At 39.8% G+C, this 538,361-nt stretch overlaps 3 protein-coding genes, 4 long non-coding RNA genes, 1 other non-coding gene and 2 pseudogenes across 10 annotated transcripts; 7 read left to right on the forward strand and 3 right to left on the reverse strand.

Annotated features, from left to right (window-relative positions):
- The first annotated feature begins 8,111 nt into the window (after positions 1-8,111).
- Positions 8,112-19,291, forward strand: LOC121144325. Its single transcript, XR_005881659.1, has 3 exons — positions 8,112-8,230; positions 16,644-16,761; positions 18,061-19,291. It is a non-coding gene; the product is annotated as an uncharacterized LOC121144325 (long non-coding RNA).
- A 5,230-nt stretch (positions 19,292-24,521) lies between these two features.
- Positions 24,522-27,496, forward strand: LOC121144304. Its single transcript, XR_005881629.1, has 2 exons — positions 24,522-24,578; positions 26,916-27,496. It is a non-coding gene; the product is annotated as an uncharacterized LOC121144304 (long non-coding RNA).
- Positions 27,497-44,757: 17,261 nt separating this feature from the next.
- Positions 44,758-51,639, forward strand: LOC121144307. Its single transcript, XR_005881634.1, has 2 exons — positions 44,758-44,913; positions 50,823-51,639. It is a non-coding gene; the product is annotated as an uncharacterized LOC121144307 (long non-coding RNA).
- A 28,674-nt stretch (positions 51,640-80,313) lies between these two features.
- LOC110339363 lies at positions 80,314-85,059 on the forward strand. Its single transcript, XR_002381481.2, has 3 exons — positions 80,314-80,485; positions 80,613-80,728; positions 84,482-85,059. It is a non-coding gene; the product is annotated as an uncharacterized LOC110339363 (long non-coding RNA).
- Positions 85,060-106,519: 21,460 nt separating this feature from the next.
- On the forward strand, positions 106,520-117,115 carry Selenop (selenoprotein P). The gene is made up of 5 exons (XM_040757555.1): positions 106,520-106,682; positions 109,967-110,182; positions 111,222-111,434; positions 113,713-113,830; positions 115,717-117,115. The coding sequence occupies exons 2-5, from the start codon at positions 109,980-109,982 to the stop codon at positions 116,311-116,313; spliced, it is 1,131 nt and encodes a 376-aa protein (XP_040613489.1). The 5' UTR covers positions 106,520-106,682; positions 109,967-109,979; the 3' UTR covers positions 116,314-117,115.
- On the reverse strand, positions 117,112-145,002 carry Ccdc152 (coiled-coil domain containing 152). Its single transcript, XM_040757556.1, has 9 exons — positions 144,914-145,002; positions 141,589-141,677; positions 138,418-138,523; positions 134,101-134,169; positions 129,136-129,200; positions 123,454-123,556; positions 120,895-121,022; positions 117,620-117,703; positions 117,112-117,341 (listed from the first exon to the last, which is right to left on the reverse strand). Exons 2-9 carry the CDS (start codon positions 141,673-141,675, stop codon positions 117,219-117,221), a joined length of 765 nt encoding a protein of 254 aa, XP_040613490.1. The 5' UTR covers positions 141,676-141,677; positions 144,914-145,002; the 3' UTR covers positions 117,112-117,218.
- Positions 145,003-158,502: 13,500 nt separating this feature from the next.
- Ghr (growth hormone receptor) lies at positions 158,503-411,219 on the reverse strand. 3 transcript variants are annotated; one of them, XM_040757557.1, is made up of 10 exons: positions 410,930-411,211; positions 292,549-292,629; positions 231,376-231,441; positions 185,083-185,212; positions 180,208-180,380; positions 175,579-175,757; positions 169,119-169,284; positions 167,107-167,197; positions 161,641-161,710; positions 158,503-161,436 (listed from the first exon to the last, which is right to left on the reverse strand). In XM_040757557.1, the coding sequence occupies exons 2-10, from the start codon at positions 292,616-292,618 to the stop codon at positions 160,462-160,464; spliced, it is 1,920 nt and encodes a 639-aa protein (XP_040613491.1). In that variant the 5' UTR covers positions 292,619-292,629; positions 410,930-411,211; the 3' UTR covers positions 158,503-160,461. The 3 variants fall into 3 exon arrangements, with proteins under 3 accessions (XP_040613491.1, XP_040613492.1, XP_040613493.1); XM_040757558.1 differs by lacking the exon at positions 410,930-411,211 and adding an exon at positions 410,148-410,167; XM_040757559.1 differs by lacking the exon at positions 231,376-231,441 and having other exon boundaries at positions 410,930-411,219.
- On the forward strand, positions 321,630-321,761 carry LOC121144442. Its single transcript, XR_005881793.1, has one exon. It is a non-coding gene; the product is annotated as a small nucleolar RNA SNORA51 (small nucleolar RNA).
- Positions 411,220-431,281: 20,062 nt separating the features above from the next.
- LOC121144398 lies at positions 431,282-431,416 on the reverse strand (annotated as a pseudogene).
- A 77,048-nt stretch (positions 431,417-508,464) lies between these two features.
- Positions 508,465-513,962, forward strand: LOC121144351 (annotated as a pseudogene).
- Positions 513,963-538,361: the final 24,399 nt, after the last annotated feature.

Below are 538,361 nucleotides of genomic sequence, written 5' to 3' on the forward strand. Positions count from 1 at the left end.
CCTGACGATGTGTCAAGTGATGTTGTTCCAAGCTGGTTTCAGGATGGTGCCTGTCAGGTGGGGTCGATGATGTGGGGCAGTTTAGATGTATCCAGTCGAATCAGGCGGAGTCGGGAAAGTGAATCCACATTCTCTTTCTGAAGCAGTTGAAGGTCGCTGTCAAGAAATCTCTTTGTCTCTGGAAAACTGAAATATTAATGTTAGCACAGAAATTCTTAACTTCTATGTGTATGAATACTGGAAAAGGCAACCCTAAGGAAGATAATACACATGAAGGAGATTAGAGTTTTAGAAAGAATCAAATATACACAGATGACAGTCCCCATATATATATATATCTTTTTTGATGTCGTTGTTTCTGTCTTATATCAATGGCTCTTTGATATAATACAGAAAGTCTGAATTACATTTTAACAATATGCTTGGGTTTAAAGCAGGAGAGCCAATCCAACTCCAAAGCCAGCAATAATTAGATGAATTGGGACTCAGGCATATTAAGAAGTGGAAGAAATAGAAATTATAATAACAAAATACAGAGATTTAGACATTGATAACACATCGCATTATTGCATGTTTGGTGGTCCTCTGAGTAGCTATCCTTTCTTCTTTAGGTATCCATATACCTAGGATTTTTTCACTGTTCAGAACTAATTGTCCTGTAAAGACACAAACAGAATACTTCTCTTTCCTTTTATGAGGTCTCCTTATACTTAGCAGACCTTGTAGATGAGCTGTCATCCTTCCTCCTCCTGAGATGTTTTCTGTTCTGATCGAATCTTAATTAATTTAGATGGGATCCAAAGCTTTTCTTCTCCTGTGGAAACAAAAGCATAACCCCTTCCCCAACGTAACACATATCCTGGTTTCCAGACTGAGGTCATAACATCCTTAAAATATACTGGTTGGTTCAGTTCAGAAGTCTTCTCTGTAGTCCAGTGTCTTTCTGCTGCAGTTTGTCCTTTTTCATCAGCATTAAGAAAATTCAATGTTAGTAAAGCATTATGTAACCTGTGTTTAGGGGTCTTTGTTCTCCCCGGCTGTTTATGAAGCATCTCTTTTAAGGTTCGGTTAGATCTTTCAATCACTGCTTGTCCTGTGGGATTGTAAGGTATACCAGTTACATGTTTTATATTATAATATTTGAAGAATTGTTCCAATTTACTGGAGACATATGCTGGAGCATTGTCAGTTTTTATTGTTTTAGGTATACACATAACAGCCATCACCTCTAAGAGGTGTGTAATAACAGAGTCAGCCTTCTCAGAGCTGAGGGCAGTAGCCCATTGGAATCCTGAGAATGTGTCTATGGTATGGTGTACATATTTTAAACTGCCAAATTTTGGGAAGTGACTATATTGAGAGGCTCTGTAAAGTCTTTAAGTACCATGAGAATGGCATATAACTCTGCCTTTTGTACAGAGTTGTAAGGGCTTTGAACTACTTTACTTATATTTCCTGATTTATACCCTGCCTTACCTGATTTGTTTGCATCCGTGTAGAAGGTAAGAACTCCAGAAATAGGTGTTTGTCTCACGATACATGGAAGAATCCAAATTGTTTTCTTTATGAATTTGATTCTCTCTGTTTTGGGATAGTTATTACTAATAGTTCCCAAAAAGTCACTGCAAACTATTTGCCAATACTCATTATCCTTCCATAAGGAGGAAATTTCATCATTTGTTAAAGGTACAATAATTTCAGCTGCCTCTTTCCCAGTCAGTTGACGAAGCCTTAACTTACCTTTTAATATCAAATCAGAGATCTTTTCTATATATGTTTTTCAATTTTTTATTCTGTTTATGTGGCAGAAATACCCATTCTAGTATGATGACTTCCCTCTGCATTAATATTCCTGAGGGGTATTCTCTAGATGGCAAAATAACCAGAATACAGTCCAGTTTTGGATCCACATGGTCTACATGTGCTTCTAATATTCTCTTTTCTACCCATTCTAATTCTTTTTCAGCCTCAGCTGATAGTACTCGTGGGCTGTTTAGGTCTTTATCTCCTTTTAAAGCCATTTTTAGGTGTTTTAAATCATTCCCTTCTACACCGATAATTGTCTGTAATTGAGAGATTTCTCCTAATAGTTTTTGAAGATCATTAAGAGTCCAGTCTGATCTGTACTTTCTGCGGTCTAATTTTCTGAGCATCTATTTTATAACCTAAATAGTTAATAGAATCTCCTCTTTGTATTTTTTCTGGGGCAATTTGTAATCCCCAGTGAGGCAAAGTTTCTTTTACTGCTTCAAATATCTTTTTCAATGTATCCTTATTTGAATCAGACAATAATATGTCATCCATATAATGATATATTAACGAATGTGGAAATTTTTTACGAATTATTTCTAGAGGTTTATTCGCAAAATATTGACACAAAGTTGGGCTGTTTAACATACCTTGAGGTAATGCCTTCCACTGGAATCTCTGTACCGATCGGGAATTATTATAGGTAGGTACTGTGAAGGCAAACTTTTCTCTGTCGTTTTCTTGTAGTGGTATGGTGAAGAAACAATCTTTTAAGTCTATAATTGGCCAATCTTTAGGAATTAGAGAAGGTAATGGCATCCCAGGTTGTAGAGACCCCATAGGCTGAATTACCTTGTTGATGGCTCTAAGATCAGTAACCATTCTCCACTTACCAGACTTCTTCTTGACAACAAAAACAGGTGAATTCCATGCACTAGTTGATTCCTCAATATGTCCAGCATCTAACTGTTCCTGAACTAACTTCTCCAAAGCCTCTAACTTCTCAGATGTCATAGGCCATTGACCCACCCAGACAGGATCATCTGTCAGCCATTTTAAGGGTAGAGCTTTTGGTTGCTCTGTTGGTTTGGCACTAGCATCCTGCTTCTGTACAGCCTGTACATTTGCCATCTGTTTTCTGTACTGCCTTACTATATTCTTTGTACCACTTAGAGCTTGTCTATAATTCCTAGCTGATATAGGAGGAATGTTAATCTGCATATTCCATTGCTGGAGTAGATCATGACCCCAGAGGTTTATAGCAATATCTGCAACATATGGCTTTAACCTTCCTCTCTGTCCTTTTGGCCCAATAAAGTCAATCCATCTAATGCTCTGTTTAACTTCAGATAGGGTTTCAATACCTAAGAATTGAACGTCAACTTCTTTTAAAGCCCAGTTGGGGGCCCAGGACTTCTGATTAATGATAGTGATGTCATTTCCTGTGTCTAAGATGCCGTTAATCATCATATTATTTACCTTAACTGGTAACTTGGGTCTATGATATTGTATAGAAGTTTGCCAAAATACATGTTTTGTATCTCCTCCTGACATAATTGATTCATCCTCTGGAGCTAATGTATTATCCAGTGCCGTATTATTTACAATGGGCAGTGGATCTTCTAATTGTCCTGAGAGAGACTGTCCTCCACTGTCACTGGGAATGACTGGATAATCTTTCTTTCTGGGGCTCGTTTGAGCCACTGATCCCCGTTTTTTGGCTTTAAAGATCTACCTTGTCTATCTCTTGTGGACCAGCATTCATTGGTCCAATGTTTGCCCTTTCCACACCTCCTACAGAGACCAGGAGGTTGAGGCCTTCTGTTTGACACATTCCTGGTAGAAGCAGTATTCCTAGGAATGTGTTGTCTACAGTTCCTACTCAGATGTCCCATTTTACCACAATTAAAACATCTAAAGTTTTGATGTCTTTTGAAACTTCTATGAACTGCTTCCCCAACCCAATTTGGTATCTCCTCTTGGGTAGGCCATATTTCATCCTGATTCCTCCTAAATCCTTTAGAAATGGCTTCTCCTATCCAGGTTCCTGCCTCTGGATTGTCATACTCAACATTAGTTGTATATAAGACCCATTCCTCCAATGGTGCTGATCTTACCTTTAATGGCCACAGAATCTGTTTGTAATGTGGGTTTGCATTCTCATAAGCCAATGATTCTGTAAGAAGTCGCCTAATATTAGGATCAGTTATTTGTAAATCTACTGCTCTGGATAATCTTTGTAAGAATTCAGAGAATCTTTCTCTTGGACCCTGTATCACTTTTGAATATGATTCAACTCTTTCCCCTGGTTCACGAACCTTATCCAAAGCATTTAGTGCTGCTGTTTTGCATAAATCAAATGTATGCTCATCATAACCAGCTTGGACCTGCGGGTCAGAAAATTGCTTCTCCCCCATAATCTTACTTTCAGAAGCATCAAAGCCATCCTTCAAACCTTGAAGTTCAAGGGCCTTGGCTTCCTGTCTCCACAAAGCTTTCCATTGTATTTGGGAAGACTGGTCCAACACTGCAAATATTAAATCTTTCCAGTCTGAGGGAGTTATCTTATTGGTCGTAGCCCATGTACTTAGTAACTGTTTTACATAAGGGCTGTGGACCCCAAAAGTCATTATCGCTTGCTTAATGGATTTCATTTCTTTCATGGGAATAGGTTCCCATTTCTGTGTAGTGGAACCAGATTGGTTCCTCCGTGATGATGGCCTTTCTACTACGGTTACTGGAAAGGCCACCTTAGGAGGTCTAGTAGCCGTATTTCATTTATTTCCTAGTAGCCTAGCATCTGTTGACTCAACATCTGATATTTCAGAGGATGTATCTTCTAAAGATTGAAATTTTGCAACCATGTCATCCTTTAGGTCTCAGATTTCCTGAATTAAAAATTGTTCCAATTCCTTGGACTGTTCATTGAGGTCTTCTATTTCCTCCAATAAAAATTGTCCTAAGTCCTCGGATTGTTCATTAAGGCCTTCGATTTTCTGCATTAAAGATTGTTTTAAATCTTTGGACTGTTCAGTTAAACGAGATTCCAAGCTTTTCATACCATCCTCCCTAAAAACTCCAAAGGCATCTATTTTTCCTTCCAGAAAACACATTCGGTCCACTAGATTGCCATTATTATCAGACATAGATTGAATTGACCCTGCTAATTTTGAAAATTCCTCCTGGTTAGATTCCATCTTAGCCATAAATGTAGTGGACATCGAATTGAATGTGTCTCGAAGGTTGTCCTGGTCAAATTTGACCAAATCCCCTTGTTCCTGAATTTTTAACTCTAACTTTTGAATTGACTCTGATAATTTGGAAAGTTCCACCTGATTAGACTCAGTCTTAACCATAAATGCAGTAGACATTGAATTAAATGTAACCAAATCCACTTGTTCCTGAATTTTTGACTCTAATTTTTGAATTGACTCTGCTAATTTGGAAAGTTCCACCTCGTTAGAGTCAGTCTTAACCATAAATGTAGTAGACATTGAATTAAATGTAACCAAATCCACTTGTTCCTGAATTTTTGGCTCTAATTTTTGAATTGACTCTGCTAATTTGGAAAGTTCCACCTGATTAGACTCAGTCTTAACCATAAATGTAGTAGATATTGAATTAAATGTAACCAAATCCACTTGTTTCTGAATTTTTGACTCGACTCTGTTAATTTGAAAAGTTCCACCTGGTTAGAGTCAGTCTTAACCATAAATGTAGTAGACATTGAATTAAATGTAACCAAATCCACTTGTTCCTGAATTTTTGGCTCTAATTTTTGAATTGACTCTGCTAATTTGGAAAGTTCCAGCTGATTAGATTCAGTTTTAGCCATAAATGCAGTAGACATTGAATTAACTGTGCCTCGAAGATTGTTCTGATCAAATTCCAAATTATCTGTTTTGGTAACTAAATCACCTTTTTCCTGAATTTTTGACTCTAATTTCTGAAACATAAGCTCATGTTTCTTCCAAGTGATTATATGTATTAATACACTAATCACAAGCATGGCACACATATACGTATGAAAAATATCATAATTGTCTTTTACCGCATAATCCATCACATTGGTAATGAAATCTCTAAAATCCAAGGCATGGGCTGTAATTTCAAGCCACTTCTGTGACACCAGATATCGAGGCTATATAGGGAAAACAATATATTTATTTATCAGAGAGAGAGAGAGAGAGAGAGAGAGTCGCACTGACCAGGAGTCAGAAGTGTGGCTGGCTTCCAGGAGAAAAAAAGGAAGCCCCTTTTCCTTTCACTTCCTTTTATCTACCTTGGCCCCGCCCTGTTGGGCGGATAGCTTTGTGGGGTTCACTCCTACACATCATAGTTTAAAATGCTCACTCCAAGTTGTGTCTTCAGTACTCAGAAACTGTTTTTCCTCCAACCTTCTTCAAACTGAGTTAAATATCACATTGATGAGGGGTTGGAAGAAGTGAGGACCCTCAGACATTGCTAATGCTGTAAAATGGTGTAGCCCTGTGAGAAAATCTGCATAATTTTTTTGAAAAGTTAAAATTATCTTGCTTTGTTTTGTTTTTGGATAGCTAGATACTGTGTTGCTTGAGAGTGAAAACAGGTTTCATTAAGTGACATATTGAGTCTTATTATTATGAGTTGTCAAGAACTTACGTGCAGCAGGAAATAAAGGAGAGCAGGTGAGAAAGGAAATGTAGACAAGCTGAAAGAGATTGTATTTTAATGGAGGGTAATTGTGACTAAAATTGGACATTTTTAGGACTTTTTGGACAGACATTATCATTAATACTTTGTAATACTTGTACCACATTAGAAATTGATCATTGTACATTAAAACAGTGAGAGTTGCAGCCATCAGCCTGTGTTTAAATTAAGCTGGAAAAAATGAATAGGCACCATGCTGTAAAAAGAAAATAAGATATTATGAAAGGGACTTCATGTGAATATTGGGTATCATTCCCATGTCCAATTACTTCCATTAGGCTTAACTCTAAATACAAATGTTCATCATGTGTTATAGTGGAAAAGGTAGCCATTGCTATCCCTTTACCTAATGATTATATTCTATGATATCCTAACACTTTTCTCAAGTGTTCCTAATATGAATATTTTATAAATATGTGCTTTGGGTTTTGAATCTAAATAGTATAAATTATACTATAGTAAAATAATTAATAAGCTAAAATTATTGTTTTGATAAATTAATAAATTGAAAACCTATAAATTTAACTCTGGCAATTCCCACTTCTGAAGGAAGTAAAAGGTAACTTATCCAGTTGTAAAATGATGCCTCACAGTACTATAATTTAGAGTCCCACCACAGAGGTCATCGTATTGAATACATTTCCTATGTATAATTTTTAAGAAAGTTGAACGTGAGTCCCCAGGTGATCTATTGATCCTACAAGGAGAAGTAAGTGTCCACAGAGAATCTAGGGAAAAATAAGGTTATAACAGCATTTCTAAGGGTACTCCCAAAGCACAAATGATTCAAATTCCCATCACTGATGAGAAAAACATACACTATAGTGGAGCCCTTCCATGGAATATTATTAAACATGAAGTAATACACACACTCATTTGTCCATGACCTAGTCAACCTTCTTTTACTTAAAAGAAATTCCTGACATAATCACCTCATAGGGAGGAAAGTTTAATTTCCTCCTGGTTGGAGAGATTTGCTAATTTTCTTAGCTCAGTCCTTGACTGCATTGGACCTAAGTTGAGACAACCTGTGGTTTAGAAAGCTCTTTTGGAAGAAGCTGCCCTCCTGGGAGACACTGGGATGCAGCAAGTCAGAGCAAGGGGGTGGTCTACCACCATATAGTGGTCCTGTGCTTGGGAACTAAACCTTTTAATGCACAGACTGGAGAACTTGCTATGCAAGCTTGGTCAAGGAGCCCTGGCATATACCATTTTGTGCACTGATTTGCAAGGTAAGCACTATATTGACTGATTTGCCTACTAGGTTCTTCTCTCAGGTTACCAGGCAGGCATGTGGTACACACATACATAGGTATGCAAAAAACCACACATATGAAGTAAAAATAAGATGAAAATTTATCAACACAGAGAAAAAGTACATCACCACATTCTTTATCTCAGAGCATCCTGTGTTTTTCTGCATCTTGGTGGGGATATACGTAAAGATGGTATAGGCTACTAAAAGCTACCCCTCTTCTCCATGGCATCCCAGGGGATCTCTTCTTACATTAGTGTATCTGGGAAGTAAACATGTGGATACAATGCAATGTGTTTGTATGGGTGCATCCTTGTACCTGTGTGTGTTCAGGAGTATGTGTGTGCATGCACATTCATGCATGTGTGGGTATATGGTACACAACTGTGCCCTAAGAACACAATCTTTTAATGAACAGGAACATCAAAGACTGGAGGAAAATCTTCAGTTCCTGCTGAAGCAGACAGAACTGGTTACCCAGCAAAAATACTAGACAAGAAAGATATAGCATCACTTCACTGAGTCCCAGATAAGGTAGGAGCCTAGGCTGGCAGAAGCAGGTGGAATCAAGTGGGTCCCTTGTACATGAATGTCTGTCCTCTTTAGGTTTCTGTTCATTTGGAAAGGCTCCCAGGAACAGTCAGGGAAAAAATATCTCAGTGTATTATGCTTGCTAAGTCAATGAACTTCTGTCCAAGAAACAATATGCTTGATTCTTATTCTTATGGGGATTGTATCCCCTTCTTCCCTTCTGAGATCTGTAGTATTATCTGAGTATCTCATTAGCTATTCCCACAAATATCAAATGGTATCCCCAAACCTAGCAGGGAGAGAGGCAATTGTGAAGGACAGTGTGTCCTCCACTACTTTATTTTCCTTCAGGAACATCACATTTAGTAGTAAGTTTCTACCCTTCAGCAGATCATCATGCAGCATACTCCTGCAGATTACATGCTCCCTACAGGGTTCCTCAGTTTCCTGTGAGATTTCTCTGGTCATAAACTGATTAGGAGTTGACAAGTTGATCCCATGCAGGGTCTGAGCTGTAGGAATAATGAGAGCCTTCTCTGCAGTGTTGTTTAGGCTCCACTAGAGGACATGCATAGTTTCCCAGTTTGCTCACATTCAGCAGGTATCATGGCCATGAATATGTTTCCTGAACTGTGCCTCAGGCATTGCTATACTGATATTTCTCCATAATAAGAAGGACATTTTGGGACCAGGAAAGGAGAGGAGGCTGGGAGTCCAGGGAAGCGGCGGTTCTTCCAGCAGCATCAGGTAAACAGGCCGGCTTCCCGGCCTGTGCTCCAGTGCCTGCAGATCGCCTGGGACCTGCACAGAGCTCCCAATCACGGCGGGAGCCAAGCACCCCAGACTCTGGATCTTCGCTCCCACCAACGAGACCAGGAAAGGAGAGGAGGCTGGGAGTCCAAGGAAGCAGCTGTTCCTCGGACAGCATCAGGTAAACAGGCCGGCTTCCCGGCCTGTGTTCCAGTGCCTGCAGATCGCCTGGGACCTGCACAGAGCTCCCAATCCCGGCAGGAGCCAAGCACCCAGACCCCAGGTCTTCTCTCCCACCAACGAGACCAGGAAACCAGAGTACCCAAGGAGACCAGGGGAATAGCTGTTCTGGATCAAGTACAAAAGGACCCAGCAGAGGGTCCAGGGGACCAGGTAAGAGGATAAGCACCCCAGATTCCTGTTCTTCTTCTCCACCCACGGGACCAGCATTCAGACAAGGAATAGAAGAACCACCAGATTATTGGACTTGCTAGCACCCACCAAAAGGGAACTCTGGTCCCCAGACCAGTAAGGGGCTCTTTCTGCATCCACTAGAAAAAGAGATGGGAAAGAGACAATACAAAAACACAATCAGCAACAGAAAAACAAATATGACACCGCCAGATTCTAGAGACTCCACACCAGCAAGACCCCAACATTCCAATGCGGATGAAGCAGAAGAGAACGACCTTAAAAGCACTTTCATGAAAATGATAGAGGCCCTAAAAGAGGATATTGGAAAATCCCTCAAAGAAATGGAAGAAAAAACAAACCAAAAAATGCAAGAATTGGAAGAAAAAAAACCAAAAAAGGCAGGAAATGGAAGAAGAAACAAAGCAAAAAATGCAAGAAATGGTAGAAAAAACAAAGCAAAAAATGAAAAAATGGAAGAAGAAACAAACCAAAAAAGGCAGGAAATGGAAGAAGAAACAAAGCACAAAATGCGAGAAATAGAACAAAAAACAAACCAAAAAATGCAAGAAATGGAAGAAAGAACAAACCAAAAAATTCATAAAAGGCAACAAACAGACGAACAGATAAACAGAAAATTGCAAGAAGCAATGCAAACACTGCAAGGGTTGAAAACTGAAATAGAGTCATTAAAAAAACACAATCTGAAGAAAGGCAGAAAATAGAAAAGCTGGACAAACAGACAGGCACTACCAATACAAGCATTACCAACAGAATAGAAGAGATGGAAGAGAGAATCTCAAGTGTTGAAGATACGCTAGGAGAAATGGATTTATCAACCAAAGAAAACATTAAATCCAACAAATCCTTAACACAAAACATCCAGGAAATATGGGACACCATGAAAAGACCAAACCTAAGAATAATAGGTATAGAAGAAGGAGAAGAAATCCAGCTCAAAGGGGCAGAAGGCATATTCAACAAAATCATAGAAGAAAACTTTCCCAACCTTAAGAAAGACATGCCAATGAAGGTACAAGAAGCCTACAGAACACCAAATAGAGTGGACCACAAAAAAATCCCCTCGCCACATAATAATCAAGACCCCAAACATACAGAATAAAGAAAGAATATTAAGAGCAGCTAAGGAAAAAGGTCAAGTAACATATAAAGGCAGACCTATCAGAATTACACCTGATTTCTCCATGGAAACGCTGAAAGCCAGAAGGTCCTGGATAGATATTCTACCTACACTAAGAGACCACGGATGCCAGCCCAGACTACTATACCCGGCAAAGCTCTCAATCACTATAGACGGAGAAAACAAGATATTCCATGACAAAACTAGATTCAAGCAATATGTGTCCACTAACCCAGCCCTACAGAAAATTTTGGAAGGAAAACTCCAACCCAAGGAAGCTAACTACAACCAGAAACACATAAGCATTAGAGAATCCCTCTCTACCAACAGCCAAAAGAACAAAGGGGTGAAACTCCACACATAATTCCACCAACAACAACCATCGCAAATCGAAGAAGGATGAGCAATCATTGGTCATTAATATCCCTCAAGATTAATGGCCTTAACTCACCCATAAAAAGACACAGACTAGCAGATTGGATTCGAAGACAGAACCCTTCTTTCTGCTGCATACAGGAAACACACCTCACCCTTAAAGACAGACATTACCTGAGAATTAAAGGTTGGGAAAAAAATTTTCAATCGAATGGACCCAAGAAACAAGCCGGGGTAGCAATCCTAATATCTAACAAACTAGACTTTAAAATAAAATCAATCAAAAGAGATGAAGGAGGTCATTACATACTCATCACAGGTGAAACCCACCAAGATGAAGTGTCTATCCTGAACATCTATGCCCCACATACAAAGGCATCCACATTCATTAAAGAAACATTATTAGAACTTAAATCTCATCTAAAGCCCCACACAGTTATAGTGGGAGATTTCAACACACCACTCTCACCACTAGACAGGAATACCAAACAGAAACTCAACAAAGAAGCAAAAGGGCTAATAGAAGTAATGACCCAACTGGGATTAACAGATATCTATAGAACATTTCACCCACATAAAAAAGAATATACCTTCTTCTCACCACCACATGGAACCTTCTCAAAAATCGACCACATACTTGGCAACATATCAAACCTCAGCAGCTACAAAAAAATTGGAATAACTCCATGCATCTTATCAGACCACCATGCTTTAAAATTAGAATTCAACAACAACACAAATTGCAGAAAACCTACAAACTCATGGAAATTGAATAATGCTCAACTGCACCATCCCTGGGTCAAAGAGGAAATAAAAAAAGAAATTAAAGACTTCCTCGAATTCAATGAGAATGAAGACACAACATACCCAAACCTATGGGACACTTTGAAAGCAGTGCTACGGGGGGAAGTTCATAGTGCTAAATGCTCACATGAAGAAACAGGAGAACAGTTATACCAGAGAATTAACATCACAGCTGAAAGCTCTAGAACACAAAGAAGCACACTCCCCCAGGAGGAGTAGACGCCAGGAAATAATCAAATTGAGGGCTGAAATCAATAAAGTAGAAACCAGGAAAACAATACAAAGAATCAACGCAACGAAGAGTTGGTTCTTTGAGAAAATCAACAAGATAGACAAACCTTTGTCCAAACTTACCAAACAGCAGAGAGTGAACATGCAAATTAACAAAATTAGAAATGAAAAGGGGGACATAACAACAGACTCTGAGGAAATCCAGAGAATCATTAGGTCATACTTTGAAAACCTGTACTCCACAAAATTCGAAAATTTAAAGGAAATGGATGACTTCCTGGATAGCTATCAATTGCCAAAACTAAATCAAGAACAGATAAGCAATTTAAATAGACCTATAACCCCTATGGAAATAGAAGCTGTCATCAAAAGTCTCCCAACCAAAAAAAGCCCAGGTCCAGATGGCCTCAGTGCAGAATTCTACCAGAAATTCAAAGAACAGCTTATACCAATTCTTCCCAAAGTGTTCCACACAATAGAAGCAGAAGGGTCTTTGCCAAACTCTTTCTATGAGGCTTCAATAACCTTGATCCCCAAGCCACACAAAGATACAACTAAGAAAGAGAACTTCAGACCAATATCCCTCATGAACATTGATGCAAAAATACTCAATAAAATACTGGCAAATCGGATCCAAGAACACATCAAAACAATCATTCACCACGATCAAGTAGGTTTCATCCCAGGAATGCAGGGATGGTTCAACATATGAAAATCCATCAACGTAATCCACCATATAAACAAGCTGAAAAACAAAAATCACATGATCATCTCACTAGATGCTGAAAAAGCCTTTGACAAAATCCAACACCGCTTCATGATAAAGGTCTTGGAGAGATCTGGGATAACAGGGACATACTTAAACATAATAAAAGCTATATACAGTAAACCAACAGCCAACATCAAACTAAATGGACAGAAACTCAATGCAATTCCTCTAAAATCAGGAACAAAACAAGGCTGTCCACTCTCTCCATACCTTTTCAACATGGTACTTGAAGTTCTAGCTATTGCCATACGACAACAAAGGAGGATCAAGGGGATACAAATTGGGAAGGAAGAGGTCAAACTTTCACTGTTTGCAGACAATATGATAGTTTACATCAATGACCCAAAGAACTCTACCAGGGAACTCTTACATCTGATTAACACCTTCAGCAAAGTGGCAGGCTACAAGATCAACTCAAGAAAATCAGTAGCCCTACTATATACAGATGATAAAAGGGCTGAAAGAGAAATCAGAGAAACATCACCCTTTACAATTGCCACAAACAACATAAAATACCTTGGGGTAACGCTAACCAAACAAGTGAAAGACCTGTATCGTAAGAACTTTGAATCTTTAAAGAAAGAAATTAAAGAAGCCCTCAGAAAATGGAAAGATCTCCCATGCTCTTGGATAGGTAGGATCAATGCAGTAAAAATGGCAATCCTGCCAAAAGCAATCTACAGATTCAATGCAATCCCCATTAAAATCCCAGCACAGTTCTTCACAGACCTTGAAAGAACAATAATCAATTTTGTATGGGAAAACAAAAGACCCAAAACAACCCTGTTCAACAAGGCAACGTCTGGAGGCATCACCATCCCTGACCTCAAGCTCTATTATAGAGCTATAGTCCTGAAAACAGCTTGGAATTGGCACAAAAATAGACAGGTAGACCAATGGAATCGAATTGAAAACCCGGGTATTAACCCACACACGTACGAACATCTGATCTTTGACAAAGAAGCTAAAAATATACAATGGAATAAAGAAAGCATCTTCAACAAATGGTGCTGGCATAATTGGAGACTGGCATGTAGAAGAATGTGGATAGATCCATGTTTATCGCCATGCACAAAACTTAAGTCCAAATGGATCAAAGACCTCAACATAAATCCAGCCACACTGAACCTCTTAGAAGAGAAAGTGGGTGGTACCCTTGAATGAATTGGTACAGGAGACAGCTTCCTGAACATAACACCAGTAGCACAGGCAGTAAGATCAACAATTAATAAATGGGACCTACTGAAACTGAGAAGCTTCTGTAAGGCAAAGGACACAGTCAGCAAGACAAAAAGGCAGCCCACAGAATGGGAAAAAATATTCACTAATCCCACATCTGACAGAGGGTTGATCTCCAAAATTTACAAAGAACTCAAGAAGCAAGTCTCCAAAACACCAAAGGACTCTATTAAAAAGTGGGCTGCAGAACTAAATAGAGAGTTTTCAATAGAGGAGTCTAAAATGGCTGAGAGGCACTTGAGAAAGTGTTCAACATCCTTAGCCATCCGGGAAATGCAAATCAAAACAACTCTCAGATACCATCTCACTCCTGTCAGAATGGCTAAAATCAAAAACACCAATGACAATTTGTGCTGGAGAGGATGTGGTGAAAGGGGGACACTCCTCCATTGCTGGTGGGAGTGCCAACTGGTTCAGCCACTTTGGAAATCAGTGTGGAGATTCCTCAGAAAAATGGGAATAAAACTACCACAAGACCCAGCAACTCCACTCTTAGGCATATATCCAAAAGATGCCCATTCATACAACAAAGATGTCTGTTCCACTATGTTCATAGCAGCTTTATTTGTAATTGCCAGAACGTGGAAGCAACCTAGATGTCCCTCACCTGAAGAGTGGATAGAGAAAATGTGGTACATCTACACAATGGAGTACTATTCAGCAGAAAAAAATAATGGAATCATGAGATTCGCAGGCAAATGGATGACACTAGAAGAAACCATCCTGAGTGAGGTAACCCAGTCACAAAAAGAGAAACATGGCATGTACTCTCTCATATATGGATTTTAGACATAGATCTGGGGAGTGCCAGCCTACAATCCTATGGCCAGAGAGTCTGGGAAACAGAAACTTCATTTAGTGGCTGATCGAAGAAGAGGCAGACTCCCTTGGTTAAGTACTGAGCTGAACTCAAGAAAGCCAGTAACAGAGAGGAAGGACTGATGATCAAAGGGATTAAGACTGGGATGTTTTAACCCCCAGAAACAGCTGACCAGACAAAGGTTAACTCTTGAATCCCAGGCATCAGCCTGGGAATCCAGCATGGGAGTGATCAAGACCCCCTGAATCTGGGTGTCAGTGAGGAGGCCTAGGTAATCTATTGAGCCTTGGGCAGCAGATCAGTACCCATCCCAAGTATACACACGGACTTTGGACTCCCATAGAACAATGTGAGGTGCACTCTCACCCTGAACTCTTGGGGAAGGGTCTAGGCCCCTTCCCTATATGAAATGACACACTATGGACACCCCCATGGAGGGCCTCACCCTCCCTGGAGAAATGAGGGGATAACGGGCCGGGGGGGAGGGCACGGGAGGAAGGGAGGGAATGGGAGAGGGACCTGGAACTGACTTGTGAAGCAACCTTGTTTCTTATCTAAATTTAAACTGAAAATAAAATTAAAAAAAAAAGAGGCAATATATATGTACAATCTAAAAAAAAAAAAAAAAGAAGTACATTTTGGACAGAATCAGTGAATTTAATATGATCAAGATAGAAAACTCCAGGTAACCATGTACTTGAATTAAATGTAAAGGTCTTGATGGGAGTAATAGGCAGATAAGGTAAACAAACACACATGATTTCAATCTATGGTAAATATAAAACAAAAGTATTGGCAGATAATGGGAGATATCTTTTTGTTTCTCATATTGGCTGATGAATAATACACTGTTTGGCCAATAGAGGCAGGAAGATAGGCAGGAACAGGAGATGAGGAGAATTCAGGGAAAGATATGCAGAGAGACTCCATGTAGCAGCCAAAAGGAGTAACAGGTCTGGGCCTTCTCTGGTAAGCCAAGAAGACATAGAAATACATAGATTAATAGAAATGGGTTAATAATTAAGACAGAGCTAGCCAGTAAGAGCCACAGTATTCAGCAAAAGGTTTTATAATTAATATTGTTTTCATGTGTTTATTTGGGACAAAGAAGCATGGGAACTTGAGGTAAAGAAAGAATCCAGAGACAGGCAGAGTTACAGATTAATGACTCAGGAAAAGTAAGAGCTCTCTAAAATGCTTTAGTACCTGTGTTACTACCAAAGCAAACTGCTGAACAATGAGCTATACTAGGGACATCTATTATGAACAGCACAAATAGTATAATATACTTGTAATGATGAATGGGAATCAACTTTCCAGGCAGCCAGAACACTCTACTTAAAAAATATGTAACTATGGCCAGGCATTTGTTGTGCACTACCTTTAACCCTAGCATTCAGGAGGCAGAGGCATGTGAGTTTGAGGCCAGTCTGTCTACAAAGCAAGTTCCAGGGAAACCTCCAAAGCAATACAGAGAAACCTTGTCTCAAAAAACCAAAAAAATAAAAATAAATAAAAATAAAAAACAAAACAAATAGCAAAGAAAACAAACAAAAAAAGTTAACTATGAATCCCCAAAAGAAGATGTGAAGGTGGATAGAAACTGACAAATCCAGATTAATGGCACAAATGGGAGAGAAAGTCCAAACAGGTTTACTTACAAATTGTCATTGTGTAATGATACATTGGTCAGGTCAAGGCCTATCTCTGGCTTTGGTACTCTATCAATACTGAATCTGCAAAACACACAGCAGCTCCCAATGCCACTAGGATGATTGGAGAGGTGGGAAACCTGGGGGAGAAAAGTGTTTTTTTTCTTTCCTTTTTCATGTTGTTTTATTATTGTGTCCTTTTATCTCATTTTTATTCCCTATAGCATTCCTTTGTCAGAAGACACTACAAGAGTGAAGATTGGACACAGAGGGACTTGAAGATGAGTGGGATTGGAGTGCATGGTGTGATGTTACGAAAGAATCACTAAAAATAGAAAATGTGTAGGCTAAAAATCAAATTTCACTTTTTTCCATTTTTTAATATGAACTAAGCAATAAGAAGTTGTCACACAAACAGACAAATAAGGTTCTAGGCTTTTAAAAATTATGAATATATTGAACAATTCAGTGTAATTTTGACATAGGGACAAAATTACTGTACAACAAGGCTTCAAGATTTTGTGTTTCAAACAGAAAATTCCACTGAACTCTTGATATATCCACAGAACAAGATTTGTTGATGTTGATGGAAAACATTTAAAATTCAAATGAAACTTAGTTCTTTTATTGTAAGAGAGAGAGAGAAGAAACATGAACACTGCTGCCAATCAATTTGCCTTTACAGAGATTAACAGAATATTTCATCAGATGACAGCTTATGACAGCAGGTCCAATACACACAGGACACTGTCAACATGCTCAATATTACTGGTTGTTAAACAGGTTAAATAAACATACAAGACCTGATATAAAGCAATGTGTGCAATCCAACTACAGGGAAATTAAAATGTAAGTTAAAAACAGAGGAGTATCTCTATGACTCTAGTACATGAAAATTCAAGTTTTTAATTCTTAAAGTAATCAATAGGTTAAAAGGGAAAGTAAAAATATTTTGAATCAAATTGAAAGTAAAATATCAAAATTTCTGGAATAAAGCTAAACAAGCACTACTAAACAATAAAACATTACATGATTTCATGTGAAACTGAATCCATGTGGATTTTAGTTTTTATATTGTAAAATAAGACCTTACTCTGTAGCAGGGCCCAAGCTACCTACAACTCCCTATGTAGCCTACGTTGTTCTCAAACTATTGGAATCCTAATTACCAAGGGCATAGATTACAGGCATGAAATATTTATCACCTGACTTAAGTAGATTTGTAATATGGGATATAAATCTTTGCATCAAAATTAAAAAGAAAGTGAAAAAGAAGACACTAATCAATTTTGAAAAATTCAATCAATTGAAAATAAATATGACAAGATGTAACAGAATATGTATATATACACATACATATGTATGTGCATGTGTGTATACATTTAAAATTAATATGACAAGAGTGAGAGAATATATATATATGTGTGTGTATGTATGTGTGTGTGTGTGTGTGTATGTGTCACTGATAAATCTCTAGGCACACTAGCCAAGAAAAAGGAAAGAATATTAAATTTACTCACATAGGGAATGAGAAATAGGATACTGCTGATCCCACAGGTACTAAGATGAAATAAAGAAGCATGGACCACATTAAACTCAGAAATATAAAATTTGGATTAAAGCCCACAATAATACTTTCAGAACTGCATTCTGCTATCCTGAACTTCAGAGTGGGCATTTCAGCCTCATGAGTACTTGGGCTGTGAGGAGTCACCAGGCTCTGAGAAGACTTCCCTGGCCCTCACTAGAGACATGCTGGACTAGGAGACTGCAGCCAAGAAGGATGTTTTGCCTTCACCTCAACTGCACAAGAACTGGGAAGCACAGATTCTGAGGAGATGTCAGTCTCCAAACTGAGGGCTCACTCCTCAGAGACCCTGGACCCTGCCATCCTGGCCTAGGGTTGCTTTCACCATGCTGTACCCCAAAGACCTCTTCTTCAATGTCTGGGCAGTGTATCATCAGTTCTTTAATGGCCTCTAGGCTGAGCATGCTCAATTGTCCAGACAGGGAGCACAAGTTAGGAGAGGGAGGTTAACAGTCTGGATGCTCATTGGTTCAGAGTGCCTCAGGGGTAGGCTTAACCCAACATGCCATTTATCATTGAATGTGTTGGTTGTGACTCTATTTGAAGGCCAGTACTTTCTGGTGATATGTGTTGGCTTTGATGGGAAGGGCCAGGATTGTCTCAAGGATGACAACATTGTGGATTATCTGAACACTGGTGGTCTACACATTGCACATTTCCAGCTCAGCACAGGACAATGGGATCTTCCTGGTTTTGTCATGAATCAGAGAAGGAAAGTCATGTGTCCAGAGCTGCACACCTACCATGCCACAGTTCTTGTTCTGTTTCACATTGCCTCATCTCATATTTTCTTAACTGGCCTAGCCACATCTCACCTAGAGAAGAAAACCTGTTTGGCCCTGCCTGTTAGGTAATCAGATCATGCTGCTTTATTGCAAAGATGAAAAAAATTATACTGACAAGCTGATAGTCACTTTCTCAAAATCATACAGCTGCATGGATATGACAGGGACTCCTCATAAATCAAGTCCACAAATAGATACGATAGTTTGTTTCTACTCTGCAGAAATAGCAAAGAACTATTTCTTTTAGTCCTAGTGGGAAGCTGGACCTAGTGATGTTGGTTTTCTATTAGGCTATTATCTTGGAATTCCTGTGATTCATCCTGGATAGGGTGCTTATGTCAGACAAGTATACCCTTTCCTTTCATTCTCCTGTCCAAGCAATTTAGGAAACATTAGGCATGTAAAAGGATAATATTGAACCCACAACAATTTGACAGAAAATCATGAATTAATGAAACTGACAACTGCATTATAAAACTGTTGCTTTACTAATATAAAATTTCTGTTACCTTTTATTTTTATTAAAATAATAATGTGTTTGCTGCTTACTCTTTTTAGTTTTCAGTATTCATCCATGAATTGAAGTAAAAGCCCTATTTAAATATTTATGAAATGTGTTTTCAACAAAAATGTAATTTGACTACCCAAAATTTGTATTTTTAAGTTTCTCTGAACAATTTTACACTAGTGAATGATAGCCAAATTCAAAAGAATAATATTAAAATTATGTTATGATGATTGGGAATAAAATATAAATTCAAAGTCATAATACATCACAATAAGTTGACAGCTAATAAAAATAAAATTCTCTAAATGCTGTGGACATGTGTGAAATAAACAAGAATCAATCCACACCCATGTGCCCAGCTTCACCCTGCCAATTGGCCCCACCATCAGCTCCCCACACCAGAATCTAGAGATTATACACCAGCAAGACCTGAAAAGCAAAATACAGATGAAACAGAAGAGACAGAACTTAAAATTTATTTTATGAATGTAATAGAGACCCTCAAAGAGGAAATGAGAAAACCCCTTAAAGAAGTGGAAAAAGAAACCAAAAAATTCAAGAAATAAAAAAATCTCTTAAAGAATCTAAGGAGAGTCAAAAAAAAAAACAAACAAACAAGTGAAGGAAACAACTCAAACAGTCAAATTCTTGAAAACTGAAATAGAATCAATAAAGAAACCACAGAATGAGGCAATGCTGGAAATAGAAAATAATTGATCAGGAAGTATAGATCTAAGTACAACCAATAGAATACAAAAGATGGAAGAGAGAATCTCAGGTGTTGAATACTCATTAGAGGATATACAGTCATTGACCAAAGAAAATCTGATGTTTAACAAATCCCTAACACAAAATATACAGGAAATATGGGATACCATGAAGAGGCCAAACCTGAGAATAATAGGTATAGAAGAAGGTGAAGAAATGCAGCTCAAAGGTACAGAAAACATATTCAGTAAAATCATAGAGGAAAATTCCCTAACCTAAAGAAGGACATACATAAGAAAGTGCAAGGATCTTACAGAATGCCAAATAGAGTGGACCAGAAAAAGACATTCCCTTTGTCACATGATAACCAAAATATCAAACACACAGAATAAAGAGAAAATATTAAGAACAGTGAAGGAAAAAGGCCAAATAACATATAAAGGCAGACTTATCCGAATTATACCCAACTTCGCAATGGAAACTATGAAAGCCAGAAGGTCCTGGATAGATATCCTAAAAATGCTAAGAGAACAAACATACCAGCCCAGACTACTGTATTCAGCAAAGCTTTCAATTACCATAGATGGAGAAAACAAGATATTCCATGACAAAACCAGATGTAAACAATACATATCCACAAATCCAGCCCTATAGAAAGTACTGGAAGGAAAACTTCAACCCAATGAAAACAACTACACTCACAAAAATGTAGGTAATAGATAATCCCTCTTTACCAAACACCAAAAGAAAAAAAGGGGGGGTAATCCACACACATAACACCACCAACAACAAATCCAAAACAAACAAGAATCAGCAATCAATGATCATTAATGTCCCTCAATGTCAATAATCTCAACTAGCCTATAAAAAGACAGAGAATAACAGAATGGATATGAAGACAGAACACATACTTATGCTGCTTAGGAGAAACACATCTCAATGTCACAGACAGATGTTACCTCACAGTAAAAGGGTTGGGATTTTCCAATCAAACAGACCCAAGAATGAAGCTGGTGTAGCAATCCTAAAATCTACCAAATTAGACTTCAAACTAAAATCATCAAAAGAAACGAAGAAAGACATTTCATATTCATCATAGGAAAAATCCATCAAGATGAAGTCGCAATTCTAAACATCTGCATCACCAATACAAAGGCACTCACATTCAAAAAATGAACATTATTAAACTCTAATCACACGTAAAATCTCACACACTAGTAGTAGGAGACATTAGCACACCCTCTCACCACTAGGCAGGATCTCCAGACATTAACTTAACAAGGAAATAATATAACTAACAAGTTAAGACGCAATTGGGATTAACAGACACTATAGAACTTTCCATCCAAACACAAAAGAATATACCTTCTTCTCAGCTCCACATGGAACCTTATCTAAAATTGGCCACATAATTGGAAACATAGCAAACGTCCACAGATACAAAAAAATTGGAATAACACCCTGTATCTTATCAGACCACCATGCGTTAAAGTTAGAATTTTCAACAACACAAATTGCAGAAACCGTACAAATGCATGGAAATTGAACAATGCACAATTGCACTATCCCTGGGTCAAGGAAGAAATAAAAAAAGAAATTAAAGACTTCCTGGAATTCAATGAGAATGAAGACACAACATACTCAAATTTATGGGACCCTTTGAAAGCAGAGCTGAGAGGAAAGTTCATAGCACTAAGTGCCCACATGAAGAAACTGGAGAAGAGTGACAATAGAGAATCACAAATAAGAGCTCTAGAACAAAAAGAAGCAAAATCACCAAGGAAGAATAGACCCTAAGAAATAATCAAATTGAGGGCTGAAAAAAATAAAGTAGAAACCAAGAAAACATTGCAAACAATCAATGAAACAAAGAGTTGTTTCTTTGAGAAAATCAACAAGATAGACAAACCTTTATCCAAATTAACCAAAAGACAGAGAGAGACCATGCTAATTAAGAAAATCATAAATGAGATGGAGGGCATTACAATGGACACTGAGAAAATCCAGAGAATCATCAGGTCATACTCTTAAAACCTGTACTCCACAAAAATCAAAAATTTAAAGGAAATGGACCATTTTCTGGATAGATATCATTTGCCAAAATTAAATCAAGAATAGATAAGCAGTCTAAACACTATAACCCTTAATGAAATAGAAGCAGTCATCAAAAGTCTCCCAACCATAAAAAGCCCAGGCCCAGACAGCTTCAATGCAGAATTCTACCAGAAATTCAAAGAAGAGCTAATTCCAATACTCCTCAAAGTGTTCCCCACAATAGAAGCAGGAAGCTCATTGTCAAACTCTTTTTGTGAGGCTACAATTACCTTGCCACCCAAGCCACACAAATACACAACTAAGAAAGAGAACTACCAACCAATATCCCGCATGAACACTGATGCAAAAATCCACAAGAAAATACTAGCAAATTGAATCCAAGACTACATCAGAAAAATCATTGACCATGATCAACTAGGCTTCATCCCAGGGATACAGGGATGATTCAACATATGAAAATCTGTCAATGTAGTTCTCCATATAAACAACGTGCAAAGGAAAAACCACATGATCATCTCACTCAATGCTAAAAAAGTCTTTGACAAAATCCAACACCCCTTCATGATAAAAGTTCTGGAGAGATCAGGGATAACAGGAGCATTCCTATACATAATAAAAGCAATATACAGTAAACCAACAGCTAACATCAAGCTAAATGGAGAAAAACTCAATACAATTCCTCTAAAATCAGGAAAAGGACAAGGCTGTCCACTCTCTCCACATCTCTTCAATAGTGTATTTTAAGTTCTAGCTAGAGCAAAAAGACAACAAAGGGAGATGAAGTAGATACAAATTGGAAAGGAAGATGTCAAATTTTCACTATTTGTAGATGATATGATAGTTTACATAAGTGACCTGAAAAACTCGACATGGGAACTCCTACAGCTGATAAACACCTTCAGCAAAGTGGCAGGATACAAGATTAACTAAAAAAAATCAGTATCCCTATAATATACAGACGATAAAAATGTTGAGAATGAAATCAGAGAAACATCACCCATTACAATAGTCCCAAGCAATATTAAATATCTGGGGATAATGCTAACCATACAAGTGAAAGACCTGTATAGCAAGAACTTTTGAGTCTTTAAAGAAAGAAATGAAGGAAGATACCAGAAAATTGAAAGATCAACCATGCTCTTGGATAGGTAGGATCAATATAGTAAAAATAGAAATCTTGCCAAAAGCAATCTACAGATTCAATTCAATCTTCATCAAAATACTGGCACAATTCTTCACAGAACTTGAAAGAACAATACTCAACTTTATATGGAAAAACAAAAGACCCAGGAAAGCAAAAACAATCTTGTACAATAAAGGGACTTCTGGAAGTATCACCTTCTCTTACTCAAGGTCTATTATAGACTTATAGTTCTGAAAACAGCTTGGTATTGACACAAAAATATATAAGTAAACCAATGGAATCAAACTGAATACCCTGATGTTAACCCACACACCTAGGAACACTTGATTTTTGACAAAAAAGCTAAAATTATGCAGTGGAGAAAAGACAGGATCTTCAACAAATGGTACTGGCATAACTGGATATTCGCATGAAGAAGACTGCAGAAACATCCATGTCTATCGACATGCACAAAACTTAAGTACAAATAGATCAAAGACCTCAACATGAATCCAGCCACACTAAATGTCTTACAAGAGAAAGTGAGAGGTAGTCTTGAATGAATTGGTACTGGAGACTGCTTTGTGAACATAACTCCAGTAGTACAGACACAGAGATCAAAAATTAACAAATGGGACCTCCTGAAACTGAGAAACTTCTGTATTCAAAGGACACAGTCAACAAGACAAAAAGGCATCCCACAGAATGGGAAAAGAAATTCACTAATACCACATCTGACAGAGGGCTGATCTCCAAAATTTACAAAGAACTACAGAAGCAAGTCTCCAAAACACTACAGGATCCAATTAAAAAGTGGGGTGCAGAACTAAATAGAGAATTCTCAATAGAGTATTGTAAAATGGCTGAGAATCACTGAGAAAGTGCTCAACATCCTTGTCATTAGGGAAATGCAAATCAAAACAACTCTGAGATACCATCTTACTCCTGTCAGAATGGCTAAAATCAAAACACCAATGACAATTTATGCTGGAGAGGCTATGGAGAGAGGGGAACAATCCTCCACTGCTGTGGGAGTGCCAACTTGTACAGCCACTTTGGAAACCAGTGTGGATATTCTTCTGGAAAACGGAAATCAGTTTACCCCAAGACCCAGCAATTCCACTCTCAAGCATATACCCAAAAGATGCACATTCATACAACAAGACTGTTGGTTCCACTATATTCATAGCAGTATTATTTGTAATAGCCAGAACCTGGAAGCAACCTAGATGCCCCTCGAATGAAGAGCGATAGAGAAAATGTGGTACATTTACACAATGGAGTATTATTCATTGAAAAAAAACAATGGTATCTTGAAATTTGCAGGTAAATGGATGGCACTAGAAGAAACCATCCTATGTGAGGTATCCCAGTCACAAAAAGACAAACATGGTATGTACTGACTCATACATGAATTTTAGACATGGATTAAGGGAGTGTCAGGCTATAATCCCACTGCCAGAGAGTCTGAGAAACAGGAAAGGACCATAAGAGAGATATGCATGGTACCCCAGAGAAGGGAATTGAGCCAAAATCCCCTAAGCAGATTGGGAGCATGTGGGGAGAAGGAGGGGGGAAGAAAAATGGAGAAGAGGTGAGAGTCGGACATGGGGGAGCAAGAAAATTAAGTCAGGGAAAGAATAGAGGAGAGCAGGATGAGAGATACCATAATAGAGTGAGTCATTATAGGTTTGAGGAGAGATCTAGCACTAGTGAGATTTCCAGAGATCTACAAGGATGACACCATCTGGCAAATTAAGCAAGAGTAGAGAGACTACATTAAATGCCCCTCCCTGATAATGAGTTTGATGACTACCTTTTATGCCATCTTATAACCTTTATCCAGTGACTAATGAAGGCAGAGGCAGACACCCACAGCCAAACACTTAACTGAACTCCTGGAACCCAGTCACAGAGAGGGAGGAATGATGAGCAAAGGGGTCATAACCTGGATTGTTTAACCTACAGAAACAGCTAACCTAAACAATAGGGAGCTCTGGGACCACTGACTGATGACTGGGAGGCCAGCATGGGAATGACACAGACCCCTGAAAGTGGTTGTCAACTAGGAGGACTGGACAATCTGTGGAGCCTTGGGCAGTAGATTAGTACTTTTGCCTGGCATACAAATGGACTTTGGGTGCCCCTCCCACAATGTGGTATGTTCTCAGCCTGGACTCTTTGGGAAGGGCCTCGGCCCTGCACTGAATGAAATAACAGTCTCTCAATATCCTCCATGGAGGACCTCACCTTCCCTGGGGAATGGAGTAGGGGTTGGGAGAGGGCTGGAAGAGTCTGGGGGTGGGGGAGGAGGGGAGGGAGATGGGAGCTGGGATTGACATGTGAAACAAACTTGTTGCTAATTTAAATTAAAAAATTACCTCTAGTACACCTAGACATTTTCCATGTAAGCACACACTATTCTATTATTTCATTTATTTTAAATCTTTTCACCTAATACAATATTTCTTTGTATAAAAAAACAAAGAATTCAAGCAGAAGGGGGTGGAACTCTTTCTGATCTTCATAAGGAGTTTATCCACTTATTTTATAACATGTGGCATGTGGTTGGTTATGCATAACAAATAATTTGGGCATTCTGATTCCAATAGAAATAAGTAAATGACGGATTCAATAGTTTTATTTTAAATGTCAGTCTAACACAAGCTACAATTTATATCCTATGTTTAAATTTATGATAAACAGGTTCGATGTCAACTTCAAATTTAAAGAAGACACATGGTATCTTTTCTTCAGATTCAGCAGTAATATACTAACAAAATATTTGAGTGCCCTTCAGCTCTATAAAGTATAAATGTATTAAATTTTACATAAATACTATCATTCTTTTTTAATGAAATGATTATGCTAAAAGGTAAATGCTGTTTTCTTATTTCTATTGATCATTTAAGGTCATATTAATTGAGACAATATTATCAGTCAAATTTGTAAATCTATACAATCAAAGTTAAGTTATAGGACTCTAAAAGAATAAACATTCCTCAAAAGAGTTTGCTATCTAATGTATTTCTGAGTACAGAATATTTATTCCAAATTCAGGACGTTGTTCAAACATCAGGTTATTATTTTCTATGTTTTTACTATGCTTTGATTGCCGATCTGCTATGGCATATATTTTCTATTCACGTTGCAATAGACAATTTTACCATAATGTGCTGTTAAGTGTACACATTGTTTCTTTATACTCTTAGGGGCTCACAGTTGGATACATAGACATACGTACATGCATACAAATACACACACACACACACACACATGACTTTTAAATTATTTGGATTTTATGGCTATAAAATATTTGAAAGTAGAATGCATTATATTGTGAACCTCCTATGAGGTTTGATGGAGAAAAGCATTATATTGTCTTTACAATTTAATTTGATTATCATTTTCTAAATATTTTCCTTTTTCTTCTTTCCTTTCTTGCTTCCTTGCTGTGATGTCTATATGCTTTCATCTCCATATATTTATGTTTTTTAAAGTGATCAGACAAAAATGGTGGATTGTGCAAATTGATTTTGATGTCAACTTGCCACAAATTAGAATTGTCTCAGTAGGGACCTCAACTGAAAAGTAGTCCTAATTGTCTTCATTTCTGTGCACCCCCCAACAAGTGTGGGTGAAACCTTCTCATAGCAGCCTAGATTTGAAAAGTAGAGTCAAACACACACTATTAACCTTGTGCCTTTCTGGTTTTCCTCCTGCTGCTAGGTTGATTTAACCTGTTCCTGCTGATGAAGATTGTTTTGCTGATACTAGAAACATATTTACAGTATCCGTCCATTGACTAAGGACTATCAGCTTTCCAGGAAACTTCTAAGGTTCTAATACCACAATCTAGCCCTGTACATGCTCACAGAATCATCTGTATCATGACTCAGAAGCTGTTATCTTAGTCACATTAGGATTGATGATTTGCAGCTAGGAACAAGAGACAAGAGACAATATGTGGCATTTGTCTTCCTGTGTCTTGATTATGTCACTCCCTATCTTTCTGTTCCCAAGAAACCCCTTTTCCAAAAAAAATGGTCTCTGCTTGCTAAAACTAAGTAATCTCCTTATGTGTGGGATAAAGGACTTTTTGTTCCTCCATTCCAAATACCTGTGGTGCCTATTAGCATATCAAAGTGTATGCTAGCCTTTAGGCTCCTTCAATCACTTCCCCTAAAATTAGGAATAACACAGGAATCTACTCTTCCCATACTTATTCAAATACATCTTGAAGTCTTAGCTAGAGCAACAAGACGTTTGAAGGAAATAAAGAAGATGTGAACAGGGAAAGAAGAAGTAAATTTTCTTCACTTGAAGATGATAAAATTTTATATATATAAAATGTCTTAAATACTCTACCAGGAATATTCTTCAGTTGATAAACACTTTCAGCAAATTAGCCAGGGACAAAGCTAACACAAAAAAATCAGTAATCTTCCTATAGACAAATGGAAAACATAAAGAAAATTCAGGGGAACAGGGCTTTTCATAATAACCCCATAGAAACCCTGGGATAAGTCTAACCAAGCAAGTGAAAGACTTGTATAAAAATAAATGTTAAATCATTGAAGTAAAAAATTAAGGAAGACAAGATAAAAATGTAAGATCTTTTATCCTCATGGTTTAGTACAATTAATATTTTGAAATTGGCCAAAAGCATTTTACAGATTCAAACAAAAGCATCAAAATTACAATACAATTCTTCACAGATAAGGGTGTAATCTCTCATGCATTGCTCCAGTGCAATGCCTGCCAGCCTGCTGCCAGGCTCCCTGACTAGATGGTAATGGACTCACTCTATGAAACTGGGAGTCTGGAATGTGCTCTATCTTCTATATGTTGATTTGGTCAAGTACCTTCATAGAAGTGAGAACTTACGCTAGACAGACATAAATACAAATATGTTTTATAAGTATTTCTACATATAAATATTATAAAATAACATTTAATATTAATTTATCATAATAATATATTAATTTTGAATATGACTTTTTGAAATATTCCCTATGTCATTTATCACTCCTTCACTATCCTCCTGATTTTGTTCCTATCCCCTCCTCAGTTTGTTTTTTATTATTCCTTTGTCATCCACTATTTTTGTCAATCATTTCATAACAAAATAGGTATCAGATATACAATTGACAAATAATGTGTCCCACTCTGTGTGGTTCTCCTTCACTAGAATTACTTTTTTTTGTTTGTTTGTTTTTTGAGACAGGGTTTCTCTGTATTGTTTTGGAGGCTGTCCTGGAACTCAGTCTGCAGACTGGGCTGGCCTCAAACTCCGAGAGATCCACCTGCCTATGCTTCCCGAGTGTGTGTGCCACCAACGCCCGGCCTAGAATTATTGTTAATTTTGTTATGCAGAGCATTTTCATTTTATGAAGTCCCAGTTCTCAATTGGAAACTTTACAATAGATGTCAAAGTAAATCACATCATTATAAGGAAATACCTTAGTATTCTGTCATTCAGTAAGTTAGAAAGCCTGAAAGAAAAGGAAAAATTGCTACCTTCATCCATATAACTACTAATAAGGCAAAAAGATGCCTAAAAATGAACAAAAAGTTTGAAACAATACTGAAAATCTTTCAGAGTACAAGATACTCAGGTTAGATTGATTCCCAGGATAATTCTACCATCCGTTTAAAGCACTATAATAAGTAGTTATTGACCTATTCTAATAAAAATAGTAATGGGGGGAATGCACTTACCCATGTATTCTCCAAAGCCAGTTTTATTCTGTGTTTCATAACTAGATAAAGACAATACCAAAAGAGAATACTACAGGCTAACCTTGAGGGACATATACGTAAAAATTCTAAATAAAATACTGTCACTCAAGGGGGGTAGTTACTACACAACAGAGTTGACTCAGGGTCCACTGAAAGACTTAGAAATCTGACTATGAGCCTGCCACTATTTCTCTGATGATCCTACCAACCTTAGGGTCTTTTATGGTTCCAAGCACATGCTCTTAATAGAGCTTCCTTCTTAGGCCATATTTTTTTTTTACAAGAGAGGGTTTCTCTGTATTATTTTGGAGGCTATCGGTCCAGCCTGGCCTCGAACTCACAGGGATCTGCCTGCCTCTGCCTCCCGAGTGCTGGGATTAAAGGCATGTGCCACCACCACCCAGCTCTTAGGCCATAATTAAATTGCCATTCAAGAAAGATTGAGAGCCCCAGTCACTTTGAGGCAGGAAGGTTAGGGACCTATGGCCAGTCTGTGTTCCACCTGGAGACCTGGTTTTTGGTTTTGGTTGATTTGAAAAGCAGTTGAGTGCTTTCCTGCCCTCTGTGGAGGCCTGAAACTGGAATTAGATTTTGTTGCCTTACCAATTTAAGTTGCAGGTAAGACTCTGGGGACTTCCAGGTTGCTCTGCTCCTGGGATCTAGGGACTGTAGAATCACAAACTGTGGGGTGTGGAAATCCTAGAGAGGCCCATAGAGATGTCTGTTTTATGCATGGCACATGCCTGTTCCAGAGTCCTTTCCCTTTATTTTCTAGCTCAGGGGCACAGGAAATGTTCCAGAACCCGGCCATTCACAGGGAATGTGCCCTCCCTTCCATGTGCAGACAGCGTCCTTGTTGTAGGCCTGACCTCTGCCATTGTAAGCTCCTCTGATACCTGCATAGAACACTGCATGGGACTCTGCTGCCCCCAGACCCTACTTCACTTCCTACAATATCCCTATCTGACACAAATTACAGTGTAAACTCCTACCTACATTTGTGGGGTCCCAGGATCTGAACATCTCTGCTTGGGCTCCTCTCATGTCCACACTGAATGCCCTGTTACCAAACTAGCTACAGCTGACTTGTGCCCTCACTTGACTCCTTTCCTCATGCTTCTTGTACATCTGTCTCCCTACAGCTGTGTCCGTGTCTTCATGCTTCCCTCCTTCTCAGCTTTCACATTCCAAATGCCCACCTTATCATGTGGAGTTGTGGATGTTCCAAGCAAAATGATGCTGAGCATGGCAGTCCTGGCAAGGATGCCTAGTGACTGTGGGAATATGCCTTTTCTGTGACTGAGTGTCATTTACCTCCCTCCTGGTCATATTCTTATGGCAGTAACCCAATACCAGACTGTGTAAATACTGGAGAGATATACTTTGCTGGGAAAGGAGGGTGCAGGTGTCACAAGTCTGTCATTCCAGTGTTGAGGATAGTAACATAAAATGATTCAGAGTTCCAGACCAACCTTGGTGATAGAAACTCTGGTTAAAGAAGGCAAGTGTGAGCTGGGCAGTGGTTGCACACGCCTTTAATCCCAGCACTTGGTAGGCATAGGCAGGCAGATCTCTGTGAGTTCGAGGCCGGGCTGGACTGACAGTCTCCAATACAATACAGAGAAACCCTGTCTCATAAAAACCAAAAAAGAAAAAAAGAAAAAGAAAGAAAAAAAAAGGAAGGCAGGTGTGACACGGTGAGCATTCAGTTGGTGAAGGGTTTTCCTAGGTTACACAAAGCTGTAAGCTCCATATCTCCATATCAGCACCACATAAACATGTCTTGACATCTAGGCAGGAAGGAAAATCAGGCTGTGAAAGTTAGGCTTGGCTGCATGGTGAGTTGGAATAAGAATAACAATTGACCCTGCTCAGAGCTTCCTGAGGCCTGGGGACTGAATGTACGGGAGCCTTCCCAGCAGATCAGCCTATGCAGTGTCTGCCATTGTCCTAGTCCTGTCCTGACCCATGGCATGAAGCAAGCATGGGCCTGTTTCTGACCTGCTGTCTCGTGCCCTTCTTGGGGCCTCCTGAGGTCTGGGAACTGTACACAGAGGAACCCATCCTGGCAGACCAGACCATCCAGAGGCTGTCAGCATTGCAGTGCTAGTCCTGCCTCCACCCACAGGAAGAGGAGAGCCATGGAAATATTGGACCTTCTTACATCAACCAGAAGAGAACCTTGGATCTGTACCACCAGGAGAGCTAGTAGACCCCACTGGCACTCACTGGCAGTAGGGATGGGAAGACCAATATGATGCCACCAGTATCTAGAATTCCACACCAGGAAGACTTGAACATCCCAACACAGATGAAGCAGAAGAGAGTGACCTAGAAAACAACTTTATAAAAAAGATAGAGAACCTCAAAAAGGTAATGAGATAACCCCTTAAAGAAATGGAAGAAAAAACAAAAAAATTCAAGAAATGGAGGAAAAGACAAACCAAAAATTGCAACAAATAACAACAACACTTCAAGAAGTAAAAAAAAAAAGCCAAGAAAAACCAACCAAGTATGTCAAGGAATTAATTAAATCAGTGCAATGCTAGAAAGCTGAAATAAAGAAAATAAGACACACACACACACACACACACACACACACACACACACACACTGTCTGAGGTAATGTTCAGAATAGAAAAGCTGGACAAACTGTTAAGAACTACAGATGTAAGCATAACCAATAGAATACAAGAGATGGAAGGGAGAATCTCATGTGTTGAAGATACACTAGGAGAAAGGGATTCATTGACAAAAGAATGTCTAATTCTAGCAAATCCCTAATGTGAAATATCCAGGAAATATGGGACACCATGAAAAGATCAAGCCTAAGAATAATAGATATAGAAGAAGGTGAAGAACCAAACTCAAAGGTACAGAAATAATATTCGACATAGAATAAATCTTTCCCAACCTATTGAAAGATATGCCAATGAAAGTACAGGAAGCTTACAGAACACCAAATAGAGTGGACCACAAAAAAGAAATACCCTCACCACATAATAATCCAAACACCAACCATACAGAATAAAGAAAGAATATTAAGAGCAGCAAAGGAAACAGACCAAGTAACATATAAAGGCAAACCTATAAGAAATACTTCTCCATGGAATCTTTGAAGCCAGAACTTCCTGGATAGATATTCTACCAACTCTAAGAGACCACAGAAGCCAGCCCAGACTACTATTTGTTGAGGTTTGCTATGTTGCCGAGTATCTGGTCCATATTAGAGAAGGTTCCAAAGCTTTCAATCACTATAGAGGGGGAAAACAAGATATCCCATGGCAAAACAAGATTTAAACAATATATATCTACTGAAAATATACTATAGAAAGTTCTGGAAGGAAAACTCCAACCCAAGGAAGTTAACTATACTCACAAAAAATAGGCAATATAATCCCACTATACCAACAGCCAAAGAAATGGGGGAGATCCACACTTAACACCACTACCAAGGACAAATTCAAAGCAAATAAGCATTAACAATCAATGGTCATTAGTGTCCCTCAATATTAATTGTCTTAACATGCCTATAAAAAAGCAAAGGCTATCAGAATGGATATAAAGAAAGAATCTATCATTTTGCTACATAGAGGAAGCTCGTCAAATTCAAAGACTGACGGTACCTCAGATTTAAATGTTGGCAAAAGATTTTCCAATCTAATAGACCCCAGGAATAAGCTGGTGTAGCAATCCTAATATCTAACAAATTTGACTTCAAACTAAAATAAAAAAAAGAGATGAAGAAGGTTATTTCATATTCATCACAGGAAAAAATCCATCAAGTTTAAGTGTCAGTTCTAAACATTTATGCCTCAAATACAAAGGCATGCACATACATAAAAGAAATATTATTATTATTATTTGGTTTTTTGAGACAGGGTTTCTCTGTATTGTTTTGGAGGCTGTCCTGGAACTTGCTCTGTAGACCAGGCTGGCCTCGAACTCACAGAGATCCACCTGCCTCTGCCTCCCAAGTGCTGGGATTAAAGGCATGCTCCACCGATGACGGGAAAGAAATATTATTAAACTCAAATCACACATAAAACCCCACACACTTATAGTGGGAGAATTCAAAACCCCACTCTCACCACTAGACAGAACCACCAGACAGAAACTTAACAAATAAACAAAGGAACTAACAGAAATTTTGGCCCAATTGGTTTCAACAGACATCTACAGAATATTCCATCCAAACCCAAAGAATATACCTTCTTCTGAGCACTACATGGAACCTTCTCTAAAATCAATCACATAATCAGCAACATAGCAAACTTCAACAGATACAAAAAAATTGGAATAACACCCTGTATCTTATCAGACCACCTTGGTTTCAAGTTAGAATTCAAGAACAACACAAATAGCAGAAACCCTACAGACTCATAGAAATTGAACAATGCACAATTGCACCATTCCTGGGTCAAGGAAGAAATAAAAAAACAAATTAAAGACTTCTAGAGTCTTTAATTTTTCTAAGATGTAGAGCACAAATCTAGCATCCAAGCCATACTTCCTGATTCTAGAAAGCCTAGGTCAACATTCAAACCTAGTACATACTTGAGTCCATTTTTTTGGAAATCAGGAACAAGGACCCTCTCCTGGTGGTTGACTGGAAAAGTCAATTGAAACACACAAAAGCAGGGGACACAAGAGAAGAACTATGGTGTCTATGTTCCTGTCCTCATAGGTTCATCATCACTGACATGACTTTCAATGTTTGGCTTGGTCAGCAACCTCTTAGGAGGAAACATAATGGACTTCCCTCATCCCAAGCCTTGTTCCCTGTGACCCCAATTCTATCGCAGTTATGTCCCATGCCACCTGTCACTATAAGGACCTGTCTGATAGTAATGTCATCCTTTCCATGTAAAGGGACAGTAACTGTCCCTCTGAAGAAGGATATCTTGGCTCTGTTTTGGGGAGGCAGCCAAGCAGTTAATAAAGCAGGCTGTTGCTGGATTAACTATAAAATATTGGCCAGTGACTAGAGTTTCTTATTGACTAGCTGTGTCATAATTACTAGCACATTTCTATTAATCTAAGTATTTCCACATGGTCTTATCATACCTGAGAAAGGTCCAGACCTCTTACGCCTACCTCTGATACATGTCAACACATGGTGACTGCTAATCATCTTTGCAAAGAAGATAGCCATTTCCTCTTTGTCCCTGCCTGCCTATGTCCTGATTCTGCCCATCTGCCTATCTGTCTGTACAGACCTGCAGAGCTCCATGGTTAGCTAGTGGTAAGTTACTGCCTAGATATGTCACTTCCTGTCGGGCCAATCTGTATTCTATTCATTTACCAATAAGAGAAACATATACACAGAAGTACATTCCCCATCATGAATCTCCAATCATGTAAGGAATATCTTGATGCCTCTGGCCAGTGGATCATTGACAGCCCAAAATGGTACTAGATGCTACCCTTCTTAGCCCCATTTCTCCCTTTCTCAATCCTACTAGTCACAAAGTATAACCTTATTAACCTTATACAATTCTTGTCTAGATTTCATCAACAACAGGTGCAAAAGATTTCTTTGTTTTTTGTTTTTGTTTTGTTTTGTTTTTTTGATGCAGGGTTTTTCTGTATTGTTTTGGAGGCTGTCCTGGATCTAGCTCTGTAGACCAGGCTGGCCTTGAACTCACAGAGATCCACCTGCCTCTGCCTCCCGAGTGATGGGATTAAAGGCGTCTGCCACCAACACCTGGCTTGGTGCAAAAGATTTCTAACCCAATTTTTAATCAGTTGTTATTATAGGATTACCTGCACCTTGTTATGGTACCAGGGGCTGCATTCCAGATTATATCCTAATGAGAAAGGTCAATTTTGCCCTAAGGATTTCGATTTCCCAACTCAACAAGAAGTACTCTAATGATAACATCACCCCTGTCCAGACATCTGATGGTTTATCAATAGTAACCAAAGGAGATTTTAGCCATTTGAAGTACAATTGGTCAAACTCCACACCTTGACTATTCTAGTAGCCATATCAGTTATTTCCCGGCCCACAAAACACTGGTGTCCAAGAACATCACTCATTCCAAACTGCTTCGTGCTGGAAGGGGGCGCCGTTCATACCATTGGGATCATGACGAAACTCAGAAACCTGTATAAGTCCTTGGTTTCAGGGTCTGTAAGACTGCATCATCTTAGCTGTTTCAATTGTTGGAACACCTGGCCCACTGCTTCCGGGGGTCTTGGTTCATCAAACCACAGAAGCCTGGAAGGAATCCTCAGCTTTTCATTTTCTGTAGAAACATAAACAAAAACTCCTTTCCCAAGTAACATATCCTTATACTTAAATTTTGAAGTCAAGGCATTTTCAAAAGATATAAGTTGAATTACTTCAGCAGCATTTATAATCAAGTGTACTTTAGCAGTTGTTCCTTCCTTAGCAATCAAAAAACTGAAAAACACAATAGCATACAGTATCCATACTCTCTGTGTATTTTCCACCTTTATGTGGCTTATTTATTTATCTATTATTATTTTATTTCTTTTACTTTTATTTATTTTTCGTTGAGACAGGGTTTCTCTTTGGAAATCTGTCTGCCTCTGCCTCTGGAGCAAATCCTACCGGTGTGCACCACCACAGCCAGCTTCTCTACTTATTTACCACTATGCCTTTTCTTTTTCTCTCTCGAACTTACATATGTTTTTAAACACACTGTAAACCTTTAGAAGTTTTTCTTCATCTACGTCTGACTTTACTGTAAATCTTTATGTTTTTCTGGCCACATGTCTTATCTGTAAAACCGTGGCTGTTTAAACTGCCATTTTTCCAAGATGGCGGGCATAAGCGTGACTCCAGCTGCCGGCTTGGAGATGGGGTCACTGCCACTTCCAGCTGTATGTACACACATTTCAATTGTTAGCAGAGTCTGTTAAAAGAACCTTGTTTTGGTTTTTTTGTTGTTGTTTTGTTTTTTGTTTTTTGCTTATGCTGAGTTAGGAAGACTCCCTTAAGCGAATTGTGTGAGACTCTGCTTGTTGCTAGCAAAACAGAGCCCACCTGAGAACATGCTGCTACCAAGAAGCTGTGCTTCTCTCCGTTCTTTTGTTTCTAAAATTACTTTAAAGCTTTTGTCATTCTACTTGGAAATTCATGATCCCACTTCTGATCACTATTATGTAAAGAGAAGCCTTTTCCTTGAGAGAAGCCTTCCCACCAGCCTGGTTCCAGAGCTGCATCAGTCCCAAATAAACACACAGGAGACTATATTAATTATGTAGCTGTTGGCCTTGCTTGTTTCTTACTGGCTAGCTCTGACTTAAGTAATTACCCCATAATTGTTAATCTAAGTATTTCTCTTACTGGAGAATAGTTCCGGGCTTCCTACCCCATGGCGTTACATCTCGACTCTTTGTCTTTCTCCTTCCCAGAGTCCTCCTGGACTCCTAGTCCCACCTATCTTGGTTCCCTATTGGCCCAACAGTGCTTTATTGACATATACATAGGACTTCCCCCATCAGAAAGGTAACTAAGACAACTGGTTTTTGACATTACTAACTTCAAAGGGTTGCTAAGACATTTAAATGCTATCACAGCGTGGGTCCTGACAGAAGCTTGACAAAATTACAAATGACAAGGTAAAGCACAGATACAGGTATCAAGGATCTCTTCGGTAAACACAAGCTAATTGTGTTGTTCATGAGATTCCCAGAAAATACCCTGGAGAGGAGTGTGGCCATTCAAGAGGTCATGTGCAGCCAGGTCTTATGCCTGTCTTATAGCTCTTTTAGTTTTCCCATTTGAAAATATTTCTCTATAAAAAGTATCATTTCAGTATTGGCAACTGTCTTAGTCAGTGTTCTATTGATGCAAAAAGACAATCATTATAATGGAAACACTTATAAAGGAATGCATTTAATTGGGGCTGGCTTGTAGATTCAGATTGTACTGGTTGGTTTTGTGTGTCAATTTGACACAAGCTAGAGTCATCAGAGAGTTAGGAGCCTCAGTTGAGGAAATTCCTCCATGAGATCCAGCTGTAAGGCATTTTCTCAGTTAGTGACTAATGGGGGAGGGTCCAGCCCTAGGCTAGAGGTCCTGGGTTCTATAAGAAAACAGCCTGAGCAAGCCAGTAAGCAGCACTCCTCTGTGGCCTCTGTATCGGTCCTTGCCTCCAGGTTCCTGCCCTGCTTGAGTTCCTGTACTGACTTCCTCCAATGATGGACTATGATTTGGAAGTGTCAGTCAAATAAACCCTCTCCTCCCAACTTGCTTTTTTGTCATACTGTTTCATCACAGCAATAGAAACCCTAAGACAGAGATTTAGTCCATTATCATCATGGGGGGAAACATGACAACATGCAGGAGGACATGGTGCTGAGAGTTATGTATCTTGATTATCAGGCAGCAGGAAGAGAGAGAGAGCCCCTGGGTCTGGCTTGAGCATTTGAAACCCCAAAGCCCTTCTCCAGCAACACACTTCCTCCAACTAGGCCACACCCACTCTAACAAGGTCATACTTCCTAATAGTGCCACTCCCTGGTGACCAAACATTCAAATCTATGAGCCTATGAGGGCCATTCTTGTTTTGTTTGTTTGTTTGTTTGTTTGTTTGTTTTCGAGACAGGGTTTCTCTGTATTGCTTTGGAGGTTGTCCTGGAACTCACTCTGTAGACCAGGCTGGCCTCGAACTCACAGAGATCCGCCTGCCTCTGCCTCCTGAGTGCTGGGATTAAAGGCCTGAGCCACAATGCCTGATGTGGGCCATTCTTATTCAAACCAACACAACACCCTTCACAGCAACTGTTAGTCTTGCTGGACTCTGGCTTCTTAGATGGCAAGAGGTTCCAGCCAATCTCCGGAGAGAGGGGCTCTCTTTCCTCCCCCATGTCCCCACAGTTCTCCCTGTCTATTTTTCCTCATCAAGAGCTGGATTTCTGATGAACTGAATGTCAGACATAAATACAAGAACAAATATGTCTCCTGTGTGTTAACAATTGCATGAACATGGGGGCCATTGTTTGGAACAGGAAAGCTCAGACACAGGACTCACTAAGAGTGTGTGTTCTTCAAGTGCACATGGCAGCTGGAAATGGGAACGTGGATTCAGATGGAGATATGATCCGGCATAGAGAAATAGGTTTCACGTTCTTTTTAAAGCCACGGACTGAATGACCAGGGAGAGAAGCCTAGATAAACCAAGTATTAAAATCCAAACTTTGAGATGTGGGAAGGAGGAGGAATCATCAACAGAGAGATCTCCGAAGAAGGTACACAGTGAGACCCGAAGGATTTTCCAGCCACAGGGAACTAGCTCAGGGAGGTAACTAGGTCAGTCAGGAGAGATCACTGTATGTGGACAAGGTCAAGTTCAGGGCAGTGGAGGTGTGGAGACCATGGAGTGGGGTGAGGTGAGGAAGTGGTTATTGTGAGAACAGATACAAGGTTTCTCAGATACATTCCAGCAGCCGGACTGAAGAAGGCTCTCGGTATTGTCTGGTGGGGACGCCCCTCACCCAGAAGCCCAGGGTGACAGAATTTGCACTCCTCTTGGCTTGGTCTCTTCACAACTGAGATTACAAGTATGTACCATTACCCCGCCTGGCTTCTTCTCAAACAATTAAAGGATATGGGACAGGACTTGGAAAGTGGTGTCCCTCATTGCTATCGTGTCCTTCAGAGGGACATTTGCCTGAAAGTTTGGGTTGTATTTTGGGGTTGGAGGCCAAAGCACGTGGTGTGTTGCGACCCCCGGGAAGGGACCCCCGACCCGCGGGGATGAGGTGATGAGGGTTGCTACTAATTTAGTGGGCCTTCACGAGCAGATCCGATCTGGAAATTGAACTTCAAGAGGTTAATGGAAACAGGCTCAAGACAACTTTTGCTGATCAAGAGCCTTTATTTTTTGGGGCGCGCTGGAATTTATAGAGGAAGGACCTCAGGGGGTGGTACAAGCATGTCAATCAAGTCTCAATTCAAATAGACACCAAATACGGTAAAGACAAAGCTGTAATTTTCCATCAGTCATTAGTTACATTCCACAAATGCTTGTCAGTGTAAGTCAGGTGCAGGAATTAGGGAGGGGTAGGGAGAGTACAACAGAATACTATAATCTTTTGTTTAACAAAGACAATTGCTCTGTAAAGGTACTTCCCCCTGGCTAGGCGGGTGGGCTGCCCTGTGTAAATTTAACTTTTATGGTTAGCCTTTTCCTTTGTCTCAAGGGCATGTGTGCTAGTAGTCACGTAGTCAGAAGGCCAAGAAACAGTTGACAGACTCCATTTTGTTCAAGGTTCTAGCAGTCCCCAACAGTGTGTGAGGTGGTGAGGGTATCAGGTGGCCATACTGGGTGGAGATTCCGAATTTACTTTGCTCTGAGGTTTCACAAGGGGTCTCTAAGTAGCATAACCACTCAGCTGTGACAAGCTCCAAGTCTTTCCCTCTAGGTCCTTGGGAAACTGAGTCTGGCACCTGAGATGTAGTCTAAGGCCTATGGGTTATTGTAGGACAGTTTTCTGAGGGAACAAGCAAGGCCAAAGGCCAAGTCCTTATTCTGTTTTTCAAGATGGGCGATAATGAGGCGGGCCCACCGATGTTTTCATCTCTGTGTCTACCTTTCTCTCATTACCTGAGGAGCATGCCAACATCAAGAAAGCCCCTGGATGGTAAGATTAATGTACATTGGAGACTCAGATTCCCTGGTTACCTTATGCCACTGTGGAAATTGCTCTGATCAGTGTGAACCCGATGATGGTACTTCTGGACCTCAGTTCATCTACTGTGTTGGTGTTTTCACGCTGTGACAAATGTCTGAGAAAGAACTTAAGGAGGACAATTGTATATTTAGGCTCACAGCTTCAGGGATTTCAGACCATCACAGAAAGAAGGATAAAGCAGAGCAGAGCTCTTTATATTATGACATCCATGAGTGGGGGAGGGTTCATTTCATGGCATCCATGAATGGGGGAAGGTTCATATCATGGCGTCCGTGAATGGGGGAGGGTTCATAGCATGGGATCCATGAATGGGGGAGGGTTCATATCATGGGGTCCATGAATGGGGGAGAGTTCATAGCATGGCGTCCATGAATGGGGGAGGGTTCATAGCATGGCGTCCATGAATGGGGGAAGGTTCATAGCATGGCGTCCATGAATGGGGGAGGGTTCATATCATGGGGTCCATGAATGGGGGAGAGTTCATAGCATGGCGTCCATGAATGGGGGAGGGTTCATAGCATGGCGTCCATGAATGGGGGAGGGTTCATATCATAGCGTCCATGAATGGGAGAGGGTTCATTTCATGGCATCCATGAATGGGGAAGTGATGGGTAGCACCGTAGCAGGTAAAGTAAGAGGTGGGGACAGGGTGTGTGCTTGCCGGCTTTTTTCTTTTCTTCCTCTTATTCTGTCTGCACCTACAGCCTGTGGGAAGATGCCGCCCACATCCCACTTGCGGGGAAGGTCTTCTTCCTTATTTAACCTCTTCGGGAAATGTCTTCACTGACAAAGCCTGAGTAGTGCTTGCTCCTAGCATGTCTCAGTACAGTCAGGTTGACAGTCAAGACTGACCATGGTACCTACAAAGTAAGCTATGGGAGAGAAAAAGACAATCACAAGTCCCCTTTGTTTAACAAATGATAGGCCTTATTACGATGTGGCTTACGTGGCGCTGTGGCTCTCAACTTCGGCTACACAGCCGAATGATGCAGGGGTGCTTTATCACAGCCTTCATCACCAGGCATCGGGGTGATTCTAGTGTGAGTCAAGCCAGAGAAGGCTGTTGGAAAGCTGTAAATCAGAATTCAGATTTTAGCAGGATCCCAGCTGCTTATTTTAACATGTCTGTGAGCTGGCAATTGGAACTAGTTTTTCCGACGTGGTATAACTCAGTTGCACCGCTAGGTGCCGCTGTAGAAAAGACGAACGCTGTAAAGAAACTTCGTAGGTCTCAGAGCAAGGCCTGCCGAATGATCGAGCACAAAAGAGTAGATTGCAGACACAAGAGAATGTGTTTAATTTACTCCTTTCCTAGAAAACAGTGAAATTTTATGGTGAGAGCATTTGTTTTATGCAATATATCCTTAGATTTAGCTTTCTACATATTATTTATTTATTTATTTGCCTGTGTAACTCTTGGTATTGAAACCCATCAGAATTAGATGTTAATTCAAGTGCTATGTAAAAGAGAAATGGTTATATTACATCCACTCGGTTGCATTTAAAGTAGATACAGGAAGGTTTGAAAAAGTTTTTAAAAAGTTAATATATACAATTTGATAACTGTATGACAAACAAAACCCAACTCAAAACTATGCAAAGAAAATAAAATAAAAGACTGTGGCTTGAATGCTGGTAACAGTGTGCTATAGATTGTGAGTGCTGTTTTATTTTGTAAATGATTGATAATTAAAACCATTCCCCCAAACATAATTCCCACTTGAACAAAATCTTGCTTTTCTGTTCTTGAGCTGCGCACAATACACATTGAACCAATTTTATCTTCTGTTGATGTCTTCCCTCTTTAGAAACCTGGGAAGGGGCAGCGCGTCCACCCAGCATGATCACTGTGTGATGAGGTTTACAGCTATACGTGGCTCACAGTGAGATTTGTACTGACGCGTGGCTCACAATGAGATTTGTACTGACGCGTTTGTTTTCTTTCAATTCTATTCTATTCTATTCTAACTTGTGTTGTGCTTAGCTCTATGGCAGGGTCAGTCATCTCTGCTTATGCGTACAGACATAACTGATCCTGGGAAAACATAATAATTAAAAATTATCTCTTGAGTCAATGAGATGACTCACCAGGTAAAGGAGCTTGCCTCAGCAAGCCGGGTGACCTGAGGTTGATCTCTGGAACCTGCAGAAAGGCGGAAGGAGAGAACCAACTTCTGCAGGTTGTCCTCTGATCTCCACATGAGCTCTGTGGCACGCTGGCACCCCCACCTGCCAACATGAACCTTTCCACAAAAGTTGCGGGAAAGAAACAGTCTTGTGTTGACTGAGCATTAAGCCAAAATGTGATATCCATTTTTCAGGCAGTCTCTTAGAAGACCACAATCTTATCTTTTAAAGTAGTTAGCAGGTACAACCTGTAATCATTTTCTTCTTCTTCTTCTTCTTCTTCTTCTTCTTCTTCTTCTTCTTCTTCTTCTTCTTCTTCTTCTTCTTCTTCTTCTTCTTCTTCTTCTGTGTAAATAGTAACTAGATAGTCCTTCAGTGAGAGAATTTTGAAGCAGCATTTGCTCGAACATCTCATCCTAGATTCCCCAGATAGTGGTCTGGTTATCTGTCTTAGTCAATTGGGCTCATCCGTTGGAAAAACAAATATCTCCTATCTGTGTGACAGATGTGGTTTTTGCACTTTGGAACAGAGGCATCCACCAAAGTCAGGCTCCCAAGGTCCCAGGGAAACAAAAGATAGTATCGTCTCCCTTGATGTTTAGCATTTAGAGAAGGCTGTGGTGGGTCTGGAAAATTAGCAAAAAATTGGCAAAAAGGATTATTTAGCTGTTTATTTAGCAAGATGGCCCAGTGGGTAAAAGTGCTTGCCACCAGGTCTGAGTTTGGTCCTGGGACACACATGCTGTGAGTGAAGACTGACTCTTGCAGTTTGTCCCCTGATTTCCAAATCAATAAAACAAAGGGCCAAACATTTAAGTGTCTGCTCATTTCAAGGACACAGAAAGAATGTCAAGGTCACACCAGCCAGTACTCTGGGAAAAGGAAAGTGCTGGGTGGGGTGTCTCTTCCTTCTGTAGCAACACTGAGAACTTAGGTAGGCCTCTCCAACTCAAATTTGTCATTTCATTGCCAGTGGCCTCTACAGGCTTTAGTTAGAATGTTCCAGATGAAGGCTCTCAATTGGTGGGCAGTTTGTGCTCTCCCAGTCTTAACAATCTCCAAACTAATTAAATGATTAGAGGTCCTTCTGAAACTTAGCTGGCATCTCCTCTCCTCTCCTTGGTGTCTATTAAGTCTGGTAAGTTTTATTTGCAGGGATTAATCAGGTCAGAGGGGAGGAGGGGAGTGTGGGCTTCACTGCCACAACTGGGATTTATGGTCAATGCTCAGCTACTCACCAGCTCTGTTGTCGCCATCTGAGCTCAGACATGCTCAGTACCCCAGTGAGTTACACAAAGCTGCTTCACTTGGCAGTCGGTCTCCATGTAGAGTAGAGCTCACATCCTCCATCTATCATATGTCACCCTTGATGAAGAATGTCCACACTTGTCATTTTTAACCAATATTTTCAACACAACAGTTCCAAGATACAAGTGCTGTGACCCTTATTTTCTATAACAGCTGTAGCAGCCATTGGTAGTTTAGATGTCACATGTTATAACTTCTGTATTGTAGTTTATTTTCCATGTATGATTTTAAACTCGCCTGTCTGCCTTCTCTCTCTTGAGACAAGGTCTCACCATGTAGCCCAGGCTGGCATAGAACTTTAGGTCATCCTGCTTCTTTCTCGTGCTTAAAATTTTATTTTCAAACTAAATAGTGTGAAGGAAATTTTAGAAAAAGGAAAGCATTCTCTTATTGTTTCTTGACATAAAAACCATTGTTTTTACTTCAAAGGGCATAAAAGATAGCTTATCCTGATGCCAAATATGAGTGACCATGACCTAGAAACAGATTCAGGCAACCCCAAATTCCCAGATACATACATACATACATACATACATACATACATACATACATATATCAGATTGAAGAAAGTCACGAAGGAAAAACTTTTCAAATACATTGGAGGGAACATTAGGTAGATGAGCTACAGCTAAAACAGTGCAGGGGTAGGGGTGGGGTGCACGGGGTATATGTGTGTGGGGACCCCTGCTATAGATTCCACATGCTACCTGATGACATTCTTGGGGTTTAGATTGGTGGAAGCTAGAAGCTAGTGGTCTGTTTACTTAATACAATCCAAAAGGTCTCACGTGATTAGTCACAAGGATGTTAGGTCAGAAACAGAGGTGGATAAGGAAAGGCTGCTCAGGGGTTCAAAGGTAGCCTAAGGTAAACTGTAATTAGGCTCAGGACCTGCAATGTTTCACCCTTTCCTAATCTGTCAATCAGCCTGTATAGATGCCCTTTGTAAAATGCAGTTTCTTTGTAGGGAAATTCCAAAGTGCAAGCTTGTCATTCATTTGCCTGATAGCACAGACATGGTATAGCTTTCAGTTGTGAATAGAAAATAAAGATGTATAAAATCAGAGGTTAATGTCAGACATGGGTGGCTTAGATAGACTGAATGAAGTAAATATTCTCTACCACTCATCACTCAATATTGTGGCCAAGGTTAAATTTACATGGTGAAAGAATCAGACGCAGCCCAGAGATTTGATATAAATTACTCAGTACTTATTACTTTAGAGCTCCAAAATTGTCTCCAAAGTGGCTGGTGGGGTTGTTTTTCTTTTAAAAAATAGAATCAAGAGGCCTTTTGTTTTATCCAGAGTGATCTAACCAAATCAAATACTTTTCTTTCTTTAGAAATATTTGTTAGTGATGTGTTTTGGCACTAGCAGGATGTGGGAGTCTGAATATGAGGGTTCAAATCTCCTTTTCTGACCCACAGTGACTCTCACTTTGGGGAGACTCGGGTCATGAGAGCTGCGTTCTCTACCTTTTCCTCTGTGTTTTTCCATAATTGCTGAGCTATATTCTTTATCAAAGATGGGAAAAAAACGCTTCTTACTACCGTGAATACACATCTGTATTTTATTAAGACTGATCCACTAAACCATCAGGGCTTTAAATTCATCGAGATTGAAATCTCAGATCAAAGTTTGAGCTTAAAGCTTGTAATCTGAAAGTGATAGCGTGAACCTAATACTATGAACCTTATAGCACAAGGACCGAGAACGAGAAGGGAAGCTCGCAAGGAAAGGCAATCAAATCTATTTGTTACTAAAGTCTTCTGCATGGGGATTCTGGATGTGTTGGTAGCTGAAATGGTAACACAGCTGAAGAGATGCGGCATGAAGACCTGAGTTCAAATCTTCAGAACACACGTTGAAAACTGGTGGTGAGTCCGGGGTGTATAGCTCAGTGGAAGTGTGCTAGCGTAGCAAACTTGAGATCTTGTGTTCCACTCCAACCCCACCAAATAAGAAAAAAGAAAACTGGCTGCGGCAGCGCATGTCTGTGGTCACAGCACTGGGGGTGGGGCCAGCTGGATCCTTGAAGCTCATTGGTCAGTCAGGAGAGCTCCAGGTTCAGAGAGAGACCTTGTCTAAAATAATAAGCTGGATAGCAAGGACATCAGACGCTGCCCTTGGCATCCTCACATACATGCACACATATGTAGACACTTCCCCCCACATGTTAATGCCTACATGAACATGTACACACACACACACACACACACACACACACACACACACACAGAATAATTTTATATATCATTAAAAGTTGCCAGGTACTCAATAAAAGATTTACTCTGCAAAACAGAAGTACTGGGCCTAAGTTTCTGATTCTTGTTTTTTTATTTTAGATTTATTTATTTAATATGTATGAGTGCTTTGCCTGCATGCATATATGTACACTACATGCATGCCTGGTGCTTTAGAGGTCAGTAGAAGGCACCAGAGCCTCTGAAACTGGAGTTGCAGACAGCAGTGAGCCAGCAAGTGGGTGCTGGGAACCAAACCCAGGTCTTCTGCAAAGGCTCTTGGCCATTAAGCCATCTCTCCAGTGCTCAAAGCTTCCAATTCTGAGAGCTAAGAGCCAGTGTTTTAAAAATTCCTGCAGAATACCATCTTCTGGTGTGACACAGCCATCGCATGCACAAGCTCAGAGCTGCTGTGGTCATTTACTTGTACCGGGTCAGCACAAGACTGGCATTGTCAACCATCAGTCTCAGACAGGGAAGGGGCCCATCTCTGCTGAGCAATTGACTCCTGCTATATTGATCTATCAGTTGCATCCACACTGATGAACCTGCTAGGCTCCAGTGGACAGTTCCAAACCGACGGTCTCAGAGATAGACCCGATTAAACTCAGTGGCTCACAAAACAAAATAAAGAGACAGGGGTGTGGGAAGGGATGTGTAGGGAGTGGGGAACTGGTAGGGTGGGGGGAGGTCAAGAGAGGTGCAGGGGAGGGGGAGGGAGGTCAAGAGAGGTGCAGGGGAGGGGGAGGGAGGTCAAGAGAGGTGCAGGGGAGGGGGTCATTGGGATGCATACTCTAAATTGTTGAAGGCCAGAGTTAAAGAATTAAAGAATTCTGATACAGCAAGTTTACTAATCTGAAATGACAGGTCTATGTGGAGTCACTGCTGCCATTTCACAGATGTGACCATGCTCTCTAAAATAAATGTCTACTTACTCTGATGCCAATCTGAGATACCATCACATATTGCACTGTGTACCATTTGTGACGACAGGAACCCAACCCTGATTAATACGAGCAAAAAGAGGGTGCCGACTCAAAAATGACAATTCTTTTTTCCTTTTTATTAACATTTTATTTTTTGTTAAAATTCAAAAATTATTTTACCTATCAACTACAGTTTCCTCTTCCTCCTCTCCTCTCATCCCCTTCCTCCAAACTGGCAATTCTAAGGTTGGCCATGCTCTGATAACTACTGCATCAGGGTGTCTGATCCCTTCATCACTTTTAATTTTATTTGATAAATTAGGCTACTGCCTCCCTTGTCAGCACTCCTCTTGTTTGTCTGCCTTTCCTGATGTACCTTCACTGGATCTAATTCCCCTCCTTGATTTAAATGGGTTGGAGGCAGCTCTTCTTGAAACATGCAAGGGAGTTTCTGTATTATTTCTCTTGTTGTGACAACACATTGATAAAACACCTTAAGAAAAGAAGGGCTTATTGTGGCTCGTGTTCCAAGTCATTCACCTTAGCAGGGAAGGGTTGGAGAGGTGGCTGGCACATCTGAGGACAGACAGCAGAGAGCGATGGACACTTGCCCACTCATATCCTTTATTCTTTGTCCATTTTTATTCAGTCTTGGACCTCAACCCATGGTGTACCCACTTTCAGGATGGGTCTTCCTCCCCTAGCTAAACAAAGTTCTCTGAAAACACCCTCACAGGCATACTCTGAGAGGCGTGTTCTAGGTGAGTCTAGGTGAGACAGTGAAGATGTAGCATCATAGTTTTAATACCAGAAGGGGAAGTTCAACTGGCAGAAGAAAGAGGGGGAAGGAAAGACATTTGCTGATCTGAAGGAAACAACAAATATGCAATAATACCCCATAGTTTCAGTTCTTGATATTTTCACTCAATATTTTATGCTCGCCACTTTTTCATGTCCTCACATAGTCTTTGAGAAACTCACCCCCGCCCTCCATTCTGGATCTTTCTATGCTACCCAGGCTAATCCACACCTCTGTGTGCCTGGGTTAGCCTCGAACCTATGATCTGTCTGCTTCAGTCTCTTAAGTCCTAAGATTAGAGGCACGTACTGCCACATGTAGCTTAAAAATCTGGTATCTTACTACTAAATAATACTCTACTTCATGGGAACACTATTGGTTACTTACTATTGTGTAAACAGTTATCCCCCAATCAGCAGCCTACATTAACAAAAACATGCATCGTGCAGTGAGTGTTTTTGTGTGAGGAATCTCACAGGGTTTTGCTGGCTATTCTGGCCCAGGACTTGACATGAGGTTGCAATCAGCTGCATGGTGATGTCCCATCTAAGTGTAAGTACTCACAGCCACTTACTCTCAGACCAGTTATGTGTTTCTTCATTAACCTCTGCACACTGGGGAAAAAGCTTCTTTTTACCAACGTTGGAGTATTCTTTTATAAACATAACACATACTAATAATATGAAATAATGACAATTTCATATATGCATAAACATACTTTGATTATATTCACCCCAGGAACTTTTCTTGTTTCTCCCTTATAGTCCCCTTTTACTTTCATGGATTTTTAAAAAAAAATCTAAATTGTGTATAAGGGAGGCAATGTAGCATTTGTCTTTTGGTGTCTGGTTTATTTCACTGAGCCGAGTGACCTCTGTTTCTATTTGTTTTCCTGGAAACAATGTGATTATGTTTTTCTTTGTGACCAAACAGACACTCTATCCAGTATATACACACTATGTTTCTTTATCTGTTCATCTATTGATGGGGACCTATGCTAATTCTGTACCTCAGCGGTGAGGGTATTTCTTCTGCCTTCTTTCCTTGGTCACCCACCGGACACATGTGGGAAGGGACTGCACAGGGTGTGGCTATGACCGGAGACGGGGCTTGGGCGCCATCTTGGAAACTGCTCACCGCAAACACCCTTTCTTTATCGTCAGGCAATTAAGCTGCTTACAAGTTGCTCAGAGTTTAAGTAAGGGCTGAGAAGATGGTTCAGTGAGTAAAGTATTTGCCAAGCAAGCCTGAGGACCTGGGTGTGGAGGCTCAGGCCTCTGATCCCAGTGCTGGGAGGAGTGGAAAGAATAATCTCCAGGGGCTTGCTGGCCAGCCAGTCTAGACAAAACAGTGAGTTCCAAGTTCAGTGACAGCTGATAGAGAAAGATACCAGAAGTTGACCTCTGGGCCCCACATACAAGCACAGACGAGTGTACTCATATCCATACATACACACCACACCCAAACACACATACCACACCCACCTCACCCACAAGAGCTTAAGTAATACTGTCATGAACTTAGTTTTGTCAATGTTTTCTTATGTTTCTGGTATTGAATTTTTCTCTAAAGAGTATACATTTATTAAAGCCTATTACAATGTATTCATTTTATGTGTATGTGAATATGCATGTGTACATGTGTGTACCTGCTTCTCTGTATGTGAACCCCAGATATAGGTGCTGGAACTCTAACCCAGGTCCTCTGCAAGAGCAGGAAGTGCTCTTAACTGCCAAGCTATCTCTTCAGCCCCTGTGAAAACCTTTATTATGTTGTAGTATGTAAAAGAAATTTCTGCAACAAGTAAAGATAATACCTAAAAGCAAGAAAACATGTTTAAAAAAACTAAAAGTAAATCCAGGTGTGGTGACACATGTTTTTAATCCTAGCTCTTGGGAGGCAGAGGCAGGTGGATCTATGAGTTTGAGACCAGCCTGGTCTACATAGTGACTTCCAGAAGTGCCAGGGCAACACAGAAAAAGCCTGTCTTGAAAAAACAAAATAACACAACCCCCCAAAAATCATAAATGTAATTATTGAGAAACTGGATGATTAATGCAAATAAAATCATATCCTGGCCAAAGGAATATTCTTTATTCCCTAAGAAAACTTGATGAATTTATTACACTAGCATCAATACAAGGATAAAGGTATATGGATGGTTCTTTCTGGCAATGTACCTGAGGCCATTACTCATTTTTTTTTTACATCTCTTCTGATTTTAATCAATTATGACAAACAGGCTTGACTCAAATTGTTCCTATTTTTTTGCCTTTCTGCATTCTGTTCTTGGCCATCTCTAATATTTCAAGCGCTTCCATGGTTTTTGTATGTGTAACTCAGAAGTAGTCCTAGCCACATCCTGAATTGAATGCTACCAGGGTAGAGTTACTTCTCAGAACCTGGGGAGGAGGTTAGTTTTTATCCCACAGGTGACAAAATCTGCAGATGTGGGACTGGAGAGATGGCTCAGGAGAACGGGTTGCTCTTCCAGAGGACCCAGGTTTGGTTCCTAAAACCCACATGGCAGCTCAATCCTCTGTAACTCCAGTTCTAGGAGATCCAGTGCCCCCTTCTTGTTTCCACAGGTACTAGCCATGTACCTGGTATACATACACGCAGGCATAACGCCCATATACATAAATTAAAAATAAACATTATAAAAACTAAATCTGCAGATGCTCAAGTTCTTTATTAAATGAAGCCTTTGCATGTACTCTACATATATCCTCCCGAGTACTTTAATATTGGATCATCATTCATTACTGTAACAAAAAGGAGTACAGAGCTCTTACAAAGGGAAGAGGCTTGGCTAGCTCACAGTCTAGAAGGCTCAATGACCAATTGGCAAAGGGCCAGTTCTTGTTCAGGACTCCTTGGCTGCATGTGTCGCCATCATGCTAGATGGTGCCACAGTGGGAGCACATGTGAGAAGAAGAGAGATGGCGTCATAAAGCAGGAAGCAAAAGTTGGTTCATTCTTCTAACAAATAATTCTTGCTGGAACTCTGGGTCCCACAAGCATCAGTTCCTTTGACACATGTCCCCAATAGTTGAAAACTACTTTAGTTCCATGGGGGATCTGATCCCTCTTCTTGTCTCCAAGGAAACCAGACATTCCCAGATGTGCACGCAGGCAACACTTGTATTTTGCATGCAAAAATAAAAAAGAATAAAATATTAATATTATGATTTCTTTATCTAGTATATGTGAGTGTGTATGATATGGATGAACATGTGGAGGTCAGAGGATATTTTTGGAACCCGTTCTCTCCCCTTTAATTTAATTTTATAAACTTTATTATAAAAAACTGGTGAATAAAAAATCACTCACAGAAATTAACCAGATTCAACTATACATCTCAATGAACTTTTGTATAATTATAACAGTCATTCTAAAACTGTGGAGCTTCACATTGGATCTTATCCTTTCAATATATATATAATGTTCTTACCCACCATCTCATATGAAAACTCATGATAGAGTTAGAAACAGAAAAAACAAACAAAAACACAACAACTAGAACAAAGGTAATTGTTTTATCCTTCTACCCTGAGGATCCTGGGTACTGTATTGTTTGTCTTGGTAGCATAGCAAGCACCCTCAACCTTTGAATTATCCTTGGTCCTAGAGATACTTCATAAACTACTTATACCAAACATGTATCATAAGGTCTGATTCTAAGGGAATGGAAAATACACCACTTGAGTTTTTAAGGATTATTTAGTGATCATCCTAGTAAATTAAATCGTTAACACTCAGAAAAGAGTCTCATACTTTGGGATTACATAAAAACCCTTTTTGTTTTTTCATTTTAGGGAGCAGGCTCAGAGCACCACATAACAGATGCTAACAAAACACTACCTTTCAGACACACTTTGGAAACTTTGTAACAGAAGTTCAAAGCAACATCTCTGCGGGTTCCCCACTGCCTTCCAGGACTGGTTGAGTTCTGAAGATCTCAATGCGTTTTAGTCTACTGTCTCTCTACAACAAAATATATGACATTGGATTATTGCTTGATTGACTATCTGGGAACTGAACACATGTTCTCAAGAATGTGACACTTAGAAGATGGTAGAAGTTCAAGAAAGAGTGCATTAGAAAAAGGAAGAATCTGTGAGCTCAGGGTTCCGTCTCCATTTTACATATCATTACCTTCATGACTTCTAAGCCTCATTACCTCCCAAGAAGTCCTACTTCAAAATATCACCGTGTATGAAGTTGGGGGACAGGAACTTTTAGGGACACAGTGGAAACATCATCCACACTAACATCTCCCGCAGCCCTGCATATGTGCACCCTCTACTATGCCGCATGTATAAGCATCCCCAGAGAAGGAAATTGAAGAAATCGTGGTCTCTGAGTGATCCTTTCAGCCTGCTTTGTACTTGAGGGCTGGACACTTAACTCAAGAACAAGTCTCCAGATTGAAGCACATGTCTACAGATTGCTCCCTCTTTTCCGCAATCTAATGTTTTAAGGTGTGGATTATCCAAAAAAATGTGGGTCATCTTCTCTTCATTTTCACTGAAAGAGCGGAATGTAAATCTTTTGCTAGAATCGGCACCCCAGGTTTTAAATAGTTGCCTTTAGTCCTTAAAGAAGAATGGATATATAAAAAAAGGAAGTCTACTCACGTCCTTGCTTCTCTCCATGAATTATTCAAACGAGAAGGATTTATTTTAATGTTTCTCAAGACAGGGTTTCTCTGTGTAACATCCCTAGCTGTCCTAGAATTTGCTTTGTAGACCAGGCTGGCCTTGAACTCACAGAGATGCACCTGCCTCTGTCACCAGTGCTGGGATTAAAGGCATGCTCTACCACTACTTGAGAGGATTTTATTTTTGTGCTTTGGATAGTTAACTTTAGGGTTACAATAACTCAAAACATGTGTGACTCTGTATGTTGGTCAACAAAGTCGAAGCTGGAATTCCAGGAAAAGGCTGCCACTGGAGCGCAGATCACCTATAGCTTTTGCTCAGCTTAACTTTGTGGCTGTGGAAAAATGGGCATTTGCTGAAATCTGCTGCTGACTTTTTAGGGTTACCTTTCTTTACTTGCTTTCCTTTTAAGTGTCTGGAGTCAGTAGGCTGTGCCGTGTGCTCACCAGTGTCACGAGGATCCTGTTTTCATTCCAAGGACAAAGCCTTTCCTCGTGGTGCTTATCACTTTCTGTGCTCTTTCTTCTAGCCCTGAACGCTTTTGTGGGTAGAAGGTCAAAGGCTTGGAATGGAATTCAATAAAACAGTCAGGAGGGTTCTCACTGCTTTCCTCTGGCCTCCAATAGCCCCCACATAATTTTGAGTTTAGCTAGTCTTGGAAATTATCTAGGAAACAAGCTAGGCAGTCTCCCCCTTTTCCTCCATGGAAGTGTGTGCTTTCTCGGGGTGCCTGACATCTTTCAGCTCTCTTCAGTCATCTGAAATTCAGTGGCTGGCCGCAGCTTAATCAGTGACATTAGGAATCAGGACCAAGTACCTGTAGTGTTGACAGATTGCATGAGCAATGTTACATGCTACCTCGCTTCGTGTTCAGGAAAGCCCGGGACATTGCAAAATTGGTCATCTTCCTCCAGAAACTTCAGAACAAGTATCCATATGCAGCGTATTGGAGAGGAATAAAATGTCCAACCTCAGGCTGCGTCATCACTTAGGACGTTTTTAAGTTCCCGTGTTTACCCTACCAGGAAAGATTTGGTTACATCTAAGACCCCTTCTAAGCCAAGTCTTTAGTATGCCCTGATTCTAAATGAAGGAGAAAGGGAAGGATTGAGCCCATCAGCTCCTGCTCCAAGGGAAGACTAATTCATTGAAGAAAGAATGATCAGGCTTCCCAGCATCCTTGAAGGCTTAACAGGGCTCTGTCCAACTGCATATGCAGATGAGTGGTATGTGCCGGGCACAAGCTGTGGGCCAGTGCAGACTTGAGTCAAGCTATCCAAGTATGAGCTATTTTACCCTCCTGTACTTTTTTCTTTGTTCTGAACTCCTTCTGCAAATCCGTCTCTTCATTCCACTCTCTCTCCATTTCTTACTCTTCCTTTTTGCCACTGAGGTTCCCGAAGCCTGTTCCGCTCATATGATAGTCTCCAGTGTTTGGGGTACGATGTAGTGGTGGAGAAAGCAAAGGATGGGCCTGTAATGAGTCTGTCTCTGTCCTGCCAGCCAGCTCCCAAATAATGACACAGAGGCTTATTATTAATTACGAAAGCTTGGCCTTAGCTTACGCTCTTATAACTTAAATTAGCCTATGTTTTTAAATCTACGTTTTACCACGTGGCTTTTACCTCTCTCCCATTCTTGGCTTTTACCTCTCTCCCATTCTGTGTGTCTGTTTCATTCCATGTCTCTACGGCATATCTCCTTTATTTTTTGCCAGAGTCCCTTTTATCCCCAGAAGTACTTCTTCGTTCCTAGCTATTGACCATTCAGCTCTTTACTAAACCAATCGGGTGCCTTAGGCAGGTGAGGTAAAACAGCAACACATCTTCACACAGTGAGATCAAATGTCCTGCAACATGGGTCCTTGACTTCCGCCCAAGCGGATTCCTGTCCTGGCCGGTGTGGGCCAGATTCTTCTGCCATCTTGTTACAGGGAACTTATTCTTCCCAGTACCCTGAGCTTTGATGCCTGACTTCCCTAGCCCAGTGCACTGGACTTTTCTACACCAAAGTTTTCTGTATCCATCTATACAGCTCTTTTACCCCTGCTGACACCTAGTAGAACTTTTACCTAAAACCAGTATCCCATATCCGTATAATGCCAAGTTAAGTGTCCAGGCAACAATAAAGACCACGGCTTGTTGTATATCTTTTCCAGTTTAAATGTTTATGTGTATGAGTGCTTTGCCTGCGTGTATGTAAGTGCACTGAGTGGGTGCCCAGTACCTGTGGAGGTCAGAAGAGGGCACTGGGTTCTCTGAAACTGGAGTCATGGACAGCTGTATGCTGCCATGTGGGGGCTGGGAACCAAACTCAGTCTCTGCAAGAGCAACAAGAGCTGAACCATCTCTCCAGTTTAGCCATTTAAGTGATAGTCTTGAGTGGGCTGTCTAACTTAATGTATTTTTTAGTAGGCTATTAGTGAGCTGTTACCAATCTGTTCGCTACTGAGAAAATTGTTGCTCAGAGAACTTAGGTCAGTGGCCATTCATCTGGTAGAAGCAGATTCAGTGTTGACACTCAAGTTCTCCAATTGCCACTCCAAGCTGCTTAGTGTAACTGTGCTTTATTTGCTAGGAATTAAAACACAAGCTATGATCAGATTCATTGTGCAGGTGGGGTTGCTAACTGCCTATTCGGTCTAAATGACCTGGAAGATGCACTTATGAACACCTGCTTCTAAATGAGCTCTTTCTCATCTTGCTTGTGCCTCTGCTTGGTGTGTCTCCACTAGCTTTGGGAAGGAACAATGCGATGAGTTAAGCCCTGGCATTCAGACTCCCTCCCTCTGCCAGCCTGGCTTGTATATTGAATGTTCTTTCCTCTGTGGTACCAGCAATGATAGGCTTCAGATTTTCCTGTTTTCTCTTCCACCGTTTGCTTATAGAATTTTTGCCTATTAAAGTGCAACACTCTTGCCAGGGGGTGGTGGCCAAGCCTTTAATTCCAGCACTTGGGAGGCAGAGGCAGGCGGATCTTTGTGAGTTTGAGGTCAGTCTGGTCTACAAAGTGAGTTCTAGGACAGCCAGGGAAACCCTATTTGGAAAAGTTAACACCAAAATGAAAACAACAAAGAACAAAAACAAACAAACAAACAAACAAAAGCAACCCTCATTTTTCTTCTCTCTCTTTCCTTTTGAGACACTGTATTTATTACGTAGGTCTGGTGGATTCAGCCCTCCTCTCTTAATCTTCCAAGCACTTAAATCTCAACACCCTTTCCCCTTAGGAGAGAACTTAGGTCCTAATTTGTCTACCCCAGAGGCTCAAAGGGAGCTTTTGTCTGCACAAGTGCTATGTAGCACCACATAACTGCCGGTGAACTCATCTCTCCCCTTTAACAATGGGCTTCTTGTTGGGGGCAATTAGCTCTAAATGAGCATCCTACTGGTAAGGCTTCAGGTTTTCTTCCTCTCTCAGTTGCTTTCTACGTTGTACACAAGGCCAGTAGCGCAGGTCTCTCAGTTTTTAAATGTTATTGAAGTGTAACGCTTGTTAGGTACTTCACAGGACTAGTTATTAGTTAGATTAGCCTGTTCACCGCAGTAACTTTTCCTGGTTTATGAACCCATAGAAGACTGAGATCCGAGCTTATCAGTTTCCTGTTTTCATCCCAGGGCCAGAATGTGATCTCAGGGTGGCGCTTCCTCCTCTGAGGTCTGAGGAAGAGGAAGGGTGACTCCTAAGAGGAAACAGAAACTTATGCCAAACTTGGGGGAGGGTTCATCCTGACTCACTGGATATGGGGGCATTTTGAGTGTAAGAGTCTGGGTCTTAAATACTTGGGAACCCGGGGGAAGAGGGGTGGTAGGCAAGATATGAGGCAGGTTGTCTTGTGGTTAAGCGGGGTTCGAGTGCCTGTGGGCCGGACCCAGCGAAGGTGGCCTGTCCCATGGTGAGAGGTCTCTCTTTTCATTTTGTACAATGTTAACAAACACAAGGTGGGTTGATTGTCTAATGAATAAATGACTCTACTTTTCTAAGGTATTTCTGATATTTGCATATTTATTTTGCTATAGGAGGGTGGAAAAGTGTGACCCTAAGCCAAGGCACATTTAGTTTCAAGATAGCAAAGACAGTCAACTCAGGTCAGTACAGGTGACCCACAGGAGCCTGTCACATCTCTGATATTAAGTTTCTTTCAATTCAAGAGTGAGAGAGAACAATTGTTCTGTCTCTGTGACTAGGTTGTGTTGAGGGTTAAAATGTTTTCATTCATGTTTTTCAAAGTGATTGAGGGTTTGCTCTTTGTCCCCTGTGTGTGGGGCTTCTCAGTGGGCAAGACAGACAAGGACTCTGTGCTGCCATCAAGGCTCTCACATGGGTTTTCTCAGTGGAATCCAATAGGGAAAATAAACAGAAAGGATGAGAACCGGGGCTAAAGTTCTGCTTGCTTATCCCAGCTGAGCTTCCCAGTGGACTTTGGAAGATCTGCTTGAAACTTGCAACAAGAAATGTCTTCACACCTGTGAGGGACATATGCTGAGGACTGGAGTGATTCTCAAATCAGCAAGTCCTCTGTGTCCTAGCTGCTCTTGGTGATGCACAGGCTGTCACTGCAGGCTGGAGCAGCTGTGGTAACGGTTGGGCTCTAGCTCACAGCTGCTCCTGTCTTAAGTGGTTCTCAAGCTCCCTAATGCTGCCACCCTTTAATATAGTTTCTCATGTCGCGGAGACCTCCAATCATACAATTATTTTGTCACTTCATAACTTTTGCTTTGCTACTGTTATGAATTGTAATGTAAATATTTTTGGAGATACAGGTTTGCCAAAGGAGTTGTGACCCACAGGTTGAGAACCACTGACCTCACTGGCTTGTGAGGTCCTCTTTGTCCTTTCTTTCATTGACTCCAGGTGGAATGTCCAAGACTGTCCTCGGGATCAGTCTGAGGTGGGCTTTGGCTGGGACTTTCATGACTGACTTGGCTTCCCTCTCTGCTTCTCATGTTGGCCTTACTCCATAAAGTCTCCTCTGTGGACATTCCCTTGACAATTCCCTATCTCAGAACATGCTTGTAGAAGGCACAACACATCTGTCTTATTATTTGTTTGATATAATTCATATATAGTACAGAGAAAAAAAACACCAGGATTAAAAAAAAACAAACTAAAAACCCAGAGGATAAACACAAATGGCATGTTACCAACATCATAAACATTCTTATAACTGACCCCAGGGGACACAGGATTGGGAACAGTTAGTGTCTTTGAGCTCTGATTACGCCATTTAACTTCCACTGAAGTCCAGGTGACTTGATGAGGAGATGTACTGACACAGTTCTCTCTGAACTGGCCCCTTCTGAGTGCATGACATGGATACTGTAATTCCTTAAGCATTTTCAAGAGAGTGACTAAGATTGGAATGAGATTGAGCAGTAGGTGCATTGGGAAGCATTAGAAAACATCTCTTTTTGTTTTTTTAATTCCCTTGAATACTTGAAATATGTGCTTATAGTCATATTTTGGTTCCAGGGACAAGACAGAAATATATAAAGCAGAACAATTTTTCATAAATTATATTTTAAAATTATTATGAAGAGTACAACTAGGTGGAGTTTTTGTCTGAAATAAATGTTGTTTACATTGAAGCAAAAACTATGGCGGGGCTTTACAGATCTGTGCTTTGTCAGCTCTGTGGTTAGGGGATACTGTCCACAGGGATTGTGTGGTTAGGGGATACTGTCCACAGGGATTGTGTGGTTAGGGATACTGTCCACAGGAATTGTGTGGTTAGGGATACTGTCCACAGGAATTGTGTGGTTAGGGATACTGTCCACAGGGATTCTGTGGTTAGGGGATACTGTCCACAGGGATTGTGTGGTTAGGGGATACTGTCCACAGGGATTGTGTGGTTAGGGATACTGTCCACAGGGATTGTGTGGTTAGGGGATACTGTCCACAGGGATTGTGTGGTTAGGGATACTGCCCACAGGGATTGTGTGGTTAGGGGATACTGCCCACAGGGATTGTGTGGTTAGGGGATACTGCCCACAGGGATTGTGTGGTTAGGGATACTGTCCACAGGGATTGTGTGGTTAGGGATACTGTCCACAGGGATTGTGTGGTTAGGGGATACTGTCCACAGGAATTGTGTGGTTAGGGGATACTGTCCACAGGGATTGTGTGGTTAGGGGATACTGTCCACAGGGATTCTGTGGTTAGGGGATACTGTCCACAGGAATTGTGTGGTTAGGGGATACTGTCCACAGGGATTGTGTGGTTAGGGGATACTGTCCACAGGGATTCTGTGGTTAGGGATACTGTCCACAGGGATTGTGTGGTTAGGGGATACTGTCCACAGGGATTCTGTGGTTAGGGGATACTGCCCACAGGGATTGTGTGGTTAGGGTTACTGTCCACAGGGATTGTGTGGTTAGGGGATACTGTCCACAGGGATTGTGTGGTTAGGGGATACTGTCCACAGGAATTGTGTGGTTAGGGGATACTGTCCACAGGGATTGTGTGGTTAGGGGATACTGTCCACAGGGATTGTGTGGTTAGGGGATACTGTCCACAGGGATTGTGTGGTTAGGGATACTGTCCACAGGGATTCTGTGGTTAGGGGATACTGTCCACAGGGATTGTGTGGTTAGGGGATACTGCCCACAGGGATTGTGTGGTTAGGGGATACTGTCCACAGGAATTGTGTGGTTAGGGGATACTGTCCACAGGGATTGTGTGGTTAGGGGATACTGTCCACAGGGATTCTGTGGTTAGGGGATACTGCCCACAGGGATTGTGTGGTTAGGGGATACTGTCCACAGGGATTGTGTGGTTAGGGATACTGCCCACAGGGATTGTGTGGTTAGGGATACTGTCCACAGGGATTGTGTGGTTAGGGATACTGTCCACAGGAATTGTGTGGTTAGGGGATACTGTCCACAGGGATTGTGTGGTTAGGGGATACTGTCCACAGGGATTGTGTGGTTAGGGATACTGTCCACAGGAATTGTGTGGTTAGGGGATACTGTCCACAGGGATTGTGTGGTTAGGGGATACTGTCCACAGGAATTGTGTGGTTAGGGATACTGCCCAGAGGGATTGTGTGGTTAGGGGATACTGTCCACAGGGATTGTGTGGTTAGGGATACTGTCCACAGGGATTGTGTGGTTAGGGGATACTGTCCACAGGGATTGTGTGGTTAGGGATACTGCCCACAGGGATTGTGTGGTTAGGGGATACTGTCCACAGGAATTGTGTGGTTAGGGGATACTGTCCACAGGGATTGTGTGGTTAGGGGATACTGTCCACAGGGATTCTGTGGTTAGGGGATACTGCCCACAGGGATTGTGTGGTTAGGGGATACTGTCCACAGGGATTGTGTGGTTAGGGATACTGTCCACAGGAATTGTGTGGTTAGGGGATACTGTCCACAGGGATTGTGTGGTTAGGGGATACTGTCCACAGGGATTGTGTGGTTAGGGGATACTGTCCACAGGGATTGTGTGGTTAGGGATACTGTCCACAGGGATTGTGTGGTTAGGGATACTGTCCACAGGGATTGTGTGGTTAGGGGATACTGTCCACAGGGATTGTGTGGTTAGGGGATACTGTCCACAGGGATTGTGTGGTTAGGGGATACTGTCCACAGGGATTCTGTGGTTAGGGATACTGTCCACAGGGATTGTGTGGTTAGGGGATACTGTCCACAGGGATTGTGTGGTTAGGGATACTGTCCACAGGGATTGTGTGGTTAGGGATACTGTCCACAGGGATTGTGTGGTTAGGGATACTGTCCACAGGAATTGTGTGGTTAGGGGATACTGTCCACAGGAATTGTGTGGTTAGGGATACTGCCCACAGGGATTGTGTGGTTAGGGGATACTGTCCACAGGAATTGTGTGGTTAGGGATACTGTCCACAGGGATTGTGTGGTTAGGGGATACTGTCCACAGGGATTGTGTGGTTAGGGATACTGTCCACAGGGATTGTGTGGTTAGGGATACTGTCCACAGGAATTGTGTGGTTAGGGGATACTGTCCACAGGGATTGTGTGGTTAGGGTTACTGTCCACAGGGATTGTGTGGTTAGGGATACTGTCCACAGGGATTGTGTGGTTAGGGGATACTGTCCACAGGGATTGTGTGGTTAGGGGATACTGTCCACAGGGATTGTGTGGTTAGGGGATACTGCCCACAGGGATTGTGTGGTTAGGGGATACTGCCCACAGGGATTGTGTGGTTAGGGATACTGTCCACAGGGATTGTGTGGTTAGGGGATACTGTCCACAGGGATTGTGTGGTTAGGGGATACTGTCCACAGGGATTGTGTGGTTAGGGGATACTGTCCACAGGGATTGAGTGGTTAGGGGATACTGTCCACAGGGATTGTGTGGTTAGGGATACTGCCCACAGGGATTGTGTGGTTAGGGGATACTGCCCACAGGGATTGTGTGGTTAGGGATACTGTCCACAGGGATTGTGTGGTTAGGGGATACTGTCCACAGGGATTGTGTGGTTAGGGGATACTGTCCACAGGGATTCTGTGGTTAGGGATACTGTCCACAGGGATTGTGTGGTTAGGGATACTGTCCACAGGGATTCTGTGGTTAGGGATACTGTCCACAGGGATTGTGTGGTTAGGGGATACTGTCCACAGGGATTGTGTGGTTAGGGATACTGTCCACAGGGATTGTGTGGTTAGGGATACTGTCCACAGGGATTGTGTGGTTAGGGATACTGCCCATAGGGATTGTGTGGTTAGGGGATACTGTCCACAGGAATTGTGTGGTTAGGGGATACTGTCCACAGGGATTGTGTGGTTAGGGGATACTGTCCACAGGGATTCTGTGGTTAGGGGATACTGCCCACAGGGATTGTGTGGTTAGGGGATACTGTCCACAGGAATTGTGTGGTTAGGGATACTGCCCACAGGGATTGTGAGGTTAGGGGATACTGTCCACAGGGATTCTGTGGTTAGGGATACTGTCCACAGGGATTGTGTGGTTAGGGGATACTGTCCACAGGGATTGTGTGGTTAGGGGATACTGTCCACAGGGATTGTGTGGTTAGGGGATACTGTCCACAGGGATTGTGTGGTTAGGGGATACTGTCCACAGGGATTCTGTGGTTAGGGATACTGTCCACAGGGATTGTGTGGTTAGGGGATACTGTCCACAGGGATTGTGTGGTTAGGGATACTGTCCACAGGGATTGTGTGGTTAGGGGATACTGTCCACAGGGATTGTGTGGTTAGGGGATACTGCCCACAGGGATTGTGTGGTTAGGGGATACTGTCCACAGGGATTGTGTGGTTAGGGATACTGTCCACAGGAATTGTGTGGTTAGGGGATACTGTCCACAGGGATTGTGTGGTTAGGGGATACTGTCCACAGGGATTGTGTGGTTAGGGGATACTGTCCACAGGGATTGTGTGGTTAGGGATACTGTCCACAGGGATTGTGTGGTTAGGGGATACTGTCCACAGGGATTGTGTGGTTAGGGGATACTGTCCACAGGGATTGTGTGGTTAGGGGATACTGTCCACAGGGATTGTGTGGTTAGGGGATACTGTCCACAGGGATTCTGTGGTTAGGGATACTGTCCACAGGGATTGTGTGGTTAGGGGATACTGTCCACAGGGATTGTGTGGTTAGGGATACTGTCCACAGGGATTGTGTGGTTAGGGGATACTGTCCACAGGGATTGTGTGGTTAGGGGATACTGTCCACAGGGATTCTGTGGTTAGGGGATACTGTCCACAGGGATTGTGTGGTTAGGGGATACTGTCCACAGGGATTGTGTGGTTAGGGGATACTGTCCACAGGGATTGTGTGGTTAGGGGATACTGTCCACAGGGATTGTGTGGTTAGGGATACTGTCCACAGGGATTCTGTGGTTAGGGATACTGTCCACAGGGATTGTGTGGTTAGGGGATACTGTCCACAGGGATTGTGTGGTTAGGGATACTGTCCACAGGGATTGTGTGGTTAGGGGATACTGCCCACAGGGATTGTGTGGTTAGGGGATACTGTCCACAGGGATTGTGTGGTTAGGGGATACTGTCCACAGGGATTGTGTGGTTAGGGGATACTGTCCACAGGGATTGTGTGGTTAGGGATACTGTCCACAGGGATTGTGTGGTTAGGGGATACTGTCCACAGGGATTCTGTGGTTAGGGATACTGTCCACAGGGATTGTGTGGTTAGGGGATACTGTCCACAGGGATTGTGTGGTTAGGGGATACTGTCCACAGGGATTGTGTGGTTAGGGGATACTGTCCACAGGGATTGTGTGGTTAGGGGATACTGTCCACAGGGATTGTGTGGTTAGGGGATACTGTCCACAGGGATTGTGTGGTTAGGGGATACTGTCCACAGGGATTGTGTGGTTAGGGGATACTGTCCACAGGGATTGTGTGGTTAGGGGATACTGTCCACAGGGATTGTGTGGTTAGGGGATACTGTCCACAGGGATTGTGTGGTTAGGGGATACTGTCCACAGGGATTGTGTGGTTAGGGGATACTGTCCACAGGGATTGTGTGGTTAGGGGATACTGTCCACAGGGATTGTGTGGTTAGGGGATACTGTCCACAGGGATTGTGTGGTTAGGGGATACTGTCCACAGGGATTGTGTGGTTAGGGGATACTGTCCACAGGGATTGTGTGGTTAGGGATACTGTCCACAGGGATTGTGTGGTTAGGGGATACTGTCCACAGGGATTGTGTGGTTAGGGGATACTGTCCACAGGGATTGTGTGGTTAGGGATACTGTCCACAGGGATTGTGTGGTTAGGGGATACTGTCCACAGGGATTGTGTGGTTAGGGATACTGTCCACAGGGATTGTGTGGTTAGGGGATACTGTCCACAGGGATTGTGTGGTTAGGGGATACTGTCCACAGGGATTGTGTGGTTAGGGATACTGTCCACAGGGATTGTGTGGTTAGGGGATACTGTCCACAGGGATTGTGTGGTTAGGGGATACTGTCCACAGGGATTGTGTGGTTAGGGGATACTGTCCACAGGGATTGTGTGGTTAGGGGATACTGTCCACAGGGATTGTGTGGTTAGGGGATACTGTCCACAGGGATTGTGTGGTTAGGGGATACTGTCCACAGGGATTGTGTGGTTAGGGGATACTGTCCACAGGGATTGTGTGGTTAGGGGATACTGTCCACAGGGATTGTGTGGTTAGGGGATACTGTCCACAGGGATTGTGTGGTTAGGGGATACTGTCCACAGGGATTGTGTGGTTAGGGATACTGTCCACAGGGATTGTGTGGTTAGGGGATACTGTCCACAGGGATTGTGTGGTTAGGGGATACTGTCCACAGGGATTGTGTGGTTAGGGGATACTGTCCACAGGGATTGTGTGGTTAGGGGATACTGTCCACAGGGATTGTGTGGTTAGGGATACTGTCCACAGGGATTGTGTGGTTAGGGGATACTGTCCACAGGGATTGTGTGGTTAGGGGATACTGTCCACAGGGATTGTGTGGTTAGGGGATACTGTCCACAGGGATTGTGTGGTTAGGGGATACTGTCCACAGGGATTGTGTGGTTAGGGGATACTGTCCACAGGGATTGTGTGGTTAGGGGATACTGTCCACAGGGATTGTGTGGTTAGGGATACTGTCCACAGGGATTGTGTGGTTAGGGGATACTGTCCACAGGGATTGTGTGGTTAGGGATACTGTCCACAGGGATTGTGTGGTTAGGGATACTGTCCACAGGGATTGTGTGGTTAGGGATACTGTCCACAGGGATTGTGTGGTTAGGGGATACTGTCCACAGGGATTGTGTGGTTAGGGGATACTGTCCACAGGGATTGTGTGGTTAGGGATACTGTCCACAGGGATTGTGTGGTTAGGGGATACTGTCCACAGGGATTGTGTGGTTAGGGATACTGTCCACAGGGATTGTGTGGTTAGGGGATACTGTCCACAGGGATTGTGTGGTTAGGGGATACTGTCCACAGGGATTGTGTGGTTAGGGATACTGTCCACAGGGATTGTGTGGTTAGGGGATACTGTCCACAGGGATTGTGTGGTTAGGGGATACTGTCCACAGGGATTGTGTGGTTAGGGATACTGTCCACAGGGATTGTGTGGTTAGGGGATACTGTCCACAGGGATTGTGTGGTTAGGGATACTGTCCACAGGGATTCTGTGGTTAGGGATACTGTCCACAGGGATTGTGTGGTTAGGGGATACTGTCCACAGGGATTGTGTGGTTAGGGATACTGCCCACAGGGATTGTGTGGTTAGGGGATACTGTCCACAGGGATTGTGTGGTTAGGGATACTGTCCACAGGGATTGTGTGGTTAGGGGATACTGTCCACAGGGATTGTGTGGTTAGGGGATACTGTCCACAGGGATTGTGTGGTTAGGGATACTGTCCACAGGGATTGTGTGGTTAGGGGATACTGTCCACAGGGATTGTGTGGTTAGGGGATACTGTCCACAGGGATTGTGTGGTTAGGGGATACTGTCCACAGGGATTGTGTGGTTAGGGGATACTGTCCACAGGGATTGTGTGGTTAGGGATACTGTCCACAGGGATTGTGTGGTTAGGGGATACTGTCCACAGGGATTGTGTGGTTAGGGGATACTGTCCACAGGGATTGTGTGGTTAGGGATACTGTCCACAGGGATTGTGTGGTTAGGGGATACTGTCCACAGGGATTGTGTGGTTAGGGGATACTGTCCACAGGGATTGTGTGGTTAGGGGATACTGTCCACAGGGATTGTGTGGTTAGGGGATACTGTCCACAGGGATTGTGTGGTTAGGGGATACTGTCCACAGGGATTGTGTGGTTAGGGGATACTGTCCACAGGGATTGTGTGGTTAGGGGATACTGTCCACAGGGATTGTGTGGTTAGGGATACTGCCCACAGGGATTGTGTGGTTAGGGGATACTGTCCACAGGGATTGTGTGGTTAGGGGATACTGTCCACAGGGATTGTGTGGTTAGGGGATACTGTCCACAGGGATTGTGTGGTTAGGGGATACTGTCCACAGGGATTGTGTGGTTAGGGGATACTGTCCACAGGGATTGTGTGGTTAGGGATACTGTCCACAGGGATTGTGTGGTTAGGGATACTGTCCACAGGAATTGTGTGGTTAGGGGATACTGTCCACAGGGATTGTGTGGTTAGGGGATACTGTCCACAGGGATTGTGTGGTTAGGGGATACTGTCCACAGGGATTGTGTGGTTAGGGGATACTGTCCACAGGGATTGTGTGGTTAGGGGATACTGTCCACAGGGATTCTGTGGTTAGGGGATACTGTCCACAGGGATTCTGTGGTTAGGGGATACTGTCCACAGGAATTGTTTGGTTTTCAGAAGAGAATTCAGCACAAGTTGCAAATCTTGATTGCATTTTTCTGTGGTGTTCTAGGAGAAGAGTTTGAATGTGTGTGAGTGTATTTCACATGAGTGTGCATTTGCAATTGGCCCTCTGTACCCCATCTGTGACTCCATAGGCTCTCATCTGTGCATTTAGCTAACCACAGATGAAAAAATATTAGAAAAAAACTGCAAGCATTCTGCTCATGTTCAGATTTTTTTCTTGCTACCACTCCTTCAACAATGTGGTACAACAGGTATTTTTTTAAGAGCCTATATTTATTGCAAGGTATTTAAGTTCCCTAGAAGCTCCTGTCTCCCCAGACTACAAAATACTTTGCCTATTAAAGAGGGGAAAAACAACAATAACAACAACAGTGCTTTAAGAATGCAGGCATGCTGTGTCTAGTACAGTTATCTGTTCTCAGGAATGCTTTTAGGAAAATTCTAATTGTTTTTAGCTTCTGATGTCTTTTCTTCTTTTTATGTCTTTTTTTTTCTAAATTTAAATTAGAAACAAGGTTGCTTCACATGTCAATCCAGGTCCCTCTTCCTCTCCCTCCCCTCCTCCTATGCCCTCCTACCAACTCCCCTCTCTCCCTCCCCCAATCCCTACTCCTTTCCCCAGGGAGGGTGAGGCCCTCCATGGGGGGTATCCATAGTCTGTCATTTCATTGAGGGCAGGACCTAGGCCCTCCCCCAAGAGTCCAGGCAGAGAGTGCATCTCTCATTGTGGGATGGGCACCCAAACTCCATTTGTATGCCAGGGATAAATATTGATCTACAACCCAAGGCCCCGTAGATTGCCTAAACCCCCTCACTGATACCTACATTCAGGGGATCTGGTTCAGTCACATGCTGGATTCCCAGCCATCAGTCTGGGGTTCAAGAGACCCCCTTGTTCAGGTCAGCTGTTTCTGTGGGTTAAACAAGCCCAGTCTTGACCCTATGCTCATCAGTCCTCCCTCTCTGTCACTGGGTTCCTTGAGTTCAGCTCAGTGTTTAGCTGTGGGTGTCTGCCTCTGCTTCCATCAGTCATTGGTTGAAGGTTCTGTTTCCCAGACTCTGGCAGTGGGATTGTAGGCTGGCACTCCCCTGAATCAAGTCTAAAATCCATATATGAGTAAGTACATACCATGTTTGTCTTTTTGTGACTGTGTTACCTCACTCAGGATGGTTTCTTCTAGTGCCATCCATTTGCCTGCAAATTTCAAGAATCTATTGTTTTTATTTTCTGCTGAATAGTACTCCGTTGTGTAAAAGTATCACATTTTCTCTCTCCACTCTTCAGTTGAGGGGCACCTAGGTTGCTTCCAGGTTCTGATTATTACAAATAATGCTGCTATGAACATAGTGGAACAGATGTTCTTGTTGTATGAATGTGCATCTTTTGGGTATATGCCTAACAGTGGAATTGCTGCATCTTGTGGTAGTCTGATTCCCATTTTCTTGAGGAATCTCCATACTGATTTCCAAAGTGACTGTACGAGTTGGCACTCCCACCAGTAGTGGAGGAGTGTTCCCCTTTCTCCACATCCTCTCCAGCATAAACTGTCATTAGTGTTTTTGATTTTAGCCATTCTGACAGGAGTAAGATGGTATCTCAGAGTTGTTTTGATTTGCATTTCCTTGATTGCTAGGGATGTTGAGTGCTTTCTTAAGTGTCTCTCAGCCATTTTAGACGCCTCTACTTGAGAATTCTCTATTTAGTTCTGTACCCCACTTTTTGATTGGATCCTTTGGTGTTTTGGACACTTGCTTCTTGATATCTTTGTAAATTTTAGAGATCAGCCCTCTGTCAGATGTGGTGTTAGTGAATATCTTTTCCCATTCTGTGGGCTGCCTTTTTGTCTTGCTGACTGTGTCCTTTGCCTTACAGAAGCTTCTCAGTTTCAGGAGGTCCCATCTATTAATTGTTGACCTCAGTGTCTGTGCTACTGGTGTTATGTTCAGGAAGTGGTCTCCTCTACCAATTCGTTCAAGGGTACCTCCTACTTTCTCTTCTAAGAGGTTCAGTGTGGCTGGATTTATGTTGAGGTCTTTGATCCATTTGGACTTAAGTTTAGTGTATGTGATTGATAAGGATTTATCTGTAGTCTTCTACATGCCTGCATTCAGTTATGCCAGCACCATTTGTTGAAGATGCTTTCATTTTTCCATTGTATATTTTTAGCTTCTTTGTCGAAGATCAGATGTTCATACATGTATGGGTTAATATTGGGTAGTTCAATTCAATCCCATTGGTCTACCTGTCTATTTTTGTGCCAATACCAAGCTGTTTTCAGGACTACAGGTCTATAATAGAGCTTGAAATCAGGGATGGTGATGCCTCCAGATGTTGTTTTGTTGAATAGAGTTGTTTTGGCTATTCTGGGTCTTTTGTTTTTTCATATAAAGTTGATTATTGTTCTTTCAAGGTCTGTGAAGAATTGTGCTGGGATTTTAATGGGCATTGCACTGAATCTGTAGATTGCTTTTGTCAGGATTGCTATTTATACTTTTACTACGTTGATCCTACCTATCCAAGAGCATGGGAGGTCGTTCCATTTTCTGGAGTCTTCATTAATTTCTTTCTTTAAAGACTCAAAGTTCTTGTGATGCAGGTCTTTCACTTGTTTGGTTAGCATTACCCCAAGGTAGTTTATGTTGTTTGTGGCAATTGCAAAGGGTGATGTTTCTCTGATTTCTTCTCAGCCCTTTTATCGTCTATATATAGTAGAGCTACTGATTATCCTGAGTTGATCTTGTATCCTGCCACTTTGCTGAAAGTATTTATCAACTGTAGGAGTTCCTTGGTAGAGTTTTTTCAGTCACTCATGTAAACTATCATATCTTCTGCAAATAGTAAAAGTTTGACCTCTTCCTTTCCAATTTCTATCCCCTTGATCACTTTTTGTTGTCTGATTGCTCTAGCTAGAACTTCAAGTACAATACTGAAGAGGTATGGAGAGAGTGGACAGCCTTGTCTTGTTCCTGATTTTAGGGGAATCATGTTGAGTTTCTATCCATTTAGTTTGATATTGGATGTTGGTTTGTTGCATATAGTTTTTATTATGTTGAGGTATGTTCCTGTTATCCCTGATCTCTCCAAGACCTTTATCATGAATCGGTGTTGGATTTTGCCAAAGGCTTTTTCTGCATCTAGTGAGATGATCATGTGATTTTTGTTCTCAGCTTCTTAATATGGTGGATAACATAGATGGATTTTCGTATATTGAACCAGCCCTGCATCCCTGGGATGAAACCTACTTGATCATGGTGAATGATTGTTTTGATGTGTTCTTGGATCTGATTTGCCAGTATTTTATAGAGTATTTTTGCATTAATGTTCATGAGGAATATTGGTCTGAAGTTCTCTTTCTTAGTTGTGTCTTTGTGTGACTTGGGTATCAAGTTATTGAAGCCTTATAAAAAGAGTTTGTTGGGCTGGAGAGATGGCTTAGAGGTTAAGAGCACTGACTACTCTTCCAGGAGTCCTAAGTTCAATTCCCAGCAACCACATGATGGCTCACAATTTCATGCCCTCTTCTGGCATGTAGGCAGAACACTGTATATGTAATAAATAAGTAAATCTTAAAAAAAAGAGTTTGATAAAGACCCTTCTGCTTCTATTGCGTGGAATGCTTTGAGAAGAATTGGTATAAGCTGTTCTTTGAATTTCTGGTAGAATTCTGCACTAAGGCCATCTGGACCTGGGCTTTTTTTGATGACTGCTTCTATTTTGATATGGGTTATAGGTCTATTTAAATTGCTTATCTGTTCTTGATTTAATTTGGCAAGTGATATCTATCCAGAAAATTGTCCATCTCCTTTAAATTTTCGAATTTTGTGTAACACAGGTTTTCTTTTTTCTTTCTTTCTTTTTTTTTTTTTTTGATTTTTCGAGACAGAGTTTCTCTGTATTGTTTTGGAGGCTGTCCTGGAACTAGCTTTGTAGACCAGGTTGGCCTCGAACTCATAGAGATCCGCCTGCCTCTACCTCCCGAGTGCTGGGATAAAAGGGTGTGCCACCAGCGCCCAGCCGGAGTACAGGTTTTCAAAGTATGACCTGATGATTCTCTGGATTTCCTCAGTGTCTGTTGTTATGTGCCCCTTTTCATTTCTGATTTTGTTAATTTGCATGTTCACACTCTGCGGCATGTTAAGTTTGGGTAAAAGGTTTGTCTATCTTGTTGATTTTCTCAAAGAACCAACTCTTTGTTACATTGATTCTTTGTATTGTTTCCCTAGTTTCTACTTTATTGATTTTAGCTCTCAGTTTGATTATTTCCTGGTGTCTACACCTCCTGGGTAAGTTTGCTTCTTCTTGTTCTAGAGCTTTCAGCTGCGTTGTTAATTCTCTAGTGTGACTATTCTCCAGTTTCTTCATGTAGACACTTAGTGCTATGAACTTCCCTCTTAGCACTGCTTTCAAAGTGTCCCACAAGTTTGGATATGTTGTATCTTCATTCTTATTGAATTATAGGAAGTCTTAATTTCTTTTCTTATTTCTTCTTTAACCCAGTAATGGTTCAATTGTGCATTATTCAATTTACATGAGTTTGTAGGGTTTCTGCAATTTGTGTTGTTGTTGAATTCTAATTTTAACGGATGGTGGTCTGATAAGATGCATGGAGTTATTCCAATTTTTTTGTTCCTGTTGAAGTTTGCTATGTTGCCAAGTATCTGGTCGATTTTTGAGAAGGTTCCATGTGGCTCTGAGAAGAAGGTATATTTTTTTTTATATTTGGATGGAGTGTTCTATAGATGTCTGTTAATTCCAATTCGGCCATAACTTCTATTTGTTCCTTTGCTTCTTTGTTAAATTTCTGTCTGGTAGTCCTGTCCAGTCGTGAAAGTGGGGTGTTGAAGTCTCTCAGTATAAGTGTGTGGGGCTTATATGTGATTTGAGTTTTAATAATGTTTCTTTTACGAATGAGGATGCCTTTGTATTTGGGGCATGGATGTTCAGAATTGACACTTCATATTGGTGGATTTCTCCTGTGATGAATATGAAATGACCTCCTTCATCTCTTTTGATTGATTTTATTTTAAAGTCTAATTTGTTAGATCTTATAATTGCTACTCCCACTTATTTCTTGGGTCCATTTGATTGGAAAATCTTTTCCTAACCCTTAACTCTGAAGTAATGTCTGTCTTTGAAGCTGAGGTGTGTTTCTTGTATGCAGCAGAAGGATGGGTTCTGTCTTTGAATCCATTCTGTTAGCCTGTGTCTTTTTATGGGCAAGTTAAGTCCATCAATATTGAGGGATATTAATGACCATTGATTGCTCATTCTTGTTTGTTTTGGAATGGTTTTTGTTGGTGGAATTATATGTGGATTTCCACCCCTTTTTTTCTTTTGGCTGTTGGTAAGGTGGGATTATCTATTGCCTGTGTTTTTCTGGTTGGAGTTAACTTCCTTGGGTTGGAGTTTTCCCTTTCTGTAGGACTGGGCTAGTGGATATGTATTGTTTAAATCTGGTTTTGTCATGGAATATCTTGTTTTCTCCATCTATAGTGATTGAGAGCTTTGCTGGTTATAATAGTCTGGGCTGGCACCTCTGTCTCTTAGTGTTGGTAGAATATCTATCCAGGACCTTATGGCCTTCAGAGTTTTCATGGAGAAGACAGGTATAATTCTGATAGGTTTGCCTTTATATGTTACTTGACCTTTTTCCTTAGCTACTCAATATTCTTTCTTTATTCTGTATGTTTGGCATCTTGATTATTATGTGGTGAGGGGACTTTTTTTGTGGTCCCCTCTATTTGGTGTTCTGTAAGCTTCTTGTACCTTCATTGGCATTGGGAAGTTTTCTTCTATGATTTTGTTTAATACATTTTCTTCCCTTTGAGTTGGTTTTCTTCACCTTCTTCTATACCTATTAGGTTGGGTCTTTTTATGGTGTCCAATATTTCCTGGATATTTTGTGTTAGAGATTTGTTGGACTTAAGATTTTCTTGGTCAATGAATCAATTTCTCCTAGTCTATCTTCAACACCTGAGATTCTCTCTTCCATCTCTTGTATTCTGTTGGTTATGCTTGCGTCTGTAGTACCTGACCATTTGCCTGGCTTTTCTATTTTCAGCCTTCCTTAAGACCCCAAAGCCACACAAAGATACAACTAAGAAAGAGAATTTCAGACCAATATCCCTCATGAACATTGATGCAAAAATACTCAATAAAATACTGGCAAATCAGATCCAAGAACACATCAAAACAATCATTCACCACGATCAAGTAGGCTTCATCCCAGGGATGCAGGGATGGTACAATATATGAAAATCCATCAACGTAATCCACCATATAAACAAGATGAAAAACAAAAATCACATGATCATCACACTAGATGCTGAAAAAGCCTTTGACAAAATCCAACACCCCTTCATGATAAAGGTCTTGGAGAGATCTGGGATAACAGGGACATACTTAAACATAATAAAAGCTATATACAGTAAACCAACAGCCAACATTAAACTAAATGGAGAGAAACTCAACGCAATTCCTCTAAAATCAGGAACAAAACAAGGCTGTCCACTCTCTCCATACCTTTTCAACATGGTACTTCAAGTTCTAGCTATTGCCATACGACAACAAAGGGGGATCAAGGGGATACAAATTGGGAAGGAAGAGGTCAAACTTCCACTGTTTGCAGACGATATGATAGTTTACATCAATGACCCAAAGAACTCTACCAGGGAACTCTTACAGCTGATTAACACCTTCAGCAAAGTGGCAGGCTACAAGATCAACTCAAGAAAATCAGTAGCCTTACTATATACAGATGATAAAAGGGCTGAAAGAGAAATCAGAGAAACATCACCCTTTACAATTGCCACAAACAACATAAAATACCTTGGGGTAACGCTAACCAAACAAGTGAAAGACCTGTATCGTAAGAACTTTGAATCTTTAAAGAAAGAAATTAAAGAAGCCCTCAGAAAATGGAAAGATCTCCCATGCTCTTGGATAGGTAGGATCAATGCAGTAAAAATGGCAATCCTGCCAAAAGCAATCTACAGATTCAATGCAATCCCCATTAAAATGCCAGCACAATTCTTCACAGACCTTGAAAGAACAATAATCAATTTTGTATGGAAAAACAAAAGACCCAGGATAGCCAAAACAACCCTGTTCAACAAGGCAACGTCCGGAGGCATCACCATCCCTGACCTCAAGCTCTATTACAGAGCTATAGTCCTGAAAACAGCTTGGTATTAGCACAAAAATAGACAGGTAGACCAATGGAATCGAATTGAAAACCCGGGTATTAACCCACACACGTACGAACATCTGATTTTTGACAAAGAAGCTAAAAATATACAATGGAATAAAGAAAGCATCTTCAACAAATGGTGCTGGCATAATTGGAGACTGGCATGTAGAAGAATGTGGATAGATCCATGTTTATCGCCATGCACAAAACTTAAGTCCAAATGGATCAAAGACCTCAACATAAATCCAGCCACACTGAAACTCTTAGAAGAGAAAGTGAGTGGTACCCTTGAACGAATTGGTACAGGAGACAGCTTCCTGAACATAACACCAGTAGCACAGGCAGTAAGATCAACAATTAATAAATGGGACCTACTGAAACTGAGAAGCTTCTGTAAGGCAAAGGACACAGTCAGCAAGACAAAAAGGCAGCCCACAGAATGGGAAAAAATATTCACTAATCCCACATCTGACAGAGGGTTGATCTCCAAAATTTACAAAGAACTCAAGAAGCAAGTCTCCAAAAAACCAAAGGACCCTATTAAAAAGTGGGCTGCAGAACTAAATAGAGAGTTTTCAATAGAGGAGTCTAAAATGGCTGAGAGGCACTTGAGAAAGTGCTCAACATCCTTAGCCATCCGGGAAATGCAAATCAAAACAACTCTGAGATACCATCTTACTTCTGTCAGAATGGCTAAAATCTAAAACACCAATGACAATTTATGCTGGAGAGGATGTGGTGAAAGGGGGACACTCCTCCATTGCTGGTAGGAGTGCCAACTGGTTCAGCCACTTTGGAAATCAGTATGGAGATTCCTCAGAAAAATGGGAATAAAACTACCACAAGACCCAGCAACTCCACTCTTAGGCATATATCCAAAAGATGCCCATTCATACAACAAAAATGTCTGTTCCACTATGTTCATAGCAGCTTTATTTGTAATAGCCAGAACTTGGAAGCAACCTAGATGTCCCTCACCCGAAAAGTGGATAGAGAAAATGTGGTACATCTACACAATGGAGTACTATTCAGCAGAAAAAAATAATGGAATCATGAGATTCGCAGGCAAATGGATGACACTAGAAGAAACCATCCTGAGTGAGGTAACCCAGTCACAAAAAGAGAAACATGGCATGTACTCTCTCATATATGGATTTTAGACATAGATCTGGGGAGTGCCAGCCTACAATCCTATGGCCAGAGAGTCTGGGAAACAGAAACTTCATTTAGTGGCTGATCGAAGAAGAGGCAGACTCCCTTGGTTAAGTACTGAGCTGAACTCAAGAAAGCCAGTAGCAGAGAGGGAGGACTGATGATCAAAGGGATTAAGACTGGGCTGGTTTAACCCCCAGAAACAGCTGACCAGACAAAGGTTAACTCTTGAATCCCAGGCATCAGCCTGGGAATCCAGCATGGGACTGATCAAGACCCCCTGAATCTGGGTGTCAGTGAGGAGGCCTAGGTAATCTATTGAGCCTTGGGCAGCAGATCAGTACCCATCCCAAGTATACACACGGACTTTGGACTCCCATAGAACAATGTGAGGTGCACTCTCACCCTGAACTCTTGGGGAAGGGTCTAGGCCCTGCCCTATATGAAATGACAGACTATGGACACCCCCATGGAGGGCCTCACCCTCCCTGGGGGAATGAGGGGATAACGGGGGGGGGGGTTGGGGGGAGGGCACGGGAGGAGGGGAGGGAATGGGAGAGGGACCTGGAACTGACTTGTGAAGCAACCTTGTTTCTTGTCTAAATTTAAACTGTAAAAAAAAGGAAAAAAAAAGATTGTGTTTTTTTTTTAATTGTCTCTATTTCAGTCTTCAACCTTGCACTGTTTGAATTGTTTCTTGCAATTTTTGCTTTGTCTTTTTGTCCATTTGTTGCATTTTTTGGTTTGTTTTTTTCTTCTATTTCCTTAAGGGATTTTCCCATATTCTCTTTGAGGGCCTCTATCATTCCTATGAAGTGGTTTTTAAGGTCATTCTCTTGTGCTTCATTTGCATTGGAATGTTGGAGTCTTGCTGGTGTAGAGTCTCTAGAATCTGGTGGTGTCATATTTGTTCTTCTGTTGCTGAGTGTGTTTTTGTATTGTCTCCTTCCCATCCCTTCTTCTAGTGGGTGCAGAAAGAGCCACTTCCTGGCCTGGTGATTAGATAACCAGAGTTCCCTTTTGGTGGGTGCAAGCAAGTCCAATACTCTGGTAGTTCTCCTCTTCCAAGTCCTAGTCCTGGTCTCGTGGGTGAAGAAGAAGACAGGCTCAGTGGCAGTCTCCATGCATTGGAACCCGGGCTTATAAACAGGCCCCGAATTGCCCGGTCCTGTAGGTGGAGAAGACCAGGAAACTGGGGTGCATAGGCTCCTGCCGCTCAATGGCGGTCTCCAGGCAGTCCCCAGGCACTGGATAGTGTAACAGCTATTTAATCACCTTGGGTATTATAAACAACCTAGACATGACTTTAAATACAGGGGATGGTATGTATGGGTTATCTGCAAACAAATTCAGTATTATTTTATAGAAGGGTTTTGAATGTCAGTGGGTTGTGATGTCTGTGGAAGGTTCAGCATCCAATCACCCTCGAATACTACATGACTGTGTGTGTGTGTGTGTGTGTGTGTGTGTGTGTGTGTTTGTGAATAGATATGCATTTGTGTACCTGTATAGGGACACATGTATGAGTGGGAGTGTACGGGTGTATATTTAAGTGTATTTACCTCTTCGTTGCAGAGATGTAGCATGCAAAGGAGTTATAGGTCCAACATTCCTGGTTAGCAAAGGCCACGAGGAAATACACAGATTATTATTTATGGGTTAAGAATAAAAAGCCCAAATCAACGGCCAACAGTTTCATAATTAGTATAGCATCTGGGAGCTTCTTTGGGGCAGAGAAGGGCGGTGGGACCTGCCAGGCCAGAAAACTCACATTACAAAATGGTGCCCTCAACGTGTGGCACAAATTTACACTTAAAACTTGAAAAAAACTTAAAGGGATTTTAGAAACAGAAGCATAGAAGCACGGCTTCTTGGTAGAAGCGGTTTTTCATCGGGTAGTCTATGTTTTGCTACAGACAAACAGTGACTCCTTAGAGGGAGGTTTCCTGATTCAACATAAACAGAAAAACTGCACGGCTCTATTGAGAGACCCTGCTAACAATTGAATGGTGTGTATGAGCAGCTGGCAGTGGTAGTGACCACATCTCCAAGCCGGCAGCATGTTTTTTGATGGCAGCATAGATCAAGGTGGTGAGCAGTAAAGACAGATTCAGATGAAGAAAAACCTCTAAAGGTTTACCGTGTGTTTAAAAATACACGTAGGCCCTTGAAGAGAAACAGGATAAAGTGGTTACAAAAAAAGAAAAGAAAGAGTAGCTGGGTGGTGGTGGCACTCACCTTTAAGTGAGAGGCAGAGATAGCAGATTTCTGTGAGTTCCAGGCCAGCCTGGTCTAAAGAGCTAGTTATAGGACAGCCGGGATTGTTAAACAGAGAAACTCTGTCTCAAGGGAAAAAAAAAACCAAACCAAACAAACAAAACCAAAAAGTAGTATTAAGCTTTGGGATAGACTGTAGGATCATTTTCATCTTTGAATCACCAGTTGAGCATTTCCTAGATTATATATCAGGTTGAAGAAAAGTCTAAGCATTTGCATAAATGGTAATGTGTCTTCTCATTGGTTACAGTCTCTCACAAAAACATATGAAAGAATTTGTCACAAGGGAGAAAGGAGAATAATTAAGAAGAGCATTAATGAAATAGGCAGCAAATAATGAGGGATGATGAAGCACGGGAAGGAGGCTACAGAGAAGAGAGGCCTCAGTGCCAGACCTGAAGCGGAAGTGAGGACACAGTCTCCAGTCAGAGGAGGAAGGTGAGCTGTGCCCAGAGAGCAGTGCTTGGTGGTCTTGGTGGCCCTCAGCAAAGTAATATCACTGCTAGCCACAACCCCAAGCCACAAAACACCAGACCCGGTTTCTCCCCAGTCTTCTCTTTCAACCTCCCGCCTGTGCCTTGCAGGGCAGAGCTAATTAGGAGTGCAAAGTAAAGAAACCTCTTGGGACACAGGTTTGGGGAAGGGTAGAAGGATGGGGAAGAGACCTGGAGGGGTACATGCAGATGTGGTGGGCATTCTGCAGGATGCCGGCAGATTCAAAATGAGCTAATCACAGCCCTTTAACAAAAGCACAAAGTCAGCAAGTAGGACAGTGTGACAGTTATAGCTTGGCTTCTAGTCAGACGGCACTAATGGTGAAGATCAAACAGCAGTTCAGAAACAGTCTAGAAATGAGACCCTTACATGTAATATGGCTTTTATGTACTAGGAGGCTAGAAACCACAAACCTAAAGGTTTGTAACACCAGTATTGTTTCTTCCCATGATAGGGCCCAGTCAGGGAAATGCCAACCCTGTCCCTAAAGTTATCCAGCAACACTGTCTCCTGTGGCATATATTATCACCAGCACTAAAGAGATCCTACTATATAGCAGCAACCGAGAAAGGGATCCTCCCCTTCACCACCCCTCCCCGCCCCGTGGGCCACATGAAACAGAGTCCTGTCGTCTCAAATGCTGCAAAACTACTGACACTAAAACAGGACAAACCGTAAAACAAAACGTAGCACCTAGCACTTGCTAGTGAAATCTAAGTCGTGGATTTATGTGTTTGGCAACTGAGTAAACGTCACATGGTTCTCTGTGTGTGTATGTGTGTGTGTGTGTGTGTGTATGTCTGTGTCTGTGTATATGTGTATGTGTATGTGTGTATATATGTATGTGTGTCTGTGTATGTGTGTCTGTGTGTATGTGAGTGTGTGTGTATGTGTGTGTGCATATGTGTATATGTATGTGTGTGTCTGTGTATATGTGTGTGTGTGTGTGTGTCTGTGTGTATGTGAGTGTGTGTGTATGCGTGTATGTGTATGTGTGTGTCTGTGTATATGTGTGTGTGTATGTGCGTATATATGTATGTGTCTGTGTATGTGTGTCTGTGTGTATGTGTGTGTATGTGAGTGTGTGTGTATGTGTGTATGTGTCTGTGTGTGTCTGTGTATATGTGTGTGTGTATGTGTGTGTCTGTGTCTGTGTGTGTGTATGTGTATGTGTGTGTGTGTGTGTACTCATGTTTATGTATTTGATTTTAAAGGCTGTAAACAGGACTGGGGCTACAGAGCTCAGTGAAAGAGCCCTTGGCTGCCAAAAAGCAAACCCTGAAGCCACGGAAACACAGTTGAATAGGGAGTGAGGGCTGTCTGTAACCACTTTCACAGGATCTTCACACATCTCACCGAGTCTCTGCTACTATTCGAGTTTGTGGACATGGGTGTCCAGGTAAGAGTGGCTCTTGTCATTTTGGTACTGGAAACACGTTGGACTTGGAAAACCCATTCACTCTGACACAGCCCAGGTCTTCGTCTTTTAGAGCAGAAAAGAAATTTCATTCTAAATTTTGTAGTTCCATTTCTACTTGAAACTCCATGTGGAGAGTGAAGAATTGATGTAAATTCCTAGTTGAAGGAAAGAAAGTGTGAAAAGAACGTTTTGTTTTATTTTTTTGTAAATAAGATTTTTGACATTCAAAAATGCCAGAGAGAAAGCCTGATACATAACCGGAAGGAGCTGTGTACATAGCTCAATAGTGGAGCATTTGTGAGACCCTGGGCTTGATTCTACCATGAGAAAAATAAAAAATAAAACAACCAAAACAAAAAACTGAACCTAAACAAAAAACTTCTACACAAGTTCAAGGTTCTGACTTGCACTTTCTGAAAATTAGAAAACCATTACCATCGTACCGAGAAGAGAAAGAAAGGTTAACTGGTTTTCTCTAAGGAATCAGTTCTTCAAACTAAAGGGTTTGTCTGAACGAAGGCCAGTGAGTACTCAGGAAGAGCTAGGAGGATCCACAGGACATTGGATTTGATGATATTGGATTCCCCTGCAGAGCAAAGCCTGCCAGAGATGGCGTTTCTAAGTTCCTTTAAAGGGTAAGCAAGACAAAAGGATGGGCCAGGCATGGTGCAGACCTGTACTGAGGCAGGAGGATAATGAACATCAGTCTGTCTTTAAAAAGGACCAGGAAAGTGCACTGAACAGGCTGTCCCCATTCGCCTTTGTTTCCAGAAGCTTCTGAGTTGCTGTTTGAAAATGGTACCCTTTAAGTGTGTGCTGTAAACAGTGGCCCGCACTCATGCTGTTTAACAAGAGCAAGCAGCAGGTCTCTAAGGACCTGAGGACAGGATAGTCACTGCACAGGGGTCAAGGGTCAGTGAATGAAGCTTTTGTTTCTGGCAGCAGTGTGCTTTATAAAGGGTCGCTTATCGCGACAACTGGGGGCCTGACTAGGAAGAGATCGCCCTGTACTCTGGAGACTATTTCAAAACCCCAGCTGCAGCTTCTCTTCCGGGACTTCTTTGCCAGGAACCAGAGTCAGCAGGTTGATTGATGCCTTAAGCCTTGCTGACGATTCCTCCAGACTGTGGAAACGATACTTCTAAAAACTGGGATTTTCTTTTTATGTTTGAGAGGGCTTTTTAAATTTAAAATTGCGTTTATTTTGTTTAATTTTTCGTCCTCATTTTTATTAGTTCTTTGAGATCTTCTCATGACCATTTTTGATCCTATCCACCCCTCCGCCAACCCCTCCCTTCCCTAACCATCCGAGTTTGTGTCCCTTTTACACAAAAAGAATTATTTGTTGGTGGTCTAAAGTGTAAGTCTTATTAATGGAGACAGTGAATGGAAGAAAGCATTTGGGAACTAAATGCTAAAACACAGTGTCCTTTTGGTCCTCTTATGAATTAACTTATTTAGTTACTGAAAGTTGTAAAGGAGCCAAAAGAGACTTGGCTGGGCCTGCCGGGGAGGAGAGACGGCAAGGAGCCACTGCCCATGGGGACAGGCAGGTGGGAAGAAAGCAGGAAGAGACAGGCCTAGCAGGAGGAGGTGCAGGCTCCATTATTCAACCAGTGAGCCGGTTTCCTTCCTGGCTGCACAGGTCTCTCTGACCTCTACAGCCAGTAGAGTGATGGTCTGTGGGAAGCAAGAAGGCAGTTTGGTTTAACATGAAACTTTGGGACGCTGACCCTGAATAGTGTAGTTTAGGCATATTTAAGTACAGAACAACTTAGTGAAAACTTAGTCTGGTGATAATTAACTCAATCTTATGTGCACCACAAAGCACACAGGAATCTCTCTGGGGAACAGCAAGCGAGTAAAGATTGAGAGTGACTACATCAAAATCTTTGTAAAGTACATATGACACTTCCTATAAAGATAGACTGACTGAGGAAACAAGGATCTGCGGGAGGGCCTGGTGTGGTCTCCGGTCACACAGATAACACAAAGGTCACCAGGCTAAAATGCCTGTCCAGCTGCTCCCAGCCTTCTGGATGGACAACAGGTACAACATTCCTTCCCTTGAAGAATAACCTCTCGTGATGACACTCCAGGTTCGCCTAAGTATCTGTGAGCACAAGGGTCTCTGCACCACACAATTAAAGTTTATCTCCTCTCTGTAGTTGGCAAACACACCACTATTAAGTGTCACCCTTGGCTCCCTGCTCCATCAACTACTGATTTTCAAGTTTCCATTGTACTGTTCTTCAATTTGTTGACTGGGGTCTTGTGAATGAGACTGACAAATGACAGATGAGTAAAACAGACAACAGTATTAACATGTATGCTGTGTACTCACATGGGGTATTTGGTGATTTGGAGGGATGGTTAGAGCCTGAACTCACACAGAATCTCTGAGAAAGCAATGATCTTGTAGAGAAATGAGGAAACAAAGGAGAAGGACCTTGGAAGGAACCCTATGTGGATGACCAAGGGAAATCTAAGACCAGTTAGCTATGTCCGCTATGAATATTCTTCTGTCTCTTTCTTTGAGTTGATAAGGTCTAGAGTTGTCCTGAGCCTTTGAAAAAAAACTAAAATAAAACTGAAAAAAAAAAGGCTTGCTACTCTTCCTGTCAGAGATGGGGAAGGGGGAGGTAAAAGGATTTTACTTATGTCTGCTTCTTTAAAATCTGCTTCATCCTACAACAATCAATACGTGAAAGTGGCAGGCTTTGGGATGGAGCTTTCTCTTACTTCCTCTGAAAGGGAAAATTGCATAACTTTCTGGTCCTCTTCCAGGTAAAAAGCAAGCACTAACAGTCCTCAGGCAGGCCGAGGACACTGGAGGAATTCATTCGAAACATTTAGAACCGGTCTAGCAAACAGCAAGTGCTCAGTAAATGCAATCAAACTTCCTACTTAGGAAGTCCTTTGGCTTTCCCCAATGGAGGTGAGGTAGGGCCAGGATTTGATGGCCTCCCTGAGGGAAGCCATAGATGTAAGTAGTTATTTACTAGTATACTCCTCCTTTTAGAAATCCCTGGGGATTGTTCAGTTTAGTGGCCACAGATAATTAGAAGACATAGAGATTAAGATCAAATATCACTCATTAGTTGCTTTTGCAGGTAAAGATTCTTGCCTCCAGACCCGATGACCTGAGTTTGAGCTCCAGGATCCACAAGGCAGAACGAGAGACCGACTCGTAAGTTGTCTTCTGACTTCCACACTCACACAATGCCAGGTGAGCTCCACACACGAACACACACACATACATACACACAAAATAAATAATAAGCTATAATAAAAAAGGAGAACCACATGCTAGGGAAGGCTGGCTTCTTGTGAAGGTGGTGGCTCTGAGTCTGTAGGTCTACAGAGGGCCATGTTGAAAGGAAAATCGAAATGTAAGCATCGCTGAAGACCTTTTCTAACTGGAGCTGGGAGGCCATTCAGTGGGCGGGAATTACGGATGATCTTAGCTCCTACCTAGAAATATGAATATTTATCACTTTCTTGAATAATCAGAACTACTGGCTTTGAAGGCTTGAGGTGTATCTAGAGTTTATCAGTTTTGTCTTATGGACACTTCCGTTCTTTTTATGTGAAGCACTTGTTCAAAACTCTCAACCATTCCCTCCAGAGCTTTGTATGGATACAGTTTCCAACTTTGGGTTGATTAGCCCTGAGAGAGTAAAGAAAAAAAAAGCAATTATCCAGGCCTGGAGAAGAAAAGTGTATAACGAAAAGAAGTGGGCTGAGGTAATGTCTACAGAAGCCCAAGCATCTTGACTTCAGAGAAAGTTCAGTCTGACTTGATGTGGGAAAAACTTTGCTCCTCCCAGAAAAACTGGGGACTTGAGGATAGGGAACCCAAAAAGAGCACTGGGGCTTTGCAGGGAGAACCCTGAGATGGAAAGGGTTAAGGACAGAGGTCATGCTAAGACCTGTCATTATTTCTGCCATCAAAAGCAAATGTTTACAAAAACTCCAGGCAACTTTTATCTGGACACTCCTGGACTTTGAAAACACACTGTTTACATAGAACAGATTGTTGAAAACCACAGCAGGTCTTTGAGGCTGAGCTCCTACATTCGTTCCCAACATCTCAGACTAAAGCTCGGAACAGTTACTCATATCCATTACTAAACTGAAACCAAGTTGTTGTGTGGTCTCCCTGGAAGTTAGGAGAAGTGCACAACCATGTTTCTTAAACATCTTTCATGGGTGTGACAGTGAATTTCTAGTTCAGGAGTAAAACTGAAAGACGTGTGTTAAGGCCAGAGTTGGTGGCATATACCTGTAATCCCAGTATTGAGGCAGGAGGATCATTTGAGATCAGATTGGGCTACATAGCAGGACACTGTCTCTACCATCCATCCAACTAAGCAACCAAGTAACCATGCAACCAACCATAAACCAACCATAAAGTACCTATGAAAGTCTCTCATGAAGTAAGTGTGTTTATATACATATCTTTAGAAGGGGAAAATCACCTTCTTTTTCTTTGAAGAGGGTGGTGTTGGGAGGTTTTTGTTGTTGTTCTGAATTATGTGAGTATGTGCATGTCTTCGTGGGTTTGTGCTCTAGACTGAAGTGTCAGAAGGGGCCACAGAGGTCATCTGATGTCCTGGAGCTGGGTTTACAGGTGGTTGTGAACCACTAGGAAGTGAACTCTGGTCCTGCAGAACCATCTCTCCAGCTCCTTGTTTTTGTTTTCCCCAAGATCTTACTATTCAGACCTAGCCTGGCTCAGGCTTGTGGTCCTTCTGCTGAGGTTATTGGCAGGCACAAGCATGCACAAGCATGCCCGACTAGAAAATCATCCTTGGTGAATGAGATCACTCTGGTGATTCTGATCAGGGGATCAGATTTGTTTTTCATGAAGAGGACCTCCTCCTTGTTGTAAAGAGTTCTGGAGAAAGATAGAACAATTGCCCATAGACAGCTGGGCCTTCCTACTAAGAAAGGAAAGGCATTTCTCCAAACCTGTTCCTTGGGCAGTAACTTGAGAAACCTGTTTCAGTGGTTCTCAACCTGTGAGTCCCAGCCTCTTTGTTGGTCACGTATTAGATGTCCTCACGTAGGATATACACATCCAATCCTAATTTGTACTTACATTACAATTTATAACAGTGGCAGCAACATATAGTTATCAAGTAGCAACAACATAATTTTACAGTCACAGCATTAGGAAGGTTGAAAACCACTGTCAGGCTGAAAGAAAGTCTGTTGACAGAAAAGGACAGACAGCATGGCCTTCAAAGAGACCATACTGGGCACTGGTTCCTCCTTCTCATAAGATGCACTCACAGAGTATGGACATGATGTACATATGAAGATCAGAAGGATTTAATAAAAGGAAGATGACACCATGCTTCTACTCAGACTAGCGGTTTTGAGTGGGGTGGGATGGATCGATTCTTAATACACAGTAGGGCAATAGGGGATTTGCAGCTGCAGTGAAGGAGTTAATTAAATCAGGGACACAACTTTTGGCAGCATTTTCAGCTCGGTCTGACTGGCCATGTGATTGTGATACATAATTCATTAGTTGGACAATGAGATCTATTCACTAATCCAAGCTAGCTTTGAGTGTGACAGAAGTTGAACTCGGCTCACAGCAGCACTGACTGTGAGGAGAAAGACAATTCATTTAAATCAGCGTTCCCAAAACCTGCTAACAGTTCTAAGGAGAAATTCTCCACAGATGTCTACCATTGACTTAAACCGCTTTTATTATAATGACAGTCTTTCTCCTCCCCTCCTTGTGACTGCGTTTATTGGAATTACTCTATTTTTGTAAGTCTACACTTTATCAAACGCAGAAAATCTCAGTCACTATTTCCTCAGATATTTTTCTTTCTGCTCCCCTCTCAGTTAACCCAATAATTCATGTAATTAGACAGACTGGGACTTCTTGGAAAACTTATTGACTCTGATTTTTTTCACTCCCCAGCCCCCCCTGCCACCACTCAGGGCTCACTACTCCATGCATTTTCATTCCTAGCATCTTCACTGTTTTCTGTATTTTTCCCGTATTTTAGCTTTTTTTTTTTGTTTTTGTTTTTCGAGACAGGGTTTCTCTGTGGCTTTGGAGGCTGTCCTGGAACTAGCTATTGTAGACCAGGCTGGTCTCGCACTCACAGAGATCTGCCTGCCTCTGCCTCCCGAGTGCTTCTCCAACAGAGAGTAAAACTGTTCCCTGATAATCTATATGGGTAGAACCAGCCACGAAGAGCTACTTCTAAAACCTCTCAAAAGATGACAAGAGCCAATCTCTCCCAGAATCCTCAAGAAATCTCTTGTTCAGGTTCATGGACTCTAATGGCCAAGTGTTCACCATTAGTCTCTCTCTCTTTTTTTTTTTTGCAAGGAATTCCGTTTGTGAGTTTCCGGGATGCTTGAGCAGGAGGAGGAATTAGCTTCTCTCAAAGTCAGCTTCTCAACCTCAGTGCTAGTAGCACTGTGTTTTTGATGCAGTGGGTTCCCTGATGATTGCACACTTAGCATCATCCTTGTTCACCGCTCGGAGCTTGCTAGAGCCACCTCTGTCCCAATTGTGAGAGTTGATATTGTCAGATGTCCTGGCGTGGGACAAGATAGCTCTTGGGTAAAGAGCAACTGTCCTAAATTGTCCCTATGAGGAGGTGGGAATACTCAGTGACATATAGAAATGCAAGAAAAAGAGAGGCAACAATTGTAATTGTTCTTTGTAGTCATCAGTTATAGTAATTCGTAGCAAGGGGGATGTACAAACAAGTAATTTAGAAATGTTGTTTGATATTGTATAATCAATGATTAGGTACGAGGATAAGTAAGCTGTAGACAACTAGCAGCATCCACTTAGGTACGTATATAACAACACAGTGCAGAGTTAAAACCCTGCCACATGTGGCACAGAATATACTATTATGCATATAATCATTAGAATCATATCGGTTCATATTTTATTTATCCTGCTTTCATTCATTCATTCATCCATTGGTTTATACAGGGTCCTACTCTGCAGCCGAGGCTGGGATTGAACCTATTATCCTCTTTTCTCTGCCTCCCAAGTGTTTGTGTTACATGAATCACCATGCCACAAGATTTTGAAGACAAGCTGAGAGTGGGGGCATGTAACTTTTGTTGTAGCACTTGATCTTCAGAGACAGGTGAACCTCTGTGAATTCAAGGATAGCCTGGTCTACATAATGAATTGTACTTCAGCTAGGGGTCCATACTGAGACTCTGTCTCAAAGAAGAATTTAAAAATTATTTATTCATGTATTTGATGTATATGGGTGTTTTGTCTGCATGTCTTCACACCAGAAGAGAACACCAGATCCCATGAGACTACAGTTACAGTTGTGAGTATCCATGTGGATGCTGGGAATTGAACTTAGAACTTTAGAAACCAGCAGCCAGTGCTCTTAACTGCTGAGCTAGTCCCTTCAGCCCCAGAAAAAAAGATATTTAAGTTGAGTATTACATAGCATCTGCAACTGGGCCCTGTTTGTTTTTTGGTATGATGAGGTTAAATGACACTTGATAAATCTGTGGAAAAATAAAAGACTATTTTTGAGACCTCTATTATTTTGTGGCGTGTCACACTGTGCTGAACAGAATTGCTGCTATTATCCCAAGTACCAATACAAGGACCAATAAGAACACTGTTAAGATGACCTGTGGTCCATTTCAGTTGAGTCAGGCTCACTGGGGATAAATAAAGTGTTAAAGTGCTTTTCATTCAAGGGAGATACCACTAAGGCCCATCTGTTGTTTCCCTTATGAGCATGTATCTTCTAAATAAAGTGACTAGATGCAGAACCCTGAGTTTCCAAAAGTACTTTTCAAATAATTACCTTGCTGAGTGCAGAAATCTTTGTGACTCAGTTGTGATTGTCATCTTCCTGCCACTGTGGCTAACTACCTGCCTTAAGGATAAAGGATTTATTTTGGCTTGAGGTTTCAGAAGTTTCCATCTGTGGGTAGCTGGCTCTGTAGTGAGGTGGAAGATCAAAGCGGAGGAACATTTCATACCCCATTTGATGAAAGGGGGGTGTATAGGAGGGAGAGAATGTAGTTTACAAGAGCTCACCTCCAAGGATCTCCTCCACTTCCTAAGTACATGTTACTCTAAATAATGCTTCAAATAACAAATCCATCACTGGATTAATCAACCTTCTATGATCCATTTGCTTCCCCTAAACCCCGTATCTGAATCTTGCCACAGTGGGACCCAAGCTTTCACACATGGGAACTTTTCATATTAAAATGGTAATAGTGGTAACATTGTTTCCCCTTCAGAATTGTGAAAATGGAATCTCAAAGCTTTAAACAACTTAATCATGGCCACATAGGTAATTGGAAGGGCTGGCATTTGTTCGTAGGTCTGAGTACTCTCACTCTGAGTTTCCTTTGCCTCCCCAGTTTAATTTGCTCTTTAGCAGACAGTTCATGGAACATGAGGAAGGAGGCATTTGCTTCTTGCCCACCTGCTCTGGGTCTCTAGAATTTCCAGTGCACTATACTACCAGATAGCCATTTGTCCACACCTTGTCCTGTGGTGGTAGCATGCCTTCTCCCCAGACAGTCCTCATTTGGGATGATCTTATTTAGACAGCTTATTTCTAGAATTGTGTGTAGTTTACAAAAAAAACATTCTTTTAATCCCCTTGGGCCACATAAATCCTGCCTTGGACACAGATAGTTGCTTCATTATAGTCTGTAGGATTCCCAAGTGCAAGGAAAAGGCTTTGGTACTTGACAGTGGTCATTGAACCAAAAGGAATGAAATTACCCAGCAATGAAGTATTTCTGACCACGCCTTAAACTTTCTTAAAAAGAACCTGCATTTAAGAAGATCCATGAATGAATCATACATACTGAAAGTGTGAGAAACAATGTATTAGATCCAAGAATCCTCTGTGTCTTCTAGAAGTACTCCTTAGTGGCTGTTTAGCTCACAGCAGCTGACCTGGGCAAGTCTGATAATTCATATGGGCTGTGCCTAACCGTGTCAGCAGTGTTATGGCTGTTGCTCAGCAGCTAAGGCTGCTGTCCACAGACAAGGTCCACTTTAAACTGTTTACAATGTGAAGTCATAAAACGGTGCTTATCTGTTAGATTACTCTTCCAGAAACATGGCTGCACCAACAGGTACAAGCTGGCTAACAGTGTCACATAGGGACATGTCTCTAGTGCCAAATGCATTACACTAATGCTAGTCCACATGGAATAAATCATGGTGTCTCAACATCTGGCCCATGTAGGGTTTTTCACAGGCTCCACACTCTGTTCTGTGGCATCTCAGGAATGCAGGCACTGTCTTAATAGAATGATAGTAATGATGGGTCCACAATTAGCTTCCAGATTTGCAGTGTATAAATTTTAAATGAAGGAAATACGATTTCTCTAGGCCACAATTTTTGTAAATGAAAGGATTAGATATAAGGACTTTGAGTATAAGTTCATTAAATCAGAGAAACATGTCGTTGTCACCAGACGGGGTTGGATCAATCATCTTTATGACAGCTGTAAAAGCAGGCTGAGATCATGCGGGCACACTGGACATCAGTCTATGAAAATTTCCTAACTTGGCCATGACAGTGATAAATACCAAGCAGCAAGGACCTGGGGAGGACTTGGAGGGACTGTTTAGACTGCTCTTCGAGGAGAAGCTAAGTGATAGCCACATATTAGGCCACAGTGATTGCAAATGGCTGCTGTGAGCTTGACTCACGAGCTCAAGGTTCAACAGCCTCTGGGACACATTTACAGAAACAGAAAACAACATCGCATCCATTTGCACTTCTGGAGGGAGGCACCCTCCCAAGGTAAACCCAGCTTTATCAGTTTGGCTTCTTTGTACTGAAGGCTAAGTAATTACAGCTTATAGGATTGAATAAAACCTTTCATCATACACATTCTTTGTTCCAAAAAAGTTAATTCTGAGATTTTTGTATTGTTTTGTTTTTCAAGACAGGGGTTCTCTGTATTGTTTTGGAGGCTGTCCTGGAACTCGCTCTGTAGACCAGGCTGGCCTTGAACTCACAGAGATCTGCCTGCCTCTGCCTCCTGAGTGCTGGGATTAAAGGCGAGCGCCACCAATGCCTGGCTAATTCTAAGATATTTTTAAAATACAGAAAATAATAACTAGATATGCAGCTATTGGCTAGTAAATATTAACATTTGGCCATTTAAAAAAGATTGTTTTTCTTTGTAGGAATTTGTTACAGCCACAGTTAAAGTCAGACCTGTGCCTATATCTTCTTGAAAACCAAGATTTTCTAGGGTATGTGTGTATGTGAACACTGCTAGGTTCTCTTAGACATTTTCAGTGAACCTCTTCATCCTTCTCTGTGACTATGTTTTCTGTGAAGCTCTGGAATTTCCTTGATTATGTTTGCTTTATTCAATTTGCAAATTGCTTTGTGTTTAACTGAGAAGTCTGATGTTCAGATTGTCTGCCATTTTATTGCATTTCTATCTTCCATAGTTTCTTATGTTTTTTCCCCTTTTTACTTCAGAGCTTAACAAATTTATATGCAAATAAAGTTTTGTTGAAACATGAATAGAGCTCATTAAATTATGTGTAGTGTATAGCAGCGTTCATCATATCATGACAGAGTGTAGTCCATAAAGACAGAAATATTTGCTATTTACCTTTTATAGAAAAATATTGTCAATTTGTTTTGATGGATTCAAGTATTCCTTGTTTTTCTCCTGTTAGAAATAGAGGTTGTAATTTTGTTCCTGTAATAGTTAACCTTACATTAAGAATAATTCTGGCTGGGCAGTGGTGGCGCACGCCTTTAATCCCAGCACTCGGGAGGCAGAGGCAGGCGGATCTCCGTGAGTTCCAGGCCAGGCTGGACTGACAGCCTCCAAAACAATACAGAGAAACCCTGTCTCCTAAAACCAAAAAAAAAAAAAAAAAAAAAAAAAAAAAGAATAATTCTGAGTCAAAACAAGTATATTTACTTTTTAAAGAGAGAATGAATTTGTTACATTTATTTACTTATTTGCTTGAGTGTTATTGGTTTGTGTTGTGTGTGTTGCACAATTATGCACTCACTCAGTCACATGACCACTACCTAGCCTGGGCAGCACTGCAGAGCTGGCCCTATTGGCAGGAGTACAGGTGAACCACTGAGCATGGGAATCTGGCCCTGCCTCTCATTTACCATGTGGTGGTGTGGGTAGTGGAGAGATACTTCCTCCCACTCCTCACTGCCTGTGGTGGCTGGGAGAGCTGTCCCTGGATCATAAGAGCAGAAGAGCTGTCCCTGCCCCTTACCACCTGCGGTACTTGGGAGAGTGGCCCTTGGGCAAGGCAGTAGAGCTGGCCCTGATAGTCCAGGTGTCTCGCAGAGCTGACCCTGAGGACATGAAAGCAGGAGAACTGGCCCCATCTCTTCATTCTTTGCTTATTGCTTCAAGGGAGTAATTAGCCAGGGACAATGCTGGAGGGTCCCCCTGGTGGTGAGGGCAAGAGAGAGCTGGTGGGCTGACCAACCCTGCAACTACCCAGGTGCAGAACCATGATTATGAGTTGGCCCCCCCCAACATCCGCCCCATCTGTGATCTATGGGAGCATGTGAAGGGGCTGGTCCTGCAGACCCAAAACTTCAGGATCTCCATGACACAGAGCAACAGGACATCCAAGATGAATACCACTGAGGCCCAGCATCGATAGCATAGCAGAAACCAGAGACTTTGAGTCAGACCAACGACTCTTTGCAATGAATACTTGCAAGTAAAGACATATGCACAAAGGGTTTACAGTGTGACTTACTGTGTCACAGTACAGCCTCCATGACAAGAGTTTTCATTTTTTTCTCTTAAATTTTATTATTATTTTTGGGGGAGGGCTGCAAGGGCAGAGGATGGATACAAAGGGATGGGGAAATGAGTGGGATTGAGATGCACCGTGTGACAGACACGAAGAATAAATAAAAGGTAAGCTAAAAAAAGAAATGGAGTGGGGGCAGAAAGGAGAAAAAGGGAATTCTACCACAGTCTGCAATTTTGTAGTCAAATCATTTTTCTTTTCTTTTCTCTAAGCACAGGGTCTCATGTAGCCCAGGCTGGTATTGAACTCACTATACAGCTAAAGAGGACCTTGAACTCCTGATACTTCTACCTCCACTTCACAAGTGCTGGGATCACAGATGTGTGGCACACTTGATCTAGAGTCAACTTTCTGTCATCTTTCACAAGTTCAGCTATCAGTGTGACACTATAGTAAAAACCTTACAATTGGCAGTTACTGACGACTTTAATCATGATGCAGAATATAAGATGTGCTTCATAAATATTCATTATATCGTGGAAGAATTACAGAATAAAAAAGATGGATACCAAAAGGTGGATTGCCTTTCTAATAAACCTAGTCAGTAAAAGTGATTTGGACCAGCTTTATCTATACTAACCTGTATCATTCAGCTCTTAGGATGTTGTAAGAGTTACTGTAAGATATAATGCCTAACGTTTAAGTGCTTTCCTTCACATTATTAATACATTTCTGGAGTTCATTTTCTGCACACCAAGGTGCCTGAGAGCATCTTGGTTTGCATTGCTTTGTCTCCAGCACTCTCAACCCTGGGACAGACTTTCATTGCTAAGCACAGCTAACCTAGCTCTCCACTGATACTGTTAGATTACCGATCCTTAGCTTTTGCATGAAAAGTTACACAGATCGTATTTTTCCCTTAAGTTAAATACCGTTTCAAGATACAGCCTTAAAAATGAGTAAGTAAAGACTAGATTATCTTTTAAGTAACTAGCAAACAGCATGTTTTACTGGTTTTTCCTGGAGACTCCAAAGTGCAGAATTTGAGCATAACTTCCTGTTTTTCAGAAGCATGTGATGTTGGTCTGCAAACATGAGCAAGTCTGAGACTATTTATTTATTTATTGCACAATTGAAAACCCATAGCCTGGTGGATGTTAATATTTTCTGGAAGTGACAACAGACTTTGGAAAAGATAACACTTATAAAGAGTCCACAGTTATCCACAGTGCAGGAGCTTAACTCTTTGCAACAGAAAGGACTTGGGTGAAGAGCCTATGCTGGTAATAATAGCTTGGGAGTGGCAAATCTGACTTTGACACTGCTTCTAGAGTCTGGGAGGGTATGGGTACTCTAAACTCTCGCAGGGCCTCCAGTTCCTGCAGCTAACCTGGGTTTTGTTCCCAGCACATGTGATGCACAAGAGTCTGTAACTCCAGTCCCAGAGGACCTGATTCCTTCTTCTGGCCTCTGTGGTCAATGCATGTAAGTGTTGCACAGACCCAAATGCAGACATTGATATACATAGAGAAATATACTGTCCCCAAATCAAAACATCATATTAGACAAAACAAAATGCACATGATATATGCAGCAAAATGGAATATAAACATTATGTTTAAATCGATCTGTGCCACATAGGAGCCGATGTGTCACAGCAAATTCCTCTTTTGGGCTTTGCTTTGTCCTCGTTCCAATGAAGCTCAGTGCTCTGGCTATGCACTGTGCAGTAGAAACTGGGATCATTATGGCTAACCCCAGTGTGCTGGGAGAGTTTGAGTCTTATGTATGACACCCACAAGTTGAAATTAATAGCAGGACTAGGCTGAGATATCTACTGAAGAATTGGTACCAAGGCTTAGGAAGATCTCCCTTCCTTTCTCTGTCTCTGTCTCTCTGTCTCTCTGTCTCTGTCTCTGTCTCTGTCTCTCTCTCTCTCTTTCTCTCTCTCTCTCTCTCTCTCTCTCTCTCTCTCTCTCTCTCTCTCTCATATACTGGAGTATGAACCCAGGGCCTTGTCCATCCTAAGAAGGACCTCTTCCACTGAGCAGGGTTGACTGGAGCATAGAAAAGATAAAGGTTGATATTTAGAGGAACCTTGTAGAAAACTAAGAACAGCTAGGGCGATTGATTTCAGAGAAAGATGTGGAATAGAACTTCAAAAACAAGCTATCCTGGTGGATTCCCACCATCGTTTGGCAGAGAGTAGCCACTGACATGACTCAACCATGCTCTCAGTGGCTGCTTCCCTTTGTGTCTCATAATTCTTCTCAAAGTCAGTCATCGTCATCACCCTCAAGTCAGATTCCTGGGAAGTTACTGGTTTAGCCAATGATCACCTTATCTCCTTCGTGCTGTCTGCCTCAGGCTGCTGTCAATGCTGTGAAAGTCAGCCTACAAAAATGGTCCTGGGCTTCTGTTTGGTGTTCCCACTATGCCCAGGACTGAGAACAGTGCTTCCCTGTGTCCACACTGCTTATGAAAGTAATATGGCTTATGTGTAAAACATACTTTATTTCAAGGAATCTGGAAATTTGGCACATACCAATCAGAGAGCAGATGTGGCCAGCCCCAAACAAATAAGTTGAATGTCTCCACTGGCAGACATCACAGATGTTAATGCATTCTTGTGTTGTTAGAGAAAGCAGCACACTTGAATATCTCCTTACAAAAGGAAAGAACATAGACTCTTGTGCGTGGATTTATCTAGATTATACCTTTCTTTTCCATTAGGGTCTGACTGTGTGCCTTTGTTTACATCACTGTAGAAGATATTAGCCATGAGTCCTAGTGCGTTAAGGCCTCAGAGTCCTAGAAAGTCTCTTCATATAAGAATGGTCTGAGCATCTTGACACAGGTCACTGTAACCAATGAATCCATCTAATAGTATAGGAGGGATGGAGTAAGAGTCATAACCTTTGTTCTTCTCAGCTTATGGAATGGTCTATAGTAATGGCTCTCAATTCTGACAACAAAAAGAAAATTCTAGAATGCCTTTAAGAATAATTAGAATTATCATCTCTAGAGTCTGGAGAGTGATGTGTTTTAAAGTTTTACAGTGATTCTATAGTACAGAGTGGTGATCAATGGTTCAAATATAGAGACCGATTTTCCTCCATAGAGACTGAGCTGGCAGCTTCCTTCAGGAGTCTGTAGGCATGGAAGGGATCCAGCTAGTACAGTGCACATTTCATAAGCGCAAAGATGAATTTGCATGTTGAAACAAATCATTGGATTGCTTAATTGAGCTTGTAAGCAGTACACTTGGAAGAATGTCATTTTAGGATCTTTATTAGAGTCATATCCACAAATTACTGAAATGTATGTAACCAATTACAGCAATATTTTGCCATTAACTTACTTTTTTGGACATATGAGTGTATTATGAAATAAACAGTCACATCTGTTTCTTTGGGTTTCTTCACAATCTGCAGTGAAAAGATCTCAGACTATAACTGCCCAAGTGCTCCTAGCTTCCTGCAGAATTCTGTCTGGCAGGCGTATTATAGTGCCATGCTCTGCTCATAGTGGATGCCTGGTGGTTATTTAAGTTGACCTGACATGATAACAGAACCACTAGGCGAAAGAACTCAACAGGTTGGAGACCATCATCCTCCCTGCCGTGTGTCTTTCTATACAGCCCAAGCTGCTTCATCAAGTGCCATTAATAACAGTCTCTTTCCCTGTGGAGGAAGCTTTATCCTACACACATCTGGGAGGAATCCAGATGCCTGCTAGAATGCAGGCCTTTTGTATGATAACCTTAGGGTTTGTAATAGCCATCACCAACCCCTAGTTCCACTGCTGCATGACTTCCATTGCTCTTGCGCACTTGGAGGTTAAGTGGGATATAATTGTGCGATCTTAAGACTTCATCTTTCAGCATCCTATTTGCTTTGCCCCCACCCCATGTAATAGATGCTGACTCAAGCTTCCCCCCCTCCAACAAAACTTGCTTAGGGATAGGACCAAAACCCTTTCATTTCATTTCAGACTTAAAATCTCTGATGAGGTTCTGCATTTTAGAAAAGATCAATGAGCAAAACTTCAGAAGGTTGAGGCTGCGTTTTGGAGGTGATGATGGTGCAGAAGCCTTGATGCTGACTTCCTGGTGTCTCCTGTCAGTTTGTCCCATGTAGTCAGCCTGCCTGGGCCTGAGACATTTGGGCTTGAGCTATAGATAGATGGCCCTTAGACATAATGTTCCAGAGGAGCAAACCTCAACTCTGACTCTCCTATTCTGGTCTCCAAAGCATTTCATTTCATAATTTCATGTTTGTCTCCCACATATCAACCAGTGCATCTGGCTGCTATGTTGCAGAGTCAGCAACAGTGGCTCTGTTTTCACTTCACTGCCTGCCTGTGTTTTAAGTTTGAACAAGAGTTTTCAGGCCTGACTCTGCTTTTGGAAGTGTTCCCAAACATAAGAAAGACTCCTAAACTTGCATAAAATTATACACTAAGAAGTTAAAGAAAAAAAAAAAGGTTGTTCAAACTAAACACCACGAGACCAGAAGACATTCTTATGTGTAGGCTACTTTTATTTTTAGGAAGAGAATATAATAGATATCTAAAAGCAAAACCTTGCCAAACATTCTGCAAAACTAATATGCAGAATGACCTCACTGTGGTAAAACACAGGATGCATAAATATACATGGGCTATTCATTGCTTGCTTGCCATGGTCAGATTTTTGCTAAGGGCTATAACTGACAAAAATCCAAAGAGGGACTTCTTCTTCGCCCCCTTCATATCCACATTCTTCACGGTACTGCTCACAAAAAAACAAGTTATACCAAGCTTCATACCCACCACTAAATCAACAGATGAAGATAATTGGCACACAGGTACAGTGGAGGCTAGTTGGAAGAGAATTAACAACAACAACAGCAAAACTATCACAACTCTACAATGAAACCTATTGTTCTCTGTGCTAATTAAAAAATAACCAGCAAAAAGAATGGAAGTGTAGGTAATTATGTTAAACACAATAGACAGACCCATAAAGGCAAATATCACATGGTTCCTCTCTTATCTGAAAGCTACATTTGAAAAGTGTGTGCATAAGAAAGCAAAGTAGAAGGACACTATTTAGAAAGAGGTGGGGGGACCAGAGAGAAGGAAAGGGGGAATAAGGAAGGGTCATGGGAAGGGAGTCGAGCAAATGTATACATCAAGAGGTCATAATGAAAACGACCATACTATACCATGAAGACATGCTAAAAAATAAAAAGAAAACAGTAATTTTTGCATCTGATTTTGTCAGGAATATTGGACTATCATTTCTTTCTTTTAAAAAATGATCATGTTGTCAAACCCATCTTCTAAATATTTAGATTTATATCCATAGTGCCTAACTGTTCTTAGCCTTGCTGAGTGGACAGAAGTTAGTGTAGATATTTATAACTGGTCAAACAGTAAATGAAGTTCCTAAACAAATGCACATATGAGAGACATGAAATAGACTCAGTAGGGTGTGCATTTGTGCATGGATATAAGTATATATAATAATAATTATTATAGAAGAAGTCATGAATTTTAGAGAGAGTTGGAGGAATGGAAGGAAGTGGAGAGGGACTAGGGAGGGGTGGAAATCATGTAAATACAGTGCTCACATATGAATTTATCAAAAATGTCTAAATAATAAAAGAATAAATGACTATGAATGCTCAGCCCTAAATAGAAAATTTTTATTGTTTATTTTTGAGACAGGATCTCATTGCATAGACCTGGCTGACCTAGGACATGAAATGTAGACCAGACTATCCTTGAACTAACTGAGATCTGCCTGTTTCTGCCTTCTGAGTGCTGTGATTAAAGTCGTGTAACACCATACCTGGCTACATAAGACATCTTCATCAAGCATCCCTACCACAACCAAAGCTCAGGGGCCATCTTGGGGAGGAGTGCTGTGAAATGATGTCATCTGGACATGGTTAGTGCATTGGTGATCACAGCAACTGTGGTTGCTGAATAAAGCCTGCACAAGACCAAGTCAACAAAAATTCCAGCAGAGTTAAGAGAATACTCATGAGGTTTTGTCTTATTTACTTTTCTATTGCTGAAATTAGAAACCATTACCAAGGCAACTTAGGTAAGAGGGAGTTTATTTGGGGCTTACAATTTTAGAAGGTTAGAATCCCTGACCTTCGTGATGGGATGTAAGGCCCCAGACAAGCATTATATTACTAGAACAGTAGCTGAGAGTTTACATCTTGAGGCAAAACCACAGGGCAGAGAGGGAGCTAACTGAGATCAGTGTAGGCTTTTGGAACCTCAAAGCCTTCCTTTGGTGTCATACCTCCTCCAACAAGGCCACACCTACTAATCCTCCAACAGTTCCATCAACTAGGGACTAAATATTCAAATATCTGAGCCTTTGGGCCCATTCTCATTCAAACTACCATAGGTCTCACCTGTAACTAAGGAGGTAGTTGCTGGGTGTTGGGGAAGGAGAATCAGTCCACTTGGAGCATTTAAAATTGGTCACTGGTTAGTTCTCTTGCTGTAGGGGCTGTTCCTTCAACCATGCACATATGGAGAGCACTGAATGGACTTAATTGTGTTAAAAAAAAAAGAAAGAAAAATACCAAATAGAAATAAATACAATGTTTTTAGTTTATTAGTGGAGAATTTCATGTGTGTATGAAATGTATGTTGGTCATACTTTTTCTTCCCTCCTACAACTCCTCTAAGATCCCTCCTCCACATCCCCACCCCCAACTTCATGCACTTAAAAAAATAATAAACCACTGAACCTAATTAGTGGTAGAGAGTTCTTAATATCTCCATTTTACAAATGACAAAACCGAGGCCAAGCTTTGTAATTTTGACCAGTCAAATGGGTGATATGTTAGAGAATTCCATAATCATAGACTATGACTCAGTGAACTTCAGTTAATAAACATTAGTTGGTGGAAAGTAATGGGTCTTTGTATTGATGATGTATATATTCTAGGTTTATCTCCAATAAATTTCTTTGATTAATACAATTATTATTCTTTTTAATTTTGCATTGCTGGTGTTGGAAACCAAGTTCTTTTACATGCTAGGAAAATCATTTTTCTCTTCTTTTCTTTCTTCTTTTTTTTTTTTGGCTTACTTTTTGATACAGGGTCTCATAAAGCCAAGATTTGCCTGAAACTTGTTCTTCATCATCCTTCTTCTATCTTCCAAGTGCTAGGTTTATAGGAATATAAGAACGTCACACCAGACCGTTTGGAGGGGAGTTAAGTATATTTACTATTAAAGTGAGATATATAATTTTAGGTGCTTTCATAACAAGCATCACTGACTTGCTGGTTTAACAAAGGCAACTTGACTTTTCAAAGGTCTGGAAACCATGTGCCTGGTTTGACCTGAGGTTTCCATGGCTGTAAAGTGAGGCTCAGAAGATCTGCCTCTTCACAGTGCTGAGAACTTAGTCCAAGTCAAGTGTCACCTGATAGCTTGGACTAGGATCAGATGGATGGCTCCCAGCCTTGGAACGTAGATCTCAGAGAGCATGACTATACTCACTAGTACCTGAAACAATGTGACTGCTTAATAAATTACTTACTTATAAACAAAATTTTAAGAAACACAAGATGGAAGGAGGGATAAGGCTAGTTTTGCTGCTAAGCAACTTACCTTAATGTCTTATATGGATCCAGGTTTCCCGAAGTGTCAGTATTGGGCTGATTGATATTCTCTGAGTGAATTCAAAGTGGCCAACATTCATCTTCCAAGAGTTCAAGTGTGCTAGAGAAGCTGGTTGCAAATCATGTCAACTTCATCTGCTGCAATTTACCAAGTAATTCCAACCTCTCTTGATAGGATTGCAGCCAACATTCAGAGGCAATGTTAGGTAGTTAGTCATTTTGCCACACAGTACTATTATTCTCATTTCATGCATGAGGAACCCTGGACACTGTGGACTAGGTATTTTTGTTCAAGGTCACATGGTTAATAAATACAAAACTTGGATACAAACCCAGGCAATGTGGTTTCCAGAGCCTGAGCGTCTGTGTGCTAGGATTTGAATGGGATAGTGGAGGGAAGGGCACTTTGGGAGAGGTTATGTGTAAGTGAGGGCCTGGGCTCACTTGCTTGCTTCCCTGAGCACAGAGAAGCAGCAGATGGGAAAGGGTTTGGGTTCCTGCTGTCCTCATAGTTAAACCTTTGGGGTTGGAGCCTTGTCAGTCCTGTGACTGAAAAGACAGATAGGCAAGGAACTTTGGTAAGTACTGTGACCTTGTCTGTGAGGCAAAAGCCAGACTAAGGAATGTGTACAGTGTCAGTATGATGGGAAATGCTTGATATGAGCACAGCCAGACCCCAGTACTTGTGGCAAATCAAAAGCTGGAGTTGGGACATTCTTAGAAGTGCCAGCCAAGACCAAGTACATGATGTTCTGGAAGTCAAAGGTATCCAGCAGCCTTGAAGACAGAGGAAAAGGAGGCCAGGGTGGATGGTTTGAGTTCCAACAACTGAGAAACTGCAATAATATACACTGGCGACTTTGCTTATTTTTGTCTTTCCTCTTTGGTGGTAGGGCTCAAACCCAGGATCTTGTGGAAACCAGGCCAGGATTCTACAGCTGAGATTATATCCTTAGGCTTTGATCTCTTTGAAACAGGGTTTTGCTATGTAGCCCAGGCTGATCCTGAACTTGCTGTCCCCCTGAATCCCTACTCCACATCCTAAATGCTGAGATTACAGGTGTGTGCCACCTCACTTGACTTAAGGCCTTATAAGTTTTACGATAGTATCTGTATTGCTTGGTGCCTTTGATACATTATTGACACATTTAGAGGTCATAGTAACCCTAAACTATCAGAGACTAAAGAAATACAGAGGTGTATTTTTCATTGGAGCTTATTAATTTTAAACATTAGCTTAGATTTTGTGATGCCTTATGGTAACAGCAATGAGGTCATAAATGGGAAGAAGGACTGAAAAGAGAGCTGTGTAGAGTGGGTGGCCGTATGAACTTGAGATCACACCCTTCTGTGTTGCTCTTGACTGTGGCGCTTGCCCCCATGAGGTGTTAGATTTGTGTGAGAAGACATTTCTCATGGTGCCAATGGCATCTCTTTAAGACATACTCTTACTTTATCCCAGGACTTTCTGGAGAAGGGAAAACAATATTTACTGGGACACATAGTACCGAAGGGGTTGTTTTTTGTGGCTATCAAACAAAACCACAGCAGATTACTATTTGCCTGCCAAAAAGACAGCTGGCTTCACAAACAACAGCTCTGCCTTCCTTCCTTTCTTACTAGTGGTCATCTTAATATGTAACAGTACTGGGAGAGGGCCAGTGAGGGGTAATAAGAGGCAAATCTGCAAACTTCATTTGAGTGTGGGTTTTACATTCTCTTTCTTCTGAGACAACAACTCATGTATCCCAGGCTGACCTCAAACTTACTCTGTAGGTGAGGATGATCTTGAATTTCTGTACCCCTGTCTTTACCTTCCGAGTGCTGGGATTTCAGGTTTATATCACTAGGCCTCATGTATGCAGTGCTGGGATTTGAGCCCAGGACTTCATGCCAGGGAAGCATTCTGCTAACCGAGTCCCATATCCTTTCCCTCTTTCCCTTCCCCCTCCCTCCCTCCCTCCCTCCCTCCCTCCCTCCCTCCCTCCCTCCCTTTTTCCCTCTCTCCCTCCTTCTCTCCCTTTCTTCTTTCCTGTATTTTTTTTTGTATTTGTGTGTGCTGAGGATCAAATCTAGAGCCTCTATGTGCTAGGTAAGCACTCTGCCACTGAATTATATTCCTGGCCTGCATTTGTGTTTTTACTAACATTATATTCCTGGCCTGCATTTGTGTTTTTACTAACAGGATGCTTCATGCTACCAGTATTGTATTAATATTAAATTGTAGCAGGAAGTCATCTGAAAATTAAGAGAAATAGGAAGGATCACACTTCTATCTGACATTTTAATGGCACAAAAACCAAAATTCTTCTTGCACTCAATCATATTGCTAATCAGCCAAAATGTGAAGTATGCAATCTTCATTAAGTCAATATATCAAACAACAAAGAAAAAAAACATACAGAGAAAGCATTTCATACAAACAATCCATGTAATAATTAGAAAAGATGGATTGATTAATAGGAAGATGACCAAAGCATAGAACTGGCATCTCAGAAAGGAAGTAATAAAGGCAGTTAATAATATGGGCAGAAATGTGTACCCCAAGTGGGTATGTTGATATACTAACCCTTCATTCCTGAGAATGTCACTGTATTTGGAGACTGTGCTTTTGAAGAAGAAATTATGAGTTCAATCCAGTATGCTATCCCAGGAAAAGTGCTTAGGACATACTCCTATGGAGGAAGGACAGAATAAGACAGCTGTCAGTCAAGGAGGACGACTTAGATGAAACCATACAACCAACATTTGAATCCTAAAATCCTGGCCTCCAGAATTGTGAGAGAATAAAGTTCTATTGTTCAAGATGCCAACTCTGTGGTATTTTATTATAACAGACTTAGCAAACTAAAAGTAAAAAATGTAAATACTAAAATATACATAAATTAAAGAATAATTTGAGCATATACTGTCATGTATTTGTGTCATATACTTGTGGGTGAGAATATTACTGGGTATGTACTTAGAAGAGCAGTTGGGGATAACAATAAAAATAATAATATATATCAGGGCACACACCTAATCCCAGTTCCATGGGACAGAGTAAGATAGAGTTCCGTGAGCTTGAGGCCAGACTGGCCTACATAGTGAGTTTCAGGCTAGCCAGAGCTATACAGTGAGACCCTGTCTCAAAACAAATGGAAATCTACATTCCCTTCGATCAAACAATTTTACCCCAAGCAGGAATTGTATGTATAATACACTAAAATTTGTAAGTGGAAAACAAGGATAATGGGGTGTGAAAAATTACTAGGATAGAGAAAAGTATGAGATAATTAAATATGTTAAAAGAAAACTGTCCATGACTTGGAAGAAGTCTATGATGTAGTGTTAGTTTAAGAGTGGACAAGCTGGGCAGTGGTGACGAATGGCTTTAATCCCAGCACTCAGGAGGCAGAGGTAGGTGGATCTCTGTGAGTTCAATGCCAGCCTGGTCTGCAGAGTGAGTTCTAAGACAGCCAAGGGTACACAGAGAAACTCTGTCTCGAAAAACCAAAACAAACAAATAAATAAGAGTAGTAGTGGCCAGGCTTCGAGACAGCTCAGTGGAGGGCAGTGTTTGCTGCACAAGCTACAGAAATGAAGACTTAAGTTTATGTCCTTAAAACCCATATAACAACCTTACCATCATGGTGCTTACAACCTTAGCACTGAGAAATGGAAACAAGAACCGTGGGGCCTTATTGGCCTGCCAGTCTGGCCAACCAGAGAGCTCCACGTTCACTGAGAAACCCTGTCTCAAAGAAATAAGATGGAAAACGACCCAAGAAGATACCTAATGTCAACTTCTGGCCTCTACATGCACATGCATGGGCACATGCACCAATGTGTCTATGCATGCACACATCCATACACAGCGAGTAAAAGTTGTAGTGGATTAGCACAGACAGAGTGGTTACATTTATTTATAGCTACCGTATCCTTTTTGCTGGTTTAGGATATAAAATAAGACCTTATTTCCTTTTTTGGAAAGCAATTGAACATTCTGTAAAGACACTGTGATGATTAATTGTGATTGTCAACTTGATAGTAGTCACAATTATTCTAGAAACAAACCCCTAGGCAGGTCTGTGAGGGATTTTCTACATTATGTAAATTGAAGAAGAATGACCTACAGTCAAAGTGGGTGACGCTATCCCATTGGCTGGGGAGCCAAGCTGCAACATCCACCTCTCTGCTTCCTGACTGTGGATGTGCTGTGACTAGTCTCTTCTTTCTAGCTGCCGCAATGCCTCCACTGTGATGGACTGTACCTGTCTCAAGTCACCTTATATGTCTAACTGGTTTTTCTTCCAGGAAACTTTAAAGATTCTATCAAAACACTCAAAATTTGAGAATTTATTGGCACAAATCCTAGAAGACTCTTCAGTAGCACATATATATGCAAAATGAAGAAGCAAACCAAAATCAGCACAAAATTAACAAGTGTTTTGTAATAACCATGTAATTGAAATGGGAAGAATGTTCTGGAAGAAGGTTTCTATTACTCAAACCTTTGTTTCTTTGTGTACTGGCTAACATGTAGAGGGAGTTGCTAAGCTTTAAGGGAAATAGGAATGAGTGTTTTTTTTGGGAGGTGGTGAAAGGTATTGTCAATTCTGAATGGTGCTCAGGGAGACCAAACATTTAAAAGAGCATGAACATGGGAGAAAGTGAATAAGTATGGGGCTTCATTGGCAATAAGATAACTCTGACCTTGGCCAATGTCCAAGATAAAATAGTTTTAAGGTAGACATTAGTAAATGATTTACTCTGGCTTATAAGGAATTTTCTAGTTTCCATAATCAGACTTTCCAGTTCTTAAGTCTCCTGGGAAAATTCACCAGTCATTTATCCACTCTTTCAGCAAATATTAAAAATGTGTCAAAGTGCTCAGCGAGTCCTCACTGCCGAGATCCAGGCCACTCATGGCCTTGAGGGCATCTGTGCCAGGCTCCTACTTCCTGTCCAGGGGACCTGCATCTGGCCCTTCTCACCCTGCCCTGTTGACTGTCTATAGTCAGTGCCTGTGCAGGTGTCTGGACAGACACGGGTTCCACTTGCTTTTCTGATCCCAGCTCTCTGCCTTAACCTTATGTGGGCACTATGAAGAGATCAACGCTATTGCAGCGGCTACCCGATTCCTCACCCTTGTTTGTAACAAGGTAGTTGATAATGATACTGGAAGAGCTGAGAGACACTATAGCTTTGGTTTGGGCAAGGTTGTTTTACAATTAAAAGGTTTTTTTTTCAGGTAACATTCTTTTGATGTTTGTTATTCTTTGGCGGTACCCAGCCCCACATGAAACTTGGCACTGTATGTAGTACTCCCCAATCTCATTTATGTTTGAGTCATCAAACAGGTTTTAGGTCTGTAAACTTGTGAGCTTGATGGAAATCTCCTTTCAAAGCACGAAACGGTTTCATCTGAATCTCAAAGGGTCAGTTAGGCCTTATCTAATCCACGTTGTTGTTCCCAAGCCTTCCGTTGGCCATAGATCGCTTTTACTTAAAAATGCTTTGTTTTTTCCTAAGCATCCTTCCTGCTAATCTTTCAATGTGGATGGATGTCTAAATGCTACTATATTTGGAACCATTCATCCGATAGCATTTAGGATAAGTTTGTGCTTGCTTGGGCCAGGGAGGGATAGCTTTTGGGTTAATAAGCACTATTCCAATACTGTTGTGGAAGTCTTGTTTCCCATTACATCTAAGACATAGCTTAAACTAGAGGTTAATAATTTGTAGGTGTATAAGAATAGCATTTCTTCACTTACTGCTATTTAGATCTCAGTGGGTTGATGCCACATTATCAGCTGTCTTAGCTAATAACCGGTTTATAAAATCACAGTTTATAGTCTATACAGCTCTTTTATCATGGACTCAGATGCTTCAGAGAAATTACTCCCATCTTATAAAAAGACAAGAATGCTTATTGAAGACACAGGCTAAACATCTGTGAAAACACCTGGGGATAGACTGGTGAGACATGAAGGCACTAGGTCCTGACTCCGGGTTGGAAGTTGATGAGATCATTAGGATAAAGTTAAACTTGATAGCTATTCTCGGTGATGTTAATATTGGATTATGTTCGGGTTGCCAGAGAAATCTGCCAGGAGATTAGAATTGTTCAAAAATACTGAGGTCATCAAGAACAGGCTAGATAGTGTGCAAGTTCAGGTTTGCTGGGCGTTCTGCAGGTGCATGGTAAAAGCAGAGATAAAGTCTGCTGAACCTGTTTGAGTGTGTGCTGATCTCACCACGCCTGTCTCATCCTCCGTCTGGGTTCAGAGCTCCTTTATTTACTTATTATTTATTTTTGAGGCAGGGTCTCACCATGTGGCTGTGGCTCTCCTGGAACTTGTCATGTAGACCAGGTTTGTCTTGAACTCATAGACACCCACCTCTGCCTCCTGACTGCTGGGATTAAAGGCATCTGCCTGTCAGACTGTCTTTTTTTTGTTTAATTTATTTCCAAGGTCCCTTACTAGATGCAATTACACTTGGGGTTGTATTTTTCCTGCTTACTTGCTTACTCAATTTTGATGTCCTTGAGAACAAAGGCTACAGTTTTTAAAAATTAGTTTTTTAATCTTCACAGCAATATTTTGAATTTTTCCATATAGAGCCAATTCATTTGATTTAATGTAATTTGATTTAGCACCTAATCAATGCTTGCCTAAAAATTTGGCTTTAAAATTTTTTTTCCAAGACAGGGTTTCTCTGTGTAGCCTTGCCTGTCATAGAATTCATTCTGTAGACCAAGCTGGCCTCAGATTTACAGAGATCCTTTTGCCTCTGCTTCCTGAATGTTAATATTAAAGGCGTGTGTCTCCACTGCCTGGCACAAATTCTGCTTTCTTCAGAGCGCTCAATGTCCATGCAGCCCAGCACCTCCTCTCAAGCAGAGACTTTCCACCATCTCCTTTTGTTGTTTGCACTCTGCCGGGCATCACTTGACAGAGATCCTTTTGGGGGAAAGAGGTATCTGCTAAGCCAAATGCAATGTAGGGAAGAGAAAGTGAAAAATATTCGCTTTCTGGATGTACACAGACCACCTGATTGTTTAAGTCAGTCAAGAAAACAAACAACAAGAAACTTACCTGCTTCAGACAAATACTGTTTCATTAGGTTGTTTTTTAAAAGAGAATAGGCATATGTGCATTACTTATTTATATTTTTCTGGAGAAATTATTTTACTTGGATTCTTATAGGGATCTGGGACCCCAGTAGGCTACCTACTTGGTAGAATTGGGTCCTCAAATGCCTTTTCATTTCAAACGAAGTTTCTATATGGGAAGAATAACAGCTGAGACTCTAGTGTTTTCTGTCCCCTGTCCCCTGTATGACTGTATTTAGCACATGGCAATCAATAGGGGTTTGTTTGTACAAAAATGCATCGACTATGCAAAAAGGCCTTATTTGAAAACATTGCCACCAAGGATGACATCATCCATTACTGTGTTCTGTCATGCTGGCCTCACAGCTGAAGTCATACAGAAAGCTGAGACAAGATCTTAAGAAACACCAAGCAGTAGGGTGTCATCCAGAGTGTGCTTACTCGTGCTACAGGGTATCCTTGAGAGGACTATGGAGAGAGAAGAGAGGTTCCACCCAAGTGTTCCCTCAGTGTGGGGTTTGAATACTGGCTGTATATGAGGGTCTAAAGAGCTTTGGCTCAAGGTTAGAGAGTAAGTTCTTCAAAGTGTTTTATTTAAAAACCTTTATTCACACTTTGGAACATTTAAGGTCCTGGGGGCTTAGGCTCAAACTTGCTGGAAAAAAAAAAGCAGCTAGCTGGGGCCACAAAGCGGTCAAATCATTCTGTGAATTTCGCTCAGGACAGAGTGTGGGCAGGGGTGAGAGACCCTACGCACTCATTGCCCTGACCGCTCTAAGTATGCCACATTATGCAAGTACCTGAAGGAAATGTTCTCTTCCTGGCTTGTAGGAATCTTCTTTCATTTTGAAATTTCTGGACCTTCCCCAAACCCAACTAGTAATTTGTTTGTATGATACTTATCTTTGTAAAGATTTCACTTGAGAATCTTTAAAACTCTGGGAAGATCAGCACAGCTCCCAGCCCTCATGGGACAAGTTTCTTTTTGCAGTGGGTTGTGGGGGTAGTAGAGAGACTAACAGTTGCTCAAGGGCAAAAAACTCAGCCCTAAGTGATCATCTCTATCAAGTCTCTCAAGATACAGGGAACATCTTCAAAGGTGTAGACCATTTGTAATAACCAGAGTCGGGGAGGACTGCTGTGAATTAGTGTCTTTTGAACACCACAGGGCCGGTGTTCTCAGGAACTCCCAGCAGCTGCTGTTCCCTGCACAAAATCAAGGCAGTTAGTACTTGAGTGTGCAAGGGAGAGGACTCAGGAAATTCCCACCCCTAACTGAGGAGCTTCTGGTAGATGATGGCTACCACGGTAGTTGTTTTTCTTCAAGTGTGTGGCTTTTGGTAGGTTGTAATGCTCTGTTGGATGGCCCCACACCTGTACAGGTATCAGCAGCATTAACTGGACTCAGTAGGTTGAAACTGAAACAAAACCATCGAACTGACCAAGACACTACATGAAGCTGGGAGGGAGGGGCCAGGAGAGATAGACTCGATCAAAGTATATTGTATCCATGCATGGAATTCTTAAGATAAATAAAAAATATAACACATATAACCCTAAAGCAACGGTTAAAAAGATTCTGTTGGGGTTCATAGGTCTGCCTTTGAGGAGGACTACTGTTACCAAGAAAATGTGGTTTGGGGCCATGGAAGCGGCTCAGAGGGTAAGAGCTGTAGCCAAGAAAGACTGGCCTGAATTCCATTCCTGGAACTCACACAAAGAAGAACTCACTTAAAGGGGAAGCCACAGAAAGAGAAAGGAGAGAACCAATGCCACAGAATTGTCTTCTGATCTTTACGTTAGCACTGTGGCATGTGTGTGTACTGCTGGTCTGTTGTCCCCCAGCCCATGTGTGTGTTTCTGTGTGTGCGTCTTTACACACACACACACACACACACACACACACACACACACAGAGAGAGAGAGAGAGAGAGAGAGAGACAGAGAGACAGAGAGACAGAGAGACAGAGAGACAAAGAGAATGGGAATAACTATAATTTTTTAAATGAGGCCTGTTTCTTTCAGATTGGAGACTATTTTTCTTATTTCATTATATTATGGGAAACCAAAAGAGTGGAGGCCCCATGAGACTGCACACCAATTCAGCTTCAGTTGAACACAGCCCAACGTGGACACAGGTATGCAGCAGCAGGAGACCCAAATACTCTGAGCAGCAGGTGACTTCTTAAAGACGCTTACAGTGTGAGTTTTAGACTCGAACTTCCTCAACCCAAAGGAAAAGGAAGAAAAGAGATGTTTTTTCCTTCTTTTAAACAGCTGTGCAACTTGCTGGCTAAGCAAAATGTTTTTCCCTGTTGTAGCTTGGAAAGGAGAGGCACTTGGACCTCTCTCCCCTCAGCCCTTCCTCCCACCCTGGACTGTACCATTAAATCTAAGATAATGGGGTGATCGAAGCAGAAATTAAGTTAGCACTTGTCAAAACCGGTCCCTCTGTATGCATGGCCTCATCTGTTACTTTCTCCCGATTGTGGCCAACAGAATCTGTTCAGGGGCTTGCTGTGCTTGCAAGGTCGCTGCGAGAGGGAGCATTGAACTTTGGACTGCACCTCAGAGGGTGAAGTAAACAACAGGGCTATATATGTCAGTGTCAGTCTGGCTTTGCGGAGCTGCCCCGCCAGAGCTGAGAGAGAGAGGAAGCAGACTAGTCCGAAGGGGTTGCGTAAGTAGGACTTCATTCTTTTAGAGTTTGGAAAATGTTTTCTGAGGCTGATAAAAATACTCCCCCTCCCTTTGCAATAGGCTTACTAAAAAGATTGGTAAAAGACATGAAAAAATACTTTAAAAATGAGCAAGAGTTTGGGTGTGGTAGGTGAATTGTCTAGGGATCGCAGTTAGGTTTTTTGTTTTCTGTTTTTCTGTGCTGTGCTCAGGGGGAAGCTGGGGAAGTGGAATGCAGTTATGCTATTTCTCTCTGCAGGGGACTGTTCTATGGGCAATATTATCTGATTAAATTCCCGTGTTTCCCACTGAAGGGTAGAGTGAGGACAAACAGGGGGGAAAGCTCGTGAATTTCAAGAGCAGAGATGGAAATATGCCCATCCTATTGTACTGTAGAGATGTCCCGGGAAATGGTGAGCAGCTTCCGATTAACGAACAGGGAGGGAGCAGGCTCCATCCACAGTGCAGAAGTGGTCACCTTTAGAGGAGGTCCAGCTGTGCCACAGGTGGTCCGTGGGTAGTTTCTGAGTTAAGCAGAGAATGGAAGCCATTAGGTGGGTGAGGGGCTTTAAAATGGGGGTTAAAGTTCAGAGGGAGGGGCTGCGTGACAAAGAGTAAGCATGTTTTCCTTTTAGTGGAAATATAATCAAATGCAGTTCTGTACAGGAACAAGAATGAAGATTATAACTACTACCCAGTTGTTGCTGTATTTAATTGTATTTACCCTCATTCTTTTTACATAGTTCCTTGACAGTTAAAATTAAAATGCAGAGTTTATCCTACAAAAGCCAACTTTAAGCAACACCAAACAGTCTACTGATTATAACGACAAGAAATCTGCAAGTGGAAATGCGTCGTCTTTAGTTTTTCCTTTGCCACTAGACCATTCTTTTCACTAGAAATATAGGCGAGGGAGATAGTTTAGTTTTTTTGAGAAGTGTGTATGATAGAGATTGGACCCAGAGCCTGGCAGGAATTTAGTTTTGGAAATACGTACAAGCTAGACTTCCTATTAAGAAACTGAACAGCTTGTCTTGACGTACATTTCCCTGTCCCCGAGCATATAGAAAACTGGCTGCTATAGTCATTGCAAGGTGATGTGCTTAAAAAATATCAATGTACCACAGGAGCTGAGAGATCCTATTTTGCATTGGGCAGAACCAGTTTGAATCTATTCTTGTAGATTATCGCATCTGTGATCAAAGACAAGACACCTACAGTCTCTCTATGCCATAGTTTCCTCAGCTACAGAAAGGGTAGTAGTATAATTCTCCTGAGGCACAACTGGCATATGTAAATGTGCTTAGTATTTTATTTTTTGTTTTATAGTTCTAGAAAAACCCAGTAACTGACTGATGTCATAATAATCCCATGCCAGGTGGTGGCGGTGGTGGCAGCACTTGCCTTTAATCCCAGCATTCGGGAGGCAGAGGCAGGTGAATCTATGTGAGTTCGAGACCAGCCTGGTTTACAAAGCTACACAGAGGAAACCCTGTCTCAAAAGAAAAAAAAAAAAACAAAACCAAAAAACAAACAACAGAAAAAGAAAAAAACTGAAGAAGAATAATCCCATTATTACTATAAATACCACCCTGTAGGAACTTCCTCAATTAAATATCAGAATTAAAGATGATTTTTTTTTGTTTTTTTTTTTTGATTGGGCCTTATGGTGTGATCTTGGCTGACCTGAAATTGGCTATATGTAGACTTAGCTGGCCTTGAACACACAGAAATCCATTTGCTTCTACCTCCTGAGAGCTGACATTAAAGATGTGCACATCACACCTAGCTCTTCTTCCTTTAATTATTTCTTTTTTTTGTTTGTTTGTTTGTTTTTTCAAGGCAGGGTTTCACATGTAGCCCAGGCTGTCTTGGAACTTACTACATAGACCAGGCTGGTCTGGAACTCACAGAGATCTGTCTGCCTCTGCTTCCTGGATGCTGGTATTAAAGGCGTGCGCCACTTTACTCCTGGCTCCTCCTCCTTGCTTTAGTGAGGCTCTTATGTCAGATTTTTCTTGGAGGAAGCAGTCTCACTATACACCCGAGACTGACCTCTAATGTGAGATTCTTCTTTCTTGGCTTCCCAAATTCTGGGTTGCAGGTGTGCTGCTGTAACCAGCTAAATTTTTATCTGGGAGCATTAACTACTGTGAGAAATACACATTCACACTCTGTATTCCAGGCATGCCTGGTACTTACCCTGTAGTCATACGACTCTTGAACTCAGAGGTATCCTTCCACCTCAGTGTTGTAGGCGTCACCTTCTGTAGGCATGGGCCACCATGCCTAATTTCTTCCATTTCTTTTGTCAACGTGACTGAGTTAGCTGTCTAGAGCTTTGCACATTTTCATCATGTCTCTAAATTTACCTTAAAAATTTCTGAGAGAGGCGGCCCTAGTTTGGGGGCTATTTCTGTTCAGGTACTTAATATTTTAACTTTCCTGGGTGAGAGGACATCTTTTCATCCAAGAATGTCCTATCTAGTTGCCGGAGCTTCATGAAGGCAGTAGTAACAACAGAAATGGGGCAAGAGCAAGGACTTGTAATGTTTCTCCTCGGATAAGATTTTCCTATCATGAGTATGGTGATAACATCAAAGCAGGTAGTCATATTTGAAGAAATTCAAATCCTATAGTATCAAATAGCTAGACATGGAGGACTAAAAAGCCACAAATATTGAATGTACCCAAGATGTTTGCAAATGTGGAAGGCTTGAACTTGAAGCCATAGTTTACTGCCTGCCTTTTGCCTGGAACTTTCCAGGAAGATTTCATGCAAGGAGAGCTAAGGGCCATCACGAGGCACATTTACGTGGGTGCCCTGTCTCTACTGCTCATCTTTTTCTGTGCTGGTTCTTTACAGTTTTGTGCAGAATTCCTCCTCACATTTCCTAGATGAACAGAGGACAGAAAGCCGTCAGAACCTAGTGCATCTCAGATGAAAGTCAGAATGTGTTTGCAGAATGTATACATATGACTGTACACTACAGTCAGAAGGGGTTTCTAAATATGTGTCTTGTCCTAGAGGAATGCCTGGCTGTCAGTCAGGTACATTTCCATAAGCATGTTTGATCATTCCTCTCTGCCTTTTAGCTGGCACGTTCCCCCTTTACAGCGAGATTTAGTGGAAGGAGGCTCATGGCAATGGCACATTGAGCCTAACAAAATGGAGGCAGAGTCCATAGGCTAAGTTTTAGTAAGCAGGAGTGTACCTACTGTGCTTAAAGAAATCCATAGCAATGGCTATAAAGTTATCTATAAAGTTCACTTTTTGTTTTATAGGACAACCTCAGCAATGTGGAGAAGCCTAGGGCTTGCCCTGGCTCTCTGTCTCCTCCCCTATGGAGGAACAGAGAGCCAAGGCCAAAGCCCTGTTTGTAAGCAACCTCCAGCCTGGAACATAGGAGATCAAAATCCAATGCTAAACTCTGAGGGTACAGTGACCGTGGTTGCTCTTCTTCAAGCCAGCTGATACCTGTGCCTTCTGCAGGCATCCAGGTAAGTAGTCTTTTAAGGTTTAGGATATCTTTAGGGAAAAAAGATTAAATGCAAACAAATGCATACAAAATGCAATAAAATAGAAATAATATAATTGTTAAATAATGTTTTTGGAGACAAGTATGTTTGTATAGCACAAATTTGATGAAAAGACCAGGAGGACATAAAATATGTAACACACACACACACACACACACACACACACACACACACGCAGGGATAAATACAATACTACCAAAATGTTTACTGTGGCATCCCTGCTTTTGTGTTCCTACATTTTGTAACTTCCCAATATGGGTTACCCACATTAGTAGAGCAAATATTTCAATATAAGAAGCATAGGAAGGGCTGGAAAGATGACTCAAGCAGTTATGAGCACTGACTGCTCTTCCAAAGGGTTCAGGTTCAATTCCCTGCAACCACGTGGCAGTTCACAACTGTTTCAGGGAATCTGACACTCTCCTATAGACATACATGCAGGCAAAACTCTGACGTATGTTAAATAAATAAATATTTAAACAAATTATTAAAAAAGAAGCAGAGAAAGGTTAACAGTACAAACACTAAACACAGGGTTGTAATAGAAGGTCTTGCATCATTTAACAATCATAAGTCAAAAATATTGATTGAGTCATCCACCAAATATTAATTACATAACATTCTGCATATCTGCAAGGTGAATTTACGTATATACTAATTTGGAGCTCATGTTCATGCAAGTGTTTAGCATAAAGTTTCAAGCCGGCAGTGGTGGTGGGCACATCTTTTATCTCAGCACTCAGGAGGCAGAGGCAGGCGGATCTCTGTGAGTTCGAGGCCAGCCTGGTCTACAGAGTGAGTTTCAGGACAGTCAGGGCTACACAGATAAATTTAAAAATTTAAAAGCTCAAGTTTTAAATAAAGGTGAAAGGTTCAGTTCAGTCTTATATCACAAAGAAAAATCATGGTCATTTAGAAATAATAAGAGCTTCGCAGAAAATAGAAAGACTGTAGAAGGCAAACTAAATGTTACAGTTCATTTTATGTGTTTTCCCCTTAGACTGGAAGACCTGCGACTAAAACTAGAGAACGAAGGATACTTGAACATCTCTTACATCGTTGTTAACCATCAAGGATCCCCTTCTCAACTAAAACACACACATCTTAAAAATCAGGTGTCAGACCAGATTGCTGTTTACCGGCAAGAAGAACACCAAACAGATGTCTGGACTCTCCTAAATGGAAACAAAGACGACTTCCTCATATATGACAGGTGAGCCCTCTCCCAGACTCTTACTCAGTACTCACTGACTTTCATGATCACAGTCGGGCTCTTCACTCCGAGAGCCACAGTTCCGTTTCAGTCCCATGATGCCATGGAAACACTTTCGGTTTTGATTCTCGGACAGACACTGCCCTGCTGTTTTTCTCCACAGCTTTCTTCTTCCCCCACTCCTCCTCCTTCTCATTCTTCTTCCTTCATTTGCCCTGTTTACAGGTTCCTGTTATTCAGGGTGATTTGGTTTTCCTTCTTTTCATGCTGAACATTCTGCAAAGTGACCTCATCTACTCTCTGAGCACAACACCACATATGTCCTAGTGACCTGAAATAAGTACAAAGTTCAAATACAGTAATTGAACACCAAGCCCAGAAATCTCTTCCAGTTACGGTCACAAACATCTTAAATTTAATGATACAAAGTGGAATCAATTGTATTCTTTTAAAACCTATTCCCTCAACTTTGACCTTTGTGTGAGTCTTCTTGGAGGGGCAGAGGTTGGCCCTAGAGGATGCAGTCCAATAATACTATGCTCTCCTTTCAGCCCCCTACCCATTATCTACTATGTTGTGTTGCAGAACATCACACACATGATCATGTGTGATGGAATTGCTGCCATCTGCCCTTCAGAAAACTGTAACTGTACCAGGCAGTTAGATCACTCCAGTCTAGTCTTCAACAAATTATAAGTTTTGCATTTATCTACATTGCCTCCATAATCAGCCCCTCAAGTGACTTTCTTGTGACTTCTCCTCTAGATTTTTGCAACAACTTTCTCACATGTTTATTTCCCAATTTGTATTTAGTAGTAAAGGTCTTAAAATAAGGCATTTGTCTTTGTATAAAACAAAGCACTCAGTTTCAAATTAAGATGCTGAAGGTTTGGTTTTTATATTTTTGAAATGAGCTTTTTGAGTTAAATGTGAGTTCACCATTCCAATAGGTAGTTTCAGAAAACTGACTATACATTTCCCTCTGTGTTAAATAAATGGAAGAATCCATTTGCATAACATATATAATTCTAAATACTGTGCAGATTAATAATCATATGTTGGAGACGATACTTGTATATGCCTAAATTTATTTATAATTTTATGTGGGGGTGGGTGGTGGGGGGGTGTTTGGGGGGTGGATATCTCATTACAGCTAAATGCTTGCATTTCTTTTTTTGATAACAATACTTCATGTTTACTTCTCAAGATAATATGCCTCAACACCACACAAGCACGTTCATTTTATGCAGTTCTGTATAATTTTACAAATACATATTAAATGATTCCCAAATATGTACATTTTTTATTACTTTAATTTTAAATAGCTTGCTTCACATGTCAATCCTAGTTCCCTCTCCCTCCCCTCCTCCCACACCTCCCTGCCATCCCCCCCCAGCCTCCCACCCTATCCCCACTTCCTTCCACATAGGGGATATCTAGAGTCTGCCATTTCACTCAGGGCAGGGTCCAGGCACTCCTCTAAAAGTCCAGGCTGAGAGAGCATCCGTCTTTGTGTTATGGACACACGAAGTCTGTTTGTATGCCAGGTTGCATTTCTTAACTGAATATAGAAATTGTTTTCAGCAATTAACTTATTTTGGAATCTGTGATCAGATTAAATATTCATATTTTGAGAGAATTTCAATGCATATGTTGTCTTCCGTAAACTTCTGAGTTGATGCTTTCTTCTGACTCTGCCTGGACTGGGTCCTCACTATGTCTCACATTAAATATAATTTTAGCTTTATACTTAGTTATTTCAGGCATCTAAACTTCTCATCTAGTCAGTAGTAAAGTATAAATATAATGATCTGTGTTTTGGGTAAAATGTCAGTAAAAATAAACATTTCAACCTTACCATTTTGGAGAATATCAAATAGTAATTCTAGTTATTTTATTGAGTTGAAAATTTTCTTATGTTAGATATGTTTCTTGGAATAAATGAGCTAATGAGCACGGTGAACACGTGTTATAACCCACAATGCCAGTACTTGTGACATTCAGTAGACAGGAGAATCATGAGTTTCAGGTTAGCTTAGACGTCCCAGTGAGTTCAAGGCTACTTTGAATCACATTCTGAGAATCCATTTCAGGAAATTAAGGGTTGGGGATGTAACTCACTGGCAGAGCACTTACATAGGATTTGTAAGGCTTGGGTTTGTTTCCTACACTACAAATTAATAACAAACCCAAGCCTTACATATCCTATGTAAGTGCTCTAGCCTGAGCATGGTGACAGCACAGAGAATACAGCAGTAACATTGTATTTGCCTTTTAGATGTGGCCGTCTTGTCTATCACCTTGGCTTGCCCTATTCCTTCCTCACTTTCCCATATGTTGAAGAAGCCATTAAGATCGCCTACTGTGAGGAGAAGTGTGGAAACTGCTCTTTCACGGTAGGTGTTTTTCTTAGTTGTTTTAATGGGGAATAAGGAGAAAACATAACAAAACCTATCTAAATAAGTTGTTCATCATCAATTATATAAGAAAATCTTAAACATACACTTTTTGCTATGCAACACTCTTTGAAACATATTTGCAAGACTCATATTGCTCCTTTATCTGTAAAGGCTCTAAAAACAAACAACAAGCAAATCATAGGTTGAGAGATTACTTAGTGGCTAAGAACATTGGCTGCTTTTGCAGAGTACCCTGTTCAACCCCCAGCACCAACATGGTAGCTTAGAGCATTTTACCTCCAGTTTCAGGAGATACAATGCCCTCTTCTGGCCCCTGAGGGTACCAGGCACAGATGTAGTGCACTTAACATATGCAGACAAGACACTCATACACATAAAGTAAAAATAACTACATATTTGAAAGTAATAAAATCAATGTAGATCACTATGTCACTAGTGAATGTTATTTCATGAGTATGAGGGCTCCAAGAATGTAGCCAACATATAAAATATTATGACTGAGGTAACCTGGGCATGCTTAGAGCATTGCAAAAGTCAAGCTCCTCAACTATGATGTCACCTGTCAGGGCGCAAAGACTAGATACCTACTTAATTTGTCAAGGACTTAGGACAACCAGATTTGCTGAAAAGCCGTCCCCTTCCATTCTGTAAGCTGAATTATTTCATTTAACTGAAAGAGAAATGTAGTCTACTCATTACTGATATCTCCTAATAACCACGAAAATATTTCTTGTTATGAGAAGTACTACATTTAATCATTTTTATAATGTTTAATATTTATAGACTACATTTTTTCTTTCACATTTTAAACAATGTTTCCCCAACAGGGCAAACTGCCAAAACTTAAATTCAGGTTTGAAAATGTTTTGCAATTATTTGGTAGTTACATTTTCTTTCCCCTGATCTACAGACAGCTTCCTCAACTTTCAACAAGTCATTTAATCAATTAACTTTGTTGACATTTACATTTTAATATGCATAAAATCTGTGAGTTAGTTTCAGATTTTAAAGATGAGACTAGTTTGCAAATAAAGCTCTTAAAATTGAGCTGACATGAAGTTAATGCTATTAAAATTTCATTTTTTATATTTTAGGGTTAATTTCATTTTCATATTTTAGGGTTACTTCTGGCCTTGCATTTGTGTAAATGCCTGCTATAAACACACCCAGATGTACTGAACTAAAAAGGCAAAAACATTTTCCATAATAAGCTTAAAACCTATGAACTATTTGTTAACAACATACTATAGCATCTGATGTGGAGATCAAATCAGCACTTTTCTGCTTTGCTGTCTTTGTAATGCCATCAATTATATGATACATTATTTGTTCTACTAAGAGAAAAAAATGCTGTCAATTAAAGTAGGCCACCATGCTATTTTTAACCCGACAGAACTATGTAAGCATTACCAAAGCTTTGGTGAAATTAAAAACATTTTCTCACACATGTTGCAGGATAAAAAGCTGCCAGTTTTTAACTGGCAATTTTGAATTGTCAGAGAGAAGCCATTTTGCTTTAGAAAACAGGACAAGATTAGATGGCAGGCGTGAAAAGTTACAGGTAGCTCTACTGATAGTAGGATTCCCTATTTGATTGACTTCACTACAATCTAAGTGTTTTCAGGCAGTTTGCTTAGTTTTGATTTTGCAGAGAGAGGTATGGTAGTTTGGCTTCTTTAAACCTTTAATAAAAAATGTAGACATTGAAGCCAAGGTCAGGCTCTTTTCCATTAATGCACTAGCCAACCGTATCTTAATGACCTTGTTGCAATAACATAAACATTGGCTCGACAAGTAATCTTTTCATGCATTCATGGTAAATTGATGAGCTTGTTAATAAGTGATTTGTAAATTTGTTCCAGAGTCTTGAAGATGAAGACTTCTGTAAGAATGTGTCCTCAGCTACTGTGGGTAAAACAGCGGAGCCCTCGGAGGCACACCACCACCACAAGCACCATCACAAACACGGGCATGGGCTTCTTGGGAGCAGGGAGCTTTCAGAGAATCAGCAGCCCGGAGCAGGGGATGCGGAAGCACCTCTCCCTCCTTCAGGCTTACATCACCACCATAAGCACACGGGCAAGCACAGGCAGGGCCACTTAGAGAGCTGAGACATGCAGGCAAGTGAAGGTCTGCAGCTTTCACTTGCCCAAAGGAAGCTCTGTCGAAAGGGATGCATAAACCAGCTCCTGTGTAAGTTGTCTAAGGACTCCGGGACAACTACCAGTAGCTGCTGCTGCCACTGCCGCCATCTCATATTTGAGAAGTCAGGGTCTGCAATCACTTGACAGTGCGCCGAAAACCTCCCATCTTTATGTAGCTGACAGGGGCTTTTTGCGGAGGAGAAAGTCATTGAATCTTGTCAGTGTCGATCACCTCCAGCTGCCTGACAGAGTCAGCCACTAAACCCCACAGGAGCCAGCCCCAACTGAAGTTGAAATAATAAGACCAAAAAGTGAAAATGACGTTCAAACTAAATATTTAAAATAAGATGTATACTCCCTAAGTCAGTCTAAAGACACAATTTCATTTCTAGAAATTTTGTTATCCATTTAATTAATCAGTGAACTAAAAGTAGAAATTGGATGTGGGCAAACATGGATAAAGCTACCGCATTGGCTTCTAAATTTAAAATTTTATGCCACAGAGAATTTGACCCAAACCAAATTTGTATTACGGGGTAACTAAAAAGTGATTGCAGCTTTTGGTTAATATGTCTTTCTTTTTCTTTTTCCAGTGTTCTATTTACATTGATGAGAACAGAAACATAAACTATGACCTAGGGGTTTCTGTTGGATAGCTCGTAATTTAGAATGGGGAAAGAACAACAAAGACACATTTTCCAGTTTTTTTCTTTACTTAAACTCTTGAAACAGTAGGAACTTTTATCTTTCTAATCTTAAATTTTTTAACCAATTAAATCTTTAACACTGTATTTTAAATACCTTCTTATCTTTTTATATCTAAGACGACTACCAGCTTTACATTCACTACATACATCTGTGTATTTTGTTTTCTTCATCTTGTGTTGTATTGCTGTGAATTGTGAGTGACTGTCTTGACAGACGTAATGGAAGAAAAGTATGTTGTTAATCTGCATACTGCTTAAGACAGTATTTCCATAATCAATGATGGTTCAATAGAGAAACTCAGCCCTATGAACCTGAACTCTTTTATGGCAAATACCAATAAGCAAGAATGCAGTAGAGAATTGGCCACAGTACAGACTTATCTAAATAAACGCAATTTTAAAAAGCTTAACAGAGTGCATCTTTATTATTTAGCATGCTCACACGGAAAACAGAAGTGAATTTTTGATGCCTTTAAGGAAATTAAGTTGTAACTAATGCATGAAGTGCTCTTCTTAAAACCGTCTCCGTGTGAGGCGGGAATCTTTGACGGCTGCGAGGCGCTGCTCCAAGTCTCGGATGGTGTTCTGGAGACCTGCAATTTCCTTGCTCTTTTCCTCCTGAAGATGCTGAAGCTTCTAAAAAGAGCAGAAGAAAGGTTGCCACTGCAATGCAGGTGTATGATTAAGTATAAGGAATGACAAGGCAACAATGAAAACACACTTCAGGATTACAGTTTAAAAACTATTACTTTGAAAGGCCTGTAGCTTCACCTTTGTGTGATGGAAAGGGAAAAACTGGTATAAGGCTACAAAAATCATTTAACATACTTAAAATAACCATCAGGAAAAGTTTCTAGGAACACACTAGGCAATTAATTTACTGGAGTTATAGTCATGCGACAAAATGCACATACCCTTCTGTAGATACTCTGCGGCAAAATAGCAGCATCCGAATATGACTTTGATTTAGTCTGAACTCTTGCTAGTTTGGTGTCAAACTGAACCGAATTCAAAAGGAGAAAGATATTAAGGCTGTTGTAGTTCAATACTTAGAAACAATGTTTTTACAGAAAAAGTATACCAACAAAATCCTTCACTACATACTTTGTAATTGAACACAATTTGAAAAAAAAGAACAAAGAACATCCAAACAAGAGTCAGTAAAATGGCATGTTAAAATTGCTTTGTGGGCTTTCAAAAAGGGCCAGAAGTCCGGGTGCTACCTCTATAGGTAGCATGGTACTTTTTCTCAAGACACTGCTGCATTTCTCCTCACACTTCTATGTGAGGCATATTCTTGACCACTGAGCTGGAAAGTGTTTTCACATTACCATTGGTGGACTTTTGTCAAGACAAGCAGTGCAATACTGATTATTGCAGCAGTGTCACCTGGTAGATGGGACACTAGTGGGAGACTTAAGAGAGCTGTTGTCCTCTGTACTCCAAAGCTTTCTCACTGGTGCCACTGGGTTCCAGGAGACCCAGCAAGGCAGGCCAGGGCTGTGGACAGCCAGGATTGTTGAGGTTTCCTTGTCAGACAGAAGGGTTAACAAAGCAAACACCTGTGTAGAATAATTAAATAGAAAGTTGCTTCTTAAAAAAAGAAAAGCAGTGTAATCCACATTCTTAGGAGGAAAACCCATGTATCTTTCAAACTTTGAAGTGAAATACTAGAAATTAGACATGATTTAGTCAATTCAGGCTTTTTTAAAATTTGAATTAAACTGAGTCTAATTAAGAGATTACTACAGCCTATTCTTATAGGCCATTTTTTAAAATCACCATAATCCACTCTAATTCTTCCTTTTAGATTTACCTTAGTGCAGCCTCTCCAAAAACTAGAGTAAGCTTTCCATGAGATTGCACTCTGGTTTGTGGAGAGAACTGTAGAGTTATAATAAAGATAGACAGGGACATCTGAGTACTAGTCACCAGTATAATCAGACTGGACTAGCGACACCACCCAGATAGCAAATCAAATGCAGATCCCTAACTGACAGATGGTAAGTTGGTACAACTTGATATACAGCCTGCTATATTTGAGTTGCCCACCAGCCCTCTCTGGATACGCTTGGCTGGGAGGCAGAGGTGGCACCATCAGCCACGATACAGCAGCACAGTGGCAGCACAAACAATAGCAATAGTAAAATCCCTTTGAAGCAGCATGACCCCCTTTCTGTCCCCTAATGTAACCTACAGACCCCCATCAAACACCTTAGGCACAGCAGAGTTCCTGGAAAATAAATAGTAAATTATTTAATTAAGATCTGTGACTTTTTGCATAATGTGAAGTCAACATAGGGATGTGTGGAAAGCATGGCATAATAATGGAAAAAGAGGTTTAGAAAAAAGGAACTATCACTAATCCCACATCTGACAGAGGGTTGATCTCCAAAATTTACAAAGAACTCAAGAAGCAAGTCTCTAAAACATCAAAGGACCCAATTAAAAAGTGGGCTGCAGAACTAAATAGAGAATTTTCAATAGAGGAGTCTAAAATGGCTGAGAGGCACTTGAGAAAGTGCTCAACATCCTTAGCCATCCGGGAAATGCAAATCAAAACAACTCTGAGATACCATCTCACTTCTGTCAGAATGGCTAAAATCAAAAACACCAATGACAATTTATGCTGGAGAGGATGTGGTGAAAGGGGGACATTCCTCCATTGCTGGTGGGAGTACCAACTGGTTCAGCCACTTTGGAAATCAGTATGGAGATTCCTCAGAAAAATGGGAATAAACCTACCACAAGACCCAGCAACTCCACTCTTAGGCATATATCCAAAAGATGCCAATTCATACAACAAAGATGTCTGTTCCACTATGTTCATAGCAGCATTATTTGTAATAGCCAGAACTTGGAAGCAACCTAGATGTCCCTCAACCGAAAAGTGGATAGAGAAAATGTGGTACATTTACACAATGGAGTACTATTCAGCAGAAAAAAACAATGGAATCATGAGATTCGCAGGCAAATGGATGACACTAGAAGAAACCATCCTTAGTGAGGTAACCCAGTCACAAAAAGAGAAACATGGCATGTACTCTCTCATATATGGATTTTAGACATAGATCTGGGGAGTGCCAGCCTACAATCCCATGGCCAGAGAGTCTGGGAAACAGAAACTTCATTCAGTGGCTGATCGAAGAAGAGGCAGACTCCCAAGGCTAAGTACTGAGCTGAACTCAAGAAAGCCAGTAACAGAGAGGGAGGACTGATGACCAAAGGGATTAAGACTGGGCAGGTTTAACCCCCAGAAACAGCTGACCTGACAAAGGTTAACTCTTGAATCCCAGGCATCAGCCTGGGAATCCAGCATGGGACTGATCAAGACCCCTGAATGTGGGTGTCAGTGAGGAGGCCTAGGGAATCTATTGAGCCTTGGGCAGCAGATCAGTACCCATCCCGAGTATACACACGGACGGACTTTGGACTCCCATCCAACAATGTGAGGTGCACTCTCACCCTGAACTCTTGGGGAAGGGTCTAGGCCCTGCCCTATATGAAATGACAGACTATGGACACCCCCATGGAGGGCCTCACCCTCCCTGGGGAAATGAGGGGAGAATGGGGGGCGGTTAGGGAGAGGGCACGGGAGGAGGGGAGGGAAAGGGAGAGGGACCTGGAACTGACTTGTGAAGCAACGTTGTTTCTTATCTAAATTTAAACTGAAAAATAAATGAAAAAAAAGAAAAAAGGAACTACAAAATTTATGAGATACACCTATTTAAAGTACATTCACAAATGTTTCAAAGGAATTTTGCCTCTAAAATATGTTTTCACAGAAATGTAAAGAAATTTGTCTGTTAGTATTCCATATAAAACAGAAGGGTTCTATGATTCCTTCTGGGGAGAGAGAAATACCAGGATCTGTTGTACTCCTCCAATGCTGGCATGGTGGTTGTATGCCTCTAGTTTAGACTAGACTGTAAAATCAGTAAGTCCTGAGCACTGTCCTCATCTCAGAGGAGGCACTATGCTTTCTGGAAGCTAGGCCCTTCTCTACATCAAGGGCTGAGAAGCATATGGCAGCAGCCTGCTGACAGACAGTGTTGCTTTTGCTGGAGAGTGAGGATGTGTGGTCCTCTCAGAGGCTTCTATCTAGTCCAGAAATCTATGTCCTTGCAATACGAAACAAAGCATGGTTTAGACTAACATGCTTCTGTTTAGCAGACATGTAAACACCTACTTCTAGACGTAGTCTGAGTATTTCATTTTGTTTTTCCTTCTCTTGAGTTCTTAATTTTGCATTTAACTCTGATATTTCCATCTCCTTCTTTGCCATTTGTTCTTTGTGCTTTTCTTCTTTTAATTCAACTAAGTAAAACAAAAAAATCATTTAGCAGTTCAAAGTTATGTACTTACATTTACTTATTTTTTCATCTCCTAATTCAGCATATTTATTGATCACTTTTGTTCCAGACATTATACTAAACACTTCATACAGGATACATGTATTGTCTGTTTTCACTGAATTTCTGCTTTGGGCTAGGAGACAGATATTAATTACAACTGTGAGATTGCAATGATTCAGGAAGAGCATGGCAAAGAGCTGACAACTTAGGAGGAAACTATACTGGTTGCTTTTCCCATCACTGAAACAAAAATACCCAAGAAGAAGCAACTTAGGGGAAGAAAGGTTTGTTTTAGCTCACAGTGAGTAGATCCAAGCCACCATGTGAAGAAGACATGCCATGTGTAGCTCCGTGGTGCTCGGAGCCTGCTTGGTCTCGGTGTATCAGGAAGCAGACAGATATGAGTAGGGCTGGCTATAAAGCACAATGGTTGCCACCCAGTGACACACTTCCCCCAGGTCAGCTCAACCTCCTAAATCTCCCTAAACAGCACCACTTGGGGATGAATGTGCACACATTAGCCTGGGGGGGGGATTTCACATCCAAAAGGTAAGAGAATTGCTAACCGAATCTGGGGGAATGAGTATAAGATGGGAGGTGCCTGTCTCACAATGTTCCTTTTAAGGCAGAGCCTCACATAAAAAGCCATTTGCTAGGTATAGATGTTATAACAAATGAGAACTGTTAAGAGAAATACTGGCTCCATTTCAGGAGAAAGAAACAAGCAGTACACGGTAGGCCCACTCACTACCCAGTGACCATTTTGAATTGTGGGTTTAATGGGAAACTTAGCTTCATAGCTTATTATCTGTTTACAGGTAGTACCCTAGACTGTGCAAGGAACATTCACTTGAGGTGTGGTGGTTTGAGTAAGAACAGCCCCATAGGCTCATTCATATATTTGAATGCTTAGTCACCAGGGTGGGGAACTATTTGAAATGATTAGGGGGTTTGGAGAAGTGTGTCACTTAGAGGTTTCAAAAGCCCATGTCAAGCCCAGTATCTCTTTCTCTGCCAAAGGATAACTCTCAGCTACTGCTCCAGAACCTGCCTGTCTGTGCCATGCTCTCCGCTATGAAGACAATGCACTAACCCTCTGAAAGTAAAACATGCTTACATTTATTAAGTAAATGATTTTAAGGAAGTGAATTTTATTAATAAACCATATTTTAGAAATTGTGCATGTAGTTTTTTTAATGTATTTTGAACAGGTGTGGGTTAGTGTTTCTGCTCCTAGAGAGAAATCAAATTAAAAAAAAAGCTACAGGGGCTGGAAAGATGATTCACCAGTTAAGAGTATTTGTTGTTCTGGCATAGGACCTGGGTTCACTTCCTAGTACCATATAAATAGCTGACAAACATCTGTAATTCCAGTTCCAGAGGATCTGACATCGTCTTGTATTGGGGATGCACATATCTACTGCACAGACCTATATGTAGGCAAAACATACACATAAAAATCTTATTAAAAGAAGCTGCTGCAAATGTGACTGAATGGGTGGGAATCTATCCTAAGTCAGCAGATGACGTTGATGGTGTCATCCACGTGGTATTGGCTTTGGAGGCATGAATGCAAGTGAGGATGTTGCAAGCTTACAAACACCTTCTCAGATGCTTATTTTCCTCCTGTGCACTTTTGGGGTAAAGTTGGTTCAAAAGCCTTTTTTTGCATCTTTAAAAAATTTTATTTTGTTTTTTTATGTGCATTGATGTGAAGGTGTCAGAGCCCCTGGAACTGGAGTTACAGACAGTTGTGAGCAACCATGTGGGTGATGGGAACTGAACCTGGGTCCTCTGGAAGAGCAGCCAGTGCTCTTAACTGCTGAGCCATCTCTCCAGCCCCTTTTCAAATATTTTGCCCATTTTATTGTGGATTGCTATATAGTACAGAGAGCTTGCAATAGTTTAAGTCTTCTACCTCAGCTTCAAGTGCTGGGGTTATAGGTGTACAGGCCTGTCTTCAAGTTAATTTTTATATATGATGTTCATAAAGACAGGGTCATTAAGTATGGCTTTCAAAATAAGCCAATTCATTACATATCTGCATATATCATACATGCAACGAGACCAGTTTTACTAAAGAAAATTAGTGAAATTATATTCAATATAGTAAGAGACAATTGAAAACTTATTAAAACCTTTTATATTAATTATATAATCATATGTAATATAACTATATATTAATTATATAAAGATGCTGGTTCACAATAGGCAAAGTTGATCACAAACATGAATGATACATATAACTAGTATATTTATGATGCATAAATATACAAAACTTAAAATGCATCAAGGCAGTGCTCATTCAAGAATACTATTATTGGGAAAATAATATGCACCTTTAAATTGCTTCACGATATGTCAGAACTCAATAAATTAAAATTTAAAGTTACCTTTTTTCTGCAGATCCTGATAAAGTTTGCTCATTTCGATTTTATGTCCCTCCTCTTTGATTTTCATTTCACTTATAAGTTTTGCAACATTATTTTTATATTCCTAGAAATTAAAATATATTCACTTCAATGTAATAGTTATACTTTTTGATAATTAAAAAGGTTAATTTCCCAGTTTATATTAATTTTTACATGCAACCATATCCATGCTTTTTATTTATTTTCAATTAACTTATTAGTAGGCACGCACAAAATAGCAAGTTTTATTATTCACACATACATGTCACTGTACGTTGCTAATATATGCACCTATTTCCTGTCCCCTCCCTAAATTGTTCCTTTCCCTCTTTCAAAACAGTCCCTCTTCTGCTAAAGAGACATCTCGATTCTTTCAGAGAATTTGCCATATATATATATTTTTGCTTTCCTCTCTGTTGTAGTTTGAATGTGGACTATCTTCACAGGCTCACCAGATGGTGACACTGTTTTCAGAGATTGTGAAACCTTTAGGAGGCATTTACACAACCTGTACAGGCTAAGCATGGAGATAAGCCTTGAGATTGACAGCCTGCCTCTACTTTCTGCTCAAAATCTGCTTCCTGATAGTGGCTGTAATGTGGCCAGCTGCCTGGCTTCTTCAGCTGCTCTTTGTCTGCTGTGATCAGATACAGCCCTTTAAACTGTAAGCCTAAAGAAAACCTCCCTCCTTTTAACTGGTTCTTGTCAGGTATTTAGCTATCTCAACAAGATGTAATTGATGCACTGCCCATTACCTTTTCTTGTTCCTCCTCCCCACTTCCTTGAGACTCCTTTTCCTCCACATGTGTCTCCTCTCTGTCTCTGTCTCTGTCTCTCTGTCTCTCTCTGTCTCTCTGTCTCTCTGTCTCTCTCTCTCTCTTCTCTCTCTGTCTCTCTCTCTGTCTCTCTCTCACACACACATACTGTGTGCATATTCCTCCTGTCCCTTAGCTTCATCTTGCTCATTTCTCCTTTGTTCCCTTAACTGTTTGCTTCTACCTGCACGCCAAATATGTGTGCATGATTTTATGTATCTATATAAAATCTAGGAACCACAAATAAAAGAAAACATAGTGATATTTGTCTTTATAAGTTTGGCTTAATTTGTATAATATGATTATCTCCAGTTGCATCTATTTCCCTACAAACAAACTAATTACATTTTTCTTTATGGCTGAAAAAATTCCATTGTACACAGATTCATTTTCTTTTGTTTCTTACTTTCTAATTACTTAATCAATTAATTACTTTTCCCAGCCCGATCACAGTTTCCCCTCCCTCCCTCCTCTCCTCCAGTCCCCTTCCCACCTCTTCCCACAATCTACTCCCTCTCCCTTCCCTTCAGTAAAGTGCAGGTTTCCATGTATACCAAGCAGCCAGGGTATAGTAAGTTGCAGTGAGACTAGGCACCTCCCCTCCTATTAAGGCTGAACAGGGCAACCCAGCAGGAGGAAAGAGTCCCAAGAGGAGGTAACAGAGTCAGAGACAGCCCCTGGATCCCTCTACTTGGAGTCCTACAGGAAGACCAATCCACACAGCGGCAACCGTGTGCAGAGAGTCCAGGTCAGTCCCATGCAAGTTCTCCGGTTGGCGGTTCAGTCTCTGTGAGCCCCACGAACCCAGGTCTGTTAACTCTGTGTTTTCCTGTGGTGTCCTTGACCCCTCAAGCTTCCATAATCTATCTTCCCCTGCTTTTACAGGATTCCCCGAGCTCTGACTAATGTTTGGCTGTGGGTCTATGCATCTGTTTCTATCATTTGCTGGGTGAAGTCCCTCTCTGATGACAGTTGGGCTAGACACCAATCTAGGAGTATAGCAGAATATCATTGGAAATCATTTATTGACTTTTTTCTATAGTGCTGCGCAGATGAGGTATAGGACCCTCTCTCCTGAGTGCTTCAGCTATAGAGGGGCAGGACCAGTTCTTCCTAGTGTTGCAGCCAGTGAAGGTCTGGGCCAACTCTATACAGTCCTCTCAAGAGCCATGGACATCAATAGAGATGCATCAGAGCCATGAACCCAGACATGGGTCCCAAAGGCCCAGGCCCAGACATCACCATGGTCCTGGGTGATAATTAAGCCACCCACCTCAGCTCACTCCTCATCTCTTTCACCTCTTCAAATATGCCTTTGTCTACAACAGGGCATGAACCATTCTCTCTCATTCTCTCTCTCTCATTCTCTCTCTCTCTCTCTCTCTCTCTCTCTCTCTCTCTCTCTCTCTCTCTCTCTCTCTCTCTCTGTGTCTCTCCATACCATACATTTGCTCACCACAATAGTGCCCTTCTGCCTGGCTTTGGGCAGAGCTGTTGTTAGAGTCTCCCCCTGTGCCTCATTTTAAAATTTGATTATTTGGTTTGTTGATGTCTTGTTTCTTGAGTTGTTTATATATTTTGGAGATCAGTCCTCTCTGTCAGATGTGAGATTGGTGAATATCTTTTCCCATTCTGTAGGCTGCCATTTTGTCCTTTTGATGTTGCCCTTTGTCTTAGAGAAGCTTTTCAGTTTCATGAGGTCCCATTAATGATACATTTTTTATCCATTACTTTACTGTTGTATATTTAGCTCTATAACTTAGTATTGTGAACAGTGCTGCAATAAATACTGATGTACAAGCAATTCTCTGTTATGTTGATCTAGAACCCTTCTGGTAAATAGCCAGGAATGGTGTAGTAGGGTCATAGTGTAGATGTAGTTTTAATTTCTTCAGAAACCTGCACACTGACTTCCATGGTGGCTGGACTATTTTATATTTCCACTAGCAATATATAGTGGTTTCTTCTTGTCCATGTCCTTAGTTACATTTTCTAATGCTGTGAAGTGACACCATAACTAAGGCAATTGACAGAAGAAAGAGTTTACTGGGGCTGGTTTACAGTTCTTTGTGTTTTCTAGGTATTAATCCTGTCTGATGCACAGGTAGCAAAGGTTTTCTGCCATTTTGTAGGGTCTTTCTTTACTCAACTGTTGGCTGTACAGAAGACTAACCCAAAGAGGTCCCATTTATCTGCTGTTGGCATTATTTCCTGGAGTAGCCATTGCAAAAGTTCTTACCTATGCTCTGCTTTGAAGTGTTTGCCCAAGTTTTTCCTCTAACAGCTTTAGGATTTCATGTTTCATACTAAGTTTTTGCTCCATTTGGAGTTGATTCTTGTGCAAGTTGAGAAAAGTACTTAGTTTCATTCTTCTGTTCCTGGACATCCAGTTTCCTAGGTGCCATTTGTTGAAGAAGTTGTCATTTCTCCAGTATCTATTTTGGCTGCAGTTGTGCGGCTGTGTTTCTGGGTCTACATTTGGGTCTTTATTCTAGTCTATTAAGCCACATGTTTGCTTTGTGCTAATACCATGTTGGTTTTTTATTACTAAGGTTCTGCAGTATAACTTGAAATTACAGCTGAGATTTTGTGCAAATCTGCACGTGTGCACATGTGTGGTATGTGTGTGTGTGTGAGTGTGTGTATGTGTTTGTAAGCATTTTTTTTGACAAAACGTTATAGCTATTCCTAGATATCCAATAGTATTGAGGAGGTAAAACAAATGTACGGGCGTGTGTGTCTATAACTAAATACAATTAGTGTGACAGATGATGGTTAGTGTTGTCAACTTGACAGAACATAGAATTACCAGGGTATGCCTGTTAGGGAGTATACTGGCTACGTTAACTGATATGGGAAGACTTGGTTTAATTATGTGTGTGTATATTCTGGTCTACAAAAAGTGGAATAATGAAACAAACCCCTTTTCACCCCTTTCTGTGTCTTGGCTGTGGGTGATATGACCAGCTGCTTCTAGCTCCTGCCCCTGACTTTTCTACCATGATATCGTGCATTTTTGATCTGTGAGTCAGAATAAATCCTTTCCTCATTAAGTTACTTTTGTTAGTGTCTTTTGTCACAGCTATAGAAAAATAACCAAGACAACTCGTTTAAAGGGACACAGTCTGGACTGCCATTTGTGCTATCTATCCTGCCAGGTAAGTTTCAGGACTGGCCAAACCTAGAAGACTTTAGATGTGATTAAAGCTGTGCAGAGTCAATGCAGGGAGAACCTCAAGCTGGCCATAATATCCATTTGTGTGTATCTAGGTTTCTAGATGGGCAACTAGAAGAGACAACAGAATGTTCTCTATAAACTACATGAGGTGAGTAAGTTACTGTTGCTCTAGGAAGCATTGAGAAAAGTCTATGTACCTTTCTGTTTGACTGTGTTACCTGCAGATGCCACTATTGAGTGGAAGGTGTGCATCAATTTGATAAAATTCAGAATTTCACTCCAACTTTTGGGCATACGAGCTCATACATGTGGGCTGAGGTAGGCTCTAACTCTGTGGGGAAGGGGGAGATCTTCCTTATCACTTTAGTCTGTGTCGTCAGTATTAAGGAATAATTCCTTCTTTCCTTTAATGGCATCAATCCCTAGGAAATAATAGCTGGCTGCCTTCTTCTTTAGTTTCTGGGAACATTGAATTTTAAGGGATAGCTTCTGGCTGTGTTCTTAATTTATGAAACTTATGAATTTTCTATGTGCAATATATAGAATCATCTAGCAAGGATTCTATTAAGCATCTTCCATGTTTGCTCCTAAGAAGTGGTTCTCCAAGAGTTTTAGGTTTAGCAGAAGGGTCTGTATTAGTAAATTCTCATTGTATTGAGGCCATTTAAGAAGTATACTTTGGACAAAAGCTGTTTAAGAAATTAAAAATGGATTGTGGTGCTTTATACTTTGCATTCAATTGAAACTGTTGTTATATATATGTGAGGAGGCATGGTTAAGCTTGAAGTTTTAGAAGGAAAAATGTAAAATTTTCTGTTTCTGTATCTTGAGTGCAAACTGACTCATTTACTGTGGAGCTCTGCAGCGAAGATCTGGAAAGGAGAGGAAAGACTTAAGGAAGAGTCAATGGAAAAGAAAAGCAGAGAAAGGGTGGGGAGAAAAGTATCCCGGAGATCCTTAACTGAAAGTCTAAGCCCTCCAAAAACACAGGCAGAGTGCTTTTCTCTTAGTGGAAAGTATTACTCAGATAGAAGTCCCAGGTTGGGTTCTGGAACAAGCAGCATTTTCTGAAGAGCTTGTCACACAGAAACTCATCAAATTACAAGAAGATCCTTCAAGCTAAGACTGTGCAGGTTCAACTTGAGGTTGTCCAACGAACCTCTCAAAGGGTAGGGGGTAGGAAATCGTATTTTGAGGCACTGTGTTATATGCTCTGCAATTGCTATCACTACCCTGTTCCTGAGGGATGGAAATGAATGTAGCAGAGTACAATAACCACTGGGAGGAACACAATGTCTCCCCATTATTTAGATGGCGTGGTGATTACCCAAATCACAAAGAACACAGACTTATTTCTTTTATAGTAAAAGAATTAAAAATATTAACCAACAGAATATATTTTAGTCTATTATCACAATTGAAAACCATGTATTAAAATAATTCCATCTTTTTTTGGTAGAAAGAAACAGTGCATAAGTGATATTAGGATATTAAGTTTTGTAAAATGGCTGAGTTACAAAAGTTACCATTCATTTATTAAAGATTTTTACATATATAACATATATGTATTACACTTACACACATTTTGGTGATGCTAATTAAACAGCTTTCATATTTGAATGAACAAGTGATTTCAAGTGTCTAGTTGAATATAATAGAATATAAACTTACCTGCTCATGTGATTTTAACTTCTCTTTCATAAAATCAACATTTCTTTTTAGTTGTTCATTTTCATCTATGCACAAATAATCAAGAAACACATTAATAAACAGTACTGAAAATTAATGTGGGATTTTATGTTAACATTTACATTTCTGTTCATGCATGTGCTCAGTAAGTATGCGCCCAGCACTGCTAGATACTGGGAATGCAGGAACACAATAAGTTACTGCTTTTCACTGAGTTTACAGTCTAGTGGTATGGAAGATGCAGTAGCTATATCAGATAAACCTGTGTTTGAGATACTCTGAGAACATGTGGTGGGGTAGACCTAGGTGATCTTGACACTGGGTAAGGGTTTGGGGAAGAAGCAGCCACCCTGAGCTGAGATTTAAGAAGTAAGGCTTGTTCTGCATTCAGGAAGGGCGTTCCAGACACAGGGAAGTGTGCAGCAGAGGACTAGCTTGAGAGAAACAATTTCAGAGGCCAGTGTGATGGCTTGCTATTGTAATTCTAGCTCTTGGGAGATGAAGGTAGAAGGATGACTGCAAAATCTGGACCAGTTTGGGTTAAATAATAAGCTCCATGCCAGTTTAGGCTACAAAATGAGATGTGTCAAGAAACCCAAGAAAGCCCCCTTTGCCCAATGCACTCTTCTTGGGGTGAGTGTGGGCTCTGCTCAGGCTCCAACTCCTGCCCATTACCCCCTCCTTGGATCTTCATGAGCCTGCTTCTCACATCGAGTGGACCTGCACAGACAGGAAGGATGTGAGTCTTGACACACCCCACTCTTGGCTCCCCATCTGCCCACCGGGCTCTGCTTGAGTGTAGAGAACACCCGGAGAAGACAGACCATTCAGAGTTGCAGACACTGAAGTCTTGGCCCACATAAGCCACCAGGAAACTAGAGGAAAATGAAAGACCCCACCTGTACCCATTTGAGGATGGGATGGGAAGATGACAGTATAAGAATACACTCAACAACAGAAAGACCAATATGACACCACCAGAATCTAGAGGCTCCACACCAGTAAGACCTGAAAAGCCCTACACAGATGAAGCAGAAGAGATGGACCTTAAAAATTATTTTAAGATAGAGACCCTCAAAGAGGAAACGAGGAAATCCCTTAAAGAAAGAAATGGAAGAAAAAACAAAAAATACATGAAATGGAGGAAAAGACAAACCAAAAAATTCAAGAAATAAATAATCTAAAAAGAGCCAAGACAAACAAACAAACAAACAAATGAAGGAAACAACTCAAACAGTTGAAAGATTGAAAGCTGAAATAGAAACAATAAAGAAAACACAGAATGAGGGGATGCTGGAAATGGAAAAGCTGGGTAAACGATCAGGAACTACAGATGCAAGTATAACCAATAGAATACAAGAGATGGAAGAGATAATCTCAGGTGTTGAAGACTCCCTAGAGGATATACAGTCATCGACCAAAGAAAATCTCAAGTCCAACAAATCCCTAACACAAAATATCCAGGAAATCTGGGACACCATGAAAAGGCCAAACCTAAGAATAATAGGTAAAGAAGAAGGTGAAGAAATACAGCTCAAAGGTACAGAAAACATATTCAACAAAATCAGGTTTGGAGAGAGGTCTGTCACAGAGGAAATGGTAGGGGACCCACAGGAATAACCCCAACTAAGAATCTAAGCAATGGTGGAGAGGCTGCCTTTGATTCCCTTCCCCTATAATGAGATTGATGACTACTGTGGTTACCATTCCCATCACCTTGACCCAGTAGCTGATCCAAACAGAAACAGGCACCCACAGCTAAAGATTGAGCCAGACTCCTGGAATCCAGTTGTGGAGAGGGAGGAGAGATGAGCAAATGAACCAAGACAGTGCTGGAGAAACCCGCAGAAACAGTTGACCTGACCTAATGAGAGCACACAGACCCTAGTCGTAAAGCAGAGGAACCAGCATTGGACAGAACCAAGCCCTCTGAATGTGGGTGCCAGCTAGGAAGCCAAGGCAGTCTATGAAACCTCTAACAGTGGAGCCAGGGTTTATTTCTAGGTCACAAGTGGACTTTGGGAGCCCTTTCCCTATGGAGGGATACTACTGCAGCCCAGATATGGAAAGAAGGGCCTAGGCCCTCCCCCAAATGATGTGATGGACTTTGATGATCCTCTTTGGAGGGCCTCACTATCCCTGGGAAGCAGATGGGAATGGGTTGGGGGGTCGGTGGGAAGCCTGGGAGGATGGAAGGGTGAGGGAATGGGGAGATGGATATGTAAATAAGAGTGTTTCTAAAATAAAACGAAGAAAGCCAAGAAAAATAAGTAAAAGTATGAGATGCCATGATGGTTCACTTGGTAAAGGCTCCTACCTCTAATTATAGCACAAATTCTAATTGTTCTTAATAATAAAAACCTGGAGTCAGCTATCAGGAGGTGAAAGCTGAAAGATCAGAGAAGCAGAGTGGCAGCCACCAGAGTTTTTATCTCTATTAATGCTCAGACCAAAGGGGCCGTCCTGTCCTCAGACTGCATCTCAGACTGCTCTCCTCCTGCCTTGTATTCCTCTCTCTGCCCAGCCATATCACTCCTGTCTCCAACTCCCTACTGCTGGGATTAAAGGTATGTGGGATCCTTTGTGTGAGCTCTGCTTCTCTTTTAGACCGGGTCAATCTTATGCAGCCCAGAGTGGCCTTGAACTCACAGAGATCTGTTTGTCTGTCTCCAGAGTGCTGGGATAAAAGGTGTGTGTCATCACAGCCTGACTTCTGTGGCTAACTAGTGGCTTAGCTCTGCACTCTGATCTTCAGGCAAGCTTTATTTGTTATAGCATAAACAAAATATCACCACACCTAATGACTTGAGTTCAATCTTGGGATTCCCAGGGTGGATGGAGAGAACTGACTTCTGCAAGTTGTCCTCTTACTTCCACATGAGAACCATCTGACATGTGCACCACCTCCCACACAAATAAATAAATACAACAAAATATTTAAAAAGTAAAGAAAGAAAAGCTATGATTTCAGAATAGGAAACCTGGTGAAGTATAAAGAGTGAGAAGGAGGTGCTATACAATTTCAAACTACATTATCTAGGAGGACATAGTTGTAAGAATGACTTGGGATTTTTAAGATATTACAGAGAATCATCAAAGAATTTGAACAGTGAAGCAGTGAAATGGCTTGTGATGCACGCTGCTATAGCATGACTATTGCACTCTGCAGTTCACAGCTGCTGTGATTACCCAAACAAGGTCGGGCCCATCATAATCCTGTCCAGGGGTAGAAGTGGGCTCAAGAGGCTTCAACTCTTCCTCAACATTTATAGGCAATTAATAGTTGCTGTAGGAGGGAGGGGGTGACATTTTACTCAGTGGTATAACCACTGGTAAGGTGCCTGTGTTCCTGTAGAGAACCCCTCTCCCATGGTCTTGTAAACAACTCTTCTGTAGCTCACTGGGTCATCAAAACAAAATCCAACAGCATGAGTGCACACATGCATGTATGAGCATGTGCACATACACTACAACACCACACATACACACACACACACACACTACTTGTTTTCCCGAAACGAAAAATATAACAAAAATAGGAAAATATTCTCAACCAAAACAAAACATTTCCTTTAACAAAGGAAAGAATACAGATAAATTTTCTGTTTCCCCTCCATTGTATGGAATTTTAAAGTCACAGGGATACAGCAAATTTTCAAGTTGAAGTACATTTTATTAATGGAATGTATTCTTGAATTTAAAAAGTAATGTTTCAGAAGACTTCAATCTTTTTAATAGTAACGGGCTTTCTTTATGATTCAGTTTTTATGTTTTAAGTCTAGGCACTATTTAATGTGATGAAGTACGTACAACACTTACCATTTCAGCTATTCTAGGAATACAGTTCAGAGACATTAAGTATAACGTGTCAAACCATCTTGACTTCCATCTCCAGAAACTTATCTTCTCTTAATGTATATGTGGTGTCTATCAAACACTAATCTCTCCTATTCTGACCCTAGCCCCTGGCAACTTGTTATTTTCCACCTCTAAATTTACTACTCTAGGTACTGGGTATAAGTGGAATCACATAGTCTCTATTGTCTGGCATATTTCACTTAGCATAATGCTTTCAAGTTCATTCATGTTGTAAAAGGCATCATTTCTTTTTAAGGATGCATAACATTTCTTCATATGCATATGCCTCATTTCTTTACCCATCTGTTGATGAACATCGGAGTTTACTCAGCTTTGTTATTTTGATAGACACAAAGAGGAAAAGGCTTATTTTGGTTTACAGTTCTGTGAGTTTCACTTCATGATTGTACCCATTGCTTAAGCCTGTGGTAGCACACAGTGAAAGTGCAGGGCAGGTCACTGCATGTGGCTGGTTTGTGACAGAGAACCAAAGAGGCAAAGGTCCTCTGCCAGTGTTCTTTCTCCTACGGACTAAGTTTCTAATACACGAACCTTTGGGGGCACATTTTATATCCAATCTACAGGAGGCTGGCTACTCCACCTTTTGGTCTTTGGGGTTAATGCTGCTATTAATACTAGTGTACAAAGCTATCTGTCTCGGATTTTTATTCTTTTTGTAAATATATTGGAGTGGAATTTCTGAATCAAATGGCAGTTCTAAGTTTCATTTTTTTCTGAGTAATCACCAATTTGTGATGACAGCTACATTATATTCTATCAGAAATACCAATACACCTTGTGTTTTGAGGTAGGTTCTCTAGTGACCTGGAGTTTGCCAAATAGGTCAGGCTAGGTGGCCCCTGGATGAGTCATAGGGATCCACCAGTGCTGGGTTTATATGTGGGTACCACCACACCTGGCTTTCTTTCATGCCCTTCCTGTCCTCCCTCCCCCCTCCCTCCTTCCACCCCTCGCCTCTTCCTTCCTTTAAACATGGCTTCTATGGATTGTACTCATGTATGCAATTTATTGAATGAACTATCTGTTCCCCCTAAACCATGATTTTAAGAATGATTTCCCCCAACTTACCTTTCAAATTGTGTTGATATTGAATAGTCTGTTGTAGCCCTTTTATCATAGTATGAAGAGTAGTACATTCTAAAACATAAAAGATACATTTATTTGAAAACCATCTTGAAATCTTCTTGATTGAAAGAATTGAAACAACATAATATTTAACTGAAGATTATATGATTTTAATAAAGCAACCAGACATTTGAAGGTAAATTACAATATATGGTGTCTTAGTTAGGGCTATTCCTGTGATGAAACCTGGAGACAAGAGCTATCCTGGTAGCAATTGCTGTCTTAGTTAGGGTTATTATTGTTGTTATGAAACCCAGAGGCAAGAACTGATACAGAGACCATACAGGAGTGCTGCTTCCTGGCTTTCTCCCCATGGCTTGCTCAGCCTGCTTTCTTATAGAACCCAGGACCACCAGTCCATGGGTGCCTCTGCCCAAACTGGGCAGGGACCTTCCCCATCAATCACTAATTAAGAAAATGCCCTACAGGCTTGCCTATAGCCTAATCTTCTAGAGGCATTTTCTCAAATGAGGCTACCTCTTCCTCCTCCTCTCCCTTCCCCACTTTCCCAACCCCCTTTCTCTAGTTTTTTGAGACAAGCTCTCTCTGTAGTCCTGGCAGTCCTGGAACCTGCTCTGTAGACCAGGATGGTCCTGAACTCAGATCTGCCTGCTTCTGCCTCTCAAGTGCTCGGATTAAAGATGTGTGCATCACCATCTCTCAGCAAGCTTCTTCCTCTCTGATGACTCTAGTTTTTGTTAAGTTGGCATAAAACTAGTCAACACACACAGAAAGTCTTTTAAATTAACCTTTTATGTGAAATGAATCCCAGCACTTAGTAATGACTTTTCTAAGGCCCAGTACTGTAGAGACCTTCCCACGGTGCCTTAACAATGTCTTCCCTGAAAGTGACCCACACCTGGACACGTCTGTGAATCACAGAAAGTGTTTCATGAACTATGAAAGCATTAAAACCCTAGGCAGTGTTACACAGCATCAGCAACCTCAGTATCAGTGGCTTCAGACAAAATCCAATATACGTCCTTCAATTATGATGATGAAGATCAAAGTATTTTGCAAAGGTTCAAAGCCTCATGACCAGTACGAGGCCCCACTTTTGGGGCCTTTCACTCTTTTCTGTTCTCCCTTCTGTCCCTGCCACCCACTCACACAAAGCTCTCCATCACATTCTCCTTTCTCCATGTTGCTATTTCCCAGTAATAGAATGAGGGCTACATTCCTTCCCAGACAGACATTAGCTAATAGCTTGCTTCATACATGCAACCGTGCTAGATGAGATAACAAGAGAGAAGTGCTTACATATTACTTGTACTTATTGTAATGAATATCATTTATTGTAAGGAATCTAGCAATTAGTGAAGTGAGGTGAAGTTCCCTCAGTAATCAGCAAACTAAAATCCCCTTGCTACTCTGCGTGTACTGGAGGCTTTAAAAAGTATTTTTAAAATTTGAACACAAGGTGGCAGGCTCATCACATTTTTCCACATTAGAAATTAGCTAGATGAAGATTTCTACATGAACTAGAACGGCATTTAATGATTTATAATAAAAGCTTCTCATTGTCTCTTCAAACTTTAATCTACATTATCTTTTCCTCTAGAATTTATTATGCTGTCCTATTAAATTTTTCTTGATTATTAAGCTATTTCTTAATAATTTAGTACACCAATAATGATTTTAATGCAAATTTAGGATTTAGTATCACTTAGCAATTCATGTGTTAGTAAATATTTCATAAAATAGCTTGAAATATTAAATGGAATTAAAACATAGCTAACAGTTTGGACCTGAAATGCCTCCCAAGGACTCAAGTACTAAAGGTTTGGTTCTTACCTCATGGAGCCCCTGGGAGGTGAGAGAAGCTTGAAGAGAGAAAATCTAGCAAGAATTTAGGTCACAGATCAATGCCTTTAAAGGGGATTGTGGGACCCAGTCCTCTTCCTTGGTTTCACATTCAAGCATAAGGCTTATGGTCCTTCTCTGCTGTGTGTCGTGCCATCATGAGCTGCACCAGGCCCAGAGCAGTGGGGTCACACAGCCATGGACTGGACACTCCAAAACCGTAAGCCCTAAATGAATTTTTCTTCTTTTTAGGTTGATTTAGCCTAGTTTTTTTGTGTTACAGTAATGGAGAGATAACTAACTTAAGTATATAAAAGATTCTACCAGTATTTAGTCTTCACCACTAATATTATTACCATCTTGATCACAATTACAAGGTGTCCAAAACTTACCAAATTCTTTGATGTTCAGTCAAGAGGCTACACCAAAACCTGTACAGAGATAACTATAGCAGCCATATTCTTAACAGCTAAAATTTGGATGAATAGATGAATGAATAAACTGTGGTACCTCCACAAAGTTCAATTAAAATCATTTTTTATTGAGCATAGAAATGCAAAGGAATTTTAAACATAAAGCCAAAGAAGTCAGTCTGAAGAAGTTGCATATTATGTGATTCAAACTATATGGTGATTTGGAAAATGAAGAACTGTACCCAGTAAAATGACCAGTGAAGATCAGACATCCACAGGGACCAAGGGAAGGGAGGATGCTTACGCTTCTCTGCTCTCACAGTTCTGTTTCTTTGGCTTTGATGACCTTGACAATCTTTGAAATACTGGTGAGGTATTTTGTCATGTCCTTCTGTGGGAGTTTGCATGATAATCTTATGATTAGATTGGGGTTGCAGAAATGGGGATAAAGTTTACAAAAGTAAAGCATCATTTTCATCATATCATACCGCATCAAAGGTACATACAGTTAATATGGTATTGTGTTTGATTTACTGATCACGTGGCAGAGGTAGAATTTGCCCAGTGTCAATACTCAGCACCATGAGATTTAATATCTACCTTGTTATACTGTGTACTTCCCTACAAAAAGGAAATTCTTTACTGGACCCACACTTAACCAGTGGAGTCGTGCTCCACCTATCTAGAACAAATCATCTACATGAGCAATTTGGAATTCTGCCACACCGGAGATCAGTTTTTTTCTTCCTTTACTATTTATTCATAAAAGTGGATTGAGGCTATAAATTATGCATTATGGGTATAATTCAACAGTGGGTTTTTTGTTGTTGTTGTTGTTGCTGAAGTCATTCCAGCTTTGGTCATTGGAAGCTCTTTCAGTTCATTTCTGAGTTGTTTTTTGACAAATTTCATCATTATGTGTTTATTTTTTCTTTTCTTTCACTTAAATGTTTAGGAAGAGAAAGTCTCTCTCTTTCTATCCTCAGTTGAACTGAACTTATAACCCACCTCCTTCAGCATCCCGAGTGCTGGAGTTTTGTAATATAACACCACACTTGGCTATTTTTTTTTCTGTTTTTGAGTATTGGCTTCCTGTGGCATTACAAGATACTTCAATCTTACAGTATAAGTTAATTCAAATCCTACACTCACCCAGTTCTTTTTGCTAGAGAAAGGTATTAGAAGATAAGATCTGAGCACTGGATCATTGCTACTTAGGACCTCTCAGATACAGAAAGAAAATAAATGTGCTAAATTATCAGCTCTGAAAACATACAGGCAAATATCATTATACAGACTGAGCAGGTTTTATTTGGGAATATATATCATACTCATATACATATATTCATGTAGCAACAATTAATGAAAGAAGAGGCCATACATTTGAAAGAGAGCAAGGAGTGATATGGGGAGGGCTTGGAAGAAGGAAAGGGAATGGGGAAATGGTATTATTGTAATCTCAAAAAATAAAAGAAGTAATAAAAATAAAAATAAAAAATCAATAGGAAATACATGTGCATAGCTTCATTGAAACAATATTCCTACATTTTACTGCTTTCTTTGTGTGTGTGTGTGTGTGTGTGTGTGTGTGTGTGCACGCAAGTGTGGCATGTGTTAAGACAGAGGATGATTTTGAGGAGTTGTTCTTTTTCCTATGTGGATCCTGTGGATAAAACCAGGGCATTGGACTTGACTACAGGTGCCTTTACCCTTTGAGTCACCTTGTCAGCTCATATCATAGCTTCATTTTAAACTCTGAAAACTGGAACTCAAGGTTTGCCCCATGTGGTTTTATAGACCTGAACTGAGCCTTCAATTTGCCTTTTGTTACATGGGTAGTATTTGGTTGAAGACTTAACTTTCTTCATTCTAGTTTTTTTTTGTGTGCATATTTTGGAGCTATACTAAAAAAGAGTCCAATGAGACAGCAGTCTGAAAAGTTATGCAGGCACTTAAGGTAGGTGACAAACACATGGCATACCATCAGTCCCTGTAGTGACCACCCTCATTAGACTAATGTTTTGTTAGGCAGCAAAGGACTGACCTTCTTTTATTGTGGTCTCTTTTGTTTGCATTATCTTTAATAAACTATTAGTCTTCTCCAGCTGAATATCCAGTTGGTTATTCTTTCCCGTGATTTCTATCATTTTCTGCAGAAGAAATTGGGAACATGTTATCACAAAAATCAATTTTGATTCTTTTGTTAAGAATATAAAGTCAAATGAGAACAAAAACCATTTAACATCTGAAAGTCTAAAAACCGAATTTTGGATATAATTTCAAATAAACTATAGTGTACTGAGCCTTTGATTTTCCCTTTCTTACATGCATAGCTTCTGGTAGCAGAGAAATTCCTTCATTCTAGGTTTTCATGTATTTGAAACTATACTAAGAAGAAGAGCACAATGGCATAATAGTCTGAAAAGTTCTACGTGCACGTAAAGCAGGTTGCACACGGAGGGCACAAATGGCAGTCACTGCAGTGAACACCCTCATCACAATTAATATGACTTCCTGACTTATTTTAAAAGCAACGTGGTAGGGTTGAGAATGCAGGCCAGTGATAAAGCGCTATGTTACCATTCACGAGAACCTCTTGGGTTCCAGCAAACACACACACACACACACAGGGAGGGGCATGGTAAAATATTAAATCAGCCTGTTATAAACAGGAGGAAAATATGACCTAGCAGGAGTATCTTTCTTTCAATTATTCAGCCTTTAGTTACATGTTAATCACAGGCGTCTACCAAACACAATGGTAGCTGTTTGCGGAGGCTGAAGTCCAGGAGTTCATGTCCAACCTGAACACTACAATGAGGTTTGGTCTTAAAACTTTTGTTTCCAGATGACTTTATGTTGACACACTATGCTATTTTCTCTGTTCTGCACCTAGATGTTCCACTTAGAATTATTTTCTGAAAGACGATATCACAATCACAAATCTATTGCATTCTTTTTACAGCTATTCTGAGTCTTACTTTTGAAGATGCTTTTAGGGAAAATTTTGTTGCTTATAATTTTTCTATTATAGACAATAAAGAAGCATTTTGGACATGCATGTCTCTGGTGTCTTTGTAAGCAGTATAAGCTTCCTTGTAGTCTTCACATCTATCGATTCATCATCAAGCTTGTGTTGTCTGTATCTCTATCCCCTTCCCCCTTTAACTTCAGCAGCTGACACTGTATCACTTCATCTGTATTCCGATTGATGTATCTCTCTCAGAGGTAAAATTCTAAATGTCACAATACCATATCAAATTAAAGAGGGACAATTATTTTTATTTAAGATACTTGAGGATAAGATATTTCCAAATTAATGTCTCAACATATAGCATTGATTCCCTTTCCACAAGAGTACTTATTTTTTTTCCCTGTTGCTATATTAATCTCTGGACTAAGTTTTAGGCAAAGAGAAGAAAAGGAGAACAGAGAGGATAGGGGAAAATCTAAACACACGTATGTTCATATGTTCTATATTATAATTTATCATCATGGCAGAAGACTGAAACATGAACCTATTTTATCTTTCATTAAAACTATTTTGGAGTTTGTGGGCATTCTGGCATTCCCTTAACTTTAGCAAAAATGAAACAACTGTTTGCTTCCTGCTCTAGGAACATTTTTTATATACTAGTAAAAGTAAGTTTAAATGTGAAAGGGCAATATGGAAGAGGAGGTAGGAAGAATATAAGAGCCAGATGATGAGGAAGAGTGTTGTGAAACGCTGCCTTTTGGCTGGGACATGGCTGTTGTCCTCATGGACTCAGAGCATGGCCTGTACAAGATCAAGCCAGCCAACAGTCCAGAAGGTGTAGGGAAGGGCCCACGAGGCTCTTCCTCTGGCTGAGAGGCTCCTTGTAACTGATTGTGGTGTAAGGGGGATATTTCTTGGGGTATCTGTGTGGCTGCTGGTAGGCAAACCATATTCTGGTGGGTGTCCCACATCCCTGTGCATTTGGGAAATACTAACCAGACTTGGTGAGGTATTAAAGAAAGAGTAGGAGGAGAAGGAGGAAGTGGAGGAGGAGGAGGAGGCGGAGGAGGAGGAGGAGGAGGAGGAACAGAAGCTAGAGGAGGAGTAGGAGGAGGTGGAGAAGAAGCTGGAGGAGGAGAAGCCGGAGGAGGAGGAGAAGCTGGAGGAGGAGGAGTAGGAGTAGGTGGAGGAGGAGAAGCTGGGGCAGGAGGAGGAGTAGGAGTAGGTGGAGGAGGAGAAGCTGGAGGAGCAGGAGAAGCTGGAGGAGGAGGAGAAGCTAGAGGAGGAGGAGGAAGAGGATGGTGATGAGAAGGTGGGAAGGGGAAGTACTGTGGGTGTTCCATGGTATGTGTGTGTGGGATTTGAGTTGGACACGATAAGAAACATTGTATACATATATAAAATTATTGGAGAAAGAATAAAATATTAAAGTTTCAAAATACAAGGATTTAGCAAAATACATCTCCATTATTCAATCTGGCTTATTTTTTTAAAATTAAAAAAGTATATTTATTTAACAAAAATGATACATTTTACTATAATAACATACAGTGAAAAAAGGAAGTTTATTGGTGTTTTCAAATTCCTGGCATTCTTTGAGATTTGGAGACAATAAATCAGCATTGCTATGAATTCACACATTTTTCCTCTTGAGACATGGTTTCTTTAGGTAGTCCTGCCTGTCCTGGAACTTGCTCTGTAGATCAGGCTGTCCTTGAACTCTGAGATCTACCTGCCACTGCTTCCAGAGTGCTGGGATTAATTATGCGCCACCATACAGTGAAAAAAACATAACTTAAGATTTGGGACTCCCAGTGAGGAAACAGCCCCTCACAGAATCAAATGCAGACATTGCTCATTATATTTTTAAAATTAAAACTTCTCACTTTTATGTGTGTGAGTGTTCTGACTGCATCTAAGGATACCGCAAGTGTATAGTGGTGCCCTTAGATGCTATAGGAAGGTATTGCATCTCAGGGAACTGGAGTTACAGACAGTTGTGAGCAGCCAAGTGGGTGTTGGAAAGTGAACTCTGATCTTCTGTAAGAGCAGTTGGTGTTCCTAACCACTGTGCAATCTCTCCAGCCCTGGCTCAACCCCCCTTTTTTTCTCTGATGAATTTTCCCTTTTTCCTAGTTTCTCTCTTTGACGAAAATCTTTTTTGTTTCTCTACAGCCATCTGCTATGTGTCTTTACATACCTTTTCTCTACAGGCATCTGCTATGTGTCTTTACATACCTTTTCAATCTGTGAGAAGTCATCTATCAGTTTGTCAAGATTCACATTGCTAATTTTTTTAGCACTTCCTTCACTGCTTTGATCCATGCCTGAAACAATGAAGAGCAGACAATACTAAGGAAGACCCGAAGTATCACAACACTGGTCATCGTTCAAACATGAAAGTAATTGTCCTCTGAGCTCCATTTTACTTGGAGAACTTTTGTTATACTCCATGTTAGCAGCAGTCAAATGCATTGTTTTCTCTTTACCATACCCCACTCTGCCAAATTTTCTCTAAAAAGACCTAAACTGTTTGTGGTTATGTATACATGCATAGAAATTGCTTGCCTCTAATATTTAATAAAATCTAATAATGCCACCACCTGACACTCATCTCTTTGTCTATCAGCCTGGCTGTTTATAATTTGGTACATCATTCAATCTGAGGCATGACTTTAAAGGCAAGCATTCTCACTTACTATGCTAAACTTGCTTGTTATGTCACAGATATTTTGTTAGCTTGTTTGTGTCTCATATTTTGTCTGGCAGCATGTTTAGTAAATAAATGATACATAGAAAATAATGTACTCACAAAAATGTTTCTATGTTTCTAATGCTTTTCCACTCTTTTTGGATATGATCATTTTAGTAACAGCAAACAACTGAGATAAAGACAAAGTTTCAAGCCTATGGAGCTAATCGTAAAAATGCTTCAGAATTCCATAGGTAAACTCATTCACACAGGATGCAGACAGCATTTAAATGCGGGACTGGGAAGGTGAAATACTTGTCATTAGACTTTTTTCAAGTGAAAACGGTGGTGAAATGCAAACTTGACACTCAAGTATTCTACATTTGGGGAAGGACCACAAGTCAATGTATTGGATGGCAAATAAAATTCCTGAAGCAGTTACTCAAAATATCTTTTTGGTGGTCATATAGTTAAACTGGACATTGCCTAATGTTACTCCATCAAGAAATTCCACTTTATCTCCTGAGCAAATTGGGAGTATGGGGGGGGGGAGAAAGGGAGTTAGGAGAAAGAGAAGGGGAGAAGAGGAGGTGAGAGGAGGACATGAGAGAGCAGGAAGATTGAGTCGGGGGAAGAATAGAGGAGAGCAAGAAAAGAGATACCATAATAGAGGGAGCCATTATAGGTTTAAATAGAAACCTGGCACTAGGGAAATGTCTAGAGATCTACAAGGTTGACCCCAACTAACAATCTAAGCAATAGTTGAGAAGCAACCTTAAATGCCCTTCCCTGATAATGAGATTGATGACTACCTTATATGCCATCCTAGAGTCTTCATCCAGTAGCTGATGGAAGTAGAAGCAGACACCCACACCCAAACACTGAACTGAACTCTGGAATCCAGTTGCAGAGAAGTAGGAGTGATAAGCAAAGGAGTCAAGGCCAGACTGGAGAAACCCACAGAAACATCTGACCTGAACAAGGGGGAGTTCATGGACCCCAGTCTGACAGCTGGGAAACCAGAATAGAACTGACCCAGATCCCCTGATCGTGGGTGTCAGTTAGGAGACCTGGGCAATTTGTGGGACCTCTGGTAATGGATGAGTATTTATTCCTAGGATACAAATGCATTTTGGGTGTCCATTCCACATAGAGGGATACTCAGTCTAGACACATGGGGGAGGGTCTAGGCCCTGTTATAAATGATATGACAGTCTTTGAAGATCCCCCATGGAAGGCCTCACTGTCCCTGGGGAGCATAAAGTGGATTAGGGGGTTGGTGGGAGGCAGGAGGGGAGGGAGAGGGAACTGGGATTGACATGTAAAACAAGCTTGTTTCTAATTTAAATTAAAAAAAGGTAAAAAAATGAAATTCCACTTTCTGGGCTGGAGAGATGGCTTAGAGTTAAAAGCACTGACTGCTCTTCCAGAGGTCCTGAGTTCAACTCCCAGAAACCACATGCTAGCTCACAACCATCTGTGAGGTCTGGTGCCCTCTTCTGGTATGCAGGTGTATATGCAGGCAGAACACTGTATATGTAATAAAAATAACTAAAAAAAGTTAAAAAAAAGAAATTTCAGTTTCTTATTTTTTATATTACTTGGATACCAGCAGCTTTTAATGGTTTTGAAATATGAATTTTTGTTATGTAGTTTCAGTTTAGTGAAATAGTATCAATTCTGTATCACATGGGTAAAATTATACTTAAAATTTCTTAGTAAAAACTTTAGTCTTATGGTAAAAAATAATTATAATAGACCCCCATGCTAAACAGTTAAATTATTTGTTGAATAAAGTTAAAAAATCACGGGTTGATATTGTTACTTAAACTAGAGGGTAATCTGAAGTATTTAAAAACCTCTCCCTTCATTTTCCTTAGTCCCTAATGTTTCGAATACATTTTAAAAACTTGTTCTGTCTCAGAAATAGATTCCAGAACTAAATGAATTCGAGCCTAGATCATCTACATTTTTTTTCTTCATAGAACATATATAACCTGTAACTATGACCAAGGATGAAGCCTCTGTGTGTGTGTGTGTGTGTGTGTGTGTGTGTGTGTGTGTGTGTGTGTGTGTGTGTATGTGTGTGTGTGTGGTGGGGGGCAGGCAGTGGAGGTCTGGGTAGAAGTCCCCACCATGGGACAAACGAAAACTTTACATTAATATTCTACTTATTATTGCCCGCCTGTCACATTCATTTCTAGTTTGTTTGTTTTTTTGAGACATGGTTTCTTTGTGTAGTCCTGGGTGTCCTGGGACTCACTAGTAGGCTGGCCTCGAACTCACAGAGATCCACCTGCTTCTGACTCTGGAGTGTGGGGATTAAAGTTGTGCACCACCACTGCCCAGCCCTTTCTAGATGTCTTAATTACCCTCTTCTCCTAATTTCCTAAGTCCAGATTCTTTCAACAAATGTGGTTTTGCCAAGTGAAACCTTGCAATTAATTCAGCGACTCAGTGCTTGGTGGCTTCTCTATTGAGCAGACTGACTTGTGACTTTCAAGGCTCGGCCTCCACCAAGTCCACAGGCCAGCAATAGTTCAATTTCCTTCTTTGACTTGTGTCCGGGGGCTTGCCTTCTAGCCCTAGCTAGTCCTTGCAGGTGTCAGGAGCGGGGCGGGACTCAGGGTCGCTTCTTTTTCTTTCTTCTGAATTCTCCAAGAATTCGCTCTCGAAGCCTGTGGCTAAGGCCCGCCATGGCATCCCAGTGTCTTCCGGGCAGCAGACACGCAGCGGTGCGGGCGAGGACCACCGGTGTGAGAGAAGCGCATGGACAAAACGGTAGGAATCCAGGGCACTTCGAAGAGGTGTAAGGAAAAGAATCTACGGAAACTGGGAGTTCGAATCTCCCAGGAAGGTCTTGGAACGTACCTGCCACCGCGCACCTTCCACTCTCCGCCAGGTCCTCTGGGCGCCGGTGGTCGGTCCGTTCCAGATTGCTGTCTTCTTCCGGGCAGGAAGCAGGTTCCCTCCACTATGGGTCCGGCCGGTCTGTGCCCTGTCCTGCAGCCCCTGCCACCGGCCATCCTAGGTCCCTAGGCCCCTTATTGCCTCCTAGGTGCTTTCATGTGATTCTTAGACCATGGATTAACATTCAGCGACTGCCAGATTGATTACTGTTTTGCTAAGTCACGAAGAAACCACAGTTACGCTTGATTTACTTGTTAAGTCAGCGCAATTGCATGAGTAATAACCCATATCCATCCCTGTGACTTTAGGTCTTTTAAAGTCCCAGATTCAGTTAATAGATAGTTTCCCATCTAGTGATTTGTTTTGCTTGGCTTATAATTTCAGAACACGGACTCTTAGGTTCTCGCTCAAATCTCTAGGTGTCTTGGGTCAAGTCTCTCATTTTTTAGTACATCGCAGCTTTTTATCTGTATAATAAAAGTTTCTACCCATTAAGGTTGTTGTACCTATTAAGTGAATTCATGCGCTTAAAAGATGATTGGGTTTCTTGCTTCAAATGTTCAAAATTATTAAAATTTCCAATGTTGTCCAATAATAGTTGAAAATATACCAGCTGCAAAGTTTTTTTGAGTGAGAAATGCAAGATTTTCTTTCATTAATTTTTCTATAGGATTAAAATTTTGTCAGGTAGAGACATGTAAATGGTAACAGGATTATTCATATTTCATTATTTGAAAGGTAGTATTACAAGAGTGTGAGATTTGGATCCAAGTGGAGAGTATAGTCCTCATCATTGCTCAGGGAAGGCTTCATTAACATTAGTACCAACACATAGGAATATTAAAAATAAATGGCTATTGGGAATCTTTGCATATGTATCAGGGATATTGGCTTGAATTTTTCTTTCTTTGGTTGTGCCTTTACCTGGCTTGGGTATTAGAGAAATACTGACTTCATAAAAGGAGTTTGGAAGTGCATTGTCTGTTTCTTTCCTTTTTTCTCAGTAATTTACAAAACATTGGTTGTAGATCCTTTTTGAAAGCTTGGCAGAATTCTGATGTGAATCCATCTGATCGTTTTTTTTTTTTCCTTAATTCAGAAGACTTTATTGCCCTCCCAATTTCCTTATTTGTTAAGGGTTTGTTTAAGTTGTTGAACTCTTCTTGGCTTAAATTTGATGGTTCTTGTCAATCTAGAAATGTCTCTTTTTTATTCTTTCTTTTTAGATTTTTCTAACTTAATAGAGTATTGGTCTTTTTTGCGCTTTTTTTGAAACACTTTTTTATTATATATTTAAATTAGAAAGAAGCTTGATTATCATGTCAGTCCCAGCTTCCTCTCCCTACACTCCATGCCCGCTCTTCCCTAGCCCCCCACCCAATCACCACTCCAATCCCCAGGGAGGGTAAGGCCCTCCATGGGGTATCTCTAGAGTCTGTCACGGGGAGGGCCCAGGCCCTCCCCCAAGAGTCCAGATTGAGAGAGCATTCCCTCATTGTGGGATGGACACCCAAAGTCCATTTGTGTGCCAGGGATAAATACTGACCTATTACCCAAAGCCCCATAGATTGCCTAGGTCTCCACACTGACACCCATATTGAGGGGGTCTGGATCAGTCCCATGCTGGCCTCTCAGCCGTCAGTCTGGGGTCCCCCTTGCTCAGGTCAGCTGTTTCTCTGGGTTTCACCAGCCCAGTCTTGACCCCTTTGCTCATCACTCCTCCCTCTCTGTCACTGGGTTCCAGGAGTTCTGTTCAGTGTTTAGCTGTGGGTGTCTACCTCTGCTTCCTTCTGACACTGGATGGAGGTTCTAGGATGGTATGTAAGATAGTCGTCAAAATCCTTATCAGGGAGGGGCATTTAAAGTAGTCTCTCCACTACTGCTTGGTTTGCCAGTTGGTGTCATCCTTGTAGATCTCTGGAGATCTACCTAGAATGACTCCCACTATTATGGTATCTCTCATTGTGCTCTCCTATATTCTTTTCCCAACTCAACCTCCTGCTCCCCCATGTCCTCCTCTCCCCTCTTCTTCTCCCCCTCTCTTATTCCTGGCTCCCTCTCCCCTCCCCTCCAAGCTCCCAATCTGCTCAAGAGATCTTGCCTCATTCCACCTTCTCTGGGTACCATGCATATCTCTCTTAGGGTCCTTCCTGTTTCCTGGACTCTCTGGCAGTGGGATTGTAGACTGGCACTCCCCTGATTCTTGTCTAAAATCCATATATGAGTTAGTACATACCATGTTTGTCTTTTTGTGACTGGGTTTCTTCTAGTGCCATCCATTTGCCTGCAAATTTCAAGATTCCATTGTTTTTTTTTTCCACTGAGTAGTACTCCATTGTGTAAATGTACCACATTTTCTCTATCTACTCTTCAGTTGAGGGGCATCTAGGTTGCTTCCATATGCTGCCATAAACATATGCTCCTATAAACATATGCTGCTATAAACATAGTGGAACAGACATAAACATAGTGGAACAGACGTCCATGTTGTATGAATGGACATCTTTTGGGTATATGCCTAAGAGTGGAATTGCTGGGTCTTGTGGTAGACTGATTCCCATTTTCCTGAGGAATTTCCATACTGATTTCCATAGTGGCTGTACCAGTTAGCACTCCCACCAGCAGTGGAGGAGTGTTCCCCTTTCTCCACATTCTCTCCAGCATAAGCTGTCATTGGTGTTTTTGATTTTAGCCATTCTGACAGGAGTAAGATGGTATCTCAGAGTTGTTTTGATTTGCATTTCCTTGATGGATAGGGATGTTGATCACTTTCTTAAGTGTCTCTCAGCCATTTTAGTCTCCTCTATTGAGAATTCTCTATTTAACTCTGTAGACCACTTTTTAATTGGGTCCTTTGGTGCTTTGGAGACTTGCTTCTTGAGTTCTTTGTACATTTTGGAGATCAGCCCTCTGTCAAATGTGGGGTTAATGAATAACTTCCCATTCTGTGGGCTGCTTTTTTTGTTTTGTTGACTGTGTCCTTTGCCTTGCAGAAGCTACTCAGTTTCAGCAGGTCCCATTTATTAATTGTTGATCTCGTCTGTGCTACTGGACAGTTATGTTCAGGAAGTGGTCTCCTGTACCAGTTTGTTCAAGGGTACCTCCTACTTTCTCTTCTAAGAGGTTCAATGTGGCTGGATTTATGTTGAGGTCTTTAATCCATTTGGACTTAAGTTTTGTGCATGGCAATAGACATGGATCTATCTGTAGTCTTCTACATGCCAGCATCCAGTTATGTCAGCACCATTTGTTGAATATGCCTTCTTTTTTCGATTGCATAATTTTAGCTTCTTTGTCAAAAACCAAGTGTTCATATGTATGTGGGTTAATAACAGGATTTTCAATTCGATTCCATTGGTCTCTCTGTCTATTTTTGTGCCAATACCAAGCTGTTTTCAGGACTATAATAGAACTTGAAGTCAGGGATGGTGATGCCTCTGGATGTTGCCTTGTTGAACAGGGTTGTTTTGGCTATCCTGGGTCTTTTGTCACTGGGTTCCTTGGGTTCAGTTCAGTGATTAATTGTGTGTTTGCGTCTGCTTCCATCAGTCACAGGATGAAGGCTCCCAGATGGTTATAGACATCAAGTTCATTATCAGGAATGGGCATTTGAGGTGGTCTCTCCACTATTGCTTAGCTTGCCAATTGGTGTTATCCCTTTAGATCACTCGAGGTCACTCTGGTGCCTGATCTGTATTTGATCCTATGATTCCCTCTTCCCCCTATTCTACCCCCACCCCCTCAACTTCCTGTTCCCCCATGACCAACTCTCTTCCTCTACACCCCCCTCTCTTCTTCCCAGGTCCCACTCCCCCCCACCCCTCGCCATGTTCCCCATCCATTCAGAGGATCTTGTCTCAATCCTCTTCTTTTGGGTACTATGCATATATGCATATCTTTTAGGTTCTTTCCTGTTTCCCAGACTCTCTATCAGTGGAAGTGCAGACTGGCACTATCCTGATCCATATATGAGTGAGTACATACCATGTTTGTCTTTTTGCGACTGGGTTATCTCACTCAGGATGGTTTCTTCCAGTGCTATCCATTTCCCTGCGAATTTCAAGATTCCATTGTTTTTTTCTGCTGAGTAATACTCCATTGTGTAAATGTACCACATTTTCTCTATCCACTCTTCAGTTGAGGGGCATCTAGGTTGCTTCCAGGTTCTGGCTATTACAAATAATGCTGCTATGAACATAGTGGAGCAGATGCCTTTGTTGTATGAACTTGCCTCATTTGGATATATGCCTAAGAGTGGAATTGCTGGGTCTAGTGGTATATTAATTCCCATTTTCCTGAGGAATCTCCATACTGATTTTCAAAGAGGCTGTATGAGTCGGCACTCCCACCAGCAGTGGAGGAGTTTTCGTTCTAGAACTTTCTGTTGGACTGGTTAGTGGATGTGTATTGTTTAAACCTGGTTTTGTCATGGCATATCTTGTTTTCCCATTTATAGTGATCGAAAGCTTTGCTGGGTATAGTAGTCTTGCCTGGCATCCATGGCCTCTTAGTGTTTGTAGGACATCTATCCAGAAGCATCTGGCTTTCAGAGTTTCCATGGAGAAGTCAGGTGTAATTCTGATAGGTTTGCCTTTATATGTTATTTGACCTTTTTCCTTAGCTGCTCTAAGTATTCTTTCTTTATTCTATATGCTTGGGTTCTTGATTATTATGTGGAGAGGGGACTTTTTTTTTGTGGTCCACTCTATTTTTGAAAGACCCCAAAAGGGATACTTTCACGGAAGGGAGACCTGAACCCAAGGAACAACGAGACCACGAGCTTGGATGCAACAGCAAGAGGCTTTATTGGTAACACACGGGTACCTGGGCGTCTCAGTCTCGGGAACTGAGAGCGCCCCGAGTTGGGGACTCAGGGGTTCTTTTATAGCAAAAAGCGCGGGACAGAAGCAAGAAGCTTAATAACAGGACCCTGATTGGACAATTCAAATGAGGCTAGGGTTCGGAGCGCGGGCAATTGAGGTTTTTCTTGGAACTCTAGTCTTGGCCCTGTCCGAGGAACAATCGGTTTCTGTGTTTGCTCAACCTTGCTGGGCTGGCCATCTGGCCACCTCCAGATATCTCTGTGTTTGCTTAACCTTGCTGAGCGGGCCATCTGGCCGCCTACAGATATCTTTGTGTTTGCCACCAGGCAGCCTGTGTCCTTAGGCTGAGCTTTCTTTTGATAGGCAATGACTATGCAGCTGTGGAGGAACGGAATTTTCCATAAGCCTCTGCTCTCAGCTGCCTGTTAGACTGGGCCAGGGTCTTTCATTTTGTGTTCTGTAAGCTTCTTGTACCTTCATTGGTATGTCTTTCTTTAGGTTGGGAAAGTTTTCTTCTAAGATTTTGTTTAATATATTTTCTTCCCCTTTGAGTTGGTTTTCTTCACCTTCTTCTATACCTATTAGGTTTGGTTTTTTAATGGTGTCCCATATTTCCTGGATATTTTGTGTTAGGGATTTGTTGGATTTCAGATTTTCTTTGGTCGATGAATCTATTTCTCCTAGTGTGTTTTCAACACCTGAGATTCTCTCTTCCATCTCTTGTATTCTGTTGGTTATGCTTGCATATGTAGTACCTGTTTCACCAGTTTTTCTATTTCCAGCATTCCTTCAGACCGTGTTTTTTTATTGTCTCCATGTAAGCTTTCAACCTTTGAGTACAAAGGTTCAATAGTTTCTTTAAGGGATTTTTTTCTCATATCCTCTTTGAGGACCAGTAGTTGTTAAATGTGTGTCTGCTGCAAAATTATAATTTTTGAGTGAGAGATACATGATTTACTTTGTTACAGAAGCTTTTGTTACAGAAGTTTTGCCAGAGACTGGTAAAGTCTTTTTGCTTCTAGGTGACCTAAGACAGAGCATGCATGACCGAATGTGTGATTTGATGACAAGTAAATTCTAGTGGGTTGAAGAAGGTCACCTATGTCAAGGACAGTCATCTGTCCTCTTGCAGAAGCACAGGTATCATTTTATTAATTTAAGAGGGGGAGATTTTCGGGCCCTGAATGGAATATTTTGGAAATCTGCTTCAGTTTGACCACAAAATTCCAGGAGCTCAGTACTCCTATTGTCTTTTAGATATGGGCTGATTGCCTCTGGGCCACCTGGCCTTGGTGGGGAATGCCTCCTAGTTTGTGAAACAAAAGACCTAAGGTCCTGGGCAAGCCTATGCCCACACTAAAGGCTAGGATTGTCTGTAGGATTAAAGGAAATATTTGATAGCAGCTCTATACATGATAATAGATGTCTTCTGTCAGTACCCTGCTTTTGGAAAGCTTCTTAAGAGGATGCTTGAATAAACTGTGGTCTCCAGGATTGACTGAGAGCCCTCCTGAGATGACCAGATGTCTCAGTCTCATCTTTAATGTCTCCCTGGGTAATTAGCTTCCCCGCATCCACACATCCCCACTCAGGGTGGGATCTGGGGCTACTTGGCTGGTTCTGATCACAGCCCCAAAGATATCAGTCCAGAATAGATGGCCCCTGCAGCGTAGAACTGATACAAGCCAGACCCCGGCAATTCATTTGGTTTTTAAAATAGAATCTTTAGATAAAAGTATATAACCTTGAATAACCACAGATGCCAGGAAAGTAAAAAGGGACAATAAGGGAGTGTGGAGAGAGTTTTATAGAGAGGATAGGACATGAGTGAATGGCAAATGAGAAAAATGAGGGGAGGGGGACAATCTAACTGGGAAGTGGGGAGGATGTTATTACAGAGGGAGAGGAAGAGAAGACTAAATAATATTAAAGATACTTGAAAAAGTCATAGGAGAATATTATTTTATGTTTACCTAAAATTACATATATAGTATACACAGATGTATGTACATAAAACTGTGTATAAACTATATATATGTATATATATACATACATAAATACATAGTTAAAATGGATTTATACTATTTGGGGTGGTTATGTTCCACCCAAGAGATACAGATAAAATCCTCAGTGTCAGACATAGGAAACATCCCTTCTAGCTGTGGGTCAGGGGAGTCTAAGAGACTCTTCCTAAATATAGGCTATTGCCAATGGCCTGGGTCGCCCAGAACTTGAAGGTAAGGCTCTAATACTGAAGATACTAAGACTTGAAGAATTAAGCTCTAATGCACCTGTAAACCTCCTCTCTGGGAACTATTTTTCATAGATCTGAAAGTGTTATACAAGCTGTCAAGGAAGAAGAGGAATCAGCAGTTATACCCAGGTGGAAAGCCTTTAAATCATGAAAATGACCAGGCAGATACTGGGGGTACATACTGGGGGTGACAACTGCCTAATTGGACTTCTGCTCAGTAGGAGGGGATTTACACTGTACTGTAAACCTAGCCAACTACTCTTGCTGGGGAGATCATGGATCCTAGAGGAGAACCTATGAGTGCCATCTTCCTTCCTTCCTTTTTCTTTTCTTTCCTTTTTATTTTTTCGAGAGAGGGTTTCTCCATGTAACAGTCCTGGCTATCCTGGAACTTGCTTTGTAGATCAGGCCGGCCCTGAACTCACAGAGATCTGCCTGCCTCTGTCTCCTAAACCAGAGTAATTCCTAACTGCATTCTAAACACACCCACAGAAAAATGTAGTCCTTGCTCCTCATAACAGAAGCTTCATTTTGAAGCAAATGGAGACTATTACAGAGACCCACAACTGCTCAAAATGCAGAGAATGACAGACTGTGGTGTGCCCAGTCCTCACTGGTACATCTACAACACAGCTCCCACAGTTAAGTCTCAGGAAACATTGGGGAAGAGGCAGCAGAAAATCTGTAACACCCAGAGGGCCAGGGTGTCTGCTGTGAAATAGTGTCTTGTATATGACAAGGAAGATGCACCTGTGAAATCTCACACCTAAAAGGACCTGCATAATGACACAGCCAGGTGACACAACAATGCAGGTGGAAAAAATCTCATGAGGCCCCACTTGTAGATGAAGAGCTACAGGTAGTTAATGGCTGCTGAGAGAGGTAGAATCAGTTTTCTCTAAGGATGAGATCCCTGATAGATGATCTATTCACAAGTGGTCAGCCCTAAACATAGATGCAGCCAAGCAGCACCAAATGAACTCAGCAGGTTGTAGGTGTGTGTGTGTGTGTGTGTGTGTGTGTGTGTGTGTGTGTGTGTGTACACCTACAACCTGCTGGTAAGAATACTGATTATTGTTGTGTGTGTACAGCTGATCATGCTGTACATTAAGGTATTAGCAATAAAAGTTTAGATTGAGGCAGGCATATTAGTTAGTTTTCTGTTGCTGTGACAAAATTCCTGGAAGAAAGTACTTTCTTGAGCTGCCACCCTACTTTGTTAAGTAAAAAGAGCAGATTCAGTATATAACACAAACTCACTTATAGAGAACCGATGGCTTAGTAGGACTGATTCTAATCTTGAAAGAAATTCTGTGGTAAAATTCTATCAGAGGACATCACACACCATGGAGAATTGTGTGGAAAAATTCACTGTTGCCTCAATTCCAGAAACTCCAACCTTCATCAATCACTTCTTTGACTAATCAGCCATCAGTATCATGATAGGACACCCCATCAGAAGAAATATACAATTTACCAAAGGCTCAGATGATAATAAAGCAAATAAAATATTTTTAAAGTGTACATATTTTTAAGAAATAACAGCATGTAGAAGACTGCAGATAGATCCATGTCTATCACCATGCACAAAACTTAAGTCCAAATGAGTCAAAGATGTCAACATAAATCCAGCCACAATGAACCTGTTAGAAGGGAAAGTGGGAGTTACCCTTGAATGAATTGGTACAGGAGACCACTTCCTGAACATAACACCAGTAGCACAGACAGTGAGATCAACAATTAATAAATGGGACCTCCTGAAACTGAGTAGCTTTTGTAAGGCACAGGACACAGTCAGCAAGACAAAAAGGCAACCCACAGATTTGGAAAAGATATTCACTAACCCCACATCTGACAGAGGGCTGATCTCCAAAATGTACAAAGAACTCAAGAAGCTTCTCTCCAAAACACCAAAGGACCCAATTAAAAAGTGGGGGACTGAACTAAGTAGAGAATTCTCAGTAGAGGAGTCTAAAATGGCTGAGAGACACTTAAGAAAGTGATCAACATCCTTAGCCATTAGGGAAATGCAAATCAAAACAACTCTGAGAAACACCATCTTAACTCCTGTCAGAGTGGCTAAAATAAAAAACACCAAATGACAGCATATGCTGGAGAGGATATGGAGAAAGGGGAACACTCCTCCACTGCTGGTAGGAGTGCCAACTTGTACAGTCACTTTGGAAATCAGTATGGAGATTCCTCAGGAAAATGGGAATCAGTCTACCACAAGACCCAGCAATTCCACTCTTAGGCATATGCCCAAAAGATTCACATTCATACAACAAGGATGTCTGTTCCACTATGTTCATAGCAGCATTATTTGTAATAGCTAGATCCTAGAAGCAACCTAGATGCCCCCAACTGAAGAGTGGATAAAGAAAATGTGGTTCATTTACACAAAATGGAATCTTGAAATTTGCAGGAAAATGGATGGCACTAGAAGAAACCATCCTGAGTGACATAACCCAGTCTCAAAAAGACAAACATGATATGTACTCACTCATATATGGATTGTAGACATGGATCAGGGGAGTGTCAGCCTACAATTCCAGGGCCAGTGAGTTTGGGAAACAGGGAGTTTCCCAAGAGGTATGCATTATACCCCAGAGAAGTGGAAAAAGGCAAGATCTCCTGAGCAGATTGGGAACATGGCGGGAGGAGAGAGGGAACCAGGAAAAAGAGAGGGGGATAAGAGGAGGATAGAAGAAGACATGGGAGAGCAGGAAGGTCGAATCGGGGTAAGAATAGAGGAGACCAGGGTGAAAGATAGCATAATAGGTGGAGTCATTATAGCTTTGAGAAGAGAGCTGACACTAGTGAGATTTCCAGAGATCTACAAGGATAACAACAACTGGCAAACTAAGTAATAGCGGAGAGACTACATTAATTGCCCCTACCTGATGATAAGGTTGACTACCTTATATGACATCCTAGAACCTTCATCCAGTGACTGATGGAAGCAGAGACAGATACCCACAGCTAAACACTGAACTGAACTCCTGGAACCCAGTGACAGAGATGGAGGAATGATGAGCAAAGGGGTCAAGACCGTGCTGGTGAAACCCACAAAGACAGCTGACCAGATAAGGGGGAGCTCTTGAACCCCAGACTGATGACTGAGAGGCCAACAGGTGACTGATCCAGACTCCATGAATGTAGTGTCAGTGAGGAGGCCTCAGAAATCTCTGGGGCCTTGGTTAGTAGATCAGTGTTTACCATGGCATACAAATGAACTTTAGGAACCCATTCCACGTGGAGGGATGCTCTCTCAGCCTGGATACATGGGGAAGGGCCTAGGTCCTGCCCTGGATGAAATGACAGACTCTGGAAATCCCCTCAATGAGGGCCTCACTCTCCCTGGAGAATGGTGTGGGGAATGGGTGGGGGTGGGGCTGGTGGAGGGACAAGGAGGGGAGAGCTGGGATTGACATTTGAAGCATGCATGTTTCTAATTTAAATAAAAAAAAATAACAGTCCTGCCCATTCAATAGAGCACAGCATAGTATCAAAAACTTGTCATATATACTGGGAAGCCAAAAAATTGTGTGACTTCCTTTATTATAATATTCACTTTCTATAGTGGCCTGGAATTGAACCATCATATCTCTGACCCATGTGATGTAGTTCAGTTTTTGGTAAATTAGAAAATCATGTGTTAAGTTTATTTTTTAATGTTTAAAAATCTAAAACTGTGACTGTCCCAGAGAGGCATATAACAAGGTGTTTTCTAAATGTGTTTCACTTTAAAAATCACTCATTTAGAAGCATCTTAGGGTCAGGTGTTCTCAGGAAATGTATGTAAGTAACTCTCTCCTAAATGATTTCTAGGCAAACTAAAAGGCAAAGCATGTTAACCGCCACGAAAATGGTCCAGAGAGGAGAGTGATCACTCAAGGCTGGAGGGAATTGGAGGATTGATTCTTCATGGAGGCATTTGCACTGAGCCTTAATTGAAGGACTTCGATAGACAATTGATATGTGGGAGCTTTTCTTGTTGAGAAAGTGGCAGGAATGAGAACACAGAGCTAGGAAACCACAAACTTTGTTCAAGAATTGGCAAGCATTTCCAAATACATCTGTGGGGGTGCTGCTAAATTCAAACAAGCCCCCAGCTGGTCCCAGAACACACTTGGTCCTAGTCTATTCAGAAGGATGCAGGGAAGTAGCAACAGGCTTTCTGCTTCAGAAGCACAACGTTGGCAACAGTCCATGTAGTAGCTGGCTATACAGTTGCCCTGCGGAGATTTTGTTTCCTTTCCTCCCCCAAGAGACAGCTTATTTGCAAGGAGTAGAAGTCTCAAGGCTAGTGAAGGGGTCTCCCAGGCCTAGAAGCTTTTACCTCTTTTTACAATTCTGTATCATCTCCATTGTTGTCCATAGGGCACGTGCTCAGTTACAGGAGTCACACTGAAGTCTAAATTATGGTGTATTTCTAGATTTTATAGTTTGCAGCTCATTTACATGTGACTTACCAGTGAGAGATAATCTCAGTCAGAAGTTTTGCCTATGTAGCAAGGTGAACACAATACACTTATTCGTTGTCCAAGAAAAGTGGGCTTAGATGCCAATAAAAGTCAAATTATTATTTGTAAATGGTGCCCTAGAAGCCCAGTTCCTAAATATAAATGGGCTAAGGAGATTGGGGGCATGTTATGTAAGATATTGGATTCTAAACTAAAGAGTTTAGATTTTTAATCATGTCTAACCTTTTTGCTTGTGATTTCTTTCTCTCTATTTTTCTTTTTTTCTTTTGAGACAAGGTCTCACCATATAGCTTTGGCTGTCCTGGAACTCACCCTGTAGAACAGGCTGAGCTTAAACTCACAGAGATCCACCTGCGTCTGCTTCCTGAGTTCTGGGATTAAAGGCCTGCACCAGTATGCCTGGCTTCACTTGTGATTTCTTACCCAAATATATATAATCAAACATATTTTGCTATAAAAACATAAATATTTGTTGGTATATATCTCAGTAGAGCCACTGAGGTGTTTAAATATAGAAACATACATGTAGTCATGTGACATTAATCCTGTGAAATAGACAAGAACCTCTTTTAGCTTTAAAACAGTGGTACTCAACATATGGATCTGTGAACCCCCTGGGAGGTTCACAGGGTTGCCTAAGATCATCGGAAAACACAGACATTTACATTACAATTAATAACACTAGCAAAACTACAGTTATGGAATAGCAAAGAAAATAATTTTGTGGCTGGGGGTCACCACAACATGAGGAACTGTATTAAAGGGTCACAGCATTAGGAAGGTTACTCAACCAATGCTGTAGAAGATTTGGTCTATGCAGCACATGTAAACAATCAATATCAGGTGCTTGAAATAGTGGGGACCTTTATTTGTTTCTCTTCTGTAAATGCAAAGGCAGAATATCTTCTCATATCCTAGTGAAAGGACACAATTTCTCAAAGTATATTTACATAGAAGAAATCTACAAGAGTCCACACAAGACTTCTCAAAAGGCAGAAGTCAGCAGGTAGAAAAACTTTTATTTTAATTTAAAGCAGCCACTAAGTATTATGCATAGTCTTGGCAGTTTATGCAACTGACTGAGGCAGTAAACAACTGTCCAGCGACTTACCAGCCTTTCCTCTCCTAGGACGTAATGCATGCCTGAGAACGATTCACCACCTGAAACCTGAAGTAAGAGTCTATGCTTCGTGGCTTTACTGCCCGTTCCACTCAATTCACACAACCTACCCAAGTCAGCCTTCCATGTCTCCCAGAGGCTCATATGTTTGAACACTTGACTCCCAGCTGTTGGCTCTGTTTTAGCAGTAGCGGAACCTTTGGGTCTGAGACATACTTGGAAGACCTAGGTAGCTGGGGGCAGGGACTGAAAGTTACATTTTCCTCTAGTTCCAGTTGGAGATTCCTGTTGCCTTATTCTCCAAGATGTGAACAAGTCTTGTTGCAAGCTCCCACTGTCATGGACCAAGCCACTGCAGGTACCATGCCTTTCCCACCTTCTAAGTTATGAACCGTAATAGACCTTGACCTCAAGTTGCTTCTTTCAGGCAATGAGAAAAGCAACTAATACAGAGACTTATTGTCTGCTTCCTATGATGACAAGTAGTCAACATGACAGACTCTGTCAAAATGTGAGTCCAGGGAGAACTGTTGTCCTTAGTTCCAGGCAACCCACTCAAGCTAGTAATGTAGCTTAGACATAATGTCAAACACCTCCCTCTTTTAATTTCCCACATACCCCACATCAACTTGGACTCATCATTTAACTCTTATAATGTGTTCACAGCACGCCTCTGTAAGTCTCTGTCCACATGAAGGTGTAGCTATGGCAAGGACACAGTCCATACAAGACAAAAAGTATCTTAAGCACTTGCTGATATATTTAAACTAACTCTGCTAAGTCCTGAATTTACTGTGCTAGTCTCAGCACAGAGTCTAGATTAGGGTGCTTTCATTTTGGGGTGAATAGAAACACACAATCAGAAATCCAAGAAAATAAATTTATTGAACTTTGAAGGGAAAAATCCACAGACATAAAAGAAAGTTAAATATAGACTGCAGGACACAACTAGTCATACTGTGAATAATGGCTTGTGTGGCCAGCAAAGTACCAAAAATGACATTCTGGGACTGATTGAGGTATTTAGCTATTTTTGGCTATAGAAACATGGTCAGCCTATGGTGAAATGCTAAGATAGTTCATCAAAACACACGTCTTTAAGCTGAATAGATTCTAAGTTGACGATATTTCATATGAACTAAATCATGTAGCCATTGGAGAAACCATAGCAGCAAGGTAGCAGAAAAATCTATTAAAATCTATTACAAAGTAAAACAGTGAACCGTAAACACCCAATGCTAGATTGTCACTGTCTCTCCTGCATGAAGGAGAATTTAAAACTACTAAACATTAAGCCTGTTTGCCCATAAATGTCTGATCAAAATGGTAAATACCATTAAAACTTTCAAGCTTTAAAAAATACTTAAAATGAGAAGTATTCTTCTGTGGGCTGAGAGTCCTCTTTCTCTCATACATCTTTTTGGGGGGCTAACCCAAAGAACTACATATACATTATTTGGGAATCAAAAAGCTATTTTTATATTGGGCATTTTTCTACTTTGTCTGAGACCAATCTTCCTAGGGGTAAAAAAGAAGTGATGGATCTCTTCTTACTATTTAAAATACATCTTATGGAAGGTTTGATGACAAAATTTCTGCCACTTGTGTAATTAATTCGGAGTTGTCCTTTGTGACTGGAAACTCATTTATTCTGTCCCGTTTTTTCCGCCTTGAGTTAGAAGTATGTGCCTGGCTGTGAAACAAGCCTTTAATCTTCTATTCTGTTACCTGGTTAGCTTTATCCAATGTGCTTCAGCAGGTGAGTTTCTCTCTGTATGTATTAATTCTTAGGTGACTACAGAAACCAAGCTGTGTTTGGAGAGAAGTCCTGCATGGACGTGGGGTCTGCTTCTCCCAACCCCTGGGCTCCCCAAATCCCACTCCATGTGTTCTGATGGCTACTCTAAATCCCAACTAGTAACACTACCATCACTTCTCTTAGCATGGAGCCCTGTGGCTTGAACTTAAATTTGGTGAAGAAAGTGCTTCTTTTGTTAATATCATGTCTGCTATTGTTTGGTATGTGATATGTTGATCTGTATAAAAATTGTTAAATTTTATAAATTAAAAAATATTCATTAAAACCTTTAAAATTAGTTTGTTCCAATAATGTAGGTTATTCAACAATGTAGAGTTAAGAAATTTGGGGAGTTATAAAAAGGGCTTTGTAAAAAAATCTAACTTGTTGGTTTTCTTTAGGTTCATTGACCAAAGCATTAAACCCTCTTTACACTGTAGTTGCTACATCCTTAGATGGATCGTTGTGAATGACAATACGTGTATAGTATATTATAAAACAGCCATGCTTAAAGTGTAAATTATTAAAATATCTTTATCAATTTTATGTCAAAATAAATGTTTTACATATCCAAACTAGCCTTACTTTCTTGCCTAGAATTTTAGTTCCCAGTTATTTAAAAGAGAAAAAGAAGTCAGCCTGTGCCATAATAATCTGCATTCAATTTCCTGAACTGTAAAAGCCACCTGATTGTTTTGCTTTTCCAAAAAGCATGATTTACATACATGAAAAACATAGTTATTTAATGCTTAGTATCACAAAATTAAGACCCACAATACAGACAGTCACTGCCACTAAGCAGCCTCAGAGACGATTCTTCAAAAATATTTATAATTCACAATGGGAATCTATCTGATTAAGCATTCTTGATTTTCGACTTTATGATAATGTTTCGACATTTCCGAAAAAGGTATTTTGAATCCACACTCACACTCACCCTCACACTCTTCCCAACACAGATTTAAAACATGATTTTGGTTTAGGCATTCATGCCCAGCCATTTCTTTGCCATTACAGACAGGAAAGGCTACTGCATGATTTTGTTCAGTTGGTCTGTGCTCACATAGCCACACGAGGAGAGGAACTTCTTCTTGTCAGGCAAACGCAAAGCAGTTGCGTTGAGTATAAGGCCCCGTGGAGACTGCACAGTGTGGACCGCGGTGTAGTCTGGGACAGGTATCTCAGCATCCGGAGCAGGCTCTGCGGTTTCCGGCATTCGGGCAGTAGTAAGGCTTTCTGTGGTGATGTAAATGTCCTCCTGGTTAAAGCTTGGTTTTACACACGACGTGGCCTCCAAGTGAGGGGCCATAGCGATGCACTTTTTGACATCTGCCTCACAGAAGTAGGCACTGTTCATGCTGTTATTTTCTTGGCAGGGTGCAGCCGCCTCCGGCTGTGGCTGTGTGTTGCACTGGGCTATCCCTGCCTTAATCTTTTGGCCTGGGGAAAGTACTACACTGCCTGCTGGTGTAATGTCGCTTACTTGGGCATAAAAGTCGATGTTTGCCAGTGAAACCGGATTGCTCTTCTGTGTAGAGGTGGGTTGGTGGGTTGACTCAATTTCACTACTCAGAAGCGGCTGTGGTTTGTCTTCCGCTGTTAAGGTCATGCAGGGGTGCAGAGAGCCGAGGGAAGCACCATAAGGCGAGCTCTTTAGATTCTTCTGGTCAAGGCACAAGAGATTGGCTTCCTCTTTTAACTTCTGTGACTGAGCAAACTCTGAGGTACCATCACACATGTCACTGGTGTGGAAGTCGGTGTCCAAAATGTCAGGGTCATAGCAGCTGGTGCGTCCAGAATCATCATCCTTGACTCCAAGGATACTAAGGGGTTTCTCACCGGCATTGCTTAGAAGTCTGTCTGTGTCTGACCCTTCGGTCTTTTCATCTGCATCGTCAATATCTAGCTCAATAAACTCAACCCAGGAGTCATCATTGTAGAAGTCAGATTTGTAGTTATCATGAATGCCTAAGATGGTGTTCACCTCCTCCAATTTTCCTTCCTAGGAAGCAGATAGAAAGTGGAGATCTATGAAAAGCAACTCCAAATGATTAAATAATTTTCAATAGGATGCATTGAGCTTGCAAAAACAAAACAAAACAAAAAATAATAACCAAACAAACAAAAAACCCAAACTTTCTCAGCAGAGGACAGCATTCTTTAGGTATTACTCAATTGAATGATCTACAACTTAAGAATTAATTACCTTCAGAAGATCTGGATCAATTCCTTTAATCTTTGGAACAGGGACTGGGGGTAATATCAGCATCTTAATCCTTGAAAACAAATAAGGTTTTATTTTTACATATCTTGAAGATTACATGTTTTATTTCAAAAGATAGAAATAAAATAGAGGCAATACCATGACTTCGTCTAAGTATTCTTAAAACTTATAGAAGGAGAATATGAGAAAGAGAGGGAAAGTACTAAATAGTAGGTGACAAAAATTTCAGGAGAAAAAAAATCACAAAAAGCCTTCATTTAAAATCATTTCATTAAATGTGGTTTCTTTTAATCTCTTTTTGCTTAGCGCTTTTGATGTATAGCCAATTTTAATATTTGGCTGTGAGGAATCTAACTGTCTAAAGCCAACTTCCAAGTGACTTATAAATAAGACACCTTTAAAAGCATACAACGCCAAGAAGAGAACAAATCCATCCATAAAGTCATTTTCATCCTTGAAAAAGAGTGGGTGGGGCTAAGTCAGCACTACACAGTCCATAGTAATCATAAAACACTTAAGATGATTTTTAGCCAGGATGATATTGCATGGGTCATTTAAAATAGGACAGACTAATCTGAATTATCTCTAATTAGGATAGACTTATATACATAGTACTATGATGTATTTACATTTTCTCTTTTAAATATTGAAATCATTTTTCTTTTAAAAAAGATTTATTTTTAATTAAAATTGAATTACATTGCTTTCCTCTTTCTTGTCTTTCCTACGGCCTCTCCCAGTTGTCCTCCCCTGAACCCCTCCCATGTATTCCCCTCAAGACTTACTATTTTTATTTAATGTGTCTCTTTGAATATACTCCACAGGTGAGTGAGTGCCTAGGGAGGTCAGAAGACAGTGCCAGACCCCCTGGAGCTGGAGTTAGAGGCAGTCATGAGCCGCCCTAGGTGGATCCTGGGAATTGAACTTGGGTCCTCTGCAAAAGACCTATGCAGTCTAAACTGCTGAGCTCCAGCTTCTCTGGCCCTTGAAATTGTTTTCTGACTGTAATTAATTTCAATGTTTATTCTACAGATTTTGTGTCTTGTTGAAATTCTATTATTTAGTACCTGGAAGCGGCTCAGGAAGCATTTCTTGAACAAATTTGAATGAACCATCTATTTGTTTCTATAACAACTGGAGTTTATGCCTTAAAACCAACACAGTTAGCTCTCATGTTTCCAGCCCTCAACTGGGGAACTGAGTGGTTGTGATACAGATGTGATCCCTAGGGCCTAAAATCTCATGATTATTTATAGAACAAGATTATTGACTCCTGCATTAAACAATTCATCTACTCCTTACAACTACCAGAAAGCGAGATGTGTTGTGGGGTATTTGATCACACTGTGTGAAGATGTCTGTTTTACCTCACCTGACTAAGGCACCTTCTAATTGGTTTGATAAAGAGCTCAATGGCCAATAACTAGGGAGGAGAGTATAGGCAGGACTTCCAGGGAGAGAGGGGAATTCAGTGGGAAGAACCAGAGAGGTGGGGATTTGCCAGGGAGATGTGGAGGAAGCAGGAGATACAGTGTGGAGGAGAGGTAACATGGCAGAACATAGATTAATGTAAACAGGTCAATTGAAGTTATAAGAGCTAACTGGGAACAAGCTTAAGCTAAGGTCAAGCTTTCTTAATAAAAAGTCTCCATGTCATTGTTTAAGAGCTGGTGGTCCAAAGAAAGTATGACTATAGAGATGATATTATCTGTGCACTCCAGTCATTCAAGAAAGTTGGTAGGGTTGGCTGGTACTCAGGTCCAGAATGGCTGCTCCAAAGCCCAGGTTGTCTGCCCTGTGCTGTGCTGCTTTGTCATTTGGTCTATAAATGCATCATTCAAGTTTTCAAAGATACAAAAATGCAAAGTAACCCCAATTATATGAAACAAAGATTCCCAAATAACTAATGTTTGATTTTGTGTCTCTTTTTGGAGAATATGGTCTATTTTGGCAGATGTCAGTGGCCTTCTGTAGTTGTGATGACCTTAAACCACAGAGACCCCAAACTCCAAGAGCACAAGCTAGTAGTATAAATCAATGAAGCAGATGGGTTACAGTGCTATTACTAGTAGAATGTGATGGTGTAAGCTGTGTGTCTCCTCAAATGGGAGAGCTAGCCCTCTGCTTCAGATCATGCACAGCACAGGAAGATTGGCCTAGTTTACTACACATCCCAACATTCAATGTTAAGCCAAAAGGCTCATTTTTTTTTGTTGCTGTTGAAATCAAATTCTTCTCTCATAAAATACATTCCAACCATAGTTTACCCATTCCTCCTATCCCTTCCCTTCAATTCCCCTCTCTCCTAGATCAACTCCCCCTCTGTTTTCTCTTCAGAAAAAAGAAGGTCTCCAAGAGACATAGCCACACAGGACAAAGCAATAAGACAAGGCAAAAGTCCTCAAATTGAGGCTGGAGCAGGCAATCTAATATGAGGAAAAGAGTCTCAAGAGCAGGCAAAAGAGTCAGAGACATACCCATTCCCATTGTTAGTAGTCTCACAAAGTCTCATACTTAAAAACAAAATCCTCACTTCAAAATAGAAACCATAATTGCACTGTGGACCTGCAGTTTCTTAGTCTCCCACTTCTGCTGTTTGGGGATGCAGCTCTTTCTTTCATGAATTAATAGTTCAAGGGCTAGGTCCATCATATGTTGGGAATAAGCACAAAGGAAAGATAGTCTGGATTGAAACTAGGTCCAAATGTATCTAATTCAAATATGAATGTTAACACAAACTTTGCCATCCTTTACTTTTAATTATTTGAATTATACCAGTGTAAACTTCTTTCACAAAACTTGAAAGATATTTTGATTCTGGAGCCCTCAATATCCCTGAGATTTTTAGCAAGACCTGGAGCATTTTAAGTTTGGAACATCATGTTAGTTTTGTCCCCACTGGTGCTATTTCCTTTCATTTCCTGCTTTTATCACAACATGAAAATTTGGATAGTGATAAAGGCTTCTGTACGAAAGTGAAAGAAGTGGATTCTTTTCTACAAAACTCAAGTTGCCATAGGACATCAGGAGTGTGATAAGGATTTCAAACGAATTTCACAATGTGTTGATTTTTGACTGAGCATTACAGTTTGTTTAGAGCTTCATTATTCATAGAAAATACACTTTTGGGAAGAATTCACTATTCAGCCATAAAGAAAATGAAATCACATTTGTGGGAAGGTTCATGGACCTGGAAACTGTTAGGCTCCATGAAATGAGGCCGATGCAGAAAGACAAATATTACTGTGTGTTCACTCAGATATGGAACAGAGATTTCAGTTTCTCTCTACATTCCTTTATATGTAGGAAATGAAAGTAGACAGGGACCTTGAGAGATGAGGAATCAGTCTGGAGGAATGCAGAGTACAGGGAAGATAATGTGATAAATTTGCAGAAAACAGAAGGGAGTTCTGGTTGGGAGGAAGAAGAAGCCAGAAAGAAGGAGAGGAGGTTGGTGGGGGAGGGAATGGGAGGGAAGAAGAAAACATGATGATGTCTATGCATGGAAACATGACAGTGAGACACATTTCTTTGTCTCCTGACCCCACCAAAAATAAGAAGAAAACAAAATATCCTTTGAGTAGAGGCTATGACCGAGCACCATTGGGATAATGTTTACTTAGCATGCATAGAGCCTTGGTTAAATTCCTAGCACCTCAGCCGGGTGGTGGTGGTACATGCCTTTAATCCCAGCACTCGGGAGGCAGAGACAGGCGGATCTCTGTGAGTTCGAGGCCGGGCTGGACCGATAGCCTCCAAAACAATACAGAGAAACCCTGTCTCGTAAAAAAAAAAAAAAATCCTAGCACCTCATAAAACCAAGAATGGTGGAGGCAGGAAAATCAGAAGTTGAAAATCAATCAGTCTGGACAAACAAAGTAAAATACACACCCCCACTTATTTTTTTTAAATCCTATTTATTGAGAGAATGATATTTCGTTTTTAAAGCTAATGTAACTAGATAACCTCACATGGTTTTCATGACATGACATGGACAACTTGTGTTGAGGGTGAATGGTTTTATGTACATAGCAATTTTATTTTCTACCACTCCATATAATATTTGGAATCTCACTAGCTCTCTAGATTAATTATCACAAATCCATTGATTGGATTATTTTTGGCATTACTCAAGTTCATACCATACTTAAAACTCTGAAGATACATTTATTTTTTCAAACAACTGAAAACCCTGTCGTTTCAATTGTAGTAGATGTGTTTACAAAACAGAAACATGGCCTAAAAAAAGCTAAGTTCAAAATGAAATTATGCAGTCAGTTTTGCTTTCTCCATAATTTACATGATAAAAATTGAACATGAAACTGAAAATGGAGTTCATTCAGTTGTAATTTTTCAGTATTCTTGGCACTCAAGAATGCTGGCATTGCCTGAATTATTTCTAGTTGAATTTTATTTTGAGGATGACTAACTCTGAGGTTGGAGAATTTGGATTGCTGCAACAACTAAAAGCCCACACCATATATTCCTATATTCCATTTTGAGTTACTGATACCTCTAGATTTCAGCTGAAGAACTTGATTTCAATTTTACATAGAGCAACTGATCAGTGGCCCCAAACTGAGGGATTTCCAGGACACAGGACTTGCAGTGCAAAGAACAACTGAGTCCTGGGAATCTTGAAAACAGTTGTCACTTTTGTCCTAAAAGAGGCTCATGACCTCATGGGAGTCTGGAAATATCTTGAATGTAGACAAAGGAAAACAATATCACTATTTTTTCCTGCATGTTGCATAAACGTTTTCTGCAATCTATGTTTCTCCAAGTGGAAAAATGATATTTCATTGTTCAAAGGGATTTAAAAGACCATATTGCACACAAAAATGTGGACTTTCAGAGAGAGTAAGTGGTACAAACAAGTTCAAACAACAGTGGTTGAATAGTTGCACTCAACTCTCTGGACTCCAAGAGACTGTAAAATAGAATTTCTTAAAAATTGGAAGGAATTTGGATTGAAGTTACAAATGTAGGTGAAACATAACGTCATGGATGGCCAAATAATTTAAATGGGACCCAAATTTATTTGAAATCAACACTTTATGAATAAACTTATGAAATGTTCAGGCGGCTTCAGTTTGTTGTTTAAATTAGATTGTACATGATGATGGCAACAGACTCTGCCGAAGCTCCAGGGATACTGTGAGGTCCTGATGTGAAGGGGAGACTAGTGAGAGTCCTGTTAGCATATACACAGGTACTAGTGCAAACCTCTTCATGTACTACACTGACTTTCTGATCTAAACTGTCGATTTTCTAAGGTCAACACTACCGACTAATTATAGTTGTGGTAAAGGCAAAACCAGAATCGAATTCTGGGTTCATTAAAATTTCCACTCCTACTATACAAAAGAATTTTTTACACAACATGGAGGAGTACACATGGAGATCACAATTTGCAAAAACATATCAAAGTGAGTGTTTTACACCTACCTGTGCTGTTTTGAAAAAATCACTACAAATAACATCACTGCTACTCCAAATATTCCAAAGATAATAATTAAGAACCATGGAAACCGGAAATCTAAAACAGGAAAGAATATTTCACCAACAGAAGTATGAATAATTAAAGCAAAATTTACATTTCACTGTTCTTTCCCTCATGAAAACATTTGTCAATTTGAATTCATATGGCAAAGTTAATGTTTCACTTGATAACCATGGCAACAAAATGGGATGACTTTGGTTTTTTTCTTTCCTAAGGATACAACATGCTTGTCTACTGCAAATGTGTATGTGTGTAAAAGCAGTTAAAGAAAAAGAGGACGCTGGGTATGGTGGCACACACCTTCAATACTGGCATTTGAGAGTCAGAAGCAGGTGAGTCTCTGTGAGTCTAAGGCCAGCCTGGTCTACAGAGTAAAATCTAGGACAGCCAAAGGCACCCAGAAAAACGCTGTCTTGAAAACAACAACAACAAATGAAAAAGAGGTCGGTGATTTGAGAGAAGCTGAGGTAGTGGTGATGGTGGTGGACATGGGAGGGTTAGAGGAAAAGGGAGGGGAAAATGATGCAATTATATTACAATTAAAAATTCATTATTAGAAAAAGGGAAAAATTCAAAACCAAAAGCATGTTTCAAACAGGTTGCAAAAAAGCTAAACCTGAAAGCTTCTCATATGTCCAAATGTCTAAGGAATATCATTCGGGTTTCAGTGCCAAGAAGAAATTGTTGCTTGTTAAACTTAAGTAAACAATGCCCATTTGATATTTTAAACTGTAATGATTTTTTTTAGCTTCCACATTGAGGCTATATGAAAATTATGAGGGCAGAGTACTGACATACTTAGGCACATAGAACACATTTTTATAGCTTTTTTATTTTATTATTTTAATTTTAAATAGCTTGTTTCACATGTCAATCCCAGTTCCCTCTCCCTCCCCTCCTCCTGCACCCCTCCACCATCCCCCCTAGCCTTCCACCCTATCCCCACTTCCTTCCACATAGGGGATATCCAGAGTCTGTCATTTCACCCAGGGCAGGGTCCAGGCATTCCCCTAAGAGTCCAGGCTGAGAGAGCATTTTTATAGCTTTAAAACTATGAGTTTATGTACATTGTACAGAGGCCGTCCATATATCAGTACATATATTAGTACATATATCAGTCCCTGCCCCCAGTTCTTCGAGGTTGGTTCCCAATATATTCCCATAAAGGCAGAAGCTAACTACAACTAGAAATCTGGAATCATCTCTGTGGTTTTCTGTGTAGGACCTCCAAATGATTCATGTGTCCCATGAATATGACTAACCCATGGCTCACTAGGCTTTCTCTAGGTATACACCACACCTGCACTTCCCCAAATCCACAAGTACCACCCTTTCATCCCCAAACTTTAGATAACTTTGTCTCTTCCTGACACAAATGCAAAACAAACACATTGTAGAAAAAATGGTAATATAGATACAAAGAAATATACAAAGGCAAAAATCCACTGCCATAGAATTCTACTGTTCAGGAACAAGCACTGTGTTCCTCTGTCTGTGTCTCCACCTGCCCAGAAACTTTCCCTAAACCAAATAACTTGGAAACAAAATCGTTTTGTTATTTATTTAAATTTTATTTTATTATTTTTAATTATGTGTATGTGTGCATGTGAGGGCAGGTGCCAGCAAGGGCTAGAGATGGTGGATCTTCTGGAGCTGATGTTACAGGTGGTTGTCAATCTCTTGATGTGGGTTCTGGGAATTGAACTTGGGTCCTGTGGAAGAACAGGAAGTGCTCTTAACCACTGAGCCATCTCTCCAGTCCCTCCTTTTGCTTTTATTTGTTTTTTTTTTCCAATGCACACATTTCCTACAGATAGTGACTTCAATGTCTTGCCCCTGGTATATGAGACTGGGGTATATTGACCTAGACAATATACCAACAGTGTAGGCATATGTTAGCTACTATATTGCCAAAAGTTATGCTAGCTGCGAATTAACCACCCCGCCCACACTTTACCTTCTTCACATGCCAGTGAATTCGTCTGAGGAAATGTTATATAGAGCACCTCGCTGAAGTCACTGTACTTTTCAAAGTTCCGTTGTCTGGATCTCACGCGCACTTCATATTCTTTTTCCAGTCTCAATGAGTACAGTGGAACTGATGTTGACCATAAAGGGCCCGTCTTGCAAAACAAAACATACAAACATATCACCTCAGGTATCAACAACTCAGTGCACAAATTCTTCAAGTGTTTTCCCTTCTCTCTTTACATGGACTTTCTCGAAATTGAGTAGTATTTTAACTTGTCCAGAGGGAGTTGGCTATTAAATGAACAACACTGAGACAAAATATGTAAAGAATAATTTTGTTAAAATAATAATAATAATAATCCTCAAATTTCTTTTAGTATAAACCCAAAGATATACATTTGCTTAAAGAAATATAGCTATGTCTTTGTCTTAGGTCATTAGTCCATTAAGATCAAGTTATAACAGACTTAAGCATGGCAGAGCTATACAGACGAGCACAAATATGTTATCTACTTATCTGGGACATTGCAGTTTTTTATGGAGAAATATATTAGAACAGGGAACCCCATGTTTCCACACCAAAGCAAATTATGGTCACAAGCAAGTTATATATCTGAAGAATATGTATTCTCTGGAAAATCTGACTAGTTATTTAATTAATAATCATGGATTTGATATAGTCCTAGAAATACTATAGTTACCTTGAAATGTCAAATAATTTTATTGGAAGCAGCTACACCCTTTATTTATGCCAGAAGTCTTAAACCTACCTCAGGATAGTCTGTTGCCCAAGAATCTGCATAGAAAAGCATTGTGTAGATCTTCTCTGAATTGAAACATTATCTCCTGGAAGGAGGGTCTTCAGACTTAGAAAGTAAGCAAAACTCAGAAGGCCGAGAGTTCATGAAACCTAGATGATTCACAAGGCCCTTCTACAAGGGTAATTTGCACAGTAATTATTGCTGGGGAGAGGTAACTGTCCAATCACCTTAGCCTCCTGCAAGCTGTGCAGGGAGCAGCTGGGATGCAGCATTCATCATTTGTGTTGTGGGGGGCCACCCTGTGACTGTCGCTGCATGGGAGTCATACGTACTTAGGTAAATGCACTCGGTGAACTCACTGGGATGGTAAGTTAGGAATGGGTGGAGCAGTTTTATTGACCTGTTGTCATTGGTACCCTATCTGGAGGGAAGAGATGTTTAATCACATCTTCCCGGGAAAATGCATATAAGAGGAAGTCATTGCAGACCTTGGGCGTTGAGCATCAGTGTTTCACAGTTTTGAAAGTTAGGCCATTCCCCCTTCTCAGAGGAAGTCAGTGAGACTAGAGTCTTAGCCTATTAGATACTGCTTTCAGAGTGGCAGACCCAAGATCCACATTATCACGGAATTTTCCTCTAAGTCACACCCTCGGAGCTTCTGTGTTCCTGTATAAAGAAAACGTGCAATGCTGCACCTTTTCAGCAGTATGGATTCTCACATGAGTGGTACCCTGTGATTTGTTTTACTAAGCCAAAAGCTGTGGTTTCAGCATCTGAAACAACAGTGTCTTTCACCCCAGTTGGTCTCTGCTCACAAAGCTCTGTTTTCTCTATGTGTATATGGCAGGGGTGTGTCTTCTTACAGGAGCCTCTGAATATGTGCAGGGTTTTTTATTTTTCTGAGACAGGGTTTCTTTGTGTAGCCTTGGATGCCCTGAAACTTGCTCTGTTGTCCAGGCTGGTCTTGAACTCACAGAGATCCACCTGCCTCTGCCTCCCAAGTGCTGGGGTTAAAGGTGTATACCACCATCACCCAGCTGTATGCAGTATTTATATGCTGAAAATGCTTTCTTTAAAGCAAGACTCTGAATTTTAAACTTTTTGAAAAGTAGTTTTGAACACTTGTGTTTCATGCCTGGGTTAAGACCTGGCTTCTCTGCTATTGTCACCAGTATTATTCATAGATTTCACTAACAACTGTAAATAACCACATAGCAAACCCTAGAGATAACACACCACACCCCATCCCTGTCTTTCTTCAACACTTCACACCTGCAGCTCCAAACTGAGATCTTCTCACTTGGCTCCCACTGTACCTACCCTGGCAGTGGCCTGCGTGGGGACATCTTGTCTTCCTCCAGTTCCCAGAGAGAGCTCTGTCCACCACAGACACTGCCAGCCCTCCAGCACTCCTTTCTACCAGTCTGTGATATAATTCACTTACTAGATTGCTTATATTTTACTGCTCAGATTTAATTGTGTATGTCTTTCTACACTATATGGCAGTTTTCTGAGGGAACTTTCAGCTGTATCAAATAAGGAACACAAACTATACCTCTAGGAACTAGAAAAAGGACAAACTAATCCCAAAGGTAGCAGAAGTTAGCAGATGCCAAGTGTAAGAGCAGAAACAGGCAAAGTTGAGACAAGAAAAAAATATTGGAAATGATTGATATAAAAAAGAGTCCTTTAAATATTTTATTTGGCCGTTAATGGCTGAGCATCAACTAATAAAAATGAGAAAAATTCTATTTACTATTCATAAATGCCTATAATGTTTTGATTAAACCTACTTCTCCTTCTTTCCTTATCCTCCACCACTTTATGCTTTTATGTGCATAGGTATGGGACCACCTGCTGGAACATGATTGGCCTCTCAGACCTCACATGTCTGAAGAAAATGGACTGTCCCTCTCCCAGCAGCCACCAATGGCCAAGAGATTCTCAGGCAGGGGTGGGAACCTCCTAGTGGGATTTTGGCTGGCATGATCTTGTGTAAGACTTTAGCTGCATGCAGTCCCAGCTGCTATGAGCTCATGTGTGTGACGCATTGTCATGATAAGCAAATAGTTTCCTTAGAGACATCTACTCCATTAGACTCTTCTAATGCTTCTTCTCCTTCTTCCTCAATAATCCTTGAATCTTGGGAGGAGAAGGTAGGCTATTGATGTTCTATTTAGAGTTGAGTGCTCTGCTGCCTCTTATCCTCTGCATGTTGACTGTGGTCCTCTGTATTAGTCACCATCTATTGAAAAAGAAGCCTCTCTGATGAGGGTTAAGAACTGTATTGATCTATGAGCTGAATGATAATAACTAGGGGCGGGGCAGTTAATTGCTATGTCCATTTAAAAGCATAATGGAACTGGGTTCTCTGTGGGAACACCAGACCTTGAGCAGAGACCCACTTCCCCTTCTGCCTGGGAGTAGGCAGCTGTAAGACAATGTTTACTAAAGACATGTTTGCTAAAAACAATACAATGCCTGGGGGCATTAAGTTCCTGGAAAAGGCCTGCCTACAGAAACCACCCTGACCTCGACCTTGTCCAAAGACTAACCGCCTCTTCTGCCACGCCCAGATCAGTTTCTGGGGAGAGAGCAGCCAGGGTAGAGGAGAGAGCAGAAGCTTCTCTGGTGGGAGCCTTTCTTAGGAAGTTTTCTTGAACCTTTTTGGAGCCTGCTTAAAGTTTTCTTTACATTGTTGAACGAGTCTCTGTGTTGTCAATCCCCGACACCCTCCGCACGTTCTCGGACACAGGCCGCGCAGCAGACGCGACAGTTCTCCTCTAGGGTTCATAACCTAGCCAGCTGTGTTATTTTGACCCAGCAAATGATGTCAGGCATGGGTTCCACCTGGTGCAGAAGGCTTTGATTCTAACCAGAAAGCAGTTATTCCCATAACATTCCCACTCCTATCTTTCTAGGCAAGTAACGCTAAGCATTCACAGAAGGCTGAGACTGTTGATGACAGATTTTCTAACTTGTTCATAGAAATGAAAATTAGTACACTGACTAGTGAAAAGAGTATAAAGGTTACTCAAATAATTATAAAGGTTACTCAAATAATTAAAAACAGAGTTGCCATATGATTTAGTGATTTCACTAATGGTTTCATATTCAAAGTAAAATTAGTATGTTGAAGATATACCTATTCATGATAATGGTAGTATCACTCACAATAGACAAAATATGGATCACCCTGGGCCCATTGACAGATAAAAGGGTAAGAAATGGGATATATAGGGAATGAAAAACTAAGATCCTTACTGAATCATTTTTCCCAATATGGATGATACTAGAATACTTTAGATAAAATATGACAGGCAAAGAAAGACAAATTTTACATGATCTCATTTACATGTGGAGTCAGCAAAGGTGAGCTCAGAAGTAGATCACCTTTGTAATCACCGGGGCCTAGGTTTGGTGAGATGTTAGTGAAAAAAATTCAGTTAGATTGGAGGAATGTGTTGAAGGGAGATATTGAACAGCTTAAAGCAGAACTTCTCAACCTTTGGGTAGCAACCTCTTTGGGGTCCAAATTACCCTTTCACAGGGGTCACCTAAGGCCACTGGAAAACATAGATATTTACATTATGATTCATAATAGTAGCAAAATTACAGTTATAAAGTAGCATCAGAAATATCACTATGGTTGGGGATCACCATAGCACAAGGATCTGTATTAAAGGGTCACGGTATTCAGAAGATTGAGAACCACTGCCTTAGAAACTGAAGTTAACAACTGTGAATTGTACTGATATACAAAAGAGAGCAGATTTTAAACTGTTAGTTCAAAAACATCTGCGAAAGAATATATACATTAATTGCTCTACTGAACCATCATACTATGTGTATTTCAAAACATCTTTGACATGATAATAAATGATAATAATTAATACAATTATTCTCAGGATATTTGAAAAACATTTTATCTAGTATATTGGTTCACTGACATTTACACTTTGGAAGTGTAATTCACAGATTTTATTATAAAACATAAAACCACCATTTTTGCTAATATCACCATGGACCTTTTTGGAGTTAGTCTTCATATGTTGGAAGGCTATCAAACTCATGGTTATAGATACACATTTTTAAAAAGTCTACATTTCTCCTAAAAGTTAAAATTTATCATTGATGCAAACATTGTCATGTGTTTACTGGAAGTGTAAACATATTTCTTGAGAAATGTTTGACAAGTCAAATGTGAGTAATTACCTACTAGTGTATTTGTTGTTCTTCATGTAAAATTTGTTTCATGTAAAAGAGCTGTTAGTTCAGTTGTTTAGTCAGTCATTTAGGTGTTTTGCTTCATCATTACTTTTGAATACAGTAATTATGGCTCTTCATGAGCCACGCAGATGCTTAGACAGTGATGGGCTCAACGGTTGAGATTTAAGCACAGTTCCCACCCTTTTCTGTGAACTGCACAATGATGAAGAATATAGTGACTGTTAGTAAACAATGGGACTGCTGCCTCAACTCATGCCAAGAGACAGCAGTTTCCTTACTACTGTCTTTTTAATAAATTGCGGAATAAAAATGTTATTATAGTATACTGTGAAATTAGCATTGACCTTGTAAGTTCCCTTGAAATGATCCCAAGGGCTCTCAGAGGTACATGATAATGATACTCATTTTGAAAACTGCTACCTCAGGTGCCCTTAGTACTTTATGCAAACTAGTTGTTCCTATACCTGGTTGTTGAATAAATATTTGATTATGACTCGGATTTAGAAAGTCTTGTTTGACTTAGCATCCAACCAGCCTCTTTTGGTACCAACTTACAAACCAGTTATCTAAATTAAAATGATTCAGAAAACAGAACCTTGAAGATAAGTAATTGTTTGCAGCAGCTTAAGTTGTATTCTCTGCTAATGACAAAATTGGCTTCTTTTTTTGGTACTGCACTGAAGGACAGAGCCTCGTGTCTCAAAATTTGGGGAGTGAGCCCAGTCAGAGTGCTGGGTACAACCTCATGCCTATCCAGAAATTGCTTGGATTGGCCAGGGCTGTGGTTGTGGTTAGACTGATTTAGAATTAGTTATATTTGGAATGGCATGGTAATCCTGTTTCCCTTCTTGTTGTGTGCCATGTGGAATTTATCTCAGTGCTGAGTTCCCATGCTCTTGGCAAGGAAGTGAGAAGTTCAGAGGCCAACTTGCTTTTGCTTGCCTATGTCGGGACCTCTTAGCTTGATTTTCTCTGAGGCATGTAACCTCTATGGGGTAAATCCCTTCTCTATGCTTCTCTTCTAGAGATACCTAAGGACAGATATTAATAGAGGTTTAAAGAGTAGTAGTGGACGGGTGGGCATTTAGCCATAGCCTACTATTGACCTTGATCATGATCCTACTTATGTTCAGCCACACCTCTAAAGATAGCAACATGGTTAGTCTATGACCTTGCTCTATGGTTAAACCGAACACCGAAGATAGCTAGGGAAATGTTTTTCTTCTCCCAATAGTTTTCCATATATTTACATGGAAGATTCACATCAGCATTTGCTGCCACATAGACTTTTAAGATATTACTTTAATGATTATAGCAGTTTACTTTAATAATAAGTTGTAGGGCACACAGCTTGGGCGTGTGATATTAGGTGGAAGAAAATATTATCACAAATAAGAAAGTGATTGTTGAACTGGGAAGAAGAAATGTCAAAGTGTAGGATGTAGTGACTCTTACCACTTTCCACTTAGTTTCGTTTACTTCTTTGAATTGAACTTCATACTCCAGAATTATCCATCCCTTCCGAATGTCTGCGCTGGGTGGCGGTTGCCATCTCACTTGGATGTCTCCATGAATCCCGGTCAAACTGATATTTAGTAAAGTCCAGTTGAGGCCAATGGGTGGATCAGGTTGCACTGTGAATTCAATGGAGAACCAGTCCTCATATAAACACTCTTGATATTAATGGCTTGTCTTCTTCAGAGACCAAATTAATTTATTCATTTTGACCACGCCTTTAATTCTTCCAGCAATCCACATTATTAGAATTCTACTTTACAATACAGTAGCATTTTTAGTATAAAATGATCTGTTTCATTTTAAAAACATTTATAAGAGCCCCCTCGACTACCTTTTGTGTCTCAAACCTTTCATTGGAAGAACTGCCATGTTATATACTTGTTTTAGCTCTAATAGTATTCATATTTTAAGATTTTGGCAAAAAAAATGAAGAGGTAGAGAATCAGGAAGACTTCATCTTTAAAACGTGGCCTCCTGAGTGCTCTGCAAATGCTTCCTAGATTTGCCACCTTCCTAGCCATCCTATTTTGTCTCCTAGTCACAAGAAAGAAGGCATAATACTGCTAGCTTTAGTTAGTGAAAACCAAGTGTTCTGTCTTTGCTTATGTTAAGTGAGCAATTTGAAATTGCATTTTGTTCAGTTGCTGCTGGTAATCCTCTATTGAATTCTTAGATAAACCTCTGTATTTTTATTATAAGGACCGTAAAGACTAGAGTTTCATAAACTAGGACGATGAAGATAAGTATGAATTCCAAAGTTAGGTTTTATATCTAAATTTATGCTGTGTCCTAGATAGGCTTATTACCAAGCATTTCTAAATTATTTGAAGATGCACAGTTAATGTTTACTTTATTTCTTAATGTATGCACATAGCTACTTAGAAAATTTGGATCCCTAGAATTAATCAGAGATAAGCCTGTAGATACATGTGATGAGTTACTCTTACTGAGTCAAAGAGAGGAACTTTTGCGTTGATCCAGAGTGGACACACACCTATAATGTAAGGGTATGCTGTGTCACATAGATGCCAGGTATTCTTGGAAATAAGAATGTAATTAAATAAACACATGTGTACATTTTAGAAATTAGATTTGAAGGCTATTCAAATTAAACATGCCTATATGATGACAGTAATACTTTTTCTTGGATTTGTTAGGAATTGAGAAATAACCACAAACTTAACTTTTTAAAGTGACTAATTTTAAATATGTATTTGTATTTTTGTTTTGAAAGCATACAAAATAATACTTTAATTATAGCATTTTCATATGTATGTGTCAATATACATTGTTTTTATTCATCTCCCTCTTTCCCTGCATCCTTTTACTCCCTAAAGTCTTTCAATTGCTAGTCCCCTCCCTCCATGAACATAGTCCCCATTTCTGCTTTCATGTTTCCCTGTCTTTTTTCTCCTCTTCCCACAAAATACCTTCCTGTTCTCTCATGATCCCCTTTCTAGCTCCATGAAAATCTCTTTCCTCATCCTTTTAACTTCATTTTTACATGTGTCAGTGTTTTATCTGCATGTACACCACATGCCTGAGATCCTGCAAAGGTTAGAAGAGGGCATGAGTACCACTTCCCCCAATGGAGTTAGGCATCAGAAAGTGCTCTTAGTAGCTGGTCCACTTTTCCAGTCCATATCTATCTTTCTATATCAGTGGTTCTCAGTCTTCCTAATGCTGTGACCCTCTAATACAGTTCTTTATTATTTTCATTGCTACTTCATTACTGTAATTTTACTGTTATGAATTATAATGCAAATATTTTCAAAGATGGAGGTTTCCTGAAGGGGTTGCGAACTTGAGAACTGCTGCAGCTTGAGAACTGCTGATCTATATGCACAATTCATATGTTGTTTGAGGAAGGATTTCATTATGTAGTCCACTCTGGCCTCAAATTGATGATCCTTCTGATTCAGTCTTCTCAGTGCTGGGATTACAGGTAGTCACCATACTATCTTATTTTACCTTGATTTACGGTAATGAGCCTCAGTTGCATTAACTGTAAAATAGGGGTTCATAATAGAATCTATCTCTTATGATGATGATTATATAAGACACACGTGTGTGTGTGTGTGTGTGTGTGTGTGTGTGTGTGTGTTAGTAATGTCCTTATTTAAACACGTGGAAACGTTACTTTTGACAGTAAGATCCAACACTGATTTTTTGTGAGACACTCAAGACCAATGATGACTCTTCAAGGGGCTGTTAAGACTGTGCAATTCCTGGCGAGTCCTTGACCATCCTTTTCTTTTGTCACCATTAGAACTGAATTGTTTGTGGAAGGCCTGTGACACTTGGTAACTCTCATTCATACTTTATAACTGAGCTGTCACAGTTTAATTCAGCTGGCTCCTCTTCACCCTACAGGCATACTAGGTCATTCATACATTTGATCACCTACTTTGTTTTTTTTATGCATCCAAACACCTCAAGTCCAGGACCTGCCATACTGTGTTATGGCACACTGTCCTGTAATTATTTTTGAACTTCCCTATTCCACTACTTGACTGCATCATATAGTATAGTCAGCATGCATGCAGGAGCTCAGTGAGAGTCAGCTCGGTAAATGAGTAAGGCTTGTCATTGTTAGAGACAAGGTTAGAGCATGGATCTTAAACTAGTATCCTTTTGTGGTAGTTTGAATGTAATTAGCCCCATGATCTCATAGGGAGTGGCACTACCAAGAAGCATGACTTTGCTGCAGTAGGTATGTCCTTGTTGGAGGAAGTGTGTCATTGTGGGCAAGTACTTTGAGGTCTCATATATGCTCAGGACAACTTCCAGTGATATGCACCATTTCCTATTGTCTAGAAGGTGTAGTACTCTGAGCTACTTCTCCAGCACCATGTCTGCCTGAATGTCACTATGTTCCTCACTGTGATGATAACTGACTGGACTTATGAACTGTAAGCCCTCACTTCAATTAAATGTTTTCCTTCATAAGAGTTGCCATGGTCATAATGTATCTTTACAGCAATAGAAACTCCAACTAAGACACCTTACAACAAGCCCACCTTTCCCCTCACTTAGCATTAACTCTGCAGCTGCGAGAGGCTACTAAGTAGAAAGTAGCTTCTACAATCCATCAGGCAATCTTTTCTGCTTCTCACAGTTTTCTCAACCTTTTCTCTGGAAGGCAGACTTCCAGGTTTTGCTTGCTTCGGTCACATTTCTCACTGTCTTCCAGTCTGCTGCCGCTAAGAAACCACATTTGTCTGGGAGAAGGGGCAGCAATTCCTGCGAGAAACAATGGTCTCTTGTAGATAGATTTTGAAGACTAAGATTAGCTACTGAAAGTCTTTTGTTGCTTCTTTGCCTCCTGCCGTTTAAACTATTATGCTGTAAACATGGATATTGCAGTTATGATTGCTTGTATCAGTTTCTCTTCATGTCCCCAGGGTGGGGTATGGCTCTTCGACTTGTATCCTCAAGTTTGTGTCTATCAGTGTTTCTTTGAAATCATATAAACACAACTTTTGCCTGACTGTAGCTGTTTGGTTAACGTTAAATTCTATGGTTATTTTGTTTTGTGATCAAGACAGTCTAAGCTTTGATTATGCCAATGCTAGAGGTCAAAGGCCAACATTCTTCAGTAGATTGAATATAAAAATTATTCAGGAATTAATGAAAACTTAAGAATACATTGAGTTAGTGCCTTGTTTTGGCAACAGTAATCCTGTTCATAGTTGAAGACTTTGTGAAGGAAAGGATGGATTCATTTTTATTTTCAGATTTATTTTATTTTGTATTGTTTTGCCTCCTTGTATGTATGTGCACCAGGTGCATACCTGTTGCCACAAAGGACAGAAGAAAATTCCTGGAACTAGAGTTACAGGTGGCTGTAAAACACCATGTTGGGTGACGGATCCTCTGAAACAGCAGCAAGTACTCTTAACTACTGAGTCATCTCTCAGATCCTGATTCATTTCTTCATAGCATTTACTACCAGGCTTCTTAAAAAAAGTTTAAAATTTTATTTATTTATTTATTTGTGTGGGTGTTTTGTCCGTATGCATATCTGTGCACTGTGTATTTTGTGTTCAGAGGCCAGAAGAAGGTATCAGATGCCTGTGGCACTCAGCCTGTGGGTAGTGACCTCTTTGGGGGTTGAGTGACCCTTTCACAGAAGTCACCTAAGACTGTTGGAAAACACAGATGTTTACATCATGATGCATAACAGTAGCAAAACATAGTTATGAAGTAGCAACAAAAATAATCTTATGGTTGGGGTGATCACAACATGAGGCACTGTATTGAATGGTCACAGCATTAGAAAGGTTGATAACTACTGCCCTAGAGTCAAGATGGTTCTTAGTTGTTACATGGATGATGGGAAGCAAACCTGAGTCCTCTGGAGAGTAGGCAGTGCTCTTAGTCCTTGAGCATCTCTCTAGCTCTGTTACCAGACTTCCTTAAGCTAGAGTCAAGTTAACTTCCCTCTGTCCTTTTTAGACTCCCATATACCTGAAACCACAAAGTCTTCTACTTGATTATACTTGGAAATTGGAGCTTCCTTAATGAGTCTGAAGTCATATCAAATGAAACAAACCTGTGGCTTACCTATTTCATCAACAGTGAAACACTTTTGGTCCAACAAATCACCATTTGTAGTTAGCTTGATACAGTAGGGTATCCAAATGGAGGTATATGATGAGTTGAAGTAACAGCTGTTTTCTCCAGCAGAGACATAGTCAGGGCATTCTTTCCATTCCTGGGTCCATTCATGAGCGATTCTGAAAGGGAGGGTAAAAAAGGATTAATCATTCCCCAAATTATGGCATAGCTTTAATCAAAATGAGGTGTCTGGCAGCCAGATTCAAGCTAAGGCACAAATATCTTATGACCTAAAAATTTAGCATTTCAGCAGTACTATTTCCAAGAAACACCACATCTATATACAGTAGTATTACTAGTGTCTGAATATTGTCTGGAGCCTATATGGCACTAAAATGAAAACATGTTTATTGAGTGTATATGCTGGGGGTTCCCAGCTGGTGGATCCAATCATTCCTCAGAGACCCAATCAATGAATTAATCATTGATGGAGTTATGATTTGATGGCATTATTGGGAGTGGTAGGAAACAGAGGTGGGTCTGGTGGGAGGAAGCAGGGCACTGGGGTGTGACTTTGTACAGGGTTATCTTTTTGCTAGCTAGCTCCCCCCCCCCGTCTGTCTCCTTGCTTGGCCAGCTAGTCTAGCCAAACAGGCAAGGCTTGAGATTCGATGAGGGACTCTTTCTTAAAAATGGAGGCAAGCACCTGAAGAAGACACATGACATCAACTTTGACACACACATATACATACATCTGTGCACAAACATGCACAGATAGGAACACTCACACACACACACACAGTGACGGGAAACTGTGCAGGCACAGGTGCTGGGATTGGCAAACTAGATGTGGCTATTTGAGACTTTCCCACTGAAGGGTGGTGCTGGCAGCTGTGGGCAATGAGAACGTAGGCTTGGGGGAAGGCACAGCCTGGGAGGAAGGAATGAAAAGTCCTGAAGACACATTTACATTTCCTTCTTAACAACTGCTTCTCAGGCTCATTTGGCACTAGGGATTTATGGAGAACCAGGGGGCCACCAAGACAGCTGCTCATCAGCTGTTTGAGCACACTTGGGACTAGCACAGTAGAGAATCTGAGATAGTAAACTGTTGCTCGAATTCTGATTGAGATTCTTAAAAGCTATGTCTTTAGATGAAAAAAGAGATTCATCTATTCTAGGAAAAGTAAGTGGAGAAAGGCAAAAGGAAGGACAAAGCGTCTTTCTGTTTGTGCATGCATTGTGTTTGGTGTGACAGCAAAAGGGCAGGGACAGGTGACTCCCTGAGTGGTTGTATTTTTGTTTAATCTTGATATTCAAACTAAGAGTGAATTAAAGAGTTTTACCAAAATTGCCCTGAAAGTTAGGCATTCATATAATATCACAGAAGATAACAAGTGTATTAATATTATGTAACCCATGGTGTCAATTTTAGAAAAGTGAGTCTCAGGATAGTGCAAAGCTTCAGGACAGCCAGTGTTCAGCAAGTCTGTATTTATTGTCAGGAGCTACCTGGCTCTGTCTAGCATCACAGTTTCTGGACTTTGGCAGTGTAAGTAGTCCTGTTCTGAGGAGTGAATGTGTAAAACCCTGCTGAGGTTTTCTAAATCCATTGGCTCCATGGGACACAGCACTTATAAGAGCTAGTGTGGATGTGAAGCATGGTGGATGAGGAATAGCTAGTTCAAAACACAACGCCCAATTTCAGGTCCCCTGGACCCTTCTCTTTTATGCTTTGAGACAGGGTTTCTCTATGTAGCCCTAACAATCCCAAAACTTGCTTTGTAGACCAGGTTGGCCTTGAACTGAGAGCCTCTTGAGTGCTTGTATTAAAGGCATGCCACCCCACCTATCTAACGTGTGCATCTTTGTAGGAGGAAGTCTGTATGCCGCCATTAAACATGTGACTTACTAGAGGCGCATACAGATGAGGTAATAAAAGGGCGGTTTACCACACCGCTAACCACACCCACTTTAGGCATGACTAAAGACGTATACGGCCAGACGTAAAGACGTATACGTACGTAGGCGGTGAACTACGTCACTAGCCAGGCCCACTTTTGGGCATGGCTAGGGGGGCCTTACGGGGGAAGGCATAAAAGACAGCACACAGGAAGTCTCGGTCTCTTTTCCCAGAGTTCAGCTTCCGGTTCGGCAGCAGGAAAACTACTTGGCTCATCTGGGTTACTTGTTTGGTATCTTGTGAGTAATTTCTACAATAAATACTTACTTTTACTTTCAGTAAGTGTGTCGCTTATCGTTACAGCGTCATTTGGAGCTACACATCTTAAGCTCATAAATCTAAAAGCCTAACAACCTTATGACACATGAAGTCATCTGTCTTCCCTGTGTTCTATACATGACATATGATGATCTAAGGAAGCTACTTTACTCTTCTTAGTCCTCAAGGCGAAGTTCTTAGGTTTGCCCCCAGACTACCTTGTGACATGAATGAGGACCAAAGGAGGTTTCATTATAAATAAAAACAGAGAGTGAAAGCAGCATTTTCTCCCCAAAGGTTTGGATTGGAGTAAAAATAAAGAGTGGAAAAGTCATAAAAATAAAACCAGATCCCAGGCCCACAAACTTTAAATAATTCTAACTAAGGGATGCCAACCGTTAACTACCATGACCAGTTCCTTCTCCAAGAGCCACAGCATCATTTGTAGTCCGTGAACCCACAGGACATATATCCCGCCTCTCTCTGGCATAATAAACTTTGGGAGGGACAAATCCAGCCAGCCCTCTCAGACAAAGGAGCCAGAGTCACCACCCTACACCCCAGTGAATTGGGTCTCAAACCCTTTGGGAGGATGTGTGATGATACAAAATATATTTGATGAAAACAAATGACAAAAAGATTAAAACAACGAAGTTGATATTGACCAGCTCCAACAGGCTCCCCTGAGGTCTTCACAAAAGTCTGCCACACTTGTTAGTGGTGCTTTCTGCCATGCCTCTGATTTGCATTCATGGCGAGTCCCCTTCAAGTGCAAAGGCTGGATTTGGCAGTATCTCCATCACAGGGCATTAGACTGCTCTGAATTGGCGCTTTCATAAGCTGGGGCCGTCTCTTCTGCTAGCTTACCTGGCTAGGACTGGGTCCAAGCAGAACATATGAGTGCCTGTGCCCTCTTGTCTTGTTGACAGCCCAGGGTGCTTAGACTCTTGTGTGCTTTGGATTCCAAGGACAACCCAGTGAACTGAATACGGGTCATACCATCACATTCCCTGGTGCGTTTTTTTTCCCCTGCCTCCACAGACTGCAGTGTTGAATTAAAGCATGCTGCAGTGTTGTGTGTCAGGGATGAGAGGCACAATTCTGTAGTTTCAGAAGTTGCCTAGGAACGATCGTTCAGAAACAATAATATGAGTTGGAAGTGCCCTCTGTGCTATTGTCTCTGGGTAAGTGGGTGCTGAGAGTCCATGGATCAGTACAGCCTCATCCTGATCTCCTAACCTTTGATTGTACCCTTCTGTGATAAACAGGACTGAGGGCTTATGTGGCCTGGCTAGGATATTCAAAGTATATTTTTGTAGGGAAAATATAAACTCCTGATTTGGGGAGTTTGGGTTGGCACTCGGTCATGAGTTTGTATCCATGGTATTTAGGGAGATGTATGTGTTTTTCTCTTGGGATTCTAGGTTCCAGCAGGGCTAAAACAAGGATGTGGTCTTGAATATGTCTGAGAGTTTCCCTTCCCCTGGTCACACTTGCAGCAGAATCCTTGTTAGTTCCTAGGCTGAGTACAGACTGGAGATGCTGGGAGGATGGGGATGTGTGGAGGAGGCCCTGTGCACAGAGTCACTGTGGCTCTGATGTAAGAAAACAAGAGACAAGCATGTTTGTGAGGGTTTTTTATCTCTGGATTTACTTTTGGTTCACAATTAAGATAGGTGACTACTAGGAGGGTGGAAAATTCATTTCCCAGGAGTAGAACTAGTTCAAGATGCTATCCCATTGTTTCTTGGATCAGTTTGGTCAATGGTTACTGTATGAAAGGTCCTCATTTGTTTTGATGGCTTTAGTTGTCCGAGCTTCTGAAGCAAGGTATAAAATGCCAACTAGTGAGTTTCTCTCTCTTTTTGTTTTAGAAATGACAAAATCAAAACTCAAGTTTATAGTTCAGGAACCTGGACTCTATATCATTATTATTTTAAATTATTATTACATACTAATTAAGAAAATACTATCTATCATCTATCTATCTACCTATCTATCTATCTGTCATCATCATCTATCGTGAACTTACTATGTAGAATGCACTATGCCACATACTTTTCTAGTTATGGAAAATCCTCATAGGAAGCTAAGAGCTACGTCTATTATCACTGTTCTTGTCTGGTATTGTTCTAGAGAACTGTGGATAAAAATGAAAGAGCAAGTTCCTTCATTTAGTGTAATTAATTTAAGACAATGATCTGTTCTATAGAAAACAAATGTGGACACAAAGTAGGATTCAGTGTTCTTCCCTGGCCTACAAGCATTGGCACAGTCCCTGAGTAGCACTGCGACCCCTTCCCATGTCACCTTCCCAAGTTTTCGGTATCATATCATCTGTGCAGGCTCTTCTGATCCTCAAACAAGCCAACGTGGCCTCAGGGCATCACACTTGCAATTTTCTTTGCCACTACAGCCTTTCCCTCATATGCGTACACAATTTCCCTCACTTCATTTCTTTCCCTGATTTAACAGGCTACCTTAGAGAGACCCCAAGACCTCCTCAGCTCCAGTATCACCCAAGCTTCTCAGCCCAATCACACACCCACACAGGCATGCCCACACACTCTCACTCATAATGGGAATCACCCTATTTCTACTCTACTGGACTCGCACTGTCATATCAATGGAGAAAAGTCAGAAGGGCGTGAAGCCTTCACCTTCTAGCATAGAACAGCTGTATAGATCCTGGGATCTTTAAGTCATGATAGTCTCCTTCTGTCCAGTAACATGAAAATGTCTCCAGTTCAGGTGAACGGCACTTGGTGAATTGAGGCTTCCCAGAAGAACCTGCAGAACAAGGAGAAAAGGCATACATGGAATCAGGAGGGTCACATGACATTCCCATGAAACATACATATGAGGTATGTAAAGAAGGAACTACTGGGATAAAGCCATCTTATTGCCTATCTAGGAGGTGATTCTACCATTTGGAAAAGCTGTTTTCCTGACTCATTTTAGCATCTATTGCTGGCTGCTGTCAGTCATCAATTCTGAAATCAACCAGTTGTGCCTTCATTTCCAGTATATTATTTCTTAGGGCCTATTTAAGATCCAGCACTAGAGAAAGGGATTTGGGGACTGATATAGTTCATTTGGAAGGCATACCTAGGACAAGAAGCGAGATAATGAGCAGAGAAGGGAAAGACCCTAGGGAATAATGCTTAAGCCTAAAGGTGGTATTACCCTGAAAAGATGCTGCAATTGACAAGAGTTCAGCGTTTGTTTCCCAGTGAATTCCCACGTGTACAAATGAGTGCTGCAACTGAAGATGTCCCACATTCTGAAGAAATTTTAGCATTAACACTGTTTGTACTCAAAGATGGTGAAATAGCATACCTATTTCTTCTTTGGAGTCTCCTCTCTCTCTCTTTCTCTCTCTCTCTCTCTCCTCTCTCTCTCTCTCTGTACACAAGAGGTTGATGTTTGATTTTCTCTGTGGCTCTTATCTCATGTTTTAGACAGGATCTCTCACTAATTTGGAGCTTGCCATTCAGTCAGGCTGACTGACCAGAAAGGCCTAGGAATCTGCTTGTCTGCTTCCCCAGAACCAGGGTTAGAGATATATACCACATGCCTGACTTTTATGTGGGTGTTGCAGATTCAAACTTGGGTCCTCATATCTCACACTTTAACCACTTGGCCATCTTCTCAGACCCCAAAGTCTTCATGTTAAAAATGAGGATCCCAAGACATGAACTTGGGAGAGAGATAGGTGATAAGTTGAAGCAGGGACAGGAGGATCTGGTCATAGGGGCAGACTGGGGATGGATATCCCCAAGGTATATTATATATGTATATGGAGTTTTGAAAAAGAGTAAAACAGAAACAAAAGATGAGGATTCCCATTTAGAGTTACATCTTTACTTTAACTATTATTGCTAGTTACAGTGTATTTTCTGATACATCACATTAGCACTTCACATACATACTTCATTTAGTAGTGACTACAGATTGTCTTTTTCTCTCTGAAAAAAAAATCCCAAGAGAGGAAATGCCAAGTTTAGACATCCTCTTAATTCAGTTCTCAGAAATAAGTAACCCGGAAACCTCCAATTTTCCACACTGGAACCAACTGAGACATTTTATTTATTTTTTTTCTTTTTTTTAAATTTTATTTTCCAGTTTAAATTTAGATAAGAAACAAGGTTGCTTCACAAGTCAGTTCCAGGTCCCTCTCCCATTCCCTCCCTTCCTCCCGTGCCCTCCCCCCCCGTTATCCCCTCATTTCTCCAGGGAGGGTGAGGCCCTCCATGGGGGTGTGCATAGTGTGTCATTTCATATAGGGCAGGGCCTAGACCCTTCCCCAAGAGTTCAGGGTGAGAGTGCACCTCACATTGTTCTATGGGAGTCCAAAGTCCGTGTGTATACTTGGGATGGGTACTGATCTGCTGCCCAAGGCTCAGTAGATTCCCTAGGCCTCTTCACTGACACCCAGATTCAGGGGGTCTTGATCAGTCCCATGCTGGCTTACAGGTAGACCAATGGAATCGAATTGAAAATCCGGGTATTAACCCACACACGTACGAACATCTGATCTTTGACAAAGAAGCTAAAAATATACAATGGAATAAAGAAAGCATCTTCAACAAATGGTGCTGGCATAATTGGAGACTGGCATGTAGAAGAATGCAGATCGATCCATGTCTATCGCCATGCACAAAACTTAAGTCCAAATGGATCAAAGACCTCAACATAAATCCAGCCACACTGAACCTCTTAGAAGAGAAAGTGGGTGGTACCCTTGAACGAATTGGTATAGGAGACAGCTTCCTGAACATAACACCAGTAGCACAGGCAGTAAGATCAACAATTAATAAATGGGACCTACTGAAACTGAGAAGCTTCTGTAAGGCAAAGGACACAGTCAGCAAGACAAAAAGGCAGCCCACAGGATGGGAAAAAATATTCACTAATCCCACATCTGAGACATTTTAAAAATATTCCTTTGCTTACTTCTAGAAACTCGAATTTCTTTGGGGTATAGTATAGGGAATGCGATTTTTAAAAGTTCCTTATGTACTTGAAATGTATTCCTGTTTGAGAACCACAACTGCAGATCAACTTATATATGAGACCCCACAATGTGGCTTCTGCATAGTTCTATTTACTGGACTGTTCCAGAAGAGCTGTGTACATTCACAATGGCATTTTCATCTCAGAAATGCTTCCTAGAACAACGCCTCATGAAAACTGGGAGTAGAAAGTTACTTAAAATCTTTGTGCAAAACTGTGTATCCAAATGATATTTGTGTTTAACTACCCAGAGTATACACCACCAAAAAAATCAAGAAGTTATAGTGCTATTTCTATTAAATTTATTTAGAAACCTCAAAGAGAGTTGCATTAATGTTTGTAAAAGTGGACAAAGTTTGATATTGTATCCAAAGCTACATTGTTGGAGAAACAAAATAATGCTGCTTGCAATGTGTCACAAACACTGCCATGATTGATTTGCAGGTCAGATGGGCTGCACAGCTTAAGTGAGCTTCCCGCACGACTGCCTGCTGGCTCTCCTCTTGGAGGAAGATGATCTCCCAGACAGTTCACAGAGGGAGCATAGCGAGCAGCTGTTATATTGAAGGATTAATTTCCAGAGATGCTTTTCTATGCTTGACTCACAACACAGCAGAAACAAATCCCGAATGAAACAGCAATACTTCCCCAAAGTCTGCTTGGGGTATGGGGCTTAGGGAGAAGGAAAAAGAGGCTCTAAAGTGAGAAGGGAGGGTTAGCGGGGAAGATGTCTTTGATGAGGAAGTGTGGTTTTCTTCTGAGAAATAGAGATTCCCCATCATACCATGTCTTCAAAACTGTCTGCTTCCAACAGTCTAACACTTGTCTCTTAACACATGATAGAAGATTGAGTTGTCTTTCATGACATGGCAATTTGAAGGGAAAGTCTTTCTTCTTCACTATAGTTAGTTCAACCAGTTGAAAACTTCTTCTTGATGTAGGGTGGCAGTAAACAAACAATAAAGAAAGAAAACAAGACAAGACAAAATAACACAGCTATGGGTTGCTCTTCACAAACTGATTGTTAGGCCCTTTGGTTAAGGACAACACTTACATATCTCATTGAACATTGAGACATTGGGTTGGTGCCCAATTAAAGGCTTCACCCTACTGAACAGTGTTTATGTTACTAGAGGGTACTCTGCACTCTATCAGAGAAGAAAAGTAAACAGCAGTCTAGCTACAAATGTTTCAATATACAATGGTGACTTGTCTGCATGGTACTTACATGCTTTATACCATAATTATGGTGCAAATGTTGTGGAAGTAACCAACCCCTATGTGCTTAGATCCAAGGCCCACTCCATGAGACGGAACCCATGTTTAGAGTCTCTTGGTGGAATGGAACCTGAGATTAGTTAAGCTATACACCTGGGAGAAAGTTAAATACTACTGTTCTGTTAAAGGAGCATTACTATAAAATGACTCCTAATGATGTTCTGCTATACTCACAGATGAGTATCTCACTCAGCCGTCATCAGAGAAGCTTCACCCTGTAGTAGATAGGAACTAATACAGAAATCCACAAATGGAAAACATACATAGAGTGAGAGATTTTTGGGATACTCAGTTCTAAACGAGATGCCTTCATCAAATCCTTACCCTCTGGGCTCAGAGAGCTATGCAGAAGGGGAGGGAGAAAGACTGTAAGATCCAGAGGGTATGGATAATACTAAGGGAACAGTGCCTTAAATGGAAACAACAGGATTCATGCACATATGAACTCACAGAGACTATGGCAGCATGGATAAGGCCTGTACAGATATACATATGTATATATATATATATATATATGTATATATATATATATATATATATATATATATATATGCCATATGAGGTTCCAGCGCTGAGAGGAAAAAGTGGACACAAGCACCCATCCCTAACAAAGAAACTATTTCCAATTTACAACTGCTTGCAAAGGAAAAAAATGTGTTCTTCAATGGAATCTCACTGAGTATACTTAAAGAAGGCCCCATGTCCAGCAATAGATGGCAAACCCCAAATTAACTCAATGGTTCTTTTGAGAGTTTGTCATCTTATATTGCTTTGCTTGGGGATTTCCCCTTGCCAGTCTTTTGCCTATATATTTTGTTTCCAAGGTTGTGATTTTTTGGGGGGGCATTGCATGTATGGGTATACATGTGTTTCTCATGTTTTATTTTTTAGAATTCTGTTCTTGTTAGTTTATTTTTTATTTACTGTTTGTTTCCTAAAGAGAGATAGAAAGGAGACATGGATTTGGATGGTGGGGAGGATCTGGGAGGAGATTAGGGAGGGGAAACTGTGGTCAGAATGTGTTGTTTGAAAAAATATAACATTCCTTAACATGATAGAGATAAAAAAATCAACAAATAAAACTTATATAAAGATATACTGGAAGACACGGTTTTAGGGATGGCACTCAGCCTTGCCTCATATGTGTGAGGCCCTGAAATAGATTCTCAGCACCACAAAAAGAAATTATAAGTCATCTTCAAACATGGCATCTGTCCTAAATGCTGAAAGAAGTTATAAGACCAGATTAATGCATGTGATAATAAAGCATGAAAAAACGAGGAGGGAAATACTAAAATCATAAAACCACACCAGATCAAATGGCTTCGGTTTCATTATGGCAGACTTGGGTTCTGACAAGGATCCTCTATATGCAGGCAGTCAGCCAATCTCCCTGTTCTTCAGAAGGAATGGTTACCACTGAATGTATGCCAAAGTGAGGAAATCCTGTCAGCTGAAATGGTTTCATACGTTGTGAGGATTGCATAAGCTCACAGGTCAAGGCCAAGTGTGGTGAAATTGCAGTGCTCTTGTCCACAAGTAATAAATAAGAGATGGCAAGATCCTCTGAACAGATAGGGAACACGGCGAGGGGTGTGGGGGGTGGGAGCTGGGAAGGAGAGAGGGGGAGAAGAGGAAGAGAGAGTAGGTCATGGGGTAACAGGAAGGTTGAGTGGGGGGCAGAATAGGGGGAAGAGGGAATCATAGGTTAAAAGACAGATCAGGCAACAGAGTGACCTCTAGTGATCTAAAGTGATGACACCAATTGGCAAGCTAAGCAATAGTGGAGAGACCACCTCGAATGCCCATTCCTGATAATGAACTTGATGTCTGTAACCATCCAGGAGCCTTCATCCAGTGACTGATGAAAGCAGAGGCAAACACCCACAGTTAAACACTGAACTGAACCCAAGGAACCCAGTGACAGAGAGAGAGGAGCGTGAGCAAATTGGCAAAGAATGGGCTGGCAAAACCAGCAGAGACAGCTGATCTGAACAGGGGAGTGCTCTTGGACCTCAGACAGACAGCGGGGAGGCCAGAATGGGACTGATCCGGATCCCCGAACGTGAGTGTCAGTGAGGTGGCCTGGGCAACCTATGGGGCCCTGAGCAGTGGATCCGTGTTTATCCCTGGCATACAAACAGACATCATGTGTCCATAACACAAAGAGGGATGCTCTCTCAGCCTGGACTCTTAGGGGAGTGCCTGGACCCTGCCCTGAGTGAAATGACAGACTCTAGATATCCCCTATGTGGAAGGAAATGGCGATAGGGTGGGAGGCTGGGGAGATGGTGGGGGGATGTGAGAGGAGGGGAGGGAGAGGGAACTGGGATTGACATGTAAAAAAGCTAGTTAAAATGAAAATAATAATAATAAAAAAAAGAAAAAAAAAACAAGAGATGGTGGTTCCCGCAGAGAGGCTTTCCTCTTCCTTGTCTGTGCTTCACTGGGTTTGGATGATTGATTAGCATCCATGAGCACAGCAGCTATGCATTCAGCCTTTATGTTGGGTCAGGCAGTATTAAAGGCTAGAGTGCACATGACCCTTAAAGATGTGGTGAGTGAATGCTTGGGAGCTATAGTAACATGATGACAGAAGTTACTGCATTCAGTGTCACTTCTTTACAAGGTCCTCATTCAGGTTAGTAGTGGAAGCATTTCAAAGGGAGAGGTGACAATGCAATAGTCACGAAGGGCTCTTGAAGGTCATATGACTACAACTGCCCTGCACAAGAAGAATGTGCTATGTTCCTTAACGTTTTATAGAAACTGAGGTACAGACAAGTAAAGTAATAGTGCAAAGGTCACTTCGCTAGTGGCACAGCCCTGATTGCCACCAAGCAGTTATGTCTCAAAGTCTTTATTCTTGACTATTACACCTGTGGCTTTCAAAGTTTTAAAAAGTGACCTTTAGGAAGATTTTTTTACATAACTTTCCCAGGTGTATGTATTTATGTATGTTTTCTATATGTACATATATATATATATACACACAGTGTCTCACAACTATGATTCTCACTACATTTAATAAATTCTGACTGCATATAGTTATATAGCACATATATTTATTTATAACATATTTATATGCACACTCTATACATATGTGCAATGCTGCTTGCAACCTTGTAAGTTGATTTACTAATGACTCACCATGTTCACTTGAAGAAATAATACTTCTGAAACTAATCTTCCTTCTACAAAAGTTGAAAATTAATTTTTCTAAATTGTATTAAGATCTGCATTATCTTTAATAAAACCTCTCTGACATCATGGGACCTTTAGAATGACTTTACATGGGGATAAGGACTTACAATGATGAGTTATGCTGTACCATAATGACTGCTGGGGAGACTTGCCTACAGCAAGCAGTTCCAGTTTAGCTAGTGATACACATGCTTTCACAGAAGCTCTGGGTAGGTCCCACACAGTTCTTTTACTAGGACAGAATTATTTACTAAATCCTTATTTATTAAATTAAATTACCATACATTATTTATAAAATTGAAGTTCTGATTTAGCAGAACTTTTTTAAAGAAAATGAGGAAGTATAAAATTATTGCTCTGCATGTGCTTGTGACTTGCTGGGTTCACACTCAGTGCTGGGAGACACTGGAAATCTGTGCCTGCTACCGAGCAGGTCGACACTGTAGTTACATTTAGAGGCATGTGCTCTTTGTTCATCATGTTGGGGTCTTCCCACTCAACACTGTTTTTTGGCCAAACACTCTACTGAAAAGTATGCATGCCATTTCCAGAGTGTCCTTCTGATTGGAGTCAGAGATATTGACTAATTTCTCTACTTAAAATAGCTGAAGTTCTACTTCAGTAAATATTCTAGCTTTGAGGAATATTGATCAATTAAAATGTTGCAAATAGATCTGCAACTAACCTGCTCATAGATAATATAACAACCAAGAATGCATTTGAAAAGCTATGGTAGACATTTTGTTTTTAAAACTATAATGTTGTCAAACAATACTGAGACTACAAACACTGAAATCAAAGACATAGCATAGGTTATCAGTAAAAGGCTTTAAAGTGGAATGGCACAGGTAAACAGTTAGTATGGCATTTCCTAGTAGACAATACTGAGTGTAAGGAATCCACACTTGTACTTGGTTTTTCTTTGTGGGTTTTCTCTACAGAATTGAGAAGATGCAGTTACAAAATATTAGGTATTTGTTGATTTAAAATTGAAAAGTAGAGCTTACACATTCTACACTCAACTATGCATTTAAAAAATCATTATTTTGAAGTCAAATCCAGTGAAATTTTCTGGCTCACTAAAAAGTTTGTAAAGCTGACATACATCTGAATGTCCATGGGTTTTGATTGTCAAGTCACTGAACTTGGCGGTACCCTAGAAAATTTCTTCTATCAGGTCTGGGAAATGAAATTAACTGTAAAGAGCTGCACAGAGAGTTCATTTGCGTGACCACGTTGGGAGACCATGGGCTATGCTACTCACAGGAGTCAGTCAGCTCTTTGTAACTTGATTTTTGCTTTCACGGAATTCTTTCATTGTTTCGTTCTTTTTGTAAATGTAGTCAAACTCAATTTACTCTAATTTCCAGTGCTCAGGCAGAATCACATGTTTTCTTTCCTTTTCTTTCTTCTCCATAGCATTTGTCTGGTGAATTTATTTACTCATAGCTTTCACATTATTACATCTCATCATCTTGGACAGAGTGCCATATCCTCATCTGTTTAAAGTTTTTCTTTTGTTCTGTATTTCAGGTTTTTAACCTATTAATTCTGTGAAAACGATAGTGACTGTGTGTTGGTCACATTTCTGTCTCTACAGTAAAATAACCAGGATAAAATTTGTAAAGAGGAAAACTTATTTTGGCTTAAACTTCTGGGAGGTTCAATCCATGACTAATTGGTCCCACTCTCTTGTGTCTGTGGAGAGGTGGCATCTTGGGGGTTGAAGGGCAGAAGTGGTGAGGCAAATCTGCTCACCTCAGTGCTAAGAAGTGAAGAAAAAAAGATAGGTGATAGACATAACTCTTTCTGTTCTCTAATGTCCAGCTCCCTCCCAATGGCGTAAAGACTTCCCACTATGTCCCACTTCTTTTTAAAAAAAATTTTATTGATTCTTTGTGGATTTCACTTTATGCACCCCAATCCCACTCATCTCCCCATTCCTTTGCATCTGCCTTCTGTCCTTGCAACCGTCCCCCAAAATAAAAGAAGTATATAAAAAATCTCACTGTGGAAGCTGTAGTGTGTCACAGTGAGCCACAAAGTATACCCGGTCTCCATATGTCTTTACTTGCAAATGCTCATCGCAATGAGCCATTGGTCTGGCTCCAGGCCTCTGGCTTGTGTTACACTATCAGTATTGGATCCTCACTGGGTAGCTCCCACTTCTTAAAGGTCCCATGATCTCCCTGTAGCACCATCATGTGAATCAAGCCTCTATCACATGAAATGATAAGGAATATTTAAGATCCCCAACTAGCACATTTCTTAGTCGGTCAGATGAGGTCATTATTTGCTTGGAATTCTTTTTTTTCTATCTAGAGAGGGAACCTATCAAGGCATGTACAACAGTCCAAAAGACAAATCATTGCGAAGATGAAAATAAGAACATACTTTAAAATACACATAACTTACTGCCTTGTAGAAGAACAGACTGAGGAAAAAAACTAGTAGCATTACTATATCTTTATTATTTTTTAAAAAGTTTATTCTGAAATGAAATAAACCCATGTGTCCATTAACTGATGAATGGATAATGATAATGTGGTACAAACACAGCATGGAAACTTATTCAGCTGTAAAGAAAAATTAAAGCATGAAATTTTCAGGTAAGTGAATGGAACTGGACAAGTTATGCTGAGTGAGATAATCTAGACACAGAAAGACAACTACTGAATGTTCTTTCTAATATGTGGGTGCTGAATTTGATATTTAGATTTATGTGCTTACGCTGGAGTACCTGTAGAATCAAGAAACCAGAAAGGAACCATTGGGGTGTGGGATGCTTAAGGGAAGGTGAATAGAACATAAGTTATATAAAAGAAGAGAGAGGGCTCCTAGAGGTGAAAGGTGTAAGCAGGGATGGGAGTAGTGGGATAGGAGAGGTAATGGGAAAAACATATAAATGTGAGAAAGACAATTGTAAGGATGAATAATGTTGATAGTATTGAAGGAGGATAGGAGAGAATGGGCAGAGGGTAACTAGAAAGCTTATATACATGTGTGCTGGCAGTCTTATGCCAGTTTGACAGAAGCTAGTGTTATCTGAAAGGAGGGAATTCAACTAAGAAAATGCCTCCATAAGACCAGAATGCAAGGCATTTTCTTAATTAGTGACTAATGGGGGAGGGGCCAGATTCTGTGGGTGGGGCCATCTCTGGGTTGGAGGTCCTGGGTTCTACATGATAACAGGCTGAGCAAGCCAGTAAGCAGTATGCCTCCATGGTCTCTGCATCAGCTCCTGCCTCTAGGTTCCTGCCCTTTTTAAGTTCATGTCCTTATTTCCTTGATGATGAACAGTCATATGGAAGTATATTCCAGTATATACCTTTCTCTTCCCAAGTTGCAGCAAAAGTAACATTAACTAACACAACATTTATGAAATTTTCAAAGAACAAATATAATAAAAATAAATAAAAAGAAAGAGAATAGTATATTGCCTAGCATGCTTTTTTCTCAAAGATAATTACGAAAGAATTAGCAGTGACTTTTCTTAAATTCATTTTCTAGTTGATTAGGGGAAAGCTTATGCTAGCTAATGTAATTAATTAATATCTAAAGTAAAAGGCTATAGGATAATTGGAGACTTCTGGAAGAGATGTGAAGTATAATCACTGTGGAAAACAAGTTTGGTGGTTTTTTAAAAAACTAAATACAAAGTTGCACATAGTGGTACATACTTGTAATCTCAACACTTGGGAGACTGAGGTAGGATTATGAGTTTGAGGCTAGTTGTCACTACATAATGAGAAACTGTCTTAAAGCTATATACAGACATACTGTATAACCCACAAACACTGTTTCTAGGGATATTATGTCCAAAAGAAAGAAAAACATAATCATACAAAAGTATGTGCAAGCATGCCTATGGGAGAGTAACGAATAAAGCATGCCTATGGGAGAGTAACATATAATAGTCTCAAGAGTAGGAACAATCCAAATATTTATCAATGAATGAATGAAAAAAGAATACACGTATGGTCATGTGTATTATATTATTCAGTAATATAAAGAAATAAAGTAATGATATATGCTACAAACTAGATGAAACTTGAAAACACTTTGCTTTGTGAAAGTAGCTTGGCACAAAAAGTATAAAGAATAGTCAAATTCATAGACAAAATATTAATGGTTACCAGAGAGTGAGAACTGGGATTGACTACTGATAGGGTATAGGATTCTTTGATGAAGTCATGGAAATATTCTAGAATTAGAGAGTGGTGATGCTTACACAAAGTTCAGGATGAATTAAAATCTATTCCCCTCAACAAAATATCTATTTAACACATGTAAGGCAAGAAGTTAAAAAAAAGTTCACTATGAGGCAATTTGAATTTTCTTCTTATTTTTTAATATTATTAATTTGGGTTTCCACTGTTCTGGGAACTCAATTTTGTAATTCATTGCATGAAAAGCACTGCTAGATCCTTGGCCATATGAATAGCTCATCAATGAGACTTAGCTGAAGTAATTCTAGGTGGCGTTGTCTGGTCCTTTTAAATTCAAATTCCCAGTAAAGAATCCACAGACAGAAATAATACAAGTGTGAATTTATTGAAGAATTAAGTAAATATTGATGCTGATGTTCCATCCTTTAAAATTCTATTTCAGTTGGTAATTTATGGGTCAACAATTTACATGTCTGGGAGCTGGAGTTTTAAATGCACCCCAGTGGCTCTCATGGGTAGCATGTGACGGTTAATTAGGAACCTCTGGGTCATATCACCATTTCCTTTCTGAGAGTTAGAAGGCATTCTGTTTGCTAAGCACTGGAGTCTCACGTTTGGATTCCACATGTCAAGTTCTTAATCAGGAATACTAGGAGAAAAAGTGTGGGAATATTACAGTGCAAGCATGAGAATGCAGCAATGGCTTCGCCAACCTTAAGCTGATGTCACTGAAAACTTGGAATCTGAAGTCTGAGGGCGCCTTATTACCAGAGGAAAACAGTGGGCAAATATGTCATCACTCCTTGCCACTTTGTTGAGGATATTAAATTCTCAATGACAATAATACGTTCTTTTTATGTAAACTCATTTCTATGGCTTATAGTTCCAAATGCAAAGAGCACACTTTTGTAATGAGCACATGTGATGGTTAGTTCTGATATCAGCACAATCTAGTTTTACCCAAAAAGAGTCTCATTAGGGATTATCTAGATTAGTTTCGTCTGTGGGAGATTAGCTTGATTTTGATCATTGAAGTTGGAAGACCTGACCACTGTGGGTGGTGCCATTTTCTCGTCAGGAGACACTGAACATGTGAGAGTGAAGAAAACTAGAAGAGCACAAGAATGTATGTATTGTCTCTTTGCTGTTGACCATTGATGTGACTGGATGCTTTAAGTTCTTGTTGGCTTTACTCTCCTGTAATGATGGACTATACACACTAAGTATGAGTTAAAATAGACCTTTGCTTTCCTAAGATGCAATTGTTAGGGTATTTTATCACAGCAACAAACACTAAAGGAAGACAGCACACTATAAGTTTCTGGTTTTAGGGTTGACCTGCATGTATTCATTTGTGTATCATTCAATAGCCAGTGTGCAATTATTTATGGGTAGGCATTTGATTAATAATCATAACTTCCTGAAAAATATATTTAGTTTCAATTAATTCAGAAGCATTTATGCAGCCTGGTTGTGTGTCAGGCACTCTTAAGTTTGTACTGAGAATCACAAAAATAACATTGTATCTGAATTCTGCTTTTGAAGAGCCACAAGCATGCAGATAAAATGATGTATGTACATATGCAGAAATAGCTAACAATGAAGGCAATTAAAGGCAATGGCAACTTTAGGAAATCAGAGAAAGAAATGGTTACTAAGAACTGAAGGTTGGAGAACTGAATATTGGAGAATAGAGGAAGGTTTCAAAGAAGAGGAAGGATGGAGTGAATGGCTCTATCTAGTTTCCTGAGATGAAGAACAAGCAGATGACCTTTACTAACCAAACATCACTAGTAAGTGACATGCTAGTTAGGCTTGTTTACTTCTGTACCTACTAGATTAAGATTAGCATTCTAGTGTGCTCTTTGGCCATCTGTCTACACACATAAAGACTGAAACTCACGGGACTACCTTTCATGGTAGCAGAGGGTGCCATGAAAACTTCAAAAGGATGGAGGCAACCAACAGTCCTACCCAGCTGTGACATCCAGGAACCACATCAATGACCAGCATGGGTCAATAACCCTCAAAGTGCAGTAGTGGCACATTTACCTTTGCAGTAACCAACAGCTCTCTATTGGACTTAAGACCCACCCATCTGGAATTCTCAGTGCCAGTGAAGTCATGGTTATTGGAGGGGAATCTACAACCACTTCTCTACTAAACCAGAATAATCCTTAACACAACAATCTATAAACATCTGTTCTTATATCCGCAGGTAAGTGTAGTCTGTACTCCTCATCCAGGAAGTTTCTAGTTGCAGCAGATCAAAACCACTTCAGAAAACCACAACCAATCAATATGTGGCTGTGGATCCAAGTCCCAGTAGATACATCTACAAAACACTTCCACACCCAAGGCTCAAAGAACATTGTAGAAGAGGGGGTAGAAAGATTGTAAGAGCCAGAAGATCATGGAGTTTGCTGTGAGACTGTGTCTCCTAGTAATTTCAGAAGACATATCCATACAGTCTTACCAATATGAGTGACCAAATATGAGCTAAACAATGCCCGCGTGAGACCCCAACACTACACAGAGAACAATCGGCAACTGAGGAAAGCTGGGAGCAGGAGACTGGGCGTCCCCAGAGAAGAGCACACCAATTAGTTGTTGAGTGTCAAATGGTCATCCCTGAAAACACACACAACTAACATTATACAGACTGACAGGTTATATTTAGGAATATATATGTATATTCCTAATGTATATAATATATATTAATTAGTATGTACTATATGGATTAATATTTAATATAATCAAATAATAAAATATACCAACAATATAATATAATGAATATTAAAATAGATACCCATTTCTAAACATAATATATAATATGATATATATTGAATGTGTATATATATGCATATATATATATATATGCATTCAGTAACAATGAATGAAAAAAGAGGCCATGAATTTGAAGGAGAGTGGGGAGGTATTTATGGGAGGGTTTTGACGGAGGAAGGGGAAGGGAGAAATGTAAGTATATAATAATCTAAAAAAAATCCACAAAGAAAAAAGAAAAAAATGATTGAGACACATGGATCAGGCACATGCCTGTCAGCTCCTTCCAATTGGACTAGTGGGTCTCAATTCTGGCAGCATATTGTAATCACTTGGAGTATTTAAAAAAACCTCTGAAGGACTAATTTAATTAGATTGGGGTGATGTCTGAGCATTGGTATTGTTGAAGTGCCCCAGGCAATTGTGATGAGTTGAGGATCACTGAATAGAACAATGAGCTTCTATATTACACTAGCCCAAACAGTGAATTTCTCAAGTGTTTATATTGAAAGCTCTCTCAAATACCGAGTCTCGGGAAAAACAAACCAAATATGGGTTGGATCAACAAGGTGATGCAGCAGGAAGTGAATCCTGGGGAAGCAGGGGAGGCAGCTCCACGTAACGAGGATGTAAAACTGCCTGTGTAGTCTTCCGAGGGTGACAGCATGACTGGTGTGGTGACTGTCAAGAAAACTCATCAGGCCTTAACTTCCATTTGTGTGGAGAAGAAATGCAAGCTCACAGCTGCCTTCCAGGGGTTCTCACGTTGTAGTTTCTACTGGGTGTGGCACTAGGAGTTCAGCTGCATAAGTTGTAGTTGTCGTGGAACATAGTGTTAGATTTTGGATGTAGATCTTAGGAAAGGATCACTACAGGCTCCTGCTCTGTGTCAGTCCTAAGAAAAGAGCCCACAGTTGCTTTGGCAGAAAGTTACAACTGCATTGATATAACCCTGGAAAGACCACACACCCGCAAGTCAATGGGATTCGAGATTGGGTTCCAATTGTACGCCTCGCTAGCAGAACTATGCCCATTCTTTATAGTCACTGAGAAGTGTGTTGTTTTACACTGAGTATTGACACACAGCTAGTCTTCAGCAAACAATTACTACCAGAACCAAGGAGAGCAAATATAGCATTTCTAGTGTATTAGGAGATCCTGATGCCTGTGGGAACTGAACTTCAAAGAAAAACTTGAAGCACAGCAAGGCTTTATTTGATGTTAGCCTAAAAAAATTCCCCATAATTAGAATCGGAGTCCTAGACAAGGTGGAGCTCTTCATAGCTAACCACAATGGAAGCTTATTTTCTATCCATGTGTCTAGTCAGGATGTTAAACCAATTTGGGTCAAGTGCCTAGAATCTAACAGAATTTTTACACCTCTGCACAATTGGCGGTTTAGACTCAATGCCTTCCTGTGCCTTTGAGATATTTAGCATCATCCCCACTCTCTGCCTAGTAGATGGTAGGAGCACTCCTTTCTCTCCCTGCATGACTACCAAATGTCTCCACATTCCCAGAATTTCTGTCCTGGGCAACAAAATCACATCTGACGAGAACAGTTTCCAAATGGAAAATGTGTCACATGAGTAACTGAAAAATATTTTGTGTGTGTATGGTGTGTGTGTGTGTGTGTGTGTATGCATGATAATATGTGTCATTGCTTACATTCTACGGCATGTGTGTGGAAATCAGAGGGCAAGCTTGGGTGTTGGTTCTCACTTGCCGAGTTTGAGACGATTTCTCGTTGTTCATCACTGTCTTCACTAGCAGAGATGACCCATAAGCTTCAGGTGTAAGCTGCTGCACCATTGATTCTGGACATCTGAACTTGGGTTCTTATGCTTGCATGGCAAATGCTTTACCAAATGAGCCATCTCTTCAGCCCATTTTCTGCATATAAGCAAAAACATTTACTGAAACAATTCATAAAAGTCTTTTAAAAGATATTAAGTTCCTACTATTGTCACATTCCTAGTATGTGCCTTGTCATGTCAACTGCATGTTTCTTGTGTGTGGAATGTTGTGTGTTAGTGTTATGATCCTCATTCATAGCTAAGAAGCTGCGTCTGAGGGGTCAGATAATTTCTTGGCAAAATACAGATGTAGTAAATAGTTAAGTTGGGATGTGAAACCACAAATTTCTCACTTCAAAGCTTTTCTCCCCATATGTTATGCTGTGCTGTACGATTTTTTTGGCATTAAGTTCAAAGACTTATCAGCATCTATGAGCTGCTACATAGTTGTAGAGAAAAGAGCCTCGAAGCTTTGTCATGTTCTTGATCTGGAAAGTTCCTACATGTAACCCTTATGTATGTGAAACAATGGAAAAGAATCTTCAATATGAGAAACATATGCATTGCCTTCAAGGATGTACCAGATTTCCTCTCCGAAATGAGAAACTGAATATTGTCCCAGTCTCAAGAAACCTTCTGAGTAACTGTGGAAATATGACTCATAAGACATCCAACAAATGAAACATCTTAACATATACTGGAAACAGTATATAGGGTTGTTTAAAAAAGCATCATTCTAAGTTACAGTATACTTAGACAACATCATGGAGAGGTTCTTGTGAGAAAACATGGAGACAAAAATAGGAGCAAAGCTTAGGAATTTACTATGATCCACTTTTAAGCTTCCATCAGGGTCAAGAGACTGAATGTGTATTTGTGATTATCTTATATGTTGGTGGACAATAGTCCACTGACAACTCTCAAGAATAGAGAGAATAAAATCATGCCTGTATTTGGTTCTGCCTTTTCCAAGTCAGGATCTCTGCCCATTTCTAATTATAACCAAAGTTCATGAAGTGAAAATGATGGCTTCTGGTTTGAGATGATAACCTCTTGAACATTTCCATACTGAATATTGCAAAGCCTAATGTCCAAGGGTACCACTTATAGAGTTTGCTGTGTTCCTGAGTCCTATACTGTATGACAGAGAGTTATGATGCTGTTTAGGTCCACAACAATAAATTGAAAGCTTATGAGAAACTCAAAACAAAGAATCCTTCTGAGTAGTAATATCCCAACATTCAATGAGTTCAAATCACGCATGTCACCAACATATTTCAGTACACTAGGTGGCAGCAAATAAGTATTTAGGTATATAGTCAGTAGACTGGCAGACTGGAAACAAAATGAAACTGACAGTTTCGGTCTAAAGCTGCCTGAATGAAGTTTCCAAGGGGATTAATCCCTTGATGCTCTCAAACGTGCATGGCAAAGTCACAGCTCTTCCCATAAGCTTTCTTTACCAAGATTGCCCCTTAAAAACCGGTAGTGGAATTATGCGGCTGCTGATTCCTGGAGGAGGCATGGCAATAGGCTATTCATTTCAAGAACATTTTCCCTGGCCATAGAAGCAACAGTAACAATCAGGAGCAGAGAATGGACAGACATAAAAAGCCAGGTTTAAGGAGGCATGTTGCTGGATATGTCCCAGAATCATAGGACACACACACACACACAAATATCGGTAAAGACTGGTTGTGAACACTCAAGTCTACACCTTCATCCATAGGGACCCAAAAGATTATGTAGTATCTGAAGGTGGTTATGTCGGGTGATCCATTATGGGACAAGAAGAAAATATTAAAATATATTTATGTGCTATTTATCTCATGCAGAAAAGTAAAGAAAGATTTCTAACATTGAGGATCGGACTCACGCAGAGTCTCCACTCAGCCCGTGTATGTGTGAGTCACATGTCACATTTGCTATGAGAGGGATTTCACAGAAAAAGTGGGAGGGTCATGGTTCTCAGTGCTTGTTCACAGACCTCGCACTCATCTCCTCTCCTAACAAAAGCTTTCCAGGCTCTTATTGGCCGCTTTAAAGAATCTGTGGATTTAAGGGATACAATGTTGCTCAGCTATAATTGTTTTGTAACACATGAGTGGCCTAAGAAGATTCATGTAAAGAAACCGGAATTAAAAGTGAACTGACAATGCAAGCCCATTAGCAAGCAGAAAGCAGCTGATCAAAGGCTTTTGCACAACAAGCTGTCATGAGCTCCAGGCACATCTGAGGAGAAGCTAACCTCCAAGTCAGAAGTGACTCAGAAGACAATTTGAAATAAAGATTGACTCCTATTCTTACTGTGGATGAACCTCTGACTTGATGAGTATCACAATGCCTTTAAAATAACACACCGATAAATGAGATACAGACTCAGCCTTCAAGTTGCCTCTGTATAAACCACTAAATGAGAATTCTTCCCTTCCAAGCAACTAAACTTGTTAACATGCATTGCAAGAAGCATTCTAATATAATAAATATCAAACACATTTTAGAATATTGTTTGGTTCAACTATATACAAATTTTAAATGTATATACATATGTCTATAGATTGTAGTGATATCAATTGAATTCGGGGCCTTGCACATGCTAGGAAAGCTCTCTATCACTTAGCCATATTCTCACCCTACGAAATTTATTTTTATATATGTCTTATGATAAACACACACATACGTGTATGCAGTTTCTAAGCATGTAGACATGTAAACTGTGACTATATGTTAAAGTATTAAAGTATTTTAACTAGTGGGATATAGAATCCAAATTTTTGTGACTTATGATCGCTTAATATATTTATAGATAAATAAGTAAAATGAAGCAAGACACTTAGAGGCTATCTGAATTAGTCCATTTTCTATTACTATTACAAAATACCCGAGGCTGGGAAAACTCTGAAGAAGTTTACTTGTCTTGCAGTCCTGAGATTCAAGGTTAAGGCTTTGGTTTCTGCTCAGCTTTTGGCTTCCTGGTGAATGACAACACAAGTTTGGGAGTGTGGGTGAGAGAGATCTCATGGTAACACAGGAAATCAGAGAAACTGGGGAGCTAGTGCCATATCTTTTTTTCTCAATATATGTTTTTATTTAAATTAGAAACATGAATGTTTCACATGTCAGTCCCAGCTCCCTCTCCCACCCCTCCTCCCTTGTCCCTCCACCAGCCCCTCAGCCCCCCACCCAGTCCCCACACCATCTTTTTTTTTTTAAGAATGCCCTTCTTGGGAGTGAATGGTGATTCCTTTCCAAAGTTAAAGAATGTCTTTCAAAGTCAAGGCTCACAGTAACCCAAGAACCCAGCCTTTTAAAGCCCCGCCACATCATAATACTGCCATATTGTCTACCAAGTTTCTGACATGAATAATTTTGGAGACCTACCATGTACAAACAATAGTATCACTATAGAACACATACTGTTAATTTGTTATTTAAATATTTTTATTTTATTCTCCCTGGCTTCTAAACTTTCCCAGGCATATACTTATGTGAGTAAATCCAAGACAAAGATTTGAGATTTTTATTCCCTTATAATGCTCTAGAAGCTTTCATCCTTCAATCACTGCTTTGTAGGAAGCAGAGTTACAGGAAATATTAGGAAGGTTGCACCTACCCATCAGATAAGTGGCTATGTAGAAACGAAGGGAGCAAACACCAGAACAGAGCAATAACCTAGTGTGAGTCAAACACTTTTCTTACCACGAAATCTCCTCAGATTAAGTAAAAGAATTCTTAAAGTTGTCTGCAGCATTTTGTGCTATATAAGGGATGGCTTAAGTAAAAGTCTTACACAGGTGTGAAGAGGTCAGATTGCTGTTAGGATGTGGGCATGTGGAGACTTTCTGTCCAGATGAGGCGTTTCTATGGCTCTGATGATTTTCTTGCCCACTGGATTTCTTTTCATTCATTCTTTCCTCCCCCTCTCCCTCCCTTCTCTCCTTCCTTTCCTTGGGGGAGGGTCTCACTATACATTCATGCCTGGATGGCCCATGACTCACTATGTAGACGAGGCTGGCTTCAAATTCTCAAAGGTCTGATTCCCTCTGTCTCCTGAGTGCTGGGATTAAAGTTTTGGTTCACCACACCTGGCATCCTTCTTTTTCTTTGTAGAGCTTTGTTGTTGGTGGTGATAGTTTATACAGACTCTACTAGACAAAGTCTATGCCCTTCCTGTGAGCCAATGCTTTGATGCATGGACCTGGGAGTTTGCCGGATCATCACTGGGCCTGTGGGCTCCACCCCAGACCTACTGAATTGCTCTAGCCTGTTCTCGATTTGTATGGCTTTGGGTCTGAACTCTCAGGCAGAATGTGCAGTCTGGTAGATGGAAAAGGAGAAGAGTCAAGTTCAAAGGCTCCTCTACTGGTGTCGAGTCAGCAGACACTCACGCTTTGCCGATTAGACTCACACTGGTGTGAGACGTAGAAAGATGTAAAGCAACTTGTGACTATAAAGAGAACTAAACACTTGAAGTGGACGCATTAAAGAAGAGACTTTGAAACCTTCTTTTGAAAAAGTCATGTGTGGGTATTTGAGGTGTGTCTGCCTACACAGGGGCTGGGTAGTTCCTACAAGCAGCTGAATGTCGGAAGCAGAGACAATTGGAGAAACTCAAGACACTCAGCTCAAGACAACTACAGGAGGAGTTAGTGTTATTCCCACTTAGAGATGTGGGATTAAATATTTGTGAGGTAGATTGTCTTACTTATCTTCATCGAACTAGAAAGAGGAAGACTTTACTTATCTTTATCAAACTAGAAAGAGGAAGACATGGGATTCAAACCAGATCTCTGGAATTCACCAGTGAGTTTTCAACTGCCTCATATACTACATGTATGGTTCTAAATTCAGGGAACTATTAGAAAAGGGATGAGGAAAAAAGTATAGAGAGGATAGGGAAAGAGAGGGAATGGCTAATGTATACGGCATGAAGAGAATATGAACGATTTACTTGGGCCATTAATAGAACTCAAATGTTTTGTTAGAACAGAGGGAAATAATGAACCTTTCTAAGCTGATGACTTAGTAACCTTGAAGCTGTAGGTCAAAAAACAGGAAATAGTCACTTAATTTGAACTAGAACACAGAATTCCTGTCTCAGGGAAAATTTTATAGAATGTCAACAGCAGCAAATGTTCAGGTCAGCTGTTGAATTTCACATTTCCATTGACAGAGAAGGCTTAATACCCCCACCTCCCAAGAGCAACAGTTCAGCACTGTTTCAAGAGCAGAATCTCAGACTCGGAGTCACACTGGTCACTCATGACACCAACACAGATGTCCTGGGTCTCTTCCCATGCTGTAATTTTTAATGTGGCTTTATTTACAGATTCGGGTGAGTCTGAACATCAGGCTATTAGTCCCTGTGCCAGTGCAGCTGAATTACATTAGCTAGCATGCCCATGAAGACATTTTCCAAGGTCAGTGGTACTTTTTATCCTGTGGCTTTTACTCATGCTTCTTCACCCATGAATGAGGACTGCATGAGCAAACCTGCCTTTTAGAAAAACACAGAGAAGGAACAGGGACTCTGGGCACCTATACTCTGAGTGTGAATCCTTCTTTATTTGATTTCAGAAAACCAGTCTTCAATACCATAGCCCGAGCTTCCTCCAGATCAATGAAACTGGTATGGCAAGAGTAACCTTACAGAATTATTGTGAGGGAAGCTCCAAGAATAGTGCTGGTTTAACAAACGTGTATCACCTCTCACCTAGAAAATCTGGCTACCATAATCCATATCCTAAAGTTAATTCTAACTTCTTTTTTTCAGGTAAAAGATAATGGGCACTGTAATTCACCACACATAGTGGTGATCCTTTTAGTTTATTGCCTCAGTCAGTCCTCTCATCAAGAGTATCAGAGAGTGTTTGGTTTGAAGACCTTGATCAAGGTAAGAAAACACCCCTGTGGAGGGCCTCACTATACTTGGGGAGTGGGTGGAGGTGGGTTGGAGGGGGTAGGTGGGGAGCATGGGAGGATGGGAGGGCGAGGGAATGGGGGAATTGATATATAAATAAGAGTTCTTTCAAAAAATAGGAAAACCTGAGCTGAAAGGTGGGGAGCATCATTGCATGGAAGTTCTACATCAAAGCTTCCACTACGTAAGTCTAGAAGACAATTTCTATAGAAAGAGCAGGTAGGGAGACTGTGGAGCACAGTACAGACTGAGGAATCTCTGCATTAGAATGCCTGGGTTTGAATCACGATCATCATCTCTTAGCTGCATATGCTTTGGACAAGTCACTTCTCTTCCCTGACTTCTGTTAGATATGAAAACAGCATCTGCCTCTGAGGCTTGTTAGAAGGACTGCTAGCTCTTAGGAGGACTCTGAACTGTTTAAAAGTGTTCAGAACAGCACACAGTAAAACAACTATAATAACAAAGGTTTTCCAATGGTATATTCGTTGGGAAATCTGTTACTTGCTCATTTTCAACACTTACAAAACATCTTGCAAGTTTGTGTCAGTTAATAGCTCTGCTGGTATTTTATTGATTAGAACACCTCAATGTTTTCTTGATGTAGAAACTTACTTCAGCCTCTTTGTGATATTACACTAAGACACACGTTAGTTCCTTGAAATCACAGAGCATGAAAAAGAGAAAGAATAAAAGCCCGGGTCTTTCCAATCAGACAGAGACTCTGTCTGAATCCTAGCTCTACCACAAGCGAGTGCTAACCGCATGATATATAATCTGCGATTTTGAAATTCATACTATAGTTGCTATGTCACATTTATTTTTAAAGGCCACAAACCTCAAGTTCAATATATAAACATTTGAAAGGTCATAATTTACTATAATTGTCATAAATAATGTGATATAAATTCTGGTATTTTCATTTAATCTGTTAAGAGGCGGGTTAGAGGCACATTTCACTTAATTTTTGTAGTGAGCAATCCATCAAGTTCAAAATTTAAATTTTCTTCTAGCTTCCCAAACCTTGTGGTTTATGAAGCAGAAAAAAGTAGCATCTACAAGCCCCTAAATATAAACTACAGTGAATCATGCCCAAGATATTTTGTGGAATTTAAAATAGTGTATTTATATTTTGTGTTTTTGGATAGCTTTTGAACCAGAAATTTAATCCAAGAATTCAGCAAATACACTACAGCCTTACAGAGAAATCACATGGAAGTGAGACTATATGTTTACCAAATGAAATGGCTTTTCATTTTAATAAATAGCATCCATATTTTTATAGTAGTCCCTGTTAGTATTTAGGCCTGCCTTTGGGATTCTGACAGGATTCGTCCTCAGCTGCAGCCACTAAGAGCATCATCTGTGCATATTCACTATGTTCCCCTTTAAAAGGGCCTTGTCCACCTCCCATCCCTCTCTTTTTCTCCCTCTCTCCCTCCCCCTCCCCCTCTCTCTCTCTGCCTCCCTGCTTGCTTCTCTTTCCCCTCTCCTGTTGCTCCTGTCCCTGGAGGCTGGTCTCCCCCCCTCCTTTTTCCCTCTTTTATGATCCTTTTCCCCTAATAAAAAACCCTTCTGCTTGAACTCTGTCATATGGCGTCTTTCTCTCTCTGGCTTTTTTTTTTTAATTACAACAGTCCCCCCTCCAAGTTATGGACAGATAAACTAAGGAAACTAGGTAGAGCTCGGAGATCAGAGTGGAGACAGTGAGAACAGACCTGTACATTCCAGTGTGCCCTGTGGTCCATCCAAGAGAGAAGCCTCCTTTAGCCCACGAATATCTTCTCTCTCAGGGCTCCTGGATGAGTCTCCACAACAGGTTAGCACACAGTGAAACCTCTCTTTCATTTTCATGTTTCACTGGATATCCACTTACAATTAAGCCCGAAAGGAGGGTGTGTGGACTTTGAAGGTAATTGAAGATTCAACAACTACAAATAATTAGAACCTCTGCCTGGGATGAGACGCTTTAGGAGAACGTGTGCACTGCGGTGTCTTTATCTAACCACAGAGGCTCAAACCTTGTCAACATCCCTGAAAACCTCCTGGGATTACTCTCTGGGTCCTTCATGCTCAGGGAAAGATGTCAGGTGAAACTAATTGTTGCTGTCTTTTCCCTTATCCAACAGCTTCATTTCCTTCTCAGCAAAATTCCCACAGCACAGATCTAGATGGGTCACTTAATTTTATCCCAATTAAGATCTAGAATCCTTCAAACTTTAAGCTCATCTTGAAGTTTATGATTTGCAACTAATGAATTTATAATGCTCAAAGTAAAAGCTCACACCTGCCTCTCCCCACACCTACTTTACTATCATGTGTACATCTATATATCTCTCTATACGTGTAGTTTTTAGACTTTGCCTACCAGAGAAAATGCGATATTTCTCCTTTTGAGCTTGGGTTATTTTGTTTAATATAACAATTTCCAGCGTTATCTATTTTTATAATGATATAAGTTCATTTGTCTTTCCATTTGTAACTTGTACCATTCTTGAGCACCAAGGCTGGTTATATCTTGGCTGTTGTGAGCAATACAGTGTTAGACAGGAATGTGCAGGAGTCTCCGTGGTATACTGACCTAGATTTTCTCGTGTGTGTATATGCTGGACTGGGATAGCTAGTTAAATTTTCAGTTTTTTTTTCTTTTTTGGCACATTCACACAGTTTCCGAAGTGGTTGCAAAAACTCACATCTCCAACAAAGAGGGGTAATAAGAGAAGGTAAAGTGAGGGAGAACTAGGCTTAAATTAAATCTCCCAGACACACACAGAGAGATGAAAGCAGTAGATGCATGTTGGGGGGGGGTAACAAGGGTGATCGGTGGGAGGAGAGAGTGGAGGAGGAGGATGGTGGTGATAGAAAGTGAGCATGACAAATATACCATTATCTGTATACTGGAAAAATACAAAATCAAGAAAAAATTATAGCCGGGCGTTGGTGGCGCACGCCTTTAATCCCAGCACTCGGGAGGCAGAGGCAGGCAGATCTCTGTGAGTTCGAGGCCAGGCTGGACCGACAGCCTCCCAAACAGAGAAACCCTGTCTCGTAAAACCAAAAAAAAAAAAAAAAAAAAAGAAAAAGAAAAGAAAAAACTATATTCCAAGCTTGTTTAGAGTTCCTAAAGGGCAATCAGGTGTTCCAAAGAGGAAGACTTCCTTGTGTTGTACATCATCACCAGCCGCTAAAGTCGCAGATTTTATTTCAATGTTAGTAGTACCTGATTTGATTAATAAGTGATACAAGTTATAATTTTAATCATTTATTCCAGTCTCACACACTTCAATAATGTGATCTTTAAAAGGGAACACCATGGGAAAATTTAAATACATTTCAGCAGTATCATAATGGCAGAAATGATTTGTAAAGTTCTTCTTCAGAAATTCTCTGTAACTTTATTCGTGATGCGTTAAAGAAAATAAATCTTATTACTTTTCAGTTCCAACCCAATATCATTTAATAACACTAGAAAAAGTTTGGAACAAATATTTTCATTATCGGTGACTAGCTGGTACTGGTGATGTTCTTGTCCTTGCTTGCAAATTCCCAAGGCAACTGCAGATAATTGGCATTGTGAACCACATACAAGCATTTCATTGTTATTGTCACTTTCTGTAACATGACTCAGTAAATTAATATGCCTTCTTACATGACTTTGAATAATACCACGGTCTGCTAAAATGGGGACAATAGCTTCTGGCACATAACTGCAATCACTTCTGATTTGAGAGCTACATCTTCATTTTTTCAAGTTCTTTACCTTCCCCTGGCTGTTCGCTGGGACTTAAAAACAAACAATTGTTTTATCTTTATGCGTATGCGACATATGCTTGTGTGTGGGTTGTAAGTGCTTGGTGCTGGTGACAGTATACTGGAAGAGGATGGCCTGGGACTGGAGTTACAATCTTGAGACCCAGACTCAGGTCCTCTGCAAGAGTAGTATGCACTCTCTTAACTGCCGAACCATCCATCCAGCCCATATTTCACTTCTTTCTTGTTTGTTTTTGAGACAAGTTTTCATGATGATGTAGCCCTGGCTAGCCCAATACTCATTTTCTGTAACTCAGAGATCCATCTGCCTCTGCCCCTCCAGTGTTGGCTTTAAAGGTGTGTACCATCACACCTGGCTTCCCTGGGACTCTGAATGTTACTGTCATAAAGAAGTACTCAATAAACACTCCCAATTCACTTGTAGGTTGAGGGTTGAAACCCAGGCAAGGGTCTTTTGACTTGGATAGAGACACTGGGCAAAGACCTCATCTTTCTCTATTATACAACTTTATTTTCTTCCCAGCCAAGTCTTCATGAAGTGAACTTAGACTATTAAGACCCTCCCCTTTAACCTCCAGGCCTTAAACTCTCCCACTCCTAAGTACTTTCCCAACTGAAATCTACATTTCTTGAATGAGTTCTTGTTTTTCACCTGATGGTTGGTTGTTTACCAAAGTGTACTGGATTTTGTTTTGTTGCCCCCCACCCCGAGTTTTTCAACTTGTCACATTCATTGGTAGCAGTTAAAACTGATCATTGAGTTGACTATTTTGCTTTCAAAATGTTGCATAACTCAGCCTGCTCTGTGCCTAAGAGCATGCTTTTCATATTTAATCAATATAGCTGGTTCTGATAAATCTTTTCATTTCTGGTGAAGTTATTCTGCCTGTTCTTTTGTTTACAAGAGTGAGGATGTCATTGAACTAGAGCAGGAAATAAAGCTCACAGAACAAGTGACACATTTCCAAATATCTGTGGCCAAGAGTCCTTTGAAGGGAAATGTTCTTTTCAGAAGACTTTGCTACTTCTTCAGTGGGCCTTCATGGCTTTGCACACATCAAGGACAGTCATGTTCCACTTAGCGACATTTCAGCCAGGGATGAACTATCTGTATGATGGTGGTGTCCAGTCCCTACTGCACTCATTCACTCTCGTAGGTTCTCACTATGAGTAAGGCCCCAAAGGATGCATTTCTTAGGATGTGTCCCCATTGTTAAGCAATGCATGACTACCCTTTTAAAATCTCTTTTGCTAAGTATTTTTCTTCGAATAGTAGTTTCCTCCCAGCTTTTTTGCTCAAGTTCATTAATTAGGGTATTTTATTTGTCAATTTATTTTAAATTAGTCATTGGTATTATTTTACAATTGCTTATATTCTTCATAAAATTTAAATTGCTCTCTTTTATTTGCTTTGGGCATAGCCACTCCCCTACTCCCTACATCTTTCTGTCTCCTCCCTTTTCCTCCTCTGTTCTTTCCATTAGCCCCCTCCTTTTTATCCTAGACAGTTTAACTTGTACTCTCATGTGGCCTATACCTATATAATTTTAAGTATCTATATAAAAACCTATGAATCACAGATGAGAAAAGAATTCAACATTTGTTTTTTGTTTTTTTATATTTAAATGAATATTTTATTTATTTATTTAAATCTTAAAATTTTTTTTCAAATAACTTTCTTTTTTTTTCCAGTTTAAATTTAGATAAGAAACGAGGTTGCTTCACAAGTCAGTTCCAGGTCCCTCTCCCATTCCCTCCCCTCCTCCCGTGTCCTCCCCCCAACCCCCCCCCCCGTTATCCCCTCAGTCCCCCAGGGAGGGTGAGGCCCTCCATGGGGGTGTCCATAGTCTGTCATTTCATATAGGGCAGGGCCTAGACCCTTCCCCAAGAGTTCAGGGTGAGAGTGCACCTCACATTGTTCTATGGGAGTCCAAAGTCCGTGTGTATACTTGGGATGGGTACTGATCTGCTGTCCAAGGCTCAATAGGTTCCCTAGGCCTCCTCACTGACACCCAAATTCAGGGGGTATTGATCAGTCCCATGCTGGATTCCCAGGCTGATGCCTGGGATTCAAGAGTTAACCTTTGTCTGGTCAGCTGTTTCTGGGGGTTAAACCAGCCCAGTCTTAATCCCTTTGATCATCAGTCCTCCCTCTCTGTTACTGGCTTTCTTGAGTTCAGCTCAGTACTTAACCAGCCACTAAATGAAGTTTCTGTTTCCCAGACTCTCTGGCCATAGGATTGTAGGCTGGCACTCCCCAGATCTATGTCTAAAATCCATATATGAGAGAGTACATGCCATGTTTCTCTTTTTGTGACTGGGTTACCTCACTCAGGATGATTTCTTCTAGTGTCATCCATTTGCCTGCGAATCTCATGATTCCATTATTTTTTTCTGCTGAATAGTACTCCATTGTGTAGATGTACCACATTTTCTCTATCCACTCTCCAGGTGAGGGACATCTAGGTTGCATCCAAGTTCTGGCTATTACAAATAAAGCTGCTATGAACATAGTGGAACAGACATCTTTGTTGTATGAATGGGCATCTTTTGGATATATGCCTAAGAGTGGAGTTGCTGGGTCTTGTGGTAGGTTTATTCCCATTTTTCTGAGGAATCTCCATACTGATTCCCAAAGTGGCTGAACCAGTTGGCACTCCCACCAGCAATGGAGGAGTGTTCCCCTTTCACCACATCCTCTCCAGCATAAATTGTCATTGGTGTTTTTGATTTTAGCCATTCTGACAGGAGTGAGATGGTATCTCAGAGTTGTTTTGATTTGCATTTCCTGGATGGCTAAGGATGTTGAGCACTTTCTCAAGTGCCTCTCAGCCATTTTAGACTCCTCTATTGAAAACTATTTAGTTCTGCAGCCCACTTTTTAATTGGGTCCTTTGCTGTTTTGGAGACTTGCTTCTTGAGTTCTTTGTAAATTTTGGAGATCAACCCTCTGTCAGATGTGGGATTAGTGAATATTTTTTCCCATTCTGTGGGCTGCCTTTTTGTCTTGCTGACTGTGTCCTTTGCCTTACAGAAGCTTCTCAGTTTCAGTAGGTCCCATTTATTAATTGTTGATCTCACTGTCTGTGCTACTGGTGTTATGTTCAGGAAGCTGTCTCCTGTACCAATTCGTTCAAGGGTACCACCCACTTTCTCTTCTAAGAGGTTCAGTGTGGCTGGATTTATGTTGAGGTCTTTGATCCATTTGGACTTAAGTTTTTTGCATGGCGATAAACATGGATCGATCCGCATTCTTCTACATGCCAGTCTCCAATTATGCCAGCACCATTTGTTGAAGATGCTTTCTTTATTCCATTGTATATTTTTAGCTTCTTTTCAAAGATCAGATGTTCATACGTGTGTGGGTTAATACCCGGATTTTCAATTTGATTCCATTGGTCTACCTGTCTATTTTTGTGCCAATACCAAGCTGTTTTCAGGACTATAGCTCTATAATAGAGCTTGAGGTCAGGGATGGTGATGCCTCCGGACGTTGCCTTGTTAAACAGGGTTGTTTTGGCTATCCTGGGTCTTTTGTTTTTCCATAGAAAATTGATTATTGTTCTTTCGAGGTCTGTGAAGAATTGTGCTGGGATTTTAATGGGGATAGCATTGAATCTGTAGATTGCTTTTGGCAGGATTGCCATTTTTACTACATTGATCCTACCTATCCAAGAGCATGGGAGATCTTTCCATTTTCTGAGGGCTTCTTTAATTTCTTTCTTTAAAGATTCAAAGTTCTTACGATACAGGTATTTCACTTGTTTGGTTAGCGTTACCCCAAGGTATTTTATGTTGTTTGTGGCAATTGTAAAGGGTGATGTTTCTCTGATTTCTCTTTCAGCCCTTTTATCATCTGTATATAATAGGGCTACTGACTTTCTTGAGTTGATCTTGTAGCCTGCCACTTTGCTGAAGGTGTTAATCAGCTGTAAGAGTTCCCTGTTAGAGTTCTTTGGGTCATTGTTGTAAACTATCATATCGTCTGCAAACAGTGAAAGTTTGACCTCTTCCTTCCCAATTTGTATCCCCTTGATCCCCCTTTGTTGTCGTATGGCAATAGCTAGAACTTCAAGTACCATGTTGAAAAGGTATGGAGAGAGTGGACAGCCTTGTTTTGTTCCTGATTTTAGAGGAATTGCATTGAGTTTCTGTCCATTTAGTTTGATGTTGGCTGTTGGTTTACTGTATATGGCTTTTATTATGTTTAAGTATGTCCCTGTTATCCCAGATCTCTCCAAGACCTTTATCATGAAGGGGTGTTGGATTTTGTCAAAGGCTTTTTCAGCATCTAGTGAGATGATCATGTGATTTTTGTTTTTCAGCTTGTTTATATGGTGGATTACGTTGATGGATTTTCGTATGTTGAACCATCCCTGCATCCCTGGGATGAAACCTACTTGATCGTGGTGAATGATTGTTTTGATGTGTTCTTGGATCCGATTTGCCAGTATTTTATTGAGTATTTTTGCATCAATGTTCATGAGGGATATTCGTCTGAAGTTCTCTTTCTTAGTTGTATCTTTGTGTGGCTTGGGGATCAAGGTTATTGAAGCCTCATAGAAAGAGTTTGGCAAAGACCCGTCTGCTTCTACTGTGTGGAACACTTTGAGAAGAATTGGTATAAGCTGTTCTTTGAATTTGTGGTAGAATTCTGCACTGAGGCCATCTGGACCTGGACTTTTTTTGGTTGGGAGACTTTTGATGACAGCTTCTATTTCCATAGGGGTTATAGGTCTATTTAAATTGCTTATCTGTTCTTGATTTAGTTTTGGCAAATGATAGCTGTCCAGGAAGTCATCCATTTCCTTTAAATTTTCGAATTTTGTGGAGTACAGGTTTTGAAAGTATGACCTAATGATTCTCTGGATTTCCTCAGAGTCTGTTGTTATGTCCCTTTTCATTTCTGATTTTGTTAATTTGCGTGTTCACTCTCTGCTGTTTGGTAAGTTTGGACAAAGGTTTGTCTATCTTGTTGATTTTCTCAAAGAACCAACTCTTCGTTGCATTGATTCTTTGTATTGTTTTCCTGGTTTCTACTTTATTGATTTCAGCCCTCAATTTGATTATTTCCTGGCATCTACTCATCCTGGGGGGAGTTTGCTTCTTTGTGTTCTAGAGCTTTTAGGTGTGATGTTAATTCTCTGGTATAACTGTTCTCCTGTTTCTTCATGTGAGCACTTAGTGCTATGAACTTCCCCCCATAGCACTGCTTTCAAAGTTTCCCATAGGTTTGGGTATGTTGTGTCTTCATTTTCATTGAATTCGACGAAGTCTTTAATTTCTTGTTTTATTTCCTCTTTGACCCAGGGATGGTGCAGTTGAGCATTATTCAATTTTCATGAGTTTTTAGGTTTTCTGCAGTTTGTGTTGTTGTTGAATTCTAATTTTAAGGCATGGTGGTCTGATAAGATGCATGGAGTTATTCCAATTTTTTTGTAGCTGCTGAGGTTTGATATGTTGCCAAGTATGTGGTCGATTGTTGAGAAGGTTCCATGTGGTGGTGAGAAGAAGGTATATTCTTTTTTATGTGGATGAAATGTTCTATAGATATCTGTTAATCCCAGTTGGGTCATTACTTCTATTAGACCCTTTGCTTCTTTGTTGAGTTTCTGTCTGGTATTCCTGTCTAGTGGTGAGAGTGGTGTGTTGAAATCTCCCACTATAACTGTGTGGGGCTTTAGATGAGATTTAAGTTCTGATAATGTTTCTTTAACGAATGTGGATGCCTTTGTATTGGGGGCATAGATGTTCAGGATAGACACTTCATCTTGGTGGGTTTCACCTGTGATGAGTAAGTAATGACCTCCTTCATCTCTTTTGATTGATTTTATTTTAAAGTCTAGTTTGTTAGATATTAGGATTGCTACCCCTGCTTGTTTCTTGGGTCCATTTGATTGAAAAATTTTTCCCAACCTTTAACTCTCAGGTAATGTCTGTCTTTGAGGGTGAGGTGTGTTTCTTGTATGCAGCAGAAGGAAGGGTTCTGTCTTCGAATCCATTGTGCTAGTCTGTGTCTTTTTATGGGTGAGTTAAGGCCGTTAATATTGAGGGATATTAATGACCATTGATTGCTCATCCTTCTTCGATTTGCGATGGTTGTTGTTGTTGGAATTATGTGTGGAATTTCACCCCTTTGTTCTTTTGGCTGTTGGTAGAGAGGGATTCTCTAATGCTTATGTTTTTCTGGTTGTAGTTAGCTTCGTTGGGTTGGAGTTTTCCTTCCAAAATTTTCTGTAGGGCTGGGTTAGTGGACACATATTGCTTGAATCTAGTTTTGTCATGGAATATCTTGTTTTCTCCGTCTATAGTGATTGAGAGCTTTGCCGGGTATAGTAGTCTGGGATGGCATCCATGGTCTCTTAGTGTAGGTAGAATATCTATCCAGGACCTTCTGGCTTTCAGAGTTTCCATGGAGAAATCAGGTGTAATTCTGGTAGGTCTGCCTTTATATGTTCCTTGACCTTTTTCCTTAGCTGCTCTTAATATTCTTTCTTTATTCTGTATGTTTGGGGTCTTGATTATTATGTGGCGAGGGGATTTTCTTTTTTGTGGTCCACTCTATTTGGTGTTCTGTAGGCTTCTTGTACCTTCATTGGCATGTCTTTCTTAAGGTTGGGAAAGTTTTCTTCTATGATTTTGTTGAATATGCCTTCTGCCCCTTTGAGCTGGATTTCTTCTCCTTCTTCTATACCTATTATTCTTAGGTTTGGTCTTTTCATGGTGTCCCATATTTCCTGGATGTTTTGTGTTAAGGATTTGTTGGATTTAAGGTTTTCTTTGGTTGATAAATCCATTTCTCCTAGTGTATCTTCAACACTTGAGATTCTCTCTTCCATCTCTTCTATTCTGTTGGTAATGCTTGTATTGGTAGTGCATGATTGTTTGTCCAGCTTTTCTATTTTCTGTCTTTCTTCAGATTGTGTTTTTTTTAATGTCTCTGTTTCAGTTTTCAACCCTTGCAGTGTTTGCATTGCTTCTTGCAATTTTCTGTTTATCTGTTCGTCCGTTTGTTGCCTTTTATGAATTTTTTGGTTTGTTCTTTCTTCCATTTCTTTTATTTTTTGGTTTGCTTTTTGTTCCATTTCTTGGATTTTGTGCTTTGTTTCTTCTTCCATTTCCTGCCTTTTTTGGTTTGTTTCTTCTTCCATCTTTTTTCATTTTTTGTTTTGTTTTTTCTACCATTTCTTGCATTTTTTGCTTTGTTCCTTCTTCCATTTCCTGCCTTTTTGGTATGTTTCTTCTTCCAATTCTTGCATTTTTTGCTTTGTTTTTTCTTCCATTTCTTGCATTTTTTGATTCATTTCTTCTTCCATTTCCTGCCTTTTTTGGTTTGTTTTTTCTTCCAATTCTTGCATTTTTTGGTTTGTTTTTTCTTCCATTTCTTGCATTTTTTTGGTTTGTTTTTTCTTCCATTTCTTTGAGGGATTTTCCAATATCCTCTTTTAGGGCCTCTATCATTTTCATGAAAGTGCTTTTAAGGTCGTTCTCTTTTGCTTCATTCGCATTGGAGTGTTGGGGTCTTGCTGGTGTGGAGTCTTTAGAATCTGGAGGTGTCATATTTGTTTTTCTGTTGCTGACTGTGTTTTTGTATTGTCTCTTTCCCATCTCTTCTTCTAGTGGGTGCAGAAAGAGCCCCTTACTGGTCTGGGGACCAGAGTTCCCTTTTGGTGGGTGCTAGCAAGTCCAATAATCTGGTGGTTCTTCTATTCCTTGTCCAAATGCTGGACCGTGGGTGGAGAAGAAGAACAGGAATCTGGGGCGCTTAGCCTCCTACCTGGTCCCCTGGATCCTATGCTGGGTCCTGTTGTACCTGATTCGGAACAGCTACTCCCCTGGTCTCCCTGGCTCCTCTGGTTTCCTGGTCTCGTTGGTGGGAGAGAAGATCTGGAGTCTGGGGTGCTTGGCTCCCGCCGGGATTGGGAGCTCTGTGCAGTTCCCAGGCGATCCTCAGGCACTGGAACACAGGCAGGGAAGCAGGCCTGTTTACCTGATGCTGCCGGAGGGATAGCTACTTCCCTGGATTCCCAGGCTCCTCTCGTTTCCTGGTCTCAATGGTGGGAGAGAAGATCTGGAGTCTGGGGTGCTTGGCTCCCGCCAGGATTGGGAGCTCTGTGCAGTTCCCAGGCGATCTGCAGGCACTGGAACACAGGCCAGGAAGCCGGCCTGTTTACCTGATGCTGCCAGAGGGATAGCTCCAACGTTTGTTTTTTGGAAACTGACTTTGATGATTGCCAGTTGCACCCATTTTCTTTCTGAAAATGGCATAATTTTATTCTTCTTTATGGCTGAATTAAATTATATGTGTATGTATGTATGTATGTATGTATGTATGTATGTATGTATGTGCTAATAAAGCACTACACCACATTTTTTTCAAAGCTGGACAGGAAATGAAAGGAAGCCAGCATCATGCTCAATGGAAATCTTCATGTAAGCTGTAATGTAGGTGGCATGTATTCTTGTTGACAGATGAGCAGCTGCAGCCTCAGAGGTTGAGTGGTTTTTCCAGAGTGGTCATTCAGAGCTAAGGCCCAGGCTCTGTGATGTAGTCTGGATGTTTAGTCAGATTGCTAAGATGGCCATTCCATTGTGTCTTAAGAAATTTTCAGGTAGGAAAGGCTATCCTTACTCTTCAGGAAACAATTAATGCTGGTTAATTTAGGAGATTGGAGGTTAAGGGCTGGTGACATTGCAAATTATTGGTTTGTTGGGGATGTCATAATATAAAAGAAGTGAGAAACTGCCTAATGTCAGACAGTTGTCCTATAAGCTGCCAGTTAGGTACAAGACATATTTCTATTTGTATTTTATATTTTTGTTTTCTTTCTTCTCCTTCCCTTTCTATTCCTTATATATTTAGGGCAGAACAAGGGAGTAGAATAAGAAGGAAAGGCAAAATCTCATATTTCTATATTAACAGGGAAGAGTGAGGAATCTGTTTTGATGTTTAATGTGTGGAGATGAACAGGGCCCTAGTAATTCCAGAAATAAAGAAAAAGTCAAGGAAACAAATACTTTCCCCCTCCATAATGTAAAGCATATATTAACACACACTCCCACATATGCAGAATGGCTGGCCATGTCCCCCTTTCCTTCAGAAAATACTCTAGCTACCTGTTTATGTGCCAGAAATCCCCTGCCAACCTTGTTCACCAATGGGAGTCACCCACAGTTCCCTCTGCTATGGCAGTAAACCCCAGATTACTGTGTATCACACATTTCCCCATCGCTTCCAATGGGAGTCACCCACAGTTCCCTCTGCTATGGCAGTAAACCCCAGATTACTGTGTGTCACACATTTCCCCATCGCTTGTAAGGTACACCTGATGCCCAGGGAGGTGGAATGAAAACACAGTATTCCCCTGTTGACAAGAAACAGGTGTCCAACAGTTCATACCTTTGAAGTGGTGGGTCAGGCTCTCCAGGCCGGGATCTCCGGCTATGCTCTTTTTATTTTAAAACATTTTGTGTTGTTGCTGGAAATCTCCAGTCATATGTATGTATGTATGTATGTATGTATGTATGTATGTATATATGTGTGTGTGTATTGAGATAAATTATGTAAATCAATTTCAGCTTATGCTTCAATGACTAGACAAATTTATTTGGTATCAGAAACATGCCAGGCAAGACCCATTACTATGGTAGCTGTCATGACATCTAGAGCCACTGGATCTGTCTGTTGAAGAGGAAAGAAAACAGTCTTCATGGGAACAAACTTTAAAACAGCACTCCATCAACCTATGAAAGGCTGTCTTGCAGGAGACAGGGGCAAAGAAAGATGGCACTGGTCTTCCAGGCTTGTTTCTCCCTGTGACTTCACTCATAAGCCTTTCAAGACAGCCAGCTCTCTGCTCTACGTTTGACCTTTGTATAAGACTTGTAGGAGCACAGGAAAGTTAAATAAAGGCAACATATTCCCTGTAATTTTACTCTGTCCCTTGATCTTGTATTGTTAACATACAACAATGCTTTTGTAGGGATGGGCTGATCAGTCTTGTTCATACTGAAAGGGGCCATGATGGCATCTTAAGCTGTGCACAACGAGGCTCAGTGTTTTCTATTCAGATGGTTCTCAACCATAATGTCATAATTACAGCAGTTTTCAGCAGCATCACCCACACACTGTAATTATAGCTAAAGCTATGTTTATAGTGTACTAAAAATTGTTTCATTTTAAGTGATCTGTTCACCTCCTCTGTTGGTAGCTGAAATACATATTAAAGAGTCATGGTCCTAATACAGCTTCATGAACAACAGTTTCAGATACCAAGAAGCTAAAAGTGAAAATAAAACCCTAAGAGCCCTAAATCCCAAATGAAAAGGTACACACATGATTGCCAGCCTGACGCCACAATGACTCGATTTGAAAGTCAAGGGGGGGGGCAAGCTTGTGGAGGCTAGAATGCTGGTGGGGACTGTGGATCTCAGGGTTCCCTCACTTGGTCTGCCTTGTTGTGCAGGTTATGGCTAAGCTCCTGTTGCCAGTTAGTAGTGTTTCATGGTAGTAATTTTTCTCTTAGGATGTGAACATATAGGATCACCACTTACCCAATTAGAGTGCAAGTTTACCCTGCAGGCCCACTCATTCCTATAAGATATATTTTGTTTGTACTCTCTACATCCTTCAAAGTGCTAAGTAAACAGCAAGAACAAAATAGAAATTTCTTCTCTCACGGAACTTAAACCTAACGTGCATTAGACTCGTCCTTTACTCATTAACCTGGGTGAATAAGAGAAAACTTTGATGGTGGTGAGTGACGTAGACATATCCATACTGTCTTGCACACAAGCTTTTCACTCAGTCAACTTTAGGTCAAAACCTACCATTTCCTTTTCCCTTTCTTCCTTCCCCTTTAAATTATATTTTCATACAATGTGTTCTCATAATATTCTTTTCCCTCTGGTAACTTCTCCCAGATCCTCCCAACTCTCTACCCATACAATCCTTTTCCCCTTTTCACTCTGACAATTTCATACGTGTATACACTTAATTTGGGTCATTTTCATCCATATTACCCCCTCTCACTCCCTTTTCCTCCCTTTGAACCCCCCTTTCTAACAAGCCTTTCCATAATTCAATGACATTTTTCAATTTTTATTTTTTTTCATTCATTGAGTTTAATTAGTGTTTCTTTCACAAGTGGGAATTGTTTACTAGAGCATGGGCAAGTTATCAGTTGTTACACTACGAAAGAAAAAGACACTCTTCGCTCAACCATCATTAACAGCCCATAGTCTCTCAGTGAAGGAGGCTCGTTTCATATACACAGTAAGTCTCCCAAAGGCTTCGAGAAAGGAGCTTTGGAGTGAGGCTTATCCAGTTAGAGATGGACTCGCCATTGAAAACAGAAAAAGGCTGTTACAATGGCAGAGCATTAAGCTGTGCGCACAAGCCTCATCTCTTTTATTCCTAGCAACCATTTCTAATGGAGAAGGTGGAGCCAGCTCAGCATTTCCCAGGTGTCAAACACTGTGATAAACACTTTACAGAACCTTGTCCGGAAGCACGTCAGCCAGACGGGAGCTGCTTTCCTGTGCTCCCTCTCAGCTTGTAGCCCTATCTTTCCCATCAGGTACCCCACCTATGTAGAGACTGGAGAACCCCTTGAGCCTCCTCTTTTGGTGCCCCCTGTTTTTCCATCTGTAAAGAGACAAATTAATCTCTCAGCCAGACTTCCATACTGGTGCTGGAGGAGAGAGCTGGGGCCTCTTAGGCTACTAAGCCTTGCAATTATTCATGGGTGTAAACCGCAACTGAAAGAACACTAAATTTGTATTTAAATTTTTTTCCTCAAAATTGTACAGCTATTGTCTGAGAGTTTGTGAGATTCATTTCCTTAAGAAATGTTACTCAAGTGTAAGATATACTACACTAGAGGCAGGGTCTTTTCTATAACTCCCCAGATAACAGAAAAAGCTAAGTAGTGAATGAAGGGAAGGGAAGATAGGGTGTTTCCAATGACCAGGCAACTGTAACCCTGAGACTTGTGGTTCAGTGCAATACGGTCAGAATTCCAGAAGGTTGTTTCAATTCACAGGAAAGAAAACTGTTGTGATAGGGCTGGGCCTGGGCTTTCTCTGTTCCTCTGAGGACTTGTGAGGGGTATGCCTGCCACAACTTCATGGTACATGAAGCAGTATGTGTTGACAGCAGAGCACGGACAGGCTCTATACATTTGCTTTCACAATAATTCAAATATGGGTTTAAAATGTCTTTCTAATAAGGAACACTAGGGAAGAAAAAAAGAAAAGTTATAGGTTAATTCTCAACAACATATGAAAACTCAAGAGAACTTACTAAAAAAATGAAGGCATGCTTGACATTTAAGAATACATCAAGGATTCATGAATTGCCTCTGAAAATATATCTATTGGAATAGTGTAATGTTTCAGAGTTATAATACTTTATAATGCACATTTTTCCTAAAGAAAAGGTCTTTTTTCTTTTATTGAAAAATATATTCTTTTCTTATACAATATAGCCTGATTATAGTTTCCTCCTTCAATTACTCCCAGTTCCTCCCCAACTCCCCTAAGGGAAGATCTTTTATCTTTTATGACTTCAATGGCAGCAGTCACTTTATAGAAGATGTACGGTCATGTAAAGTCATACTTCATGTTGTTCTGACTTTCCATGGGTAAACATTATGACATAATGATGACATGTCAAAGATAGTCAGTGGCAAATAATTGCCCCTGGTATCTATCACTGAGTATTCAAATGTATTTAGCTTCCATTTGATGGAGAATCTTTAATAGCAACAAATGCACAAGTCCTTATGGATTTCCAGACAGTTAATTCTTATTTTACAGTATAGTTTGTTCAAAGAGTTGACTATGAAATAAACTAGTAGAGTGTTCTTATTAATGCATTACCAAATTGAAGATAAGATGGCCACCTGCCTAAAATGGATGATTAGCCTCATAAAATGCCATACCACACGAAGAATCATTTATATTCTTTGGATAGGTGTTGGTATAATTTCTTAAGGGGACAGATGGGACTTATTTTAGGCTTATGGGCCAATGCTTTGTATCTCAGTGATCCTGAAGCAGTAACAGACAAGCTGAAACAATGGACTTGGCCGTGTTCCAACACAACTTTTTTATAGATTACACATCTGATCTGAGAGTTAGTTTGCAACCTCTGATTTAAAGAATTGTTAATCTAAAGGAAAGAAGACCCACAATACCTTACTTTGTAACACATGTTGTGAATTATAGGTAAACACATTCTTTATAAAACTGATACTTTTCATTATTGTTGTTGTAAATCACTGCTTCATATGGACAAATTCTTTCAAGTATAACACATACTTTTTTTACTGTGTTCACCCTTCCCCTTTATGGTCAAGTAAATTTTACTAAAAATTCTAAAAACTTTGAATGATTCCAGGGAAATCAAGCATCTACACGACAAAGAAGAGTGTAGGCTTCCAGCTCAAGTCATGTGTACAAAAATTCCCAGTCAAGAGGGATCAAATCACACACACACACACAAAGTCAAACTCTAAACTGCTAAGAAACACTGAAGAAAACCCTTGTCGTCTTTCAGTTGACCCATATACATGGTGGATCATGTGAAAATATAAATTCAAGAAGTCATACATTTAAAAGGTTTTTAAAGAAAGACATATAAATAGCCACATTACTCAGTTACAAGAACTCTGTTTAGAAAACAATCAGCCTTTGAGTGTTTTTGTTGAAGCACATATTGTCTTGTGTTGCACACTTGCCACTCGGCAACCAATTCCTTGGAAAGTAATCCTGGTATGTTTGCTTCAACTCTTTATTAAATCCATGCATCTTTTAAAAGCATGCAATGTAGATTCTTCTTTATCAGTAACTTCTATTAAATATGTGACATACCCAAGGAAATTAAACAGTTTTCCTTCAATTCACAACTTGATATTGCCTAAAAACCCTGTTTGTCATACACAGGAGCTATATGGACCAACGGCCTTTCTGGAATGATAGTCATAGATGTTCTATCCTGGTGATACATAATCTATATCTACAATTTAGAATCTAGGGCTCTCTGCTGATTAAGGAATAGGGTTTGAAGTAGTGGAACTAACTAATCAACAAATGAATAGGCTACAGGCAAGACTGCAAAGGTTGTAACTAACTGTGGGCTGCTAAACTTCCCATAGTTCCTAACACTACCTACTGGAGCCATCGAGGGTGACAGAATATTTATTTTGGATTTTATCCTTGAACATGTATGCTGTGCTTTGGCAGAAAAATGATGCTAGGTATCTGTATATAGAGTACACACAAGAACACTGTAATTTCCAGGGACCTGTTTAAACATACTTAGCAGACTTCTAAAGAAGAGTGTTATCACTTTTTAACTATTCATTTTAAATTCTACCTCAAAGAAAAAGAAGAACATAGTATGTATGTGTCACCAAAAGGACCCTCATTTTAGAGGTTCCATTATCAGTGACTGAAGCATGTACAGAAAGGAGGAATAGATTTCTTACAAGTTAGTGGTAAATATTATCATTTATTATGGTTCAGAATTGAAGGAATATTTAGAACATGTTATGACTGGATATTTATCTTATAAAGAGCCCTTGTTCTTACACACTCCGTGTGAAGCACAGTCTGTAACAAAATGTCATGATAATTGTGGTCTCCACATGGGTATTTGAGGCTGGAAAAGAGTCACTGATGAGTGAATAGTGATGTGGTTGTTTGAGAAACTGTGTAACTTTTTTTTTTCTTTCCGAGTTGGTCTCACACAGCTCAGGCTCACCTTGACCTTGTTATGTAAATGAGGCTGGTCTTGAACTACTGACCTTCATGCTACCATTTCCCAAGAGCTGGGATTACAGGCAAACCTCTCTACACCAGGCTTTATTTTTTTGTTTTGCTCAACTAGGAGCAGGCACACAGCACTGCAGTCACAGTATCTTCTTGACTTTCTGTTGGTCTGTTTCCTTTCTACCTGGCTGCCTGCTGTTTCTGAAAAGCAAGGAAAAGGGCTGGAGAGCACCACCAGATGGCTTGGCATCATCTGGAGATTAGGGCTGCATGTGAGTCAGGAGGAGTTTACCACTCATTTGGATTCTAGAGTGAGCCAACATAAACACTGTCTCCTTATAAACCATCAACCGAATCCGTGTTTACTTACTGAATCGCTGACTGAAACTTTTATAAACAAGTAGGCTGTCAAGAATTCACAGTAGGCTTCAATGTCAGAACCCAGTCAGCACTGCTTTCCAGTGTGTGCCCAGAACTCAGGTTCTTTGTAACCCAGGAACGCTGTGTGTTCCATCTAATACACACTGTGCAGAGCCATACTTCCTTTATGCGGTGGCTCGTTTTGCTGTGCTGTCAGGCAACAAGGGTTTCCCGCCCCCTGCTTTTATGGAAAATGTATTTCTTTTCTCACATATTACATCCTGGTTACCGCTCCCCTTCCTCTACTTCTCTCAGTTCCTCCCCTCTCCCAAATCGGTTCGCTCCCTCTCTGTCTCTCATTCGAAAATAAAAAGACTTCTAAGGGATAATAATAAAATAAAAGATAAAACAAACTAACACATCAGAATAGCACAAAACAAACAGACAGAAGGAAAAGAGCCCAGGAAAAGGTTCAGGAAGCAGATACAGATGCAGAAAATAATTTGTTCAAATACCCAGAAATCCCATTAAAAAACACTAAACTGGGATCCATAATATATACAAAAAGGTCCATAGGTAAAAAGAGAGAAGAAAAATATTAATGATAAATAGATAAAATAATAAAAGGGGATATTCCCTCACAGGACATTAGGAAACAAAAATACTTTAAAGTTGTGTTTGAGTTTGTTTTCTGTTGACCATCTGTTGCTGGACATGCAGCCTACCCTAAGAGTAGCCTATTTCCCCAGTGAGACTCCCTTGCAAGTAAGGCAATGAGTTCTTAATGATGAAATTATTCAATTAAAATGCTTGAAACTGGGAGGGTGGTTTGAGTTTGTTGGAGCAGTGGTGAACTGTAATCAGGAATAAGGCTTTCTTGGCTGCTGAAGTGCTGTCAGGATACAACAGTGATTCCATAGAGATCTTCTGTGATATGCACCAACGTGAGACTGTGGCTCTAACTCCACTACCTGAGTTTAAAGTTTAGCGGAAGGCTTTCAGGAAAGAGTCTAAATATACATAGCAATGGATGAGAGAAATGTTTATTCTTCTCTTCTTATGAATGACCAATGAAGGACTTGAAGGAAATTGAAGTAGTGAGAGGACTTAAGTGTTGGGGAACCATTCTTGTCTACATTTCTTTCAAATGTAAAATTCAACCATTTACTAAAAACTCAGCATGTTCTAAATACTTACAGGAACTATAGGATACAAGGATTTATAAGATAAGTCCCCAAATCTTAAGGATGGTACAGTTTACTAGTTGGGGATAGAAAATGCACAAAATTTTGTATGATGGTTTTATGTCACATAGTAGAGTTGCTTGGAGGGAGTAACACAGTGTTCAATCTAATATATATTGGACAAGAGTGTGCAATACATATCATGTAAGTTTAGAAAGGGTCTAGGTACTTCTGCTTAAATATTATCTTTATAAGGACTTTATGAATTGGCTATTATAAATCTTTATTTAGAGGCTTTTTTTTTGGTTTTTGAGACAGGGTTTCTCTGTGGCTTTGGAGGCTGTACTGGAACTCACTCTTGTAGACCAGGCTGGTCTGAAACTCACAGAGATCCACGTGCCTCTGCCTCCCAAATGCTAGGATTAAAGGCATGGGGCACTGCCGCCTGGCTTTAGAGGCATTTCTGTTAAGTGGGACCTAGAATTAAATGGCCCCTAAATATTTGTCCTTATATCTATAAAGTACTGCAGTTCTCCAGCTCTTTTTGTAGTAGATGGTGGTTAATACAGAGATCCACAACTAGCCAATATGCAGATCACGAGAGGCTCTGGAGTGTTCAGCTGTAAATGAGACATTTGTATTACATTCCCTCCTCCCATGGATCATAGATCAGTGATTATAGCAGAAGATGAGGTAGAAAGACTGTCAGAGCAGGGAAATAGTGTTTCCTGCACAGACATGTCATGGCTGTTGCACAAAGAATTCATAGCATGTATGACTGCACTGCACAATGCCTGGACAAGATTGAGGCAGACTCTATTCCAGCATGGATTGGGAAGAGGCTCATGAGATGCCACCCTATGTGACTAGCAACTGGCCACTGATGGCTGCTGGGAGAAGGAGGTTTAGCTTTCTTCAGATGCATCCCTGATAGGCTTCCCATGTCCAAGTGGATTAACTACACCCATGCATATACTGGCAGCACTAAGAGGACTTGGAATTTCAAAGACAGTACATAAAGTTGGGAGGGAACAATGGTGGCTGGGAGAGTACAGGAAGAGCTGGAGAGGAGGGAATCTATTTGATTAAAATACATCATATTCATGCATGAAATTCTCAAATAATACATTAAAAAATAAAAATTTCATTATAATACCTAAAAAGACATAAGGCACAAAGAAGTAATGAACAGACATTATCATGTAGGACATATGTCATAGATCAGGGACTTAAAGTCATGCTGTTTACTTAAGAGAGTGAATTATTAAACCATTGCTTTATATGTCTTCTCTTTGAGAGAAAGAGAATCCAAGAGATTCCAAAATGGAGCATGTATCTTCTTGGGAGAATTAGGAAAAGTTTTGTATAGAGTATTATTTAGAAACATGCCTAAAGTTCAAAAAAAGATTTCATGATGGGCTGTTCCATACCAGGAGGAAAGAGATAAATTCTGGAAAAGGGGACACAATACTGCAAGGATGCGAGGAACAGAAGTATGGAGATTGTGGTGGTTTGTTTTGAAGCTTGATGTAATTAGATTGAGATACGTAAGAGTGAAATACAGTTCTAGGAGTGTGTGTTAAGGTGCTTAGAGAACAGTGACATGTGTGACAACAGATAAGAAAAAAAGAGCTTCCCTGAAAGTGGATAATACTTCCCAAAAGGGTGGGGGTCCCCGGGGAACAAAGCTGTTCAAAGGCAGAAAACAGTGTGTGTCAGGTCCCACTTGCCACCTGAGGGATTTTGGTGCTGCTATAGTCTGCCATGACTTCCAACTTCTTCAGTCTTCTGATGTGGACTCAGGCCAGTGATGGAATCTTCACTGCTTTTTATAAATGTAATAATATATATATATATGTTATACATACATATATATGTATACCCACATATATGTGTATTTATAATTAACTCCATCCTTCTAGAGCACCCCAATAAACATGGGGGGTATACTAGACTAGCTAGAAAGAGCCTAAGATTAGTGCTGCAAAGTCCCTTGAATGTTTCTTGTGACCCTGGTGTGATGGTTAGTATGCACTGTCAGCTGGACAGGCTGTGGGATCACCTTGGAGATAAGCTTCAAGTTACACTTGTGAGAAATTATTTAGCCTTTGCACATGCCTGTGAGGTGTCAGGAAATAAATATTTAGTTAAAAGATGACTTTTTAAAAATTTCCTCAGAAGGGCACAGGCTCCTGTAAAACCTCCTCTCTGTATACTTAATAAAATCTTATACATTTGGCTTAAAGTTCATCAGAACTCTGAAAGGGTTTTTATTTTTCTTTCATGGGGGCATTGTTTTTAATTTGAGAGTTTATAAACTTTCACATAGCATTATTAATTGTGTGTTCTTAGTGTATTTTATGTTGAATGCTAGCTTTACAGGTAAAACTACTTCATTAGAAAAAAGGAGATCTTTGCTAGAATCAGGCTAGCATTCAGTGTCACGTGCCTATCACAGTTAAGTGTTCATGGTATAGTGTGACACAGAAGTGAGCAAATGATACAGTCGACAAGACAAAATGGCAGCCCACAGAATGGGAAAAGATCTTCACCAACTCCACATCTGACAGAGGGCTGATCTCCAAACTATACAAAGACCTCAAGAAACTGGACACCAAAAGATCAAATAATCTGATTAAATATGGGGTACAGATTTAAATAGAGAATTCTCAACAGAGGAATCTCAAATGGTACTTAAGGAATTGCTCAACATTCTTAGCTATCAGGGAAATGCACATCAAACAACTCTGAGATACTCTCTTACACCTGTCAGAATGACTAAAAAGGAAAACAAAAACAAAAAATCAAACAAACAAAAACTAATGAAAGCCTATACTGGAGAGGATGTGGAGTAAGGGGAACACTCCTTCATTGCCGGTCAGAGTACAAACTTTTACAGCCACTTTGGAAATCAGGATGGCAGCTTCTCAGAAAATTGGGAATCAATTTACCTCAAGACCCAGCAATACCACTCTTGGGAATATACCCAAAGGATGCACACACATACTACAAGGACATTTGTTCAACTATGTTCACAGCAACATTATTTGCAGTAGCCAAAATCTGGAAGCAACCTAGATGCCCCTCAACTAAAGAATGTATAAGAAAATGTGTTACACAAATGGAGTACCACTCAGTGATAAAAAACAATGACATATTGAAATTCACAAGCAAATGAATGGAACTAGAAGAAACCATTCTGAGCGAGGTAACCCAGTCACAGAAAGACAAACATGGTATGTACTCATTCATAAGTAGATATTGAACATAACAGCAAAGGATAACCAACCTACAATCCACAACCCATGGTGAATCCTAAGAATGACATACACAGACATCCCCCTTCCCAGAAGAGGAAATAGACAAGATCTTCTGAGTAAATTGGGAGCTTGGGGGGAGAGGTAGAGTGGTAGCAGAGAGAGGAGTGGAGGAGGGCAGGGGAGAGGAGAACATGAGGGATCAGGAAGATCAAGCAGGGAGAGAGACAGAGTGACAGAGCAAGTTAAAATATACCCTGATAGAGGCAACCATTATGGTGTTAACAAGAAATCTGGCACTAGTGAAATTCCTGGGAATCCACAAGGATGACCCAGTGAAGAATCTAAGCAATAGAGGAAACGGCGCCTGAACTGGCCTCCTCCTATAATCAGACTGATGACTACCTTAATTGCCACCACAAAGCCCTCATCCAGCAACTGAAGGGGTCAGATGCAGAGATCCACAGCTAAGCACTGGGCCAACTCCTGAGTCCAGATGAAGAGAGGGAGGAGTCATAATATGAGCAAAGGGGTCAAGACCATGTTGGGAAGGTCCACAAAGACAGCTGACCCGAGTGGGAGCTCATGTACTCCAGATTGACATCTGGGGAACCTGCATAAGACTGAACTAGGCCCCCTGAATACTGGTGACAACGGGGGGGGGGGAAGAAGGGACTTGGACAGTTTGTGGGGTTGCTGGCAGTGGGACCACTATTTATTCCCAGTGAACTGTCTTTGTGGAACTCATTCCCTATGGAGGGACACCTGTCTCAACCTAGATACACGAGCCTGGGTCCTGTCCCAAATGATGTGACAGACCTTGCCCTCTCTGAGGGGTGGATGGGGGGTGCGGTGATGGTGGCGGGAGTGGGAGGATAGGAGAGAGAGGGAACTGGGATTGGTATATAATTTTAAATTTAATATAAATTAAGCAAAATATTAAAAAAGAGATCATCAAAAGAAAAGGGGGATGTGTGTTGACATTTAAGAGAGAATAGATAGCTCATATGAAGGCAGTATTTTGAGGTATAAGGGAATTTGGTCGGAGGGACAAATTCTATGTTTTTCCAATGGAAGCATTATATAATACCTCCAAATAATAATAATAATAATAATAATAATAATAATGTTAAAAAGGGATTTGTTAAACATGGTGGTTTTCTAAATTCAACAAATTACTGTTGATCCACTCTAGATCCTTTTCTCTCTGTAAGTTTGGTCACAGTTAACCTGCAAACACAAGCAAAACAAAAACAAAGAAAGAGCTCTACAGAGAAATTGAAAAGTAAATCCCCCCAAAATACTTTTTGCCTATAAAATTTTAAATTCTGTCACGTTTTCTGTCACTAGTATCCCAAACAGAGAAAGGATAGTAGACTGAATTATACTAACACATGGAAACCATCAATGCAACTTAATAAAATGACAGAAATTCTTACTTGTCCCCAGGCTTGGATTAATTCTTTGCAGAATTGGGGGAACTCTGCCAAGAGTAGCTGGTTTAACTGGAAAAGAAAGAGAAGAAAATCATTAGTCAACCCAGTAGAAACACCATCTGCTGTGACCCTGTTACAGCATGACTCTTGGATAACCAGCTCCAATTCAAAAACTCCTATTAAAATTAAAATTGCATCTGTGCACTAAAAAGAGCTTGTAAAGACAGAGCAAATGGAAGCCTTTTGGTTGCCATTACTTCTGGTCCCAAGCCCAGACACAATAGAGAACAATGAACACAATTCCACTATCTATCATTTGAATCCAAATTCAACTTTTCCTTGTATGTATGATGGGGAACACAAGTTTATTTTATTGTTTTTAAATGACAAAAACCCAAGTATAGTAAAAAAGAGTTTATTTTTGGAAATAATAAAAGCATGAACATTCCTAGGATTTGGGGAAAGAGTAAGGGGAAGTGCAAAGTTGAAAAGGGAAGACACTGGAGTTTTCTGATGGAAAAAATGTACTGTAATGCAGCTAGGAGCAGGATGCATGGAAAGTAGGCAAACATGGGAGGTGATTGGCAAGGCTGTCTTTCCAGCTGGGTTGCTTTGCAAATATCCCAGTTATAAAAGGATCAAATTGCTGTCTGGTCTTGGTAGAAAATGGTGTACTAGGACTGGGTAGATCATCTCTCATTACCAACAGGGCACACCAAGCACTGTGATTTAAAAGCCAGGGAAACCATTCATGACATGGCTAAACTTATATTTAATCTTCCTGCTTCATTTTAACATATACAGTCTTAAAATATTTGTAATACCTAGTGATGATGCCTTTTATAGGTTAATGGGTTTACTGGTAGGTAGTAACTTCCTTCCTTAGTATGGGAGCTGGCACAGGAAAAATCAATGCAGGATTACAGAACTGGCTTTTTTTCAGTGTTATCCAAAGCCTCTTGGAAGGAGGAAGGGATTAGTGGCTAAGTTTATCATCAATGGGCACTGGTTTAATAAATGTAGCCAAAGAATGCAGCATTCACACACACAAAATTAAAGGTCTGAATTCAGGAAGCTTCAGTTAGTAGTCAACTTGGGGATTCTTAGAGGACATAGAGGCTGCCTTAGAGGGCACCGGAGGCTTCCTCAGCCCTACCTCACTGTCATTATAGGCTACAGTTTGGATGTGAATTGTCCTCCAAAGGACCCAAGGTGTAAAGCTTTGCTCCTTAGCCTGACACTACTCAGTGCTGGTGGGAATTCTAGAGCTGAGGGTGAGTTGGGAGGTCTTCTCATCATTGGGGAAAGAATGGTTTTAGAATGGGCAGTGAACCCTTAGCCCTTTCTCAGCCTTCAGGTAAACTAGTTTCTCTGCACGTTGATGCGAATGCACCCTCAATTTCACAGTTTCCAAAGCACTGGGACCAACTAATCATGGTGTGAAAACTCCAAACCTGTGTGAGTCAAAGTAAAACTTTTCCTCTTTATAAGTTGATTGCTTCAGGTATTTATTACAGTAGCAGAAGCTTACTGATACAACACCTCATCATCTGTATCCTTTGTGATACCCTCAGAAATAAATGAAAATCACTAACTGACATTCTCTGGGTTCTGTGAGCGAGTGTAGCAAACTCTACAAATCTAACCAATGACTCACAGAACTATACTTTTTCGCTAAAAAGTCTTTCAAAACTATAGTATACTTATAGTGTCTAGCTAAGAAACCATTCAGAAATATAGTATGTTATGCACATTTGATATCTGAAGTAGGACACAGTTTTGTGGGACTGAACTATCAATCTATGAGATGTGACAGTACCTTCAGGTAGCCAGCATAAGAATTGAATCGTACTACAGGATGGTTTGTCTCCCCTAAATATTAGCCAAGTGTATTCTCACACATAATGTTTTGGTGACCAAAGGGCACTAAAACATTCTGTTTTCAAGGGTGTAGTCAGATACACCGTGTTTGTTTTTCCTGCATCATTTCAGATAACTGATTATATTGTCTTAGTGCTTAATAGAAGGCCACACCCTGAGAATTTTGTCTCTCATAAGACACAGGAAAGAAAAAGAAAGCAAAGATGAAGTAGGCAGTCAGCCAGTCCACTCCCATCCCTCTGAATTTCAGACCCGGTGAGTCTAGTCCACCTGCTTCTTGAGGTACTTTCTGTTGAATGTTTTCATGACCATTTATCAGTTAGCTGATTGGTAGGTAGGAGCCATTATATCTGGTAAAAATAATGTAAAATCTAGTGGATAGAGTTAAGGCTTTCTATCAAACACAGAATTCTAATATTATTAGCATTTTTTGGGATATTTGGGCATTATCACTGAAAATACTAAAATGAAAGGCTTGGATTTTTTGGATGAATCAATCAATTTAAAAGTTATTATAATATTTTAAATTGCATGTCTATTGGTTTTAAAATTTTCTATTTACTCTTGAAACTTTACATTTTTTTTCATTTATTGAAGGTTATTTACTCTCATAGCTGCTTGTGACAAATAATTAAAATAAAACCAGGCAATATGTATTCCCCCGAATAAATGATGTACTAAGAATCTATTTTTTAATATGAGCAGCAAGCAATAATTGCATTTTATGAAAATATCATTAAGTACCACATGTGTGCCTGGTGCCCACAGAGGTAGAAGACGGTGCTGGATCCTCTAGATGGAGCTGTGGATGGCTGTGATCCATTAGGTGGGTGCTGGGAACTTAACCCTGGTGCTCTACAAGAATAACACACACTCTTAACTGCGAGCCACCCTCCAAATATCATTTTAAACATATATAATTAATATATCTGAAACAAATATAATAATCAGCACGTAGGAACCAAAGTGAGTACACACTTAGTGCCAGGGAGCTATGCTTAAGAACCACCCCCATGCCACACCCTCTGGGCTCTACTTTAGACAGGAAGGAGGATATTCCTGTCACACCCCACACTTGGCTAGCCCTCCTCCTACCGAGCTCTGCTTGAGTGTAGAGAATACCAGGAAAAGCCAGACCATCTAGATTTGCAGATGGTTAACACTTTGCTCACATATATCATTGGGAGACAAGTGGAGACAGAGAGACCCTACCTGCACACACTCAAAGAAGGGATGGGAAGATGACTGTATGAGAACACACTCAGCAATAGAAAGACCAATATGACTCCACCAGAATCTAGAGACTCCACACCAGCAAGACCTGAAAAGCACAATGTAGATGAAGCAGAAGAGACAGACCTTAAAAATTACTTTATGAAGATGATAGAGACCTTCACAGAGGAAACAAGAAAATCCCTTAAAGAAATAGAAGCAAAAAAACTCAAAAATTCAAGAAATAAACTGCTTAAAGAACCTAAAGAGAGCCAAGAAAAAACAAACAAACAAGTGAAGGAAATATCTCAAAACATTCAAGGCTTGAAAGCTGAAATATAAACAATAAGAAAACACAGAATGAGGGGATGCTGGAAATAGAAAAGCTGGGTAAACGATCAGGAACTACAGATGTAAGTATACCCAATAGAATACAAGAATGGGAGAATCTCAGGTGTTGAAGACTCATTAGAGGATATACAATCATTGACCAAAGAAAATCTCAAGTTCAGCAAATCCCTAGCACAAAATGTCCAGGAAATATGGGACATTATGAAGAGGCCAAACCTAAGAATAATAGGTATAGAAGAAGGTGAAGAAATACAGCTCAAAGATACAGAAAATATATTCAACAAAAATATAGAAGAAAACTTCCCCAACCTAAAGAAGGATATGCCTATGAAAGTACAAGAAGCTTACAGAACACCAAATAGACTGGACCACAAAAAGAAGTCCCCTCGCCACATAGTAATGAAAACACCAAACTTACAGAATAAAGAGAAAATATTAAGAGCAGCAAAAGAAAAAAGCCAAGTAACATATAAAGGCAGACCAATTTGAATTACACCTGACTCCTCAATGGAAACTATGAAAACCAGAAGGTCCTGGATAGATGTCCTACAAACACTAAGGAAACAAGGATGCCAGCCCAGACTACTGTACCCAGCAAAGCTTTCAATTACTACAGATGGAGAAAACAAGATATTCCATGACAAAACCAGATTTAAGCAATACATATCCACAAATCCAGTCCTACAGAAAATACTGGAAGGAAAACTCCAACCCAACGAAGATAACTATACTCACAAAAACATAGACAATAAATAAACCCACTTTACCAAACACCAAAAGAAAAAAAAGGGGATTCATACACAATAAAACCACCACCAATAAATTCAAAACAAACAAGAATCAATAATCAATTCTCATTAATATCCCTCAATGTCAATGGTCTAAACTTGCCTATAGAAAGATACAGACTAACAGAATGGATACCAAGACAGAACCTATCCTTCTGCTGCATACAAGAAACACATTTCAATGTCGAAGACAAATGTTACCTCAGAGAACAGGGTTAGGAAAAGATTTTCCTATCAAACTAACCCAAGAAACAAGCTGGTGTAGCAATCTTAGTATCTAACAAATTAGACATCAAATTAAAATCAATCAAAAGAGATGAAGAATGACATTTCACATTCATCACAGGAAAAGTCCATCAAGATCAAGTCTCAATTCTGAACATCTATGCCCCAAATACGAAGGCACCCACATTCGTAAAAGAAACATTACTAAAGCTCAAATCACACATAAAACCTCATATACTGGTAGTAGGAGTCTTCAACACTCTGTTCTCACCACTAGACAGGACCTCCAGACAGAAACTTACCAAAGAAACAAAAGAACTAACAGAAATTATGACCCAATTGGGATTAACAGACATCTATAGAACATTCTATCCAAACACAAGAATATACCTTCTTCTCAGCCCCACATGGAACCACATACTCCACAACGTAGCAAATCTCCACAGAAACAAAAAATTGGAATAACCCCCTGTATCTTATCAGACCATCATGCTTTAAAGTTAGAATTCAACAACAACACAAATCACAGAAAACCTTCAAACTCATGGAAATTGAACAATGCGCAACTGCACTATCCCTGTGTCAAGGAAAAAATAAAAAAGAAATTAAAGACTTCCTGGAATTCAATGAGAATGAAGACACAACATACTCAAACTTATGGGACACTTTGAAAGCAATGCTAAGAGGAAAGTTGATAGCACCAAGTGCCCACATGAAGAACTGGAGGATAGACACACTAGGGAATTAACAGCACAACTGAAAGCTCTAGAACAAAAACAAAAAACTCAACCAGGAGGAGTAGAAGCCAGTAAATAATCAAATTGAGGGCTGAAATCAATAAAATAGAAACCAGGAAAACATTACAAAGAATCAGTGAAGCAAAGAATTGGTTCTTTAAGAAAAATCAACAAGATAGACAAACCTTTATCCAGACTAACCAAACGATAGAGAGAACATGCTAATTAACATAATCAGAAATGAAAAGGGGGACATAACAACAGACACCATGGAAATCCAGAGAATATTCTGGTCATACTTTGAAAACCTGTACTCCTCAAAATTTGAAACTTAAAGGAAATGAACAATTTTCTGGATAGATATCACTTACCAAAATTAAATCAAGAACAGATAAGCAATTCAAATAGACCTATAATCCCTAATGAAACAGAAGCAGTCATCAAAAGACTCCCAACCAAAAAAAAAAGCCTAGGGCCAGACAGTGTCACTGCAAAATTCTACCAGAAATTCAAAGAAGAGCAAATACCAATACTCCTCAAATTGTTCCACACAATAGAAGCAGAAGGGTCATTGCCAAATTCTTTTTATGGTGCTACAATTACATTGGTACACAAGTCACACAAAGCAATTGAGAAAGAGAGCTACAGACTAATATCCCTCATGAACACTGATGCAAAAATATTCACTAAAATACTGGCAAATTGATTCCAAGAAAACATCAGAAAAAATCACCCACTATGATCAAGTAGGCTTCATTCCAGTGATGTAGGGATGGTTCAACAAATGAAAATCCAATGTTCACCATATAAACAAATGGAAAAAGAAAAACCACATGATTATCTCACTAGATACTGAAAAAAGTCTTTGACAAAATCCAACACCTCTTCATGATAAAGGTCCTGGAGAGACCAGAGATAACAGGAACGTACCTAAACATAATAAAAGCAATATACAGCCAACATCAAACTAAATGGAGATAAACTCAAGACGATTCCTCTATAATCAGGAACAAGACAAGGCTGTCCTCTCTCTCCATATCTCTTCAATATTGTACTTGAAGTTCTAGCTAGAGCAATAAGACAACAAAAGGAGATCAAGGGGGATACAAATGGGAAAGGAAGTTGTCCAACTTTCACTATTTGCAGATGATATGATAGTTTACATAAGTGACTTGAAAAACTCCTACAGCTGTTAAACACCTTCAGCAAAGTGGCAGGATACAACACTATCTAAAAAAAAATCAGTACCCTTACTATATACAGATGATGAATGGGCTGAGAAAGAAATTAGAGAAATATCACCCTTTACAATACAACATAAAATATTTTGGGGTAATGCTAACCAAACAAGTGAAAGATCTCTAAAACAAGAACTTTGAGTCTTTAAAGAATGAAATTAAAGAAGATACCAGAAAATGGAAAGATCTCCCATGCTATTGGATAGGTAGGATCAACATAGTAAAATGTCAATCTTTCCAAAAGCAATCTACAGATTCAATGCAATCCCCCATCAGAATACCGGCACAATTCTTCACAGACCTTGAAAGAACAATACTCAACTTTATATGGAAAAACAAACAAAAAAAAAAACCCGGGATAGCCAAAACATCCAGGAACTTCTGGAGGCATCACCACCCCTGACTTCTAGCTCTACTATAAATCTATAGTAATGAAAAACAGCTTGGTATTGGCACAAAAATAGACAGGTAGACCAATGGAATCTAACTGAAGACCCTGATATTAACCTACACACCTATGAACACCTGATTTTTGACAAAGACGCTAAAATTACAATGGAAAAAAGAAAGTATCTTCCACAAATGGTACTGGCATACCTAGATGCTAGAATGTAGAAAACTGCAGATAAATTCATATCTATCACCAGCCACAAAGGTTAAGTCCAAATGGATCAATGACCTCAACATAAATCCAGCCACACTGAACGTCTTAGAAGAGAAAGTGGGATGTACCCTTGAAGGAACTGATACAGGAGACCGCTTCATGAACATAACACCAGTAGCACAGACACTGAGATCGACAATAAATGGGACCTCTTGAAACTGAGAAGCTTCTGTAAGGCAAAGGAAACATTCAGCAAGACAAAACAGCAGCCCACAGAATGGGAAAAGGTCTTCACCAGTCCTACATCTGACAGAGGGGTGATTTCCAAAATATACAAAGAACTCAAGAAGCTAGTCACGAGAACACCAAAGAATTCAATTAAAAAGTGGGGTTCAGAACTAAATAAAGAATTCTCAAGAGAGTAATAAAAAATGGCTGAAAGACAATTAAGAAAGTGTTCAACATCCTTAGCCATCAGGAAAATGCAAATCAAAACAATTCTGATACCATCTTATACCAACCAGAATGACTAAAATCACAAATACCAAAGACAGTCTGTGCTAGAGAGGATGTGGAAAATGGGGAACACTCCTCCTTTGCCGGTGGGAGTGCAAACTTGTGCAGCCACTTTGGAAATCAGTATGGCGTTTTCTCAGGAAATTGGGAATCAGTCTACCTCACGATCCAGCAATTCCACTCTTGGGCATATACCCAAAGAATGCACATTCATACAACAAAGACAGATGTTCAACTATGTTATTCCAGAATTGTTTGTAATAACCAGAACCTGGGAGCAACCTAGATGCCCCTCAACTGAAGAATGGATAGAGAACATGTGGTACATTTACACAATGGAGTATTACTCAGCAGAAAAAAAACAATGGAATCTTGAAATTCACAGGGAAATGGATGGACCTGGAAGAAACCATACTTAGTGAGGTAACCAGGTCACAGAAAGACAGGCATGGTATGGACTCACTCATATATGGATATTAGACATAGAACAAAGGACTACTAGTCTACAATCCACACCACCAAAGAAACTAGGAAACAAGGACAACCCCAAGAGAAAAATACATAGTCCCTTGAAGAAGGAGAAAAGGACAAGAACTCTTGAGAAAATTGGGAGCATGAGGGGGGAATGGAGGTGGAAAAAAGAGAAGGGGAGGAGAGGAGAGGAGGAGAGGGGAGGACAACAAGAGGGATCAGGAAGACTGAGGCAAGGGAGTAATAGGGGAGAACAAGAAAAGAGATATCTTAATAAAGAGAGCCAGTATAGGTTTAAAGAGAAATTTTCCACTAGGGAAATGTTCAGAGATCCACAAAGATGACCCCAAATAAGAATCTAGGCAGTAGTGGAGAGGCCGCCTTTGACCCCTTCCCCTAAAATGAGATTGATGCCTACCTTAATTGCCATCCTAAAGCCTTCATCCAGTAGACGATAGAAGAAGAAGCAGGCACCCACAGCTAATGACTGAGCCATACTCCTGGGATTCACTTGTAGAGAGGGAGGAGGGATGAGCAATGGAGTCAAGACTGTGCTGGTTAAACCTACAGAACCAGCTGACCTGACAGATCCAATTCTTAAAGGTGGGGAAACAGCGTTGGACTGAACCAAACCCTCTGAATGTGGGTGCCAGTTAGGAGGCCTGGGAAGTCTATGGGACCTCTAGCAGTGGGACCAGTGTTTGTCCCTAGTGCACAAACGGACTTCAGGAACCCATTCCCTATGGAGGGATACTATTTTAGCCCAGATACACAGAGGAGGCCTAGGCCCTCCCGAAAATGATGTGACAGACTTTGATGATGCCCCACAGAAGGCCTCACCTTCCTCGGAGAGAGGGTGTGGGGTAGGTTGGGGAGGTTGGTAGAGGGCATGGAAGGATGGGAGGGGGGAGGGGATGGGAGGGGGGATTGATATATATGATGATTGTTTCTAAAAAAAAGAACGTAAGAAAAATTTCACAAAAAGAACTATTTTTCATAACCTTTGGCTTTTCATTACTTTTGGAATGGCCAGTACAAGCAACTACATCTAAAAGCCACAACACCTTGGTCAGGATTTTTAGATGTACATATATTTTGGTCTTCTATTTAAAATTTAATCTCACTTCCGGACACTCAGAGATGGACATGGAGGTTATTTGAAATCTCTTCCATTCTTATCAATATGGCCACATTGACTAACTCTCCTTTTACTCCATTCCACTAAATAGATGTAATAAATGAACAAACAAGCCATTGCATATGTTCTCCAACAGTAAGTTATCTGTTTTATTGACAATGATTGACTATTTGAGTTTAGATAGCTTAAAGCTAATACGAGAGAAGAGAGAGCACCTACAGAATTATTCAGGATTTGCCTCGATTTTCAATTTGAAATTGAGGAAAGGGACACCAGTGTCCAGTTCTTAGGTTAGCAGCAATGTTGACAGGTTTTCCAAGAAAGATGACTGGAATGGAATGTGCAGGTCAGTCCTGAGACCACAAGTAGAGTCAGAGCCAAACTGCTGTCCTGGAAAATCTTGGGGAGCCTTAGACTCCCTGACTCCTCACAGAGACATCCAGTGTTTCTTTCTCTGTGGCACATTTAGTGACATGTTCATCAAGTAAAAGCCTTACTCAGCCAACACACTCTATAACATGCACTGAATCAAGACATAAACAGAACAAATGACAGTCTAGTGGAAAGAGCACAGGCTTAGGCCAGTGCCCAGCTGATGCTGGTTACAATTGTAACACACAACATGCTGCCTTACTCATCAATTTTAGTTAGTGTCAGAGCCATGTACCCAGTGTCTCTGAGTTCTGACCAGTGAGGGGGAAGGCAAACAAAGGAACAGCATAAGCAGAGACCACAACTCTGACAGCAATAACAATTAACAAGGCCACCACACAATGGTTTTGGTTATGATCTGATGGATCCCATTTATTATCTAACCCAAAGGGATCAATAAACATTTTATGGGAACCTTTAGATGCTGGGATTTTTAAAACGAAGGAGCTAGCTACAGTCCCTGGCCTCAGCAAGCCCATGGTTGGTTTTTTCTTTCTCCTTTCTTTTTCTTCATTCCTTGTTTCCTCCCTCCTTCCTTCCATCACTCCCTCTCTTCCTTTCTCTATTTTTTTTCTCCCTCCCTCCCTCCCTTCCTTCCTTTTCAGGAATCTGTCAAAGGAGTGGTAAAGAACCAGGGAGCAATACGGTACCTTCCTAACAAGCTTCTTGGGTAAAATGACTCTATGAGAGAGTTGATGAGTTTAGGGCAATAAGCAATGGTAAGAAGGACAATGCAATTGAGTCAAGAACACTACTTCAAAAATGTGCTGTGGCAAGACATATATACAGTACTGTGATGTACCGGCCGTGGATTGAATACAAGTTGAGATATGTCAGATTGGGATGCAATCAGGGACATCTCAGGATGATCTTGCTGAAAGACATTTTGATTCTGCAAACACTAGGGACCTACTGATTTCTTGTGCTTTTAGGTGGAGCGCTGGACTTGTTCAAGAACCAGGTTCCTACTAGGAGATTCCATTGTGGTATAACCTCTACTGAATTTTCTCTGCTTGTACTTTCCAATGAAGCACATATCTGGACCTCAGTATATGCCTGTAAAACAAGGGTCTGTATGTTTACATGTAAGGGTTAAACTAGCACCTACATACAAATAATTCTCTCAAGTAATTCATAAATGTTAGTCTTTTTTTTTTTTTTGGTTTTTACGAGACAGGGTTTCTCTGTATTGTTTCGGAGGCTATCTATCGGTCCAGCCCGGCCTCGAACTCACAGAGATCCGCCTGCCTCTGCCTCCCGAGTGCTGGGATTAAAGGCGTGCACCACCATCGCCCGGCTAAATGTTAGTCTTCTTGTCATTATGTTGTCATCTATTAGTAGGCACTGCCTTAACAGTGGAACACACCTTTTCCCACAGACAACTCAGTGTTGACTTTCTATTGGAACCTGAAGAGTTATGGCACTTCATTCAGGACAGAATGCAGCCATAAGCCCAAGCACTCTGCTTACATATTCCTATAGGCCACATGTAGTTAGATTCCCTCCCCACAAAGTACTCTGGGGATGTAGTATCAGTAAAGTATAAGAAAAATTCATCTATGTGAGCAATTCAATCTGAGACTAAACACACTTAATCCTAGTTCTCCAGTTCTAGTATTATTAAGGGAACAAAAGTGGGAGAATTAATGTTCTGGCAAATACTGTAATTTGGCACTTGTGGAAGAACGGCAGTTATAACCAATCCCTAAATAATGGTGGAGACACAAGTCATAAAAACACAGTGCTTCATATGGTAACCCCTTTACACACCGATGGAAGGCAATGCATGCAAAGTAGGACACAGAGCATCTACTGCAAAGTAAACTTGAGTAATGAGAACTATTGGATTACTGTTAAAACAAGTTAATGACAGTGATAATGATGCTGCTGCAACTGTCATGAAATGTGCATCTCAAGATGTCCTTTGAGACGGTTTGTTCCCTCCCTTGGGCAGCTTGATTGTCCTCCACCCAGCAGATGTGGGTACTGCGCATCCATCCCGTGCTGTCATGGCTTATTTGCTTGTGTTCAAGGGTACATGATGAATTTCATGGTAAGCATTATTGCTTTAATTTTTATGAGCAGTTAGGAGCACAGGAGATGGCCCCCAGTAGAGCAATGCGATTTGCAAAACTATGAATGCTTTAAACATTTCTGTGGGGCCACAAGAGAATCAAACGTCCTGGAAGTAGAATCTCCATTTGGAAAGTTTCAAATTTGTCGAGGACTTTTCCATTTTGATGAAACCTGTTTATTTTTGATAACAGTCTATAAAAATTTTCCTTCTTAGATATCAACCTCAGAAACCCTCCAGACCTCCCACCCGCCTTTCTTTTCTTCTTTGGCAAATTATAATTTCTATTGCCAATGAGTACTTTTATCCTTCCAGTCTACTCTTGCAAAAGGCTAAATATCAAGTTCAGTGTCTGGACAATGTCTCAGGCCATCTGAGGCCCCTGAGGGTTGGTGTGATGGGAATCTTAAAAGTGCAATGCTCTATTTAAATCCTGAATTTATAATATGCTTAAAATGCACTTAGGCACCATACCAGGCATTGTTTTTTTATGGTTTTTCCCACTTAACTCTCATAACCACCCTCGAGAGGTATTATTATAAGCTACACATGGTAAGTGAGGAATTTGGTCTGAGTTATATAACTCAGGAAGTTAAGTAGCTTGTCTTAGGCTATCCAGCAATTATAGATTAGAGCTTATATTTGAATGGGAGCTAGACACTAATTTTACTTACTCCATTGTTTCTCAAACTTGCCAAGTCATCCAGATGTCTATGGCATTTATTACATCTGTAGTCTAAGGCCCTTATTTATAGAATCCCTGAGACACCAGTCAGTGTGGATATCATCACAAAGTCCTATGAATATGTTTATAATTTCCCTACACCATCTCCATTTCAGGGAAATCTTGTGACAAGATGCATGTGGGAAACTCTTCAAGCGTACCTTCTGGGTCCACTTTCAGGGATTCCTTATGATATGCTCCACTCTGTGCTCACCGTAAGGAATTTGATGAATTAGTAGACTTACATGAATGCCTCAGACATTTTAGAAAGCACATTGATGAGACCAGGTTGATGAAAGTTTGGGCAGAACTACCCTTCAGGAGTTGGTTTATGAGAAACCGGGTAAGGTGTGTGGTTCCCTCTGAGCCAGGCCTCTTCCCTATCACTGTCAGCAGTTGGTACTAGGCATATTCTATGCCCTGGTACAACTGCCTTCTTGGTCCCTTGGCACCCCAAATCCCATTATGGTTTAAGTCAGAATTTCTTCCTCTTTGTGACTCATTAAATTAATTGACTTTCCATCCATAGTTTCTCTGAATTAAAGTGCATTATCTTCTTTTTATTCATTAGGACGGCAGGCAGCTCTGAAGAAGTCTGTGTATTCTGAAGAAAAGTCTCTGGGCCTTTTATAAGAACAGTATTATGTCTCCACATCTCCATGAAGCTGCATGTCTCCTCTGTACTTGGACAGTAAACCACAGGACCCATTGTATGGGACAGAGAGTTAAACAAACCAAAGAGGTAGGCTTGAAGCAACATTGTAGTTTTCAGTATGTTTTCTTTCCAAAAAAAAGTGACTAGATAGCCAGACACAATGTAAGACATTTGGAGGAGAAACCAGAGTAGTAAAAAGAAGAATATACATGCATATATCCCTGGCAGTCACGTTTTATGTGTATTCTGTGACTAGCTAGTCTGGCAGATAACCAGAATTCAGACCTTCATTCTCCTGGGATTTATCTCTGGCAGAGAGGGACTAATGGGGGAGTTTCCTGTCTAACTTGAAGCTTTGTGTATTCCTTTTCCTGTCTTCAGTACTCTGCTTGGGGAGTTCACAACTATACTCCCGATACAGAGTCTGTACAAACCGAGACATCTGCTTGCAATCAAGGACAAATACCGGAGTCTGATTTTTCAACTACAGCTTGTTGCATTATAAGGTATAGTTAATTTTGAAAAGTACATTGGTGGAGGTGGTGGTGGTGTGTGTGCATTTTCCACAAGGAAAATGAAGAGGAACTTCCTCTTCAAGGAGACTTTGCCCAAGGAGATGTGGGTCAGCTGAGACCCAGCACTCATTTTTCTTGTGAAAAGCCCCCTTGCAAAGTTCCCGGCTTCCCTTCCCGTGGCTGATAAAAGCTGCAGAGCATCCTACCCAGCTGTACCATCTCCAAAGCTGCTTTTCATTATGAAGAGCAGCAGGGGTGTGAACCCCAGGCCACAAGGAACAAGCAATGAGGTATGCCATGTCATAGCAGGAACCCAGATCAATCCCAGCCATGCTAAAAGCAACAGACAGAATCATAAGTTGGCACTGAGTCAAGATCAACTCCTGGAAGGAAAGGACAGTCAGTGAAATACGATCAGAAAACATTCATTGTCTACCTTCTATTATCTACCTTGCTTTCTCTAGAGCAGAAAGATGAGAGATAATTCTCATTTACGGAGGCGAGTTAATGACTGAGAAAATGAAATGAAAGTGCTTAGCTGAAATGCCGGCACCTGCTGATACTGGTACCACAAATGAGCACTGTTAAGGTCCATGCCATTCTCTGACAGTAGGTGTGTTGTCCTGTGTTGTAGCTTGCATTGTTTAATCTGCACGTGCTTATATTCTTACCCTCTAAATTTTATTTCAGCCTATTGAAAGACCCATACTTTATCCTTTCTGACCCTGCACACGGTAGACTATCAATCAAAATTCATAATACAATGAGTATCCTACCTTTTGTTCTAATATCCTCTTTTAAAATTAACATCAGTCTGATATTATGTGCTTATTATTGCTTGTAAAGAAAACACCTCAGTGGAAAGGTTCTACTTTATATGCAGGGGTGTTTTGCCTTCGTGTTTGTCTTACCTACATATATATCTATGTATAATATGTGGCTGAGGTGGCCAGAAGAGGGGGTTGGATCCTCAGGGCTGGAGTTACAGACGGTTGTGAGCAGTCATTTGCATGCTGGGAAATGAATCCAGGTCCTCTAAAAGAACAACCAGTGTCCTTAATCCCTGAGCCGTCTCTCCAGCCCTGATGTGAACATTTTCTAGATGTGTCACATTTGTAGCAAAATAACAGAAAGCTTTAATAAAGCCTCTTTCAAACATTTAAAATGTTATACATTCATTTTCTGATTGCTAATTTTAGAAAGTGTTGAAAATCTGCTTTAGGGCTAACAGGGAAGTGACACCCATATGATCCTGTAGTAGAAAATGGGAACTCTGCCCAGAGTGAGTGATAGGCAATGTCATGGTCCACTGTGAGCATGTATCTGGGCCTGATGTGACAACATCTGTTTGTTTTTTAAACTTTGCTTTTTCCTCTTTGCACCTTCTGACATCCTTTATGGCATTGTGTCTTAAATAGAAAACTAACTATATTGACAATTAAAATTAAAATTGAAATGGTCAATCAGACCACAAACTATCATTTAAGTGTAAAATTATACTGGGTGTATTTTTTCTTTTTAGGCCATTTTCTTCCTGGAAGGAATATATTAAACAGAAAAGTAGTTATACATCTTTGCAGCTATAAGGCAAAGTGTTAAAATCTAGAACATGAGTTTTGTTTTCCTTGTTTGAATTACATTTAATTTGTTGATGATATATTATGAACAAAATCAAAAGCCTTATTGATAATCCATATATGGCTGGCTTCTCTGGCCATCAACACCTGGCACAGTATGTCTTTGTGTCAGTCCAAAGGGGCACCCTGCCCATAGACTTTTGGCAGGACAAGGACAGCATATAGCTTTAAATGTTCCCTGGTTCAATGTGGGAAAAGAAGCAGCTATCCAAGCACGGAACAGAGTTTTCATTGTACTGAGGCTAGAGAGTGAAGGGGAACGTGGAGGGTGAGAGGGAATTCCTGAGGAACTTGTACCCTGCTGGATTTTCTGGGGATGCAGGCTTAAAAGACATACAAAGACAGCTTTGGTTAGAGGAGTAAAGGATGACTTAGGATCTCTATACTTTAAATTTAGGACATGCAGCAATTATATATGTATTTTCTGGTTGCAGCTAATATAAATGAAGAGCAAGAAAAACAATATGTGTGAGCAGCCAAACCCCAACTGTGTCACATTTACTCCTTACTGTCCCTAACTTCCAACCCCTTACTCAGCAGTAAATTATGTCAGTTCAGCTCAAGACCTTCTCCTCTGCCTCCACCCAGCTCTAGGTTGTAGCCCAAGCAGTCAGTCTCTCCTGCCTGGAGTATCGAGAAGTTTCTTTTAGCTTGTAGCCTAAATTGGAGTATCGAAATCACCCAATGCCCTCATAAGACACACAGTGAGAAGAGCTCTGTAGAAGTGAGAACACCTGGGACACCAACATAACTTTAAACAAGAGTCACACTACGTTGTTTCTCTTTGTAAGATGAGCATCTTCAAAAGAATACACCTCTCACCTATAAAGTACATATTATTTTCGACTTATAAAGTTTCACTAGTAGTAATTTCCCTGCCACTCCCAAATTTTAAAGTTCTCATCTCAATGGCTTTCTCTACCTCCTCGGTTTCCATTCTCTCATGACTCTTCCGCAGTTGTGTTTCTGACTGTCCCCATATTTGAAACAGGTTCTTGCCAAATCTAGTGCTGTTTCAGTTTTTGTATTTCTCAACAACTCAGATACAGCTCATCCAGGAGACTAGTGAGCAGACATGGAAGTTTTGCTTAGCTTTCCCAATGTGCCATTTTCTGGCTTTCCTTCTACCCCCTCCACTCCTGCTCTTTTTGGGCTCCTTCACTGGACTCCCCTTTTTTAACCTGTCCCTTAAGTATTGACCTGTCATGGAACTCTTCCCTCTGTACTTCAGCTATTGTTTTCCCTGGGAAATGACCCCTCCCATGTGTAATAGCTTATCCACCCTGCCTTGCCCCCTTCCTTGTCCTCTTTCTTTTAAATAAAGTCACTCTGTTCTAGTTAATTCACAAATAAAAGCATGACACAGCTGGGTTAATGAAGCTACTCAAGGACATGCTCAGTCCTAAACTCTGTAGATCTCAGTGAACTCCTGTGTAGTTAGCATGACCTGTGTAGAAGCAACGGGGCTTCACCTAGGAGTTTGTACGCTCACTATGAATTACATTTTCATTCACTTATCCACCATAAAAAGAAAAAAATATGATGAAACTAAACCTAGAAAAATAACCTTTTTGAAAAGAACAAAATAGCTTCATATCATCTGTTATGATTCATGTGTCTCTTTGCCTGAATCCAATCATTCTGTGTCGTCTAATTTTATCCCCCTTCCTTCTTAATAGAATTCTAGCTTTGTTTAGGCAGTTATCCCTTACCTAAACTCACCTTGCTTCGGAGAAGCAGAGCCAACTTACTACTTCAATAGATAACAACTGGGCTGTGGATATTCCTATGATCCTGTTGGATGGCTGGTTCTAGAAGAGGCAGCACAATGGAAATGTTGCTTCTAGAATGTTTAAGAAAAAAACTACAGAGAATTGTGAAGTGTCTCCTTGCTTCACATATTTCACCCCAGCCCCGAAGGTGAATCTGGAGGACCTGTCCCTCCTCTGGCTGTCCAGTTACTCGAATGAGTTGGTTTACTTATACTTATGTCAACTTGAATTATGCCTCTGTTGTTTGCCTTGTTCTGGACTGATGCATTCTAAAACTGGCCCCAGTCTACTGTCTACCTTCTTGTGCCAATATCTTTTTGGTGTTAGGCCCAACCCTTAAATGTGCCAAGTTTATTCCATCTTTAGGTCTTGCTGTTTCTAGCTTGTGAGTGCTCTTTGTGTTACTAGCTCAGGTTTGGGCTCAAACCACACCTTCCCAGGGAAACTTGTTCCTACTGAACAATCTAGGAGACTTTCCTAGTCACATCTAACGTAGAATAGCATTTATATTCCTCACAGCTCCAATTTATCTTTGTTTTAAGGTGTTTAACTATTTACTTTTGTCATGTGTAGGTTCTTATCTTCTTATCAGAGTAGTATGAGGTCTGAAAAGCAAGATATTCATTTTTATATAGGACAGACATCCATAAATATTTATTAGATGGACACACACATGAATGAAACCTTGGAGTAATGGGTCTGCATCTATTTTCTCCATATTTACCTTATCTGCAACACCTTAAAGGGCCAAAGGTTATGCATACTAAAGATACAAGTGTAAATATTTTTCTAGAAAAGTTGTGATAATTCCTTTAAGTGGGAATTAGAGAAATACTTGCTAATTTGGTCAGTTGGATGTAAAAGCAGAACCTTGAAGTACAAAGAACTGGCAATTTAAAAACAGTGGGAAAGAAGGGTAGAGGGAATAGCATCAAAGAATGTGATGTAAGGAAGTATCTCCACAGAACCCATGAATGTACACTGCATATTTACTAATAAAATCTGTATTTAAAGAGAGAAGGTAGTGTTTTTCCTCTGTTATTTGGCAATGGTGCATCATCATAGTTTTTCTGACTCTCTCACTTAAAATCTGGGGCTTTCCTATTTCTTCTGTTCTTCCTAGCTATTAGCACATACATTTGGTTCATTCTTTAAGTGTTTCCAGATTTATTCCGTACCTTCTTTCACTCTTAACAGTTCTCTAATAGGCCCCCAATTCTTCCCCTCTTCCTTATTAACAAGCTTCCTGTTATTCATGTACTGTGTAGGGACTCTGGCCTATTCTTTGTTTTCCTGCTGTATTAGCTTTCTACATTAGTTTGGTTATTTTTTCTTGGTACTCTTTAGATTCTTTGAGAGATTTATTTCTTGAAATTTTCCCCGTTTCATGGATTTTTTTTGTTTTTTTTTCTTCTATTTCTTTAAGGGATTTATTTCCTCGTTTCTTCTTTGAGGGTCTCTATCATCTTCATAAAATAAATTTTAAGGTCTGTCTCCTCTGCTTCCTCTATGTAGTGCTTTTCAGGTCTTGCTGGCGTTGGGTCTCTAGATTCTGCTGGAGTCATGTTGGTCTTTCTATTGCTGAGTGAGCTCTTATTCTGTCTTCTTCCCATCTTTTCTTCCAGTGTGTGCAGGTGGGCTCTTTCCATCTCCACTGGTCTCCTTCTTTCCTGAAGCTGAAGCTAGGGATGCTGACACTGAAGCTGAAGCTGGAGCTGGGGTCATTGGAGGTTTGGGCCTGGAAGGGCTGATGCCTTTCCTGTGTGGGTGGGTCTTCTGGATGCCAGGAGGGGGGAGGGGGCCCGGGAGATTCAGGGGATAGGTGTTGGGCGGGGGATGGGGAGTGGCCCCAAGGAGACCCAAGCTCACCTGAAGCTGGGGTCACTGGAAGTTGGGGCCTGGAAGGGCTGATGCCTTTCCTGAAGCTGGGGTTGCTGGAGGTTGGGGCCTGGAAGGGCTGATGCCTTTTCTGTATTAGCTTTTCTAAAGTGCCATTTTTATCCTGCTGTCATAGTTAGGATTTCTATTGCTGTGAAGAGGCATCATGACCACAGCAACTCTTATCAAGGAAAACATTCAATTGGGGCTAGCTTACAGTTTCAGAGGTTTCATTTACTACAGTCATGGTGTGACATGGTGGCATACAGGCAGTCATGGTGCTGGAGAAGGAGCTGAGAGTGGAGAAGGAGCTTACGGCAATAGGCAACAGGAAATAAACTGAGACACCGGGCAAGGCTTGAACATATATAAGATCTCAAACGCGCCTCTACAGTGACACACTTCCTCCAACAAAGCCATACCTCTTAATAGTGTCTCTCCCTATGAGTTTATAGGGGCCAATTAATATTCAAACCACCACACCCTACCATGACTCTGCTATGGAGTCAAGTAACACCACTCTGCTAGATTAAGTTTGAGTTCATTACTCAGTGTTTTTAGAAAGAACTGTCTGATGGGGAAGTCCTTCTGTATATGTTTGTCTTATTGGTTGATAAATAAAGCACTGTTGACCAACAGGGAAGCAAGATAGGTGGGAGGGACTAGGAGTCAAGGAAGGTTCTGGGAAATGTAGTCAAGAGTAGAGAGTCCATGTGATCCCAGGAAGAGAGGATGCACGAGGCTGGCATCCTTGGTAAGATAAGATCATATCTTAAGACAGAATTAGCCAATGAGAATCCTTGGACATTGTCCAACAGCATTGTAACTAATAGAGTCTCTGTGTTATTTGGGGTTGATGCAGGTCTGGGACCAGGCTGGCTGGAAGAATGCTTGTTACAACTGTCTCCTCTCCAATTTTTTCTCTACAAAATTCTTCAGACAGTATAGGATCCTTTTCATCCTCCAGGAAGGTGGGCCTTCCATGGAGGATCATCAAAGTCTGTCACATCATTTTTCTTTTATCTTCTATGACACCAACTCTCCTTAACTCCCAAAGATGAAGGGTTCTCTCCTATTGTTCGAAAATAAACCCAGGGATGGAAAACCCTGTTCTAGATATGCAAAAGAATAAAAAGACTTGTCACGAACAAAACACAAATTAAAACATTAAGAAAATCTCCTGCCTCATGCTATGTGGCTAGTTTTCACGTTTCATTTATACTAATTGACAAAAATTTGTTGAAAGACAGTAATTTAATCACTATTTACTTGGAAATATAACCTAGAATAGAATATCAATCTCTCTCTCTCTGATTGTCTGTCTGTCTGTCTTTCTGTCTGTCTGTCTGTCTGTATCTCTCTCTCTCTCTCTCTCTCTCTCTCTCTCACACACACACACACACACACACACACACACACACACACACAAGGTCTTCTTGTCTTGTGAGCTTGTTGCTTGAAATGGTGTGGTGTAAGGCTTGCAGCATCAGTACCACCTGGAGACTTGTTGGAGACCAAGAATCTTAGACAGCACCTTAGACCTCAGAATCAGACGCTCCCCCCGCCATGGTTCATAGGTACCATAAAGTCTGACAAGCACCTTTTCCAGTCTTCAAATTGAGGCTGGATCCTTGTATTTTTATAGTCCTCGTATTTTACAAAAACAAAACAAAATCCACCTCCTAGTCAATAGTAAAAGGGTCCTGTAGGATTCATGAACGTTCTGTCCACAACAGACTTGCAATAGGAAAAAGGTTTAATTTACTTCTGTTGGGAACAAAGTGTAATTGTTTTCTGCTTCTAAATTTATGCAGTTAATTTTACTAGCACATGTGTGGAGGGACTTTCTGAGATGGGATAGCTAAGCTGTAATTTGAGGAATAAGAGACCAGCATTTGGTTCTGATCCCAAATGCTGTTGTGAACTATTTATTCCAGACATTCGGAACCTGGTTACAAGTAGTTTTCAGAAGTTAATAGATGTGTGAAAATTCAATTTCGCTAATGAAATTTGCACTTGGGTTAACACTTTACTCCTTGTAATGTCAATTTACTTACCACCCTTAACTGTAGTAGGTCAAAAATTGGGATTTGTCAATTACAAGTGTTCTAGTTCTTTCTCAGTGCCCCAACCCCCAACCCCATGAGATTAATTGAAGAAGAAAGACAGAGTGTGTTAACATTGCACATCATTTCCACATTTTATGGCATTTGTTAGTTCAGTCCTACTTTTGACTACTTTTAAGAATCAAATTTTAAGGCTCGTTTGTGTCTTCAAGATGTCAGTCAAAGTCCTCCAATAATTCACAAGTGTTTCCTTTTCCTGCTTCTGAAACAGTCTGCTCCAAATTATGTGGCTTTTCAAAATGTTGCCTGGTATTGTGTTCTCTTAAGAAAATGCTTGATGCACTAATTTTTTTCAGCTTAAAGTATTTTATTATCATATCTTCTGGCATCACTAGAATAAGTTGAGAAAACATAGTCAAAGAAAGCTGATCTCAGGTGCCTCATAAATATAATAGAAAGATGGTCTTTTTCTGATTAATATTTTTGAGATTTTAATATAATTGCATCATTTCCACACTTCCATTTCTTCTCTGCAACCTCTCCATGTAAATCCCTCGCTCCCATTCAAATTCATGGCTTCTTTTCCTTTAATTGTTGCCACACACACACACACACACACACATTGTATATATATATATGCATATATATTCTTACATATATAAATGCAACATGTTCAATACATATAATGTTACTTATATGCATGTTTTCAGGGTCGAGAACACCAGATAGTTTCCAATACTAAATAGTGTGCCCCATTTTTAAAAAAGATGTTGATCACATGAATCTTGTGTGCAGTATATCAAACATAGATTAAGCAATGTGAGATCCCATGCTTTTTATTCTCAAGTGGAGTGCAGCTTAATGAAGACATACAGAAACTCATGCATTGTGACATAGCAGCCAGGGTGAGTCAGAAGGAGCCAAGTACACTATGATCTTTCCACAACATTGCCCAATAGTCCTGCCTAGATCAAGGATAGGATTGCTTGAATGCTGAAGAAGTCTGGGAAAGCTACACTTGCAGAGTCTCTGGAGGTGGATGGGTAGGTGCTAGAGAAGAGAAATGCCAACAGGGGACAGTGATAACTAATATCATTCATTGAAACAGTTCTATTAGAAAAAGTTGCAAAAGAGTATAATTTCACCATAGAAAGAACATGATTTTGAGAGTAAAGGAAGCTTAACTTACAGGTCTAATCTTAAACTTATCTAGACAGTGGGGAAAGGCCAAGGGCCTGCATTGCATGCTCAGTAGGTTGACAGAGTCTGAGCAAGGGCCATGGCAAGCAACACTGTGTGTGAGGGACAGAACCGTGCAGGCAGATGGTGCCTGGTCTCTTCTGAAAAGCAAAGTTGTTACTCTGGAAGGAATAGAATTCTAAGTTAACCCAAGAAAAACCAAGGGTTTTCTAAATAGTCATTCAATTGAACAGCAATTAGATTGAATAACCAACAGTCTTATACAATTACTAAATTATAAAATAAAAAATAAAAATAATGGGGGATATCTCAGTCATTAAAAGTGTTTGCTTTGCAGGCATTAGAATCTGATTTTACTCCTAGTTCTTACATAAAAGCCTGGGTATGGTGGCGTGCTTTTTAATTTCTGTGCTGGAGGGGCAGAGACATGAAGATTCCTGGTCTCTGCTCTCCAGCCAACATAGCGTACTCCATGTGTTCCAGAACAGTGAGACACCCCCCTCTTTTTCATACACACACAAACACACGCACCACACCGCACACACCACACACACCACACACAACCCACATGGTGGTTGGCACTGAGGAAAATTACCTGAGCTTGTCTTCTGATCTCCACATTCATGCACACCTGCACACAACTGAACATGCACACATATAAACACACACACACACACCACACACACACACACCACACAAACACACACACAAACACACACATAAAAAGTTTTAGACTTTCCAAAATTAATCTCCCATATCTGAAAAATTACATATTAATTATTAAAATTATTTTTATGTAAAACAATTGGATTTCCCAACATGCTTACTGACAGAATTTCTGAGAGATAAAATGGCTACAACTCTAGATCAAATCAATGGTACAGCTCACCTTTCTGGAGAGTTAAATTGATTAGCTTTTATTCTTTTTTTTAAATTTCTGTGAACCATAACACCGTGGAAAGTCCATACTTGAAGCTTTTGCCCTCAAACTACTTTGCAATAGGTCTAAGAGGACTTTCTTTACTGTTTATCACAGAAACTACTTCTGTGTGTATGTGTTCCGGGTTCTCTGGAAGTCAAACATGACATCTTCTTTGATGGCTTTCAGTCATCCCACCTTAACAGAATCAGATAAGCCATGGTCTCTCGTCTCTCTGCATGCCCGAAAAGTTATTTTAATATGGACTGACAGAATTTATGGACTGTTGCTACTACTGTCAACCTATGCTAAGACCTTCATTTTTTTCCACATTCCAACTGTATACATTCATATACCAATGGCTCTATTGTCCTGAACAAGAGGTGCACCATATCTAAAGGCAAGGGCCAAAAGCACTGAAAAACTTCACAAGAGCAAATTGCACACTAGGTGCCACATAAATGATGCCATTAGGACATCTCCAAATGTTACTGGCAAGTCCATTGCCCCAAACAATTTCTCATATCTCAGTGGCCAAGAAATGTATCTCTCAGGTCTCCTGTGGCCAAAAAATAGCTTCCACCCTCTAAAATCCATTCATCCAGTGACTTATATGATAGATACCAAGACAAAACTGTTCCCAGGAGACTGGACATTCTTCTATCAAGTGACTTTGATTTGAAGACTGTCAAGTTTGCTGAAGTTTTCTTAGCAGACCTCTGCTATGACTCCCTTCCCTTACTGTTTCCTTTCTTTAGGGTTCCTTTCTTCTTTCCTGTTTCATCCCCTTTTTCTTTTCTACTCCACAGGGATTGAGTTTGCAGTCCTCTCTCCTTTAGCTCCCCCTTGCTGCCCGCCCCCGTTTCCCTCTTAGGCTTTTCTCCTAATAAATCTGCCATATATCTAATACTCCAGTATATATTCTGCAGGTCCACATCTCAGAACAACCAAGCTAGCACCAAAACCGACATTCCTAGGATCACAACATCTTGAGTAAACAAAATGATTTCTATTAGTCAAGAACAGAGCGGAAATCACTGTATTATGACTTTATGAGCCACTTAGCTTTGTTTTTTCTTCTAAGAGTGGAGTACATGCATTGGGCAAAAAGGCTGACAAGCTGTGAAGTGAAAAGAGGGTCTCAAGGAGGGGTTCACACCTAGGCTAACTCCATGCCAGTTGGTGGGGAGGGAGGTCTGAGGGTGGAACAACATGGCTGGCCTCGTCACCCAGGGCCTTTTCTTTTACTTTTCATTGTCCTCTTGAACACATTACCATTACATTTGCTTTATATGCATTTCAGCCATCTTTATTCACAAATTTCATTTTGCTTCTCTAGTTAGCCTTTTTGTCAGGTGTCCACACACACCTGAATTCTTCTGTTGGTGAGCTCGTCCTTGTGAAGCCTTTGTTATGCCAAGACCCCCATCAGACAGAGATGCCTACTTTGGGAATCTCTGCCTCCAGAATTTTGAGCATAAACGTCTTCTCTTTATAGATTAATTTCTCTGCGATATTATTATAGCAACAGAAGACAGACAAGATTGAAGACCACTATCTAATTTTTAAAATCTTCTTTCTCAAAATTCATATGAAGCAACAGAAACAACAGGAGACTATTATTGGCCTCCTCTTGCACAAAAATGCCATCTTTTTCTTCCTAGACTCAGACTGAAAAATAGAATTGTGTTATTCTATAATGCTAATCAGTAGTATTCAAAACCAAGCAATTTAAAAGCTGTAAGGAAATGAAGCATAGGATGATAATACACTGCTCAAGTTTTAGACCTTGAGAACAACATCTTTGTTTGTCCCTTGTCTTAGAATCTGCCTGTATGAGGCATTAAAACATCAGGGGACTTTCACTGGGATGTTCTTGCTCAAAGACACAAAGATGCTTCATGAATAGACGTGCTTAAGATAGCTTTTATCCCTGGAATCTATAATGTGATTCATTTGATTCAAACACCATCTGAATGCTATTTTATACTATTGTCAAATATTGATGTCTTCACACTTCTGAAATGCCTACCACTCAAATGGTAAGGCTATCTTAAATGCAGCTATTCATAAAGTGTTCTACTAAGTTTTAGAGAAAGAATAGTGAAATAAAAGTCTCCCGTTGCTTTGATGGCTCCCTACACAAGCAGAGTCATGTGTTAAACATGTGAAGGATTTGATGGAAGTAAAGTAACCATTTGCTTCCTGTACTCGGGTATTAATGATTGCATCATGCTGACTGGACCCATTCTCTACTTTGGAAGTAGAAGTGAAAGCAGAATTTCAGCACAGACATTAGGGAGAAAATGCAGAGCACATGGTACCATGACTCATTTCATCATAACCTCACTTTATTTACAACTTCTCTCTGAAATGTATAATTTTTGGTTAAACCCAAGGGTTCAGAAAATGAGGACTTAGCGATTCACTCTGGATACTACATCAACAACCAGTGGCTTTCGATTTTTTTAAACATCAATCCACAATAAAGTACACTTTAAACTTTGACCAACGAACACCTCATTTGTGTCTCTGTTAGTAGCAAAATGTTTATCTTCCCAAGTGGCATAATCTTCTATAATATAGGTGATAGTTTATGCCTCTGCTCTAGAAATTACATTAAAAAAGCTATTAGATGGAGCTTGCTAAACAAATTTCATGGAAACCCAACAGCTGTTTACAATGTAAAAAGCACTGATGAACAGTTATCTTTTTATTAGTAAACAAGTTTAAATACATGATATAAAAACACATTCCATATTCTCTTTTATCAGGAAATAAGTCTAAATCCATGATATAAAGTGAGTTCCACAATCTCTTTTGTTCTAAGATAACTTACATAAATATGGCTGAGTGGAGAGCATAAGAACATACTGAATTTGTATTCTTATAATTAAGATAGGATTTTCATATTCACTAGTACAATTTGATGCTACAATAGCAATCAGATCGGTGAGAAAATCGGGGCTCAAGATGAAGAGATTTACACACGTCCCACTGTCATAAGACACAGATTTCCAAGTTCACACTGGAGTTCTAACTCTTGTGGTTCTTGTAGGTTGCTTGGAGGCAGCATAAATAATCGCAAAGTATGATTAAGGAAGTTAATAAACCTAACCATAAAGTAATGAAGATAACTGCCACTCTCACTTTGATAGGGAGTCTTCGACAGACATGTAGGTGTAGGCTCTCAACACTCGGAATTCTCGGGAGGCTTCTGCTCTTTTCTCACTCGTGCATGCTGTTCCCAGTGCTGTTATTATTACTGGGATGACCCTCTGCTTTTTATCATTTGAAACTAAAGTCATGGTTTCCATGCCCAGATTCAGCATCCTCTTTTTCATGCACTTTCCCTAAACATTACTGTCTCTAGGGATCTTTTTTAGTGTTTGAAGTCCTATCCTCATTTATATTCTCCCACAATATTAACAACTGACTCTGTTGTCTTGTTATTTTGATATTATTTTATATGCCTATATTTTAATTTTTTTTGTATATTATAAGAGACTATGTTCTCTTATAATAAGAACAGTTAAAGTATTTTGGTAACTGTATCTTTCTCAGCCCTTAGCAAAAAATGCCACCCTGGGCATGGTACCTTAAAATTTGGAAGATAGCCCCGATTTTCCAGTTCACTTCAGTAATACAGCCAATTTTCCAGATTCCCCTTGGATGGAATTTGCCTGTTCTTTAAATACCAAACTCTTCCAGCCCTCCCACCCCCTTAAGGGACTGGTTTCTAAATAGCCCAGGTCTGGGAACCATTGGAGTTTGGTATTCATGACTGCCCCAGGAGCACAGAGAACAAGCAGCTGGTTTTAAGTAGTTACAAGAATATATCAGCAGCTCTTCTGCCTGCTCAATCCAGGGAAAGTAGGCGGAAAACACAGCTCTTACTTTTTCAATGGAAAGGCAATTGACTGCACACCTAAAAGTGCAACTTTGCCAGATGTTGCCCATGGGTCAGGCTCGTCATCAGCCTGTGTCTGGGAGCTGACAGAGAAGGCATTTGTGAGAGACTGAACAGGCATGTGGCCATGTTCCATAGTTCCTTCCCCCTAGCTGGCTTCAAAGAGAGAGTCAAGCTTTCAGTAAACCCACTTGTCCCTGAGAGCTGGTAGATTGCACCATTCAGAGGCCCCTGGGAGTGACAAAAGGAGTTATAAAGGGCGTGGTGTGAAAGAAAGCAGGGACATCTGCCATACAGCCTCTTCCTGGCTTAGTGAAGGATGTGGGGGGGGGGGGGCGGGGACTCCAGCTGTGACTTATTTCTGATGAGAGAATGAAGTGGACTGTGTAGATACCACCCTTTCTATTCCAGTTGCTTTCCAATGGAGAAACATTTATCTTCTTTACCTTGGGGGACTGATGCGGGTTAAAATGTTGATTTGAATGAATGAAATAAGTCTGAGTGGTATCTAGAATTTCTGTCTAGGTTTATCAGTGAGGTTCACTAACGGCACAGCCAGTCTGACACGTTTGAGAGAGACACTGTTTTATCTTTATGTCAAAACTCCAACAGAGAGTCATCAAGGATGGAAACTGACTTTAGTGAAATGATGAGTAATTTATCCAACAGAGAATTTACAGTAAATGCCACAAAATGCTTCCAAGGTCAAGAGAGAGGAATATGGACAAAATGTGATTTTAACAAAGACAAAAATATAAAAAAATTACTAAGCAGAAATGAAGGATCTGAAACAGATAATAATGACTTTAAAACAAATCAGCAGAGAAGTTCAGAAGTCAGGGTAAGAGACTAAATCCAGTAGTGATATAGTGTAAGGAGAGAATGATGCCTGCGAATTTCCCCCTGACCTCAACGTGTGCACCATGGTATGAGAGCACATGTGTGCTCATGTACACACACACACACACACACACACACACACACACACAATGAATCAATAATATAGTTTACTCTTTCATACTGGAAATTTGCTAAGAGATTTTCCTTACTGGAAGGTGACTAAGGAGATAGTAATTTGTTTGACTCTATTAACTATAAGCCTCATGTATACGTCATATATATTATACAAATTATATATAATAAAAATAATTAAGAAAATACAGATAGGCTTAGTAGCACATGCCTTTAACTCTAGCACTTAATGGCAGAGATAGGCAATCTTTGTGAATTTAAGGCAGCCTGATTTATGCATTAGTTTCAGGACAGCCAGGGCTACATAATGAGACCCTGCTTAAAAATGTAAACTAAAGAAAATATAGTTCACTAAATAAATTATAGGAGAAATTGTTTAAGTTGTTATTCCTGCCAGATTTATTTTTATATTCTTAAATTGGTCTCATTTCTTCTATCTTTTTATATATTTGAAATGCTTGGGCTAGAGAAAAAGAAATTTGGCTCTGAATCTTACAACGACTGTCACATAGTAAGTCTCAGTAAGTGTTTATGAAATGAGTAAGACTGAATGGGGGGTATGGAATAGAAGGAGCAGTGATGTGGAAATAATAACAGGACATTTAGTGTTTGACACCTATGGACAACTGAACTATCCTCCTTAATCTGACAGTAAATCGCAATAAACCAGAGTCAACTTTAGCAATTAATGATGTTAATCTTGTCAAGGATGAGAGGACAGAGAAGTAGTAAGAAAATTCCATTTGCATCGATGATTTAATGAGACTTTGGAAAAACAATAAGTTTATGCTGTGTTTTGAATTTAGTTTCTTATTTGAGACAAGTACTTGATAACCACTTAGAAAATATATCTATTAATGTAGTCAAGGTCCTTAAAGTCCTTTTGGAGCCATTATCTCTAAAACTATGGAGTAATATTTAAAAACTACCATGAGATCATAAATAAATTAAAAGTTAAATAAATATATAAAAGTAATGTTACACTAACAATTACATAAGCCATGATTCAAGACATGTCATTATTCATTGTGAGGTAAACTCAGTAGAACTATAGGTTTTGTAGAGAGGAAGAGTCTAGTCTTTCTTAAAATAGAATCCTTTTTGAGGTTAGTAGACCTGGTAAGGATAGATGTCAAGGTATGGGCACAGAATGGCAACAGGAGAAAATACTGAGTGAGGACAAAGACAGTGCTTTTAAAACAACAAATCAGGGATGCCTGGATGGAGTCTGATGCAGCATCATCTGCTGTCTTTTGGACTGGAGTTTTCTTTGTTAAGACAAAGTTAAAAGAGTTTGAGCATAGCTTAGGCTACGCTGAAGGATAGAGTCATGCCAATGCTTCTGGTATTGTGGAACAATCTTTTCGTACACTGTGAAGATGTGACTTTGCCAGGGTACCTTCTGATTGGTTTAATGAAGAGCTAAATTACCAATAGCTAGGCAGGAGGTATAATACAGAGAGGACTCTGGGAGTAGAGAGGGAAGATGCCAGGAGACATGGAGAGGAACAAGGAGGCACAAGATGAAAGAGAGGTAATACCACATAACAGAACATAGATTAATATATATGGGTTAGTTTAAGTTATAAGAGCTAGTTGAGATAAACTTAAGCCACAGGCCAAGCTTTCGTAGCTACTAAGAAGTCTCTATGCCATTATTTGGGGTTGGTGGCACAAAAGGAAGTTCTACATTTTGGGTTTGTTTTGATATTAATATACTGTCTGTAGTACAGCTGCTGGCCATGTGGCCACTCTAATGTGCTGTCTAGAACCTCTAAAAGAAGGCTCATTGGTATTGGAGGTACTATAGGCATAGTCTTCAATTTCTCATGCTTTTGAGGAATTGTTTCAGTGGTAAATGACTACCACTCTCAATGGCAAGATTCTCCCTACATTCAATAAGCCAAGCAGTTGAACAAAATGAATCTCCATCTTGGACCTAGGAGAAACATTATAAGGGGATTTCATTGCTCCAGAGTACTTTATGGACACAGCTAAGGTTTGCTCTCAGTTGTTCAACTTATCTTCTACTGGTACTAATCCCAAAGATACTAATAAACACATGCTAATTTCCATCTCAGATGCCAATTTCTTTTTTTTTTGTAATGTTTTATTTAAATTAGAAACATGAATGCTTCACATGTCAATCCTAGCTCCCTCTCCCACCCCTCCTCCTTTGTCCCTCCACCAGCCTCACATTCCCCCACCCAATCTCCACATCATTACCCAGGGAGGATGAGGCCCTCTTTGGGGAATCTCTAAAGCCTGTCATTTCATCCAGGGCAGGACCTAGGCCCTTCCCCATGTGTCTAGGCTGAGAGAGCATCCCTCTACTTGGAATGGGCTCCCAAAGATCACTCATAAACCATGGTAAACACTGATCTACTACCCAAAGCCCCAGTGATTTCTGTGACCTCCTCACTGAGACTACATTCATGGAGTCTGGATCAGTCCCCTGTTGGCCTCAGATGCCAATTTCTTGAAATACCCCACCTGAGACAATTTTCTCTTATCCTTCAATAGTACTTCCTTGTTAGTCTATAAGAAAGTTAACAGCCCAAGTCTGAGTGCCCCATTGTCCAAACTGTCTTCCTAGGCCTTCCCCTGGGACGTTCTGAACCTTTCCACAAGCTTGCAACTGAAAGTCTAGAGTCTAGCCTTATGGCATCAAGCTCTAGGACTATCCTGGTGCCGAGGGAAGTGCTTGTAAAAGACTTTCCAATAAACATTTAAATATGTCCTTAGTCTATTGAAGCCCCAGTATCCAGGGAAAGGGATGTGGAAAAGACCAAAACACTTCCCTCCCTTAAAAGGGGTGGAGCTACTTAGCTCTAGTCAACTTTTAAAAGAATCCAGGCCCAAATTTGTCCAATTAGTCAAAGAAAAAGCAGAAACAAGAAGGTTGTTTTATTGTTAATACTTCAAATTTTAAGCAATACCTAATTCAATGTCGTTAAAAATGAGCCAAACAAAACACACCTGTGTGCTGGATTTGGCTCAGGAGCATGTATTTATGACCTCAGTGATAAGCTCTCTCTGGTCCACAGGTCCTGGGGGCCAATTCCAGTAGAACATTTGGAAGCTGGCTGACTTTTCCAATTTCAGCCTGACAGACAAGTTACCAGGCCTGAGATGAGTCTTCAGTCAAGGAGCCCAGCTTAACCTGTCTCAATGAGTCATTTCTTCCAAGGACTCTGACTTACAGACCAAGGCTGCACTAAAGCTGTTTATCTCTTACAAAATAGCTTTGACCACTGCCCTTCATGGTGGCTATGGGAACAAGCTCAGGAGCTGCACTTGATAGGGTTTTTTCTTCTCACAGGGCTTTGAAACAATCCTCTATAATTTGAGTTTTAAATGAAGCAGCATTCTCATGAGAAGTGCCCTCTGCAGATATTTGTCTTTTTTTCATTCATTTATAAATTCCATTGACACATCCACTTAAAATTGTTTTCTGGTTAAGATCTTCTCAAGTAGCTGGTTATTTTTTGAAAGAAATACTTATCTTTTCAAATATACCAACCTGTATACACAGCTTTCTTAATGATAAGAAAGAAAATCTAGAACCATATGAAAAAAATAGTCTGGTAAACTTCAGGACATTTCAGGGTCTGATATATATATATATGTATATATATATGTGTGTGTGTGTGTGTGTGTGTGTGTGTATCAATCAAACTACCTTTTAACCTGAGCAGTGACATTTCTTTCAATAATCACAGTTTAATTCTCTTGATTAAAGGCATAGATAGTACTTTTCTAATTTTCCATTCAGAAAGGAGGAGACTAACTTGTGATATAAGACTACTGCTTGGTGATGGTCATCATGAAGACCCAATTTGATTGCACCCTCTTCTTTGTAGTTTTCTTTGATAGGTTAATGACCTCACTGTCTTTAAGAACATACCCTTTAAGATCATACCCTTTAAGAACAGGCCACAGACAAGTCCTGAAAGGTAACTATGTTGAACCAACAGACAACCTTAAGCAATATCAGCTTCATTGTATATACACAGGAACTTCACTTATAATCCCATACGGGAGTAGGCTCTGGGGATATTTTCCTGTTTTTCTCAAATATGAAAACTCTCTTTAGCATGAGGACTTTTTACGGCTGAAAAATCTCCTAGAATGACATAAAATGCCCTGACAAACCTGACTCTCTCTCTCTCTTTTTTTTCCTATTCCAAGGAATGGAATTTTATTTGTTTGTTTGTTTTACATCCTGTCTGAAGTTTCCCCTCCCTCCTCTCCTCCCATTCCCTTCCCCTGTGTCCCCTCTCTACACCCTCAATCCAATCCTCTTCGATTTCTGTTCAAAAAGGGGAAGGGCTTCCCATGGATATGAAAAAAAAAGACCTTGACATATCAAGTTGCAGTAGGACTAAGCACCTCCCTTTAAGGCATTAAAGCTGGATAAGGCAACCCAGTGTGAGGAATAGGTTCGCAAAGCCAGCCAAAGTGTTAGTGGAAGCCCCTGCTCCCACTCTTAGGAGTCCCAAAAGTAGACCAAGCTCCATAACTGTCACATATATGTAGAGGGCCTACGTCAATCCCATATTGGCACCTGGTTGTTGATTCAGTCTCTGTGAGCCCCTAAGAGCCCAGGTTAGTTGATTCTGTGGGTTTTCTTATGATGCTCTTCATTCCTCTGGCCCCTCCGTCTTCCTTCCCTCTCTTCAGAAAGATTTCCTGAGCGCCACCTACTATTTGGCTGTGGGTCTCTGCATCTGCTTCCATCAGTTGCTGGAAGAATCTTCCCTGATGACAATTGGGCTAGGCACCACTCTATGAGTATAGCAGAATATTGTTAGGCATCATTGTGTTGGCATTCTTTTTCTCCAGTGGTTTTTGGTTCTACCCTAGATTTTTGGGCCATCCAGCCTATGGTCCTTGGCACTCCAGGCAATGTCAGAGGTGGGCTCATTCTCATGGCATGGGTCTCAGGTTGGACCAGTCATTAACTGGCCACTCCCACAATCTCTGTGCTATCCTTACCCCAGCACATTCCATAGACAGGACAGACTGTAGGTCAAAGTTTATGTTTCTGGGGTGGTATCCCAGTCTCTCAACTGGAACTCTTTCCTGGTCACAGGAGATTGCCTGATCACAGTTCAGGCTACATATCTGCTATTGTTAGGAGTCTTACCTGAGGTCATCTTTGTAGATTCCTGGGTATTTCCCTTGCACAGCAAACCTGACTCTCTTTATTTCTGATTTCTGTCTGCCTAGCACAAAGGTATCCAGGAAGTCACTGGACAACGTCTAAATACTTTGTGCTCTTTCACTTTCCTACCCTTTGTCTTGCTTGCCTCCTTTGCCAGGAATGTTACCCTCTCACAGCTCAGCCCATCATAGCTGCTGGACCGGTAGATTCTAGACATCACTAAAGACTCAATTTCATTTCTAGACACCTTTACAGATCTAATTTAGGAACATTTATTTTTCTTCTTGGGACTTTTCTTTGACTCACTTCTGAATTATGATCATCCCACTTTTTCTTCATCTTAACTATCTTATACTTGAATCCTTCCAAGATAAAATTCCATGTTGTCTAGAAAGTTCCTTGGGAAATCGTGCATGGGTGGTAGATTCTGTGGTAAAACTGCCACTAGACTTTTCATTGAGTACTGGGCTTTAGCAGGTAAGTCTCTAGCTGTATTCTGACAAAGACATTTTACCCTCAATGCTTCCCAGGCTCCTCGAAAGTGCAGGAAGTTGTGCCTTTGAGTACCAGGAAGTGATGCTGGCTTATACCCAAGTGTACTAGAATCTGAATCTAAGAAAGCTAAGGAGGCCAATTCATAATTCTCTCAGGGTGACAGATTTTGCTGGCCATTTGGAAAGATTTGGTAGTAGTACTAGTGCTGCAAGACAGTATTTCCTGAAACCTGGTGTCAGGACCAAAAACCATTAGTAATTTTCTTAGCTACTTATTAAACAAAGCCTTCATTCAAAACTACATTATATAAACAAAATTAAAGTATATTAAAAAGCCAAATGATACTTAAAAGTCAATCACCCCACAATCTTTTTACTCCATTTAATTTTTATCTATGCTCTTGAAATTATTTTTGTCTATGATATCTACCTGCTACAAATACCATATGGTGGTGGGCCACATCCAACCTTTAGTTTCTATCATGTTAGCAAGGTGGGAATACTATGGAAACCAGCAAATGGTACAAGCGACCCACAATAGTAGTTAGGCATTGAGTGACACACCACTGTAACAGTCCTAATAGACCAGCCTTGAGTGAACAGTCTGCCCCTTGCTCCCAGAGTTTGTTCAGCCACTCAAACCCATCCTGTTTCTTCCTAGGTGATGCCACAGTCAAACTCATAGGCCTTACAGGCCAAAATGGAACTGGTTTCAATTAGAGTGCTGTGTTTTGCATAGGTGATGCTTTTTAAGTGATAATAGACAGTCAGGACTTAAGGACTAATTTGTTCAAGATTCATCCTTCTACAGGTTGGCATCCACTAAAAGGAGCTGGATTCCTGCAAAGGACTATGGGAGCAGTCTAGCTCAATGTTCCAGTCAATCAGTTCTGTTCAACTTGAACTATGGACCCCAGTCTCTTTATCATACCAAGAAGAGAGTCTGGTGTACAATCACAGATGCTAAATGGAAATATCAGGCACAATGATGGCTAATGCAGACCTGGTGAGCAGTCAATAGACAACTGCTGTAGGAAATTCAGACAAACTCAAATGATCTAAAACCCCATTGATTTTCCTCCTTTCACTTGCTTCCATGCAGACCACCAGAACAGCCTCCTAACTAGCCTCTAAACTTTCCATTTTCTCCCGTCTGATTTATAAGTGAAAGTGAGAATCCTTCCTCAATAGGGAAATGCTACTCCTTCTTTCTAGAGCTCATATCCTAGTTGTCTCTTCAATCAAACAAAAATATAATAAGGCAGCCTTCCCTGGTATTGCAGTCAGGCAGATCTCCTTACTGTGCTTAGTACATCACTCACTCATTCTACAACTGTGCCTGCCTTGCAGCCAGTCTTTCATATAAAGAAACCCCCATGCCTCCATCAACTCACTTCCTCTCCTAATCTCCACTTAAGATCTGTTTCATTAGTGAAACATTATACAGCACTCTACTCTGCTGGTACCAGGCCAGATACTCCAGCAAAACTTCTCAACTGGATCCCATCTCCTTCTCACTTATTCATTCATTCTTATTGGAGAGTAACAAACAAATAAAAAAACTCATTAAGAAACATACCTAATGAGCCATAAATCAGAGGAAAGGATAAACAACACCCAAGAAAGAAGACAACACCAAGAGAAACTGCAAATAAAAACCTGGCCACTGGGCCCACCCAATCCAATAAGAAGATATAAACTGGATTTCCAGCTCTTATATCCTCTTTCCAAAGCAGACTAGAAAGAACAGGTATGAGATTTGCAGCTATCATAAGACAAGAACATTCCAAAGTCTAAAAAGTGGTATTTACTACAGCATTTGGCACTGCTTCAGTGGATTCATTACAAAGGGAGCTGTGGTCTCCAAATCACTGCTAAGACTGTGGTGACACATTGTATAGAGCTGCCTCACTAAAAAGGTGAATCCATAGTAACAATTCTCTAGACTTGTTAACAACAGGCTAAGGAAAACCAAGTGGTTAATGAGCACATCCCAGTTTCTTTGTCTGTCTGTCTCTCTTTTTTTTCCTCTATCTCACTCTCCCTGGGAACACTCAAGTGAGAATTTAGCATCTCCCATTAGTGTTTACTTTAGGTCTTGGATTCTAGATGTTAAGAATTGAGTCATGAATGTTTTATTCCAGCAAGTCCACAAAATGAAACTATTATTATTATAACATTAATCATAATTTTTCTCTTTATTTTTCTTTCCTAAGAGTACTATGCAGTTTTCAGATGCTTCATGGTATGCAGTGATGTCATCCTTCTCACAGCTAATGGAATACTATTTTAACATCTTTTGCCAGAACATATAAAACAATAAGTTGTAATAACTAAAGTCAATGCAAATGAGGTTTTTGTTTTTATCTTTGACAATTATTAAGGCATAAATAAAGGGGCCTTGAGACAAAAAAAAAACCTCTGGGGACCACTTTGTACACAGATTGTGAGTATAGACAAAGCTCTGAAAGTCACAGTGCTCGGGGTCTTTATTACCAAAGCAATTACAGATAACCCACAGTTGGCACCAAGACATCGCTAAGAGATGAAATCTGGCTTTAAACACTACATTGGTATAATGATGTTAACATTACTTCCAAATGTGGCTAAAAGAAAGAGGAAAAAAGACAGAAGAAAGAAAGCATATGAAGCACATCAAAAAGAGAGGAGAAAGTGGAGGATTATTCAAGTTTAAATTGTGTTTCCCAAACCAACAACTCTATCAACTAATTTGGGAATCATCTCATCACTGAGAACGAAGTGACTGGGAGTCAAGATCCATGCCATGTCTCAGTATTATCTAATACCCAAGGAAGTAAAAGTGTCAGAAGGAGATTTGAATGCTGCTAAGAGGGTTCCATTTACAAAGTTTAAGAACTTATGGCCTAGGACTGAAGAAGGTGGAAGTGACAAAATATTCTTAGACATGAGGTGTTTTTATGAGCACAGCACTGACAAAATGTTGGCAAATTTCATAAGGAGCTGTTTAAGAGCTGGGAGATGACTCAGTGGGTAAAATGTTTGCTCAGGAAGCATGAAGATCTAACTAAGTTCAGGTACCAGCGCCACATAAAAGCTATTATGGAGGTGCATGCCTGTAATCCCAGTACTGGTGGTCAGAGGTGAGTGGGTTGTAGGAGGTCAGTGGCCAGCCAGCCTAGCTGATATTGTGAGTTCAGTGAGAGACCCTGTCTCAAAAGCAATGTGGAGAACAAGAGAGTAAGACACTTAGCCCCGATGTCATGTCAACCTCTGGTCTCTACGTACATATGCTTGGGTAAGTGTACAGTTCACACACACACACACACACACACACGCACACACATGCACACACACGCACACCCCCCACCACCATTTATGAGAGGTGAGTTATACAGGAAAATTCCAGTAGTAAGAGTTTCCAAATCAAATATAAGCAAGTAGATTGGGTACTGGAGAGATTCCTTTCATAAGCTTATGAGGGATCAAATACAATGTGATGGCTGTGTGGGTGGGTAGACTTTATATATTGCCCCTCATTCTAAGCTAAGTTTATCAGCCTATTCCCTTTTCATCTTTCAACTTCAAAACTGCTTTAGAGGTTGGCAGCTGAACACTCAATTAGGAGGACCCCTTGCCATTTCAGGGCTTCAAGAATAGTTTTAGTGCCCTATTCAACTTCAAAAGGAAGCAAGCAGCATTTGGATTAAGTATCCAAAGACTCCATTTCTAGCCAAGGGAATTCTACTATAAATGAGAAATGTGTGTAGTCCCTTTGGTTTTACTATGCATTCCTATCCCAGGATCTACATTCCAGGGCACTGCCTTTGGAAATATCTACTATCCAGCCACTTGTTTTGAGGCCCTTCTACGAGAAGGTAATTCTATGGATCTGAGATTTCAGATCCAGTTACAACAGAGCAGAATAGCTGTATTCATGCTTCATTCTTCTGATGCTGCTCAGGGCTCAACCCAGGACTTCCTTACAGGTGGGCCGTGTAAATGCTTACCAAAGCAGTTGACTGAATTTGTTTATGAGAAAAAACAGAGTCTAACACTAGCATTTTTACACAAGTACTTGAGAGGGACAACTTCCCTTGGTTTCATACTTAGTAGCCTAAAGAAAAACATAGAAATTCAAATAAAACAAAGCCTGAAATTACCTCTTAAGTAAGTGTTTATTAATTGTCTATGTTACATAAAACCGTTTATCAGATGTTATATAAACATGAGGTATGGCACTTTGACACGGCTACTTACAGCCAAAAGATGGTAGTGCAGGGAAATCATATGGAAAACCGAAGTCCAGTGTTATCATGAATAACTTCACAATATCTATTATTTGGTAACAACAAATAATGCTTGCATAATTAATTAGCATTTTATAAGAATGATGTCCCTATCATTGATTGCTTCTAAACCACTAATTTATGATAAAATCTTGAGGGTGGAAGCTAGGATTTCCACTGGGTAATGGCTTAGCCTTCCACAGAGATGCATAGAAATCATTTCCCTTTTATTGTTACTCTTCAGGGACAGCTACCACCCTTTTATAACTAGATTAAGAAGTTTCTTCTAGCCCTGTTACTAGGCTTTCCTAGTACACATGTGTGGGAGGGAATGGAGAGAGAGAGAGAGAGAGAGAGAGAGAGAGAGAGAGAGAGAGAGAGAGAGAGAGAGAGAGAGAGAGAGACCCAAGGAGCCTAGGAAAGGGGCTCTCATTAATGGAGAAAATAAATTTTACCATTAGAGATACATTTATTTGGATGGAGCATACTTAAAATGTGCTCACATTTGAGAGAATTATCTATCACATTCAGAATTCCCGGGTCATCATACCTCAGAATAAACTAGGCCATCTGACTCTTTCCAGTCAACAGTTAAGAATTAACAGACAAGGTGTGGAACTATTTTTAGGAAGAGAGGGTCTGGTGAGGAAGCTCAAAGGGAATAGTAGGAGAGATGCTGAATTGGATGGATAGGCACAAGGCATGGAGATGGGATAAGGAGCTTCAAAGAGCCTTTGGTTCAGAAAACAACCTTCTCCACTGCACAACTTGCCCTGAAGCAGATCTAAGGTTTACTAGAACATTCTTTGCCACGATTTCCAAGCTCCTTTCTTTATCCCTAACCCTTTCTGGTTGCATCTATGTAGACACATCTCCGTTTTAGCAAAAGTGGAACAGTTCAAAATTTAAACATCTTAGCCTTTGCTTCTAAAAGAGATAATCGATCTGAAGAATGGCAGAACAAGGTCCATGAAAGCTGGATGTCAAGAGTTCACTTCCTGAACCCAGCTGCTTTGACCAAGGGCTCAAAGTGCCTTCCCCATTTCTGGGCATTCTTGATGCTGTCGGCAGCTGGTCTAGCTCCCACAGACAACCCTTGACAATGTTACAGCTGTTTTCTCTCCTGCCAAAGCCACTTAAACTCCCAGAGTTCCCTGCATTCTTTTCCATCAGCTAGAGCTAAGGGTAGACGATTGGACTCAAGTGTTTTTCATTTTGGTTTCAGAAATGCACATTTGCCTGATGTGGAATGCTTCCTCACAACACTGCCTTGTAGAGACGGTGAGGTGGGTGGCCCATGGAGCATTCTTGCCTGCTTGAATTTTCCTGGGCAGAACTGAAAGACAAGTTGCTAGGCTCATATCAGGAAGGTCAACCCCAGCTCTGTAACACACAGAGCTGGATTAAGAAATCCAATAGGGAATGAAGATGAGGCGTCATCATCCTGCTTCTAGACCTGCAGCCCTGCTATGAGTCATCTGCTAGAACACCAATAAATATGTGTCTATGTATGAATCTATTGCTATAGGTAACACTGCTTAATGTCACAGTTATGTTGGCCTATGTTCACACTTGTCACAGAAGAATTTAAATACCAAAGTGCTGGAATAATTGATTGTAATAGAACTCTATTTCTCATTCTGCATTTGCAGTGATGAATATGTGACAAAAATCTATGTTCAGTTTTGGGGAGACAGTAGCTCTTGAATACCAAGTGATGTTTCCAGCATCTTAATTTGTATCTTCATTATGCTGCTCCCATGGCACCCTTCTCCATGCCACAAGAATGCCCACTGGAAGGGAGAAACTTAAAAAGAATCTCTAGTAGCGAGATAGAAAGTACCAATTTTTAAATACTTTTCACCACAGAAACTCCTCTCCTTCCTCTCTACCCAGTCCTAGGCTTCTAAATGGTTGCAGATAGACTGTTCTGGAATAGGTTTTCATTATTTTGAAAGCTCACACTTGCAAGTAAAACTTGTCTGTAGTTTTTACCCTAAGAACTTGGCATGTGTTCAGAATAGTAGATCCACATGGCACCGGCCCAGATGAAAGTGGGGGTACTGAGTGTTTCTCGTTTATTCTCACCTTTCCAATGTCCCTCTTCAACCTCCTCTTTAATGAAGCTAAGATGATGCCAGCCAGGCGGCAGCATGTTCCCAAGTAACATCTGTGCCCAGGGGAATCATATCATTAGTGTTGCCTTTCTGTTCTCCAACTTCCCAATTACCTCCTCTTGACTTGGCCCCAGAGTCATTCGCCAAGTGTTTTCGCCTCCATCTGGCCCTCTCTGCCTCTGCCTCTCATTATCACCCTTCTCCACTGGAAGGTAATTCCTTGGTTTCACTGGATCTTGCTTGTCTGTTAGATCCAGATTGCAATTTTAAGCCTTGCTATTTATCCCAAGAATAACCCAAGAATTTGTTTTGCTTCTATCTTAAATCCTACATATGGGTGGTACCTCACGCTATATCTTATACAAATGACCTTCTAAAAATTCAGAGTATACTGGAAGATAAAGACCAAGTTTCTAGTGAAGTCTCCCTCTCTCTACTCCCACATATGCTTTATAGATTATTGCAAAAAGAAATTGGACATCATCTATTATGCAGAGACTTTCTGTTTAAGAGGTCAAACTATCAGCTGAGAGAAGCTTTGTCTCTTTTCATAAAACTCTAAAGTTCTATAAAAACAAGATTATTTTACACAGGATAGAAAGGGCTAACAAAGAGAAAGTGTTGTTTTTTTACAGATTTAGTTATGCATTTTTAGGTGCGCCTATGTAGGTTTATGTGCACTATGCGAGTTTGGGTGCCATTGAAGGCCAGATCTCCCAGAACTGGAGTTACAGACTACAGTTACAGACACCTGACATCGCTGTAGATATTGAATCTGGCTCCCTTAGAACAGTGTGTACTTCTAACCACTGAGCCATCTCCCCAGCCCTGGAATTGAAACTCTTCAAAGACCTTTTTTTTTTTTTTTTAACCGAACACAATGTGAGGATAATGCAGAATAGTAAGTCAAGATAAGTGACTGCTGGAACTCGTTTTCAAAGCTAACGATGTGTTCAACTATTCAAGACCTCATGGGTTTTGTCCCAGACACTGAAAATATCAACAGACTGATAAATCGGTGATTTCTGCTCACTTTTGGAGAAAAGAAGGAAGGAGATAAGTCAATGTTAGAATTGATAGAAAAAGTCAGCTCTGAAACCTATGCCTTTGACCTGAATTCTGAGCAACACTTTTACAACAAATTATTAGATTGTTCCTGTGTGCCTGAGAAGGAAGCAGCAGGTCACTGGGCACCCACATGGCTCTGCTGAGAACAAATCCTTACTTACAGGAAATGCCCTTCCTCTTCTTTCATGGATGGATTATTGGATGATCATTTAGGAAATCATTGACATGTAATGCTTCTCAATTTCAGTGAAGCATATCTTGTGATATGCTATGAACAAGAATATTATGGTGGCCTGCATAATCATAAAATTAAATGAATTCATCGATGGTTGAAAAAATGACCAAGAAATTGATAACAGAACCCAGGAGACTCTTGGTCATAGCCCTTCATAGTAGGTTGCAAAATGTTCCGAAATTTTTTTCTAAAGATTTTGGTATGAAATAAGAGACATGATATGTTAACTCTCTCATGAAAATGTGCAGAAAATTTCCAGTTTCTTGTATTTGATCAATGAACAAAACATAATTTAGTTGGGAGAAAATGTCAAATCCTAAGTCTAAATTCAAAGTTCTGCTACAAAACCACAGGCACTTCTTATAGCCACCCACCACTGGCTGGCCCACAGCTGGCAAATGCTCTCACAGAAGAGAAGCTCCCCTGCTGCCTGCCGAATCAGCTTCCATGTGATCTCATTCAAGGCATTATTTTCATTTTGAAAACATGCTTCAAAGAAGAAAGCAAATGACCCCATTTTAACAATTTTAGTACTAAGATCTTAGTTTTCTAGACTCTGTCCTCTCTGAGAGACACAGATGCCTGGCAAGGAGAAAAAAATTCTATGAAGTGAATGGAGACTTGGTGGGGAGAAGACACAACCTTAGGGTTCAGACTTAGGGGAAAGCGTGTGGTCCAATTTGTGCAAGCATCTCACATTCTTTTGTTAGTTTGTGAACTCTGTGCCAAGGAAAGGATTTGTAAGAGTAAGTCATATCTCAATTTCTTAAGAAAAAATATACAAAGTGCAATGGAAAGATATCCCGGAAGTTCATTCTCATAATAAAGCAGAAGGAGCAAAGCTTTGGGGACTACACAAAAGCTAAATGGCTGTGTTTGTACATAGTTCCAGCAAGGAAGACAGAGAAGTTTAGAGCACTAAGTTCAAAGATTATGACTCTGTATGTCTTTCCCTGGTCCTTTAGTCTTGGGAGTCCTGGACCAGAAATGTGATCCCTTCTGGCTTTGACAAGGGACAGGCGAAACAAAATCACAGCAGAAACCTACAAAGTTACCTTTTTCCTTTATTCCTTTTCTCCTTCCTTTCTTCCTTCCTTCCTTCCTTCCTTCCTTCCTTCCTTCCTTCCTCCCTCCCTCCCTCCCTTCCTTCCTTCCTTCTTTCCTTCCTAGTCTTTAGCCCATCCTCTCACTGTTCAGCAAAAGGCGTTTGGTTGAGATAAGGAAACCTTTTCAATAAGACATTCCAATTTCTACACCATCTCGACTTGGATAGCCTCCAGAATGTATAAATCTTATAAATGAATTGTCTTACACTTTTTCTTTTTGTTCCCTCTAAAATATAGATACATAGTCAGTTTATTGTATTTCAAACAAAGGCAACTTTGTTAAAAAAAACACTAACAAACATGGATAACTTAAGAAAAGGTACATGCAATTATATTCAGGCCTACACTCCTTTTGGTGTAAATGATCCTTGGTCCCAGTGATAGAAATGAATGATTTAAAGTATCTGGCAATTCAATATTTTGACTGTTGAACTTTTCCATACTATTTATAAATCATTTCTCCAAAAAACTAAAAAATAAAAACATTATCTGCTATATCCAGTGCCACATGTTTGGGCTTTTTATAGTCATGCATTCTTCACCTTTACCAGCTTTGGCTGGAGTCCCAGCCCTCTGGTTCAGATGTCCTTTATAGCCTGGCAAGAGGAGATCTTTGAGGTCAGTGGGGCCCTGGTGAGGAGGGGTGAAGAGTAGAGAGTCTGGAAAGATATTCCAAACAGACTGTTGTTCTGAAGAATAACTCTACTTTTGTGTGTTGCTTTTCGTTATGTTTTCATACCTCTAAACTGATGAAGACAACTGTTGTTCAAAGGTAAGTTCTTGCCTAACAGCAGGTATGAAATCACTAGAGTAGTATCCTTTCTATTCAAGCCCAATTAGCATTGACATTAGTACATTAGATAATGTTTCTCCCAGACTTATGAGCTTCCACCACCTTTCTTCTCTTTAGTGTATTTATTTACAATTTCATTTGAAACATAAAGATATACTCATTCTTTGGCATCTTGAAACTTCAAAGGGATGAAAACCTGGGAAATTGTGCTGTCTCTTATAATGCTGATTTAAAAGCAAAGAAACTGAAAACAGTAACAGGCTAAAAACTGCAGCAAAGGGTGTATGGCTATTCTTTGTACACTTTAGAAAAATCTTCAGTCTTGTTATAGGATGACAATGAAAGGCCATGGAACAAAATAAAATAATGCAGGTTGCTTGGAACTCTCCTTTCAGCCCCCAGAAAGGTCCAGCTCAGATTAAAACGTGTAAAATAAAATACAAGGCCAGTTTTTAATGGGACTATTTTATTTTCTTTTTATTTATTTTTTTCATTAATCATAGTTTATTATAGCAGCGGGAGAGCGAAGTGGGGAGACAGACATGAGAAACGAGGGGAGAGAATGAAGGAGAGATAGAGAGAGAGAGAGACAGACAGAGAGAGAGAGAGAGAGAGAGAGAGAGAGAGAGAGAGAGAGAGAGAGAGAGAGAGAGAGAGAGAGAGAGAGAGCGGCGAAGAGCTAAGAGCGAGAGGAGAGATAATGTAAGTAAGCAGGGTCTGTCTTTTTTTTTTTTTTTTTTTTGGTTTCATGAGACAGGGTTTCTCTGTATTGTTTTGGAGGCTGTCAGTCCAGCCCAGCCTCGAACTCACAGAGATCCGCCTGCCTCTGCCTCCCGAGTGCTGGGATTAAAGGCCTGCACCACCACGGCCCGGCTTATTTTCTTTTTAAATGACAGGCTTAATTGTGAATCCTTGTAGCTATGACATTTTAGCATTGTTGATAGACTATGAATTACAAAACCAAATGAGAGAAAATGAGGATGAGCCTGAAGGAATCCTTTGAGGTGGGTTCCATGAGAGAAGGAAAAATACCACTCACACAAACCAGTGTTGGAGTGTGCTTGAGTCACAGTTCTCAAATTTTAATTCTGTAGGGACCTTAACTATCGCACAAAACAGTGTAAGGACTAGGGATGGTCTTTGCAGTCTTTGGATGAGTCTACTCTGCAGAGACACCCATGTAAGTTAAAACTGGCTTAGCAGCTACACTCGGAACTCCTGGAAATGTATCTGCTTAACAGATAACAATGCTTAGAAGTGACGAGAAGACAGAAAGCTGGAATCCAGCATATTGATATAACTCTTTTCTTACAAGAGCAAAGAGTGGACCGAGATCTCACAGGAAATTGTCCTAGCTCCATAGAGCTGTAGCATTCCGAGACACCCACCACCCCTGCCTTGTATTATAGTCAAAAGCTGAAGAGGTTGACTCTGCAATTAGGAATGCCTGCTGCTCTTGCAGAGGATCTGAGTTCAGTTCCCAGTACCATACTGTGGCTCAACCATCCATAACTTCAGTTCCAGGAGATGTGACACTCTTCTGACTTCCACGGACACAAGGCATGGAGGTGCAGGCAAAACACTTGTAAAATAAATCAATGAATCTAATAAAATTAAAAAGAAGTCTAAGAGGTTGTATGAGAGAATACTAACAAGAATAATGCTGCATAGCTGTAATATAAGAAAAATCAGCCAGAGAAACCTCACATTGTTTATGTGCCCTAAGGAAAAATATACCCGAAATAAACTAATAAAAGAAGAATATGAAAAAACCATCACAAACTAACAAGGGTAAGCCCAGGATGGTTGGCAATCACACATGATCTGGGGGTAGGAGAGGGGTAGACAAACGCACACACATGTATATCAGTATTTCTAGTATGGCTCTGCTGGTTATAACAGATTAACTATTTAGTTTCTCCAAAGCTTGCAGGAGAACATGCACCTGTCTTGTGAAATCTAGGATCAACTGCATCAGCTGTGTGGCTTTTACTGTTTTTGCCCCCACGGAGCTCCCCCACTAACCAATTCCGGATCCAGGAGTATTATCAAGGACTGGGGATTGTAGAGAGACCGGATAATTGTTAAACATTAACTAGCAGGAAAACTGAATGGTTTTATCATAAATACAGCAAGTACCATTCTGTGGGGTTGTTTCCATATTCCTAGGAAGACCAAACAAGTATTAAACAGTATATGGAAATCTTAAAGAAATAAAGAAGGGCCAGGCGGTGGTGGCACACGCCTTTAATCCCAGCACTCGGGAGGCAGAGGCAGGCGGATCTCTGTGAGTTCGAGGCCGGGCTGGACCGACAGCCTCCAAAACAATACAGAGAAACCCTGTCTCGTAAAACCAAAAAAAGAAAAAAAAAAGAAATACAGGAGGGATTTTATCTAGCTGGGTTGCAGTGAAGCTCTAGCTTTTCCACTTGCTGTGTGATATACCATGACCTTTTAAGGCCCTTTAATTTCATTGCCTCCAGGATGAGAAAGGACCACTCCAGGATCTCAGAAGGTCTAGGAAGGATGCAAGAACATTAAACCAGCTAAGAGCCCTTCATACAGACAGAGCTTATTTCCCGTGAGCCCCTTTAACCTTGTTACTTGGTGACTGGAAGGAAAGAAACCCCACAGCTTCTCATTTCCCCCCTTGACTCCAAAATCCAAATGCTGAGGAGGTAGATAAAGAATTATTTTATCTTTCAAGAGAGTGGAATTTGGGTTAATGTTAGAAAAAGAAGAGGAGGAGGAGGGAGAAAAAGTCAGGGTAATCTTGCAGGTAGATTTCTGAAGCCTGGAAAGAAGCTCATGGATGGATGCCAGTACTTGTGTGCCAACGGCGTCTAAGCAGCTTGAAGCAGTCCTAATAATTCCTGGCATAGCTACAGTCAGTGAAGTCCAGTTGGGGCATATGGTGACCTGTGTGAACTAGCCAGATACTTTGGTTGATTACTATTTTGCTACTTGTCAGCACCTCCACTAGAGGGCAGCAGGTGGAAAGGAGAGGATGTCAAAAGGGATTAACATTGTTATTTGATGACAGGGACTGTCAAGGTTAAGTGCAAAGGGAGACAGAGGGTAAGTTGATTGAATGGGAAAAGTAAGTCTTTAACTACTGGGTTTCCATTTCTAAGTGAAGCCCTGGGTGACTCAAGGAGCTCAGCATCAGGAAGAGGATGGAAAAGGTTATTGTCAAAGCAGCCCTTTCTCTGATGTTTGGAGTTTTACATGCAAACACACAGAGACAGACACAGACACAGACACATACATAATCACACTCACAGAGGCAGACACAGAAACAGCACACACACATAATCACACACACACACACACAGAGGCAGACACAAACACACACCACACACACACCACACAGGCAGACACAGACACACACACAGCACACACACAATCACACACACAGGCACACACAGGCGCAGACATACATGCACACATAGGCACACACACATGCATAGACACACACACAGCATAGACACATACACAACATAGACACACACACACATTCACACCATGCAGACTCCTGAGCATTTAACTACTTTTTCAGTATCTGTACATTTGGGGCTCATGGGTTAGTAATTTTCAAAGTATTATACCTTATTCTAAGAGCAGCCAAAGTTGGTCCTATACAAGGACTCCAAGGTCTCTTCCAAGTATAAACAGACTAACTTCATGAACATACTACATGTTTAAGAAATCGTCAAACTTGTCTTTTGTAATTTGTTTTTAGAGAAAGAAAGGGCAGAGGTAACTAAAGTTGCTCCCATGCTTTCCAATTTATAGTTTTCAGAGTACTGTGCCAGGCATGACCTCTCTGAACATTTTAATTCACACCGCAAACCTGTGGGTAGAAAGATTCTTAACTCCACTGATGGCTCAAGAAAGCAAGTTCCAGCAAGGCTGTCTTACACTGGTGAGACCATGAGTAACGACTCAGGGCTTTTTATTATACTCCATTCCAATGCTCAGTGATGTCTCAATTCTGTTATAACCTAGGATTTAGAATTAATCCCATTGTCAAATAACTTAGGGAACTCAGAGAATGATGGCAATGTTCAAGTTATGTGCAAGGTGAGGGTTCATGAGTCAAAGGTCAAAGTTTGTCTAACTAGAGAGCACACTGATTTCCTAATGGTGTTGTCTCAACCTGAATAGCACACTTCAACTGTTTTCTTTTGACAGTCACTCTGCGGTGAGACAAGCAGATGGTATTTCTTACTTTGCAATGTTTCAAGGTCTTCAAATAGATTCCACTGAATCTTGTTGTTAAAGGCTAAAATGCACATAGGTAGAGGTTGTGTTTTGGTCCTGCCCCTGCCAACAACCACATTGAACCCTGGAGAACCCATCGACTCCTCTGAATATAAACTCCCCGTTTATTAAAGATGTCATCCGTGTCCCTAAAGCTTCCTACCAGATTTGGTCTTTGTGCCTTTGAGATTCATTCTTATGCTGTTAGACGAGATTCTAACATTGAAACCTCAGGAGATTGACATGAAATATTCAAGATCAACTTCTGTATACAATCAGATAAAGAAACAATGAACTGTTTTCTGTAGTCTTCTATACTAGGTCATTTAATTATTTATTATTCTTGCTGCCTATGGTCTACTTCATCTGTAGGTCCACTTCCCACCCTTCCAAGTGTCGCTCAAGGAAGCTCCTGACAACAGGGTTTTAGTTTAGAAGTTTTGTTCACTGAGTCATTATAATTACATAGAACGCTATAGAAGTTAGCAAGTGCCCAACGTTATTTGTTGAACATATTAAGCCCTGGCATCTTTATGAAAAGAATGGTCATTTTCAAGTTAGAGACACTAAAGCCAATTTACCTCACAATACAGATTCGAGTTTTGGAGTCAGCTGTTGCACAAAGGCTATTAATCCAGGCTTATGCTACGCATTGCATATATATTTGTTTTACTATAAGTACATTGTCCCTTGGCACCTGTCTTGGGATTGCCCACATGCCAAGGTTCATTCGGGCTCAAGCCCCTTGTATAAAGCGGTACGGTATTTGCATGTAGCCAGTGCTTTATATTACTTACATTACCCAGCACAATGTGACTACTGCTATTTGAGATTTGAGAAAATAAATGAAATAATAGCTATAAGGGAAAAGTCTGTACACTTAGTATAGGCATAATGGATCAAGAATGGGGTACTAGATTAACATGTGCAGATCCAAGGGTTTGATTCCCAAGAGGATATTTTGGCCTATGATTGGTTGAACCCAAGGATGCACATATGAGGCTGTGAGAATTTGAAATAGTGGAAAATTTCCATGAATACTTGGATATGTAAAATATCCATTAAGGAGCTGTCAGTTTCACACACAGTGCTTGGTTATTTCAAAGGTATATGTCAGCTCAGCATGTGAAATGCTCTATGTAACCTTAAATAAGGCAGGCTGATTTCCCTGCTGATAGAAAGATAGTCTTAAGACTGATGAAATTTAATCTCACATTAATCAATATTAGTTTCAACAGCTGGTTTTTGCAGTTTTCATACCCTCTCTCAATTCTTTTAATAAAAGCTTGCAGATGTCAGTCCAGGCTTTAAATCGGAAGGCTGTTGAGGGACAAATGACAGGAAGCACTTGTTGGGAGTCCTCAGATGTGACTGCACATTCATGGGGTTTTGTTAACTGGTGTTTTAAGTTGTTGCATTCCTTATAAACAGGCATGAGTGACAGGCTTTAATAATGAGTTTCTAAAGCAAATTTGAGTCATAACCATTAGCACAGCATGATCTAAATCTAACCACCCCAGTTCTGTGCAGCCAGTGAGTGCCTCTGGAGCCCAGAACAGTCTAAGCTTCCCTGGAGCCTTAGGGGAGAAATCCCGTAGTCGTCAATATAAATGAGGTCCCACCCAGCATACCAGCTTTTATGTGGAATTTCCTGGTTGTGGGTTATTTCATGTATGGCACAATGGAATGAAGCCTGGAAATTCTGGCTCTTATGTGACAGTCAACCTAATTTCCTTGTGACTGAGGCTGAAGTATTCCCCGCCATATGAAGAGAATCAGATGAGGAGTTTGCAAGCAGGAGTTCACGGTGTTCCCTGTGTTTGTTTTTGGGTCAAACAAAACCAAAACACAAACATTACTTCTGTTTGAAGAAGATACTCATAACAGAGTGTTTCTTTGACCTAGTATGGGTCCTGGTGTCCCTGATACTTATTTTATGGATAAGGAAAACTGGCTAGATTGTTTTGTATTGTTTTTCTCTTTTTATTTTTGTCCCATTGCTTGCTATCACTGGAGCAGGTATTGTGAAAAAGAGAAAACTTGCAACTGTTTTTAAAAAACTCCAAAGGTGAAGTTGCTCATTCGATTTGGCCCTACTCTAGGGAAGGCCCTGACTCGAAGCTGTGTGTTATATTGTCAGCACACACCATAAGCACCCTGGGCAAAACTGCAGGACTTTGTGGCATCTCATGAAAGAGCACCAGTTGCCATCAGTTGCTAATTCCTGTGTCCCTTTGTTCAGCTTTAATTGTATGGGTTGCTACTGTCTGCAACAGAAGTAGTGTTTTTTTTCTGGACACTCACAGCACTTGGTGTTCATTATAAGCACACATATGCTATGGAGTACCTCACATGATATCACTTTTCAGTGTGACCCTTTTAGCTGGAAACCTTTGCCCTCTTAAAAGCTAACTTATGGGTTTTTAGCACCTGCCTGGAAAAAAACTTAAGTAAATAAAAGAACAAATGAACCTGGGAGAAGATAATGGAGGCACTGTGACTGTGTGTATAAATATTTGTTTTACTTTTAAAAGCCCAGATAGGTTTCATCTCAGTTGATACAGCATGGCTGTCTTGGGACAGTCAGTTTAGCATGCAGGCAATGGATCCAGATTAGTGGTTTTCAGATAATTCTTTTTTATGCCCCACCTGCCCAGAGACACTTAATAATGTGTGGAGGCACTTAGGGAGTTAGAGCCAATGAGAAAGTATTACTGGTATGTAGTATGTAGAAGTCATGGGTGATGCTAACATGCTATAATACACAGGATATCTACCACCCCAGAAAATCTGTCTGAACTAAGATCACAGTATGTCTACCAAGGATATGAAATCCTAATGTGGATCTCTGGATCTATGGTAACCATTTGTTTTGTGACTTTCTGCCTAAAATATTGTTTTGATTTAGTACCTCTTATAAAAACAGTTTTCTGTTCAACTATGTTCATTGCAGAATTATTTGTAATAGCCAGAACCTGGAAGCAACCTAGATGCCCCTCAACTGAAGAGCAGATAGAGAAAATGTGGTACATTTACACAATGGAGTACTATTCAGCAGAAAAAAACAATGGAATCTTGAAATTTGCAGGCAAATGGGTGACACTAGAAGAAACCATTCTGAGTGAGGAAACTCAGTCACAAAAAGACAAACATGGTATGTACTCATTCATATATGGAATTTTAGACATGAAGCAGGGGAGTGCCAGACTACAATCCCAGAGAGTGTGGGAAATGGGGGAGGACCCTAAGAGAGATATGCATGGTACCCAGAGAGGGAGAATGGGACAGGATCTCCTGAGTAGACTGGGAGCATGGTGGGAGGGGAGAGGGAGCTGGAGAAAAGTGAGGGGGAGAAGATAAGGGGAGAGGAGGACATGGGGGAGCAGGAAGGCTGAGTTGGGGGATGAATAGAGGAGAGCAGGATGAGAGATACCATAATAGAAGAAGTCATTATAGGTTTGAGGAGAGATCTGGCACTAATGAGATTTTCAGAGATCTACAAGGATGATACCAACTGGCAATCTAAGCAATAATGGAGAGGCTACCTTAAATGCCCTTCCCTGATAATGACTTTGATGACTACTTTGTATGCCATCCTAGAGTCTTCATCCAGTGGCTGATGGAAGTAGAGGCAGATACCCACAGCTAACACTTAACTGAACTCCTGGAACTCAGTGACAGAGAGGGAGTAGTGATGAACAAAGGGGTCATGACTGGGTGGGTGAAATCCACAGAAACATCTGACCTGAACAAGGGGCAACTCATGGACCCCAGAGTGATGGCTGAGAGGCCAGCATGGGACTGATTTAGACCCCTGAAGATGAGAGTCAGTGAGGAGGCCTCGGCAAGCTTTGGGGTCTTGGGTACTTGATCAGTATTTATCCCTGTCATTTGAATGGACTTTGGGAGCTCATTCCACATGGAGAGATACTCTCTCAGCCTGGACACATGGAGGAGGGCCTAGGCCCTGCCCTGGATGATATGACAGACTTTGGAGCTCTCCCATGAAGGGCCTCACCCTCCCTGGAGAGTCCAGTGGGGATTGGGTGGGAGGTTGGTGGGAGACAGGGGGAAAGGGAGGGAGTGGGAGCTGGGATGGACATGTGAAGCAATTTGTTTCTAATTTAAATTTAAAAAGATGCAAAAATAGTTAAGGTACCATAAAAGACTAGATTTTTAGTGTCCCAGCTCTCACATATACATAAAATAACCAGAAGACAAGGAAATTAAAAGTTCAGGATTTGATTCCTCATTACTGACCATAAATGGATGTCTAGCTTCTTGAGCTCTCCTAGAAAATTTAGAGGTTCAACTTTCTCGATTAAGAATCCTGTGATAATTGGAAAATACTAAATGAATTTAAATGCCACCTGTGTAAAAATAAGACTCATAGCTAAAATGTGAACAAATTATTCCTATCTTTTGCTTTGAAGCAGGCCACACATGAGTGTGAGGCAGTAGGCCTGAGGTGATGGAATGGAAATCATGTAGAGACCAATAAAGGATCATCCAGAGATCCTTTATGTCTGTCACAATGGAATATCGTCTTATTGTTTATAAACATTATTCCCTGAACAGATGTAGTGGAGTAACATATTTGGGTCTTCACAGCCAGCCTCTAACAGCAAGTCATGGGCCCCAGAGAATAGCAATCCTCACGGTGTAGAAGTGGTTAGATCAAGAAGAAAAGCCCTCTGCTATGATCTTGTCCGTTGGTTTTCAGCTTTTAAAAAACTGAATAATTTTTTGTGAGAAATCTTATATGGAAATCCACTGTATAAAATCAAAATGAGTTTTATAGAAGCTATGCCTAGGCAAGGATGGGACCCCATAATGCTTTGGGAGGTGAATAATGCACACCCCCCCTTAACCCCAACCTTGTCTGGCTTAGCATCTCTTTCTACCTGGAGATAATTATAACTGATCTCTATCAGATTTGCTTCTGAATACCATTTATGAGCCATACGGAGTTTTCACATTAAGTTCCCCCCAAAGGTACTGAGACAAATACTAATGTGGAAATGAGGTGTTAAAAACTGTACTAAGGGCTGAGGAGACAGATGATGAAGCATCAGCTGTGCAAACTTGGGTCCCAAGTTCAAACCCCAGTACTCACACTAAAAAATTAAAAAGAGACCATGAATTTGTAAGAGAATGAGAAGGGTTAGATGGGATGGTTTGGAGGGAGGAAAAGGAAGGGAGATGATTTAATTATATTATAATCTCAAAATAAGGAAATAATTTTTCAAAAGATATAGAAGTGCACACTTGTGATCCCAATGCTATAGCAGAGGAAACAGGTAGATCCCTGGGGTTATCTGGCCAACTAGCCTGGCCTAGTGTTCAGGCTGTAGGTCCCAATGATAGACCCTGCCTCAAAAACAGTGAGCAGATGCGGAGGAATGTCACATCTTCTACATGCACATGCACACACAGACACCTGTCTGTTCACACTCCCACTCAAGAACAACTGATCACCAGAGCATTTAAGGGTGTAATACCCAATGCTGCCCCTTGGGGACATAGGGGGAAGAGGTGACTATCTGGCACAGTGTCCTTGGGAGCTGTGCAGACAATCCTCTGTTGGTGGTTAAGGGTGACTCCAAGGATACAAATTGTGACACTCTCCACTCTCCAGGTTCAGGAGCAAGTGGCCCTTGTAGCCTGATGGCAGCAGATGAGGAGACAAGTTCTACGTGTTGGGAGTGAAAGCTCCAGAGAAATCCATGTGCACAAAAATGACAAATGGGTCTAATGAAAAGGATACTATCCTCTACAATGCTTTCTTATATTCTCTTTGCCTCAGTTTACCCATCTGCTACACAAGAGGGAAATGATTTCTTTAAAGCTTTCATCAAGTGATGAACCTACTAAGGCAACAGAGGAAGGACATATAAGCATCCAGTTTCTAGCGACTGTTCTCTGCTTCCAGCAGAGGTACTGCAAACCCTAAGGCCAAGTAAACATGCAGACCAAACACAGATGTAAAATATAAATATATACTAGTGTATACCTAATAGAAACAATTCAAATGCACAGGAAAATTTGGAAATAAGGATAATTTTAATTGACTACAGAGCTAGGTAACCATAATTACATGAACTTCATAGTGAACATACAAAAAATATGACGCTACTCAAGCCAACAAAGAAAACCTAGGGCCCATGACACAGTAGCTTGCCCACCTGTCCAGGGCCATCTGAGCATGGCACCTCAGGTATTTTGTATCATTCTACCTAGTGGTTCTTAACCTGTAGGTCACAACCCCTTTGGTGGGTAGAGCAGCCCTTTCACAGAAGTCTCTTATGACCATCAGAAAACACAGATACTTACGCTATGATTCCGAACAGTAACAAAATTGCAGTTGTGAAGTACCAACAAAAATAATTTATGGTTGGGGGGTCACCATAACATGAGGAACTGTATTAAATGTCATAGCATTAGGAAGGATGAGGACCACTTGGCATCTACCCCTAACAAGCTGGTCAGGGTAGACTGTCAAACTCAGTGTGAGTCTACTGAAGTGATTGTTGATCATTTGCTTCCCTAGACTCCTGTCCCATCTACAGCACATCTTTTTATCATAGCTATTGCTAGGAAAGATACACCCCTCTTCCTTGCTCAAACCAAAGGAGCAGCAACTCAACGAATGGTGGTGGAGAAATGATGGCACTTGCCAAAATATAGATGGGTGACAGTGGTCCTTTTCTGGAACAAACAATTGCCCTCTAAGTGCTTTATATATGCTAAGTACGTCTTCTCCCCATGAGTTACAGTCCAGCCCTCATGTGCTTTAAAAAACTATAGCTCCTGTTCATTTTCTTTTTGTTTCTTTTTTGGGGAAGCTAAGCTTCTCCAAACTTTGGCATGGTGAAGCACCAATTCTCACTTCACTAAGGTCAATATGTTAAGATTTACACAAAGCACATCCCTATCCAAAAGCCCGATGTCAAAGCATTCTTTCCCTTTCTATACAGCTGCAATATCATTTTCACATTTACAGATCAAGAAGTTAAATGTTTTTATAATACCTCATTTACTTTAACCTGGATAGTTTCATATTTCTTACTAGAAAATCAGGAAGGTCTGCTAAAATGGTTAGAAAATTTATTCATGTATTTATAGAATCCCCAGTCAGGTTCTTCCATAATCTCAAGTTCAATGTCCAAAAGGTCAATGAAACTTTGATTTGGGACCTGCAGGTCTTCTATTTATCCATCTGTGTCTGTCAATATTTGAGTAGATTTATCAGGTAGGTGGGGCACAGATAAAGGTGATATCAGGGTGATAGTTTTTGGTGGCCAGTTCATTCAATAAAGAGATTGGCCAATGGTTGGTGTACAAAGATCAGTGACCTGGAGAGGGGATGGCAGAATATAGGAAGGGCATCATGCTCAGAGACATTAATGTTTGGGGCAAAATTATTGTCCTGGTGCCATCAGACATATTAATCAGTAAATATAACCATTCAAGCTTCAGGGAAAAGCCCTAAATCCCAGTTTTGACCACCAAACAGTTAATTTTAGACCCTTTCTACTGTAAGGGAATTCCAGTCAACCTGTATCCTTCTTATATCTGGCCATTCAAAGTAGCAGAGACAGTTGTGGGACAGGCCTGGAGAAAGTCCAGGTCAGGATTTTTGTGCCGATTCACTTATTCAACCAACAAATAAATAATGGTTTTCATTAGAATGTCAGAGGATGAGACACAGGGATGAGGAACACTCTTCATATATCTGAAGGCCTAGCAACTTCCACATCAATAACACTTTATTGCATAAGATATGCAATGTGATAGTGTCAGCCATTTGAAGCTATTTATTTAAAGTTCAACATCTTGAAGCACAGATGGCATGCAACTTCATTTAGAAAATGTCCACAAAAACCTACCAATCTCCCTGTACACATCTTCCCACCCCCATTTGTGGTAAAAGATTCTTTAAAAGCTTTCTAAAAGACTTCTCTAATGATTGAGACATGAACCACCAGGTAAGATAGAACTTCAGGGCCTGCTGCTCTGAAAAAATGTGTTGTTCTTGGATTGCGGATGCTGATGACTGCTTGATGACCAGCTGAGTGTGTAGTAGTGTGGATAAGCAGCTAAGGACCCAAAGCCAAGCCACAAAGGCACCTTTGTTGATGGTTTTGATAATCCTAAAGTTCTTCATCACATGGAGTTTAAGGTTTAAACTCAAACCAGCCCTGGGGAAGCAACCACATTAATTTCAGTAGAGGAGGAGGAGTAAGATGGGAGCAGAGGAAAATTAAAACACCGACTATATATTAGAAAACCCTGAGATGGTTCTCTGAGGGCCCTCCTAGGGGCTCTGGTTGAAATTGGTCCAAGCTAGTGTGTTCTGCATAGCTGAGAATGGCTTGGTCTCTAGCCATTTAACTTAAAGCAGCCTCTTCCCTGTCAACCCATAAATGGAGGCTCGGTTTGGGTTACTGAATCAAGGTGGTGTGGGGACATTTTGTAAATCTGTCCTCTCCCCAGGCCCAGTGTGTTCCCATGTACAATAGTACTACCTTATAGTCCTTATCACTTCACTGTCAGAAGGCTGACCTGCATTTCATGACTCCACTACATTAAAAGTGAGCCAACGCTTTGTTGATAATATTTAGTTAAATATGTGCAAACTTAGAACTGGATGGACTACTGATAGCTCTCAAAAATTTTTTTCGATAGATAGCAAACTTAAAAGACTACATGTTAATTGACCCACAGGACTGGATTTATCATTTCCTTAATATTTCTCTGATCATGTTCTATCTATACATTTTTTATACCATTCTGTCACACTTAGCCTATCTGTCTTTTGACCTATTTAAATCTGGTTACTCTACACTCACCCCTTTCAAATTCCTCCTGTTACTATTTCCCAGGTGACACTTTAACAGTATTATCTATTTGAAAACTCTGTAATAACCAAGGGGACTCACAACTGAATTATGTTTATATCTCTGTTTGGTCTTCTATGAATTATGGGCTCCTTGAAGTCAGGAACACAAATTATAATTTCCTCTTGGAATCCAAAAAGTATAAAAAATGTTGAAAGTCTATTTTGTGCCATTGTTTGCAAATGCCTTTGCTTATTTCTCCTGCTGGCACTATTTAGAGTCACCTGGCTTGATCCAGGATGCTGAAGTCCAGTCTCAACGTCAGTTTGTGATATGAGGAGGTCAAGGTGACACAGGATTGTTGATGTACTTGGACGTGGGCCATGACATTAGACGTATTATGAGATGCTTCTTGCTTTGGATGGCAGTCAAGAAAGCAGTGTTCGAAAGGTCTGTGGGTTTCCCACTCACTTTAGTGAGAAGCCAAAGCTTTAAATTATTCTTTATTTGACAATGATTAAAGGGACACCCTTTAATGTTTATCGAATTCAACTGTGACTGCAGTACTTCTTTGAAATGTAGCCAGTATGTCTTGGCACCCTCTAACGACCATGTGGAGCTTCAACTGTAGTGGGGTAGAGTTTGTTTAAAAAATAAAGTCCCCCCACTGTGCAATTATTTCCTGTTAAACAATAAGATGAGTAGACTCTTCCAAATAAGCATTGTGTCATTCTGCATATACTTAAAAAACAGAAATATAAAGAGAACATGACTTAGTGAATTCTGGTTCCATTAGAACATGGCAGATCGTTATAGTAAAGCTTTTTTTCTCTTAAATGATATTGAAAGATGCAGCACCATTTACAATAGCTCTCTCCAGAGTGGAGAGATGTAAATATGTGAATAATGAACTTTGCTTACAGGTTTTACTAATAGGTATTTATTGTATACTTCTGTATATATGTAGATATACATATAAATCTCCATATATTATTTATAACATACCTAAACAGTACATATGCAGTCTATAAATATCAAACATGAATAACCAATGTTCCATTATGTGGCTATCACTTTTGTTTGATTGGCCTGCTTACATCTTTGAGAATGGCTATCATTTGATGGATTTGGAACATACATTTTCTTTCTTTCCCTACATTGTTACTTCTTCAAGGTCTGGCAAGTCCTTTTTGAGACCATGAAGCTTTTTGACAGCTGTAGACTGTATGTAATTTGACTGAAATCAACTACCTTAACTTTCAAAAGAAACAAATATATACAGTGCTCATGTACAGTGTGCTTTGCCAAATGACTTCTCTCTTGTTTACAAAGGAAATGCTTAGTAGGTATTTGTTGATTTTTAAGTGCATATAATAGAACTACTTCTTGCCTTGCTCATGCACTGAGGATTGTATAACTTGGTAACTGAATGTACTGTTTTCTGTGTTTTATGCTGCTAGTATGTAGAATGGTTAGGGCCATATCCAGAACCCGACACTCCAATTCTCAGTATAATTATCTGTCTTTAAACTTACGATAATTCATAATTCATGAGGACTTACTATTCTTCATGGCTCTAACCTCAAGCTTTGAAAATAGAAAGAGCCAAAGAGATGTCTATGCACTGAACTTGATAGATTAATGATTCTAAGTTTACTTTGAGCTATTTTGTTCAGAGAATCTTGATGATTTGTCTTCATTATAAAAGCTAGACATGGAAAATGACAGTTCTTTGATCATATCCAGAAAGTGTCCTAGTCAGGCTGAGCTTCTCTGCACAGTAGGGATTTGGTTACTTCTACCTGAGGCTGCTGTGGGACCCAAGGGTGTGCCGGAGTGCTGACTGAGTGACATACAAAGATCGATGACATAATTTATAAGGGGCACTTCTTATATCCATCAGACCTTTATGGGCACCTCTCACCAGCAATATTTCAGGTACAGCCAATGGACAGAGAAACCTGGTAAAGCCTTATAAAAATGAGACAACTTTGACTGTTCTCAATGATGAAGTAAGAAATTCTCCATGAGGGTAAATAACTTGCACTGAGGAGGCGATATAGAGCTTCATATTAAGGATGAGTGAGACAAAATCCCCCACACTATTACAACATTTTAACCAATACAATGATGGCACTGTCCAATGTCTGGTTCCTATTAAGTTTTCCACAGGGCAATTAAATTTAATTAAAAATCCTCTCAGACCCAGGGTATTTCTAATTGTGTATTTGCCCAAACAAGTAAAACCCTGCTTAAAGATTCAAGAGCCAACATTCCCTAACCATACAGACCTGTCATCTTCAATCTAGCTCCTGGGAAGTTCTTTTTTTTTTCACAGGTAATTTCTTCATGATAATTGACTCAATAGTGACACATATTGCACTGATCAAACTAAACTAAATAACGAATTATAAAACCATGCTTTCATTTAATTCCCCACCTTTATTTTTAGTTTGCCTTATATTGAAAGAAGGACATTGAAAATAAAATAATTTGATCCAGACCTGGCAAAAAAAGGAACACATGATCCATGAATGTCATCTGAGATCATGACCCATATTGCATCATGTGCTAAGTTTGGCTGAATCTATTAGGTAAGTGGAAGATAAAGACACACACACACACACACACACACACACACACACACACACACACCAGTATGTATAAGCATGCTTGAACATGCTTGCCTATGTCCTCTTAAGCAATCAATATACCCTACTTTTAATCTCCAGGCCATTTTAAGAAAGTTTTCTTGAGTACTCAAATATTTTACTTTGCTTAGCTTAACAAGAAAAGAAAGAGAAAGATGTGTCTCCGCTAAATTATTTCCTATATAGAAGGACTGGTAAAATACATGATTTGTATTTACTATAAAATATTTTTTTACTGTTCTTTCTCCAAGCCAACAAGAAGCCAACGCAAATTATTAAAAAGAAAATTAAGAAACTGTTTTCGGAACTGGCTGTTGAAATCCCCACTTGGTATAAGGGACTTTATTCTTGTATTCACTGCAGCATTATTCACAATAGTCAAGACAGGAAACAGTACAGATTAAGACTGAAAATCTTGCCACAGTATGAGTGGACCTACAGGACATCAGTCTAAGTAAAAGTAGGTCTGCTCTAGAAAGAACAACAAACACAACTGCATTAATGTGCAATTTTAAAAAGCAAAGCCAAATATATACAGAGAACAGTGTTTACCAGATCCGGGTAGGGGAAAGGTTGGCAGACTCATTCATTGGGTATAAAGTGGCAGATATGCAGTATGAAGAAGTACAGTGATTTAATGAACACCAAGAGGACTGCAGTTAAAGACATATTATTATCTTAATTATTATCTATTGCTATACAAGTAGAACATAACTTCTTTTGCCACAGAGAAAACGGGTAATTATGTACACACACACACACACACACACACACACACACACACCTTGTAATATTGTATACCATAAATATATACAATGAAATTCATTTAAAATAAGCCATTAACTTTTTTGTGGCCTCCCCTCCTTATGAAGTTGAAGGTTGTTCAAATATTTAAGCTTTTGAATAGACCCTGGAAATTCTCTAGTTTGAAATACAATTTGAGCTCTAATGTCTTAGTCTGGGGTGCCGTCTCCAACCTTTTTAAAGATACTTATGCTGTGCTTTTTCACTTCATAGGCTTTAGAATTCCTCAAGCCTTGCCCTGTGGACTGAAAGTCACCTTAGTGAAGAAAGGAGAGATTAAACCACCATGACTTTGGCACCGCAGATGATCTGCGCTGTAATTCTTTGGCTCAGAACCAGGGTCTAAAAGCAGCCCTGGGAAAAGCTGCTGAAGCGGAGCCCTCAATTCTCCCCACGTCTGCCTTGCATAATGTTGACATTATAATACCAGAGAGACCCCAAAATATTTCAAACAATTATGACTTCTTTTCTATAAATATTTTGGGATTGCCTTAAGAAATAAAATAACACAGTCTATCCTTTCCCCCTTCCGGGCTCCCTTGACACCATCAGCAGCTCCCTACTGTGAGTTTATTTTTGGTCACAAGGTCAGCAGGATATCTTAAGGCGTTAAGTCGCCTGTTAAACCGTGTTTTCCAACATGAGCTGGGTGTTGAGTAAGGGAGTCAGCTACTACTCTTAGAGCAACAACAGAGTCTAGTGTCCCGGCATGGCAAAAATGTATTGTTCCTGCCCTCTGGTGAAACTCAGGCAAAGAAAACCGCCAATGGCTTGAGACATTCTTTGAAAAGTTCTTCATCTCTTAGTGAGGACATTTTTTCCCAGAGACACCCCCACACCCACTTTCATTATTCTTCTTTGTTTCTGCTATGACATGTAAGTCTGAAAACATTGATACTACCAGGAAAACGTAAGAGAGAAGGGAAAATACTGAGACAGTCAAGGCAGCTCACAACTTCTGGGTGTTCCTGTCCCCTAGCTCAGGTGTCTTCTCCTCTGTAACTCAGAAAAATGGAAACCATGCAGAGAACAAAGGGACAAACTCATTGGAAACCTGCAATTGACCCTCCCAGAGAATATGACTAAGAGGACTGCATTCCAAGCTCTGGAAATAGACTATGCTATGCTTAGTCACAGGTGAGCTGAGCGATTAGTAGGTTATGATGCTTTGGTGTGATTTTAATATCTTTCCCAGAGACCTCGCTTGTCTTCATAATAAATCTCCCCAGCACACTACGTAATATTGATTTCCAATGTGAAAACACCAGATGCCAAAACTGAATATCATAGTCCTCCTTAAACATTCTCAGAGAAGCCCTCCTGGCTTACGACATTAAAGCTAGGACAGGTTTCCTGCTTGCTGCTACTGAAAACTTAAGACAGTTTCATTTGTATTTAACACAGCCCTGTTTTGTTTCCTAATACCACAGGTGAGGAAAGGAAAGCGGCACTCACCCCCATTTCCAGAAAATGCGTCGCTGGAGACTGCCAGTGCCAAGGTTAAGAGTACCCGACAGAGATCCATACCTGTGAGACCTGCAAACCAGAAAAGGCACAAGGTCAAGCAAAGCAGCAATAGGCCATGGTCATGATACAACATTCAAAGCCCGGCGAAGCCATTAGTGTGCTGACAGGAGACATGTGGAAGGAATCTTAGCAAATCTTGCACCATCTCAGAGAAGACTGTCATACTTGTCATGAGGGTGCACAGTGACCTGGAATGAAGCCTATGTCCCCTGAGCACTTGCCTAAGGGAAAAGCATGGACAGTACAGATTTTCAGGTCCTGCCCAACAGCCTCGGCAGCAAATGGCCCCTATACACTGATTCAATAACAGGACTGGTGGAATTCATTTTAATTTAATCTGGAATTAGAAAAAAAACGTCTAGTGCAGTGTTTTGGGAAAGATAAGCCATACAAGAAAAGAAAAAGATTAAAGCAATCCTTTATACTACTAGTGTTTCTTAAACCTGTATCTCAAGGACCAAATGAGCTTAATTTGTACTGAAAACACTGTACTGATGAGCCAACCCAGGGGGGTTGAACTGGAAAGAAGCTGAAAGGTGAGAAATACCTTTCAAACCTCAAAAGAGGTCTGGTAGGTTTTGATCTTATGATAATGGTGTGCTCAGAAACACTCAGGAATACGTGCACCAAGAGCAATTGGTCCTGGTCTTTGTAGCCATTTAGAAGTTCGTGAGTGACTGTACTTCAATCCTTCAGTCTAAAGAGTGAGGGAGAGACCAATGTGTTCTGTCAACACACACCTTTATCTGAATGAAATACACTTCTCTGGAAAAAATAAACTATGGTGCTTATGTCCAGGATTCTGTAGAGACAAGTCTGGACTGGCTGGAAAGGAATCTTTCTAGAATGATTGCTGCGTTTGACAACTAATGCCAACCGCTTTAAAGTTTAGTCCCAGTATTTCATAAAACTGCCCTGTTTACAAGTCACCAAGGCACACCTGGTCACCACTCCACCAATTTTTACAGGGTCTCTTTGCACCTCATTTTTATCGCTGTGCAAACATCACAATACTGAAATAATTCTTGCCTCCCTAATCATGCTGCAAGAATGTTTGCTTTCATGAGTCTATAGGTAGGGCTCTGAGGTAACAGCCATGGAATCCTGAAGAGCTATAAAATGCTAAATGTTTTACATTTCCTCTGTGTTCTCAAAGTATTTTTACTTAACAAAACACATCTCTATGCAAACTGAGTACTCCCTTGTGTCTGAATATATTTGCACACCTTCCTACAAGAGAGTGACCCTCCTGGCCAAATATTGCTCTTTGGAATCTTTGGTGGGATCCAATGTGATAGTTAACAGGAAGATTTTGAGCAAGTGGGATGTTGTTAGGACCCCACATTTTCATTTTTCAGTGGAAGGCTACAGGCTGATGACTAAGCATTATGTAGTTTGCAAATGTGAATCACTAATCCTCTGTCCTTATTTCTAGGGATACAGGCCATGTACTGTTAGTTTGGAGTCTCTAGCAGAAATGTATTAAGTGACTAGACCAAGTAAAGTATGTAATAGACTGAAAATGTCATCATGTGGAATTTTGTTTTACTCTCATTAACAAGAAGAAAGAAAAACAAAGAAAGAAACAGAAGGAAAGACAGATTGAAAGGAAGGAATGAAGAAAGAAAGAAAGAAGGAAAGAAAGAGAGAAAGAAAGAAAGACAGAGAGAGAGAAAGAAAGAAAGAAAGAAGAAAGAAAGACATTGAGCGTGGTGGTTTGAAAGAAAAAGCCCCCAAGGGAGTGGCACTATTAGGAGGTGGCACTATTAGTTGTTGAAGTAGGTGTGGTCTTGTTGGAGGACATGTGTTACTGTGGGGGTGGGCTTTGCTCAAACTTCACTCAGTGTGATACTCAGACCACTTCCTGTTGCCCGAAAGATGTAGGACTCTCAGCTACTTCTCCATGTTTGCCTGCATACCACTATGTTCCATCATGATGATAATGGACTGAACCTCTGAACTGTAAGTGAGCCACCCCAATTAAATGTTTTCCTTATCAGAGTTTCAGTGGTCATGGTGTCTCTCCACAGCAATAGCAATGCTAACTAAAACACTGAGGAAGCAGACTATACATTTTAGCAGCAGTAATTTAACCATTCATCTCGGAACATATGGTTAGGACAGAAACTTCTGCCATATGCTTTCTTGATATAAGTAAACTTTAATAGTGAATTCCCAACTCCCAGGTTGTTTAAAGCGAGTATATAAAATGTTTGCATTTCCTAGAAGGTGCTGCTCCTGCTTTACAGATCTTCAGGCATGCCAAAGAGACCAGGTGTGTACCAGAAACAAGTGGGGTTTAGATCAGAAAACTAGTAGACAAACCTCCAGTCCTCAAATTTCTGTGCTTTCTTCATTTTGAGGTACTAGTGACTGAACCCCAGAAGCATTGCCACAGAATAACAGTCTGCCTTAATACCCAGTATTTTCAAAGGTGCTTCATACACATGAAGTTTACTTCTCCCAGATAAGGAACTAGAGGTATCACAATACTGTTAGAAGGTAAGTATAGCTCTAAAAAAAGGTAACTGGAATCCCCGAAACAAAATTAGCCAGGATTATATTCTCACACTTCCATCTCAGAAACAGTCATATTTAAAGCTGTGATTCTCCCCAGGGGGAGATCAGAACACATCATTGCCACTTGGAACACACCATGGAAGGATTGGACTTCTTACGCTCTAAACATCAGGACCAGCAGGTCAAAGAAGCATTCAGTAGGAGTTAACAGTTTTATATGCCTTTAGTCTCTCCTCTTCTTTCATTGATGTTTCAGCAGATAAGGTCTAGAGAACTTGTTATTGGTTTTGAGGACTTGTCCCTGTCAGCTTTGCAGAACTCCAAGTGAAGTGACACCTCCTGGGTGACAGGACTCTTCTATACTAAGCTCTAGCTGAGATCAAATGTCTTATCTGACGTCTACAAGTGTCTCTGTGGACTTGGGGGAGGGCAGAGTTCCATTGGAATTTTAATTTAATATACCCATACTGTGCCAGATACCAGAAAGAGAGATTCCCTTTCCTCAAGCCTTCTTTGCCAAAATGTCCAAACTTATAATGATCTATTAACCTCAAGAAAGAAGAGTTCATCCAAAGTACCCCTGTAAGAGGCACTTATTAAAGGCAAGCATTTTTTCCAGAGGAATACACCAAATTTAATTTTTAGATTTGCAGTATTTTCCTAAGGAAAAAAATCTTTATTTAAATTTCTTGTGATATTTATTCGTTCTTTGGCTACAGACTCCTGGCAAAGCAAGAGGGAGAAAATGGGCTTCTTTTCTTTCATAATGGAACTCAAACCATTTCCACTCTCAATACCTGAGGCATTTTGCCTGCTTTCCTCTTTCTTCCAGGGAGAACCAGTATAAAACTAGAATAATCCATTTGGTGTATTCTATCTACTCCCCAACAAAGAAGGCTATCAAATTATACAGCCAGGCTTATGATATACTGATCTTCATTCTGTGGCTATGAGATAGTAAACAGACACAAAAGAGATAGAAGCTAGGTATGACATTTCTCCTCAACATGTTATAACCAACTCCAAGCAAAGAAGGTAATGGGCTACATTATTTTAAATTAAAGTGAGCGTGTATTTCTGGAATGATTAGTGGCTACTGGTATTGTACAAGGTATTATAGAGATTAACGCAAAAAGTTATCCAATCCATGGTTTTTAACTATAAGAATTAGACAATAATTAAAACTGAGAAAACATGGAACATACCTAAAAATGGAAAGTAGAAAAAAAGAAATCAGCTATTGATTTGAACTAAATGATAGATAAGATTTTATGTCTAAAGAAAGTGAGACAAACTATGGTAAATTTGTACAGACAAACTTCAACGCCAAAGATCTGGTATAGGGATGAATTCTGAGAGTGTTTAGTTAATATTCCGAGACTAATAAATAGAGATCATTCCCCAGATTTATAGGCAAAATTGGGTTAGCAAACTAGGACAGGACTAAAGCAGAATTTTCAATTCTATAAATCAGTTTTGGTGCAGATAACATGGACAAAAATGAATTCTCCTTGCGATAAAGCTGCTTCTCAGGCTTCTTTAACAACAATGAGGTATACACTGGTGGCTACTAGATACAGGACAGACACATCTGTGATAAATGACTGAGTGAATGCATGAAAGAAAGGCAGTGCTACAGGCAGAAATAAGGGGGCTGTAAGTCTAAGTTGCTGAGGGGAAGAGAAGGCCACGTGATTGTTTGGGCTACTTGGCGAATGATGCAGTCACAAGAGTTCCAGAAATGAGAGAGTTGTCTAGTGTGAAGTTCAAGGTACAAGGGAAGGAAACCACCAATGAATTTGAGAATCACATAGAGATGGGTACTTGGTAAATTTAACACTTAGGCTAGACTATTTTGTGAAAAGCACCTATTATTGTAGAAAGTAATATTAAAATGTGGATTAACGACATGGAAGGAAATCAGCAGTGTCAGCTTTTTATAATTTACCCACACGCAAAATGAACCATCACCCTTAAACCACCTGTAACTTTTGTAAAAGAAATTGGACAATGACCTCCTTAAAGTGTGATGCTAGCATATTAATATATGGGAAGATTGAGGATGCAGTTGGTGCTGGAGTCCTGTCAAGCAAATCAGGAAAACACCATGATGACAGATGGATTAATCAGAAATAGTTGAATCCCCTCAAACTCTCATTTTGCTAATTTCACTTTTCTGATAATGAAAAAAGAGCTGATTTTAAAAGACACGAAGAAATAGAACTGTATGTGTTGCACAGCAAAGACTTCAGGAGATAACTTAATAAATATGTGCTTCCCAGTGTCGGTGTGTCTTACTAATGAAATGTTGCAAAATTGAATTACCTCAGTGCAGAAAAATGCAAAGGCTTATCCAAAATGATACCTCAAATCACTTCTTCTAATTAGCACCAAGCATTTATTGGAATACTTTGCATTCAGAGTTCCTGTTAGGACTTTTCTATGGTGGGGAAAACTGGTCAGAAGTAAATTTAAGTCAATTTATTTCCCTACCATTAGTGAGCAAAGAAAAGCTTAGAGTTTTTTTTTCAATTAGAAAAATACTACTCGTGTGTGTGTGTGTGTGTGTGTGTGTGTGTACATGTGTGCACATATACAAGCCACAACCCATATCTGGATCTCAAAGGACATTTGTGTGAATTCAGTTCTCTCTTTCCTCAGGTGCATTCTGGGGACCTAATGCAGGTCATTAAACTTACATGGAAAGTGCTGTATTCAGTAATCCATTTCCCAGCCCCAGGTATTTTTAAAAAAATGATAATGTTGTTCTTCAACATTGGGGGCATATTCTGAGAAAAATGTTGTTAGGTGCCTTTGCCATTTGAAAACTGTAGAGTTTACTTAGACTAATCTAGATGGTGTATAGCCCACTGTATACCATAGGTACATGATTACATGAACACACACACACACACACACACACACACACACACACACATATAGCCTAGGTCATGAGGAAGAAGCACCAGGAGATTAAAATAAGTGAAAGAGACAATAATGTAATCAAAATGAAGTAGGTATACACCCTAAACCACTGGTAGCAAACATAGTTCAGTGCTAAAGCAAATACATGAACTTGTGTTATAATTAGTTATCCCCATCACTATCAAGTATTATGTACAGCAGTTAGCTTTACATGACTGGCAACACAGGAGGTTTATCTAACCCTAACCCTAACCCTTTATCCTAACCCTAACCCCTAGCCCTAACCCTAATCACTGCCAAAATATGAGCTATGTAGTTCACTATGTTGTGAAGTCAATTGGTGAAAGGATTTTCTCGTTTTCATTACAATGGTATGAGAACACTCTTAGGTATGGATCCTGAGACTCAGTTACACAGAACAAAGCTGTAATTTTGTTAAGATGGCTCTTTTCTCTGGAATCCAGTGGGATCCCAGGATGGAAACATTAGTTATGACACTATGAAATACAAGTACAGAAGGATCTGGGATAGTGGCCTATACGTAGTAGAGCTCATTTCTACTTAACAAATAAGCTTATGTTGTTGTGTCCAAGCTGACCAGCTTAAGTTATCACTAGTCAGAAGTGGCTACCAAGCATTTTAAATATGGATAATGTGACTGGGGAATAAAATAATTTTACACTTCATTTTATCTTAAGTGACAGCTTTAATTTAGAACTTAAATGTATTTAGAAAAGACTGGAAGGTGCATATCATTTTCCAGTTGCACATTGTATGATCTAAATTAAGATGAATTATTTTTGATAAAAATTTAGCAGATAAGCTGAAATGTGTAGTAAACTATAAACTACATACAGATTTTGAAAAATTGGTACAAAAGGAATACAGGCTATCTTAATATTTATACTGACTGAATATTTAATTCATAATTTAAATCATTGAGTTAGCTAAAACATATTACTGTAACTAACATTTATTTCTTAGTTTCAAATGTGATTAGCTGAAAATTTAAAATATGTGGTGTGCAATAGGTTTCTATTTGGTAGCACTGGCTATCACATTTTATGATATATATATATATTTATATTTATATTAAAACATTAAGTTCATTTATGCTCACATTACACTAACAACACACATTTTTGTAACAAAACAATAAGTAATTTTAAAACTTTTTAGTAATATAAGAATTCTGAGCATGTGTACAGAGGTCCTCTCAAATGCAGAACAATGGGGACCCAAGATTCACCAAAGTTTTGGAGCTTTCTCATGGTGACTTTGTCCAAGGTTTTGCAGGGGGTTCTTAGAGGGAGTGTTACTTTTACTTCCGTAAGTGTGACTATCCACAGTGTGTCCTGCCTTTGAGTCACAGGCCATCGCTGTGAAACGGCAAGTGACTCATTACTGTCTCTTTGGAATTACAAAAAGACCATGATGTACTTTTGACAACCTCTGTGGTGTAAATACCCCTGCCAAAGCTGACTTTAGGTTACCAATATGAAGCCAGCAGAAGCTGGATCCAGCCCATCACTGGCAGGGAAAGTGACTGTGGCTGGCTAGTTCTATGTGAAGTATCAGGTATAAAGATTAAGGAATCTGCTGACTTGAACACAAAATGTAAGAGGGTTTCGAGTGAACCGTGGACATTTGATTTCATCTAATGACATCTGATCCTCTGTCAGCAGATCCTGTTTAGTTAAAAATCACTCTGAGGTGCATACCTGGGTCCACGGACATTATCATAGCCATCTCTCCTTGCACCTATTTACAGTGTCTGAGCTAAGTAGTTAGGTGAAGGTGCTCTGCAGTCAGAGAAAGCTGGTTCACATCCAGGGTTTACTCATCTTTATTTAGTATGGATACCTTTTCATTAAAAAACCCAGAAGTAGATGAAATGACTTATTCAAATAATGTTCTTCATTCTTCAATAAATATATTATTATTCGAGAATGGTGCCACATTGTTCCTATGGAATAGACTGAGAGTGAGGCCTTAATTCGTATACTCTATGAAACTGAAGACTGTATGGGTGATAAAGCAATCTGTTTACATCACATGAGGGTGCAGAGAAGACCACACTTATGAAACATATTTCCTGGGACTAGGCAGGAATGTTCTCTGTTTGTGTCTAGAGGGTCAGTTGTGTGAGAATTATCCTAGGTGTTTGATTTATTATTCTAAAAAATTTTCTGATGTTACGGGGCTCAGACCATTTGTTTTGTTAAGTATAGATTTTTAGAGTTGATTGAGTAGATAAAATCTAACAATACGAGCATTGGCTTGTGCTGGAGACCATTCTAAGGAGGACACAGAAGAGGTGGAGCCTCCTCTTCCTATATGAACTTAAAGCAGAAAGAACATTTTGGCAACTAGGTATTTGCTGCTCTTCCTATGGGGGTGTCCTCTATGGCTATCCTCTTCCGGGTGGGGGTTTCCATACTGCATACTGTCCAGAACATTCTACTTAAAGTCAGCACAGTGCACTTAGCACTTCCCAGCAAATTCCCATAAGGGATTCTCCTCTGGACACTAGAGTCTAGAACAATGGTTCTCAACCTGTGGATCACATTCCCTGTTGGGGTGTGGGAGTTGAATGATCCTCATAGGGCTCCCATATCAGATATTCTGCATAGCAGATATTTACACTAGAATTCATAACAGTAGCAAAATTAAAGTTGTTAAACAGCAACAAAAATAATTTTATGGTTGTGGGTCACCACAATATGAGGAACTGCATTACAGAGTTGCAACAATAAAAATGTTGAGAACTATTATTAGTCTAGAGGGTCATCAGCTCACCGAGCCAATTTACTTGGTGCATTCATGGATTCACAATGCAGGAATGATTCCATGAAGAGAAAAATCAATTATGTTGTGCTGATTTGAGTAGAGTGTCCTTGATCAGGCCATTTTATTAAAAAAGCTAAATCAGAATTTGAGTAAGGAAATCCCTTCTTAGTTTACTGGTTTCTCTTTTTTCCAAGGTAACTCCTTTAAAATTCTGAGTTATAATTTTTTTTATTTTTGAGATTAATATAATTTCTCCCTTCCCTTTCCTACCCCAAACCCTTCCATATGCCTGCCCTTCCTTGCTCTTTCAAATTCATGACCTCTTTTGTTCATTAACTGTTTTCACATGCATCCATGCATATGTACATGCATTTATATTCCTAAATGTAACCTGCTCAGTCTGTACAATGTTACTTGTGTGTATATTTTTGGGGTTGACCATTGGTTTGGGATAACAAGTTGGTATGCTCTTCCCTGGAGAAGACTATTTCCCCAACTGTCCCTAGTCCTTAGCTGCTTGTAGTTCTTTGTCTAGGATTGATGATTATTAATGATGCTGTTAGAACATGGAGATCACTATTTAAACAACTTTAAAGATGTTGAAATTTCTTTCCGGCTCTAAGACAGAAACACACTCTTCATTTCCACTCAAGGAAGCAGAGGTTAATAGACTTTGGGAGGCAGCTTCTCACTGAATGAAGTCTCCAAACAAGCATTCCCTGTCCTGTTAAGATAGCTATCCAGCAGGGAGCGATTTAACAAGTCAGACTGTCCCAAGTGCTTTTAAATCTTCAAGGAAGGCCCCTGTCTCCACCTCCTTTGGCGTAATATCAGGTAAGTCTGTTTCTCCAAAACAATTACTTTGGTAACAGTTAAAATCAAATTTCTTGCTTTTCTCAGCTTTACTGGGTAGAGTTGTTCTTTTCTGGTAAGCTAATTGGGAGTAAGCAAATCAAGAGTGAGGCAATGAGATCTTCTAGAAAGCATTTTGAGAGGAATCGGCAATGTCATGCACGCTGCAGTACCAGCACAGTATTGCTCAAAGTGGTGACTTCAGTGGTCATTCAAAACGGAACCTTGATTGCCTTCCCTGAGTGCCAGTGCATGGTTTTGTTACAAGTCAGGTAAAATCATTGCCATTTATCAAGGGCAACCCATGTCCTGACATTACTGGGCTCTTTCGTCTTTCTGTTGTTTTCTCATCATCAAAGGAAGGACAGTAGCTGACCATCACTTACTCTTTATCCGCAACTGTTTGTATTAGAATTTGCTTATTAAAAAAAGAAAACCAGGCACCTTATTATTTCATTAAGTTTTCACACAGTGTAAACCTCATATAACAAGTGAGAAAACAGGTTTAGAGGAATATGAAAAATAAGTGAATCTCCCAGACTCAGAAAGATAGTTTTTGTTTTGTTTTGTTTTCTGGGCAAGATCTGGAGGTGCTCTCAGTATTTCTAAAGCCTGCTTTTGTATTGTCTACTTCTCAGTCAGTAAACTATACAGGCTAGAAACATGATTGTGAAGCCAGAGAATAAGGGCAAAACTAGAAAGAACAAGAAGAACAGAAAAAGTAAATTTGAGATTGGAATTATAGAGAGAGGCAGACATCCCAATATTCCTATGCACAGCACTGTCAAGGATGGTGATAGCATGAATGCTGACACATTAATGTTGCCATTAATTCATACTGTTGGTAATAATTCATGAATGCTTATGTAGCAGTTTATTCAGAGGTGTACTGATCAAGGAACATAATAGTCATCTTTTTGCCTTAGAGCCTCTAAGAACACCTAGTCTACTCTTGAGCACATTGCTTAAGAGTAATGTTGTATGCTCACTCGATGACATAGGAGCATCACCTTGCCTCCTTTAAGCCTATACATAAAATGGAAAGAAAATACTTTGGCCAGACTTACCCGATGTCAGAGAGATAGAAAACACAGGCAGATCAATGTCATATCTCATCACTAAGAAGTTTGCCACATACTAGTCATTTTGCTCTTTAGGGTCATAAGCTCTTGAACTTGGACCATTCATTGTTCATGGCTGCCCTAACAACTGTGCTTTAGAACAGTCTACTATAATGATTCTCAACTTGTAGGTCTTAACCCCTTTGGGGGTTGCATATCAGATATCCATATATCAGGTATTTATATTATGATTCATAACAGTAGCAAAATTACAGTTAGGAAGCAGCAATGAAGTAATTTTGTGGTTGGGGTCAGCACAACATGAGGAATTGTATTAAAGGGTTGTAACATTAAGAAAGATGAGAACCACTGGTCGAACAGAAATGCAGGTCACATGTATCATTTTAAACTTTTTCATAGTCACATTCGAAAAGGAAAGACCTGGATAATATTAATTTTAATAAGATATGTTTTCAATAAAATCAATGTAGTCTAGTTAACGCACATGTAAAAACATCACACAGCTGGGTTAAGGTGGTCACTCAAAACCTTGCCCTGCTAGGGAAATGTCCAGAGATCTACAAGGATGACACCAACTAACAATCTAATCACTACTTGAGAGGTTACCTTAAATACCCTTCCCCAATAATGAGGTTGATGACTACCTTATATGCCATCCTACAGCCTTCATCCATTAGTTGATGGAAGCAGAAGCAGACAGCCACAACTAAACACTGAGCTGAACTCCTGGAATCCACTTGTAGAGAAGGAGGAGTGATGAGCAAAGGGGTCAGATCCAGGCTAGAAAAACCCACAGAAACATCTGACCTGAACAAGGGGGAGCTCATGAACCCCAAACTGATAGCTGGGAAACCAGAACTGAACCATCCGAGAGTCCCTGAACATGGGTGTCAGTTAGGAGGCCTGGACAATCTATGGGGCCTCTGATCAGTATTTATCCCTAGTGTACAAATCGACTTTGGGATCCCATTTCACACAGAGGGATACTCTCTCAGCCTAGACACACAGGGTAGGTCCTAGGCCCTGCTCCAAATGATATGACAGACTTTGAAGATTCACCATGGAAGGCCTCACCTTCCTGGGGAGCAGAAAGGGGATGGGATATGGGGTGGTGGGGGGCAAGGGAGGAGGGAGGGAGAAGGAACTGGGATTGACATGTAAAACAAGCTTGTTCCTAATTTAAATTAAAAAAGAACACAAAATACAAAGTAAAAAAAAAAACAAAAACAACAACAACAACAAAAAAACCCAAAACCTTGCCCTGTCCTAATCTCCATGAATCTCATGAACTTCTGTACAAAACAGTGACCACTCAGAAAAAAATGGAGCTTTGCTTAGGATTTTACATTTTCACTATTGATTATATCTCTGATTGCTTACTATCACAAAATTAAAGAAAACAGAAAAGAACTGATGGAGTTGAAACTAAAACAACAAAAGGTGGCTTTATGTTCTCTTTCATGACTCCTGTGTTCTTTTGCCTGTTGTCTGTCCTTCCTCATGACCTTATCCTCATCAGCCTCTCTTGGTCTCTTGTCTGTATCTTACATTATAAACACATGGCTGTTTGCATGAATATATGTATACATGGTAGGTTTAAGTCTGAAGATGAGGAAGAACATGTGAGTCACCTCAATTAAAATTATACTTTCCAAGTCCATAGACTTTCCTGCAGTTTTTACGATTTCATTTTTTCTCACAGATGAATGAGATTCCACTTTGTGTATGTGTCACAAAGTTTTATTGGTCATTCACCATTGCTAGACATCTAAGTTGTTTCCATTTTGTTGCTATCATAGACAGAACAGCAATAAACATGGATATGCAAATAACTATGGAGGGATGTAGTTCTCTGATTTTTTGCCCAAGAGTTGAATAGCTAAAGCATATGATAGTTCTCTCTCTCCCCCTTAACTTTTTCCTTCTTTCTTCTTTTTGTTTTAGTTTTCAGAGATAAGGTTTCATGTAGCCCAGCCTGTCCTAGGGATTGCCATATAGTCAGACAAAGCTGTCCTAGAACTTGAATCTCTTGCCTCTACGCCCAGCTCATACATGGACTTTTCATTAATCTTCTGTGTAAAATGGTGGAAATAGTAAATAAATTAGGAACAGAAATTATTATTCTATGAAATGGCAAGATAAAGAAATAACACAGGAAGGGATGAAATCACTCCAGGGGTGTTTGAAAGTGTGACTGATGAAGTGAGCAGGACAAATGCTCATGAGATCCCTCCAAGACCTCCTAACTATTCCGTCAAATGCTGACTGATTTAGGTATTGCTAGTGTCAAGGGACTTTGCAGGTTTCACTAAGATGACTAATCATCCAATTTGAAAATAAAGAGATTATCCTGTCACAGGAGCCTATAAAGGCAGAAGAGGAAGTCAGTCACTGCAATGACTGGGATCAGAGGAATTAGGAATTGGAGAGGGACTTTATCAGTCTTTGTTGGAGGAAGAGCTCGAGGTGCAGTCCAAACAGACACTGGCAGCATAGACTGGTTTCTGGATGTCTGCCAGCAAGGAAACTGAAACACACTCTGATAGGAAAAAGGGCCTGAAACCAGTCAACAATTCCAGTGAGCTTGGAAGGAGCTTCCAGAGGACAACCCTGTCCTTGGGAGACTTTCATCCCATTCCTCCCTGTGAACTCTAAGCAGAAAACCCACAGTGTACCCAGACATCTACATAATTGTGAAGTAATAAGTGGCTATTTTACGCCACTATACTTATGGTAATTTGTTACGGAAGTATTTGAAAATTAAGACAGGCCCTAATAGTCCAGAATTGAACCCTAGGTTGACTTCCTCAGTTAGGAAGACAATAAATGATTCAATCTTATCTGTATATAGACATTTGGGTCCCACAGGGACTTTGGCAATAATATATACTGATAATTGTTATTAGATACAGCAAACAAATCAGATAGGAAACAATTCATAGCTTTGTCTCCTACAATTTCCTGGGATAGAAGATTTTGACCTGAAAAGTGGAATGGCCAATGTAGACAACTGCAATGTTCTCTTATAACTTAAGGTCATTAATTTTCCCATATTTCAACTCTATAATCACCAACTCATCTTCCGATTCTCATCTTATTTTCCAAGTTCACTTTAATAACAAAAAGAAAAAACTAGTCCAGTAGTCAACTGAGATAGGATTTGTTCTTGGCACATTGAGGAATGAAAAACAGCAAGGTTTTATTCAGAAGCGTCCATCTTTTCTCTTGACTTTGGCTTGTGTAAATCAGGCCCAGGGGTCGGACTGCATCTGGGCCACCTAGCAGAATTTATTTTTTGAACACATAAATCTGCATGAGATTATAAAAGAGAAAACATGTTGTCTTCATGAGTTTGTTGGCCTTGCTTTTTAATTTTAATTCAAGGCCAAACTTGGAGATCAAAATCAAGGATGAAACCTTCCACTGACTGGGCCATGGGTAAGATAAACACACAGAATCTATAGTGATGGTCAGTCTATCTTGTTGGCACATGGTGCAAATCTTAGCTCATGGGGGCTTGTTTCTCATCCTCCTGAATTAAACATTTAATTTGGGAGATTTATGTTTACTTTCTGAGGAGCCCACCACAGTGGTTCTCAGGAAATTATAATTAAATGACCTTGCCGTGTTTCTTTTGAATCACATGGACAATGGAGGAGAACTGGAAGCCACAAGTTGAACCAAACTGTGACCCACCACTATTCACACACTGTCTATTCACCAGAAGTCCAAGGGATAGGTACTCAAAATGCCACAGAGTGAAATTTGTAATTCTGCAACTTGTCTAACAGAAAATAAACCATTCCTCTTCCTTTCAAATTAATGAGATCTGAATGGAATTTTCACATTTCAGCCACTCCCAATGATGTTACTGGTGAAAACGTTTCATCTAAGTGAAGAAGCACATTGATCCTACTGTCATGGACGGCAGAAGTGGTACAAAATCAGCAGTCATGTCTGCACACTGGAACAATTTTTTAAGCCAAATCATTTTCTTCATCACAACTGTAGGCAAGGTTTGACAAGTGTTGGTAATTAGAAATTCTGTCTCCTTCAGAAGTTCTCAAACAAATTTCCTCATGTAGTACTGGGTTAATATAGTAAGGGTTATAATTAAGTAAGTGAATGATTTGGAATTTTATAACATAGCTAAATATGTCTTACCACTGAATTTTCATTAAGTTTCTAAAGGCAATAAAGAAGAAGAAGCAACTCTCCAAGAAATCATGGGAAAGTTATTCAAACAACAGGATTCTCTAATGCTGAAGAACCAAAGGGACACATTTCAGACACTGGCAAATAGTGTAACTCGACAATTGTAGACATCTAAACTAACTCCTTCCTGAACTGGAGTTATGTCCTGAATATCTTCAGTAATGTAAGTTCTCTGACCTATAAACAAGAATGTCCCAATGCAGACACAGGTGCAGTTGTCTTTAGTGCCTTATGGTCATTCTGTTCTCTCTGTTTCAGATGAGTGCTAGAGTCAATCTCTGATTCTTATTTTATTTACTGAGTTCACTTAAAAATAAAACAAAACCGAGGGAAGTAGCTGTCCCTCCGGCAGCATCAGGTAAACAGGCCGGCTTCCCGGCCTGTGTTCCAGAGCCTGCAGATTGCCTGGGAACTACACAGAGCTCCCAATCCCGGCGGGAGCTAAGCAACCCAGACTCCAGATCTTCTCTCCCACCAACGAGACCAGGAAACTAGAGGAGCCAGGGAGACCAGGGGAGTAGCTGTTCCGGATCAGGTACAACAGGACCCAGCATAGGGTCCTGGGGACCAGGTAGGAGGCTAAGCGCCCCAGATTCCTGTTCTTCCTCTCCACCCACGGACCACCATTTGGACAAGGTATAGGAGAACCAACAGATTATTGGACTTCCTAGCACCCACCAAAAGGGAACTCTGGTCCCCAGACCAGTAAGGGGCTCTTTCTGCACCCACTAGAAGAAGAGATGGGAAAGAGACAACACAAAAACACAGTCAGCAACAGAAAAACAAATATAACACCGCCAGATTCTAGAGACTCCACACCAGCAAGACTCCAACATTCCAATGGGAAGGAAGCAGAAGAGAACGACCTTAAAAGCACTTTCATGAAAATGATAGAGGCCCTAAAAGAGGATATTGGAAAATCCCTCAAAGAAATGGAAGAAAAAACAAACCAAAAAATGCAAGAAATGGAAGAAAAAACAAACCAAAAAATGCAAGAATTGGAAGAAAAAACAAACCAAAAAGGCAGGAAATGGAAGAAGAAATGAAGCAAAAAATGCAAGAAATGGAAGAAAAAACAAAGCAAAAAATGCAAGAATTAGAAGAAGAAACATACCAAAAAAGGCAGGAAATGGAAGAAGAAACAAAACAAAAAATGCAAGAAATGGTAGAAAAAACAAAGCAAAAAATGAAAAAAATGGAAGAAGAAACAAACCAAAAAAGTCAGGAAATGGAAGAAGAAACAAAGCACAAAATCCAAGAAATGGAACATAAAGCAAACCGAAAAATGCAAGAAACGGAAGAAAGAACAAACCAAAAAGTTCATAAAAGGCAACAAACAGACGAACAGATAAACAGAAAATTGCAAGAAGCAATGCAAATGCTGCAAGGGTTGAAAACTGAAATAGAGACATTAAAAAAACACAATCTGAAGAAAGGCAGAAAATAGAAAAGCTGGACAAACAGTCAGGCACTACCAATACAAGCATTACCAACAGAATAGAAGAGATGGAAGAGAGAATCTCAAGTGTTGAAGATACACTAGGAGAAATGCATTTATCAACCAAAGAAAACCTTAAATCCAACAAATCCTTAACACGAAACATCCAGGAATTATGGGACACCATGAAAAGACCAAACCTAAGAATAATAGGTATAGAAGAAGGAGAAGAAATCCACCTCAAAGGGGCAGAAGGCATATTCAACAAAATCATAGAAGAAAACTTTCCCAACCTTAAGAAAGACATGCCAATGAAGGTACAAGAAGCCTACAGAACACCAAATAGAGTGGACCACAAAAAAATCCCTCGCCACATAATAATCAAGACCCCAAACATACAGAATAAAGAAAGAATATTAAGAGCAGCTAAGGAAAAAGGTCAAGTAACATATAAAGGCAGACCTATCAGAATTATACCTGATTTCTCCATGGAAACTCTGAAAGCCAGAAGGTCCTGGATAGATATTCTACCTACACTAAGATACCATGGGTGCCAGCCCAGAGTACTATACCCGGCAAAGCTCTCAATCACTATAGACGGAGAAAACAAGATATTCCATGACAAAACTAGATTCAACCAATATGTGTCCACTAAACAGGCCCTACAGAAAATTTTGGAAGGAAAACTCCAACCCAAGGAAGCTAACTACAACCAGAAAAACATAAGCATTAGAGAATCCCTCTCTACCAATAGCCAAAAGAACAAAGGGGTGAAATTCCACCCATAATTCCACCAACAACAACCATCGCAAATCGAAGAAGGATGAGCAATCAATGGTCATTAATATCCCTCAATATTAACGGCCTTAACTCACCCATAAAAAGACACAGACTAGCAGAATGGATTCGAAGACAGAACCCTTCCTTCTGCTGCATACAAGAAACACACCTCACCCTCAAAGACAGACATTACCTGAGAGTTAAAGGTTGGGAAAAAATTTTTCAATCAAATGGACCCAAGAAACAAGCAGGGGTAGCAATCCTAATATCTAACAAACTAGACTTTAAAATAAAATCAATCAAAAGAGATAAAGGAGGTCATTACATACTCATCACAGGTGAAACCCACCAAGATGAAGTGTCTATCCTGAACATCTATGCCCCCAATACAAAGGCATCCACATTCGTTAAAGAAACATTATTAGAACTTAAATCTCATCTAAAGCCCCACACAGTTATAGTGGGAGATTTCAACACACCACTCTCACCACTAGACAAGAATACCAGACAGAAACTCAACAAAGAAGCAAAGGGTCTAATAGAAGTAATGACCCAACTGGGATTAACAGATATCTATAGAACATTTCATCCACATAAAAAAGAATATACCTTCTTCTCACCACCACATGGAACCTTCTCAACAATCGACCACATACTTGGCAACATATCAAACCTCAGCAGCTACAAAAAAATTGGAATAACTCCATGCATCTTATCAGACCACCATGCCTTAAAATTAGAATTCAACAACAACACAAACTGCAGAAAACCTAAAAACTCATGGAAATTGAATAATGCTCAACTGCACCATCCCTGGGTCAAAGAGGAAATAAAAAAAGAAATTAAAGACTTCCTCGAATTCAATGAGAATGAAGACACAACATACCCAAACCTATGGGACACTTTGAAAGCAGTGCTACGGGGGAAGTTCATAGCACTAAGTGCTCACATGAAGAAACAGGAGAACAGTTATATCAGAGAATTAACATCACAGCTAAAAGCCCTAGAACACAAAGAAGCAAACTCCCCCAGGAGGAGTAGACGCCAGGAAATAATCAAATTGAGGGCTGAAATCAACAAAGTAGAAACCAGGAAAACAATACAAAGAATCAATGCAACGAAGAGTTGGTTCTTTGAGAAAATCAACAAGATAGACAAACCTTTGTCCAAACTTACCAAACAGCAGAGAGTGAACACGCAAATTAACAAAATCAGAAATGAAAAGGGGGACATAACAACAGACTCTGAGGAAATCCAGAGAATCATTAGGTCATACTTTGAAAACCTGTACTCCACAAAATTCGAAAATTTAAAGGAAATGGATGACTTCCTGGACAGCTATCATTTGCCAAAACTAAATCAAGAACAGATAAGCAATTTAAATAGACCTATAACCCCTATGGAAATAGAAGCTGTCATCAAAAGTCTCCCAACCAAAAAAAGTCCAGGTCCAGATGGCCTCAGTGCAGAATTCTACCACAAATTCAAAGAACAGCTTATACCAATTCTTCTCAAAGTGTTCCACACAATAGAAGCAGAAGGGTCTTTGCCAAACTCTTTCTATGAGGCTTCAATAACCTTGATCCCCAAGCCACAAAAAGATACAACCAAGAAAGAGAACTTCAGACCAATATCTCTCATGAACACTGATGCAAAAATACTCAATAAAATACTGGCAAATCGGATCCAAGAACACATCAAAACAATCATTCACCATGATCAAGTAGGTTTCATCCCAGGGATGCAGGGATGGTTCAACATACGAAAATCCATCAACGTAATCCACCATATAAACAAGCTGAAAAACAAAAATCACATGATCATCTCACTAGATGCTGAAAAAGCCTTTGACAAAATCCAACACCCCTTCATGATAAAGGTCTTGGAGAGATCTGGGATAACAGGGACATACTTAAACATAATAAAAGCCATATACAGTAAACCAACAGCCAACATCAAACTAAATGGACAGAAACTCAACGCAATTCCTCTAAAATCAGGAACAAAACAAGGCTGTCCACTCTCTCCATACCTTTTCAACATGGTACTTGAAGTTCTAGCTATTGCCATACGACAACAAAGGGGGATCAAGGGGATACAAATTGGGAAGGAAGAGGTCAAACTTTCACTGTTTGCAGACGATATGATAGTTTACAACAATGACCCAAAGAACTCTAACAGGGAACTCTTACAGCTGATTAACACCTTCAGCAAAGTGGCAGGCTACAAGATCAACTCAAGAAAGTCAGTAGCCCTATTATATACAGATGATAAAAGGGCTGAAAGAGAAATCAGAGAAACATCACCCTTTACAATTGCCACAAACAACATAAAATACCTTGGGGTAACGCTAACCAAACAAGTGAAAGACCTGTATCGTAAGAACTTTGAATCTTTAAAGAAAGAAATTAAAGAAGCCCTCAGAAAATGGAAAGATCTCCCATGCTCTTGGATAGGTAGGATCAATGTAAAAATGGCAATCCTGCCAAAAGCAATCTACAGATTCAATGCTATCCCCATTAAAATCCCAGCACAATTCTTCACAGACCTCGAAAGAACAATAATCAATTTTGTATGGAAAAACAAAAGACCCAGGATAGCCAAAACAACCCTGTTTAACAAGGCAACGTCCGGAGGCATCACCATCCCTGACCTCAAGCTCTATTATAGAGCTATAGTCCTGAAAACAGCTTGGTATTGGCACAAAAATAGACAGGTAGACCAATGGAATCAAATTGAAAATCCGGGTATTAACCCACACACGTACGAACATCTGATCTTTGACAAAGAAGCTAAAAATATACAATGAAATAAAGAAAGCATCTTCAACAAATGGTGCTGGCATAATTGGAGACTGGCATGTAGAAGAATGCGGATTGATCCATGTTTATCGCCATGCACAAAACTTAAGTCCAAATGGATCAAAGACCTCAACATAAATCCAGCCACACTGAACCTCATAGAAGAGAAAGTGGGTGGTACCCTTGAACGAATTGGTACAGGAGACAGCTTCCTGAACATAACACCAGTAGCACAGACAGTGAGATCAACAATTAATAAATGGGACCTACTGAAACTGAGAAGCTTCTGTAAGGCAAAGGACACAGTCAGCAAGACAAAAAGGCAGCCCACAGAATGGGAAAAAATATTCACTAATCCCACATCTGACAGAGGGTTGATCTCCAAAATTTACAAAGAACTCAAGAAGCAAGTCTCCAAAACAGCAAAGGACCCAATTAAAAAGTGGGCTGCAGAACTAAATAGAGAGTTTTCAATAGAGGAGTCTAAAATGGCTGAGAGGCACTTGAGAAAGTGCTCAACATCCTTAGCCATCTGGGAAATGCAAATCAAAACTACTCTCAGATACCATCTCACTCCTGTCAGAATGGCTAAAATCAAAAACACCAATGACAATTTATGCTGGAGAGGATGTGATGAAAGGGGGACACTCCTCCATTGCTGGTGGGAGTGCCAACTGGTTCAGCCACTTTGGAAAGCAGTATGGAGATTCCTCAGAAAAATGGGAATAAACCTACCACAAGACCCAGCAACTCCACTCTTAGGCATATATCCAAAAGATGCCCATTCATACAACAAAGATGTCTGTTCCACTATGTTCATAGCAGCTTTATTTGTAATAGCCAGAACTTGGAAGCAACCTAGATGTCCCTCACCGGAAGAGTGGATAGAGAAAATGTGGTACATCTACACAATGGAGTACTATTCAGCAGAAAAAAATAATGGAATCATGAGATTCGCAGGCAAATGGATGACACTAGAAGAAACCATCCTGAGTGAGGTAACCCAGTCACAAAAAGAAAAACATGGCATGTACTCTCTCATATATGGATTTTAGACATAGATCTGGGGAGTGCCAGCCTACAATCCTATGGCCAGAGAGTCTGGGAAACAGAAACTACATTTAGTGGCTGGTTAAGTACTGAGCTGAACTCAAGAAAGCCAGTATCAGAGAGGGAGGACTGATGATCAAAGGGATTAAGACTGGGCTGGTTTAACCCCCAGAAACAGCTGACCAGACAAAGGTTAACTCTTGAATCCCAGGCATCAGCCTGGGAATCCAGCATGGGACTGATCAAGACCACCTGAATCTGGGCATCAGTGAGGAGGCCTAGGTAATCTATTGAGCCTTGGGCAGCAGATCAGTACCCATCCCAAGTATACACACGGACTTTGGACTCCCATAGAACAATGTGAGGTGCACTCTCACCCTGAACACTTGGGGAAGGGTCTAGGCCCTGCCCTATATGAAATGACAGACTATGGACACCCCCATGGAGGGCCTCACCCTCCCTGGGGGAATGAGGGGATAACGGGGGTGGGGGATGGGGGGAGGGCACGGGAGGAGGGGAGGGAAAGGGAGAGGGGCCTGGAACTGACTTGTGAAGCAACCTTGTTTCTTATCTAAATTTAAAAAAAGAATAAAAAATGGCTATAGAAAAAAAAATAAGACAAAACCAACACCTAGCCCAAATCCTCATATAATGGACAAGTAGATTCTACTTAGTAAGTTCAGGGTTCATCCAGCTACCTGAGCTGAATGCTGATTTCCCTATTTATTCTCACATTTAAGTTAGCACTCTCAAAGGTGATTTTTATTCTGGCTTGTCTTTAGAATACAGTGCTTTCTCTTCCCCCTCCCCATCTTTTCCCTGGATTTTCAACAACTTCCTTCATGGTCTGTCTTCTTTTGCTTTCCAGGTTGCTGTTAGACAAGTTACATTTCAAAATAACACTCAAATTCCAATCTTCTTATTGGGTTGACTTTAACACACCCATGAGTTAATCAATCACTCTTTTATTCATATACCATTTTTTTGTTTAGTTTTTTGAGACAGGTTTGGAGGCTGTTCTAGAACTGGCTCAGTAGATTAGGCTGGCCTCGAACTCAGAGATTGTCCTGTCTCTGCCTCCCAAGTGCTGGGATTTAAGGTGTGTTCCACCAGCACCCAGCTGACTATACCAAATTTTAACCTCTATTACATGCAACAAATCAAAGTCCTAAGACAATGGACTCGTATGGAATTGATGAAGTCAGCTTTCCCATTGGTACATTATCCTCAGTTCCCTCAGAATACACATCTAATCTTTACTCTGCTTCTACAGTAGAGACAAACAGAAAAAATGAAGAGACTAAAGAGTAAAGAAGAATTGATGAGATTGTATAAATGGCTTTCTACTTCTTTTTTTTATCAGCACCATGAATAATGAAAATTTCCATTGAAAAGCATTACCCATACCACTAAATTAGATAACTTAAGATGTAACATGCTTGATGATAAAAAGCTTTGCTAATTTCTGTCAATCATGTGTCTTAGAGGTCAAGGTAAGTCATAATGAGGCCCACGAAAACTACTGCGGAGGCAGAATAGAGTAAAGAACCTGGAAGAGGGATGGAATACCAAGTAGCACTTTAGGTTGGCAGTCTCAATATATAGGTGTGGCAAGTGAAGCACAGAGTGGTGGAATAGATATATAAGACTCTGAAGGTGGCTACAACCTGGTTAGCTGAGCTCCCAGTCACCTATTCCAAGTCTGATGGTCTATGTTACCTTTAACCTGCCACTTTGATTGTTTTGAGAATCAGGCACACTTATTCCCATGCTCATACTTACCAATTCTCATCTTCTGATATATGGTTAGGCATTAGGTATAAACAAACCAAAACAAGTAGGGACATATAGTGACTCACATCTGTCTTGCCTCAACTGGCTTGTTATGCACACGCCACCTCTCAGTGGAGATAGAGCTCTCCTTGTCATTTTCTTTAAGGTAGGGCAAAGGTGTTGACAAATCTAAGAGAAGAATTTGCTTCTAACCAACTCTTACATTTAGATGAAGTAATCCCGTTAGAACCTTGGGGGGGGGAGTCTCTTCTTCATATAGAAACAAACACTGCTTTTCTCTCACATCAGGTCTGTAGCCTGTTTCAAGCCATATAGTATAAATAATAAACTCTCAGAAATGTACATCTATCTCTGTGTGATCTCATCTGGCCTCTTTCTACCACTCCATTCCTTTCCTTTACCATTTTTACAAACTTCCTCATTTTTCTGTTCACAAAGTCATCTCTGTGTCTGGGCCCTTGTTTCCTTCCTATTTCAACTTCATCAACCTTTGTTAGTCCTTCCCCTGAAACTAGCTCAAGGTCATTTTAATTCAAAACTACTTATGAGCAATGCCTACCTCTTACATGTAAACCTGGGTGATTTTCCTCTCTCCTTCCACAGAAGACTGCCAAACCACTCCTTTTCAGTGAGTGATTTTCTCTTCTCTCTTTAGAGGATCCTCTTGGGGTCCCTACTTTCTAGCAACCCGGTTTAAATGAGCTATTGCTAGAGTGTACAGAGACCACAGGATATTATTTTCAAAGCTGTTTGGAGGCTGTAGGAACATATTCTTCTGTTGAAAGTTTACTTGCTTGCCTCAGAGAGAGATAAGAAGATGATGGCTTCTATCTCAGGAGACAAAGAATAGTGATTATGATCAACCAGACAGGAAGAAACCTCAGGCATCAGGTTTGATTGCCAAAGATCTATGGCTAGAACCATAGAAGGACAAGGGTTTGGTTTTGGTTTTCTTCAAAATGACCATCTGTTAGACTTCAGAGAAAGAGAAAGATAAGGCAAATTAAACATGTAAGATCTTTAGGGTATTTTTGTCTATGTAAATTCAATGCAAAAATGGAAACAAGGAGCAGAATTAATGAAGTGTTTCCAGATTCAAAGTTTAATCACTCAAATTGTACCAACTCCACAAATGGATTGATGCTCAGGAAACTAGCCCCATCTTCAGTGAGTAGACTTGAGTAATCCAAATTAGATTTCAGTGATGAAAAGAGCAATCAAAGGCTTTGCCAATACTTGCCAGCACTTGGAAAAGAATTACTTGGAGACTTAGATCGAAAAGGGTTACAGAAAAAAAAACTAGGTAAAAGAGGAATCAGTAAAGTGGAACAACAAAAATAAATTCAAGCTTAGCTAGGTCATAAATTTATTTTTAAAAATGCAAAAGCAAGTAGGGTGAGTGAAAGAGATCTGACCTGATCTCTAGGAAATTTTAATCAGAATTAGCTATACAGGAATAGGAACTAGTAGTCCTGTAGATAGTTTCAAAACATCAAGACTAGATATTAGTATAATTTCCTTCAGAATTTATATCAAGAATCTTTCCAATTTTCTTCTCCACTCATTTACCTTTGCAAGAAGATCTCAAAGATTTAGTTAAAATCTGATAGAGAAGCTAAGGTTGAAGGCAGAATTTCACAGAAGTTTGTTGGTCATTGCTTGGTGTGTCTTGGTCTATAGCCTCTAGGAGTTGTTGCTTGGGTATATAAATCTCTGAGAAATCTTCATGAATTAATAATCCTCTATCTTGTGGTCTCTCCCACTCTCTGGAACACACCTGGTACCAGATGATGGCTTCATTGAATGCAGCTGTTGATCTATGCCCAGAACATTTTAGGTGCTTCCAGCTGAAGTGAAGGTCAACCTGTGCTAACGTGTAGCTGAGGCCACAAGATCGTTTAAGAAGAGTTGAATATTAGAGCTCAGGGCAGATCATGATTTTCATCTAGATAGATGGAATACAATAATTGGGTAATTTTAAATCTTGTCCTCCAACTATTCATTGTAACAGTGTCTTTAACTAGAACACTTTTAGTGTGTCCTATGTATTGTTTTCTTTCTTCATCTCAACTCTCCAATGCTCCTGACCATCAAAGAATATTTCACTGAAAAGGAGCATGCACTTAAATATATTTTTGAGGAATTTTTCCAAGAAAAGATTTGTTATAGAGCCCAGAATGACCTTGAACTCTTGATCCTCTTGCTTCAATCTTTAGTTGCTGGGTGGTGTGATTACAGATGACCACATCTATTCTTTGTTTGTTATATGTTTTTTAATTACATTATGATTGAACTCTCTCAGATGAAAAAGGTCACAAATCAAGAGAAAGTACAAATTATCAAATATTTATCAAATTAAATATGTGAACAATACAAAATACAAAAGGATGACTTCAAGATCTGGAATTGTGCCATAGTTCTTGTAACTACTCATGTAGTTAGAACAATCATGGTTCCCAATAAGTATGGGCTGAATAACTCCACACACAAGACTGAGAGGAATAATCCATTGTGTGAAAAACAGTTCTATCCATATTATTATCACAAGAAGACTTTGTGATCCATGATTGTTGACAGAATTAATGTGCTGATTATTAGATCTGTCACCGTAGTTAGCTTTTTGAAGTAGATATACGATGAACTATTTTTGTGACATATGACATATCCAAACTCCTTTAGAATAAGAAGCCCTAGACAAAGTATTCATTTGGGTAGTTAACAGTAACTAGTGTTGAGAATTTCAGTGATTTTTCTGTAATTAGTTTGCTTTGAAATTATGTGTTGGACACACAGAAACAGGAAGGTTGATGCCGATAGGACACATTTGTAAAACAAAACACAGGTACCCACAAATAACTGTCTCCATAGTTTGTACTACATGTCACAAGTCTAGGTCTTACCTAGAGGATTTCTCTACCCTTTTTGCACATTTCATCTCTCCAAGTTGCCTTTTCAGTTAATTTCGAGTCTATTAACTTCTCATTGTCTTTTCTATTGGAAATGCCCAAGTCCTAGACACCATTCTAATTTAGACTGGAATGCTTTCCTAACTCTTTACAATTTATGTTTACATACACGCGCACATACACACACACACACACACACACACACACACACACACCATAGTTATACCTTCTGAATAAACATATAAATGACTTTATTCATAGGATTAGTGCAGCAATCTGTAACATGCTAAAAGTACATGTTACTAGTTGCCTTCTTATGTACACTGTCTACTTTGAATTAACAACAGGAACCAGTAAAAGACATTTCACAGACAACCTTGCAGCTAACCTTGGTCATATGACTATGTCCTGGTGAGTAGACACGGCATGTGATTTAGGGGAAATGAACATCCCCTTTGCTTCTCCTATTGGATTGAATGTTGTTTGATCCTGAAGAGTGACAATTACTATGCAGATTGAGATCTTCTGAATGTATCATTGAAAGGGAACCCTTTTCTCCTTATGTTTCAGATTCCAGTGTACAAGAAGAGGGAATGAGTGAAAAAAAAAACTTGTGTAACGACATACTTTAAAATGTTGCTAAAATATTTATAGAAAAAGAATGCACATAAGTGTATAATGTCTGCATTTGCCTTTTAAAATGAATCTTCAAAAATAACTTCTCCTTTTTCAAGAGAGTGATAAATCCTATTTCACTGTTGAAGCCAGATGTATTTGGAATAGTTAGAACTTGTCAGTTTTATTGGGGAAAATTATTGGACTTGGCAGAGGCAAAGTCCTTGTTAGATAAGAACATTACTTTGGCCTAATAAAGAAAATAAATAACATTCTGTCCCATGTTACCCCAAACCAAAATTTCAAATCTCAAGCCACTAGGGGATTCATTAAATTAAAAAAAGTGTTTTGACCAGGAGAACAGGAAAGAGGACATGTAGAAAATGAGCCTGGGCTGTCCCTCTCTAGGCTTCTGTACTGGTTCCCTACAGACCGCTTGAAAACGAAGCAGTGTACTCTGAGATAATGTGAGCAGGGTAAACTGAGAACTTCTGCTTCAAACGGAATTGTAGTCATGCGCACTTTGTATTTATTTAGAAAAGATGAGCTAAATCAAGGCTTTTACTTCTACGGAGTCAATTTTGATTTTCTATCATTAAATGCACAACATGGAAATCCAAAAAGCATGTGTATGCATGTATAGTGAGAGATGAGGGAAAGTGAGGAGGAGAAAGAGATAGATCCTCCAATAAAATTTGTAAAGAAAATGAAAATATAAAATTTTTCCCTACTTATTTTGATTTTTGTTTCATTTATGTTAGAATCTCTTAAGTACTTTCCAGATATACTGTCTCCCCCCTGTTTTCTAGAAAACAATTTATTACAATTTCCTAAGAACTTACCAGCTATATTTTCACCCCTACCCCCCTAGAAAAAGACCTTTTATTCTTTGTTAATTCAAATGAAATCACCCCAGCTTTATTGATATCATCTGAATATGCCGTGAATGAATTTATAGTACCAAAGGGTGACTAATGAGAGGTTCTACACAACAGATATGGGTCAACAGAAAACATCCCATCTGCTTCATCTGCTTGCAGAAGTTGCAAGGGATGCGGGGAGAGGACTTTAGAACAGCACGTGGCATCCCTGAAGGATATATCAGAGGCTGGTGATGAGAGGAGGAGGAGGTCTTATCTTACAGAAAAGTCTTCATTATATGCTGGGACGCACTCTCCTCCTCAGTGGAGGAAGATGTAGTATCTCCCATTCATACTTCATTATAAACAAAAACTGCAGATATAACATTTAATGACCACATAAATTAATATTTCATGATGCACTGATTGTTGGCCATTTAGCCCAGTGATTTTTCAACTGTGAGCCACAACCCATCTTTTAGCTATGAAATCAATTCAATGAGTTAACTCTATCATGTTTTCTCTTTGTATGTTTAAACAAACGGAATAGAACAATAAGTTTCTTCACATGAAAACTTGAATGCTTATGTAGGTCTATCTGGACTCTTTATGTTTTCTTGCTATGATCTGATAATTATAAATTTTGTAGGTCCACGAATATAGTTGCCTGGTTTCCAATAACATGACAGATATCACAGTGAACATCTCTAGATATCACAGTGAACATCTCTGGGGTGATGGAATTTTGGGAGGATTTGTGAGGGTGGGAGGATGGAATTTTGGTGTGTTTCCACTTATCCTCTAATGGTTGCTCTCCGGAAGCATTGTCACTACCCAGAAAGGTAGAATTAATGAGACTTCCCCTGATATCTTTCATTTGTTCCAACTTCCACTCATGTCATACTAACAGGGCATCTCCATTTCACAGTTACTGGTTCTAGCTCAATTTTTCTTTCCTGTTAAGACCAATAATTTAGTGGGTATAAAGATCTACCATTAGCTGGGCGGTGGTGGCACACACCTTTAATCCCAGCACTCGGGAGGCAGAGGCAGGCAGATCTCTGTGAGTTCGAGGCCGGGCTGGACCGACAGCCTCCAAAACAATGTAGAGAAACCCTGTCTCATAAAACTAAAAAGAAAAAAACCAAAAAACAAACAAACAACAAAAAAAGATCCACCATTGTTGTAATTGGCAGTTATTTAAGGATTGGTGAGGCTGGATAGTTTTTTAAATGTTTGTTTTTGTATGTTTTTCTGTTTTTTTAAAGACAGGTTTTCTCTGGGTAACCACGGTTATCTTGGAACTCACTTTGTCGACCAAGCTGGCTCCAAACTCACAAAGGTCAGCTTGCCTCTGCTCCCAAGTGCTGGGAGTAAAGGACTGTGCCTTTGCCTCTTTTAAACGTTTATTGTGAAACATCTAACATCACAAATGTTTTCCAGCTTCCAGTTTCAGTTACTTACTTATAATCCTTCTATTTAGCTATTCTTCTCTTTAGAGTTTGGATGCCCTAGCACCAACAATCCACTGTTGAATGTGTTTATCTTGTACAAAACTGGAACAGTTTTGTGTAAGCAAGAGGTTTAGTGCTAAAAGCAATGTTCACCACCACACATAAATTGCATCAGTTATCTAGAAACTCTTATAATCCCTGTTACTTTTTTCTCCCTGAAAAGGTAAGGGTTTCTTTTAAATTCTTTCATGTTCTGACAAATTCTCTACTTCAGAGCAAAGAGATGGGGTGGGCAGATAGAATGTGGGCAAATAGAAAGAAACCACAATGCCACTCTAGGTTATGACCGTGGCTTGTCTTGCTTCTGGAACTAAACTGGTGTGATTATTTTGGAAGAAAAAGAATAAGAAGGAGAAGAAGAAAAGAAGAATTGCTCAATCATCAGCCACAATGGCATCAATTCCTCCATCACAGGACAGTGAAAATCAGACCCTCACTTCCTTTTCAGGACCAACTGGGGATGGTAAGAGTGGTGTTTTAAATTAGCGACAACAAATCAGAACAACTACATCTGTCTGTCTTGTCCAACTCGGGGATGTGACAGTTTTTGTTTCACCTTATTATGTTTTATTATTTTCTCTTAGAACCCTGTTCTTTTCTATTGAGAGACAAAGAAAGGAAGTGGATCTTCATAGGAAGGGAGTTTGAGGGAAGGGAACCATAATCAGCATATAATATGTAGGAAAATTATCTAATTCCAATAAAAGGTAAAAAGATTTAAAAAGGTTGAAGATAAACAGAAGTAATTAGTGGCTAAATATATGTTGGTTTCAATATGGATGGTAGATAGAACGTATAAAACAATAAAAACAGTAGAAAATAATAGAATAAAACAATAGAAAAATAAATCTATTGAAACTGGATATAGGGCTCCTTGTGCTTACCACAGGCTATGTTGTTACACTGACTGTATAGAAAGAGGAGGCCGACTAAAGCTACCCCATGTACACCTCAGCATAGGCCATTGTGTCTGGTCTGTATTGTGAATGGGAGACATGGAAAAAAAACCTGGATATACCTATATTCATATGGTCCCTTTTAATCCTCAAACAGAAGGATAACATTTTAACAGAAGACTATTAAAACTGGAAAATATCTTTGACATTTATGCTGGTGTGTACCAACATGCATAAATTTCTTACATAATAAATGAGGAACATACTTTGATATATTAATGTTTCTTTCTTGCGATGACAGAAATTTGGCAGTCCACACTCATTACCTCTTATACACCAAGTGTCTCAACTAACAACTGACCTTTTCTTACAAATTGGATAATCTGTATCTATTTAATAAAATAATAATAATGTTTTCCTGTGTGCAATACAAAACCATGGAACAATGGAATGTTTATTTTGGCTCAGAGACTTTGTTACAAAGGTCCTGTCTAATGTCTCTACCATAAAATCCAGTTTATAAATTAGTAACACCCAAAAAGTCAAGCAGAGGAAAACCATGACTTTAGCCTTTCTGTTGCCCAACATCTGAAATTTAGAGAACTCAATAAGTGTCTCAAAATTATTTTTAAATTAGCTAATAGAATCCACGAGTGTGCCAAACCTTTTGCCCCAGACTATTTTCAAAACCTGCTCTGGTTATCGACTTAGCTCTAATTTACATGTGCCCGTTTTGTGAACTAGTACCTCAACCCAAGACATATCTTCTTTTTCTAAAACAAAAAAATGTTTTTTTCTCTTCTTTTCTAATAGTTGTTGCAAGGAAAGAAAAAGAAACTAAACTAATTCAACATTGACCTAGGCAATAAGAAAAGCATGTGTCAAGAGTGTCTTCAGTGATCTGCTCTTAAAGCAGATAATCTCTTTGGAAGATGAAAATCATTAGCAGGAGAAACTGTAAAACCTAAAATAAAATGTTATTAAAAGTTCAGAGGAGATCACAGCATGAAAAATATTAATTCGTGAAGCAAAATTATAAATTACACCTGAAAGGCCTAGAATAGAAGAAGAAGAAGAAGAAGAAGAAGAAGAAGAAGAAGAAGAAGAAGAAGAAGAAGAAGAAGGAGGAAGAGGAAGAGGAGGAGGAGGAAGAGGAGGAGGAGGAGGAAGGGGAAGAAGAAGAACAGGAAGAGGAGGAGGAGGAAGAAGAGGAGGAGGAAGGGGAAGAAGAACAGGAAGAGGAGGAGGAGGAAGAGGAGGAGAAGGAGGAAGGGGAGGAAGAACAGGAAGAGGAGGAGGAGGAAGAGGAGGAGAAGGAGGAAGGGGAGGAAGAAGAAGAAGAAGAAGAAGAAGAAGAAGAAGAAGAAGAAGAAGAAGAAGAAGAAGAAGAAGAAGAAGAAGAAGAATTTAATCCTGAAAAAATTTACTGGCTTTAGCTCTTGTAGCTTTATGCTCCAGAACAAGGGAGGTCTAAGACTGTTGACTGTGTGTGACTGGCGAAATCACTACAATCTGTTCTTGAAACTTGAGGCAGAGCAAGGGAGAACTCAAATTCTACCCATGCTTGTCAAAGTATCAAGTTATTTTGGGGTATTATGTACTTTATAATAAGGATTAAGGCCATTGATGTAAAAAGTTGGAGCCTCATTCTAGCTTATTTTCCAGTAGTAGGTGCTTTGATAAGTTTTGGAAGTTGAAAGAATTCAGTACATGGCAACAGGTTATGACTATAAAAGGAATTGCAAGTAACTGCCTAACCGTATCATGAAGCTTTTCCAAAATCTTCAGCTGTGCTCACGTGGTACCCTGTAGGGCAATGATCTCTCTATAGCTCTTGAGTTTGTCTTTATTTTCCACTTTGTGTAACAAATACTACAGGATTTGTCCTTTTGCCATGGTTAACTAAATGGCTTCCTGGTTGAGACCGTCTTATTAATTTATGTCTTCCTAGCACTTTATGAAAAGCCAGACACTTAATAGATGCTCAGAAATTGATAAATTCCTTAGGATTGGTTTTCATTTGATTGCCTAATATTTTAAATACAGGTATAGTAATGATGTCAAAATAGTACAGTTATTTTGTTTTCATACAGAAGTAATAAGTTCTTGAGAATTTCTGTGATCTGACAAAAGCAAGATGTATTCTCAACATCCCTACTGATTGGCATGAAGAGATAGAAACTCAATGATGCTCACTGAATGTACTCATGTCTGTGTAGACAAACATACTAAAAAAATCTAACGAGAATAATTACACCAGCATGCTATTTTGAATGACTTTCCCTCAAAGGCCAATATGTAAAGTCTTGGCCCAAGGAGGGTATACTGGAAGGTGACAGGGATCCTCAGATGGCAAAGCCTAATGTGAAGTCTCCATATAATTAGTAGTGGTCTTTAAAGGGATCTTATGACCCCCCCATAAGATACTTTCTTCTTGTCTTGGCATGAGATGTAAGCAGAGTCTCTACTCTGACACATACCCCTGTTGTGTACTCTGACACATTGCCTTTGCCAACAGTCCAAACCAATGAGGCTATCTGATCTTGGACTTGAACCTCTAGAAACATGGGCCAAGATAAATCTCTTCTTAGTTCATAAGTAGTCTATGTCATTTATTTCAATATAGTGGTAGAAAACAGGTTAGTATCCTACAGTAATTTTATTTATTGAAAAAAATCAAGTTCCTACTATGTACTCAGTACTGTGTTGAGTACTACAGTGGCAATAATAAGGGAAAGAGATAGGCCCTGTTATAATGGAAATTTTAGACTAGTGAGACAGTGGATGTGGTTGAAGTTTCCATATAAGCATGTAACATGCTATAAGTTCCATGAAGGGATGCAAGATCTACTATGAGCATTAAAAGGTTCTCTGAAAGTCACTCAAAATAAATATCTTATTCTATTCAAAATTATTGCATGTAACCATGCCTTTTGAGAAATCATGTGTACAGGCACAAAACAAGTGGTTTTAAAAGGTAACATGATTGCTCAAATTTCTCCTTGGTAACTGGGAATGGGTAACAGAATCTAAAGAATTTCTCATGATCATTTGAAATCCTTAAGATGATATCTTTGAATATCTTTGAATATGATGCCTGATAATGTGTGGTCTCGTTGAAAGAAAAGAATATACTTAGGTCTAAGTTTTTTTCTAATATTCTTCAACATACCATAATTCTTTAAGTGTGTGTGTTTGTGTGTGTGTGTGTGTGTGTGTGTGTGTGTGTGTGCATGACATACATGCTTGTGTAGGTCCCTGCAGAAGCCAAAAACATTGGACCCACTGGAGATGGAGTGGAGGTTGTGAGTCACCTGTCCTGCATGCTGGGAACCAAACTCAGGTCTTCTGGAAGAGCAGCAAGTGCTCTTAACAGCTGAGCCATTTCTTTCATTTCTATTTTTTTTTACTGGTTGCAAATACTTTAAATCTAGAAGCTCAGCCATTTTTTTCTCCCTGAGATATATAAGGAAAAATTTTAATTACTTTATGTTTTAAAAAACAATGACTTGCTCCTATTCTTCTATCACTCAGGAAAAACAGCTAAACGAAATATTGTTCAAACTTTCCAAAAGGTTTTGGGCCAAAGACAAGCATGGAAAAATCCAAACCCGAAGGAGAAATTTCCAGAAATTTAGAAGCAAGTGAAAACAGGGGTTATAACAGTTCAGCATCTGCGCCAGGAACAGAGTATAGATATTATTTATTGCTGAAAGCCTCTCGGAGAGGCAGCATCTGGTTTCAGTGAGGTCTTGCTTTCATCCTATCCAGCAGCTGGATGGAGCTCTGCAGCCCAGGGAGCACTACCCATTTGCCAAGGTGACACAACGAGTCAGTGACTCTTTCCAGATTAGACCACAAGAGCCTCCTGGCTCCTCGAGTGCCAGGAGCAAGTCGCATGACCAACAGAGAATTTAGCACTTCTTTTTGTTTTGACTTCAAGTGGATTCTTCAGTCTTAGATTTATTGGTATTTGTATTTTCAGAGTCCCAAAGACTCATTCTTTCTCATTGTGCTACATTTCTACCCTGGCCGGATCAGATATCAATTTGTTCTTTTGTGAATGCCAAAGCCCCTGCCAGCCTTCCACTAGATCTATTCATCCAGGCTGAATGGTAGTGAGAGTAAAATGTGGCCATCCAATGTTCTGTCCACACTGGAGACTGGGAGATGACTATGATCTAGAGCTTAGTTAATGCTGACAGAGAAGGTGGGGACACTGGTTGTCCCAAAAGCACCTCTTAGAGGCAGGGCAAACTTGCCGAGGAGGATACTAACTTCCAGGACAAAACATGGCACCTTTTACATCTGTTTGAGCTCTCTTCTCTACAAGCTCTATTTTACCCAGAGTTCTAACACGAGGAAATGAGTTTCTCTATTTTTTTGTATGTGTCATCCATGCCAACAGAAAAAAAAGGTGCTATTTCCAAAGTATGTGGTTTTGCCACATCCTAACAACACTGTGTTATTTGAGCTGCAAACGGAACATGGAAGCAATAACAGAAAAAAACTCTTTTGATAAGAAATTTTGACAGTAGTAACATAACTAGTCTAATTATTCAGCAATCAATATCTTTCTCCGTATATGTATGTCAACACAATATTATAATACATTAATGACTAGGACTATTGATATCATTAATAATTATTATTACTATGCACTCTAATTTATGATAATGTGAATTATTAATGTCATGGATCTAAAATACCAATTTTAAGCAAAAAAGGGAAGAGATGGATGGAAGAAAATGATACTCATCCTTCATCTCTAAACTTCAATCTGGGGGATAATGATTCTATGGGAAGATAAGAAAACTGAAACCTGCCAGCTATGTAAATGAACAGCATATTCTGAAACATAAAATAGGTTATTAGGAAACAAGACATCACTGTGCCCTTGAATCCTGAAATGGCAACAGACAGGACATAGAGACAGCACATAAGCTTTTAGAACTCACAATAATTCCCAGAAGACAGAATATTTTAATAATAGAAAACACACATCTGCTATTGAGTGACAGATTCTGCTAGGTGGAATGAAGAATTCCAGTGGAAACACATGGTAGTTCCAATAACTGGACTTAATACAAGTTTACATTAAACTTACACTGCTTATAGCAGATGTTCAAATGCAATATGAATACAGAATATTTCTCTTTGTTTTACACCATCTTTAGAGCAGAAGCAGTAGGAACCAATCTTAAGAAAGCAATGATCTATCAAAGACATGGAGTGTTGTTTACGTTGACATGTGTATTCTAGTTCCCTTTGAGTTTTTTTTGTTTGTTTGTTTTTTGAGCTTTAAATGTCATCTGTTTTATTATTTATTTACTCATTTTTTTCAAATTTAAATTAGAAACAAGGTTGCTTCACATGTCAATCCCAGCTCCCTCTCCCTCCCCTCCCCCGACGCCCTTCCCTCCAACTCTACCAGCACCCCCCCCTCCCTACTCCATTCCCCAGGGAGGGTGAGGCCCTCCATCTCTGGCATACAAGTAATCTTTAGGTTCCTATGCCACAATGAGGGATGCTCTCAGCCTGGACTCTTGGGGGTGGGCGTAGGCCCTGCCGTGAACGAAATGACAGACCCCTTGACTTTTTATTCCAAGGCACAAACACTGTGCTCATTTCAATAATATTTCATTCAGCTGCAACTGGGACAAACATAAGTGTCATAATCATAACTACAAATCTCTACTCTCTTAATGCAGCTGCTGTGTTTATTTCAAAGTTCAGTTACCCTTATAATAAAATCTCAGTTCATGTTTTTAAAAGGAAAACTTCATCTAAGGAGAATTTTTATTATTGTCGCTCCCCAAAGGTATTTCTCAACCCTCTAACATTTTTTATTTGAGAAGATGTTGTTCTAAATAATAATTGTTTAACCAATCAGTATGTTGTTACATGCTGTAGTGTGTCCTCTAACAATGCCAGAACAGACCACCTGAAAACTACCTTCAAATATTAAACTTATCCCTCTCCTCCAAGAGTTGCCCTAACATCTTTCCTGAACACCTGTAAATAATTACACATTCTGCCAATCAAGTACAAACAACAAAGTTTCAAAGTTTGCCCCAACCACTTGCCCATAAATCTGTTGACCGTGCCAGTCTCAGCAAACGGAGCACCAGGCAGCTGACCAGGACAAACATCACACCGTCAGCACCTCTGCTTCAAGTGTAAGTTCTAGTCTTTTGCTGATGAACTATAGGCAGCTTCAAAGTTTCTTCAGCATGCCCATATATCTCTTCTCAAGAAACACAAAAAGCAGCCAGAGTGAGATTTTCCCACTTTTTCTTAAGTTTTCTCTCCACCATTCCTCCCTAACCCTGTCTACTTCCCTCAATTTTCCCAGTGTTTCTCCCCATTTGTTCTCAAGGTCAGACCTAACCACATCAAGAAGCTCATACTTGTGTCCTCGCCAATTTTCTGGTGCCCCTTGTGATGATATTGGCACAGCCCAAGGATTTATGGGCAGGTGGCTGGAGCAAACTTTGAAACTTGGTTGTTTGCACTTGATTGGCAGAATGTGTCAATATTTACAGGTGTTCATGGTGTATGTCATGTTGCAGAGTAGGGGACCCTAAGGCTACACAGCTGGGAAGCTGCTGAGCCAGGACTTCTGTCAACCTGCCTGACCTACCAGCCACCTTACCCTGTAGTCTCTTCTGTAACCTCTGAGCAGCACTTATGGTACATATGAACTGTTTATAGGTTTTAAGTATGAACTTAGCAGTGATAACTGTGAGATTAGCCTCTGTTGTACTTGAGATAACCCAGACTCTCACTTCATTTTAAAAACAGCTCATTGACAGATCACTGTATTGAAGTTTTCTGTAATAACCCATCCACCTTAAGTCTTTTCTCTTCCATAAGGAAGCCCACTGATGAAAAGCAGTATTGAAGTGCTAATTAGAGGCTGCAATGACCCCGACATATGTATGATGATACATGGTTTATGATCTAATAAAGCTTGCCTAAGGATCAGAGAAGCAAAGCAGCCAAGCTACCAGAGAGCTCTTACCTCTACCAGGGCTAGGGTGATCCCGACCTCAATATGGTTGGAGACTAGTTGCCCAAGACTGAATGCCAATTCTAAGACCCTGATCCTGTCTTATATGCCTCTCTAGTGCTGAGATTAAAGGTGTGAGCTGTTTCTCTTTTAGACTGATTTACTCTCATGTAGCTCAGGGTGGCTTTGAATTCACAGAGATCCATCTGCCTCTGTCTCCTGAGTCCTGGGATTAAAGTTGTGTGCCACCATTACCTGGCCTCTATGATTGGGGTTAGCTTTGCAGTCTGATCATAAATAATATATCACCACACATATGATCAAAAGTAAAGAAAAATGAAACTAGCTTATTACATGTCATAGCTATTTTCTGTGCCCACACTCTAAAATAAATCAAATAAAAATCTTGGTTTTGGTACCATTTGTCATTCATTGTTCTTTGTTTCTGGGATGAAAATGAGTTTTCATTAGGATAAATTTTTAGATTTGAATTAAATAGCTTGGCGAGTGAAGGATTAAACGATAACTTTTTCAAAACTAACTCACCTAATGAGCTAATTCATAGTCTGTGACAAAGCTGAAGAAATGGCACAACGGCTACAGCTTTCATTTCACTGCAGACCACAACTACACTCTATTCTATTTACAACTACCCTCTGTTCTTACTGGGCCACCCACTAAATTTCTCCAGCTAAATAAACAGCTACAGTTGAGAGAAGTGCAAAATCCTTGGCTTACTCCTTTATAGCCACCCAGTGTTAATTCAAGACTGAGTTCCAACAGGATACAGACTGCCTCCAACAGTGTGAAACTGGGATCCTCATTAAAGCTACTGGCAAATACATACTCATTAGGTAAGCTCTCAACTTGTGCCCATCATCACTCTCCTTCCCTCTGAACAATGCCCCAGGTGATAAAAGCCAACAGGATTCAGATGATGTAAGTACGGTAACACTGAAACAAATGCAGCAGTGTAGGAAGCAGAATGTATTGGTGAGATGGTGGCATTTAACAACAGGAATAGAGCACTCAGGAAGACAAAGACGGAAAAGCATGATAGCAGTTGTAAACAGTAGCAATTCTGCATGAAAGGCATTGCTAACAATTGTAAACGGTGGCTATCCGCACGAAAGGCATTGCCTATGCCAAAATAAACTACAAGGGAAAGACTGTTATCCAGAAAGATAATGTTCTTCTCTGGATTTGCAATTATTTTCCTTAATGGCTATTCCTTTACATTGGAGGCATAGGGTATTCATGGACATAAGGAAACAGGGGGAAAGCAGCAGTCAAGCCTTGTTTTGCAAATCCGTATCAAAGGCCTATCATGTGTAAGGTACTACGTTTTGGTTATGCCTGCATCATGCTTAACACATGGCCTGAGTAGTTTCACCAATTTCTGTGTGTACCCTTGATCAAAGGTGACTGTTCTTTCCTGGCACCTCTCATGAGACTGTCTTAGTTGTCAGCACCAGCTGTATCTGATACTTTCCTTTATCAAATGTGTCAAAAAAATTCCAATGAGTAGGTTCTAAAAAGTCGAATTGAATGTTAAAGACTAAGCCAGGACACCTTGCTGCTGAGCCCTCTGTGTAAATGTCCCCCATAGGCTGGTAGTGCTTTTTTGTCGGTGAGGACTAAAAACACTTTTGGGTGTGAGACATAGTTGACAGACACAGGGATTTAGCAATTCATCCGGAGCCCTTCTGCATATGAGTTAGTGTCCCATACAAGCAGATATCATATTTGCCATTGAGCCAGCCACCTACTCCAACAAATGACATCTTTCTTTTTAGTTGTTCTGTCAGGTGTTTCATTACAGTGAGTGGGGGAGTAACTCATGTAGAAAGTGAGTACCAGAGAGAGGGATAGAGGCTATGCTAGTCTGACTATATGGTTCATAAGCCTTTGGGATTGCTTTACAAGAAGAACATGGAGGAGTAGGAAATGTAGGCTGCCTAAGCCTTAGAATACTCTAAGTAGAACTTAATGTGACATTCTGGCAGGACAGCAGCATGACAAAGAGCAATGAAGACAGTGAAGGCATCACTCCTGGTGTTTCTAGGGAGTAAGACTTAATTGGGAGATAACTAGAGGATATTCGTGTTATATTATGGAAATGGATCAGGCTGTGTTCTGTCTGTGTCCTGAAATCTCTATTGCAACAGAATATAAAAGCAATAACAATAGTAAGTTGTTTAGTGGAAGTAATTTCAAGACATCTTAACATCTAAACTCTGACAATATTTTTAGTGATATTTACAGTGAGAATTCAAAGTGAAACGCAGAACAGAACAATATGGAAAAGTGCATCTTGAAGTGTGAAAACAGATAAAGTTGTGGACTGGGCAGAGTAAATGCAAACAATGCCAGTATTTGTTGAAGAGATTAGTATCATTAAAAACAAAGCTTGAAATCTGAACCAGTACAATAAAATGACGTATTGAAGAAAAGACCCCTTAACATGCAGCAAGATTCTACCCATCTTGGTCTCCAGGACGTCGTAATGCAAATTAAGGACATGTGGGGGCAAGAGTAATCAGGCAGGCATAGGAGAGGGTAATGTGGGGTGAATGTGATCAAAATATACATGCCAGAAATCTCAGAGAATAAATGAAATTTACAAATGTTTTGAAAGGAGAATGCCTGAAGAAAGAGTACCAAAAACACCAACGACATTTATGCTGGAGAGGATGTGGTGAAAGGGGAACACTCTTCCATTGCTGGTGGGAGTGTCAACTGGTTCAGCCACTTTGGAAATCAGTATGGAGATTCCTCAGAAAAATGGAAATAAACCTACCACAAGACCCAGCAACTCCACTCTTAGGCATATATCCAAAAGATGCCCATTCATACAACAAGGATGTCTGTTCCACTATGTTCGTAGCAGCATTATTTGTAATAGCCAGATCTTGGAAGCAACTTAGATGCCCCTCAACCGAAGAGTGGATAGAGAAAATGTGGTACATTTACACAATGGAGTACTATTCAGCAGAAAAAAAAAATGGAATCCTGAGTTTTGCAGGCAAATGGATGACACTAGAAGAAACCATCCTGAGTGAGGTAACACAGTTACAAAAAGAGATACATGGCATGTACTCTCTCATATATGGATTTTAGACATAGATCTGGGGAGTGCCAGCCTACAATCCCATGGCTAGAGAGTCTGGGAAACAGAAACTTCATTCATTGGCTGATGGAAGAAGAGGCAGCCTCCCACGGCTAAGTACTGAGCTGAACTCAAGGAAGCCAGTAACAGAGAGGGAGGACTGATGACCAAAGGAGTTAAGACTGGGCTGGTTTAACCCCAGAAACAGCTGACCTGACAAGGGTTAACTCTTGAATCCCAGGCTGATGCCTGGGAATCCAACATGGGACTGATCAAGACCCCCTGAATGTAGGTGTCAGTGAGGAGGCCTAGGTAATCTATTGAGCCTTGGGCAGTAGATCATTATTCATCCCGAGTATACACATGGGCTTTGGACTCCCATCCAATAATTTGAGGTGAACTCTCACCCTGAACTCTTGTGGGGAGGGTTTAGGCCCTGCCCTGGATGAAATAACAGACTCGCCCTCCCTGGGGAAATGAGGGGATAATGGTGGAGTTGGGGTGAGGGCATGGGAGGAAGGGAGAGAAAGGGAGAGGGACCTGGAACTGACTTGTGAACCAACTATGTTTCTAATCTAAATTTAAACTTAAAAATAAAAAAAATTAATAAAAAAGAAAGAGTACCTGAGAAGACTGAGCCTCAGGGATACCCTGATAGAGAAAGATGTGAAGGGAAATGTTTTCCCAGGCTCAATCAGACAGGCTTTTTGAGCTCCTGCAGCTGTGGCCCAAGGGAACCAGGCTATGGCAGCAGAACTTGGCTTTCTCTACATGGTACTTAGGTGTTCGAATACTTGGTCTCCAGATGATGGCATTGTTCTGTGAGGTTTTGGAACCTACTGGATGTGGAACCTACTTGGCATATAAGGGTTATAAGAGCAGAGCTGTAGGGTTATAAGTGGATCGTGCTCTGACTGTCTCTCAGATTCTTTGATGGCACCATGTAACAAGCAGTGGCTGCATGCTTCTTCTGTCATGGACCTTCTCACGAGCATGTCTTCTCTACCACTTTAGACTGCATCTCTTCACACTGTCAACCAAAATAAACCTCCTGCTCCATAAGTTGCTTCTATCAGCTGTTTTATTACAGTGATGAGAAAAAATGACTAATGCATTTCCACAACTCCTCTATCAGATAGAAGTGGTGGCACTCTACTTAGGGAGATTCTCCACTAACACTCATTTTTTTCCATACTCTTTCCCACTTATTTTACAATGACCACAATCCTTCACTAATTCCCACTGTGATTTCCTGAAGCAGCCCTGGGCATTACTTCATCAGAAAATCTAGTTGACTCACTGTCCAAGCTCCCACTTCACTTGGGCCCTGCCCTGATCTTTTATCTGCATTTCTCAAACACAACACTGAGTTCTGGATTTTCCAGTTTTATTGCTCATGTATATTTCTGAACTCCTGAATATTTTCATTTTTTCTTATATATTGAACCACCCATGTCTTTGGGCAGAGAGTTAGAATAAGCCCTTTTATTATTGATAATTAAAAATTCTTACACACGCAAAGAAAAGCTTGATTATTAAAAGAGAAAAACTGGAAGCCACAGGAAACTGGAAAATGGGCATTTATATTTCGAACTCATCTGTCACTCTCAGTGTCGTTCCTGGGAGATTTGCAGAAAAAGATCTGTTTCAAAGACCTACACCTAGGACCTCTATGTAGGCATCTCATGCAGAGGCCAGAACCTCAGAGGCAGTTTTAGCTCATTGTGTTCAAGATAAATTGAGGTTAAAGAAATTTCTCATTTTGAACTTGGAAAACAAAATTCTGGTGTGTGTGTGTGTGTACACATGCATGTGTGAGTATTTTGCTTTTTCAGAATATGATAAATATCTCCAGAAGAGGTAAAGTTTTTCTTGTGAATTTCATCAAATGTTCTCAGCCAAGTCATGCCTCATCCCCAGAAATAAGGATGCAGAAGAGGAAAGGAGACCGGAGCACAGTACTCTCCAGTCACAACCAAGCCCAAACTTCTTTAATCATGTTTTAATCTCTCTAGCCAAGACTTTTCATCAGAACTCCCTGGAATTAACTGATTTGATCTTTCTAAATTTTGTCTCATAAATTTCCTCTCCTCTGTTGGCTGCTAATAAGTTGCGAAGTAGCCAAAGACAACTAACTAGTCTTTCTATGGGGGTAGAGGAGAAGATTAAAGGCTAGATAATATGCAAAGCAATGAAGAGTACAAGAAAGAAGCAGTGTAGTCTTATATACATAGAACACATGACATAAAAGTCTAAGAGGATACCTTTTCCTAAATGAATGCACCCTATCAACACACACACACACACACACACACACACACACACACACACACACACACACACACACAAAATTGAACTGTCACCTAAAGGTACATTTCTTAAAGTTAATGTCTCTAGTAATTTGCGGTTATTCACCCAAGACCCAGAAATGTGAAAGAGTGTTTTCATGGAAAGCCATCAATGGCATAACTGTCTCTCTGTTTATAGTAAGGAACCATTTTATTACCAGCCTCACTAGGAGCTTTTTTTGAGTCAACTTTAATTCCCTGATCACTTGAGCTAGGAGTTCAGGCCACCAATGCAAGAACCTCAGAGAGTTCAAAAGTAACTTGAGAGTGAAGGGATTGATACCTTCAGAATTCCAAAGATGAATCAGAATGGGAGAAGGAACCTAAGGTCTGAGAGAGAGAATATGTTAGAACTTTTAATCCAAGAATCACTATAAAAATATCCAATATAGTTACTGAGAATGAGAAAATGATTTTGACATTCCAATCCTCGCTTGTTGGCACCATTACGTTGGACTGGTGGCTAGGTGGCACATCATAGTGGAAGCACCTAAATGAAGGAGACTTCTGACTCCATCAGCCAGGAACTTGCGCCACTCATGAGCATATTGTCAACGGCTCAAGTGTATTCTCCCAGCACACCTTCCCCTATGTCCCCCTTCACAGTTCCCACCAGTAATGCCACCCTGAGCACAAACAACTGAATGCATAAGTCTTTGGGTCAGGGAGTATATTCCATATCAAAACTATAGTAAATACCAAGGAAGATATGATGCCAGGTTTACTAAAAGCCTCTTGGCCGTACAACCAAACTCAGAAAAACAAAACAAAACAGGAAGGTGTACCGTTCTCTAGAAAAGAAGGAAACAGATGAATAGTGACATAGTTTAAGTTTCATTCATCCCTTCACCATTTATTAAATGCCTTGCACATGCTGAGCTTTATTCCAGGTACAGAACAGAGAGAAAGAGGGAAGAAAACCAAACATACAAAAACAAAAAACAAACATACAAAAAAAACCCAACCAAACTAAACCCCAAGCAAACAAAAACTAAAATAAAACTACCCTTACAATCCTTGCTGTCCCATTGCATACATGCTTCTGGAAGTGGGTCAGCCAATAAATGAGTAATAGAAAGTACTACAGAGAAAAATAAACAGTGACTCGGAGTAGGGTGTTCTGGGAGTGGGAGAAGATGCTGTTCTTTCAAATAGGCTGGTTAGAGAAGCTGAAGTGAGGAAGAGACTGTGTTTGTAAAGACCTGTAAGGAAATAAGCAGGGAGGATTGCTGAAGGGAAAGAGTTGCCCTGACATCTGAGAAACAACACCAATAAGGAGTATAGTCTGTTCTACTATGAGTATGTGATATGCTCAAAATGAACTGAAGGCTGAAGGAATGATAACAGGAGGAAGTGCAGAATACAGAATACCCAGGAGCCATTGCAGTAAGCCAAGTGAGTGAGGATGGTTTGGGAACAAGAAAGTAGTGATGGAAATGGCAGAACAAATGCCCAAGGTTCGATGATAAACTGGCCTTAGGCAATGAGACAAAGAAAAGAGTCAGATACCATTTCAGCATCTTTTTATTTTATTTTATTTTATTTTTCAGTTTAAATTTAGATAAGAAACAAGGTTGCTTCACAAGTCAGTTCTAGGTCCCTCTCCCTTTCCCTCCCCTCCTCCCATGCCCTCCCCCCAAACCACCCCCCCCGTTATCCCCTCATTTCCCCAGGGAGGGTGAGGCCCTCCATGGGGGTGTCCATAGTCTGTCATTTCATATAGGGCAGGGCCTAGACCCTTCCCCAAGAGTTCAGGGTGAGAGTGCACCTCACATTGTTGGATGGGAGTCCAAAGTCCATGTGTATACTCGGGATGCCCAAGGCTCAATAGATTCCCTAGGCCTCCTCACTGATACCTACATTCAGGGGGGTAATCTAAGCAACTATAAGATGGACTGTTACCAACTGAGAGAGTTAGAATAAGCCCTTTTATTATTGATAATTAAAAATTCTTACACACGCAAAGAAAAGCTTGATTATTAAAAGAGAAAGACTGGAAGCCACAGGAAAATGGAAAATGGGCATTTATATTTCGAACTCATCTGTCACTCTCAGTGTCGTTCCTGGGAGATTTGCAGAAAAAGATCTGTTTCAAAGACCTACACCTAGGACCTCTATGTAGGCATCTCATGCAGTGGCCAGAACCTCAGAGGCAGTTTTAGCTCATTGTGTTCAAGATAAATTGAGGTTAAAGAAATTTCTCATTTTGAACTTGGAAAACAAAATTCTGGTGTGTGTGTGTGTACACATGCATGTGTGAGTATTTTGCTTTTCCAGAATATGATAAATATCTCCAGAAGAGGTAAAGTTTTTCTTGTGAATTTTATCAAATGCATTTTCTTTTTATAAGATTAGATAGAGACAAATAGCATGTTTGCATGAAGTCTGGAACAATCTGGGGAGGTAATGCTGACAGAGGTGGGAGAGAGTGATTGAGTTACTGTCCCCGAGTAAGGGCAAGAGAGGGAGTAAGAGTCATGAAGCTAAGTTTACATTTAATAGAGGTTCTCTGTTAACAGGAGGAGAAGAAAGCATTTGATGCCTGGAATGGGATTGGAGAAGTGTGGCAGAAGGAGCGTGTGTAACACCTAGGATTATTGCCAGTTTGTAGGAAAGGTTAAGTGCACAGAGGTAAAATGTAGAAAGTAAGGGAGGCATGAAGACAGGGTAGGAGAAGTAAAATGATTCTCTGAGAACAGGAAAGTGAATGGACTGGAAACACATGGGGAGATGTCAGACAAGACCACCAAGTAGCCCAGTATGTTAGGGGAGCCACACACATAAAAGAAGTCATCAGAGTTTAGTTTCTCCCCCCATTACATTGAGCCCTGAAAAATTGGCATTATATAGGAAAAGACATTAGATTAACCTGGGTTGAAAATTTGCCAGGTAAATGTATGATGAAGCAAGAGACATAAAATATTACAATAAAAAACCATGGGAAAAAATCTGTGATGCAGGATCATTTATTTCTTCTCAGATGCTAGGGTATAGACAACCAATACTGGCTTCAATGAATTGTGTATAATAAATGATAACTCATAAATACAAATTTCATCACACAGTGGGTGACACTTTTTTCCTTTTCTTAAAGATTTAGTTTTTATATCTCTCTGTGTGTGTGCCTGTATGTATGTGCACATGCATATGGGTGCCTCTAAAGGCCAGTAGAGGGTGTTGGATTCCCTGGAGCTAGAGTTAGATCTTGGTGAGTCACCAGATGAGGATCCTGGGCGCCAAACTCCAACCCTCTGAAAGAACAATTCTTAATGGCTGAGAGATCTCTCCAGGTCCCCAGCCTTTTCTTTTTTTAAAATATTCATTTTTCTTTTCCAACTTGGTAATTCAATATAAAATGAACAAACTTCCCTTTGGGAGATGGGTAGAATGGATAATAATCCCATTTATAGGACAATCTATCCTCCTTTGGGACTCTCCATTCATAAAAATCCAATCAGTCAGGCTTGCAAACGAAGCTTCCAGGGTCTGGCAGATGTGTAGGCAAAAACATCATTATACAGTTGTGAAAGCATTTGAAAGTCATTTTCATGCATCTGTCCATGCAGGATTTCTTTACCTAACAAGACTCCATGGGGAGCATCTCAGTGACTTTTATTTATTACTTCCCCCTCCCTCTTTGTATACTCTGCACTGGGCAGAAATAGGAATCCGGGCCCCACAATCTTTAGTGCTAAGGCTGGGGCAGACTGAGTGGACCAGCCATTCTCTTAGCTGCTGTCAGGTGTTTCCAAGCATATTTGGACGAAAGTATCAGAAAGTGGACATTAAAGCAAGATCAACTGAGGTCAGGCTCTGAATTCCTTAAATAAACCATTCTTTTTGGACAGAATTTGAGTTTTAAAATAGCATTTCTAATCCGGGCTCATTCTTTGCTGGTTGGCCCTGTACCCAGCTCTATATTCAAGAAGCAGAGTGCCGTGGGCAGAATCTTCAGACTCATTCTCTGTCTCACTTCCTATTTGGCTTGAACAATGAGGATCAGAAGAAGGTTGGAAGAGAAGTCAAGGATGTCTTTCCCATTCTTCCACATTCTAGATGAGCCCCGTCACCCCAGGACTGCCACTTGTGACAGGAGCCTCTGCTGTGGTTTTCACTTGCCCATTTCCTCCCAGAGTGGTTCCAGGCCCATGGGTGATCATGGCATCTCATCCCAGCCAGGACCCTCCCTTGAGCCTAAACACTCCTTGTTGGTAACTTCAGTCACATCCATCACTTCATCAAAGTCTCTGGAGCCTTCTAAGTTCATTTTTTTTCCTTGAAAAAACCTCAACCAGTAGGCCATTTGAAATTCTGCCACATGTAATTTTACAACTGTACCTCCATGCTGAAGCTGCTTGATCATTGGACGAGTGGGAAAGACAGCAAGTACCAAGCATGCACAATCTGCCTTCCTTCAATCAGCCTGGGTGAATTTGTAATACCCATTTCAAATTGAAACCCAGGTCAGAAAGGACTAACAAGAACTGACTGCTGTGGACAGAATGCAAATACCTTTTTTAAAACTTTACAACAATCTTTTTTCATTTGACATACCAATCCCAGTTCCTACTCCCCCCTCTTGCTCTCCCCACCTTCCCCCCACAACACCTCCACTCACTCCTCAGAGAGGGTAAGGCTTCCCATGGGAGTCAAGAAAGTCTGGCACATCTCTTTGAGGCAGGACCAAGGCCCTCCCTCATATCTGGGCTGAGCAAGGTATCCCTCCAAAGAGAATGGGCTCCAAAAAGCCAGTTCAAGCACTAGGGATAAATCCTGGTCCCACTGCCAGTGACCCCACAGACTGCACAAGCCACACAACTGTCACCCACATTCAGAGGGCCTAATTTGGTCTTATGCAGGTTTCCCTGCTGTCAGTCCAGAGTCAGTAAGCTTCCATTAGCTTAGGTCAGCTGTTTCTCTGGGTATCCCCAAAATAGTATTAACCCCTTTGCTGTTATTATTGCTCCTCATTCTCTGCATCTGCTTCCATCAGTTGTTGGATGAACATTTTACAAACAAAGTTTCATTCCTAAATCAAACATTATCTACGAAGACTAGCTACCTTTTTCACTGAGTGAACTTGAAACTGGAATCAGTTTGATGAAAGGGCTGACTTGACACCATGGGCAATTGCTGTGCTAGTTACTAACTTGCTTGGAAATAACACCCTGACCTATAAAAGCTCCAAGATTCTGTGTTAGAGAAAGAAACACATACAAAACGAAGCAATTTTTAATATACTTCAGAAGTTTCCAACAGTAATAAGAGGACTATTTGACAGCTAATTTGTGCTAAGTGTTAGTAGATTACTAACATAATCTCATATTTATCCAAGATTGGCAGTTTAGTTACAAACACTGGGGTCAAAGAATACTGCAGTTAAATTTCAATGAATTTGCTTCATAATCAACAGTTAATAATTACAACCCTACTTCCTTGTAAAGATCCAGACTTTTAAGATACTGAGTCTAGGGAAAGTTCTCCTATCATACAGGTGTATTTAGGCCAAGTTCCTTTTTATAGATTCATGAATTCAATATGCTCTTATCCTAAAGATAAGATTGGCAATGTCACCAGTCAATGTCAAACAGATAGAAATGTTAAATTTACACACACACACACACACACGCGCGCGCGCGCGCACACACGTTATTTCATTTATAATACATACAGTATATAAAGTCCAGCAACAGGGACACACACACACACGCATACACACACACACACACACACACACACACACACACACTCTCTCTTATTAATACCTAGTTCATAGGATATCTACAATTTATTATAGTGATAGATCAAAAATATTGTGCCATGGAAAGTGAAGGAAAATAAAACATGTATGCTAGCAATACTTTTTAGTTTTTGTTCCTAAGAATAGAGCAGGAATCATGAAGCAAAACTTAAATATGCTTCTTTTAGTCTCTTTATCTCGAACCTCAATTTTAACTATCCACTATTTAAAGAAAATATAATTCTTTTTGTTTCAAAGAGAAAAATCTGTTGTAAAAGTACAAAGTCTTACTTTGAAGCAGATATTGTGAAAAAATCCACATTTAATGCAGATTGCATTTCGATGTCAAATATATTAGACCAGAAATGTGCACATTTGTAATCTGACTAATAGGACAAGATTATTTATCTCCCCCAGTATGCTTTATACAGTGAACATTACATGATTATAAAGAACCTATCATTGCTCTTAGCTCCAACACAAATCCTCAATAAATGTTGGTGTATTATTGTGGCCATTTCTATTGGCATTATGAAGAAGTAAACACTGAAACTTTCATTCTAAAGATTTTGTTTCAAAACACTGAATAGTTTAGGAAGGAAAATAAATCATAAAGCATCTATTCTCTTTATTTCACAAGTTATTGACATAGATAGTGTGACAAAGCAACTTGACAAAGCTAAAGGATTCTTGGTCAAACCTGGAACCCGTTTCTGACAATTATGTAATCTCACAAAGACAGTCTGGGTTAAAATCTGAAAGCTACCTACAGCTCAGGAAAGTATTGTTCTAAATAATGTGTCCTTGCTTTCATACCTGTGAAGAATCTTTCTCTAACATTTTTTTCCTAAGCCTTCTTTTTCTTTTTCTCTTTTCTCTCACTTTCATTTATAAAACAAAACTATGAATCTCATAATTACAAGTATAATGTTACCTATTTTTTAAATGCATAATACAGAGCTTGGGACTCTGTCAGTGATCAAAAACTGTTTGCCAAATGTATGATCTGTCACACTTTATGAGAAAGAAAGCTATAAGTTACAAACCAAAACAAAACAAAACTCATAAACACCGAGTCAAGTACAACATGCACAGACTTGTTCAAGTAAGGACCTGTCCGTGGACTCTGTCATGTTTCCTTGCTTGTTTTATCATTCTTGACTCAATAGTCACGATTGGGCTTCAACAGAATTCTTCATAATTCCAAGAAATAGACTCTGCAGCATAGTGTCTGCTGGTGCCTTGCCAGTCCTATTTCTCCAATGGCTGACAGCTCCCAACATGCATGCTCAATGCCCCTGAGGCAGGGAAAGCCTGAAAGGCCGATAGGTAAAAAAATCTGCCCTTGAAACAGAGAAACTTCTCCCAGCTGGGACATGTGATGCAGTTGTAAAGTTAAGTATTCAAAAAATACAGAACACTCCATAGTTAAGAGGGGTAGGGGTAGCTCACACTGCAGTTCTCTTTGCACATTTGAAGAGAAAAACAGCCCTCTTGAGATAACAAGGAGATCCATAATAATGGAAATATAATTGATAAAGAAAATCAAAACTGAGGGAAACCTGGAAATGAAAAACTTAGGAACTCAAATAGGAACCCTAGAGGCAAGTCTCACTTAACAGAGTAAAAGAGATTAGAAGATAGAATCTCAGGAACTGAAGACATGATAGAAGAAATGCATACATTGGTCAAAACAATGTTAAATCATGTACTGACCTTCACACATTGACAGTGGAAGACTTCAGTACCCCCTCTACCCATAGAGAGGTCATCCTGCCAATAACTAAACAAAGAAATGTTTTAGTTTTTCTGGTGTGTGTATTGTGTGTGTGTGTGTGTGTGTGTGTGTGTGTGTGTGTGTGTTTCCATATGAAACTGAGGCTTGTCCTTCTAAGATCTGTTGGAATTTTGTTGTTGAATGCACTGAATCTGGAGATTGCTTTGGTTAGGATGACCATTTTTACTATATTAATCCTACTGATCCATGAGCATGAGAGCTTTCTATTTTATGACATCTTCTTCAATGACTTAAATGAGAGGATTAGCAGGGAAGGGGAGAAAAGAGGGGGTGAGTGAAGGAATACAGGAACAGACAGTTAAAATGAAAGGCCATTTGAGAGAGGTAGTATGGAAACCTAACACAGTGGAAGTTTCTTAAAATATATACATACATGAAGGCAATATAAATGAAACCACCAAATAGCAGGAGAGACAGACCCCCAATGGGGCATTTTTTGCTACCAAATGAAGTTTTCAGTATTGGAACTGGGCTACATCTAATTGGGTTGTTCCAATTGGTCAAAGGGGTTCCTATAGAACAAACCAGGCTGATGGCAAGGCCTCATTGCTAAAGACAACACCCACAAAACTCATTGAACATAGAAAAGTTGAGCTTATGCCTACATCCCTATGTGCTAACATCTTTGGTACAGGAAGGTATTCTATATGCTACTAAAGGAAAAATGTAAACAACCCAAACTCTTTGATCTACAATGGTGTCCTACCTACATGATATGCTAGTGTAATGGTAGCACAAACTTGTGGTAGCAAACAACTAATAACTGGTTTAACTGAAGGCCAGCTCCATAAGATGTTACCCATAATTTATATTTCTTGAGTGACCAAGAACCTGAGACTGGATAAACCAGGGATTTGGGTAACACCAAATAGTACTATTCTAAGAAAAAAAGAACATAGCAATAAAATGGCTCCTAATGGCATTCTGCTATGCTCATAGATCAGTGCCTTGTTCAGCTATCAAAAAAGCTTCCTCCTGAAGCAGATGGGGGCAAATACAGAGACTCATAGTTAGACATTATACAAAGATTTAGAGAACTTGGATCACGCAACCGTAAATGGGATGTCTCCATCAAATCTAATGGAACCCCTAGGAAAAGGAGGTGGAAAGAATGTAAGAGTCAGAAGGGATGGAGGACACCAAGATAACAAAGCCTTCTAAACCAATAGGATCCATGCACATATGAACTCACAGAGACTGAGGCAGCATGCCCAGGGCCTGCATGGATATGTACCAGATGGGATCCAAGAGCTTAAGAAGTAGAAACATGCCTCCATCCCTAACCTAGAAGCAAGCCCCTATTGATAACCACTTGCAAATGAAAATTTAGTTTCCTTCAAGGGACTCTTAGTGGGAAACAAACTACTGTTAAGGGTCGGTTGCATGCCCAGGAGTAGATGACCAACAGAAAATGATTTTAAATGGCATCTTTGGAGGTTCTTTGTCTCATAACATCATGTCAGGGCTCTTCCTTTTTTAAGTTACATTATCTTATTATTTTTTGTTTTATCCTTATATTTTTCTTCCTTCTTTTACCCCATAGATCATATATATGTATATATATATATATGTATATATATATATAGTGTTTTCATCCAATTCCCAAGTGTGCAAATGAGTGGGTTTCTGTTTCTTGTACCTATTCTTGGTCTCTTTTCCCTTTTCCTTTGATTTGTTTGTTTTTTCCAATTCTGAAGTGCTAGTTATTTTGTAATATTACTATATATTTTATTATATATTTTTATTATTGTCCATCAGAAAGCTGTTAATTTTCTAATTAGAGATAGAAAGGGGGAGGATACAGATGGGAGGGGTGGGAAGAGCTAGGAGGAGTAGAGGGAGGAGAACTGTGATCAGGGAATACTTTGTGAAAAAAATGCTCCATTTTCAATAAAAGAGGGGGAAAGGTGAAAACTTCTAAAAGCCATTCTTGGAAAGGTCTCTGATTGAGGTCTGCAGCATCCTTGTCTCAGTCAGCGAAAGTCCTCAGCCCTGAGAAGAACAAATTGCTCATACTGAAGAGGAGGGTTGTGAAGGTCTGTTGGGATGTGGAAGCAACAGGGTCTGGATAACGCAGGGTATTTCACATAGTCTCCCCTTTTGCCTTTTGTCTTTGTAACTGCCTTGCTTCCTTTCTCCAGTTTGGACCTGTGAGCTCACTTCCCATGACAATCAGGCATGCAGTCTGGTGAATTGGATCAATGCCTAACCTCAGTTATAATCTAGTAGCTTCTCCTGACCCAAATGCATTGCACCTAGGCGATCCATGCAGAATTTTGCTTTCTGAGTTCATTAAACTTTGAAGGGAAGTTCCAACAGGCCATTTCATATTCAGTACAAGTCATTAAAATCCTGCCTCGTGATGTTTGTCAGGACTCTGGGTCTTACTCTTACAAAACCAGAGATGAGTTTTGCTGACACACATCCTAATTTTAAGGTTTGTCCAGTCAATGCTGACAGTCATCAGCTCAGGGGATTCAGGTAAAGCCTCCTTCATGTTTCCCCAAATCCCCTCCACCCTCTGTTTTATCCCACTCCTTTTCATGCTAAACACATATAGGCCTGCTGTTTTGTACTTTAGCCAATTTCCCATGGGAACACACAGACTGATTCCTGATATTTTTTTCTTCAGATATCTACAAACCCTTCTTTTTAACTCCATCTATTCTTTGAAAAAGTGCTTCCTTATAATAGAGACATCCCTTAATTATTCCAGCAAAATAACGAATCCATCCAAACCTGCTTCAGCTACTCCACATACAATATACCCCTTTCCTGTATTTGGGTTTTCCCTGGCATTTATTTCCACATGACATATTTTTTTCTCTCTCCAATCATGAAATGTAAGACTTTGGCCTAATTATTGTGGCATTTTTATCACCTAAAACATCAGGCTCTTACACAGTAATTGTTAAATGCATAAACAGTGTCCAAAATGATTCTTCATTTCATGTTCTTGTCAAAAGGTGACTGTGTATTCTACCGTGTCTTAGGTTAATATACCACATCTCTTTCAATCAGTTCTTAAGGCAGCTAGATAGAATAGGTTGCCACCCCACCCCTTAGACAAGCTTTGTTCTGTTTTGTTTTTAAACAAATCATGTGCTTACTTTGATAGCACATTCCATATTTTGGCACTGTACCCATTTCTGAATGAGATCATTCAGTTCAGCCCAAAACAAGGTCAAAGACATTTCCTGGTCTTTCAATAACTTTTGTACCAAACCACAGTAGGAAGTTTTCTTCATATTGCACTGGAGACTGAGCACTGGGAGAGTCTGGGGATATGACAGCAGAAAAGTAAGCTCCATAACTGCTAACCGTGGTAAATCACTAGTGAATTTTAGATAGCCCGAGGCCCGCAGCAGGCAACATGCTGCAATGAACACCTGTAATCACAGCTTGTATACAACAGTAAAACATGTTCCATCTTTCTCCCATTGACGTTCTCACTCCCAACTTGAACACTGTCTGAACTTGATAAACCTCTGCTTTATTCTTATTTGTTTAGATCAAGAATTTACATGGCACAAATACAATACACACACACAGAGGGAGAGAGAGAGACAGAGACAGAGAGAGACAGAGAGACAGAGACAGAGAAGGGGGTAGGAGAGAGGGAGAGAGAGAAAGGGGAGGAGAGGAAAGGGAGAGGGAGGGGCACATGAGTGTGAAAGTACATGCTACAGATTTTAGATGTACAATTAGTGCTTTCCTCCATGAATGATATGAGTGTCCAGAGATGGTCATCCTGTACGAGTGGGAAGGATTCAGTCATATGACCTTAGTTTGTGATTACAACCTATATGGAGACCACAATACTGCAGGGAAGTAGGAAGAAAGTGAGTAGTTTCAAGCCATTATTTCTTCAACATCTTAATCATAATTTATTCAGAAGGCAAAATTCATAACTGTGATTAGGCAAAAGGGTAGAAATCAATCCTCCACAATTGACTGATACTTTGCAATCATATGCTATAAAGAACAAACAAGATACCATCTCACTCCTGTCAGAATGGCTAAAATCAAAAACACCAACAACAATTTATGCTGGAGAAGATATGGTGAAAGGGGACACTCCTCCATTGCTGGTGGGAGTGCCAACTGGTTCAGCCACTTTGGAAAGCAGTATGGAGATTCCTCAGAAAAATGGGAATAAACCTACCACAAGACCCAGCAACTCCACTCTTAGGCATATATCCAAAAGATGCCCATTCATACAACAAAGATTTCTGTTCCACTATGTTCATAGCAGCATTATTTGTAATAGCCAGAACTTGGAAGCAACCTAAATGTCCCTCAACCGAAGAGTGGATAGAGAAAATGTGGTACATTTACACAATGGAGTACTATTCAGCAGAAAAAAACAATGGAATCCTGAGTTTTGCAGGCAAATGGATGACACTAGAAGAAACCATCCTGAGTGAGGTAACACAGTCACAAAAAGAGAAACATGGCATGTACTCTCTCATATATGGATTTTAGACATAGATCTGGGGAGTGCCAGCCTACAATCCCATGGCCAGAGAGTCTGGGAAACAGAAAATTCATTTAGTGGCTGATGGAAGAAGAAGCAGCCTCCCACGGCTAAGTACTGAGCTGAACTCAAGAAAGCCAGTAACAGAAAGGGAGGACTGATGACCAAAGGGATTAAAACTGGGCTGGGTTAACCCCCAGAAACAGCTGACCTGACAAAGGTTAACTCTTGAATCCCAGGCATCAGCCTGGGAATCCAGCATGGGACTGATCAAGACCCCCTGAATGTGAGTGTCAGTGAGGAGGCCTAGGTAATCTATTGAGCCTTGGGCAGCAGATCAGTACCCATCCCGAGTATACACATGGACTTTGGACTCCCATCCAACAATGTGAGGTGCACTCTCACCCTGAACTCTTGGGGAAGGGTCTAGGCCCTGACCTATATGAAATGACAGACTATGGACACTCCCATGGAGGGCCTCACCCTCCCTGGGGAAATGAGGGGATAACGGGGGGGGGGTTGGGGGGAGGGCATGGGAGGAGGGGAGGGAAAGGCAGAGGGACCTGGAACTGACTTGTGAAGCAACCTTGTTTCTTATCTAAATTTAAACTGAAAAATAAATTAAAAAAAGAACAAACAGATGCATATTTCTTGATGCCAAAATAGAAGGCAAATAAATGTTTTTCTTAATTTTTGTGTTTTCATTTGGAAGAACATTTTTATTTTGTCTTTGTCTTCCTTATTCCTCAGATTTTAAAAATTGCCATGAGTGAAATTTTATATATTTCACTCAATAAAAATGACATATTCCAAGCCTATATTTGTTTTTAAATTCCAGGCTATGGTTTGAATTGCTGAGGCTTGTTAGAGATATTTGTGCTGTAGACTGTATTCTTCAGACCTTACCATCTTGCCATTTAAAATGAGAGAGATGGACATGAAGATCTCTGATGATGTCCCTCTCTGCTTTTTTTTCTTGGAACCTGCAGTTGGGATGTAATGTATGAGAGAAAGAAGAAGGAGGAAGAGGGAGAAAAAGAAGTCTCACTATGTAGTCCAGGCTATCCCTGAACTCACAATGCATCCCACCTCAGTGTCCAGAGGTCTTGGATTGTACTGATGTACCACCAAGTCTACCTTTCTGCTTTCACAACCATTGATTCTCACCAGCTGCGTTTTTATATGAGTGAAGATAGACAAACAGTACTATGTCTAGAGGTCTGGGCAAACTCGAAAAAGGTAGGTGGCCTAGGTGACAATCCAGTCTTCTAGAATAGTTGGTTTGAAAGCAGTCTACATGACACATGGACAAGTTGATAGAAGGTTTGGCAGAAACATCCACTTGCTAAATGTGGTGACTGTAGGCTCATGTCTTAGTATTTCAGCAGTATAACTTGTAGATTGCCTTATTTGTGAAAATTTCCCATCTTTAGAGTATCTTTTTCCACCAGGGAAGAGAGTAGGAACCAAATTCAGCCTCTTATCTTCCCTGGAAGATAATACTAACACACATTTTTGTTTAATGTAAATGGTGGGATGAGTGTTATCACCCAGTTATGAGACACCAGGGATGCTGCTAAGTACCTCTCAGGAGAGTATGGTCCTACATGTCTGGTCCTATATGTCAATGGTATCAAGATTGAGGAGCTTTACATTGATGATGGTTGGCCAAGATCATCTTAAATGAATAAAATAGAAGTTTAGGGGTTACCATTGTCTTTTCATGTCAAATGGACCCTATGAATGAACATTTATGGCTTAATAAGTAAAAACTTCTACATTAACAAAATAAGAGAAACACTTTATTTAAGTACAAGTGGAGCTAAATTTTCTTAACATGTTTTATAATAAATCTGATAGGCTTCACTTAAAAATAGCATTTAGACATGATTGGGTGTAGCAGAGCAGAGCTACTGAATTCAGTATCACTTCATTCCCAAATCCTGTAAATAAACACATATTTCACTACAGTTAACACCTCATATCTCCCTTCCAGTGTACACTAAGAACCAGCTTTTTAAGCAGAGACTAATACATCTTGGATGTAAAAACAACTGTGACAGTGTTTTAAAAGCATAGAATAGTCTCTGCTGCGAGAATTACCCAGTTTTCAAGATGATGTCAAATAATGGAGTACTTCCCACACTGAACTCCAGTGCTTTGTAATTGTTTCACTGTAAATTATTCTAAAATATAACCCACACATCTTTGCCTCTTATAACACATTAATGTTCTCTTAGTGACTTTTAGGTGTCATTGTAAAGGGTGTTAACTATCAGCCTGTGCCAAGAGCAGTAGTTCATGCGCACCATTTATTTCTTAAGTTTCTTGTTGCCTTAGTAGGTCAGGTGCAAATAGTACTAGCTGTTTTGAGTTCCTTGCCTTTACAAATTCATTGAGTGAATTGCAACATACTCTTAGGAGTAAAAAGTTTTGGAGGCCTAAGTTTGCTCATCCATTCTGCATGCTTAGAATTATTTAGCAGAGCTTGACTCACGGAGATGGCCAAAAGGCATGGAAAATTAGCCTTTCACGTTAGTTTGGTATTTTCCAACACATAACTGTCTGTATGTCATGCTCAGGAAGGTTCTTTTTCATGATCATTTAATTTTGTCATTGTAAGAACCCTATGAAGTAGTTCAAGTGCATATTTATCCCAATACAAGAGATGACTGAGGCAGAGAAATCTTAAGTCATTTGTCTAAATGGCAGAGTTCTGATTTAAAGCCAGGTGATCTGACCCCAGAACTTTGTTGTAACCACAGCCATAGAGGCTGCAAAATGCTAAGCTGTGGGCTGTGGGCTGTGGGCTGCGGGCTGCGGGCTGTGGGCTGCGGGCTGTGGGCTGTCGGCTCTTGATTGTGGGCTGCAGGCTGTGGGCTGAGTCTAGTCCACTGATAGGTTTTGTTTGGCTCGAGAGTCAGTAGAATGTTGGGGGTGACCATCTACACCTGCACAGCTTGCACAGTCTCTAGTGAATGAGAGCTTACTTCTGGCTTTCCTTTGACTTGTTCAGTTATGGGGTTGGCATGAGGAAAAGGGTGCTGTTTTCTAATTTGGACATAGAGAACTGATGAGCTAGTAACATCCATGGTTGTCAACACAATGAAGTGGATTATTCACACGAAATTCCAAGTGGCCGACTTCCATGAAAAGGGAAGGAAACAGGATGGATTAAAACCAGGCGGCAGCAATGTCTTTACAAGGTGCTTCACATGTTTATTTGAACTGCTGTGACCTCTGTATGGCACAGTTGACTTATGGTATTTCATTTAAAAACCCCTCTCCTTTTTCCTCCTTATAATCAGTCCACTCATGGTGCTAGATGAACAAAAAACTCGTCTAGCTCTCAAAGCTGACTGATTCCCTCAGGTGACCAACAGGGTGGATTCTATTTTCTTGTGCAAACTGTTTGTAGGACATACTGTTCTCCTGCGGTCCCATGCCTGGCAGAGAAAAGGCAAAAAGAAGAAGAGGAAGAAAAAAAAAAAGAAGCATAACTTTGCTCTTGGTATCAGGTGTCTGATAGCTGTTCCACTTGGAGCTGTTCCCTATCAACATGAAAAATGCATGCACAAGCATTTGCATTTTTAAAGGTCTGACTGTTTGGCTTTGCTTTATTTTTTTATAACAAAACAAGCATCATGCAGGTCTGTTAGTGTGTGGGCAAGTGGGAGGGAAGAGATTTTGCTGAGTGAACCGTAGTCATCTGATGAGTGGCAGACACTTTCCTCTCCAACTTTAGTTGCAGCATATGGTCTTTAGTCTCTGCCAAGCCAATGGGATCCAGTGGTTCCACACAGCCTTCCTGTGCCCTTACCACAGGGATGCCTGCAGAGACACCTGATACACAGTGAGGATGTGGGGGAGAGCATCATCGCTTGTTCCCACATCTGGCTGAGGAGACACTTGGCAATGATACTCCTCACTGGAACTTCCTTTATTTGACTGTAGACTTGGAGGGAAATCATTTCACCTATTGGATGTCTGTTTCATGCCCAGGATGTCAAAGAGAGTATCTAGACCTTGTTTCTGTCAAGCTCGTTTGAAGACCTACAAGTGTTTGGATGAGAGCTTCAACTTTGAAGTTTGGTTTTTTTCAAACTGAGACTTATTTGGTGATAATTCTCCCCTGTTTTTGTGTCTACAGAACACATTTGCAAATATTTGAGATGACAATGGGCCCATGCAAAAAATGCAAAAAAAAGAAATTTCATGTCTCTTTGGCAAAAAGGAAATACTAAGACCTGATGAAGTATGTATCATCTGAAGGCACCAACTAAGAATCTGAGGAAGAAAGCAAGCCTGACTGAATAGTCATCTATTTGTTTTCTTCTTTACCTTGTGCCTCATTCCCTAAAGACATGATGCCTGGATCTCCTGCAGCTATTTCATGAGCCTAAGGAAGTCTAACACTGTATGACTTATGCAGCAGGAAGATAGAAGCCCATGGCATTGTTTATAGAAAGTACTGTGCGGGGATTTTATTTATTTATTTTTTGAACCTTGGTATCACAAGGTATGGCATTACTCCCCTGAAACAGGTTTCTATGGGAACTATTTAAATGGAACATGCATATGAAATTGCCTCTAGATGATAAAAATCAGTCAATTCAATCAACAAATACTTTATTTTTATTTTTCTCATTTACCATTCCAACTGTATCTCCAACTCAAGGGAAAACTCACCCAGAGTTACTTGCTACTAGCTTTTAAAACAGGCTTCTGTATAGAGAGTTGTTTTTGATTCGATGTCTGTTGGCACAGATCTGTCCTTGAATAAACAGGGTCCTAGGGACCTGAAAGAGATTGCCTTCCATGTCAGCAGCGGCAAACTAAGGTAAGCAGCAGGTTGGGCCATGCCAGGCTGAGGCAGAAAGAGGGTGTGGCATTGCTAGGAAGGGAACATTGTCTAACATAAAGTAACCTCCAGAAATTTCCCAATCTTCTCACAGTCTAAGATATTTGTCTTCCTGGTAAAATACAGAAACATAGAAAACAAAAGGGAAAATTATCCCACGGTGTGCTTCCATGTCCCAGAGGCATAAAAACAGGAAGATCTGTCTTTTTTCAACATCTAAAAAGTGCATATTATTTTGGTTGCATGCCTGTTCACCTGGGAATAGACAACTCTTCTAGTGTTTTGTACCTTTTAAGAAAGCTATACAATTCTTCAATTTCTAGTCAGCAGTTTTTTGTTCATTTACTTTTTATACTAAATCAATCTACTGCTTAACTTCTTAAAAGAGAGGTCAGTGAAGTTGTCTGTTCAGTCAGAAGGTAAATATTCTAGGCTTTGCTCCCCACAGTGGCATGTGTGGGTTCTGTTTCATTGGCTCACCTGTCTAGGGAGTGGACCAGTGGTTGCAGGTAAAATTCACTGGGAAGGGTTGGGTTTCCATTAAGTAGCACAGCCTCAAACTGGTGGCCTGCAGCTTTGTTGTCCCTGCTTTCAAGGACACAGAAACTATGTGGAACCAAACAAGAAACATTTGGTAAGAGGTAAATTCTCCTCACCAGGAATCATTAACATAAAACAATCTAAGCCACAGGGCTTGCCTAAAAATCCACTACTGAGAAAAAAATGGCCTGTCGAGAAAGAAACATTCTGACAGTAGTGGAATCAGCACCACCAATAGCCAGACTCAAGTGGTCCAGGATCAATGCAGAATGAGATAAGCAAGGAAAAGCAGAAAATACACCTGGATTCTAGTGTTTCTTTTTTTTTTTCTTCAGGACAAATAGGCTCAAATAAAATAAAATACTCTGTGGATGAGACCAAGAAAGGTCCTTTAAAGGACAGCAGCTACTAGGAATGGCGGGCACAGATAAGAATATCAGTCTTTGATTGCAAGTGCAAAACAGGATAAGCAGCAGACATAAGGGGAGACCAGTAGCTGAGCAAAGCCTACCCCTGGAGAGATCTTCAAGTCTGGCCCTGAGGTTGCTGGGCATTGGTGTCACCATTTTGTTTTCTTCACTGAATCATATGCAAATGTTTCCCATATTAGGGATAACTCACGTAGAATATGCTGTAGGAGAAGCTAAAGGTATAAACAGAGATTAGGATGGAGACAGTTGGAGGAGGGCGGTCAGGAATGGAAAGCTTTCAGGAAGGCTGGACTTGGTCCACTCTGTGGCTGTGTCATTTGCTCTTATGAATACATTTGTTTTCACTGTTCTCCTTGCCTTGAACTCCTATCTAACTTTTCTTTCACAAACAGCACCAAGACTTATAAATGGCTTACCATAGGCAGTGCTCTAGTCACACACATATGTCAATTCTTTTGATCTCCACAATCTCATGACTCAGGTACAGATGAGATATCTGGCACTCAGAGATGTTAAGTCATTTCCTCAGAGTTTATTCAGCTCATAAGTGACAGGACTAGGGGTGGAACCAAGACTTTCTGGCTCCAGACTGTGTTCTCAACTATTCTGGGGCCACAGGTCTTCTTCCTTGCCCCAAACCTGGCCTTTGACCAGACACCTCAGAGCAATAACTGTAGGCCATCCTTGGATGTGTTTGAGTATGTATTTGATAATTTTGTCAAGAAAGTTGTCCAATGCAACTTTTAGATACAATTACCAATTTACAGAAACCAAGGATGTTAAAAAACACACAGAAGTGCACATGTGGAGACCATCTACAAACAACAGTCATTTGGAAACTTTCCAAGACCTCCACTCAGTTGATTCATTAAATAAATTTCAGAGATCGAGTCAAAGAGAGAGGGAAGTGGGGAAGGAAGGACGAAGAAAGGAGGGATAGGATGGGGATATGACCTACAGATTAAAAGTGGCTTAAAAGATTTATAAACATTTGCAACAAGTGAGTGTTGTTTGGAAGCCTATTTAAGCAAAATATTAAAAGTAAGCTATGATGTTTATGAGACAATAGTAATGTGGACCTTATCTGAATATTCACTAATTTATAGTTTTATGGTAAAGTTTTCAGCATTATAATGTTATGAATGTAATTTAAATGATTTCTCTTTTAGAGACTTACATTTAAGTACGATGAATGAAATGAAATGATGCCTGGATCTGCTTCAAAACAATAGGGAAGGGACAGCTGGGGCGGGGGAGGTCACAGAAATGATACTAGATTGGTCAAGAGTTGTTAACTATTTAAACTGGGTAATAGATGTGTAAGGGCTGTAAATAAGCTTGAAGATTCTATATAATAAGAGCTGCATAAAAGTTTAAAAGGAGAAATATGCTAAGGATTAAAATAAAGACTTCAGACAAGGAGGATAGTCTAGACTTACCAGTATTTTTATCAGTGTGCATACACACAGTTTCATCTACCTTTGACAGGTATTTGAAAGCTTAAGGGACGAATTTAGAAAGAGTGATGGGGAGTATATTGTTTTTGTTCCAGAAAGATAAGCTGTGTAATTGTTAGAAGAACCTGCAGCCTCTTCCCTCTGTGGTTATGCCATGAAAATATTCTCATAGCTAAAGCGTGTAGCCCTTTGTAACCTTGCCAATATATCACTACCTACTCCCTGCTGAATGGATTTGCTCAGGGTACAAGGGAGTATAATGAGGAACACAATCATACTCAATGGTCATAGGACCAGAGGCTGAGAAATATGTGTTCATTGAAAAGAAATATGGGACATTCAGCTACATAACAGGGGAAAAGATCCCATGAAATCATATGCAAAGCATGTCTTAAGACTGCTTTCTTTTGACACACTTAGCCCCACAATTTGTCACATGAGAAATCTTAGATGAGCAGCTAATTAGGACTTCAACAGTCATATCTATCTACAAGTTGAAAAACATGAATTAACTATCCTAGGAAATAAGTCTTTATCTATGTGATGAGACAATCAACTTATGCTCTTCAAATTGAGTCTAAAAAATGCTAAGCCCAAAGCATTGCCTAGCCCCATCTTCTGAAAGCATCTTCGCAGCCTTACTTAGCCCTGAGCCACAGACTCTGAGTTTTCAAAAAATGAAAGAAGGAAAAATTAATAAGTCTAGGAAAGGAGGCCCCCTGAATAAAGTGGAGTGTGAAAAGTGATATGCCCTATAATGGAATCAATATCCCAACTTGGGGCATGGGTTTCAGATAGGAGTGAATAGATTTTCTGTTGAGACATTGCTTACTCTGTCAAATTTTTGTTTCTTTGTTTTTTGAAAGAATCTCATGGCATATCCCAGGTTGGTCTCAGATTCATCATCTTCCTGCCTCTTCGGGAGTGTTGGGATTAGTGGTGTAGAGCACTACACCCAACTCTTACATTGGCACCCAACCATTCGCCTGAAACCATGTCATCCTCCAACAGCTGTAATAGGTATTCTATTGGGTGAAGCATATATGACACAAGAATTTCACTCCCAAATATGTTGTCCCAACTGCTAGAGCTCAGGATCCCCAACATAAAACATGGGTTTTTGTTCAGTATCCTTAGATCAAACACAGTGGCAGAGTTGTGGCTTAATAATAGATGCATATGAGATGCCGGGCTTCAAACTTCCTCATGCTCTATCATTAGCTCTCCAGCAACATTTTAAGAGAGTAATTTGCCCAATTGGCTAATGGCCTGCAAAGAAGGAACAAGTCCTTGGAAATGATGAAGAAGCTTATTAAATGAATTAGCTGACAATACTTTGACCTTAAGTTATTGTGGTTGTTCACTAATCAAGAACTAATTCTCTCTGCTTAAAAAGCCTAAATATTATTGTGCTTATGGCTTTCCTTTTGACATAAAGTACCTCTTCACAAAACATAGAGGTTCCTCAAGGCATCGCCTCAACTAGTCTTGACAAGAGAGGAGATGAATCATAGGAGCAGCCTGGCAGCATCTCAATTTGTAAAACTCTTCACCAAGGGCTAAGTCTCCAAGGGCCAGATTCAAGGAGCTTTTGAGTTTCTTCTTCTCTCTTCCTCTCCTTCTCCTTCCCCTTTGCTTCCACCTTATCCTTCCCATAATTTACTTTATCCAGGTCCTTTTCAAAAAGGAGGTTATTCACATAGGATTCTACTTGAGAGTAATTGCAGCAGGTGCCTTAGCTGACAAAAATTGCTGTCAAAGGTGGATTCATGTATAAGGAGAATGTGAGCACAGACAGGTTTAACATGATCTTCAGGAAAATGTTCAATAAGGGTCTCGAAACTCATTGGTGGCAACAGTTAATGCCGTCTTTTGAATAACAGAGATGCACAGAGATTCCTAAACTCCATTTCCACAAGACCACATCTAGCCATGACTTGCATGCCTCTACCTCAAGTTCTCCTCAAAGCTTGAAGATGTGTATACAAGCTTCTCTTAGCTGAACCAACAACTATCTACTCACCCTACCTAAACTACCATACCATGTATCTGGGTTGGGCTAATTCCATTGGTTGGGTGTGTTATTTTCTCTTATTCTTCTCCTTGTTTCTTTTTCTCCCTCTTCCTTCTCCTTCCCTACCCATTCCTTTTGCCCTTCTTCCTCTCCAATAGGATCATTCAGGCAGACAGAATTGAATTCATTAGCTTTCCACCTAGCTCCCTAAGTATTTGGAATCATATTCATGTATCACCACTTTTGCCCCGAGTTCCTTTTTCTAATCACACAGAATTATGGAAGTGATGAACTGTCAATCAATAAAAAGTAAGCAAATGAAGGATGTAGCCTGGAGTGGAAGTAAACCGGATGAGTAATATATACCATGAAAATACATGAATAAATGGGACTAGAGATAGTAATAATTAGTAAACTGACAGGCAACAGTTGGGATGATTACAATCTCAGTGGAAAACATAGCTAAGAATCAGTTCATAAATATCTGCATTTGAGAGGTAAATTTTATATTGACTCTTTGGCCACATTAAGTCACTCTCAAATTAGTATATTTCATGTGTCTGTATTTCCTAATACATGAAAATTGACACCTCTCATGTCCATTCACGGTGTCTGAAAAACTCCTGTAAGTATTTATTACTTTGATAAAGTGACCTGAATACGGCAAGTGTACACTTCCCTTCTAACTCTGGTTGGGGGCTATCACAGTCAATAATCTCTTTCTTGCTTGTCTATAAAAGTAAAAACTATCCTTAAGCAATCTATTTCCCCCAAAGAAGAGACTTGGCAAATGTGTCAGTGTCACACCTGTGAGATGACATTTGATATACTGACCTATTGTCTAACAAAAAAGTGGCAGACATGCAAAAACAGAACTTGATGTGGGAGCTTCAAACACTGTCAAACAGATGAGCCAAAATGGAAATTAATTCTAATCATTTACATCTTTGGGGGAAACAGCCAAGTAAGTCCTTTACCAGAAAGAACAAATGCATTTTTATAGTACCAGTAGACACCTTCACTACAATTTACTTACCTATAAAATGAACAATGAAGAAGAAAATGATTGAGTATTTTAAAAAGAATTTCTATTGAAATTTTAAGTAGCTGATGATGTCATTAACTTGCTTAAGGTTTAGTTGTACACAGAAGTTATACTACAGGGCAGTATACTTTCTTTTTTATCCTTACATTTGTGAGAAGATAGACTTAGATTTAAAATAAACTCTCTTAATATCTAGAAAAGAGTTATGAGTAAATGATTAGGATTGCATAATGCTTTATTTCTTGGGTTAATTGCATGGAGGTCTTGCCTTCATGCCTTCTGGATAACGTTAACTTTCACATATATCCAAATATGTTCAATGCCACTTACAGACCTTTAGACAGATAACACAGGAGATTTTTTGCCAATGTTTAAAATAATGAGTGTTGGTTTCTCACTATGAGGCATGTGAATAGGACTTCATTACTTCTTGGAAATACTACTATGCCCACCAAGAAGGAGGTGCTAAAAACTCATGACCTATCCCTAGCTTCCTAAAATGATCATTCCATATTTCTAAGTTGCCAATAGTACCAAGAGGAAAAGGAGTACAACATGAATCAAGTCTTGGTGTTGGTATTTTCATCAGTTCCTATTTGTTCTTTCTATGTTCCTAAAATGGCTTAGTTGCAGAACACATGGAAAGGTTGGTCATGAAAGGTAGAATTAAGTATATGTTGTCCTATAGGATAAACACTCTCTCACTCATTTATGGAGCATCTGTTAGCACATCCTTCCTCACCTGCAATGAGGGACAATCCTAGAAGACTTTAACTTCACTGTTTTCCCTCCAAGGCCTCAAGGTCAGTCTCTCAAAACATCTAGCTCCACCTCAGTCCAGATACTGATGGAAGGTACTCAGAACTTTTGTTAATGATCATATGTTTTGTTTTGGCATATGAGAGTATGAGATAATAGATTTAGTGTTGGTGTGTGAAAAGCTGGCAAGTTGGCATAAGCATATGAAAGTAGGCCTTCAGCAGCCAGATGGCTCAGTAGATAAAGATGCTTGCTACCAAGCCTCGGGACCCCAGCTTGTTTCCCAGGACCCACAGGAAAGAAGGAGAAAACTGATTCCTACAAGTTGTCCTTTGACCTCCACATGCACACTATGGCATGCACGTGCCCAAATATATACACACAAAATCATTCAATTAATGTTTAAAAATTATCTTGAAAGTAGTCTTTTAAAATACCCCCCTTTCCTCTAGTTGCACACACATTAACAGACCCTACAGTGTTCCTTAGCGGCTGACCGCATGAGTAAGGGACAGATGGTATGTGATCTTTCTGATTGTGTGTTAGATTTTCCTACAAAAGCCAGATATCAATGGATGTTAGCATTCTACTGGAAAGTCCTATGTGTGGGTCTGAAACTAAGGATATTGTCTACCCATACAAGTAAATGAAATAATTTTTTGACATGAAGACAATTTTTTAATTCATTTTTTTCTTTTTTTATAAAGCATAGCATTAAAATGTTTATATAGGAAGCAATTTTAAAGAATTGCTTGATAGCCAACATTTTAAAAGAATATTCTCAAAATAGCCATTTTGGGTAAATATAGTATGCTATACGCCCTCTCTGTTTTCAGCACAAGCTAGTTTTATCCTAAGCAAGAGCTTTCCTTAATCATAGACAATCTGCTATTCTACAACCTCTACTGACACACTTAGCAGCAAAGACTGTTTTCTACCTGCAGAGTCACGGAAACCAGAAAACAGCCCCATCAGTCATCAGCAGGGAGGCTTAACTCTCCAAAAACACCATTTTCCACTTTATCTTAAGTGTAGCAAATAATGGTATTTCTGCACAATACTATAAACTTTTACTGCTAGCACATTCTGCTTTCCCATTGCACATTCTTTTCATGACTTTACTTGTGGGGATCTAAACTATTTCTGAAACTATTTGTTGACGCCCCCACCATTTAAATACTTGCAGGCTTATCTGTGTTTAAAGGTAATTTTTGCTCATTGTATGCCAAAACCTTTATCAAGAGAACAGAGTGTTTGGTTCTTGTGCCTTGAATTTGAATGCATATAAGATGTGTAATTTCAGTTTTCTTAGGGATATGCTTAAATTGTGATATCAAAAACATATCCCTAAAATAATGCCATTCAACAATTTTAAATATACATTTAACAAGATTATTTTTCTGAATCGGGAGAAAGTAGAAAACAGGAGTACAAACAGCATTTGTAACCATAACTTCATAATTCATTATTAAACTAACATGTTTAAAAATAACCCTTTCTCCTACATATACAGACACAGCCTTATGTCAAGTGGAATCACAGTCCTGTTAAAGGTGCCCCTCATCTGGGATACATTCTAGTTCATTCTGTCTAAACAGAAAGCCAGAAGCTTCTCACAAAAAAACCCCTTCAGCATCTTTCTATACTTTGGAAAAACTAGCAGTGGAAACAGACCCTAGTCAATTTTCAAAGATGTGTAATCAAGTACAAAGCTTCTCTTATCTGTATCACTTATATCTAGTTTAACTTGAATAATAAGCATTTTTCCTTATATGATCCCTTGATTGGTTCCTTATTCTATGGTAATCCTTTTGATCACTGTCCACTATTTGATTTTCTGGTCTCATAACTCAAATCAACCTGTTGCCTGATCATTTTCACATCATCTAGTAATCTGAAGAAAACAACCAGCAGGCTTTACAGTGACCCTACAAAGGCAGACCCCAAAATGACTCCTTTCTCCCACCCTGTGTTCTCAGTCTTTCTTTTGAATACAGTGCTGGGGAGATTGCTCAGTGGGTAAAGTGCTGGCTACTCAAGCATGAGGCCCTCTGTGTGGATTAGCACCCAGGAAGAAAAAGCTAAGCATGACTGTGCACATCTGTAACTTCAATGCCGAGCATCCCAGAGGCTTGCTGGCCAACCACTGAATCTGAAACAGTGAGCTCTAGGTTCAGTGAAAAACTTTAAAAACAGAGGAGTGAAGGAAGGAAGGAAAGGAGAGAGGAAGGGAGGGAGGGAGGGAGGGAGGAATAGAATAGTGCTCAATAGAATAAGAGGGAAAGACCCAGAGTTGGCTTTGCTGTCTATATGTGCATACATGGGAGAGCACAACCCTACACACATAGCACACATGTAAATTTATTTTGCTGTTTTTGCTTTTCCTATTTCTTTTTTAAAAATTAATTAATTCAATTTAGAAATAATCTTATTTTACATATCAATCCCAGTTCCCTCTCCCGCCCATCCTCCTGAGCTACCTACCAAACTCCCACCCCACCCCCTATCCACTCCTCAGGGAGGGTGAGGCCTTCCATGGGGGATCATCAAAGTCTGTCACCCCAGTAACTTTCTTTCAGAAACAGAGTATAAAGAAAAGCCAGAAATGTCTGAACGTGTGTGGTCAAGAAGGGAGGGAGGGAGAAGAGAAGTCTAGTGAGTTTTCTTCTCTCTAGCTAGCCATCATTCTCTCACAAATCCCTTGTCTATCTGATGCTTTATGTCACCAAAGCCAGTCATACTCAAAACTTCCCAGTCTGTCCCTTTGAACGTGCCGTGCATTCCTGTTTTCATTCCCTGTTGGCGCCCACACCTGTTTCTGGAATGACCCATCCCTATGCCTAGTTAGTAAAGAGTTGGCTTGATGTCTTGCCCTAGCTCCAGCCTATGCTTTGAAGGGTTGCCTTCCTCATTGAGGCTCCCAGGGTATTCTGTGCAGCCTTTAAGTAGAATTTCCCACATTCTGCCTCATGGAGAGCATGCAATAAAGTGTATCTCTTGTAGAAAATCAGTGATCATGTAGCAATCCAGGAATCCTGCAGTCATTTCTAATTCTTCATGCAACATGGCATTAGTCCACACATTTTATACAAGAAGAAACTGAACCAGATAAATATTAATTATGGTGTGGACTACAGCTTTATTATGGTAGAATTAATTAATTCTGTAGAATCCAGAGCCATTGAGTTCTGAAAAATATGTCTGTTCCAACTTCTGGAAAGTAAATTATTTAAAGTTAGGTCTGTGTCTTACCACGTGACTCCAGCTTTTATTCTATGGGAATTTAATGAGTAACACTGGAAAACTTAGATTTAAATGATATTGCATTTTCTGAAGGCATAAGAGGAACAAGAGGCAGAAGGAGATGATTCTGGGTCAAAATTCCAACTGGTAATCTTAAGAGCAAATGATGGCAGCAGGCTAACACAGCATCACAGAGCCTTCCTGGTTGACTTTTACATAGTCAGAGAGTTGGCTCCAGTGTTTACTGCTTATCTGATGAACTGAATGGACCTAGAATTAATCTTCAGTAGATATTATAAATAATAACACAACAGCTAGTATTGTCATTTTCAGTGTCCAGAGGGAATTCTGTTCTTTCTTCTCTTCTTCCTCTCCTCCTCCTCCTCTTCTTCTTTTTATAAATTTTATTAAAATTAAAAACAATCTTATTTTACATATCAATCCCAGTTCCCTCTCCCTCCCATCATCCCATGGCCCCTCTGCCCCCACCCATCCCATTCCCCATTCATTCCCCAGAAGGGTGAGGTCTTCCATGAGGGATCATCAAAATCTGTCAAGTCATTTGGGGCAGGGTCTAGCCCCTCCCCCATGTAGTTAGGTTAAGAGAGTATCCCTTTGGGGTCCCAAAGTCTGTTGTGTACTAGGGATACATCCTTGTTCCACTCCCAGAGGCCCCATAGACTTCCCAGGCCTCCTAGCTAACACCCACTTTTCTCCAGTAAAATTTAGTGTCTTTCTTAAGGTGCCAGGTCAGACCTACTTCCAAATTAAAACCTTTACTTCCTTTTAATAATTGAATTGCCTGATGGCTTAACACAGAAAAAAATGACTTTGTAAGGGCAAACTAGCCTCAGTGTTATAGACTAAGATGGACCACAGTCTTACAGAACTGCATTTTGGCAGATATATTTATTACTATAATTTTTCATGCTCTGCAATCAGAAGATATGGTCCTACGTTCATTTTGGCACAAGACGGGAGGCAGTCCTGACTTTTTATTTTTAACTATTTGTTGCTAAACATTTTTTCACATACTTTTATTAGCGGATGGAGAATTAGTCATTATTGTAGGATTTTTAAATTTGCTCCTTCTCTTTCTGCCTCTACTTTTAAAGGAAAGATATAAGGAAAATTCTTATCATTGAAAAATACTTGTCAAAGGGACTTCAATCTAGAAAGACCAGGAAGGGCTTAAGAGGCCAGATAGGGCTGAGAGCATTGTTGACTAAGTCAGTATTTCCAATGGAGAACAAGTCTTTTGCTGTTTAATATTGAACTGTTCATTTGCAGACACAGAAAAGTGGCAGGTGCCAATTAAAGCCATCCCAGCTTTCATGAACCCAAATATCATTGGGTAGAACTCACTGTACAGTATGACTCTGTTAAAGTGGTTTACATTTCTCTCCCAGGGATGTACCCCAGCTTACATGGTCTTAAAGTATTAGTAAAATCCTTCTATGACAACATTGTGTACCAGAAAGTGGTGATCCCACTTCTGAAAGTCTGTGTGGTCTTGGGTACCACACAACGTAATATGTCTGGAAGAAATAAAGTCAGAGCCACAGGGATCAGATGAGCTTTTCCAGTGTTTCACTGAATAAATACTGTCATTCCTTAGTATGAAAATGCAGCCACACTGATCCATAAGCTGGGAACGTTATTTTAGGATTCCTCTTCCAAATTCAAATCAAGTGCAGGTACTTGCCCAATTTTCACAGTCCTCTATGTGAGTATGTGTTTTAACAAAAACTTCCTTGTTACTTTTTCCTTTAGAATCTATTACAGTTTTTTCTCTGTTTTCTTAAGAGACAAAAAGGAGGGATGATATTTAAATGAGATTTAAAGTCCACAGCAAAAGAAGAAGGAGAGTTTATTCAGCTGAGTATAGACAACATGCTCTCAAATATTTGTTTTTTGATTTTGTCGCACTTGGAAAGTTTCATTTATAACGATAAATCTCCATAACTTAAAACCTGTAGAAGAGAAAATAAAACATGTAGACAAAATAAAATAATTCCTATCATGCAATGTGAGAAATACTTAGTTCATCTTATATATCAAGAAAAGTGACTAAAGACTAAGAATATCAGTAATTACTAACCCAATGGATAGTCTGAGGAACAAATACAGCCTAACATCTGGAGGAAGATCTAGCTATCTGATGTAGTGGATCAATAAGTTGCTTTCTAGTAATTTCTCATTCTGTCCTATTACACTGCTCCTTTATGGAGTCACATTTCATTGCTTCTATCTTCTGACAAAATATACAGTGACAGGTAGGTATACTGCTTAAATTAGTAGATATAAACTGGGTGTGGAAGCTTATAATTGCAACCTCAACACTTAGGAGGCTGTACTATGAAAATTGGCATGAGTTTGTGGCCAGTTTGGGCTACAAAGACACACTCTAATAAAAAAGAGGGAAAGAAGGAAGGAATGAAAGAAGAAAACAAGAAAGGAAGTGAGGAAGCAAGGAGGGTGGGAGAGAAGCTAATCACAAGAAAATTAACCAAAGTTTCCAGAGAAGACAATGTTTGTTTAAATATGTTTGTCATGAATTAAGTTAAAAGTAACATTATGTGAAAGACCTGTAGAGCAAGAACTTTGAGTCTTTAAAGGAAGAAATTAAAGAAGACACAAGAAAATGGAAATATCTCCCATGCTCTAGGATAGATAGGATCAACATAGTAAAAATGGCAATCTTGCCAAAAGCAATCTACAGATTGAATGCAAGCCCCATCAAAATCTCAACACAACTCTTCACAGATCTTGAAAGAACAATACTCACCTTTTTATGGAAAAACAAAAGACCCAGGATAGCAAAAACATCCCTGTTCAACAAGGCAACATCTGGAGGCATCACCATCCCTGACTTCAAGCTCTATTATAGAGCTATAGTCCTGAAAACAGTTTGGTATTGGCACAAAAATGGACATGTAGACCAATGGAATTGAATTGAAAACCCTGATATTAACCCACACACCTATGAATGCCTGATTTTTGACAAAGAAGCTAAAGTTATACAATGGAAAAAAGAAAGCATCGTCAACAAATGGTGCTGGCATAACTGGATGTATGTAGAAGATTGCAGATAGATCCGTATCTAGCACCATGCACAAAACTTAAGTCCAAATGGATCAAAGACCTCAACATAAATCCAGCCATACTGAAACTCTTAGAAGAGAAAGTGGGATGTACCCCTTGAAGTAGTTGGTACAGGAGACCACTTCATGAACATAATACCAGTAACACAGATACTAAGATTGAAAATTATTAAATGGGACCTCCTGAAACTGAGAAGCTTCTATAAGGCAAAGGATACAGTCAACAAGACAAAATGGAAACCTACAGAATGGGAAAAAATCTTCACCAACCCCACATCCCACAGAGGGTTGATTTCCAAATTATACAAAGAAGTCAAGAAGTTAGCCACCAAAACACCAAATGACCCAATTAAAAAGTGGGGTACAGAACTAAATGGAGAGTTCTCAATAGAGGGATCTTAAAATGACTGAAAGACACTTAAGAAAGTGGTCAACATCCTTAGCCATCAGGGAAATGCAACTCAAAACAACTCTGAGATACCATCTTACACAGGCCAGAATGGCTAAAATCAAGTGACAGTCTATGCTGAAGAGGATGTGGAGAAAGGGGAACACCCCTCCATTGCTGGTGGGAGTGCAAACTTGTATGACCACTTTGGAAATCGGTATGACCGTTTCTCAGGAAAATGGGAATCGGTTTACTTCAAGATCTAGCAATTCCACTCTTAGGCATATACCCAAAGCATGCACATTCATACAACAAGGACACATGTTCAACTATGTTCATAGCAGCATTGTTTATAATAGCCAAAACCTGGAAACAACCTAGATGTCCCTCAACCGAAGAATGGATGGAGAAAATGGGGTACATTTACACAATGGAGTATTACTCAGCAGGAAGAAAACAATGAAAATTTGAAATTCACAAGCAAATGGATGGAACTAGAAGAAAACATCCTGAGTGACATAACCCAATCACAGAAAGACAAATATAGTATGTACTCACTCATATATGGATATTAGACATAGAGAAAAGGACTACCACCCTACAATCCGCATCACCAAAGAAACTAGGAAACAAGGAGGATCTCAAGAGAAAAACACATGGTCCCCCAAAGAAGGGGAAAGGGATAAATGTAGGGAAAAGTGGCCAGTCAAAGAAACACACCCTGAGCAGAGCCAAAGAAACACACGTTGGCCCTGCAACCAGAACTAAAGAAATGTACCCTGACCCTGAAACCTGTGCCAAAAGAACACACTTTGTCCCTGGAATCAGAGTCAGTGAAAGAAATGCACCCTGACCCTAAAATTGGAGCCAAAAGGCTAAAAGGGACCAGAGAAAGAAACACACTTTGGCTCTGAAACCAGAGCCAAATCTGACCCTAATTCTGTGCAGAAAACTGACCAATCCCTGTGCAGAGCTCTAGCCAATCTGAGCTCAGCACTAAAATCTGACCAATCACCACCCTGGAAGCCCTATATAAACCCTGTGTCTGTTCAGCTTGTGTCTGTTCGCGCTACCAAGCTGTCCTCTGCCACTCTGGCAGAGGGCAACCACTCTCGTGGATTCTTCCCTTCCAATAAATCCCTTCAATGAGCTTTGGGTGAAGATCTTCTTTTGCGGAGGTGACAGAGCAGAGGTGACCCTGGGCAGAGCAGAGCGAGCAGGGCTGTAACACTTGCCCAGGAAACCTTCCCTTGGCAGAGCAGAGGTGTTACACTCCAATCCCCACTCTGCTCTCTGCTCTCCAGGAGCAGAGCTGAACTTCTCCCGAGAAACCTCCTGCCGAGCAAAACTGCTATACTAGGCAAACATCCCCAGCTGGAAGACCCTGTTCTGCCTGAGCGAAGGAGCCCATACATTGGGGAAGCCTTTCCCTGAGGCTGGAATGTAAGCAGATAAGCTTAGTGCAACCTGTGGTGGTCCTTGGCTCCCAAGCTCCAGGATACCTATCCATCTGAGCTGTGTAACACTCAGTATCCTTGGTTCCCGAGTTCCAGGATACCTTTCCACCTGAGCTGTGTAACACTCAGTATTCTGTGACCTCCAAGTGCCAGAATACCTAACCCACTCCTGTTCCATCCCAATCCGACCTGAAATGCTTACATTTGGTGCTGAAATCCGCCCGAAATGCCAACAGATAAGAACCCCTGAGCAAATTGGGAGCACGGGGGTGGAGGAAAGGGGGAGAGAAGGGAGGTAGGAAAAAGAAAAGAGGAGAAGAGGAGGGGGAGGAAAACAAGAGGGATCAGGAAGACTGAGACAAGGGAGGAATAGAGGAGAGCAAGAAAGGACATACCTAGATAGAGGGAGCCAGTGTAGGCTTAGAGAGAGGTCTGGCACTAGGGAAATGTTCAGTTATCCACAGGGATAATCCCAACTAAGAGTCTAGGTTGTAGTGGAGAGGGTGTCTTTGGTGCCCTTCCCCTATAATGAGACTGATGACTACTTTGCTTGCCATCCTACAGTCTTCATCCGGTAGCTGATCGAAGCAGAAGCAAGCACCCACAGCTGAACACTGAGCCATACTCCTAGAATCCAGTTGTAGAGAAGGAGGAGCAAAGGAGCCAAGACTGTGCTGGAGAAACCCACAGAAACAGTTGACCTGACCTTATGAGAGCACAGAGACCCTAGTCGTAAAGCAGAGGAACCAGCATTGGACTGAACCAAGCCCTCTGAATGTGGATGCCAGCTAGGAGGCCTGGGACCTCTAAGACAGGACCTCTAAGAGTGGAGCCAGTGTTTATCCCTAGTGCACAAATGGACTTCAGGAGCCCATTCCCTATGGAGGGATACTATTGCAGCCCAGATACATGAAAGAGGGCCTAGGCCCTCCCCCAAATGATGTGACAGACTTTGATGATTCCCCGTTGGAAGGCCTCACTATCCTTGGGGAGTGGGTGGGGGGCTAGTTGAGGAGGTCGGTGGGGGCCGTGGGAGGTTGAGGGAATGTGGGGATTAATATGTAAAATAGGATTGTTTCTAAAAAAAACCAAAACAACAACAATAAAAATTAACATTATGAATTACCAGCAGCAAAAAATACTATAGGTTGAGTGCTCTCAAGGTCAAAATCTGAAATATGAAACATTGCAAAATGAAACATTTTCAGTAAATGTCATGATACCACAAATAGAAAATTACACATATTACTTCCACAGATCCAGAAAAAATTGTGAAAAGATTAATAAAATTCAAAAATACTGTACAAAATTACCTTCTAGCAAGGTGTCTATGAAACACAAATGCATTTTTATTTAAATATAGATATAACTCGCAAGGTATCTCATCAAATATATGCATATCTTTCCTAGTCTCCAACTCTAAAATCTAAACCACTTCTGGTCTTAATTACTTCAGATGGGGGATACTCAGCACCCACATTAGAAGGATGATAGGAATGTATCACATAGGTATGATTGGGTAAGGGTGTGGCTCATCATAAAGAACCAAAACTAACTAAACTGAACACAAATGAGAAGTGTAAGTTCTTATTAGAAGGACAGAGGATCCTTATGCTTCAAAGTCTGTAACAGACAAGAACAGTCATTAGAATGCAGAAGGCTCATTGCAAAATGTTACAATGTACTCGAGCATCTGACTCCCACTTCTGCCTAACGTACATAAAGGCTGCAGAGCAGCTCCCACAGGGCCACCCAGTAGGATAAAATCAGCCACTTGAGCTGAGTGTGTTCTCTGAGAACTTGGAAGATGCATCTCTTGCTAGATCACAAAACAGCTATATGTAGCTACTCTTTTATGGTATGCAGCCTTCTCTATGAAAAATTAAAACTTGGCTTCAACTTTTGCTCTTCAGAGACTGATTTCAAAAACACAAAAGCTCAGTTCCTGGTCAACTGGGTGAACTTTAGACATTCTTACAGAAAATAATATTGTTTACAATTGTTCAAGATATCTTAAACAGTGCAGCTGAGAAAGAAGTGGTTTTGTAAGTTAAGTAGAGAGAAATCAATGCAAAGGCATGGTTGATATAAACTATTTAAAGGCATAGGCGGGCTAAATATTCAACAAGTTCTGAAATAGTATGAAAAGAGATGTAGACACATGGGCAAGGGGTTAGCCTGGGAATGGTCTTCCTCTGAGTTCTCATTCTCAGCTGGAGAAGAAAGATAAATAGCAGACGAGTTTGTTGTTCTTTTTTATCTTTTGAAACAGGGGCTTCCTATGTAGCTCAGGCTGGCCCTGAATACCCAGTTCAGCCTGTAGACTGCTAGTATCCGTTGAGGTTTTATAGCAGAGGAAATATCCTCTCTGATAGGATGACTTAAACCAGTGGTTATCAAACAGTTGCTTTGGCATCAACTGTGAGCTGGCTAGAAACAACAAACAAAACCAACCAACAAATAAACAAATAAACAAACCTAGATTCATGTACCTTGATCCTGATCTACTGAATCAGAATATTTGTGGAGAAGGCTCCCCAAAACTATGACATAATAAGTGTTCCATATGATTATTTATGTTAATGTTTGAGAATAAAGTCTTCTAGAATAGGAAATGATCACCTGCTGAGAGCAAGATCTGGGGATCACAGATTTACAGCAGTTGCCAGGAGGTGGACTATGGGATGGCAGTGAAAGACTGGTGAAAGCCACTAACACCGTGTGCAGTTAGCATAGCTTTCTGAATTCAAAGTTTTCCTGTGAGTTAGCCTCTATGTTCTGTGGACAGTAATAAGATGTCTAGGCAAAATTACATTCTATTCCTTATATGGGGGACTGTCCCCCGCGAATGATGGACTGACTATAACATAGAGATTTCTTGTGAATATCATACACCGATTCAGTGGAAGTAATTTACCTTAGGGCAAATGGAGAAGGACAATAAACTAGAACGAAAGTCATCATCTAAAGTAAAGCTGTAACTAGCTGTGCTGCCCTGGAGAGGAGCCTCAGCTTTAGAAGTACAGGTAGATTCAGCACTCGTTTGCTCAATCATAAAGGAGGAAGGAAAGCTACAACAGAAAACACATCGTGATGGAGGTGATAATGGCTACACTGGTGCTTAGAGAGCAGAGAAGATAGAGCAGTTAATTCTAATTAAAGTAAACAAGGAAAAATTCATAAATGAAGGTAGAGTAAATCTAGAAAGGAGGAGGAGAATATCAATAGATGGATGGCCATAAAGGTAGAGTTAGGAAGAACACAGACAGTCTAGGGACTAGAAACACCCTAGTGTAGACTTATAATGCTGAGACCATAGGGGAGAGAAACAGTCTTTTAGTGTTAAGCTCTATTTTTCAAGTAAGTTTCACTCTCTGGAAATAATAGGGAAATATCATACTATCATTTACTTTTCTCATTTTTCAACAGTTCATGTATATTAAATTTTTGGTTAAGTGGCTCCTCCAGAAGACTTCCTGACTGGAGTGTGATTTATGAAAGGAGTGTCCATCCCTCAGATTTTCCGTACTCCTAACGCGGAAGATTATTGGCACGTCTGGGGTCACTTTCAGAGGTTGCTTGCTGCTTTGAAAAGCATGGCTTCTCTGAGGCCAGATTTTAAATTGATTCCATCATAAGAAAGAACACTCTGTAATAAATTTTTTATTAACCTTTTAAAAGTGGGCCAACTTTTTATTCTCATAGTAAAATTCATATATTGAGTCTCTGGCAAAGAGCCCCTGCTAAGCACCCTTTTCCTGTCTTGGGTCATCTCGGAGGACCTGAGCGAGCGGAAAGCAGCTGTCCTCTTAAATTTAAAAGCAGTTCTGGGCTTCTCAAAGCAGCAGGGTTACACAAAGGAGCAGTGCACTCTGAATTTGCAGAAGAGAAGGCAAAGAAAGCATCCATTTCACTCTGCTCCAATTCATGTTTCCAGGAGTAAGCAGCAGACTGATCGATCACAGTCTCATGCCTCCTTCCCTTTTCTGGAAAATGCTTGTTTCCCTGTCACACTTTTCAGTATTGTAAACCTTTGAAAGGAGAAGACTTACAAGGCATCCTCATTGTGGGCACTGTGGTCCTTGGATAGTGGAATAGGAATCTTAGTTTTAGTTGAGGAATCGTATGCTGGGTGCGCCAACCAACCTTGAAGACTTACTACAAAGAGCACCACTTTCCTGAGTTTTAAGTTCGCATCTAGTGACTCACATGATTCTCTGTGAAAAGTCCTTGTTGGTCTTATGATGAATGCCTATAGTTTGAAAACACTAAAGTAGGAATGTTCTCCCCAAGGCACACACTTTTAGAATACAGACTAAATAATGTTCTACGTGTTGGTTGCAAATATTATTATGCTCTTATTTCAGGTGTTTTATAGAGGCAACAGCAAGAGAGGAGGGTCCTAATTATGATACAAAAATCTGTGTCAAATCCCCTTAGGCTGGTGCAGGTACCTTTCTCTGGAATTGTATTTCTACAATGACAGAATTTCATATTTTAAGAATTGAACTTCGTGGATTGATCATACAGCTACTTTCTTTGGAAACCTGCCTTGATCTTCCTGTTTCAGTCCCTGCCTCCAGGTGCCTGCCTGGAATGGAGTTCCTACCCTGCCCACCCTAGATGGTGGACTGCAAACTGTAAGCCAAATAAACCCTTTCCTCTCCAAGTTGCCATTGGCCACAGTGCATTATCACAGCAATAGAAACCAAAATAAGACATAGTCCATCATTGACGGAAGCCAAGACAGAAACTTCAGCATATCAGAATCTGAAGGCAAATGAGACCATGGAGGGATGCAGTTATTCACTTGCTCCACAAGCCCACTCAGCATGCATCGTATACAACCCAGGACCACCTGCCAGTGGTGCAGCACCCACCATGGGGTGAACCTCCAACATTAATCGAGAAAATGCATCCACAGGCTGATCTGATGGGCTCAACTCCTCAATTGAAGTTTCCTCTTCCCAGACGCCTAATTTGTGTCACTTTGACAAAAAAAAAACTCACAAAGAATGAACCGACATCTATTTGCCAGCTCACTTTAACACAGACGACTTTATTTCTTTAAAGAGATACAATTAAAATCAAAGACAAGAGGAAAAAAATATTAGAGAAACCTATTCAATTGTTACATAAAATATTCTATCTAAAAACACAAGTTTCAGTATTCAGAAAACTATCCATTCTTCTAGCCATCTCTTTGAATGCGTATCATCTTCACAGATTGACCTCCTTAAAATGCTCCCCTTTATTATGTTCTTAGCAATCAATCCACTTCTTTCCTAAGGTTTTCATATCTTGTTTTTCTCATTCAAATGGGCTCTTTCACTGTGCGTCTAGTCTTAGATCAGATATTCAGATATACTTCATCAAGAAATAACTTGCCAAACCGCTTTGCCAGCTTCTGTGGTGTAATACCTCATCTTCAGTTTTAGTTACATGTTGTTAATCAACAGTCCAAAAATGTTAGATGAGAAATTCTAGAAACAAACTGAAATAATAATTTTAAACTGTATCACTTTCAAAATATGGAAATCTCATGCCAGAGTGATGTGCTTTATGTCCAACTACCACACGGTAAATGCTACCTGCCCCATGGTGACTTACTAAGTTTCTCAGCTATTAGGTTGATTGTTGCAATATCACAATGCAGTGTTTAAGTAAAACTTATTTTATTAATAATGGCCCCAAAGCATAATTGAAGTGACACCAGCCCCTTGAGGCGATCTGAAGTGGTTTTATTAAGTATTAAGATGGAGATTCTCAAAGAAAGGAAAAGAAGAGTATCACATGCCAAGTTTGTAATGCTCGATGGTAAGAACAAATCTTCTGTGAAATTATAATAGAAAGATAAATTTTTGTTAGTTGTTCATACTATTGCATATAAAACTGATTGTGTTACAACTCAGTATATTTGAGTTTAAAGGTAAGATGGAAAAGCCATTAAATTATAAAGTTCTTTGCTATCCCAAGGTTTTAGGCATCCACTAGGAGAGTCTTACCATATATCTTCTGTGGATATGTAGATAAACAAATGCTAATTATTTGCAGTGCCTCTGTAACTGTAAAGTGTAACTTTTAAAAGACTAATGTGGATTTGCAGCAAATTGGTTTACCTGACAACAGTTATAGCCCATTGCCCACCAGAAGCAGTCAGAAGAGGGATCATCTCACAAGAATGCTAGAAAACAGCTATTTTAATAAAAGGTTCTCAAATTCACTTACCAGATTTTTAGAGCTTTGTTTGAGCATAATGATTTATTAACCCATCAAACTATGCATTGCACCATTTACCACCAGAACACTCCCGATTAGGCTAAGCTTTGTTTTTTTCCCTATCACATTCAAAAGAGACCTAGAATGGAAATTCTTTCTACAGAGAATATTATCTTTGAGGCACTCATATGTCTCCCACTTACAAATACCTACCATCTTTTTAGACCAAAGATCATTAAGTACAAATTATTTATCAAAGTATTGCACTTATTCTTTAGTCATAATATGACTTTTAGAAATATCTGATTTAACCAGATCAACAGGATCTTACCATAAGGACACTGAGAGGTGAGACACTTGAATCTCTCACCCAACAGTTGGAATCTCATCTCCAAGCACATAAGTTGTTCACTTGCCATTAAATGAACAGTTACACACAAAAAGCTCTGTCATTTACAGACACTCCTTTGGGGGGCTGACCCTGCCTTTAACAATCCTGCCTTCTGTTTGCTTACTTACAGGCCTTAGTGCTCTAATCACTCTCTTACAGTAGAAGCAGCCAATGATAATTCTTTTCTAATCTCTCCATGACAACATTTCAGATGCCAATGGCTTTATAAAGCATGTTCTGTATCCCATCCTCATTTTACTGCTTGGCATAATATCTTGCCCTTTAAGCATCCTGGCATCCATTTTTAAGTTGAATTTTTCAATATCTGTTTTAAAGCATACCACCTAGACTTGAGGTTTTTAACCTAGCTAAGGTCTGACAGTAAGTATGTGTATTATATACTTGTTATCTTATGCAATAATATTCATAAAATCCACAACTGAATTAAATTTGGGGGAGAACTCTCGCAGATGTTTTGCTCAAATGAAGCTCATTATTAATGACATGTAAAACCAAAATACATACTCTAAGTCATATACACAGAGCACATCACATTTCTTCATATGTAGTTAAAGCATATTAAAATGATTGTCATCCTGTTGATGTTTAAAGCAAGGAATTCCACCATAATCACTCCCCCACTGACATAATTTCAAATTTGTCATTCCAAAGTCATACAGCTTGTCATCAAACTTTGCCTAATGTTCATGTAGCACTTCACTATTTGTCAAAGTCTTCCTATAGTTTAATCCTACTGAGTCTTCAGTGAACAGTTACCACCTCCACACCTAAGAGACAAATTGTCTGACTCGTTAGGTTAACATTGCCTAAGTTTCTTTTAACATTAGCTCTAGAACATGTAAGAGTACAGAAGGCATGAAACAGTTAAGCCATTGGGTAAATGAATACTATACTCCCATCCTTCCATTCACAACATTGATTGTTTTAATCAATATGTTTCAATCTCTATACCATCACTAAGAGCCATAGTACTCCACTATAGTATTGGGTCATGATATACACTGATGTCTCTGCAATTAACTGCTTCTGTTACTTCAAAACAAACACCAAGGACTTTTGTTGTGTAATTGTAACAATTCATACATATTTAAACAAAAATACCTGGTACCTGTTACTCAACAGGCCTGGGTGCAGCCATTGAACAACCATCAACACCCTTAATCCCCAGAAGTATCAGACTGAGGTACAGAAAAGTAGATTTACCCAGGGTGGTGTATCTTAAATCTGTTTGAGCTCAGACTTGAATTGGGAAGTCTGGCTTTCATTTGCTTTCTTATCTACTGTCAAGCTTGTTTTCACAAACTGTGACATCACAGTGTTTAAGTAGAAAGGAAGATTGCTGATCGCACTCTAGTACAACTGAATCTCTTAACACATCAAAACAGGTTTGATTTTATACAGGAATTTTTGGTTGATTCTCCTCTGTGTCATATTTATGTTTAATGTTACTAGTAACCAATGAAAGCATTAAAAATACTGAGCCTTGAACACAGAGTGGATGCAAATACCTTAAGTGAATTTGTATTCCTTCCAGTCACAACTGTTGGAAATACCAGAAATGTTAATAACCATGAGAGCCAGTTGACCTATTGCCAGAACAACAGCAAATCAAAAAAGCACTGCAGCAGATATCAAGTCAAGAATCCAAGGGGAAAGGAAAAAGGCATTTCCTCAGAAAAACATTATAGTGTGGGTATTTCAGAGATAAGCACTGGTGCAAACATGGTACAGACAGAAATGCACTCAGTTATTTTAGGGAGTTTTCAACTGTGTACGTAGTGACCACCTCTACCCGCAAAGACAAGAAAACTCTGATAATTTAATCCCTCCCCCCTCTCTCCTTCTCCCTGTCTCTCACAGACAGTGAGAGTTCATGAATCCAATGTTTCCTTGCTATCAACAGTCTCATTTACCTGTTAATGGGTTCTAAATACCTAGATATTTGAAAAATGTGTAATGAATAGTCTAGAATTCTTCTTATCATTATTCCCTAAATCACATACAGAAATTTACATTAGTTTGGGTACAATAAATGAACTAGAGATTTTTTAAAGCATGGGAAAGGATATGTGTTGGTTACATGCAAACTTTTGATATGCTATCTGTTTTTGATATATATTTTGATCAGAAACAAAACTATATGATATCTGAGTATCTGCAGACTTGGATATTTACTGGTGTTCCTACAAACTGTAAGCAAAGAATGGCACTTACACTAAAGGAACTGGTGGAAGGATTTGTTTTCCTAAAAAGCTAACAACATGATCACCAAAGCTATATAAGAGCCCTTCAAAAATGATACTGGGGATATTTCTTAGAGGTAGACCACTTGCTTAACATACATGAGGTTAAACTGCATGGTGTGAAAGGGAAAGCAGGTTGAAAGAAAAATATTTACAGCTTAACCCACGGGACAGGCGAGGTGAGGCAAGCCTAACTTCCAGTGCCCTGAAGAGAACCAACGGAGACTTGAGGTCTGAGCACAATGGAGACTGCCAGCTTCCAAGTCCTATTGTCCACCCATGGGGGCTAGATGGGCCTGGGTCTTTTTTTTTTTTTTTTTGGTTTTTCGAGAGAGGTTTTATCTGTATTGTTTTGGAGGCTGTCCTGGAACTCGCTCTGTAGACCAGGCTTGCCTCAAACTCACAGAGATCCGCCGCCTACCTCTGCCTCCCAACTGCTAGGACTAAAGGCTTTCTGGTGATCTGCACACAACTAGCCGAGGACAAGGTATTGCACACTGCAGCCCCCAATCCAGCAGGAGCCAGCCCACCCAGAGACAGCCAGAGTCCAAGTTCCATTCTACACCCACGGGACGGGCAAGGTTCCAGCCTGCCCAGAGATTGCCATGGTCCTGATACTAGGACAGCCTACATCCATGAAAGAGGAATGCCACCAGGGTACAGGACACACTCCCACCCACTGGAAAGGAACTGTGATCATATAACCACGAGGAGAGGAAGAGACTTCTTCTGCACTCACAGGAAGAAATGATGGGAAGGAGACAACACACACACCAACAGAAAAACCAATATGACATGGACAGAAACTAGAGAATCTACACCTGCAAGACCTGAACAGCCCTTTGCAGATGAAGCAGATGAGAAAGACCTTAAAAACAAATTCATGAAAACGATAGAGGCCCTCAAGGAGGATATGAGATAATCCCTTAAAGAAATGGAGAAAAAAACAATCCAAAAAATGCAAAAAAAAAAAAACAAGAAAAGACAAACAAAAGAATCCAACAAATGCAAGAAAGGCAAAGCAAAAAGTGCAAGAAACAATTCAAATAGTGCAAGGGTTGAAAGCTGAAATAGAGACAATTAAAAAAACACAGTATGAAGGAATGCTGGAAATAGAAAAGCTGGGCAAATGGTCAGGTACTACAGATGCAATCATAACCAACAGAATACAAGAGATGGAAGAGAGCATCTTAGTGTTGAAGATACACTAGGGGAAATAGATTCTTCGACCAAAGGAAATCTTAAGTCCAAAGAATCCCTAAAACAAAATATCCAGGAAATATGGGTACCATGAAAAGGCCAAACCTAAGAATAATAGGTATAAAGAAGGTGAAGAAAACCACCTCAAAGGAGCAGAAAACATATTCAACAAAATCATAGAAGAAAACTTTCCCAACCTAACGAAAGACATGCCAATGAAAGTACAAGAAGCCTACAGAACACCAAATAGAGTGAAACACAAAAGGAAGTCCCCTTTAACCCATAATAGTAAAAACCCAGAACATACAGAATAAGGAAAGAATTCTTAGAGCAGCTAAGGAAAAAGACCAAGTAGCATACAAAGGCAAACCTATCAGAATCACACCTGATTTCTCCATGGAAACTCTGAAAGCCAGAAGTTCCTGGATAGATGTTCTACCAACACTAAGACCACGGATGCCAGCCCAGACTGCTATACCCAGCAAAGCTTTCAATCATTATAGATGGAGAAAACAAGATATTCCATGACAAAATCAGGTTTAAACAATACGTATCCACTAACCCATCCATACAGAAAGTTCTGGAATGAAAACTCCACCCCAAGGAAGTTAACTACAACCAGAAAAACACAGGCAATAGATAATCCCACCATACCAACAGCCAAAAGAAAACGAGGTGGAAATCCGCATATAATTCCACCTTAAGCATTCCAAAACAAACAAGAATGAGCAATCAATAGTCATTAATATCCCTCAATACTAATGGTTTTAACTCATTTATATAAAGACGCAGGCTAAGAGAATGGATTCGGAGACAGAACCCATCCTTCTGCTGCACACAAGAAACACACCTCAACCTCAAAGACATTAACTCAGAGTTAAGGGTTGCCAAAAGATTTTCCAATCACATGGATCCAAGAAACAAGCGGGGGTAGCAAACCTAATATCTAACAAATTACATTTTAAAATAAAATCAATCAAAAGAGATGAAGGAGGGCATTTCATACACATCACAGGAGAAATCCATCAAGATGAAGTTTCAATTCTGAACATCTATGGCCCAAATACAAAGGGTACACTTTCATAAAAAAATTACTAAAGTTCAAATCACATATAAAGCCCCACATACTTATCGTGGGAGACTTCAACACCCCACTCTCACCACTAGACAGGACTACCAGACAGAAACTTAACAAAGAAACAAAGGAACTAATAGAAGTCATGAGTCTATTGGGACTGACAGACATATATAGAACATTACATCCAAATAAAAAAGAATATACCTTCTTCTCAGCACCACATGGAGGCTTCTCAAAAATCGACCACATACTTGGCAACATATCAAACCTCAATAGGTACAAAAAATTGGAATAACAACATACACTTTATCATGACAATGCGTTAAAATCAGAATTCAACCACAACATAAATCGCAGAAACCGCACAAATTCATGGAAATTGAACAATGCTCAGTTGCATCATTCCTGTATAAAGGAAGAAATAAAAAAGAAATTAAAGACTTCCTAGGATTCAGTGAGAATGAAAACACAACATACCCAAACTTATGGAACACTTTGAAAGCAGTGCTATGAGGGAAGTTCATAGCACTAAGTGCCCACATGAAGAAATTGGAGAATAGTTACACTAGAGAATTAACAGCACAACTGAAAGCTCTAGAACACAAAGAAGCAAATTCACCCAGGAGAAGTAGATGCCAGGAAATAACCAAATTGAGGACTGAAATCAATAAAGCAGAAACTAGGAAAACAATACAAAAATTTAATATAACAGAGTTGGTTCCTTGAGAAAATCAACAAGATAGACATCCTTTATCCAAACTTACCAAATGACAGAGTATGAACATATAAACTAACAAAATCAGAAATGAAAAGGGGGACATAAAAACAGACACTGAGGAAATCCAGAGAAATATCAGGTCATACTCTGAAAACCTGTACTCCACAAAATTTGAAAATCTAAAGGAAATGGACAATTTTCTGGATAGATATCACTTTGCAAAATTACATCAAGAATACCAGGACTAGGGCCAGATGGCCTCAGTACAGAATTCTACCAGAAATTCAAAGAAAAGCTTATACCAATTCTTCTGAAAGTATTCCACGCTATAGAAGCTGAAGGGTCTTTGCCAAAGTCTTTCTACGAGGATTCAATAACATTGATACCCAAGCCACACAAAGACACAACTAAGAAAGAGAAATTCAGACCATATCCCTCATGAACACTGATGTAAAAATACTTAATAAAACACTGGCAAATCTGATCCAAGAACACATCAGAAAACTCATCCACAATGACCAAGTAGGCTTCAACCCAGAGATACAGGGATGGTTCAACACCCGAAAATCCATCAATATAATCCACCATATAAACAAGATGAGAAACAAAAATCACATTATCATCTCACTAGATGCTGAAGAAGCCTTTGACAAAACCCAACGCCCCTTCATGATAAAAGTCTCAGAGAGATCCAGGAAAACAGGAACTTACCTTAACATAATAAAAGGTATATACAGCAAACCAACAGTCAACATCAAATTAATGGACAGAAAGTCAACACAATTCCTCTAAAATCAGGAACAAGACAAGTCTGTCCACTCTCTCCATACCTCTTCAATATTGTACTTGAAGCTCTAGCTAGATCAATAAGACAACTAAAAGAGATCAAGGGGTTACAAATTGGAAAGGAAGACGTCAAACTTTCACTATTTGCAGATGATATGATAGTTTACATAAGTGATCCAAAAAACTCTACCAGGGAACTCCTGCAGCTGATAAATACCTTCAGCAAGGTATCAGGATACAAGATCAACTCAAGAAAATCAGTAACCTATGATATGCAGAAGATAAAAGGGCTGAGAAAGAAATCAGAGAAACATCACCCTTTACAATAGCCACACACAACATAAAATATCTTGGGTAACGCTAACCAAACAAGTGAAAGACATGTATCGCAAGAACTTTGAGTCTTTAAAGAAAGAAATTAAAGAAGACACCAGAAAATGGAAAGATCTCCCATGCTCTTGGATTGGTAGGATCAACATAGTAAAAATGGCAATCTTCCTGAAAGCAATATACAGATTTAACGCAATCCCCATTAAAATCCCAGCACAATTCTTCACAGACTTTGAAAGAACAATAATCAATTTTGTATGGAAAAACCAGAGACCCAGGATAGCCAAAACAACCTTATTCAGCACAGCAACTTCTGGAGGCATCACCATCCCTGACTTCAAGCTGTATTACAGAGCTATAGTCCTGAAAACAGTTTGGTATTGGCACAAAAATAGACAGATAGACCAATGGAATCAAATTGCACACCCTGACATTAACCCATACACTTATGAAAACCTGATCTTTGACAAAGAAGTTTAAATTATACAATGGAAAAAAGAAAGCATCTCCAACAAATGGTGTTGGCATAACTGGAGGCTGACACAAAGAAAACTGCAGATAGATCCATGTCTTTCTCCATGCACAAAACTTAAATACAAATGGATCAAAGACCTCAACATAAATCCAACCACACTGAGCCTGTTAGAAGACAAAGTGAGAGGCACCCTTGAACTTATTGGTGCAGGAGACTGTTTCCTGAACATAACTCCAGTAGCACAGACACTAAGATCGACAATTAATAAATGGGACCTCCTGAAACTGAGAAGCTTCTGTAAGGCAAAGGACACAGTCAGCAACACAAAAAAGCAACCCACAGATTTGGAAAAGATATTCACTAACCCCACATCTGACAGAGGGTTGATCTCCAAAATGTACAAAGAACTCAAGAAGCAAGTCTCAAAAACACCAAAGGATCCAATCATAAAGTGGGGTACAGAACTAAATAGAGAATTCTCAATAGAGGAGGCTAAAATGGCTCAGAGACACTCAAGAAAGTGCTTACTGTCCTTAGCAATCTGGGAAATGCAAATCAAAACAACTCTGAGATACCATCTTACTACTGTCAGAATGGCTAAAATAAAAAACACCAATGACAGTTTATGCTGGAGAGAATGTGGAGAAAGGGGAACACTCCTTTGGGAGTGCTGACTTGTACAGCCACTTTGGAAATCAGTGTGGAGATTCCTCAGGATAATGGGAATCAGTCTACCACAAGACCCAGGAATTTCACTCTTAGGAATATACCCAGAAGATACACATTCATACAAGCATGTCTGTTACACTATGTTCATAGCAACATTATTTGTAATAGGCATAACCTGGAAGCAACCTAGAATCCTCTCAGATGAAGAGTGGATAGAGAAAATGTGGCGCATTTACACAATGGAGTACTATTCAGCATTAAAAATACAATGGAATCTTGAAATTTTCAGGCAAATGCTTGGCACTAGAAGAAATCATACTGAGTGAGGTAACCCAGTCACCAAAAGAGAAACATGGTATGTACCCACTCATATTTGAATTTTAGACATGAATCAGGAGTGCCAGCATACAATCCCGTTGACAGAGAGTCTGAGAAAGAGAACCTTCATCAAGCGACTGATGAAAGGGAGGCAGACACCCACAGATAAACACTGAACTGAACTCCTGGAATCCAGTGTCAGAAAGGGAGAACTGATGGGCAAAGGAGTTAAGACTGGGTTGGTTTAATCCACAGAAACTGTTGACCTGAACAAGGGGGAGCTCTTGGATCCCAGATTGATAGCTGTGTGGGAAGCATGGGACTGACCCAGACTCCCTGAATGTGGGTGTCAGTAAGGAGGCCTAGGTAATCTATGGAGCCTTGGATAGTATTTATCCCAGGCATAAAAATAGACTTTGAATGCCCATCCCATAATGAGGGATGTTCTTTCAGGCTGGACTCTTGAAGGAGGACCTAGACCCTACTCTGGATGACATCACATACTCTGGAGATCCACCATGGAGGGCTTTACCCTCCCTGGGGATTGGAGTGGAGATTGGTTGGTGGCCTCGGGGGCCTGGTGGGGAGGGATGGGGAGAAGGAGAGGGAGAGGGAGCTGGGATTGACATGAGAAACAAACTGATTTCTAACCTGTATAAGAAAAGGAAAGTAAAACAAAATAAAATAACATATTAAAGCAAAAAAAGAGTAAATAAAGGTAAAGCAGACACACACACACACACACACACAAAAGAAAAATAGTTACAGAGCAATGAGCAGCACTTCTTTTAACTTCAAAATATATTCTGACTTAATTGAGTATTTCTTGCCTGCATCAGACAGCAGTAACAACAATACAAAGTAAAGCAACAACAAAAACACCTGAAAAATGCATCAAGGTGGAGTCCTGACGAAAGCATTTTTGTTTTATCGTGAATGTAGCAAGTGCTCTCTTTCATCTAAATCTAAGATGTGTAGGAGAGTAGTGTTTAAATTCAAAAATGTTGTGCTGGGAAATTTACTTCTGAAAGGAATCCATGCTGAACAGTATTAGTTATGAAAAATGTACTGTAAGGTACTGTTGGCTTCTTGAATGAACAAAAGTCATATTTAATTTGAAAGCTGCAATCAACTTGTGTCACCATCGGGACCATCCTCCAAGGTTCTGGAGGAAACCTATTAGGAATACAAATATGAATTTGGATTCAGCCTTTGGTGAGTTGAAGTGCTCCTCTGGCATATTAGATGAGGAACTTGAAGACATGGCACTTGACGTGATTCTGAATAAATAATGTAGTCTGTGGAGATATGAGAACATTTACATACAGACAATTCCTCCCTACTTTCAGTCCCTTTGAAGAGGCGAGTTACTGTTAACAGTTTACCTTTGGCATATGTATTAGTTACCTTTCTGCTGTTGCGTGGAAACACAATGACCAGGACAACTTATGGAAGGAAGGGCGTATTTGGGCTAAATGGTTTCAGAGAAGCATGGAAGCAACCGTCAGACATGGCAGCTGGAGCAGGAAGCTAGCAGCTCACGTTTTGAACCATAAGCACAAAGCAGAGCGAGTGAACTAGAAGTGGCTCAAGGCTTTTAATCTGCAAGCCTGGCTGGGACTATTGCTGGGAGAATCAGGATTTAAGGAATATGACTCAATTCTGGTCCAAGGGGAAGTTTTCATGTGGATGTAAGACAAGGTGCTTAAACATGCCCTGTGGAGGGTAGAGTAGTGGGCAGGAACAAGAGAAAGAAGCAAGCAGGCCCCTCCCCATCCTATACCCCAATGTTCCCTTTCTTGAACACCTACTTCAACGTATACTGCGGCATGTACTGGATAGTCTGTCAAAGTGGAATATGCTAGAAGTTAGCATGTCCAGTCTGAACTCCCTTAACATAGGGTTGGAATAATGATGCTGTTGGTTCTGCCTCAGGAGTTCCCATGAAAATCCCACTGTGCGTGTTTCACTTACCCTTACAGCATTTCCTATAAGAGCTGCATAAGGACATAGATAAGGAATGGCCTTCTTCCTTCCCTCACTTCCCATTAAGCTACCACAGTTACACCCTTGCCAGCAAGGACTGAGAAAATACATTCTGTTAGCAGCAAGTAATAAAACAGATAACACCCGTCTAGCTTCGATTTCTCCAAATCTCCCTTTTCCAGAACAAAAGAGCTTCTCTCTAGAATAAGACTACCTGTAAACCGGATGGTGGTGGCACATGCCTTTAATCCCAGCCCTGGGGAGGCAGAGGCAGGCGGTTCTCTGTGAGTTCAAGGTCAGCCTGTTCTACAGAGTGAGTTCCAGGACAGCTTCTAAAACAATGCAGAGAAACCCTGTCTCGAAACCCCCCCCAAAAAAACAAAACAAAACAAACAAAAAAAAAACCCACAAAAAACCAAGCAAACAAACAAACAAAAAGGCTACCTGTGGAAACTTCTTAATTAATTCTGAAGTCATAATTAAATATAGATGCATTTTGACATTCACCTTGCCTCACATTTATAGACATGCTTTTACTATGTATGTCCTTTAAGCAATCACATTTTGTTGAAGGAGAACCATACTTTCTATCTAAATACACTCTTCTGGTTTTGCCAAGTTAATGGCAGACTCTGGGACCATCCGCCTTTCCCTGTTCTTGATTCAAATGTTTGTTTACTATATCTACCTTAAACTTCAACGAGCTTTACATTGCCCTTGGGTACCAGCAACCCTAGAACTTAACTGTCACACTATCCTCTATACTCTATGAAGATGGTCTATGAGCTATGAATGCTAATAGTTGTGCAACAAATTACTCCCCCAAAGACCATCACTTCCTACTTAATTTCTTCGTTATTTCTCCCCAAATGAACATATTCCAGTCTACCATTTGAGCTAGTTTAACCAATTATTTTAGGTTACTATGGTCTAGGCACCTCTAATGTGGGAAAAATGCCTGATTCTCGTCCTTTATTTGTAGTGGAGAAAGAGAAGACCAAAGACACATGATAGATCTTAGTGGTTTCTTGCTCTCTCCACAAAGGTGTCCATAATTTAAAACATTAGATCTGTGAAGAATTTCAGGGACAGGCTAGTTTAACAATTTTTGGCCACCTATCAGCTTACCAACACTGACAGGTCTTATGGCTAGACCTTTCCTAGCCATGACTCTCCTACTTTTCATCAGCTTCTCACCCACCTTTCTGTTTTCTATTTTCTAATGATTGAGTTCACTTTCTTTCCAGGTCTCGTGCCATCACATCTTTTCAACGTTTTTTCTTTTTTTGTGTGTGTGTGTGAAAGTGTTTCCCATGATACAATCCTACTATAAATTCCCTAAAATTTCTACAGGAAAGCACTCAAACTTACAACTCTGTATTATGGACATAAGAGAAGGAGAGCTTCCATCAGAACATGGTGAGAGAAAACCAATTTTTAAGTCAGGAAATTCCATTCACCATCACAGATCCAGCATTGAGAGAGAAGTGCCTGAACAATCACATGTATGTAATCTACATGCAGATTACCGAGGAGCTCTCAGGGCCAGCAGCAGCAGGCAGCAAATGAGAAGTCATAGGGCCTCACATTTAATGCAGGTTGGTTTTCCTGATCAGAAACACTTGGTACCAGAAGTGTTTCAGATTTTGTAATATTCTATGCACATCTTTGACACATGTTAGAAATGAGAATCAAGTTGAGCACAGAATTCATTGTGGGCATACTTTATCTACATAGCCTAAAATAATGTAAGATAATTAATTCTGCTTGCTTTCATTTTTACTACAACTCACCATGTAAAGTAAGGCATGGGATTCTCCACCTGTGACAAAATGTCACTACTCAAAAGGTTTTGGATTTTGAAATACTTCAGATTTCAGGTATTTGGGTTACAGATGCTCAAACTGTCTATCTCTGACTGAGTCCTGTGACAATGGACACTTTTTATTATTGTTTTGTTTAAAAGAGTGAGTTAGCATCTCTGATGATAGCTGAGCAAGCCACTGATCATATTTGTCCTTCTGGGTCTAGGATATCCCACTTAGGATGATGTTTTTTCCAGTTCCATTCATTTACCTGTGAATTTCATGATTTCATTTTTAATGGCTAATACTCCACTGTGCAAATGTACCACATCTTGTTTACCCTTTATTTTCTTGAGGGACATCTAGATTGTTTCAAATGTCTGCCTATTATAAATAGAGCAGCAGTGAATATGGTTGAGCAAGTGTCTTTGTGATAGGATTGAAACATCTTTTGGGTATATGCTCAAGAATTGTACAGCTGGCTCTTGAGGTAGGTCTATTTCTATCTTTTTGAGGAACCACAACACTGATTTCCATAGTGACTATACAAGTTTGCACTCCCACCAGCAATGTATAAGTGTTCTCCATACTCCCCATCCTTGCCAGCATGAGCTGTCACTTGTTTTATTGATTCTAGCCACTCTAACTGGGATAAGATGAAATCTCAAAGTAGCTTTAATTTACATTTCGTGGAGGCTAATGATGTTGAAGATTTAATTGTTTCTCAGCCATTTGAGTTTTCTCTATTGTAAATTCTCTGTTTGGATTTAAACTCCATTTTATAATTGGGTTATTTGTTTATGGACCTGCAAGAGATGGAAAAATATACATACACAGAGAACATTTTATACAGAAAGAGGCCTTGGAGCACACAGCTTTAAATGGGCTGTCTCCATCAAATCCCTCCCCTCAGAGCTCAAGGAGGCAGAGGAGTATACAAGCCAGAGGGGATAGAGAACAAGGCCCCTAATTCAATGTGATCAAAGCTCATATGAAAGGAAGCACAGAGATCGAAATGCATGCCCAGGACCTGCACAGATCTGCACCAGGTCCTCTGCAAATATATTATGGCTTCCAGTTTAGCATTTTGACAGGATTCCTAAGTCTATAAAGAAGTGGGTTTCTTTCACTTGTGCTGTTTTCCTGTTTTTTTTATCTTGTCCAACTTCGATACGATAGTTTTTGTTTTTATCATATTATATTTTGTTTTGTTTTTACTATTATCCCTTCTAAGCCTATTTGTTTTCTAATAAGAGGCAGAAAGGGAGTGGATCCAGATGGGAGGGGAGGTGGTGAAGAACTGAGATGAGTAGAAGAAGGGGAAACTGTCATCAGGATGAATTATATGAGGAGAAAATACTATTTTCAATAAAATGCAAAATAAACATCAACAACAAAAAAACCCAAGTGAATTGGCACTACAAAATTTTCAAAGTATTTTCTGATTTAAGATTCTTATGACATTGCAGTTTATGGATGATGGCTAAAGATTGAAAGACCTCTGTTGACATTTTCAGGATAGCTAGCCATTTCCCCTCTTTATTTTTATATAGTAAAAAAGATGAATAGTTATCTCTTTTGGAAAGTTTCCAGGAAAACATCTGCCTTCCCTGTTAACACTTATACAAAAGGCTTAGTAACAGTGTTCTTTCTAAGATTTAACTTATAGTCCATGTCTATGCTTACACTGCTGCTAATCAATTTAGGAATTAAATATCTAATTATAATATTCTACAACCTGCATATTTTGGCAATATAATTATATTTACAATGAAAGTATTCAAAGAGATGGGCAATAAGGCATAAAAACATTTTCCCTGATACTATATCATTGAGTAAATTGTTACGCTTATCTAGTCTGTTTCTCCCTCAGTACACATTTGGAGCAGACTTTGATTAGTTTTCTACTACGAAATACTTGCTTATTAAATTATATCTTATTTGTCAGAATTCTTTATTTGTCTTAGCAATTGTTAATGGAAAAGTAAATGAAACATTATTACATAAACGCTTAGAGATATGACAGTAATCTTATTCTAAATTAAATAACAAAAAGGTTAAATAAATGCAGCAGTTTTGCAGAAATTACAAACTGCACTTTAAAATCATAAATCTTTCCCCTCGTTTTGTGACTTATTCTTGAAATATTTATCATTATTTAAACTTATCAAGTATTTTGACATTTTTTGTTTTCTAATGTTTAAGTTAGATGCTATGTAATTTCTCACTCAGCTCTTAATCTAACTACTACACTCATTTTAACATATTGTAGTTTTCTATCTCAGTAATATGTTTGACTGCATCTTCCCAATATAAAACTGTGGTATCTCTTTGCTGTAGTGAGGTATCTGGATGTATGGGTCTATGTCTGTGTACACTTACACATCTACTCTCTCTCTCTCTCTCTCTCTCTCTCTCTCTCTCTCTCTCTCTCTCTCTCTCTCTCTCTCTCCTCTGTGTGTGTGTCTGTATCTTTGTCTCTGTCTCTTGTGCAGACATACACACACACACACACCACATACACATATACATACACACACATACATTGTGATATTGTGATCAAATATCAAAGTAAAGATCTCTAGTCTCAGAATGATAATAATTCAAAAACAAAGGGAGAAAACTGCCTTTAATAATGAGTGGATGTGGGCTAAGTAAATGGCTCAGTGGGCAAAACATTTGCCACACAAGTCCCACACTGGAGTTTGGATCTCTAGCACCCACATATAAAGGCTGGGCAGGTATGGTGGCCTACCTGTAATCCCAGGTTCTGAAGGTGAAGACAGAAAATTCCCAGAACAATCTGTCCAACTAGACTAGATGAATCAGTAAGCTTTGGTTTTAGTGAGAGATCTACCTCAATATATAGGGTGGCAAGCCACTGAAGAAGGTTCTAGATATCATTCAATGATATCTAGATATCTAGATATCTATGATATGAGGATATGTGTAGGTATCCTCATAAGCATGTGACAAACATAAAACACACAAAGACATATCACAAAATATAATGAGGAGATGCAACTTCATATTTTCAGTTTTGTTATTCTTCTCTCATATAGGACATCTTGACTCCAGTGTCCCCTCCCCCCATCTCTTCCCCTCACGTCCCCTCCCCCCAGATCTACTCCTATCCACCTCTCCTCAGAAAGGAGCAGGCCTCCCAGTGACATCAACCAAACAGGGTACAACAAGCTACAAGAGTAGTCATATACCGTCATACCAAGGCTGGACGAGGCAACCCAGTAGGAGAAAAAGGATCACACAAGTAGGCAAAAGAGTAAGAGAGGGCTCCTGCTCCATTCTGTAAAGCAAATGTTTGAATAACCTTGTTAGCTGTTTGAAAACATACATTCTATGGGATAAAATAAACAGTTCATCATCTATTACAAAAAATGGTTTTAGTCTGTATCTAAATTAATGAAGTAAGCAGGATCTGAAGGGTTTTTCCCATTGCATCTTTGGGATATAAAAGAAAATATACAGATATTTATATAATAATATACTCACTTAGATATAACCATCCGCATCAAGGAAGTAGTATTAAATGGCACTAAGGTTCATTTTAGGGAGAAGTGACCTGGTAATTCTCTTGAAAGTTTAAGAAGTTCCACAGAAAATCTGAGTTAAGAAACATGAAAATCAACAAGTATTATAAGGAAAAACAAGATGAACACAAGGAAGCTAAACGAGTCCAGTAGTTTCCAGGTTCATTGCTAAACACAGTGTCTGAACTGGGTTGGAAATGTGAATATTAGATAGATTCTCATCTCTAAGGATGGTGAATATACCTGGGACAGGACCAAGGATACACAATCATAACTAGAGGGTACACAGCCATAGCCTCTTGAGAGTCTATGACTTGAATAAGTTCTTCAGAGGAAAAAAATCCCAAGGATTTGCCTGTGCTCTCTATTCTTCTCATCCAGATCACACCATCTTTCACCTCACAGGTGGTGTCCCCACTATTCCCAACAATTAATTCTTCATGAATTTCTTTTCCCCTTTGCATGCCCCTCCACATGGAAAGAGACCTTTTGTGCTACAAGTAGACTCAGGATCGAAAACACACAGACCCTACTCCTGGTGCTGACAGAGAGCTATAAGGAAAGCAAACATTAATCAAATAATTGTGAAGATAAACAGAATTATCTCAGTGGTAAATATCTCCCAGGGGGGTTTCCAGGAAGATGAATAGTCAGGAAAACCCTCTGCAAGGAACTGACTGACAGTCATGATGGAAGGAAGCCACAGTGAGGAACAAATGGCAAATTTGGGATTCTGAAAAAAATGGTAAACATGGCCATGGTGAAAAAGATGGGTTATGACAAAAGTTGGAAAATTGTAGATAGTATGTCAGACCTTGGTGACTTGTGGCGAAAACAAGTGTAAAGGTAAGACTGCTGTGAAGGAACTCGGTAGTTTTGTGCTGATAATGAACAAGCGTAATAAGTCTGCATTTAGAGATAGTTTAGAGAAAGGTCAAAGTTGTGAACAGATAGCAATGGGTGGAGAGGAGAAAAAGAACCAATCTATGTGCCAAGTCACATAATGGGTGTGCTTTTTCTCTCTACCTTCACCCTTTCAGGAGAAACTTTTGTTTTCCTTGAACAGAATCCACTCCTTATGCCAGAAGGGTTGCTTTTCTTTTTCTTCACAGTCAAAAAAGAAAAACTGTCCATCCTAGGAATCCCAGATATTAGGAGACTCAACCAGTCTCAATTAGCTTCAAAGTATGATAAATAATGGGACTTTTATCCTGCCGAGGACCTAGGGTATATCCAGTGGCAGGAGAGTCCTCTGTGTCTCTCAAGTGATGTTGGATAAATACAAGACTTATGAAAAATGCATCAGAACCCATATTATTACAGTACTCACTGATTAATTACAGACTTTTAGGCACTCAATGATAAGTTTTAATACTCTTTATTATTAGGCATTTAATTTTGTCTAGATTACTACTCTATCAACTATTAATTACTAGAAACCCGTCTTATTGTTTTGGGGTTGATCAATGATATTCATGGACTTGACACCCTACACATCAGTGGTTCTCAACCTGTAGACTGAAACCCCCTTATGGTCAAATAACCCTTTCACAAATGTCACCTAAGACCATTGGAAATATCAGATTTTATCATAAAAGTAACAGCATTACAGTTATAAAGTAGAAATAAAAATAATTTTATGGTTGTGGTCACTACAACGTGAAGAACTGTATTAAAAGGTCACAGTACTAGGAAGGTTGAGAACCACTGCTATAGATTAAAAAATGATTTTGACAGACAAAAATTGCTGTAATCAAGTCATAAATCAATTTAAATAAAAGGTAAACCCTTCACAGGGAGGAATATGACCCTCCCCAAATCAAATAAATCTACATGTATGTATGTGTGTGTATGTATGTATATATGTATGTATGTATGTATGTATGTATGTTCACAGAGAGGAATATGACCCTCCCCAAATCAAATATATCTACATGTATGTATGTATGTATGTATGTATGTATGTATGTATGTATGTTCTGAAACCTGAAAAGTTCAGAGTCCAGGACAAGTATATCAGCTAATTGAGTTCCTGTGTAGGATTCTCTTCCAGTCTGGGAACATAGTGCTTGGATGCCCCATATTCTTCTCATTCAGATAGTGACAGGGTTAGAACTCAGCCTAATAACCTTACAAACTTTCATCACATCACTTCATGAATTTGGGTTTTTAAGAGAAAATTCTGAGATATGTGATTCTAGTAATGTGATTTGTATAAGCGCTTGAATTTAGCATCGTTTTAGTTTTAGGCATATGTTATTGCAGAGGCTGCATTTAAAGCTTCTTATTAAGACATATATATATATATCTTTATTAATTGATTTTGAACATAAAAGTGTTAAAATTTGTCTAAGTGATCTTTAAAATACTTAAAATTATTTCGAAAAGAATGTAAAATTCCAAAATGAATTATTAAAACATTCCTGTTTATAAGATACATAATATGAATTATATTTTATAAATGTATAAAATGATAATACTAAAAAGAAAACCTTTCACATTTTCTGTTTTATAAATCTTTTGTATAAAACAGATATTAGAGATTTCAGAGTATTCACCCTCCTCCATCTTTGTAAGATTAAGTGTTGATGAAGATTAGGAGTCACAAAGTTTTAAAGTCTAAGACTTTAAATATACTGTTTTTCTATGTGCCAAACAGGATTCTGTCAGAAAGCTATTTTAAAATAAATATTTATTTTGTCCCACAACATGAGTTTTTTTGGATAGCTGATGTATTTAGTGGAGAAGATCACACCTACTGTTCTCTTTCCTTGCTGTTGGTAATGTTGAATTTGCTACATGAATTATTTTAAGCAATAGTTACAGTAAGAACACATCCCCTACATATATTTAATATTTATGTGTACATATATGTAGATTTATAAAACACACACACACACACAAACACACGGACTAAGAGTTGAGAAAAATGTGGATCTCTGACAAGCATGTTTTCTAGGCCCCACAACAATGAATAAAAGCCTCAACAAGGACATTACTTAGTACACAGTAGAGGAGATGTGTTATCCCCAGGTCCCCTAATATACCCAACAGATCTTTTACTGAAAAGTTAGTATGAGCTACACAAGAGGAACATTATGTCCCACTTTTTGCAGAAGTTGTGGACACACATTAGTGAAGTGTCAGCACTGAAGAACAGATTGGCTTTAAAGGAAATTAAGCCCCCACTTTGATATATATATATATATCCCACACTAAAAAGAGCTTGATAGAAATTAACTTGTGAGAACACAGAGGCAGCATTGTTGGAAACCAGTGGGAATAACGAAATATATTTTCAGCATACATTTTTAAGAGAAAAAATAGAGACATATTATCAACCTGTGTGTGTGTGTATGTGTGTGTGTGTGTGTGTGTGTGTGTGTGTGTGTGTGTAGGGGGATCTTATGACTACAATGTACTCAGAGTTATGGTTTTATCTGAAGTTTTCTCCATGGGTTCATGTTTTGAACACTTGCTTGCTCTCCGGCACAAGTGTAAAAGCTGTGGATGGGGTGTTAGAGAGGTGGAGTCTGTCTGGCAGACTCACTAGAGCTAGGTCTTGGAAGTTTGTACCCGAGTTCTGTTTCTAGCGTATTTACCAGCTTCCTAGTCGGCTGCAGTTTCTGCCATGTGCTCCTGCTCTCATGAACTCTATCATGCCTTCCCTCCTGTGATAAATGGCAACCCTCTAAACCTGAGTCAGAACAAACATATCCTACCCTAAGTCATTTCTGACAGGCATTTTGTTCACAGCAACACAAAAGGTAAGTAATACATCCACTTAAATGCCATGCCAGATTACTGACTATAAAGCACACACGAGTCTCTCCCACTCAGGTACTTGCTCTTGGTAGACAGAGAGCCGGGATGAAAGTCACAGGAAACTGGAGGAGGGGAGAACCTGAGTCATCCTGCAGCAGATGAGGGGGAAAGCGTATGAAAGCTCTAATAATCTTTTTCCTTTTGTTTTTCAGCGTAAGGAAATCACTTCCTAATTAATGATTCAGCTTCCAAACAGGAAAGGATGGAAACACATCTGTGGGGAAACCTCATTAAACATCCTCCGAGAGGAATGAGATGCTCTTCCAGCCCTTCCCTCTCCACCATAAATACCTGTCCTTCACACAGTTGTGTGTGGGGCTCCGCTGCTAACAAGCCCCAACCGCCTTTCCACTGGGTCCTGGGGTTTTTCCACTGCTAAAGACTAATTTCCCATTGATTTCATGTAGCAATCAGCAAGTAGAGATGGTTATTGTTCACTTCTCATTCTTTTCTTTTTCTGGCTTTGGAGACATTTCAAATAATTTGAGACTTGATCATCTAGCTTCATTATCATAGGAAATGATAATGTCTTCAGGAAGCAGGAAGGTGATGCCAGGGAATGAAGTGGACCAGGTAGAGACTGGTTCATCTCATTGACCTCCCACCAATCAAGAACATTCCTATTTTCGCCTAATCATTAATGTTTTTTTCACTTTTTATTTTAATTTTAAATAGCCTGTTTTACATGTCAATCCTAGTTCCTTCTCCCTCCCCTCCTCCAGCACTCCCCATCTCCCCATCCCCCAGGCCGATGGCGGGGAGGCCAGCATGGGACTAATCTGGACCCCTGAGTGTGAGTGTCAGTGAGAGGGCCTGGGCAACCTGTGGGGCCCTGAGCGGTGGATCAGTGTCTATCCCTGGAATACAAACAGTCATCTTGTGCCCATAGCACAAAGAGGGATGCTATCTCAGCCTGGACTCTTAGGGGAGTGCCTGGACCCTACCCTGAGGGAAGTGACAGACTCTGGATATCATTAATGTTTTGAAGTGAAGCAAAATTTGTGTGTGTGTGTGTGTGTGTGTGTGTGTGTGTGTGTGTGTGTGTGTATCCAATGAGCTTAAAAATATTTACCTTTCAGACCTAAGTACAGAGAAAACTGTCCTGTAGATTTGTAAATATCCCTACCAGTTTCTTTCCTCCAACATAAATTCTGATTAGTTTAGTCAAGGATGAAATGAGTTAATTTAAAGGCCATTAATCTGCTCTAGCTTAAAAATGCTATAGACAAGGAAATTGTGACCCAGGGATTGCACCATCCCACTGTATCAGGAGGTAAAGCTTGTAGATCTAAATTTATGACCTTTTCCCTCTTGGTGTTGTTAGAAAGCTGTGGCATGTGTGTGACTCTTTACCAATGAATTAGAGTTGGACCTTCAATGTATACAGTCAGTTCATCAATATTTTCCTGTCCATATTTTTTTATGCTAGAGTCCCTTCTTCTAAGTTGAGTGACTGTCATGTAACCTTGACATTAGATTGTGACCTCCAGAGGCAAAGGCAGTAGTCATGCCCTGACTTCAGGAAATATTCATTTGGTCAATGGGTAACTACTTACAAGTTTTTCAAAGTTCTATTCCACTACATATTGAGAAGAAATTTCTATGAAGCTAAAAAGAAATCAAACACATACAGAGAATAGATCCAAGACAGAGGAAATGAGTGATGACATCTCTTCTGTCTATTATGAAGGACCATTGAGATCACTGTGAACAGACAGCTCATAAATAGTGAAAGAAGAAATAACAAAACTTGATGTTCACAAGAAGAAATTTCATTAAGTTTTAGGCTTCCCTTCCCTAGCAATAACACACAAAAAAGGCAATTCATTTCATGTTAATACCATTACTGTCAGTAACTTGAAGTATTCATTTTCTTGGGTGCCGAACCCTTGTCAATAACAGCAGCCATAGCATAAATTTTCTGTTTCATTTCTTGACTAAATGTGACAAAGAACAGTTGCATTGCCTTTTCTCTCACCCTCTGCAGACTGCCCTCACATAGAGACTACAGCAATGCATGCACATCTCAGAGGACTTTGTGAGAAACACTAGGCTTTCTTTTATACTACAAAGATATTGGCAAGATCCTACTCACTATGTAAGATTGTGACAAGTTAAATAGGATGAACTTATCCACCCCCTCCCCTCACGGTTCAAGTATTTATTCAGAAGAGTCAGTGAAAAATTGTGAGTCATAACTCTTAGGAAATAGCATATTCAAAATACAACAGGGCTGATGCCCTTTTGAACTCCCATTGCTGATCATGACCTATACAGGTTCAAATGGTACAGAATCCCGGCATGGAGAAGAGGAAATGGGCACAAAGTTCTACCTCTAACCAAAAAGGTATTTACAATTGGTAACTGTTGGGAGAGTAAAAATACATTTTCTCTAATGGAGTGACACTGGGTATGTCAACCACACTGCAGGGCAGGTTTCAGACCCAGGAATAGTTGGATAATACAAAATGAACTCCATAAGTTCTTTTTATGCTTTGTTTGTTTTGTTTGATTTTGGGGGGGAGGGAGCTTTGAGGTTTTGTGGGATTTGTATTATTTGTTTTTGGTTTTAGTTTTATTTTCCTTTTTTTCCTGAAAGCATGAGAAAACACATGAAGTTGGGTCAGTGGGTGGAGGGAGGGAACCTGGGAAGAGTTGAGAGATGGAAAAGAATATAATCAAAATATAATGCATGGAAAAATTAATAAAGCTAATATGCTAAACAGGTTATTTTATTTGTTTCATTAAAATACAGATTTAATGGAAAAAGCAACTGCTCTGCTTCTGTTGCCCTCAATTTGCAGTTCATTTTCCCTATTCTCAGAACCTAAAAGTAACCCAGCTGAGAAAGGAATCCAGGAGACAGACATGGCATCATAGAAAGACAACTGAAGGTGAGACTGGATATAACTGATGCCTCACTGAGCAGTTTGTGAGGAGAAAGTCCACTACTACATGTATTATGAACTTAGAAGGTTGTATATAAGGCAGTTATGGCATCAAAAGTGAATGAAATGCATATATTGTGTAAAATGTAAATTACTGATTAGTTTAAACACTAGCAACTCTCATAATTTTCAGACCACCATGCACTTGCACAATCAAACATTTGAGTACCAAGAAATGCCAAAATTTAAAAAACTATTATTGTCACGCCGAATAATCAATCAGTGTGGACTTTCAGATTGGAAATTATCATTATTTCTTACTAATAAATAAGATTTGCTCATAATATTTAAAAGGAAAATAAATTTACATGTAGTAAATCTAGCACAGCATGATTTCAGTGGATTAAAATAACTTCTAATATATAAGAAATGCACCACTTTTTATTATTTTCTCTTCTAATTTTCTAGTTTGTAACTGCTTACACTCAGGAAAACTATGTGGTTAGGGGTATTTCTACTTAGTCACTGTACAGAACTTTTAATAATTATCTCCATTATTTCATACTTCAACTAGAAAAACCATTGTCCATACATTATATTATCTATAAATAATGAGACAATATCCTGTTTAGCAAATTTAAAATGTTTTCTGCCTCATGGTATATTTTATTAAGAAGGATGTCAGCCTGTGCTATTACTTTTCCTTACTAAATCATGACTGAAACTTTGTCTTTACTCTCTGCTGAGTTTATTCCTCTTATCCTTATAGCTTTTATATTGTTTGTCAAGCTCTTGTTAGCACTCCACATACTAGAAGGAACCTGCTGACATTTTAGAGTAAATTATGTTGACTAATGAATCATCATATTGCTTAATAGTCACAAAATTAAAGGAAGTTTTGAAATATGCAAAAATACAGATTTATACTGTTAATCCATGAAATACAAATATTGCCTTTTGTAGTATGAGTTCTTTCTAAAATATGCAATACAATCAAGTCACTTACCTATATAAAAAGTTCTGGGTACATGTGTCTGCTGATCCCTAAATAAAGGCCAAATTCTTGAATAGGATATATGACTTCTGCCTACTTTTCTCCCTCACTTTTCCTCACATGTCCTCATTCTCTGGGCTAGTCACTTCAAGCCATTTCATTTCTCTAACTCACAATCCTCTTTCATATCTCTGCAATTTTAAAAAAATATAATTCCCCCTCTTCTATGACTGATGGCCTGTTTTAGAACTTTCTAGAATCAGTCAGGTGTGTTGTTACATAACTATAATCCCAGTCCTGGGAAGACTGACTCATGAGGATCAGGTGCTCATGCCCAGCATAGACTACTAGTGATATTCTGCCCTGAGAAATGAAAGTCAGTCAAACAGCAACAATAACAAACCACAACTTTCAAGACCCAATTCACATGTCCTTTCGGTAGGGACACCATCTGTCACTCCTTTTGATGTGGTGACTCTTCACTGCCTCCTACACTCTCTGGCTTCACTTTGGGTTACACTGTGAGTGTAGTTATACACCAGAGCCCATGCCTAATCTTCATCACATTCCTAGAGCAATCCCTCAATGTGGACCAATTAGAGTTCAAATAACTACTGTTGCTTCCCCTGCACAGAAGAGGGCAAGGATGGGTTTTCTGGGCAATTCCAACTCCCATGGCAACTATGGCTTCTATCTACAGAGAGCGTGTTTGTATTTTCAACTGTTTTGCTTCTTAATACTTGGCAATCACTTTACATTTATGAATGTCTCTCATCTCCCTAGAGAAAGTGAAGGTTTTCAATACAAAAGATGATCACCAACTAGGGGTGAAAAACACATTTAAAAAACAGCAACAAATTTGCTTCCTTTGTCAAAGTACACTGAGCTTGTCAGACAATTTTAATTCTGCACATGTCACATGGCATATAAATACATGGTGATTGAATCGATGTGCCTTTTTCTCAACCAGAAGACACTACTGAAGACAGCCTCAATGTTTACAGCTGTGAATTAAGTAAAAAGAAATAAATGATATTTTCATGGACGTTCACAGCAAAGAATGAAGCAATGGAAAAGCATAGCAATGACAAGTTTTAAATTAAAACATCAACACTGACAAGGTACAAACTATCATAACTAGACTACCACATCCTTTTCCTAGCAAAACAACACGTTCCTTAAAACAGAAAAAGATGCTTTCAGAATGTATTTTCTAATAGTGTCTTCATTGGCATTTAAGACTTAGATGATAACTCATTCAATGAATATGATTCTTGCTGGCTTGAAGAGATACCAGATTCCTTAAACTGTGTATTTGCAATAACTGCCTATTGAAGCATGTATCATTAGCTCTCAACTGGCCAAATCTCCCTCAGTCTGAAAGCATCCAAAGGTTTAATTTAACATACAGTAAATCATCAATTCCCTAGTTACTTAATACCTACTGTGTATGGAATGTCTAGGACATGACTCAGTACTCTAGGAGAAACTGCGACCAGCCTACCCAAGCCACAGTCACCCTGACCAGGTGTCCAGGTCAGCATGCATGAGCATGTGTGCAGGCCATTCCTCCCTGAGCCAAGTCTGCCTCTATACCCAGAGACTGCTGATGAAGAGACACCTGATCAGAGACGCCAATGAGGAAAGGACATGTAGTGGAGTCAGCTGCCTGAGCCAATGGGACCTTGGGAGGGATTATAAAGGCAGGCCTAACTTCTTTAATAAATAAGTCTGCAGCACGCTCTGCTACTCACTGACTCCCTGAGTCCTTGGTGCTGCGTCATCTCCCCCTCTCCCAAGCGGTGTCCAAGGAGGATAATCCACAACACAGTACTATAGTGGATATGCAAACAAACAAACAAAAAATATATATAGTTAGTTGACAAAATCAAATAAATCTCAAAAGAGTTTTACCTATTAGGGCCCCTTTGATCTTAAAACTATTCTTTGCTAATGTTTACAGATACTTTATTCTTTGTAGCAAGGCTGCAGGAGAACTATAGGCATAGATTCTGAATTCAAGTCACATATGGTGAAAGGATACACATGAGAAAATTGGAGAGAAAGTGTGAGAGTTTTAATAAATGTGAAACAGGAAAGAAGACATTTTCCAATGTGGACAAAGAAGGGAGTGGTGGGACCAGTGCCAACTCCTTGGTATCTGACATTACAGTCTTCTAAAACAGAGTGTAAAAATGATGGAGGGAAAACATGAACACAAGTTTGTTTAGTAGGAACAAACAAATGGACCAATTTAAGAACAAAGATAGAAAAATGGGTTAGGCTAATGTCATAGGGTTTTGAATGCCACATTTGGGAATCTAAAAATCAATCAACATGGAAGAAGATGATTTTCAAAGTACTGGTCAAAATAACAAGTATTTGAGATTAATTGGTGGAGATGAGATGAAGCTTAAAGGAGATAAATCAAAGATGCTGAGGCTGCTTCTTCTACAACACGCATGGGTGAGCCTAAAACAGTAATGAGCCTTTTTTGGTTAATGTTCAAGTTGCAGTCACCTAGAATTCTCTTACCTGCTGTGTATTTCTTACTATTCAAAGTGCACTATTATGAAATCTCTTGTCATTGGCACTGAGTAGTCTTTGTGTCTTGTATGTGCATAGAACTATTCAAATATATATATAGTGTCTGTGTGTATGTTAACCATCAAAGGAAAAAAGTTTGTAGTACAAGTTTTATGCACCTTATGACAGCTGGCATGTATCAGGTCCTCAGGGGTGATGCATTAGAGTATCTTAATTGTTGCTTAGTCCAAAGAAGGTTCATGCTGAAGCTTTCCTTGGTGCTAATTTATATGTCTACTTGGCTGGACCACAATGAGCTTCCATGTGGTCAAACATCACTCTGGATGCTCCTCCAGGGACACTTTAGTTGAGATCATGCTCATTTTGACTACCTTGACTATTCTGTTTTCAGCTTTAAAAACAGTTTCTAATAGACCTTGCCTTTTTTTCAAGTCTAAAAAGTGTGGGTATCTTCCTGAATTCTATTGCACTCTGTTCAGGATGCCATCCCTCATATGTATGATCCTTTACACCTCAAACACTCCTCCTTTTGAAGGCTCTTCCTGGTCAGCAAACCTCAACGTGGATCAGGTTTTGTTTTGACATCCCTTACAACAGCTTTTAATTACTCTTCGTTAATATCCTTCTACATTCTAGAATATGAAATATTTTGGGGGGCAGAGACTGCTTGTTATAGTATTCTTTCTTGTAATCAGCCTGCTTTGCTGAAAAAAGTGCACGTTTGATAAATATTTGTTGAATTAATGTGAGTTAATAAACAAATGAGAAAACAAATTGCAATGATGAATATTTGCACCCAGAATATCAGTGTTTACCTCTTCCATCCCCTATAGTACACCCAATGCATTAAGTACAAATATGCTTTCATTATGGTTGATTCAATACAGAAGGTGTTTTTGGAATTCAAAGCATAAGCCACAAGGAAAAAATAGCATGAAAAGCAAAAACTGGGGTGGGTTGGGTATTGATCTAAAATCTCCAGAGGAAAACCAGCATTTATACTTTGAAATCATTCTGAATACTAAACAAGAACTACTCAGACCTACTTCATGAATGAATTCCTTGGCTTCCTTAATTACTTTGTCAGTATATAAGAAATGTCACTTGCATGAATTTTTTTATGAAGCAAGTTAATAAGCATCTGCGTAAGAAGCTAAAATGTCTCAAATTCAGTACATATACACACATGTGAACCAATTAATTTATGTATAAAACGTCTATTCTTTTTTGAGTCTGTCATTGGGTGAGCTTAGAATACTGTATTTCTGAGTCTCATACCAATTCTTGGACTCTAGAGTTAAAGATATGAATCAAACTCGAGTCATTCATTAAACAGCAAGCAGTCATAAAGCAGAATCAATGCCATTTGTAAAGCAAAGAAAACCAAAAAATAACTTGTCTTATGAGCCCCCTGGACCCTATTGAAAAGCTGAGGAAAACTACCAGTGAAGAGGTTAAAATTCAACTACACTTTATATCATCCCTAAATCATGCAATTTTGCTCTTGACAATTTACATCCTGAATAATGAGCAAACAAAATAGTTCCCAAGTCTTCATATACTTTGTTTTTTTTTTTATAAAAGTAAGCCTAAAACTCAGACATAGAAAGGCTGATGTGAAATTTTTTCCCTCTAGAAACTGGCGTACTTCCTGGACACAATGAAAAAGAGCATCTTACCCACAAAATGAAATATACTCAAGGCTTAAACTTAAATTAATATATATATGCATATATATATATTGTGTGGGTGCGGGTGTGAGTGTAGGTGTGTACATGCCATAGCATTTATATGTCAGAGAACAGCTTTTGGAGGGAGTTCTTTGTTTCTACATTGTTTGAGGCAGAGGCTCTCATCTCTGACTCTTCTAGATACATTGCACTCTCCAAGCTAACTGATTCGTGAGCTTTGGAGTGACTCTTCTGTCTTTGTCTCCTATCTCACTGGAGAATTATTAGGATTACAGATATGTGAGTGCATTAACTTCTAAAAAATAAGCTTTTATTATTTTATGTGTATGAGTGTTGTGCCTACATGTCTGTGTAACACATGTGCCAAAAAGAGGCCAGACAAGGGCTCAGGTTGCCAGAAACTGGAGTTATAGACAGTTGTGAGCTGCTATGTGGTGCTGGGAAAATGAGTCCGGGTCCTCTGTAAAAGCAGTCTAGGCCCCACATCCAGCTGTTTATGTATTATCTGGGATGTCAGTCTTGTGCATAAAGCCTTTACCCGACTAGCCATCTCACTAGCCGTAATTTTTTTAAAGAATAAAGTTTGTCTTTGCAACTTAAATTATCTAAGTATTGTGTATAGAAAGGATTAATGAACAGCCTTCTGCTGGCTGGAGGCATACATACAGGACAGGCTGGATCTGTTCTCTGTATATTACATCATCCCCAAGGAGGCTTAATGGAGTACAGTTTGCAAATATACATTTGTAGATTGTGCTCATAATTACATATACAAAGGATCAAAGGTCATGGCTGAGAACAATGCCAATCTAATGTAGCCATGTAAACAAAATAATCCCATATGTGTGTTCTGAAAAACAATGGCTTTTTCCTTTCAAAATGTTTAGTGTTTCATATATTGAAATAAATAATGGATTGTGTCTTAGTCAATCTCTACTTATTCCTTCAGAGGAAAGAAAATGTCAATTTTACATAATTTTTCATGTGTATCTTAGGAATCAGATATCTTTCTGAGTCAATAATTTGTGTTTTGCTTAGATTTTATGTTGTTAGATACTAACTCTAGACTTCCAGCAACTTGCAATCAAGAAAAAAATAAACAAAAAACCTTAAAGCTCATTCTTTTCTCAATTTAGAATTAGAGGTTAGAAGAATTTTGGTATTGGTTAGCCTCGATATGCATGTTGTTTATCTTCCCAGAGTCAAAGCTCAAGTAATTTACAAGAACTCATATTTCTGAACTTCACGTCCCAAGTTCCAAATCAACAGAGTAAATCTTAACTGGAGTACTGCAACTATAAAGAGTTCATTGAATACTCTACATCTTTCATGTAACAGCTCAAGAAATACCTACAAACTATAGAAATATTGAAAAATGGTCAAGTGTTTGAACTCAGACACACTATAAAATAACAAAAATTGTTGAATTATAGCACAACATCAATATCATACCCTAGAGGCACTTGCTTTTTATCAAAACATTGCTTACTAGTGAATGGATTGTGGCTGAGTTTATAAAGATCTTTGTTGTCAATTTATGCGCATATCAGCATATTAAAAAGCAACAAGTTTTACAAGCATAAAGTTAAAAATAACTTGCAGATCCAAGGCTGACTTTTAATTCAGTTTTCTGCTGTAGTTTGATAATACATAATTTTAAATCACTGTATGTCTAGAACAAAGTCACCAAGGTTAGTCGTTGAGCATATGGAGAATATAGTATGAAGATTAGAATAAAACAAAGGTGTTTAAGCTTAGCTGTTACTTATTGTGAGTCACTGGGGGCGGGAAACATAAGTGACTTTATCTGTCAGAGATAATGTAGGCATGTCACTGTTAGCAGGAATAAAGCATGGGAAACTAGGTGACATCTGAAACTTGTCTGACTGTATTATATTAAGTTTGTTTTTTAAATTTACCACAAATTAATTAATAAGATAATATCAATGGTGAATATTGACCTAATTGGGAGAAGTTATTCTAGTAAGGTTTTGGGAAGCATTTTCTGTAGAGGAGACAGTTGGTTTGAATGAGAAGAGAACTAAACCTTGTGAAGATCTACCCATACTTTGTTACTTTGTTAAAATCCGTCCTCCCTCATAACTTGCTTTCTAGTAAGCCAAGGCTGGCTTGAAAAGTACCTAGTCTCTCTACCCATAAAATATTGACAAATAAATATTTGAAATAGGAGACATTTTGGTTGAGAGTGAATTAAAAAGTATACATAGCTTATGAAAAGACAGGATATAATATTAGCAATTGCTCAAGTTGACTAAACAGGACCTGGGACTCAAAATACTATTCTCTTCATTTGCACTTAAAATTTCCCATAGCTGAAAGCTGTTTAAGTATGTATCTGGAAAATATGCAGTCTTGTAGAGGGCCTGAGTTTTTATCTTTGACTACATTATTTCATAATTGTGAGGAATTAGAATCTAATGTCTAAAAAATGAGTCTGAAAATGATTTTTATCCATACAAAAGCTAATCAGTAATGTCTAGTGGAAAGGACAGGCCTGTTTTAGCAAATTTGTTTTAGTATTCCTTTACTAAACAAGGGGTTCACTTTTCTCCTTGGAAATACTTAGTTTTTCATGTTCACTCACTAATTAACATATGTGTTATATAGTATATGTTCCTTTTCCAATTGTAGGAGTACTATGGATTTACTTTTTTAGACAAATACTCTTTAATAAACAATTTTAGATTGCCCTTATAATGGGAAATTGTATACCTACTTGTTCGAGTAGGAATTTCTTCAGTGTCAAAAATTAAAATTGTTGTTTCTGTGTATGAATTCCCCCAAGTTACTGTGCTTCACACTGAATCACTATAAGCACTCTTTACCCAAGAACATCCTTACCATAACCAACTTTCAATCATCCTTTAACATTGCCAAAGTACCCCTTGCTTAGGGAAGATCTCCCATCATTGGCAGACAGAATTCTCCCTTTGAAATACATGCACCAAGAATGACTTTTAGCAACAATTTTAAAATCCAAATTTTATAAGTCATCAAGAATTGTGTGGGTAAGCGACCCTGTACTTTTGCAATATAGCAACAGTTTATGTAGGAACCGAGATGCCACAAGGAGCTAATCTTCATTGAGCAGTGCTTTTTGAGGGAGAGAGGTTTCTATAGTTCAGAGCAAATGAGTACTTCAGGAACTCATTAAAGCCCTAATTTAGTTGGATAAGAAGGAAGAACTAAAAAAATACACATTAATTAGTTTCAAGTGGACATTTTGCAGTGAGTTTTGAAGTCTTCAGTCTTCAGTTGTCTCAGCAGGGTATTGCAGGAAATCATCTCTCTCTGTGAGTCCAATATGTCTCAGGCACTGCTTCCGCACATTTAAACTACAGAAGCCTTATGAAGTTAGGATCATGACCACCATTTTGCAGTGAAATCAAAGAGATTTTTTAAACTGGCTCAGATTCATAATGAAAGTGAATAAAAATAGTCACAGCTGGATCCAAATCCAAGTGAAGAAGCCTGATCTCTGTGATTCCAAAGTCTACTTCATGTCTTGTGTAGAATAACAAACTATCTTTAGGCTTTCACAATAGCTGACACCTTACAAGCATCTGCCAACTGAAATTTATGGCAAATCTGCGTGTGTTCCCAACGGAAAGAACTGTTAGTCAAGGTATATCAGGTGTCACAGTTCACATTCTATCCATTTGGATAGTTAACCCAACTAACTGTCACTCTTCTGTATGAATGGCATAGATAAACATGTTGTAGCCAGAATGTGTCTCCTAAGGGTTTATGTGTTGAAATGTAATCCCTGTGAGGTATTGAAAGGGTGGAAAGTTGATACAAGCATGATGTTTACAGATGAGGCCTTTGGGAGGTGATTAGAATTAGATAAGATCATCAGGGTGGAACTCCTATGACCAAATAGTTATGGCTTTGCAATAGAGGGAAAGAGCAGGCAAGACATATTCATGCCCCCTGCCTCTTGCTATGTAATACCTTGTACTGCTTACAAACTGCTAGCTGTATGATAGTCTTCACATGTGGTATGTCACCCATAGACATTCAGAACTGTTAGCTAAAATAGGCCTATTTTCTATATCATTGACATAGCAAGTGGTATTGTGTTATTAACAATAGAAAACACACTAAGAAAAAGCTATTCTGTTTTCATATTTTATGTTAATAGGAGTTAACAAAATATAGCAGAAAGAGACTACCAGAAAGACAGAATTGGGTTGTGAATCTGTCACTCGCCCATTATAGGGACTCCTATTTTCATCTTTAAATAAAGTGAGGATGCTTTACATAGAAGATTTTTATAGATGTCTCTGGGCATTGAGGAAATGTATGTATAGAACTGTTGCTGGTTTTACAAAGATTCAGCAACCCTGAATTAAAAACTTGTAACTCTTTTAAGTTCTTATTATAAATACATTTCCAAATGTCCTCTACATTAAATGCCATTGAGGCAGACCTTAATGTCTAGAAAGTTCCAAGGTTATATTAAACCTGGTGTCAAGATTAGCATGGGACAGGGAAATGGAAGGGAAGGTGGGCTCCTCAGAATAACACTTCCTTTGTAATTCTTTCTTAATATCATGGTCTTAAAGAGAAATCTTACTATTAGCACCATTAATAGGCCTCTTGGGATAGTACTATAAGAAGAAATGTTGAAATTAAATTTATATAACATCTGAGAAACACAAGTGTGCAGATATACCATGCAGCAGCTACCTGCTCTTCCAACAAGCCCTGGGTGCAATACTCCAATACTCAACCCAACTCATGAGCATATATACACAGCTTCTGTAGGTACAGGAAAAGTATATATTATGTAACAAATGCGCAGGCATGTCTTGCCTGATCATCTGCCACTAGTAACCCTAGGGAGATTTGGGTATACTTCCTGGTCCTCAGTTCCCAACTTCCTGTCATGAAACATCTTGAATCCTTTGTATATAAGAAAATAAATTGCCACATTGTAAGACCTGTCTCAAGAGGTACTTTGCTTATTGAGACTGTTCTTCAAATCCTTCATCCCAAATAAATACCCCTTCTTTAAAAAATACTATGTAGTTTGTAGTTCTATAACAGTACTTTTCATTGAATTCAGTTATTAGTTGTTCATAATCTCATCATGCACATTATTAATCTTGCATTCCTATCTTGAAAGTTGGATCCCAATTCAAGAGTAATGCATTATACTACTTTTACATTCCCAATGCATATCACATTCCTAAGGACAGATTAATGACTCAGTAAATACACATTCTGTCTTTGATTTTTTTTCACAGGGATACCAAGAAATACCACTGGCTTGGCCAAACTTGCATCCTGTGGGAGAGGGACTTATTTATTCTGCATCTTTCCCAAGTATTTTTAAAAGAACTTTTCAGATGATATAATTCTCCTAGAAATGTTCGACTTTACACAACCAAACTTAAAACTTCATGGCTGTGATGAGGGTATATGATGACCCAGTCTAACTATGCCTAAGTAGAGGTGGAGAGATGTCTCAGCAATTAAGACTGCTTGCACTCTTCCAGGGGCCCCAACAACTATGTGAAGATCATACATGGCTGTAACTCCAATTCAGAGGTGACTCCCTGTTTGGGTCTCTGTGGGCATCAACCACCCTTGTGATGTATGGACTCACATGCAGGCAAGACACCCATGTACACAAAATTTTTAATAAAGAAGAAATCATATCATGTTTCCCTATTGATTGAACTTGTGAATGCTTCAAAGGCTGTGGACAGGATTCATTCTGGGACACTTGTCATCAAGTGCTATTTTTCAGCTAAGGGACCCAAACAAAATTGCATTATATGCCTAGATCCCAGTTGCCATCATTATCTACATGTCTTTGCCACCAGACTCCCCCCAAATCTCTTGTTAACCCTTTGATTGTTCAATATGCCTTCCTACTACAAAGCCATCAGTAGACTATTTAGTAAGCATGTATGAAAAATAAGATATTACTCAGGCAACATCTGTAAGAGAGATAATATACTACATGGCTAACCTGAGAGATGTCATTCCTCTTCATTCTCTGACTTCTTGTTTTATTTGTTCAATATCAGTATGGTATTTTTCTTCACCTACTATCACTTTGCTCAGAGATTCTGGTGGTTTTCTGTCCTTACGAGAAGAAGATATTAAATGCCTTTATTTTCTGTGATCCTTTTGCAATTTATCATTCATATATCCCTTACCGGGCAACCCTTTTCACTTTGTTTTACCAAATGGAAGTTTTCCAGGCTATAAAGCACATAATTTGAAGGTGTCCCCGAAGGCAACTGACAGAATGAATTGGGATCCTGAGTCATAATGCTACCCAAGGACAGAGTCACCTTCCTGACAAATGGAAAGCAAAATTGAAGTTTGAGTTCCTCATCAGCCATCCTCCAAGTCCAGATAGACAGCATCAGGTATCACACTAGCTGTAAGCAAGCGAGGGACCTGTTCATGAACCTGGTCTGCAATGACTGCATTCTACTGTCCCTTTCAATGATAACACTAGAGGGGAAAGGTAGACATGATTCTTAATAAGCACATTTTTGAAGCAAAATAATAAGGATTTTTTCTTTGGACCAATGAATTATCATAAGTCTTCTGTACACTAGAGGAAAAAAAATGACTCTTCCAAGATTTTTAAATGAAAATCTATTTAAAATATTTTATTTTCTAAACTAGTAAAGAAACATTATATCATTATATCAAGTTTCTATGTATAGTACTGTAAGTCTTTCCCCACTGAAAGGCTCATAAAAATATATCTTCAGTTTGCAAAATCTTTGTATATTTCAATGCAGAATGAGTTTTTTTCAAGGAATTTGCTACCACCTCTGCTGGGTTTCTAACATATGATCTTCTTCCTAGGATGCCCCCCTTTTGTTTTTGTTTTTTATTTTTTGTTTTTGGTTTTTTTTTTTTTTTTTGGTTTTCGAGACAGGGTTTCTCTGTATTGTTTGGGAGGCTGTCCTGGAACTTGCTCTGTAGACCAGGCTGGCCTCAAACTCACAGAGATCCTCCTGGCTCTGCCTCCCAAGTGCTGGGATTAAAGGCATGTGCCACCAACCCCCAGCTGCTAGGATGCCCTTTTAACTTAAACCCAACCATACAGATATAGGCTTGCTTATGTTCACCACATCTATAACCTGAGAAATATAATTCACTGGTATCAGGATCATATTAATCTAATAAATGATGTTATTATCATGCACCATGAGCAATCCCCATAGACACACTTGTGGCCAATTCTGAGCAGCTAGCAAAGAGAATTCATAATTTGTTAAGCCCCAGACACCCAGCCAGTCACAGCAGGTAGGACTTCACAAGACATAGGTGCTACAGACAACATAGATGCAGAAATACAAGGTAGGCATCATTATTTTCTTAGAGTAGAAAAATAAGTTCCAGAGGAACTGATGGCATGTAGTGGTAAAGGCCCAGTCAATGAGCCCTAAAGGGTTTGCTTTTTTAACCATACTCTTTCCACACGCAAGCGAGCTTTCCTGTCACTCATTATGGTAGCTTAAACCTTATAAAACATGAGTAGCAGACCATTCATCTATTTCCCAGCTAGACATACTGCAGGATATGGGGACCTAATTTCATATGGATGCTGGGCTAGATCTTCTAATGGGAACTGAGCACTTACAGTTGCCTGGAACATTAGCAAGCCATTTACCCCCTGAGTAAAAATCAGGTTGCTGATTTAGTCATGTCCTCTACCTGCATCTCCAATCCCAGTTGCAAAGGAAGCATTTCTGTCTGATGTACTTTCACCTCATTTGAGGCCAGACGGCACACTCTCTGAACGGGGATAGAAGAATCTTTCAATAAATGTTTGTTTGCCACTAGTGACTCATGTTCATGAAAGCAGACACAATAAGGCCCATGCAAGACATACAACATAGTCAGAGTCTACCTATAACACGTAGCTGCAACTTCCTTATCTCCAGGGAATTCTAATCCTGTAATTTTCTTGGTAGGTTTTCTTAGGGATAAAAAAAGTTAAGGAGCTATCTACATAGCATATAAAATTATATTTATCACTACGAGTACACTCTGTATGGATTTATAGCAAGTTCATGCTTGCAAAAACACGTGAAGCTGTTACAACATTGGCTATAGATATGCAGTAATCGGAAAAGAACACTCTGTTATCTTCCTCACAGGTTTGAAACTAGCCACTGGTGTGGTGAGATGGCTAAAAGCCACCATCAGTATTAAATTGTATTTGTAGATAAAGAATTCATAGAACCAAGAATTCCAAATCTGTGTTTCAGGCAATATGAATCAGTTAGGGGTAGATAGAATGAGAAACCTGTGGCATCTAATTCATGGCAGAGAAAGGTAAGGTGCCATGGTTGGTAAAAAGGACTCCTAGAACAGGCAAAAATAATTTAGGAACAAAGAACACAGGACTTTCAAGTAAAGAAAGATTTCTATAAACAGGAAGAAAGATTAGATTCAGTTGATGAGTAAGCAAGTAGGGTTTTTTTTTTTATAATGAGTTGATTTGGTACAAGGCTGAATTTTCTTCAAAGAAAGTTCTAGAATAGACTGGACAGTGAGAAAGTGAGGTTTCAATTTATTATTTCCAGGATAGACAAGATATTTAATAGACTAGATGCTGAAGTGCAGATTCACACACTACATAAAGTTACCTTTTAAGTGGTCATCAAGCTAAGCAGTTATATTACTTCTTATAACATTGTCAAGATAGCTGTTCCAGATTGGGAAAAAAAGCATTTTCTAAAAAGGACATTCTTACCTGTTTGTACAACTGACTGAGAGGCTGACTTCAGTCTTATCAAACTCCAGTTCTCACCAACTCAAGATTTAAGTGCTCATATTATTCATATCATTTCTATGTTAGGGACTCCCCCCTGCAACTTTCATGCTATAGATTGGTCCTAGGGCCTTATACATACTAGGTGATCTTTCAGTGTTACACCCAGACTTCTTTTGTAAAGAAAAAGTATATGTTTGTGTAGCCACACACCAAGAAGCAGAAGTATTTCCATTATTAACATTTAAAAATTCAGTCTTTAAAAGCAACCATGAATTGCTTCTTGGTCTTTTGGCTCAGACTGAGTATAAAGCAAATGCCTCCAAAATCATGGCATCTGCTGGCTGAGAGGGCAAAGAAGCCTAATCTTTAGGTTAGCAAGTTATTACAAATAGAGCCCATGCCTTTTTCTAAGCTAAACAATCTGCTGTCCCACATTCCTCCTGTATCACTCAGATTTATCTGTACATTAACAATGCTTACCAGCAGATAGCCAAAAAGGCTGGCCAAGTTGGACCAAATTCAAGATTTGTTTCCATGAGGGGGTGTTTCATACACTTGGCAGAAGCAGGCTGCAACTGTAGCTTCATTTATTACATGGAGCTATAAACATTATGTCCTGAGCTAACAAGACACTCCACATGACAGTCCCATAGGTTACCGAGCACCGTAAACATCTGTTAACATAGGCGCCAGAGACAGCAAAGCCAAGGCCTGTTGTGTCCATTTGAAAGTGGTTTATGGGGTGTAGTCTACTGTTTAAAAACTAATAATCAAAAACACAGCCGCAAACCCTGACTAGAGCAAATATTTACCAGACAGAGTTAGGCTCACTTTGGAAAAAGTATGCAGTGATGTCGTCACTTTGTCACTGCCTTACAGACTTTCGTTTCACACCTTTGCTCATTGAGCACTGGCTTTCCATGGCATCCCAGACACCAAAACTATAATTTCACTGTGATCTATTTGCTCCCAAAAGAAATAGAAGTGTCACTGAGTGCTAATTTACCAATTTTCTCTAAACTAAAGGGAAACGCAAAGTTTATATGGGTGAACGAAGATGATGAAGGCTGGATCAGGGTTTTTAAACTACAAATAATATTTGCCGGGAGTCTTTTTGCTTACACACACCCTTCTAGCCCATCCAGAGATCTATCTGAAGGGAAAATGAGAGACTAGAAACCCCTTGGCACCTGATCCTAGAAGACAGAGCCTTTCTTTTCTCAAGAGGAAAGATAATTTCCAACTACAGCATACATACATACATACATACATACATATATGTATATATATACATGTGTACAGCATATATATATATGTATACAGATATGTATATATATACTTGTATATATACATATTTCCGTTATTTTACTTCAAACTCTATAACATTTTCATCTGAGGATATATTTCAGTAGCTGTCGTCTCAAGAATTAAGGGACACCTTGAGTGATCTATGTAGAGAGCAGCCAGGAACACCAGTTGCTACTGCACATCTAATTTCTGTAGGAGTAGGTAAGCACTGTCTCAGCGGCAGCCGGGGGAGTTGAGGAGTAAGCACTCCTGAGATCACGTATCCCCTGGACACAAACAGCAGCACCCCAGGAGGCACATAGATCCACAGCGAATCTGCCTTCATCCCTCAATTTCTGTAACCACACACCCCCTATATGCTCAAATGCTCTCCCACTCAGCTTTCCAGAGAGTTCCAGAAACTGCCATTTCCAGCCCTCAGACATTCCAAAGCAGGTGATTTAGGTATTTAAAAGTCTGGGAAATGTATTCTTATTCAGGAGACGCTTTGTTTTCCCAGCCCTCTGGCTTCCCACTACCTTTCTGTGTCCCTCCAAGATCTCCTGAAGGTACCAGCTGCAGGCTGCTTCTCTATGGTTTCTTTCTCCTTCTCCACACTCTGGCTCAGAGGGCCAACACTGCACATGTGCCCACCCCCCGACACACACACACACACACACACACACACACACACACACTGCACATCCCTTCAGCACACACACCAGAACCACGCCATGGAGCCCTGCAGCCGGTACTGCGGACATACTCCCCAGAGCTATATATGTCCTTGTCCAGAAATAGTTTCCCCCACGCATCCCCAAGAGGCTAGTAGCCCTGTAGCCCTGTCTTGAACCCACTGCATGTAGCCAGCGCCGCCCTCCACCCTCCTTCAGACAAGTACTTACCCCACTCACCCGCTCAAGACTGCAGTTCTGTCAGAACTTTGAGCCTGGTTGATTTCATAACCACGAGTGTGTCCAGAGTTGGGACAGTTGGGCTTGCCACAGTTTCCACCCACCCCAGTTCATGGAGACTGGTGGCAGTGACTCTGTTGACCCTAGCTCCTCTGCCAGCGTGCTGCCGCAGCCTGCACAGACGTGCAAAGGCAGCGCGCTGCAGGGGTCGTGTGCTCACAGCCCACCCTCCCTCCCTCTGGTCTCTCCACCCCGGGACTTGCTTCAGACAGCAGCAGCAGCAGCAGCCTATATAGTTCCTGCCCCAGCTTGGCAGACTGGCGATGGCAAGCAAACATATTGGCGAAACTTTTAAGCCTAACGAATTTGTCTTAGGAGGAAACTTCTTGCACCTCACACCTCACACCCTGGCTGGAGCAGGCGCCAGGTTGGGACAGTTCGCCCTTCGACCCCAATTCCTTGTCTCCCCCATCAACTTTCAGCTTCACACACAGCACCAAGAGCACACACACGTACACACAGACACACACACACACACACACACACACAGACTCTCCAAGACATGGATCGTGTTGCACCAATCCATCAGCAAAAAACAACTTTTGAGAAGCGGAATACAGCCCACCTCAAACTCATAAAAAAAAAAATCTGGGCAAATATATAAAAGTGATCCCCATTTTCATAAGCAGTTGGCATGCCCAGGTCTACTCCCAGGTCTCCTGGCACAGAGTGGGGAAATAAGAGCGGGAGTCCCCGGAGTCCCCCTGCAGTACCTCGGAGCTTCGCCTCGGCAGACAGAGCGCGGGTTCGCGTCCACGAGCGGGCCGCTGGCGCCGAGGCCTCAGGCCCGCGTGGCCCCAGCCCGGGGTCCCCGCGGCCGCCACCGGGGCTCAGCAACAGCCGTCGCCGCCACCACCGCTGTAGCAGCCGCCTCTGCCGGTGCCGCCGCCGCTCCCTAGACCGCCTCCTCTTCCCATGGCTGCGCCCTGCTTGGCAGCTCGTGGGCTGTCAGGCTCGGGGAGGAGGAAGGGGGCGGGGTGAAACGGGAAGGGAGGAGGGGGGGAGGGAGAGGAAGGGAGGGGAGGGGTGGGAAAAGGCGGTCGACCTGCAGTTCAGCGAGGGGCCGTCGCTGCCCGGTTACAGGCTGCCCAAGCGACGGGCAGCGGCAGTTGAGGGCGGCTGGCTCCGGACCCGCTGCGGGGAGGTCGAGCGCCGCCCCCGCTACTCATTCCATGGGGCTGGGATGAAGCTTTCTGGCAAGGAGTTAGGAGTTAGTGCGTGTCACTCTCAACAGTGCGGCGGGGCTCCTCCTAGAGGAAAGTATTGGTAGTTGCGGGAGACTTCCCTCGTCTCCACCCACAGGGTTCCCCCCAAGAAGGCAGGACCTAGAAATCCCCAAGTGCAGGCTGTACACTCAAAGAATGCTCGCAGAGAAGCGCATCTCCTGCAGGTACCAGAAGAAGACACTTTGGGAAGTGTGATGATTCCACAATGTTTCATTATTCAGTTGGCCCGGATTTTTCAAACTCCTGATCGCTGGGACAAGAAATAAGGTCCCTCCCTATCAGAGAGGCTAAAAAATGGAGACACAGTTGGTAACTTGCGAGAATGCAAGCATGTTTGCAGAGAGCTATGCAGAGTTCCAGAACACAGGCTTGCAGGGGCAGTAGGACTAGGGTCCAGGCTGAGAAGTCTGAGGTTTGTCCTTGCTTGTGACCTAGAGTTTTAACTACCCAGTGATGGGTACTGTTCATCTCTCATTCCACTTTTGTAGGAAAAATTAACCAAGACGGGAGTGGTCAAAGCACTTCCCAAAGTCAGAGTGGTTCATAAGTATCTTCATGAAGCACCAAACGCCAGTTCCCATGCACTTCTCTAGGAACAGAGTACAAGGGTACAAAGGTCCAGCTCGGGGCTGTCTCCTATCTGCAGGAGGGACTGGGCATGCGATCTGTTTACTTTGTGCTGACAGTTCCTTGTAACCCACTTATCTACAACCTTCTCACGGTTTCCCCTTACACAGGAACTCCCCTGCCTCTTTTCACATTGCTTTCAGACCCAGAGTTACAGTTAAAGGTTAAACACTACAAAAGAACAAAATACCTGTTCCGCATCAAGAGTGGGGTGAAAACCTAGGAAAACAGGACCGAAGGAATCTCAGCATGCTTCCCATGAGCCTTTTCTCAGCTACCTTATTGTTCTAGAATGCAGGAAGGAGGAGAGATTCTGGGAATAATGTGGTTCATGGCTGTCCTAATCAGGAATAGGAGTGGGATGCCTCGTGGCCCTGAGGCAGTCCTGTTTCACAGGCAGCCTTTCTCTAAGAGTCCCTCAATCCTCCTCTCTGTGCTTTGATGGTGGTGCTCTGACTCTGGGGCTTTTAAAGGGAGAGTTGCCCACATAGAGAAACCTGAGAAGGAAACCATGAGGTCAGGCAAAACTCCTGCTGGGTGGTCTGTGCTTGCCAAGTCAGCTGAAAGGCCGGTCCTGATGGGAGTGGAGAGCAGGCAGGCCTCACATGCTGACTTTGCTCTGTCTGAGGTGACCTTCCATGAATGCACTTCGGATTCTAGAACGCCAGCCTATCTCCTTATGTGCTGTCTTTGTTCTCTCCTCTTTCGTCTGCCCTTCTCTCCAGGCCCAGGGAAAAATCTTGATATAGTCTAGGAGATGCCAAATGGTCTCAAGGAAGATTTTTCAAGTTCTGATCTTGTTCCAAGGTGACTTCAGGGTCATGCTTGAACAAAACAGGATTGCCCTCATGCTGGTCTGGCTTCAGCTGCAGCCTCCACTCTGTGAGGCATGAAAGCAGATTACATGTCACTTTGTGTCTGATAGAAATGTCATCATGCATCGACAGCATGTGAAAAGGTACACCGGCTCACATATGATACTAAAGAAACAGGTTGGAGTGTGGCATGACAGGGAGACAATCCTCTGGGAATTTTGTGAGAGACTTTCTAGATTGAGTTAACTGAGATGGGTAGCATCATTTCAAGGACTGAGAGCTCAGGCTGAGGAAAAAGGAGAAGGCGAGTTGAGCACCAGAGCTCTTCTCTCCCTGTTCCCCAACGGTGGACACAATCTGACCACGTCCTCTGCTCTTCTGCAGCCTGTCTTCCCCACCGTGATGGATGGATCCTCTTCAACTCTAACCAAATAAACCAGGGATGGAGAAACACTTGAGTTACTAAAATACCGTGTGAGCATTAGACCCGTGTCCCCGGCACCCACAAACAATAGTAAAGAGCTTCCCAGCTTAGTGCTACACAAGCAGCACTGGGGAGGCAAAGACAGGTGGATTCCTGGGGCTCGGTGGCCAGTCAGTCTAACCCAACTAGAGACTTTCAGGTCTCTTTGAGAGACACTGTCTCAAGATAACTGAGTGACCCGAGGTTGACCTCTGACCTTCTATCTTGAACTCCAAAGTAAATGTCCCTCCGTGCCATGGATGACCATGCATAGGTCTATAGTAGTATGTGCTCTTTATATTCTCCATTTATGAAGAAGAACTGTATCAGGCACTGAGGTAACTCATTTGTGATAAAAGTATAATTTACCTTACAAAATGTGAAATTGCATATACTCATGTGTTCTGCTCTTCCTGGAACACCCTGCTTTGTCTATCCACAATAATTTCCCAGCCTTCAAGTCCAGCTCAATTGTTTATGTTCTCTCTGAAGCTCTTTCTGGATCATCACAGATATGGAATTATTTTTGTTTTCCCTGTATCCAAGCCTTTTTAGTTACACTTGTTATATGTTGCAACCTTCATTGATTTCTTCCATTGTATTAGGAAAACAGTATATTCTTACTATCTGTACTTCAAGTACTAGATCAGTGCTTAGTGAATAATAAGGGTTTTCATAATGTTTAGCCAAATCCAATGAAAAAATATTCATAGATAAAGATCGTGAATTCATATCCCAAACCTTCATCTGTCCACAGATCTCCAGGCTAATAACAAACCATTGTTATATAGATTTCTTATGGACATCTCAACACCAATTATATCCAAGTCAACACTCTGATTCCTTCTCCCTGACTATGCACCAATCACAGGCTTACAGTCACCATTTCTATAGATAGTAACTACATCTACCTAGTTATGGATATCACAAATCTTTGTGGTCATCCTTGCCTCATCTTTGTCTCTTGAACACCACACTTAACATTTATTAGTTCTTATAGGGGTAAAGAAGCAATTAGCTTGAAAGATCAGAATCTTACCTTCATTGCTGCAGTACTTTATAGACTCAACTGGTCTCTGTGATTCAACAGTTCTTCCCCTTCTTACTACCAACGGTCTTGATCCAAAGCACAGTCTGAAAACAGTCTAATATAAAATGAGATTCTTTTTAAAACCAAGTCATGCCATCCATTTGCCCCATGGGTCCCCATCTGAACTACTGTGCAAATAAACATGACACATAAGGCTAGTCCTCCCTGGATTCAGTTTGCTCCTCATCCCACTAGTCCTCCCTGGATTCAGTTTGCTCCTCATCCCACTAGTCCTCCCTGAATTCAGTTTGCTCCTCATCCCACTAGTCCTCCCTGGATTCAGTTTGCTCCTCATCCCACTAGTCCTCCCTGAATTCAGTTTGCTCCTCATCCCACTAGTCCTCCCTGGATTCAGTTTGCTCCAGGCACACTGGGCTCCCTGCTCTTTTTAAAACAGACCTTAATTTATAAACTCTTAACTTATGAACTGTCCTTGTCATTTCTCCAGCTGTAGAACCCGTCCTCTGAATGTTTGCATGCTCCCTTATCTTTGATCACATAATACCTTGTCAATGACTGCTATCTTGACTGACCTATTTTAATTTATTACAGTGTACCTTCTGTCATCCTCTTCCTTATCCCCACCACAAATAGCCTAACCAAAATTATAATTTGTACCTCAAGAGAGTGGAAGTGATTAGAATTCAGAGCAGGCATTTTCAAGTTCATTATTTTGTCCATTATTATCTTGAGTTCTCTTCAAGTACACAGCTGTATGTTATAAATTTTTGAAAACTGCAGCTATCAGGGACTAGGGTTTTACTTTGGTCATTTTTTGTTCTGTGAAGTACCAATGCCCTTTATCAAACTGAAGGAAAGAAACTAATGCTCCCAAAGCAGCACTTGTAGTTGGAAAGACAAGCATTGCCTAGAAGCACCTGGGGTCTATGTGGTTCATCTGTGACCTTGGTAAGCTGCTTATTGATCTCACAGTGACTCAATTCTTTAGGAAATGAGAGGCTTGCTATCTAAGATCATGTCCATTATCCTGAGGTCTGTGATTGGTTGATTTCACGTGCCAAATTGGCTTGGCAGTAGAACCCAAATATTTTAATACCCAGCACCCACATGGTTTCTCAAAACCTCTGGAACTCCAAGTCCTAAGCAAAACAGTGCCCCTTTCAGACCTCTGAATTCTCTGCATACATGTGTGCTGCATACATGCAAGAAAAGCACCCAAACACATAGTAATATAGAATAAATATATCTTTTAAAAGATATCACAGTTTCACAGCATAAGATGTCTCCACCTTATACCTGATTCAGGAAGCGCACAAGACCACTCTCTTACAAAAAGTGGGATTTCATGGCTAATTCTCTGCCTCCCCACTGTAGTCACTGTCTTCTTATCTAAGGGTTTTTGTCAGCCAGATCTAACAGCAGTTCCTCTGCCTGCTTGACTCTTCCAGGCTTCTCACTAGGCAGATAGCAAGTAGGCAGGGCTGATCCTCCAGTGCTCAAACAGCTCAGTGTTCTTCCCCTGGGCATCTATAATGCCTTGAAACAAGTCCAATTAACAAGTTGAGACTGGATTTAGTCATTGAAAATAAGTCTTTATATCTAATTTCTATGACAGGAAACTGCTACAAGAGCCTTTCTCATTCCTGGTCAGATTCCTTTCTCATTTATATTCTCTCATGCTCTTATTTTCTCAAGTTTTTGTAAAATAAAGAGGATAAGGCAAAAAAAGCAAAATAATATGTGAAAAGAAGCAAAGGATTGGAATGGGAAAGGAAAGAAAGAGTAGAAAGAAGCTTTGTATTCCAGAGGGAGCTTTGGAACGCAGGCTTGGTGGCAGGTGCCGTTGTCAGATCTTGGGCTATGTACTATCTTCCAGACTCCAGATTTCCGCCCTTTACATTGTCCTCTGGCACCTAGACAGAAGCTCGCCATCCTCCTCTATCTTGTGGTGACACAAATGGGACTGATTATCATCACCAGTGGAATACTAATGTAAGATTATAGTTATACTATTATGGCATTGTAATAAAATAGCAACTTAAAAAGGAGTTAGGTAAACTGGAGGGGGCAGTAGGTTGGAGGAGCAGGTTAGAGATTCAAATAAGGCATGGAATGACCTGCATGTGTTTGACTTGGAGAAGAGGTAAGTGGCAGTGTGTCATGACTTAGAAAATTAATTTGAATTTCTAATATTTTCCCTGTAGGCTGCTAGAGACAAAACTGTGTATAAATAATAAAATGGCAGATGATGGCTAAAGTCTTTTAATAAATAGCATAGTCACAAAATGGAACACGCTTCCCAGTGGAGGAGTTAGTGAGTTACTCACTGGTATAATTGCCCAGACAGAAGCTAGATACTTGTCTATGCGATGTTTTTTAATAGTTTTTCCCCATTTTAACAGACAGAGATGGAAATATTGTTCCCCACTCTAACAATCTCTATGATTAAATGCTGGAATGACTTTAAGGGGAGTAGCCATTTGTGAACCTCTTTCCGAAATCTATTTTTAATCTTCCTATGAGGCTGCTAGGTGGAGTCTGGTCTCTTCCAGCTTCAGAACCTTCCTGTAGGTGGCTCCAAGTTCATCAATGAGAGTCAAGGCCATCTTTATGGTGTATTCCTGTTAGCTATTATAAGCTTTGGGTAGAAAGGCCTAATTTTAAAAAGTCTTCATTAAATGGCAGTTTGGAGCATAAGCCTGGCTTAGCATTCTTGAGAAATGGGAATCTGGTGATGCCTCACATTCAGAATCTGTTTGCTAATAGAATGACATCAATAAGTGATGGGGAAGTCCTGTGTATATGTCAATAAAGCACTGTTGGCCAATAGGGAAGCAAGATAGGTGGGACTAGGAGTTGAGGAGGATTCTGGGAAAGAGAGACACAGGCAGACATCATGTTGCCGCCATAGAAGTAAGAGGTCCGGACCCTTTCTCCAGTAAGAGAAATACTTAGATTAACAATTATGGGTTAATTACTTAAGTCAGACATAGTAAGAAACCAAGCAAATGGCCAACAGCTTCATATTTAATACAGTGTCTGTGTGTTATTTGGGGACTGCAACTGTGGCAGAGCCCAGGCTGCTGGCAAGGAAGGTTATACTCTACAAATAAGGCCTTCAACTGATCAATGGGGTTCATGAACATTCCGTCTTTTAGGTAATCTGCTTTATTCAAGGTTTATTATTTTAAATGTTCATCTCACCTTTAAAATCTATTCACAGAAGCATCTGGTAAAACTTTTGACCAAATATCTGGGTGCCACTGCCAAGCTAATTTGACACATGAAATCAACCAGTCACAGACCTCAAGATAATAATGGACATTATCTTAGATAGCAGTGCTCCCATTCCCTAGGGAACTGAGTATTCTTATTTGCTGAGCCACCTCTCTAGTCTCAAATTGTGATATCTTTAACAAAGATTTTAAAAACTAAGTGAAATTGATTTTCATTATTAAAGATAAGAAATTCATCAGATTTTAGAAATTAAATTTTCCTAATAAAAATTGTTATTTTTCTGATACTGCAATATTTTAAACACATTTGTCTAAATTATATTATTATTATTATTATTATTACAGAATATAGTGGTTTGAATAGGTATGGCCTTCATGGACTCAAGTATTTGAATGCCTGGCCCACAGGGAGTGGCACTATCAGAATGTGTGACCTTGTTGAGGTAGGTGTAGCCTTTTTGGAGGAAGTGTGTCACTGTGGAGGCAGGCTTTGAGATCTCATATATGCTCAAACCAAGGCTAGTGTGGCAGTTTACTTCCTGTTGCATGTGTATCAAGATGTAGAACTCTCAGGTTCTTCTCCAAAATCATGTCTGCCTGCATGCTGCCATGCTTCTCACCCTGATGATAATGGCCTGAACTGTAAGCCAGTTGCATGTAAATGTTTTCCTTTATAAGAGTTGCTATGGTCGTGGTGGGTATTCATAGCACTAGAAACCCTAAGATACAAAAGGCTCGTGACAAAGATGAAATTATCTTCCTTTAATCAATAGGAAGTCATGAAGATATGTAAAAACAACAACAACAACAACAGAACAAAAAACAAAACCAGGCCAGTCACACAAAGAGATAAGTTTAGGATATGGATGGGGACACATAGACTTTCTATGTCTGGTCTATTCTGTGAACTCTATCCTTAGCCCCTCAAGGTATTGACACCTACTATTATATCTATCTTATTTTAAGTCACCAACCCACCAGTCTCTATATGTGGCAAGAACTAAAATTGTCCTCTAATTCCTAGGCACCAAAGTAATTAGTGCCACTGGCCAGGGACCACAGGAGAGATAAATCTATTTCACCTTTAGCAGTGCAGATCTTGTTCAGACAACTGATTCAGGTGCGCCTCTACCATCCGCTAGGGGCAGATGGAGACTAGTTCCCATCCAGCTTGGTTATGCTTGAGATAATAAGTTCTTAAGTAGAATGTGTTTTATCATATTGCTTTGAGAAATAAACATTCATAGTGGCATAGAAGGACAGGTTTGGATTTAGACATTTCGGCGATTATGCGGTTCTACACGTGAAGTGGTGATGAAGTCTTCTTGTGGTTGGGTTGGTACTCAGCACCCAAATTTGCTGTTTCCCTTCTGACTTCTTCCTCTATGTACACACAGTGAAAAGCTCCTCTACATGTACTTGAACCTCACATTCCCCAAGGAAACACATTTCCAGCCCCGAGACTTTAGTATATTTAAACTGTAAATTCCAGCCTAAGATACCTAGAGTGTGGTCTAGAGAAGAAAGAAGCACACTTGTGCATGGACACATCATATTCACCTAAGTATTTCTTATTTCTGGAATAGGGAAATGGCTGAAAGAAAACCAGCTTAGTGCCTCTCTGGGAGGAGCATAAGGAAAATACTTACTGTCTGATTTTAGTTGGACCCATGTGTATTTCTTCAGCAGAGACAAAGTTAAAAGATAAGACATATGTCTAAGAGCACCTGGCCCCCAAAAAAGAGTTCATGCAGTTTTTTTCATTTTATGTATAGCTTTATTCTCCACTCCGATTAATAACTGCTGCTTACAGTGTATAGTTAAGCATGGGCAAGAGGTTATTATAGGAGCATGGCCAGCTCCTATGCTACACTATGAAAGAAAATACACAATGAAAGATAACGTTTCCTCCTCACTAACTCACCTACTAGAAATCCTCAGGAAGCAGCTGGATCTCCTGATTATTCTATCCATTATCTGGCTCCTCAATTACTTTTGTCTTTTTTTCTGTGATATTTCTGTAGTATGGGGGTGTGATTTGGGTTTCCACTTACAGATGACCATTGGAGTTCATACAGTTTTAAATTGAAGCTCTCACTATATAATTCAGTAAACATTAAGAACTTTCCATGAATGTAGTGCCAGTGAGGAGGCCACAGAAATCACTGGGACCTTGGGTAATAGATCAGTGTTTACCATGGTGTATGAGTGATCTTTGTGAGCCCATTCCACATAGAGGGATGCTCTCTCGGCCTGGACACATGGGGAAGGACCTAGGTCCTTCCCTGGATGAAATGACAAACTTTGGAGATCCCCCCAAGGAGGGCCTCACCCTCCCTGGGGAATGATGTGGGGATGGGGTGGGGGGCTGAGGTGATTGGTGAAGAGAGAAGGGAGGAGAAGTGGCAGAGGGAGCTGGGATTGACATATGAAGCACTCATGTTTCTAATTTAAATAAAAAACTTATATTGAGGGACAAAAAAGAACTTTGCAAGACCTTCCAGGCTCAGGGAGGTTACATCTTGGAAAAAGAGGCAGTAGGATGGTCAGAACCAGGGGCTTAGGTGAGGACTAGAGTGAATAGAAGTGTACAAAAGGCAGACTTGTATGCATTCTCATAGTACTTAATTCTGTATCATCAGAAATGAATTCATAGATGTCTTCTGGACTTGACAGGATGACTGCTTTCATGAGCTCACAGCAGCAGTGGTAGCCGGCACAAGACACACATAAAACTGAATGCAGGTAACATCCAACTGGAAGTAGTGAGGAGATCATTAGCCTCTATCCTGAGCTGAGGAGCTACTGACAGTTGATGGCTGCTGAGTTGGAGAGGGTAGAGCAAGGATCATGGCCCTTGATAGTTGGCTTCATACCTGCAAGTATATGGGAAGCTAAAATTGAACTTGGTGGGTTATTTTTAAAAAATACGACAGGAAGTTGTGGGTGTGATGGAGTATATATCTGCAAGGAGTTAGGGAGGGATTGGGGACTGGATCTGAGAGAAGAAGTTAGCAGAGAAGAGCATAGAAATTAATATGATCAAAATCAGTTGTGTGAAATTCTCATAGAATTAATAAGCTTAGGAAACACTTGTTAAACAGAGTTGAACATTTTTTGAAAATGATTTTCCCTATTGGTGAACATGGTATTGGGTTATATACAGATATTTTCATAAAAGTGTATAGTGTACTTTAAACATATGTACCTCCATATCTTCCAGTCCTCCCTTTTCTTGTCTATTCTTTTATTATTGCAAGTCTCCTTCGTTCCAAAACATTTTCATTTCTCTTTCATGACATTTTCCCATACATGATCACATAAAGTCTAGAAGTCACAAATAAGAGAAAACATGCAACATTTGCCATGTTGAAATTGGGTTAATTACTTAATGTTCTCTCTAGTTTCATTCATTTCCCTGTAAATGCATAATTTCATCCCTCTTTATGGCTGAACAAATTCCTTTGTTTATATTCATCACATTTTACCTATCTATTTCTGTGTTAAGGGACACTTGTATCTATTCTGTAACACAGAACATTAGAACATAATAAAATCAGAATATGAAGTACAAGTGGTCAATAACCATATGAAGAGAAGTTTAACATCACTAGCCACATGAAAAATATAAATTAAAATTGCATTGTAATTCTATCTCACCCCATCAGAATGGAAGTCATCAAGGAAGCAAAAACAAACACTAAGAGAATGTGCTTAGTAGAAAACCCTGGTACGTTGCTGATGGAATATAAATTAATATAGCCACAGTGAGAGTCAAGATGGAGGTTTGTCAAGAATGAAAATTAGATCAGTCTTCAGCATTTATCCAAAGAGCTTACAATAATTTGATTCACACCATTCTAGAAACATCTATTATATAGTATGAGATGAGGTATTCTCTCTTGTTAATTTATCATAAATATTTATATAATAGACATAGATAAAACACCATACTTGATGCGTGATAGTCACCTTATTTCCGTTATTGATATTTTCCAAACAAACATGGTGTCAGAGTTTTCAATCTATCTACATCTTTAGCTTTTTAAAATTTACATTACTTACCTATTTAATGTTCATCTCATTTTTTCCTTAAAGAGCATTTGAAGTGACTTCTGGAAATATGTATATAAGCCAAAGGATAAGTAAAACAGATGAGGAAATGGAACAATAAAACAAAATAACAACAAAACAACATGAGACTAAGATAATGGGCAACAGCATTAGTTAGCTCTTGATATATAAACTGGTTATGATGGTGCACATCCTAAATCCCAGCACTCAGAAAGTGGAGTCAGGAAGTTCAGATTCATTATGACCATATAATGAGTCTGAAACTAGCATGGGCTACATGAAATTCATAGTCTTGTATCTATCTATCTATCTATCTATCTATCTATCTATCTATCATCTATCTATCTTCTCTCTCTTCCTCCTCCTCCTTCTTCTGCCCTCCCCATAGAAGCACAATATGCAGTCTGCAGTTCCATCACTCATATGTTGAGATGGGAGATGGAGAGAAAGAACCCTCTGAAATTCTTTGACCAATTATCCTGGTAACCAGTAGTGAACAACTGTTTCATGCAAGGGGAAAGATATGAACTAATACCTAAAATTGTCTTCTGACTTCCATATGTAAGCCATGGTACATGCATGCTCACACTCATACACATATGTGCACATATTATGGATCCACAAAGTAGTGAACATCTGTTTCATGTAAGGGGAAAGATATGAGCTAATACCTAAAGTTGTCTTCTGACTTCCATATGTAAGCCATGGTACATGCATACACTCATACATGTATACTCACACTCATACACATATGTGCACATACTATAGATCCACAAAATGATAATCAAGAAAGGAAATGAGAAATGAGAGAGACAGAGACAGAGACAGAGCTGCAGATATAGCTAATTGGTAGAGAATTACATAAGGCTCTGAGTTCAGTCTCCAGTACTAACTCGCACACATACACACATACATACACATACACACACACACACACACACACACACACACACTTCCCACAGAATCTTTTGGCTCAAAAGTGCTATAATTTTCACTTTAATGATATCCTACATTTAAACATTTGATATTTGAATATTTATTTGCATTTATAGTTCCTGAAATTTTTATATAGTTGGTATAATTATGAGGTCCAAGTTTTGAGAAAACTATACCCAGATAAGCAGCAGTCCAAATGAACACAAAATCTGAGATTTACTCGCAATTCCAACTCCTGAGATTGCTCTTGTAAAATATTGAAATAAATCCTGCCTTATCTTGGGGCTCTCTGGACGTATATCAAAAGTGATGCTTATGTTTATGATTCACAGACGAGGGAATAATCTATTTCAACCATACTTGCATACCTTGTGCATGATGAATATTGACTCCAGACTGAAAAATATCAAAACATAACTCAGAATCTGATTTTTGACTTGTAGGTTACTATTTGAAAATAAATTTACAGAAAAAAACAGATTAAAAAACTTAAATTATTGAAAGTTGGGACAGGAACACAAATCAGACACTGCCTTCTTGTGGCTATTGTACAAATGGAATTTTCCTGGTGAGTCCCCCACACAAAGCTCTGTTGTAATGTTCTATCTGCTCGGGATTTTACTGCTGTGAAGAGACACCATGACCATGACAGCTTTTATAAGGAGAATATTTAATTGTGGCTAGTTTACAGTTTCAGAGGTTCAGCCCATTATCATCATAGTGGGGAGCATGGCGGCATGCAGGGAGGCATGGTGCTGGAGCTGAGAGGGCTACATTTTGCAGGTAACAGGAAGTTGACTGGAAGTCACACTGAGGGAAGCTTGAGCAAAAGAGATCTCAAAGCCCACCTGAACAGTGGCACATGTCCTCCAACAAAGATATATCTCCTAATAGTGCTACTCCCTTTGGGGGCCATTTCCATTCAAACCACCACAGCTCCTATCATGAGGTTGTGGTCTCTGTCATAACTTTGTTCTTCTGAGCAGGAATCTCAAACCTAGAATCCTTTCTTTTGACCAAAGCTTGGTCCTCAGAATATTCTTCTCAAAATTAATAGATTGACCTGCTGAGATAAGCTTCAAATTCATTCACTGTAACCCATTATGTAGTTAAGAACATAACATTAATAGAACACAATAACTATTATAAGCATAAAAAAGGATATTTAAATATACTCACTGTTAAAGAAATGAAAATCAAGCCATGCATCCTAGAACTCTGGGAAGCTGAAGCAGGAGGATTGCCACCAGTTTTCAGCCAGACATAGAAGAGTATTGTCTTAAAAATATATATAAGTATATCAAAAAAAGCAGCTTTAGGACACCACATTGGAAAAGGAAATACAAGACATAAGTACTTACAGTTAGGTTGTAGGCATTAAAAACCATTCTTATTCACGACAATTCAGAATTTAAGCAAGCTAAACATACTTTTAGGAAGGTTTATGTATATGAACTTGTAATTGCATAGCTCTTTTTGCTCACACATTCTACTTTTTGAGGAATGCATTTAGAGATAAGCTCACAAAATTTTGCTCAATTATATGAACGAAGGCAATTTGAAATGATCTCTCGTTTGCTGTCCTTTGACATTTTAAAATGGCTTACTGTTTTTATGCAGGAATTCTCAGTTTGCTAATCATCCCATTTATTCATTTGTTCATGCAGCTATTACATGGTTGCCCCTGATGAGAAACAGTGCATGACACCTCTGCTTTTCATTTCAGGAAACTAAAGCTGGAGGGGCCAGGCAGGGGTTGGCTTATTAAGAATGAGTGGTATTTCATTTCAGTTCTAACTTTAAATCCCATGCTACCTTCACCTTATCAGACTTGATCTTGTCATGTTTAGAAGTCTGAAACCTTGAAGCTTGTTTGGAGGTCAATGCCACAAATTTCTATGAAGCTTGCTTGGAGGTCAATGCCACAAATTTCTATTCATATCCTTTCTGTGACAACCATAGAATGGAAACAAACTATTTGCTACTGAAGCAAAACTCACATTAGTGGGGTCCCATTTTCCAATTCTTAGTTTTTGATAACCAAAATAGTCATTAAAATCTTGCAGAACCTTAAAACATTGCTATATACGAAAGACCATTTTTTATTTCTATATTTTAAGTGTATCACAGAAGGAATCATTATCTTCAGAGATGTTCAAGTGCAAATAGTCATGGTGGAGCATGACTAAAGCCTCCTAGTGACAGCAAATGCACAGAGACAACCATATAGCAACCATCGGCATGTGTTCAAGTGAAGACAGTCGTGCCAGATCATCACTAAGTTTCAAAGGAACAGCAAATGCACAGAGACAACCATATAACAACATTCAATGTGTTATCAGTAACATTGTTAAAGGCAATTTAGCAATACACAACAGAATTTAAATTCATGTGTACTCTGTTTTGATCCCTTAGTTTCACTTCTGGAATCATCTTAGAGTAACTGTGAAGGTTTCTAGATAAGGATGTATATGGGTGAGGACATCTATCTTGAATTGAATGGCAATAGAGAAAAATCTAATGCAAGTTGTAGACCAGTTAATAAGTATTTATACAATAGATACTAGTACAGTTTCTGAAAGAATGGAATACAGAAGAATTCACTTCTGTGAGATGCTGTCAGTGATATTAAACAAGAACATTTGCTGAAAAATATCTAAAATATGAACCAAATTCTGTAAAAATGCCTGGCTTTGCAGTCTGGTTATCCCTAGGAGTGGAAATGGTGGGTGGGCATGTGTGGGGGAAGATGTGGACATCCATTCTTTATTTTACAATGCAAGTTTAAGCATAGTTTGTCTTTCACCAATGAATAGGCAAAGCTTTATTTATTTATTCTTTATATAATTTTGTAAGATATTTTTTCATGTTGAAGGGTAACTAATATTTTTTAAATAAATTGTTCTTATAAAGATGAAAGTAATACATGTGTGCTGACTTAAGAAACAAGAAGTTACGAGTGTCACTAAAAGAAAAATGACAGACCACTGGCCTTCTACTCAACACATTATTCCTTTCATAGGAGAAAATGTACCTGGGTTTCTCAGTGGGACAATTGAGATAAACACTTGAAGCAATCTGGCAGAAGGAATCTCACTTACTATATAAAGCTCAAGATGAAGGACTTCTCTCAAGGAGAATTATTTATGTTAAAATTTAGCACAATTCATACTCTAGGGATAAATACTGTTCTACTAACAGAGGCCCCATAGACTGCCCAGGCCTCCTAACTTCAGGAGTTCTGGTTCTGCCCTATGCTGGTTTCTTATTTGTCAGTCTGGGGTCCATGAGCACACCCTTGTTCAGGTCAGCTATTTCTGTGTGTTTCCCCAGCCTGGTCCTGACCCCTTTGCTCATCACTCCTCCCTCTCTACAACTCAATTCCAGGAGTTCAGCTCATTGTTTAACTGTGGGTTTCTGCTTCTGCTTCCATCAGCTACTGGGTGAATGCTCTAGGAGGGTATATACGGTAGAGGGATACTCTCTCAGCCTAGACACATGGAGGAGGGCCTAGGCTCTGCCCCAAATGATGTGACAGACTTTGATGATCCCCCATGGAGGACCTCACCCTTTCTATGGAGAAGAAGGGGGATGGCTCTTGAGTGAGCCTAATGTACAGATGGCTATTGGTTACCTTCGTGGTGTAAGTGCCACTATTACACCTTTTGGAGTATCTTGTCATGGTGGTCATAGTGGTTCGTAAAATTACAGTAAAATGGGACTTTTGATTACTTTTCTCCATTGACAGCTTCCATAGTTCCTTCAAGTACTACACAGGATAGTCCTCAGGAAAAAGTCTTCCAGGTCACCTCAATTCCTGCAAATCCTCTATAGCTAAGTGTGTGGTATTCTTATTAATAGGGACTTACTTTTCAATTTCTTGGTAAGCTTGGTAAGTAACCAAAGACCATGTCAATAGCCTATATTGGAAATATCTTGGAGTCCCATGACTAAGAACTTAAAAGCAGGTTTTCTATGCCTTGTCCTGAACGTTTTTTTTTTCTTCTGGGAATTCTATAGTTTTGGGGGAAACTTTACTTACATGTATATACATATGTTTACATACATGTAATTGTTAAGTAAACAACATAATATAATTCCCTATAGTGCTTTCAAATATTCTTAGGGTTAGTTATTTCTCCTCTATCCCTGTACCTCTGTTGCTTTCCTTCTCCCTTCCCCAGCGAAGTCTCTCTCCATCTCTTCCCTGCTTTTCCCAGTTCCCCCTTTGTATCTCCTAAAAAGTGTACCGCTCTATAGTAAATTTGTATTTCTCGAATATGTATGATTACTCCATGATATTTATTCACAATGAAGATGCTTTTTGAGATTTTTTCTAGTTCCATGAAGGATGTTGTGTGTATTCTGCTGTTTTGGTGGGACTGCATTTAATCTTTCTTTTGGTTCAATGGTTATTCCACAATATTGATTATACCAACCATGACCATGGGATGTCTTTCCATTTTTTTGGTGCTTTTCTTAATCTCTTCATAGTTTTAAAGGTTTCATTATAGTGGTCTTTCAGGTCATTGCTTAGGTCTTTTCCTAACTCTTTTGAGGCCTTTGTGAATGGGAGTGTTTCCATTACCTCTCTCAGTGTACTAAGAGTACTACGTTTTGTAAATTGATTTTGTATTCTGCCAATTTCCCCAAAGTGTTGATCATTTCTAGAAGTTTTCAGGTAGAGTTTTTGAAATCTCATATATATATATATGTATATATATATATAATTATCAACAAAGAAGAAAAATTTCAATATAGTGTCTCAAGCACTATATTGAAAAGAGTGGGGGTAATGGAATTTGTATATTTGACTCTCAGACGGGTGTATGTAATTATTACCCTTCCACTTGTATAGAACTCCTTCAGAGTATTTTGGTTTTCCATAGGCACTTTGGGTGCATTATGCCCTGGATTCACAATTACTCCCATGCAGATGCAGAAAAAGATCAAAGATACAATTTGAAGAGTTTCTTAAAGATTCCATGCCATTTAAATTTTTGTTATTTAAGCCAGACTGTGTTCATTCCATACTTCAAGACCAATAAGAATTCTACTAAGTATTTATACATTTCCTTTGAAATTTTATTATACATTTCTATGTACTGTGAATCACTGTGTTTATTTTTCTCATAATTTGCAGCCTAATTCTGTTCTATGCACTTATCTTTCCCTTAAGATAAAGAATACAGCTTCAGGAAGGTTATGTAACTTGTTCAGAATTGAATAGCTATCACTTTAGCAGAGATTTGTATGGGGACTGGTCTTATCCTAGCTTAAGCTTTAATAAACACATACATCGTTTTCAAATACCCTGCATACCAGAAGCTAGAGGCCAGGCCGCACACGAAAGTAACACCAGTGGTTCAGTCAATACTTCCAGGAAGAGAATGTCCTTCAACAAGCATACTTGGTTGGCCTAGCCTTTATACTGTTCCAAGTATTCCTTCTTGTTACAATATTCCTTTCTCTGCAACTAAGATCTTGTAGCAATGTATTTTCTGAAAAAGCATTTCCTATAATTGAGGGTATCAGCCTTTGCCTCTGATGACTGAATGTGCCAAGTCTTCTGAAACTTAAATTTCTATTCATCTACCTTAAAATAGAGCATACAGAGCAAAAAAAGAATAACATTGCTTGTAGTCTTGATGAATGGGTGGAGAGTGGATAATGCCAGGAATAAGTCTAGACATCATCATCTAAAATTAATGAATCACTATAGAATATATATAGATAATATATATAGGATATATGTATATATTCTATGTGTCATATGTGTTCATTTCAATCACATATAAATAGTCAGATAAGTAAATGTAATAACATACATATTGTACATTATAATATCTACATAAATTATATGTATATAATATATGTACACACATATAATATATAACATGCATATTCTTTATAAATATATAGTATGTATAACTTGTGTTATATATTCATATACACATATGAATTCACTCAACCATTATATAATCACTGTAACTCCAAAAATTGGTGTTTCTCATTATAAATTTTAATGCATAAAACAGTGTTTAGGGTGATAAATCTCTTTATTTCTATGTACCCTAAGCTTTCTAGTTTCATAATATTGACAAATTACAGTGTCAGAGATAAAGATAATTCATATCTTCAGTGACTCATTTAAATTTATTTTTTAAAATGAGTGAATGGTTCAAACAGACCACAAGTCTTCTATGTGTGGTATGGTGTAGCTTTTTTCCTCTTTTGAAGTATTATCAAATTATCTTTCTTGAAAACATGCAGTTTTCATGTAAAATGTAACCAGTTTCATGGTTGCATTAGGAAACTGACGCCATGTGGGCTCAATACCATTACGTAGTTCAATGAGCTCTGGGACTCAATTGAATTATTTTCTCTTTGCTTTTGTTATGTGGCCCCATAACTGCAGCATACCTCATAAGAGTTTAGGAGTATTTTGGAAGTATCACAGATTACTGCATAAGAACTCTTTCATACTCTGTTTGTCATTATTAGAAAAAATTAAGGGTACTGTGTTTGTAATCAAGAGTCCAAAGTACACCAAGCACAGAATTTGATTTATACATTTAATTTTCTTCCATTCCCATCTATCATCTGTATTTTATCATCTATTTCAAGTCCAAATCGAAATGTTTCTCCAGGAGATCTGCTACAGATCAACCGAGTCCTTAGTACTTTTTTTAAAATTAACATCTTTTTGAAAAAATTAAATCTCAAAGGGGGGTGATCTGTAAAGCAACATCTTTTTCCTTTTAACTTCTATAGGAACTGGTGACAAAGGGATGACTCCATGCTCTTTAGGGATAGAGAAATTACTCATTTTTGTGTCTGCATTGAAACAGACCTAAAATTATAAATTATGAGTGAGGGAGTGGTAACCTAGATTTTTAACTCCTCAACAGAATCTCTCATAATGTCCATGACCTCCTGACTCAGTGTCACCGACATGAAACAGGAAAGATTAGGTTTTTCTTTTTCCACTAGTCACAGTAAAGAGTTAGGGTGGACAGAGATGCATGGGGGCCGGCTTGGGGGTTGGGTGGGGAATGAGTGATTGGGGTGGAGTGGGAGTTCTGGGAGTGGGGAAATAAGTAAAAAGGAATCTTGCTTCACTTCTGTCTTGACAGAAACTGCAAAATGACCCTTCTCCTGGAGTGCCTCATAGCTGATACGGTTCTTGTTAAATAATAACTAAAGTGAAATGCAGAGACCAAAAGACAGTTGGCCTATAGGTAGCTCTCAGTTAGCCCAGGTGAAGTGTTGCAATGAAAAGCAAACATGTTGAAACTCAACTTTTCTGTGCTAAGTCATAAAAGATAACTCGGCATTTGGGCTTTTATGAGAGCCACATGCTCAGACACGCTCATATTTTTTTCCTGGGTGAATTTTGCTTAAATTATTTTCTGGATGAATAATGCTTAAGATTTTAGCTGCTTATTTTCTGACTAATGCTACTTAGTTCCAGTCAGAGTCCATCAAGAATAACTTACCAATTATGTACCAGATCATGTAAGTTCCGTTGAGACTTCTCATCTCCCTCAGATATCCATCATGGCTTGTCCACCCTCACAGCCATCTGATGTCACTAAGAAAACTGAAAGACTCAAGAATGCCTGTGGGCCCACCATCTCCCCTAACCAACATACCTATAACACCCTCCAGCATCAGTCCGCACGTAATATGTTGTTATACACATTGTGGTAGCTTAGCACTCTTTTGTCTACGAAAGCAAGTTTTGTGCACAAGTTCATGCCACTCAGGGCCTTGCTGTCTTCCTCATCTTTTGCTATTAGTTTATGCTCCTTTTGAATTGTCTCTGGGAGCATATTGATATAGTACTATATTTGCTTTTGTTTTAAGACTGGTTTTCAACCTATGGGTCATGACCCCTTTGGGGAGTCATGTATACTGCATATCATATATTTACATTACAATTCATAGAAGTAGCAAAGTTACAGTTACAAAGTAGGAATAAAAATAATTTTAAGGTTGGGGATCACCTCTACATGAGGAACTATATTAAAGGGTCGCAGCATTACGAAGGTTGAGAGCCACTACTTTAAGAAGAAAAGCTATACTTGATCTTATTTCCCTTTGTAGGGCATATCACTCACCCCACACACTCTGTTAGCCATAAAACTCTTTTGGAAGGTTTTTTACATTCATAATTTCCAGTTCCTTTTCTTCAAGGGGTCTTGATTGCATTTCACACAGCCTTTTCCTCCAGAAGTCCACTGAGACCTGGTGACAGCCTGATTGATAAATCCTATTATCAATTCTTGGTCCTTGTCTTTTCTTTTACTAAATGATCAGAGTTTTTCAATAGTTCTTTGAGAACTTCCTATGAGTCTTGGTCATATTCACCCCTACCCCAAATTCTTCCCAGATGCACCACACTTCCTCACCCACACAATTTTATGTTATTTTTGTTGTTGTTGTTTTGCTTTGTTTTGTTTTTCGAGAAAGGGTTTCTCTATGTAGCTTTGGAGCCTCTCGTGGCACTCGCTCTGTAGACCAGGCTGGCTTGGAACTCATGGAGATCTTCCTGCCTCTGCCCCCCTCCAAATGCTAGGATTAAACATATGTGCCACCATTGCCTGGCTATTTTTAATAATAATAATATTATTATTATTAACACTGCTTAGATGTCACAAAGTAGGTGGCAATGCCTTAGCCATATAGAAGTTGTTAGGTCCCCCGGGGGGAGGGCCCTCTTCTCCTTGTGAAGGGGAATGCCAAGCTATCTCTCCTTACATACAGCATTCCAGTCCTTGGTTTTTGAAAAGAGTTGATTACTTTCAACTTCTTGAGATTCCTTCTCTACTAGACAATGAGAGACATTCAGGTGGCTCTACGGACCCTGGTAGGCTGGCAAGGCTGATTTAGCTGCCTGGAAGTGTTAGCTTTCCAATAAAATCAGTTTCTGAAGGAAGAAGTCACCACTGTTACATAGAAATCTGGATGGCCCCACCTCACCATATACATACTGGAATGATCTGTTCTCTTTTCCCATGGAGATCAGAGATCAGGTACCACGAATCCTCTGCTATTTCTTGAATTGTAAGATTTTTTCCCCTCAATAAAACCTGTTCTACATTTAACAATTTGCTGTTTAATACACTCTTGGATCTTGTTGGGCTCCCAGAATTCCTTCATCTTAGTTTTTTTTCTCCTACTGAAGTAGCCTTTAGTTATTTGCTTTAATTATTTCTTTCAGTCTCATGGTCAGATATTTGTATTGAATATCATGGGGCAGCAAACCAGCCAAGGAAGAAGATCAGTGCCTTACTGAGCCATCAGTGGAGAATCTTCCTCCTACAGCAAATAGGAACAAATAAAGACCCACAGCCAGACCTTATGCAGAGAGTGAGAGACTTAAGAACACTTAGCCGTAAATGGAATGTCTCCATCAAATTCCTTTTTTCTGGGCTCAGGGAACCCTGCAGAAGACTAGGCAGAAAGACTTAAGGGACAGAAGGGATGGAGGACTCCAAGAAAACAAGGCCCTCTACTTCAACACGATTGATGCACATATGGCCTCACAGAGGCTAGGGCAGCATGCCCAGGTCTGCACTACAGGGGGTCCTAGAGTTGAAAGGAAAAGTGGACACACACTCATCCTTAAACTAGAAGTAATCTCCAATTGAGAACCACTTGCCAATGAAAATTTAGTTTCCTCCAAGGGACTTTTAGTTTACATGACCAGCAGTAGATGGCCAACAGAAAATAAACATCTTTAGAGGTTCATTGTCTCATAATTTCATGTTAAGTGTTTTTGTTTTTTTTCTTTCTGTTTTTAACCTTATTTTTAATTCTTATTTATTTTATTATATATACATTTTTCTCTCTTTTTACCCTGCACATCCTTTGCTCCATTTTTATGGCTCCCATTTTAGTGTTTTATGGGATCCTGAATGTGTAAATGAGTTGTTCTCTATATCTGTTTCCTTGGGCTCTTTTCATTTAATTTGTTTGTTTTGTTCTATTCTGATGTGTTAGTTTTAAGTTTTATATTATATATAATTTTATTACTATCCTTTAGAAGACTGAATTTTGTGGTTGTTATTGTTATAGTGGTATGTTCATGACAGGGTTTTTCTGTGTAACAGCCCTGGCTGTCCGGGAACTCACTTTGTAGACCCGGCTGGCTTTGAATTCACAGTGATCTGCCTGCCTCTGCCTCCCCAGAAATGGGATTAAAGTAGTAACCACCACATCCACTGACTATTGATGTTTCAAGGGGCATTAGTTAAAGATTATATTTATTTCTATGCATCTCTGTCCTTTATTTAATAACTGATTTATTAATGGAGTAACATCTTGGATCCAGGAAAAATTTTGTTTTTCTTTTGTTTCTACATACTACCTCTTGATTTGCCATCAATTTCATCTTTTTTGTGTGTCTTCAATGTATATAGCGCTTAGTCCCCATCTCTTAGATCCACTCTCACCCTTATTCTGTCATGCTGTGTTTCTCAGGATGCCAATTTCTTATTGTTTGAGAATTCCATACTTGCATCTAATATGATCTGATCAAACCCACCATCATCCCATCACATCCAGCCCCTGCTAACTCCACCACAACTTTTTCCTCACAGCTTCATGTGCTCTTTTTTTTCAAACAAATGGAGTCTATTTAGTGCTGTAAATGTGTGCAGGGCTGTAGATGCAAGTTTTATGGTCTACCTCTCTCAGTGTTGGGGTGTTTATTTGACCTCTCGCCTCCCAGTGGCTAGTGGTCTTAGAACAGAGTTGGGCATTCTTCTACTAAATGTTCTTATTGGGTGGGATCTCTACTATGGCCTACTAGCAAAGAAAAATGCAACAGAATAAATACAGTTTATGGTATTTCCTATTAGTCATCCACTCTGCTAGAGAATAGCCTGAGGGTGCCACTTAGAAAGTGTCTGTACATAAACCTTCCCTTTGTTGGTGACATAAGCTAAATCATGAGTGGGAAGTAACCCTGTGAAGAGCTGGAGAATGTTCCATGTGGAGGAACTATAAAGCACACAGCGTTGGGTGTTTTTAAAAGACTGAATGCCCTATGGAAAATGAATGAGTGTAGAAAGACAAAGATGGATCCATTAGCCCAGTTAATTGTCTGTTGATGTCCTTCTAAGTGAAATGCATGGCAGGACCAACACTTAACATTATTCCTCATAGGATCTCATGACTTACTAGATATGGATGTTTGCTTGAATAAATGATCCATTTACATGTATAAGAAGGACTGACCAAGGAACAGCTATGATATAAGCCAGCAAGTCATTGGAGATTTTAAAAAGGAGCTTTTCAGAAGCAGAAAAGAAATTTTAGAAATATAGTTTCAGCATTGTTAGCATGTCAATATTTCAGACTAGGGAATATTTGGGTAAAAGATTAAGACAGTGAATGTAAAAATGGCCTATGTTCATTCTTCAAAGAATTTTAGCATTTAGAGACCAGGATAGGGGTAGACTCTTAATAAGACAGAGAAGGAATGGTGAGCATGACAAGAATGGGAAAAAAAGCTGAGGGGGAAGATTTCATAGAAAAGGTAGTAACCAACTATACTAATGACAACTGAGAAGTCACTATTTTATTACAACAATGTTGTAATGTTGTAATAAAATAGTGGGCACAGAGAAGACTGGATGAGGCTGAGTGTTTCTTGTGAAATGGGAGAAAATGAGTTCAGCTGTGTCCAAAGATGTTCTATGAATGTAAAAAGGTGGCATCAAAATCAGGTTAGGAAGTTATGTAAGTTAAAATAAAGCTTCCTATTGGATTATTTTTGGTTCTCAAAACCAAAGAAAACAAAGTATATTTAGGCTCTGGAAAATAGTTCCAAAAATAAAATTGATAAAATAGGAGAAGGGAGAATTTATGAAAATCCTCAATTTGACCAAATGGAAGGGAAGACAGAACAGAGATGGAGGTCTGAGGAATTGCCCTTCGATGGGGCAAGAACACATTTTTACTAAGAATAGATGAAAGAAAGTCAAGAAAGCAAACAGATCTGTTCATCCGACAGGAGAATTTGGATGCTCCAGGCACCACTATGTTTGTATTGCTACTGTAGATGAGATGAGATTTCTCATGAAGGAGAAGAGGGTGATTTTCTTTGGGTGAAAAATGTCTGTGCTTCTTAGATAGTCCCAGTAGCTTGCTAATGAGATCTACGTGGATGGCTGGCTTACAGATTGAACCATCTCTCAAACCTTAAAATCCAATTAGCTATCACCTCCCTCCTTTTCTGTTGCAGTTGATTTTAGTATGTGCTTTACTGCTCTTTGCAGCATGTCATTAACTCAAAACATGCAATTGTCATTTTACCTAGTGAAAAACAGCATTCATTTAAAAATATATTCAGTGTCACTAGCAATTAGAGAAATACAACTTAGACCCAAAACTATGAAATAACACCATTATATATCAGAGTTGCTAGATATTTTTAAGTGGATAGTATTAGGAACTTAAATTATTATAGTTTGTTCTGAAGAGTACAATTAAAAGATTTAGTAGAACAAGAAAAGCATGCAAGTTATGACCAAATAGCACTGAAATTCCTCTTATAAACAGTTGCAAAATTTTATATATGTCCTGTTAAAAAATACACCTAAGAACATTAGTTGCAGAACATCTCACTGTACTAGAAAGTTTAAAACAGTGCATCTGTGGTGGGCACAAATGGGCATAACTGCTGCTCTTTAAACCCACCTCTGTCTTTGTGATGAAGTCACAGGCTGTGTCAGCCTATTTTTGTTATTTAGGTGACTTTGACTCAAGAATGATGAAACATTGTCCAAAGTATGCATGGCAGCCATGTTTCTCCTTTTTCCTCTTTTCATAATGACCAGGTAGACAACTGGCTGGATAGTTCTCCAGCATCTTCCAGTGTCCTGTGCATTTTCTCTCATAGCCAGTGTCTCCGTAATAATTGGATGTTGGAACCAATTTGCCATCTGCGTCTTGAGAACTTTCCATCAACACAAGTGGTACCAGGAGTGATCTTATAACACTGCTAAGGAGATGGATATGTGGGGTGACTGATCTGCTGGTGGGCAAAGAGGATGCTGTCCTCAGTGGGATATGGTGTACAAACAGACTTGAAACTTCTTCACAGTCCAGTGCCATAAATTCCATGGATGTCAAAGTGGAGAAACTTTACCCTGGAGGAATACATCTTTGAAAAAATTTAATTATTAAAAATTTAAGAGACATGCTTATAAAGACAAATGTACTTGATCCCTTTCTATACCATTCTGCTGATACCTGAAGCAAACTAAAGATAAATGAAGATTCAAGGCTAGAGAGATGGCTCAAACGCTTGGAATACTTGTTAATCTCCAGAGGACCTGAGTTCAGTTCCAAGCATCTACATCAGGCAGTTCACAAACACCAACAACCAGTAACAATAGCTCCATGTGTAAACACCACACACACACACACACACACACACACACACATACACACACACACACACACACATGAGAGAGTGAGACAGAGAGGGAGAGAGAGAGAGAGGACAGACAGACAAAGATACACACACATATACACAGAGAGATAAAATACTTTTAAAAAAAGAAGTTGAGATGTATTGCAATAAGGGATTAATGGATTAGTTATAAGGAGCCAAGAACATTACTGGTAACTAACAAAGTCCTATAAGCTATTGACTTTCTAACACATTTGGTCATCAGATGCTTGGTGGTTTGGATTGCATAACTCCAATGATATTTGAGTGTTCAACCAAAGCAGAATTTTCACACTTTCACTTTGGCTAGAATAACTGATGACCCTAAAACATAGATTGGGGACACCTGGATACACACATACACATGAAGATGCTGATTGAGCAGATTCTTACGAACTCCACAACTTACGAAATTGCCAAAATTTCATCATTTGAGTTAACATTTAACAATGAAGATATTTCTCTCTAATCAGGCTATACATGCTCTGAAAAGTCTTTCCTGCATCCTCTCCTGGCTTCTTCACCAACAAAGGGAAAGGACTGGCTAAGGAAATTCTGACAATCACATACAAAAAGAGATGCAGAAGCTAGCAATCCTAGGAATAGATGGAATTTTGAGGGTGCCTAATCAAGAGAACATCCTGTAAAGTGACATAAATAAAATTTTGCCAATTTTTATCAATACATGGTGATTATTTCCCTACAAAAGTCCCAGGGGATAGGGAAAAAGTCACTGCTTGTGGTGGCTTTTAGACATCTAGAGAAGCAATGGCCAGTGCTGAACAAGGTAGAAGTGCTAAATATGCCCTGGGAGACAACTGAGGCACCTGGTATTTAGTCTATGCAGTAAGAGCCATCGTAGTGCAGAAGCCCAAAGAGAGTGCTCTGAAACAATTCTTCACCTTGCCTAAATGGGCAAAAAAGAGGAGATATTAGAGCTATCCACTATCAAAATGCCAAGAAGAGGTGGAAGGTGTTGATGCCCATCTTATTTCTGTCAGTATGACCTGAAGTAACTGGATAGAATCTATAGAATTGCTGAAGACCCTGTGCTGTAACAAAGTGAGAGTTCCAGTGTTAGAGCTTTGTTGTGTGGTATTAGCATAGGACAAATTTTAAAAGGACTTTGGTTGTATCTGACTCAGAAGAAAGTATCAGAAATGGCATTCACATGGAATAGGCAGCAGTGCTGAAATACAGCTTTTCCTCGGGGCTCTATTAAGGGCTCTTCTCCCAGTCATAATTTAGCCTAGATGATCAGGATCATTTGAATAACCTACCGAGCATCACAAAAACCTACTACATCAGTGATGTTATGTTAAGCTGGCAAGACAAGCAAGAAATAACTAGTATGGTGGAAGTCTTGGAAAGACAAGTATGTTGTAGAAGATGAATGGTAAATCTTATGATGATGTAGGTACTTGGTCAGGAGCATGCTATGCTATTACATTCAAAAGTTAAATTAATAAACTTTTCCTCCAAAAACATATAATAGGAAGAATTTTGTTTAGTCTCCATTAGTTTGAGACTCACCCTAAGCTATATTTTTATTACCAAATATCTGCATCTAGGTAACTGATGGGTTAAGAAACTTTTAATGGAGCTGAGATTGAGAAAAGTGGTGCTTGAGGTCAGAGGAAGATTTGGGTACAAGACTGAAACATATGCCTCAGATTAGTAATGGTTTGGCACTGCAATGTGGAAAGGGTACTGTTGTATAAAAATGGTCAAATTCCTCATCACCAATGGAAGGAAAAGATATTGAGGCATGGACCAAAATTACATTCTTTCAGTATGCCTCTTCTTACTACATCTACTAGTTTAGTAGATATTGATGTAAATATTTCTTTTTTTTTTTTTTGGTTTTTACAAGACAGGGTTTCTCTGTATTGTTTTGGAGGCTATCGGTCCAGCCCAGCCTCGAACTCATAGAGATCCACCTGCCTCTGCCTCCCGAGTGCTGGGATTAAAGGCGTGCTCCACCACCGCCCGGCTTGATGTAAATATTTCTCATTTGCCTTATGCTCCTAGAAACCTCCACTTGGCAGTATTTTATGCTGACAATTTAAACATATTGTTTTCTCATTATAGTAAAGGTTATTTATTCATTGAGGTTATATCAGATAAATTATGAAAACATCCTGTATTAAACAAAAAAATTTCAATAGCTCAGAAAAAGGTCAAATCCCCATTGGTGATGTAATGCTAAATATATAGCTAAATGTATAGCTAAATGAAAATGGATGGAAAATACTATCTGTTATTTTTTATTATGCAAGTGCTTAATTATTTCTGTCATTTGAAGATAAACATGTGAAAATACCTTCTAGAAGCTTAGGAGGAAGGAAGCCAGGGATAAGTACTAGAAGGTGTCTTTCAAAGAATATTCTGGAGTGTGTTTTAGATCTTGAGTCATGTGCATGCATAATCTATTTCAAAGCAGTTTTTAAAAGATAAGAACAAAACAGCAATCTTGTTTAAGAAAGTCGTGGTTTTAATAACATGCATAGAAATAAACTTTAGTTGGAAAAGGGCGTGACTTTCAGAATCACTTACTGATGTCACCAAACACAAAGAAGTAAAACTGCTGCCAAACTAGAAGCTTCACCCCTACTGACTAATTCCTTCATGGAGCTGAAAGGTACTCTGCATCCTACCAGAAGTTAAAAGCAATCATTAATATCATCTAGCTAGAACCTACATTGTCAACCTACCTGCAAGATATATTGATGCAATAGAGGCATAACTATTATGGAAGTAACTAACCATTTTCTGATTGGATCTAAGGGCCATTCCATGAGATAGAATCCATATCTGACACTGTTAATGGGCCAAGAACTTGAGACTAGATAAGTCATGGGCCTAGAGAAAATCTAATACTTTTATTCTGCTAAAGGAACACAGAACTAAAAATGACTCTAATGACATATTGCTATATCCGCAGACCAATATATTACTCAACCTTCATCAGCAAAGCTTCTTCTTGCAATAGATGAGAATTAACACAGACACCCATAACTGGACAACGTGCAAAGACTGAGAGAGCTTCGAGCAGTCAGATTTAACTGGGATGCTTTTATCAAATCAAATTACTATACCATGCATGAGAAACTAAGACCAAAGAAGTTTGTTTATGGTCACTATGGTGGTTTGAATAAGAATAGCCCCCATAGAATCATATATTTGAATGCTTAGATAGTGACACTATTCGAAAGGATTAGGAACTGTTATCTTGTTGGAGTAGGTGTGGCTTTATTGGGGTAGGTGTGGTCTTGTCAGAGTGAGTCACTGGGAGCGGGCTTTGAGGTCTCAGAAGCCCAGGCCAGACCCAGTGTCCTTATCTTCCTGCTGCCTGTGGATCTAGATATAGAACTTTCAGCTAATTCTCCAGCACCATATCTGCCTGTGTGCTGTCATGCTGCATGCCATGATGAAAACAGACTAAATCTCTGAAACTGTAAGCAAACTTTAATTAAATGCTTTCCTTTATAAGAGTTTCTAAGATCATGGTATCTTCAAAGCACTAGATCAGTGACCATGACAGTCACAAAGCCTAAGTTGTAGACATTGGATTGAAATCTGCAAAATGGGTTTGCCAGCAAATCTTGTTGGATGAAAAGCATGGTATTTCTATTCAATAGAACATTATTCTCTGGCATTGAGAAAACCCTTTTTTCAGGTCAGCTGTTTCTGTGGGTTAAACCAGCCCAGTCTTAACCCCTTTGCTCATCAGTCCTCCCTCTCTGTCACTGGACTCCAGGAGTTCAGTGTTTAGCTGTGGCTATGTGCTCACTCATGTATGGATTTTAAACATGAATCAGGGGAATGCCAGCACACAATCCCACTGCCAGAGAGTCTCAGAAACAGAACCTTCATCCAGTGACTGTGGAAGCAGAGGCAGACAGTACTATCATTCAGAATTCCACTGCCTCATATTTTAGAACTGTTTCAGAATGCTCTCAGATCTTCCATCATTTCCCTCTGCAACTCCATCCAACTCTGTAGGCATGTTTCATTCTTCCTACCAATTACCTTTAGTTTGGGCATGACCCAAGGGTACACAGGGTTTTTTTGCTTATTTTCTTTGGAAACATCTGAATCTTGGCAATGTTTTTCAAAATACTGTATCAGACACACTTAGGAAGCTTAATGTCAAAACCAAGATTTCCAGACTCCACTTCATAGGACTTGAGTCCAAATAACTGGGTTCATACACAAATGAAATGATTCTCAATCATGGGGATATGATCTAGATTTAATTTTCCACATGAACAAATTATTTCAAAAGACCAGGATTTCCACATCAGAAGAAATCTCAGCCATTATCTTAACTGTTTAAATGAACAATTTCTCTGGACCAGTCATTAGACTAGGATAGAGATATAACAGGGAGTAAGGCCAACACTGTCTTGTCTTCATGGTACTTTAAGGCTAGTAGGAAAAAGAGACATAGGTGAATTAATGATCTAAGTGAATATAAAATAAAATTGTTAGACTAGTAAGCAGTATTTAAATACAAATATAATACCTGGATGTAAGGCAATTGGAGTTCATGAAGCCTTCTCTTAAGAAGTCTTAAGTCAAAGAGAAGAATCAGTAGGAACTAGGAGGTATCTCTTTCTAGGCAGAGAGAAGGTCATATGATAAGACACATAGCACATCAGCGTGAACGACTTACACACCAGTGAGAATGCAAGTGAGATGGAGGAGGGTAAAGTGAGTCCACCAACATAGGCCTGGTAAAATGTTTTCAGTCATTACCTCAGATTGCAAAACCCAGCTTGCAGATGAAGATTCACTTTCCTAGAGACAGACATACAGCTGAAAAATAATGCAGAGAGGTTACAAGGTTTGTCACACCGTTCTACCATTACATGGTTAAGACACAATATAAGCCACTTGACCTCCATGAGCTACAGTTTCCTGACCTGTTAGCTATGAGTAATACACATTGCTGTTCTTGTAAGAACAAAAATGAGGGTGAAAGACATGAAATATGCCTTGGAAAACTTAACTCATTGTAGATACCCAGGGATTATTGACGTTTTACTGTGTGATTTTAAGCCTTATTTTCTTTGCTTCAAACTTCACTGTTACCTGTAACAGGGAAGTTACCCATTTAGGATGGATCTCCAGGAATTAAGTCCTTAATGTTCCCTTCTGCCAGACTTTATCCATTATCAATCCTTCCTCCTGCTTGTCTTCGTCCTTTTATTCCTCCTCTTCCTTTTTCTTCACCACCTTTTACTTCCCTTTCTTCTTTCTGCTTCTTTCTCTTCCTTTCCTCCCTCTATTTATTTTCTTCTCCTTCTTTTCTTCTTCCTCCTCCTTCTCCTCTCTTTTTTGTATCCCAGATTCGCCTCAAACTCACTATGTAGCTTAGTATGTTCTTGAACTCTTGATCTTCCTGCCTCTACCTCTCAAATGCTGAGCCTACATTACCACACCTGGTAAACGTGGTATGGAGAATGAACCCAGCACTCTACCAACTTAATACACATCATCATTCCCTTTTTACCACCTTTTTAAAGCTATTTTCATCTGGGACTGGGTGGTGGTAGCACACACCTTTAATCCCAGCACTCGGGAGGCAGAGACAGGTGGATCTCTGTGAGTTCAAGACCAGCCTGGTCTACAAGAGCTAGTTCTAGGACAGCCTCCAAAACCACAGAGAAACCTCGTCTCGAAAAACCAAAAAAAAAAGCTATTTTCATTATGTCTACTCTAGTTGCATCAGGTTTGGATGAACACGTTTCCACTTTTAGTTCTTAAAAAAAATCACTTAGACAATATATGTCCCTTGATTTCAGATTTCCCCATTCTTAGCTTTCTCTATAGCCTTTTTTTCTTTCAACTGAAAGATCAGTTGAAATAGACCAATCTAGAATTCAACAATTAAAAATACACATCAACACTTAAAAGATGGACCCTTGTTTGGTCCTAGTAAGTGCTAATTTCAATACCAATTTTGTTTCCTCTTTAAAGAAAATGTGATTGCCCATTTGGTCCATATTCTGCTTGGTCCATTTGCCTTCAGGAACATTCTCAGCAACTTGATAGTTTGTGTATATCTCTTCATTTCCTTTATCCCAGCCATCTTCCCTGCTCAGATTTTGATTTCCAGAGCCCACATGGTGGCTTACAACTAACTCACTGTAACTCCAATCCTAGGGAATTTGATGCCCTCTTCTCACCACCAGGGGCACTGTATGCATATGGTGTGCAGACATACAAGCAGACAAAAAACACCTATACACGTAGCAATAAATGAATTAAAAATAAAATACAAGCAATAATACTTGCTTTTAAAGCTTTTGTATTTATCACTGTTGAAGGTAGACTTGGGAAGGTAGTGGATCAGAAGCAGCATAAATGATGCCTATGGGAAAAGAAAGTCAAGATAAAGAAATAAGAGAAAGAGCTACTTGGAGCAGAAAGAAATAAGACTAGGTAGGATCGGTTTTTTGTTTGTTTGTTTGTACAAAGTATCCAACCAGTGCAATAAATTATTCTAAAAATTGCCTACTATTATGGATTCTGCAGGAAGTGTGGTGAAGAATCCAGTGACACTGAAGCAGTAGGGAGACAAGGCATAATGCTGGAGACACAAATCAGAGGCTGAGCTCAATGGACTTTGGGAAGGAATGGGAGCACAGAAAACTACAGGTATTTGCCAGGAAAGGGTAAGGATGTGGAATTGAGGAACATAGAGAAACTGAATTACAAGATTCTACTTTAGTTTTACTACAAGAAATTCACAAATGTCTCCAAACTGAAACTCAAAGGTTGAAATACCAATCTAACAAATAAATGAAAACAGTCCATAAGGTGGCATAGTAATTCTCATATCTGACAGGCTTAAAAGTTAATTAGGAGAGATAAAGGGGCACTATATATTAATAGGGGAAACAATTCATCAAGGGTAAAATGAGTTTAAATATTCATTCATCAACCCAACTTCATAAAACAAATGCTAAAAAGCACAAAAAGACTATGTAGATCCTGAACAGTAATAATAGGGAACTTCAGTACCTCACTCTCAAATCTAGATAGGTCTTGTAGTAGTTTGAAAGAAAATGCTCCCCCCATAGACCCATAAGGAGCGGCACTATTAAGGGATGTGGCTTTGCTGGAATAGGTGTGATTTTGTTGGACGAACTGTGTCACTAGAGGTAGGTTTTGTGGTTTCAGATGCTCAAGCCAGACCCAATGTTTCATTCTCTCTTCCTGCTGCCTGTAGATTCAGATGTAGAACTCTAAGCTACTCTCCAGCACCATCTCTCTCTGTGTGCTGCCATGATTCCCACCGTGATGATAATGGACTAAGTCTGTGAACTATAAGCCAGCCCTAATTAAATGCTGTGGTCATGGTGTCTCTCCCCAGCACTAAAACTCTCACTAAGACAGATCTTTAAAAATTAAAATTGGCATAGAAATATTTAGCTGAATCTTGCCACAGGTCAACAGGATTTAACAGATATTTGTGGGATATTCTACCCAATAGAAAGGAAACACACATTCTTCTCAGAAGCATGCAGAATCTTCTAAAAATTCAGTCCCACTTCCCTTTCCTCCCCTCAAGCCCTTCCATGTATCCCCTTGCTCTCTTTCAAATTCATGGCCTCTGGCCTCTTTTTCTTTAATTCTCTCTCTCCCTCCCCCTCCTTTCCTCTCCCTCCCCCCCTCTGTGTGTGTGTGTGTGTGTGTGTGTATACTCACACATATGTACATATACATTCCTAAGCACAGCTGGATCAGTCTGTATAATGTTACTTCTATGTTTTTAGGACAATGGCTTTTCTTCTGGAATCACAATATTTTTTATTATAGGCAAAAGCAAATTTCTCTTATCCTAGGAAAAGTGATTGCCTCACAACTGCTGAAGAGAAAGACTACAAGCTACTAGCGGCATAGAGCAGTGGGTGAAATGGTCTGTAGTAGATATGCTGGGAAAATGTCTGTAATGAGACTTTCTGGGTGATGTGCTTAGTGTGTAATTTAACATCATGACAAATTAACAGTCCCCTAGGAACCAGCAGCAATAGCAAAAATAACATCAGAAAATACAAAGTAATTGGAGACTGGACAGTGTACTTTTGTTAAATAATTGTCCACTGAAGAATCAATAAGGGAATTTTTAAATCTTAAAATCAAATGAAAAAGAAAAAAAACACATTGTAACATATAGGATAGAGCCAAAGCAATCCTGAAAGTTTATATCCCTAGCTATTGAGATATAGCTTAACAATCTAGAAAAACAAGAAGATACCAAATCCAAACATAGCAGGTGGGTAGAAAGAGTACAGATAACAATTACATAATAACAAATAGGGAGCAAGAATTAATGAAATGAAGATTCTGTGCATCAATAAACAAATAGTGGGGTCTTTGAAAAAGTTAGCAAGATTTGTAAACCCTTAACCAAACTAAAAGTAATAGAAGACTTAAATCTACAAGGGGACTGTACTGTGTACAAATGAAATTAATATCATTAAGGTATACTTCAAGAAACATATTCTTTAAAGCTGGAAAACCTCAAACAAATAAACTAATTTCTAATTGGATACCATTCAATTAAAGCCATAGGAAAAAAATTTAATCAAATCACTAACATGAAATGAGGCTGAAGTAGTATTCTCCTCATGAAGAAGCACCAAGGGTTGGAAGTGTTGTTTGCTGAATTCTCTTAAGGAAGAATGAATACAATCACTCCTAAAACGTCCAAGAAAGAACCACTTATTGATTCTTTACATTGTCCCATCAGATAGAATGGAAATGAACAGCAGTAAACTCCTACAAAACGAGAGTTATACCAAACCTGGGCCAAGACACACCAAGACTGGCATGTTTCTCTTCAGAATTCCTCAGCAAAATGCTTGCAAACCAAATTCAAGAAACATTAAGATGACCAAATTGGTTTGATTTTAGGGATATAAGTTTGGTTCAATAAACATAAACCGATATATGTAATGTATCACATGCATAGACTTGAGGACAGAAATCACATGATCATCTTGATAGATACAGAAAAGTATTTTGACAGTGTCCAACATGCTTACTGATAAATCTTCAAAGCAAATAGAAATGTACAGAAATCCTTTGACATAACAAAGACTTTATTTGATCAATCTTCAGTCAGCATTACAGTAAGTGGGCAAAAACTGGGAGTACTCCCTCTTACACCTGGAATGAGACAAGGATGCCTTCTCTCCGTTTTTTATTCAGTATAATACCTGAAGCTTCAGCTAAACAATAAGACAAGAGAAAGATAAAATTTGGGAAGGAAGCATCTCTATTTTCAAATGACATATTCATATATTTAAAAGATTCTCTGGACTCCAAGAAAAAACTCTTAGATCAGATAAACATTTTCGATTAAGTTTAAGGATATCAAATCAACATAGAAAACATCAATATCTCTCATATAACACCAATAGTCAATTTACTAAACAGAAATTAGGAAAAATCTCTTATAATAGCTTCAAACACAGCTAGAAATAAACCTAGCAATGGAAATGCAAGACTTCTACAACAAAATCTAAGGCAGTTAAAAAAGAAATTGAAAAATCACCAGATGATAGAAACACCTTTCATGCTTTGTAAGAGTAGTTTTGCTACTAAAATCATCTGTAGATATACTATAACACCATCAAAACTCTAATGATATTATTTACAGAGCTCACAAAAATTCCTAAAATTTGCCAGGCGTTGGTGGCACATGCTTTTAATCCCAGCACTCGAGAGGCAGGGGCAGGCGGATCTCTGAGTTCAAGGCCACCGTGATCTACAGAGTGAGTTCCAGGACAGCCTCCAAAACAATACAGAGAAATCCAGCCTCGAAAAACCAAAAAAAAAATCCTAAAATTCACATGGAAATGCAAAAGACTACGAATAAATAAATCAATCCTAAGGAGAAGGAATGTTACTTAAAAATACAACAGGTCCATAAAAACAACAACATGGACTCAAAACAGACATTTAGACAAATGAATCAGAATAAAAGGGTCCGAAACAAATCCATACACGCTGTAGACACCTAATTTTTGCCAACCAGAAAAAGGTTGACATTGTTGACAAACTGGATGTACACCTGATTAAGAATTAAATTAGAATTATGTCTCTGACCCTTTACAAAAATCAATTCAAAGTGGAAACATGGGGAAAAGTCTTTAAGATGACAATATAAACAAATCTCTCTGAATAGAATCACAATAGCTCATGAAATAGCCTCCAGAATTGACAAGTGGGATTACATCAAATACTTAACCAATGGGAATATAATCTGAGAAATATGTCATGAGAAGATTTTGTCATTGCATGAAAACAATAGTTTGTACTTATATAATCCTGTACAGTATAGCATACTGCATAGTAAACTGTAGTTTGCCTGCCATTCCCTGAATAGGGAGGTCTCATCCACATTGAATATTTGTTTTAGTAAGTATTTTTCTTCCACAGTCAGATCATATAGTTTCCAAAAACTCTCTAGCTGCCTTCATGTCAATATTTGTATACTTCCCCTTCAGTATTTTTGTTTTTGTTTTTCAAGACAGGGTTTCTCTCTGGCTTTGGAGGTTGTCCTGGAACTAGCTCTTGTACACCAGGCTGGTCTCGAACCTGCCTGTGCCTCCCGAGTTCTGGGATTAAAGGCATGGGCCACCACCATTGGGCTTCCTCTTCAGTTTTATGTTATGAGATGAATATCAGTTCTTGTGAGTTGTAAACCACTCAGAGGTAGCAATAATTCAATATCTGGATTGGATCTAGTCCTTCCTTTCAAAAGTTCAAGTTTTTTTTACATTAACAACCATGCTTATAATGCTTAGAAAGATATGGGTTTGTGTGAAATTTTAGTGTAGCTATCATTAAAATTTTCTCTGTATGTACTTTAGCCACCTTTTTTTTTTATTCTTTGTGCATCTTGTTTTTTTAGTAGCACCCATCACTTTATCCTAACTCTTTAAGATACTGGCTATTGTGGATGGGAAACGCTATGGGGCTGAGGAATAAAATTATTAATTTTCTACATTTGTGGTGCTTAATTTTCTTTTGATTTCATGTTCAGGTCATCAGTTCTCATAGATTCTCATTGGCAGTGGTAATAATGGAATTTGTACAATTAGAGACATGGTAAGTAAAATAGCAAGAGAAATCAAGCATGGGGGAAAATGCTGCATTTGGGAGACAGGAAATCTGAGATGTATGAGGCTTCTGCTAATGTGCATGACACATTGTTTTCCAGTACCCCTTTTGCTTACACATGACTACCTTCTAAAACAATGATAAAATACAGTAGAGGAAATGCATAAAAAGTAACAATCATTTATTACCATTATCAAGTAATATATATATATATATATACTTATATAACTGCATATAATTTTATAGACTTGGCAACACAGTAGATATTTTCTCCATCCTCACCACAAATGCATAAGTTTTACATTGTAATGTGACATCAATGGGCGATAATGAAGGTTTCAACTCTGTTGTAACATTAGAAGACCACATTCTTATGGGGGGGGCTATTGATGATGGAAACTTATGTATGTGGCATGGGACTACATGTATAAGTCAGGGATGAATAAAACATGTACGGTATCAAGTATCAAAAATTTTAGATTTGGTGGCACTGGTGTTTGTTATAACCATTTACTGCTATTGCTTAAGTTACTGAGGTCAAAGGTAGTATGCAAACAATTGTGACCATATGTCAAACATACTACAGACACAAACAGTGAGATGCACTGGGATTTTGTTATATAGTTGTTCCTCCTGTTATAAATACAATAAAAGACCCTGGTTTATAAAAGAAAAGGATTAATAAGGAAAAAACTGGCAAAATCTGATTGAGTTCTGCTAAGGTTATTTTCCCCGCTTTTATAAATATTCTATAGTATGAAAATATATGAATTAGAGAAAGCTAGGTTAATGATGACAGAAAGTCTCTATTTTGCAACTCTTTTATAAGTCCAAAGTTATTTTGAAAAGTATAAATCACCAAACCCAATTAATCAGATATAAACAAATGGAACTGAAGTTGATGAGATGGAGAGAGGAAGAAAGGTGTTTGCTGTAGGAGATGAATTTAAACTTGACCAGATGTGTAACATTTGTGGGTTTTGTGAGCTTTGAAAAAAGTCCTAATGATTCAGCTGAACATTTCTGGATGTTTTTGTTGTTGTTGTTCCTGTTGTTGTTGTTGGAGTGTTTGCTTCTCTGTTTTGGACCGGTCCCATGAGAGTAGAAACTACAGCTATCTTATGTGGCACTATGCTTCTAATAGCCAAAGTGTATCTAGCATGGGTTGCTGTTCAATACACATACTCACAAATTTGCATACATATCTATGGCCATTTTTGTTTGTTCTGAAATAGTCTTGCTATTATCCCTGGCTGGCCTGTAACTCACTCATGTTGGCCAAGCTGCCCTTGAACTTGCAGAGATTCTCCTGCCTCTCCTTGAGTGCACTGAATGTTGGATTTATAGATATGAACTGCAGTCTCCTTGATAATTATTTCTTAAGGAAATAAGTGAATGTGTAAATGGGGAAGTGCAAGTCACTGTGCTGATGAGCATAACCACTCAAAACGGATTTCTACCCTTAGAGTGTTTGGTTATTTAGTAATACACTGAACAGGGGGCTAATTTCTATAGCATACTGTTTCAGAGTCGAGGGCTCCTGGGTTCATAGAAAGATTGACTAGTAAAAGTAGTACAATCCAAATGATGCCTTAAAGAGCAAGCAAACTATGAAAAGTGTGTTCATGGCTGCAAGTCACAGTGATGACCGCTGTTTATTTACCACTGCTGGCCAAGAGAATAGCAGAATTAACATCAGGTAATGCAGAGTTAGGTGGAAGAGAGTTGGAGTGGGGAGCTTGGTACAAGCAGTAGAAACTTACACTAGTTATCAGCCCTTCAAAGGGAATTTTGAAACTAATAAACATGAGCTTTTTCTGGTAAGAATTTTACTGGGATTACAGAAATGAGGGAAGATAGTTCAAGAATGAAGATTGGTCAACAGGGTCAAAGTACAAGCTGAGATGTGGGAACTGAGTTTGGCAATCCGTGTTTTTCTGACTGTACTGGGGACAGCTTCAGAGACGCAGGCCAAACCGCTGAGGAGTGAGGGACAAGTGGAAGGTAGTTAAGGAGAGTGGGCAATGTGTTCAGCCTTGTCTTTTAAGAAACTGAGGAATGAATAGAGTTTAAAAAAAACCAAAAAACCCAAACCTGCATCTCCTCTTTTGGTTTTTGACATGGAGCTGCTATAAATTGTCTCATGGAATGAGAAGTAACAGGGAACATGTTACCAACTCAGTCCTAAGCATGGCTTTCAGAAAGCAAATATGCTGAGTGGAGAAACATAAACGAAGTGCAGGAAAGCCAGTGTACTAGCCAATATAACTTGTCAAATTTAGCTCATAAATATACATGCAATTCACTAAAACTCCTGTTTTTCTGAATTATTTTCATGTCTTCTTAGTTTCACCTTCTTTAACTTTGTTTTCTTTTTGAGATCTTAATTTGAGAGGCTAGGGTGATGGCTCAGTCGTTAAGAGTACTTGTGGGTCTTCCAGAGGCCTGGAGTTCAATTCCTAGCACCCACATAGTGATCCACACACATCTGCAACTCCAGTTCAAGGGGATTAGATACCCTCTACTGCTTTCCAAGGTCCCTGGGCACACGTAGTGCACAGAACCAATTCATACACACTAATAAAATATTTTTAATTAAAAAGCCTTTTACCTTAGCTGTTCAAATGCAGGGGAAAATAAATATAAAAATCTTTACAACTTAAGGAAACTATACTAGTAGATATTGGAGGGAGGGGTGAGTCTATGTGCATTGAAGGGAAACATGATGGCTTAAATGATTTAGACAAGATGGAGGCATATGGTGTGAACTTAAGAAGATAAGGTGGAGGCCAATGACTCTTTGAAACTTTTATTATTATTTAAGAATAACAGGGAAAATCAATTACAAAACCCCAGAGGAGCCAAACACTTTATTAGAATTTCTGATATACATATTCACATAAATATTTATGAATATTTCTGTATTTTTCTTTCTTGCATTCATTATCTGTGCCCTTATCCCTTCAATTATGCCCCAAGTGTCCATCATGAGAACATTCTCTAAGTGCATGCTCTTCTGAAAATCAAGACTGAGGTTCCCCGTTCTAAACACCTAACACACTTCAGTTACCCCAGATGATCTCTAAGACACTTTTTAAGACATAGAGGATTGAATCAATTGTAACAACTCTGAATTCAGTGTGAATTCTCTCCAATGGATAGTCAGGGGCTGAAAGTTATGTTTCTCTTAACCAATATCCAAGGCAAGGCTAATATTTTAACATGATTGTCATTGGAGCTGGCAAGAGTACAAAGCCGCTGAAATGGATTTCTAAAGAATGAAAGTCACTGAAATAAATGCCATTTACATTGTTAAGAAACAAGCCTTTGGCACCCAACACTGACTATATTCTGGGTAGATGGGTGCTTGCCTCCAAAAGATATGCACAAAACTAGTTCCTGGTAACAATGTGCTCTGCTCTGGTGGCTAATGTGAGCTAGTGGCTGTAAAAAAAAATCACATCTTTCCAAGATGAATAGGAATCATTCAATTCAGGGGACCTGGTCCAGCAACTTGGGAGGATCATCTACAGTGCCTATAGCTATGTGTGAGCCAGAGACAACAGCTCCCTGCACTTTGCTATAAAAGACAGGAAGATAGCAAAGGAGACTTGGAAATAAATGTCAAGGTCACTTCCCAGGATACTCTAGCATCCAGGACGGTAGAATGGTTAAAATGAGATTATTCTGTTGCAAAGAAGAAGAGACAAGAAATTACTATGTTTTTCAGCAGTGTCCAGAGAGCAGGGGAATTTATGAAAATGTCTTGAAAGTATAATAACGGAAACACCAAGACATAAGGTACTCCTACAGCGAGTGTGTTAGTCTATCTTCTATTTCTATTCCTTCATTCCTCTTTCATGCCAGCTGGTACATCCCAACTTTCCTGTGAAGTCACACTCAGACAGCCAATTTGACAAGTTATCTGATTTATTTTGTTTCAGAATTTCATACCCAACTCCTGTATTTACACCATTTCCAACATTTGTTCCACTAGCTCCTTCTATGTTACCCCCATTCCCTTTAAAATTCATATTTCCTTCTCTAATTATTATTGTTGTACACACACCATATGTATGTATGTGTGTATGTAAGTATGTACATACATATTTATGTATATAACCTGCTTAGTCTATTTAGTGTCTCTCTATGTTTATCTGTTGTGTCTTAGTTATTCCACTTAGTTATCCCAGATGACCCTGTAGAGAAGACTGATTTCCTCTGTCTTTGCAGCTGTTAATTGTCTAGAGCTCTTCTAGGGATGGAGCTTTGGAGATTTCCCCTATCCACACTGGTACATCAGCTGATGTAGTTCTTATTCAAACCTTGCTTGGGCAATGGGATAGTTGAGATTTCATGGATGCAGCTTCCTGGCATATAGGAAAGACACTATCTTGCAGCAGAAGTTCTGGTTCTCTGATGTCATAATCTTCTAACACTCTCTTCTATGATGCTCCTTGCAACTTATGTGTAGTTATTATGTGGTAGATGTATCAATTGTGGTTAGGGACTCTGGAGACAGATGCATTTAGCTCACTTGTGGGTTTCTGTATTAGTCTCTATGTGTTGGAAAATGGAATTTCTTTTATGAGGGGTAAGAACTATACTTGTAGCTAGTGCAAGTATTATGCCTTCATCAAGTCCTGGAGAAAGAGTGATGAAGGGTGCATACTTCAGCATAATAGAGGCTATGTAGGACAAGCACAGCATCATTCTAAATGGAGAAAAACGTAAAGCAATCTCGTTAAACTCACAAATGAGGCAGGGTTACCTACTATCTCAACTTCTCTTCAATATGGTGCTTTAAGTACCAGCTAGAGCAATAAAACAAGAGAGTAAAATTTAAAAGATAGAATTATGGTAAGAAGACAAATTATCTCCATTTGCAGATGATATTATACAAAAGATATTCCTAAAATCCAAATGTAAAACTTCTAGAAATTATGAACAGTTTCTACAAAGTGACAATATACCAAATAAACTTACAAAAATCAGTAGCCATTTTATATGCCAACAATAAATACACTGAGAAAGAGATAATGGAAACACTGCAAACCACAACAGCCTAAAAATCTAATAATAAACCCAACAAGGTGGTGAAATTCTTCTACAATAAAATGTTTAAATAGAAAAACTTATGCTAAAATTCATTCAAAACTCCAGTTAGCCAAAGCAGCCCCAAGCAAAAAGAATTCTGGAGGGATTATACCACATTTGAAGCTATTATGCAGACTTTCATAAATATGAACACCCTGGCACTGACACAAAAAAGACAGGTGGATCAATGGAACAAAACAGAAAACCTAAACATGTTTATGTATAGTATCTATAGCCATTTGGTTTTTGACAAATACATACTGGTGAAAAGTCAGCATATTGATAAATGATGCTAGGAAAACTGGATATCCAAATATAAAATATTGAAATCAGAATGTTATTTATCATCCTGCACAAAAATTAACTCCAAATGCACCAAAGACTTCCACAAGTGCTGAAACTTATAAAAGAACATATAGACATGTACCAGATACAGGTATAGAAAGAAGGTAGCAGTTAGGGTAAGGAACCTTTGGCTGGTGAGGTCATAGACCCTAGAAGAGAGCCTTTGCCTGGTGAGGTCACAGAAGCTAGAAGATAATCTTTGCCTGGTGAGGTCATAGACCCTAGAAGAGAGCCTTTGCCTGGTGAGGTCACAGAAGCTAGAAGATAATCTTTGCCTGGTAAGGTCATAGACCCTGGAAGAGAACCTTTGCCTGGTGAGGTCATAGACCCTGGAAGAGAACCATTGACTGGTGAGGTCATAGACCCCAGAAGAGAGCCTTTGCCTGGTGAGGTCATAGACCCTGCCACTTTGCTAAATGAATACAATTTGTAGCTGCATTCTGACTACCACAGTGGCTGGTGTCTTGCTGACTACAGAGAGTCTGTTTGAATTCTTAATATTTTGCTATCCCTGAGAAGTACTTACTGAGAATGACAATTTCCTTGTCTCTACTTAAAGCATGTTTTACTGAGCTCTGCCTGGACTCTAAATGTTGCTTCTTGCTACTTTCTTGCACACTAGTAGTGTGTATCAGGAAACCTTATTATGTCACCTGATATTGACTGACCTATCAGGACACATCTAACATCACGCTATGTATTTAACCAAAGTTCAGAATCAAACTGTCACTTGTTAATTGTGTCTATGAACTGAGACCAAGTTCTAAGCCATAGATTTTCACATTTTTGACAAATATTTTTCTCTGTGTTTGCTGTGTAATTTTTCTTAGTTTTTGACAACAAGACTACATAAGTTTTCATATTTTATTCCATTATTTTATTAAGACAGGATCTCATGTCCAGGTTAGCCTAGAATCCACTAGTTATTCATGCCGATAACCTTCCTGCCTTCACTTCCCAAGAGTGCTGAAATTACAGACACTGAGCCATACAACCGGCAGGGTTCTTTTAGGCATCTGAGAATCCTGTGATACCTCATCTTTTGCTCTGCTACCTTCAAACTACTTCCCTTCCTTTAAATCTAGAGTTTCACAGAGTAAATGAACATCAGGTAGTTTCCAAATCTCTGCCTGTCAGTCACTTTGTTTAACTCACAAATGAAATATTTGTCTTCAGTAGTATTATTTATACTTTCACTTGGATATTTTTATATTTTCCTGAAACACTTAAATAGGATGTAGTTGGACTTTCTTTTGGACCAGAAGCTCCAAATAATAACACAGAGATTTCTTATTCAGTATGAAAACTTCGCCTTAGCTTAGGCTTGTTCCCAAGTAGCTCTTAAAACTTAAATTAACCCTTTGATATTAATCTGCATTCAGTGCCACACATCTGACTTTCTCCTCTGGTGAATCTCCCACCTCTCAGATTCTTCCCCCAAGTTCCCTTCTGTCCTGGGAAACTCTGCCTGTAGCATGAGTAATAAAAACCCAGAGGCAGATATTGTGGTTCAAGCTTCAAGCTGAGGAACAGAAAAAGAAAAACAGCCAGCCCCTAAGGAGTTCTCACCTCTAAAAATGCTCAGACTGAAGAGGGATCCACTGAGCTTCAGATTGCATCTCAAGACTGCTCTGCTCTCCGTCAAGCCTCAGAATTCTAGACTTCTATGTTCTCTTCAACGTGGTCGGAGACTAATTGCCTACAACTGACTTTGCTTCTTCCTTGCATACCTCTCTAGTTCTGGGAGTAAAGGCGTGAGCTCTGTTATTCTTTTAGGCTGATTCACTCTTGTGTAGCTCTGGGTGGCCTTGGACACACAGCAATTCATCTGCCTTTGCCTCCTGTGCCCTGGGATTAAAGGTGTGTGCCACCACCACCTGACTTCTATGGCTAACTAGTGTGGCTGCTGGGATTAAAGGTTTGTATCACCACTGCCTGACTCTATGACCACAGCTAGCTTTGCATTTTGATCTCCAGTGCCTTTATTAAATCATAAATAATATATCAGCATTCCTGCCTATCCTCTCCTGCCTAGGTGTTGGTCATTCAACTCTTTATTAAACCAACCAAAAGGTTCCTTAAGCAGGTGAGGGGAAAAACAGTGGCACATCTTCACACAGTGTGATCATATGTCCCGCAAAAATAGAAAATGAAAATATTAGCATGTTAGTATAATAAAATGAACTTAAGTTTAAAATGGAGGAGAAAAAGAGAAAGAATGGATGAAAGGATTAGTCTGATTTTCTGTATATTCTCAGCATATTTCTACGTTTAATCTGGAGATACCTGGATACATAAACATTCAGGAAGTAAATCTATACATGAAGAATTTTCTAATTATTTCTTGATTTGTGAGAACAGCCTTTGTCTCTGCTTCACTGATAGCCACTTTCAATCACACTCCCTGGGAAACTGTCCGCATGAGTACCAACTTGAATCTAAATGGATGATGTGTTCCATACCTTCAAAAGGCTCCTGGCTTTATGCTATGCTATAGTTTCCAACCTTAGAGTTAAATTTTTGTCAAAGCTTTTTTTTTTCTTTTGGTTTTTTGAGACAGGGTTTCTCTGTGGCTTTGGAGGCTGTCCTGGAACTCACTTTGTAGACCAGGCTGGCCTCGAACTCACAGAGATCCGCCTGCCTCTGCCTCCCGAGTGCTGGGATTAAAGACGTGCGCCACCAAGGCCCGGCTTTGTCAAAGCTTTTATTAAAACAGGAAATAAATCCTGTTCTTACTAAAATTTAGAGTTAATATTTTCAATGTTTTATTTTCTAAAGAGTGGAAAAGGTTACCATACAAAAAACAAGATGGAAAAAGTTATTGGTCATTTGATATTATAATCAACAAACAATATTGTGTTGTTTGGTATAATATTACAGGATTTTATATATTTACTTATATGCATTTCATATTATTCATTTAAAATTAAATGTGTGCCTTGTTTATTTTTGTTTCTGAGATGGCATCTTGCTATGAAGCTTGAATTCACTTGGAGTTGACTAGGTCTTCAAGGCTAGCCTTGCGCTCATAAGGCTCCTATACCAGTCCCCAAGTTCTGTTATTACAAGTGCATGCTGACAACCCAACTGTATTTTAAACATATTGCTATCACTGTTTCTTTTTCTGTAATATTTTGCTTATTACTTTCAATGAAGCTTATAAGGTAAAAGTCCAGTAAGATTTAAGTCATATTTGAGGATTTCTTATAGGAATACTAATGATGAGTTCACATGGCAGCTGAAAAAGTGAGGTGTCATATGCATTGATTTATTAGAGACTCAATAAATTATTGGTAAGTTTTCCTTTTTATTACTATTGTTTCAAGAATGCAAAATTGTCCTTTAAATATAATTTTTACAACATGTACACACACACACACACGCACGCACGCACCAAATACTGTCTTTGACATTCTCACATTTGATTATATTTACATAAGGAATTGTTTGGTTTTAAATATATTATGGGAACAACTGATGTTCCTTCTGATATAATATTTTTACTAGTTCTTGAGAGTTTCATTCATGAATACAATGATTGTAGAGTCTTCCTAACTCTTCTCCTCACCTGTTCACCCCCTCCCAACTTCATATTCTCTTTTATTTTATCTTTTAACCCACTGCAGTGTAGTTGACCTCCCAGAGCCCCTAAAGAAAACTGACTCTACCCCAGAAGCCATCAACTGTCAATAGTTCTTCAGACAGAAGTGGGGGATCCTGTGCTTCTACCCACTCCCTTCTGGACCACTTATTGGCCTGATATTGTGCAGTCAATTACATCTGATGTAATATCATATGTGTAGCAGGTCAGCCTCGCCAACCTCTTGGCTTTTATAATTTTTCAGTCATCCCTTCCATGATAGTTTCTGAGCCCTGGAGAGGTGTGATTGTGGATAAGTGCACCACAGACAAGTTTTTTCTGCACTTTGAAAAACAGTGAGTTTCTGTTTTAAACGGCATCAACTAATCAAAGAAACTTCTCCAATGAGGTCAAAGAGTCACACTAAGTTGTTGGTACAGCAACGTGAATTTAGAGGGAAATTTGATCTTGTGGTCACTTATAAAAATAAACGGTAATAGGTTCACTCTTGGAACCTTCAATAATTCCAAAGAATTTTATATATGGTGTGTCTATAGCTAATCCTGTACATGTCATATATACACACTATGTCTTATGTAGAATTCTCTGAGCATTTGGTGGCCATTGTTATATCAAGATTATAGAGTTTACATGCTATTCCATTTTCTAGATATGATAAAGACTCCCAAGATGATACCAATTCTTATCCCATTCAGCAATTGACTCATGTTCTCAATTACTTACTGTTGATTTTTCCAGACTTTAACATTTTTGTGAGGCTGAAGAATGTTATAGACTGCCATTGTTGCTTTAAATTTTTATTGTGGAAATAGAATGCGCTGTCATTTATTGGCCATTGAGTTTTCTGTATGCCATTCCTTGGGCATTTCCCCAAGAGATACATTTTTCCATTTATAAATATTCTGGTATACTAATTAATTGACATCCATGAAGCAAGGTATCCTTTCTCCATCAATGATCCGTAAAATTTAGTTATGGTACCTTTGGCTCATATAAAATTCTCTTATATTTTAACTCAAACAATTAAAATATGTGTTTTCATTTTAGGGATATAGTTTTTAATTAAAGAAATGTCTTTTAATACAATATGATAAACATATATTTATATACCTCCCCTATTTGGCAATAATAGCCATTTTGCTTTGCCAGTCTATTTCATGCATCTGGGGATTATAAACATCTTTTGGATGCTGAAATTTTTCCTCAAAATCTTTTTGTAGAGATAAAATATTTATGTTTTGGGTAATGGTATTACTGTGTTTTAGATTCCTTTTTATTAGGTGAATTCTGTGGATAAAGTGATCTTTTATTTTCTTGGGGTTTTTTTTGTTTGTTTTATTTTTTACTTTATTTAAATTAAAGACAATCTTATTTTGCATACCAATCCCAGTTCCTTCTCCCTCCGGTCCTCCCATGTTCCCAAACAATCCCCCACCCCACCACCCTTCCACTCTTCTGGGAGGGTGAGGCCTCCCATTGGGGATCATCAAAGTCCGTCACATTATTTAGGGCAGGCTCTAGGCCCTCCCTCATGTATCTAGGCTGAAAGATTATCCCTCCAATGGGAATGGGCTCCCAAATTCCATGCACTAGGGATAAATATTGGTTCCACTGCCAGAGGGCCTCATAGACTGCCCTCGTCCCCCAATTCATACCCACATTCGGGGGCCTGGTTTGGTCCCACGCTGGTTCCTCAAGCTGTCAGACTGGAGTCCATGATTTCCCAATAACTCAGGTCAGCTGTTTCTGTGGTTTTCTCCAACATGGTCCTGATCCCTTTGCTCATCATTCTTCCGTCTCTACAACTGGATTCCAGGAGTTCTGCTCAGTGTTTAGCTGTGGCTCTCTTCTTCTGCTTCCATCAGCTGTTGGGTAAAGGGACTATGATGGCATATAAGATAGTTATCAATCTCATTATAGAGGAAAAGCATTTAAGATAGGCTCTCCACTATTACTTAGATGAATTATTAATATGATTTTGATCAATGATAGTACCTAACTCCATACTCAATTAGAATGCAGCGCCATCACATTGAGAGAAAACACCCAGGCCCATTTTGTGCTAGAGCAATGACTAACCCATGAATCAAATTGCCAGAGTTAGTGGTGGTGATTAGTTACTATGTACCATACACTCGAGTTAAAATTCACTTTAATTAGGTAATTTAACTCTGACAGATATTCTATTGAATACGTTCTATTACAATTTCTGTTTACAAAGGGAACAGAAGAGGACTAATAGAACTCTATGCAATTGTCAATGTTAACAATAATCAAAAACCACAGTGATGAAAACAATATGAACAAATGCTATTTGTTCCAGTGTTTTCATTGTTCCTTGGAGAAACACTTATTGCAAAATTAATAGGAAATGAAGTTGCTGTCCATATTACTATTTTGTGTAGAGATTCTCTCACTAGGAACTATTAAGTTGTTCATTGTGGCTCAATGTTCTGCCCTCCTTTGAGAATAATTCCTTATGTATTTAAAATAAGACAGTAAGCGAGCCTTAACTTACTCAGTCCTTGATGGTAAGAACCAGTTGCTGAAAAAAAGTCCCAGAAGTGGACACTTGAGGTAACCTGCCACATTACATTCACATCAGAAGACAGGGATGATCATACATCTTTACCTTCTTCTTTTTGTGCAGTCTAGGACACAGGCTCAGGCAATAGTACCACCCACTTTTAGAATGAATTTTCCTACTTTAGTTAACCAATTCAAGACAGTCTTCCACAGGCCTGGCCAGCGGCTTACTTAACCAAGACAGTTCCTCACAGGTGTGTCTAGAGACTTGATTTTAGATGATTCTAGATCCAACTATGATTATAATGAGTATTAGCTTGTGTGACAATGCCTAGCTTTGAACTCATGGTATGACCAAGAGTGACCTGGAACTGTCGATCCTCCTGCCTCTCTCTATCAGTTTCTGCGAGTGCAGGCATTCAACATAAATTTAAATGGTGACTGAGGTTTTAACAACTCCATTATGCAGGTAACAGAGACGCACACATAGGGAACCAAAGCAGTTATCTTTTCAAGGTTATAAAATACCCCCCAAAGCATCCAGTGTAAGAAGGAAAGATAAGCTACTTTGTCTTAAGCCATACAGAAAATGAACCATAGAGCTATAAGACAGCATCATTTCAGAGTAGCTCAACCTCTCTATTTTGAGAATTCCCCAATTGCATTAGGTTCCTTCTTTTTATCCAGCTTTTGACAGATACTAGTAAGATGCTCAGTAATGAAGAAATGGACTAAGACTCCAGAAGAAAATAAGTTACAAGCTAAATGAGAATGTGTGTGTGTATGTGTGTGTGTGTGTGTGTATTATGTAGTATGCGTCTAGCTTTGCATTTCAATAATGATATAAAACAGTCCAGACCAATACAAGAGATATTCTACTAAACACACCTCTAAATTTACTACTAAACATTTAAGAAAGAGGGGATAGGTAAATCTTTTTTACAATTATAAGCATTAAAATGTCTTTATAAATTAGTTTCCTGCCATTTCAACAAGAATTTCTTAAGTACTCAACTTTCACAGTGTACTAATAATAGTGCAATTAAAGACTAAATCATCCTTGAATTTCCAAAGAATCCATAGCCCTTATTCATGAAACATTGTTAACTGTCACTTAGCTATGTTCTGAAAGATTAGAAGAAAAATTAGGTTTTAATGATAAATTGATTACAAAAGAAATGACCCACAGTTTCAATAATTTCTGGATTTTTTCTCAACAGTGATGTCCTTTAGAATTTGTTTTCATAATTCCTTCTATTTAGAAGTAGAGTTTGGCCTCATAGATTGCTAAGTAAATGTGGGAAGATGATGGCAGTTCCAAATGTAGGCATAAGAACAGTGGCATGCTTATGATTTCTTGTGAAACCCTCTTATTTCATGTAAAGCATCTTAGATAATCCAGGCCAGATCAACAAATTGATTATAGAATTATAAGTGATACTAGCTGAGATCAGTTTATGTCATTCCAGATCAACCATTTGCCTAGCCTATCTATAATGCATGACAAAATAAATACCTGATTATTGTAAGGCTTAAAATTTAAGTCACTAGGACTGGGAGTAGTTTGCTCTGTAGAAATATCTAACTGATAGGAACATGGTTTATAGGCATGGGTATGGCTCAGCAAGTGTAGGCAGCCTGGAAACCTGTAGAACTGTGGGTGGATAGACCCTTAGTGGGAAAACACCACAGTAAGAACAGCTGAGAGATTATCATGCTAGATTTCACTAATCTTAAAAGCTCTTCAAAACCTAAGCCTTTTCAGTAGGGACTGCCAAGAACCTAGATGTCCTCATTTACATGTGTCAGAGCCAATTTTGAGGCTCAAGACTTAATATCAAAAATTGTAAATGGGAGGGCTGACAGATACCACTGAGATTTCATGTCCTCATTCTGCAAATGACAAAAGGTTACAGTGGTGATTAATAACCTGTTCTAAATTACACAATTTCTCTCATCACTGTCTCTTGTCTACTTTGTGTGTGCAGTTACACAGTCTACTATCTGGAATCAAGATTCCAGCAAGCCTCATTTCTAGGTTGTAGATGGTTGTCCTCCCTTTGAATCATCATATGGCAGAGAGAAAGGATACAAGCTCTTCCTTGGCTATTCTCAAAGGGCACTTACCTCATAGTTTGGAGCCTGCATGGTGTTACGTCCCAGAAGTCTCACTCCTGTATACGTGGTAGCTTTAAAACTATTACAGCTTTAAAATATGATTTTGGAAGCACAGTACTCAGTCCATAGCAATTTTAGACTGTGCCATGTGCTTTTTAGTATACATGAAAATAGAAACAAAAATTAAAAAGCTACACTTAAGCATTTCTTTTTCACCCTCCGAGGCACACTGAGAAGAGGCTCTGATTGCTGTGGGAACTCTTGAAGAGTTTCCTCAAATTGCTTCTTTGAAGTCTTCCTCAGGGAATTTAGTCCACCTCATTTGAATATCTGATCTATGGCAGTCATTGACCCTTGATTATAGATCCTAGCTTCAGATCATTGCTATGCCATAGTCCAATATAGTTTATATATGATTTTGCTTCCTTGAGAGGCTCTTGTGAATGAACCCTGTGCTCTGATATAATAATCTAATTCCTTGCATTTTTCTATCTCATGGCACTTTTCTCAGGATTAGACTTGTAGTTTATGTTTTGAAAGTGATGTCCACCAAGCAACATTGCCCTGGACGCTGTGCCAGATAGCTGCAGACAGTTACTGGTGTCTTGTCTGAAGTTGCTGCATTCTGCTGTTATTCATGTGACACTTAGCCTATTCAAAATACTGCACCTTGTCAAGCATCCAGGCAGGAATCTGCTGTTAACTATTCATTCATTTCCATTAGATACCTGCTTCCCTACCTCTTTCTGTCTCTCTCTGTGTCTTTATCTCTTTTTCTCTGTGTCTCTGTCCCTCTCTCTGTCTCTGTTTGTCTGTCTCTGCCTGTCTGTCTCTCTCTCTGTCTCTCTCTCCATGTCTCTGTCTCTGTCTCTGTCTCTCTCTCTGTCTCTCTCTCTCTCTGTCTCTCTCTCTCTCTCTCTCTCTCTCTCTCTCTCTCTCTCTCTCTCTCTCTCGGTCTGTCTCTGAACCAGAGCCTCATTCTGCAGCAGCCCTGAGTGCTCACTATGTAGAACTGGCTGGCCTAGAACTCACAGAGATCTACCTGCCTCTGCTTTCTTAGTACTAGGATTAATGGCATCACCCCCACACCCCACACCCATTAGCATATTTTTGATGACTCATTGAATCATTTTCATAGTAATTCTCAAGATATCCTCCCTGAATTAAAAATGCAAATGCCTTCCTCATCCCATTCCCAAACCAGTTATATACTGTAAAAGAATCATGGGATTCTAAAGCATTTCTTTATCTCTACAATTCATTGTCAGAATTATAAGGCACTTAATCTGATGATATTTCTCTGACCTTCACATGCTTTCATGTAACTTTCATGTAGGAACACAGAGTTCAATCTCTTCACAGGCGAAAGCAGAGCATAAACAAACCCTTTGCAGATCAGTTCAAGGAAACAGAACTCAGCACCTATTAGAGGCATAACCATCTGACAACGGTTTTCATCATTGAGGGGAAAAAACAGGAGAATGTGTGTGTTACTGCCTTGAAGTACACTCTTGATTTGGATAAAGCTTCTGCACAAAGAAAACAGCTATTTCATGTTATCCTCACATTTTTGTCCAATTATAATAAGCTGTACAATAGAAATCATTTCCCTCCCTAATTTCTGTCCTTTATACAGAAAAGCCATCCAGAAAGTGAAGCAAAGACTAAAAAAAAGATGGAAAAGTCTTTAAACAAAACCTAGTGTTGTCTTGGTCATTTTGTCAGTGAATTGATCCTTAATGTTCATATTCATTTGAGTTTCACAGAAATTCTAATCAGCTAGTCTTTGTAGAGCTGATGGTTTAAAGTGAAGAAATGGCATCTTAACCCATTGTCCAAATCTACACCAGATGAACCCAATGCACAGGCATTGTGAGCTAACATTTAGAAGAACAACAACACAGCTTAAATGTGTGAGAAGTCAACTCAGCTATATTGTTTGCAATGGAATCAACTACTACAAGCAACTCAAGGCAGTTATGCCATACATGGAGACTGTAGACGTATTTTCATACCCTTCTTTTTCTTTGCCGTTAAATTCAAACTGACTTCCCTGAAACCAGAGTGACTCTTTCCACCTGGATGAGAATATGACAATTATCTTTCAAAAGTGTGGCAGAGGGGCCTTGGAAAACACTCTGTGGAAACATCTTGAGAAAGAGAAGTGTACATGGTTTAAGGACAGCATAACTGCAACTACTTTATGTCTTTTATATAGTAAGCTTATGTTTAAGTTAAGGGGAAAGAGATAAGATCTCCTGAGCAAATTGGGAGGATGGGGGAAGAAAGAGGGAGTTAGGAGAAAGAGGAGGGAAGAAAAGGAGGGGAGAGGAGGACATAAGAGAGTAGGAAGATCAAGTGGGGGAAGAATAGAGGAGAGCAAGAAAAGAGATACCATAATAGAGGGAGCCATTACAGGATTAAAGAAAAACCTGGTACTAGGGAAATGTCCAGAGATATACAAGGATGATCCCAACTAAGAATCTAAGCAATAGTGGAGAGGCTACCTTAAATGTCTTTCCCCTATAATGAAATTGATGACTACCTTGTATGCCATCCTAAAACCTTCATGCAGTAGCTGATGGAAGCAGAAGCAGACACCCACAGCTAAACACTGAACTGAACTCCTGGAATCTAGTTGTAGAGAGGGAGGAATGATGAGCAAAGGGGTTAAGACCAGGCTGAGGAAACCCACAGAAACAGCTAACCTGAACAAGGGGGGAGCTCATGGGCCCCAAACAGACATCTAGGCAACCAGCATAGGACCTAACGAGGCCTCCTGAACGTGGGTGTCAGTTAGGAGACCTGGGAAGTCTATGGGGGCTCTCTGATACTGGAACACTAATTAACCCTAGTGTACGAATAGACTTTGGGAGCCCATTCCCCATAGAGGGATACTCTCTCAGCCAGACACATGGGGGAGGGCCTAGGCTCTGCCCCAAATGATCTGACAGACTTTGATGATTACCCCTAGAAGTCCTCACCATCCTTGGGGAGCAGAAGAGGGATGGGATGGGGCTCAGTGGGAGGCATGGGAGGGAGAGGGAACTTGGATTGATATGTAAAATAAGATTATTCCTAATTTAAATTAAAAAATCTAGGAAAAACTCAACTCTTTTTGAACCAAGAAATGAACCATGAGAAGAATCCATCCATTCTGGCACTTTGATTCTAGACTTCAAGCCTCCAGAAGTGTGAGGAATAAATTTCACTGTTTAAAAAAACAAAAAAGACCAATGGTAGAAGTACAAAAACTGTTTTTTTTTTAACATGTCACTGTTGGTAAAAACTAATTTTTGATCCTCTGTCTCCCTCAAGTCTTCTGATTATTCTTTTCTCTATTCTAATCCGTCAGTATATCAGTTTTCCATCTACCTCTCTCCCTATCAATCAACAGATGTTCGTGTGCAGCCCTTTCACAAAGCTTAATTCATGAAATGAAGAGACAATAAGTCCATGTATAACTTAGAGCTATTTGGCAAGCCCCTCTCACTAGCTCCACTCATTTCTCTCTTTCTACTTCTGTTTCTGCTTTTTTCTTTACTACTTGGAGCTGATTTAGTTATAAAATAATTCTCTGTCCTCCACTTTTAGAGGAATTGCCCTCCCATTCCTATACCCTGTCTATGATTTCCTCTCTTTCCCTCTTCTCAGTTCAAGAGGGACTCAGGAAACAGTGGGAGGAGAAACAAAAGTCAGTGGTAGAGAAAAGGAAGGTCTGTGATATAGCCATAGCTATTCCACTATTCCACCCTTGTTTTCTGTGTTCTCGTTTGCCCATCATCATCGCCATCGTCATCATCATTCATGTATGATGTACCTATGTTGAGGTGCAAACACACATTTGTCATGATACGATGTGGGGGTAAGAGGACAACTTTCAACCTAGTTCTCTCATTCTACTGTGGGTTCCAAGGATGGACCTCAGACCATTCGTCTTGCATAACCTTCCTTACACATTGAGATATCTCACAGGTTCTTGTTCAACTTTTAATAAACTTCTGACTCTTTTTATTAAAAAGACACAATATGTGCTTAACTTCTTAAGAGCAAATAAAGAACATCTCTAACTTCCAACAAGTCACAGTATCTTCAGAAGTATATTTTCTTCTGTTGCTTCTGGATTCTCTCTCTGCTTCACTGGTCCCTGGCTCCAGGCATTAACGCACATCCCTGTAACAGCACGAATTCTCAGCATACATGGAGTAGGAGTTGAAGATTCTTAATGAGAAAGGAACATATAGCATCTAGTGTATCAAAGGTTATAGTCATTATTTGCAGATAATCAGCTCCATTGTTGGGTGAACACATCATTTATATACAATGAAAATGGAAGTTTAAATAATTTAAATGATTTGCATATGTTCCCTTCTGTTGGTATTTTCCAAACATTTGAACTTTAAGAAAATTAATTAGTAGGTAGAAACAAAGCAAAACAAACAACAATGACAAAAAAGAAGTCAGTGAGACAGATTTAGTTTGAGGACTAAAGTTTATAGATCTGCTAATGTAGATGAAAAGCTCACTAATAGGGACTTCCTATGGGTTACATGGAGTTTACTTTTAATTTTGACAAGAGTTGAGCTCACTTTCAAATAGGTATCTTTAAACATGAGAGGCCTTAAAACTTCTTTATATATATATATATATGTCTTCATGCATACCAGAAAAGTGAATTAGCTCCCATTACAGACAAATATGAACCACAATGTGGTTGCTAGGAATTGAACTCAGGATCCTTGGAAGAGTAGCTGATGCTCTTAACCACTGAGCCATCTCTCCAGCCCAATCTTCAGACTTCTTAAAGCATATAATTGTCCCAACCATAAGTAAGAAGAAAGAGGCAGCCCACCTTAAAAGAAATATATATATATACAGAAAGCCAAATTTGCAAGACCTTATCTGCACATGTCTCCCTACAACCTCTCTCTGAGGGACTGACCACAGATTCTCTTTTCTTCCTGTGTTGCTTTCCATCCTCTATTGTCTCCATCTGGGAAGGAGCATGAGCAGCTTGCTACTAGAATGACATTTCTTTGCTATACATGACACCTGAATGGAGGATAGCAGCAGGAATAGAGATAATCTTCTGGGATGAACAAAATGCTTTTGGCTTCTGGGAGAAGCTGGCTACAGACCAATGAAGCCAAAGGCCTCAGTCTAAAATGAAGCTAGGCTACTCAAAGTTTGATCCCAGCGACCTCTAGGATTTGTCTATACAACGCCACTAATCTTGTTCCTATCAGCCAACACTGTCTCCTACGAAGAACAAAGCATCCAGAATGCACCAATCACAGCCAATCACAGTGTTCACTGACCACATTCTGATTTTCACCTGCAAGTGCTTTTGGTTGCTTTAGAGATACAAAGAACCTTAACAAAGAATGAAAAGAAGGAGCCAGGTCCCTGTGAGCCTTTCACCAACACTGTCGCTCTCAGAACAGGACCCAAACTAGTCTTACACAAGCACCAAAATGACTGCATCATTTGAACAGCAGAAAATTGAGCAGGAAAATTGAATTCTAAAGCCAAGGAACAAAGCCCAGAATCAAAGGCTCTTATGTAAAAATGAGTTCCGTTCAATCTTGCCTTCTCATTTATCTTATTTGTTGTGGATAGGCTATGTTCCCAGCTAGATATACATACTAGGAAGTTTGCTGGTAGCCAGATTGAAATGTAGAGGAAAAAAGCAGCCATATAACTTGAAGACATGGTTGTTTCCATAGAAATTGAAAGAATTTTTTTTCTTTAAAAAAAATCCTATGGCAAGGACTAAAAGCATTTGTATTAGTACAAACAGTTCCCAATTTATAAATGGATTATGAGCCAAAAGTTTTTTTTAAGTCAGTTGCTTGTCATTTGGAAAATGTTTACTCAGTGGAACAGTTGTAGGTGGTGGCCAGAGACAGTGCCTGTCATGATGGATTGCATAATGCAGTGTCATACATTTGAGGCGGGTCTCTCAGATGGAGCTCTGCAGGAGCTTAGTGGTAAATAACATTTTTCACACAGTGCAAACATGATGACTCTTTCTGGTATGTTAGTGTGGATACAAGGTTTTTTATTTTCATTTTTTTAATAATAATTTTTATTTAACTTTTTACACATTTTACTCCTAGCTCCCTTTCCCTCCCCTTCTCCCCTTTCCCCCAATCCTCCCAACACCCCACTCCATTTTCCCCTCTGCTCCCCAGGGAAGGTAAGGCCTTCCATGGGGGATTTTCAAAGTCTGTTATATCATTCCGGGCAGGGCCTAGGCCCTCCCCCATGTGGCCAGGCTGAGAAAGCCTCCTTCCATGTGGAGTGGGATCCCAAAGTCCATTTGTGGGTCAGGGATAAATCCTGATATACTATCTGAGGCCCCATAGATTGTTGAGGCCTCCTCTCTGAAACCCAGGTTCAGGGGGTCTGGATCAGTCCCATGCTGGCCTCTCAGTCACCATTCTGGGGTCCGTGCTTTGCCCCTTGTTTAGGTCAGCTGCCTTTGTGGGTTTCACTAGCTGGGTATTGAATCCTTTACTCTTAACTTCTCTTTGCAGCTGGGTTCCATGACTTTAGTTTGGTTTTTAGCTGTGGGTGTCTGCCTCTGCTCCCCCCAGCCACTGGATGAGGATTCTAGGATGGCATATAAGGTAGTCATCAATCTCATTATCATGGGAGGGCATTTAAGATAGCCTTAATGCTAGTGGGTATCATTCTTGTAGATCTCTAAAAATTGCATTAGTGCCAGATCTCTCTTCCAACCTATAATGGCTCCCTGTATTATGGTATCTCTCATCCTGATCTCCTCTATTCTTACCCTGACTCAACCTTCCTGCTCACCCATGTCCTCCTCCCCCCTCCTCTTTTCCCTCTCTCTTTATCCCATCTTCCTTTCCCCTCCTTTCCTGCATGCTCCCAACCTCGTCAGGAGATCTCGTCTCATTCCCCTGCTCCAGGTTACCATGCATAGCTCTCTTAGGGATCTCCCTGTTTCCCAGACTCTCTGGCAGTGGGATTGTAGGCTGGAAATCCCCTGATAAATGTCTAAAATCCATATATGAGTGAGTGCATACCATGTTTGTATTTTTGTGACTGGGTTACTTAACTGAGGATGGTTTCTTCCAGTGCTACCCATTTGCTTGCAAATTTCAAGATTCCACTTTTCTTTCCACTGAGTAGTACTTCATTGTGCCACTCTTCAGTTGAGGGGCATCTACGTTGCTTCCAGGTTCTGGCTATTACAAATAATGCTGCTATGAACATAGTGGAACAGAAGTCCTTATTGTATAAATGTACATCTTTTGAGTATAGGCCTAAGAGTGGAATTTCTGGGTCTTGTGGTAGCCTGATTTCCATTTTCCTGAGGAATCTCCATAGGGATCTCCAAAGTTGGCACTCCCACCAGCAGCAGAGAAGTGTTCCCCTTTTTCCACATCCTCTCCAGCATAAATTGTCATTGGTGTTTTTTATTTTAGCCATTCTGATAGGAGTGAGATGGTATCTCAGAGTTGTTTTGATTTGCATTTCCCTGATGGCTAAGGATGTTCAGCACTTTCTCAGGTGTCTCTCAGCCATTTTAGATTCCTTTGTTGAGAATTCTCTATTTAGTTCTGTATCACACTTTCAATTGGATCCCTTGGTGTTTTGGAGACTAACTTCTTGAGTTCTTTATAAATTTTGGAGATCAACCCTCTGTTAGATGTGGGGTTGGTGAATATCTTTTCCCATTCTGTGGTCTGTCATTTTGTCTTGTTGACTGTGTCCTTTGCCTTGCAAAACCTTTGCAGTTTCAGGAGGTCCCATTTATTAATTGTCGATCTCAGTGTCTGTGAGTTATGTTCAGGAAGCAGTCTCCTGTACCAATTCGTTCAATGGTACTTCTCACTTTTTCTTCTAAGCGGTTCAGTGTGGCTGGATTTGCGTTGAGGTCTTTGATCCATTTGGACTTAAGTTGTGTGCATGGTGATAGGTATGGATCTATCTGCAGCCTTTTACATGTCAGCATTCAGTTGAAGATGCTTTCTTTTTTCCATTGTTTTAGTTTCTTTGTCAAAGATCAGGTGTTCAAGGGTGTGTGAGTTAATTATTCTTTTGTGTTTGGATAGATTGTTCTATAGAAGTGTCTTAAACCCAATTGGGTCATAACTTCTGTTTGTTTCTTTGTTTTTTTGTTAAGTTTCTGTATGGTGGACCTGTCCAGTGGTGACAGTGGGGCATTGAAGTCTCCCACTATAAGTGTGTGGGGTTTAATGTGTGATTTGAGTTCTAATAATGTTTCTTTTATGAATGTGGGTGCCTTTGTATCTGGGGCATAGATGTTCAGAATTGAAACTTCATCCTGATGGACTTTTTCCTATGATGAATATGAAATGATCTTCTTCATCTCTTTTGATTAATTTTACTTTGAATTCTATTTTGCTAGATATTAGGATAGCTACACCTGCTTTCTTTTTATGTCCATTTGATTGGAAAATCTTTTCGAAACCCTTTACTCTGAGGTAACGTCTGTCTTTGAAGCTGAGGTATGCTTCTTGTACGCAGCAGAAGGATGGATTCTGTCTTTGTATCCATTCTGTTAGCCTGTCTTTTCATAGGTGAGTTAAGACCATTGATATTCAGGCATATTAATGACCATTGATTGTTGATTCTTGGTTTTATTTGGATCCATTTTTGGTAGTGGTATTGTGTATGAGTTTTCCCCCTATTTTTGGCTTCTGGTAAAGTTAGATTATCTATTGCCCATGTTATTGTGAGTGTAGTTAACTTCCTGGTGTTGGAGTTTTCCTTGTAGAACTTTCTGTAGGCCTGAATTTGTGGATACGTATTGTGTAAATCTGCTTTTGTCATGGATTATCTTGTTTTCTCTGTCTATAGTGACTGAGAGTTTTACTGGGAATAGTAGTCTAGGTTGGAATCTGCTGTCTCTTAGTGTTTGTAGTACATCTATCCAGGACCTTCTGGCTTTCAGAGTTTCCATGGAGAAGTCAGTTCTGATAGGTTTGCCTTTATATGTTACTTGGCCTTTTTCCTTTGCTGCTCTAAATATTCTTTCTCTAATCTGTATGCTTGATGTTTTGATTATTATGTGGTAAGGGAACTTTTGGGGGGGCGATCTATTTAGTGTTCTGTAAGCTTCTTGTACTTTCATAGGCATCTCCTTTTTCAGGTTGGGAAAGTTTTCTTCTATGATTTTGTTGAATATGTTTTCTGCACCATTGAGCTGAGCTTCTTTGTCTTCTTCTATTCTTATTATTCTTAGGTTTGGTCCTTTTCATAATGTCCCATATTTTCTGAATATTTTGTGTTAAGGGTTTTTTGGTTTTAAGACTTTCTTTTGTCAATGAATCTATTTCCTCTAGTTTAACTTCAGCACCTGAGATTCTGTCTTCCATCTCTTGTATTCTGTCAGTTATGCTTACATCTGTAGTTCCTGATTATTTATTCAGCTTTCCTATTTCCAGCCTTACCTCAGTTTTGGGGGATTTTTTATTGTCTCCATTTCGATTTTCAGGTCTTGAACTGTTTGAATTGTTTCGCTCATCTGTTTGATTTTTTTTCTTGGCTTTCCTTGCTTTCTTTTATAAATTTGTGGATTTCTTGAATTTTTTGGTTTGCGTTTTCTTCCATTTCTTTAAGGAATTTTCTCACATCATCTTTGAGGGCCTCTATCATTATCTTGAGGTTGTTTTTAAGGTCATTCTCTTCTATTTCATCTGCACTGGGATGGTCCAGTCTTACAGTTGCAGAGTCCCGAGATTCTAGTGGTGTCATATAAGTTTTTCTGTTGTAGACATATCAACTGCCTTTTCAACAAAAGGCAATGGCATTTAAGATAAAGTTATATTGTTTTCATGTGAACAAGACTATTTTTCTTGCCTATGATTTGATTTTCTGTGGGAGAAGAGCTACTTTTACAGTATTTTGTCTAAAATAATTTCCATATTATCAAAGCAGTACTTAACTCAGGAAAACACCCCTAAAATGCTCATTCCTATTTCTATCATAATCATAACTTTTACTTGTACAAGGATAGGGTTTTCGTTGACATCCTCTTTACTGTTGAATTTCCAACCCTTTCTTTTTAATTGTCACTTCTGAGACTCAGAACTGTCAGGGATAGCATTATATAGATATACTGTTTGGCTTTAAGCAGGGCTTTGGAATTAAGTCCTAAGAAGTACTGTATGGTTTGCAGAAGATCTTCATTCATACAATAATGATAGCACCGCCTGTCTCAAGGGTTGTGGTGATGAACTGGAGCATCAGTGTGTCAAATATCTATGCACAGTATGTGATAGCAACTGTGTGCCTAGTATGTAGTAGTGGTTAAGGCATTATTGCATCCATCTCAGCCATAGACATGTGCTTATCTGAATTTTGCAGCTGTTTTAACAGCCCAACAGCTTAATAGAAGCACCTGTTCTAACAGTGTATCCCTACCAAAAGAGCCCTGAATTATGCAGAGATTTTTCTTTTCCTGAAGCCTGGAAAATGTATACATTAGGAGAAAAGGTGGCAGTAGGAGCAGAGTAGCATAATTGGAGAGTGGTAGGGATGAAGTCAATCCTAGAAGAACAGGGAGTGAATTTCTCCTTACAACTCACCTTGAAATCCTCAATGAAAATTTACTTCTGTGTTCAAAATGGTAATCCCACTCAATAAAACAGCACAGTTAGCATTGTCAGCACAGCACATCACAGGCTGGCCCATAGGATTGTTAGTAGTATATCACAGGCTAACCCATGATTCCAACATCCATTTTAAAGTTTGTTTTTAAAGAGGAATACATTGTGAAATGCAAACTGTAATATCCTGGTTGAAGTTTTGCTTTTAATTTCCTGATTGTTTGATTCTTTATTGTTTTTAATGTGTTTTGATGTTCCCCACCCCCTTTTAAGTTCAAGAAGGACTTTTAGTAGTCATAATTCATATCTTGAGGTCATTGGACTATTGTTTGGGTGGCAACATTCTACTCTCAGAAAGCTACCATGAGACAGACTGAAAAACAACCGAAAAATTCTTTGCAGTTTCACCATGAACAACACTGTATATGTATTGGGCAATGTTCTTTGATTATTCATAATAGAGACTGAAGCAGAATCAGCTGTGTTCATGTACTGTTTCAGATGGAAGAGCATAGAGAGTGTTTCAAAAATGAGCATTATGAACTAAGAAAATAAACTAATTTTCTGTCTTGCAAAAAAAAGTTTTTCTGTTGTTGGATGTGTTCTTATACTGTCTTCTTCCCATCTCTTCTTCCAGTGGGTATAGGTGGAGTCTCTCCCTCTCATAGAGGGTATGGGTTCTAGGCTCTATCTTCTCCTCCCTCCCCCCTTACCCCCTGTCTGTGTCTCCCCTCCAACCCCAAGATGGAGGGGCAAGATCAGAATTGTGGCTGGTCATGGTGACTGCTTTCTTCTGCCTCCAGATCCCTCTGTGGGGTTTGGCAGCAGGAGGGGTCCTGTGGCTGTAGGTCAGGGGAGTCAAGGAAGGGGGTTGTGGGCTGCAAGAGGTCAGGGAACTCACCTCTCTACCGGAGGGTGGAGGGGCGAGGTCTGAGTGGTGGGGGATGATGGCGGCTGCTTTCTTCTGCCTCCAGGTCCCTCTGCAGGATCTTAAGAAATAACCTTTCTGAATTAAATGATCACGCATAATTTGAGGTGAATGTTAGACATCTAAAGCTTTTAAAGATTAAGTATAAAACAACAAAAGCATCTCATACATAGAGATCCAAGTTCCTAGACACTCTGGATTTTTGCTGTGTTCTGCCAGGAAACTGGATGGAGGTTAATGAAAAGCAGGACTAGAGGTCCCTCTTCATCTGTAGTATCCCTTTTTTTGAAGGAGACTCCATTGGTCCTAACTAGTATTAGATACTTAATCAATAACTATTTCATTAGGGTACAGAGGAAGACGGAACACAAAAGTTCATGGTAACTATATGTAAAGGCCTAGCATGTGAATGGACATTGATATTGAAATTTGAATAAGTAGTATAGATCAGGTAGAGTATTTTAACTATGGAGAGGGGAGGAAGGATCCACGAGAAGCTCTTGATGAAAATGAGTTGTGGAAAACTTAGTATGTTCACAACATGTCAATGTCAATCGCTGCCCTAAAATATCTTTCTACTAATTAACAGGATGAGTGATCTCTGCGTACTGTTTCTGTACCTGCCATAAGGACAGCTGACCGAGATAGGAGGCAGTTGATGATCAACATCTTCTAAAGGCCTTTCTTTGGACGTTTCCATGTCTGAGTCTGACAGCTGAAAGAAGCAGGGCAATTGTCTCCCAGATCTACTATGTCCATGAGACACTCAGGGGTGGGAAGGGACTGGGCTCTGCAAATAGACGTTTTCAATAACTTGTTAAGTTGGGGTTTTGTTCTGAGGTGGTATGTTTGAATTCCCCATCTTTCTACTGAAGCCATTGACTGGCCAAGAACATTTCCTGCTCAGTGCGGTTTATGTAACACACAGCACTATGTGAAATTCTTTATGCCATTCATGAACGGAATGTGATGACTATTTAAGTGTGGCAGGTATTAATTATATTGACGGTATAATTAATGCTGTTGGGTTTCTTTCTGCTTTGGTGGGGGGTGAGCTGATTGTGCAAAAAGGGATAATTAATGGGGAAAATGTTATTTAAGAAGAAAACCACAGGACTGAGGATTCCATTAGTAAATGTGAGCTTACTTAACTGTATTGATGCTGAGAACTGGCTGTGCTTACCTGTGGATACTATGAGAATTAACTAAACTATACATGTCTTTACACATATGTTCGCATACATGCATACATGTTTAATGAGATTTTCTGACTAATGTCTTTACTTTCACTTCAAAGAGTAATGGAAAATGAGGGATAGATCTGCATGAAAGGATTTAAGAGGGGCAGAGGCTCCAGGAACCAGAAAGATCTCTGCATGTGGCATCACTGCTTCCTGTAGTACACAGCTGTGCGGAAACCAGTTTCTGTCATGTACTGCTATTTGAGAGAAAATAAAAAACATTCCAGAAGTATCTGTGGTGTTCTAAGTCAAGTACCAAGAAGAAAGGAACTATTTCCCAGTCTTTATGATTCTATTGCTAGTCCAGAGAAATCTGTAACATTGATAAGAAACATTTAAGAGAAATTATGGAATTCCTTCAAAAATTCTTCCTCAGCATGACCTTGACTCCCCTGGCTCACACAATCCCTCCTCCCTTTATTCAGGAGGACTCCCAGAGCTCAGCCAGTGCTTGGCTGTGGATCTTTGCATCAGCTTCTATCATTTACTAGATAAATGCTCTCTGATGACAATTAGGGTAGTCACCAATCTGATTGCAGTAGCTGCCCAGTTTATATATACACCCTCTCCACTAGGGGTCATCCTTGTGGATCCCTGGTAGTTTCTTGGCACCAGGTTTCTCCTTAACCGTGAAATCCTCCCCCCTCCCCACCAAGATATCTCTTTTGTCACTCTGTCCATCCATCTCTGTGGGACAGTGGACCCACAGAGACAGCTGACCTGAACTCCTGAGAGCACATGGACTCCGGTCCAACAGTTAGGGAACCTGCATGTGTGTGACAGTTGTGTAGCTTGGTTGGTTTATAAGGCTCTTACCAGTGAGATCAGGACCTGTCCCTAGCACTTAGCTGCCTTTTCGGAACCCATTCCCCTTGCTGTATTACCTTACCCAGCCTTTATACAGGGGGAGAAGCTCAGTCCTACCTCAACTCGATGTTCAAGCCTATGGGAGGTCTGCCCCTTTCTGAATGGATACTGAAGAGGAGTGGATAGGGAGGGGCATAGATGGGAGTCTGCGAGAAGGAACAGGAGGAGAGGAGGAAAGGGAAAGTGTGGTTGGAATGTAGAATAAATGAAAATAATGTTAACAAAATTAAATTAAAATTACTCCTTTGCTTACCATGTTTCTGTATTTGAATATGAGTGATTTTGTCTATTATTTAAAAAAGGTATCTGTAAGACTCACACAAGCCAAGATATACTGATGATGTAATGGGGCATTTTCAGATATAATCTTTTGGGTTGGGGAGATGACTCAATGATTAAACACACTGGCTGCTCTTCCAGAGGGCACAACACTGGTATGGCAGCTCACAACAGTTTGTGACTTCAGTCCCTGGGGATCTGAAGCCTTCTTCTGGCTTCCTTGGACACTGCATGCATGTACTACACAGACATAAATTCAGGAAAATACTCATATGTATATAAAATAAAAGCAGTGTTTAATCTTTTATTTTGAATGTATTTTAGACTTAAGGAAAAATTGAAAAACACTACAGAAAGTACTCTACTTTTCACTGTTTTTCCCATTGGATGATGGTAAAAGCTAGAAAAATAGCATTGGTATAATAACTAGGCTATAGGTCATTTTCCTGCTTTCCCAATTTTCTTCTATGATACAATCAGAATTTCTTTGTTGGAATGTGTACCTGGTTTCTCATCTGCCATAATATTTGCATTGTTTTTCTTGCCTTTCATGACTGAGAAATACTGGTGTATTACCACTGTAGTTGGTGGCGTGAACCTGGGAGAGTTGGGCCTAAAAACGAGGTGGACTAGAGTCTCATGCAATAGCCAACTTTATTCAGAATGTCAGGCAATTCGTACTCAGGGTTAAGAGTTCCCTGAGTAAAGTGTACAACCACAAGGACATCCCACACATGAAAACAACCTGGTTTTTCATAGAGGCACATGCATAACAGCAGCTGAAGTAAACTCACTCCTACCCGCTACACCTGAGAGGAGCATGAAAACACATTTCAAGAATTCTGTGTTCGGAAGAAGATGAGGTCACAAGACTCTTGTTTTCTCACAAGCACTCAGAATTTTCAAACGATACCATTCTTAGACTGTGTTCTGACATTGGTGATTGCTGCTGTAAACTGCTTCTCTGTAAGCTGATGTATTTGGCCAGGGATACCATAGACATGTGATGTTGCATCATGCGGAGGATGTTTTATGTTAGTATGCTTATTAATTTGTTTATCTGAGTATAAACTTGTGCTTTTTTATTTTCCTGATGTATAGGTTACAGGATCATCATTGACTGAATGAATAGATTATTCATTTATGTTTGCCTTATGCATTCTGACCTACTTAAGAGCAAAATTATTTAAGAAAAAAATCTTTTCAAGATGATAAATTTTTAATCATGTGTTTAAATAACACATTCAGAGATAAAAAGAGGCACAAAGGCATTGGAGATCTTGACATTACATAGTTCTAGAGACTTTTATCCCAAGCAAGCAATTCAAAGGTAACCTATGAATGCCTGGAGGTGAGTCTAGATTCTAGGGAAAGTAGAATATATTTATATTGATAACAAAACAGAACCAAGAGGCAATGAGTGGTTAGAATTCACCTAAGATGTGCAAGCAGAACTTCTTTGCTTCTATCAAATCCTTCTCCCATGTACTCCAGACTTACCAGAGCAAAGGACAGAATGCAAAAGCCATGAGTACAAGAGGAATGTCCTCCTGTGTACTGTCTCAGAGTCACTTTTCTGAGAAAAACCAAAACCAAACAGTTGTAAAATCTCCCGAATGTTAATCCTCTCCCCTGTGTGAGCTGCTCTTCGTGTCTGGCAATGTTCTCTTGCTTTCCCAGAATTCCCAAGGCTGGTTTGTACCCTGCTTAAAACATTACCACATCACTCCTGTGTTGTAACTCACTGCATGTGTCAAGTCTTCAAAAGTTTCCTGCTCAGCAATAAATACTTTGCTTGTTGTTGTTATTCTTTTTTTTCAGATTCAACAATAATTCTATGAATTTCAGAGGCCCTTACTCTGTGGATACATACTAATATGTTGATAGGATTTCATGACCTGATGTCTTAGATTTACCTCAAAATCATCCCGGATAAGGACTGCTGATGTAGAAACCTGAAACATCACACTTCTTCATTTCAATTTATTTTTTGAAACAAAACAATGAAAACTATATTTTTGTGGCATAGAAATAAAAGCAAAGAGGCACATAGCATAGCATAGCACAGCATAGCATAATAGGGAAGCAAGAAATGCCACCAATAAATGTGTCAATTAATTTTCAACTTTTCTGCTAAGTTCCTACAATATAGAAGGAGAAAACGATAGTTTCCTCAACGAATGATGCTGAGAAAATTGGGAATCCATAACAAAATCAAGAAACCAGAGACTTTTACTAGACAGAAAAGTCTATTCAAAGTATGTTAGCCCTAAATGTAAGACTAGACTGTATGATCCTTAAAAACAAACTAAAGGAAGGTTTCTTGATATTGGCTTTGGCAAAGATCTCACTTAAAGTATACAGACAACAAAAAATAAACAAGAACAACTAAATTAAGGTATTTATCTACAGCAAAAGGCATGTGTATGTAGTTATACTGCTGTAATCTTGTTCCTTGCTAAATTATAGGAATCTTAAGCCTTTTTACAACTAGGTTCCCAAGAATTAGAAATGTTCACCCAAATTCTTATATCTATGAGATTAGTCAGACATAGATTTTGATCTTCAAACACTTCATAGACCTGCAGAATATGGCATTTAAATGTTTTAATATCAGTACTCTGCTGACATGAAACAATTGCTCCTGACAGCACCAAGCTATTTCTGAGAAAATGTTGGGCACTGATGTCACTCCTTCTGAAGTCTGGTCTCTCCTTGGCTAATGGCCTCTTGGGCAAAGAACTGCCCTCACTTGGACTGCTGACTTTGGACATGCTGTCCTACTGTGCTTGCAGGAGATAATTTAAAAGACTGCTGAACCTTGCCAAGTCAGGATGAGACAGCCTTTCTACCTCCCTGCTTCTGTGTTGGTCATTCTGATACTCTCAGCCTTAGCCAAAGCTGATTGCCCCTATGCTCCAGTGAGACTCTGGGTGACTGTACAGATAGCCTGCTGTTTCTGTTGTCACTGCATCTTTGGAAGTTGCTCACCTGTGCTTCCTGCCTACCCTAGTATTGTTATCCTCCTTCTCAGGTCTTTGATGAGGTTGAAGATTAGACTGTCACAATTATTGTTCTCTTTCCCTAAATAGAAATATTAGGTACAAGACTTAAACTTTCCATCTTAGGACAATTCTATAGTAATCTCTGTTGTGCTTTTACCCTAGGACTGGATATGTAGTTCTTGCCATTTGCTCTTGTTGTTTTACTAGCTTAAATCTTGAGGGTGTATGTTCTTACTTTTCCTTCTCCTAGAGCATACTTGAATTTTGCCATCTTTGTATATAGTTTTGTATCAAATCTAAATTTTTTCTTTAGACTAAAAGGGGAATTGTAGCAAGAGATCTTACTAGGTACCTGTGGCACTGACCACTCCAATTTGGGCATAGCCACAGGTATGAATGGGGCATGTGGGATATAGGCCTGAGGAGAAAGAGGGAAGCTCTCTCTCTGGGTTACTGTCAGGTCTCAGAGAGCAGCGGAGACTGGATGCTCAGACCGCTGACCCTGGGTTATTGATTTCTCCCCCAATAAAATAACCTATGACAACATCCCTATCCCATGTATGGTAATCTTCATTTTACACACACTCAGTAAAAAGAACGGGTGGCTGATACATTGGGATGAAAGACCTGCAACAGTACTTAGAAGCGCAAATCATAACACCCTCCTGGGGGGATCACAGGGAGCACACATTTGTAACTTTAAAATTAAAAAAGTGTAGCTGATCGATCACTCTTTTCCTAGGTTATGCCTTCAAAGTCAAAAGTCTTCCTCAAAATGTCAAAAATTCTTATCTAATAATACTGTAAGTGCCCAAACAATGAATTGATATGTGTACTGGTTTGAGGAAGAATGGCCCTCATGTCATGTTGATGTCTGAGAGCCAAGCTACCACCAGGACCATACTGTTCTGAGTGGCCTGACCTGCTCCGGGGACCATAATGACATCTGGACCGAAGCTGCTACCAAGGGCCATGTCTGGGTCCCTGGTCCTGCTGAAGCTGGGGTCTGTGTTGATGTCCATGATCTGGTTACTACTGGGGTCCATGTGAACCATTCATGGTTGAAATCTGAAGGCCATGCTGAGCTAGTCCCACCCTTGGCTGCTCCTGGGAGATCTGGCCCCACACTGTACAAGAGAGCTGGCCCATCTCTCAGCATGGTGGGAGAGCTTACCCAGATGGTGTGAGCACAGGATAGCTGGGCAGTCTCTAGCCTGTCTCTAGCCTGAGGAGGGCAAGTAGAGGCCAAACCTACCAACTCAGCTACTACGTAGGCCCACATCCAGTGCTTTGATCTAATCCATCCCAATATCTACACCCTATATAGTATGCTGGAGTATGTGAAAGGACTGATTCTGAGGAACCATAGCAGCAAGATCTCAATGCCTGGGACAGCAGCAAGGTATCTGAGAGGAGTTTCAGTGAGGACCCAGTATTGATCATATACCAGAATCCAGAACATTTGCAAGTAAAGCTGTTTGGAGAAAAAGGGTATATTGTGTGACAAACCATAGATCCCAGTGCCACTATGATGAATTAAGAGGTGATGGAGAGGCCGGAAAGATGGAGGAAAGAAGTGTTTTCAGGGAGTGGCACTACTTGAGAAGAACAAGGAGGTGTGGCTTTGTTGTAGGAAGTATGTCACTAAGGGTGAGCTTTGAGGTCTATAGAGTCCATTTCAGGCCCAGTCTCTCTTTCTTCGTGCTGCCTGTGGATCTGGATGTAGAATACTCAGCTACTCTCCAACACAATATCTACCTGCATGCCACCATGCTCCACACCATTATGACAATGAACTAAACCTCTGAAACTGTAAGCCAACCCCATTTAAATGTTTTCTCTTATAACTGTCACAATACACTCGGGTGTGCTGTTGCAGGGAATGCGAGATGCTCTGGGGTGTATTGGATACCTCCAGTTTCTTCCTTTCTGGATTGAGTTTTCTGTTCTTGATGTTGGTCTTCAAATCACCTCAAGGTTTAGACTTGTGAAGGAACAAGTCTGATGAGAGTAATAGTCTTGAAATGAGACACTGTGCAGAGTTGGAAAGCAGAAAGAAAGACTTGTTCATTGTGATACTATCTGTAGGTGACCACTTTGTTTCTCATAAGAAAATCCTGTATCACCTGTCATGTTGGCTCCTAAGGAACTGCTATTGTAAGTGGCTCATCAAGAGTTGAAGTTCATGTAGCCTTGTAGGGAATATGGAAAAGGAAGAAAGCCACAAGACTGCCCGTTCAGTCTGGGAAGATCTGGACAATTCTGCACATGCAAATATGACTGGAAATTTATGTATAGACACTTGTTCCAATTCATCTTCTGCTGACTGAATGTTGTAAGATAGCTTTTCTCCAAAGCAGAGGTGGAATATCCTGCTTTCACCACACATTTTATAAACACATTTCCTTTTTTGAATTGACCTATAAATTGTATGTCTTTTTTGTGTATAATCTCTATTCTTTTGCTTTTAAAAATTCTGTTAATATATAATGCCATGTATTAGTCAATAATTTGTGTCCAGAATTATTTGAACCATTTGCCATTACTGAAAGAGAAATACTTATTTGTGTTTTAAATAAAACTGATATAGGAAATACTTAGCTTTTATCATTATAACTTAAGTAATGCTGTTAATTTTTTTTAAGGAGGGAAGGTTTGAAAGTGATCTTAATATTCAGTTTTGAGAATTTCCAAGCATAAATATGGAAGAAAAGATTTAATTAGGAGAGTGCAGGGTTTTCAATCTGTATTGCAACTTCTTACTGTTACAGAAATACATTCAAATTTTTAGCAAAAAGAAAAAGAGTTACCTTAGTCATGGTGTCTCTTCCTAGCAACAGAACACTGATTATGGCAATATGTTATTTTAAACTAATCAACAGGTCTTATTCATACTTTTCCCACTGATGCACTACAGTTATTTGTGTGTTCAATATTCAATCATACTATTTCATTTAATTTCTATTTTTCCAGAGATTTTTTGACATAGAGAAAGGTCCCTTTGTCTTGATGTTTCAGGTCCTTGGCACACTTGAACAGTATTGGCTAACTGTTTTGTAATCCTTAATTTGGATTTGTTTAGTAGTTTCTTTACAGTTCAAAGCAGGGGCGCATTTTTAAATAAGATTACATGAAAGGATAGCTTGCTCTAGCCAATGAATCATATCAAGAGGTATATGATGTTGATTTAACATTATGTGGCAAAGCAAACTTTGATCACTTGATGTCTTGATATCATTGTATTGTTTCCCTTTTATACTGGTGAGAAACTCAAAGAGATGTATAGATATACTCCTTCTTATTATATACTCCCTGCTGCTTTCATATCCGTTTGTGATTCTTGCTGCCAACCATCATTATTACATAATAGATTTCCTCTCCATTATCTGTATACATTATAAATAGTTGTCCCTAGGCCCTCAATTTTTTTGTTATTTTTCATTTATTTATTTATTTAAATTAGAAACAAGCTTGCTTCACATGTCAATCCCAGCTCCCTCCCTCCTTCCCCACCCCCACCAACCCCCTCAACCTCTCACCACATCCCCCCCTCAGCTTCCCAGGGAGGGTGAGGCCCTTCATGGTGGGATCTCCAAAGTCTGTCATATCATCCAAGCCAGGGCCTAGGCCCTCCCCCATGTGTCCAGGCTGAGAGAGCATCCCTCCATGTGGAATGGGCTCCCAAAGTCCATTTGAATGCCAGGGATAAATACTGATCTAGTACCTGAGGACCCAAAGATTGCCAAGTCCTCCTCACTGACACCCATGTTCAGGGGGGTCTGGATCAAGGCCCTCAATTGTTAAAAAGTGTTTATTGATATTAATATGAACATTTTAGTTTATTCCCTAAATCATCATTAATATCTTTGTCCAGTCATCTCATATTTTCTCACTAAATGCTCCTTCATTTTGGCTCTTGTACTTGTTTGATACATCCCATTATTTCCAGACCACTTTCTTATATTCCTAGAAACTATAAAAACACTATGTCTCAGTTTTATCTATGTTAGAATTGCTTTAGATATGATTCAGACATTAATCTACTTTATAAAACTATCCAGATGGCTTTCATATGCAACTTAGTTTGAAAATCAGACTTCCTGGATATTTTCATCTGTGAATTTATTAAACATCCAAAGGAGATTGATCTACAAGTTTATATATGAAGCTCCATTTTCATGTGTATATATGTACGTAGTGTGCCTGAAGAGGAAGGACAACGACACTAAAACAGGTAAAGAGTGCTACGTAAGAAAAACCAAGACAAAGTGTGAAATTCAACTTAACACTTTTATCTGTGATTCATGGAGAATTATGACTGCCCATGTGCATGGTAAAATATCAAATAGAAAAGACTTCATAATCTTGATAATTATTTGCCTCTTTAGAACAAACCTAAAGACAGGAAGCACCAGACCAATGTTCCATGTAAACTATTAAAATGTTGTTGGGTGTGGGTTCTGTTTAGCTTGTGGTTACACTGTCTGCTGTAGTCTTTGCTCTCATTGTACAAACAGCAGCTTAACTTTTAGCCACTGTCTTTGTGGTAGTGTCAGTGTAATTGGCTTCCATAAATCCATGGAGTGGAATTATTAGGAGGTGTGGTCTTGTTGGAATAGTGTGGCCTTGTTGGAGGAAGTATGTCACTGAGAGGGTGGGCTTTGAGGTCTCATATGCTCAAGCTCTACCCAGTGTCTCAGACTACTTCCTGTTACCAGCAGGTCAAGATGTAGAACTCTCAGCTCCTTCTCCAGCACCACGTCTGCTTTCATGCCACCATGTCACACCACGATGATAATAGACTAAACCTCTGAAAATGTAAGCCAGCCCAACTAAATGTTTTTCCTTTATAAGAGTTGCCATAGAAATGGTGTTTCTTCAAAATAATGGAAACCCTAATTAAGACAGTCTTTATAGTTACAATTAATAGAAAAGAACTGGAATGTTTAAAATTATTATTTTATTGACACATAACATAAAACACATTAAAGTGAATAACCTATATATGTACTGCTTTTTAAAATATTCCTGAAATGAACTCCTATGCCAAGAAATAGAACTTTTATGGTGTTCAGTAAGTTCCCAATGTATCCTTTCCCATTAACAATTTGCTTCTTCTCCTTGGGGGTAATGGTTGCCCTTACTTTTATTACAAGAATTCTCTTACATTTTAAGGTCTCTCTAAGCAGTAAGTTTTGACTGTTTTTGGACTTTATGAAAATTTAATCGTGATATACAAATTTTATTCTTACTGTTCCTTGAATGTATTTGAGAAACTTGCTTGATGTAAATCTCCGTAGTTCATCTATTTGTAATGTTGCACAGTGTGCCACTGCATGACTATAACACTCTATATCCAATATGCAGTATTTAGCTTTATCCAATTATGAAGCAGGTTGTGTAAATATTGTACCAGCTTCCTGTTTCACCTGTGCCTCTGCTACTGTGACAATGGATATAGGTGTGGGGTTGCTTGTGCAAAATGGCAAAATTTAAACATTCATTCAGTATTTTCCCAGTGTTTCCAACCCACCACTACTATAATGGAGTTTCTGTTGCTTTATATATTTGAGAATCTTTGATCATAGCTGACTTTCATATTTTAATGACTTTCAAGGTTTTTTAATTTGTTTCACTTTCTACAGGATGTAGCTAATATTAGACTTTTTAAAACGTGTTTTTGGCTCTTCATATATTTTATTCCATGAAATATCTCTGCTCATATAAAAGCACTGGTCTTACTGTTTTTATATGGTAGGCTTATTTTTTGTTAGATTTTCTTGATATATAACATTTCTTATTGATTACATTGCTAGAAATATTTACCTTCTTTTGTGTGATTCATATTTTCACTTTTTAATGTTATTTTATTAACAAAAATATCAATTTTGTTAATCAAATTTTACCAGTGTTTCTTCTTGGCCATTTTTATTCTGTTTATGAAATCTGTCTATACCAGGGAACATGAAGATATATGTTTACACTCTTTCTTTAAAGCATAGTTTTGTTTTATGAACATGGGCCTTTAGGGACTAGGTGATAGACTACATGTTTAACATGTGAAAGACCGTAGGCACCACAAAAAAAAAAAACAAATAATAGTTAAAAATGAAATAAAATAGACCTCTAGTTAATTTGTGATTTTGTGTTTGGTGTAAAATAAGGGTTGAATTGAATTGTAGATAACTGTTTTAAGTTAAAAAGATAAAGTGGTTGACAGCTTCTGTCTGTGGGAAAGATGGAAGAATGAGTAGGTGTATGTGAAATTTGGGGACAATAAAACAATTAAGGACTCAGGACTCATTAATTTTATATTCTTGGTAAGTGATATCATACAATATATGTTTTGGGATTTACATTATTTCCATTACAATTGAAAACAGAAGAAATCAATAAATAACACATTGAACCAATACAATTGAAGGTCTTTTTGGTTTTAATTTTTTAGTGTTTTGATTTGAGCCATAGAATTCTTATCTATTTTATTGTTTGACACATAAATATATTTTTATTGTTTTGGCATGATTCTGGAGTTTACATATACAATAGTTTTAAAAGGAAATAAATAAAGGAATAAACATACTCTACAAAATTACTTCTCCTTATGAGTTTACTGATTTTATTCAATTTACATTATACTTAACTAACTGGTGCTCTTGAGAGTATTTAAAAATGAGAAATGAGTTTACTACTTTCATAAAGAAAGACCATGATAGTTGAAATGTTCCATCTTCAGCCTTAAAGAACAAAGATGGCTTCAAGGCTACCATTATAAAATGAAAGGCTTAGACTATGGTCCCATGATAAAAATTTTCTCTTTGGGAAGAACAGAAGGAAGCTTGAAACTCCTTACTCCAAACCTAACCAAATTCTAGGAGCATGTGATATCTCTTTGGAAGTGTTCTTAAGAGGGTTTCTTAAAATAATAAAGATGTTAAGAAAATAATGGAGGAAATGGAAACATGATTATAAAAGATAAAATAAAAATGAGCATGCATGTACACACACACACACACACACACACACACACCAGCAGCAGAAGAAGAGGAAGATAGAAGTAGAAAGAAGAGGAGAAGTAAGAGGAGGAGGAGGAGGAGTAGAAGAAGAAGAAGAGGAGGAGGAGGAGGAGGAGGAGAATAGGAGAACATGAGAGAGTAGGACATGATAGGACAGACTTTGAAGATCCCCAATGGAAGGCCTCACCCTCCCTGAGGAGCAGAAAAGGGATGAAATAGAGGGTCAGTGGGGAGCAGAGGAGGAGATGAGGGAGAGGGAACTCGATTGACATGTCAAACAAGCTTGCTTCTCATTCAAATACAAAAAGGAAAAAAAGAATTTATGAAGTTGCAACATTTACGTATGCTTTTATGTGCGGGAATAAGTCGATTTGTTTTATGTCTGTGTATTGTTTTACTAAAAGCACACTTGGAAGGAAGAAAATGCTGCCTGGTAGAGACTTAAAAACTGACCGTGCTGTGCAATAATTATGAACAGTTACCCTCACTCTGTTTAAGTCCAGTGCTGACACAATTAACATGGGCAGACTGATATTTACTTTCAGTTTTTATAAGATGTAAAGGACACACATGACGAGCCTGGTGTTCAGAATGCATAAAAAGTACCTCCTTATACTATGGAAGCATCTTTCCAATGTCTGCTAACTTTGCTGCCTTCTTTGCAGCTAGCTGCTGGGGTCTTGAGTTGTATCAGCTAGCATGTTTGAAGGGTATAACATAAGAAAAGCAGTAGCTGAGTGGTGGATCTAATGGCAGATTGTATAGTTTAATGACTTTATCATGTTTCTCGTCCTCACCTGAGCACAGGCATCTGTGAATTATCCCCGTGATCTCATTATGACCTCAAAAATCCACTGGGATGTATTCAGATACCAGTGTAAGAAATTCTGTTTTGATTTAGCAACAGTAAAATCTATCACATGGAAAATCTCCAATTTTCCTGAGTGACATCATACAGCAAAGAAGAGATGTAGACCTCTAGTGTTACTTAGTTTGTTCCTGTAAGAGTTGTAGACTGAGCCATACATAAAAAAGAACATTTCCTAAGAGGGAAGTTGTATTTTGTAGGGAGGTAGTGGACTTGAGACTTAGGCAGTATACTTAGGGAGTTAGATTCTCCCTACCTCTAACTTATTCCTTTCAAACATTATAGGTAAATGAAGACAGAAGTAGAACACATAACTTTACTCATATATTTCCTGTTAAATGTATTTTTATATATTATAAAAGAGAAGGGACTGGAGCCAGTCCAGCTTCAGGTGTGATTGGGTCTCCGCCCGCCCATCCCCCACCCCCTTGATCTTCCAGAAGACCCGCCCACACAGGAAAGACATCAGCCCCTCCAAGACCCCAACCCCAGTGAGTCCAGCTTCAGGAAAGACATCAGCCCTTCCAAGACCCCAACCCCAGCAAGTCCAGCTTCAGGAAAGACATCAGCCTTTCCAAGACCCCAACCCCAGCGAGTCCAGCTTCAGGAGACCTGCCCACACGGCAAAGAAGTCAACAATTCCAAGACCCCAAACCCAGTGAGACCAGCTTCAGGAAAGACATCAGCCCTACCAGGACCCAAACTCCGTGTCAGCATCCCCAGCTTCAGCTGCAGGAAGGAAGGAGACCAGTGGAGACGGAAAGACCCCACCAGCACCCACTGAAAGAAGAGATGGGAAGAAGACAGAATAAGAAATCACTCAGCAATAGAAACACCAACATGACCCCACCAGAATCCAGGGATCCAACACCAGCAAGATCCGAAAAGCACTACATAGATGAAGAAGAGGAGACAGACCTTAAAAATTATTTCATAAAGATGATGGAGACCCTCAAAGAAGAAACGAGGAAATCCCTTAAAGAAATAGAAGAAAAAACAAACAAAAACTCCATGAAATGGGGGAAAAATTCAAGAATTAAACAAATCTCTCAAAGAATCTAAAGAGCACCAAGAAAGAACAACCAAAAAAAATTAAGGAAACAACTCAAACAGTTGAAGGATTGAAAGCTGAAATAGAAACGATAAAGAAAACACAGAATGAAGGGATGCTGGAAATAGAAAAGCTGGGTAAACGATCAGGAACTACAGATGCAAGTATCACCAATAGAATACAAGAGATAGAAGAGAGAATCTCAGGTGTTGAAGACTCATTAGAGGATATAGAGTCGTCAACCAAAGAAAATCTCAAAACCAACAAATCCTTAACACAAAATATCCAGGAAATATGGGACACCGTGAAGAAGCCAAACCTGAGAATAATAGGTATAGAAGAAGGTGAAGAAATTCAACTTAAAGGTACAGAAAACATATTCAACAAAATTATAGAAGAAAACTTCCCTAACCTAAAGAAAGAGATGCCTATGAAAGTACAAGAATCTTACAGAACACCAAATAGGCTCAACCAGAAAAAGAAGTCACCTCGCCATATAATAATCAAAACATCAAACATCAAACCTACAGAGTAAAGAGAAAATATTAAGAACAGCTAAAGAAAAAGGCCAAGTAACATACAAAGGTAGACCTATCCGAATTACACCTGACTTCTCAATGGAAACGATTAAAGCCAGAAGATCCTGGACAGATGTCCTACAAACGCTAATGGAACAAGGATGCCAGCCCAGACTACTATATCCAGCAAAGCACTCAATTACCATAGATGGAGAAAACAAAATATTCCATGACAAAGCCAGATTTAAACAATACGTATCCATGAATCCAGCTCTACAGAAAATGCTAGAAGGAAAACCTAGAGCCAAGGAAGATAACTACATTCACAAACACACAGGCAATATATAATCACACTTTACAAAACACCAAAAGAAAAAGGGAGGAGAAACTACACAAAATAACTTCACTAACAATAAATCAAGCACAAACAAGGATCACCAATCAATGGTCATTAATATCCCTCAATGTCAACGGCCTCAACTTGCCTATAAAAATACACAGACTAGCAGAATGGATACGAAGACGGAACCCTTCCTTCTGCTGCATACAAGAAACACATCTCAACATCGAAGACAGACGTTATGTCAGAGTAAAGGGTTGGGAAAAGATCTTCCAATCAAACGGTCTCAAGAAACAAGCGGATGTAGCAATCCTAATATCTAACAAATTAGATTTCAAATTAAAATCAATCAAAAGAGATGAAGAAGGACACTTCATATTCATCAAAGGAAAAATACATCAAGACGAAGTCTCAATTTTAAACATCTATGCCCCAAATACAAAGGCACCTACATTCGTGAAAGAAACATTACTAAAGCTCAAAATGCACATAAAATCTCACACACTAATAGTAGGAGACTTCAACACTCCGCTCTCACCGCTAGACAGGACCTCCAGACAGAAACTTAACAAAGAAACAAAAGAACTAATAGAAGTTATGACCCAACTGGGTTTAACAGACATCTATAGAACATTCCACCCAAATACAAAGGGATATACCTTCTTCTTGGCACCACATGGAACCTTCTCTAAAATTGACCACATAATAGGAAACATAGCAAATCTCCACAGATACAAAAAAATTGGAATAACCCCCTGCATCTTATCAGACCACCATGCATTAACATTAGAATTCAACAATAACACAAATCGCAGAAACCCTACAAACTCATGGAGATTGAACAATGCACAATTGAACCATCCCTGGATAAAGGAACAAATAAAAAAAGAAATTAAAGACTTCCTCGATTTCAATGAGAATGAAGACACAACATACACAAACTTATGGGACACTTTGAAAGCAGTGCTGAGGGGAAAGTTTATAGCACTAAGTGCCCACATGACAAAACTGGAGAACAATCATACTAGAGATTTAATAGCACAGCTGAATGTTCTAGAACAAAAAGAAAAACTCCCCCAGGAGGAGCAGACGCGAGGAAATAATCAAATTGAGGGCTGAAATCAAGTAGAAACCAGAAAAACACTGAGAAGAATCAATGAAACAAAGAGTTGGTTCTTTGAGAAAATCAACAAAATAGATAAACCTCTGTCCAAACTAACCAAAAGACAGAGGGAGAGCATGCTAATTAACAAAATCAGGGATGAAAAAAAAAATCAGGGATGAAAAAGGGGACATAACAACAGACTCTGAGGAAATCCAGAGAATCATCAGGGCATACTTTGAAAATCTGTACTCCACAAAATTTGAAATTTTAAAGGAAATGGACAATTTCCTGGATAGATATCACTTGCCAAAACTAAATCAAGAACAGATAAACAATCTAAACAGACCTATATATAACTCCTAATGAAATAGAAGCAGTCATCAAATGTCTCCCAAATAAAAAAAGCCCAGGCCCAGATGGCTTCAGTGCAGAATTCTACCAGAAATTCAAAGAAGAGCTAATTCCAATACTCCTCAAAGTATTCCACACAATAGAAGCAGGAGGCTCACTGCCAAACTCTTTCTACGAGGCTACAATTACCTTGATACCCAAGCCACACAAAGACACAACTAAGAAAGAGAACTATAGACCAATTTCCCGCATGAACATTGATGCAAAAATACTCAATAAAAAACTCGCAAACCGGATTCAAGAACACATCAGAAAAATCATCCACCATGATCAAGTAGGCTTCATCCCAGGAATGCAGGGATGGTTCAACATTAGAAAATCTATCAATGTAATCCACCATATTAACAATCTGCGAAAGAAAAACCACATGATCATCTCACTAGATGCTGAAAAAGCCTTTGACAAAATCCAGCACTCCTTCATGATAAAGGTCCTAGAGAGATCAGGGATAACAGGAATGTACCTGAATATAATAAAAGCAATATACAGTAAACCAACAGCTAACATCAAACTAAATGGAGAGAAACTCAAAGCAATTCCTCTAAAATCAGGAACAAGACAAGGCTGTCCACTCTCTCCATATCTCTTCAATATTGTACTTGAAGTTCTAGCTACAGCAATAAGACAACAAAAGGAGATAAAGGGGATACAAATAGGAAAAGAAGAAGTCAAACTTTCACTATTTGCAGATGATATGATAGGTTACATAAGTGACCCAAAAAACTCTGCAAGGTTACTCCTAGAGCTGATAAACACCTTCAGCAATGTGGCAGGATACAAGGTAAACTCAAAAAAATCAGTAGCCCTATTATATACAGATGATGAAGAGACTGAGAAAGAAATCAGAGAAACATCACCCTTTACAATAGCCAAAAACAACATCAAATATCTGGGGATAATGTTAACCAAGGAAATTAAAGACCTGTATATCAAGAACTTTGTGTCTTTAAAGAAAGAAATCAAAGAAGATACCAGAAAATGGAAAGATCTCCCATGCTCTTGGATTGGTAGGATCAACATAATAAAAATGGCAATCTTGCCAAAAGCAGTCTACAGATTCAATGCAATCCCTATCAAAATTCCATCACAATTCTTCAAGGACCTGGAAAGAACATTAATCAACTTTATATGGAAAAACAAAAAGCCCAGGATAGCTAAAACATCCCTATACAATAAAGGAACTTCAGGAGGCATCACCATACCTGACTTCAAGCTCTATTATAGAGCTATAGTCCTGAAAACAGCTTGGTATTGGCACAAAAATAGGCAGGTAGACCAATGGAACCGAATCGAAAGCTCTAATTTTAACCCACACACCTATGAACACTTGATTTTTGACAAAGAAACTAAAACTGTACAATGGAAAAAAGAAAGCATCTTCAACAAATGGTGCTGGCATAACTGGGTACTGGTATGCAGAAGACTGCAGATAGATCCATGTTTATCACCTTATACAAAACTTAAGTCCAAATGGATCAAAGATCTCAACATAAATCCAGCCACACTGAAACTTTTAGAAGAGAAAGTGGGAGATACTCTTCAACGAGTTGTTACAGGAGACCACTTCCTAAACATAACACCAGTGGCACAGGCACTGAGATCGACAATTAACAAATGGGACCTTCTGAAACTAAAAAGCTTCTGTAAGGCAAAGGACACAGTCAAAAAGACAAAAAGGCAGGCCACAGAATGGGAAAAGATATTCACTAACCCTACATCTGACAGAGGGCTAATCTCCAAAATTTACAAAGAACTCAAGAAACAAGTCTCCAAAACACCAAAGGATCCAATTAAAAGGTGGGGTACAGAGCTAAATAGAGAATTCTCAGTAGAGGAGGCTAAAATGGCCAAGAGACACTTAAGAAAGTGCTCAAAATCCTTAGCCATCAGGGAAATGCAAATCAAAACAACTCTGAGATACCATCTTACTCCTGTCAGAATGGCTAGAATCAAAAACACCGAAGACAATTTATGCTGGAGAGGATGTGGAGAGAGAGGAACACTCCTCCACTGCTGGTGGGAGTGCCGACTCATACAGCCTCTTTGGAAATCAGTATGGAGATTCCTCAGGAAAATGGGAATTAATATACCACTAGACCCAGCAATTCCACTCTTAGGCATATATCCAAATGAGGCAAGTTCATACAACAAGGGCATCTGCTCCACTATGTTCATAGCAGCATTATTTGTAATAGCCAGAACCTGGAAGCAACCTAGATGCCCCTCAACTGAAGAGTGGATAGAGAAAATGTGGTACATTTACACAATGGAGTATTACTCAGCAGAAAAAAAATGGAATCTTGAAATTCGCAGGGAAATGGATAGCACTGGAAGAAACCATCCTGAGTGAGGTAACCCAGTCGCAAAAAGACAAACATGGTATGTACTCACTCATATTTGGATTTTAGACATGGATCAAGATAGTGCCAGTCTGCACTTCCACTGATAGAGAGTCTGGGAAACAGGAAAGAACCTAAAAGATATGCATATATGCATAGTGCCCAAGAGAAGAGGATGGAGACAAGATCCCCTGAATGGATGGGAAACACGGTGAGGGGTGGGGGGGAGTGGGACCTGGGAAGAAGAGAGGGGGTGAAGAGGAAGAGAGTTGGTCATGGGGGAACAGGAAGTTGAGGGGGTGGGGGTAGAATAGGGGGAAGAGGGAATCATAGGATCGAATACAGTTCAGGCACCAGAGCGACCTCGAGTGATCTAAAGGGATAACACCAATTGGCAAGCTAAGCAATAGTGGAGAGACCACCTCGAATGCCCATTCCTGATAATGAACTTGATGTCTATAACCATCCGGGAGCCTTCATCCTGTGACTGATGGAAGCAGAGGCAAACACCCACAATTAATCACTGAACTGAACCCAAGGAACCCAGTGACAGAGAGAGAGGAGTGATGAGCAAATTGGCAAAGAATGGGCTGACAAAACCAGCAGAGACAGCTGTTCTGAACAGGGGAGAGCTCTTGGACCCCAGACTGACAGTGGGGAGGCCAGCATGGGACTGATCTGGATCCCCCAAATGTGAGTGTCAGCGAGAAGGCCTGGGCAACCTATGGGGCCCTGAGCTGTGGATCAGTGTCTATCCCTGGTATACAAACAGTCTTTGTGTGCCTATAGCACAAAGAGGGATGCTCTCTCAGCCTGGACTCTTAGGGGAGTGCCTGGACCCTACCAAGGGTAAAATGACAGACTCTAGATATCCCTTATGTGGAAGGATTTGGCAATAGGGTGGGAGGGGGGGAAGGGGAGTGCGGAAGGAGGGGAGGGAGAGGGAACTGGGATTGACATGTAAAACAAGCTATTTAAAATTAAAATAAAAAATGATAAAAAAAGAAAAGGGACTGTAGATAAGAAATACACACATGATGCATGTGGAAAGCCACAGTCTTTACTTACTCCCATCGTAGTAGTTCTCTAGATTCTATAAAATGCCAGCATCTTTGAGACCATCTTCCCTCCAGCCTTGGACTTCCCATTTCCTGTTCTTTCCTATTGTTGTGGCAAGGCCTGGCATGTCAAAAATCATTCTCAGTTTTTAATCCTATTGCATTTTTGCAACAGGATTAACACTTAACTCTTGGAATCCTTTGAGCCTTCTCTTATTCAAATAACTTGTGGATAATTTAGATATATTACCATCAAAATAACTTGAAACACATATAATATGAAAAAGCAAATAAATGTTTCTTTTCAGTCATTGATTTTTTTCTAAAGAAACCAGATGAGCTTACTGAATTTAATATTCTAGTGACTTAGATTCATACACAGCATGATTAGTATAGTGAGGCAAGAGTTTTCTAAAATGTGAGTTACGCATTTAAATTCTTTTCCAACAATTGTGTAACACTCATTCTTGTTCAAGGTTGAAAAAAGTCATAAAGAATGCAGATGTGCACCAATTGAGGACATTGGTGTAGCTTCTTGACCCTCCACATTCATACATTGGTATTGGTTCTTACCCTCAGTAACCTGAACCTACTAGAATGTCTTACCTGAGTATTTACTGGGATGAGTGCTAGAGTGTCTTCTCTCCACACTGGCCTTTGCTCTGGTCTGATTCTTTCTCAATCCTAGACATTGTGTTATGTGCTCTGATGTCTTCTGAGATGTGGCTTATCCTTCTGGTCTTTCAACACTGTACTCACTTTTGTAATTAATTGGCTTTTGCCACTGCCTGTAGTCACAGGATCAGTTAGTGTTGTGTTCATACTTTCACCAACTTCTGTCCTTCCTAATCAGCTCCTTGAACATTCTATCACACTGCAATGAGTCACTTTGTGAAGACATCTTCCTCTCACATAGGTCTTCTCCCTCCTTCCCTCCCTCCCTCCCTCCCTCCCTCCCTCCCTTCCTTCCTTCCTTCCCTCCTTCCTTCCTTCCTTCTTGCTTTCCCATTCCCTCCTTCTCTTCTGACCTTCTTTCCTAGTACTCAACACAGTCTGACACTCTTGGCATCTCCTCCATACCTCACCAACATTTTCCCTAATAAATCTCTTTTGAATACAATTGCAATTTGGCATCCATTTCTTCGATGATCAAGACAAACTAGAAAAACTATGTTTGACCTTCCTGCTTATTTCTTGTGTGTTCTAACTTTAACATGCAAATCTTACCTATATCTCTTTTAATTGCCCATATCTTCTTTTCAAAGATTTTTCTTTTGGATAACAGAATAGGTAACATTATCATTCTATAAATACTTCCATTTTACTGTTTGGTTTTGAAACTTTATAGTCTAGCTTCCAGCTTGAAAAGTTAAGCCATTGGAATTTCAGAAAAATAAACAAATAAACAAAAATATATTTTCTTCCCACAAACCCTAGCATTTAGCTTTGGTCTCGTGCTATCTGTTCAGTAACAGTCCACTCAGAGATTTAGTCTACCTCTTGGCTTTAAGACATGTTCACCCTCCTTTTGTGTGCAATAAAATGAGACACAAACTAGCAATTAAACTTTAGTTGGAAGAACTACAGAATCACTGTGGGTAGATAAATCAACTTAAAAGGAATAGAAAACAGCATATAATTTAAAACTACTATAATACCCTCTAATATCACCTAGCATAAAACCTATATTATTCCTCTCTAGGTGACTTCAGTTTCGGGAGGTATATAACCCATGTAAGGTTTAGAGCATTCTGTGCTAGGTATAATGAAATTACATGAAGGAATCACATCTATTTTTTTCCACTTCATTTCTATTTCTGCAGAGGACATCCTACTAACATTTGAAACTTTCTTGTGTGCCACAGACTCAACCCTACACAAGAACTGGAAGAAGAGAGCTAGAAGCCACTAGAAGAGGAACGTTTGAGTGGTGAGAGAAATGATGCCTTGGTTATATAAGAGTGGAGCTGTGATGTTCTGTATGGTGCTTTACATCTCCGAGGAATGTTGGAAGTAGAGAAACATGCTTGAGTGTGTGTGTGCGTGCATGTGTGTAAAGTACATGAAAGGACTATCATTGAAAATTAAAACTTCTGTGGTCTGTGAAGTTTGAAAATTGAAAACTGAAGCTTTTGCTTAAGTGAAAAGATTGGTATTAGAATTAGCTCAATGTAAAAAACAGAAGAATTCCGAGGGGAGCCCTTCCATGGTAAGCAGTGAGAGTTTCATTATGCCCTTTTTCCCTTTTATTGGTTTGGTTTTCTTCCCATGGTATGTGGGGGAGGGGGCTGGAAAATTGAAAGGACCTTTATCAGGAAAGGAGAGAGTAACAGCTTTGAAGATAATGGAGATCAAGAGGTCTCTGGAAGTCACAGCCTTAACAGCCAGGATCAACTCGTGACTACTCTCCTCTTGGCATAAGGTCTGGATTTGAGCAGCAAACTGTTTTCACTCCTAATGTGTGAAAACAAGGGAATAAATCTTACAAGCAGGAGGCTGTCTGTTCCTACTGGGGCCTTTAATTGGGGCGAGGGAGAGGAGAGAGAACTGCAGGGGAGAGAGAGGCAACTCATCAGACCTTATGCCCTGACAGACAATGTCAGACAGCCCAGCATAGTCTTGAGGAACAGTCACTGGGGGCAGATGGACATTAAGTGACATTAGATAAGAGATTGCATGGGAATAAATACTCTTTGTGGTAGTCTGTGAACAAAACTAGAGATAAATTTATGCTGTGTAATTTGTTATTAAACTACATGTTTGACCATGTTCATTTTTTTTACATTTCTTTTACCATATGATGGTGTTGAAGCTTTTCTGTTATCATAACCATCAGTGTAGGGATGACTCAGAAAGGAATATGAAAACTAGGCCTCACTTTTGGATTCTTACAGATGCCTGTGTCTCTACCAGAGGTGAGGGTTGTTGCTCTGAGCTCAAGTAAAAACACTAAGCATTTGAAAGAGGAACCACAAATTAAAACATACTTTCAAAAGCTCCGTAGTATAAAAATGATATCTTTGGGAGCAGAACCACTGGAGACCTGAGGCCTGTGCATGGCTGATCCTGATCCCAGGCCTATGGAATTCAGCCGGCCCCGAGACTGCCAGCTCCCAAGTCCATTCTCCACAAACAGGACAGGCAAGATGAGGCAAGCCTAACTTCCGGTGCCCTGAGCAGAACCACAGGAGACCTGAGGACTGTACACAGCAGACCCGGATCCCAGTCCTACGAGATTCAGCCCAACCAGAGATTGCCATCTTCCAAGTCTCATTCTCCACCCACAGGACAGGCAAGGTAATCATGGGTCTGTTTCCAGCCTGCTTTCCAGTGCCCTGAGCAGAACCACTGGAGACCTGGAGTCCAGCCCGACAGGATTCAGCCCGCCCAGAGACTGCCAGCACCATAGTCTCTTTCTCCACACACTGGGCTAGATAGGCCTGGGTTTTCCAGTGATCTGCACACAACTAGCCGAGGACAGGGCACTGCACACTGCAAACCCCATCCCAGCAGGCGTCAGCCCACCCAGAGACTGCCAGAGTCCAAGTCCGATTCTCCACCCACGGGACAGGCAAGGGTTCAGCCTACTCAGAAATTGCCAAGGCCCTGATACTAGGACAGCCTCCATCCACACAAGAGCAAAGCCATCGGGGTATTGGACCTGCTCCCACCCACTGGAAAGGAACCATGGTCACATACTCACCAGAAGAGGAAGAGACTCCTTCTGCACCCACAGGAAAAAATGATGGGAAGGAGACAATATAAAAACACACCCAGCAACAGAAAAACCAATATGACACCACCAGAAACTATAGAATCTACACCTGCAAGACCTGAACAGCCCGTTGCAGATGAGAAAGACCTTAAAAATAACTTAATGAAAATGATAAAGGCCCTCAAAGAGGATACAAGAAAAGCCCTTAAAGAAATGAAAAAAACAAACAAAAATGTAAAAAATTCAAGAAATGGAGGGAAAAGACAAACCAAAAAAATCCAACAAATGCAAGAAACAGAGGAAAAGACAAAGCAAAAATTGCAAGAAACAATTCAAACAAGGCAAGGGTTGAAAGCTGAAATAGAGACAATAAAAGAAAAAAACATAGTGTGGATGAATGCTGTAAATAGAAAAGCAGGGTAAATGGTCAGGAACTATAGATGCAAGCATAAACAACATAATACAAGAGATAGAAGGGAGAATCTCAGGTGTTGAAGACACACTAGGAGAAATAGATTCTTCCGCCAAAGAAAATCTTAAGTCCAACAAATCCCTAACATAAAATATCCAGGAATATGGGACACCATGAAAAGACCAAACCTAAGAATAATGGGGATAGAAGAAAGTGAAGAAAACCACCTAAAGGGGCAGAAAACATATTCAACAAAATCATAGAATAAAACTTTCCCAGCCTAAAGAAAGACATGCCAATAAAAGTACAAGAAGCCTACAGAAAACCAAATAGAGTGGACCACAAAAGGAAGTCCCCTTGCCACATAATAGTACAAACCCCGAACATACAGAATAAACGAAAGAATATTAAGAGCAACAAAGGAAAAAGGTCACGTAACATACAAAGGCAGACCTATCAGAATCACACCTGACTTCTCCATGGGAACTGTGAAAGCAGGAAAGTCCTAGATAGATATTCTACCAACACTGAGAGACCACAGATGCCAGCCCAGACTGCTATACCCAGCAAAGCTTACAATCACTATAGATGGAGAAAACAAGATATTCCATGACAAAACCAAATTTAAACAATACGTATCTGCTAACCCAGCACTACAGAAAATTCTGGAAGGAAAACTCCAACCCAAGGGAGTTAACTACAACCAGAAAATCATAGACAATAGATAATCCCATCTTACCAATAGCCAAAAGAAAAAAGAGATGGAAATGTGCATATAATTCCACCACCATCAACGATTCCAAAACAAACAAGAAATATCCCTCAATATTAATAGTCTTAACTGGCACATAAAAAGACATAGCCTAACACAATGGATTTAAAGGCAGAACCCATACTTCTGCTTCATACAAGAAACACACCTCAGCCTCAAAGACAGACATTACCTCAGAGTTAAGGGTTGGGAAAGGGTTTTCCAATCAAATGGACCCAAGAAACGAGAGGGGGTAGCAATCCTAATATCTAACAAATTTGATTTTAGAATAAAATCAATCAAAAGAGATGAAGGAGGTCATTTCATACTCATCACAGGAGAAATCGATGAAGATGAAGTTTCAATTCTGAACATCTACGCCTCAAATACAAACACAAATGTTTATGAAAGAAACATTACTAAAACTCAAATCACATATAAAGCCCCACACACTTATAGTGGGAGATTTCAACACCCCACTCTCACCACTAGACAGGACTACCAGACAGAAACTTAACAAAGAAGCAAAGGAACTAATAGAAGTTATGACCCAATTGGGATTAACAGAAATCTATAGAACATTTCATCCAAATAAAAAAGAATACACCTTCTTCTCAGCGCCACATGGAACCTTCTCAAAAATCAACCATATACTTGGCCACATAGCAAACCTCAACAGGTACAAAAGAATCGGAATACCTCCATACACCTTATCAGACCACCATGTATTAAAATTAGAATTCAACAACAAAATAAATTGCAGAAATCCTGCAAACTCATGGAAATTGAATAATACACAATTACAACATTCCTGTGTCAAATAAGAAATAAAAAATAAAGACTTCCTAGAAATCAATGAGAATGAAGACATAACATGCACAAACTCATGGGACACTTTGAAAGCAGTGCTACAAAGGAAGTTCATAGCACTAAGTTCCCACATGAAGAAAGTAGAAAATAGTTACACTAGAGGATTAACAGTACAACTGAAAGCTCTAGAACACAATGAAGCAAACTCACCCAGAAGGAGAAGACAAATAATCAAATTGAGGGCTGAAATCAATAAAGTAGAAACTAAGAAAATAATACAAAAAAATCAATGTAAGGAAGAGCTGGTTCTATGAGAAAATCAACAAGATAGACAAACCTTTATCCAAACTTATAAAACTACAGAGTGTGAACACGTAAATTAGCAAAATTAGAAATGAAAAGGAGGACATAGCAATGGACACTGAGAAAATCCAGAGAATAATCAGGTCATACTTTGAAAGATTGTACTCCATAAAATTTGGAAATCTAAAGGAAATGGACAATTTTCTGGATAGATATTACTTGCCAAAATTAAATCAAGAGCAGATAAGCAATTTAAATAGACCTTTAACCTCTAAGGAAATAGAGGCAGTCACCAAAAGTCTCCCAATCAAAAAATGGCCAGGCAGGCCCACATGGCCTCAGTGCAGAATTCTACCAGAAATTCAAAGAATAGCTTATTCCAATTCTTTTCAAAATATTCCATTCAATAGAAGCAGAAGGGTCTTTGTCAAACTCTTTCTACAAGGCTTCAATAACCTTGATACCCATGCCACACAAAGACACAACTAAGAAGGAAAACTTCAGACCAATATCCCTCATGAACACTGATGTAAAAATACTCAATAAAATACTGGCAAATTGGATCAAAAACACATCAGAAAACTCATCCACCATGACCATGTAGGCTTCATTCCAGGATTGCAGGGATGGTTCAACATATGAAAATCCATCAATGTAATTCACCATATAAACAAGCTGAGAAACAAAAATCACGTGATCATCTCACTAGATGCTGAAAAATCTTTGAAAAAATCCAACACCCCTTCATTATAAAGGTCTCAGAGAGATCCGGGATAACAGGAACTTACCTTAACATAATAAAAGCTATATACAGCAAACCAACAGCCAACATCAAACTAAATGCAAAGAAACTCAATGCAATTCCGCTAAAATCAGGAGCAAGACAAAGATGTCTACTCTCTCCATACCTCTTCAATATTGTACTTGAAGTTCTAGCTAGAGTAATAGAATAACAAAAGGCGATCAAGGGGATACAAATTGGAAAGGAAGAGGTCAAACTTTCACTATTTGCAGATGGTATGATAGTTTACATAAGTGACCAAAAAAAAAAAAACTCTACCTGGGAACTCCTGAAACTGTTCAGCAGTGTGGGAGGATAAAAGAACAACTCAAGAAAACCAGTAGCCCTACAATATACTGACGATGAAAGGGCTGAGAAAGGAATCAGAGAAATATCACCCTTTACAATTTCCACAAAAAACACAAAATACCTTGGGGTAACTCTAAGCAAACAGGTGAAAGACCTGTATGACAAGAACTTTGAGTCTTTAAAGAAAAAAATTAGACACCAGAAAATGGAAAGATCCCCCATGCTCTTGGAAAAGTTTGATCAACATACTAAAAATGACAATCTTACCAAAAGCAATATACAGATTTAACACAATCCCCATTAAAATCCCAGCACAATTCTTCACAGACCTTGAAAGAACAATTCTCAACTTTATATGGAAAACAAAAGGCCCAGGATAGCCAAAACAGTCCTGTTCAACAAGGCAACATCCGGAGGCATCATCATCCCTGACTTCAAACTGTATTACAGAGCTATAGTCCTGAAAACAGTTTGGTATTGGCACAAAAATAGACAGATAGACCAATGGAATCAAGTTGAACACTCCAACATTGACTCATACACTTATGAATGCCTGATCTTTGACAAAGAATCTAAAAATATACAATGGAAAAATGAAAGCATCTTCAACAAATGGTGCTGTCATAACTGGAGGATGACAGGTAGAAGAGTACAGATAGATCCATGTCTATTGCCATGTACAAAACTTAAATCCAAATGGATCAAAGACCTCAATACAAGACATAGCCACACTGAACCTGTTAGAAGAGAAAGAGGGAAGCACCCTTTGAACTATTTGGTACAGGAAACTGCTTCCTAAACATAACTCCAGTAGCACAGACACTACGATCCACAATTAATAAATAGGACCTCCTGAAACTGAGAAGCTTCTGCAAGGCAAAAGACACAGTCAGAAAAGACAAAAAGGCAATCCACAGATTGGGAAAAGATACTCACTAACCCCACATCTGACAGAAGACTGATCTCCAAAATTTACAAATAACTCAAGAAGCAAGTCTCCAAAACACCAAGGATCCAAACAAAAAGTGTGGTATAGAACTAAATAGAGAATCCTCATTAGAGGAGTCTAAAATGGCTGAGAGAGATTTAAGAAAGTGCTCAACATCCCTAGCCATCCGGGAAATGCAAATCAAAACAACTCTGAGACACCATCTTACTCCTGTCAGAATCGCTAAAATAAAAAACTCCAATGACAGTTTATGCTGGAGAGGATGTGGAGAAAGGAGAACACTCCTCCACTGCTGGTGGGAGTGCTGACTTATCCAGCCACTTTGGAAATCAGTATGGAGATTCCTCAGAAAAATGAGAATCAGTCTACCACAAGACCCAGCAATTCCACTCTTAGGCATATACCCAAAAACTGCACATTCATATAACAAGGATGTTTGTTCCACTATGTTCATAGCAGCATTATTTGTAATAGCCAGAACCTGGAAGCAACCTAGATGCCCCTCAACTACAGAGTGGATAGATAAAATGTGGTACATTTACACAATGGAGTACTATTCAGAGGAAAAAAGAAAACAATGGAATTTTGAAATTTGCAAGCGAATGGATGACACTAGAAGAAACCATACTGAGTGAGGTAACCCAGTCACAAAAAGAGAAATATGGTATGTACTCACTCATATATGGATTGTAGACATGAATCAGGGGAGTGCAAACACACAACCCCACTGCCAGAGAGTCTGGTAAACAGAACCTTCATCCAGCGACTGATGAAAGCAGATAAACCCTGAAATGAACTCCTGGAATCCAGTGTCAAAAATGGAGAACTGATGGGCAAAGGAGTTAAGACTAGGCTGGTTTAACCCAAAGAAAAAGTTGACCTGAACAAGGGGCAGCTCTTGGACCCCAGATTGATGGCTGTGTGGAAAGCATGGACTGACCCAGAACCCCTGAATGTGGGCATCAGTGAGGAGGCCTAGGTAATCTATGGGGCCTTGGATAGTATTTATCCCTGGCATAAAAATAGACTTTGAGTGCCCATGCCACAATGAGAGATGCTCTCTCAGCCTGGACTCTTGAAGGAGGGCCTAGACCCTACCCTGGATGACATGACAGACTCTGAAGATCCACCATTGAGCGCCTCACTCTTCTTGGGGATCAGAGTGCAGATTGGGTGGGGGACTGGGGTTCCTGGTGGGAGGGATGGGGAGGTAGGGAGTTAGTGGGAGCTGAGGTTGACATGTGAAACAAACTTGTTTCTAACTTAAATTTTTAAAAAAGGAAAAAAAGACAGGTTTTATATTAAAAATGATATCTTTGATAGGTGGTACATAGCTTATTGCATCAATTGTGAGTCTTGGAAGAATCCTTTGATTTAGGGCAAATTTTCTCCATTTGTGTGGGAAGAAGTGACAGTTTCTTTCTGGGTGTAAAGAAGGGGACCCGGGTATTAGATGGCAGTCACTGATGCTCTCAAGGGTTTGAAACTGTAGCACATGAGAGTTTGTTGGAGGTGGCAAGGGTGGATGAGTAGTAATGGAAATCTTTAAATATATTTGAAGCTAGGAAAGCCCTTAGCACTTATGTCCAGTTTACATCTTAAAGGATATATGTTCAAGGCAACATCACTAATATATCTGAGCAGAATAGTTCTCTGTTGAGGGAAATTACCTGTACACAGCAGAATTGTGGAGTGTTTGGCAGCTCCCCTGTTCTCTGGTTAGTCGTAGCCCTCCCACTAAATTGTGCCAACCAAAAATGCCTTTGGACACTACCAAATGTCTCCTGAAGGATAAAATCATCCAAGGAAGAATCAAATCACTGCCTACATATCAAAATTAGAAGTAGTTAGGCCATCCCCTCCTTGTGGTGGGAACATAGTATTAGAAAAAGAGAGAGACATAGAAAGTTTTGGAATCACACTAAAAGGGACAGGATAGGACAGTCAGCTTCCTCTGTCAGCATTCGACTCTGAACTGAGTCTTCATTCAGTTTTCTATCTTTTTATGGGATCTTAGAAAAAACAAAAGAAAATATCAAAAACCCTACTTGGCAAATCCAAGCAGCAAAGTCACAATCCATTTGAGCCTATCCAGATACACAAAAAGAGAATTTCCACAAACAACAGGACAGGAATGCAACACATAATTCTAGTAGCCCAGGGTTAGTCAGGCTTCTGAGAAGGCAGTGTGCAAGCCACTTTCACTGAAAGTGCTCATAATTGAGCTGCTGGAAAACAGTGTAATAGTCGGGAGAGCAAAGCCTGCAGCTGGACCAGCAAGCAGCTTGAGCCCATGAGGGACGTAGAAGTGTCCTTGGCAGAAAAGAATAAATTGAATTCATTTCCTAATGCATTTGGGGAAAACAACCCTATACAGCACAAATATTCTAGTGGAAAAAAAGACACCTGGTGAAGACTATTGCCCAAAAACATTCACAAGCATGCAAAAGGACTGAATTCTGCAGTCTGACACCCAAACAAGAAAGAGCAAACAATTGTGAGTTCGGGGCATGCTGGAAATAAAAAAGGGCCTCATTCTTGGTACCTGTGAGACCCTGGGTGGTAAATGAAATCAGGTGAGGTCACATCTGGAATTTTAAATTGTTACCTGGGCTTATTTCAGGTCTCAATAGACATAAATGATTTGACAAGCATTCAAGAGTAAGCAGTTATGTTGTGGGGGAGACAGGCTGTTTCTAAGAATGTTCCCCCGTGTCAAAGAGTGAGTATGAAGTTACATAAGCTCTTAGTAGAGGCCGTTTTATAGGGAAGTCGTTAAAAGAGCCTTCTGTTCTCAAATGTGGGGAATCCATTGGCAATGCACTACTGTAATCTGCAACAGATCTGGAAGGAGTTCTAGGAAGACTCAGCATAATTTGTGTGGTTTATTCCACTTGGGATGCCAGAACTGTAGTAGAGAAGATTCCAAACATCCCTGGACTCTTATGCAACATTGGAAAGAAGTTCTTTAAATTGAGACTTTCAGAAAACAAAAAGATAAAGTGCTGTACCTTGTACCTACTTCAGCAAAATACTAGGATCCTGTGAGTTTCCTGCTATTTAACCATAGTTGTGATATCTCTTATTCAAAGAATAGTGTTCTTGCTCTGATATAAATGTTGATCTCTGTGTCCCATGATGCATCTCTCCTTATGATTCTACGATAGGGTATGTATTACTCAGTGAAAAGTATTTGAATTTATCCTGAAGGAAGTATGCCAAATACAATGTCCTGTAGTTGTGAACCAACAAATTTAGCATATATTCTGAGATGCTTTGGCAATACTGATTTTTCAAACAGTGTCACATTGGGAAATTTTTTGAAATCTCTAAATTCCCCTGGAGGAAATTCAATTGGTTGTATATGAATTTGCTTTTAACACCATTCTTCCAATGATAATGTATATTATTGGAAAGTCACCATTGTAAATTAAGTGATTGTATTCCAATGACTTTGATACATGCATACCTCTCTTACATCCTCAAACTACCTTAAAATTTTAATAATGTAAATCACCTTAAATGCCAAACAGCAAAACAATATATTAGGAAAACTAAATCATACCCCTGTTAGCACGTTTAATTCAAGTTCAGGTTGTGTTTCTGAAAGGGTAGCTTACTAAGATTGTGGTCTGTTACTAAAAGTAGAACAGTTTGGAAAGGTTTCTGAAAGTAGAGTAGTACAAACTCATGCTTCACATCTTCATTTTATAGAGAAAAAAACCTGAGACGTAGAGGAATGGAGACATTGCCCTGTCATGTAACTAAGCTAACCCCCAAACATATGCTTCTTCATTTATTTTGTGTTCAGGTTGATGCCTTGTGCTATCATTTTGACACACATAACACAGCCTCATGGGATAGCACTGTGAATGGTATCACAGCTAAAGTAGTGGCCTCCACAGGAACCATGCTTTCTTACGGATGAAAGCTTGCAGCTCAGGCTGAGACATGTATGCTTTAGAAACCTAACTGTTCCAGTTAGGAATTTTAGACAAATCCCATACCCTCTTCTAGTTGCAGTTTTCTTATCTGATAAAAATGGAGATTCTAATCTCACCAAATTTATAAGTCACAGAAAGAATCAAACAAAACTCTGCAACACAAAACAAACTCCCTATGTTTCAGAATAATTACCCTCCCTAGGTTTGATAAACGTAAGTGGAACTTAATTTTAGCAGAGACTACCAACTTTTTCATCTTTAGCAAAGAAAATTCAGTATTAGAGAGAAGACCAAAGCAATTCCAGTAAGCAGGCTTGTCTTTTTTTTCCTTTTTTTTTTAAATTTAAGTTAGAAACAAGCTTGTTTCACATGTCAATCCCAGCTCACTCTCCCTCCCCTTCTCCCCTCCCCTCAGCACGAGGCCTCCCAATCCCCCACGCAATCTCCACTCTGATCCCCAGGGAGGGTGAGGCCCTCCATGATGGATCTCTAGAGTCTGTCATTTCATCCAGGGCAGGGCCTAGGCCCTCCCACAAGTGTCCAGGCTGAGAGAGCATTCCTCATTTTGGGATGGGCACTCAAAGTCTACTTTTATGCCAGGGATAAATACTACCCAAGGCCCCATAGACTACCTAGGCCTCCTCACTGATACCCACATTCAGGAGGTCATGGTTAAGTCCCATGTTGTCCACCTTTGTTCAGGTCAACTGTTTCTGTGGGTTAAACCACCCCAGTCTTAATCCTTTTGGTTATCAGTCCTCCCTTTCTGTTACTGGCTTTCTTGAGTTCAGCTCAGTGCTTAGCCATGGGAGTGTGCCTCTTCTTCCATCAGCCACTGAATAATGTTTCTGTTTCCCAGACTCTCTGGCCATGGGATTGTAGGCTGGCACTCCCCAGATCTATGTCTAAAATCCATATATGAGAGAGTACATGCCATGTTTCTCTTTTTGTGACTGTGTTACCTCACTCAGGATGGTTTCTTCTAGTGTCATCCATTTGCCTGCAAATCTCAGGATTCCATTGCATTTTTAATGCTGAATAGTACCCCATTGTGTAAATGTAAATGTAAATGTACCACATTTTCTCTATTCACTCTTCAGTTAAGGGGCATCTACATTGCTTCCAGGTTTTGGCTATTACAAATAATGCTGCTATGAACATAGTGGAACAAACATCCTTGTTATATGAATGTGCACCTTTTGGGTATATGCCTAAGAGTGGAATTGCTGGGTCTTGTGGTAGACTGATTCCCATTTTCCTGAGGAATCTCCATACTGATTTCCAAAGTGGCTGTATAAGTTGGCACTCCTACCAGCAGTGGAGGAGTGTTCCCCTTTCTCCACATCCTCTCCAGCATAAACTGTCATTGGAGTTTTTAGCCATTTTGACAGGAGTAAGATGGTATCTTAGAGTTGCTTGGATTTGCATCTCCCGGATGGCTGGGGATGTGGAACACTTATTAAGTGTCTCTTAACCATTTTATACTCCTCTACTGAGAATTCTCTATTTAGTTCTGTACCCCACTTTTTGATTTGATCCTTTGGTGTTTGCTTCTTGAGTCCTTTGTAAATTTTAGAGATCAGTCCTCTATCAGATATGGGCTTAGTGAATATCTTTTCCCAATCTGTGGGCTGCCTTTTTGCCTTGCTGACTGTGTCCTTTGCCTTACAGAAGATACTCAGTTTCAGGAGGTCCCATTTATTAATTGTGGATCTTAGTGTCTGTGCTACTGGAGTTATATTCAGGAAACAGTCTCCTGTACCTATTTGTTCAAGGGTACCTCTCACTTTCTCTTCTAATAAGGTCAGTATGGCTAGATTTATGTTGAGAATTCTGCACTGAGGCCATCTGGGCCTGGGCTTTTTTTGGTTGGGAGACTTTTAATGACTGCTTCTATTTCCTTAGGGGTTATAGGTATATTTACATTGCTTATCTGTTCTTGTTTTAATTTTGGCAAGTGATATCTATCCAGAAAATTGTCCATTTTCTTTAGATTTTTTAATTTTGTGGAGTACAGGTTTTCAAAGTATGACCTGATGATTCTCTGGATTTCCCCAGTGTCTCTTGTTAGGTCCCCCTTTTCATTTCTGATTTTGTTAATTTGCATGTTCACACTCTGCCATTTCTTAAGTTTAGATAAAGGTTTGTCTATCTTTTTGAGTTTCTCAAAGAACCAACTCTTAGTTACATTGATTTTTTTTTATTATTTTCCTAGTTTCTACTTTATTGATTTCAGCCCTCAATTTGATTATTTCTTGGCATCTAGTACTCCTGGGTGAGTTTGCTTCATTGTGTTCTAGAGCTTTTAGTTGTGCTGTTAATTCTCTAGTGTAACTATTCTCCAGTTTCTTCATGTGGGCACTTAGTGTTATGAACTTCCCTTGTAGCACTGCTTTCAAAGTGTACCATAAGCTTAGGTATGTTGTGTCTTCATTCTCATTGAATTCTACGAAGTTTTTAATTTCTTTTTTATTTCTTCTTTGATGCAAGAATGGTGCAATTGTGCATTATTCAATACCCATGAGTTTGTAGGGTTTCTGCACTTTGTGTTGTTGTTGAATTCTAATTTTAGCACATGGTGGTCTGATAAGGTGCATGGAGGTATTCCAATTTTTTTGTACCTGTTGAGGTTTGATATGTTGCCAAATATGTGATCGATTTTTGAGAAGGTTCCATGTGGCGCTGAGAAGAAGGTATATTCCTTTTTATTTGGATGGAATGTTCTATAGATGTCTGTTAATCCCAATTGGGTCATAACTTCTATTAGTTCCTTTGCTTCTTTGTTAAGTTTCTGTCTGGTATTTCTCTCTAGTGCTGAGTGTAGATGTTGAAGTCTCCCACTATAAGTGTGTGGGGCTTTATATGTGATTTGAGTTTTAGTAACGTTTCTTTTATGAACATGGATGCCTTTGTATTTGGGGCACAGATGCTCAGAATGAAACTTCATCTTGATTGATTCCTTTGTGATGAGTATGAAATGCCCTCCTTCATCTCTTTTGATTGATTTTATTTTAAAATCTAATTTGTTAGATATTAGGATTGCTACCTCTGCTTGTCTCATGGGTCTGTTTGATTGGAAAATCTTTTCCCAACCCTTAACTCTGAGGTAATGTCTGTCTTTGGGGCTGAGGTGTGTTTCTTCCATGAAGCAGAGGGATGGGCTCTGTCTTCGAATCCATTCTGTTAGAGCAGGCTTGTCTTTAAACAAAAGAAAAGACAGGAAAAGGAAACCATGTCAAGTCCTATCAGATGTATAAAATGGAAATCAGATTCTTTTCCAAAGATACAAGCCATCTCAGGTTCAAAATATCTATCTTGATCAGTGACATTCTGCAGACAGAGATTTGAGAGTTCTTTAGGGAACTCATTTGTGGTCTCCGAACCCCATTATCTTCTCAGTTTATCTCACAGATAAAACTCAAGTAAAGATGAGCATCACCCTTGGATTTTTTGAATGACTGTAGCTACAAGTAAAAATTTCTTCAAGATGGTTTTCCCCAGAATTAGATATGAGAAAAAAATTTGAGGATAACTAGCTTATTTTCAGGTGACCTCACAGAGCATCAGTGGGGAGACCAATAGAGAGGGCAGCACATAGAGAAATTGTATGATAAAGCAGGCTATTCTGTGAGCAACTGGAGATTAGTTTTATCACATGTGACAGCCCAAAAACCTAGGATGTTGACGTCAGCCTTACTTGATTACTACCTAATCTCAGGAGACTTAAATGACATCATCAACCAGCCCCAGCATGGGTAGAAAGGAAGCCATATGACTGTGCACTATAGTAGAATGATGTTGGCATGAATAATGAGCATAAAGGGAATATGAGTGACAATCACTATAGCAAGTCTCATAATAGTAATAGTAACCACACATGAATCATGAAACTGTAGAATGATACTTACCCAATGAAATGTCCTTAAAGGAGTTAAGTGATAAACTGTTTTACATCCCCAGACCACAGGAGGTAGGCCTCAGACACCTTTCAACACATGAAGATACAGGTATGAAAATTTCTATCATTTCAGTCTCATCTCATTCTTCACATTAAGTCACTTCACAACACAACAGGTTATTGTCTCTGTTCTGCCTGTTCTTCACTTCAGGCCATGACATTTATTAAATTGGTGGAGCCATCAACAATTAAGACTTGGCTCATTTAATGCATTTAATTTTTCCAAACTCAGCTGAGTACAAATCGTAAGAGGGCACAGAAGGATAACGTGAGTGGAAGGTTAGCAATATAAGGAAAGTTAGCATGACTCTAACTCAAAGTTCAGCGTCAGTTCAGACTATTACTCTGGCATACGCTTCCACTTGGGACCAGAATGAAGGGTGGGAAATTCCAAAATTGCCCAACATGTTTTCTTATTGTAATTGGAAAGAAGTCTAGTTTTTTTTCTTTTCTTTTCCCACTTAAGAGCCAGTTGTATGTATTGCTGGGTTGCAACCACATAGAAAAAGTTAATACATTGTTTGGGGCCATCATACTTTTCCATCCAGACTAATTAACCTTACTAATTTATGGAAACACATAACACACTTTGAATTACTTTGGATTTCTTACATGTCATAATGTCATGACAAAACTGCAATGACTTTTAATCTGTTCAGCTAAGACTTTAAATAAAGGAGGCCCGTTAAAGACAGCTTATCAATAACTTTTCATGTAATAAAATATTGGTGATCTCCTATGATTTTATCACACACATAAACTCACACGCGCAGGCACATGCCTCGCATGGGGCAGACCAAAAAGCTATGACATTGACATCCCCCTTACCTGATCAACATCTGTCAGTAGCAGTCTTGATGCAAAAGCATCCATTATTTACTGTTTGCTTGCAACCCAGCAACAACCAGCTGCCTCCTAAATGGGAGAAGAAAAGGCAAAACAAGAATACATTAGACCTTTTTCCAATCACAATAAGAGAAAACATTGGGTAATATATAGAATTTGCTTTTACATCCCACTTGTTACATAAAAGTCCTGGAAACTTTGAAGGATCTCAAGTTCTGAGAATGTCTCTTGTTTGTTAATGAGTAACCTGATGGCAGGCAATCCTATGGTAGCTTTAGAATGAGGTCTAGTCAAGGGAATGACCAAGACATGAATAGATATTTGGTACACTCTTCCAAGCCCATAAGTGTCTGGGGAGGGGAGACCTGCTCAAGAGTGAGATGATTACTGACTGTGAACATATAAATCATGCCTAGACATTTTGAATTTTAATAAAAAGAAATTAAAAGGGCATGGATTTGAGAGGGTGGGCTGTTCTGATAGCTGAACACATGAAGGTTCCTGGAATGTGGTACTTCTAGGAAAGTGTGGAAGCTTTGCCACCCTTTGCACATTCCTTGTTGGGTACATCTCTTCCATCTTCCTCTGCCCTTTGAGATGTCCATTACAGTGGATGAAAGTATTTTCCTGATTGCTGTGAATCACTCCAAAGATGTATTATACTAAAGCAGAGTAGCCAGGAACTTTAATGTTCAGTAAAGAAGTTGGAGGCCCACACTTGTGACTTGGGTATGAATGTGGGAGAGTATTGGAGTCTGAGCCTGTATTTGTGTGTGTGTACAATGCTGTCTTTTAGTAGAGAGTGTAGAACTAAAATGAATTAGAGGACACAGATGGGGGAAAAGCTCCACATCTATTTTACTAACCAATGGTCACAGTTGTGGTCTGTATTTTGAGGGATGAATAGCACTAAATGAAATGTTTCGTTATTCTACACTCCTACTTTAAAGAGATGGCTTTTGGACAAGAGTATATGAGGAAATAATGATTAATGTACAGTTACGGTGATTGCTGTATTAGCAATAGCTTTGGAGACAATGTTTTCTTCTTTGGTATGCACTGGAACAATAGGAATGGATAACCCAAACAACTAAGAGTGTATCTGTAAAAGCACAGCACTGTCTTTCTCTGCATGTTAAGGAGAAAACCCATACATAGAGTTGGATCTGTCCAAGATTGTGTTTTGTTTGATTGTTTGCAGATCAACACAATGAAGTAGATTGGAACTTTGAAGATTGCAATCATTTAATGGACTGTTAGACTATTATAGCTACTAAATATTTGACTAATGAGTAAGTAATCAACCAGAAAATATTTAAGACCCTTGTTTTAATTTTAAAACAAATGGAAACATAATTAACCAGATATTGGCAAGCTGTGGTTTATGGGCTGAATCCAACCTACCATCTGGTTTTGGAAGTAAAGATTTTGGAATGTTAGCTGGGTTGCTTTACATTTTATTTATGGCAGTTTTTATATTACAGTGGCAAGATTTGAGTACTCATGACAGACACTAATAGCCTCTAAGTCTAAAATGTTTATTATGTGGCCTTTTACACACACACAAACATAAGTTTACCTTGATTTTAGATGTGTGACTTATATTTATATTTTTTGTCCTTTGAATTTTTTTGGTACAAAATGTGCTTGACTTTCAATTAAATAGGATACAGATGTTGGCCTCATTGTCATGTACATATGTTAGCATTCCCTCGTGATGATCACTCCAACTCCTTTCTTCCTATAAATACAAGCTATTAGTCACAAGAAAAACTGGTGGAACAAAATCCAGCATTGTTAGGAAACCATGGTCCTAACATTATACAATTTTAGGTACCACTTTTACAAATTAGAAAAATGAGACTCAGATATGCTGAGAAGTTTGCCCACATGCACCCAACTCAGGTCACTGGAAGGAAACTATTTCTTCTAATGAAAATTTCAGAAAACCCCTTCTGAGCCAAAGCTGTATTAACTTTGTCCCATTACTCTCCTGTGCTTAATAAATTCAGTTACCTAGTGGTTCTCAAATTTCAATGTCTGTCAACATTATTGGACTTATTGAAAAAGGAATTGGTGGGCTTAATCCTCCCTTTCCCCAATGTTGCTGATACAGTGAGTCTACAGTGACCCTCAAGAAGCTTTCCAAGTGATAACAACAATGCTATTTCAGAGGCAACACTTAGAAGTCCCCTCAAATAAAACTGGGAATAGTTAATTCCTCTTAGGTGTTGTCAATTTTGGTTCTTTAAAGCCAGATCAGTCATTAGCTATTCACCATTTATCGGTGTGATAATTGATAAAGACCTTACACCCATCTCCTTCAAGGGGATTCTTTTACAGTACCACAAAGTGTCAAGTAAATGAATAGAGCATGTACAAATGAGTCTTAGTTATCACAGGTGAAGGAAACAAAGGCAGTTCAGACAGCAGAAGGTAGGAGTGTTGGTAAGCATAGATGAGGAGGGGAAGGGCCTATAAATCCAGAAGTTTGGATAGTCTCAGCACGTTAAGATGCCGATTCATTAGGCACTGAGCTACAGAACTGAAGCTTTGCAAGTTCATCTAATGCTATCTTCTTGCCTTATGCAAATTTGAATTAATTATGTATAGTTTCATGCAAACATTGTGTTAAAGAAATCAGTTGGATTTGTGACCACACATTCACAAATGTCACAAGCTTCTTTTACAACTTTAAGAACAAAATTACACTAAACATACCATAAAACAAACCGAAAATAAGACGAAAAATGCTACACTCCCTTGAGTTTTTAATGAATAAGAGAACTAATAGAATAGGGACTTGTTTTTCTTGGATGCTTTGTGATTTAAGTTGTTTTGCCTTTTTCTTGTGAGAAAAGTGGATGTCTGAGCTCAAAAGATAAAATTTGAATTAGAAAGTGGTGATCCAATATAATTCACACCCCACCCTCACACCAATCATCAGTAAACACAACTGAAGTGATTTTCCTGCAAGAAAAAGTCCTAAAACTCAAGACTGGGGAAATTTAAACCTGATGTTTTTCATTCCTTCCAGTTCTCATCTGTTGCAACACTTGCTTCTCACCCTGTGCCCATGGATTGCCCCATTGTCCCTGTGGTTGTCTGGAATGAGGAGGCCCAGGTAGGGCATGCCTAATACTGAGATTGCTCTACCCCTTCTCTTCTACCCTGTGTTGCTTACTCTCTCCTTTGCATGTGTTCTATCTCTCTCTGAATGTTCTTATGCACGTCAAAGTTGTCATCGTTCCCTTCTCACACAGCTTGAAACTTCAGAGTGAATCCTGCCAACTTCTTTTTGCTCCTCAAATCCACCCTGTTTCCAATTCTCTCAATTTCTCTTTATAATGACTTTTCCATCTGTCCCCCTCTGCCCACTCTCAACACTTCCTAGTTTATAATGATGCAGAACACAGTCATACACAGAAACTTGAAATCTCCCGCAACAGCCCCCATGTCTCTTTAACTCTTAGCTGAGTAAACTCATTTGATTTCCTAAGTCATGAGCAGATTATGTAATTTCATTTCTAACATTAATAATAACTCTCAACCATAAATTACTGAATAAGACATGCACAAACTATTTAGCATAGTGCAGGACACACAGTAAGTGTCCCTTAGATACAGTGACTATCTAAAATACTACTTAAATGACTTTAACCACAAAGCAGATGTCCTGAGCATTGGAGTGAACCTGAAGGCCTTTTTGGAGGCTGTTAGTGACACTGAAGTGCTCTGCTCCAAGAAGAGTAGGGTGTTTGACAGCCAGAAGGATGGCATGCACAACATGGCAAAAATGGAGGACTGGAAGAAAGCCTACATCATGCACTTCCAGGACAACTTCCATTTGGTCAATCAGAAGCTCAATGAGCTGGAACATCTTAGCAGTGTGGTAGGCAAGCCATCCAAGAACTACCCTCTTCACAGCTCTGGACTGTTGAGTGTGAACCTTGTGCAGGACAAAACTCTGCTCTATAGACAACTTCTGCATGCATACAAATGGTCCAACAAAGCACAGTACCACACAGCCCTCTAGCATCTGTCCCTTTGAATCAACAGTTCTTGAAGAGCTCTGCAAAACAGATGGCTTGCCTATCAAGCATTGACTGAAAGCTCAGCTCACAACTCTGGCTCTGCCTCCTCAATATGTCAGTGATATGATCAGCTACATTGGCATAATGTTTCCAAAAATGTTCATCCACTTATCCAGACTCAATGGGACTTCATCAGTGCTGCTGATGACCTTGGGAAACGTGTTGAAAGTGAACATCATCGTGGGGAGCCGTTCATTGGTTGCCCAGTACTAAAGGGGTATAATGAGAAGGCCTGCACAGAAGATGGCAAGCTTAACATATGGTTCAAATGCAAGCATCAAGAATTCCAGAAGGTGACAGACCATGCCACCACTGCCCAGCTCCACGGTCAGCTATCACCAGATGCCAGATGTTGTGGTCAGGTCCTTCATGAAAGGTGTTCCAGGTCTGAACCAACACTGCAAAACGTTTCTGCAAGAAAGCTTTCTGTCCAGACATCAGACACTTCTGAACTCTGGAAGTCTTCCACAACACTTGCCAGAAGTGACCCAAGTCCAGCTTCTGTCCTGCTCATAACCCTAGCACCTTCCCAGATCAGCCCTGTCTATTCATCACAGAGATGTCTGGAGGGCATTTTCCCTCTGCTCATCCCTGCCGGTAAAATTGTCGCCTGTTAACAGTACATCACACAATGGCTTGCAACGTGATGTTCTTTCGTGTGTGTTGACATCCCTGTGAGTTGCTGCACCACCCCTACCTCGGTCTACTGTTTTCTTGAGCCTATTGGAATGAGTCCTTTATTCTCTCATTGGGGTTGTTTGACTGGTTTTTGTAACTTATTTTTGTAAACAATAAATCTTTTGTTCCCTGAAAAAAAAGAAAGTAATCACACGAAAGGGAGTGCCTTCTATATAAGTTTTCATACACCATATATATATAGTACACTAACAAAATATGATATTCTGCCTCATAAGTAATGTTCTTTAAGTGCTACAAAATCTGGATCCATCCTGCTTTTGAGAATGAAAGTTTGGACCTTTTGGTGCAAGTCAGGACACACTGTCTCTGTTCAGAGAGGAAATGACTCTAAATCCTCAATATCTCTTCCTACTTTTGGTGGGCTTTCTAGGACTACAAAATGCCAATTCTTGTTATCTAACATTCATAGTAGCAAGCAGCCTGGAAAGGTTAGACTGTGACTCCAAGGCATATACTAGTCCTAGTTTACATTTGTTAAACAGTGATAATCTCTCAAGTTTTATATGTTCCTTAGCTATGACGTGAAACCTCTGCATGTGTAGCAACTGCTTGTACTCCAAGAGACACAGGGACGAGGGGAGCTAACACAGATATTCTGATGTGTGTGTGTGTGTGTGTGTGTGTGTGTATTGCTCTACTGTGAGTAATAAATTCCCTTTCCTTTAACACAGAAATATGGTGACACCATAAACAGTAACATATTTGTGTCTTATTCATTCCAATTTCCATGACATAACTCTTCTTGTTGAGGCATAATTCTTCCTTTGTTGTGAGTAAGAGAGCTGCTTTTGAGGTAAATAGCAAGTCTATGCTGATATATAAATTATAAGTATCTCTTGCATACCATATTTGTTTTAGTCCTTTGTATAACCAGAAAACTATTCTAAATTGCATGTATATATAGCATATATGTATATATGTGCACACATATGTGTGAATGTGTGTGTGTGTGTAAGTTCCTGAAACTTACAAGGTTCATAATTCTCCTCCCTATGGCTATATAATCAATGATGACTGTTGGGGAGAGGAAATCCTACAACTTTTCAAAATGCATGCAAGTTATGTAGAGAACTCCAGGAATCAGATTTCATTAGTCATTACCCAGTCTCAGGTGGAGTCTGCAGTTATGTAGCTGCCCTCATGTCCTCCATTTTTCTGTAAGTAACCCCAATAAACTCAATTTTTTACCAAGTTGGAACTTGGACTTATTAGGTTGGTCTTTCACTGATGCCCTTTATGGGATGAATATCCATCTATTAACATCTTCCAAGGAAATGTCTCATATAAATATATTAAGGAGAGTGACAGCCAGGAGGCACCTGCTTCTAATAAACAGTTATCACAACCACTTTAAAGCATGCCTCAATGTGTGTAAAGCTTTCAGCAATTGGGTAAGGACCTGGCATGGATTTTTTCAGCCTGCAGACTTCTCTGTTCTGTTTCAATTCCCCAGGGCATTGGAGTCTCATAGTTAGCCAATATCCCCCTGCTGTATCTAATCCACAGACCAGAACAAATTAGTACCACATTTTCAAAGACAGGAAGAGTAAGTTTTCTCTCAGTGCCATGTCAATAGGTCAAAAGGAATCCCAGGATTGCCTCCTAGGATTATCTCCCTCTAATTGTGAATTTACAACTGATCAATAGACAATGACACCGGCTAAAAGTTTAATATCAAAATTAGGTAGTATTTCTGAATTTTAAATTCAGCATTTGAAACACATCCCATTCTCTTTTTCAAGAGCTCATTTTGGCATCACTGGCAATGAGAAGGGCAGTAAGGACTAGTGCAGGAAACAGACCATCCTGCAAATCAGGGAGCAGTTTGGCGGATTCTACTTTAGTGTCCTTTCTCACACTGAACTGCACTCACCCAGAAGGAAGGGCCTGAAACTTGTCTGCAGTAATGGGATGGAATTGTTTTTGGTTTCTGTGTTCTCTTGATTTTTTGGGGATTTTTTTACATAAGAACATGGTTGCCTCAACAAAGCCTGAAAAGAATTAATGTCAATAGACATAGTAACACAGGAGAAGAATTCTCACAGAGTACCACCCCTAGACTAAGAGCTATAGGCAACTAATGACTGCTGAGAGAGAAAGAGAGCAGGAGCAGGAGGGAGGGATTTAGACAACTTGTACTCTCTTGGGGATTAGTACTCTAATTGGTTACCCAATACAAAGTAGCCTTGAAATCCCATACACACAAGCCACACTGAATGAACTTAGCATGTTGCATGTATATATTGATGAATATATATATTTATGATATATCATAATATAAAAAGAGACCATCTGTTTAAGAGGTAGTGAGTGAAAGGATGCATGGGAGGCCTTGAAAGGATGGGGCATGGGAGGAGGTGGAAGGGGGACAGTGAAGGGGAAAAGTGATGTAATTATATTGTAATTCCAAAAAGGTTAAATTCCAAGTAACCCAAGGCAAACATGAACCCAGCCTTGAAGCTCATGGATTGCCTAATTGCCTTCTCTGTCATAGATCTTTCAGAAGAAATACTGAATACTCAGTATTTGAATTTCTGTTACAGGAAAAATATTTCTTTTCTGCAGGTGTCTCCCTGCATGAGACATCTGAGCAGTAAATCTTATCTGTTGCTGTTTAGCATTCAATTTAACTGGGCTTAGCACTTTCATTTAATAAATTCGGCAGTGCTTTTCTCCTAAGTGTGGGGTTTAGCAAGCACAAATCCCCATTTCTCTGTTCCTCTAATTAAGCTGAAGACATTGATAGGTACATCTTTTTGAGTGTTTTCTAAAATGCAATTGTTTAGAACATCCTCTCTGGTCACTAAATTGGATACCGATTAAAATGTCTGTCCATGGATGCCACCTATGTCCCACTTAGTCACGTTCTCAAGCTCCCAGGAGAAAAGCTAAATCCTAATGTGTCCTCACTATAAAATCTATTGCCTTGAGTAATGATCTCAACCTAGTGAGTCATTGAGAAAACACTGAGATTTCATAGAACTGAAAGATAATTGCATTTTAATCAGTTTGTATTTACAACAACCACTGGTTCCCAATGCATTTCCAGAAAACATCAAATTTATATTTATTTAACAGAATTTGAATTTTTTAAAAAGCCTTGAAATGTTCAGTTTTTGTGCCTCCAAATAATTTTCCCAAAATGGTTGTTGGTTTGTTCATTACAGACTCAGCCCTGAAGATGACCTATCATTTGTACCAACTAAATATTTCTATGTTTCATACAGTTTTGTGGTGCAGAGGATTGAACTCGAGGTCTTGTACATGCTAGGCAACTGCTTTATGAGTGAACTGCATCACATGCCCTGCAATATCTGTACATTTTTAGGTATTCAAAATCTATCCAACTGCAAATATTGCTTCGCATGATATGAAATACAGAAGGTTTAACAACTTTTATATGATTTAACAGAAATTGACTCTATCAGTGGGGTGGTGGTGGTGCACATTTTTACTTCCAGCATTCACAGGAAGCAGAGGCAGGTGGATCTCTGGGTACAAGGTCAACCTGGTCTACATAGTGAATTCCAGGACAGCCAAAGCTACTCTAGATAGTTAATCATTTTTCTCTTGCAAAATGTTAATCTCTCTCATTACTTCCTTGTTTGGAGAGTCATACAATGTCATAGGTTTGAGACATGTTTAAGTTACTTTTCCACTTCTGTGATAAAATTTTATGACCATGGAAGGTTATAAAAGAACATGTTTATTTGAGATCATGGTTCCTGGGGTTAGGATCTGTAGTGGCAGAGACAGCATAGTGCTAGACATGGTGACTGAGGCTGAAACATAAAAGCTGAGGGCTGGGCCTAAACTGTGAACTGAAAACAGGAAACAGAGAGAGCAAGATAGGAATGGCACATGGCCTTTGAAACCTAAACCCTGTCCCCAGCAACATACTTCCTCCAGCAAGGCCACACCTCCAAAATTTACTCACTGTCTCTAACTGGGAACCAAGCATTCAAACATCTGAACCCATAGGGGACATTCCCATTAAAACATCACAAGGGAAGTCATTTTTCTATTTTTAAAAGCTTCATTTTATTTTTAATTATGTGTCTGTGTGGGGGCACGCATTTGAGTGTGGGTGCTTATGGAGTCCAGGGCAATGACCTTCCTGGAGCTGGAGTTACAGGCAATTATAAGCCACTCAACATGAAGCCTGTTCTGCAAGAGCAGTACACTCTATTTACTGCTGAGTCATCTCTCCATTCCATGAAAAATCCATTTAAATGATGAATATGAAGAACTTGGCATTGCTGCTTGGCCTATGTGCCTAAAAACGTTTAATAAATATAAGCTGTTATTATTATTTTATTGTTTCTAGAACCATCCTTTCAGTTATAAAAGAAAATCTTCTAAAAGGTATGTAATGAGGGAAGTATTTCCCAGGGGAAGTTTTCCTGATTTTAAGTTCTGTGTTGTGATGTATTGTTAATTTGAAATTCAAACTAGTTGGATGTTCTGCATTTTTATTTGCTAAGTGTGACAATCTTATTCTTATGTATGTAGGCTTGCATAAACAGAAATATCTAGTTTTCTGTTTCTCTAATTAAATTGAAGACAATTGAAACCAAGCTTTCAGCACAATGCTATGAGTGACAGAAATTCAAGCTGTAAATTCTTCCTTTCTTCCCTTGACATGTTCTGAAGATTTTAACACTACTAAAGATATTTTTACCTTCTCCCATCCTTTTGATGTAACAAGCACATGTATAGAACAAGCAAGTGATTTAATAGACTCTGTTTCTTCCACATCATGAGGTGCAGCCCAGTTTTGCTGAAACAGCAAATAAGAGAGAACGGCAGAGCTTGTCCTTGGATGTTGGCCTGCATGGAAGTTGGTCAGTTTTATTTATCCCTTGGGTTATGCCTTTTGAGAGACCTAACCAAACATCTGGCATACTTTTGGGGGCTTCTCCTCCTTAGCAGAACTTGATCTTAATTCTTTTTCTCTGTATCTTGAGGCTGCCAAGATCTTGGAATAGCTCCTGATTCTGTGTATAAATCCTCTGGAAGAACAGTCATTTTTTGCACTGGTTTCTCTGAACTGGTTTCTGGGGAAATGGTGTCCTAAGTCTTCTGTGCTTTCAAATCTGTGAAATGCCTTCAAACAATTAAAGGAAAAACAGTTTTACTCGGATTTTAGGTGTGAGCACAATGGCACCCATGTTCCAATACTCTGAGGTGAGAGGACTGCCTGAACTCAGCAGTCTGAGATTAGCATGGAGAAAATGATGATAATCCATCTCAAAACAAAATCATGCAAGTTTCCATTTGTTCCCATTGGAATGATCCATCCCAAGTGAGATGCCCTATAAATATGCAAAAGCATAAGGCTTTTACTTGTCCATCTAATTAGTCCCCTTCAGTTCCTTCCCTCTCTCAGTTATCTCTATCTCCATATTCTTAGGAGATATATGCCTCGATCAGGTAAAACACCCTTGACTATTAGTTCATCTCAAAATATTTAGGATTCTGTACTTATATATTTCAAATTACATAACACTGCCTCTCCAGCCTGAGTTTAAGGGAAAAAAGGATTCCCATAGTAGATAATTCTCTGTCTCTCCTCTCCATCCTCCCTCAGAGAGAGAGAGACAGAGACAGAGGTGTGTGTGTGTGTGTGTGTGTGTGTGTGTGTGTGTGTGTTCATGTTGCTGTGCATGCATGACTGTGTATGTGCAATTACATGCTACAGTCAGAAGACAACTTTGGTGTCACTTTTAAGGAAATTTATACCTTGCTTTTTTCTGACACAAGGTTTCTTACTGAGACCTGGACTAGCCACTTAGGTCTTGCTGACAGAGGGAGTGAGTCACACTACTCTGCCTGTCTCTGTTTCTGTATCTGTGGGATTACAAGCACACACTACTATTCCAAAGCTTTTACATGAGGTCTTGGAATTCAAACTCATATCCTAATGTTTATGGGGCAAATGCTTTATAAATGAAGCTATATACAGCCTATGGCAGTATTTTTTTTAGAAAAGAAATTCATTGATCAGTATGGGTTGAGCTACTTACATGAAAATACATCAGTATATACCTGAAGTCTTGATATTTAACAAAACTCTCAACTGTGTTCAGAGCATGTTTATATTAATAATGTATATGGTATGAATTTCCAATATATATTGTCCTACTTTCCTAAATGATTTTAGACTTTTATAGGCCACTTCTCAATGTACCATTCATCATCTTGAACTGACTTTGTGTATGACTTTGATAGTCTGATTCCTCTTAGCTGTGAAATTGAATCATATTATTTTATAATGACTAAAATTACATATAAATAAATATATATATTTGTATAACACACACACACACACACACACACACACACACACTAGAAACAGCCATGAGAAACTTCCTTTTGAGTTGTTAGTCACAAGAGTCCAAGAAACTCCCTAACTAATGTTGGATACTGATGCAGTTTTTGGCTGCCTCCCAGAGGTTAAAGAAAAAGCTCCATTATGATGAAACCATATTCTTTGGACATAGGACTCAGAAGATTCAAGTTAGATATAATGTGAAATCTTGCCTGAGGTGTAGCTTTCAGAGAACCAGAATGTGTTATGAAATTTGCCAAGGGTGAGAAGCATTCAGTATCCCCACCCTGCTGTGGTACCTATGAACCACAATAACCAACACAGTGAAATATTCCTAAAGGTGCAACAGTGGCACTCAAACCTTGGCAGTCAACAAGAGCTCTAATTGAACTTATGACTCAATCAACACAGGAGGGGAATCATGCCTGCTATTGAAAACCTAGCCAAATACCCAGGCCTAATAAGGTCATGACTCTTAGAGGAAAAGCTAATAAGACCACTTTACTACATCAGTGTAATTCCTAACTGCTGTCTACAACTACCTCTTAACACACAAGTAAGTGTGGCTCTTCTTCCTCATCATAGACGCTTCTCTTTGCAACAGATGGAGACCATTACATAAAACCATAACTGGTCAAAACACAGAAAACAATTGATTGTGGGTGTCCAGCTTTAATGGATACATCTATGACATAACTCCTCATCTAAGACTCAGGGGACAGCAAAGACCAGCGGGGCAGAAAGGTTATAAAAGCCAGAGGCCAGGAAGTCTGCCATGATACTGTGTCTTCTAGAAATGACAAAGAAGATATACTCAAGATACCTCAGCAGTATGGCTGCCTAACAAGGCCTGGGCAATGACATCACAAATAGACATGGTAACATGAAAGAGAGAAATCTCACAGAGCCTAATCCATCAAAAATTACAGGCAACTAGTGACTGCTGAGAGAGAGAAAATCTTTCCTAGAATCCCTAGTTGGTCATCCAATACCAAAAGATCAGCCCTGAAATCATATATTCAGCAAGCAGCACTAAATGGCCTCAGTGGGTTTCATTTATATATTTAACACACACACACACACACACACACACACACACACACACACTTATGTTTTTGCACATCTCTGTTGGGGGTATTAACAATAATAATCAAAGAAAAAGAGACCATGATCTGAGAGGAAATGAGAGGTTGAACATATGAGGGGCTAGAGGGGGGAAATATGGGAAGGCTTAGAGGGAGGAAAGAGAAGGAAGAAATGATACAACTATATTTTAATTAAAATTTTAAAAAATTAAAAGACAGAAAATTGCACTGACTGATTGTGTTTGTTGAAGGGAGAAAGCTAGTCTCCAATGCAGATACATACTGAATCATAGTAAGATTTAGCTAGATTCAATCTACTGCTTAAGGCCTCTTGATTAGTCACTTGTTTACATTATGAATGACTCTAACAACTCAAAACTCTAATCCAATAGAGACTCTGCTTTGAGATAATCTAATAGAAATAATTTTAGAATTTATCGTTCTAGTTTTTATTACATTCAGAACACAATCAGATATTCAAGAGGTCAACATATTGCTGTTTAGTCTTAGACTATCAAGAGATTGTAGATACTACCAAAAACCCAACCTGTCAGCAGATCTCAAGCAAATAGCTCAGTCCTTACAGTTCAGTTTCTCTTCCTTCCTGATCCTTCTTCCCTCACAAACACATCGATACACTTCCTGAAAACACTCATCGAAAGTCACCTGCTTTCAAATCTCCTCAAGGTCTGTTTTCTTGATATCCCAACCTATGGGATCAGAATTATAATATTTCATAAGTTGATTACTAGAGGAGTGCTATTTTAAATCTTAGGTCAAGTCCATAAGCTTAATTGGTGTATTTCATTTTTCAGAATAACAAGCTCCATTGCAACATTTTATACACCCATATATTTTTATCACATCTGCTCCTCTCTTTCCCATTCTAATGGTCTATCTCCATTCCCATTATCCCTCCCATTATAGTTTTTCTTTTACTCACATATCCTCTCCAAATTCCACATTTTGTGACACATGTTTAGCTGTCTGTCTACTTCACTTACATGATCATTTCCAGTCACATCCATTTCCCTGAAAATAAAATCATTTCAACTATTTTTGTGCCTGAATAAAACTCCAGTTTTGGGAGAGTTTTTTGAGACAGGGTTTCTCTGTGTAACAGTCCTAGCTATCCTGAGGTGACACATGGCTTTGGTCCCAGTACTTGGGAGGCAGAGACAGGCAGTTCTCAGTGAGTTTGAGGCCAGCCTGGTTTACAGAGCTCTTTTTTGTTTGTTTATTTGTTCTCCACTCATCTCTTGACTATTATTTAGGCTGATTCCTTAACTACTTCTACAGTGCTACAGTAACCATGGCTGTGATCTTTGTGCTAAGTTGATTGTGACCCTTTGGGATTTCTTCTCAGTGGTAAATATGGATCATTTGGTAACTCTTTTCTGCACATTTTCATTATGAAAAGCATACCCTGGATTCTTTTGAAGTTAAGATACTGCTTACCACCCATTGTTACCTTTCTGTTCATAGTTCTTACTAGGCTAGCCATCAATTCATGGTTACTCCTTGGGCACCATATTTAAAGTCTCATTGAGACTATCCATGAAATTGGGTACAAACACCCTTTAGGGGGACTTTGTAGCAGAGTGATTTTATTAGTATATATATATATTAGAAATATAATTATAGGAGATACCCTAACCATTACTCTGTGTTGTTCCAGTTCTCATTTCTTCTTTCTGTCCTCCAACTTCGGGTTCCTATAATTCATGACACATATGGTGTTATCTTAGTTAGGGTTCCTACTGCTGTGAAGAGAAACCATGACCACAGCAACTCTTATAAAGTAAAAAAAAAATTAATTGGGTGGCTTACATTATCATCAGGGCAGGACATGGTGGGGTGCTGGCAGACATAGTGCTGGGTTACATTTTGATCAAAGGCAATAGGAAGTAGACTGAGACACTGGATGTGGCTTGAGCACCTATGAGACCTTAAAGCCTATTTCCACAGTGACGCACTTCCTCCAATAAGGTCATCTATCCCAACAAAGCCACATCTACTAAAAGTGCCCTTCCTTTTGGGGACCATTTTCTTTCAAATCACCACATTCCACTCCCTGGCCTCCTGGCATCCAGAGGACCAGCCCACAAAGGAAAGGCGTCAGTCCTTCCAGACCTCACCCTCCGGTGTCCCCAGCTACAAACACCTTTTAAAATCACATTAAAGCCACACTAATTCAATTTCAGCTGGGTTGGTTATGTTTTATGCCCACATTTAAATCTCTTACTTTTTAATCATTCTGATTTTCATTGTTTATTAAAAGATAAATGAGAGCACTATAACCTTGATCCAATCTGCTAAATCAAATGTGTGAGATGAAGGCTGATGCAATGTTGTAACAACTGTTTAGCTGGACAAAAGATAAGAGAATTAAGGAAGCCAGAATTTTGTCTCATAGTCATGTTACTGCAATAGTCACTGAGGAAGATAAGTTGATTTGACATTGTGTCCATGCTATGCATCAATCAGTAAATCCTGATAGCAATGACACCGGTTTGGAAGCTAAGTTTGGCTCTGGGCATTATTTGGGTGCCATGGTAACAGAAGACACAGACTCTCATTATATACTAGTGTACATCACCTACTCAAGCTCTTAGCATGTACCTCTAATTCTTAAGGGAATTAACTTGTGGTATATGTTTCAATCATCAGTTTTATAATATATTCAAACCTGGAGAGATGTTGTGGTTTGCTGGTACATTGTTTTGGTGGGCTTTAGAATTAGAGATTTAGAACTTGGTAGTGGCCTTGTATTATGATTATTTTCTGGCTTTCTGCTTTCCCATCGTGATGATTAACTGTGTGGTCAGAGCTGTGACTTGCCTTGTATATCCTGAAGCCTCCCACTGAAGAATTTGCAGGTAGTTTGTTAGCAGTAAGCAATTCAGAATATAATTAAAACTGGGTGAGCTTTCAGAACTCAACTAGTTAAAACTATGTATTTTTAAAAAGAAGCCTTGAGTAGTCTGAAATAAATTATTTATTGGAGGACCAACCACAAAATGCACTAATTAGAATGAAAGCAAATGCAAGATCTCAAAATATAACTTATTTCCTATCTGATTCATACAATTAATTGTATCCAATTAAAAAGTGAAGTGCCCTTGATTAATTAAGGTTCTCTGCTTGTCATGAAGCACTGTCTTACAGAATGACTTCTTATGGTTATAAATCTTGTCTTACATGTTTTTGTCTTCCAAATATGCATTCTTCTTTAGGGAAAACTGTGTTCTGAGCTCATTTGCATATAATGGAAAAGAAGAATTGTTGTTTCTCTAGAGGAAGCATCTTCACAGGCATAAAATTCTATGTTATCTATGAAATGTGTCAATACATTTTAACTAGCATTTTTCTAACTGATACCTCTGAATGTGGGGTGAATGCCCTCTTTTTTCTTTGCCCTAGCCCCAAAATATTGCATTTATTTCTTAACATTTACCAACAAATATATACTTCCACAGCTAAATATGTGCATTGCTATTTTTCTTGTAAGTTCTTATTGTTTGGTGAACATTCTGCTTTAAAAATTATAACGAACGTCTCAATAATACTTTGTTAGGTGGTACCATGGGGGGGGTAATTAGCTTTTTGATCACTTCTGTCATTACCCCTTTTGCTGAGTGTTTCCTCTGATAAATGTCAAATGAAATTCTAGAATAGACTAAATGAGTTGCAAACAGAGACAGATGGCCCATGGATATAGGCCTCCATTTTTGCCCAGAACCTACACTTGAAACACTTGGTGCTTATTTGAATGGTCATTGTCATTGTCTTAAAGTCTCAGATTTAAAAAAAAACACTTTGCATTTTAAATTTCAATTGGATCTTGTGAACTAAGTACCATCCCTACTGATCAGTATCCTGAATAATCATTAATCATCAAATTATTTTGATATTATAATTAAAATAATTATTAAATTATATTTTGTTTATGAACTTGAATTAATGAACACTTGAGAACTAGAATGTCAGATCCAATACTTCTGCCTCTCCCCCACCTTCTGACTTTTAGTGCCAACTGGTGAGGGGATTTCTAGACCTTGAGAACTCAGCCCCAACTTTCCTAGTCATGTTAGTTACTGGAACAAACAGAACCTGAAAACTCAGGCGAAACTTCTGTCTTCGCCCTGGCTCCCAACTCTAAGATGTAAGGGGTCCCAGCACCCCTAGTCCCTGTCTACACTTTAAAATTTATCCTATTTCAGGGTGTTAACAGGTATGTATCCAGAAGAGGGAAAGACAGGAAGAATCAATATTGTGAAAACCAAAAGCTACCTACATGGTCAGTGCAATCCCAATAAAACTACCAGGACTTTTACTCAAAGACATTTTAAAATTCCAAAAACTGTGTGTAGAAGCATTGAAGGTAAAGTACAAACAAAACAACCCTGAAAAAAAAGGAGTACAGTAGGAAGTAGTACCACACCTGATTATACTGCAGAGCCAGAGTAATGAAAACAGCATGGTACTGGCACAAAAAACAGACATCTACATCAATGGAACAGAACAGAAGATTCAAAAGTAAGTCCACAAAACTACAAGATGCCAAAATATACACTAGAGGAAAAAACATCAACAAATGGTGTTGGGAAACATGACCCTAGCCATGCATAAAAAGGAAACTAGATCCTTTTCTTTCACCTTAGCAAAAGCCAACTACAAGTGGATCAAAAAACCTTCACACAAGATAGAATACCCTAAAAACTGCTAGGTAAGAAGTGGAAGCACATTTCAACTTACAAACACAGCCCAGGACTTTCTGAGGTAAAACCAGCAATTGATAAATGGGACTCATGAAACTAAAATTTCTAGAGAGAAAAAGAAAATGTCAACTAAGTAAGGCGGCAACTAACAGAATGAGAGAAAACATTTGCTCCCTATACAAATACAGGATTAGTATTTACGATATACAAAGAGGTAAAATAAGCTGAACATGTAGAAAACAACAGTTAAAAAGAGTGGGAGGTGGGGACAGGAGAAGGGGAAGGAGGAGGAACTGTGGTTGGTACTTAAAATGAAACGTAAATTTTTAAAAATAAAAAAAGGGTTATGGATCTGAACAGGAAATACTCAAAAGAAGAAAGGCAAATAGCCAGTAAACATTTTTAAAACTTGGGTGGGAGCTCTAGTAAGGGAGGGACCAGGGAGATAAATACAGAAGAGGAGTGGAGGATGGTAAAAAATCATTTTTAAAGATGTCTGAAAAAGCCATTAAGAACCATAATATTAAGTCTCTACCTGAAAGTATCTATAATACAGCTAAATTGATCTACAAGCATATATGTATTGTTTAAATGAAACTTTTCTATATGTACTGACAATGCTGTCTCCAAAAGCCAAAGACCTCTAACTAAAACCCCAACAGTAAGGCATGAGAAGTCCTGTTTTGAGTTGTTGGTCAGGTTGTCCAAAAGGCTTCCAAAACATTACAGGCTATTGATGTTGTCTTTGGTTGTTCCCAGGGGATAAAAGATAAGTCCCTATTGCTGAAGACACCATGTACTTCAGACATGACCTCAGAGGCACTTGACCTGGAACTGACCCAAAAACCTCCACCCGATGACTATCTTTCATGTATCAGAAAGTGACATACAAGCTTCCAAAGAGGTGAGCAACCAACAGTCCTAGCAAGCTACGACTACTATACATCACAGTGACCAGCCTGGCACAACTCTAAGGAAGGGTTCAGGAGTGGCACAGCATGGCTTATGGTAATCAACAGCTGTCTAATTGGACTTAGAACCCACTCAACAGTAAAGAACTCATGCCTGCTTATGAGCTCGAGCCAAGTACCCAGGGCTAGTGAAGTTGTGGATCTTGGAGGAGAACCTACAACCACCCTTTTACTAAGTCATCATAGATCCTAACTTCATTTTAAATATTTGTTTTCATCCTAATGAATAAGTGTAGTTCTCACTCCTCATCAAGAAAACTTCTTTTTTGCAACAGATAGAGACCATTATGGAAAACCTCAACCAGTCAAAGTACAGATCTGTGGAGCCTTCCATTCTCAGACCTATGCCTCAAAAAGTCACTGTAAGAACTAGGATACCAAAAGTTTTCTGCATGATTATGTCTCCCAGCAATATCAGAAGTTACATCCATAAGCTCTGCTTTATGACTTCCCAAACATGAGCTACACATAGACAATAATAGACATGCTAGAGTAGATTGGGCAAAGCCGGGGAGTCTCAACCCTACACAAAGAACTAAGAAATGCCGAGAGCAAGAGAAGAACACACAACATATCATACCAAATGATCAGCCCTGAAAACATACATTCAAGGAAGTGATGCAGACTGGACAGTTAGTACATATGTATTTAGGCAACAATTTAGGTAACAATTAGTGAAAAAAGGTCATGAATTTAATAATGACTTTTTGATAAAGAAAAACCCAGTAATTAACTTATTATAACTATACTGAGTATCTAATATTTACCAACCACTATGCTAGTTTATAAAATTACATCAATGAACATTCCAAAACTCCTGTGCCTATTAAGTTTATACTATGATGAGATACTTAGACAATAAATAAGTAAATTAGGTATTGTATCAGTAGTCTATACGTGTCTATGGCAGGGAGCCAGGAAAGATCTGCCATGAATTTGAAATATTTATAGAGATAACAATGTTATTAGGTAGGGAGTAATAGTTTTTTCCATCAAAGAAAAAATAATATAATCGAAAGAAACAGAAAATAAATGCCTACAAATAAAATAACCAAATCTCCATATATCACATCTTTGTCAAATATCAATAAGTGGCATATATACTAAATTCTAAAGGAGCTAAGTAGAAAGATTGTTAGGCCTAGAGCTAGCATGTGTTAGAAAACCAATACTTTTCCTACTATAAATTAGTTTAGTTGCAGATTTTCAGTCAATCAAATGCCTGATTTCAGTTCAGGGTCTATGCATGACAGTAAAGAACCTCAAAACCTAGTGTTCTGTGTTCATGAACCTGCCATTTGAGGTAGGCTCACAGAGCTGGTTATACTTGGTGTAAATGGGATCACTCCCAGGTTTCCTCACACAAGCCTGGGAGTTGACAGTAACTGTCAACTGAGACTTAAATTGCAGCTGTTGACTATAATGTCTGTATGTGTCTTTTTCAGCTGTTTCAATGACATGGCAGGGGGTTCTACAGACACATGCAGAGGCAGAGCTAAAAGGAATCCATTGCTACCTTAGGAATTACACAGCGCTGGTTTGGTCTTACTCTACTTATCAAGGCAGCCACAAAGACCAGACTAGCTTCCAAATAGTGGGGGGGTGATAGAGGACAGCTGCCACTTCTTCATGGAAATGAAGCACATTTCCTGGTGAGAATGGGAAGCCAGAAATAGCTCTGTGTTTACCTTGAGAATATATTTAACCATTTTGGAGACATTTTTATAATGCTACCTAATTATAGTAATAACTAGCGATGCCTCAGAGATCAAGAGTAAAATATAATGTGAAAGTTAGTGACCATAAAATAAAACAACGAAAGATACTTTTTAAAAATCTGTGATGGTGGCATACAAATGGACTTTGACTACCCATCCCACAATGAGGGATGTTCTCTCAGCCTGGACTCTTGGGGGAGGGCCTAGATCCTGCCCTGGATGACATGACAGATTCTGGAGATCCTACATAGAGGGCCTCACCCTCCCTGGGGATCAGAGTGGAGATTGGGTGGGGGACTGAGGTGTGGGGAGGCGGGGAAGGAGAGGAGGGAAAGGGAGCTGGGATTGACATGTGAAGCAAACTTTTTTATAACTTAAATAAAAAAAAGGAAGAAAAGAATCTGTGATGTTGATCTTTAGGCACCTCAATGCTCTAAGGGCTCATCAGTCTGGACCCACCTATCTCTGGTAGATACCCTTGGTAAATAAGTATCTATAAGTTCCTGTAAGAACCCTGATGCCGTGTCCCACGGTGTTTCTAAAAATTCCCTGGGGATGCTTTCCTGTGTTTATTTCCACAACATTCATGGTACACCATTGGATATTCACACTTGTCTGCTGCTTGGCTAGACACAGTAGCTTTGTGCTTGAGGCTACTCGTAGTCTGAAGGAGGCAAAAGCACCTGCTCCAATGGAGGATCCTGCACACCACAGTTCATCAGGGGCATCCTAAAGGGAGTTTTCTCTGGTTCCTGTAGGACATTATTCCCAGAATACCAGTATTATTCTGATTATATGGGTGATCTCCCATTTGCCTTGTGATAGCTCTGCCTCTTACAAATATCGCATATTTTTCTTTTCTCATTTTGTTCAAGTACAATTTTTTAGATTTATTTTCCAATAAACAATAAAACTATGGTCGAATATATAGCACATTTTACTGTATATCAGATATTTTATATACAAGCAAACACAATGCCCATGCTTCATTGCCATCATATAAGGCAGGTACAAGCATTATTCTCAAGAAACTGAACATCTATGTTCATACAGCTAACACAAGACAATCACGATTTTACTGGTGACATTTTAGATCTATAGCCATTATCTTTATCCCCTGTGCTAGCCGTACTGTGGATTTGATCATGATACCCATTGTCCATTTGAAAGCATATCCAACATCCTCCTCTTGGGAGGTTAGTCAATATGCTCTCAAGCCAATGGAGCAACTAGCTGATAGACCATGTGCTTCCTGAGTTCTCATAATATTGTGTTGTAATCATTCAAATGAGTTCCCTCTTATCCATGTATTTCAATTTGATCTTCCACCATTTGTTGGTGCTCAAGGATGTGTTCCGGGCTTGTGGTGTACTGAAGGTAATCAGGTGACTAATAGAAGAAAGGCTTTCATATGCCATAAGACTTATTTTAGCCCTTCAACCAGCTCACAGATTTCAAGAACATAGGGCATGACAAATATCTGAGAATTATGAGTGTTAGTGCTATGAGAAGAAGAGTATTTCCAGTGTGCAAAAGAGAAGTAAGAATGCACCAGAATATCAAATATGGAAGTCACCAGAGGTGGTGGTGAACTGGAAAGTCAAATGGGTTGTTTCCCAAAATGGAGCATCCAAAGTAGGATGACTATATTTTTGAGGATAAAAATAATTTTATATAGGAATTATACCCTCACTCACAGTAAATGTTGGAAATTTATTCACACCTATAAAGGCCAGTATTGCAAATTCCTGTTATCACTTATTTGTTAAAGACCCAAAAACAAGTCTGTGTATTGGGTCTATATAAATACATTTTATTTTTATTCATTGTATTAATTAAGTTGCATCTGCAGAGCTGGAGCTCTAACACAAGCCTCATGAAAGCTAGGTGAGCACTCTACCACCAAGTCACATCTTATATTAGTACAGTTACTTTTCTGACTATTAATGTATACGTATTGTGTTATAATTTTACTCTATGTGTAGTATAAATATCATTAAAAGAGACTCCAAATTCTGAATTGTGATAGTGTTTATACTACATTGTCTTCAATCTTCAGGATACTTTTTCTCCCTCCTGATTATTAAATATCAGCTGAGAGGAAAAAGTCAGATGTCATCCTACAACCCCCAAAGAAACAACTGTTCACACTGATAGACTCAAGAGTCCATGCCTCCTGTTGCTTTCACCATGTAGTAGTTTTTTGGTTGCGTGTCTGCATATGAGTGACACAATTGTTCTCATTCCATGTCTTACAATTATCTCAAATGTAGTTGTGTATGTTATTAAAACCATGAAAGAGCTGATTTTCTGAACACACTGCAGCCACATATTTGTTGCAATTATATATTTGTTTCTATTTACCTCCAGATAGCAAGCAAGTACAAAGCAATGTTTCTGAGAAGACCAGCCCCTGAGCATGAAACAGTGATGAAGGGAAGAAGCCTGTGTGGAAGTCTGCCTCTGGTCAAATGAAGGGCTCTCTCATTGAGTAGCAGGCTGTGGAGAATCCTGGCCTGGAAAGCCAATGAAACACACCCTCGTCCAGTCTGGAATATTCTTAACAGGAAATAGCTTCCCACTCACTTTTAGCTGTGCAGTATTAAGTGGTATAACCAGTGTTGTATTTCAAAACAATAACTTCCGACCAGATGAAACTGATGATGGTGTGAATGTTGAACTAACCACAGCACATGATTTTCTACCAGATGAGACTAGAGAACAGAACGTTAACTTGAACCAGTTGTGAACAGAGACAAGGACTCATTTCATTCTGTCAAGACTTCTAGTCTCACTTTGTATCATAGTGCTTAGTAGACAAGCACCCTGCTATGTGAGCCCACTCTACCAAGCACTGACGTTTTTCCCTTAAAGAAGAGCTGAATGGATTTCTTCACAGTGTGTCCAGAGCCTGGTAAATACATTCGGCTATTGGGTTTGCTCTTGGACTGCGGGTTTTATTGTCCTCTGTTGAAGTTATCACTTTCATTACTGTACCTGTGGTCCACAATTTGAGTGAAATGTATGTACCATGCAAGAGTAACTTTCCATTTCCTTTTGAATTTAAGCTTGTTCTCTACATTTCAGAACTCCTATTCTGCATGAGGCAGGGACTCTTCTCACTTGTCCAAATTTCAGAGATTATAAACATGTTTATCAGAGAGTTTGTTGGTTGGATTCCTGTGTCTGCAGAGTTTGGTAAGCTGTTCTTATGGGCAGAGCTGAAGGAATAGAAGGACAGAGCTCAGACATAAAACAGATGCCTTAATGGTAGACATATGCCCCACTCTGCCCTTTTGCTATGCATTTCTGGGATGTAGATGGCCTTCAGCAAAGAACTGTAAGCCAGAGAAGCAACAAGCTGCTGCTACTTGACATCCATGAAGTATTGATTGTCTGTGTGCATACTAAAACCAGCAAGGCATTAAAAGCCAACAGCTCAAAGTGGAAGTAACCCTTGACCTACCCATGAAGTACAGGTTGCTTTCTGTTTGTCCTAGATACCCTGAAGGATCTTCTCCTGGGCACCACACTTTATATATTTCCAAGAAGCCATTTCTCAACACTCCAGAACTTTCCTACCCGCACTTCTCATTAGTTTCCATCTACAGGCTTCTCACTCCTCTGTACTCAGTGCTCTCTCTTTTAGTTATTGACTACTTTCGTAGACACTGGTGAAACTTACAAGCTAAGATGAATATTTCTCCAACCCATACAAATGGAAATATTGTTATGGAAAACTCAGAAAAACATTGTCAGACAAAGAATTAGAATCCAGTTTTCAGGCTCCCGGCTTCCAGAAGAGCCGCCCACACAGGAAAGAGATCAGCTCCTCCAAGACCCCAACCCAGCGAGCCCAGCTTCAGGTGAGATTGGGTCCCCGGCTGGGACCACCCGCCCATCACCCATCCCCCTCCATCTTCGGGGCCGCTCCCGGCTTCCAGAAGAGCCGCCCACACAGGAAAGAGATCAGCTCCTCCAAGACCCCAACCCAGCAAGCCCAGCTTCAGGTGAGATTGGGTCCCTGGCTGGGACCACCCGCCCATCACCCATCCCCTCCATCTTCGGGGCCGCTCCGGGCTTCCAGAAGAGCCGCCCACACAGGAAAGAGATCAGCTCCCCAAGACCCCAACCCAGCCAGTCCAGCTTCAGGTGAGATTGGGTCCCTGGCTGGGACCACCCGCCCATCACCCATCCCCCTCCATCTTCGGGGCCGCTCCTGGCTTCCAGAAGAGCCGCCCACACAGGAAAGAGATCAGCTCCTCCAAGACCCCAACCCAGCGAGCCCAGCTTCAGGTGAGATTGGGTCCCCGGCTGGGACCACCCGCCCATCACCCATCCCCCTCCATCTTCGGGGCCGCTCCCGGCTTCCAGAAGAGCCGCCCACACAGGAAAGAGATCAGCTCCCCAAGACCCCAACCCAGCGAGTCCAGCTTCAGGTGAGATTGGGTCTCTGGCTGGGACCACCCGCCCACCACCCATCCCCCTCCATCTTCGGGGCCGCTCCCGGCTTCCAGAAGAGCCGCCCACACAGGAAAGAGATCAGCTCCCCAAGACCCCAACCCAGCGAGTCCAGCTTCAGGTGAGATTGGGTCTCTGGCTGGGACCACCCGCCCACCACCCATCCCCCTCCATCTTCGGGGCCGCTCCCGGCTTCCAGAAGAGCCGCCCACACAGGAAAGAGATCAGCTCCTCCAAGACCCCAACCCAGCGAGCCCAGCTTCAGGTGAGATTGGGTCTCTGGCTGGGACCACCCGCCCATCACCCATCCCCCTCCATCTTCGGGGCCGCTCCCGGCTTCCAGAAGAGCCGCCCACACAGGAAAGAGATCAGCTCCTCCAAGACCCCAACCCAGCGAGCCCAGCTTCAGGTGAGATTGGGTCTCTGGCTGGGACCACCTGCCCATCACCCATCCCCTCCATCTTCGGGGCCGCTCCCGGCTTCCAGAAGAGCCGCCCACACAGGAAAGAGATCAGCTCCTCCAAGACCCCAACCCAGCGAGCCCAGCTTCAGAAGAGCCACCCACACAGGAAAGAGATCAGCCCCTCCAAGACCCCAACCCCAGCGAGGCCAGCTTCAGCTTCAGCTGCAGTAAAGAAGGAGACCAGTGGAGACAGAAAGCCCCCACCAGCACCCACTGGAAGAAGAGATGGGAAGAAGACAGAATAAGAGATCACTCAGCAATAGAAACACCAACACGACCCCACCAGAATCCAGGGATCCAACACCAGCAAGACCTGAAAAGCACTACATAGATGAAGAAGAGGAGACAGACCTTAAAAATTATTTCATGAAGATGATGGAGAGCCTCAAGGAAGAAACGAGGAAATCCCTTAAAGAAATAGAAGAAAAAACAAACAAAAAAATCCATGAAATGGGGGAAAAATTCAAGAAATAAACAAATCTCTCAAAGAATCTAAAGAGCACCAAGAAAAAACAACCAAGAAAATTAAGGAAACAGCTCAAACAGTTGAAGGATTGAAAGCTGAAATAGAAACGATAAAGAAAACACAGAATGAAGGGATGCTGGAAATAGAAAAGCTCGGTAAACGGTCTGGAATCACAGATGCAAGCATCACCAATAGAATACAAGAGATAGAAGAGAGAATCTCAGGTGTTGAAGACTCATTAGAGGACATAGCATCGTCAACCAAAGAAAATCTCAAAACCAACAAATCCTTAACACAAAATATCCAGGAAATATGGGACACCGTGAAGAAGCCAAACCTGAGAATAATAGGTATAGAAGAAGGTGAAGAACTTCAACTTAAAGGTACAGAAAACATATTCAACAAAATCATAGAAGAAAACTTCCCTAACCTAAAGAAAGATATGCCTATGAAAGTACAAGAATCTTACAGAACACCAAATAGGCTTGACCAGAAGAAGAAGTCACCTCGCCATATAATAATCAAAACATCAAACCTACAGAGCAAAGAGAAAATATTAAGAGCAGCTAAAGAAAAAGGCCAAGTAACATACAAAGGCAGACCTATCCGAATTACACCTGACTTCTCAATGGAAACGATGAAAGCCAGAAGATCCTGGTCAGATGTCCTACAAACGCTAAGGGAACAAGGATGCCAGCCCAGACTACTATATCCAGCAAAGCTCTCAATTACCATAGATGGAGAAAACAAAATATTCCATGACAAAGCCAGATTTAAACAATACGTATCCATGAATCCAGCTCTACAGAAAATGCTAGAAGGAAAACCTAGAGCCAAGGAAGATAACTACATTCACAAAGACACAGGCAATATAGAATCATACTTTACAAAACACTAAAAGAAAAAGGGAGGAGAAACTACACAAAATAACTTCACTAACAATAAATCAAGCGCAAACAAGGATCACCAATCAATGGTCATTAATATCCCTCAATGTCAATGGCCTCAACTTACCTATAAAAAGACACAGACTAGCAGAATGGATACGAAGACAGAACCCTTCCTTCTGCTGCATACAAGAAACACATCTCAACACCAAAGACAGACGTTATCTCAGAGTAAAGGGCTGGGAAAAGATCTTCCAATCAAACGGCCCCAAGAAACAAGCGGGCGTAGCAATCCTAATATCTAACAAATTAGACTTCAAATTAAAATCAATCAAAAGAGATGAAGAAGGGCACTTCATATTCATCAAAGGAAAAATACATCAAGACGAAGTCTCGATTTTAAATATCTACGCCCCAAATACAAAGGCACCTACATTCGTGAAAGAAACATTACTAAAGCTCAAAATGCACATAAAATCTCACACACTAATAGTAGGAGACTTCAACACTCCGCTCTCACCGCTAGATAGGACCTCCAGACAGAAACTTAACAAAGAAACAAAAGAATTAATAGAAGTTATGACCCAACTGGGTTTAACAGACATCTATAGAACATTCCACCCAAATACAAAGGGATATACCTTCTTCTCGGCACCACATGGAACCTTCTCTAAAATTGACCACATAATAGGAAACATAGCAAATCTCCACAGATACAAAAAAATTGGAATAACCCCCTGCATCTTATCAGACCACCATGCATTAACATTAGAATTCAACAATAACACAAATCGCAGAAACCCTACAAACTCATGGAGATTGAACAATGCACAATTGCACCATCCCTGGGTAAAGGAACAAATAAAAAAAGAAATTAAAGACTTCCTCGATTTCAATGAGAATGAAGACACAACATACACAAACTTATGGGACACTTTGAAAGCAGTGCTGAGAGGAAAGTTTATAGCACTAAGTGCCCACATGAAAAAACTGGAGAACAGTCATACTAGAGAATTAATAGCACAGCTGAATGTTCTAGAACAAAAAGAAGCAAACTCCCCCAGGAGGAGCAGACGCCAGGAAATAATCAAATTGAGGGCTGAAATCAATCAAGTAGAAACCAGGAAAACATTGAGAAGAATCAATGAAACAAAGAGTTGGTTCTTTGAGAAAATCAACAAAATAGACAAACCTCTGTCCAAACTAACCAAAAGACAGAGAGAGAACATGCTAATTAACAAAATCAGGGATGAGAAAGGGGACATAACAACGGACTCTGAGGAAATCAAGAGAATCATCAGGGCATACTTTGAAAATCTGTACTCCACAAAATTTGAAAATTTAAAGGAAATGGACAATTTCCTGGATAGATATCACTTGCCAAAACTAAATCAAGAACAGATAAATAATCTAAACAGACCTATAACCCCTAATGAAATAGAAGCAGTCATCAAAAGTCTCCCAAACAAAAAAAGCCCAGGCCCAGATGGCTTCAGTGCAGAATTCTACCAGAAATTCAAAGAAGAGCTCATTCCAATACTCGTCAAAGTATTCCACACTATAGAAGCAGGAGGCTCACTGCCAAACTCTTTCTACGAGGCTACAATTACCTTGATACCCAAGCCACACAAAGACACAACTAAGAAAGAGAACTATAGACCAATTTCCCTCATGAACATTGATGCAAAAATACTCAATAAAATACTTGCAAACCGGATTCAAGAACACATCAGAAAAATCATCCACCATGATCAAGTAGGCTTCATTCCAGGAATGCAGGGATGGTTCAACATTAGAAAATCTATCAATGTAATCCACCATATTAACAATCTGCGAAAGAAAAACCACATGATTATCTCACTAGATGCTGAAAAAGCCTTTGACAAAATCCAGCACCCCTTCATGATAAAGGTCCTAGAGAGATCAGGGATAACAGGAACGTACCTGAACATAATAAAAGCAATATACAGTAAACCAACAGCTAACATCAAACTAAATGGAGAGAAACTCAAAGCAATTCCTCTAAAATCAGGAACAAGACAAGGCTGTCCACTCTCTCCATATCTCTTCAATATTGTACTTGAAGTTCTAGCTACAGCAATAAGACAACAAAAGGAGATAAAGGGGATACAAATAGGAAAAGAAGAAGTCAAGCTTTCATTATTTGCAGATGATATGATAGTTTACATATGTGACCCAAAAAACTCCGCAAGGTTACTCCTAGAGCTGATAAACAGCTTCAGCAAAGTGGCAGGATACAAGGTAAACTCAAAAAAATCAGTGGCCCTATTATATACAGATGATGAAGTGACTGAGAAAGAAATCAGAGAAACATCACCTTTTACAATAGCCAAAAACAGCATCAAATATCTGGGGATAATGTTAACCAAGGAAGTGAAAGACCTGTATATCAAAAACTTTGTGTCTTTGAAGAAAGAAATCAAAGAAGATACCAGAAAATGGAAAGATCTCCCATGCTCTTGGATTGGTAGGATCAACATAATAAAAATGGCAATCTTGCCAAAAGCAGTCTATAGATTCAATGCAATCCCTATCAAAATTCCATCACAATTCTTCAAGGACCTGGAAAGATCATTAATCAACTTTATATGGAAAAACAAAAGGCCCAGGATAGCCAAAACATCCCTATACAATAAAGGAACTTCAGGAGGCATCACCATACCTGATTTCAAGCTCTATTATAGAGCTATAGTCCTGAAAACAGCTTGGTATTGGCACAAAAATAGGCAGGTAGACCAATGGAACCGAATCGAAAGCCCTAATTTTAACCCACACACCTATGAACACCTGATTTTTGACAAAGAAGCTAAAACTGTACAGTGGAAAAAAGAAAGCATCTTCAACAAATGGTGCTGGCATAACTGGGTAATGGTATGCAGAAGACTGCAGATAGATCCATGTTTATCGCCTTGTACAAAACTTAAGTCCAAATGGATCAAAGATCTCAACATACATCCAGCCACACTGAAACTTTTAGAAGAGAAAGTGGGAGATACTCTTCAACGAGTTGGTACAGGAGACCACTTCCTAAACATAACACCAGTGGCACAGGCACTGAGATCAACAATTAACAAATGGGACCTTCTGAAACT

The sequence above is a fragment of the Mesocricetus auratus genome, unplaced genomic scaffold, assembly GCF_017639785.1.
Source record: "Mesocricetus auratus isolate SY011 unplaced genomic scaffold, BCM_Maur_2.0 Super-Scaffold_100015, whole genome shotgun sequence".
In the NCBI taxonomy this organism is placed as follows: domain Eukaryota; kingdom Metazoa; phylum Chordata; class Mammalia; order Rodentia; family Cricetidae; genus Mesocricetus; species Mesocricetus auratus.

What these genes read in the sequence shown, in the direction of transcription:
- Ccdc152 (XM_040757556.1), bottom strand. Translation starts at nt 141,675, where the DNA reads ATGGATCAAAGCAGTGAAGGAAGTGCTAAAAAAATTAGCAATGTGAAT. An exon ending in ACTTCTCACAGATTGAAAAG is followed by an intron (nt 138,524 to 141,588) that starts GTATGTAAAGAC and finishes TTTCTTCTGCAG; the next exon opens with AAAATGATAGAAATCACGGG. An exon ending in ATATCAACACAATTTGAAAG is followed by an intron (nt 129,201 to 134,100) that starts GTAAGTTGGGGG and finishes ATTTGTGCATAG; the next exon opens with ATGAAAATGAACAACTAAAA.
- Ghr (XM_040757557.1), bottom strand. Translation starts at nt 292,618, where the DNA reads ATGGATCTCTGTCGGGTACTCTTAACCTTGGCACTGGCAGTCTCCAGC. An exon ending in TTCACTGGCATGTGAAGAAG is followed by an intron (nt 167,198 to 169,118) that starts GTAAAGTGTGGG and finishes TTCCTGTTTTAG; the next exon opens with ATTTCCGGTTTCCATGGTTC. An exon ending in ATTTTTTCAAAACAGCACAG is followed by an intron (nt 161,711 to 167,106) that starts GTAGGTGTAAAA and finishes TTTGTTTTCAAG; the next exon opens with GATTAAGATGCTGATATTAC.